Here is a 509,875-nt window from a genome sequence, read left to right as displayed (position 1 = left end):
ATGAGGGATTGTCAATCCAAGAGAAGTGACAGGCCTTTAGGAGTCATAACTCAGGTATTTCCCAGCAAGGATGGAAGAGTCCGTAAGGTTGAGGTGAAGACCAACAGAGGTGATGGAACAAAGCTGTTACTCAGGCCTGTGGCTGAAGTGGTCCTGCTGCTCTCCCTTGAGGACTAGGAATGAGGGAGTTCCTCATTTAGAGGTGAACTGTAAAAGTGTTAAATTGTGGTATCTATGGATACCAAGCAGGGAGTGTGCTGCCTTAAGTCGGTTATTTTATTTGTCATTTTGCAACCTTTGCTGGTAGTTTCATATAGCAGTCATTTAGGTCATGTGATCTTTGTCTCTAGTTGATGACATCATCAGTAGGCATCTTACTAGCCCACCCTTCTACTTCCTCATCTAGGTCATTTATAAAAATGACAAAGAGGAGGGATCCCAGAACAGATCCCTGTGGAACACCACTGGTCACTGACCTCCATGCAGAATACAAACCACCTACAACCACCCTTTGCCTTCTGTGGGCAAGCCAATTCTGGATCCACAAAGCAAGGTCTCCTTGGATCCCATGCCTCAATACTTTCTAAAGGAGCCTTGCATGAGCCTTATCAACTGCCTTACTGAAATCCATATACATTACATCCTCTACTCTACTTACATCAATGTGTTTTGTTACCTCCTCAAAAAATTCATTTAGGCTCATAAAACACGGGCTGCCCTTGATAAAGCCATGCTAACTATCCCCAATCAGATTATGTCTCTCCAAATGCTCATAAATCCTGCCTCTCAGGATCTTCTGCAACAATTTGCCCACCACTGAAGTAAGACTCTCTGGTCTATAATTTCCTGGGTTATCTCTACTCCCTTTCTTGAAGAAGGGAACAACACTTGCAATCTTCCAGTCCTCTGGTACCCCTCCTATCCCTATTGATGATGTAAAGATCATCACCAAAGGCTCAGTAATCTCCTCCATCGCATCCTACAGTAGCCTGGGGTATCCCTCGTCCGGTCCTGGTGTGTTATATAACTTAATACCTTTCAACAACTCCAGCACATCCTCTTTCTATACACTCAAGTGTTTCTGCCCGTTGTAAGTCATCTCCACAATTGGCAAGGTCCTTTTCACTGGTGAATACTGAAGCAAAGTATTCATTAAGTACCTCTGCTACTTCCTCTGGCTCCATGCACATACTTCCACTATTGCACTTGATTGATTCTATTCTCACATGGCTAAACCTCTTGCTCCTCACATACTTGTAGAATACATTGGGGATTTCCCTTAATCCTTAATTTTGCTCGCAAAGGCCTTCTCATGGCCCCTTCTAGCTCTCCTAATTTCATTCTCGAGCTCCTTCCTGGCACTCCTGTAATTTTCTAGAGCTCTAACAGTACCTAGTTTCTTGAACCTTTTCTAAGCTTTACTTTTCTTCTTAACTAGATTTTCTATGTCCTTTGTACACCATGGTTCCTACCCCTACCATCCTTTCCCTGCCTCAATAGAACATACTTATGCAGAATGTCGTGCAAATGTTCCCTGAACATTTGCCACATTTCTGTTGTGCATTTCCCTGAAAACATCTGATCCCAATTTACGTTCCCAAGTTTCTACCTAATAGCATCACATTTCCCCCTACCCCAATTAAAATGTTTCCCAATTTGTCAGCTCCTATCCCTCTCCAGCGCTATGGTAAAAGAGATAGAGTTGTGATTGCTACCTCCAAAATGCTCTCCCACCAAGAGCATCTTGCAACCCAGCTGTTTTATGTTTAATTAATAAGCAAGTTGGGGCAGTATGATATGGAGTGCAAATTGTTGCCCTTGCAGCAGGCACCCCCCTCCATGCAACTGGTGAAATCAAAGGAACTGCAGAGTCCGATGCAGTTTGGCACCAGTCGCATTACAGGAGTTGCTAGTCAGCATTGAACTCAACGTAGGACTGACTTAGGGACTCCAACTCTGGATTTCTCCTTGGGGTTTACTCCCGAAGCCGCCTTCGTGAACGGTTATGGCTGCAAGGCAGCGGAGGTTTGAGATTAGAGCTTCCCTTCTCCTAGATGAGCTGCTACAGCTGATGAGCCTCATCTACATGGGAGCACAGGTACATTGAAAAATACATAATGAGATAGAGCAGGAATGTGTTGTACCAAAAGAATTAAGAAGAATACATTCTGATAAAATGAGTTGGAACAAGTAAAAAAAAACAAGAAAAAGATAATCAAAGGTAACGGAAATTTTATATTCTCAGTCAATAAGTTAACCAGATGAAATACAAGAACAATAAGAAATAAGGTAAATAAAAGAAAACAAAAGAAGGTTATAAAATTATAGTGCCCGTGATGGAGCTGACTGTTCTGCTTTTTCCAGCGTATTTTGATCCTGTGCAGTAGCACCCCGATACCAGATGGTAATACAGCCAGTTAGAAGGCTCTCCACAGTACGTCTGTAGAAATTTACAAGTTTCTTTGGTGACATACTAAATCTCCTCAAACTCCTAATGAAATATAGCCTTGGTCGTACTTTCCTTGTAGCTGTATCGATACGTTGGGCCAAGGATAGATCCTCAGAGATGTTTACAGCCAGGAAGTTGAAATTGCTCGCCCTGTACCAAAAAACTTACTTGCAGCTGCTTCACATGTACATAAATACAGACAACATGCAATCCGTAAATTATACAAGACAGTGAAGAGAGAGAGAAAAAAAGACTGTGAAAAAACAAAGCCACAATCAGAGACAATTCAATAGTAGCCCAGGAGGTGGTTCATAGTGTTCTATTGCTGCTGTGATAAGATTAGGGCTGTGCAGGTTGCTCCAATTGTATCAGAGATGCAGCTTTGTATGAGCAACAAATGTAAAGGACAGAAATAGCAAATAGACAATAAAAACAGGGATATTACTGAAAAGTGAATTAGGGATCCCAGCCCACAAAGTTACTGCAGGTAACATTCCCGGGCCACAGAGTTACTGCAGATAATGTTCCTGGGCCACAAAGTTACTGCAAGTAATTTTCACGGGCCACAAAGTTACAGAAGGTAACACTCCCGGGCCACGAAGTTACTGTAGATAATGTTACCAAAGTGCTAAATTTAAATTAAGAGGAAAGTAGATGTGATAAGGAGGTGAGTTAAGCATCATGACCCATGTAACCCTTCCCTTTGCTCCATTTTGTGGCCAAAGGTTGGCACAGAAAGAGTCAGTAGATTGAATGGAGCTTATATATGAAAGGCTGGTGAGTTCACTGAGATCTTCAACCTTTCGCTTGTGTGGTACCCACCTGCTTCAAGCAGACTTCAGTTAATCCATTGCCCAAGAAGAGTATGGTAACCTACCACAATGACTATCACCCAGTTGCACTTACATCTACAGTAATGAAGTGTTTTGCGAGATTGCTGATGAAACATATCAGTTCCCACCTGAGAGGCGACCTACAAACAGATTCGCTCCAGTTTACCTACTGAATCAACAGATACACAGCAGATACCATCCCATTGGCTCCTCAATCAACCCTGTAACATCAGAACAGCAATGATGCATAAATCAGCACGCTCGTTATCAACTACAACTCAATATTCAATGCCATCGTCCCCTCAAAATTAATCAATAAGCTCCAAGACTTTGGCCTCAATACCTCCTTATGCAATTGGATCCTGGATTTTCTCACTTGTAGAAACCAGTCAGTTCAGATTGGTAACATCATCTTCTCCATGATCTTCACCAGCAAAGGTGCACCATAGGGCTGTGTACCCCCTGTTCTACTCACTTTACACCTAAGCCTGTGTGGCTAAGTATAGCTCCAAAACCATACTCAAGTTTGCTAATGACACCACTGTTGTGGGCTGAATCAAAGGTGGTGATGAATCAGCATACAGGAGGGAGAATGAGAATTTGGTTGAGTGGCATCATAACAACAACCTCTCACTCAATATCAGCAAGACCAAGGAACTGATTATAGACCAGGAGAGGGAAACCAGAGGTTCATGAGCCAGTCCTCTTCAGAGGATCAGAGATGGAGAGGGTTAGCAACTTCAAATTCCTGGGTGTTACTATTTCAGAAGATTCAGCCCAGTACATCAGGGTAAAGCTCCCAACCATTGAGTACATCTACATGAAACGCTGTTGAAGGAAAATAACATCTATCAGCAAAGATCCCCACCACCCAGGTCATGCTCTCTTCTCACTGCTTCCACCAGATAGAAGGTACAAAAGGTTTAGGACTTGCACCACCAGGTTCAAGAACAGTTACTACCCCTCAACCATTGGGCTCTTGAATAAAGGGGATAACTTGCCCCATCGTAGAAATGTTCCCACAACCAATGATCTCACTTTAAGGACTCTGTATCTCACATTCCCATTATTTATTGCTGTTTATTTACTTTTGCATTTGCACAATTTGTTGTCTTCTGCTACGACTACTACTACTACTACGTTGACTCAGGCCTAGGGGGCCTGCGTCGGGCATGATGACAGACTCTCCACTTCTCCCTCTCCCTCATCAGTGTGTTCAGTTCATCTACATTAGTTGCGCCGCTGTCTTCTAGGAGCGTGTTGACCATAGTCTTGGGAGGGCGCCCAAGGTTCATCCTCCCATGCTTGGGCTCCCATATGATGACTAGGCTGGCAGGTAGCTCGGGTGGCGTAGACAGTGCCTTGCTAGTTGCATTCTTCTTGCCTCGATTTTAGTGGTAAGCATCGGTAGGTCGTTATAGAGCTCGACGTTCATCATGTGCTGTTGCCAACTCACGTCAAGAGTCATCCGGAGCATTTGTGTACAGCAACCATCTAGAGACTTTTGCATAGTCTTGGTGAGTGTCCACGTCTCGCATCCGTACGTGAGAATGGACTCTATGACAGCTATGATGATCCTCTTTTTAAGCCCTCTGATCAGGCTCGACTTCCAGATTTCCTTCATGTCGTTCATTGCCCTCCACGCCAGTGCCTTCCGAACTCATCATTCTTGACCAGAGGTACTTACAGTCGAAGACTTTCTACATGCTAGTTGATCTTTCATTGATCCTGTTATATATTCTGCAAATTTGCTGAGTATGCCCACAAGAAAATGAATCTCAGGACTGTATATGGTGACATATGTGTACTTTGATAATAAAATTTACATTGATCTTTGTAAGGGAAAATCCTCTATATTTGTAATTTCATAAAACCACACTTTTGGACAAGTTTTAACTTCTTCCAAACTTTACACAATTGATGAAGTTAAATGTAATAAATTCATTAACATTGAACACAGAATTTACTTGAGTGACTTAAGGTGTACATATACATTGCAGTTGTTGTACGTGCCTATATTATTTCAATAATTTCTTCATTATTCCTGTTCGAACTTTCAAAGTTAATGTCTGTAGAATATTTGACAATGGTGCCATCACAGGAAAATAAATGACAAACAGAAAATGCTGAAACTACTCTGCAGATAAATACTATTTGTGAAGGGAGAGAAAATGATCTGTGACCTTTCATCAGAACCCAAGCATTCAGTTTAACCATGCCACAAATTTTTCAAAGGTAATATCTGTGCTGTGGGTGAATTAGAAAGAAAAATTGTTAATATATAATTTATGTTTTAATCACTTGTTTGTTTCTGTAGGAATGCAAATTAATAAAATCTGCTTCATATATAATAATATGGAAATTGTATAAATGAAGTTTTGAATATATTATGCTGAAGCTTATGTTTATTTAGACTGCAAACACCAACAAATGTTAATAATCCACTGATGAATGAACATCTACTCACATATTCATATCAAATATTGTAAGTCCATTTTGTAAAGTTGCACATTCCTATCCCATAATTTAATCATTCATTTTATAAACAAGAAAAAAACCTTACATTCTGTAAAATTTAGTGATAATCACATTACACTCCATTATCTTAAGATTCCTTCAAACCTTACTGAACACAATGATTTGACTTAAAATCCCACTCATCTTCGCTCCACCACTTCCAAGCCCTATGATCTCCAGATGTCAAGATCCCTGCCATTTTCCACAACCCCCTTGACTGTATTTCTAGTGCTCCTTAATCCCAGAACTACCCAAATGTTCCAGGCTTCAAAATCGCTAATTTACACAATATCTCTCTGGTTGATTTTAGTATCGTGAGCTCCATTCCAGCATGCTTGGAATTCATTCTTCTCGTTCACTCTCAGAGATCATTAGATCCCGAATCTCATAATTTGGTCCCAAATTGGGTTCTCTTCCCAGTGCTCCTATGTGGCAGAGTCATCCCTGCTGCGACTTTTGATAATACAAACTAGTATTTTCCCCTTTCTAAATAAAAAAAGGTAAGCAATATTAGTAATTAATGCCATTGAAATTCATTCAGAGTCCCCTACCAAAATGTAAACTTTATGTATTAAGGTGTTATTATTCAATCAGAAAATAAGCAGATTTTAGTTGTGTAAAATTAATGCAGGGAGAAATTGCTAGCAATAATTTTTTCGGAAAATGTATTTCACCTTATTGTTCTCAGTAAATTGGTGAGGAAAAGTATTCAATTTCTCTACCCCTTCAGTATCATTACCTATGGGTTTCACTTGTGCAACCTTTAGTGGACCTATACCCATACATCTTTTGTTAAGTTCGTGGCCTAAGGTAAAAGGAGATGAGTTATTAACTTCAAACTTTCTGCATTTTCACTCAAAGAGTTGAACTGCATGTGCATGTAACGAGAGCTGTATCCCTCATTTCTGTTTACCTTAGGCCACCAACTTATCAATCATCGCTGCTGTGGACCACTTCTGTTTTGGGACCTCCACTTCTCGTGATTTTTATTAATGACCTGGATGTGCGGGTAGAAGGGTGGGTTGGCAAGTTTGCAGATGACACAAAGGTTGATGGTGTTGTAGATAGTGTAGAGGTTTATCAAAGATTGCAGAGAGACATTGATAGGATGCAGAAGTGGGCTGAGAAGTGGCAGATGGAGTTCAACCTGAAGAAGTGTGAGGTGGTACACTTTGGAAGGACAAACTCCAAGGCAGAGTACAAAGTAAATGGCAGGATACTTGGTAGTGTGGAGGAGCAGAGGGATCTGGGGGTACATGTCCACAGATCCCTGAAAGTTGCCTCACAGGTGGATAGGGTAGTTAAGAAAGCTTATGGGGTGTTAGCTTTCATAAGTCACGGGACAGAGTTTAAGAATCACGATGTAATGATGCAGCTCTATAAAACTCTGGTTAGGCCACACTTGGAGTACTGTGTCCATTTCTGGTCGCCTCACTATAGGAAGGATGTGGAAGCAGTGGAAAGGGTACAGAGGAGATTTACCAGGATGCTGCCTGGTTTAGAGAGTATGCATTATGATCAGAGATTAAGGGAGCTAGGGCTTTATTCTTTGGAGAGAAAGAGGATGAGAGGAGACATGATAGAGGTATACAAGATATTAAGAGAACTAGAGAGAGGATAGCCAGCGCCTCTTCCCCAGGGCACCACGGTTCAATACAAGAGGACATGGCTTTAAGGTAAGGGGTGGGAAGTTCAAGGCGGATATTAGAGGAAGGTTTTTTACTCAGAGAGTGGTTGGTGCGTGGAATGCACTGCCTGAGTCAGTGGTGGAGGCAGATACACTAGTGAAGTTTGAGAGACTACTAGACAGGTATATGGAGGAATTTAAGGTGGGGGCTTATATGGGAGGCAGTGTTTGAGGGTTGGCACAACATTGTGGGCCGAAGGGCCTGTACTGTGCTGTACTATTTGTATGTTCTAAAGAAGTGATCTGTATGCTCCACAACCACTGGACTAAGTGTGTACATGTTTGAGGGAACTATGTTAAAAAATAAATGTGCTAGGTTTTCTAAAGCAACACACACAAAATGCTGGTGGAACACAGCAGGCCAGGCAGCATCTATAGGAAGAAGTATAGTCAACGTTTCGGGCCGAGACCCTTCGTCAGGATTCTTCCTATAGATGCTGCCTGGCCTGCTGCGTTCCACTTGCATTTTGTGTGTGTTGCTTGAATTTCCAGCTTCTGCAGACTTCCTCGTGTTTAGGTTTTCTAAATTGACTCCTTCCACCTTAGGCCAGGAACTTATTAACCACCCCTCGTAATCCACTGAAGAGAACTTCCTCCTCTCTAAATTGCCACTCCACTTTTACGGACCATTTATTCAAACAAAAAGTTTTTCATAGTTTGCAAATACGTCGTTGAAAGTATCAGAGGTGTTTTCAATCACACAAATCAAATGAACAGCGGCATAAGTTAAAATCCATCTGGTGCTATGTGCATACTTGAAACTGGACGGGAGTAATCAGCGAACGTACGACCATTTCGGAGATAAAGCTGAAAGTACGGTTTTCGAAACGACTCCCCCTCACCATCTGCAGGATCATCGTGGATTTGCAGGCCGGACAACACAAGCTGCAGTTCCATCGCAACTCGAAAGGCAGCGCTGCTTCCGCCCCGCAGCTCGAAAGGCAGCACTGCTTCCGCCCCATAGCTTCCGGTTTCTGTTCCCCGGCGGAAAATGGCGGCGCTATTGAAGGCGGTTCGAGGGTTTTGTTCAGGTCTGTGACACCGGGGTCCAGCGGGTGGCGGCCTCTGGGTGCAGGCCGGAATTAACTGGACCGGTACCAAATATTGGAGGGAAATTAGGAATTGTAAGCTCGGCCCCCGTTCTTCGCCTGCCCGGCACCAGGGCACTGGCTAGTGCTAAACCCTGTAATGCTCTCTGCCTACCTGGCATCAGTGGACTGCCTGGTATCACTATTAGCGGCAATGAAGTGCCAGTATCCTCTCTGGTATCACCACAGTGCTCTTACCCTACCCAACATCCCCACAGCTTGTACCATTCATAAGCAAGAGAAAATCTGCAGATGCTGGAAATCCAAAGCAACACACAGAACGCTGGACGAACTCAGCAGGCCTGGCAAAATCGATGGAAAAGAGCAAACAGTTGACGCCTCCGGCCGAAACCCCTAATCAGGACAGCTCTTTTCCATGGATGCTGCCTGGCCTCCTTAGTTCCTCCAGCGTTTTGTGAGTGTAGCTTATACCATTACCCTACCCAATGTCACTATAACGCTACACTATCTAGTACATCAGTGTCAATTTTCACTTCGTACTGCATTCACCATTGCTACTCTACTGCGTTCTCTATTGCTACAGTGCTATCATTACTGATCACAAACACTAACCCTAATATGTTAAATGTACAAGGTCTGTGTACCTTTTACTGCCAGTATGTGGATCATCTCCAGTAAAAACTAATATAGTGATTGTCAATTGCCATATATCAATAGAAAATTGATCTTTATATCTTTAGAAGGTATACTTTTGACCTTGTGTCCTTTCCATGTGCTGTACAAGCTTATTTGTGCAATTGTCTTCATTTAAGTTCCAATTAAATGCCAAATTGTTCCTGTGCTACCTAACAGACTAAACCATTTAATTTATAGCAGTGTGGCTAAACTGAGCAATTCAATGTGCTTCAGAGCAATTCAATGATATTCAGAAGTTTGAGAGCTGCAAGGTATGCATTTTTACTGCAGACACTCCCAACTTCTAGAAAGTTGTTAAGCATAATCTTCCTCTATCCTAACTATTTACGGTGGAATTGGAGGCTTTGTGATTCTCCAATATGGTTGTGTTTGGGAACGTTCTTAGCAAGTTCTCAAATGATCTAGGGTTTCTCAGCCAAATGTTAAGGAAATACTAATTTGATGAATTTCATCAAAGATACTGTGATTCAAAACAATATGCTGTTAATTAAAATGAGTCATATGATGCTATTCTTGTAATGAGGATACTGGTCCTGGTAATTGCTTCCAGAATTCATTTGTAGACTCTTAACATGCAGATCATGTTCAGAGCTTGCACTTCTTGGAGTTCTGGTAATTCTATCTATACAGTGAATCTTTCCATAATCATCTTTTTGAAAATAAGACTCCTTCACTCCTTCATCAATCATAATCAACGTAGGAGAAGCAGAGTCTGAAGTTCAGCAAATCTTCAGATCTGGCCTGAAAGTCATCAAACAGTTCTAGCAATTTACCTTTGTATTTGTTACTTTTGCAATCTTTTACCTGGATTTCTGGTGGCATGTTTACTCTAGTTTGAATTGCAGAAGTGTCAAGTGATTACGTCTCTGCACAAACTTTAACTGTTATAGAAGTTGATAACTATGAGTGGGGACAGAATACAACCTTATTCTTGCCTTGGACAGCTAAACGGAGAGCTTAGTATCAGTAAGGAGTACCAGCTCCTAGTCCATTACTCATCTTCAAGTTGCAGATAGGATTTCCTGTTTTCTTTAGGGAAAGCATTGATAGGCTCCAAAATTTCCACAAAGCTATTCAAGTTAAATTTGATAACTTTATGGGTATATTTAGTAGTCATAGTCATACTTTATTGATCCCGGGGGAAATTGGTTTTCGTTACAGTTGCACCATAAGTAATTAAATAGTAATAAAACCATAAATAGTTAAATAGTAATATGTAAATTATGCCAGGAAATAAGTTCAGGACCAGCCTATTGGCTCAGGGTGTCTGACCCTCTAAGGGAGGAGTTGTAAAGTTAGAAGGCCACAGGCAGGAATAACCTCCTATGACGCTCTGTGTTGCATCTCGGTGGAATGAGTCTCTGGCTGAATGTACTCCTGTGCCCAACCAGTACATTATGTAGTGGATGGGAGACATTGTCCAAGATGGCATGCAACCACCGTCAGAGAGTCCAGTTCCATCCCCATTTTGTGTTGGAATTCATATTGCAATTGCCTGCTTTTGGAGATTGTGATAGTTGATGCAATGAACAGAAGAAATCCTGGATGTTTGGGATGGATGTCAAGAGTTTGGTAAAATCTACATACAGTGTAACAGAGATATTAATGTAGGCACTTGGTACTTTCTAATAATTTGTCAGCTACAATCAGAATCAGGCGTAATATCACCGGAAACACAAGGAAATCTGCAGATGTTGGAATTTCAAGCAACACACATAAAAATTGCTGGTGAACGCAGCAGGCCAGGCAGCATCTATAGGAAGAGGTACAGTGGACATTTCAGTTGACGTTTTTTATGTGTGTTGCTTAATATCACCGGCACTTGTCGTGAAATTTGTTGACTTTGCAGCAGCAGTACAATGCAATTCATGATAAATTAAGATAAGTAGTACAAAAAACAGAATTTTTTAAAAGAATTTGTGAGGTAGTATTCATTGATTGGATGGGAGAGGGGATGAAGCTGTCCTGAATCACTGAGTGTGTACATTCAGGTTTCTGTACCTCCTTCCTGATGGTAACAATGAGAAGAGAGCATGTCCTTGGTGGTGGGGGACCTTGATAAAGCTACTTCTCTGAGGCTCCTTGAAGATACCTTGGATACCTAGTACCCATGATGGAGCTGACTAATTTTATAGCTCTCTACAGCTTACTATGATCCTGTGCAGTAGCACCTCCCCCCAAAACCAGACAGTGATTCAGCCAGTGAGAATGCTCTCCATGTTACATTTGTAGAAGTTTTTGAATGTTTTAGGTGACAAACCAAATCTCCTCAACTCCTGATGAAAATATAGCCACTTATAGTCTTTACATAAGCACCATGATTGTTTATTTTACCACCACTATATCCAACATTTTTCTTTTATCCAGAAATAATGAAAAATATTTTTGTGATTTGTTTTCTTTGTGGCTTCATTGAGCAAGGCTGATTACTTCAAATTGCCTTGTATTCAGTTCTCAACATTAGCACCAACCTAGGAGATCAAGAATACTGTTTCTCTGTAATGAGGCACAAAATTGATATTTAATTTATTACTTATAGAAATTTTGTGTTATCTTCATCTAAAGTATGGGGTATGATTTAAAAATTAACCAATTTCCCCTGGGATCAATAAAGTATGACTATGTAATCACCTTATATTCATACAAGGTAACCATAGATGACAACTTGTGATTGGTTTTAAAGTGACAAATGAAGTTGCTCAGTTTGTACTGACTGAGTAATGCTTTGCAGATAATTCACATTTAATCAGTACTAGTTTAAAACTTCTGGCTGTTTCTTCATAACTTGGTTTCATATAAGATGATTTATTTATTATCTGCAGTTAATATGTGTTTTGAAAGCCACATATGGTATTTTTAAAGAAAAATGAGTGAAAATAATGGCTCATTACACTGCTGTAGGTGTCAAATATGAAGGAAGCTGCCACTTGCATGTAAGACCATGCCGTACTGTGTCCTACCACTGAATTCCACATGGAATCGGAGAATAAGTTTAGGATTCCTCTGCATCATCCAACCTACTGTAGGATGGAAATCCTCATTTGTCATTTTAAATACTAATGAATGTTTATTAGTGCATTTGAATATTTATTCATGCTATAATGTTTTAATAACTTGAATACTTTTATAGAAAAACAAATAATGTATTTATTGTTTCTTAATTAAAATAGTTTATTCGTTTCACTTGTGTCTGACTAGCAGAGCTATGTAAGCATTCACAGAACCCCTCAGACTGGCAAGGGAACATTGCTCTGTCAAAGGCTGCCAGAATATTCAGAAAACAAGCATCTGTGATAGGTTGTGTGGGATGTAATTGTGCCCTGTCACCTGACTCTGAGATTGAAAGCCCTAAGACAGTATGAACTGGCATCCACAAAAACTTAAACGTAGGGGTGGGGACTGAGTCAGAGCAGTGGGCCGAATCATTTGCAGTTCAGCCAAGAAAATCTGCCTGGTTGATAATTATTGCAAGCAAGGATGTTTATGGCTGAGATAAAAATTCAAAAATAGTTTGACCCTTTTTTCAGCTTTCTCAGTTAAAACAGAAAAAGTCAAGTCCAACATAAGCTCCTGCATTTAATAAGACACTTAGTTCCACTTCTTATGCAGTCTCTTATCTTCTGAGATTTAGTATTTTGTGAACTTGCTGAACGTTTTCTATTTTGTGTATTCATGGTGTGCTGGTCCACTTCTATTTGGATTCTCTCCTCTTTCATTACTCTTCCTCAAACAGGCTATTCTACTCAACACACACAAAGTGCTGGAGGAACTCAGCAGGTCAGGCAGCATCTATGGAAATGAAGAAACAGTCAATGTTTCAGTCTAATCCCCTTCTTCAGGACTGAGAAGGAAGGGGGAAGATGCCAGAATAAAAGGTGGAAAGAGGGGAAGGATAGCTGAAAGGTGATAGGTGAAGCCAGGTGGGTAGGAAAAGTTGAGAGCTGGAGAAGAAAGAATCAGATAGGAGAGAAGAGTGGACTATAGGAGGAGGCGACCCAGGGGGATGTAATAGGTAAGGGAGAAGAAAATAAAAGGGCCAGAGTGGAGAATAGAGGGGTGGGGGGGATTTTATTTACTGTATTAATTGTCCCCTACATTATTACATTCTAGGTTCTTCCCTCATTTATTTTCATATTTGTCATCAGGAGCTATTATTTATTTCATAACTGAATACAATTCTCTGGCCCAATGTCAAGATTTATTTTCAGCTTTTATTTAGAAGCTGTTGTTGGAGTTGCTACGGGAATGAAATAGCATCAGAAGTTTGTATGTCCTTCCCCTGAGTGCATGGGTTTCCTCTTGGTGCTCTGGTTTCTTCCCACATTGCAAAGACGTTGCAGTTAATAGCTTAATTGGTCATTGTAAATTGTCCTGTGATTAGCTTCGGGTTAAATGAGGTGGGTTGTGGGGAAGGGCCTATTGCATGCTGTATCTCTAAATTTAAAAAAAAGAATAGAAGTTAAGTAGTTCCAAGGCAAATTGCTGGAGTCAACATGGCTTTGTGAAAAAGAAGTGGGGCTTGGTTGATTTATTATAGCTCTGTGACATTAGAACTATCAGGACAGAGAAAGGTGAATGAGGATCTGGATTTTCAAGGGTTCTTTGGTGAGGCAGCACAAGAAGGTAAGAGCTCATTGCTCTGGGGACAGTAGAACAGATAGAAGATTAGACAACCATTCACACTTAGATGAGCCATGGTTAGTGAAATCTCAATTTACACCTGTCACAATGATATTTGGGAAAGCAAGTTGTAGGAAAATGATGCAACATGTCTGCAAAGGGATATAGATAGATTAATGGAGTGATCAAAACAATGGCTGATGGGGTATAATGTGATGTTAGTCATTTTCAAAGCTAAAATGGAGAAGTAAAATACTGTTTAAATGGGGGGACTACTGAATGCTGCTGCATAGAGAGATCTGTGTATCATGAAACACTTTCCAAGATGACGGCGTGTTCAGACGCAGCGACCACATCATCTCTGGACATAACAGCTCGTCCATGTCCGGTATGTCTTTGTCATGATCGGAAAATGCAACCAGCTATGAAATATACTGTACACTGCAATTCTACCTCATTATGAACTGTTGAACTGCAGAGGAGCTCGGCAGTCTGGGCTTATTGTGCACACCATTGCCTGCTACAGACCTCCGTGAGTGATACCATAGGAAGAGGAGCACAAAGAAACGAAAAGGGGGGAAACACGTTGGAATTCAGGAACAACTTAGGTTGAAGCCCTTCAGGTCAGCTCTCCCCTCATTCTTACTGGCAAACGTCCGCTCACTTGAAAATAAACTGGACTACCTGTGCCTGAGACTGAACCAGTGAGGGAGAAACTTCTGTGCACACATTCTCATGGAATCAAGACTTCATGAATCCATCCCAGACACAGTCATCCAGCTGGAGGGTTTCAGTGCGTTTCAGGTTGACAGGAACCCAGCGATCTCAGACAAGGCATGCGGTGGTGATATCTATATTTACATAAATAATAACTGGTGTACAGACGCTTTAACAGTGGTGCCCCATTGTTCACCGATGATTGAGTTCACTTTTGTGAAGTGCAAACCATTTTATTTATTGAGGGAGTTCACCACAATTGCATTGGCAGCTGTATATATCACCACACCCTCTCTGCTAATGCCAGCGAGGCACTGCGTTGGTGTACAGCGCTATCAGTATTTTCAAACTAAGCACCCTGAAGGTATTTTCATCATCACAAGCGATTTTAACCATGTGAACCTAAAGACAGTCCTGTCTGAATTCCACCAGCATGTTGATTTTGCTACCAGAGGTGAAAATACACTAGACCTGGTTTACAATAACATACCAAGTGCCTATAAAGCAGTTGCTCAATCCCACCTTGGACTCACAGATCACGTATTTGTCATGTTAATTCCAGCATACAAACCATTGATCAAACGGGTCAAACCAGTTCTAAAGGTGGCAGAAACATAGTCTGACAGTGCAGTCTCTGCACCACAGGACTGCTTTGATAATAGGAACTGGAGAATATTCAGGGAGGCTGCTACCTATGGCAACCATGTTAATATTGAGGAATATGTGGACTCTGCGACCAGCTACATAGAGAAGTGTACTGAGAACGTTACCATCATTCATCCAGGTGCGGGCAAATCAGATGCTATGGCTTACTGCAAAGGTCCATGCCAGGCTGAGGGATCGTGACACACACACACAGAACACTGGAGGAACTCAGCAGGCTGGGCAGCATCTATGGAAAAGAGTATAGTCGACGCTTCGGGCCTTCATCAGGACTCATGATGCTTTACCAGGATGTTTCACTTCCTGAGAGGTTCAATATACTCTATATCCAGTTTGATGTGCAGAACAAAGTGCTGGTGAGGAAGGAACCCCTTCCCCCAGGTGAACAGATACTCTGTATGGCTGAAGCCGAGGTGAGGCAGACCCTGGCCAGAGTCAACCCACGCAAAGTTGCGGGGCCCGATAATATACCAGGTTCGGTTCTGAAAGACTACAGCCCAGCTGACGGATATATTCAACATCTCTCTGGAACAATCCATTGGCCCTTTGGCTTTCAAGGTGGCCGTCATTCCAGTGCCAAAGAAGGAGACAGTAACCTGCCTAAATGACTATTGTTTGGTGGCGTTAACATCAACCATAATGAAATGCTTTGAGCGGCTGGTCCTGGAGCACATTAAAGCCTTTCTCCCGGCTACACTAGATCCTTTCCAGTTCAATTCTCACTCAAGTTGATCCACTGATGATGCAATAGCCTCTGCTCTCCACTCTGTCCTGTCCCGATTGGAAAATGGGGTCTCATATACCAGACTGCTGTTTATATACTTCAGTCTGGTGTTCAACGCCATCATACCCCAGAAACTGGTGGGGAAACTGTCCTCACTGGGTCTCAACACCTCCCTCTGCAATTGGATACTGGACTTCTTAACAGTAAGGCCACAGTCAGACCGTGTGGGCAGCAATGTCTCTAGTCCCATTACGTTGAGCAGTCCGCTACTGGTCACACTGCTGACACATGACAGGATCCAGCTCAAACCGTGTCATTAAGTTTGCAGGTGACGCAACAGTGGTGGGCCTTATCAAGAACGATGACGAACGGAATATAGAGAGGAAGCGGAGCGGCTGGTGTGAGAACCCACCTAAGCCTGAACTTGGAGAAGACAAAGGAAATCATTGTTGAGTTAAGGAAGGTGTAGACGAACCATCCCCCTCTGCGAGTACATGGCTCTATGTAGAGAGAGTTAAGTGCACTAAGTTCCTGAGAGTTCACATCATGGATGACCTCACCCGGTCCCTTAATATTATCTCCCTGAACAAGAAGGCACAGCAGCACCTCCACTTCCTAAGATTGAGGCAGACAAGGCTCCTAGCCCCCATTTTAACTGTGTTTTACAGGAGCACCATTGAGAGCATCCTGACAGGTTGTACCTCCATCTGGTATGGGAGGAGTTGAGTATTGGACCAGAAGTCCCTACAAAGGACTGTGAGCTGTGAGAACAGCTGAGAGGATTGTAGGGGTCTCCCTACCATCTACCGGAGACATTTATCAGGACTGCTGCATATGCAGGGCCCTTACTATTATTAAGGATCCCACCCATCCATCCAGCATCCTCTTTGACTTTCTACCATCATGCAGGAGACTATGATGCATAAAAACAAGAATGGTCAGGATGAGAAACTGTTTCTTCCCCCAGGCCATTAGGTTTCTGCACTCCTGGCCGCATCGTATTCAAAGTGTCACTGGTTAATCTGTTCCGTACCTTCCAATATTTAAAATTAATGCACTTTAGCTTGTGATTTATGTGTGATTCATCTGTAGACTTATACGTACCTTCATAAGTTATCGTGTGTTATGTGTACTACTGTGCTTTACACCCTGGTTCGAAGAAATAGCTTGTTTCTATATAATGTTGTATGGTTCTATACGTTATATACATATATATATTTAAATGATAATAAACTTGACTTCGTAGTTAACATGCAGATGCAGCAAGTTGTAAGGAAAGCAATAAACTATTGCCCTTTATTGAAAGGGAAATAGAGTACATGTGTACAGAGATCTTGCCACAACTGTGCTGGGCTTTGGTGAACACTATATTCACTGTTGGTCTCCATATGTGAGTATACTTAAATATATTGGAGTTAATTTAGAGAAGGTTCAAGAGGTTGATTCCTGGAATAGATTGGGGGGAGAGTTGGATGAGGAAAGGTTGAATCTGTATTCAGCAGAGCTTAGAGACTCAAATGACTTTGAAAACGTTAGATTCTGAGAGGAAGGTAGAATCAGGACAAAGTTTCAGATTAAAGGGAATTTGCTATTTATGAGGAAGATGAAGAAGACTTGAATCTGTGAGTTGACAATATTTGGAATGCTCTACAACAGAGTCTTGGAAATGGAATTACTGAATAGATGGATTTTTAGACAATTGGAGAATTATGCATAAAGGAGAAGGGGCAGGAAGGTGGCATTGAGTGCAAGGTCCTATCATCCATGATCTTATTGATGGGCCGTGTGACCTAGTACTGCTCATGTTCCTTATGTCCTCATGAGATCAATTTAATAAGAAGTGTAAGATTATTACTGTACCACACAACGAAAGAGATATGGCTAGGATTAGATTTTCGCATTCCCTCTCCATATAACAGCTGCAATTTTTTTTTTGTGTTTTAGGACATGCATCACTTAACAGTATTAAGAATTTACAATATAAGCCGGGAAGGATTTTATGCCAGTTACCATTTAGGGCATCAGGTCAGAGGAGATCATTCACAAATAAGAACATGATCGTGGAACTTGACAACAATTCAGGTAAATACAGAATAATCTGCCTCTGTAAACCTTTGCCAATATAATGGGGGGGGGAGGAATATGGGCTCCTTGCAGAAAGGGACAGGAGAATTTACAAACGAAAGTAAGAAAATGACAAAAGAATTAAACAAGTTCCTTAGTGTTCGATTTTCTGCATCTTCCTCTGACAAATTAACTAAAGAGCAGAGGGATAAGTGAGAATGGTAAACTGAAGGATTTGTTAAAAAATGTTACCAGAGAAGATGTTGATCTTGAAAACTTAAAAATCGCCAAATTACTGATCTCCCAGTGAGTTTTGAAGGACCGGCCATAGAGATAGTGAATGGTCTGGATCTTCCATGATTCTATAAAAGGGTAATTAATTACTTACCTTTTACTTACTGAATCTCCCATCAACTGTGGAACTAAAACAAAATTAAACATGAGGTTATTGATGACTGAAATTATATGCTAAAGTTCAGCGGTAGGGATTGAATCATGTATTTCAAAAAGCCAGAGATTTTCAACTGCGCTGTGTATACAACCATTTCAAGACATTGCAGTTATTCCATTGTAGACAGTGAATTCATTGTAGCAGAAATGGAACAGCTATCACTATAACTCTATAAATGTTTTTAATAGATGTGCAAAGCCTCCTTACCCTCTGGTCAAAATCCATATTTTTTTCCTGTTTGCCATCAACTTCTGACTCACTTTTCATTGCATAAAAGGATGACAAAAAAAAAGAATTTAAAACTTATCATTTATTTTCAGGAGTTGCTGTGATTAAAATGAAGAAGCCTCCCGTTAACAGTCTAAACCTGGAATTTCTCACAGAGTTTGCAATTAACCTAGAAAAGCTTGAGATGGACCGAGGATGTCGTGGAGTTATCCTCACTTCTGTATGTATGGTCGATGATCCTGGTTAATTTATTCATGGAATAACATAGCATTTATTCTATCAGGATTATGCAAGCTCTTTGGTAGAATGACTACATTCATTGTGTTCTTTATACAGTTCTTCTGTAGACTTCTTTTGTTCCAAGTGAAACATACAAATAATTATCTTTAAAATGTTCTAATTGAATCTGTTCTCAACACTGTTACATTTTGTAACTTCAAGACATGAAACTAATTACAAGAAAAAATGGGAACCCAGGAGAATGTGTCTAGTTTTGTTTTTACTTTAAGCAAGACACATAGGCATCATGTGGTAGCGTCATGACGAATGCATTTCATGTATTTTTACATATAACCCATAATAAATTATTTAAACAAATAAAGAATGCTTACTTAAATATCACTGAAATATTAAATCCACAACACTCCTCCCTGCTTAACTACAAACTCCAACCAAATACAGAATGTAACTCAACATATATACAATATACTATATGATACAACTATTATATCGAAACATCCACAGCATAGTAAATTTTAAATCTTCCCATGCATGCTTAAAGATTTAATTGCTGTGGAGGTTTTGTTACACTTGTGGGATAATGTCTTTCCTGACAAGGAGAGTGGGTCACTTTGCTTGGCAGGAGGGACTTGTGGTTGTGAAACTATCTCGGATTCTGGGGCCTTCTCCATGGTAGTTGTAGGAGCTGACTCGGACTGCAGGAAGTGGTTCTGACAGCTCTGGATATCTTTCTTCTGGATGTGTTGGCATCCCAAGCAGTGCGTGGCAAGCTTCACTGGACGATGTGAAACATAATGTGTGAGTAAAGTGTGTGACGTCACCATTTCTTTTACCTTTTGGAAAGCCACCTCACACTGCTTTGTCCATTGCCATTTCTTCCCGATCTGTAGTAATGAGTTCAAGGGGTGGAGCACAGAAGCCAGCTCCTCATTGGTTGGTATATCAGGTATATGTTCACACAGTAATGAATCTGTTCCCAAGGAACATAGCTTTTTGAATTAATGGTGTGGCTTGAAGAAACAATATGTACAATAAGGAATTTCACCTTAAAATGAAATCAGTCCAAAGTACAAGATGATCATAATAAGCTTTCTAAGTCTTTGATTTTTTTCTACCTTTCATAAGGATGAAATATAATTATGCTTCAATTTTAGTCTATCCCCAACATCTTTTCTGGTGGCTTGGATATCACTGAGATGTATGGGAAGTCACCGGAGCATACAGGAGAGTTCTGGAGATCTGTTCAGGAAATGTGGTTGAAGTTGTACGGATCTAACTTGGTGACCATTGCTGCAATCAATGTAAGTGATCCAATAGTCATTACAATTTGTAAATTGTTTGTTTGGATTGTTATTTATCCTGACATTGTTCATAAAGAAAACAATTGAAGTGGAACATGAAATCCTACAGAACCAAGTTCATTTAAGAATTTCACATTTGTCATTTACTTAAAAAATCAAATAGATTTTGATCTGTTTGAATGGATAATGTGTATCGATAAAGCAACACCAACTTTGATGGACAGGTTATGTCATCCAAGTGCCAAGCTCATGTTTCCTCCAACAGATCCTTTACTCCCAGTTGAAGGAAGGTTATTGAGCTTCTGGTGGGCAAAGGAAACACTTCAAAGATAACATCAAAAGCAGCCTGAAGAAATCCAACGTTACATCTAAAAACTGGGAAGACATTGGACTCAATAGATACACTTAGAGGAAATCTGATCAAGAGGGAACTGCGTTAAATGAGTGTGACCTCTGCTGTGCAGACAGCAAACCAAAAGACTCAACCACTAACCACAGCCACCTCTTACTTTTGCCCACACTGCACCAGAATATGTGGATCTTGGTTCAGCCTCTACAGCCACCCAAGGACCCACAAATAGACAATCTCTCAATAGAACATCATACTCAACTTGAGTGATCACACTACTATTTTGTCCTGGATATGTGCAAAGGAGAGGTAAAACAAAAACAAAAGAATGTAGTAACTACTCCGCAGGTCGGGCTGCATCTGCAGGAAGAGAAACAGTTACCATCTCTATTTAGAGACTCTTCATCAGAACTGAAAAGGAGACAAAAAAGTTTGTGAAGCTACAGCAAGGGTCAGGGAGTGTGAGGTGACACCAAGCTGATAAGAGGGTGAAACCATAGAGATAAACTGTAAACAAGATTATCTGAGGTAGCACAGAAGTTTGAGGGACTGTTATTCATTTACAAGATAATGGTGGATACCCAAGAAATCAATGTGTTTGCTTTCTTATTCAATCAAGAATGGACTACAAAGATATTTTCATAAAGTAAAATAAAAAGCTGCAGTGCTGTAAATCTCGTAAAAAGACACAAATGCTGGAAATACACAACTGGTCTGGTGGTATCTGAATGGAGAGAAACAGATTTAATATTTCAGAGCAAAGAACACTCATTTTATTTCCACATTCCTTCGTACTAAGGAAGCTGTTTTGTAAGGCATTGCCTATTAAGTTGAGAAACAAATCTTTGGCTGTGTGCCTTTAAACTAGCATCACCTGCCATCAGAATTCTGCATGGGCATTGAACCCATGTAGCCTACCTCACTATTTTTCTTTTTTGCTCTGATGTAATATTTTATTAATTTCTTATTGTAATTTTCTAGTTTTTCTTTTTATTTTCATGTGCTGCAATGTACTGCTGTCACAATGTGACAAATGAAGGGACTGGGAATGTGACTCTCGCTAGACACTGATGAGACCAGCTGGCCTGGGATTAATTGGAGGAAGAGACTGTCAAATTACATGGGCAGGTCAGTGAAGTTTTGCCAGTTAGGACAGAGTATACACTGCAGTCATTATTGGCTTGTGAGAGGTCAATGCACAGTATGTTGTGTACTGAACCCATTATGGTCTCTACTGACTCCCACCTTCACACTTTGCAGTTCTTGCTCAGAAATAAACTGAAGTAGCACCCAAGATATTTGCACACCAGTCTCTAAGTAGAACTTGCATATACCTAGACTTAAAACCAAGATTACTATCAAATGATAATAGGAGGAGGAGAAGATGGCGACGCAACGCAGTGCGCGCAGCCGTTCCGAATGAATATCGATTATGTGTAACTAGGGGGCCGTGCACAATCCGGATTTGATGGAGACAGCCGTGAGAAGCGCAGGGGAACATCTGGAGTAACTTCTGAAATGCCTGCTTCGCTGCTGCTGTGAAGAATCTTCGGAGACAAAGGCCCCAAATCCTCGGCTTTGCCTATTGCCTGTTGCCAGGGCCGGGGTCGAAATGCTCGACAGAGATGGTGCTCGGTGCCCGATGTTGAAGAGGTGGTCGGAGGCTCGGAGTTTACGGATGGACTCTGAGTCGGACTGTGGTTGGATGCTTCTAGGATGCTGCATCGGCAAGTTGGCGGCGCTGGAGGTTTACCGTCTGCGTGAGATGATGGGACTTTCGAGAGACTTTGAGACTTTTACTGTGCCATCGTCTGTTCTTATCAAATTAAGGTATTGCTTTGCACTTTTGTAACTATATGTTATAATTATTTGTATTTTGTTAGTTTTTAAGTCGGTTTGTCATGTGTTTTCGTGATGTCATTCTGGAAAAACATTGTTTCATTTATTAATGCATGCATTACTAAATGATAATAAAAGGGGACTGTGTGTCCTTATAATCATAAATGAGTCATTCTGTCTTTTGCTTTTAACTCTTCATAGCTGTGGTGTATATGGGACTTTTATTCTTAAAAGTAACAATTGGAAACGTATTAAGTAACTCAGCTAATGTAGTAGACAGTGGTGCATGTTTTGAAATCGGCATTTTGATTATTATTCTAGGGAGCCAGTCCTGCTGGAGGATGTCTCATGGCAATGGCTTGTGACTACCGTATTATGGCAGATAATCCAAAGTATGGGATTGGCCTTAATGAGACAAAGCTTGGAATTGTTGCACCTTTCTGGTACGTCATCAAATATTATTCAGCTAAATATATTATTATTATTATTGTGTATTATGCGATTTGTTATGATTCTCAATCTCATAACTTGAGCTATGTATTTCTTTGATTCTTGGAGTTTACTTGTCTCCACTATTTATGTGCATAATTCTGTCATGTCTTTCTAACTCTTCAATCTCCATTTCTACTTAGTTTGATATTTCCTTTGCTATCTTTTTTCATGTTTCAAATTTCCTTTGTATTCTGAGATCTATAACTCTCTTTCTTGTTTTTTTCCTTATGGATCTTGTTTCCTTTTGTTCTGCATTCTTCAGTCTCGGAATCAGACAGATTTACTATAAGACTCTAAGACATAGGAGCAGAATTATGCTGTTTAGCCCATGGAGTCTACTCCGCCATTTCATCATGGTTGATCCATTTCTTTCTCAGCCCCAATCTCCTGTCTTCTCCCTGTAACCCTTCATACCTGACTAATCAAGAACCTATCAACTTCTGCCTTAAATATAGCCAATTACTTGGCCTCCGGAGCCGCCTGTGACATCAAATTCTACAGATTTACCAGATTATTGATGTATAATGTAAAAAGAAGCAGACCAAGCATAGACCCCTGGTGAACACCTCTAGTCATTGGCAGCCAATCAGAAAAGGCTCCCTTTATTCACTCTCTTTGCCTCCTGCCAATCAGCCACTGCTTTATCCATGCTAGTATCTTTCCTATAATACCATGAGCTCTTAACTTGTTAGGCAGCCTCATGTGCAGCACCTTGTCAAAGGCCTTCTGAAAACCCAAGTACACTACATCCACCGATTCTCCTTTGTCTATCCTGGTTGTTATTTCTTCAAAGAATTCCAACAGATGTTGTCAGGCAAGATTTCCCTTGAGGAAACAGTGCTGACTTTGGCCTGTTTTATCATGTGTCTCCAACTACCGTGAAACCACATCCTTAACAATCACATTTAGCAAATTCCCAACCAATGAAGTCAGACTAACTGATTTCCTTTCTTCTGCCTGTCTCCCTTCTTGAAGAGTGGAGTGTCACTTGCATTTTTCCAGTTCTCTGGAACCATCTCGTGAATCTTGAAAGATCATTATTAATGCCTCCACAATCTCGTCAGCCACCTCCTTCAGAACCCTGGGGTGTACACCATCTGGTCCAAGTGATTTATCTACCTTCAGATCTTTCATTTTCCCAAGCACCTTCTCCGTAGTAATGGCAACTTCACTCTCTTCTGCATCCTGACACTCTCGAACTTCTGTCATACTGCTAGAGTCTTCCACAGTGAAGACTGATGCAAAATACTTATTCAGTTCGTCTGCCATTTCCTTGTCCCCTATAACTACCTCTCTAAGTAACACACACAAAATGCTGGAGGAACTCAGCAAGTCAGGCAGCATCTGTGGAAGGTGTCTAGGCGATGGTTCGGGCCGAGACCCTTCATAGGGACCAGAGGGAAAAAAGGATGAGAAGTCAGAGTTAGAAGGTGGGGGGAGGGGACCAAGAAACACAAGGTGATAGGCAAAATTGGAAGGGGGGAGGGGTGAAGTAAAGATCTGAGAAGTTGTTTGGTGAAAGAGGGCTGGAGAAGGGAGAATCTGATAGGAGAGGACAGAAGGCCATGGAAAAAGAAAATGGGGAGGAGCACCAGAGGGAGGTGATAGGCAGGTAAGAAGATAAGGTGAGAGAGGGAAAAGGGGATGGTGAAGGGGGTGGGCATTACTGGAAGTTCGAGAAATCGATGTTTATACATCAGGTTGGAGGATACCCAGATGGAATATCAGGTGTTGCTCTTTCAACCTGAGTGTGGTCTCTTTGCGACAATAGGAGATGCCATTGACAGATATGTTGGAATGGGAATGGAAAGTGAAAGTAAAGTGGGTGGCCATGGGGAGATCCTACTTTTTCTGGCAGATGAAACATAGGTGCTCGGCAAAATGGTCTCCCAATCTGTGTCGGGTCTCACCAATATACAGAAGGCCACACCGGGAGCACCAGATACAGTAGGTGCCCCAACAGACTCACAGGTGAAGTGTTGCCTCACCTGGAAGGACTGCTTGGGGCCCTGAATGGTAGTGAGGGAGGAGGTGTAGGGGCAGGTGTAGCACTTGTTCTGCTTCAGAGTCGGCAACCTTGGAAGAGACTTCGCAGTGTAGCAGTCTCTAGCTCATTTTCCAGCGGACCGATATCTACACTCACCTCCCTTTTACTCTTTGAAAATCTGAAGAAACTTTTGGTATCCTCTTTAATATTATTGCTAGCTTATCTTCATATTCCATCTTTTCCCTCTTTATGACTTTTTAGTTGCCTTCTGTCGATTTTAAAAAGCTTCCCGATCCACTAACTTCTCACTAATTTTTGGTCTATTGTATACTCTCCTTGACTTTTATGTTGGCTTTGACTTCCTTTGTCAGCCACGGCTGCATCATCCTGCTTTTTTCTTGTTCGGGATGTACATATACTGCACCTTCTGAATTGCTCCCAGAATTTCCAGCCATTGCTGCTCTGCTGTCATCCCTGCTGGTGTCCCCTTCCAATCAACTTTGGCCAGCTCCTCTCTCATGTCTCTGTAATTCCCTTTACTCCACTGTAACACTGATACATCTGACTCTAGCTTCTCCCCCTCAATTTGCAGGGTCAATTCTATCATATTATGATCACTGGCCCTTAAGGGTTCCTGTACCTTAAGCTCTCTAATCAATTCCAGTTCATTGCACAGCACCCAATCCAGAATAGCTGATCCCCTAGTGAGCTCAACCACAAGTTGCTCTAAAAAGCCATCTTTAAGGCATTCTACAAATTCCCCCTCTTGGGATCCAGCACCAACCTGATTTTCCCAATGTACCTGCATATTGAAATCCTCCATGACTATCATAAGATTATCCCTTTGACATGCATTTTCTATCTCCTGTTGCAATTTATAGCCTATACCTTTGCTACTATTTGGAGGCCTGTATATAACTCCCATTAGGGCCTTTTTATCCTTGCAGTTTTTTAGCTCTACTCACAACAATTCTACATCTACTGATCCTATGTCACCTCTTTCTGACCATTTGACTTCATTTTTTACCGACAGAGTCACCCCACTCCCTCTGCCTACCAGCCTGTCCTTTTGATACAGTGTATCTTTGGATGTTAAGCTCCAAGCTATAATCTTCTTTCAGCCAACACTCAGTGATGCCCACAATGTCATACCTGCCCATCTCAAAGTGCTGTAAGTCCACCTACCTTATTCCGTATACTGCGTGTATTCAAATATAACACTTTCAGTCCGTATTCATCACCTTTTTCTGATTTTGTCCCCTTTTTACATTGCAACTCATCCTATTGACTGCAATCTTGCCCTATCATCAGCCTGTCTTTGCTAGCAGTCCCTCTACACACTGCGTCTGTTTGTAAACCAACTGCTTCATCCATAGCCCTATCACTCTAGTTCCCATCCCTCTGCCAAATTAGCCTAAACCCTTCTATACTGCTCGAGCAAATCTGCCCGCAAGGATAATTGTCCCCCTTGGGTTCAGGTGTAACCTGTCCCTTTTGTATAGGTCGTATTTTCCCCAGCAGAAGTCCTAATGATCCAGAAATCTGAACCCCTGTAGCCTGCGCTAGTCCTCAGCCACATATTTATATGACAAGTGCTCCGATTCTTACCCTCACTGGCACGTGGCACAGGCAGCAATCCAGAGATTACTACCCTGGCGGTCCTGCTTTTCAGCTTTCTACCTAGCTCCCTAAAGTCGCTCTTCAGGACGTCCTTGCCTTTCCTATCTATGTCATTGGTGCCAATACGTACCAAGACTTCTGCCTGCTCACCCTCCGCTTTAGAATGTTGTGGACCCGATCTGAGACATCCTTGACTCTGGCACCTGGGAGGCAACATACCATTCGGGAGTCTCTATCACATCCACAGAATCTCTTCTCTATACCTCAAACTATGGAATCTCCTATCACTACTGCAGTCCTCTTCACCTCTTTTCTCTTCTGAGCCACAGTGCTGGACAGTGCCGGAGACCCAGTCGCTGCGACTCCCCTCGGTAGGTGGTTCCCCTCAATAGTATTCAAAATGGTATACAGGTCCACAATTCCTTATCCAAAATCCTTGGGGCCAGTTGCATTTCGGAATTCAGAATTTTTCAGATTTCAGATCCGCCCCCCCCATACGAAAAAACACGTATGCTCAAGTCCCTTATTTAACCTGTCCCAGTTCGGTGGACTTTAGGACCTGATGGTGCACCAAACCTACACACATCCTCCCGTATACTTTAAATCATCTCCAGATTACTTATAATATCTAATACAATGTAAATGTTATGTAATTAATTGTTATACTGTATAGTTTAGGGAATAATGACAAGAAGAAATTTTATTTCCAACAAAAATATTCAATAAAACATAAAAATATACAGCTTCAAACGAACCGAATCAAACACATGGTAAGTGACTTATTGGAATAAATGTAGAATGTCACTGTCACTATAAAACTTCAGTAACTTGTCTCTCTGTTTATCTAAATCATATACAGTGGTAGTTCTGACACTATTTTCTTCAGTAAGACGCCGCACAGACACACAACGATCAAGCTTCTGCAATAACTCCACTTTCTGCGTTATTGATAGAGAGGATTCCTTCTCTTTTTCTCATTGTTACCCATAGGGGAATCTGCAGCTCTTTTTGACATTCTCACAGTGAAATTAAACTCAAAGTCAATAGTGAACACAAAATATCAGCAAACAGCAAATGCACGTGTAACCAGTACGAGCGCTGAGCCACAACTGACATCTGGCTAGTGCTGCCACACCACACGCGAGTAACGTCAGCTGTTGGCGGAAAAAACTTCTGTTTTCGGAGCTTTTTGGATTTGAGAATTTCGGATAAAGGAATGTGCACCTGTACTTATTATTGAGGGGAACAACCACTGGGATACCCTGTACTGGTGGCTTATTTCCCTTCCTTCTCCTGACAGTCACCCATTTACCTGCCTCCTGCAACCTAGTGGTGACTGCCTCCCTGTAGCTCCTATCTGTCATTTCCTCAGTCCCCCGTATGAGCTAAATGTCATCGAGCTGCAGCGTGGTGCACCAGAAAAGTCGACTTTCTCTTTGCTTCCCCAGATGCTGCCTGAGTTGCTGAGTTCCTTCAGCAGTTTGTTTTTTCTTGCGCCATTCATTAAATACTGAATGGATTTTAATTTAAAGTGTAGCTTTTTCTCCATGTCACCATCAAAGGTTCGAGGACACCATGAAAAGTACCATTGGAAGGAGAGCTACAGAGCATTCTCTTCAACTTGGCATTTTGTACAGTGCTCCAGAGGCTTTGAAAATTGGACTTGTTGATCGCCTAGTGGCACAAGATAAAATTATGTCTACTGCTTTGAGCACGATGTCTGAATGGTTGACTATTCCAGGTAAAACTTTTCTAAATTTAAAAATGGTAAAATGTAAAATAGTTCTGATGAATCTTTTTGAGGAAGATTTTATTTTATCCTGCAAAAAAAATTAAAGAAAAATGTTTACATTAAAAGGTGCTGAACATGTGCTCAGTTGTAGTTAAAAATTACTTTGGCACTGCATAAATTGGAAAAAAAACAAAACTAATTTTGTAATCTCTGAATCTCGTGTGAATGTTTCACATTGAGAAAGTCTTTGAGATGTGATTCCATTAGAGTGTTAAAATTCAGCCTCTATGTTCTTTATTTGCAAAATATGTTTTTGTTTGCCAAAATCAATAACTCTACTTGGTTATAATAACCTTTGGCCTCATCTGAGGTTCTAACCAGAACACGATGCTTTTATACTAGCTAGGGCCTTGAAAAATTTACACAAATTTGTACACTGTAATCATGTAATCATAGAAAAAGGGAGCCTGCAATACCTGCAAATGTTCTTAAAGCAGTCATCTTTATGTAATTATCCTCTACTTGTACTCGTTGGAATTTAGAAGATTGAGGGGGGATCTGATTGAAACGTATAAGATCCTAAAGGGATTGGACAGGCTAGATGCAGGAAGATTGTTCCCGATGTTGGGGAAGTCCAGAACGAGGGGTCACAGTTTGAGGATAGAGGGGAAGCCTTTTAGGACCGAGATTAGGAAAAACTTCTTCACACAGAGAGTGGTGAATCTGTGGAATTCTCTGCCACAGGAAACAGTTGAGGCCAGTTCATTGGCTATATTTAAGAGGGAGTTAGATATGGCCCTTGTGGCTACGGGGGTTAGGGGGTATGGAGGGAAGGCTGGGGCGGGGTTCTGAGTTGGATGATCAGCCATGATCATAATAAATGGCGGTGCAGCCTCGAAGGGCTGAATGGCCTACTCCTGCACCTATTTTCTATGTTTCTATGAAACATGGGAGGAAACCGCAGCACCCAGAGGAAACCCATGCGATCATGGGGAGAACATACAAACTCGTTAGGGGCAGCGGCAGGAAATGAACCCCAATCTTACAGCTGGTGCTGTAAAGTGTTGTACTCGCAGCGATACTACCATGACATCCCCTAAAGCCATTACTAAACCATCACTAAAGCCCCTTATCTCTGCTAACTTATGGTAAACCTCCCTTGTTTTAAGCCCTTAACTTCTTAATCTACATCTAGTATTGTTCACAGTACTCCAGCTAAAGCCTAAGCAGCAATTTACAAAATTCTAGTCTGACTTTTTAGTTTTCTATTCTGTACATCTATAAACCAAAGTAATTCATCTAGTGCCGACATTAAAATTATTTGTATAGACACCAAGCTTACCTTGCCAGTACTTTTTCAAAATTGTGCCACTTATATTGTGCTGAATTTCCATAGTTGGCCTCCAAGAAGACACACTGTACACTTCTTTGCATCGATAACCATCTTTTATGCCTGTAGTAACAATGTACTACTGTTACAGAAACTAAACTTAAAATGATCTGTTATCTGAGTTCATCTCTACATACTAGTTTTTTTTAGAAGTATTTGATCATCCATTTTTTAAGTAACATTTTAGGTTTACCGTTCATGACCAGAATATAGAAAGTGTATGTGAACATGTGAATTGGGTGCAGAAGTAGGCACTTGGCCTCTCAATCTTGTTGCACCATCCAAAACGAACATTGCTAATTTGAATATAACCTCATCCACTTTACTGGTATTCCAAATATCCTTTTCCTCCTTCACATCTAAGTGCATGCTTAACTACACAGTTCTGGTTAGGTTACATATCTTTCAGTTTTCCATGTCACATGCTTTTTTGCAATTTGCATTCTCTGAACTTAGCATTCTGTGCTAGTCACAGCACTGAGCTAGTTTTCTGCGCAATTCTATTTGTACAAAGGGCCCTCTAACCTCTCCTCAGGACTATTTGTTAAATGTGACTGGGGTCAGGAAATCAGTGGCGTGGCAGATTGAAGTTCTTCTTCATTTAATTTGTGGCATATCCCTGCATTGCTACTAATTAATCATTTCTTGGTGTACTTTCTCAAGCCCTAAAGAGCTATATAACCTGGCTGGTGGCGCAGTGACATCAGCGCCAGACTCCGGAGCAAAGGTTCCCGAGTTCGAATCCAGTCGGGCCGCTCCTGGGCACACTTTCCATCCGTGCTGGGTTGAGTGTCGAGCTTGCAACTCGGTGTCGTAAAAAAAACTGCACTGTGAGAAGGACATGGGGGACTACTCACAGAATCTTTCCTCCAAGACAACCGCTTGAAAAGTGGTTTCCGAGACTCTGGCAGAGTATGGCACACAAAAAAAAAAGAGCTATATGTTATTAACTTACTCCCATGGATCCTTTTGTGATCAGCAGTTTATCAGTTACAGAGTAGTTTTCACCCCTCATGGCTTCAAAATGTGGTAAATTCAGTCAATACACACAGCTTGATTGGCAAGACCTAAGAAATGACATAACTTCAGATAGCTTGAATGTACTTTTTAATTCCCATTTCTTAACGTAGGATTATTTGTAATTAACAAATTGCTTTAGGTAAGGTTTTCTCTTTCATTTCTTTTTTGGATCCCTTACCTTCTTAAACCATTTGTCTTGCAGATCATGCTCGGCAAATAACCAAGACCATGATGCGGAAACCAATACTTGAACGACTTTTGACTCAAAGGGAAGCAGATATACAAAATTTTCTCAATTTTATCAGTAAAGATTCTATTCAAAAGTCTCTTGAGATGTACATGGAGAATCTGAAACAAAGAAAAAGCTGAATAACTGTGTTGTTAAACAGGGTGGCATGACTTAATGGGTAATAATTCTAAAGACTCTGAATATCTAATTGTATTTTTCTGTATTTTGATCATTCCAAATGTTTTTGGAATATTGTTTCTGTAATTTCATCAATGAAAATTTGCATCTTTTCCAAAATGAAAGACAAATGGAATTTTATGTCCAGACCCTTTATATTGTAAAGTGTGAAAGTGCCTAAATCTACTGCTATCAGTCTCTTGATTGTGCAGTTTACTCAAGAAGCTTGTTGAATGCCTGAGTAGCCTAATAGTAATTGAAACAGTAGCTTTCAGTGTAACTTTTACTTATTTGGTTGAATCTTTACAAAACAAGTCTGGGAGTTATGGGAATTCAGAATTTAATTTTTGTGGGAAAGCTGAACTATTTTTTTTCAGAAGAGATTTTTTAAAAGATGTCTACTTCAAATGAAAAAGTAACTCATAGGAAATTGGCGAAGATGTGAAATCAAATCTACGAAATAACTTGCAGTTGGGGATAGAATTAATCTTTATACAAACTGGTTTTGTCAGTGATCTTAACACAGTTTTAGTTAAATAAAAGATAGCCGGTAAACCGGTGATTAAAATCAGCTACTCATTGTGAGGCATCTGGTCTTTCAGAATCAGTATTAGGTTTATTATCATTGCTTATATGATATATGGTTGTTTTGTGGCAGCACAGTGCAAAGACATAAAATACCTATGAATTACAAAATAAATAGTGCAAAAAAAAAAGAATAATGTGGTAGTGGTCATGCTTTCATGCATTGTTCAGAAATCTGATGGCAGATAAGAAGCTGTTCCTGAATCATTGAGTGTAGATCTTCCAGCTCCTCCATAATGGTAGTAATGAGAAATGGACATACCCCATATAGTGAGAATCCTCAGAGATAGATTCCACTTTCTTGAGGCACTACCTCTTGTAGATGTCCTCAACGGTAGGAAGGGTTGTGCCCCCGATGGAGCTGGCTGAGTCTTTGCAGCTTGTTGCAACCCTGTACGTTGGAGGCTCCATATAAGGTGGTGATGCAACCAGTCAGAATGCTCCCCATTGTACATGCATAGAAATTTGCAAGACTAATTTGTGACACACCGAATCTCCTCAAACTATTAATAAAGTAGAGCTGCTTGCATGGCTTCTTCATCATTGCATTGAAGTTTTGGGCCCAGGAAGGATCTTCAGAGATGTTGACATCAAGGAACTCGAAACTGCTCACCTTTTCCACTGACCCCTCAATCAAAGATCAAAGAACATTTATTATCAAGGTATGTATTCAGTATACAACCCTAAGATTTGTCTTCTCCATAGACAGCTACGGAATAAAGAAACTCCATGGAATCTGTTCAAAGAAAACATCAAACTCCCAATGCACAAAAAAATAGAATAAATCGAGCAAATGGCAAAAAATGAGCAAATAACACACAGAATATTAAACATCAAACTGCGCAGTAATTGAAACAGTCTAGGAATGTTCAGTTTAGTTCAGTTCAGTTCAATTTAGCACTGTTGTTTGTTGACTGCAGGCTACAGAGTCAGTCCATCAAAATCGAGCAGAGTAGCAGTAAAAAAGGAGTAACCAGAAACCCATATAACATGAACTGCAGAGCCCTCTAAAAACAAGTCCAATCCACAAACATGCTGATCAAACCTTGCCCAAGACTCCTTCCTCTGACAGCAGTGAGTGAGAGGGAGAGGGAAACAGGTCAAACACAGGCAGACAATGCTGGACACCTGCTCTCCTTCCGCTCTCATCTGATTGATGATTTCAATCTTGCTGGACGTTTTCATTGGCGACTTGGTCAAAAACTGGAGCCAATCGTGGGTTTGCACTTCTCCATTAGGTCTCACACTCCGTTCTCAACCATGCCGAATTCTCTCAGAGATAGCAAAAGCGCTCAGTCGGTCCAAAACCAAATTATCAAGATGTAAATTACAAGCTCCAATTGTACACAGATTGGTAGTAGAAGTATATTTAAAAGAAGGAGAAGAAGTAGTTTCATGAGCAGACGGCATGATATCGGCGTTAATTGTGTTGGTTGCTGGCACCATCTTATTTCAGGGTTAGGGTTGAGTACGGGTGTGTGTTCTCCCAACTTCACCTTCCTGAAATCCACAATCATTCTCTTGGTCTTGCTGATGTTTAGTGCAAGGTTGTTATTGTGACACCATTCAACCAGCTGATCTCTTTCACTCCTGTGCACCTTCTTGTCACCATCTGAGATCTCTTTCGCTGTCCTTGTAGCAAAAGCATTTGTATGGTCAGGTTTTTGGTCTATGGAGAGCTCCAGAAAGATGGAAGTGGGTTATTTGCCAGTGTTAATGCAATTGGATTTCATGGACAGGTGATTCATGTTTGGAAATGACCATTGTCTTCCACCAACAGCATTGTGTTAGTTGTCATATTTCAGTTCCAGCCTGAACAGTGGTCATGTCTTGCTACATAGGGGTGTTGCTTATATCTTCAATACAACTTTTGAAAAATTGTTTCACTTTTTATATAATTTGAGAATCTTCTTCACATTTTAGTTTACAAGTGAAAAGGTTTTCTCCAGTCATACCTGTGATCCATTAACTTTAATAACTTTGAAATACAGTGTATGCATTCCCTTCCCCCTTTCCTCTTCTTCAATTCCCTACCCTGGTCTCTACCTCTTCTCCTTACCTGCCTACCACCTCCCTGTGCCCCTCCTCCTCACCTCTCCCCCATGGTCCATTCTCCTTTCCTATCAGATTCCTTCTTCTTCAGCTCTTTACCTTCTCCACCTATCCCATTACTTCCTCCTCACCCACCCACCTAGTTTTGCCCATCACCACCTCCCTCCCTTCCTCCCACCTCCTTATTCTGGCATCTTCTCCCTTCCTCTCCCGTCCTGACGAAGGGTCTCGGCCCAAAAAGTTGACTGTTTATTCATCTCCATAGATGGTCCCTAACCTCCTGAGTTCCTCTGGCATTTTATACATATTGCATGTATTCAACCTTTTTAACCACAGATGATAGACAATGGCAAGACTGTAAATGGCTGAAGAAAGCTAAATTAAAATGTCATTAAGGTCAGAAGATTTCAAACACAGTTAAGCAGAGGATTTACACTCAGTGGCCACTTTATTAGTTACCTCCTCTCATTAACAGGGTGCTTTTGCCCACAAAACTGCCACTCACTGGATATTTTTTTTTGTATTTTGCACTATTCTCTATAACTTCTAGTGATAGTTATGTGTGACAATCCCAAGAGAGCAGCAGTTTCTGAGATACGCAAACCACCCTGTTTGGCTCCAACAATCATTCCACGGTCAAAGTCACTTCGATCACATTTCTTCCCCATTGTGATGTTTGGTCTGAACAACAACTTCTGGTAAGATGGCAGTGTGCTTGGTTGCAGTGGCCTCTCTATGTCCAAGCAAGGACGTAATTGTTCATCCTTTATGACTTTTTTTTGCAAGCAAAAGACACTGCTGGATATTGAAAACATCAAGTACTAAAGGTCTGCTCCATCAACGAGTTGCTTCTTAGCTAGGCATTTTGTACTGTGTTACAACCTGTTAGTCACCAATGGAGGAAGGTGTCAGAGGTGGTGCACGATCCAATAAATGGTGCAAATCATTGCCTTGGACATTTTCCTTCTGGTCACAAGACCCTGTTGGATTTTGGTAATGTACAATATTGCAAGTTAATTTCACTGGTTTGTTTGCATGACTGACAGCAGGGGAGCTGTGTGGCCTTGGTTGTTGCATGAACCAGGCTCTCATGCCACGGGGTCATCTGCTGCAGTGACCCAGGGGAGGAGACGCTGGAGGCAGTGTCCAGTGGGGGTCCAGGCTGGACCCTCCTGTCAGTGGTTCCCTCCAGTGTTCACTTGGAGTAGGATAAGCTGGATTCCTTTCTTCAGCAGCTGCACTAGTGTGTGAATGTGGCTGCAGGACAAACATCCCATGCCATCAACCTACAGGCCACTACACTCAGGGACTTGGGCTATATTATTATTTTTTGTGACTATGTTTTTCTGCTGCCATAGTTATATTGCTGTGTGTGACTGTTAGTACTGTGCTTTGCACCTTGGCCCTGGAGGCTGTATTCAGGTGTATAGTTGAATGACATTGCTACTCCAGCACCGGGCATTGGAGTTCAGAGCTCAATCACGGCGTCCTCTGTATGTCCTCCCGTGGAATGTCTGGGTTTCCTCTGGGGGTTTTAGACCTCTGTAGTCTTCGACAGATTTAATGTTGGAAACACAGATTTGGATTGAGCACACTGTTAGTAGCATGTGAGATGGAATTAATAAAGTTCAAAGCTTTGAGTAAGTTTATTATCAAAGTGTGTGTACCATGTAGTTCTCCCCATGACTGCATGGGTTTCCTTCGTGTACTCCAGTTTCCTCCCACAGTCCAAAGATATATGGGTTGGTAGGTTAATTGGTCATTGTAAATTGTCCCGTGATTAGGCTCAGATTAAATTGGGGGATTGTTGGGCACAGCAGCTTGAAGGGCCGGAAGGTCTTATCCCACACTCTATCTCAATAAATACAACTGAATTGAATTGACTTTATTTCTTACATTCTTCACATATGTGAGGAGTAAAAATCTTTACATTACATCTCTATCTAAATATTCAATGTGCAAATTATAGTAATTTGTAATAAATAGTATGTACAGTAAAATATACAACAGAACAGTCAATATAGCATTGAAATACAATTGTATCAAACCGTGGTGAACAAGCTCATACTCTTGTCTAAGTACGCCATCATGCAACACAGTGTTAGTCTTCCTAATGAACAGAGCTCAGGTAGTCAGGATGCATATCTGCCCCTCCATCCACATCATCCTCAACACGGGTGCCAGCCAAAAAATCACTTCCGTTGTGTCAACAAGACAAAGGAGATCCAGGAGAACTCACTGCATTCACCCCCCCCCCCCACTTAACATCAGGGCACAGCAGTGGAAACTGGAAACTCAAAGCCGTTTCAAACTCCTGGGCAGTGCCCATCATACACAACCTATCATGGCCCAGAATACATCTTGCACAGTTAAGAAAGGTCACCAAAAGCCTTTACTTTCAGAGGAGGCTGAAGACAGCTGGACTTTGCATATCTACCGCAAGTCATTCTACATATGCAAAGTAGAGAGCATCCTAACAAGCTGCATCACTGCATGGTATGGAAACTTTACTATGGCGGGCAAGAAAGCTCTGGCGTGTGTTGTCAAAACTGCCCAACGCATCACTGGCACCATCTTACCCGGTATTAATGACATTTATACAGAAAGGTGTTGAAAAAGAGCCAGTACCATCATGAAGAATCCCACACACCACACACCCAGCTCATGGACTGTGCTCCACTACCATCAGGGAGGAGGCTACAAAGCAATGACACCAGGATCACCATACTCAAAGTAACAGTCACTTTCCCAAGCAGCAAGGCTGATCAACACATCCACCCACCAACTCAACCTCTACTTTATTATTTTCCATCAGTCACATTTTGTACAACCTAGTGTCACTTTATGGACATACAATCAATTTATGTATTATAAGCCATCTTTTATGTTTATTGTGTTTATTTTATTATTATTGTGGGCTTAATTTTTTGTGTTGCATCGGATATAGACTAACAATTATTTTGTTCTCCTTACACTGAATACAGAAAATTACGTTAAACAATCTTAAATCTTGTATCATTGATTAGCTCCAGCATTTTGTGTTTCCAGGATCTGCAGAATCTCTTGTGTTTAGACGTTTGACATGATTTCCAAACCACCTATTTACAAAATTTTCTATCATTCCACTAACTATTTAATCAACATTTTCACACAGAAACTTTGCCTTTGAGAGCAGTATGACTCGCTCAGCCTGCAAGCATTATATTGGTATAAAGGCATGGTGTATTGGTTCAAAATAAATAACAATATCTGAAAAGAAACCTCAGTAATTTGAACTCAACCTGAGGACATCGTAAAAGTATTAAGTTACAATTGACTAATGTGCAAACAGAAACTTAACATGTAGATAAATATGGTTATATTTGTTTGGGGGTATTAGCAGAAACCAGTTCAATATATGTGCGATTTGAATCCGTGCGGCCACCGTCCGTCCCATCGGCCTCTGCAGCCGTTGTTGGGAGTGAGATGAGATTCCGGTGTTGAGTTCCCAGTGGCTGTCGAGATGTGGGGTTGAGCTACCGGTCTGCCCACTTTCGGGATCTCGTCCTGCGCCATCCGGTCTCCCTCTCACCTGCTCCGGGCCGGCCACAAGCCGTTCAAGGCCGGCATCGGGTGAGTGCTTCTGCTGAGCGGCGGAAGGTTTGGGTCCCCCTCGGACCGGCAGCGGTGGAGCGTGGACTGGGCCTCTGCTAACATTTGGGCTTTGGGGTATGGGGGAAAGACACTAAGAGAGTCAAGGCCTCTATGCTGCGTACTTCGGTTTCACTCCCTTTTCTGAAGAGAAGTTGTTTGCAATGGCGTCACGCTGCACACAGCATGTGCCCACAAACAGAAGGTCGATCGTGACCAAAATGTTTCTGATGTGAAAAGTCGTGGTCTTGACACCTGCGAATAACGCCTCCATCCTTCTTCCTACAACTTTCTGTCCTCGATTTCAAATGACATTGTACTTTTTCCATTTGTTATTAGTCTTGAGCTTATTTTGTTCCAAAGTAGTATTTGAACACAAACATTTCTGCCTTAGAGTGGAGATTATTACCAAGTGAGTCTGCAAACACAAAGGCTTAATATGTTGATTCAAAGCAACTTCTCAACTCCACCAATCATAACTTCTAACTTTATTTTGATGTCCTGGCCTGTGAATGCATAAGCTATTCACAGGCACGGTCAACTTTCCTGTTCTATAAGGCTACTTGTTCAGATCAGTTTTACTATTAAGAGGTATTTTTTCACCTTTTCAAATCTGAAATAAATGCATTCTTAGTTTAAATGGTAGATGTTTAAAATCTGCTGTGGTGTACAGAATATTATTGCAGGATGTGCCCATTGAGATTAGATTAAATAAGGAGAAAATAATTATTACTGACTCAGTTAAGAGACTTCCTTTCAAATGAGCAAGTCGTCACATGCAATTTGAATAGCTTGTCATTAGTCGAGTTATGATTTTGGTATACATCTGGAAGTTTGTGGATCAGCCTGGTAAAGTTACATAGAATCAAATTATTTTTTGTTTATTTAAACACATAGAACAAGATTGTTAATCAGACAAATGCAGTAATTTTAAAAGATAATCTAGAGTATGGTTTCTACAAAATCTCTGTGTCACTGGAATTTGGCTGCTTTCAGAATAGCCTAGGCAAATAACTACAATGCATGTGTGCATGATGGTCTTGTCAGAACAGAACAAATTTGTCAAGGCAACCTGCCTTCTTGCCATAGCTGTTAATCAATGCATTTTGGAACTTGGTTATAATTCCATGAACAATATTTGTCATTAATTTTTCAGCATTCATGGCTTACCTCTATTTGCCCTCAAGTACATGGTAGTGAGCTGCCACCTTCACGCACTGTAGTGCTTTTGGTGAAGGTACTCCCGCAGTACAATTAGAATCATAACCGCAGAGTTACAGAACAGAAGTGGACCTTTAGCCTGCCGCATCTATGCCAACCGTTTTTGGCCATCAATGCTCATCCTAATTGCCTGCTGTACACCTGCATCTTTCTTTGACTTTAAGTGTCTTTCTAATTATCTCCTAGGCAAATGGTTGTATTCAATTCCTCCATCATCTCCTGTAGCAGAGTTCTAAATATCAACCACTATCTGTGATGGCATGAGTATCAATCGTCTCTCCTTCTGGTAAACAATTCACCCCTCCTCTTCCTCTAGTCCCCACTCTGACCTTTTACCTCCTCACCTGTCTATCATTTCCCTCTGGGTCCTCCCTCCTTCCCTTTCCCCTATGATCCACTCGTATCAGATTCCTTCTTCTCCAGCTCTTGACCTCTCCTGCTCACCTGTCTTCACCTACCACCTTCCAGCTAGCCTCCCTCCCCTTCTCCCACCTTTTGACTTTGCTATCTTCCCCTTCCCTTCTCAGTCCTGAAGAAGGGCCATGGCCCGAAACGTCAACTGTATTAATTTCCATAGATGCAGCCTGACCTGCTGAGTTTCTCCATCATTTTGTGTGTGTTGATCTGTGTCAAATAAAACTTTTCCCTCAAGTTCCCTTTAAAACTCTTCTCTCACTTTAAACCCATGTCCACTTGTTTGTGATTATACCCACTATGGGTAAAAGATATTGACTGTTTATAATTTTACATACCACTATCAGGCCACCCCTCCATTTCCACTGCTCTTGGGACATCTCTCCTCCAATCCAGCCAATGTGCTGGTGAATCTTCTCTGTATTCTCTCCAACGCAACCACATCCTTACTATGGTGTGGTAACCAGAAACGCAGAGTACTGCAAGTGCAGTCTCACTGCTGTTATAAAGTGTCCTTTATGTTCTGTGTCCTGATCTATGTCATCTTTGTCACCCAGTGTGACCATTCAGGGAACTATAGAGTTGAATCCCAAGGACTTTCTGTTCATCGACGTTCATTAGAACCTATCATTTGCTGTAAATGACTCGCCCTTCTTTTGAATTCCTAAAATGCATGATCTTCCATTTGTGGTGGTTAAATTCCATCCACCAAAACTCTGCCCAACTTTCTATGTGATCTGCATCCTTAGGCAGTCTTCCTGGCTATCTGTAACATCTCCAACTTCCATGACATACACAAGTAAACTAATTATCCTGAGGCTTGTATTGGGAGTTCTGGAATCTGTGACCAGGCATGATGAGGTAATGCGGTTATATTTGACTTGAATGGGAACATGTGCAGTTGGTGATGTTTTTGGGTGCTTTTTCACTTATTCTGCATTGGTAGATGTATTGGGTTCTGAACATGTTGGAATTTTCCTGGTATGTAATTGTAGTGCATTTTTGTAGATGATGTGTACTTCGGTCATGGTGCTCAGCTGGTGGAGAGACTGAATATTTAGGGTGGTGCTTGGGTTGCAGTAATGCCGCCTACTTTTTTCTTGATGGTGTTGAGCTTTGAAATGTTGTTGGAACTACATTAATTTAAGCATAACTGGTACCTAACTAGTATCTTGTGAGTTGTGTGAAGACTTTAGGATAAGTTGTGCATAGCAGGATACCCAGCCTCTTACTGTGTTCTTGAACCCACAACATTTAATCTGCTGAGCCATTTGAGTTTTCCATCAATTATGTTGATGGGAAGGGGATATAATGATGACATTGCCATTGAATATCTACAGTAGGTGATTATTGTACACTTTCTTGTTGAAAATGGTTATTGTTTGGCACCTTTGTGGGATAAATGTTACTTGTCATTATCAACCGATTCCTGTTACGTTGTTTAGATCTTGCTTCATGTCTGTGTAGACAGCTTCATTTTCTGAGGAGCTGTAATAGCATTATACAGTCACCAATTCTGACCTTGTGATGGGTAGAATGTCACTGAAGATCATTGGGAATAGGACACAGTTTGAAGGTACTCATGCAATTATGAGACATTAATTATTTGACATGGGAGCAGAATTAGGCCATTTAGTCCACTAAATTAAGTCTTTGGGCTTGTCATCAATCTTGTAAAGCTAGAGATGAAATGACATTTAGTACAATAGCTTATCCTATCATTGCTGTTTCTTCTTGGATAGTAAGGTTCCTCCTTAATGCCAGTGCCATCTTCATTTGGCTGATGTTAAATGCAGTTCTCCGAGAGTGATTTAGTTGTTTATTGCTGCTCTGCATTGGATGTAGCTGATACAATCAGAAGTTAGTAGATCAAATTTTCCCCTCGGGCAGTTTTGTAATAGTTATTAATTTTTCTGTTTACAATATCAATACCTTTTTTAAACCAAATCATCATAATTTTGTGAATAATATATTCTATTGTGCCCAAGACAGTTTCTTGTTAAAGATGCCACTAAAGATTTCCATTTGCTGAAGATCACCATCAGCTTAAAAGTTTTAGTAAACAAGCAATAGCCTAGAATATTCAGTGCTAAGAAAAATTCTCAAAATTCACTTTTATACCATACAACTCAAAGCATTTAAGACCATGAGACATGGGAGCAGAATTAGGACAATTATCCCATCGAGTCTGCTCTGCCATTTGATCATGGAAAATTGATTTTCTTTCAAAACCCCATTCCCCTGCATTCTCCGTGTAACCTTTGACAACCCTACTAATCAAGATCTTACCAACTCTGCTTTAAGTTCCCATAGTAGTAATCATGCTGGAATATGGTGGAAGTTCCAGGTGATGGGGGTCTGAAGTATGTGAAGTTACCATAACTAGAGAGAAGGTTCTTGGGGAAACTGAAAGATCTGAAGGTAGGTAAGTCACCTGGATCAGATAGTGTACGCCCCAGAGTTCTAAAAGTGGTGGCTGAAGAGATTGTGGCGGTATTAGTAATGATCTCTCAAGAATCTCGACTGGAAAATTGCAAATGTGACTCTGCTCTTCAAGAAGGGCGAGAGCAGAAGAGAGGAAACTATAGGCCGGTTAGTCTGACTTCTGTGGTTAGGAAGATGTTGGAGTTGATTATTAAGGATGAGGTCTCAGGATACTTGGAGGCATATGATAAAATAAGCTGCAGTTAGTATGGTTCCCTCAAGGGAAAATCTTGCCTGACAAATCTTTTGGAATTCTTTGAAAATAGAACAAGCAGGACAAACAAAGGAGAATCGGTAGATAGCGCGTACTTGGATTTTCTGAAGGCCTTTCACAAGGTGCAGCACATGAAGCTACTTAACAAGCTACAAGCCCATGGTATTACAGGAAAGATTCTAGCATGGATAAAGAATTGGCTGATTGGCTGGAGGCAAGGATTGGGAATAAAGGGAGCCTTTTCTGATTGGCTGCTGGTGTCTGGTGGTGTTCCACAGGGTCTGTGTTAGGTCCGATTCTTTTTATGTTATATGTCAATGATTCAGATGATGAAATTGATGGCTTTGTTGCAAAGTTTGTGGATGATATGAAGATAGGTGGAGGGGCAGGTAGTTTTGGGGAAGTGGAGAGGCTGCGGAAGGACTTTGACAGATTAGGAGAAAGGGCAAAGAAATGGCAGTTGGAATACAGTGTCGGGAAGTGTGTGGTCATGGTCTTATGTAGAAATGAAAGGGTTGACTATTTTCTAAATGGAGAGAAAGTACAAAAAAACTGAGGTGCAAAGGGAATTAGGAGTCCTAGTGCAGGATTACCTAAAGGTTAATTTGCAGGTTGAGTCTGGTGAGGAAGGCAAATGCAATGTCAACATACATTTGCCTAGAATATAAAAGCAAAGATGTAATGTTGAGACTTTATAAAACACTGGTGAAGTCTCACTTGGAGTATTGTGAACAGTTTTGGGCCCCTTAGAAAGGATGTGCTGAAACTGGAGAGGGTTCAAAGGAGGTTCAGTAAACTGATTGCAGGATTGAATGGCTTGTCATGAAGAGTGGCGTTTGATAGCTCTGGGCCTGCTTTCACTAGAATTCAGAAGAATGAGGGGTGACCTCATTGAAACCTGTCAAATGGCAAAAGGCTTTGTTATAGTGAATGTGAAGAGCATGTTCCCTATGGTGGGAGAGCTTAAGACAAGAGGACACAGCCTCAGAATAGAGGGGCATCCTTTTAGGACGGATGAGGAAGAATTTCTTTAGCCAGAGAATTCTTTGCCACAGGCATCTGTGGAGGCCAAGTGTTTATTTATGTATATTTATGGCAGAGGATGATAAATTCTTGATTGTTCAGGGCATGAAGGGATACAGGAAGAAGGCAGGAGATGGGGGCTGAGAGGGAAATTGGATCAGCCATGGTGAAATGGCAGAGCAGACCTGATGGGCCAAATGGCCTAATTCTGCTCCTATATCTTATGGTCTTATGCAAATTGCTGTCTGCTATTCTGCAGGTTGGCTCTGACAATGACTGTAGTTAATATAACTTCATTAATTTGAGGTGAACTTGACTATTTGTGTGCCTTTCTTGTATAAAAACCAATGAAAATGTTGAATAAGGTTAATTTTTAATGTCTTTAATTACTGTAATCAGTCTCTTTACTGCCAAGGAACAAATTTTGTTAACTTGTGTGTCATTCTCTCCATATGCTGACAATAAATTCTATTTATTTTGAAATGTTTGTTATTAACTTAAATACTTCATATTTCAGCTTCTGTCTTAATCCTGATATTAATATATCAAACTTTTCATTTTATTTTTTTGTAATATAATTTAAAATATATATAATTAGTGTTTATTACTTATTTGCTGACAGCAAGAGCTGTGACTGTGGAGCTCAGCCTGTTCCTCGACCTATAGGTTCCCTGTTGATGATTGTGGCGTGAAAATCTCACAAAAATGGAAGAAATTAAAATTGAATTTCAGAAACCATTGGGAGGTGGTGTCCCTTTGTCACTGGCCATAAAATATGGGGCAGTAAATGACAGCTTTAATAATTCATAGTACAAATTTTATAGGTTCCAGTTGGTGACTACTTATAAATTGTACTAAATATTTAAGCAATCTAGGTATATTGTGCTCTTATCTCAAACTTTCAGGAAATTTGGTTATTAGTACTGTAACTGTCAATGTAACAAAAGAGTAAAACAATCAGGCAGAAATACTGAATGTAGGAAAAATATATTTACACCCTTTACATCAGAATATTTTAAAGCACATGATATGATTGTTTAGACAAACAAGAATTACAGTGATAATTTCTGATAATTTAGTATTTTATCTGCTAAATGATTGGACTCTAGAAAAAGATTTGCTGATTTAAAAATGCTTGAACATTATATCTACTTATGGAAAGTCTGACAGGTCACGAGGTGCTAGGTTTCTTGTGAAAATGTGATTAGATTAAATTTGTTAAATGTTAAAATGTGTTTTCCATAAAGTGATAGTGAACATATTTCATGGAAAGGCAGATTTTATATTAAAGTGACCTTGAGGTAAAATAAAGATTACAGAAATGACTTGGAATAAACATATTTAAACTTTTGTAGATCCTAAAGTTAAGTTCTAATTTTACGTATCCTTCTGTAGAATAAGATGCAAACTACTGAAGTAAATAAAATGAAAATATCCTGTATTTATTGCACTGCTAACTTATGTGTGTCTACCGAACAGGATGACTGATATTCGCCATTCCCTTTTGAGGCGAGATGCTTTAAGTGCAGCAAAAGAACTCCTGTATCATTTGGACATTTTCTTCAACAGCCAGCTGCAGAATGTACCTGGTCCACTGGTTGACAAGTCCACCATTGAACTGGTGGAGGAATTTATTTTTCAGCTTCCAAAAGAACGTAACACACAGCCAAAAGTAAGTTAAATAAGTAAACTGTACAAGATAATTTCAGAAGACCCATAATTCAGACTAGCATGACCTATAATTTTAAAAGACCTATAATTCAAACTGGACTAATGTGTCCAGTTTGACTCCTATAACAGAGCCAGCCTTTCTAATCAGTTTTTTGAGCCTGTTGGCATCACTCATGTTGATGCCATTGCCCCAGCACACCACTGCATAGAAGATTGTACTGGTGACAACAGACTGGTAGAACATGTGAAGGAGAGGCCTGCATACTCCAAAAGACCTCAGTCTCCTCAGGAAGTAGAGGCAACTCTGGCCCTTCTTGAATACAGCCTCTGTGTTGATGCTCTAATCAAGTCTGTCATCCAGGTGCACCCCCAGGTACTTGTAGGTCCTCACCATCAGTAATGACTGGAAGCTATGCAGACTTTGTCTTCCTAAAGTCCATCTCTATTTCTTTTGTCTTACTGATGTTGAGCTGCAGTTGATTCAGCTTGCACCATTTGACAAAATCCTTGTGTCCTCCCTTTATGCACCCAGCTATTGCTTAGTTATCAGAGAATTTCTGCAGATGACATGACTCTGTGTTATATCTAAAGTCTGAGCTATACAGGGTAAACAGAAAGGGGGCCAATTCTGCTCTCTGTTGGCCCCCAGTGCTGCTTATAGTCATGACTGACACACAGCTCTGAAGCTGTACAAACCGTGGTCTGCCAGTCAGGTAGTCCGTTATCCAGGACACAATGGAAGTGCCAACCTGCATTGAATGGAGCTTTTCCTTCTGCAATGAGGGCTCTATGGTATATGAAATTTGCAAACTTTGGAACTACAAAAACAAACAAGAAATGCATGGAAAGAATGGAATAGTTAAACGTTTCAGGCAATACCCTTTTTGAGAATAAGGACTAGGCTTAAAGCATTTGTTCTTTTCATGTATGACAGACCTCTAGAATTTATCATGGTGGACAGTAAGTTTGGGACTCTAGTATAAGCATGTAAGAATGAGGAAGTCCCAGATTTCCATATGATGGGAAACGTACCTGTTTGACTTCTTGATTTTAGTGTGGAGAAATGGAATAAACTTTAATTTTATTTTTCTGATAACACTAAATTCCATTTTTAGTGGTTTCTGGTGTTTTAAACATTTAAAAATTACATGAGGAATTCTGCAGATGCTGGAAATTCAAGCAACACACATCAAAGTTGCTGGTGAACGCAGCAGGCCAGGCAGCATCTCTAGGAAGAGGTACTGTCGACGTTTTAGGCCGAGACCCTTCGTCAGGACTAACTGAAGGAACAGTTAGTAAGAGATTATCTCAATCTCTTACTACAATCTCTTCCTTCAATCTTTTACTAACTCTTCCTTCCGTTAGTCCTGACGAAGGGTCTCGGCCTGAAATGTCGACTGTACCTCTTCCTAGAGATGCTGCCTGGCCTGCTGCGTTCACCAGCAACTTTGATGTGTGTTGCTAAAAATTACATTTAGTTTAATTTTCAAATATCTGTAAATATTGGAGAAATTCTCCAATTTTCAAGCTGTTTGACAGTCTGTTTGGGCTTAGGCTGAGATTTGTTGGGCTACCAAAAGCATTTCTATCACCTGTGAAGAAGGATTAGATGGGGGTATCTGCTTAGTAGGGGAAAAAAACTGATCTGGGGGCAGGTGAGTCTGCTATTCTTAGTAAGTTGTAGGCCATTAGTTTTCCAATGATATGTGTCTTTTTAAAATTTATTTTAGTTATGCTTTCTTCTGAGAGGTCATATTTCTACTGTGTACTAATTATATTGTTTTTTATTGTAAGCGGTTAAGTTCATTACAGGAGCTACAATTGCTGGAGATCATGTGTAGTTACTTCCAAGAACAGAGTAAAGATGCAGTTCGACAGATCATCTTCTCTGCACTGTTTGGTCCTCAGGGTAATAAAGCTGATGAAAATAGACTGGCTATGTTGGGAAAACTTGTATCCATGGCAGTAGCAATTTGTCGTGTTCCCATTTTGGAATGTACTGCATTATGGTTGCAGGTATGTTTCACCTAATGAGAAAGTGAATTTTAAAGGATATGGTAAAGTAAATTGCTGTTCTGTAATAATGAATGTATAATTCTAATAATTTGTTGCCATCATTTGTATATGTGGAGTACAAGAGATTGTTAATTTAGGTTGCAAAAGAAAATCCTTATAATTATCAAGTTTATAAAAGTAATGTTTTATATTAGTAATTAAAACTTTTCTGTATTTTACCAGGTTACTTGCATGATTTATTGTATCCATTGCCAGTGTTGTATTATTAATTTTTAAATATGGTTAGATCAATCATTTAATGATACTTAACATTAAAAATGTTTGAAATTAAATTGGTTGGATTTGCAGCGAACGCATGCGGTATTCTGTGTGAAACTTGCAAAGGTACTTGTTGAGGATTACTGCATATTGGTACCAGGATCTGTGCAGACATTAAAGCGAATTGTTCATGCCAGTCCACGATTTTGCTGTCAGCTGATCACTGCTGTCACTGCATTATATGACCTTTCAACAGGTATGCTATTTTACTTAATGAAGTCTCTGACTGTGCTGACATGAATAGTTTAATTTTATACAGTTTTAAAGTATATTTTTCCCATCTGCATATTTTCAGGCTCTACTCTGGTTATGCTGCTGTTCTCAATTAGTTGTTCCACTTGGCAGCATTTCAAGGGAACGTTGAAATTTGGAAAAAAAAATTTTGTTTCTTTTTCTCTCTCTCATTACGATAATTTAGAACATACAAAACCTACAGCAAAATACAAGCCCCTCACCCCCACAAAGCTGTGCCGAACATGTCCCTTACCTTAGAAATTACCTAGGGTTACCCATAACCCTCTATTTTTCTGAGCTCCATGTACTTGTCCAGTAGTCTCTTAAAAGACCCTATCGTATCTGCCTCCACCACCGTCGCCGCAGCCCATTCCACGCACTCACCACTCTCTGTGTAAAAAACTTACCTCTGACATCTCCTCTGTACCTACTTCCAAGCACCTTAAAACTGTGCCTTCTCGTGCTAGCAATTTCAGCACTGGGAAAAAGCTTCTGACTATCCACATGATCAATACCTCTCATCTTATACCCCTCTATCAGGTCACCTCTCATCCTTCATCGCTCCAAGGAGAAAAGGCCAAGTTCACTCAACCTATTCTCATAAGGCATGCTCCCAATCCAAGCAAGATCCTTGTAAATCTCCTCTGAACCCTTTCTATGGTTTCCACATCCTTCCTATAGTTAGGCGACCAGAACTGAGCACAGTACTCCAAGTGGGGTCTGACCAGCGTCCTGTACAGTTGCAACATTACCCCTCAGTTCCTAAACTCAATCCCACGATTGATGAAGGCCAATGCACCATATCCTTTCTTAACCACAGATTTGACCTGTGCAGCAGTTTTAAGTGTCCTATGGACTCGGACCCCAAGATCCCTCTGATCCTCCACACTGCCAAGAGTCTTACTATTAATACTATATTCTGCCATCATATTTGACCTACCAAAATGAACCACCTCACACTTAACTGGGTTGAACTTCATCTGCCACTTCTCAGCCCAGTTATGCATCTTATTAATATCCCATTGTAACCTCTGACAGCCCTCCACACTATCCACAACACACCTAACCTTTGTGTCATCAGCAAATTTACTAACCCATCCCTCCACTTCCTCATTCAGGTCATTTATAAAAGTCACAAGGAATAGGGGTGCCAAAACGGATCCCTGAGGCACACCACTGGCTACTGACCTCCATGCAGAATATGACCCATCTACAACCACTCTTTGCCTTCTGTAGGCAAGCCTGTTCTGGATCCACAAAGCAATGTCCCCTTGGGTCCCATGCCTCCTTACTTTCTCAATAAGCCTTGCATGGGGTACCTTATCAAATACCTTGCCAAAATCCATACACACTACATCTACTGCTCTACCTTCATCAATGTGTTTAGTCGCATCCTCAAAAATTCAACTAGGCTCGTAAGGCACGACCTGCCTTTCACAAAGCCATGCCAACTTTCCTAATCATATTATGCCTCTCCAAATGTTCATAAATCCTGCCTTTCAGGATCTTCTCCATCAACTTACCAACCACTGAAGTAAGACTCACTGATCTATAATTTCCTGGGCTGTCTCTAGAATAAGGGAACAACATCCTCAACTTTCCAATCATCCGGAACCTCTCCCGTCCCCATTGATCATGCAAACATCATCGCCAGAAGCTCAGCAATCTCCTCCCTTGCCTCCCACAGTAGCCTGGGGTATATCTCGTCCGGTCTTGGTGACTTATCCAACTTGATGCTTTCCAAAAGCTCCAGCGCATCCTCTTTCTTAATATCTACATGCTCAAGCTTTTCAGTCCGCTGTAAGTAATCCCTACAATTGCCAAGATCCTTTTCTGTAGTGAATACTGAAGCAAAGTACTCATTAAGTACCTCTGTTGTCTCCTCCGGTTCTATACACATTTTTCCACTGTCACTCTTGATTGGTCCTATTCTCTCATGTCTTATCCTCTTGCTCTTCACTTACTTGTAGAATGTCTTGGGGTTTTCCTTAATCCTGTCCGCTAAGGCCTTCTCATGGCCCCTTCTGGCTCTCCTAATTTCTTTCTTAAGCTTCTTCCTGTTAGCCTTATAATCTTCTAGATCTCTATCATTATCTAGATTTTTGAACCTTTCGTAAGCTCTTCTTTTTGACTAGTTTTACAACACTCTTTGTACACCAGGGTTCCTGTACCCTACCATCCTTTCCCGGTCTCATTGGAACGTACCTATGCAGAACTCCACACAAATATCCCCTGAACATTTGTCAGATTTCTGCCGTACATTTCCCTGAGAACATCTGTTCCCAATTTATGCTTCCAAGTTCCTGCCTGATACCCTCATATTTCCCCTTACTCCAATTAAACGCTTTCCTAATTTGTCTGTTTCTATCCCTTCCAATGCTATGATAAAGGAGATAGAACTATGATCACATCTCCAAAATGCTGCCCCACTGAGAAATCTCAGGTCTATTTCCCGATACCAGATCAAATATAGGTTCTCCTCCTATAAGCTTATCTACATATTGTGTCAAGAAACCTTCTTGAAGACACCTAACAAACTCCATCCCATCTAAACCCCTCGCTGTAGGGACATGCCAATCGATATTTGGGAAATTAAAATCTCCCACCACGAAACCCTGTTATTATTACACCTTTCCAAAATCTGTCTCCCTATCTGCTCCTTGGTGTCCCTGTTACTATTGGGTGATCTATAAAAAAACACCCAGTAGAGTTATTGACCCCTTCCTGTTCCTAACTTCCACCCATAGAGACTCCGTAGACAATCCCTCCATGTCTTCCTCCTTTTCTGCAGCCGTGACACTATCTCTGATCAACAGTGCCACGCCCCCCACCTCTTTTGCCTCCCTCCCTGTACTTGCTGAAACACCTAAAGCCTGGCATCGAAGTAACCATTGAGCCATCCAAGTCTCTGTAATGGCCACAACATCATAGCTCCAAGTGCTGATCCACGCTCTAAGCTCATCCACTTTGTTCTTAATAGAATTACATTAAAATAGACACATCCTAAACCATCAGTCTGAGCGCGTCCCTTCTCTATCACCTGCCTATCCTCTCTCTCACACTGTCTCCAAGCTTTCTCTATTTGTGAGCCAACTGCCTCTTCCTCCGTCTCTTCAGTTCGGTTCCCACCCCCAGCAATCCCAGTTTAAACTCTCCCCAATACCCTTAGCAAACCTCCCTGCCTAGATATTGGTCCCCCGGGATTCAAGTGCAACCCGTCCTTTTTGTAAGGTCACTCTTTCCCCAAAAGAGGTCCCAATGATCCAGAAATCTGAATCCCTGCCCCCTGCTCCAATCCCTCAGCCACTCATTTATCCTCCACCTCACTCTATTCCTATACTGTCACGTGGCACAGGCAGTAATCCGGAGTTGACTACCTTTATGGTCCTGCTTCTCAACTTCCTTCCTTACTCACTGTAGTCTGCTTTCAGGACCACCTCCCTTTTTCTGCCTAAGACGTTGGTACCAATATGTACCACGACTTCTGGCTGTTCTCCTTCCCACTTCAGGATTTCATGGACGCGAACAGAATCATTCCGGACCCTGGCACCTGGGAGGCAAACTACTGTCTGTGCTTCTTTCCTGCGTCCACAGAATCGCCTTCTGACCCCCTAACTATAGAGTCCCCTATCACTGATGCCATCCTCTTCCTTTCCCTACCCTTCTGATCCACAGGGCCAGACTCTGTGCCAGAGGCGTAGCCACTGTTGCTTCCCCCAGGTAGGCCGTCTCCCCCCAACAGTTCTCAAGCAGGAGTACTTATTGTCAAGGGGGACAGCCACAGGGGTACCCTCTAGCCTCTGACTCCTGCACTTCCCTCTCCTGACTGTTACCCACTTATCTGTCTCCCCAGACCCCAGTGTGAATACCTGCCTAGAGCTCCTCTCTATCACCTCCTCACTTTCCCTGACCTGATGAAGGTAATCCAGCTGCATCTCCAGTTCCCTAACAAGGTCCCTAAGGAGCTGCAGCTTGACGCACCTGGCACAGATGTGGGAGGCTGGCAGTCTCCCAGACTTCCCACATCTGACACCAAACACAGAACACTGGCCTCACACACATTTTTCCTGTTTGTATTCTACACAGATAACCTACCTCACCTCGACCCGTTATCTTGTGTAATAATCTATTTCAGTGGACATTATGCTTGCAGTATCCTTAAGAATAAAAATGATCATAGGGTTGTGAAGGAAGTGGGGTGACATATTGTTATGATGTCTTCTCTGAGCACTTACGTGTTGTTCCAGATGATCTGATTCCTCCTCAAGATTTACTGGAGATGGTTGTATCATGGGTATACGAAGATCCACGGTTGACACTTATTACATTTTTGAACAGTGCCGCTAACCTGCCCCGTGGATTTTTGGAACTAACACCACTTCCAGGCCTGATACGATGGTGTGTGCTTGCACCTTTGGCTTACAAAAAGAACTGTAACGCTTCTTCAGCACAATCCTTAGTGAATGGGCATACCAATAAAGTATGCAAGGAGGTTGAAAGTGATGGAAACAAGGACTTCAAAATCCTTTATTCAAAGTTGCATTTAAGTGTTCTTCAAGTTCTTATGATACTTCAAGGTCATTTAACAGAAAAAAACTTGTATGGACGATTAGAACTCATCTTGTTTGATCATGTAGAGCGGCTTGTTGGAGACATTAACAAATTAGTTAAAGAACTTAATCCTTCAAATCCTGTGAAGGAGGTTGAACTCACATTGGATAGATTAGCTCAAGCTCTACAAGTTGGTATTGCATCAGGAGCACTATTATGTGCAAGAGGTAAGAGGTAATTTAATTGCTAACCATCGAAGGGAATCCAAAAAGACTGGAAATGATACTGTAACACTGATTGTAGGCATGACTTTCCAATATGGCAAGTTTCATTTGTTAGATAGGGTAAACCTTTATTGTGGGAATTTTAGTGACCCACTTTGAGTAATTAGCTCAAACATTACTTTAGCAAACACCTGTAGGCATATTGTTGTTGAGTCTTCTAATAAGAGATGTTAGGCAATAACTGAAAAACTGGAAATTTGTCTAAACTTCAGTATTCTTTTGACTATAATTTTCTACTCTTTGTATTACATCTTTTAATGTTTTGTGACTGAATGATTGTAATTAATCCTTTTGTAAAAACTCCCATTCTCGTTTTATTAATTACAATATCAACAATTTATCTTTTATAATTCAAGTTCAGTAGTTCTTGTTGAGTTTGTATATTTACATATACTAATTCAATTATTTTAAATGCTTTGTTAAATATTAGTAAATTGTTAAGTATTGAAAGAACAAGAAATTAAGTAATATAACAGTATTGTTTGCCATTTAAAGTAGTTGATTTCAGTTTTATTTAAAGCCCAATCTTACTCTTGTTCTGAATTTTGAACGGTATAACACTATGAAATACCTACTTCATATGCCTCATAAATTCTGAAGAAGGGAAATACAAAACTCAGCTAAGCGACTTGATTTGTAAACTATGCCAATTCTATATAGAAAAAAATACTGGGCCAAATTGTATGATGTGTACTTTGAAATACAATTGGGGATCTAATCTTCCAAAGATAAAATACAGTCTAGGATGGGCTTTTTCTGATGTAATATTATCAATTCAAATCTCAGAAAATTTAGTTAATTTAATAAAAAAAACTGAAAGTTTTGCCCTTGTAGAGCTTTGTTTTGTTTTAAAATGTAAATTCAGAAAGTATAAAAGAAATTTAAAGTATTAAATATATCAATATTTTGATATTGTCAACTGAATTTTGTTTATTCATATAATTGATTTTCTAGATGACTTGCGATCCATCTGCTCTGCACTTCCACATAACAAGTAAGTATACGTTGTCTATATGACAGTTAATTTTTTTGGAAAAGCATTCATCTAAATTGGTTCGGATTAAAACAAGTTGATGTGAATTTCTTTAAAATGTAAATTGCTCATCTTTTTAAATATTGATTCTCTTAAAATAATCAGAGAATTCATATGAATATATTAGGCAGTGAATAAGCAGTATAGAAACAAAGAAAAAGGAAGTGTTTCCTTTATCTCTAGCATTACAAGTATTTTCATTATCCTGTCATTGGTATTTTTTTCAAGCTGTTATCATGCAGATCTTCTGATGTATCAGTAACTTCCAGTACCTTCATTTCACAAGGGATCAATGAGGTTGCATTATCTTCAGGCAAAATGGGTTCCTCACCATACCACTAGGAGCTTAATTTCTATGTCTAGATGATAGTGGGCAACTTTCCTCTTTAGTAATCAGGTTCTGAAATTTTCAGCTCGTCTAAATTGCTGAGAGGGGAGACCCCTCTGAATGAGATCCAGATGGTAACTGCATCTCAAATTCAGAATGAGGTTCTATATTCTGTCAGGAGAAGAGAGGAAGGCCCTGAGAGTGGGAGTTCTGTCTAAAGAGAGGTCTGGAATTGGTTGGGGAGTGGATTGCGGGTGGGGGGGGAGGAATATAGTGCTGGTCCTTAGTGTCATAGTTAACAGGGTTAAGGATGTTGGGAAGAGTGATTTTTTTAAATGGGTATTTCTAATGTTTTTCAATTAAGTTCCTACTTGGGGTAGTTGAAAGGTATAAGAAATAACTTGGATTAAAAATGTGTCCAAAGGAATCCTATGAATCACGTAGAAGGACCAATCATCATGCATCATTTGCATGTGCAGTGGTTGGTCATGTGGCTTCTCCCATGCATTCATGCTCAAGGGGTATGAGGTTACCAGAGGTTCAACTTGCCAGACTCAATCAGGAGTTTGTCATAGAGCTAAGCTGCAAATTTAGAGTCAGAAGAGGATGTCCATTTTATTATTTTGGTTATATTTGTATGCAAGGATACCAAACAACATTCTTAGGCATGATTTTTACCATTTACTTTGATACATTTTGACTGCAGTGTCACAACTCAAAGCTTTTTCTCTACATTTTTGGTCCAAGATTTTATTACAATTTTAAAAAGAGTGCAAACAAAATTTAAATTTAAGATATATTTGCTTAGTTGTATTTAGTTACATATGACTGTCCATATTAGCTTTACTTTCCCCTCATACTTGTTCTAAGTTTTAGTACACCACGGGTGGGAGAATTTTTTTTAATTGGTTCAGACCAGTCTGAGCATGTGACATTGTCATGAATCCTTGGCAGGTCACTTGTGGTTCAAGAGAAGTTAAAGGAAAGGAAGATTTATTTCCTCATGTTTTATAATGTGAAAACATTGAATGAAGCAGGAGATTGAATTTCAGATTTTTAAAATTTCATTGCAGGGATGAATTTATTTTAAATGCTACAATAATACATTTTTAGTGTGAACGTCTTAAATAAAAAACAATCATGAATAACTAACAACCACAGAAAATTACTTTAAGTTCACATCGTTTCATATTTAAGTGGATCACTATTAAACATGTTTCATCTATCATATTATATTTATCAGAAGAATCCTTTGTGAGATTTTATTTTGATCATATTTATCACACTGTAAGTTTAAAAAATGACTAAAGGAAAGCTCTTAAGTATGATTTTGTTTTTTCCTTAACAGCTTGCTTCAGTTGGTTTTGACTGGACCAGTACAACAGTCTTCACACACTGCATTGCCACCGGGATTCTATCCACATATACATGCATCACCCGCTCGATATCCCATGTACTCAACTCATCCAGTGCAGACATATATGCCGGGTATGGCTTTTTCATATAGACCAATCCGATGAAACATTGACCATTACAAAAATTTGATGGGATACCTCTTGGATATGTATAATTTTGCAGTGAAACTAATTGGGAAGAATAGTTTCAGTACTTTTTTTTTACTGAAAATTTGTACTACCAGTGAAGATAAAATGAATTGGTGGAAGCCTGCTGTGCATTTTATATTTTCGTAATGAAGTTTACCGAACTTTTACATACAGCAGTAACATGGTTAAGATTTTTTCACATCCACAAGACTACCACAGATTTCAAAGCAGAAGATTTTCGTATGAATTGATTGTATTCATTTGTTAATTATCTGTAACTTAATATTGTCTGAGTATGTTGTTAAATTGACTTGTCTACAGAACCTTTTTTATAAAGGGGTGTCTTTTTTAAAAAAAACTTCTGTTACCTCCTCTGGTAGTTATTCTTGGATAAAACTCTGGTTTATTCTGTATATTGTATTATAAAGCCAGCCTCTTTTAAATAATAAGTTTTATTTCAAATTTCCTTCATTTTATGAAGCCTCTGCATTTTAAGAGAATCCTTCATGTAAGAGGTTTCATCAAGATTTGTATTTTTCTTTATTTGGATCAATGTGGAAGAAACTGCATTTAAGAAGCCATCAATATTTTCAAGAGTAAACAAAGGAGCATTGTCACATAAGAATAACAGTTAAACTATATTCAAATATCTGTTGTAAAAGATGGGACCAATGTACAGATTACAAAAATGAAATCATTTTCATCACTCAGGGATTATTACACTTCTCGTTCCAATTCTAAAAATTTTCCATATGACCAGTCAGTTTAGTTGATGTTCATAGTAGAATGGAAAAAAAAAGATTATGTAAGATATGATAATGTATTTCTCTAACTGAAGATCAATTTTGGAGATAAGTTCTGGACAGTCATTGAAACTGCTGGCTGGACTCTGCAACGTTTCATTTGACAGAGGATTTCTGCACTCAAAGCACATCTTTTTCAAGGCCTTGAAGCACCATACTCCCTATCTGTCTTGATTCAAGCAAAATACGTTACTTTTCGCTGATTCTCTGAAGCATCAGGGCCTTACAAAACTGTTCATGTTGGCAATTGGATCTTCCTATTCAAAGGCCCTTATTAATGACTTTATTAAAATTGCACCTAAGTGAATACCAGCTGTGATTTGGAATATTTTGGACATCATTACTGAGGTCTGGACCCTTCATGATTTTAAATACTTCTCTTGCCTGTCAAATGACTCTGTTCCAAGGAGAATAACTCCAGCTTCAGTTTGACCATGTACCTAACAGTCCCATATCTGTTGTGCTATTAAAAAAAAGTCTTCCACATTTTCTCTCAGCCTTTTATGAATTTCCATATATAGGTTCCCAACATGAGTTAATGCTGCAGTTATGGCTAAATCACTGTTTTATGAATGAAAATAAATAAACTGCAGATGCTATGTGTTGAAAGATAGAGGATGTTATAATATTAAAGTTTTATATGTCTTCCTGCTGTTGCACTCCACTCAAACAAGTGAACAGACTTCTATCTCTAGCACACCTCCCCCTCCCCCACCAGTGCCTTGATGTTTGCTGTTCTAGCCATTGTATTATTTCACGATTACATTGTATTTGTGTATATATCAGTCAATTTATGTAATTGCCCCAGCAATAAGGTGAGATGAACTAGCTAAGCTGAAATAGCAGAAACAAATTGGTATTATTTGTCACGTTAGGTCACTTCATTGTAGAAGGAGAAATATCATATAGCTGACCTATTTGAACTAAAGTTAGTAGTTTACTGAAAAACATTGCCCTGCAGATCACCTGTGCTTAGTCTGCAGAGGTGACTCTAGAGTTCCCTGTTGCATGTCATTTAAAATTCTCAATCTCACTCCCATTCCAACTTATTTGGAGCCTCATAGTGAAGCCCAATGTAAACTTGAAGACCAATGCCTTAGCAACCTTTTGAAATAAACATTTAAGATTCTATATTTAGGCAGAAGGCTCTCTCAACGCTGATCCTTACATGTTTGTGCTCTTGTCTCAACCTGTTTCTTTCTCATACTCGTGCTCCCACTCATCTGATTTGTTTTAAGCTATCTTCAAATTTATCTATCTCTTTTGTCTTAAAATTTGTCCCTTCCACTCCATGTCCCAGCTTTGCTTTGCAAACTAAACTCCACACACAGCTGGGGGCAGCATGGAAGCATTGTGGTTAGCACATTGCTTTCCAGTACCAGTGATCCTGGTTCAAGTCCTGCCGCTGCCTGTAAGGAGCTTGTACATCGTCGTCTTCTGTGTGGATTTCCTCCGGGTGCTCCAGTTTCCTCCAGTTGGTAGGGTTAATTGGTAATTGTAAATTGTCCTGTAATTAGGCTAGGATTAAATTGTAGGATTGCTGGGTGGTGCAGCTGGAAGGGCCCACTCCACCTTGTATGTCAATAGTTACACACTGTAGAAGGGTCATTAATCTGAAATGTTAACTGGTTGCTTATTACATGTCAGCTCATCGACTATTTAACGTCCATTTTGCAAACTGATAGGATCCATCTAAAAATTTTTTAAATTCCAGTAATTTCACAGTGTCAGTTTAGTGTGACCTCAAATTATGGTGTAGGAGTTACGACACTACTCTGTACTGAAAATGTGAACTGAGCTAAAATTAGTTAGTTGAGTTATAATAGTTACTTAATATGTATGTTCAAGCATGTTTAGGCAACATAGTGGTACACCTAGTAGAGCTGCTACCTTACCTCAGTTCCAGCACCAAAATTCTGACTCTGGGTGGAATTTGCACGTTTACTTTGTGACTATGGATTTCCTCTTGATGCTTTCCTGCCATAGTCTAAAGATGTGGGTTTGTAGGTTAATTAACCACAGTAAATTTCCCTTGGTGTTGTGTAGGCACTAAGAATTGATGGGAATATGGGGAAAGGAAATACATCGACTTGATAGGTCAAATGCCCTCTTGTGTAGTGAGGAAAAATAGTTGCATTTGCTGACAAAAATCCTGCTAAGAACTGCACAGTGTTCACATTTTTTTTGGTTTCACATTTTTTCACATTTTTTTTGGTTATGTAACCAAAAAGGATTATTTCCTGTATGTAAGCAGTAGTGAAAACAGAAAGTCAGCTAGTCAGTTAATCAGTCAGGCCCACTGAATACTGTACACACATGGCCCATATTGCTTGTTTATAATATTGGAAATTGAAAGTTTCAAACTTTCTTGGCATTCCTCATGCATGTACACCTAATCATTATGTAGAAGTTATTCCAATTTTGATAAGGTGTATGATTCTAATTTAAATGTACAATATAAATGCAATCCAAGTCTAAAAAATAACAACAGTCCAAGCTCCTTTAACCACTGGATAGCAAGCTGTTTTGTTAGCTCCAGTAGGAGTCTCAGGTAAGATCCATTGTTTAAAGTTTTGATAGTTTCTTATCTCAACGTATTTCCCAGCAACACTAAATTCTGTATTAATTTTCGTTTTACTACTCCTATAGAAAGGTCTAACTGACCGCAAAACAAAGACTTTTCACTACCTGACAATATGTGACAATAATAAACCAATATTCAGTGTGTCATTATGAGGATCGTTGCAAGGATGCAAGAAAAAGTGGTGCGAGGCGGCAACTAATGAGAATTAAATGATTAAATTATTTTAATAATGAAGTCTTTTTACATGTTTTATTTCCTTTCGAGGTAATTACGTATATTGCAGGCCTGATTGCGAGTGTTATTTTCTTTGGAAAGTTTTTTAACACATCTTTAATTCGTAACAAAAAATACAAGATAAACCGCTCAATTCCCTTTGGCTGAAAAGTTGGTGTGCGTGCAGCTATTGCACTTCACTTTTCATCGAAAATCAAAACTCTGCAGTAAACCCCCGTACCGGCATCAGACCGAAGTTATCAACGGGATCGCCGGGGAATGATGTCAATGTGTTAGTCCCAATGAAATCTCGCGAGAAATCTACGAGAACGGAAGTTCCATCTCTGGGCCGGGAGTCAGTTGAGTATATTTGTGATCCACTTGTTTACGGTAACGAGAATGACTGTACTTGCTCATTGATCATACCGACTTGTCCTGTAATTATCGTGTCATTTGGCTTTCTTTCCCGCACGTCCGTTGCGGAAGCGAGGTAAGGCCGCCGTAGATGTCGCCAAGAATACCTCGCTGAGCCGGTGTTCGATTAACGCCAGCTTTAGGCTTTGCAGTAAACGACAGCCGGCAGGCCAGTGACGGCATTCATGCGCATGCGGGGAGGCTGGGTAGGCGGGGCGCTGAGCAGAGATTGACGTTCGGAGCACCCAGTGAAAACTGGCGAGTCTCCGGTCTGTTTTATAACTGGGTAATGACTACCAATTGAAACGAGCAGGGCGGGAGACTTGGGCTGACTGAAGTCACAAAAAGTAACAGTTTCTGATTGATGCTCTGTTTTAGGTTGTAGAGTGGGTTTCGTTTGTTTAGATTTTGAGTACTTAAAGCGATTTTGCATTTTTTAAAAATGTAAGACTGGGTCGCTTGGCGTATGAAGCAAGAGATCAGATTTGGAGCAGTATTATTTAATGACATAAACCTATTTAGTTAACTCGATTTGGAAACACCGCGGGTGGGGTGATTATATTATTTGTTAAGTTCGAATGATCCGTACACGTAACTGTCTCTAAATAGTATCAAAATTGATATATCTCAATGGGATACATTATCTCATAATATAAAAATAGTGTTGTTAGGATATTTTCATTGGTTAAGAATGGGACTTTGTTAACTGTTTTGCGCTTGCATGAGTGAAATTGAGATGAAAGTAATACAGACAGGAAACGTATTCTCCAACGTAGTCTGTTTCTGTCCCCAGTTTCAAGAAAAACAGAGTTGTCTTCTTTGAAATTATACAAATTGAGATTTCTGTATCCTCCATCGAGAGTACTGTTGTTGATCAAGTGACGAGTCTATTTCAGTAAAATACCTTCCCATTCACTGACCAACTTCATAGCAATATCTACTTTTTTACTTGTCAAGTGTTGTGGTAGCGCTTTCCTGTCATCAACCAACCGGTAATTTCTTCTGCTGCTTCATTGTGCTGTGACCTCGTTTAATCTGGGGCGGGGGGGGGGCGTCTGCAATAGGAACTTTTTCATGCAGAGTTATCATTGTAGAAGTAGTACAAGTTTAGTGTTGATTGGGCACCAATACAGTATGCCAGAATGAGTGATGGCTGATCCAGTCAAGTAAACAGTGTTTTAGTGTAATGGTTATGAGTATTATTATTTAAAGCACAATTTAACTGAGGCTCTCCGTTGGCCAGTGTTGACCATGGACGATCTGCATGATGGGCAAACCAGGGCAGAGCGATATGGAGTGCAGCTGTTGCCCATGTAGCAGCAACCCCATCCGCCCCCATCTCCACCCAGCTCACGAATCCAAAGGAACGGCAGGGACCGGTTTAACCCTAGCGGCGCCGCAGGGGTTGCTAGTCAGCATTGAACTCGAACGTAGGATTGCCTGCAGCTCCAGATTTTACCTTAGGGTTTACTCATGAAGCATTCCCCTTCAGTGGGAATAGCTGCAAGGCAGCAGAGTTTGAGTTTTCCTTCTCCTGTATGAGCTGCTAAACACAGCTGATGAGCCCCATCTGCCCAAAGCGATTGGTTCTACAGCGGCAGTAACCCGCCTTTTCCCCTTCTGTCGGTAGAAGTGGGTTTTACACATGAAGACCAAGAGCTGGACTTGGTTGTCGGAGTATTTGAGATGCACGCCATTGGGAGCATTTAATAGGTAGTGGGAGGTATCTCCACTGCCATGTCCTGCTGAAACAACCTTAAGGAACCACTCCAGTGTTGATAGTATTGTTCTGCTTGGACCCAAGTTAAGTAGGATACCAGGAGCAGTTCCTAAAGTGCACTGGTGAATTCTAAATGGGGAGAAAATTCAAAAATCCCAGTGAAGATTCCCTAAAAGTTAACTTGCAGGTTGACTCAGTGGCAAGGAAGGGAATGCAATGTTAGCATTCATTTTCAGAGGGCTAGAATATTAGATTATTATGTTAGATTAGATTAGATTATAAAAATAAGGATGTAATTATGAGGCTTTATAAGGCACTGGTGAGGCCTCACTTGGAGAATTATGAACAGTTTGAGCCCCTTATTTAAGAAAGGATGTACTGACATTGGAGAGGATTTAGAGGAGGTTCATGAGAATGATTCCAGGAATTAAAGGCTTATTGTAAGAGGAGCGTTTGGTGGCTCTGGGTTTTTACTCACTGGAGTTTCGAAGAATGAGCAGGGATCTCATTGAAACCTATGGAATGTTGAAAGGCCTAGATAGAGTGGAGTGGAGAGGATATTTCCAATGGTGGGGGGCACAGCCTCAGTTTGGAAGGATGTTGCTTTAGAACACAGATGGGGAGGGATTTCTTTAACCAGAGGGTGGCGAATCTGTGGAATTCATTGCAGAGGCAGCCATTAGGTGTTTTAAGGCGGAGGTTGACAGGTTCTTGATTAGTCAGGACGTGAAAGGTTATGAGGCGAAGGCAGGAGAATGGGGTTGAGAGAGAAATGGATCAGCCATGATGAAATGGTGGAGAAGACTAATGGTCTTATGGTTTTACTGTGGATTGCTGGAAAGTTATTGCAAATATTAATTTATTAGAATATTTAACATGGGTTTTAAATAGAAAACTGCTTTATGCTCCTGGTGTTCTGTGTTAGTTATTTAGTATTTATCTCTTTAACTGCTAAGAAATGTATTTTAATTTTACAATATATTTTAACTTTATAGAGATTGCATTTTTCTGTTCAGCTGTTTCTGTAGTATGATGTGGAGTACATGCAGTGACTTAGAGTACAAATAAAATGATAACAAACCTCGTTGAATTTTGATTTGATGTGATTTGATTGCATTTATTTGATTATGAAGTTTGCTTTTTATTTCAGCTGTGAATGACAGACATCGTGTCCTCCACTGTACTTAGTGAAATACAACTTCGCTTACTCTGTCATGATGACATAGATACAGTGAAGCAACTCTGTGGTGATTGGTTCCCAATAGAGTAAGTACTACAAGTATTTACTTATTTATTTTCCAATTTTTTTTTTCAGAGTGTAGTTTGTGGTCTCTCAGATAATGTTTGGTGGAGTATTATTGTTGTACAGGTGGCCCCCATTTTCCAAACGTTCGCTTTACAACACCTCGCTGTTACGAAAGACCTACATTAGTTACCTGTTTTCGCTAACAGAAGGTGTTTTCACTGTTACAAAAAAAGGCAGCACGTGCCCGAACAGCCAAGCTCCTTCCCCGGAACTGCATTCTAGCCGCCATTGCTTAAACACGTGCTTTATCTCGATTTATTTTGTGCATCCATTAGCAAGATGAGTTCTAAGGTATCGGAAAAGCCTAAAAGAGCTTGTAAGGATGTTACACAGTGTAAAACTAGACATAATTAAGCGTTTTGATTGTGGTGAATGAAGTAAGGACATTGTCCGCACGTTGAACTTGCCTGCATCCACCATTCGCACTATTTATACGCAGAGAGAAAGAATTTTGAAAGCTGCCGATGTTACTGTTGGTTCTGCTCGTAGCAAAGTGGTCCCTCTTAGTCGGCATCCAATAATGGATAAAATGGAAAGTCTGTTGCTTGAGTGGATTGATGGATGTACAAAGCGTGGTGTTCTGTTAAGTTTTCTTATACTTAAGGAGAAATCAGTCGGTCTTTTTAGTAAGCTGAAACAGAAAGCACTGGACGATGGTGATGACAGTGTTGCGAAAGTGGAATTTAAAGGTAGTCATGGGTGGTTTGATCGGTTTCTGAGGTGAGGGCAGCTTCATAGTTTAATGTTTACTGGAGAGAGTGCTTCGGCTGATACTGAAGCTGCTGAAAAGTTCCCAGCAGAACTGAAGAAAATAATTTCAGAAGGTGGTTATTCGTATAAGCAAGTGTTTAACTGTAGCGAAACTGCAATTTATTGGAGTCTTTCTGATTCCGGTAAGTGAAACTACACTGTACATACATTATTTCTACTTTATATAGGCTGTGTATTTTTATGTGTTATTTGGTATGATTTGGCAGCTTCATAGTGTAAAGGTTACTGGAGAGAGTGTTTCTGCCGAGAGCGCTTCCGCTGAGAGTGCTGCCGTGAGATTTTCGCTGCGCTAGACAGTGCTGCAGAAAAGTATCTCTACTTTATATAGGCTGTGTATTTATCATATCATTCCTGCTTTTACTATATGTTACTGTTATTTTAGGTTTTATGTGTTATTTGGCATGATTTTGTAGGTTATTTTTTGGGTCTGGGAACGCTCAAAAATTTTTCCCATATAAATAAATGGTAATTGCTTCTTTGCTTTACGACATTCCGGCTTACGAACCGTTTCATAGGAACACCCTACCTTTGGATGGCGGGGGAAACCTGTATTTACAGATATCTTATGCCCTGGTGATCCAATCAGAAGTACTGGTCTTTGCTGATTGCCATCTAACAAAAAATATTTGGCAAATAAACACTTCTTGGGCTTCCAACCGGGTAAAGGTATTGATTTTAACCATTGATTTTATGTTAAAATTGATACCTGTACCCGGCTGGAAGCCCGCAAAGAGTTTATTTGTCATATATGCCAGGAAACTTCCACGGGAAGGAAGTTCACCACAATATTCATTGCTTTGAATCATTGTGTGAAGAGAAGGCGACACTTCTTTGTTCTTTAGCCTTCCTTCTGAGATGCCAGGACAAGGACATTATCCCTAAGTTCATGAGGTTGAGTTCCACAGTGGTTTCTCCTGCGGCTAAACAGGTTAAAATTGATACTTGCACCCGACTGGAAGCCGGAGAAAAGTTTATTCGTCATATATGCTGAGAAAGTATGAGATCCTTTTTCAGCGTTTTAAGCCTTTGCTTCAGAATAAGTTCTTTTTATAAAACCTTTATTACATTGGGTTGAATATAATAATCATGAATAATTTATGAAACTTCACAAAAGATATTTAACCCTGCCTTTCTCTGTTAACATAGAACTCGTAGAAAGGAGATTGATCTTTTCTTCTCCTTTTACAGGTATCCAGATTCATGGTACCGGGACATCACGTCCAACAAGAAATTTTTTTCCCTAGCAGCCACATACAAAGGTGGCATTGTGGGAATGATTGTGGCTGAAATAAAAAATAGAACAAAGGTGCACAAAGAGGTATGTCTTTGCCATGCATCCTATAGGTTGCTGTGCCGCATTCCACTTCAAATGATGGATGTCTCAAGAAATCTCATCATTAAAATTAACTGAAAAATGCAAATCAGCAAGTATTTATGACAAGAATGTTTTGCTGTAAATACTGTAATACATATACTAGACTCATTTGTTAGAAATCCTTGCTAAAATGTTTTTCTCCTATTAGTTCATGTTTGCCTATTGTAACTATATTTATAAATATAAGAAATTTATAAATTATAAATATAAGATCATGTTGTTTAAATGGCAAATAAAGAACAAAGGCACTTCGATCCAGTAAAAATTGAAGACAGCATCAGGCAGATTTAAGCAGTTATACACAGCTTAATATTCTTAATATAGGTTGAAATTAGAAATGTCCACAGTGATGCAAGTTGCAGAGTGTTATTTTACGATAATTTGTTCACTTTTCTGTGCTTTCCTTGTTGCCACCAAATTGCAATTTACAAAGATTACTGAAAATTCCTAGAGTATTCCAACCATTAAATGAATTTGAACTATGTGGAGTGGACCATTCCAGGTTTAGCCAGCTAATTTCCATGGGAGATGGTTCAGTGAGAAGCAGCTTTCTAACTCATAACATCTGTTGGAATTCCACATACATTATTTGATAAAAGCAGGACTGGTTCAACTGCTGTGGCAAAAGGGCATGTTGATACTTTTTGTCCAGATCACAAAATAAGGAACAATTATTTAGTCAAGGTTTCATAGTTAGTTGCTGGATAAGTTTACTGAGACAGCAGAAGAGAAAGATATTAATGCAGGAAAACAGTAATTTTTGCTTGGTCAGCTCTACTTGAACATTTCAAGAATCAATCAGTTGGATTCCAGTTAATTGGGGCACATCGGGACCAGTACATTTTGGCGACTACCCCAATTAGCTGAAGTTTCATGAAAATAGTAAAAGCGATATATAAAAGAAGACAAAGTACTATTTAGCGAGTAACAAATTATGTATTTAAATTAAATACTGAACAAATGAAAACACTATGAATACTACTACAGTACTATAAAACTCTGTTTTAGTTTCTATAATTAACAATGGAGAAATTCATCCAATGTATGTTACCATGTTCTTTTGATTGACGGTTAATGAATAAAATCAGTGCAGTCTCCTAGTGCAGTTAATGGACTGCCTTCTTTGCCTTGCTGCATGAAGTCGTGTCACAATCCAACAATAAATAATTGGTGTGAGACGGATGGGTTGTAATTTGGTCCTGTAGGGTAATTTTTTTTCAGCTAGTGTCAAATCTTTTCATGGCATCTTGGCAAGGATCTGAAATATTTTAAAGTCAAAATAAAAAATAAAATATTCAAAAATCATTCGTTTTTGAATTGGCGGCTTTCGGCCCAAATGGATAACATAACACAAACACACGCGACAGATGCTATTTAAAAAAAAATGTTCGCTCTAAACATAGTGTAGTGTCTTAATGGCTACACGAGTGCATGCAACTGAAGCTAGTCAGAAACTGTTCAGCAACAGTCTCCTGCAGCTTCCCTGATTAACCGATGGCCTAATTAACTGGAATCCACAGTATTCCAAAATAGTAAACTAATTAAAAATTCTCTCCTATAATCAAAACTGGGTCTATTTCTTGGTTTTTAAAATATCTGGAATATTTCAGATATTTAAAAAACACACATTTCTGAAAAATATGTGGAGTGTTCTATGTATTTCCAACTTTTTCTGCTTGGTTGCTGAGGAAAACACTCTTATTAAAGATATCGAGTAAGATATCTGATGAACAAAATCTTCCTATTATTGCACTCAGGATGGAGATATTCTGGCCTCTGGTTTTCCTGTAGAGACACAAGTTGCTTACATTTTAAGTCTAGGAGTTGTAAAGGAATTCCGAAAACATGGAATAGGTAAGTGTATTCACTGGTTGTCATTTTATTTCTGGTGTAAGATTTTGCCGAAGATAAGGTATCTGAAAGCCACTATTTTTATGTTGGGTTTTAAGTATCTTCAGGGTCGTTATCTGATTGTTATCAAGATCTATGTAGGTTAAAAATGGCATCAGTTTTGAAAAATTGAATTATTTTTAATTTTGGTTCAATCTAACCTGTTTACAAAAATAATAGCTGACATAATATTCCCTTCACTGGAATTTTACTTAGTTTTTAAGTAAGATTCTACCAAGAACTCAATTTCATTCTAGATTGATTTATGGAATTGAAGTAAGTGAAAATATGATGAGAGTTACGCAACCAGCATTCCTTATTTTGTTACACTATATTTTCATGTACCCAGATTGCAGTAGAACACTCTGGCAGAGATAAGGGAGCTGAATTGTAAGTATGCTATCTTCCCTTTGGATTTTCTGTGAGTTCCTCCAGAGCTTCATTGTGACCTGTTCTCATATCCTCTGGAGTTCTCTCAGGAAGTCTGAGGGTTTCATTTTAACCAAAATAATACCTGCTGGCTACATACTTTACAGAAGCAACCTAAATGGTTAAATAAGCAGGAACAGTACTGATCGGCCATTTACTGTGAATGATCACTTTCATTACGAAGATTGGTCATAGAGGGGTGGAAAAGGATAAAACAAAGTGGCTTTGCAATTTGGTACTATTGCCAGACATCACCTGATTCCTTGCAAGTAACTTTCTAATCATAATCATTTGTTGGCAGTCATTTAAGACCATTGATCGGGTATCTACTTGTCCTTCAGTCAGAGGAATAAAAGGAAAACAATTTAACTTTAGTGAGTTACTTAGATTTTTTTCTCCTAACAAACAGCCACGAAACAAAGAAACCCAAAAACAAACCCCGTATATATGAGAAAAGACTGTCTTAACATCTAATGTGCAGAAAATAAAAAAACACATCATGTCCATAAGAAAATAAAAGAGTAAAATAACCTATAAAAAACCATCAAACACCCAATATGCAATGAAAAATACATCATGCAAACGGTAACCAGAAGCAAATAGTGTTTCTGAACTGAAGTCTGCAAAGAGACTTCGAGACCCATAGTTCAGCGCAGAGCCAAGAAACCGTTGTGGAGCAGCGACCTTAATTGGTCTGTCCCTCACCTTGGGCCCCGACACCTTGACCTTTTCAATCTCGCCCAACCTTAACTGTCCATCCGAACATTGGGTTCTGCCGCTTCGAGCAGCAATCTGAACCGTCTCGCTCCTCACCACCTGATCTTTTCAGTCTTTTTAAATCTCTGGTTAGGCCACATCTGAATTATTGTATACAGTTCTGGTCGCCCCACTATAGGAAGTATGTTGAGAGGGTGCAGAAGAGGTCTACCAGGATGGTGCCTGTTTTAGAGGGCATGTGCTATCACGAGAGGCTGGATAAACTGGGTTGTTTTCTCTGAAGCGTTGAAGGCTGAGGGGAGATCTGACAGAGGTTTACAAGATCTTGAATGGCATAGATAGAGTGGACAGAGAGTATCTGTATCCTAGTGTTGAAATATCCAATACCAGAGGGCATGCATTGAAGGTGAGAGGGGTTAGGTTCCGGGGGTGAGGGGTGTTTTTTTCACTCAGAGAGTTGTGGATGTCTGGAATGCGCTGTCCGGTATGGTGGTTGAGGCAAATACATTAGAGGCTTTTACGAGACGTTTGGATAGGTACATGGATGTAAGGAAGATGGAGGGATATGGATATGGCATAGGTAGAGGGATTAGTGTTTGGGTGTTTTTGATTTGACATAACATTGTGGGCTGATTGGCCTGTTCCTGTGCTGTACTCTTTCTTCTATGTTCTATATTGCTGCTTGATCTTCTTTGCTCTGAAGTTTAACAAAGAAACATGATGGCATTGAAATGTATAGTCATTGGTGTATCCAGTTTGAATGACAAATTGTAAAATCACCATTGACCTTGAGTAAAGCTAATGAAAATTGCTTAACAAGACATTCAAAATTCAACTCAAGTTTTTTTCCTGAAGTGCCTGAATAGTATCAACCACATTGGTCAGTGACATAAGTTTCAGTTGATTAACTGTGACCACCAGTGAAATACCTCAGAGTGGCTGAATAATGCTGGTCAAGAATAGTGTCCTTAAATTTTGTGATATAACTGAAATTGCAGAAATGCCACAATATTAGGTTTTTGCTGCAATGGCTGGACTGCCTGACCACATGTTTCAAAAGAACATCAATACTCCCTGTCCTAGGCCCCAGGCATCTTGCACTTGAACCACTTCCAGAGTCTCTTGCTTTCTTTACTGACTTTTTTTAAGTCAGCCAGTAATACAGGTTGGATATCAGTCATGATATTTAGATTTAGTTTTATAAGAGTATTATAAGTTGTGTGCATCAGCGAACACAATAAACTGCGTTTTTTTGAAAAAAGATGTATATTTCAGGGGTTTACTTGGAAGTATGTTTTAATATTCAATACCAAAATACTAAAACAGCAAATAAGATTATCTAATGCATTTTATTTAAAGTTTTGAATAATTTTGGGTAATCCACAGTCTATAGCAATAGTTGACAATTAAACCACGCATATTTAAGTAGTTCTGTGTCCAAAGAAGTGACATAGACAAGATTACAACTGGTACAGGTTGAATACCCCTTACCCAAAGTTCCAAAATCTGAAAACCTCTGAAATCCAAAATTTTTTTGAGCGCTGGCATGACGTCACCAATGGAAAATCCCACAAGGCACTGGGAAGAATCCCAGGTGATTAGCAGGTCTCTGTGCTTCACAAACAGTTCAGAGAAGTAACTTCACGTATGTAATGAACAGAAGTTAATGAAAAATAGAAAAAGACTGCTTAAAGCAAAAACTGAAGATCTTATATGTGTATTGAAAGAATGGATTCGTCACCGTCGGAGTGAACATATGCTGCTTCACGTTATGCTGATTATGAAGCAAGCAAAGATCTATCATAACAAACTGAAAATTGAAGGTAATCTTGAATATTCAGCAAGCTGGTCGCAGAAATTTAAGAAAAGGCATGACATTAAATTTTTAAAGATTTAATAAAAATTATAGATAAAGCTCTGTTGATCATGGAGCAGCAGAGAAATTAATTGATACGTTTGCAAAGATCATCGTTGATGAAAATCAGCAGAACAAGTGTACAAAGCAGATTTTTTTATACTGTAACATAAACTTAAAAAAGTAAAATATAAATATGTAGTATTAGAACTTTTTAATCAATAAATAACATTGTAGGTGGTGACTGAAAGCCTGCTGTTGTTTACTATTCAACAGCTGATTCAAGTATTCTTCCGATGCCACCGTGGGCTTCTTGTGTTACCCTGCACACATTATATTAATGGTATGTAATAATTTTCACTGTGTGATGAACAAGTGTAAGACAAAGACTGCTTACTTGTAGCACGTACAGTGCCTATAAAATGTATTCACCCCACCCCCTGGGAAGTTTTTATGTTTTATTGTTTTACAACATTGAATCACAGTGGATTTAATTTGGCTTTTTTGGCACTGATCAACAGAAAAAGTGAAAACTGCTCTCTACAATGTGATCTAAATTAATTACAAATATAAAATACAAAATAATTGAGTACATAAGTATTCATCCCCTTCAATATGACCCACCAAATCTTTACTGGTGCAGCCAGATGGTTTTAGAAGTCACATAATTAGTTAAATGGAGATCAGAGTGTGCAGTCAAGGTGTTTCAATTGATTATAGTAAAAATACACCTGTATCTGGAAGGTCCAACCGCTGGTCAGTCATTATCCTGGCAAAAGCTATACCACGAAGACAAAAGGACACTCCGAGCAACTCCGCAAAAAAGTTATTGGAAAGCATAAGTCAGGAGATGGATTCCAGAAAATTTCTAGGTCAATCAGTATTCTTTGGAGTACAGTTAAATTAATTATCAAGAAATAGAAAGAATATGGCACAGCTGTAACTCTGCCTGGAGCAGGCATCCTCAAAAACTGAGTGACTGCAAGAAGGGGACTAGTTAGGGAGGCCACCGAAAGACCAATAACAACTCTGGAGGAGTTACAAGCTTCAGAGGCTGAGATGGGAGAGGTTGCGCATACAATAACTTCCCCGGGTGCTTCACCAATCGCAACTTCAAGGGAGAGTGGAAAAGAGAAAGCCACTGTTAGGGAAAAATAAAACTCGCGTGATATCTCAGCTAGAGTTTGCCAGAAGGCATGAAGGGAGACTCTGAAGTCAGCTGGAAGAAGGTTCTACGGCCTGATAAAACCAAAATTGAGCTTCTTGGCCATCAGACTAAATGCTATGTTTGGCGTAAGCCTAACACTGCAGATCATCAAAAACACACCATCCCTATTGTGAAAGATGGTGGTAGATGCATCCTGCAGCAGACCGAGGGAGGCTTGTGAAGGTAGAAGGTAAACTGAATGCAGCAAAATACAGGGAAATGCTGGGCATAGATATTCTTTTTGAACTGTTTAATTGCATATATGAGTCTGGTGTATTGCCTGATGATCTCCTGAAATCAGTATTTATAACTCTGCCAAAAATTCCTGGAACTATTGACTGCGAAAATTATAGAACAATCAGTCTTATGAGTCACATAATAAAGATTTTGTTGAAAATTGTTCCGAGTCGAATTAAAAACGAGTTAAGGCCAGGAACTTCTAAACTGCAATATGGGTTTATTGGGGATAGAGGAACTAGGAGCACAATTTCCATACTACAAATGCTTTCAGAAAATGCAATTGAATATCAAAATTATGTCTTTTTATGTTTTATTGATTTCACTAAAGCATTTGACAAAGTGCAACACGAAAAATTATTTCAAATTCTTGCTAAACTAAACATTGATGGAAGGGACCAACAACTGCTTCAAAATTTATATTGGAACCAAATGGCGATGGTAAATATTGATGATAATATAAGTAGTTGGACTAAAATTCAAAGAGGAGTTAGACAGGGATGTGTTGCTTCACCGGAATCATTTAATACAGTATCTATAGTGAAATTATTCTCAGAGAAATAGAAGACCTAGATGGGATAAAAATTGGAGGTGTTAACATCAACAATATAAGATATGCAGACGATACCACCCTAATAGCAAGTGCTGCAGAAGACATACAGATCCTCCTAGACAAAGTAGTACAAACAAGTGCAGGTTTTGGTCTAACCATCAGCTGTAAAAAAACCAAATGTATGGTAATATCAAAACAGCAGGATACTCCCAACTGCCAATTGTACATCGGTAACCAAGAGATTGATCAAAAGACCAGCTATAATTACCTTGGTAGCTTTATATCACAAGATGCTAGAAGTAAGGTAGAAATAAAAAGAAGAATTGCCATTGCCAAAACCAACTTCCAAAAAATGAAACCCATTTTTACCAACAGACACATTTCTGTGACAACAAGGCCTAGGCTACTAAAATGTTACATCAGGTCAATCTTGCTATATGCTTCTGCAACATGGACTATAACACCAGAACTCCAAAGAAACTTAGAAGCAACAGAAATATCATTTCTTAGAAGAATGCTGAAAATATCATATAAAGATAGGGTAACTAATGAGACAGTACTCCAATGTGCCCATACAAAAAGATCTTTAGTGAAAACGCTGAATGAGAGGAAACTTAAATACCTGGGCCATGTCATCAGAAAGGGAGAAATAGCATACCTAACATTACAAGGCTGTATGTCTGTGAAACACGGAAGAAGAAGGCAAAAAAGAAAATGTATGGACACTGTGAAAGAACTAACAGATCTTAATGTGCAAGATATCATTGACGCTGCGTAGGATCGTTCGATGTGGAAAGCCATGATCGCCCAAACATGTAACGCGCAAGGCACATAAGAGAGAGAGAGCGGGAGGAAAACCTGATGCACTCTGCAAGAGAACTGCGACTTCAGAGAAGATTTGTTTTCCAGTAAGACAATGGCCCCAAGCATTAAACCAAAGCAACAAAGTTAATGTCCTGGAGTGGCCAAGTCAAAGTCCAGACAGCAATTCAATTGAGAATTTGTGGCTGGACTTCCAAAGGGCTGTTCTCTTATGATCCCCATGCCGTCTGACAACTTGAGCAGTTTTGTAAAGAAGAATGGGGAAGAATAGCAGTGCCCAGATGCGCAAAGCTGATAAAGAACTACCAACATAGATTCAAGGCTGTAATTGCTGCCAAAGGTGCATCTACTAAATACTGACTTGAAGGGAGTGAATACTAATGCAATCAACTAGTTTGTGTTTTATATTTGTAACTAATTTAGATCACCTTGTAGAGAGCAGTTTTCACTTTGACACGAAAGTATTTTTCTGTTTATGTGTCAAAAAAAGCCAAATTAAATCTACTGTGATTCAATGTTGTAAAACAATAAAACATGAAAACCTTTAACAGGGTGATTTTATAGGCACTGTAAATTCAGAGTCAGAAATGATGGCAATCTTAAGCTATCTCATTATATATTCCAAAATTCTAAACACTTCCAGCCTCAAGCATTTCAGAAAAGGGGTATTCAACCTGTGTACTTTTTACAAATGAGACAAAGGGGTAAATTAACATAGTGTGGACCTTTTTTTTCTTGATATCTGTGGCTTTTCTCTTAGTTAAGGTAGACAAATTCACTTCTGCAGTGCTATCTATAATGTATTTTCATGACCAGAGAGAGGCATCAAAGGTAATTTTGGTTTGTAATAGAGAACTCAGAAAAGTGTTTTGATCAGTGGAAATTGTTCACATTATTTATTGAAGATGCCTTAAAGGAAGGGCATAATTGGTATGGGCAATCCAATGAGAATGTATTTGGGCAATCTAATGAGAATGTATTTTGAGAGAAAGCAAGTGTCAATTGAATTCAATAATTTTCTATTTACGTAGTTGTCACTTTATGGTTAACAGTGCTTACAGTAGTGCAGTATATTTAAGTACTGTCTGGGCTTTCAAAAGTAATTTAGTGAAGGATATTTTGAAAATTAATTTAGCTGCAAGTCAAAATCCCTAGTGACAGAGAAGTCTGACAACATTGGATTTTCCTTATTTTGTATTTCCTTTTGTGGTTGGGGAGAGGAAATCATATATATTGCCTGTGTTGACAGACTATTTCTATATTCCTGTGGGGTATCAAATGTGTTTTATTGTGCTCCACTTTTATACCTGTTGAGATTTGAGCAACTGAAAATGCCAAATTGCATTCCAGTATTTTACAGATGAGCAAGAAAAATAAAGTGGACTAGGATTTAAAATGCCTATCTTGAAATCAGAGGAAATTATTATTATTGAGTCAGTTTACCAGGAAGAAATACTTGGCAGTACCTGGGTGCAGTGGTTGTGGCTTGACAAAACAATTGTTGACTGGTATGTGGTACCTCAAACAGGAATAAGAAAAACCAGAAGAAACAGCCAGTGGATTTCAAAGAGCATGTAGTTTAGTTTCACTAGTTAAAATGCAGAGTTAGTTATATGCTATTCTTTTTTCATAATTGTAGCAATACATCTTAGTATGGTGATATTATAAGATTTTAGCACCATCACTTGGTAAAAGTTTATCTGGATACTATATATCAATCTGATGTGTGTTTATTTTTAGGTCTGAGAATTATTTTATGACACTCCTTTATATTCTTTTACAGTTTTAGTTTGAGAAGGTCAATTCCCATGAAAATGCACAATTTTCTCATCTGAATATATTCTGCATGTTTGCATTTGCAGCTGTTTAACATGATCCAGTTTTGCATAGCATGCCTATATTTGGTATGTTATTCTAATCTTTCCAATAGTAACTCAATACTTCCACTGGATTTGGCTAGTAATAAATAATATGAGCTTGTAAAACAATTTGTCCATTGTCACACATACAGCCTACTACATAGCTGCTATCATCAGATCAATTTGATGCGCTTTGGGAAAGGAAATGTAAGAGTTGGGGTATCTGACTTTTTGTTTTGTCTTTATCTGTTTGAGGATATTTTTGCTAGTGTAAGAATTCTCCCTAGATTTTCATTCCTTTAGGTAGGCTTTTAATTTATAAATGTTAAAGGTAATGAAATGTTTTAATATCTTCTGTACTTTTTTATTTTAAAGGTTCATTATTACTTGAAAGTCTGAAGGATCACATATCAACCACTGCTCAAGATCATTGCAAAGCAATCTATTTGCATGTCCTTACTACTAATAGTACTGCCATCCACTTCTATGAAAATAGGGACTTTAAGCAACATCATTATCTGCCCTATTACTACTCTATACGTGGTGTTTTAAAGGATGGGTTCACTTATGTTCTTTATATCAACGGGGGACATCCTCCTTGGACAATCTTATATCCTTTTTTTAAAAAATTATGCTGCTTAACTCCCTTTACTTTCCAAAAGTATGTAATTTTGTATTTAATTAAGAATGTTTTTATTGAAATTGTTTGATAATTTATATATCAAATTTTTGAATACTAAAATTCCACAGAAAATCAACACTTTTGAAATTGAGATTAATTTTTTTGTATTTTCAGTTAAAAAATTAATGCTATTATAATAATTACTAATTATAATTATTATAATAATTACTATAATAACCCATCTAAAATCTGACATTTTTTTGTTTGAAAACTTCCCACATATACAGTTGGATTTATCTCCATTGTTAATTTAGAATTTTTTAAGGCTCCTGAGTGATTCTTGCAGGCTTAGTTGTCTAATAATGAATCCTGTTAATTATTTTTTTGTTGCCTACCAACAATTGTGCAGTTCTTTTTCTGGATTACCAGGTTCTGAATTGAAGAAATTGGAATTATTGATTCTGTAATGATGTTGGAGAACATCCTTTTGGGTAGTGAGCACTATAATGGTAAGTATTATTCTTCAGCTTGGGCTCACTATTTGTCCAGGTTTCTACAGGTATGCATTAGTGTTGGCATAGTAAAGTAGTCTTATCAATTACATAATTTAATATTTAGGTCAGGAATAAGATTAAGAATACACAGGAATAATGTAAAACTCTGAATTAGCTTCCAGGATACCGGGGCGGGGGGGGGGGAGGGGGAAGATAAAAAAAATACCTGGAAACATATATGTGGATAACAAAGTAGCCTTTCTGTACAGATGTTCGCCAGTACATTGTATCTTCGAATCATCTCATTAAGTGACCTTTAACTTGGATGGGGATGAGTGTTGTTAGAAATTATTCATTATTAATCATTTAGATTTCAAAGTTTTTCCTTTGAAATGAAAAAAACACCCTTATCGGTCTTCATCATGAAAAATAGCCATATGTTTCAAAATTGTTTATTTGATAAATATAATATAGGCTCTATGTGTCCACACTATAGATCAGTGTTGATTAAAATAACTGATTCGGAAGACATTTATGGGGGGAAGAATAGTTGTTTTTTAGGACAGTTCTAATTACTTTGCTGAAAAATGCATTTGAGAATAACTGATCATCTGAACCCAAAACAAATGCTAGTGAATATCATCAAGATATCGGCATTCATCGATTTCTTGACCAATAACAAGCAAATCAAAGGCAGGTGCAAGTGTATTAACAAGTAGCAATCTTTTCTTGTATTGTTAGATATTCTTTGAAGGCTGAGAGGAATAATTTGGAATTTACCTTTCAAGAATTTGGTTAGACACCTGTGAATCTGCCAAGGTCCATTCTGAATTTGGAAAGCAGAAAAAAAATCAGACAGAAAGGACCTGAGCTTTACTATTTGTAACATTTTGGAAGAAGCTATTAGAGCTGTTTTATTTATATTTAATTTAGTGGGATATAGATGCTGTTGGCATTTAATGACTGTTCCTTTTACCTTTGAGGATGAAGTGGTGAATCATCACCTTGGTATGCGACTTAAGCTATCTGGACATTGTTGTTACATAGATTCCTGTGGGATTTTGATTCCATTGATACTGAAGGATGATTATATTTCTAACTAAGTGACTTGTACAGCTTGCAAGTAGTGATATCCTGATCCCTGCTTTCCATGTCCTTCCGGTAGGTACAGACTGAAGGCTTGGGAGTTCTTATGGATTGTTGTAGTGTACCATGTAGACCAAACAGCTTCTATGCTAATGCTGGAGAGAATGATTGCTTGCAGTGTTGAATGCTAAACAGGCAACTGTTTTTTCTTGAATGGTGTTAAGATTCCTGATGGTTGATGGGACTGTACTTTTACATTAAGTTAAGTGTATTCCATCAGATTCTTGTTTTGCATCTTCCTGATGGTGGAAAGGCTTTGAAGGCTAGGGAGGTGAGTTACTTACTGCAGGATATCCGAGCTCTGATCAGGTCTTATAGTAGCCTCAAGCAGAGCTGGGAAATTTTTGTTGTCCATTAATGTTTTCTGAAGATAGCATGGACATTTAAAATGGGAACTTCTATTCAAATTCTGCTGAATTTTCACCCCTCCTTTAGTTTGGAAACTATATCAAAATGTTGGAATGGTGAAAGTTTCGTTCTAGGTGACACTGGAGTTCAGCTTTGTATGTATGTATGAAAAAAGGGGGAGTCCAGTTTTTTCCAGGAGCTGCAAATATTTCTTATTAGATGAGGAGTTCTAAAAGAAAGAAGGCAGATATCTTAAATCTAAATTATGACCATCGATACAAGAAAATATGGCATTGTTGTATGCTTTGTTTTATTCAAAAACATAAGTTGTATTGGATGAACCATGAAGTAACTGATTTTTACTTGTTCCACGTATTTACCAGCTGTGAATTAAGGAGTTCATTTTAACTAGTTCTTTAGCTTTACTTGTCAATGGAGAGATTGGAGAAGGAGGCATAGTAAATATAAAAATAACAATTTTCGGCAGAAGTATGCATCCTTAATTTTTTCGAACTCTATCATTTCATAAGTAGAAGTCAATTTGCATTTAAGAGAAATTTGGACCAAGTTATGGAACACAGAAAATTTTGGTTTTACAAGAAAATTAAGGTTTCTGAATTATGAGGGTTGATTGATAAGTTCATGGCGTAAGGTAGAAGGAGTCAATTTTAGAAAACCTAGCACATTTATTTTTCAACATAGTCCCCTCCTACATTTACACACTTAGTCCAGCGGTCGTAGAGCATGCGGATCTTGGACCTCCAGCAAGTGTCCACAGCACGGGTGATTGATAAGTTTGTGGCCTAAGGTAGAAGGAGATGAGTTATACAGCTCTTGTTACATGCACATGCGGTTCAACGCTTTGAGTGATTATGCAGAAAGTTTGAAGTTAATAACTCATCTCCTTCTACCTTAGGTCACAAACTTATCAATCACCCCTGCTGTGGACACTTTCTGGAAGTCCAAGATCCGTATGCTCTACGACCGCTGGACTAAGTGTGTAAATGTAGGAGGGGACTATATAAATGTGCTAGGTTTTCTAAAATTGACACCTTCTACCTTAGGCCACGAACCTATCAATCACCCCTCGTAGTACTGTCTGAGTTACGAGTAAAATTATTGATGCTGTTATCGTCAAGGTGATGGTACTAGCAAGCAAAGAAGAATAGAATTAGCAGCTGTTAAGATTGTACCAAGTCTTTTTAGATATGCCTCATCTATTTAGGCAGAAAAGTATGACTTAGTTTGGCGTATAGTAATGCTTCTTTTATGTAAGGAACTTCTTTGCAGCTGACATATCCTTGAGAATCCTCTGCTTAATGTCCTTAGGGTGGCACTAGATACAGAAAGGATCATTACAAAATTACCCTTTGTTGGCAGTAAGACTATGTGGGGGGGGGGAAGAAAAGTACTGGTACAAACAAAAAAAAATAGAGAAAATGACCTTTTAACCCTTAGAACAAAATTTCAGCAGGAGAATTAATTAGGTATCTGGCAAAGAAGGCATGAACTTCCAATAACAGAGTGCTGTTGATTCTCCACCCTCTAGTGCAGGAATTTCCAACCTTTTTAATGCCTTGGACTCCTACCATTAACCAAGGGGTCCGTAGACCCCAGGTTGGGAACCCCTGCTCTAGGTTATTGATTATGATAGACCCTTTGGGAATAGAATATCTGCATACCTTTTATCATGATGTAATTGTAGTGCTAATTTTTGCTTTATCATAACATCATTCCCTGGGGAATGAAGGAATACATATTCTTAAACATTCATCCTTTTGTCCCAAATGCTTTTATTCTTATGTTTGTAGATTTCATTGCAGTTCCATGGAGGGATGCTGATCAAATTGCCCTGTCAGTTTCAAAGCTACTTGTATAATTTTGCATTATTGTGTTTAGCCTAATTATGCAAACATTATTATTGTTATAGTCCTTGACATCATCCTCTCACTGACTATATTCATCATATTGGTTCATCTCTGGTGAATCTGAGGCCTTGCTCCATTCCTCAGCGGATATACCGTCAAGCGCAGAACATTATTCGCAGTTTTTTACCCTGGCCTGGTATCTCAGCAAAAAGTGGTATTGAATATAGCAGAGCAATGTGATCATTTTTTTTTTGAAGAAAAATTCTGAAAAGGTGAGCAATTTAAAAACTTCTCTACAAGTTTGTAATTTAACCCTATTGAGTGTCTTTGTTAAGATTGAAAGCTAAAGTAATATATTTAGAGCAGTGTCTTTTAAATATGAAGTTTTTAAATATTAGTATTATTTCTCAGGGTCTTTGTGCTCATTTTGCTCCTGAAAAAGGGTAACATTGCACATTGTAGCTTTATGCCACTTCCCATTTTTCCCAACTAATTTATCTTGCTTAGATTAATATTTCATTTTCTTTGTTTTACTTGAGCTCATATCTTTTGCTGTTCTTGGCCTTTGTATTAGTTACAGATGTGACACCCATTGTGGTCTTCTGCTGCTGTAGCTGATCCACTTCAAGGTTCAATGTGTTGTCTGTTCAGAGATGTTCTTCTGCACACTGCTGTTGTGACACATGGTTATTTGAGTTACTGTCACTTTCCTATCAACTTGAAACATTCAGCTCTGGCCTCTCTCATTAACAAGGAATTTTCACGAACAGAACTTCCCCTCACTGTATGTTTTTTTTGTGTGTTTTGCACCATTCTCAATAAACTCTAGAGACAGTTGTGCATCCAAGTCCCAGGAGATCAGCAGTTTTTGAGATACTCATATCACCTTGACTGGTGCCAACAATCTTCCATGTTCACATTTCTTCCCCATTCTGATGTTTGATCTGAACAACAACTAAATCTCTCGATCATGTACATGCTTTTATGCATTGAATTGCTGCCACATGATTGGCTGATTAGATATTTACATTAATGAGCAGGTGTACCTCATAAAGTGGCTATGGTGTGTGTTTGTACTGTAAAAAAGCATATTGCTATGACTTGTCAGTAGAGAGATCCAAGTTTGATTCTTAATATTTTCTGGGTTAATTCAATCTATCAGATTTGCAGAACTTGACCAAATGATATAAGGAAGAGAGAGCGAGGGAAAAATTAATTAATCCTATCCATCAAACATGTCCCCCAGTGGTTTTTGAGTTTGGGTATAATTGTTTATTTTACTGTCAATTCTTTACCTTTGTGAGATGAGCCAAAGTGGCAGAGCAGGCTTTAGTAGCCAAATGGCCTAATCCTACTCCTAATTTCTCTGTGTTTAGAATTTTTTAAAAAATTTATTGTTAAGTTTCTTACACCTTGCTGTTATTGAAAACATCGTAATACATTTGTAATTTTGTCAAAACCTTCAGCACAATTTTGTATGAAATGAGACTGTGATAAAAGGATGACTTTCCTTCATAGAATTGAAAATAGATTGTTAGATACATAATGGTAACAACTTGGAAGTATCTGTAATTCCTTGCAATTATACAAATTTAAAGTTTTATAGTTGTATCACAGCTTAAGCGGAGTTTTTGTGATGTCTGGCTACCAAGAAGAATTTTGCAAAATTATTGAAGGAAGGGGAAATATTGGACATTGTAGTTTAGCAGATGTGTTCCCTTTTAAAGGAGTTTAACATCAATGGTTTATTGATAAAACTAAGATCTAGTATTTTAAGATGGTTATGATTTAGCTAATCATATCTACAAAGATTTATTAGTTTTTAATTGTATGTGCATACAAATATTTGGCACATTTATTCTGATTAAATCCATTGCACAATTGTAAAACAAAAAAACTTCTTTTTCTAAACTAATTTTGTCCCCTCTGTTTTACATGACTCATATAATTGCTTCTTGTCTAATAATTCAGGACAATAGCACTTTAGATTATTTGATACTAATGAGCAAAGTGGCCAAGGAAGACTCTTTCCATAACTGATGTCTGCAGCAAGCTTTCTAGTCAGCACTGTTGAAGTGCAGTCCAGAGAAGAAATCCAAAGCATCATTATAGTTCTGTTGCCCAACTTGTAAATCTAAATATAATGTCTAAAAAAATTATTTCAAAGTTTAGCATTCATATTCTTAAGTATTATTTTTAATATTGTTGAAATATATACTCTTCAGCCTCAAAACAGACCACGTGCACTGAATATATTTGTATTTCTTCCGGACATCCATATGCCAAGCAGGGAGGATGGGATGCCATATTTCAAGATACTCAGAGACACTCCATCATTGTTGCAATTCTAATTCTACATAGAATGTATTATATTACAGTGTTACTCATCTATTAGATATAGAGCAAGGGCAGTGCACCAAGATTTATTTGTTCCATTCATGCCTTTTGATCACTTTTTACATATTGTAATTTGCTGCTATGTAGAAAACCACTTCATCTTTGTATTTATGTATGAATTCTAAATGTAGGTGCATTTTTTTGCTTGAGTATTTCAGTTTTATTGTGACGGAGATTCTTTATTTTGATTTTATCACATTTAGGTTTTAAAGTTGCTGAACTAGTTTATGTGTTCTCATCCTTTTACAGCCGTTATCTGCAATTCATTGTTGGGCTTGTAACAGTGAGAAGCAAAATCTAGTTTTTTTTGATTGATGGACATTTTGGCTATCAAAGTGCCTACCTTTAGTTGCAATATAAAGGAGTCTTTGTATATCTCTGTCCTTTACTGAACTGCATTGAATGTACTCGGTTTACTTTATGTATTTGAATTGGGAAAGGGGAGGGTGGGGAGGAAGGGTGGAAACATGCAGACACGTCAGCCGTTTTTATCAATCATTTGAATGACCACTTAATGGAATAAAGGTTATCATTAATTCAAGAAAGTGGTGGAAAAGCCCAATATAAGCAATCACTGTTTTGAACAGCTATTTATGCTGCTATTCACCACTTTCTTACGCCATTCTATATCTTGTTTTCTTGATTTTCATATTTGGGAAATTACACTTTTTGGCAGTTGAGAGCATCTTCTATATAAATTTGTTTTGAACTGCTCCAAATAAACACAACATTAAGTGTAGTTTCCCTTCCTAAAAGCAAAAATTCATTTTCCTTTCTCTCGCTTTTGCAGTGCATGAATTACTTAATCAATGTGTGGCTCTGTCCATATGTCAGACCGTAATCAAATGTGTAAATAATTGCAAGGTTTTTCATCAATTTTTTGGTATATGCCTGTTAATTATTGTAATGGTGTAATGTATGTGTCACAGATGGGAATACAGATCATTATGAACTGCTAGAACTGTGAAAAGTGTTCCTATGTAATGTGTCAATCTACATGAATTTCAACATTTTTTTAGCAGTGATCTAGCTGTTTAAAATTTTAAAATTCATTCCGTGATTCTATTTCACTATTTCAAAAAAGTAAAAAATGCCTACACTGTTTCACAGAATTTTAAAATTTTGGCACCAATGACAATCAGTGTATGACTTTTAAACAGTAATTGCACTTTAGATGTATAGTAAATGTTAATATATTTATGTAGTGACACCCCTGGTATCTGGGCAGAATTTGTTTCAATACACAGACTTCTGATCTATTAATGAAAACCAGTATTCATTGTTCATGGAACACCACGCTCTATGGAAGAATAGAACCATAGTATGAAATAAAGATCAAATATTCAGAATTTCAATTGACTACGATAGTAGTTAAATATACAAACAGAATAATAAAGATTCCACTCTAATATAGTATCTTGCTTTGTTGTTTTTTTTATGTGGGCATTGAAGTTAACGATTTTTCTTATTTTTGAACTAATTGATTTATGGACTGCTGCATTAATTTGAGAAATGTATTTGCCTGTTTATTGCATAAATGTTTTTAAATAGAATGACATTTTGTTTCTTGTTTTACAAAACTTACAGATTCTTGTGCAGAATTATTTTTTAAAACAATTAGATCACAAATTTACTGGTCACAGCACTGAAAGAAACGTTGCTCAAACAATTAAAAAAATGTCAAAATCCTTCTTTCTTTCTTGTGTTTTGATTAGGTGGTAATGGCTTTGATGTTGTTTACAGTGAGCTATTACTGGAACTTGCATAGCCTGTATCATGCCACAAACATGCTTAGCTTAATGTACTTTGGTAAGCACAAACCGTGTAAGCTTTCACAAGATTTGTACTGTTTCCACTTGAATATGATTTGGTTATTTTGATTCTGTGACAATATACCAGGGAACATGATACAGCATTTAGGGGTTAAATGGCTGTAGACAAAGGGCAAGTGTTGCTATGCCAGTAGTGAGAGAAATTAAAATAGATTTTGGAGTATAATATGTTGTTCAAAAGACATTAAAGTTAATAGTAAATAACAGCATGATGGAACAGAAAGATTTAACTGCAAGTCAGAACAATAGGAACTGTGCTCTTCACAAACCAGCACAGAGTCACAGAAAACAACAGCACAGAAGCAGGCCCTTTGGCCCATTGGGGCCATGCGGAACCGCTTAAACTGCCTACTCAGCTGGTCCTGATCCTGCTACAAGGCTTGATTGTCTTTCTCACTGTCCACTACATCCCCAAACTTGTCATCCACAAATTTGCTGATCCAGTTAACCACATCATCATCCAGATAGTTGATATAGATGACAAACAACAATGGGCCCAGCACTGATCCCTGTGGTATTCCACTATTCACAGGCCTCCAGTCAGAGCGGCAACCATCCACTACCACTCTCTGGCTTCTCCTGCAAAGCCCATGTCTAATCCAATTTACTACCTCATCTTGAATATCAGGCAGCTGAACCTTCTTGACCAACCTCCCATGCAGGACCTTGTCAAATGCTCTTCCTGAAGTTCATGTAGACAACATACACTGCCTTGTCTTCATCAACTTTCCTGGTAACTTCCTCAAAAAAACTCAAGATTGGTTAGATACAACCACGCACAAAGCCATGCTGACTATCCCTAATCAGTCCCTGTCTATAGAAATACTCATCTATCTAATCCCTTAGAAAACCTTCCAATAACTTTCCCCCTACTAATGTCAGGCTCACTGGCCTTTAATTTTCTGGCTTATTCTTGGATCCTTTCTTAAGCAGTGGACCAACATTAACTATCCTCCAATCCTTTGGTACCTCACCTGTCATCTGCTAGAGCTCCTGAAATTTTGCAACTTGTTTCACTCTCCACAGGGTCTGAGGGAACACATTGTCAGGCCCTGGGGATTTATCCACCCTAATTTGCTTCAGGACCTCAAACACCTCCTCCTCTAATCTAGCTAGGGTGCATAACCCTATAGACTGTGTCTGTCTCCCAAGTAAATACAGATGCAAGAAAATCTAAGGTCTCCCCTAGCTCTTTTGGCTCCACACGTTGATCACCATTCTGATCTTCCAGAGGACCAATTTTGTCCCTTGCAATCCTTTTGCTCTTAACGTATCTGTAGAAGCCCTCAGGATTTTCCTTCACCTTATCTGCAAGGGCAACCTCCTGCCTTCTTTTACCCCACCTGATTTCTTTCTAAGGTGTTCTTTTGCATTTCCTATTCTCAAGTACCTCATTTGATCCTATCTGTGATACATTTCCTTTTATTTTCTTAATCAGGGTCTCAATATCTCGAAAACCGAGATTCCAAAAACCTATTATCCTTGCCTTTTATTCTGACAGGTACATGCAGGCTTTGTACTCTCAAAATTTTCACTTTTGAGGTCTTCCCACTTACCAATTACACCTCTGCCAGAAAACAGCCTGTCCCAATCCACATTGTGAGGTACTTTTTAATACAGTACCATCAAAATTGTCCTTTCAATTTAAAATCTCAACCTGTGGACCAGACCTATCCTTTTCCATAATTACCTTGAAACTAATGGCACTACAATCACTAGATGCTGTGATCGCTACACAAAATTCTGCCACGTGCCCTGTCCGAATCCCTAGTAGGAGATCAAATGTTGCACACTTTCTCACTGGGGCTTCTATGTACTGATTAAGGGAACTTTCCTAAACATATTTGATAAAACTATCCTGTCCAGTCCTTTTACAGTATGGGAGTCCTAGTCAGTATGTGGGAATTCAAAACCAGCTACTATCACAACTTTACGTTTCTTGCAACAGTCTGTGATCTCTCTCTCTCTCTAAATCCTGCAGACTGCTGGGTGGTCTATAATATAGCCCCATTAATGTGGTCATACCTTTCTTATTCCTCATTTCCACCCACAAAGCCTCACTAGGTGAGTTTTCCAGTCCGCCCTCACTGATCACTGCAATGACATTTTCCCTGACTAGTAATGACATCCCTCCCACTCTTTCACATATAAAACAATGGAACGCCACAATATTGGGCTGCCAGTCCTGCCCCTCCTGCAACCAAGTCTCACTAATGACCACAATATCATATTTCAATGTGTTGATCCATGTCCTGAGCTCATCTGCCTTTCCCACAATACTTACTGCATTGAAATATATGCAACTCTAGAACATTAGTCGCACCATGCTCAACCTTTTGATTCCTGAATTTGTCTGAGGTCTTAACGACATCTGTTCCCACAACCACTCCATTGTTTGTTCTGGCACTCTGGTTCCCACCCCCTTGCAACTCTAGTTTAAAGGCGTACTCTAGTTTAACCCCTCCATTCCCCCCACATGTAATACTAGCAAACCTTCCAGCTTTCCTACTAGGATATTAGCCCCCTCCAGTTTAGGTGCAAACCAAACCTTCTGTAAGGCCCCACCTTCCCTGAAAGAGACCCAATGATTAAAAAAAAATCGAAAGGTCTCCCTCCTACCCGAAATCCTTAACCATGTCTTAAACTGCATGATATTTCTGTATGATCAACCAATTGCAGTGATTTGGCCACATTATCTGTATGCCTGACTCTCGGCTCCCTAAACAATTCCTGTTCGACCAACTCAAGGATGTAAAGTGCACTCCTGGAGGGCAGAAAAAAGCAGTTTAAGGACAATATCAAGACCCACCTGAGGAAAGGCCACATCAACCTGAATGGATGGGAGAAATTAGCCAGGATAGAGAAAGCTGGAGAAGGACTGTCTATGGGGGACTGCACAGCTCGAAGAATACCTCCACAGTGTCGCTGAGACAAAGCAACTTCAACATAAGGAAAGAATGGGAAAGGCCCAACCAGCAACATCCACCACCACTTCAATGACATACACCTGCCAACACTGCAATAGGACTTGCGGATCACAGATGGGCCTCTTCAGTCCTCTCATGACCAGATCAACCACTAGGAGAAGAATCATACTCAATTATGAGTAATTGCTGATGATGATGGTGGTGGATTGTCCTTTTCTTGGCCTCACTAGCATGTGGCATATGTGGCAATCCTGAGATCACAACCCTGGAGGTCCTGTCCTTTAACTTTAACATGCAACTCCCTGAATTCACTTTGTAGAATCTCATCACTCTTCCTGCCTATATCATTGGTACCCACATTGACCACAACCTCTGCTCACCCTCCCACTTAAGAATGCTGAGAACTCGAGCGGAGATACTCACCTCCTTACTGTTCCCGTAACTATTGAATCCCCCATCACTATGGCTTACCTCTTCTCTGCCCTTCCCTTCTGAGCCACAGAGCCAAACTCAGTGGCACACACACCTGCCTGCTGTAACTTTCCTCTGCTAGATCATCCCCCCACTACCCCCCAACAGTATCCAAAGTGGTACATCTGTTGTTTGGGGGGGGGGGGTGAGTTGGCCACAGGGAAACTCTACACTGGCCGTTATCCTCCCGACTGTCACCTATTTTCCTGTGTGCTATACCTTGGGTGTAACTACCTTTCTATATGTCCTATCAAGCACCCCTTCAGCCTCCCAAATGATCTGGAGATCATCCAGTTCCAGATCCAGCTGCTTAATGTGGAATGTCAGAAGCTGCAGGTGGATGCACCTCTTGCAGCTGAATTCGTCGGGGACACTGGAGATCTCCCTGCCTTCAAACATCTCGCAAGAGGAGATTCAACTATCCTGCCTGGCATCCCTACTGCTTTAACTGTGCAATTACAGTATAAAGAAGGAAACAATAAACTGAAAAAAATCAACCTACAGCTTTTTGCCTTCTCTCACTCAAGCCCCTTCTCACTGAAGCCTTGAAGAGCTAAACTCTCAAATCCCCAGTCTAACACTGTCCACTCCACTCTGCTTGCCCCGCCTTAATTTTATTTGCCCTTGCTAATGAATCCTGATCTCTGATTGGCTGCTGCTCAAATGCTGAGCCACATTTACAGAATTTGCAAAAATGCAGACAGAGTAGTGGGTCCCCAACATAACAGATTGGCGATTTGATTTCTGAGTTGAAAATTTGCTCATCTGATGTTATCAACTTAGCAATGAGCCATTGAAAACAGTGCCTTTATATGTTATTAACGTTATTACACTCAGTCACAGAAACAACACTTAAATTTATTTAGGAGTGTCATTTCTAAACCATTAAGGAAAGAAAACTAAATAGTTGCATGAAAGGAGATTAAAGATCCACAGTTTCATCTTTGGAGTTTAGTTTGAAGTCAAATGTGTGTGATTCTTTTCAAGCTTTAAGAATCCTAAACAAATCTGATTTCCACATAAAACATAACACAAAGTAGATTATGTTGGGTTAATTTGCAGGAAGTGGGCATTCCTAGCAGCAATAATTCATGGGACCAGGCTCAATGAGCCAAATAACCTAATCTGCTCCTATGTTTAATGGTCTCAATCCCCACTCCTAATTCTCTTTGAACTGAGAGGTCAGTCCTCTTCAGAGGACAATTAAGAGTCAGACATGTCGGCTCTATAAGGATTGTGGATTTTCTTTAAGGAACATTAATGAAATCAATTAACACACAAAGAAGTTAAGGGAAGTCAGTATGGCAGGGAGCATCTATGGATGGAAATGGACAGTTGATGTTTTGGGTCAGGACGCTTCATGAGGACTGGAAGGAAAAAGGCGAAAAAAATTAGAGAAATGGGTGAAGCAAGAGCTGGCGAGCAATAGGTGGATCTAGATGGGTGGTGGTGGGGGGGTGGGTGATAGGGAGGTGAGGAGGAGGTAGTGAGAAGCTAAGAGGTGATAAGCGGAAGTAACAAAGGGCTGAAGAAGATGAAATCTGATAGGAGAGGACAATGGAATAAAGACAAGGAGATGAAGAGGGGAATCAGGAATTTGTAGGTGATATGTAAATCAAGAGTTTGGGTACAGTATGATGATGGGGTTCAGTTGGTGGGGGAATGAAAGGGGGACAATGGAGAGTGGTCACTGTGGAGGTTAGATAAGGTATTGTCTGAATTAATGAATCAATTGTGTGTTTACTGTACTCTGCAGTTTAATGTCACCATTATTTCTTCAGGCTTTTAAATTCCAAAATTAGTTATCTGATTATCTAAAACTCCATCAGTTATAGTAGACTGTGTTCTGATCATTAGTCTGGGTATCTTGACCAATAGCACAATTACAGCCAATAAGCTGCTCTAACCCTATATTGTAACAGGTTTGGTAAGCTCATCTGTAGCTCTAGGGTAAGCTGGGATGTGATTTAAAGGGTTGAATAAAACCAATACTCTGTATGCATTAAAAATGACAACAACTGAGAGAAAAAGGTTTTACACTTTCGAAAAAAATCCTTGAACATCATCACTAGGGGACAGTGTCAGACAATTCTTCTATCTGCACTTGTTACTTCCAGGAAACCTTTATTGTAATTGAAGTGTAAACAAGGAGTTGCATTGTAAATATAATAACATTAGCATGCAATCGTAGGGTTTGCATCAGAGCATTGACACTTGCACATATGTTGACTATTTTTGAAGCTGCATTGATAGTTGTGATGAATAAGTGAACTTGAAGTGCCTATAATTTCAAACACTGAAGATTAGACCTTCCAAAGTTTAAGAATGATTCTTAATATATTCTTCTTACTGTGGTCTGCATTGTATTAATATATTTTGAAATGTTGTTTCATGTCAGAATAATTGTGATCATTAGGGGCCTGAGGGCCTGTTCCTGATCTACAGTATATGCTAATCTAAAAACTTCCACAATTGATTTTATCAAGTGTGTTCTGATTAAATATTTTATAAAATTACTAAAATGAAGAGACTCTTGAAGGTGGTGGTGCACGCAACGTTCTTCTTGTTTAATGCCAGTTTTTGTATGAGGAGACTAAACTGGCAATGGCGTAGGATTAGCGTAAATGGGTGCTTTGTGGTCAGAGTGAATTGGCAAGCTATATAGCTATAATTCTTTGAGAAACTCACACAGATATTGTGGAGGTTGGATTGAAAAGCTTGATTTTATCTTAAATGACATAACCAGGACAGACATAATGTAGTGCTTTTTAAAATACTTAAAAAATAAATGTTTCAAGGTAACTTACTGAGAGTGGCAACAGACTTTCTCTCAGTTTCTAAGAATTCAATTTGATAAATTTTATTCATAATGGACATTTACTTATTTTCAGTGAACCATGATTCATCTCCAACCCATTGCGGGCCTCCATATTTGATTCTCTTGTCAGGGCCTATAAATCTTGGCATTTACGAGGCCCCTCCAGTACATTAATTGCCTGTCCTAAATGGCTGGATTGGGGGCAAATTTTATTAGGTTATAAATCCAGCAATTTTGCATTTCACTTTAACTGCAATTAGAAACTTCATGGTGTAAAAGAGCTTTATTCAGTGAAACATTAATAATTGCCCAACAATTTGTGGAGATTTGGAATTGACTCATATATCTTTTATCGTACAAATGATAGGAATTTACATATCAATAAATGTTATTAATCATATTTTTAATTATGTCTGGACAAACAGGACCCATCTCACTTAAGGACCAGGTCCATAACAGAAGCATTGAACTCTTCCTTGGAGTTTATCTGTTTACCTGATTCCCATGGACTTTAGCAGAGAAAACTTCCAAAATAAAATTACCCCAAGCCCAGCGAAAACTGAATGTGATTTATTCACCAATTTGAGTGAGAGGATGATCATGGGGGAGAAACCTGGTTATAGATTGGATAGATAGACCAGAATTGCCAAGAAATTTTGTAAGCCAGCCTGCCCTCCTTGCACTGCTCCTTCCAGATCTTGTCAGGCCCATTCTCAAGTTCTACTTTGTATGAATCTCTGGCTTTGGCAAAAAAATTACATCTTCTGCAGCTGAAAGGATGGCACTGACAAAAGTAAGGACTGATTCATTATTAGGAATCTAGGAGAGCCAAGAGAAGCATATATCTTCTTGATACAGTATTAAAAACTCCAAGCTGGAGCTTGCTATTTAGCTACAGAGAGTACCTTACAAAGGTATTAATAATAACATAAAATAAAGCAGGCTGTTATCAGAATATCTACCAAAGGGTGCTTGTTTCGTCTTGTGATAGATCACTTAAGGTGAAAAGAATTAGCAGGGGAAAGATTTTGAAAGAACTTTGGTTGCTAAAGATCTTTCCCACCTGAATTTTTCCTCATACAATTGGTCACCATCAAGAACTCCATTACATCTGTATTAGGTAATTACGCAATGGTTGAAGATAAGCCAGTTATCCTTCATTATATGTCACCATCTATTCAGTTTTTTCCCCACTGAAAGTACAGCATGTGCTTATGGGCTTCGTGCTTCACTGTTCCTGGTCATGACAACCCCTCTATACTAGTCAAATTTTATTTGATTATGATTCTGTGAAACATTTTGGGATGTTTTGTGACAGTAAGGATGTAGTCCTTGATATTATGCATGGATGAAAAAGGCTTGTATATTTCATACACCCACCTGGTACGCACTTCTCAATTTCTAACAAAATAAAATGGTAATTCCTGAATGTAATTGGATCACAATATCTTTGACTCTGACTTGTTTATTTTAAATATAAACTATCCTTTCCCTCACATCGCTTTGTTTTCTCTCCACCCTTCCATTTATTGCCTCTATCTTCTCCTACTTTCTTCACTGACATTTGATCTGCGCTTTCTTTTCATTCCCTTTAAGTACTGTCTCAAATGCTACACCATTGGCATTACTGCCTCATTTTTCATTCTGATGTTGATAAAGAGCTTAAAAGCCCAATTAATATCATTTTTCAAATACAACCAAGCAGTAATTTCTAGCTCTTTATATAATCTTATTGGAGAAAATAATCAAAGTCCACTTCCATCACTGTGCAGCACAGCATAAGAAGAAATAAATTAAATATTTCACCATTTCATGTCACCAATTAATCTTGGACGAAACTTACCATTCAATATTTATTTGTTTAGAGATACAGCATGGCAACAGGCCCTTCTGGCCCCATGAGCCCAGGCTGCCCAGTTACTCCCATGTGACCAATTAACCTAGTAACCCATATGTCCTTGGGAATGTGGATGGAAACTGAGCCACCCAGAGGAACCCACCTGATCACAGGAAGAATGAACAAATTCCTTACAGACAGGGGGAGGAGGGGGACTGAACCTGGGTCACTGGCATTGTAACATTGATTTTCGTACCTAATCAATACATTATGTTTTATTTTACATAAATTCCTCCAGGACTACTTTTAGTAAAGTAACTCATTACGCTATGCACTGCACTTGAGTTATTTATCTTTCTTAACACATTTTATTTTCAGAGAACTGTTAAATGTAAATAGTGTTCATTATCATTAACATAACAGTCTTCCTCAGGAACAAACCGCTGGATGGATTCTGTTGGACTGGCAAGACGTCTGAAAATGTTATTTTATTCCTAGGAATACAAACAACACGGAATGGCAAATCAAATGCAGGCTCTTTATAAAATAAAAATGTGATTAGGAAGTCAGTATATCTTTCCCGACAATTTGAACAGCAGTCTATATCAATATAGCTTACCCATTTCAACAACATATATAAAAACTATTTCCCAGGCTCAGTGTTTCTGATTTATAACATGGACTGTTATAATTATTTTCTACACACATTCCCAGCTACACATCCTCAGGCCTCTTGGCTGAAAAGCCATAAAGAAAATTGAAAAGATTACACCAAATACTTTGAAAGGCTGCACCTCTCTGAAGGTTTTCACAATGCTATTAGACAGCAATCTTGTGCCGACGATTTTAAATTGACATTCAAGTACCCTCTTGAATCAAAGTCTTTACCAGCTCACTTTCTTTGTTGAATTACTTTCATGTCGCAGGAATACTCTTAGTACGGTAATCCTGCTCCACTACCAATAAAGGAGCCATTTAAGATATTGAAATGGATTGTGCCTCTTCTTCAAAATCCAGTGAGTTAATACCTAAACATGTAACTTCAGTTTCTGATTTCCTTTTGTGTCCTTAAGGAGATGCCTCCTTAAATTAAGATACTTAGAATTTAAAAATGTCTAATTCAGCAACATGGAATTACAGGTGAAGTCTTCAGTATTATTAATCAGATGTAAGAGTAGTTAAAATAAGTTATCTGCAAAACAATTTTCTTTTCTTTTCTTAAAATGAAGGTGCAGATTCAACTTCTTGATTGGACGTCCAGACTCAATCAAGTTTCATGTACACTTAAAGGTAATTTGCCAATGAAAATGAAATTACTCATGCACTTCAACTGAGGTAAAAGACTTCAATTTGATTAGATTAGCTTTGACTACATTAGATTAGATTACTTTGAAATATATAATTAAATGTGCAACTTGCATCAGCGACCAACACAGTCACATTGTGCTGGGGGCAGTGAGTAAGTGTCGCCATGTTTAAGAATGCTCACAATTTACTAACTCTAACCCATATGTTTTTAGAATGTGGGAGGAACTCAAAGTCCCCAGAGAAAACAATGCTGCCAAAGGGACAAACTCCTCACGGACAATGGCGGGAATTGAATGCCTATCGCTGATCACCGGCACTGTAATAACATTATGCAAACCACTTTGCTACTATGCCACCCCCATGGTGAACAAGTTCATTGTTACCTAGCCAAGAACATAATTAATTAAATGTTGAATTGCCCTTTTCTCCTGAGACAGCAATGCAAATTATAAACTAAGGTCTGAAAAGAATACCCAAACGGAGTGACTTGCAGTTACAACTCCTAGCAAATAAATCAAGTCTCCACAAATTGTGCATGAGCAGCAAGCACTTTCCAATGGGTGAGTAGCTAACAACTCACCTGTTAATGAGTGAGTACATACAAATCATTGAACAGTTAAAAAAAACAAAAGAATGCATAAAGATGTCCTTTCTCACAAGAGGGTTTAAATACAAAGAGGAGGAAGTTACATTTCAGTTGTACAGAGCCTTGTTCAGACTCATTTGGCATACTGCATTCCAATTTATTTGCTGCATTTCAAGAAGGATGTATTAGTTTTGGCAAGGCAGCAAAGGGAACTCAACTATTATATATTCAGGTTATATAAACTTGGCTTGTGTTTCAACAAAGTAAAGGACTAAGGTTTTTTATGAGATATAATATATATATATATATATATATAGATAGAGAGAGAGAGAGAGAGAGATTATTATAATTAGAACAACCAGAATAATGAGGCCAAAATTCAGCATTAATTTGTGTGCACTTAATGAACAATTCCAATACTTCCAATGCAAGTGTGATGGAAGGGGCATAAATAATACAATGAGTGGAACTGCCTAAACTTTTATTGTCTGTTTTTGAGAGTTAAATCCAAAATAATGGTAAAAAAAAAATGAACTTAAGCAGTTGGGACGATGGACATTTTGTACCTGAATTCCTTGGTGGGATTAACCAAACTACAGAAAATGAACCTACTTGATGGTCTGGCCTACAGTCTAATTCTGGACACTGCTGCATCACGCTTTAGAAAGTTGGCTGATGTTCCTTTTTGTGGTGGTGTTAAAGGATGGGCAGTGGTTTGGCATGGCATTCCTAGTCCCTGGCTGAAATACTTGGATTTCCAGGTACTAGAAAAGGAGGAGCCATGGTGTGTTCATTTGCTTTCTTTTCAAAGGTTAAAAACTCTCTTGTACCTGGAAGTTGTGGTCACAGCTGCAGATTATCGATGGGCATATGCTGTAGATAGTCATGTGCACTTGCAGCCCATTGAGATTAAATTCGTATTCTACTTCATAATGATCAGAAATGAGCTGGTGTAAAGTATGTGGCTGAGGACAAGACCTACATTGCCAGGGAATAACATTCATTCAAATCTGAGGTATTTTTGCTTTGACTCAAACTCATGAGTTTGTTTTGGTGTTTTGTATTGCATTCTTTATGCTTTGTGTGTTCTTTTATGCTGCAGCATATCTGGAGTAGCAATCATTTTGTTCTCCTTTACACTTGTGTGCTGAAGAGTGACGATAAACAATCTTGAATATTGCTTCATTCCATCTTCCATCTTCTGTTGGAACCTTCAGGCTCAGGACAAACTGTTTCTACGGGGTCAACAGCCTTTCTTTTTGGATTCACATTTAAGTTGTGGTTTTTCAGCTCATGCTCTGCTTGTGTTTGAAGTACTTCGCACCAGAATAATGTTGATTGAGTTTGCAACAGAATTTCATAATCTTGCATTGAACTACTTATGTTCTAGCTGTTTTCATGGTGATGGCATAATCCAACTGTTGTGTAAATCATACACCAATTGCATATGTACTTATGAACTTGTTTGGATCCAGTTTGTTTGCAATGATTTCTAGTTCAACCATATTGCAGTTTTGTACATAAACCAATCATTTTGATGCTGATTCAAAGTCCAATTATATTTGCATTATCATGATAAAATTAATATGCATGCATCTTTTTCTGAAGGTCATACAGCATTAAACTGGCCACTGAAGGAGACAGTTCAGAATAATTATTGTGATGACTCTCCCAGTGCCACTAAGGATATTCTCAAAATCTTGAAAAAAAAATGGCAGCTCCAATTTGAAGGAATCTGTAGGCCGGTGACCATTGAAAATGGAAGAACATTTAAAGAACCCTGATGAACCTTTAGTCCCAGGGGTTCCCAACCCTTTTTATGCCATGAACCCTTACCGCTAACTTGGACCCCATGTCCTGCTCTAGACTTTATGTCAAGAGTATGCTGAGACCAAGAAAAGCAACGCTAAACAATGTACACATTCAATCACCAACTATTTCACTTGCAGCTGAATTTGCCCATCCCACAAAGCCACCAAAGAACCCAAAGAAATTGAGTGGAACCAAGTTACCTGGTGGGTCCAAGGTCATTAAATTGTGTTATTTCATCTACTGACTGATTGGTACATTGGAGTTTCTCTCAGAAACGTACATCGTGGTCCTTAGTGAAATTTTCATTCATGTGGCCAATCATTAATCGTATTCATGATCCATCCACACTCACTTTTCTCTGCATCCTCCCACTGTGATCCTGATCCACCTCATCCCAGTTGATCATTGGGATGCAGGCTCAACCTTCAGGGGCTCAATCCTTCCATGAGTGAAGCTTTAACCATCTCTTCACCACCCTAAGCGAATACCCTGTAACTGCCCAAGTTCCACTACAATGCTTAAGGATATGGAATCAAAGCTTTTATGCATACAAAGCAGATTCTGTTATATATGATGCTTTAGACATTAATAGACTTTGCAGCAGGACTCATGTTTTAAACATAAACTGGCCTGTTGCACACCCCTAATTTCACATGTCTTTAAAGGCCTGAAACAATTTCTAGGCCACTGGAATCATTTTGCATTCAATAATACTATCAGACCATAAGACACAGGAGCAGACTTGGGCCATTCGGCTCATCGAGTGTGGTCTGCCCTTCAGTCAAGTCAGAATGAAGGGTCTGGTCCGAAATGTAGACTGTTCACTCTTTTTTCATAGATGGTGCCTGGCCTATTGAGTTCCTCCAGCATTTTATTATGCTCTGCTCCGCTTTAAATAAATCCAATGACTTGGCCTCCAAAGCCATACCAGGAGGTCACAGATTCCCAAAGTCTTATTTCCCCAGAAAACTCCCTTATCTTCTCAATGTGTAATTTCAATCCCCTCTTGTTCCGGATGCTTTTAAAAGGCCCTAAATAAAACAGGAAATGCTGGAAACACTCAGCAGGGCAGGAGACAACACTGTCGAGGGAAACATGGGCAGTGCTTCTCTAGCCAAGCACTTCCAGCAATTAAGCTGTTTCCGACATTGGAGTATTTCGTTTCTACCCTTTTCCAACTTCCTTCTGAGCCAAGAAGCCACACCGCTGTTTACAGGAAACGTATTTACTCAGTGCTGAAATCGTGCGACTGAGGTGTAAGAAGCGTTCTCCTTTCGGTGCCAGTGGCAGAAAACTCTCGGAAAGATGGTCTAGTTGCATTAGACGTGAGGTCATCAGCGGTTCCGTGTGCCTGCGCGACGTGCTCTCTCTCTCCCACTCGCCGAGCGCTGGCAGCACCGCAGACGACAGCTGAAGCGGCGCCTGATTCTCTCCACTCATCCACCGTACAGGTAGGAACCGGACCCCCCCCCCAAGAAAAAAACACGAGTTCCCACTTGGCATAGACGCACACAAAGTTATACTTCTGTGCATTCATTTCGTAGCTCGCAATTTTGCCTCATTTTTATTTGTTGACATGAAACTTCCGACCTTCTGTCGGATTATTTTCTACGGGGTGACTCTTCGCTGAATGAAGCCGCGTCTAGTCGAGATGGAGTTTATTTTTTTTATTTTGCGTGCCGAAGTTACAATTTAAAACCGAGGTTGACGAGTAGCAAACTCCCTTCCCCCATTCATGACCTGTTGCTCATACTCAAAATTTCCCAGAAATTGTTTTCGCGCCAAATAGCAACCCTCTGAGCGTCTGCCAAATTTATACATAAGTTTAATTTTCACTCACTCAATCGCGCTCAATTTTGTGGAAATCTGGGATTCGAACCATAATTCCAGTGATTGTGACCTGCCACCTTTTACTCCCAGCAGTGAATAAACAGGCTGGTTACGGTAAAATGGATTTCACCCTCATCAAATAAATTCCCCGGCAGAGAGCGAGAGCGAAAATGTATTGTGGATCTGGGAAGGGTATTCAGCACGCAACATGAGATCTCGCTTTTTGCCGAGGTTTCTTTATCCCGGAACTCTGTACTAATGAAACACCTCGCCTTGTAAAACTCTGTCTTTGAGCTGACTTCGGGTGTAAATTAACGCCCATCAGTAAAAATGTCTGCTCTCCAATTAAACGAAGCACATCGCCTGTGTCCGCTGGGCATTTCTCTCTTTGTTTGACATTCTTAGTGTTAGAAGCTAAATAATCCTCTGGTGGAAACAAACCAAAAGCCTTGGATGAATGATAGCCTGAGCGCTAGTCGAGTGTGAAATTGAAGCGGATACCTAAACGGAACATAATTATCTACAGATCTTGCTATAGAAAGAAACCATTATATAAGTGCCCAGTTCCTCAAAGAGTTACTCAGTATTGCTTTCTGTGCCGGTCTGATAACAATTTCAGTTCACGAAGACCCTCCCCCCTACCTCGAGAGTGTTTTCGGAATTTTCTTCCATTGCTTGGACGCGGTAGCACTGTCCTGGTTAGACTTCACCCAGGATATAAAACTACACAGAGTTATGGCAGACTCGCCAGTTTTCTGTGGGTGTTAATTGTGGAGTGTAGGAGGATGGCAGGAGCAGCAGCGGGCATGTCTGGGAATTGAGGTGCCAACGTCTTTAAACTATAATATGGGACTATACTTGTGCTAAACAATAGAAGAAGCAGGAGAAAACAGAATTTAGTAATTCCACAGAAAAAGAAAAGGTAATCCTGCAACTAATAGTTGATAATTAACTAAGGTAAGGTTCCATAAATGCCAGCTTATCACTTTTGGAATCTAGCACTGGTGCAAATGTTTCTGGTATCTAACTTCACTAACGTGAAGTGCACATTTATCAGTCTCCTAATATTTATATAGCAGCTCCACCCCCACCATTAGCAATACTGGTTTTCAGACTGCTTGCTGTTGTCCATTGGAGAACTTGGAGCTCTTCTGTGAATGAACACAATTACGTTGGGGATCCTGACTATGGTACTGAAGAATTGTATTGGATCTGCAGCACAAATCTATGACAAATGCGTAAAATTGCACAAACTTTTTGTGTACACTTGCAACCAATCGATTGGTAGCCCCCTTCTAATTAAAGATAAAATGAAGATCTCTTGAGAATGATAGTTAACTAATTATTTGCACAACAAAACCTTGAGTTTTGCCAACAACTGGTTTCCTTAAGAGTCTTTGAAATATAACTGAGAAATTTTTAGAAGTTAGTGACTGCTGTTGATGTCACGACCATGTTTATCAAGTGCAGTTGAAGTTGATGGAATTTTGGAGGGAGAGTTGCTGCTCATTTAAAATCTCCCCACCGTTTAAAACCACTCATTAAATAGATGGTTGCCCCCCACCAATCACAACATGAGAATTTGAGGCTAATCATAAAGTCATTCCTTTGTTCATAAAGTGACGTGTGGTATGACATAGGCGATTGTGGTCTTCTCATGACCATGATCGTTTGTGGCAAATTTTCCTACAGAAGTGTTTTACCATTGTCACCTTCTGGTCAGTGTTTTTACAAAATAGGTGACCTAAGCCATTATCAATACTCTTCAGACATTGCTTGCCTGGTTTCAGTGGTTGTATAACCAGGACGTGATATGTACCAGCTGCTCATATGATCATCCACCACCTGATCCTGTGGCTTCATGTGACCCGATCGGGGAGTGGGGAGGAGTTGCTAAGCAGCTGCTCCACCTTACCTAAGGTGACCTGCAGGCTAGTAGAAGGAAGGAGCGTCATACACCTCCTTTGGTAGAGACATATCTCCACGCCACCAGCCAACATAAGAGTCATACAGCATGGAAACATGCTAATCGACCCACGATGTCCACTCTTTCTCAGAGGAAACTCTGAAAAAGTTTGCAGATCATGGGATTTGGGTGTTTCTTGTCTAGCCTGAACATTTATTGTATAGTCTTAATTTTGGTGATTTGTTAAATGACTTCAGAAAACATATGAGTCAACTGCATTAGTGTAGGTCTGGTTATTATAAAGACCAAAGGGGTAATGATAGTAGATTTCCTTCTCTGAAGGTTATCATTGGACCAGATGGATTTTTACAATTCATTAGTTCCACTGCAGCTAACTTCTTCCAGATTTATTTCATTAGTTGAATTAAATTCTCCAGCTGTTGTACAGTGACAATAATGTCTCCAGATTTGTAGTCTGACCCTCTGGATTCTTTTCAATAATTTGATCATCATGTCTTTCAAAGGTTCCCAAAGTGCTTTGACCTCTGGTTATAAATAATCTCAAACTCTGTCTAATTAGAAGTTCAAAAGCCAATTTATAGCAATTGATCTCTTTCAGTCTTGACTATTCTGTATTCTTTCCTTTGCTAACTTTATGAAGTTTGGCATTGGTGGTTGGGAAGCTGTTGGAGTCGATTGTCAAGGATGAGGTTACAGAGTACCTGGAGGCATATGACAAGATGGGCAGAACTCAGCATGGATTCCTTAAAGGAAAGTCCTGCCTGACAAACCTATTACAATTTTTTGAGGAAATTATCAGTAGGTTAGACAAGGGAGATGCAGTGGATGTTGTATATTTAGATTTTCAGAAGTCCTTTGACAAGGTGCCACACATGAGGCTACTTAACAAGATAAGAGCCCATGGAATTACAGGAAAGTTACATATGTGGATAGAGCATTGGCTGATTGGCAGGAAGCAGAGAGTGGGAATAAAGGAATCCTATTCTGGTTGGCTGCCGGTTAACAGTGGTGTTCCACAGGGGTTGGCGTTGGGGCCGCTTCTTTTTACATTGTACATCAACGATTTGAATTATGGAATAGATGGGTTTGTGGCTAAGTTTGCTGACAATATGAAGATAGGTGGAGGGGCCGGTAGGGCTGAGGAAATGAAGAGTCTGCAGAGAGACTTGGATAGATTGGAAGAATGGGCAGAGAAGTGGCAAATGAAGTACAATGTTGGAAAGTGTATGGTTATGCATTTTGGCAGAAAAAATAAACGGGCAGATTGTTATTTAAATGGGGAAAGAATTCAAAGTTTGGAGATGCAACGGGACTTCGGAGTCCTCGTACAGGATACCCTTAAAGTTAACCTCCAGGTTGAGTCAGTAATGAAGAAGGTGAATGCAATGTTGGCATTCATTTCTAGAGGAATAGAGTATAGGAGCAGGGATGTGATGTTGAGGTTCTATAAGGTGCTGGTGAGACCTCACTTGGAGTACTGTGGGCAGTTTTGGTCTCCTTATTTAAGAAAGGATGTGCTGACGTTGGAGAGGGTACAGAGAAGATTCACTAGAATGATTCCAGGAATGAGAGGGTTAACATATGAGGAACGTTTGTCCGCTCTTGGACTGTATTCCTTGGAGTTTAGAAGAATGAGGGGAGACCTCATAGAAACATTTCGAATGTTGAAAGGCGTGGACAGAGTGGATGTGGCAAAGTTGTTTCCCATGATGGGGGAGTCTAGTACGAGAGGGCATGACTTAAGGATTGAAGGGCGCCCATTCAGAACAGAAATGCGAAGAAATTTTTTTAGTCAGAGGGTGGTGAATCTATGGAATTTGTTGCCACTGGCAGCAGTGGAGGCCAAGTCATTGGGTGTATTTAAGGCAGAGATTGATAGGTATCTGAGTAGCCAGGGCATCAAAGGTTATGGTGAGAAGGCGGGGCAGCGGGACTAAATGGGAGAATGGATCAGCTCATGATAAAATGGGCGGAGCAGACTCGATGGGCCGAATGGCCGACTTCTGCTCCATTGTCTTATGGTCTTATGAAGTCTTTCATTCTCTAAGATGTTTAAACTTTTGTTTTTATACTTTCAGATCTCAGAGTTGACTAGTTTTGCTAATCTTGCTACAAGGTTAAATAATTTCAACCTTTGAATTGGCAGTAGACCATGAAGTAGTCTGCCAAATTGGAAAGGAAGTCTTGCTACATTTTTCAAGATGATTTTACCAAATTTTCTTGAAAACTTACAGTGTGCTGTGGCATCTGGACCAGCTAGAAAAATGGGCTGAAATGACAGATAGAATTTAATGCAGACACGTGTGAAGTGTTGCACTTTGGGAGGACAAACCAGGGTAAGACTTAAACACACAAAATGCTGGAGGAACTTAGCAGTCCGGACAGCAGCTATGGAAAAGAGTATTGTGGACATTTTGGGCCGAGACCCTTCATAAGAAAGTGGGGAGAGGGGAGGAAGAACCACAAGGATATAGGTGAAACTGGGAGGAGTGAAGTAATAAGCTAGGAAGTTAATTGGTGAAAGAGATACAGAGCTGGAGAAGGGGGAATCTGATGGGAGAGGACAGAAGACCACGTAAGGAAGAAGAGGGAGGAGCGCCAGAGGGAGATGATGGGCAGGTGAGGGGATAAGGTGAGAGAGGGAAATGGGTATGGGGAATAGTGAAGGGGGGCATTACCAGAAGTTCGAGAAATCGATGTTCATGCCATCAGGTTAGAGGCTACCCAGACAGAATATGAGGGTTGCTCCTCCAACATGAGAGTGGCTTCATCGTGATAGTAGAGGAGGTCATGGACTGACATGTTGGAATGGGAATAGGAAGTGGAATTAAAATGGGTGGCCACTAGGAGATCCTGCTTTTTATGGCGGACAGAGCATAGTTGCTTGGCAAAGCGGTGTCCCAATCTTTTAGCTCTCAATGATGTATAGGAGGCCACATCGGGAGCCCCAAATACAGGAGGTGACCCCAACAGACTCACAGGTGAAGTGTCGCCTCAGCTGGAAGGACTGTTTGGGGCCCCGAATGGTAATGAGGGAGGAGGTGTAGGGGCAGGTGTAGCTGTTGTTCCGTTTACACAGTAAGAAGCAGGGCAATGAGAGTTGTGATAGAACAGAGGGATCAGGGAATACAGATCCATAATTCATTGAAGGTGGCTTCACAGGTAGATAAAGTCGTAAAGAAAGCTTTTGGCACATTGACCTTTCTAAATTGAAGTATTAAGAACAGGAGTTGGAATGTTATATTGAAGTTGCATAAGACAATTTGGAGAATTGTGTGCAGCTTTGGTCATCTACCTACAGGAAAGATGTCATATTTTGAACGAGTGCTGAAAAGATTTACCAGGATGTTGCTGGGGCTTGAACTGAGGTAGAGGGAAAGATTGAATAGGTTAGGAGTTTATTCTCTAGAGCATAAAAGAATGAGGGGAGATTTGATCGAGGTATACAAGATTGAATGGTATAGATAGGGTAAATGCAAATGGGCTTTTTCCACTGGGGTTCGCTGAGACTAGAAGTAGAGGTCATGGGTTAAGGGGGAAAGGTGAAATGTTTAAGGGGAACATGGGAGGGGGGGAGAATTTCTTCTTTCAGAGTGGTGAGAGTGGAATGAGCTGCCAGTGGAAGTGGGAGATGATTGATTTCAACATTAAGAGACATTAGGATAGGTATATGGATGGTCTGGGTGTGGAGGGCTATGGTCTGCATGTGGGTTAATGAGACTGGGCAGGTTAATGGGTTGGTATGGACTAGATGGGCTGACGAGCCTGTTTCTGTGCTGTAGCACTCTCTGACTCTATGCACCAGTTCTGGCAAGAGAGGAACGTGCCACTGTAACAGGCAGACCAGATGTATGGATTGATGCTTAATTAGTCATCCACCATAAAGCCTCGAGCAGAGTGGGTTAAACCATGCAACCAGGTAGGATGAGAGAAGGTAGTGATTACGTTGATCAAGGAAAGACATCAATGGAATCAATATGTGATGACCAGATTACTTACTACCTGTGGGAGTATTTTAATTACACCCTTTACTTTCTGAGGCAGAAAGTAAAGATCTTCAAAATCAAGCAAGTTTGTTAAATTTAATAAATGTGAGCTTTAACCAATCTCAGAATCACGTTTATTGTTGTGAAATTTGTTGCTCTGCAACAGCAGTACAGTGTATTACATAAAAAATAACTAAGTTACAATAAGAAATATTAAAAAATAGGTAGTGTTCATGGGTTAAATCTGATGGAAAGCTACTCCGCTCAACACTTGCTGCTGCTGTGTATGTTTAAATGATATTCTAATGGCAAAGTATTTTAGAGCATAAGAGCATACCCCAGCTAGCTTGTGTGGTATGTAGAAATTTTATCAAATTATCCTGTATTTAAGAGCCTGAAATAATTTTACGAAGTAGAGTGGCACCTTGATGAAAATGAAGTTGGGATTTACTTTGAGTATTTATTTAAAAAAAAGTGAAGGATTAGAAACCACTTCAGTGTTGCTTCCTTTTCTCAGTCTAGTGAGGGGGGCATACTTCCTCTTTTACCAGCAGTGCAGTATTTTGTACCTGTTGTCAAATGGCAGTTCCAATACAGACACTGCTACCCAATTGTCCAGGAAATCCTTTTCTATGTTCAAATACTGTACAACTGAGTAATAATAGGGAACACCATAAATGACCAGTGCAATTTTTGTTACTCCCTATTTGACATTCCTCTCATTGCAGAAATACTTGGAATGTCCAGACACAAAAGATAAGAATAGTGTGGAAGTTACTTTTCATACCAGTGCCTTCACTAGAAAGAGTTTCTGTTTATACAAAACCAATTTAGGCAGGTTAGTTTTCTCAGGAAAGCAGAAAAACTGGAAATGCCAGATTCTGGATAATTTGTGCACAAGCTCAAACATGATTTTAGAACTAATTGAAAAACAAAATATTTTGATGCATATTTTCAATTAGTGTAAAGATGATGTCGCCTTTACCTGCAGATCTCTACAATTTGACTCTCCAACTTGAATTAAATGTTTAAAGCTTTTTTTAGGAGCATGCATTTTTTTTTTACAAAATTATTAAAGTGGTAATGTTTTCTCATTTGTTTGAACTAAGCTTAAATTTGTTAACATAACTTGTCTGATCACCTTTCTGTTTCTATGGTGATTTCCTCAATTAATTCTCTCACAGTTTCCCATTCTTCTCAATGCAGGAATACTTGATACTTAAATTGCTGCTTCAATACAAATAGTTTTACTGTATTTGATATAGTACCAATATCAGAAAGAAATAATTTGAAAATAACAAAACAGAGTGAAGCATATTGATGGGCTGAAAATCCACAGGGCTTTTAGTGCTTCACCCGCTTCAGACCCTACCCTTACCAATACGTGGAAGCAAGGATCTTGGATTATTATCCAATAATTTTGCAGCAGTGGTTTGCACTCTCTGTTTTATCTTTTCGTTTTCAAGCATCTTGTTAAAATTGTTGTATTAAAGTTTTTACTCTATGACAACTGCAGTTTTCCTTATTTGATTAGTGTTTTCATTTGTGGGCCTGTCCTGGTGTTGCTGATGCTCATTCACAGAGTATTTGCCCTCGCAGTTTTATTATCTTCAGTCTGCTATCCCGATCCTTGGTTTGAAGTGAGAGGCCAACATCTAATCAAGCCATATTCTCGCGTAGACTTGGGGTTTAGTGTTTCAATTGAATTAAAGAACTTTGTAAATGAAAATCAATAAACAGTAGATGCTTTGAATCTGAAATAAAAACACAAATTTTTGGAAACACTCAGTAAGTCAGGCAGGATTTCCGGAAAGAGCAACATAGTTGATGTTTTGTTGTAACTAGGGAAGAGAGTAAACATGTTACTTCACTTGCGAAGAGGATCCAGGAGTGATGATTAAAATATAAGGCTAGGATTACCATAGTGATAAACTGTAGAAGTCATTTCCCTGATAAATTAATAAGAGGAGTTAGTGAGAGGACAGAGCTGTATACAATGTCCAGGAATCAGATAGTGTTATTGTAAAGAAAAACTGTGTTAATGTGTTTGAAGAATCCATAGCTGGAGTGATACAGTGAAAGTAAAAACGCTACACTGGAATGATACATTGCGGCCTTAATGTCATACTGAACAATATTGGGGAATACCTGATTTGCATTGTCTATCTATGATGTTACTTGAGAAATAATTCAAGCTGTGAAAACTTTGCTTTAAGAAGGATTTTGGCAAGTTTTCTTCATTCCATTTTGCTCTCTAAACGTATATTTCGTCATGAATATTTCCGCTGTTAGTACTAAGTATCATTAATGTGTCCAACTGGAATGTGATGTAGAATTTGTTTTCTCCATACAAGTTAAAAGTTTGGAATGTCTATGTTTTGCTTAGATGGTTCCTCGTTAGCACATTTGTTGTAACTTGTCTCACCTGGATGGCCGAAGACCTATTCTCTGAGTTGTAATGCAGGTTTTGTCCACTGCAAGTAAAGTGAAGGATGCAGTTTCAACTACTGTTTTTTTTACCTGTGAGTGTTTTAGTGGTGCATCCTTTTCCTCAGAAGTTTGTCTCCGTTCTACAGCTCTTATATGAACATATCCAAGAAATGGTTCAGACCAGTGGATCAACAGCAGATGCAGCCTCTGTCATAGAACTGCAGTTTGTGTGTAGTGAGGCCAATCTCCTTACCACCTTTCACTTGTCTGTTGAAGTGTATGGGGAACTGGTCCTGCATTAAACATTTATAAAATAAGATACTCCGTACAGATAACAGTAAAAGTCCGTGAGGTTGCTCTAGAAACTGTGCATCATGGTACAAAGATGTTTTCAAAGCCTCCTTGAAGAAAGCGTAACATTCTCATCAGTTCATGGGAATTCCTGACCTACAGGCATTCGAAATGAAAAAAAATCCCAAGGGACAATGAGAAACATGAATTTGTAAGGGAGGAGAGATGACAAAAGGGTGACAACATTTCCCAAACTACCTCACCACCCATCTGTCCCATCAAACTCACTGAAGCCCATTTAGAGCAGCGTATGTGCAGATCACATAGAGGCGTTAGTAATCACCTTGACCCCCAAGGAAGTGATGAGGAAGGAGAGTACAAAAAGATGAGGCTGTGTAGGTGAGGTAAGTTTCCTTCACTAAAGGACACAAAGCAGATATAATAGTAAGTGTTAATGGGCAGTTTTATTCTGGTGCTAACTGTATGAGTTCATTTTGACAGTTCACTGGATGTTGACCTTAGTTATCTAATGTTAATTGTCTGGTATTTTAACCAGCATGTAACTCATAAATAGAAGCACTGCGGAGAGTGGTAATGCTGCTAGGATACAAAATAAAGTAAATTGCCTGGTGGCATTAACAGTTTTTCAGTGGTGTTGAAGGTACCTACTTGTAATATCTGCGCATAAATGTTTTGCAATGTTTAAATAAAAGGTGTCGAAAGAATTTGATATACTGATGATTTCTTCCAATGTTGGAATCACATACTTCATTATTTCATTATCACTTGTAATTTTTAAGAGAAGCATATAAATAGCTTGGTGTCATTGCCATGTCTACTTCAGCCTCAGTGAGGTACAGTTTTTAAAATAAAAATTCAAGGGTTGTATAATAAATTATTTGACATGAAATATAAGTATTTTATTTGCTAGCCTAAATAGAACAGTACTTGCATATTATTTCTGAAAATGCATTGTTGAAGGCGGCATAATGGTATAATAATTAGCATTGTTGGGGTGTAGCTCTGTTGGCCTGCGTCAGTCCTGACTTCCAGTGCTGTCTGTGTGGTATTTTCACATTCTCTTGATGGAGCACCATGGGGGTCAGTTTCCCCCCATATCCCAAAGACAAAGTCACAACAGTTAATTGGCTATGGTAATAAGTTGTAGATAGGTGGTCGGAGAACCTGGGTGAAGTTGATGGGCATGTACGAGAGGATGGGTTCAGCGAAACGTGGGGGGTGGGAATGCTCGGAGAGCCTATGCATTATGCTAATCTCATTTCATTCTCCCTATGTCTCCCTCAACTTCAACCAGATTCTGCCATTCACCTACACACCATGGTCTATTTACATTGACCCACTAGCCTGTGCATGTATGGATTGTATGGAGCACCCACAGCAAACCCATAGGGTCTTGGGGAGAATGTTTCAGCTCTACAAGGACAGCACCTGGGAGGCTGGAAATATGAAGCAGCAGCTTTGTCAGTTGTTGGACTGTGCCAGTATGGTGGTTTGGAGTTTCTGCATAGTGTTGGCGGGTTAAAGATGGTATTGGGATTGATTTGATTGATTGGATCTCCATAAAACGCTGGAGCAGAATTAGCTCATATGGCCCATGAGCCGAATTCACCATTTTCCCTTTCAACCCCATTCTCCTGACCTTCTCCCTATAATATTTGATGCCCAATAATTAAGAACCTATCAGCCTCCACTTTAAGTATACCCAATGATAGCCTCTAGCCATCTGTGGCTATGAATTCCACAGATTTACTGTCCTCTGGCTAAAGAAGTTCTTCATCTCTGTTCTTAAGGGACATCCTTCTATTCTGAGGCTGTACCTTCTGGTCCTAGACTCTCTCACTGTAAGAAACATCCTCTCCATATCGATTCCATCTTGTTGTGATTTGTCACCGATTGTAGTGTAGTATGAGTCATTTAGTCTGACATTCGCCCTGACCATGCTGAAGCACCTCCTAGACTCATGACCATTAAAGGCCACAAGGACAAATGGTAGCAAATTCTTATGCCACTGCAACAGGTTCCTTTCCAAACTGCACGGTACCTTGAGGTGGAAATATGTTGAAGCTCCTTTATGATTTACCTTTAACCCATGACCTCTAATTCTACTCTCTCCCAATCTTGGTGGAAAATGCTGCTTACGTTTACCTTGTCAATAGCTCTCATAATTTTGTATACCTCTACCAAATCTTCCTTCATTTTCCTAACATTTCTTTCCCTATAAACTCAGATCCTCAAGTCCTAATATCATCCTTGTAAATTTTCTCTCTGCTTTCAACCTAGCTTCCTGAGAAAGCCAAAGAAACTTGGCTTGTCCCCTAAATCCCTCACTAATTTTTATAGATGCACCGTAGAAAGCATTCTTCTGGGGTGCATCACAACCTGGTATGGAAGTTGTCCTGTCCAAGATTGGAAGAAGCTGCAGAAGATCGTGAACACAGCTCAGCACATCACACAAACCAATCTTCTGTCCTTGGACTCACTTTACACCGCACACTGTCAGAGCAGTGCTGCTGGGATAATCAAGGACACGACCCATCCAGCCAACACAATTTTTGTCCCTCTTCCCTCTGGGAGAAGGCTTGAAGACTTGTATGGCCAGATTTGGGAACAGCTTCTTTCCAACTGTGATAAGATTGCTGAACGGATCCTGACCCGGATCTGGGCCGTACGCCCCAAATATCCAGACCTGCCTCTCGGTTTTTTTGCACTACCTTACTTTTCATTTTCTATTTATGGTTTATAATTAAAATTTTATTATATTTACTATCGATTTGTACTCCAGGGAGCACAAAGCGCAGAATCAAATATTGCTGTGATGATTGTATGCTCTAGTATCAATTGTTTGGCGACAATAAAGTAATAAAGTAAAGTAATGATATTTTTCCTATATGTAGGTGACCAGAACTGCATATAACACTCCAAAATTGGTTTTATCAACATCTTATACAAATTCAACATAACATCCCATCTCTTGTACTCAGTACTTTGATTTATGAAGGCCAATGCACCAAATGCTCTATTTGTAACCTTATCTATCTAATACACCTTATGCACTCAAGTTTTATTTGGCCCACAATTGGCAGCTCTTTCTTTCGCCTGACCTTTTTCAGAAAGAGAGTTGTATAATTATATAATATAAAATAAAAATATATCCTGGAACTCTCCCTTCACCAGAGGGATGGCAGGAATTCATGATGGTTCTCACCTTGTGCTTCCAGAATGTAGTTGGAGATTGGCAATAAACCCAGCGAACCCACAACCATTTGTGTATTTGGTGATGTTTGATTAGAACGTAGAATTGTTATTTTTCTTACAGTTTAACTTTACTATGCTTATACACCCTATTCTCGTTATATGCGTCTTCAGACTATACGGATTCACAGTTATGCGAGGAACCTATTTCTACCAACGTCTCGTTATATGCGTACAAAATTCAGTGCGAGGAGCACTGCCTTTCCCGCCAATACAAGTCAGGTGTGCGCGCCTCACAATCTCACTCCCTTTGCTCTCGCATTGGTTTTGGCAAGGTGTGGATGCGTGATCTTAAACTTCTGTTGGTTTTACCTATGGTGCAGTGATTTTGCGCTTGAAATATTTAACTATGCCTCCTAAGCGTCCGATGTCATGTCCTGGGCCATCAGCCGAGCGGCAGAGAACCGCTTTAACACTTGAAAAATAGTTGGAAATTGTAAACAGCGCGGCATCAGCAGAAGGTAACACAGCTGTGGGACGCTATTGCCGGGAACAGAATCTTGCCTTTAAAGTTCTTTTGTTGCTTGACAATGTGCCAGCCCGTCCTAACCATTTGGACAGCATTCATCCTAACATAACAGTGCATTTCCTGCCCCCTAACACAACATCACTGATTCAACCACTTGACCAAGGTGTAATCCACATTCAAGGCGTATGTATTTTTTTACCGCAAATTATCTCTCAGATGCTGCAAGCAACAGAAGATTTTGAAAATCCTGGGAGTTTACCAACGGTGAGGGAATGGTGGAAGTGAGAACACTTGGCACAAATGGTGATGGACATGGACCCAAGTTTAGAACGGAGTCAGCATTTCAGTCATTCCCTGCCGTCAACCCTTCTTCCCTACAAGCAAATTTATGCTGAAAAACAAAATGCTGCCAAACAAACAACTCTCACCACTTCATGCAAATCGCTGTAATCTGCTGCTGCCGGCAGCTCTAAGAGTTCTGTGAGTCTTCCTTCACCCCTTTCTGTGCTTGATATTATCCTGATGACCACAACATCCACCTTATCTATGTAAAGCTGCCCGACACCACAACAGCCACTCATCTCCTGGAGCAAACACACCTGCCACTGTTGGTGAGTACTGTACACCAGAGGATGTTGACTTTCTGTGATTTATTACATTGAATATTACCTTAAATTGATTAAATATAATATAAATGTTGTCTTGTAGTACTGCTTTTGTGTTGTATTGGTATAAAAATGTGAATAAGTTACAGATAAAGCATATTTAGGAAGCCCTCTGGAACGCATCCCTATTCTCTCCATTTAAATAATTATTCACATTATCCGATTTCCCGTTATGCGTCAACTTCGAGGAACGTACCCCCCACATGTAACGAGAATAGGGTGTAATTGTAACACCCTGGAAAAGGCTTCACTGCTAATGTGATGATCCTTCTGTAGAAGCAGTGTTTGGGTTATGGTTAGATATAATGGGTGCTTTGGACTGTGTGCCAGCCAATGACGGGAGGGTGTTCTCGTGCCTTGTGCCGGACACCAGGGTGATCTGAGTCTGTTGTTTGGCGGGAGATGAGGAGAGAAGATGCTGGAGCGGAGCTGTGATCTGAAGAAGGCTGGGGAGATCGTAGGAGGATCAGTGAAGGGGAAACCGTGAGCTCCAACTTGTGCACATCAGACTGCTTCATTAAAATGGGCCCTTTTCTGACCCTATAGTCAAATTAAGAATTATAAACCTAAATCGTTTACAGTAATTGTATGCGGTGTACTGTGTGTTATTTCATGGCACTAATTTGTAACAGGGTAACAAATCACACAGCATCCACACAAACGGGGGGTTTCGGAGTGGACTTGTATCTCAATCTCGCTCGTTTGGCAGGGCCAGAGATTGTCTTCCCTAGACTTGTGCAATGGAGCACAACCTGAGGGTTACATAATCTTTATATAATTATCCGAATGTGTGTAATTGGTGAATTTTCAGTAATTGTAGTATAATTGATTCTGTATTTTTCTAGAAGTTTCTCTGCAGCCTGTGTCATGCCACTGAAGCTGATTAATTCAAAGGCTTTTCATTATCACCGGAATATCTTTATTTCTCTATTGAGCTAGTTTTTTCGTATAAAATTACCTGTTTCTTTTACTTTCATTGTTTGTTCTTGTAACACCTAATAAACAGCTGTAACCAAGTTTTATGCCAGAATTCACGACTTCTGGAGGATCTCTGGATCACAATATCACCCAAATACAACAGTGGGAAATGCAGGCTTTTGCAGTGATGCAGGGGTGGACTCGACATCTGCTAGCTTTCTAACACTTATTATGCGGAGATCCACTTTGACAGCTCTGTTACTGTTGAGGTTTGGGTAGTTGCCTATTCTCCATGGCGGTAGTGAAATCCTCACAGTTGCAATTAGATTGTGCTTGTATTGAGGGTCAGAGAACTGGCTTGTTAGCCTCGGTTTTCTGTGCTTAGATTAAAAAATAATTTAGAGATGCAACCTGGTATCAGGCCCTTCTGGTCCAATGAGTCCACACTGCTTAATTACTCCCATGTGCCCAATTAACCTATTCACCCATACCTGTTTGGAATGTTTGAGGAAGCACACGGGAAACATTTGAACTCCTTACAGAGCAGAATTGAACCTGGGTCTCTGGCACTGTAATAATGTTCCCTAACTACTACAATCTCTAGAAATGGAGCCCAAATCTTTGGGATAGATGTTTCTGTCCTGCAAAACAAATGCCAGTAAGTGCTGTTTGCTATTTGAAGATTTGCATGCAGACCACATTTCATTCCATATATTTAGTGGTGGTAAAGGATCAATTCTTTAAGCAGTTGTTTTATATCCACCCGTATCCTGCTGGGTAAAAATCCATTAGCTCATTGTCCTAAGCCACATCTAACCCTTTTATTGAGTAAAAAGCAAAAGAGAATGAGCCAAGTTTATGGAGGAAATGAATGATTTTAAATGCTGCTCTTGTGTACTATTATTGCAAAATAATTTAATAAACCAGTACATTGCAGAAATGACCTGCAAGTATAGATAATGTTGCAAGGAGCTGGGTAGATGATTCCAATTGGTAATGCTATACAAATTGAAATGTAAATAAATCATCCTTAGTGGAAACAAATTCAGCTCCGTTTAAAAACAAACTAGGGGGAAACAGGGAGATGCCAGGATGACCAAATCAGGAATATCCCAATCTGGAGGCAAAAGCATTTGGTTTATTCAAAATGAGATTATGAATTTGTAACAAACACAAAACAAAGTGATCTTGAACTAACCAAATAGTCTCTCCGCAATGGATCCTCCTCCAGTCCCCACATCTTTGGCCTTCCCCTCCCACTCCTATACACCTAATTCATCCACAGGCTTTCCCCCACCAATCTGCTTCTGGTTCGATCTGCCATTCACCTCTCCCCTAATGGTTCCAATATCGTGTTCATACTTAGCAGATTCCAGCAATGTGTGTTCCTGCTTATCTCCACCCAGCAGCCGTGTCCCACCTTCATACAACCCTCCCCCGTACCTTGCTCCATTTGTCTTTGTTCTGTTTCCATCCGTCTTCTACTGTCTCCCCATTCCACCTCTCCCCTTCCCTACTTGATGTGCCCCTGCTCAATCCACCAGTCATCTCTGCTTCCCGTTTCACCACTCCCACTTGCTACCTTATACTGGTTCACTCTGAAATGTTGACAGTTCCATTCTCCTCATGGATGCTGCTTGACACACTGAGTTCCTTCAGCTGACTTTTTTTTGTTTCAGATTCCAGTGCCTGTGGCCTCCCGTGTAACCAAATAATCTTTTATGCTTTCCTTTCATTTTTCTTAATCAGCTTATGATGCTTTGCTAATTAAGAAAGTTGTTTGTTCATTAACTTATATAAATCAATGAAAATTATTGTAGACATCACAAATAAAATGTTTGAAGTAAGTAAGTTGCAATTAAGTATATTTCCTCATTCCTGGTACTGGAAATACCTTTTAAGCCATTCCAGCCATTGAGAACATCTACATGAAACACAGTATCCATTATCAGAGATCTTCACCACCCAGGACATGCCCTTTTCTCACTGCTGCCATCAGGTAGAAGGTACAAGTGCCTCAGGACTCGCACCACCAGGTTCAAAAAGCAGTTATTACCCCTCAACCATTAGGCTCTTCAACAAAAGAGAATAACTGCACTCATTTATTGTGATGTTCCTGCAACAAATAATCTCACTTTAAGCATTCTTAATCTTGTTATTGCATGCTCTCAGTATTTATTGCTATTTGTTTATATTTGCATTTGCACAGCTAATTGTATTCTATGCTCTACTTGATCTTTCATTGATCCTGTTTACAGTTACTATTCTATAGTTTTGCTGAGTCTGATCAGGAAAAAGAATCTCAGGGTGGTATGTGGTAACATATATGTAATTTGATAATAAAATTTACTTTGAACTCAATTCAACAAAAAAAAAGTAAAATTTGATATAAGACTAACAAAAACAAGTCTGGTAGTTTGTTGGGATAGTTTGCTGGGTTATGGTAATGTATCAGGGATGAAAGAAAGCCACTGTTTGATGCGATTTTCATTGTTGACAAATGTGAGAGATTGTGATGTTTCAGTATTTATTAATAGAACATCCTGTATCATTACCAAAGTTTTTTAAAAACTTGAATGTTTGAATGGTATCACATGGAATGTGGAGTATGTTAATTACTACATATGTATTTTTGTCTGTTTTAAAATAATTATTGTATTTAATTGGAATAAAAATGAACAAAAGTGATCTAATTTTACTAAGTAACTTTTGAACATAACTGATGTGTCTAGTCTGTTGTATGTTTATGGAACAAATGTTGCAGTACATCAGATAGTATGAACTTGGTTTATCTTTAGGAGCACACATTCAGGAAGGAGATCTCACCTGTATCATAAGGGAACCTCATTATTCTTTGCAGCACTAATCAGCATGGGAGAATGGAGATAATTGAATTTGTTCAGTCACAAGAAAATTTGCAGGTGCTGGAAATCCAAAGCAACACATGCAAAATATTGGAGGTACTCAGCAGGCCAGGCAGCATCTCTGGAAAAGAGTAAGTAGTTGACATTTCAGGCTGACCCCCTCCTTCAGGTAGTTCAGACAGTGCTTGATAGTAACACACATCAAAGTTGCTGGTGAACGCAGCAGGCCAGGCAGCATCTGTAGTAGGAGGTGCAGTCGACGTTTCAGGCCGAGACCCTTCGTCAGGACTAACTGGAGGAAGAGTGAGTAAGGGATTTGAAAGTTGGAGGGGGAGGGGGAGATCCAAAATGATAGGAGAAGACAGGAGGGGGAGGGATGGAGCCAAGAGCTGGACAGGTGATTGGCAAAAGGGGATATGAGAGGATCATGGGACAGGAGGTCCGGGAAGAAAGATGGGGGGGGGACCCAGAGGATGGGCAAGAGATATATTCAGAGGGACAGAGGGAGAAAAAGGAGAGTGAGAGAAAGAATGTGTGCATAAAAATAAGTAACAGATGGGGTACGAGGGGGAGGTGGGGCCTAGCGGAAGTTAGAGAAGTCGATGTTCATGCCATCAGGTTGGAGGCTACCCAGACGGAATATAAGGTGTTGTTCCTCCAACCTGAGTGTGGCTTCACTTTACAGTAGAGGAGGCCGTGGATAGACATGTCAGAATGGGAATGGGATGTGGAATTAAAATGTGTGGCCACTGGGAGATCCTGCTTTCTCTGGCGGACAGAGCGTAGATGTTCAGCAAAGCGGTCTCCCAGTCTGCGTCGGGTCTCGCCAATATATAAAAGGCCACATCGGGAGCACCGGACGCAGTATATCACCCCAGTCGACTCACAGGTGAAGTGTTGCCTCACCTGGAAGGACTGTTTGGGGCCCTGAATGGTGGTAAGGGAGGAAGTGCTTGATAGTGTTCAATTCATTTAGCAAGACAGGAATTTGTTACTAATGCTTTGGCAAACTTCTGGTGTGGTGATCGATACAAATATTTTAAAGAAACTTTTAATATTATCTATTAATGGTTAGTTATGGTGCAGCTACTGCAAATCAAAGACTTATAATTTGCCCCTGGTATTTTGAAGGGCTTATTATTATTACCTGCAGTGTATTTGATTATTGTACCAAGGCAACACTGTCCAATTAGCGTCAAATTTAGAGATACTTTTACACTGCTGTCAGTAAAACGGATTGCGATTGACATCTCTTAAGAACCCATTTACTAGCAGCTGCAGTGACATGCCTCCTCTGAGCTGGATTTGAAGCTTAACCTGGAAGGGCAAAGAAGTTAACTTGCAGTGCGGTCTGAAAATAATAATTTCAAACTATGACACTTGATATTTTTTGGGGAAATTAATTTATTTTTGTCTGTTTTTGCCCTAGACTGGTTTAAAAAAAAATACTCACAAGTGTGCACCCCCCCCCCCCCCAGTAAAGTGGCCACTGAATGTGTGCTTGCGTTTGTGTATATATTATTTTTCATTGAAAATCCACAGATGTTTAAGCATTTTCTCTTTGGGTCATGTTGTATTTGATCTCTGCTTGTACTGTTCTGCTGTTATTACTATTAATTGAATACGTATTAATATCAGTTTAATAACCACAGCTGCAGTTTTGAGTACAGTGAATTCCGGTTAATTGGGCCAAGTCGGGGCGGCCACTTATTTGGGACAAATCTTGAAAGAAAAAACGAATAGAGAAAATAGCTGGGATTCACTTCATTTATTTGGGCACTATGGCACCTAAATGGGACAGGAGACTGTTGCTGAGTGGTTTTTAAGTAGCATCAGTCACGTGGCCATCAGACGTACACCATTACTCACTACACCGTGCTTGGAGCGAACAGTTTTAAAATAGCATCAGTTGTGTGTGTTTGTGTTCAAAAACAGTGATTTTTGTCACTGTTAGTTGGTGAGAAATAAACAGTAAGGCATTCAGATGTGTTCTGCACTTACTGCAGTTTCAAGCATTCAGGTTTGGGGATGCCAGAAATGGCCAGGAGTAAAAATGAAATGGTTTCACCTTTTCAACAAGTTAGGAATCACGAAGAATTTGAAGGTATCAATAGTCATCTTGAATGTTACAAGAAAATTGAGGCTTTGTAAGACACAGGAGCAGAATTAGACCATTTGGCCCATCGAGTCTGCTCTGCCATTTCATCATGGCTGATCCTTTTTCACTCTCAACCCCATTTTCCTGCCTTCTCCTCATAATCTTTCAAATCCTGACAAATCAAGAACCTATTGACATCTGCCTTAAATGCACCTAATGATCTGGCCTCTACAGCCGCATGTGACAACAAATTGCACGCATTTATTGCCCTCTGGCTACAGAAATTCCTCTTCATCTCCGTTCTATATGTATGTTGCTCTGTTCCAGGATTCCCAACCTGGGGTCCATGGACCCCTTGGTTAATGGTAGGGGTCCATGGCATAACAGAGGTTTGGAATCCCTGCTGTATTCTGAGATTGTGCCCCCTGGCTCTAGACTACTCCACTGTAGGAAACATCCACGTTATCAGAGCCTTTCAACATTCAATAGATTTTAATGAGACACCCCCACCCATTCTTCTAAATTTCAGCAAGTACAGGCCCAGATCCATCAAATGCTCCTCATATGGTAAGCCTTGCATTCCTGGAATCATCCTCCTTTGAACCCTTCCCAATGTCAGCATCCTTCCCAATGTCAGCACATCCTTTCTTAAATAAAGGGCCAACCCTGCTCTCAGTGGTAGAAGTGAGTCCTCAACAGCACCTTATAATGCCTCAACATTATATCCTTTATATTCTAGTCCTCTCAAAATGAATGCTAACAGTGCATTTGCCTTCCTCACGTCTGACTCAACCTGCAAGTTAGCCTTTTGGGAATCCTGTGTGAGGATTCCCAAGTTCCTTTGCATGTTAGAGTTTAGAATTCTCTCCCCATTTAGAAAAACAGTTTATGATTTTATTCCTTATACCAAAATCCATGACCACACACTCCCTGAGGCTGTATTTTATCTGACACCTCTTTGCCCATTCTCCTAAGTCCTTCTGCAGCCTCCCTGCTCCCTCAACACTTAATCTTACTCAATCAACATGCAATGATGTAGTTGTCCAAAGCATTGTTTGAAGGCAGACCATTATCTGCACTAGGTGCCTGTGCTGATTTTGTTCAGGTGCAGTCAATCAAAAGACCATGGTAGATAGCACTGGATGAATTTCTCCATCAATAACTATTGGGAACTAATACAGCTTTATACTAGTACTGTTATCATAAGCATGAGAAAGTCTACTGATGCTGGAAATCCAAAGCAACACACACAAAATGCTGGAGGAACTCAGCAGCCATGGATATGAATAAACAGTTGATGTTTTGGGCCAAGATCTCGGTCCAACATGTCGACTATTCGTCATAAATGCTGCCTGGGCTACTAAGTTCCTCCAGCATTTTGTGTGGGTTGCTTAGAGTACCTTAGTAGTATTGATAATGTTCTAGTTTGATGTGTATTTCATTTAAATACATAATTTCTTACTCAGTTAATTGGCAGTTTTCTTTGTACGTTTTTAAATATTTCTAAGAAACTTTGGCTAATTGTGTTAGAGGCTTAATTGGGCCAAAATGTACTAGTCCCAATTAACTGGAATCCACTATATTAGTTACTTTAATTGATACTTCTGCACCTCACTGGAAAGAAACTACAGTTGCAGTAGATCCTCAACTGACCCATATAATTGGAATTAAATTGTAAATATATTTTACAAATTGAGTGCAGTGATGCAGATAGATTTATCTGAATTAGGCCCTCTGCAAGGTTATGCTGAGTATGCTTATCTAACCTTGAGTATTTTAGCTTTCAGTATTTTTGTTTTGTTGTATTATTTTTGTTCCTCTTCAGTAGATTTCAAAAATAATTTTTATTAAGCACTTCAGTGGTTTATTTCTCTATTGGAACAAGAGGTTGTGGATTTAGTGTCACTGTGTACAGAGTGTGATATTGTTGTGTCTTTAGTCAAGGGGTGAAAGAAATAAATCTCATGGCGTTTGTGATAAGTAATAATATTGATCATTGTTCTGAGCAATTATTTTGGAACACTTTCTGACATCTTAATTAAGCGAAAGTCATTGCACATTTTTTCCTATCTTTTCTACATAGTACTATCACTGCAGCCTCTTATTTCAAAGCACAGTACTTACTGAGGTCTGAACAGTTGATTTTATAGAAAACACAACTTGCCCAATGGAAGATGGTAAGAATATTTATGATAAATTTAATCAACATGAACCAATGAACACAATATAAATAAATTAAATAGATTAATGGAATCGGTAAAAGATATGCAAAATGTCAGTCTCTAGCACTTAATCTATATGACCATCAGCATTGATCACAGTCTTTCTCATCATGCATGGGAGTAGGGTTGTTGCTATATGCAGCTAGTTTAAGCAACCTATTTCTCAGTAGGTCATTTGCTGTGCATTTTTCAAAATAAACTGCTTGACTAATTGAACTTAATGCTTGAAAGATGTAGTTCTTAATGAGCAAAATACATATATGGACTTTTATTTCTTGCTTTTATATTTTCCCGCACTAAACAATTGTCTTTATTAAAATAATTACCATTTCAATATGGTTAATGGGAACTATACATAACAGAACATACATAACAAAGGTTCATTTTGTTATCAAAGTATGTACGCAGAATACAACTCTGAGATTTGTCTTTTCCAGATTGCCGTAAAATAAAGAAAAACCATGAAATCATTGATAATTGTCACAGTGGCAGTTGTTTGATGTTAAGACAGCAATGTCAAGGCAGTTGCACAGTCTCATCCTATCATTTTTTTTTATTGAAACAAGACAATGAAAACAGAATGAAATCTAGTTGCTCACTTTAGTCTCTATCAACTTGCTAAGTTGGCATCCATTTATAGAGACCCTCCACTATCAATAGCACTTATCTTAGAAATCTTTGAATCTGTATTTGGTTTTGCGTAAGAACTGTACTTCTTAGTGTAGTGATAGCAAGGAAATGTCTGAATGCAGCACTAAAGTAGGTCAGGCTTGGGTTATCATTCCAGACTGCAAGAACTTATTTCACTTTCTCAGAAACAGACTGTTTCTGTTTTTACATCTGTCAGTACTCCCATCATTTTAATGATTGGCTGTTCGTTGAATCTTCAAGTGCATGACTTCTAGCAATTGTCTTTTCATGGTGTACTTGACAATTTTGGTTTTGCTATAGTGGTTTTGTCATTAAATGTTTTCCACAGTAGCTTTAAAAACATATTCTTTTTGGAATTTTGATGCCTCCCTTTTTTTCCTTCTTCCCAGGAGGGACAGATGAAAAATGTTATTTTCTGTTGCTTCCTCAGTTGTGAAGACCTGTAGGAGATTCATAAAACACGCAGAGTTTCTTTCTTAATTCTGTTTATAAATTATGATTAGTTAGTAGAATTTGGCCATTAATAAATACTTTCTTGAATGTGCAGTCTCTCAGGTAATGTAGAATATTTGTAGTTATTTGCATCCCTTTTGAGCCATCTGGTGCACACTCATTCTAGTTGGTTGGCAGTGAAAGCTAAAATTTCAAAAGATTGATGTACAAAGTACTCCGGTGCCCTGCAATATATTCCATTCCAACACGCACAAAATGTTGGAGGAACTCAGCAGGTCTATGGAGAAGAATAAACAGTCAACTTTTTGGGCTCAGATCCAAGCAACACACATAAAATGCTGGAGAAACTCAGCAGGCCAGGCAGCATCTGTGTAAAAGACATTTCGGGCCGAAACCCTTCAGCAGGACTGGAAAAAAAAGCTGAGGAGTAGATTCGAAAGGTAGGGGGAGGGGAGAGGAAAAACGCCAGGCGATAGGTGAAACTTGGAGGGGGAGGGATGAAGCAAAGTGTCAACCATTCATTCTTCTCCATAGATGTTCCCTGACCTGCTGAGTTTCTCCAGCATATTTGTGTGTGTGTTGCTCTGGATTTCCAGCATCTGCAGAATCCCTTGTCTATTGGAATACTGATGTATCTTCTCACCTCCCTTCACTGCCATAAATTCCAGATTGTAACATTGAACTATTTCCATAAATTCTCATCAGTTTAAGTTGCCTGAACTTTGCACTATATTAAGTAGTGCTTAGAATGAAATCTGGCCTCCCAACATAATTGCTTTTCTTTATTTAAAGAAAAGAAAGTAGGTAGAATAACTTAAGAGAGCTTGGACCTGTGAAATACTCCTCCTGCACAATGTGCGAAATTATGAACACTTCCAGTGTCCATACTGACCACCTATGCAGAAAACATTCTCAGCAGCAGGTACCAGGTGAGGGCCTTTTGGAGATGGATGTGCAGATGACTCATTACAGAAAACCCATAAGGTTGAGATATTGGCATATTTCATGAGGTGGTCACACCACAGGGATGGTAGAAGATGGCAGGTTTTTGCAGGAATTCTCAATGGCCACACTCTCCATATGAGCCCCTGGCTTGGATATTTTTGGAGGTGCTATTAAGACACTATTAAGTATCAGGTTTATGTCATGTAATGACTGCTGCCCAGGAGTCAAAAATGGTAGCAGAGCTATTACAATTGAGGGTCCTGTTTTTAACAGGTGCCTTTGCAACTGCAGTTGTGAGTTGCACCCTGATGTGAGGATTAAAGATCTCTTTGAAAAGCCGCAGAGCATCTTGAAAAGGGAAGGTAATTAGATGGTGGCCATGGTACATATCGTTAACAACAATATGGGGATAAACCACTGCAAGGTGAATTCCTCACAAAACACTCCACAAAATCTTAAAGCATATAACCAAATTTGATGAGATTTCTTTAAAGTGGAGCTAACTTTTGTAAGTAGCTTAATTGAAAAAAATAATATTACATATGAAGTGCACTGTCCTTTAATTAAGGAGAAGGATATTCCATTGCTTGGGCACAAAACACTGTAAAGGTTAAGTTTCAATTAAGCTGATAACAATGCAAGTAATTTTTGACTGTTGCACAAACAACCATGTAATCTAATTAGTTAGTCATTTCAGAGAAAACCGTCAATTGCCAAAAGATTGCAGAGTTCTCGAAAGGGATTATATTCTCTCTTCCAGATTCCATACTTTCCTATTTAAAGTTAAAGTCCACAACTGGAATGCTTCAGTTCTTGCACTCCAAACTAAAAATTTATATGTATTTATTTAGTTGAGGAAGCTGCAGTTAAAGCCAAGAATGGAAATTGATAACCTTTCTCAAGCTTATTTTAAAAACAACTTTACTCTCTAGGGACCTGGATATTCTATTTCTTTGTAATAATGATGCATTCAAAATAATGAGTGGGAGGCCCCAAGGATGAGAATTTTACTGTTTCACCATGGTTATAAATGACATGGCTGAAGGAGTAGAGGTTCATCTGTTTATTTTTCTGTCCACTCCAAGTTTAATGGCAGAGCAAGTAGAGCAAAATACAGCAAAGTAATATTAAGGAAGTAAGGTAAACACTTGAAGTATGAAGTCACCTTTTCATTTTTGTAACTAAAGAAAGATGAATCAGAGTATTTCCTAACTGACAGACATAGAGCATGGGAGATTCAAATGCAGAAATCTCTGGAAACCATCAAGTAGGAACAAAACATGATTATAAAGGTCTTTAGGTTATTAATACTTAACACCAGGTTGGAATATAAATGGGTGCAAATTAAGTTATAACTGGACAGATCATTGATTGGATCCCCACCAGAATACTAAGGTCATTTCTAAATCTTAGGGTAAGTCCATTAATTTTGGGGCCGCAGAGCAGATGATGTTAAATTGCATACACCAGATTTCAAAATAGAAGATTAAAAATAAATCTAATTTAGATAAGATGATTAAAGAGTTTGATTGAATAAATTAACATGAAGTAATATTTTAATTGTAAAGCCTGAAAAATGTAATGGGTGGGAAAAGGCAGCTGGGGTAGCTTCAGTTTATTTCTAAGTGACTTATATGATGCTTAATGTTGTTCCCGTTCAGTAAATCTGTGTAAATGATTGTAAATCATTGTTAGAAAAGTAGGAGCCTTTCAAAGAATTGAATAAATGACCAACTTTGTTTTTAAAAATGATTAGAGTGGAGCAATGGCTTAGTGTAGTCTATTCCATTCCTTTCCACTTGTTGAGTGTCCTTGGTATTCTGGGAGGGTTTCATAATTTTCACCCCTTTTGGTTTCCACCTGCACCATTATTAGAAATATTATTAATGTTTCTTTATGCATGCTCAGACTAGGATATGGTGGTATTTGTTTCCCAGTTGGATCGTGGCAAAAATGTGTCCAATTAAAACTCCGTAATTACTTCGATCGATGGACGTGGGTACTATAAGGAGTGTTAGCAAAGGTAGCTGAAAACAGCTGCTTGCAAGTAAGCCGTGGTTAGAAAAATTGGAGTCTTTCAAACAAGTAAATAAATTAACATTTTTTGTTTTTAGAAATTATTAAGAGTGATGTAATGGTTATGTGTATGGAAATAATTTCTTAAATCTAGAAGCCATAGGTTGTTGAGGGCAAACAAAATAAGAGAGGACTGGGGAAGGGCAGGTGTGCAACAGGTGAGGTGTCCAAGGAGGAGCTCAATACTGTAGAATCTTAAAGTAGCAAAGGTGTGGAGGTAAACTTAGAATTTAATAATACAGAGTAGTGCACAGAAGAAGCATTGGCAGGTGAGATTGAGGAATGCCATGATGTTTATAAAAATGTGAAAGGGAGAATTGTAAAGGTCTAATTGGAGATGAAAAAGTTCAGTGTGAAGGTAGCAGACAAGTGTATGTTCAAAATGAAAAGAACCAAGATTTTTTAAAAACAGGATAGATTGCCAGGTTCAGACAAAATGAAATTTTGGCAATAAATTTCTTTGCTGCAGGAGAAAAGCAGTGGACGGCAGAGGTGAGCAGAGTGGTGGCCAATGGACTTAGAGCTGGAAAAATGGGATATTGTGTTTGATGAAGGTAAATATGGTAAGAAAGGACAAAGATGGATACCAAATAGGATTTTAGAAATCATGTTCACAGTTGCATGAAGATAGCAGGACAAGGAGACAATATCATTGTCGAACAAGGTGAAAATTTGACATTCTTTGCAAGCCATAGTGTACAAGAATCAGAGATCTTGCCAGAATTGTGCAAACCATTGGTTAGCGAACAGCTGGATCACTGCTACTATTTTTGTTACATCACCATATGAAGGATGTGCTAACAACCTCCCAGGGACTGACAAGAATCTATTGAGGCTGGAGAACTATAATGATTTGGAGGAGTTATTTACTTTATACTTTATTGCCGCCAAACAATTGATACTAGAACGTACAATCATCACAGCGATATTTGATTCTGCACTTCCCGCTCCCTGGATTACAAATCGATAGTAAATATTAAAAATTCAAATTATAAATCATAAATAGAAAATAGAAAAATAGAAAGTAAGGTAGTGCAAAAAAAAACCGAGAGGAAGGTCCGGATATTTGGAGGGTATGGCCCAGGTCCGGGTCAGGATCCGTTCAGCAGTCTTGTCACAGTTGGAGAGAAGCTGTTCCCAAATTATTAGTTTATGGATGTTGGTAAATATTGGTAGCTAAGCAGCCTGAGATAACCTTTAATTGTAGGTGTGTAAAATTATGAGTGGCTTTTCAGGCCAAGTGGTAAGGAATCATCTACAAAGAGAGATCAGTAAGTAGGGGAATTAGAATTAAGCTAATTTCTAGATGAGGGGTCTCAACCTGAAACGTTGACTATTTATTCATTTTCATAGATGCTGCCTGGCCTGCTGAGTTCCTCCAGCATTTTGTGTGTGTTACTTTGGATTTCCAGCATCTGCAGGATCTAAAAACGCAAACACGAGGAATTCTGCAGATGCTGGAAATTCAAGCAACACACATCAAGGTTGCTGGTGAACACAGCAGGCCGGGCAGCACCTCTAGGAAGAGGTACAGTCGACGTTTCAGGCCGAGACCCTTCATCAGGACCGTCGAAGGGTCTCGGCCTGAAACGTCGACTGTACCTCTTCCTAGAGATGCTGCCCGGCCTGCTGTGTTCACCAGCAACTTTGATCTGCAGGATCTCGTGTGTTTCCAATTTCTAGATGGTTTGGAAAGTAGAGAGATTTTAATTCATCCTAATGCTGGAAAAGTGTTGGCGGCAACATTGCCATTACAGTTAACAAATACTGGATGACAGGTCACAGGATTTCAAAAGTGGAGTCTATGGATTGTAGTTAGAATGCAGGAATACCCAAATGCCTTGTTCTTTGCCTGGTACAGGCACAACTGGCTGTCCTCTATATATGCAATGCATTTTTCTGTCTTTAGTGGTGGATGTTCAAATGATGCTGGCACACAATAATTGGAATCTCACATAGATTAGTTGGAAAAAGTGTAGGTGAACCATAAAGTAAGTCTTCATTCTGAAATAGTCAGGAAGAACAAAAACTATTCTGCAAAGTCATTGAATGTCAAGGGTTTCTTAGAGTGGTGGCAGAAAATAAATTCTCGTATTTGGAGCTTTAAGGTCAAAGTTTATTGAATCTATAGCTAATGAATAAATTGATTAGACGTAAAAATGTATCTGTTTCCTGAAATACAGAGACCCTTGTAATTTTATTGTATCATTCACTGTCTTTGAATGCCCCAAAGCATTTTGTAGCTCATGAAGAATTTTGTATTCACTGTTATATGTAAATCTATTTGTATACGGTGAACTCCCAAACAGGAAGAAAATCATTCTTGGTCATTTCATAATGAATAAAAATGTGTACAAAATTATTCTGTTTATCTAATCTTAATCATAAATCAAAAATCTGCCGATCTGGAGATCATGAAATTAAAACAGGAAAACGCTGGAACATTTAGCAGGTTGGGCAGTGGCTGTGGAAAGAGAACATTTGAGGTCAAGGAAAGGATGAAGGTTTTGTTTTCTCCTTCAATCTAGCCAGTCAAATCCTGAACTTTTGTTGCGTGCAACACATTTTATATAAAGTTGGATTTGAATTTGATGATCTGAGCACCAGCATATTTCAGAATAATGTGAGTGAATTAAAAAAAACTGATATTAAACATTAAGAATTGCTTTTTTCCCCTCTTTTTTCACTACCCACCAAATTCTGTGCTTATGGATCAATTGGTGAGATACCTATTGCTGCTAATGACATTCCTGTTTAAGAAATCACTAAGCATGATCTGCCCACTTTTTTCACTTCAGCGCTATACTACTCATACCTGGCTACATGATAAAGTTGAAAAATTGCTTATGCATTCAAAATAGAGAGATAAGTTGAGGCTTATCTAAGAATTGATGGTCCATTCTAATTTTGTTATAGACATTTTCTAATGTTCTACCAAAGCAACACCAGACCTGGTAATTAATAAAATACAGTGAAAATTTTCTTTAATAACTCATACCTATCATGGTTAATGACTGGTTCCTTCTAGATGGATAGATTGTACCTGGCCTTGGAAAATATTTTCTAGCAGCATTCAGTGATTACTCACCATGACAGTGATTTACTGTTTTAATAATGCTTATCTTTTTATGCAATCCTTGTCACATTGAAATATTGCCTTTTGAAACAGTCACTATTGTTAAGATAACACAAAGCTCTTTTTGTCTACTGTGATTGAAGGGCAAAGAGTATAAAGGAAAATTCTAGAATTAGGATGTGAATGGATATAATGTGTTGAAATGTGGCATGATCAGTTTTAGTCATGATGCTGAGAATGATTGAAATGTTGGAAGGTCAGCAGTGATGAATAATCTACTTTGATTTGAATGGAGTTGTGTGTACAGTTTTCTTATATGAATTATTAAGAGCTGAACACCCCCCAATGCAATTTAAGTAGCTAATTAATTCTATTTTTTGTGTATGGTGTGCACACACTGCATTTGCAATTAAGTCTAAAGGTTCTGTATTAATACTCTCTGCCCTGTTGTCCATGTCTATTTTCTCTGCTTTTCATTATGCTAATTAAGAAGTCAAGATACTGAATGGATTAATTGTTTTCCCCCATTTCCTCCTTTGTTTACCCCACTATAGACTCTTGTGAGCACTGAGTATTTTCTAGCTTCTCTACATAGTTTACTTGCCTAGAAAATGCCAGCATAGGTTTGTTAAAGGCAGAACATGTCTTACGCACTTTTTAATAATGTAATAGAGGTTTTTGAGGGAGATCCTGTAGAAGTAGTCTGTAGTTTTTCTAAAAGTCATCAGGAACAAAGGCCGTGAAATAAAAGGGACTGCAGCAACAAAGGAAGAGAATTATCTAGGTTACAGAAAACAGCATAGTGAGATGTTTTTCAGATGGGAAGGAAGTGTACGGTAGAGTTCTCCAGGGATAAATACTGCTTTTCCTTATATACAAGCAAACTCTAGGCTGCTGAAGATCTGACTTGAGGAGGTACATTTTCTGTAAGTTCTCCCATGTCAAAAATAAATTTAGCTGCTGTTCATCCTTTTGGGGAATATATACTACAACATATAAAGGGTGTTAAACTTTTTTCTCTCAAACCAGAAATCAAGTGACTTCTTCCTTTCTCAATGACCCACTAGAATGCAAATAACAGAGTAATTGCGTGTGGAAATTTGAGACCATAAGACATTGGAGCAGAAATAGGCTATCTGGTCTATCGAGTCTCCTTCACCATTCAATCCTGGCCAATTTTTATTTTTAACCCCATTGACCCACCTTCACCCTGTAACCTTTAACTCCTTTACCAAACCAATAACCTATCAATTTCTGCCTTAAATCATCCAATGACTTGGCCTGAGGATGCTCTTATTCCATATCTTTATTACTCCACATAGATAAGAGAACTGGAAATAGCATCACATCATAAGGAAATAATTTAATATTTCTACCCCAGATAAAACAATCAAAAACATCTTCTATATAGTTTCTTAATTCAAACATTCAACTGGAGTCAGACTTGGTCAATAGGCTAAATTCACCAATACAGTTAAGGAGGATATTTTTAAATGGGCATTCAATTAAAGAATTTATAATCATTATTTTCAATTATATTTCGAATGAAATTTGTTGCTAAAGTATTTTTGTCTTCCTGTCCAGATATCAGAATGCAATATCTTGGTTTTCAGACATATTGTTTTTGACTTGTGAACAATTCTCATGAAAAGAGTCTTTGCATAACTGGGGACTGTCTGTGTGTTAATGTTTTAAACTTAAGTGTAAAGAACATGAAATAATGCAAATTGGCAGGTGGAGTAAACTGTCAGCAGCTCAGGCTGGTAGAATAGGCAGCTTATTGGCAAATGAAATTTATTATTGGAAAGGTTACATTTTGGTAGAAAGATAAGCAATATAAACGAGAGGACACATTTCCAAAAAGGGCATAAGAAAGGTCAAAGGAGATATCTGTGCATTGGAAGTTGAAATACAAGTCAGATGGAAGCATGCATGAGCTAGCATGCTGTGACCATCTTATATGGCAGAATTGCAAAAGGAAACATGGTCTACAGCTGCCATTTCTTGTGCTTTTCAAACCTCTTTGTTTTGCAATATACTGTACTGCTGACGTAACATCAACTCTTGAGTGCCACACTAAAGTCTTCCTGTGGTTTGTTGGTGCTCCTATGTGAGATGTCTGGAAACAAATGCCGTCGACTGGTACCTCAAGTCCGGGAGTACCTGCTCAGACACACACTGTCTCAAAGCCCTGTGTGAAAGGCACAGTGTATGGTCCTCCCACCACAAGTACTGAGGAATTGGTTTGTAGGACTTCACAATCCCATTGCTGACAGTGTTTGGAATTGAAAAACTGCTACCATGGATGTATTGCAAGCAAATATAATATATTTGATACAGTTAATGCAGATAATGCAACGTCTATCATAGAACTATTTAATTTATGAGTAATACTTTGTTGTAGTTTGATCTACCAACTAATCATTGTCATCTGTGAGCTTATAGTGCAATCTCTAACATTCAGTTGGATTCCTTACTCTTTATTTTCAATACAGTGGACTTGGGACATAACAGGACCAGCACATTTGGCCTAATTAAGCTGCTGCTCCAATTAGCCAAAGTTTCATGGAAGTAGTTAAAAAGGTATTCTAAAAAAAAAAGACAAACTAACATTTAACCAAATAACAACTTGTACATTTAAATATAATGCATTATCAATAATACTACAGTACTATAAAACTATTAGTTCCTTATAGTTATCGATAGAAGAATTCATTCAGTGTACTTTTGATTGACTGTATATGAACAAAATTAGCTCAGACACATAATGTAGATAATGAACTACCTTCATACAATCCTTTTGACAATTGCATCCTCCAATTGCTCACTTTCATTGTCACATTCAAGATTGTCAGAACCTCATATTCCCTATAGTTTCTAATCTGTTGAAGCAATGAAATCATTTCATTTTCACTCCCAACCATTTCTTGCATTGCAAACCTGGATGCTTGAAAACTCAGTGAGCAAAACAGTTCTGAGTTGTCTTACTGCATTTCCTGTCAGCTATCAGTGACAAAAGTCACTGGTTTTTGAAAACAAACACACACAACTGAAGCCATTTAAAAACTGTTCATTCCAAGCACTGTAAAGTATCTAATGACCACACAGTGCACATGACTGACGCTTGTTAGAAACTGTTTAGCAACAGGCTCGTGCCACAAGTGGTATAGTATCCCAAATAAGCGAAGGGAGTTCCAGCTATTTTCTCAATGTAGTTTTTTTCTTTTAAGAGTTGGCCCAAATAAGTGGCTGCCCCGATTAACAAATGGCCCATTTAACTGGAATCCGCTGTACTTTGAATTTGGGCGCACAGACATTCCCTCAATTTTCTGTTACTATTTTTCTTTTACTGCTAATCATAGCTTCCATTATTTTTGGTCAGTATTTATTTTAATGATTGTCTGTTTCCATTAATTTTAAATGTAAACATTAAACACATATGGTATGTGGTTTATATTTACTCTTGGTAATGATTCCAGATAATGATTCCAACTTTTTTCCACTATGTCATATCTCATAAGCAAAGTCATCTGCAAGTCAAAACCTGCACTGTAAGGCTGGAAAGCTTGTATGGATTAGCATGTAATTATAGATGATTGTATGTTAACTCAAGATCAAGGAGGATTGATATAATATTATACTATCTTTCCTGAATGATAGTTTGTCTGTGGCAGAGCAGGTCTGCCACAAGTACTTTCTTTCTCTTCTGCACCCCCCCCCACCCCAGTAATTCTCATTATCCCTGCTTGGCAATGTTGATGTTATGCTTATTGGGTGCATATGCTAGGCTAAAGCGCAGCATGGACACTTTCCTTTGTATTTGCATGCTCCATGACAGTGGCTTTCTCTGACGAGTCCTGTTTGTAGTTTGAAGAGATTTGGCATGCCAACAAATACACTCAAAAGCTTCTATAGTTGTACCGTAGAGAACATTCTGACTGGCTGCATCACTGTCTGGTATGGAGGGGCTACTGCACAGGACCAAAAGAAGCTGCAGAAGTTTGTAAATCTAGTCAGCTCCATCTTGGTACCGGCCTACTAAGTACCCAGGACATCTTCAGGGAGTGATGTCTCAGAAAGGCAGCATCCATTACTGTATTAAGGACCTCCAGCACTCAGAGCATGCCCTTTTCTTACTGTTACCATCACTTAGGAGGTACAGAAGCCTGAAGGCATACACTCAGTGATTCAGGAACTGCTTCTTCCCCTCTGCCATCCGATTCCTAAATGGACATTGAATCTTTGGACACTATCTCACTTTTTAAAAAAAAATATACAGTATTTCTGTTTTTACACATTTTAAAAAATCTATTCAATATACGTAATTGATTTACTTGTCTATTATTATTATTTTATTTATTTATTTTTCTCTCTGCTAGATTATGTATTGCATTGAACTGCTGCTGCTAAGTAATAAATTTCACGTCACATGCCGGTGATAATAAATCTGATTCTGATTCTGTTGTTGTTTCCAGTTTCAGGGAGGGGACCTGACTGATGGGTGGGGTGACTTCAAAAAGGTGCCTGTTTGTGGTGGCACGTGCTCTGTGCTGACTCAGAGGAAAAGTTCATTTTGGGAGATGGGGAGCATGCTGGCTCCTGGAAAATGGTTTGTTATTGATCTTGGTTGTGCAATGACATAGTGTTCTTATTGTGATGAATTTATTTGTGGACATCTGTTATTGTGAAGAAGGATGTGACCTCCTGTGTTTTTGTTCAGGCTCAGACTGAGAACTCCCCTGCATTCCAAAGAATGGACTTTCCTTTTTCTCCTTGAGTAAGGAGATCCTTACTTGAAGGTCCATTTTGATGTAAGTGAAGAGGGAGAGAATGAGTGGTAAGGTGAGATGTATTACATCAGACTGATGTTTTGGAGCTATAGTCCTAAAGGTCAGATGGTGTATATTCTCTTTTGTCATTTTTGTTAGTTTGCCATTTTTTTGAATGTTCTTTAAATAAACGATCATTTTCTTTTACTTGAAAGCTCTTCAGGGTGAGGTACTGAATGTGAGCTTTCAATTAAAATTCAGTTATCCATAAACTTCAATATACACTCAAAGTAGTGATTTATATCAGCCAAACATACATAGTTACTGCATAGAAAGAGCTTGATTTCTTTCTTAAAATTAATACAAAAAAAAATCTCAAATACCTTCCCTGACAAATCTGATCATTTGTTACCCGCTGATTTTATTTTACTTTGGCAACAATTAACGTCAACTCCAGGGAGGGTTCTTGATTCCTTCAGAATGCTGTACACGACTGTCAGAATACTTGTGGAGTAATGTCCAATCCCTTTTTGTCTGAGGGATGTTGATCATCTGAAATCAGAATTGCTTTGCTGTTGTTGTTATTAAAATTTAAAACATTTTTTTCTCCGCTCAAGCAGGTAGGCATAGCCAAGCATGCTCATTTGTCAATTGCTAGGGACTTCAGACTATTTTAGTGGTGTTTGGTATTGTGACTTTTTGAAGATTTACGAAGCTATTGCTGTGTAGCCCTTATGTTGTTATTTCTATTATTATCATCACATGTACTGAGGTAAAGTTAAAAGCTTGTCTTACATATTGTTCATACAGATTAATTACAGAGCAAGGCAGAACAAGGTAAGACAATAGCAGGATGCAGAATGAAGTGTAACAGCTACAGAGAGTAGAGAATAACATCATAACATGGTATATTGTGAGGTACCTTGTTATTCCCCTAGTAGGTTCCACCACAAGCTGCCTTAACAAGCCATCTCATACGTATTCAAGATCCCTGTGCTGGGATCCAGCACCAACATGATTTTCCAATCCACCTGCATATTAAAGTCCCCTGTGATTATCATAATGTGTTTTTTAATATGGCTATTTCTATTTCCCTTTGTAATTTATATCCCACATCCTGGCTACTGTTCAGAGCTTGTATATAACTCCTTTCAGGGTCTTTTTATCCTTGCAGTTTCTTAACTCTACCCACAAGGCTTCCACATCTTCAGATCCTATGTCACCTCTTTCGAAGGATTTTGATCTCATTTTTTTTTACCAACAGGGTCACCCCAATCCCTCTGCCTACCTACCTCTCCTTTTGATAAAATATGTATTCTTTGGCAATTTGCCTCTACTGTTTTGGCTTCATCACATGTCACCCCTTGAGCATTTCTTTAGTCCTTCCACCCCTCGATGCCCACTCTTCTGATGTGCCTACAGGCCCAAACAACCCCAATCTTCCTCCTCTGGCTGTCGTTATCTGAGCAGCTCTATTAGCAGCTATGTAGTGTGCTTTCTGCTCCATGTCACGAGTAGTGTGGGCATCTACATTGTAGACAGTGAACTGCTGCCATTGCGTGTCATCCCATACATTTTCCCAACAGGATTGCACCCAAAGGTGCTGTCCATGTATCCCCCAATTTTGCCCATGCCAGTGGGATATCTATACAACCGTCCCTTTCGCCACGGCCCAGAGGTCGGTGTATATTGGAGCCCGGTCGCCTCGGGACAGGATTACGGCCAGAGTTCTGCCAGCTGACTGGATCTTCCCTCCCCCTCTGCTGTTACCACTTCTCCCCGTTGCAAGGTGGAGGGCAGTAGCCCCCCACCACTGTTTTCCACTCTGCCACCGGTGAACCACTCATGCTGTTCCTCCTCCAGGGGTTAGGTCATATCCTTCGTCCCATTGTACAGGTTAGGAGTTGAGGTCTGCAACCTCATGAGAGGTGCTGTGGTCATCGACGGGTAGGACCATAACTTGCTCGTGGGGGTGGCTCACCTCATTGGGGCCTTTCTTTGCCCAATTTGCTATATACCATTTCCATTTGACTACAGAAGAGCGCTGAGCTCAGCCTTCTTTGTGAGTCACATTTTCGACAATTTCAAAGGTAGCTTGCTGGTCGGTACCCCATTGGAAAGGGGTCTATTTCGAAGATACCTGATATAGTAGTCTCAGTATCATTGTTAGGCGGGGACTATGTTATCACTAATATTCAAGTGTTCCCACAAAATGCTGGATCTTCTCTGCCTGAGAAACTGCCCAGTGTTGCTGTTTTACTCTTACTCCTACTTCTAAACACTTTTGCAGACATTCTGCTTTCTATTGCACCTGCCATAACCTTTAGCAAGCTTACCAAAATGTTTTGTTAAAACAGTAGCTACTTGGATCTGACTCGATGAGGCAGAAAGACGCACACTCCAATTACCTATTAAGAAATACAAAACTGCATTTATTAGGACAGAACAGAGCAAGCATGAAAATACTTATCTAGTCGTGCATGGGCCCCTCTCACTGCAGCACACCTCCCTCTCGAGCTGCAGCGCTGTTCACGACGAGCCCGTCGGTGAGGCCTTAAATAACTACTCCACAGTCCTCTAACCGCTCTACATTTATACCCTCTCCACTGGTATGAAATGCTGCAGTAAGTAGGCCAATACATTAGCACCATCTCAAACCACTGAATCAGAGCCAATCATCACTTGTCAGCACTCCTCATGAGTCCCAACTATGTGTTCACCTGACTTTCCTGTTCGCATGGCTGTTCCCACAGCACTGCATTCTCGTGCTGCATTCCCATAGCTCCTGCAGCCAGTTGTGTTACATTCAAGTCCAGTGACGGTGAGCCGTTGCAATTTGCCTATCGCCACAATAGGTCAACAGCAGACACAATCTCAATGGCTCTCCACATGGCTTTAGACCACCTAGACAACACAAACACCTATGTCAGGATGCTGTTCATTGACTATAGCTCAGCATTTAATACCATCATTCCTGATTGAGAAGTTGCAGAACCTGGGCCTCTGTACCTCCCTCTGCAATTGGATCCTTGACTTCCTAACCGCAAGATCACAGTCTGTACGGATTGGTGATAACATATCCTCCTTGCTGACGATCAACACTGGTGCACCTCAGGGGTGTGTGCCTAGCCCACTGCTCTACTCTCTATATACACATGACTGTGTGGCTAGGCATAGCTCAACTACCATGTACAAATTTGCTGACGATACAACCATTGTTGGTAGAATCTCAGGTGGTGATGAGAGGGCATATAGGAGTGAGATATGCCAACTAGTGGAATGGTGCCATAGCAACAACCTGGTACTCAATGTCAGTAAGATGAAAGAGCTGATTGCGGACTTCAGGAAGGGTAAGATGAAGGGACACGTACCAATCATTGAGGGATCAGAAGTGGAGGGAGTGAGCAGCTTCAAGTTCCTGGGTATCAAGGTCTCTGAGGATCTAACCTGGTCCCAACATATTGACGTAGTCATAAAGAAGGCAAGACAGCGGCTATACTTTATTAGGAGTTTGAAGAGATTCGGAGCAAGAAGGCTGTGAGTGGAACGGCTGAGGATTTCCGCAGTGAAGGCATTTTACTACTCGGAGTAAAAGAGAGGCAAAACTGCGCAGGCACATGATGTCAGCCAGTAGAGTGGGAAAAATTTAAAAAGGCAAGGAATCTTCAGCGGTTTTAGATTTGGAGCAAGAAGGCTGCGAGTGGAATGGCTAGGGATTTCCGGAGCGAAAGCATTTTACTACTCAGACTAAAAGAGAGGCAAGACTGCGTAGGCGCATGATGTCAGCCAGCAGAGCGGGAAAACTTTAAAAAGAAGACCATTATATCCAGCGGGCAGCAGAGTGAGAGGTAGCAGAGTGATAGGGCTTTGGCTTAACGGGCTTAGGTGGTAACAAGGTGAGGTAGGTTTACCTGTGTTAATTGCGGAAATAAAGTATGTGTGTGAGACTCGTTTTCTGTGCTCGGTGTCGGATGTGGGAGGTCCTGGAGTCTCCCAGCCTCCCATACGGCTATATCTGCACCCGGTGTGTGGAGCTGCAGCTCCTAAGGGACCGAGTTAGGGAACTGGAGATGCAGCTCGATGACCTTCGTCTGGTTAGGGAGAGTGACGAGGTGATAGAAAGGAGTTACAGGCAGGTGGTCACACCGGGGCCATGGGAGACAGACAAGTGGGTAACAGTCAGGAGAGGGAAGGGATAGAGTCAGGTACTAGAGAGTACACCTGTGGCAGGCCCCCTGGACAATAAGTATTCCTGTTTGAGTACTGATGGGGTGGGGGGAGACAGCCTACCTGGGGGAAGCAATAGTGGCTGTGACTCTGGCACAGAGTTCGGCCCTGTGGCTCAGAAGGGTAGGGAAAGGAAGAGAAAGGCAGTAGTGATAGGGGACTCTATAGTTAGGGGGTCAGACAGGCGATTCTGTGGACGCAGGAAAGAAACTCAGATAGTAGTTTGCCTCCCAGGTGCCAGGGTCTGGGATGTTTCAGATCACGTCCAAGATATCCTGCAGTGGGAGGGAGAACAGCCAGAGGTCGTGGTACATACTGGTACCAATGACATAGGTAGGAAAAGGGAAGAGGTCCTGAAAACGGACTACAGGGAGTTAGGAAGGAAATTAAGAAGCAGGACTCCAAAGGTAGTAATCTCGGGATTATTGCCTGTGCCACGCGACAGTGAGTATAGGAATAGAATGAGATGGAGGATAAATGCGTGGCTCAGGGATTGGAGTGGGGGCAGGGATTCAGATTTCTGGATCATTGGGACCACTTTTGGGGCAGGTGTGGCCTGTACAAAAAGGACTGGTTGCACTTGAATCCCATGGGGACCAACATCCTGGTGGGGAGGTTTGCTAAGTCTACTGGGGTGAGTTTAAATTAGAATTGTTGGAGGGTGGGAACTGAACTGAAGAGACTGGGGAAGAAGCGGTTGGCTCACAAATAGAGAAAGCTTGGAGACTGTGTGTGTGTGAGGGAGGATAGGCAGGTGATAGAGATGGGACGCACTCAGACCAACGGTTTGAGATGTGTCTATTTTAACGGAAGAAGTATTGTGAACAAAGCGGCTGAGCTTAGAGCGTGGATCAGTACATGAAGCTATGATGTAGTGGCCATTACAGAGATTTGGATGGCTCAGGGACAGGAATGGTTACTTCAAGTGCTGGGTTTTAGATATTTCAGAAAGGACAGGGAGGGGGGCAAAAGAGGTGGGGGCGTTGCACTGTTGATCAGAGATAGTGTCACGGCTGCAGGAAAGGTAAACATCATGGAGGGATTGTCTATGGAGTCTAAATGGGTGGAAGTTAGGAACAGGAAGGGGTCAATAACTCTACTTGGTGTTATTTTATATACCACCCAATAGTAATAGGGATATCGAGGAGCAGATAGGGAAACAGATCCTGGAAAGGTGTAATACTAATAGAGTTGTCGTGATGGGAGATTTTAATTTCCCAAATGTCGACTGGCATCTGTCTAGAGCAAGGGGTTTAGATAGGGTGGAGTTTGTTAGGTGTGTTCAGGAGGTTTCTTGACACAATAAGTAGATAAGCCTACAAGAGGAGACGCTGTACTTGATCTTGTATTGGGAAATGAACCTGGTCAGGTGTCAGATCTCTCAGTGGGAGAGCATTTTGGAGATAGTGATCATAATACTGTCTCCTTTACAATAGCATTGGAGAGAGATAGGAACGGACAAGTTAGAAAAGCGTTTACTGGAGTAAGGGAATTATGAGGAAATCAGGCAGGAAATTGGAAGCTTAAATTGGGAACAGATGTTCTCAGGGAAAAGTATGGAAGAAATGTAGCAAATATTCAGGGGATATTTGTGTGGAGTTAGGTACATTCCAATGTACGTAGGTACATTCCAGTGAGACAGGGAAGTTATGGTAGGGTACAGGAACCGTGGTGTACAAAAGCTGTTAAGAAATCTAGTCAAGAAGAAAACAGACAGCCAGACAGACAGACATACTTTATTGATCCCGAGGGAAATTGGGTTTCGTTACAGCTGCACCAACCAAAAATAGAGCATAAATATAGCAATACAAAAACCACAAACAATCAAACAACAATATGCAAACTATGAAAACTATAAAAGCAAAGCTTACAAAAGGTTCAGAGAGCTAGGTAATGTTAGAGACCTAGAAGATTTTAAGGCTAACAGGAAGGAGCTTAAGGAAATTAGGAGAGCCAGAAGGAGCCATGAGAAGGCCCGAGTGGGCAGGAATAAGGAAAACCCCAAGGCATTCTATAAGTATGTGAAGAGCAAGACGATAAGACGTGAAAGAATAGGCTCTATCAGTTGTGACGGTGGGGAAGTGTGTATGGATCTGGAGAAAATAGCAGAGCCACTTAATGAATACTTTACTTCAGTATTCACTAAGGAAAAGAATCTTGGTGATTGTAGTGATGACTTGCAGCAGACTGAAAAGCTTGAGCATGTAGATATTAAGAAAGAGGATGTGCTGGAGCTTTTGGAAAGCATCCAAGTTGGATAAGTAGCCAGGACCGGATGAGATGTACCCCAGGGTAATGTGGCAGGTGAGGGAGGAGATTGCTGAGCCTCTGGTGATGATCTTTGCATCATCAATGGGGACAGGAGAGGTTCCGGAGGATTGGAGGGTTGCGGATGTCATTCCTTTATTCAAGAAAGGGAGTAGAGATAGCCCATGAAATTATAGACCAGTGAGTCTTACTTCAGTGGTTGGTAAATTGATGGAGAAGATCCTGAGAGGCAAGATTTATGAACATTTGGAGAGGTATAGTATGATTAGGAATAGTCAGCATGGCTTTGTCAAGGGCAGGTTGTACTTTATGAGCCTGATTGAATTTTTTGAGGATGTGACTAAACATATTGATGAAGGAAGAGCAGTAGATGTATATGGATTTCAGCAAAGCATTTGATAAGGTACCCCATGCAAGGCTTATTGAGAAAGGAAGGAGGCATGGGGTCCAAGGGGACATTGCTTTGTGGATCCAGAACTGGCTTGCCCACAGAAGGCAAGGAGCGGTTGCTGACGGGTTATATTCTGCATAGAGGTCGGTGACCAGTGGTGTGCCTCAGGGATCTGTTCTGGGACCCTTACTCTTCGTGATTTTTATAAATGACCTGGATGAGGAAGTGGAGGGATGGGTTAGTAAGTTTACTGATGTCACAAAGGTTGGAGGTGTTGTGGATAGTGTGGAGGGCTGTCAGAGGTTACAACGGGACATTGATAGGATGCAAAACTGGGCTGAGAAGTGTCAGATGGAGTTCAACCCAGTTAAGTGTGAAGTGGTTGACATTGGTAGGTCAAATATGATGGCAGAATATAGTATTAATGGTAAGACTCTTGGCAGTGTGGAGGATCAGGGGGATCTTGGGCTCCAGGACCATAGGACGCTCAATGCAGCTGTGCAGGTTGACTCTGTGGTTAAGAAGACATACGGTGTATTGGCATTCATCAGTTGTGGAATTGAATTTAGGAGCCGAGAGGTAATGTTGAAGCTATATAGGACCCTGGTCAGACCCCACTTGGAGTACTGTGCTCAGTTCTGGTCGCCTCACTACAGGAAGGATGTGGAAACCATAGAAAGGGTGCAGAGGAGATTTACAAGGATGTTGCCTGGATTGGGGAGCATGCCTTATGAGAATAGCTTGAGTGAACTTGGCCTTTTCTCCTTGGAGCAACGAAGGATGAGAGGTGACCTGATAAAGGTGTATAAGATGATGAGAGGCATTGATTGTGTGGATAGTCAGAGGCTTTTTCCCAGGGCTGAAATGGTTACCACAAGAGGACACAGGTTTAAGGTGCTGGGGAGCAGGCACAGAGGAGATGTGTGGGGTAAGTTTTTTACGCAGAGAGTGGTGAGTGCGTGGAATGGGCTGCTGGCAATGGTGGTGGAGGTGGATACGATAGGGTCTTTTAAGAGACTTTTGGGTAGGTACATGAAGCTTAGAAAAATAGAGGGCTATGGTAAGCCTAGTAATTTCTAAGGTAGGGACGTATTCAGCACAACTTTGTGGGCCGAAGGGCCTGTATTGTGCTGTAGATTTTCTATGTTTCTTTTTAGCATGTCAACAAAGACACTCAAGGACTTTTGTAATTTACCCTGGAGAGCATTCTGACAGGCTGCATCACTGTGGGATGGAAGGGCTACTGCACAGGACCGAAAAAAGCTGCAGAAGGTTGTAAATCTAGTCAGCTCCATCTTGGGCACTCATCTACAAAGTACCCAGAACATCTTCACAGGGCGGTTTCTCAGAAAGGCAGCATCCATTATTAAGGACCTCCAGCACCCAGGGCATGCCCTTTTCTCACTGTTAGCATCCAGTAGGAAGTACAGAAGCCTGAAGGCACACACTCAGCGATTCAGGAACAGCTTCTTCCCCTCTGCCAGCCTATTCCTAATTGGACATTGAAGCTTTGGACACTACCTCACTTTTTTTAATATGCAGTATTTCTGTTTTTGTACATTTTTACAAAATCTATTCAATATACGTAATTGATTTACTTGTTTATTTTTTAGGTTTTATTTTATTTATCATTTGTTTTCTCTCCCTGTTAGATTATGTATTGCATTAAACTGCTGCTGCTAAGTTAACAAATTTCATGTCACATGCCGGTGATAATAAACCTGATTCTGATTCTGACATTTGACAAGCATAAAGATTAACCCTTTACAACACACAGGGATATGCCAGTTTCCATTAGGCTGTTGAAGAAGTAGAGGCATAGGTGCGTGAGAGGAGTGAAAGTGCAAGCAATAACGAGGTGTTAAATAAAATGTGCTTGTAGTTATGTGAATGCAAACTCTAACCTTGCCCAAGAAATAATCGAGAGAGCCTCGTCCGGATTCTGCATACTCCAGAGTTATCATTTCTGTGACCATTCCCAAAAATACCTGTTGGATTTCACTGCACCCATGCAGAATAACCAATGAAATAAGAATCCTGTTTCCACACCTGGAGCAGTACAGGTGTCAAAACTGTAGCTGCAACTAAAATTAAAAAAAAAAACATGAAGGAGCAGAGGATGTCATCCATAAATTTGTTTGGCTGGTACAATTAGTTATCATGTTGAATCTAGTGGATGGTTCATTTGTTGAATTATTTCATAGTTAAACCTATGCCACACTAGCTTTATAAGAAAAGCATTTGCCTGGAGCAGATGCTTTCACACATTTTTGCAAGGAATCCAATTTGATGAAATAGTTCAGCCACGTGATCCAGTAATACATTCTCCTGTTTGTAGGCTGGTGTTTATTTAAAGGGTCAGAGTTTCTTGTTACCAACCTGCAAGCTACTTAAGGGTCATGCACCCCTGTGAAAATCAGTGGTCTGGAAACTGAGTTGTCAAACTACAAAGTGGGCAAGTAACTAAATAATCAGGAGTATGGATGAGCGCATGGTGATTGAGCTGTAAATGAGCTGATTGCGCTCTGTATCAAAGTTTTATAATGGAAGGGATGTTGTAATCACATGGCAATTGTGCAGTTATGCAGCCTTTTCTCTTGTAGCATTGCTTCTAAATGTTTCTCTTGTTATCTTTCAAAAAATAAAAGTTGACATGTCTTGACTTCCATTCTTAAGAACTGAAGGTAATGATTCTTGTCAACCTTGCCCATTCCTAATTGTGAGAATGCAGTGATTAAATGCTCATCTTTAGGTGAAGGTGCACCCATGAGGGAAGACCTGTATATATTTCCAAGTCGATATGTTGGGTGACTCAGAGGAATGGTGATCCCTGGACCAGCATCTCTTGTCCTGCTCGGTGGTAGAGGTCACAATAGACAATAGGTGCAGGAGTAGGGCCATTCAGCCCTTTGAGCCAGCACCACCATTCAGTGTGATCATGGCTGATCATCCACAATCAGTACCCTTTTCCTGCCTCCTCCCCATATCCCTTGACTCCGCTATCTTTAAGAGCTCTATCTAACTCTTCCTTGAAAGAATCCAGAGAATTGGCCTCCACTGCCTTCTGAGGCAGAGCATTCCACAGAACCACAACCCTCTGTGTGAAAAAGTTTTTCCTCAACTCCGTTCTAAATGGTCTACTCATTATTCTTAAACTGTGTCTTCTGGTTCTGGACTCCCCCAACATCGGGAACACGTTTCCTGCCTCTAGCATGTCCAATTCCTGTCACGTTTGGTAGGTGCTGTTTTAGATTTTTACAGGAACTTCAAGACATGAGGAAATGTAATGGTTCTGAAGCAAAATCTTCCTTGAAACAACTGACAGTAAATTTGAGCTACCCATCTGCTGCATTTATTATCAGTGACATTTTGTCAGAAAAGTGTTTGAAGCATAAAAATAGTATGGCAAATGCTCAGTCATTTTTTTTACCCCTAATGGTTATGACTACCTGATTTAATGAGGGTGGGTGTTTTTTAAGTTCTTTTTTTCGTCTCAAACACAGTTGGAAGTTTGATGGCAAGGAGCAGGGCATCAGGTGTGGGAGTAGAGAGCAGGAAGGGTGTCAAGTTGTTAGTCTAAGGTACATGCTCTATCAGCTAGGCATTCTTTCTTTAGCCTGCCCTTGTAAGCATTACTTCAAGCAGTAACAATTTGAATATGAATGGAAAAATCAATTTATGCATTTTTCTCCTGGAATCAGACTTGAATCAACTGAAGATCTCAGAGAATCTCATGGAAACTGCATGATTCTTATTTGCACTAGTTTTGAGTGGTTTCTGTGAAGATACTTAAAGTGTGGCAAATCTGGGAATCACCTAGGAAACAGCCTTATTTTATCAAGTAGAATATGACAGCAGTGGTCACATTCAATTTTAATGGTCCTGTATCTGCACGGTTAACAGACGTAATACTTTTTGAAGACTGCTGGAATCTGGTGCAAACACAAGATGCTGGAAGGGTTCAGTGAGCCAGGCAGCATCTGTGGAGGGAGGAGAACAGTTGACATTTTGAGTCCAGACAGGAACATCAACTGTCTGTTTCACTCAATTGCTGCCTGACCTGCTGATTTTCCGCAGCATTTCCTCTGTTGCTTTTTCGTGTGACCTGTCTGTAAATCTGCAAATTGATAGAATTAGTTAAACTGTGTATAGGTAGAGTTGGCTTTTAGCACAATGGCAAAACAAAGTTCAAAGTAAATTTGTCATCAAAGTAAATATATGTCACTGTACACTACCTTGAGATTCTTTTTCCTGCAGGCATTCACAGTAGAACAGCGAAATACAATAGAATCAGTGGAAAAACTACACACAAAGGCTGATGAGCAACTAATGTGGAAAATGTGTTGTTATGTGTGTACATAATAAAGAACTTCAGTTCCCAGTGTGCAGTGCAGGTGGTTCACCCAGAACTGGAAGTGATATTGTTGAATGCACTTGATGGGTTAGAGTGTCCAGAGTAAAATGTGGTCAAGCTGAAGCCATTTTGCAAATCTGTAAATAAAATATTTGTAGTGCTTTTACCCATGCAAGTTTTTCTTCAAAGGTTAAAAGATCCAATTTAATGTTGGAGAAATGTATACAATATACATTCTGAATTGCGTTTTCTTCGCAAACATCCATGAAAACAGAGAAATGCCCCAAAGAATGAACGACAGTTAAATGTAAGAAACCCAAAGTACCCCCCCAGCTCCCCTCCCTTCTGCACGTAAGCAGCAGCGAGCAACAATCTCCCTTCCCCCCCACCCCCACTGGCAAAAAGAAGCAAGCATTGGTACCGCTACCGAGCACTCAAGCGTGAGCAAAGCAATAGCAAAGACACAGACTTGCATTTACCCCAGAGACCTCACGTTTCACCCAGCATCCGGCATACCACAGGTTCTTTCTCTCCCTAATAAGGGAGAAGGAGGTGTCTCCATTTTCTCAGTGAGCGGGGAGACAAAACAAACAACTCGCTGGTTTATGATGTTAAAAGTCCGTTATGTTGCTTTTTCCGAGCTCTGTTCCCAAAGATTGCAAAGATCCCGGGTCTTTGGGCACACAGCAGTAGATTTTCTGACTCCCCAACGACGCATGGGTCTCCTGCTGTGACACTGACCCTCAATCCACCCGTCTCCAGAGCCCCAAGATCTTAGGCTTCCAAATCCAAGCCGGACTCTCAGGCCAAACTCTTGGCGTGCCGAACAACGGCCAGTATGGAAGAATGGAAGTCAGCATGTTACTCCAGGTCAGGTTCTGCAAAAGTATCCTGAAAGGGAAAAATAAAGATATTAAAGATGGAAATAGAGCTGTTTCCAAAGATGCAAGCTTAACACCATCTTAACTTTGCTGTGCCTGCAGAACAAACATAGCATGGTGTCAGAAGTCGGCATAAAGTCTAAATATGAAGTGTAACTGAAGACCGTGAGCATCTAAGAAAGAGGCACTTGGTTCTGACGGAGAGAAGCTGCCAGCAAGAGAGCACACTGTCTCGAAGTTCACCAAGAAATTGAAGTGAGAGCCTAAAAATCCCCTCAATGGATAACCCAAGTCCTCCCACAACTATGCAGTTTACCAGCAATCTAGCTGATCATTGGAAATGCTTCAAACAATGATTCAATAAAAAAAATTAGCAGCGAGTAGAGGCAGAGGCACGGAAGAAAAAAAGAAAGCATCCATCTTTCTACATGTGATTGGTAAAGATGCTTCGGAATCTACAACAACTTTCAAATTGATAAGACAGCCTTGACATTGGAAACTGATGACAAAATTTGGGGAGTATTTTGTCCCAAGTAAAAACGTCATGTTTGAGAGATACAAGTTCTTCTGTGAACAAAAACAAGGTGTCAGTTTTGGCCAATACTTAGCTGAACTTCACATACTGAGTAAGTCCTTTGAATTCAGAGATTTGAGAGACCCACTCATCAGAGACAAAATAGTTTGTGGAATCTTGGATAATGAGCTTAGAAAACGCCTACTCCGTGAAAAAGATTTGCACTGGGAAAGGCTGTGGATTTGTGTAGAGCAGTGGAGACCACACGAGCACAAGCTAAAGAGTTGCACAGGGCAGAAACAAGGTATTTCCTAAAGCAGCTGCCTAGCAAAGAGGTAGGCTCATACAGTAAAAGGAGCAAATGTGGAGCTAGGCACATCCCAGAGAAGTGTCCTGCTTGTGGAAAGTCCTGTAATAATTGTGGGAAGAAAAATCATTTTGTAAGGTGCTGCAAAGCTGGGGCTACCAAGAGAGAGGTGCACATGGTTGCTGAGGAAATGGAGGAAGCATTTGTAGATTTTCTGCAGATTGCTGGTGCTGGTAAGATAGAATGGATTGTTCCAGTGAATGAATGAGACAGTAATTCCATTCAAAACTTGACAATGGAGCCTAGTTGAATCTGTTATCCATCGATGATTATAAGACTCTCAAAGTAAAGATTAAGATTTACCCAGTGAAGTTAAGGGAACATCCAGTATAGGGAACATTCCATGATAAGGAGGCTGTATAGTGACCTTCAAGCACAAGGGACAGCACCTAAAAACACAGCTACTGATTGTTGAAAAGTGCATACAGCCAAAATTAGGTCTGACTGCATGTGAAAGGCTCAACCTGGGTGGAAAGTGTTTTCGTAGTGGCTTCACAGACCAAAGGTGACCAGGCAACACTCAATAAAGAGTACCCAGATGTCTTTGAGGGGCTCAGATGCTTACCTGATGTAACTTGAGAAACTCATAACAGCATGCATGAGAAATTCAGAGAGGTTATGCAAGAGAAGCACAAGAGCTCCACCTTTCACAGACATATGTACCAGCTACACCAGCATGATAGTCAGGATGCCTGTGCGGAACAGAGTAATCATGATGAAGAAATCATCAGGCCTGCTGCCACATCATGCAGTTTTGGCTCAAAATCTGTCTCTCATTGACTTCCAGTTAAAGACTGGAAATCAAAACTATCTCAGTGATTCTCTCTGATGTTGAAGAGGAAAAATAAAGGGAAGATGGGGAGACCACGCAAGACCCAAGGTTAGAACAACAGAAACAATTCAACTCAAACCAACAGGAGGAATTGAATTGAATTGACTTTATTCCTTATATCCTTCAGAGACATGAGGAGTAAAAATCTTTACGTTACATCTCCATCTAAATGTGCAATGTGCAATTTCATAGTAGTTTATAATAAATAGTATGTACAACAGGATAGTCAATATAACAGAAATGCAGTTGTGTCAGCATAAGTAGTCTGATGGCCTGGTGGAAGAAGCTGTCCCGGAGTCTATTGATCCTGGCTTTTATGCTGTGGTACCGCTTCCCAGATGATAGCAGCTGGAACAGTTTGTGGTTAAGGTGACTGGGTCCTCAGTGATCCTTTTTACACACCTGTCTTTGTAAATGTCCTGAATAGTGGGAAGTTCACATCTGCAGATGCGCTGGGCTGTCTGCAGAATCCTGCGATTGAGGGAAATACAGGTCCCATACCAGGCAGTGATGCAACCAGTCAGGATGCTCCCAATTGTGCCCCTGTAGAAATAGTTGCTATCTCTGAATCACAGCTAACAGAAGGATCTCTGTGAATTGTGACAATCAATTGGAAAGTTGTGGAAAGACTTGCTGATCCCATGGATGTAGTTCAGGGCTCCATTATGAGGCATATGGAGTGAATTATGGTCATACAGCAAGAACAAGAACAGAGGTGAACACATAGGATCTTTTTTAAAAAGACACTGGTATTTACGCAGTAAGTGAAAGCAAGACATATGTGGAAACATGTAGCAGTCCAAAAGGGACCAGTAAGCCACCTCAGAGATGGACTGAGAGTGGATGTGTGTATAAAGGACTGTATTTGCTTATTACATTTGAAGTTAATGTAAATATGTTTGATGGAAATCATTGTGTCTTGCAGTTTTATGTGGACATGCTATGGTGTTTGTTGTCTTTAAAGAGGATGATGTGTTATTATGTGTATACTTCAGATCCCAGCAGGCAGTTCACCCAGAACTGGAAGTGACATTGTTGAATGGGTCACACATGCTCTTGGCAGGCTAGAGTGCTCCGAGTAAGATGTTGTCAAACTGAAGCCATTCTGTAAATCTGTAAATGAAATAGTTCTAGTGCTTTTACCCACGCAAGTTTGTCTTTCTTAAACAAAACATAACAGAAGAGAACAAGATATGTGCAAATAAAATAAATAAATAAATTACACTGTGCACGAGTTATAGAGTCCTTGAAAGTGAGTCTATAGGTTATGGGATCAGTCCAGTGTTGAGGTGAATGAAGTTATCCACGCTGATTGATAGATAATAACTGTTCCTGAACCTGGCAACATGGGACTTAAGGCTCCTGTACCACCAGCAGCAAGAAGAGAATGTGGCCTAGATGGAGGGATGATGAACGCTGCTTTCTTGTGGCAGAGCTCCTAGTAGCTGTGCTCAATGATGGGGAGGGCCTTTCCTGTGATGGATTGATCTGTCTCCACTGCATTTTGTAGGCTTTTCTGTTCAAAGGTCTTGGTGTTTCCATACTAGGTCATGATGCAACTAATGAGTATGCTCTCCACTATGCATGTATAAAAATTTGCCATAGTTTTAGATGACATACCAAACATCCAAGACAGTAGAGGTGTTGTCGTGCTTTCTTTGTGTTGGCACTTGTGTTGGTCCTAGGACGGATCCTCTAATGATAGCACCAAAGAATTTTAAGTCATTGACTACCTGTACCTGGGATCTTGACTTCTGCCACTTGGCTAATGCTGTTTGCAGTGCAGGGCCTAACTCCATGTAGGCCGTCTGCTGCTGCCGCTGTCAGTGAAGCCCACTCCTACACCTGTCAAGTCTGTCAGTGTTATCAGACCTATTTTATCTTGGCAAGTGTCTTGAGATTCCCAAGCATTCAGAAATCAATTTTAATGATTAAACAATTTTTCTTTTTTTAAGAAAAACACTTAAAGCGCAGTAATTAATTGCAGGTAAAACGTGACCTATTTACTTCTCTCCTGGGTATCCTATCTCTAAAGCAGGATAAATGTATTACAGGTTTTCCCCGCCACACGAAGGTAGAGCGTTCCTATGAAATGGTTCGTAAGCCGAAATGTCGTAAAGCGAAGAAGCAATTACCATTTATTTATATGGGAAAATTTTGTGAGCGTTCGCAGACCCAAAAATAACCTGCCAAATCATGCCAAATTACACATAAAACCTAAAATAACAGTAACATATAGTAAAAGCAGGAATGATATGATAAATACACAGCCTATATAAAGTAGAAATACTTCTCTACAACGATGGCCTGCACAGATCTCCGTAGCGAAAATCTCACGCAAGCGCTCTCGGCGGAAAATCTCACGCAAGCGCTGTTGGCATAAACGCGCTCTCCAGTAACCTTTAAACTATAAAGCTGCCAAATCTACCAAATAACACGTAAAAATACACAGCCTATATAAAGTAGAAATAATGTACGTACAGTGTAGTATCACTTACCAGAATTGGGAAAACAGCGCCGAGCACACTTATGATGGTGTGTTAGACTGAGTCGTCGCAGGCTGGGTGGTGCAGAGGCTTCCTGAGTTGTGGTAAGAACTACTGTCAAAGGTATTGAGACTGTATTTTTAAAATGTGCGACATAATGGAGCCCTGTTGCTGGTAGTGAGGATCAAGCTGAAATTTCTTCATGGAATGAAGTTTTGTATCAGCCACAAACGAAAATGGTTGAGGATTTTGAAGGCTATAATGCTGTCGCCCCTAGGCTTCAGGAATTAGTGGGATGTTTTGGGCTCAACCATTTTAAGTATTAATTACCTAATCACGAGCTCAGAAGTGGAGGTGTTTGGTGTTGTATCCAAATGCATGGAGTCATCATTTATGTTGATGTGGTTGGCAAGTGGTAATTCACATCTGAATCACCCAAGTGTCAGAAAGGGCTCAGTCAGGATTAAAATGGAATCTGAAATAAAAACAGAAAATGCTGGAAATGTTCAGTAGGCTGGGCAGCATCAGTGAAAAGAAAAACACACTTGGCATGTAATTGAATCCCTTGCACTCAAATGGATGACAACAGTTTCCAACAGTTCTTAAGCTCTGGACACTTAAGAATAAAACACCTTTCTTAATTAGTATCATTTTAAACATTCATTGCCAGCACCATGGGGTATTGCGATTGTAACATGATCTTTAGTTGTATACTAGCAACTTATCATAGTGTCTTTAAAGAATCTCTCTGATCAATTGTCTTCCGTTGTGTAAAAGCAAACATTTGGGAATAGAAATGTTTTCTGTCCATGTAATCACCAGCCTAATGTAATATGGGAATATCCCTGTTCTTTCAATGTTATAAGATCAAAATCTAAGCTCCCTTGCACCTGCTGTTCTTTTGGTCCTTAAGAGTAGTGATTTGAAAAGAGAACTTGCTACTTGAGGTCCATTTGAGGTTAGCAGTTGCTATGAAAGAATTTTTTAAAACTATAATGCCAATTGCATCTAAGCTGTTGTATGTGATTGCAAATATATTGGACACAAGAAAGACTGCAGGTGTGGGAATCTGGAATGAAATGTGAGTCCTGAAGAAAGTTCTTGACCAAAACTGTCAACTGTTCATTTCCCTCCAGAGATGCTGCCTGACCAGGTGAGTTCCTCCAGCATTTTGTGCGTTGCTCATAAATATATTAGAAACTTCCATTAGGTCAGGTGATCTTTCCTGTGGAGAGAAATGGTGTTAACATTTTAGAATGCTGGAGATTCTGCAGATGCTGGAAATCTAGGGCAGCACCAACCAAATACTGGAGGAGCTAAGCTGGCAAGGCAGCATCGATGGAAATGAATAAACAGTTGATGCTTCAGGATGAGGTCCTGCCTAACATTTCAGATTATACATTAGATTCAACATTTACCAGATTATAGTTTCTCGAATTCCCTTCCTGAAACCACCTTGCTTTTCTTACCTTCTAATTAAATCTAATTTTTGGACCACATTTTTAGTGAGCTCTCCTATTCTCCTTTATTGGTTAATGCTTCTATGAAGCAGTTTGTGAATATTTTTTAGTCCTCATGGTACTATGTAATTGCAAGATATCATTGATGAAATTATATCCAATATGCTCTTACATTTCCTGTGTGCTGTTTTTGTAAAAAGAGTAATTTATCGTAATTGCAATTAATGCCAGAGTTTATTTCTCTTTATAATTGTCATAGGAAAAATGAAAAGCATCAAACAAGTGACCTTTTGTCAGCACGCTAGGATGGACTGGGTGAATCATGTGGTGAAACTGCTTCCACAGTGTTGTTAGTCAGCAAGCTTCTGGCTTTTGATTCTGTGATTACTGAGAAGCTGTGAATACATGTTGATGATCAGACAGTGACTTCAAAATGGCGATAGCATTTTTAGTTGAACATGGTCAATTGTTTGGGAAATGCTATCAAAATAATCTTAGTTCCAGCAGGACTCTGCAGATAGCACACAATCTAACCATGCAAATCTAGAGGAAGGTTAGTGAAATAGAGGGCAATGGAAGAAGCAAAGGATACTTTTAAGTGTGATCATTTGCTAAAGAAATTTGTGTTTAAAGCACTGGCATAATGAGGTCTTGTAGCTATAAGGACTGTGATAACTAGACTTCAAAGAACTATATCCATTTCCTTTGGTGATAACTGTTTACAAGGTAGAAGGCAGTTTGTTTTATCAGTTCTCATTAGTGTCACATTAGGTACAATATTTCCTCCATGTTGAGGGCAGGCATTCATTTTATAAGTAGAGCTTTTTAATTTTTCATTTGACCAATGCTGTAATGAGTTCTATACCTAAGTGGTTAATGGAATCCGAAGTAAGTATTAGAGCTTTTCTAGAAGCAAAAATATGCAGATCTGCCTGTAATTAGCTATGTGCTGGACTTGAGGACTAAGGTAGTTTTACACTCTGGGCAATGCCATATGGTGGCTACAGTATTTGAAGCTGCTCGAAGAATCACTTTATCTGGGGGCACTGGTTTTCAGCTCTTGCTTTAACCTTTAGTTGCGTCTATTATACTTGCATGGTATGAAGTGAAACTGGGCTTTTAAGTTTCAGTTTGAAAGTAAATTTTTATTAAAGTTAACGTGGTTTTGCTGCAAAGAGTGTTACCTGTTACAATTCATTGCTTTCTATCTAGTTTAATTCCTTGATGATTTTCTCACTGCATGGACTGAAAGATTTGCCAGCGAAGTATTAGCTGACACAGTTTGTTAGTGATGATTTGAGGGAGGTGCCACTTTTCAAAAAAGATGCCAACCAAATCTCTCTGATCAGAAACTCAAACATAAAACTTGCTGGAAATCTGAAATAATAACAAATTACGCTGCACAATAACTCAGGGTGATCTGCATTTGTGGAGGAGCAAACTGAGTGAACCCCTCAGGGTGATGGCTTTTCATCAGAACTAGAACATTTCTTTTCTTTCTACCTCTTGCCGTTCTCTTTGATTTAAAACATGCTTGATCTCTAACTTTTTGCTGTCAACCGGAATTCTTAGTTTTTCTTTTGTCTGTAAATGTTAACCTAGCCGTAGGGGCTCTCCAGCAATCGCTGTTTGTACTTCTGTGTACATGTGCAGAGTCAAATGCCACAACTTGGTGCTAATTCTGGTGCTCTTAGCGAGGTCTGTCATTCAACTGGAGCGGTGAAAGTGGATAAACTGGTTATTTTGCTTATTTCTTTGTGTATCTGAATTATTTATAAAATTATTTAGGATGGCCTGGATGTGTCAAGAATGCATTGTAATTAAAGAATTGTTCTTTGTGGATTTGCATGGTAAATTTATTTGTTTAGAGATACAGCATGGTAACAGGCCCTTCTGGCCCAGTGAGCCCAGGCTGCCCGGTTACTCCCATGTGACCAATTGACCTAGTAACCTGTACATCTTTGGAATATGGAAACAAACTGGAGGAAACCTGAACAGTCATGGGGAGAATGTACAAACTCCTTACAGGCACAGGAATTGAACCTGGTTTGCTGGTGCAGTAAATTGTTACGCAATCTGCTACACTGCCATGTTGCTCTAAACCTACACTGTCCAACTGCATTCTAAGTAGTATTTTCGTATTAATGTTAGTCTTCTACTTTTGCTTCTAAGCATTAAAAATACTTACTGCATTTAAATTAAACTGATTTTTGCTTAAAATTTTTAGGCAAGCATCTTCAGACATTGGGGATTCAGCAATTTATTAAATTTCTGCTCATAAATTCATTTTCTATTGCGTTAATATGTGTGAATTGAAATAGATAGATAGATAAATATACTTTATTGATCCCGAGGGATATTGGGTTTCGTTAAAGCCACACCAACCAAGAATAGAGCATAAATATAGCAGTACAGAAACCACAAACAATCAAACAACAAAATGCAAACTATGCCAGATGGAAAAAAGTCCAGGACCAGTCTATTGGCTCAGGGTGTCTGACCCTCCACGGGAGGAGCTGCAAGTTCGATGGCCACAGGCAGGAATGGCCTCCCTTGCTGCCCAGTGTTGTATCTTGGTGGAATATGGCCAAAGTCCAACAGTAAAAAGTTCAATATCCGGTCTACAAACACGTTCCTCAATCGTAATATTGCACCATCTGTTAACCAGAACAGTAAGCATCCAACTCCTTTACGCTTACCACTCTCAGTGCACTTCCGGTCAGCCTGAACTGTCTGGAAGCCGTCCGTGGAAAAGTTTTGATCGGGTATGTCCTCGTGCAGCCCCGTTCCAGTGAAACACATAACACTGCACTCCCGAAATGTTCTCTGATGCTTGGCTAGCGTTGTGAATTTGTCCATTTTATTACCCACCGAACTCCTCTTCCCCATAAGTCTCTGTTGTCTCGACCCAGTCCTCTTTCCTCGACTTTGTGATCCCCCTCTGCATCCTCTGTGTATTTTCCTCCAGATTTCAGCAGGGGTGTTCGCCGCTCCGCTCGCTAAACCAGCTGGCATAAGTGCAAGCAGCTGGTCCCTGGAATAAACAATGCGACCATGCTTCTGTTCCGCTAATGAGACGTATCGGAATGTAACTATTTCCAGCGCTAAAAACCCAAATAAAACTCTCTCTACCAGCATGTTAGAGAGGGTGCAGCTTCGACGTGTTACCATGGGAAAAAAATGCAAAAAATAACGTAAGTTAAAAAGTAAGAAGAGAAAGTAAGAATACTGATCGGAACGGCTGTAACAGGCTGCATGCACGACCGGTGCATGCACACGAAATAAATACAATTCCAGTTAAATTGGGACCGGAACATTTTGGCTCAATTAAGCAGCTGTCCCAGTTAGTCGAAGTTTTATGGAAATAGGTATAAAAGAGACAAGCTGAGTAACCAATTATATATTTAAATGAAATACAGAACAATACCAATACTACTGCAGTACTATACAAATGTGTTAGTTCCTAATAGTTATCGATGGAGGAATTCATCCAGTGTACACTACTGTGCGTAGTTTTGATTAACTGTAAATTAACAGATTCAGCTCAGACACCTAATGTAAATAATGGACTGCCTTCATACAATGCTTTTAACTATTGCATCTTCCAAATCTTCATTTTTCACGTTAAGATTCAAGATGATGTCGATACCTTCACATTCTTTGTAGTTTCTAACTTGTTGAAGTAGTAAAATTGTTTCACTTTCACTCCCAGCTGTTTCTGGCATTTCCTGAATGCTTGAAACTGCAGTGAGCAAAACGGTTCTGAATTGTCTTACTGTTTATTTCTTGTCAATTATGAGTGACAAAAATCACTGCTTTTGAACACAAACAAATGCAACTTACACAATTTAATAGCTACTAACTCTCAACATGGCGTTATGTCTTATGGCCCCATAAGTACACAGGACTGATGCTAGTTGGAAACTGTTCAGCAACCGTCTCATATCCCAATTAAGAGGCATGATGTCCTAAATAAACAAAGGGAACACAGCTATTTTCTCGATTCGTTTCTGTTTTTTGAGAATTGTCCCAAATAAATGGCTGCCAATGGCCCAATTAACTAGACTGCACTGTATTTGTTGACTTAATATGCAATTTGTTTGCAACTGACAGCACTTTTAAGGGAAAGTTTGAAATTGAATTGTTCATTTATTTAATGGAAAGAAGAGCTCCACCTGTATAATATGCCAGTGTATATTTTGTATGTGTAATAATTTTTTTAATGGATACTTCATTGCATTTCCTTCTGTTGACTTTTCTCAGCTTAACTTCTTGTAAGTGTTCGTTTTTTGTTTGGAAATGGCTTCTCAATCAACGTCATCAGAGTCTCCTGCATCTGCGCAGTCTGTATCAGTATCATTGTCATCAGAAGAACTTCACTTTCCCGACTGTAATAAGACAAGGGAGCGTTCTCCTTCACCGATGAGGGGTTTCCTCATTCCCAGCCCTTTACCAACAAGGAGGACTAGAACTACATCTGCGTGAGTACAGAGTTTATCACTGTGAGATGAAATGTCTAATGGCTACGCTGAGTCTGCTGTTGCGATTTCCCATGGGCAGTACGTTCCATTTCACTCTAACCAAACTGAGCTGGGCTGTTGTTGTATAAAACTGAAAACCCTATTCCCAATTATACAGGCAACAGGTATAGCTGCGTTCCCTTTAAAGGATCTGGAATATAAACTTCCATACACTATTTGGATTTATTTTTGTATTGATGGGCCTTCTATATAATGAAAATCTGTATATATAAAAGAAATCCCGTCAATTTAAGCCTTTTGGGAATATTTTATTTTGATTGTTTTGGAACCTAAAACAGAAAGATTTGGAGACTTGCAGGAGGCGCAGAAGGAAATGGGGAATGAGTAATGTGATGTTATAAAGAAGCAACTTTAACCCTATGCCTAAGTAGTATTTTGATTTTTAAAAATTTAATATATAAAAGCTTCTATCTTGCATGTTTTGGTCCATCTTGAAACTTCCTGCACACTTGTCTAAAGTCTGTATTTGAGAATGGTTTTGTAGTTAAATGTGAGCAAAGTGCAGTGATCCCTCTGCTGATTGTAGGTAAATGATAAAATGTGAATTTTCAGAGTAAGGTGTAATTGAACTGAAAAAAGCAACTGACGCAATTTCTCCTCTTACAAATGTGATTTTATCTTGTATTATGTAAAACTGATAAAGAACTAACTTGTTCCAAATATTCTATTGCAGAACCGTTCGGGCATCTGAAGGACCAGTTTTCAAAGGAACCTGTAAGTGCTTTTCCCGTTCAAAAGGTCATGGATTCATTGTCCCAGCAGATGGAGGGCCTGAGATCTTTGTTCACATCTCTGAGTAAGTTGGTAGGGTTACAAGCATGTTTATATGGGGTGATAAGACAAGGGCAATGTAAACAAATGCTATCAGAAATTTGCAAAAGCTGCATTCTTGCAAAATGTTCATGCATTGCTTTTCAATTACTGTTACCTAAACCTCTGTTAAACACTTAAATTGCTAAGCAGTATGTAAAGTGGGGCTAGTAAAAAATATGGATAACTTGGGGACAGGTTTCTGCTGTCTTAATCTTTTTTCCAAGATGGTCATGTGGATGGTTAAAGACTTTTAGTGAATGAAAAGTTCTTTACCAAGCATTGTTTGGCAGTGAGGCCACTTTATCTTTGTCAAATGTGGTTACTAAGTACAGAATCACTTAATCCACAAATGCCATTGCTTTTATTTATAACCTTGGTTACCCTGCAGTGACCAGCACACACTAATGCAGGGGCAAAAGGGAAGCAAGATTTAAAAAGTTAGTGAACCAGATTTAACGCTCGTACCATTGTAAACCATAACTGGATTTGCCTTTCTCCTTCCTTTTGGCTTCTTTTCAGCTTCTTTTGCACCCAAATTTGCTTGAAGTTACTCTTTGAGATAGTTCACTGGCCAATTCGTAGCACAACTAAGAGTCAGCCATAATAGTGAATGTGTTATAACAGAGAGAATAGGAATGGCAAATATACTTTCCTGCTTATTTTGTTGTTGTTGTTATTTGTGATACTAGCCTTATAAATTAAAATTAATTGATTTAAATTATTTACTGGAGTTTTAAATCTGCTAGCCACCATAACTGCATTTTGAATAGATTTCTCTAGATAAATGGTCTAAATCATAAAAATTGTCCAGCGTTGGTTCCTATTCCTTCTCATCCCATGAAAAACCCTCTATCACAGAACACTCATTCATCCACATGTTGGCTTGTCTGATCAGTTTAATTCACTGCCAGTTTACACATGGTTTGGATAGTAATTCAGAAGGCCTCATACATAAAAGTTGCTGGTGAACGCAGCAGGTCAGGCAGCATCTCTAGGAAGAGGTACAGTCGACGTTTCAGGCCAAGACCCTTCGTCAGGACTAACTGAAGGAAGAGCTAGTAAGAGATTTGAAAGAGGGAGGGGAGGGGGAGATCCAAAATGATAGGAGAAGACAGGAGTGGGGGGGATGGAGCCAAGAGCTGGACAGTTGATTGGCAACTATATATCAGATGGGGAACGAGGGGGAGGTGCGGAAGTTAGAGAAGTCAATGTTCATGCCATTAGGTTGGAGGCTACTCAGACGGAATATAAAGTGTTGTTCCTCCAACCTGAGTGTGGCTTCATCTTTACAGTAGAGGAGGTTGTGCATAGACATATCAGAATGGGAATGGGATGTGGAATTAAAATGTGTGGCCACTGGGAGATCCTGCTTTCTCTGGCGGACTGAGCATAGGTGTTCAGCGAAACAGTCTCCCAGTCTGCGTCGGGTCTTGCCAATATATAGAAGGCCACATCGGGAGCACCGGACGCAGTATATCACCCCATCCGACTCACAGGTGAAGTGTCGCCTCACCCAGGTGACATATACATATACATATACATACATACACACACACACATATATACACACACATACACACACATACACACACACACACACACACACACACACACACACACACACACACACACTGTTACGTACCCCGTAACTGGGTTGCCAAACCAGCAGAAATGGACCACTTAGTTGGAATCTGGATTACTGGAACTAAGAAAGTTTTATTAAAGAAATAAGTAACACAGTACTCTAATAGTAAGGATATAAATGCAACAGGTTAGCAATGAATAAACACACATGTACACAGAACTAGGATAATAGGATCAATCAAGCTCTATCGCAGTCTAGGGGTAAAATGATCAGTCTCAAGTGACACAGAGTTCAGTTCAGTTTCAGTTCGCAGTAATCGCCATCGTGCCATTGGGGAGAGAGAGAGAGAGCGAATGCTGATATTCAAATCGGATTCAACAGACCTTTGATATTCCTCGCAGTTAGCTTTCGGTGCGAGTCCTTTTTAATGTCTTCTGAGGTCACCGACTGTGACCCCTCCGTTCCGGATACGATTGTTCTTCCGCGGTGAACCTGGCACCCAGGGAAGGGTGGACACACACACAAGTTTCCCGCCGATCGTACCGTCTCACCCTGTGCGTCTATGGTTGGTCCCGCGATCAGCCCTCCAAAACTCCCACCAACTTGTGGGGGCACACCGCACTTCCAGGGTCTCGTGGTGTCGTGGTGTGTCCCTTGCCTTAGCGAACCTGTTCCTTTTATCCCCCTGCTGGGATATCGCCTGTCCATCAAACTTCAAACAGTTCAGGTTCAAAGCAACCAGTCTGACAATACTCGGAACTGTGTCTCCTTTTCGTTAATCCCTCTTGTCTCTCTCTTATTAGCATTTTGAATGTTTCCCCCATTTGTCTTTCGCTTATCTCTCTTATCGGCATCTTCTGATAACTTGGTCACAACACACACACACACACACACGTATGTGTGTGTGTATGTGTGTGTGTGTATATATATATATATATATATGCGCGTGTGTGTGTGTGTGTGTGTGTGTGTATGTGTGTATGTATGTGTATATATATATGTATGTATATATATATATATATATATATATATATATATATATATATAAATGTGTGTGTATTCTTTTTCGCTCTCTCCTTTTTCTCCCTCTGTCCCTCTCACTATATTCCTTGCCCATCCTCTGGGCTTCCCCCTCCCCCTTTCTTTCTGTGCGTTGCTTGAATTCCAGCATCTGCAGATTTCCTCGTGTTTGCGTTTTTAAATTCAGAAGGCCTACCTGCCTTAAGTTTATTTTCCATATTCTGGCAATTGCTCAGTTATGGGCACGGATCATTCTGTGGGCCTCTTGCATTTCCATCACTCTTGAGCTGTATCTTGTAGCTCCATATCAGCATCACGTTGATTCTCTTTGCTCTATGTATAATCCTGAGCACCAGTAGCATGGTTTGAGTTGTGCTTGCAAAATATTTTGCTCTTTGCCCTAAAGAAGCCAAGCAACTGTACCTCATAATAAATTTAAGTTTGTTGGCAAAACTCCTGACTTCCTTGATGATTGCTCCCTTCTTCCTGGACCTGACCAATGGCACTGCCCTTAGTAATGGATGTCAAACTGCGAAACTGCAAATCTCTGCCTCTCTTTCTGGAAGGAATTGACTGTGCCTGGATGAAAGCTCTCGCCCTGCACTAAAGTGGCTGATGTTGACCTTATTCACTATATTCCTGCTCTTATTCCATGAGGATTGGTTAAAAATATGCCCTTCTCTGAGAGAAACTGATTTGTGCAGAAGCCTTGAAAATAAAGTGCCCTAAAATTACTGCAACACCACTTTACTAACTCCTGCAACTGAAAGAACTATAGTAATCCCTAAATATAGAGACTTGAAATATCATGCATCTCCAAGTAGTTTTCTTTGTATAATATTTAGGTTTCCAAGCAGCATTCATACTAGCCAAAATAGTTGCAGTCTACTTTTTTGCATCCGTTGGTGGTAATTTGTTTAAATGTTGGTTTTGATGCAGTCCACTGTGGCTTAAATTGTTAAAAGTTAAGAAAGCATAGCAATAAAGGGAGGCTTGAGTAGCATACAGTCTCCATGTTTTAAAGTGGGCAGTTTTGTGGGGAATTGTATTTTGAGGAAAGATCTGGAGGCTTTGCAGAGGGTGCAGAAGAATGCTGCCTGGATGAGAGGGCATTGGCTATAAAGGGAGGTTGGATATACTTGGATTGTTTTCTCTGCAGCATTGGCAGCTGAGGGAAGTTTATAAAATTGAGGGCACGTTTCGGATAGATGGTCAGTTTTCCCAGGGTAGAAATTCCAAATATTAGACGATGTAGCATTAAGGAAAGTTTAAAGGAGATGTACAGGGGCAAGTTACTTTCCACAGAGGCTGGTAAGTGCCTGAAAGGGTTGTGATATATGCAGGTGGAGTTTTGATGGTAATGTTTGAGGAGCTTTTAGATGCATCCATGAATATGCAAATAATAAAGGATATGGACAATATGCATGCAGAAGGGCACAGACATTGTAGATCAAAGGGCCTATTCCTTTATTTTACTCTTCTAAGATGTTATTCATTGTTGTCGAAAATGAATTTATTCATTAAACTACTATAAAATCAATAAAATAGTAATTCCTGCATTTGCTTGAGATTGCAGTACATTCTTTATTCTGCTATGTCCATTTCCATCATTCAGCTTGGCATTAAAACATTGATCTTGTGTCTTTTACTCAGCTTGATTTGGGAAAGTAAATTTGGATTACTGTAGCCAATTCTTTGTTTTCTTAAACTTGATTTTTTTTTTGTGTAAACCATTTGCTGGGTATACATCTGAGAACCAGGCTACCTTGTTTTGTGGAGCTCATTTGTAAGATGACCTGAAAATAATGTTTAAAAGTTGAATCATATTTTATGATTTATTTCTAAACTACTGTGGGGAATACTACTTGGGTGAAAGTCATTGTCCTAATTACAGTTAATTCTCCAAGGTTGTGTACTTGTTCAAACTGATTGTATTGTGAACCAGTGTTCCTTTTTGTTCTCATTGGAAAAGTGCCTTTCATTTAATAATATCATGCAAACTGTCAAAATATTTATCTTCAAATAATTAGCTGCCATGTTGTATTTAAAACTGATGAACATTTTTAATTAATAGATTTAAACAATATTTTATTTGGTTTTCTCACTTGAGGTGGATAAATAGTTAGTGATTTTAATGACAACTGTTTGATAAAAATCTTGACCTTAAATGGTTCTGAAACTCTCCCAACTCAGACAGTTTAAAGAGTTTTCTTTTTAGCTTTCTGTCCTTGTGAACTGTAATTTTTTTTCGATGCCATGAATCTGATTTCAATCTAATCTTGCTATGGCTTTCAGGACCCATTTTGATGACTAATATAGTTACCATGGTTCCAGATATTTGGCAAGCTGCAATATAATTATCCCCTTATCTGACAGCTGATATTCTAGTATGTTGTCTATGGGAAATGAGTCTGACAAGTTACAGGTGGATTTTCTACAGAGTGCAGCATCTTGTTGAAATTGGTGAAGAGATTAAATTCAGGGATTGTATTTTCTTTTGATTGTAAAACTGAATAAATAGGCATGGCTGAACTCTCAGGCTTTAAAACAGCAATCAGTAATTAATAATGAGCACTTTCATTTCACTGTGAATGAGTTGTACTCTGGTTTTGATATTGATGAAAACATGTCAAATCTGTCTATTACAATGACTGTTCAAACTTGTTTTTGGAAAAAAAACACAACAGGTTGTGAGGCCTTTCCCAGAATGAATGGCAATGAAAATAGTTCAAAATTTTAGAGATCTATGAATTACTCAAGGGATACATTTCACAGTTAGTAGCAAAATTCCATTTTTTTTTGTTTTATTTATTGCTGGTGAATTTTGCCTTTCTATATATCCCTGGCTGTGGTGTTGGTGATCATAATTAAGCCAGGAATGCCCTGCCCGTTTTATGTTTTGTAACTTCAGAACATTAAATTAATACAAAGAGACTCACAGCAGTCTCAAAATACGGGCGTAGTTCAAGTTTACTTTAAGTGAGGTGCGCACGTATGCCCGGGTAGTGTGAAGACATATGCAATTAATGTATTTTTACATATAACCTGTAATCAATTACTTAAAAGCTTAATCAACAAGTATATATAGAAGATTGCTCAAATATTACTGAAAGATTAAATACAAACACTCCTTCCTGCTTCGCTATAACTCCAAATCTATAGAGAATGCATCTCAACTATACACATAGTATATTATATAATACAACTATTATATACAGACATCCACAATGACCATTTAACCTTCTAACGGTACTAACGGAGCTTCTAGAGGAAACCCACACCGTCATGGGGAGAATGTACAAACTCCTTACTGACAGTGGTGGGAATTGAACCCAGGTCGCCTGTACTGTAAAATGTCGTGTTTACCACTATGCTAAAGTGCCACCCCATGCAGGAAGTGGTTCTGAGAGCTCTGAACACCTTTCTTCTTTTTTCTCTCTGGATTTACTTCAATCCCTTTTTCTGTCTCATATTCCTTTTCTCTATCTCTTCTACTCTGATCTTGTATATCTTAATCTTGGGAAGGGGAATTTAGTTCACTGGAGTATTCTCTTATTAATCCTTCTATTGTTCCCTTTACAATTTGCTCTCTCATTTTGGTTTCTTCATCCACAGCATCATCTGACAAATCCTCTAATTTCTTTTTGGTTTTCCATTCATCCAGCTGGGCTTTGGTCTTTGCATCTACTTTTACAAGCAGCCTTTTGACTCCTACTTGAAATACGTTTAATGCACACTGTGTAGATTCTGGTTCTTTATACTCACAAAAGCCAAATGCTTGCAACTTTCATGAAAACCAAGCCACATTTTGCAAGTAACAGCCTGATTATGAGGCTTCTGATCTCCTGGATATGTTGGCTGCAACTATTTCTTAGATTTGTTGGCTGCAACTCCTTTTTGTAGGGCTGGTTGTTGCCCCAGAGTCATAAATGACTTGATAATCTCATTACTGCAAATGCTTTTTCTCTGAGGGAGCTTCTTCAAGAATAGTTGGCTAGACCACTCAGGAAACATTTCAAACATTTCAGACATTTCAAACTATGTTTCCAGTCAGTGAAGTAGCATACCTGCATGTTTTCAGTCAATGATGCAGATAACTGATTTAATTCTTTTGGATACTTTGGGAACTGCGGAAGTAGTGATGATACAGAATAGGCCCTTTCCTTTGTTTAATTTATCAAATTGAGTGTCCACATAAATAAGGTTGATATCTGGATTTGGTTTCATTAACTTTTACAAAGTAAGTGCAATGAACCAGGGATAGAGGAACGAATTTCCTTTTTTTATGTTTATGTGTAAACAAAACAACTGTGTGTAATATGCTGTCCACCTGTAACTCCAGCTTGAAGTATTTTTAAATCTTGTGATGCTGAAAGAAATCGATGAATTTAAAGAAGAGCATTTATTTAGCATCTGCAGAACATTGCTACGGGCGGACGTTCCCACTTGCTTCAAAAAATGCAGCAATTATACCAGTGCCTAAGAAGGATAATGTGGGCTGCCTTAATGACTATCACCCGGTAGCACTCACATCGACAGTGATGAAATGTTTTGAGAGCTTAGTCTTGACTAAACTGAACTCCTGCCTCAACAAGGACCTGGACCCATTGCGATTTGCCTATCGCCACAATAGGCCAATGGCAGATGCAATCTCAGTGGCTCTCCACATGGCTTTAGACCACCTGAACAACACAAACAGCCGTGTCAGGCTGCTGTTCATCAACTATAGCTCAGCATTCGATACCATCACTCCCACAATCCTGATTGAGAAATTGCAGAACCTGGGCTTCTGTATCTCTCTCTGCAATTGGATCCTCAACTTCCTAACAGGAAGACCACTATCTGTGCGGATATCCTCCTTGCTGACCATCAACACTGGTGCACCTCAGGGGTGTGTGCTTAGCCCACTGCTCTACTCTCTATATACACATGACTGTGTTGCTAGGCATAACTCAAATACCATCTATAAATTTGCTGACGATACAACCATTGTTGGTAGAATCTCAGGTGGTGGTGAGAGGGCGTACAGGAGTGAGATATGCCAACTAGTGGAGTGGTGCCGCAGCAACAACCTGGCATTCAACATCAGTAAGATGAAAGACCTGATTGTGGACTTCAGGAAGGGTAAGACGAAGGAACACATACCAATCCTTATAGAGGGATCAGAAGTGGAGAGAGTGAGCAGCTTCAAGTTCCTGGGTGTCAAGATCTCTGAGGATCTACCCTGGTCTCAACATATTGATGTAGTTAAAAAGAAAGCAAGGCAGTGGCTGTACTTTATTAGGAGTTTGAAGAGATTTGGCATGTCAGCAAATACACTCAAAAACTTCTATAGTTATACAGTGGAAAGCATTCTGACAGGCTGCATCACTGTCTGGTATGGGGGGGTGGGGGGCTACTGCACAGGACCAAAAGAAGCTGCAGAGGGTTGTAAATCTAGTCAGCTCCATCTTGGGTATTAGCCTACAAAGTACCCAGGACATCTTCAGGGAGCAATGTCTCAGAAAGGCAGCGTCCATTATTAAGGGCCCCCAGCACCCAGATCATGCCCTTTTCTCACTTCTACCATCAGGAAAGAGGTAGAGAAGCCTGAGGGCACAAACTCAGTGAATCAGGAACAGCTTCTTCTCCTTTGCCATCCGATTCCTAAATGGACATTGAATCTTTGGACACCACCTCACTTATTTTTAATATACAGTGTTTCTGTTTTTGCATGTTTTTTAGTCTATTCAATATATGTTATTGATTTACTTATTATTATTTTTATTTTATTTATCATTATTTTTCTCTCTCTGCTAGGTTATTCATTGCATTGAACTGCTGCTGCTACGTTAACAAATTTCACGGCACATGCTGTTGATAATAAACCGGATTCTGATATTATGATTTTATTTTCTCCTGCAGTAGTTCAGTTACAAAAGCAGCCACTAAGATCCTGTGGAAAAGCTACTTGTTGTTTTATGCACTTGCAGTGGCATGCAAAAGTTTGGGCACCCCTGGTCAAAATAGCTAAGCGAGTAGAAGATGACCTGATTTCCAAAAGGCATAAAGTTAAAGATGATACATTTCTTTAATATTTTAAGCAAGAAAACTTTTTTATTTCCATCTTTTACAGTTTCAAAATAACAGAAAAGGAAAAGGGCCTGAAGCAAAAGTTTGGGCACCCTGCATGGTCAGTATTTAGTAACACCCCCCTTGGCAAGTATCACAGCTTGTAACTCTTTCTGTAGCCAGCTAAGAGTCTTTCAATTCTTGTTTGGGGGGTTCTTGCCCATTCTTCCTTGCAAAAGGCTTCTAGTTCTGTGAGATTCTTGGGCCGTCTTGCATGCACTGCTCTTTTGAGGTCTATCCATAGGTTTCTGATAATATTTAAGTTGGGGGACTGTGAGGGCCATGGCAAAACCTTCAGCTTGCACCTCTTGGGGTAGTCCATTGTGGATTTTGAGGTGTGTTTAGGATCATTATCCTGTTGAAGAAGCCATCTTCTTTTCATCTTAAGCTTTTTTACAGACGGTGTGATGTTTGCTTCCAAAATTTGCTGGTATTTAATTGAATTCATTCTTCCCTTTACCAGTGAAATGTTTCCTGTGCCACGGGCTGCAACACAAGCCCAAAGCATGATCGATCCACCCCCATGCATAACAGTTGGAGAGGTGTTCTTTTCATGAAATTCTGCACCCTTTTTTCTCCAAACATACCTTTGCTCATTGCGGCCAAAAAGTTCTATTTTAACTTCATCAGTCCACAGGACTTGTTTCCAAAATGCATCAGGCTTGTTTAGATGTTCCTTTGCAAACTTCTGATGCTGAATTTTGTGGTGAGGACGCAGGAAAAGTTTTCTTCTGATGACTCTTCCATGAAGGTCATATTTGTGCAGGTGTCGCTGCACAGTAGAACAGTGCACCACCACTCCAGAGTCTGCTAAATCTTCCTGAAGGGCTTTTGAAGTCAAACGGGGGTTTTGTTTGCCTTTCTAGCAATCCTACGAGCAGTTCTCTCGGGAAGTTTTCTTGGTCTTCCAGACCTCAACTTGACCTCCACCATTCATATTAACTGCCATTTCTTAATTACATTATGACCAGGGGAGACGGCTACCTGAAAACACTTTGCTATCTTCTTATAGCCTTCTCCTGCTTTGTGGGCATCATTTATTTTAATTTTCAGAGTGCTAGGCAGAAGCTTAGAGGATCCCATGGCTGCTGATTGTTGGGACAAGGTTTGAGGAGTCAGGGTATTTATAAAGCTTTGAAATTTGTATCACCTGGCCTTTCCTAACGATGACTGTGAACAAGCCATAGCCCTAACAAGCTAATTAAGGTCTGAGACCTTGGTAAAAGTTATCTGAGAGCTCAAATCCCTTGGAGTGCCCAAACTTTTCATGGTGCCCCTTTCCTTTTTTTCGCACTAAAATTGTACAAAGCAAAAGTAATACACTAATCTTGCTTAAAATGTTGAAAAGAATGTTTCATCTTTAACTTTATGACTTTCGGAGATCAGTTCATCTTCTACTCACTTAACTATTCACAGTAACAGAAATTTTGACCAGGAGTGCCCAAACATTTGCATGCCCCTGTAAGTCTATTTGAAAACTATTAGATTTGCTCAAATGGAGTAATTGTAAGGACTGTTTAAAAACATTTTATGTACCAGCTATGAAGATGTGTTGTCATTTTAGTTTGTATTGCAGAATGGGCTTTTCAATGTGGGGTTGGTCGGAGGTAGACCATATGTAGTTAGAACTTGTAAATGTCTCACTTCAATGGAGGCAAAATGTACAGATTTTGTATTAATGCAGCAGAGCTACAATTGGGTTGACATTCATATTTAGTTTTGGAAATGAGGATCTGTATGTACCACAAGGAGAGGTTTGGTGTGATGAGAGTAATCCTTATTTCAACAAGTTTTTCAAGTGATTAATGTAAACGCCATAAGTCCAACACTGATGAAAAACTACTCTACATTGATAACACTCACATAGCAGCACCAGGGGTAGTCCACACGTATGCACTATGTTCAAAGTAAATGGATTTCTTTGGGACCATTTTCTTTCCTATTGATTGAAGACATTTAAACTAATTTGTAACAGAAGCTGTCAGTAAAGGCCTCCTGGTATCCTTTTACAGATCTTCATGAGAGCCTGTATTGGCATCAGAATGTTTGAGGAACATGCCCAGTGGTTGCATTTCAGAGCCATAACACAACATGGATTGAAAATCAAATAGAGTAGATGCTATAAATCTGAAATAAATACAGATCAAGCAGCCTCTAAGTCAAATTTTTGACTGAATCTGCTGAGTGTTTCCAGGCCCAAAGATCCCTACCACTCCCACTCCCCCCAACCTGATTCCAGCTTTTTGCTGTTTCCTTGACTGCCTCCAGCCATCACCCACCTGTCTGAGACTCCTAAATTCCTTTCCCACCTCCGTCGCTGCCCACCCAGACCAACCCCGCTCCTTCATGCCTTCTCAGTCCACTGATCACTTACTGGCCCGGCTCACTCCTCCCCTACCCTCTCTGCGTTATGCCGCCTATCTTCCCTCTCCATTTTCAGTGGAGAGGAAGCAGAGTCTTGACCCAGAATATCATCAATTCCTCCACTTTCCTGCATGCTGCTGGAAATGCTGAGTTCATCCAGCCGTTATCTTTTTTTAGCTGCAGACTCCAGCATCTGTAGCCTCTTGTGTCTACAATGTAGAGTCACCTTGATAGAGTCCAAGGAAGTAAATGAATTGCTTAGATTGATTTTTTTAAAAAAATAGGTAAACACAATTTAAATTGTAATTTTTTCCTCAATAAAGCAAGATTGAAAGAATACCATTTAAGTGAGATGGTCAAATCTTATTTAAAGTTATAAAATCTGCTGCTTCCTTAAAATAATTTTATATAAATGAGTAAACATGGAAATTTCCTTATTTATAAATAAGATGACAGTAGAGGGAACTTGGTCCAGAAACCCTCCTCTATGGTAAACTTGTTAATATTCTCAGAATGAATCAAAGCTTATATGAAGCCTGATTTCTCATTCTTATGCATGAAATGAAAAACCATTTACTTTTCAATGTACTAGATTTTGTTTGCTTACAAGTTTCCTTCAGTTTTATTAATTCATCTTTGGTGATGGTTACCTGACTTTCAGAAATGGAAGTTGTTGCGGAAAAGCTGTACCATTTCCCTGCGGCACGCTGCATTGTCAACAGCTATTGTTGGTGATAAAACCCTTAGGATGGTGACTTTAATTGTAACCTGTTTAGAATGTAGGGGGAAAAAAGGCTGTTTCTTTGCTATTACTCAAGGGGGATTCTGAAACAACAGACCAATAAGTGTATCAGGGAAACTTTTGGGTGGAGAGTAAACTTGTTCCAAATAACCCTGAAGTTCTTGCCCAAATCCTGGGGTCAGGTACCTTTGTATGTTACAGGTGGAAGCATTCAGATGTTAGCACATCACAGCTGAGTAACAGTGGGTGGATGACAGAACAAACTGCTACTGTGGATGAGGGGGAGGACATGCGTGATAGAGTGGTAATTTGTTGGGCAAGATGCAGCCTATGCGTATCATAGTTGGACATCCTTTCACCTTGTCAGGTAGGTGCCAGAGTCTTGGCTGATAGGAAACAAATTTGTATAGGGGATGTGAAGCAGATAGCCTGGTGTACAGATATTCAGCATTCCTAGCAGAGTAATAGTAGGGTTCATAGCCTTCATCCTGTGACATGAATCAGATTGAATTATCCAGCAGGTTTGTCAGAAACACAGTTGTAGTGAATTAAACCTCAGCTCCTGAACTTCACTAGACCTGCCACCATTAGAAGAGTTCTGAAACAGAACTCAGCCTTGTTTTCCTTTTGTTCAAGTCTGACCCAGTGATTCATCCTCTCTCTCCTCTTGGTTGCCTAATTCTCAGTTGATGTGGTGTTATTTAGTTTGATCTCGAGCATGGTACACTGTTTTTCACTAACCAGTCTTTTGCAAGTCATTACTTCAAACATTTCAACCAACATGCTGTACACCCACTCCACCATCACATCCTTCAAAAGTGTTAATGTTTGTTCAAACATCGGAATCAGAATCGGGTTTATTATCACTGACATATGTCATGAAATTTGTTTGCGGCAGCAGCACAGTGCAAGACATAAAAGCTACTGTAAGTTACAAAATAAATAATGGAAAAGACGAATAATGAAGTGTTCACAGGTTTATAGGTCTATTCAGAAATTTGATGGCGGAGAGGAAGATGCTGTTCTTAATTTGCTGATTATGTATCTTCCGGCTCCTGTACCTCCTCCCTGAAGGTAGTAACTTGAAGAGGGCATGTCCTGGATGCTCCCTGAGGGTCTTAAATAATGCCCTGAGGCACTGCATCTTTAAGGGGTCCTCAGTGGTGGGGAGGGTTGTGTTAGTGGTGGGACAGGCTGAGTCTATAATCCTCTGTAGTCTTTTGTGATCCTGTTCACTGGAGACTCTGTGTAACACTGTGATGCAACCAACCAGAACACTCTCCACCTTGCATCTGTAGAAATTTGCAAGGGTTGCCTTTAACAAATTCCTGCTGGCTGATCTTGATGACTACATAATCACTAATTTTACCTTCTGGTATAAGTTCCTGCAGTTGTTAGAAAAAATTCCATAACTACAGACCATTCATTTATTATTCTATCATTTGCAAAGGGAAACCTAGCAACATTTAATTTTCTTCCAGCTTACTAGCTATTCATCATGTATTCATTTTCACCAACTACTTGATAACATCCTGCTTGTTTTAGAATTTTATCTTCCACTATCAGGAAGTTTTGGGAAATGGTTAAGTGTTGTTAGAATGTTTGCAAGAACAATGCTTGTCCTTGGGGATGCATGTGCCCAGTCCTAGTGTATGCTATTTTATATCAGTATATGCTTTGTGAACTTTAACAAAGATTGCAGTGTGCTCATAATTTCTAACATAAAATTTTGTTTAATTATTGAAATGTGGGTGTACAGCATAAGAAATGATCCTTGGTAACATGTATAATTATTTGATCCTGATTTATGTATAGCTGCAGCACAACACTCCCATTTCCTGAGCTAGTTTTAGAAGTTGTATGGGAATAACAATTTAAGTTGCTTAATTGCTTTCCAGAAAGTGAGCATAATAAAACCACCCACAAATTCCTTGTAACGAATCAGCTAAGCAGTTGGTCAAGTATATATCCACTGCCTATTGGCTTTTAGCACCTTGGTTATTAATATCTGCAATCTGCAACATGTAATTTCCTTTTAAGCAATGTTCTTTTAAATTGACTTAATGGACTACAGTTTTCAATCTTCTGAAAGACTTGGTGGACCTAACTCCTTAGCAAGCAGGAACGGCAACCTTAAGCGGACGAAGGTTCATCGGTATGGCTGGAAGTGGGTGGGAGGCAGGAGGGGGGGAAATTCCAAACTCGGGTGAAACACAGAGGAATGAGACCCCCTCTATCTGGCATCTTGCTAGCAAATATGCAGTTGCTTGAGAACAAAATTGAGGACCTGAGGGCAAGATTGCCGTATAGAACTGAAATGAAGGACTGTTGTGTTCTATGTTTAACTGAGACATGGCTTACTTCCAGGATGCCAGATATGGCAGTCAGACTCAAAGGTTTCTCGATTCACAGGATGGACTGAACTGCTGATTGGGAAAAGGCAAAAGGTGGAGGTGTGTGTTTGATGATAAACTCTTGATGATGCTTCGATGTGGTGGTTTTGTTGAAATCGTGTTCCCCTGATCTTGAACACCAATAATCAAATGCCATCTGTTCTACTTACCTAGGGAGTTCACAACTATGATTCTCACTGGAGTTTGCATACTAGGCCAAGTATAATCAAATGCTGAGATACTGCATGATGCAGTCTTCAAACAAGAAGCAGTCTACCCTGTTGCATTTCAAATCATAGTTGGGCACTTCAACCAGGCTTGTTTGAAAAGATCCCTGAACAATTACCATCAGTATATAACCTGCAACACCAAAGGTCACTTGGACCACTGCCAAGGAGTGCCTACTGTTCTATGCTCAGACTGTATTTCAGTCTATCTGATCACTTGGCTGTGTTCAAGGATTCATCAGTGGATCTGAATGAATACACCATGGTTGCCATGGACTTCATAAAAGTAGTTGTAGATGAGTGTCCTCACAAAATCATTCAGAGTCTTCCCCAACCAGAAGCCCTGAATGAATCGTGAGATCTGCAATCTGCTGAGGGTCGGATCATTCAAGTCTGGTGGCTAAGAAATGTACGATTTTCAGAAAGCTAACTAATGTACTCCAGGGAGCGCAAAGCGCAGAATCAAATATCACTGTGATTATTGTACACTCTAGTATCAATTGTTTGGCGACAATAAAGTAAAGTAATGGTTGGTGGCAATCCCAGACTAAACGAATCAACAAAGGATGCTTAATAGATGTGGTAGGGCTTGAATGCTATAATCTCTTCTAAAGTAAAATCAAATGACATGGACAACAACAGGCCTTTGCTTCCAGATGAGCTCAATGCCTTCTATGCTCACTTTGACCTTCAAAAACATTGAGGAACCATCATGAACTTCCATAGCCCCCAGTGATCCTGTGATTTCAGACTCCTGAGGCTGATTTGTGACCAACCTTCAGGAGGGTGAACCCACGAAAAGCATCTGACCCAGATGGGGTCCCAGGCTAAGTACTAAAGACCTGTGCTAATCAACTGACTGAAGTGTTCACTGAGATCTTTAATCTCTCGCTTCGGCAGTCTGAGGTACTCACCTGCTTCAAGCAGGCTTCAGTTATACCGGTGCCCAAGATGAACATGATAACTTGCTCCTATGACTATCGTGCAGTAGCACATGTAGCCATATTGATTCGGTGCTTTGAGAGGTTGGTGATGAAACGTATTAACTCCTGCCTGAGAAGTGACTTGGATCCACTCCAATATGCCTACCGACGCAACAGGTCCATAGCAGATGCCATCTCATAGGCTCTTCACTTAACCCTGGAACATCTGGACAGTAAAGATGCATACATCAGGATGCTGTTTATCAACTACAGCTCGGCATTTAATAACATGATCCCCTCAAACTAGTCAATAAGATTCAAGATCTCTGCTTCAGTACCTCATTGTGCAATTAGATCTTTGAATTTCTCACTTGCAGACTCCAGTCAGCACTGACAAATCAGCATCTAGGAGGGAGATTGGACATCTGGCTGAGTGGTGCCACAACAAAAACTTCTTACTCAGTGTCAGCAAGACTAAGGAGATGATTATTGACTTCAGGAGGAGGAAACTGGAGATCCATGAGCCAGTCCTCATCAGAGGATCAGAGTTGGATGAGTTCAGCAACTTTAACTTCCTTAGTATTATCATTTTGGAGGACTAGTCCTGGGCCCAGCAAGTAAATATGATTACAAAGCAAGGACGGCAGTGCCTCTACTGCCCTAGGAGTTTGCAAAGATTCAACATGACATTCAAAATGTTGACAAACTTCTATAGAACTGTGGTGGAGAGTATATTGACTGTCTGCATCACAGCCTAGTATGGAAACACCAATCGTCTAGAATGGAAAATCTTACAAAAAATGGTGGATACAGCCCAGTCCATCACAGCTAAAGCCCTCTCCACCATTGAGCATATCTACACAGAGCGTTCTTGCAGGAAAGCAGCATCTAAAATCAGGGACCCACACCACCCAGGTCATGCTCTTTTCTCACTGCTGCCATCAGAAAGAAGATACAGGAGTCTCAGGACTACCACCACCTGGTTCACCCACCAGAGGGGATACCTTCACTTGCCCATCACTGAGATGTTCCCACAACCTATGGACCCACTCTTCATCTCACATTCTTGATATTTATTGCTAATTTATTCATTATTATTATTTTTTTCTTTTTGTGTTGCACAGTTTGTTGCCTTTTGCTGTTTGGTTGGATGTCCCAATCGGTGCAGTCTTTCATTTATTCTGTTCTGGATTTATTGAGTCTGCCTACAAGAAAATGAATCTCAGGGTTGTATATGAAAACATACACTGTATGTACTTTGATTAAAAAAATAGTTTGAACTTTGAGAATAATAAACTGAAATGATTGATGAGACTGTCTGAATAATATGCTTTATATGGACTCAAATAAGATCTTTGATAAGGACTTCATCCAGGAATTTGTCGATCATCACATTTGTACTCAACACTTCTTTCAAATCACTTTTATTGTATGTACACTATTATAATACATTTTCCAGTGTTCCTTGGGACAGCAGGAAATTGCAAACTTGACAGTTTAAACAGTGTGGGAAACAGGCACCCAGCAGATTGAATGAGAGTTTAGTAACTAGGGCCTTGGTGATGAGATGGGAATACAGGATCTGGGTCCTTGACCTTTCAGAAGGGAGCGTGGGAATCGGGACTGCGGGGCATGGGGGAGAAAGGACTCCAGTGGATCAGGAGGAGCGAGTGAGTCAGGGTCCTGGATAGTTGGAGGGAATCTGGGAACCACGGCACTGGCAAACGGAAGGGACTGTGGGAACAGGAGCAGTGGTGCATCCAGAGCATATCAAACATCTGGTGAGCCAGATACTGAACCATTGATACTTCCACATGAGAATAAGGTGGATTATTCCAGTTTTGCTATAATGTACATTAGTTATTACCCTATCCTCCACTTTTGTAACTTTGATAAGATCAGTTTCCTTGGGCATCCTTTCCGTCTGATTAGTTGAAAATGTTCCACTTTTGGTTATTCTATTGTTTCTAGTAATTGCTTGCTGGCAGATGCTGGAAAAACTGCTGTATAATTTCATGGTTTCTCCACCCTCATATCTGTGGTAGATTCTTCTCCATTCCCTTTTGCCTCTTTGGTTTTTACGTGCTACTGCACCCAGGTTTCTGTTGTTCCATGCATCTTTGGTACTTTAGGTGGGCACAGTGAGCCTTTCCCACTTCTGGTACTTCAAATGATAAAATGTAATGGCTTGCATAGGTGTACTGAGAGCATTGGCTTTCTGCATCAACAGATTGTTGTACTGTCATGTTGTCAGTATTTATATAATGACTAACAAAATGGAATCTTCAGAAGAAAATAATTTCATAAGTAGAAACATAGAATTGATTTTCATTGTAACCTGATTTCTCTGACTTTTAGTAATTTTTCTCCTTCCCCCTTCTCTCTTTTTCCATTCCCCTCTCTGGATTCCTTCTTGCCCTCTTCTCTTCAGCTGCTTATTACTTCCCTTTGGTGCTCCATATCCTTCACTTTCTCTGATGTCCACTCTCCTCTCCTATCAAATTCCTTCTCTTTCAGCCCTTTTCCACCTATCACTTCCCAGCTTCTTACTTCATCCCCTCCCACCTGCCTTCCCCCAACCTTCTTTCACCCATCACCTGCCAACTTGTACTCCTTCCCCTCTTCCGCCCCACCACCTCAGTTTTATCCAGGCTACTTCCCCTTTTCTTTCCAGTCCTGATGAAGGGTCTCAGGCCAAAACGTTGACTGTTTATTCCTCTCCCTAGATACCGCCAGACCTGCTGAGTTCCTCCAGCATTTTGCATGTGTTACTCTTGATTTCCATCACCTACAGAATCTCTTGTGTTTATGATTTAATAAAAGTAGTATGTACTGTAAAACTGTTATCGACGGAAAAGGATTGTAAAGATAAAAATTATTACATTGATTATCTACTAATGTCATAAATTAATATGCAATTTTGAATTATATAATGTATGAGTAAATGGATGCACAAGTATTATAGATTTATTTTCATGCAGAATATGCTGTCTGACTATATAATTTCTTTCCCCGTCAGTATTGAAGGAGAATATGTTCCAGTGGAAGGTGATGAGGTCTCGTACAAAGTCTGTCTAATTCCTCCCAAAAACGAGAAGAAGCAGGCTGTTGAGGTGGTTATCACCCATCTAGCACCAGGAACGAAGCATGAAACGTGGTCAGGACAAGTTATCAGCTCATAAAAATGGCCAGCAATTAAATCCTGCCTTCTAACAAGAGGAATAAGTGTGAGCAGATCTCTTGAGTGAAGTGTCTGGGCAATGTCTAGTCCAACCAACTGCTTGCAGGATTAAAGATATTTTAGCAAATGTGTTGTACTTTAAATGCTTAAAAACAGTAAAACAGTTGGTTAATGGTTTGAATTTCACTCATACTGTGCATGTTTCTATTAAGGTGTCTGAGCTGGTGAATGTACATGTAGAGTTTTAAAAACATACATCAAAAGTGCAGTCCTCCTCCAAAAAAAAGTTCCATTACTCTAACAATTATATTAAAATCCACACTTTCTTACTAAAGCAGGAATGCAATGCAAATTCACTTTAAACTGCACTGCCCTTGCAAGTTGTAGATTCATTAAATATCTTACATAGAGTATCTTGTTTTTAAATTATGGGCTTTATCATGTTGAGGAATAGTCATCATACAATATTTACTGCTTCTCTAATGCATCTCCATGACACATTCCTCAAGATAAGCAGGTAAATAGGCCTCCGCCCAGTTCTCTGCAAACTAATTGCCAGGAGGTTAAGAACACTACACAACTCCACTCTCCTTAATGCACAATATATGTGAAGTTAGTGGAGATGATTATCAAATGTACGTTGATTATTTTAGTTAGCAACCTGCAGAGCTGCTGTGTAAATCTCTGGTTTCACCCTTTTGAAAAAATGCAGTGCCTTAAGATTATACCAACATTGATTTGGCACTGCTAATTTCTGTCAGGGTTCTGACCATCCAGCAGAGAAATGATTGATCAGTCCGGCTGGATGTCTGAAATCTTGTTTATCGGTTTTCAAGTGGATTTATATGCATTTTGGGCTTTCAGACTATAGATTTTGATTTGAATCTTCTATTTTCTTATAAACATGCTGTGTATCAGCTGATGGGAAGCATATTTGATTGGCTATTCTTTGTCATATCTCGGCAATTGTTTCCAATGGTACCCGAAGTTAATATGAATATCCAGGTAAAAGGGCATTCTGCTTTAAAGTACTTAGCCCTTGGCCCTAAATTTCTGACAAGTGCATGATAAACTTTTATACCAATAACTCCTCGGATTTGTAGGATCGAATAATTCTGTCAGTGTAAAAGGGGAATATCAATTTGTAGGATTATAGAGAACATAATTCTGGCTGTTTTAAGACATAGTTAATTGCTGATGCACAGCATGTGAATTGTGGGTGTTGAAAATGCCCTGCATTTACTGACAAGGATCTATCAAGGTAAGGGGTAGTCTGCACTTGTGTTTCAATATAAGAGCTTAAAATATTGTCATATCTTTGTTTTCTTGACTTGTGAAGAATATTTTTATTCTTCAGTGCCTTAGTTTCAATCTCTTCAAACTCAGTTTGGTTTCCCCATGACACATTAAGTGGTCTATACTTACCAAGATGAATATTGTATTTTAGTATAATCTGTTAAGTTCAACTATTGGAATTTGAGACACTTTGACAGTTAATGTATCATGTTGTGCCTTTTGGCATTGATATTATCTGTATTTCTGATTAGAGGACAAATAAAATTTGGTGTTTAAATGAATGGATTGTTTTTGATGTAAGTACATTACCAACCTAGTAAATCGCAAGATGACATTAACATTCAAAATGAAAATCTTCCTGTAAGAATTTTGGACTGCTAGCACATTTTTTTCCAATTGTGTTTTAGGAGGAGAAAAATCAATTAAAAACCAGGTGACAGAGGGGATGAAAAAGGCCTATTCATGATTACAAGTAGCCAGAAATAATTACTTGAACCTGATTGTAAATCTGGTGATTCTATTGAAGGGGAAATCATAGACAAAAAAACCTAGCCATTTTATTATTTATCAGGAGATGATCGATATTACACATTTACTGTGCAGATAGAGATGAAAATTAGAACTGAATATGCTAATTTTATGTCAAAAATGAAACATGAATTGCAATATTTATTGTTATTTATTATTATATAAAATTCTTCCACTCCAATAATGGTATTCACTCAGAAAAGTAGTTTAGTTCTGTAGGTTATTTCATTTTTTTTTTAAAACACATATAGGGTAAAATTAGCCAAATGTGACAATTGAATTATTTTTTTTCTCCAAAGGGTGTTTAAATACTATTTAATGCTTTCAGCTCCCTGCTTTAATGTTTGAGATTTCTTCCAATTTTGAGTTGCCAATTATCCTGCTACTTGCTAATGGAAGCCACTGAGTTCCCCACTGAGCCTGTGCCAACTATCATGTCTATTTATATAGTTTCACTCGGCTTTATTCAAACAACTACCAAGATGCCTTGAATGTTATTGTTTCTTTCTCTACTACCCCCTCTGACAGTTCATTCTAAGTACCAACTCTTTGTGTGAAAAATATATCCTCAGATCTCTCCCCTCTCACTTTATACCCGTGCCTTCTCATTTTACACACTCCTACCAAAGGGGAAAGAGTGGATATCTACCCAAACTAATCCTCACTGTGTGTTTGTGTGTGTGTGTGTGTGTAATAGCCTGTTTAGTACAACATTTCAAGTGTGGCCGAATATTTTTTTTAACGTATTTAAAGTCACATAAGAATACTGAAGCTGGAGATTTGTGGACAGTTTTTCCAAGCTCAGTGATGGGTTGTAAATCTTGATGGAAAAACCTAAATCATTGACATCTAAATGATGGACAATTTTAGAACAGGTGCTGCATTGTAGAGGGTTTGTTATATGTTAGTGGGGAGAGATGTACAGTGACAAGGCAAGAAAAGCGGGACAGAAGATTAACCACCTTGAGGGAATATGCATTCTCTTCAGTTGTTTATCTTAATTGTAATTGGTCTTGTCATCACGAGGACTTTCTCTCGAAGGAAAAATTCAAGTGCAAATTTTATGTGCAACTAATGAATACAAATATTGTTGATGTGAATGATATCACATTTCAGAATTTTCTGAAGTTGAAGGATAATGCTTGAAATGAGAATTGAATCCTTGTTTCAAAATGTTTCACTATTTAATACAGAAACTGAATTGAACTTTTGATACAAAATCAATATTTTCCTTATGGCTGGTTGCAAATTTCAGGTCTGCTCACTTTTCCAGATACTTCAAATTCCTCCATGCTACTGGTAAGAGAGGTAAGACATTCTTCCAGCTGTATCTTATTAAAACAAAGGACAGAATAAGATGTTGGGCAGATAAGCTATGCTATTTTGGTTACTACTTATTTTCAGATTGTACATGCAAAACAGATAATTCAAGCAGCTGGCATAAACCTCAGAAAAAAGTAAATGATGGTTGTTGGAGATCAAACATTTCAGCTGAAGAACATATCTTCAGAGATTGAAAGAGTGCAGAGAAAACTTAAGGATGTTGTTGGAACTTGAGCTATAGGGAAAGATTGAATAGTTAGGACTTTATTTCCTGGATCACAGGAGAGTGAAAGGAGGTTTGTTCAAGTTTATGAGGGGTATAGATAGGCTAAATGCAAGTGGCTTTTATCACTGAGGTCAGGTCAGACTAGAACTAGATGTCATAGTTAAGGGTGAAAGGTGAAATATTTTAAGAGGAACTTCTTCACTCAGAGGGTGTTGAGAGTGTGGCACAAGCTGCCAGAAGTGGTGGATGCAGGTTCAATTGTAACACTTAAGAGAAGTTAGGATAGGTATGTGGCTGAGAGGGGTATATGGAGGTCTATGGTCGAGGTGCAGATCAGTGGGATTTAGGCAGATTAATAGTTTGGCATGGACTATATGGGCCAAAGGGCCTGTTTCTCTGCTGTGGCTCGATGATTCTAACACTGAATTCCCAACACAGTCTAGGGCAATCTAACCTACTCACTGGCAATCTACTCCCCAGCCTGAATGATCACTCCATTATCTAGTGGCTCAGTGGAGCTGCCAAAATGCACCATGTTTACTGGCCAAGTTCACAACTTCAAAAAATCAAATGCACTTGTAAAAAAGAGTGAGGTGAAGCCATGGCATTGAATGGGAGCTTTATTACATGTAAATATCTGTTTTCATTGTAAATGAAAAGAACTGCAATCCATAGTGCAGCAGATTAAAGGTTTATAAAGAAAGGACATTATTTCATGTATACATTTTGGTTATGGTTTTCTCCTTGAGCAACTTTTCTAAACTACATGACTACAGTCAATTTTTCTTGGAATATAAGCTACATGATATTTTAAATTTTTTTTTGGTAATTAAAGCCTTGAAGTGCACAGAATTAAATGTCATAGTTTACAGAATCAAACTTGCAAACTAATTAAATCTATTATAGATCTTTCTCATTTCAGTCATGACATAAACCAGTGTCACATGACACAACGTCATATGTTGAATTTATAACTAGCTGTTTCCATTAAAATTTATATAGTGATGAAGATATTGTTTTTACATCGTATGGAATGAAAAAGGTTGGTTGCAACAGGCAGTTAAAATTGCTTTCCCTCACTGGGATACAGTTTTTATTAAATTAGTCTATTTCACATGCACGTCTGGAGGTAGAACAGTTGTAAATTGACAGCCATTCTTACAGCTAAAAACCAATGTAAGATTCAGCCTGAAAGAAGATTTTAACCAGTAACTGTGGTCCCAAATATTTAATTATGAAACAATAGAACAGTCAACATCAGTTTAAAAAATCATGATAAATGACCACTGCATAACAATGATTTGTATGATTGTTATTAAAGTCTATCAACCAATGGGCATGATCAAAACTACTACAGTAGAATTTCTTGCAACATACACCATCCTTCCCTGTGACCAGCACACACATGCTAAGCAAATCTAAAAACTAAATTCTATGTTGAGATACAAGTAACAGTGTTTGTTATTCTTGTTGACAACTTTGGTCCTGATTTGTAATTTAGCTGTTTTTTTCCCCCCTGTAAAAAGGAAATGTCATTTTGGAAAGGGTGACATAATTCATTCATTACATTACTTCCCTGCCTATGTTATAAAGTAAATAGTTTCTAATTGCTTTTAGTCAGTCAATCTAAGTTTAATATCTATGCAAGATTCTACTTTAAAGGTCCATTGAAAGAATCTTCTATTAACAGTCAGATCTTGTTCCATCAAAATGTAGTGATTTTTTGTTGTGCAGGATTACTGTACAAATAGTTACAAGTGCTAGACATTGTAGATATAATTCAAGTATTTACTTCACATTGGAAAATGAGTCGTCTTTGGCATTTCCAACATCCACAACTTTATGATTGAGTACTGGCACTTGAGTTGAAAAACAGTTCATCACAAATCCTCCTAGTGTCTCCTGGGCACGTCACAGAATGACCAATAGTCCTTGCATCAATGTAGATTTCATAATCGTTCCCTCCCTGCAAATGAAAGGTAACTTGTGATTAGAGAAGAACTGTAATGGATTGTTTTCTAAACAATTCATATCATAGTTAATCTGAGGAGTTTTTACATTAGGATATTAGACAGATTGATGGTAGCTCAATGGAAGGCAAAAAACAATGTAGATTACAAATATAAAGATCATTTAAAATATTCTGAATCCTTTAATGTTGAATAGGACTTATGCAGGAATTCAGACTGAAGTGGTGCTTTAGTCAAATTATGCATAGAACTCCGATTAGAAATTGCAGGAAACAGTTCTTCACCCGAAATGTGAACCCTTTCTCTTTATTACTTTACCTGTGGAATGATCCAGTATTCCCTATTTTGGGGAGGATTGGCAGTATTCCCTATTTTGGGGAGGCATTGCGGTAGTAATGCACCACATGAAGATAACTTTCCTGACATTGGTACTGAACTTATCAATAATTTAATGAGGTAAAGTTTTAGCTGTAAGCTGAGAAATATGTTGGTCCTGACCTTCCTTTATTCTCTATGGTACAAGTAAAGTTTCTATGCACACTCTGGATATTGGTAAATGCCTTAATAACGTAGGCTTCAAAGGCAGCTTGAACCCACAACGTCTGCACTGGGAGTTTTAAAGGTGGAGGAAGGAACCAGCTGTATTCAGGTAAACCAGATTAACCAACAGTGTCTTAAAGGAGGCCAGGCAGCAACTTTTATGTGTGTTGCTTGAAATTCCAGCATCTGCAGATTTCCTCGTGTTAGTGTCTTAAATACACATTTTTAAAAAGTGCAGCTTGTGGTTTTGAAATGCTGTGATAAGCTATGGTATCCTGCCTCCATGAATCAACCAGTCATGCTCTGGTCATCTTCCTCTGCCACAGTGGTGACCTGAGTTCTAAAGGGATAAGCCTTTCAACAGCCAGGATTTATGGATGTCCTCACATCTGGGAATCTGGCACATGACTATGCAAAATGGAGAAAAAGCATTGAAGGTGGTATTAAAAACTTTAAATTTATGCAGCAGGTGCACAGAAATACCCTGTAAAAGTGACAAATGGAGCATACCATCTCACAAACTACCCAAACATGAGGAATTCTGCAGATGCTGCAAATTCAAGCAACACACATCAAAGTTGCTGGTGAACGCAGCAGGTCAGGCAGCATCTCTAGGAAGGGGTACAGTCGACGTTTCAGGCTGGGACCCTTCGTCAGGACGTTTTTGATGTGTGTCACAAACTACCCAGTAGTTTTCCTTGTCCCTACCTCCTGGCCCATCAGTGGGACAGTCAATGGTTTGCATATTACAACGAATACCCCATGGCTATTAAAAACAGTGGAAGCAAGTTATCCTCTATTGAGAGATTGCTTTAGTAGAAAAGAATTTTGGCCGACATTGGCAGCTTGCTGGTATGCTGGGCCTGAGGGCATCTAGCTGATTTGTTCCAGTACAGAGCTTAATCTCTTTGTTCAGTTTGTGCTAGGAAGTTAATAGAATGACCCTGGCTTTCAGCTAGGTGTTAATATTTACTCTCAATGGTTGCTTTTTGACAAAAAGAGCCCATTTTTACAAAAATGATTTGTAAAAGCTCTCCACTGAATCAATAAAATCAGGCATGAGCTAAAGCAACAAGCACGTCTCAAAATTAGACAGCAGAGCTTTTTTGGTGCAGTGGAACATCAGTGTCAAGTAAATGCTCCTATTGTCACAAAATTAATCTGTAACAGGTGCATGTCACAGGTTGCATATCTGAACACTTTGGTGTAGATTCTGACTGCACCAGATTAAACTTAGTTCCACTTTAATCACATACTCCTTAGCAATCAAGGAAACCTCCAAGATCCTGTTTCAGCTTGTATTTTTGGTGAAAACTTCCAATAAGTGTTAAAATGCACTTTTAGAAACAAATGTTTTTATTATAATCATATTTGCTGTTGGTACAAAATGTAATACACCAACAGGAGTTCAATCCAATTTCCCATGTAAAACCTGATGAAGGAATTTTGCTTGTCAGCCAAAGTTCTACACTGTCATTAAAGCTCTATAGGCAGAAGGTGGAATGGTGTTAAACAGGAGTGAGAATCCTCTAACTGATACTGCATTAACTACTGCCTCACTGAATGATTATTTGTTAAGGAGTTCATGGTTCTCCAATCTGAGCATTCACAATTACATAAAACCCAGAGCTTCAAAAGAAACGTGCACTGGTGCAAAGCCCTACCCTTCCTGATACTGCAGATTGCTGCCTCAGGAAGGACCACAAAAACTGTTCTATGAATTTATGGTGTAACCTGTTTTCTCTATTAACTCCCTACCTTCCCATAGATAATCTGAGGTATGACAAAAAAAAAAAGAAAAAGGCATTCATTATTCTTGTGAGACCATGGATTTGCGCCTTGGAAGGTTTCCAGAGCGCAGGTCTGGGCAAGGTTGTATGGAAGACTGGCAGTTGCCCATGCTGCAAGTCTCCCCTCTCCATGCCGCCGTTGTCCAAGGGAAGGGCACTAGGGCTGATACAGCTTGGCACCAGTGTTGTCACAGAGCAATGTGTGGTTAAGTGCCTTGCTCAAGGACACAACACGCTGCCTCAGCTAAGGCTCAAACTAGCGACCTTCAGATCATTAGACCGATGTCTTAACCACCAACTAGAAACAGAATCAGCTATTTAAGAAATACTGAAAATGGAAGAAAAGCTAAGCACAATCAATCCACAAACAAGGGAAAATCTGCAGATGCTGGAAATCCAAGCAACATGCACACACAAAATGCTGGAGGAACTCAGCAGGCCAGGCAGCAACTATGGAGAACAGCAGAGTCAACATTTTGGGCCAAAACCCTCCAGGACTGTTCCGAAGGGTTTCAGCCCGAAACGCCGACCTTACTTTTTTCCATAGGTGCTGCCTGGCCCACTGAGGTCCTCCAGCATTTTGTGTTTGTAAGCAAATTAATCTTCAAAACGTTTGAAAACTCATGCAGTTGATTTAGTATTCCCAAGTGACTTTATTGTAACAAGTTAAACTTGGGACTGAACAATTGGGAGAATGGTGATGGGAGATGGGAAGTGAGGTATGGGACTAAAAGGAGGGATGGGAGGCTTAGGAGAAGGGATACTTTGGGGTGGGGGGCAGAGTAATGAGAAGGGAGCTAAGGTAAGTATAAACAGGCATTGGTCTTGGTGTGGTAACAGAATGGAAGTTCTACATCGTGTTATATTGCACTGGGCTTCCCACTCTAAATGAAGTGATTCCAGTCCGGTTCCATAAGGTCACTTGAAATTTTAATACATTAATTTTTGCAGTATTAAAACACTCTTAACTCACTGGTGAAGTTTTATCCCCAAAAAAGTGGATGGTCTTTAAGTTATCTTTCTCGAGGATTCCCAGACAGTATCGCTTATCCCACCCATCCGGAAACACGTCAAAGCTGATCTGCCCACCTAGAGAATTGGAAAAAGTAAAACAGGTTTGACATGACGCTGCACTTTCAAATGCTGAAACCTCTTGTGCTAATAACTATAAATAACACATGAAATGTTTACTATTATTATTGTAATCAAGATTTAGCACACATCCTTCAAGAATCTCCTTGGTAGTTATACAATCAACCAACAAAATATTTGGTTTGATGCTTAAAACAGGCAAGTGTGGGTCTTGAAACTGGGCAGCTGCTGGACTTGTCTTGAGAAGCCATACTTACCCATGGTGAAAATTTTGGAGATCATTCCAACAGTAGTGAGGAACAAAATCAGCTAGATCAAATCAGTCTGCAAGTCCAAACATGAACTCCCTGTACTTCATGGTTTGACTAATCATGGTCTTCAGTTCTGGTCTCAAAGTCAAAATGAATTTGATTTCTAATAAACTGCATAAGACATTATGCATTCCATATGAAATTACATAAAAATATAGTTTACTTAATTACTGGTCTCTTTATTTGTGTGAGGTGGATTAACAGGATACAAGCTGCTTGAGAATCAGTGGGATAATATTCTGTAGAAGCCGGCGGCGCGACGCAGCTCGCAGCAGTCACTCCGGTGGTGATGTCTGTTATTTGTCAAGTAGGGGGCCGTGCACAATCCTGATTTGATGGAGACTGACGTGAGAGCACAGAAGAACATCTGGTGAAACTTCTGAAATGCCTGCTTCGCTGCTGCTGCTACTGTGCGGTCCCGAATCTCCGGAGGAGAAGGCCCTGAGCCCTCAGCTTTGCTTGTTGCTTGGCGGCTGGGGTGGGGTTGAAGCACTTGGCAGAGGATGGTGCTCAGAGAGGCTGTGTCGGAGAGGCTCGAAGTTTTCGGACGGACTCAAGAGTCCGCTGCGGTCGGGTGCTTCCAATGGTGCTGCATCGGCGAGTTGGCGGCGCTTGGAGGTTCATGGCGGGGAGAGTTCCTCCCTTCTGCCGCCTGCGTAGGATGATGAGTCTCTCCGGACTTTAAGACTTTTTTTTGACTGTGCCCATGGTCTGCTCTTTATCAAATTATGGTATTGTTTTGCACCGTCGTAACTATATGTTATAATTATGTGGTTTTGTCAGTTTTAGTCTTGGTTTGGCCTGTGTTTTTCTTGTGATATCATTCTGGAGGAACGTTGTATCATTTTTTAATGCATGCATTTCTAAATGACAATAAACGAGGACTGAGTGTCCTCATAATCTATAATATTAATATAGGAAATATGGATGCTAAGAACCAGGCTTCAAACCCATATTTCTATATTGTTTTGCAGAAGCACTCTTCTAATGATTCATATTGAAATCACATAGTAAACAATCTGCTCTCTGTTACAAAAGCAGCTGCCAGAGGTTGATGCTGAGGGTACCCACTTGACACAAATAGTCCTATAAACTAACTATAGTATTTATACAGACATTGACTGGCTCCTTAACACATGCATAGGAGATGTATACACATGTATACTGTATACTGTATCGAGATATGACCATGAGACCAAATATGGAGGGAATATAATGGGCCATATCAAGGTAGATGAAACTGTGCCATGGGAACATGTATCCAATCACACAAGGTCCATAAAACCTCCATGGCATGAAACACTTGAGATCAGGACCACGGAAATAAAAATGTAAATAAGTGTGAATTGTACTAGATGGTTGAGAACAAAATCTGAATAGACCGGACACTGGAGCTACTATAGTATTAAGGCATAAGCATCATTGAAAAACAATTACCTAGCGGGGACATGCATCTCAAACATATGTAGAAACTTAAGAGTTCTTAAGATTGCTTCTACCTTAGATAGTCTGAATCTCGTCCATCATCATCATTATCAGTTAGTAAAAGATATAAAATTCTGTTTGATTCTCAGACATTCTACTTGATTTCTCCTGAACATATTTGTTCTTGATTGTTTAAATAAAGGCTCATTAAAATTACAGCTTTGGGCTGTCATAAACTTACCCTTATTTGACTGCATACCTGTCCTCAATGCAATGATTATCTCAGTAAAGCAAAGCAAAAGTAAATTGAAAAATATAGAACAGCTTTATACAATGTATTATTTTATTAAATTACATGATTTTTTTTCTGACAAGGTGTTGCAGAACAATGAAGGATTACTAGTTTCTGTTTTTAATCATACATTTGCCGTAACTATTTCAAACTCGTTTTTTCCCCATTTTCCTACATAGTAAAGAGAATTATAATTACCTATAGAAAAGGTGAGCCCTTTCCCTGCAAATTCTCTTTGTAAATCAGCCACAAATCTTTCTCTGATTTTTTCTTTCTGTTATGAAACAAAGCAAATTTTAGATGCCAAGATGTATCAGTAAGAAATATACAGCTGAACAAAAATAATCTCTGTATACCTTCTACATGTAAATCAGTTACCAAGTTGAGTTTAGGAGTTGGTTTTCATTACTACAAATTTCCTCAACACAATAAAAGCAATGGAAAGTTAAATTATACATTCAAACTGCTAATGTGCAGTTCTTTCAATACAAATTATTCAATTTCCAAGTTATCGGTTTACAAAAGGGCTAAATTAATATTTCACCTTAATGAAAATTCTATTATTTCATCAGATCAGAACAAGTAGAAAATACATGCAAAATCATTAACAATATTCAATGATTTGTGCAGCCGATCACTTGGGTTTTTTGTGACAAGATGTCATCTGTGAATTAGACAGCGATTGGTAAATGTTTTTTCAAGAAAGTAATAACCCCACAGTACTGTCCTATCACTGACAGTATCTCATCGGTTGCACAAGGAAGAATGTTAGTGAGTGAAATGTCCTCATCTGAAAAATCACTCAACAACGCAAAATACTGACTTGCACATTGCGTCTGTTTCTAATCCCCTTGCAAATAACACCTCTTGAACCATGCATTCAACTTTTATGAAGCAAACATAACAAAATAGCAGATTTGTTGATTGGCAAAGTTGACTCATCTAAATGCAGAGCAAATTCTGTGATCCCAAGTATGTTGCACAAAGTGTCTTCCATATTCTCAGCAATTTCATCTATTTGTCTTTGTGATCAGAGTTGTCACTGAGCAGAATCACTTTAAATATTTGGTCTCATGACTTAGGCAAAACCATACTCAGAACCTCGCTTTCTGCTGCAGAATCAGTTCTTCTCAAATTGTATGGAGCTGTCCAGATTTAGCAATGAGCAATGAAATGTTGTATGTTTTGTTGAGAAGTGCTGGCAAACATATTTTGGAATGTTTTCCATTTCTGAAAGTTTTCACAAAGTGACTGAAAATAAGCCAAGTTCTTGTTTGCTTTATCAGAGTGTATTCTCTTTAAAGGTCAATCAGCCTGGGCAGTTTCATTCCCTCATTTAAAAAAGCTTTTTCACACACAAGACAACATTGGCTGCTTGGTGCTGGTATAAATCCATATTTCAGATACCACACACTATACTGTCTGCACCTCTTTTTCATTTGGTCTGATTCTGCCATTTTCATTATGGATCAATGGCCATGGTCAAATGCCTATTGTTTCAAGTCCAACCTCACGTGTTGAGATCAATAAAGGGGAAAGTTTAGGACATCATCATAGCTCAGGCAAAACCCGACTCTCGGCCTAAAGGTACATAAAGTGGGGCAGCAATGTCTCAGTTAGGCTGTGGGCTAGAGGAATGCGGTCAAGGCCATTCAGAAGGGGAGATTCTGAACTTCCCGCCTTTGAACGCTGTACCCGAACTCACAGAAAATTAGTCACTGTGTGAGTAGAGTTTGAAAACTGTACTACAGTAATGAACGGTAATAATGTGCAAGCTGGGCTTGTAAATAACACAATCTCTTCAGTCCAGATTTCCCACAATAAGCCAAATACAGAAGCGTCACATTGCTTTATTGCTTTTCAACAACTATAATGCGCTTCAAGCAAAGTCTAAGAGAACAGTGGGTTAGCAAGAGATGAGGTGATTACGTGATCATTGCCATCAACTATGAAGCATTGAGAATCAAATATTTATAAGTAATACATTTCTTAAATTAAGCTCGTAATCCCTCAGCTGTCCCCCCTGCCCCCTTTATTTTTATCAACCTCTTTGAAAGCCTACCATCCCCAGAGGGGTGATTTCACCCACTTTGGAAACCACTGAGCAAGATAAAAACCAAGAAACGTTGACGACAATAAAAAATAGGCAATGGTCTGGATTGACATTAAAAGCACAGGCTGCTTCACAGACTAAGAGATTGCATATGCAAGAATCAATGTTAAGACAATGGGAGTTGTATTAATTAGCTTTCATGAAACCAGGCAACAGGCCAAGTTATTTGCACCATTGTGACTTGGCAGACCAGCCGGATGCTGTCACTTAGCATCTCAAACATGGTGTGTGTGTACTTGATTAGAGAAACTGTACAGTAGCATACTTGTTTTTGAGCTTGTTCGTGTGTTTCAAGAATAAGTTTGAAACTTTGACGTCAACAGATTGTTATATGGAAAGGAATAAAACAGGTATTGAGTTCAGCAGCATGTAAGTGGAAGATTGCAGAGTGCATAATCTGTGGTTTTAAGTGTGTACTGTTTAACTTTTATCCTTCCTTCATACTTTGCTTAGTATGGGAATTAGTGTGGAGATATTTGAGGGAAAAGTTATAACCTAGAAGATCTGTTGGGGTGATACCTATTGAGGTCAGACATCAGGTTGAGAACCTTGATGATACAAGACAGGCCTTGACCCTGGTAACTACCCCTCAACCTGGGGAGAAGCCGAGCATTCTGGCACAAACTCGGAGGAAATGATTTTGCTGGTGACACCAGTGTTGTGGAATGTATCAAAAGGGTTGAATCAGCAAACAGGAGGGAGATTGAAAACATGGCAAGAGTGGTGTAATAACAACAACCTCTCACTCAATAAGACCAAGGAACTGATTGTAGACTTCAAGAGAGGGAAACCAGGCATCCATGAGTCAGTAATCATCAGGGGATCAAAAGTGGACAGGGTCAGTAACGTTAAATTCCTGTGTGTCACTAAATCAGAGGACCTGTCCTGGAACCAACTTATAAATTATTATCGCAAAGAAAGCACGGCAGTGCCTCTACTTTTTCAGAAGTCTGCAGAGATTCAGCATGCCATTGAAAACCTCGGCAACTTCTATAGATCTGTGGTGGAAAGGGTACTGTCTGGTTGCAGTAAGGCCTTTTATAGAAATACCAATGCCTTTAACCGAAAATCCTACAAGAGATAGTGAATTCAGCCCCATACATCACGGGTAAAGCCCTCCCAACCACTGAGCACATCTACATGAAAGTTGCCATAGAAAAGCAGCATCCATCATCAAAGGTCCTCACCACCCAAGTCATGTTCTTTTCTTGCTGCTGCCATCAGGTAGAAGGTACAAGTGCCACAGGACTCACACTACCAGGTTCAAGAATGGTTACTACCTCTCAACCATGAGGCTATTGAACAACAACATACAGCTACACTTATTTAAGGACTCTGTTATATTGTTATTTCATGCTCATTATCTATTGCTATTTATTTATATCTGCATTTGCACAGTTTGTTTACATTTATAGTTCCTGATGTTTACAGGTTACAGTAACTGTTATATAGATATGCCTGCAGAAAAAGAGCCTCAGGGTTGCATGTAGTGACACGTATATGCTCTGATGATGAACTTTACTTGGAACTTAATCGTCGAAATTCACCAGATGCACCTAAAAGATATACTCGTATTGGTAAAAGCAAAATGTCTGAGGAATATCTGGGATGTTTTGGCCCAAGTTGTGCAGAATGATACATAGGCAACTACTGGAATGCCAATAATAAAGAAAAATGAGCCTACCACTGATTATGCAGAGCGTAATTATCAAGGATATGAGGAGAATTTATGGTTGAATGATCCAGGGAGAGATGTTTCATTTTTCCTGAAAATAATGAAGGCAGGCCTGAGCTCAGCCCTCCAGGAAGTTTTAGATTTGGGAAGAGCGGTGGGATCAACTTACTCTGCGATAGTGTCATGGGCTGGGGAGACAGACCAGAGGGAGAGAAGTTGTCGTAAAGTGGCTGTACTGTAGCTGCTGCGATGTCACAGAGAACTTGCTTTGTGTGCCAGCAACCAATAAATGCAGAAGGGCAAAGGAGATGATTTGTTTCAGCTGTGGCTTCTCAGGCCATGGTTGGAGGCAGTGTCCTAATAAGGGAAGAAGGTGTGAGAGTCGCTCACCAAAATGGGCAGAAGCCGCACCAATGCCCTCTGTCTCAGCTGATTGCCGACCAGATCATAGAGCTGGTGAGGACAACATCCAGGTCAGACAAATGGCTGGCAATAGCCTCCACTGCAAGTACTGGCCATGGACGTACACAAAGGGTTTATCAGGATACAGGGTCATCAGTGTTGATAACTGATCTACCCTTGCCCATGATTGGAGAGGTGATCTACAGTACCAGTGCAGGAGGTGAAACAACTACTGGCAGGATAAGAGAGCCTCAGGTGTTTGAGATTGAGGGAGTGCAGCTTTCTGCGGACTTTTTTGGGTGTGCCCAAACAATGAGGGTCCTGTCCAGGGGATAGGTATACTGAGTAAGGCAGGTGCGATTATAGATTTGGAAAAGGGAGAAATAACAGACAAGACAGGGAGAGCAAACATATTGCAAAAAGAACAACAGCAACAAACAATCGCTGATCAGAGAGGGCAAAGATAGTCCTCCCAAGGGTGAGCAAGTCATGGAAGGGAAGCAGCTTGAAAAGACAGGTTTCCTCCCAGGTGGATAGGACCGCAGGTTGTGCTCGGAACAGATGACATCTGTGTTTGTGTACAGACCCAATGAGGCAGCCAGCGGAAAAACTGGACTCAGGTTAAACAGAACAACTCTCCTCGTCACCCTCACAGACAGAACAAGGAATCAATTCCACCCACTAACAACGTCATTACACAGAATCTAAGTGAACACCAGCTCCATACCACATCTGACCACAACCGATGGAAGTAGACCCACAGATGAAAAAGAATGGAAATGCAAATGGAGAGAGCTTGTCAGTGAACTTAGAAATATAATGGCAACTATACTTTGTAATGAAGGCTGGTTCTTGGTGACAGATAATTAGTTGTACAGATCAGAATAGAAAGATATTGGGGAAAATAGATAGGAAAGGATCCGAGTTAAGCTTGAGACATCAAGTTTCACAACATCAATAGCAAGGCACACCAAGAGAGAAGAAATCATAGACAGGGTTGGATGGCAGCCACCCCAGCTGAATGGGCAGTGAACAGATATGCAGGGCCCTTTCAATGGCTGGGCCAGTGATCAAAAGGACAGTCCAGGAGGGGGTGCCACTGGGGCGAAGTCCTTGCAACTATTCGACTAGAGGTCACAAACCCTCCTGTATATTGATCCAAAAGACCGGTTGCCAAGATCATTCAGAAGGTCAAAGGGAATGGTGAAGACATGGCAAGGATTGGAGCTAGGATCAGAGTGGCGAAAAGAGTTGGCGGTGCCAGAGGAGAGAGGAGGGTTGGAGTGTTCAGGGAAGCTGGGGTGGGAAGAAGATGGAGGCTCCAAGAACCCAAGAGGTGACAGTGGAGCTAGAGAGACATGGGGTTGGGAAGTGGTGGTGGGGTAAGGGTTGTATTCATTGGATTGCTTCAAACCACGCAACATGGCTACGTTATTTGCACCATTGTGACTTGACTGGAAGCTGGCAGACCAGATGGATGTTGTCACTGCACATCAAACACAATCACAAATAAAGGCAGTCAAGAGTTTTTGTGTACTTACCATATTTGTGTACTCGGAGACAGCCCTGACAACATTAATTTTAGGTATTTGGCTCTATCGTCAAAAGGTTTTGGAATATTTGTGCTAATTAGTTTCTCCCAAAGGTGTTTGGACCCTCATTGGTGTCTTATCTGTTACAGTATGCTTCCAATATGTATCTCAAAGGAACTATCTGGCAACCCAAAGTACTGAAGTAAACAATGTGATTGTAACTATTGAAATTATATTGAATCATCTACTGTTAACGTTTGATGTTAAAGATATAAAAATGTGATGCATCTTTGGGTTTGTGAGCCTCTACTGAACGTGCCTCCACAATGATGCCTGTTTGTTGGGTTGAACAAACATCTCTACCATCACCAGCTTTAGCGTCACTCCGGTGAATTCGTTCAGTCACAACGGGTCCTCTTATGCAAACTATTAACCATTTTTTCTGAATAATTAGCACCGTAGCACTGATCCCCAAGTAGCCCCATAAGGTACAATCTCCCAACCAAAAAGAAACAACACTTACTGCTACAAAGTCTCAACAAATCACTTGCTGCTGAAAAATGTTTGGAAACAAAATCACAGACTTACTTTATTACACAGTTACTTACCACATTTCCACAATACTCCTTTTTTGGCTGAAATTGCATTCTATAAACTTTCAGTGTAAATGTTTAATTTAATTTGCTTTAACTTGTATTATCTGAAGTCTGTAATATTGACACATTGGGAGAATGTGCTGTTTGCCACACATGGCATAGTTAGAAGTTGAAGGGTCATTTGCACAATATGACCAAACCTATTGTAAAGCAAACACGAGGAAATCTGCAGATGCTGAAAATTCAAGCAACACACATGAAAAATGCTGGTGAACGCAGCAGGCCAGGCAGCATCTATAGGAAGAGGTACAGTCGACGTTTCGGGCCGAGACCCTTCGTCAGGACTAACTAAAAGAAGAGATAGTAAGAGATTTGAAAGTGGAAGGGGGAGGGGGAGGAATGGAGTTAAGAGCTGGAAACTTGATTGGCAAAAGGGATACGAGGCTGGAGAAGGGAGAAGATCATGGGATGTGAAGCCTAGGGAGAAAGAAATGGGGAGGGGAGCCCAAAGAATGGGCAAGGAGTTATAGTAAGAGGGACAGAGGGAGAAAAAAAGAGAGAAAAAAATACTAATAAATAAATAAATAAGGGATGGGATACAAGGGGGAGGTGGGGCATTAACGGAAGTTAGAGAAGTCAATGTTCATGGCATCAGGTTGGAGGCTACCCAGACGGAATATAAGGTGTTGTTCCTCCAACCTGAGTGTGGCTTCATCTTTACAGTAGAGGAGGCCGTGGATAGACATATCAAAATGGGAATGGGACGTGGAATTAAAATGTGTGGCCACTGGGAGATCCTGCTTTCTCTGGCAGACAGAGCGCAGGTGTTCAGCGAAACGGTCTCCCAGCCTGCGTCGGGTCTCGCCAATATATAGAAGGCCGCATCAGGAGCACCAGGCGCAGTATATCACCCCAGCTGACTCACAGGTGAAGTGTCACCTCACCTGGAAGGACTGTCTGGGGCCCTGAATGGTAGTGAGGGAGGAAGTATAAGGGCATGTGTAGCACTTGTTCCGCTTACAAGGATAAGTGCTGGGAGGGAGATCGGTGGGAAGGGATGGGGCGGGGAAACGAATGGACAAGGGAGTCACGGAGGGAGCGATCCCTGTGGAAAGCAGAAGGGTGGGGGGAGGGAAAGATGTGTTTCGTGGTGGGATCCCGTTGGAGGTGGCGGAAGTTACGGAGAATTGTATGTTGGACCCCAAGGCTGGTAGGATGGTAGGTGAGGACAAGGGGAACCCTACTCCTAGTGGGGTGGCGGGAGGACTGGGTGAGAGCAGATATGTGTGAAATGGGAGAGATGCGTTTGAGAGCAGAGTTGATCGTGGAGGAATGGAAGCCCCTTTCTTTAAAAAAAGGACATCTCCTTCGTCCTGGAATGAAAAGCCTCATCCTGAGAGCAGATGCGTTGGAGACAGAGGAATTGCGATAAGGGGATGGCATTTTTGCAAGAGACAAGGTGGGAAGAGGAATAGTCCAGGTAGCTGTGAGAATCCATAGGCTTATAGTAGACATCAGTAGATAAGCTGTCTCCAGTGATAGAGACAGAAAGATCAAGAAAGGGGAGGGAGGTGTTGGAAATGGACCAGGTAAACTTGAGGGCAGGGTGAAAATTGGAGGCAAAGTTAATGAAGTCAACGAGCTCAGCATATGTGCAGGAAGCAGCACCAATGCAGTCGTCGACGTAGCGAAGGAAAAGTGGGGGACAGATACCAGTATAGGCTTGGAACATGGATTGTTCCATAAAGCCAACAAAGAGGCAGGCATAGCTGGGACCCATACAGGTGCCCATAGCTACAACTTCAGTTTGGAGGAAGTGGGAGGAGCCAAAGGAGAAATTATTAAGAGTAAGGACTAATTCCGCTAGACGGAGGAGAGTGGTTGTAGAGGGGAACTGGTTAGGTCTGGAATCCAAAAAGAAGCGGAGAGCTTTGAGACCTTCCTGGTGGGGGATGGAGGTATATAGGGACTGGACATCCATGGTGAAAATAAAGCGGTGGGGGCCAGGGAACTTAAAATAATTGAAGAAATTCAGAGCGTGAGAAGTGTCACCTATTGTAATTGTGGTTTAATAATAAACTCATCTAGATTTGATTAAGAAAATATACCAGTTTGTTTTTATGGTGTTATAGAAGGACAAGGAAAAAAGGCCATTGCATTGTTAGCTATGTTTTCTAGCAATGTGCAAGTGGTACATAAATACAACAAAATCCTTGCCAGACATCTAGAGAATACAGATAATCAGTTCCAGTGCTGCCTGAAAGACAGTGACCTTACAAAGCACACAAAGTAATTCGATTGCAATACCAGGTCTTAAATTATGAGTTCATATCCTCTTAATTTCTAAAGTTGAAGGGTGATATAAGGTACTGGATTCAATACTGGAAGTCTCTAAAGGAAAACTGCAGAGTAAAACATACATTTGGAGCCATTTAACGATGAAACACAGGCATGCATCTCTGAACTCAAAAACATTATGTATGCTGGTTGTTAGAAATTTCAGTATGAATGATAATGATTTCTGGTATGTGAGGTATTAGGTTTAGCTCTGTTCCTATGTAATTCAAGTTTCTGATTACTGTAAACTAATGTAGTTGCTAACACAGCAAGTCTTTCAGGAATAATTACACCAATAGAAGTTTTCAGATCATAAGGCTCAATTTCATGAACGGCTTCAAAACAACCAGGAGAAACACTTCTTGCAAAAAACACTAAAAAAAAAATCAAAACTTTTGTTGACTTGAGACTCAACAATTCTACTTTTTGGAAAGACAATCCTTTGAACCCAACTGACCAACAGCCAGTTACCTATTTACAATGATAGCTTTTAGATTCTATCACACATAACTGTAGTTAGTGGTGTACCCCAGTGATCACTTCTTGACCTTCAGTTATTTACTATTTATATTACTGGCATAGAGGAGGAAGCAGAATGCAAGATATTTAAATTTGCCAACAACACAAAGAAGTAGGTGAAAGGGCAACTCGTGATGAGAACATTGTGACCTCAATGAGTAGAGGGTTGGAGAGAGTGGATGAAAATTTGGCAAATGGAATTTCTTGTGAGACTCAGTAAGTGGGGAAAAAGGAGAGAAACTGCAAAAGAGTGAGCTTTTATTTCTATGATGAACCAGCACACCAATTGTGAGATGGAGAGCTATGAGAGAGGAGGTGGCGCACAGGTCTGGAAGCGAAGTTTAAAAGGGGAAAGCTTTGCGGGAACTCAGCTATAACTGGTGTCCCAATCATGTGCTGGAGAACAGAGAAGGTTCAGGCGTAAAAGGAAGACACTGCCTAGCAGAGTGGTCTGAGTCAGAGTGGTAGGGCTTTGGCTCATTCGGGCTTCGGCGAGGTAAGTGGGTAAGTGGACTTGGCTTTTTCCTTGCATTTTTTGAGGAATAGAGAGCATATCTGTAGGGTTAGTGCTTTGCTCTGGGTGTCAGATGTGGGAATCCTAGGAATCTTCCAGTCTCACAGATGGCCACACCTGTGCCAGGCGCACCGAGATGCAGCTCCTGAGAAAACGCGTTAGGGATCTGGAGCTGTGGTTTGATGACCTACAGCTTATGAGGGAAAGTGAGCAGTAGATAGGTAGGAGCTACAGGGAGTTAGTCACCCCGAGGCTGCAGGAGTTAGATAAGTGGGTGACTGTCAGGGAAGGGATGGAAAGAGCTCAAATTGTAGAGAGCACCCCTGTGGCCATCCCCCTCAGTAATCGTTATCTCGTTTTGGATGCTGTTGAGGGGAGTGACCTGACAGAGGACCGCCACGGCAATCGGGTCTCTGGCACTGAGCCTGGTTCCGTGGTGCAGAAGGAAGAGATGATGCTGAGCAATGTGGTAATCATAGGGGATTCCATAGTGATGGGGAACAGACAGGAAGTTCTGTCAGCCTGATAGAGATACCCGCATGTTGTGTTGCCTCCCAGGTGCCAAGGTACGGGATGCCTCGGATCGGGTGCAGAGTATTCTGAAGGGAGAGGGTAAACAGCCAGAAGTCTTGGTACATGTTGGTACCAATGACATTGGTAGAAAAAGGGAGGAGATCCTGAAGAGTGAATTCAGGGAGTTGGGTAGGAAGCTGAAAAGCAGGACCTCCAGGGTAGTAATCTCAGGATTGCTGCCTGTGCCACGTGCTAATGAGTGCAAGAGTAGCACAATCAGGCATATTAATGCGTGGCTGAGAGACTAGTGTAGAGGGCAGGACTTTGGGTTCCTGGATCATCGGGGCCTCTTCTGGGGGAGGTACGACCCTCACAAAGAGGACAGGTTACACCTGAACCCAAAGGGGTCCAATATCCTAGCTGGCAGGTTTAATAGAGCTATTAGGGAGGGTTTAAACTAATTTGGCAGGGAGATAGGAATTAGAGTGATAGAGCTGAGGAAGGGGGAAACAAATAAATCAAAGATAGTGTGCAACAGAGATGATAGAAAGAACAGGCAGGAGATGAGGCATAATCACAGCCAGTGGGATGATCTACAAAGCAATAGCGGTGTGGTGCAGTTAAAACAGAAAGCAACAAATACTGGACTGAAAGTGTTATATTTGAATGCATGCAGAATAAGAAATAAAATGGGCAATCTTGAAATTCAGCTACAGGTTGGCAAGTATGACGTTGTGGCTATCTCTGAAACTTGGCTAAAGGATGGTTGCCACTGGGAGCTGAACGTCCAAGGATAAATGATGTATTAGAAAGATAGGTTAGCAGGCAGAGGGGCTGGTGTGGCCCTGTGTATAAGAAATAATATTAAATCATTAGAAAGGGATGACATAGAATCACAAGGTGTCGAGTCTCTATGGGTTGAGTTAAGAAATGGCAAGGGTAAAAGGACCCTAATGGCAGTTGTATACAGGCCTCCAAACAGCAGCTGGGATGTGGATTACAAATTACAGCAGGAGATGGAAAAGGCATGTCAGTAGTGCAATGTCCATAATTGGGGATTTTAACATGAAAGTGGATTGGGAAAACCAGGCCAGTACTGGATCTCAAGAGGGAGAATTTGTAGAATGACTAAGGGATGGCTCTTTAGAACAGCTTGTTGTTGAGCCCACTAGGGGATCAGCTGTGCTGGATTGGGTGTTGTACAATGATCCGGAGGAGGTAAGAGAGCTTAAGGTTAAGGAATCCTTAGGGAACAGTGATCACAATATGATTGAGTTCATTTTGAAATTTGAGAAGAAGAAAGTAAATTCCAATGTGTCCGTGTCTCAGTTGAATAAAGGAAATTACAATGGCATGAGAAGGGGAACTGGCCAAAGTTGACTGGAAAGGGACACTAGCAGGAAGGACAGAACAGCAATGGCTGCAATATCTGCGAAAAATCAGGGAAGTGCAAGACAGATATATTCCAAATAAGAAGAAATTTTTGAATGGAAGGATACCACTGTGGCTGACGAGTGAAGTAAGAGAAAATAAAAGCAAAAGAGAGGGCATACAAGGAAACCAAAGCCAGTGGGAAGATAGAGGATTGGGAAGCTTTTAAAAACTTGCAGAAGAAAACTAAGAAGGTCATTAGGAAAGAAAAGATGAATTATGAAAGGAAACTGGCGACTAATATCAAAGAAGATACTAAAAGCCTTAAGTATATAAAGAGCAAAAGAGAGTTGAGGGTAGATATAGAACCAATAGAAAATGATGCTGGAGATATTGTAATGAGAGATGCAGAGATGGCAGAGGAACTGCATGCATATTTTGCATCAGTCTTCACAGTGGAAGACATCTGCAGTATACCAGACTTTCAAGAGTGTCAGGGAAGTGAAGTATGTGCAGTGAAAATTACAACTGAGGAGGGGCTCAGGAAGCTTATGGTCTGAGGGCGGATAAATCTCCTGGATCTGATGGAATGCACCCTCGGGTTCTGAAGGAAGTAGTTGGAGAGATTGTGGAGGCATTAACAATGATCTTTCAAGAATTGATAGATTCTGGCATTGTACCGGATGACTGGAAAATTGCAAATGTTACTCCACTACTTAAGAAAGGTGGGAGGCAGCAGAAGGAACTATAGACCTGTTAGCCTGACATCAGTGGTTGGGAAGTTGTTGGAATAGATTGTTAGGAATGAGATTATAGAGTACCTGGAGGCACATGACAAGAGAGACCAAAGCCAGCACGGTTTCCAAAAACGAAAATCCTGCCTGACTAACCTACTGCAATTTTTTGAGGAAATTACAAGCAGGGTAGACAAAGGAGATGCAGTAGATGTGAACGTACTTGGATTTTCAGAAGGCCTTTGACAAGGTGCTGCACAGAAGGCTGCTTAGCAAGGTAAGATCCCATGGAACTACAGGGGAATTACTAGCATGGGTAGAGCATTGGCGGATCGGCAGAAAACAAAAGAGAGAGGGAATAAAGGGATCCTATTCTGGCTTGGTTGCCAGTTACCAGTGGAGTTCCACAGGGGTCGGTGTTGGGACTACTGCTTTTTACGATGTATGTCAATGATTCGGACTACGGGATTAAAGGATTTGTGGATAAATTTGCCGATGATACAAAGATAGGTGGAGGAGTGGGTAGTGTTGAGCCTGCAGAGACTTAGGTAATTTAGGAGAATGGGCAAAGAAGTGGCAAGTGAAATACAATGTTGGAAAGTCTATGGTCATGCACTTTGGTGGAAGAAATAAATGGGCAGACTAGTACTTAGATGGGGAGAGAATTCAAAATGCAGAGAAGCAAAGGGACTTGGAAGTCCTTGTGCAGGATACCCAAAAGGTAAACCTCCAGGTTGAGTCAGCAGTGAAGAAGGCAAATGCAATGTTGGCATTCATTTCTAGAGGTATAGAATATAAGAGCAGGGATGTGATGAAGTGAGACCACACTTGGAGTAATGTGTGCAGTTTTGGGCTCCTTATTTTTGAAAGGATATACTGACATTGGAGAGGGTTCAGAGAAGATTCAGGAGAATAATTTCAGGAATGAGAGGGTTACTGTAAGCGGAATGCCTGGCAGCTCTTGGGTACCCTGGAGTTCAGGAGAATGGGGGGGCGGGGTGGGGGAGAGCTCATTGAAACATTCCAAATGTTAAAAGGCCTGAACAGATTAGATACGGCAAAGTTATTTCCCATGGTAGGGGAGTCTAAGACAACAGAGTACCACTTCAGGATTGAAGGATGTCAATTTAGAACAGAGATGCGGAGAAATTACTTTAATCAGAGGGTGGTAAATCTGTGGAATTTGTTGCCACGAGCGGCTGTGGAGGTCAAGTCTTTGGGTGGATTTAAGGCAGAGATAGATAGGTTCTTGATTAGCCAGGGCATCAAAAGGTATGGGGAGAAGGTAGGGGAGTGGAGATGACTGGAAGAATTAGAACAGCCCATGACTGAATGGCGGAGCAGACTCAATGGGCCGAATGGCCTACTTCTGCTCCTGTATCTTATGTGGTCTTATGAAGTTGGAAATAAAAAGTTTTGTAGTTTGTAACGCAACATTTTGAATATTGTGCAGCTTTGGTTCCCTAACACATGGAAGGTTATAACAACATTGGATGCAATCAAGAGAGCTGTCCAGGCTAATTCCTGGGATGAGAGCATTGTCCTATCAAGAGAAGCTAAACAAGCGAGGTCTGTTTTTGGAGTTTAGTAGACTAATGGGTGATCCTACTGAAGTCCTCAGACTTGACAGAGTAGATATCAAAGGATTTTCACTCATGGAAGTGTCTTGAACAAGGGGACTTTGTCTCTTTATTTTTAAATTGTCATTTAAAATAGTTTACAGAAATTTCTTCCCGCAGAAGATGTCGAAACTCTGGAATAATGAGCTCTGGAAGCCAGCTCATTAGAAGTAATTTAGGAGGAGGAAGATAAATATTTGAAAGATTGGGAATTGAGGGGCTGTGGAGATCAGACACAGATCTGAGACCTGGGGTAGATTAGTTGTCATCATTTTGAATGGCATGGCAGAATTGAGGGTCTGGGTAGCCTACTACAATTTCCATTTTCATGTGTTTAATGTCAGGTCATGCTGAGGAAATTTAGTTATAGAAAACTTGCAGAACTTTTTTTTATTAAAATCTGCATTAAAAAATGCAAATCACTTATGGTGCTATAGCACCACCATGTGACAAAGTTTAGAGACTTCAATGAAAGTTAGGCTGATTTTATATTAGTCACTGAGGTGAAAAGGAAAGGTACGTTAGACTAAAGACTTCCCCTCTTGTGTCTAGCTATCTATATACTACTAAAACTCTCATGCTCTGTTTGTGACCTCCCATTAGCGCAAACAGTGCATTACAGCGGCACTATTTTTGGCTAAATCGACTTAAAATGTGCTGACTTACAGAATACAGGCAAAGTTCAGGGTTATATATTCGTATAAAATTGCTCACTCGCCAAAATCAACAGCCCCGCTTTCACCCCAGAGCCGATGTCAGCCATGATGGAAACCATGATGCCACACCACGACGCATGCACATGGCCAGCCTCAGAAGCGACTCCTGATGCTCACAGCAGCGACACCAACCGCAGCAAAAGGGCAGGGCAGCTCTATTTCGAGTGGTCACATTCTGCTAATCACCATCAGCACGTGCAGGATTGGGACAGATCAAACTGAGACCCATCAATAAGAGATAATTAAATGTTATTGTAATGACGTACTTCGAGACACTCATCAAAGGACAGCAGTGACTATATCACGTTCATTTAGGAGAGCGCCAACCATATCATCAAGAAATATCAGCATCCTGGAGGCTTTGGTGTTACTGCTTCGTATCTTCTATCCAGCATTAGGGTAAAAAAAAATATGGTCAGCCTAATTATGCCACGTGGAAAGAGAAGGGGGATATTATGGTCAAGGGACGACGCCAAAAATCGTTGGGAAGCGGCAAGGAGAGGGAGAGAACAAGAATCGGATGAGGCCAGGGCCGCACGACTCCAGGATCAAAGAGTCAGGACAAAAAAGATAAGAGAAGAAGAGACAGAGAAGGAGAGGCATGCATGTCTCCAAAAATGACAACAACTGGCATAGAAGGAGAAATGAAGAGACAAAGGAGCTGAGAAATGCACGTCTCCAGGATCAAAGACAAACAACAAACAGCAGAAGAGATGAAGAGACGTGGGATGAAAGGGCTGCATGTCTCTAGAATGATAAAAACAGGCAGAGGAGGAGGAGAGAGGAAGAGACAAAGAAGCAGAGGAATGCACATCTCCAAGATCACAGACAAAGAATAAGCAGAAGAGATGAAGAGACAGTGGATGAAAGGACTGCACATCTCCAGAATGACAACGAAAGGCACAAGGGTGGCAGATCAACCAGAGGTGATGCCATCATAAGTGTCCTTCGTTAAACAAGGAGCTATATTTGCCTTGCTATGTGTTGTTCTTCTTTAATAAACTGAAGTTTTCTTCTTCAATTTCCAAAGCAAAGCAATACCAATAGCATTCAGGAAAATTTAATGTTCATTCTGGTCACATCAAACTGCACTACCCTTCTCTCAAAGGGTGCCCCAACAGGTCACCCCATTGTCTAGTACCAAATAACTTTCCTTAGCTCATCCAACCAGCAAGACTCAATGGATCTTCTTTAACTAATAGTTTTCAACTTAACACTCATCTATTCCCCAACAGCAATAACCCCCACTCCTGACTTAGATCACTTGAGGATATTCACTTTTTTTTTTAAAACACACACAATTTTACATGGTAATTTCTCAAACATTTTGTTTATAGGATGAGAGGTTTTACTAACAGTTCTGAGATAAATCTCCTTTCTTTCCACTCCTCTACAGACAATGAGCAGAACCACACACATCATTTAAGTGTGAGATGATCAATTCAAATATAATTTGGGTAAGCCAATCCTCAGCCTATGGAGCCCATATACCTTTCCCTAACCGAGCTTCATCTACCACCTGCCAGCTCGTACTCCTTTCCCTCCACCCCATCTTCTTTATCCCGGCTTCTTCCCACTTCCTTTCCAGTCATGATGAAGCATCTTGGCCTGAGATGTTGACTGTTTATTTCTGCCTGGCCTGTGGAGTTCCTCTGGCACTGTGAGAGACTCTAGGTTTCCAGCAGTTGTAGAAATCTCTTGTGTCTAGATGTACACTTCACATGCTTTTGTTTGGAGGTTCACTATGACTAGAAAATGAGTGAATTAAAACCCCATGGACAACACTTCACGGGTAATTAGACTTTATTCAAATTCAAATATTCAAATAGAATTTGCTGCTTGAATTCTTATCTTGCCTATTATAATCTCAATGGCCACTATTTTAGGTATACCTGCTTGGTCATGCAAATATCTAATCAGCCAAACATGCGACAACAACTCAATGGTTAAAAGCATGCAGACATGGTCAAGAGGTTCAGTTGATGTTCATACCAAACATCAGAATGAGGAAGAGATGTAATCCAAGTGACTTTGACCATGTAATGATTGTTGATGTCAGACAGGGTGCTTTAAACATCTCAGAAACTACTGGTCCCCTGGGATTTTCATACACAGCAGTCTCTAGAGTTTACAGATAATGGTGCAAAGAACAAACACATCCAACAAGAGGCAGTTCTGAGGGCAAAAATGCCTTGTTAATGAGAGAGGGCAGAGGAGAATGGCCAGACTGGTTCAAGCTGACAGAAAGGCAACAGTAACTCAAATAACAGTTACAACAGTGGTGTGCAGAAGAGCATCTCTGAATGCACAACAAATCTTGAAGTGGTTGGGCTACAGCAGCAGAAGATCAGGAACCTACACTCAGTGGAGGTACCTAATAAAGTGACCACTGAGTATAAATGTGCAGTATATAGTCCTGACGAAGGGTCTCAGCCTGAAACGTCGACTGCACCTCTTCCTACAGATGCTGCCTGGCCTGCTGTGTTCACCAGCAACTTTGATGTGTGTTGCCTGAGTACATAGCACTTATTTGAATTACATTTCTAACCATGTCACTGTCACTACATTGGAAGAAAATGAATCAGAGACTCAGAAATCCAGAGCAAGAGGAGTATAACATCTGGAGGAGTAATATAACACAAAATTAGGCCCTCCGATCCAACTGGTCCATGCTGACCATAGCATCCTCCCTGATGCACCCAGTTGCCTGTGTTCAGCCCATAACTCTCTAAGCCCCTCCCCCTATTTATCTAACCAAATGCCCCTTAAATGTTGCAATTGTACCCACATTGACCACATTCTCTGGCAGCCCATTCAAGGTATTCATTACCTTCTGTGCAAAGTAGTTACCTCTCAGGTCTCTCCTAAATCTCTCCCCTCTTTTCTTGTTGCTCTGCCCTTTAGTTTAGGACTCCCCAGCCGTGGGGAAAAGACGATCATGCACATTATTTATACCCCTTCTGATTCTGTAAATTCTTGTGAGGTCATCCCTCATTATCCTCAACTCAAGGAAATAAAGATCCAGTGTGGCCGAACGCTCCCTACAGCTCAGGCCCTCTAATCCAGGTAGCATCCTCGTAAATCTCTCTTCTGCACTCTCTCCAGCATGACAATGCCTTTCTTATAATATGGTGATCAAAACTATACAGTACTCCAAGTACAGTCTCATAACATCTCACTGAACTGCAATACAATTTTCCTACTCCTGAACTTGGTGCCCTGTCTGAAGGTCAAAATGCTAAGCATCTTCTTTACCACCCAGTCAATTGTGTGGCTACTTTAAGCAAACAGTGCACTTGTACTCTCAGATCCCTGCGTTCCACAACACTCATCAGTGCCTGCCATTCACTGTATAGGTCCCACCCTGGTTTCAGTGTCCAAAATGCAACACCTCACAGTTATCTAAGTTGAAATCCATTTGTCATTCCACAGCCCATCTCGCTAAATGACCAAGACCTCTTTGCAATTCATTGTAGCTTACTTCACTATCAACAAGACCGCCAATTTAGTATCAGCAAACTTGCTAATCATCCCACGTACATTCACATCCAAATCACCAAATAGTGAATACCAGACCCTGGAGCACGCCACTAGTCACAGGCTTCAAGTTGGAGAATTGACCAGCAAACATTATCTTCTGCCTCCCAGCATGGAACCAATTCAGAATTCACTCTGCTAGCTCCCCAGTATCCTAAGCAATCAGATCAGGCTGCCATGCAGGACCTTGTCAAAGGCCTTACTAGTCTACATAGAAAGCATCCACTGCCTTATCCTCACCTATTCTCTTAGTTACTTCTTCAAAAAAAATCCAAAACAGTTCATCAGACATCATTTGCCATGCTCAAAACCATGCTAACTATTCCTGATCAGGCCACAACTATCCAATCAATAGCTGATCTTGTCCCTTAGAATTTCTTCCAGTAACTTTCCTATGATTGAACTCAGGCTCACCAGCTTGTAGTTCCACACCCAGTTCTTGGTACACTTCATGAACAGTGGAACTCTCCAATCTTCTGAAACTTTATACAGGTCGACCATCTTGAATCTGGCAATCAGTAATCCAGTTCCACAGCTGGTTCGTTTTCTACAGCCTAATTTCAAATTTCCTGCATTGCCGCGCCAACACTGATTTGGTGGCACCATTTGCAGTATCAGCTGCTGGCATGGTCTTTAAAAGCAACAAGTGATTCCTGTAATATTCTCCATTTATTTTTATAATCTTTGCTTATCTAGCCCCAGTCATGTCTTCATTGAATAAAGGAAGTATTTCTCATGACATAAAGCATAAACACTACACGTTACCTATAAAAGGTAAGGTGGTATTTCTGAAAAAACTTGTCAGTGGTGCGTCTGAAAAGCATATGCGACTTGTGTAATATTGACTCTTCCACAGTTTATGATATAAAGAAACGAAGAAAATGGTTTCAGTTCTTTACTGACAGCGAATCAGAAAAAAAACTAATGTGTACAACTAGATAACGTTCTCATAAAGTGGTTTAAACTCCGCATCAGTGAAGGTGTAGAACTAACAGGACAGATGGTGAAGGAAAAAGCGAAATTATGAATTAGGACTTGATTATGCGTGCAATTACGGTGAAGGGTGGCTTCAGCACTTCAAGCAGTGACAAGGCATAAAATTTTGTGCAGTGTGTGTTGAAACACAGTCAGCAGACAAGGGAGCAGCAGCAGTTTGTTGATGACTTCGCCAAGTTAGTTTCTGATGAAAATTTAAGTCACGAGCAGGCCAGCAATGTGGAAGAATCGCCTTATATTGGCGTTGTACTCCAAGTCGAACACTAACTAGAGGATGCAGAATCACCAACAGGTTACAAAGCATCAAAAGATTGCGTCACTGTGTTGGGCTTCTCCAACGCTGCAGGAAGCCACAGGTGGAAGTTGTTAGTCACTGGCAAAAGTTTATGTCCCAGAGCTTTGAAAGGTATGAAGCAGTTTCCAGTAATTTACCATGCCAACAAAAAAAGATGGATTATAACTGACACTACATTGGAATTGTATCTGCCATTTCTCTGCCCATTTCTGCAACTGATCTATATCCAGCTATATACTTTGACAATCTTCTACACTATCCACAATGTTACTAATCTTCATATTGTCTGCAAACTTACTCACCCACCCATCCATGTTTTCATCCAATATCATAAACAGCAGAGGTGCCAGTACAAGTCCCTGTGGAACACCAGTACTCATGGACCTTCAGCCAAAGTAAATCCCATTGACCATTGCCCTGTCTTCTACCAGCAAGCCAATTCTGAATCCAAACAGCCATGCATCTCCTTTAGGGAGATCAGAGAATTTCGATTATGAGATATTAAGGGAATTTTGACAGTAAGTGGGATTTATATTTTGCTTTACAAGAAAAATCAACTAAAATACTATAAATTTCTAGTTTTTTTAAAAACTTGTAAATTATTTTAACCATCTCTGTAAAAACACTAGAAATCAGAATAAAGTTTAATATCATTGGCAAATATCACAAAATTTGTTGTTTTGCGGCAACTCTATATTGCAATATACAATAAAAAACTAAGTTAGAATAAGAAATAAGAAAATTATAAATTAGAATATAAAAATAAATTAACTAAGTAGTGCAAAGAAAAAAATGAACAGAACAAACCAGAATGAAGAACAGTGACAGTAAATGTTTTCTTCTACATTAAAAGAGTTCAGGATAAATTCTGTTCCTTGTGTAAAAGGAACAAATTACAAGTTCCTAAGTCACATATTACAAAGACTGAAGAGTTGATCAAAACACATCTTAAATAGAAACATCAATTTAGCCTGAAATTATTCCATAATTCAAAGCCAATGGCAGGGATGTCATCAGTTATATGAAACGCCTGAGGCACAGGAGACTGCAGATGCTAAAATCTGGAGTAAAAAAAACAACCTTCTGGGGGAACCTAAGAAAAGGATAATCAGCATTTCAGATGCTAATTGAGAGTTCATCCAACAGTTCATTTATTGCTACACATAAAATGCACCTGTTAAAAAGATGGATATGCAATTAACACTTCTCATAACAGTAACAAATTATTTGAAAGTGAAATGAAATATATATGTAACATTGTGGTTAAGAACACGTTTTATTGTATTTCTACTGCTATGCTGTGAGGTATTTTATTTTAGCAGTTTTTCTGCAAACGCAGTGTGTTTTGTTAAGCTTCACAGACTAGTGTTTTGGTTTCGGCTGAGATAAGGAGTGTTTGCTTAGCTTAGCCTAGGAATGTTGTATCAGCCATTTGGGCAAACACGAGGAAATCTGCAGATGCTGGAATTTCAAGCAACACACATAAAAGTTGCTGGTGAACGCAGCAGGCCAGGCAGCATCTAATGGAAGAGGTACACTGCAACTTTTATGTGTGTCAGCCAGTTGGGTTTGTCTGGTGCCAGTGGGATGCCATGGAACATTCGAGAGTGCTGGACAGGATTAGATTTTTGAATGACAGTAGTCTGGTTTTGAGTCTTTTGTTGGGAAGTGCTGGAAGGCAAAGATGGTGCAGAGCAAAGCACAAGGGAAGATGCTCGCAGAATGCCACTTGAAGGAAAGACCCCATGTAGGAAGTGCTTTGTGCAGATGAATGGTTCCAAGGAGAAAATGCCAATACTGAGTTAGCCAGTTCATTTGAAATGGTTTTCCAGCAAAGTTTGAATTGTGGCTGGTGCCCCTCACACAGAGGGCGTGAGAGTACTCATGCACTGAGTGATCAAAGTGAAGCACCAACTACTCCAGAAATGAGCTCCAGTGGTTATGTGCACATTTAGACTGGTTTAACTGTAGTGGGCCCTTTCTCCATTGTGTTTGTTAAAGTTGAAATACTGGTAAATATACTCCCATTTTAATTTGATGCTGGTGTAAGACCTGTTATTTCCTAGTGAATGATAACTGCTTGGGGCAGCATTTACACAACAATCACCATAATTTCCATTCCCTCATCAGAACATTCCAACTTTCCTGTTTGGTTGAACTGAATCATACCAATTCTAGACGTGTTCTGCTTATTGAAGGAGGCCTTCTGTTACCCAGGCGATGCTTAGTCTCATTTCTCACTGTCACCCAGGTGATGCTCAGTCTCATTTCTCACTGTTACCCAGGCGATGTTTAGTCTCATGGCCGTTAGCCAGAGTTAGCTAATGAACCTGGTTTATTACGAGCCACTGTGAGGTGGTCACATATACACTTATGAATATGTAATGCTTATATCAACGTCAAACACTTCTCATTCACAGACAAATTTGTATAAAAGTAGTAAATGTTCTGCTTATCACAATTTTAGGCTTTGCCAAGAAAAGGGTAGGGGTTGGTGACGGCATCTTACTTGGGGCCCCCTTGGTCTGAGTGAAGAATGGAAGAGGCCAGTCAGAGCAACATCAAGTGATACGGCATCCTTCCATTCTGGAGATAAAGGGCATAGCTCATTCCTTTGGAACTTGCTGCATCTGAGACCTTAAGTGGTGCAACCTCAGTTCCCAAGGCACCATATGGAGTATTATTGTTGCCAACTAGACGAAGTATAGGGAAAGAATTTATCTTTCCTCAACCTATTTAACCCAAAACGGGCATTTCTTATTAGTGCTGCATACATTTAGCACCATTTTTCATCTTTTGACTAAGGTAACTATAGTAGGGGTTCCCAACCTTGCTTAATGTTACTGGCTCACAACATTAAGAACAAAAGATTGGGAACCCCCTGCTCTATTGTGATCTCAACATTACCTCAGCCTGTAATTGCTTTCATTCAAATTATTTTTACTTGTCAAGATAACCTTCAATGACTATTTCTTACATCAGTTCATCCAAGAGTTGAACAACATTTAGAAATGAACTTACTTTATCAAGTTCAAAGAATTCAATACGTTCTTCTTGGCTGCAGCTTCTACCAATTGGACTGATGTTCAGCATTCCATTACGGAATTCAATAAAGGTGCCTCTGTGAAAGAAAGGTAGTTTTATATACAGCCGCTAATCTCCATTAATGTTTAGACAGTGGTAAATTTAAGCTGCTTTGAATAGAAAAATAAATGACATTGACTAATATCCTATCGGATTCTTTAGCACTGAGTTTTGAACATGATCTGCTCAGGAAATACATCCTCAAATATAATTTTGCTATCTTTGGGGATGTATTTTAGTTTTAATTGTCTAGAGCTATTCAATCAAATGGCATGAATTCAAAGAAATCAAATTCAGATCAAGTAATTAAAGATACAAACTCATAGTTGTTCAGTCATTTAGTCGAGTCCGACTTTTCGTGACCTTGTGGACCATAGGGTTTTCATGGCAAGATACAGAGGTAGATTGCCAGGCCTTTGTTCTGCGCAGACACTGCTGCTGCCCAGGCTGGGACCCGGCTGGGTGTGAGTTTAAGACCATCTGCCTTGAAGTCCAGTGCCGATGCCACAACACCATCAGCCGGCCCTAATACTCATAAGCAATGTTTAAATTCAGGATATATTTTACAAGAATGTGATTCAGGTTTTGCAAGTAAAGCATCCAAATCTCAAAGGCAGGAATTACAAACAATTACTCCTATCACATGCTATCCAACACAAGAATAGACAAACTTCCAGATAAGTGGATGGTCATTTGAAACTGAGGTATATATGAATTCTCATTTGAAATTCTCTATCCTTGAGGGCTGAGAGGCCAGATCATTGGAGGAAGATATTTTGGAAAGATTGCGAACAGAAAGTTATGTGTAACTGCCACACAAGAGGTGTTGAGGCCTGGGCTAATCTGCCATGATCACTTTGAAAGGCTGGGCAAGCAGCCTTCTCCTGCTAAGTTTCCTTGTGCGCAATATGATGGAGGCGTACAAAGTTCAGATTTTGGAGCAGTGGAGCAGGTGTGACTTGTACTAAAAATGAGTGGTCTAATTGTAAAAATTCTTTCTGTTTTACCTTTTTCTTGGCAACTTAATCTTGGCCATATAATTCAAAGAATAGTTGATTAAGTTCTGAAGTATTTCCTCACCAATATGGTTCTGGATGTTCTTAAACAGAGAGATAAAAGAAATTACCCATTAAAACAATCTGCCTGCAAGTTCGTTTCATATCATGTAGAATAACGATGGCAGTCAGAAGTCTAAAATCCATTATGAACTATGCAAACAGCCATAACAGTCAACTGGAGGTTGCCACATTCATTGGTTTAAAGTTCTCAAAATGCTAACATAATTTAAGCAGGAAGATTGATAATGACTTTAAAAACAAAAGGGAGTTTATCTCTCCCACTAATCGTTCTTGGGCCATCCTTAATGATGACGTGGCCCAGCAAATGAGTGCTTTTGGCAAGGCCTCCTCCCATTAGCTGTTTAACAGTCAGGCACCATTCACGACGGTATTTTGTAGGTCAGCAGAGGTTCAATCTGATCCACTGCTGGTCAGGATATTTCTTTCTGTCTACTGCACGCTATTTAGCAGCTTCATTAGGGTGGTACCTTATTTTTCGGTATGCTGTTGGTCTCAGCATACTCTTCCCCACTCCTCCCCTGAACAGAATAAATCCGCTAACTTGGCAACTGATGAAGTAGGGGTATTTGCTTACAGATTTTGCTGGTGTACCTTTTTTCTTGCAAATTCGTTACACCATATAGATACTAGACTTTATGGTCCAGTCTACTTTGAGCCTATCTGGTTTTGTACAATTGTGTCATACTATACCATGGAGAATGTACTACAGGTTTTATGTGGCAATAATTTTTACCAACCCTGCAAAGGAAAGTTATATTTACCACAGGTTGGTTAATGAAAATGAGGTAAAGTAGGCTTAGCTATCATGTTGGCAGAACCAGTTTACAAGTAAAGTTCTTTAGGATTTGGCCAGCCTAGATTACACACAAACAGGAGGCCTTGCCAAAAGCACTCATTTGCTACAGATTGTCATTCAAGTGCTTGCTTAAACTTTCCAGTTATGTGGTAGCATAACAGGTACATCAAGCTGCTAGCTCATTACTCACTTTAATGGGGCTTGAGTTAGACTAGATTGAGAATACATGCTGCTGATGAGACCAAAATATTTATTTCACCTTTTAACTCATTCAAGTGATGATCACCTTTGGTTAAAAACTTACCTGTACAGCCAGAAGTTTGCCAGCTTTATATGCAACTAACCCATTTTCAGCAAACACGTAATCAGCTTTTGAAAGAACTGGAAGAAAATGGCAGACATTAAAATCCAGAATAATCAGAAGGCTCATGTTCTTTAGGATATACTGCAACTTTTCTTATGTACAGTCCATTAATCTGGTTTACTTATTTATTGCTTCACATCTGACTGACAAATCAAAGCCATTAGATAGTCGATAATACTGCAGTACAACTCCCATAATCTGCTATCTGACCATTGGATAGGGGTGAGGGATTGGTCATGATTCCCAATGTCCAGCTTGCTGTGGTCTAGGTTCTAATAATCACTTGCCTCTCTTCCTGTGCTAATTTTAAAGTTACCCGTTTCTCGGAAGTATAACAAGTATATACAGTATAACAAGTAAAATGTTAATTAAAACGCAATAGGCTGGAGAATTTGCAAACATGCCAGACATCCAGAAATTTAATCTATCTTAAAACAAACATTAAATTGTGTCGGTGCATGAATCATTTTGTTATATATAGAGATATCCTCCAACAAGGCTGACAGGTCTGAACTACACTTGCTCCATTTCACACAATGCAGCCCTCACTCTCCTATCACAAAACAATGCAGAACTCCCCTGTTCTCATCTTCCAACACCTCAGCCTCCACATTTGATATACGTACCATGCATCCTCTCTATTTTCTAGCTTCAATGTGAAACATTTTGCCCTCCTGACCCCTTCTCTGCATTCCTAAGGGACTACAATGCAATGTCCACTCCTCTCCTCCTGGAACTTTCCCAGGCAATTTCAGAAGAAACTTCTTATTCCTCTTCTCTTCCAGGGACCTAAACACTCAATTCCAGCTGAAGCAGTCATTCAGCTGTACCTCTCTAGTTTAGTACACTCTATTCTCCGTTACACTGGAGAAATCAAATGCTAATTCGTGACCGCTTTGCAAAATGAGGGTGTCTATCATTTTAATTATCTATCCCACTCTAACTTCTTCAGTTGTTCCAATGGAGCTTATAGCACGTCAAGAAACAGCATTTTATCTTCTAACTTGGCATATTTCAAAGGGTTTAAACTATTTCAAACAACCAGTCTTTCCAGTTTGTGTCAGAACTAGTTATGATGAAATATCAAACAACAGGAATTCTGCAGATGCTGGAAATTCAAGCAACACACATCAAAGTTGCTGGTGAACGCAGCAGGTCAGGCAGCATCTGCCTGGGTAGCCTCCAACCTGATGGTATGAACATCGACTTCTCTAACTTCCGCTAAGTCCCCACCTCCCCCTCGTACCCCATCTGTTACTTATTTTTATGCACACATTCTTTCTCTCACTCTCCTTTTTCTCCCTCTGTCCCTCTGAATATACCTCTTGCCCATCCTCTGGGTCCACTGCCCCCCCCCCCGTCTTTCTTCCCGGACCTCCTGTTCCATGATCCTCTCGTATCCCCTTTTGCCTATCACCTGTCCAGCTCTTGGCTCTATCCCCCCCCCTCCTGTCTTCTCCTATCATTTTGGATCTCCCCCTCCCCCTCCAACTTTCAAATCCCTTACTCACTCTTCCTTCAGTTAGTCCTGACGAAGGGTCTTGGCCTGAAACGTCGACTGCACCTCTTCCTACAGATGCTGCCTGGCCTGCTGCGTTCACCAGCAACTTTGATGTGTGTTGCTATGATGAAATATCAGCACCTTGAAACTTTAACTCTGATTCTTTCCATGGGTGCTCCCTAATATGCTGGGCAATTTCAGTGTATTTTTTTTTTGATTCAGATTTTCAGGATTTGAAAAGTTTTAGTGTATTTTACAATTCAGGCATTGCTTTAATCCCCCTTCCTTTCAACTCCTGCTCTCACTTTTTGTGTTAACGGTTAGTGCAATGCTATTACATTTCAGGGTGCTCAGAGTTCAGAGTTCAATTCCGGTGCCTTTCTGTAAGGAGTCTCGGTATATCCTCCCCATGGAATGCATGGATTTTCTCCGAGTGCTCTGGTTTCCTCCCACAATCCAAAGATGTACCGGGTAGGTTAATTAGTCATTGTAAATTGTCCGCTGATTACGCAAGGGTTAACTGGAGTTGTGGGTTGCTGAGGCAGCATGGCTCAAAGGACCAGAAGGGCCTACGCAGCACTGTATCGCTATAAACATCTTAGACTGACCATCTGGTTAACAAAACTTCACCGCACTAAGCCCGCACCATCACCAAGAGAGCTAGGGTGCCTAAGACTTTTGCACAGTACTGTATTTGTCAACGTGGAGTGGAGAGCAAGTTTGTAAATTTAGCAGGAGCAGAGGATGTTGGGAATGGTGAGGGTGGAGTGTCGCGGGTGGGGTGTGGGACAGGCGGCAGAGGAGTGCCAGGGGTGGGTGCAAACACACCCAGCCCTGAGACACCAGGCAAGGTTGTTTGATTCCAATCAATTGGGTTATTGATCATTACAGAATATCTTCCCAGTGCTTCCCACTCCCTCCCCTCTCTCTGCCCCCAATCTACTCTGTCCATATTAGAGACCATATCAGAATCAGATTTGTCACTCAAATATGTCATAAAATTTGAATTTTTTTGTGTCAGCAGTACTGTGCAATACATAAAATTACATTACCGTGCAAAAGTCTTTGGCAATATATATACCACATACCCATGAATTTTGCACGGTACTATAACCGTTAGCATTATGACACCAAAAACAAATATGCAAAACCATTAACGATCAAATTTACTGTCAGGTTTAGCATGTTTAACTTTAGATTACAATAGTGACACATCAATGACAATAAATTTATTCTGTTATTAATGAGAAAGAGTTGAAAAGATAAAGCAACAAAGGCAAGACATTGAAGAACTGTTAATATATTGACCCTTATTAGTATTGGAGGGAATTGATAGGAACGTGGGGAGAATAATTTGGGATTAGTGTAGGATTAGTATATTAAGAAGTATTTGATAAATTCCACAAAGACACAGCTTTCAAACAAGCCCTTTGGCCCACAGAGTCCATGCTGACCAAACACCCAATTTGCACTAATTCCATTTTATTCTCCTGAAATTCGCATTCAACCGTCCCCAATCCTACCACTCACCTGAGATAACGGGAGCAATTTACAATGGCCAATTAACAAACAGCATGTTTGTGGGAAGGAACAAGGGCACACCTGGAGGAAATCCACATAGACATGCAAACCCTAAACAGGCAGCACCCCAAGGTTAGCATTAAATCCAGGTCTCTGGAATTGTGAGGCAACAGCTCGACAAACTGCACCACTCTGATCGGCACATCAGACCACATTACTCACTTACGTAATACAAGGCCTCTGTGGAAGGTGTACCGTTTCACTTTAGGCATTAAGGTCGTCTTTTAGGGCTACCTAAAGACAATCTAAATTTGTAAATGCACATTTGTTTATGCAAGTGTTCATTAAAAATGTTTACATTTTCACTACTAGCTGATCTGGTAAAACAGGTAACTGAATATGACAACAGTAGTATAAGCAGGAGGTCACAAAATCAGAAGTACAGCACAGAAACAGGCTTTTCGGCCCATCTAGTCCATTCTGAAACCATTTAAACTGCCTCCTCCCATCGACTTGTGCAGGTACCATAGCCCTCTGTACCTCTACCATCTATGTACCTGTCCAAACATCTCTTAAACATTGAAATTGAGCGCACATGCACCACTTGTGCTGGCAGCTTGTTCCACACTCGCATGACGCTCTGAGTGAAGAAGTTTCCCCCTCGTGTTCCCTTTTCACCTTTCAACCTTAACCCATGACCTCTGGTTGTAGTTCCACACAACCTCAGTGGAAAAAGCCTGATCGTATTTACCTTATCTATATCCCTTACAATTTTGTATACTGCCATCAAATCCCCTCTCAATCTTCTACATTTTAAGGAATACAGTTATAACCTATTCAATCTTTCCTTGGGTCCTCCAGACCCGGCAACATCCTTGTGAAATTTTCTCTGTACTTAAACGGGGCTGCTCGATTAAAAGGCAAACTACTGAATAAATAGATATGACTGAAGTTTTGATGATGGGTTGTCTCCTCGTATTACTCGTTAGCTGCATGATCTCTAATGCAAGGCTATGTGGGAAGGAAGGGTTAGACTGATTTTGGAACATGTTGAATATCGGCACTGCAACGTGGGCAGAAGGGCCAGTACTGTGCCTCACTGTTCTATCCTCTACTATGATGTGGGAGATGCCACGTCCTTACTACTTGATTGGTTTCCCTCTCCGCGTATAATATACGTTGGTTCAAACATCCCTGAGCTGCGAAATCTCTTTTAAGTCAAATTCTGGACACGTTTCACGTACTTATAACTTGCTATTGTTCAGCAAATGTCTTTATTCTACGAAGCAACTCGAACAAACTAGAGTCAGGCGACAATGTCCAAAACTCGGCTGCCAGGATATGTTATAGGTCGCAGTCAACTGTGTAAAGTGAATGACTCACCCTCCTCTCCGAGTTGCTCTTTAATCTTTTCGACATCAGAACCGCTCACAACTCCAACTTTCACTTTTTTTCTTAAACGCTGCATAAATTCATCCATTGGCTGACTGATTTTCTAGGGGGAAATATATGAATGAAATCGGTGGATGATGCACGTTGATATACCCTTTTTTTTTAAAAGAGCTGAATCGTCAGGCGGGTAATCAAAACCAAAGTTTCCGATAAATAGACATATTTATCCAAGTTACTTTTAAAAGGCAGGCACTTTAGACCCGGAGGCACCTGCTCCGCTCCCTTGTTACAATGAACCGAGCCTCCGCCACCAACCATCCGGTCCCTGACGCTAAAAGCTGCGCTCTCTCTGTCGCGCCGACCCCTACCTGCCGGGCTTCGGTGAGAGTTCCGTCCACATCAAACAGGCACAGAATATCTCCAGTCTGCCCGCTCCCCGATTCTGCCATGTTGACCCACCTTCACTATCTGCGAATCCGTACCGCGTCCGCTTTGGCGTCGCAGCGCGCAGGCGCATTTGGCTTCGGACGCGCTGTATCCTGGGAGAAAGGCGCGTTGGGTCGGACTGTCCTCAAGCTGAGATGCAGGTTCGTCCGCCATTAGACTACAATTCCCAGAATCCAGGGCGCTGAGATGACAACAGAGAGTTCGCGAATCAAAGTTCTGGATTCTAGTACGCAGACGCACGATCTGACTGCCGGGAGATGTCATTGAACCGTAGGGTGGTCGGCGTGAGGCGATGTTACTTTAGCGGCGGCGGCGGGCTGCTGAGGGGTGGCAGGGGGTCAGCATTATAAAGGAACTCCCTTTAAGTAATGGTAATCATTACATTGCATCCATTTGTGTGATTTGCAATCAGCACAACTGCTCATAAGGTATCGGTGGCAGATGGCTGTTGGAGGCGCGGTGACCCGGTTGCCCCTGGGCGGCATTTACAGAATTCTTTTCCCGAGCAGGGTGAGTGTTCGCCTATTGGCATCCCACCATAGTTCTTGGTGTACGTGATCTGGGGCTGAGTTGTTTCATTCAGACTAAGCGACAGCCCGGATCTTGGAGCTCTGTTACTTACCTTATGCGGATATTATCAATTACCAAGGTATTATCAGTAGGTCAAAGGTATAATTTCCAGCATCTGCAGAATTCCTGTTGTTTAAGTTGGGTAAAGCATCGTTTTCATTTATAGAACATAGAATAGTACAGCACATTACAGGCCCTTCGGCCCACAATGTTGTGCCGACCCTTAAACCCTGCCTCCCATATAACCCCCCACCTTAAATTCCTCCATATACCTGTCTAGTAGTCTCTTAAACTTCACTAGTGTATCTGCCTCCACCACTGACTCAGGCAGTGCATTCCACGCACCAACCACTCATTGAGTAAAAAATCTTTCTCTAATATCCCCCTTGAACTTCCCACCCCTTACCTTAAAGCCATGTCCTCTTGTATTGAGCAGTGGTGCCCTGGGGAAGAGGCACTGGCTGTCCACTCTATCTATTCCTCTTATTATCTCGTACACCTCTATCATGTCTCCTCTCATCCTCCTTCTCTCCAAAGAGTAAAGCCCTCGCTCCCTTAATCTCTGATCATAATCCATACTCTCTAAACCAGGCAGCATCCTGGTAAATCTCCTCTGTACCCTTTCCAATGCTTCCACATCCTTCCTATAGTGAGGCAACCAGAACTGGACACAGTACTCCAAGTGTGGTCTAACCAGAGTTTTATAGAGCTGCATCATTACATCGCGACTCTGAAACTCTATGCCCCGACTTATGAAAGCTAACACCCCATAAGCTTTCTTAACTACCCTATCTACCTGTGAGGCAACTTTCAGGGATCTGTGGACATGTACCCCCAGATCCCTCTGTTCCTCCACACTACCAAGTACAGATTTCCCCCGCCTCCGAAGGTAGAGTGTTCCTATGAAACGGTTCGTAAGCTGAAATGTCGTAAGGCGAAGAAGCAATTACTATTTATCTATATGGGAAAATTTTGTGAGCGTTCACAGACCCAAAAATAACCTACCAAATCATGCCAAATAACACATAAAACCTAAAATAACAGTAACATACAGTAAAAGCAGGAATGATATGATAAATACACAGCCTATATAAAGTAGAAATACTTCTCTACAAGGATTGCCTGCACAGATCTCCGTAGCGAAAATCTCACGCAAGTGCTCTCGGCAGAAAATCTCACGCAAGCGCTGTTGGCATAAACGCGCTCTCCAGTAACCTTTAAACTATAAAGCTGCCAAATCTACCCAAATAACACATAAAAATACACAGCCTATATAAGGTAGAAATAATGTATGTACAGTGTAGTGTCACTTACCGGAATTGGGAAAACAGCACCGAGCACACTGATGATGGTGTGTTGGACTGAGTCGTCGCAGGCTGGGTGGTGCAGTGGCTCCCACTCTCCGGGCCACCAACCCGATACATTGCCGTGAAGAATGCAGCAGTAGCTGGGAGGCACGCAGCACATCGTTAAGAAAAAAAGCTGAAATAAACATGCTAATTAATTAGGTGCCGCCGACACGTAACTGTTGCCCAGATCAGAGGCGATGCAATCGGAAATCGGCATTGATCTGGGCGGACAGTTACGTGTCGGCAGCACCTAATTAATTAGCATGTTTATTTTGGCTTTTTTCTTAAAGATGTGCTGTATGCCTTCTGGCTACCGCTGAGTTCGCGAATCGGTACAGTATCTGTCCGGGGCCGGGTGGTGGGACATGGGGGTGTCATCTCATCGCCGATCAGGGCAGGCAGCCCATCTTCTCCTATGACTGCCTGCCTCGATGTCGAAGGCCGAGGTTCGTCGTCTGCTGTGGCTGATGTGGAAGGCTTGCTTGACTGCTGAGCCTCGCGCATTTTTCTATCATACAATTGTTTGTAAGCACTCAAACCATCCTGCAAATATCCCGTAAACCTACGTACCCTTTCAAGATTAAAGTCGTACTTTATCATTGCCGCTAAAATCTCACGCAGTTGCTTCACATTCATTTTGCTACTGCATTCGGTTTCGATTGTTATCCTTTTCTCTTCCAATTGCATCAGCTCTTCATCTATCAGTTCTTGGTCATGGGATGCCAAAACCTCTTCAACATCATCTTCGTCAACTTCCACAAGCCAAACTCACTTTGTCCTTGCTTCGTTCACCACGATCGAAATGCTTAATTATGTCTAGTTTTATGCTAAGTGTAACACCCTTACTCTTTCAGGCTTTTCCGACATCTTAGAACTCATCTTGCTAACGGCTGCTCAATGCAACATGTTTCAGCAATGCCGTTCCGAATCCGGGGCAGAGCGGCTGCTTGGGGCGCGCACTGATTTTCTTCGTAACAGTGAAAACACCCTCTGAAAGCGAAAACAGGGTACTAATGTAGGTCTTTCGTAACAGTGAGGTTTCGTAAAGCGAACGTTTGAAAAGCGGGGGACACCTGTATCCTGCCATTTGCTTTGTACTCTGCCTTGGAGTTTGTCCTTCCAAAGTGTACCACCTCACACTTCTCTGGGTTGAACTCCATCTGCCACTTCTCAGCCCACTTCTGCATCCTACCAATGTCTCTGCAATCTTCGACAATCGTCTACACTATCTACACCACCACCAACCTTTGTGTCGTCTGCAAACTTGCCAACCCACCCTTCTACCCCCACATCCAGGTCGTTAATAAAAATCACGAAAAGTAGAGGACCCAGAACAGATTCTTGTGGGACACCACTAGTCACAATCCTCCAATCTGAATGTACTCCCTCCACCACGACCCTCTGCCTTCTGCAGGCAAGCCAATCCTGAATCCACCTGGCCAAACTTCCCTGGATCCCATGCCTTCTGACTTTCTGAATAAGCCTACCGTGTGGAACCTTGTCAAATGCCTTACTAAAATCCATATAGATCACATCCACTGCACTACCCTCATCTATATGCCTGGTCACCTCCTCAAAGAACTCTATCAGACTTGCTAGACACGATCTGCCCTTCACAAAGCCATGCTGACTGTCCCCGATCAGACCATGATTCTCTGAATGCCCATAGATCCTATCTCTAAGAATCTTTCCCAACAGCTTTCCCACCACAGACGTAAGGCTCACTGGTCTATAATTACCCGGACTATCCCTACTACCTTTTTTGAACAAGGGGGCAACATTCGCCTCCTTCCAGTCCTCCAGTACCATTCCCGTGGACAACGAGGACATAAAGATCCTAGCCAGAGGCTCAGCAATCTCTTACCTCGCCTCATGGAGCAGCCTGGGGAATATTCTGTCAGGCCCCGGGGACTTATCCATCCTAATGTATTTTAACAACTCCAACACCTCCTCTCCCTTAATACCAACATGCTCTAGAACATCAACCTCACTCATATTGTCCTCACCATCATCAAGTTCCCCCTCATTGGTGAATACCAAAGAGAAGTATTCATTGAGGACCTCGCTCACTTCCACAGCCTCCAGGCACATCTTCCCACCTTTGTCTCTAATCGGTCCTACCTTCACTCCTGTCATCCTTTTTTTCTTCACATAATTGAAGAATGCCTTGGGGTTTTCCTTTACCCTACTCGCCAAGGCCTTCTCATGCCCCCTTCTTGCTCTTCTCAGCCCCTTCTTAAGCTCCTTTATTGCTTCCCTATATTCCTCAATAGACCCATCTGATCCTTGCTTCCTAAACCTCACGTATGCTGCCTTCTTCCACCTGACTAGATTTTCCACCTCACTTGTCACCCATGGTTCCTTCACCCTACCATTCTTTATCTTCCTCACCGGGACAAATTTATCCCTTACATCCTGCAAGAGATCTCTAAACATCGACCACATGTCCATAGTACATTTCCCTGCAAAAACAGCATCCCAATTCACACCCGCAAGTTCTAGCCTTATAGCCTCATAATTTGCCTTTCCCCAATTAAAAATTTTCCTGTCCTCTCTGATTCTATCCTTTTCCATGATAATGCTAAATTTGAAAGGAAGAAATGCATTATAATGCTACCTACTTTGAATGTCCGATGAGAAAAGATGGTTCATGTAATTCAGCACAAAAAAGATGTAAATAATCAGTACATCCAGAGGAAGAGAAGTTCCGAAACCCAATTCTTTCATGTATTCTGAAATATGAAATGGTGATAATTTTATTAGCAAGCCATTGAGAATAACTGATTAAATGAGGCATAATTCAATGCAATAATGGAGGGTTGGTTGTCAATTATGATTTGGAATGAAAGATTGTAAAACAGAACTATCTAGCATAGAGCAGTCTTTGAATAGGAAATGGTTCTGTTATGTTTTAGGTGTGTTTTAATAAGGGGGAAAATAAGTTTTTTTTGGGGGAAGAAAGCTGGAATTCCCTGGATGATGAAAAACATTGAGAGAAAAATGAATTATGAAGGTAAGGATGACAGATGTCAATTTGATGCCAGGTGACAATTAGACTAAGTGGAGAAGGTAAGAGAGTAAGAGTGGTACAAAATGGATAAGGGGATTAAGGACAGGGAAAATCATACAGAAAAGTAAAGGGCAAAATGGCAATACAAATATATCTTTGCACTTATCTACACCAAAGACGAACAGGAGGAGGTGTTTGAGTTGATGGAGTAGCTCAAAATTGGTATGGTATGATCAAAATCCTGGTGTGTGTGTGTGTGTGTATACAAAAATCAAGATAGGTGGATTGATGCTGAAAGTGATTAAAATGCTTATGCACTTTGCAGATAAGAGATGCAGTGTATGAAGGTAAAGAAGTTTTTTTAAGTCACTTTATAAAACTGCTTTATTTAAATCCAGTTCCTGTGACGGTAGTATCGGAAGGATGTGAAGATGACACCGAGCATGCAGGAAAGCCTTGTAGAATAGTCCCGGGGATGAGGGACTTAAGTTATACTAATAAACTGAAGAATCTGGGATTTACTTTCCTTGGGAGAAGATGGGTAGTGATTTTCTATACATGTTCAATATTGTTAAGGGTCCGGATAACATGGGTATTGAGAAACTATTTTGATTAGCAGAACAGCGAGGTATAGGATTAAAATGATCGGCATGGTTGACATGAAGAAAAGCATTATTTTTGGCAAGTAATCTTAATTTCTATTCTATTCCTTGAAAAAGCATCAGAAGCAGTTTCAACCATGACTTCTAAAATAAAATTGGAGGGATTCTTGAGGATGCATAAATTGCAGTTGTAAAGTGAAAAAGAAGTCTAAGGATCAACAAGGTGGCTCTTGCTGACACCTCAATGGGCTAAACAGCATCCTACTGTGCGATAACAGTTTTATTATTTTTGGTTTAAAGTTCGCTTAATTATATAAAATGTTTTATTAGGTTTATATCTAGATACAATTTATTGAAACTACAATTCTTTGATATTGCTCAAATAGCAGTTTACAAATTATTTTTATTTTGTTTAGGTGACAGTTTTTAAGAACATGTCCAACTTTTATCAAAGAATGCATCAATCAAGAGCTTTGTTGGCTGTGTGTGCTTCAGGTCCCCCAAAATATGCAGTTGTTTTCAATCATTTCAAGCTTTGTGTCACAATACATCGTCAACAGCTGGCAAAGTTGAACTTTGGTTCAAGCAAAGGGCAGAATACTGCAGGAGGACTGATTCAGTGTCGGGCTCTGTCTGTCGGTGGCCTAGAGTACCGGACTCAACCAAAGAATACAATTTCAGATAATGAACATTTCACAGTGGTATACAAGTTTCAAGGAATACGATTCTTGAGAACTATTTCTAGGTTAAAAATACTTCAGACTGGCATAACTATGGCTCTTCTACCTACAGTTTATTACTTTTACACCCTGGATCTGGTTCAGTATTCTCTGGTTAGTTATATCACTGTGTTATCGGGTTTAGCCTTAGTTATGCTTTATTCTATGAGTTACTATCTTAGACGTTTCATAGGGATGTTGTATTTGAATGATTCAGGAACCACACTGATGGTTTCACATCTGACTTTTTGGGGAAGAAGGAATAATTTTTATGTCCCAGTTGAAGATGTCATGCCTCTTGCAGATACAGGCGATTCAACAAATGAAACTATTCTGCAGTTTAGAAGGTACAATAGCACTGAAGTTTTGTACCTCACAATTAGATTTGGTCAGGTAGCTGATAAACAAAAATTCTTGCACGTATTTGGTGGGGTTAACTGAATAAAGAAAATTCTAGACGTGAGATTCTGCAGATGCTAGAAATCCAGAGCAACACGCAACGCACAACACACACGGAACTCAGTAGGCCAGGCAGTTTCTGTGGAGAGGAAGAAAGACTCACCATTTCGGGTTGAGGGTCTCGGCCTGAAACATCGACTCTTTATTCCTCTCTATAGATGCTGCCTGGCCTGCTGATAGAGAATTCTAGGTTTGCTCCCTATGTAATGATTTGTATATTTGATACATTTCGATGCTTTAGTAAAGTCAACTGTGGAGACATGGTCTTATGTTTTACTTTTGACTTGCAATCACAAAATTCTTGGTGTTTTAAAGAAAAGATTGAACACAGATTCAAAGAAATACTTCACTGTTTACACAACTAGGGGGGTCAGGCATGAGAAGATAACAACCTCTTGGAACTACACTGGCAATCAACATATGGGTGATAACTCCAATCTTTCTTGATCTATATTCCTTAATTCCACTCAAATCCAAAAGACTATATGTAATTTCAATAATATAGTTATTGAAAAATATTAGCATCAGAACAAGAAAGTACTGTTTTGGATGATTTGCTGAATTAGGAAGCAGAGGTACTTAAAAATTCTACTGTTACTATTTCTTGCGAAGTGAACATATGCTATTTTGGCATAATGTAAGCTAAGTTGTATTTTATCTGACTGTGATTTGAGCTTACCTGTGTTCATGGGAGCAACTTAGTTTTCTAAACTATCGACCTTCCAAGCCACTTCATCGCATGATCAACAAAACTTGGTATCAAACAATGTTGGGTGATAATAAATTGGATTTCCTTAAACTTGGTCAGTAGTATAGGTATTAAAGACCACTATAAATTAGGAGAGAGAAGAGGGAAGGAGATCTGGCAAAATAATTCTATATTTCAGTGTGGAGACATTGAGTGATAATGATGTAGGGATTATAATGAGGGAAATGCAAGAGGCGGAAAGGGAGGAACACTGAGATCTTCAAAGATTATAGAGGCGGAGAAAGGCATGGGCATGGACAAATTTCAAGTCTGGTAAGAATATTAAGTTCAACATGTCAGACTGGGAGTCACTGTGATTCAACATCTGCGTGTGTAATGAACAAATGTCTGTGGGTACAAGTTAGAATATTTGCAGGAGAGTTTGGATTAGCTCACATTTACAGAACATGGAAGATGGGAGACTAGGCAGGTAAATATTGGAATCATGAAAGCTAGAGTCAACAAAGCCATTTGAGATGGCTTCTACAGCGGGTCACTCAGATAGAATTGATACCTGCAGTATTGGTGTTAGAAGCTCATAGAAAGGCTAATTGTAGATCATAGTTGTGAAGGATGTAGTTTAGGGTCATATGTTGGCAGATGGGAGAAATGGAGTTGGTGGCTTTGGAATGGTTTTCAAATACCACTGCTGCATAGCCATTCTTACTGTCTAGGAATGATTACAGAAACAATGGAAGTATAGGTTTCGATCTTGTATAATCTTAGATTCTGGAATGGTCCCAGAGATTGGAAAATAGCAACACAATCCCTGCTGTTTAGGAAAAGAGGGGAGGGGCATGATAATAGTAGTCTTGATATCAGAGGTAAATGGTATTTGGAAAACGCGAGTAGGCAATATCTCTGTTGTACGAGAATTAGTGGATCTGTAAAACACAGATTGAGTTTATTTGAGATGTAAGGTGTAATCAATATAAGGATTTTTGCCTGGCCCTTGATTATTTAGATAAAGGAATTGTTGCAAATCTCAAAAAGCTGATGATACAAAGTTATGTGGAAAATTAAGGTATTTTGGCTATGCAAAAGGACAGGAAGGGTACACATTCTGCATTTGGGAAAGGATGACAGCAGATGAAGTATTGTGTTTGTAGGAAGAGTGGAGTAGAATATTTATTTTTTAATAAGGTGGGTGTTTAATAAATATTAGTATTCAGAAATATTTGCATGTTTGCAAATGAATCACAAAGTTAACATGGAGAAAGTGCATGTTGAAAATTAACAATGCTAAAATTATACCTTATTAAAACTAGGTATTGACTGGAATGTGTCAGTGAAAAATGGCAACATGGAGACAAATCAGCACTGTCATGATGGCAGGAATTAACCACACATACACACAAATCACTTTTACAGGCAAGTATCCTGTGGCTGCTTGTTGACGTTGGGCACTCAGTATGTAGACACGTGGACTCTTACCCCAAATGGTTTTGATAACGTGTGTTTTCTTTCTTGACTAATTTGCACAATAAATTCAGCTAACATCTGAATAGGCTAACATCTAGAGTTGTTAAATCAGACTGAGGGTTTGTGAACAAACTGAAGCATTTCTGATACTTATTGAATCCTTCCTGGTCCTATCATCTTGAACAGACACTTTTGTAGATGAATCAAAATCTGCTAATTTTAGCTGCAGAGTCCTAAATCTATAATGAGAAGCCTTGAGTGCCTTTCTGAATTTGCACAGAAACAACTAATAGCAGTATTCAACAATCTTCATGTCCCACCTTTGGTGGACTCGTGACCCATAAAAACTGTATTACCCAACGATTAATACTCAACCGTCAGACTATCAAAGTACTTATTCAATGCAACTTATAGTTTATCATGATGTGACCTTAAAAGTGTAACTATCATTTCTAAACAAAAGTTGCACCTAATACACATTGTGAATACACTGTTGGTTGACACAAGAAACTCATTCTATTTTTCACCACCCTTACTTTAATGAACCTCTGCATGAAGATACACAGCAGCAATAAATGTACTCTATTAATTTAATTAAAACAAGTACAATCATAGATTGTCTTTTTCAATAATATATAACATTTGAAGAATTTTAAGTTTTATTTGAAGATATAAATGCAATGATGAATAAATCTGTATCACAAATTCCACATGTGGTTAACTGACTAGGATTAAGACATATCTCACTCAAGCAACTAGGCTTTAAGGTTTTTCGACAGCAAGTACATGGAATTTGCAGTTAAATAGAAATTATTTTTACATAATCCACCATAAATTCACAAGTTAGCATGTGTTACATTTTAGAACATATCACAATTACTTATGGTTCATTATGAATACTATTGACATCTTTGATGTGATACAAAATATCAATAAAAATTACAAAAACATTAATGGGCTTAAGTATGAAACTGATGTTACATTGATGATTTACTGTTCAATTCACGCAATTACAACCAAGACATCTGATAATGGAGAATCAACACTTTGAAACATTAGCTGCATTTTCACGCAAATGGAAGAGAATGGTAAATGTTACACAAATTACACTTATTCAGAGGTCAAACTATTAATTGTTAAAGATTTTTAAAACACTGGTGGAAATGGTAGACAGAAATGCTGAATAAGTAGTAATATAATTTGTAAGAATGCTCATTAGCAATCCACTGAATTGTGGGTTAAAGACCCTTCTGTGCAGTCTGTTGCTTCACTTATGAGCACCCAGAACATCACTGAAAACATTAAGGAAGAGATGGACGTGATGTGGCCTGAACACTAAAGCAGGGCGGAAACGAATAGACTTTTCTCCACAGCCACCGAGTACAATACCTAATGGAAGAAGAATCAATGGTTAAGTATATAGAATAACAATTATTTATCAAGTGTTTATTTGTTTAGAATTGCCTATTTACATAAGCAAAGTGCCATTTTGTGGTATTTTTGTTTTTCTGTTCTGATCTACTGAGGGTGCTAATACTCACTAGGCACCCAGCGTTGGTGGTTATACTGTTTTCACCGATCCTGGCTGTGCATTCTATATCAGAGTTACAATGTGGCTGATCCAGCTTGGAGCTGGAAAGATTGCTTTACATTTTCAGTTTACATTAGGACAACTTTACATATTATCATCTACCCTGAGACTTTATTTATATTGAGGTACTTTTACAGTTTTAATATGATTATATTTTTGTCTCATTTGCATAGAACAGCACTGAACAGACCCTTCAGGCCATAATGTTGAGCTAAACTTGCAACCTACTCCATGACCAATCTAACACTTCCCTCCCATGTAGCCCTCATTTTTCTTTCATCCATGTGCCTATCTTAAGAGTTTCTTAAATGTCTCTTATGTATCTGCCTCTACCTCCACTCCTGCCTGTGCATTCCACACACCCACCACTCTCTCTGTGTAAAAAAAACTACCACGAACATTCCCCCCCCCCCCATACTTTCCTCCAATTACTTTAAAATTATGTGCATTAGCTACTTCCACCCTGGCAAAAAGGCACTGGCTGTCCAATCTCAACTTATACACCTCATGATCTTTTACACCTTTTTCAGGTCACCTCTCATCTTCCTTTGTTCCAAAGAGAAAAACCCCAGCTCAGCTCACTCAAACCTTCCTTATAAGAAATGCTCTTTAATCCAGGCAGCATGCTGGTAAATCTCCTCTGTACCATCTCTAAAACTTCCACATCCTTCCTACAATGAGCTGACTGGAACTGAATACATGCTGTAATATCTTTAGGGCATGTGTACATTAACTGGAAGTAGAAGACAAAACAAAATGCCTAAGATTTTGAAGGACTGGCATTTATGTAGTATATTTAACAGTCATAGAATGTGATGGGAAGTGTGCTTTGGACAATTAAAACATTTTATAGCCAACACAATTAATTAAAAGTACATTCACTGCTGTAACAAGAACTTGTAGGAACATCCCAGAGCAACGCTTCATAAATGGCAAAGGCCTATTATTGACCAGGGCATTGGAAATATCTGTATTGTTCTTTGAAGGAACAGTTTAATATCTCATTCAGAAGTGCCTTAGTTTAATGTTGCATTTAAACACCTCAGTGCAGCATCAAAATCAAATGAGAATTTTGTGCTCAAGGTCTTGCAACAATACAGCTCAGCACTTCCCAATGATATGCTCTAAAGTCCTTCACATCTTTTACCTCTTCTGCTTCAGAAAAAAAATTCTAATAAAAGACTTTTACTTGTATATGATTCTACTGTCTAACTGTGGATTCATTTACAACTTCAAACTACATAATTATTCTGTTGCAATTTGTGAAACCCAGTTTCAGTTTCAATCTCAGGGCAAAACTGATGGATTATAATACTAAAACATGAGCATTTGAATAAATCAAATTTGTTTTGGTATCTATACCCCTTACCTTTATTTCTCATTTTCAAAACAAGTTGATTCCGTATTGTTTCATTGGGTGCATCAATGGAGCAGAATGTCCCTTTGCCCCTGGCTTTACTCAGGATGTGTGGATAGAGAACCTGAGCACAAACACAGTATTGAAATCTACTGCCAATATGTTCAAGTGAATTCAAAAGGTAACTAGAGATTATAAATAATAGGAATAATAATACATCTAACAAATGCAAAAACAATCATTAAAATGTTTCTCGTATTTACAAAAAGGAAAGATTTCAATTTATTTAACACCCCTTTTAGCATGTTATACTAGTAGGGAACGGAATGCCAATGCTCCTGTCCTAATCAACAATGATGTGATAATGATTGGATGACTAAAACCGGATGTCTTGGATTTAGGATAAGGGATATAATTCTTTGAGAGAATCTAAGGAATAATTTTTTTCATGCTCAACCGATTGGACTCTGAAAGGATTGGTGGCTACAAGTAATCACAACCAATTAAGAGCTGCAAATAAGCACTTGATTTGCCAAGGCGTGGTAAAATATGAACTGACTGTTGGTAAATGGGATTAGTATAGCTGAGTCATGATTGCCACCATGGACAATTTTTGTGCCACAAGTCCTTACAACTCTAATCCACTTTTGCATGCTTATTTTTCAGGACACCAGAGATATTATTCCCGCTATTATATAGTGCCCATGAATGGGAGTTGTAAATTAATCAACTTTACAGTTAACACTATATCTTAAAAAAAGATGCTTGAATTGACCATTAAATATGCCCACGAGTTATTTACTGCAAATAATTTCTTTTAAATTTAAAGTTCATTTTCTCCTAGGATTCACAGTTTTCTGTTTTTCATCTCCACCTGTCATGATGTGAGGAAGTTATATTTCTATTCTGTCATTCACTAACTTGGACCATTCATTCTACAGTATGACAATGAAGTACTCTGAAATATTGGAACATTGATACTATTACAATTTTAGGAATGAAGCAAGTCTTAAGAATTGTAATATGTTGAATGATACAATTGTCCCACATTTATCTCATGACCAATATCTGGAAAATAGATTACCTGATCATTTTCACAACACCGTGGAACTTGGTAAGATTAGTTACTGCATTTCTTACATTAAGATAGTGACTACTTCATTCAAAGTACTTAATTCGCTGGAAAGTGACTTGGCACACTTTTGGGTGTTAAATGAAAATCTTTATTTTATTAATACTGACTGAACGGATAAATATTGTTCAGGAAACAAACACTCTTTTTCTGAATAATTTATTTAATTGGGCAAAAGGAATTTTAGTTTTGTCTCATCAGACAAGCAGGCCTCCAACAGTGAGTCATCCCAAATAAATGGCTGCTTCGATTAACTAATGGCCCAATTGACAAGAATCCACTATAGTAAAATATTAATACAGGCCTTCATAACAATTGGTCTTAATGTGTCCCAGGGATTTTACATTTTTATTGTAACTGGCTTCAGTAGCCCAGTAAACACAGCAATAGTTCTGTGAATATAAAATGGCTATAGTTCATCAGTCCTGATATCTCACACAACTCTGAGGCACATTACATTAGTGTTCCCATGAATCACTTCACCTCATTTCTAGCAATTACATTTTTAATTGATGTAATAGAACCTAATTTAACAAGTTCCCTAAAAAGACCAAGTGAATAATATACTGTAAATGCACCAAAACATGATACAAAACGGTGCAAATAGAATGAAGAGGACAAGCAAACAATTATTTTACACTTCTTTACTCTAGGTTGAAATAGACTACAGTTACTACCTGTAAGTCCTTAAGACCCTTTAATAGGATCTTGCCACTTTCATTCACGTTGTCCAAGAGCTTTTCTGTCCGAATGACATTAAGTACTTCAGCAAACATAAGATTTTTTGAAGGGTCTCCTAGCCATGTATTGAAAATCCTGTAGGGCTGTAACAAGACACAGTGCATCCAATTAGAGTAATTACATTTCTTACTTTAAATCCAGAAATACTGATGCAACATATGTATTTTGAATTTAAACAGAAAAAAAGAATGAACTTCATTAAAAAGTAATAGAATAAAAGTAATATTTTAAAATAAAAAGACAGAGAATTAGATCATTTTCATTATAGATGATTATTTTGCAATTCTTGGTGCAAAATGCCACAATCTTTCCAACAGCTCATTCCATGTGAACATTGCTAGTATTATATGGAGTGTGACACAGGACCTCACTCCACTCTAATTTTTATAAGAAAGAAACCGGTCTTTGAATCTGAATTCTTACACTGTTTTTCCAACTGTGGCAGTAAGTTGAGTGGTACCATTTTTAGGGAGTAATAACTTGAAATAGCAGTTGAATCTCTATGGACTTTTAGGTAACTGAAGAAATGAAGAGTATTATTGCTTATTGTAGTGTGAATCTAACTTTCATCACCACGGGACATCTTGCAGTGATTTTAGAACTTTAGATAAATAAAGCAGTAAAAAGCTTTTCTAACACTGTTACAAGTTCCTGGGTGTCAACATCTCTGAAGATCTGTCCTGGGCAAAATATAGAGATGTAATTGCAAAGAAAGCACAACAGCAGCATTATTTTATTCTGAGTTTGAGGACACTTGGTATGTTATCAAAGACTCTTGCAAATTTCTATAGATGTACTGTGCAGAGCATTCTAACTGGTTGAATCATCATTTAGTATGGAGGGGTATCTCCACAGGATTGTAAAAAGCTGCAGAAAGTCTTAAACTCAGCAAGTTCCCCAGCAACCAGGACACCTTTAAAGGCGATGCCTCAAAAAAGTGGCGTCTATCATTAAAGACACCCCATCATTCAGGACATGCCCTCTTCTCATTGCTACCATCAAGGAGGAGGTTTAGGAGCCTGAAAACACATGCATAATGTTTCAGGGATAGCTTTTTCCCCCTCTGCCTTCAAATTTCTGAATGGACAATGAACCCATGAGCACAAACTCATTTTTTTTGCTCTACTTATTTAATGTATGTATGCATTCATTTATTAATTGTGATTTAAAGATTTAAAAAAATATTATGTATTGCAAAGCAACAAATTTCAGGACATATGCCAGTGATATTAAACTTGATTCTGATTCTACTGTGCAAACACAATTTTTTCAAATAAAATACTTTGCAATTATTGTTGAGGTATTGAGAGGATATGGTACAGTACTCTTAACATTTTCACCAATCTAATGTATGATTATAAAACTTATACTTTAGCACAAACACTCACCATATCAGGCCTTAGTTCATCCTTGTAGAAGTAGCCTCCAGACAACAATTTCTTACTGAAGGTGACGATGTCCGCTGGATCATCCAGGCCCCAGTGCTCGTGGGCCCAAAACTTGCCGGTGGCACCTCCCCCTGTCTGTACTTCGTCACACAAGAATGCACACCCATGCTGAGTTCACAATTTCATATGGACAGGCAATTGTAGAACAGGGACAAAAAGTGAGAATTTCATACATTTGAAGCAATGATAAACACAATGTGAGAAAGGGTGAATTTAAGCTGATCTACACATTGCAGGGATTAAGCAACAGGAACACAAAATGGGAGATTGGAGGGTGAAATAAATTGATCATCAGTATAAGTAACAATTCCTATCATCTAACCATTACAGGTAAAGGGGGAAGGGAACAAACCCTTGTGCATGCAAACAGGATTTCATATTTTCCATTTTTTCTGGTGCACTGAAAATATCAAAAATAGACAACTGTAACTTCTGTTATTTTTTTTTAAAAGTTCCTCTTTCCTTAAGAGTAAGTTCCTTGTTTCCCAAGGAAACAACCAGATACTTGAATGAGAACTAAGCAAGTTGACTTTCTATGTGTGATTTATAGTTCTGCAATAAGCAACTAAAAACCGTAATTTATGTCATCCAGGTTTTAGTATATTTATCTCTTGAAATATTAACATCCACTAACAGTATAGGCAATAAACCAAAGCCCTGGTGGAAATACTTTGGTATTTGTGGGCCCCATATTTTCAAAATAACACAGACATCACAATAAAATAGCTACTACACTAACAACTGGCATAAAGCATAAACTGTCCAATATTTCAGATTTACTTTGAGTGATTGTTGTATTTTATTCAGTTTGTATATTTATTTAGAGAACAACATGGTAATAGGCCCTTCAGGCCTAAGCGCCCACGTCGCGCAATTACGTTCATGTGACCAATTAACCTACTAACCCATACATCTATTGCGGTCATGGGGAGAAGATATGAACTCCTGACAGGCAGTGGCGGGAATTGATCCAGCGGTGCTGGCATCGTAAAGCGCAACACTAACCCGCAATGCTACCATCAGGCCAGGCAGCATCTATGGAAAAAAGCACAGTTGACATTTCAGGCTGAAACCCTTTGGCAGGACTGGAGGAAAAAAGCTGAGGAGTAGATCTGAAAGGTAGGGGGAAGGAGAGAGAAACACCAGTTGACGGGTGAAACTTGGAGGGGGAGGGATGAAGTAAAGAGCTGGGCAGTTGATTGGTGAAAGAGACAGAAGAGACGTCATCTTCTTGCCTGCTCATCACCGCTTCCCCCCCCGCCACACTTTTTCTTTCTTCCATGGCCTTCTGTCTCTTTCACCAGTCAACTTCCTAGCTCTTTGCTTCATCCCCCACCCCCCCAAGTTTCACCTATCGCCTGGTGTTTCTCTCTGCTCTCCACTCACTTTTCAAATCTACTCCTTAGCTTTTTTTCCTCCAGTCCTGCCAAAGGATTTCGGCCCGAAATGTCAACTGTGCTTTTTTCCGTAAATGCTGCCTGGCCTGCTGAGTTCCTACAGCATGTTGTGTGTGTCGCTCGGATTTCCAGCATCTGCAGATTTTCTCTTGTTCACTACACTACAATGCTGCCCCAAAGTTCAGTCTGAATTTTTGTTGATTTACAGAGAGGAGATGTAAATTAATTATTTTAGGTATTGTTAAACACAATTGAATTCACACACAGCTACAGCTCCCCCTGCAAACAGTGAAAGTATGTTTATGTGTTAATAGCCTCTTGCCCTTACTTGCCCTTGCACAACAATGACCAATGTTTTGTTTTGTCTGTGATGGCTAAATAAAACTGCCTTGCCTGGTGTGATGGGGTAAAAGGGGTACACACGCCCAATTATTTTATATTTTCACTATGCATCCTGTAACATAACATGCTAATTTGCATTAACCCTCATTTCACAACTTCTTAGTCTGCCTGCAAAAATATTCAAGAAAAACATGATGATAATGTTTAATATTCATTAGTGGTTAAATTTTCCCATCATGAGACTACAGAGGAAGTATAACGTTGTTCTTCAGTTCTAATAGACTTCAGCATAATATTATGAAACATATCATGTAACTATCAGGCAAGATCATTTCTCCTGCTTCTGTTCTTGTCAAAGCCCATGACATCCAGTTTAAGTTACAAAGTTGTCACATCATTATATTAATGTTAACAGATATTGGATTGTACAAGCTCATGCTTAAATATTAGGAAGGGAAAGGTCTTGCAATTCTACCGTGGTTTTCACAATAATGGCAGAATCTTCACTGAATGAGATAGAGCTTTTCTCTTTAGAGCAAAGGCGCTTGATAGGTGACTTGAGATGTACAAGAGCCGTTGACAGAGTGGACAGCTAGTGCCATTTTCCAAGGCAGCAATGGCTAATGCCAAAGGACATCTTTTAAGGTGAGTGGAGGAAAGTTTACAGAAGATTTCAGAGATAGGCTTTTTATGATCAGAGATTAAGGGAGCTAGGGCTTTACTCTTTGGAGAGAAGGAGGATGAGAGGAGACATGATAGAGGTGTACAAGATAATAAAAGGAATAGATAGAGTGGATAGCCAGCACCTCTTCCCCAGGGCACCACTGCTCAATACAAGAGGACATGGCTTTAAGGTAAGGGGTGGGAAGTTCAAGGGGGATATTAGAGGAAGGTTTTTTACTCAGAGAGTGGTTGGTGCGTGGAATGCACTGCCTGAGTCAGTGGTGGAGGCAGATACACTCCTGAAGTTTAAGAGACTACTAGACAGGTATATGGAGGAATTTAAGGTGGGGACTTATATGGGAGGCAGGGTTTGAGGGTCGGCACAACATTGTGGGCTGAAGGGCCTGTACTGTGCTGTACTATTCTATGTTCTATGTACACAGAGAGTGCTACGTGCCTGGAGCACACTGCCGGAGTTGGTGGCCGAAGCTAATACATTAGAGACATTTATGAGGCTCTTAGATAGGCATATGGATGAAAGAGAAATGAAGGGTTATGGGCTGTGTAGGAGGGAAGGGTTAGATTGATTGAGCAGTAGGTTAAAAGGACGGGTAATGAATACGGGTTTGAAGGTGTTATATTTGAATGCACGCAGTGTACAGAATAAGGTGGATGAACATGAAGCACGGTTAGAGGTTGGTGGGTATGACATTGTGTGCATCAGTGAGTAATGGATGGAAGAAAATTATAGCTGGGAGTTTAACATCCAAGGATAACTATTGTATCGAAAGGATAGACAAGTAGGCAGAAGGAATGGATGGCTCTGTTAGTAAAAAATGAAATTAAATCCTTAGAAGGAGGTGACATAGTCATGGAGGATTTCAATATGCAGGGAGCTTGGGAAAATCAGGTTGGTGCTGGATCCCAAGAGGGGGAATTTGTAGAATGCCTATAATTTTTTTTTAAGAGCAGCTTAAGGTTGAACCAACTAAGGGATCAGCTATTCTGGATTGGGTGTAGTGCACTGAACTGGAATTGATTAGAGAGCTTAAGTAAAGGAACCCTCAGGAGGGAATCACTGATCATAATATGATAGAATTCACCATGCAATTTGAGAGGGAGAAGCTTATGTCAGACATAGCAGTATTACAGTGGAGGAAATTACAGAGGCATGAGAGAGGAGCTGGCCAAAGTTGATTGGAAGGGGACACTAGCAGGGATGATAGCACAGCAGCATTGGCTGGAACTCCTGGGAGGAATTCAGAAGGTGCAGGATAGACATAACCCAAAGAAGAAGTAGTTTTCTAAAGGCAGGATGACACAATTGTGGCTGACAAGAGAAATCAAAGCCAACAGAAAAGCCACAGAGAGGGCATATGATAGAGCAAAAATTAGTGGGAAGTTAGAAGATTTGGAAGCTTTTAAAAACCAAGGCAACTAAACAAGTCATAAAGATGGAGAAGATGGAATACAATGGTAAGCAAGCCAAAAATATCAAAGAGGATACCAAAGGTTCTATCAGGTATAGAAAGAGTAAAAGTAGGCAGGAGGAGAAGAGAAGCAGCGCGCCGCTTGTGCGCAGCCCTCCGATGAAAAATGATATTGTATCCGTTAAATAGGGGCCGTGGACAATTCTGATTTGATGAAGATGGACGTGAAAACACAGAGGAACATCTGGAAAAATTTCTGAAATGCTGCTGTCGTTACTGTGCGGTTGGGAATCTTTCGGAGGGTAGGCCTCAAAATTCCCGGCTTTGCCTGCTGTTGGCGACCGAGAAGGAGGTCGAATCATTCGGATAGAGATAGTGCTCAGTACTCGGTGTCAGAGAACTGATCAGAGCTCGAAGTTTTCGGATGACTTGGAGTCGGACTGTGGTCGGGTATGGCAGGGAGAGTTTTTCTTCCTTCTCTCCGTCCGCGTGAGATGTCAACATTTGAGAGACTTTGAACTTTTACTGTGCTCATGGACTTCTTCATCAAGTTATGGTATTGTTGCACTGTTGTAAATGTATGTTATAATTACGTGGTTTTGTTAGTTTTTTTTCAGTCTTGGTCTGTCCTGTGTTTTGTGATATCACACCGGAGGAAATATTGTATCATTTCCTAATGCATGCATTACTAAATGACAATAAAAGAGGACAGCGTGTCTTCATAATCTAATCTAAAAGAGAGGTGAGAGTAGATATCCGACTGCTGGAAAATGATGCTGAAGAGGTAGCAATTGGGGACAAGGAAATGGCCGACAAACTGAATAAGTATTTTGCTTCAGTCTTCACTGTGGTAAGCACTAGCAGTAGGCCAGAAGTGTCCGGGGGCAGAAGTGAGTGAAGTTGCCATTACTAGGGAGAAGGTGCTTGGGAAATTGAAAGGTCTGATGAAGGTAAGTCACTTAGACTGAACGGTATGTACCCCAAGGTTCTGGAAGAGGTGGCAGAAGAGACTGTGGAGGCATCAGTAATGAACTTTCAAGAATCAATTGATTCAGGCATGGTTCTGGAGGACTGGAAAATTGCACATGTCACTCCACTCCTCAAGAAGGGAGAGAGGCAGAAGAAAGGGCATTGTAGACCAGTTCACACTAAACTACACAAGAGCCCATGTTACTATCACCTCTGCCAGATTCTACCACACATGAGACAATTTACAGTCGCCAATTAACATATGGTCTTTCGAATGTGGGAACAAACCAGATTACCCAGAAGAAACCCATGTAGTCACAGAGAGAAATGTGCAAACTCCACACCCAAAGCACCTGAGGTCAGGGTTGAACCAGAACTTTGGAGGTGTGAGGTTCTGTATCACTGGGTGAAGCTACATATAGCTATGCTTTTATACCACCCAAGGTAATGTCTGTAAACAGTGAGATCTATCTTAGACTAATCCATGGAGCAATGAGGTATTGATCATGAACAGTTCAATCTTTTTGGGTATAAAGGATAATATTCTCCCCTATATACTTCTAGCTGGAGTTCAGTTTTTCCATGCCCATACTCTCAAATAGACTCTGTTTCTATTTTACTAACAAATAGTTCATTAAAGGTAATTACCTTCTTAGAAATGTTACGCAGTTTCCGGAAGAAGTCATCTGATGCATGGTTGTCTCCTCCTTCAGACTGGATTGGCTCAATAACAACTGCAGCCACATTCCTTCCCTTCTTTCTGAATTTTACAATCAAGTCTTCTACCTGAGTAGGTAAGAGGACAAGGAAAACAATTATATATACAGATATATTTTGATCTGGGAATAAAATACAAGTTTAGTGACCTGGTCAACAGTATGATTTTCAATTCAAGAAATTCCATGCAATGTAGTTAATATCAGTATTGTAGAAGTCCATTGTGGCCATTCATGCTACTGTGATTACTATTACATTATTTAAGGCAGATCCTAAAGATTCAAACTGTAACTTGAAGCCATAGTTCATATCAGCCTTGTTATTTACTTATGAACACTGTCCCCTCTATGCTGTGCAGGTGCGCAGCCTCACAGTAACTGAAATGCTCTTGTGCACATAGCCTTAGTTGCCACATAGCTGGAATTTTCTTTTATATAATGTTAATCTAATTTAGAAATTATACTGTTACAATTTTGAAACCTATGTTAATATAATTGTGAAAAACCCTCTAATTAATATGTTAATGTATAGAATCCATACATTTTCCAAATAATAAACATATCACAACCTTCACTTTGAAACATTTTAGACCTTCAATGTACTTACATTGTCAGTGTTTCAAGTTACAACACTGTTACAAATTGTAACACTAAAACCAGAATGGAAGTTGGTAGTTCATTGTTAATAAACCGCCAGCCCGCTGAGCGCTGACACGATCTGGTCAAAACATTTTACTTTTGCCATTGTGCCTGTCAGTTTTTGACTGTCTGACATCATTTACTTGAATTGTCTGTTGTATTTTGTGTTTATTTGAAGCAAAAAATTCAATATTCTGACTTCTTGACATCGTTGGAACATATCAAATTTCTAGTGCTGACTGGGAACATGGATTTAGCCTTAATGAATTCAATTAAATGTAAATTCAGAAGCAGACTAGAAGTGGAGTATTTGGATGATCTAATGAGGATTGGGAAACAACTTTCATCCAGATGTGAAACTAATCTGGACAGTGTTTATAGACAATGGACTTGTAATAAAGACAGACAAGAAAAAGTTTATGAAACGTAAAAGATTTTCTTTTTTGTATTGTATTTCATTATAGTCTTCAAACAATAAATAAAATCAAAACTATGTGATTTTTCAATTTTCATTCTAAATATCCATAATATGCATATTACAAAAAATACATTTAAAGTACCGCGCTGTTTTTAGGCTGTGTAAAAATTTCCTGCTCCGAACAATGGTTGGTTCACACAGCTGTTAAAAAAATTTAGAGGGAGCATTGCTTATGAACCAATACTTTAATCAGGAGAAAGCAAGAATACAAATGAAAGCAAAAGGTATCTGAGTAGATCAGTGTGTAGTAAAATGCTATGTATTTATGAAGAATTTTCTCCAACCACTTTTGAAGGTAGATTGTCCAACGAGTCTGAAGTTTAATAAATGTCACGATAAAACTCCCTGCCCCCATTCTAACAACTTTCTATAGGAGCACCACGGAGCGTCCTGTCTGGCTGCATTGTTGTGTGGTACGAAAGCTGAAAGGCATCACAACACAAGACCCTGAAGAGGAGAGTAAAAGCAATCGAGAGGATCACCAGGATCTCCCTCTCCCTTATTTGTGACATTTATCTTCAGTGTTGTATACAAAGGGTCCCAAGCATTGTTGAGGATCCCTACCACCCATCCCACAATATCTTTGACCCTCGACCATCAGGAAGGAGGTACAGGAGCATCATGACTTGGACTGCCAGACTGGGTAACAGCTTCTTCCTTCAGGCTGTGAGGCTAATAAATACCCTGCTACCACTGAGTTCTCATCACTAGGACAGTGAGCTGTTTACTGTTTACCTGTGCTGAACACTGGAGACATTTTGAAATATAATTTATTAACTTATATTTGGTAATATTTGATTCATGTACTGCGTATGCGATATGTTTTGTGGTTGCACTATGGTCTAGAGCATGGGTGGTCAACCTTTTACATTCCATGTGTCAATTTTTTCACGCACAAGTTTAGATGCGATTTTTTCATGCACGAGTTCTACAAACCCATTTCCAGAAAAGTTGGGATGTTTTCCAAAATGCAATAAAAACAAAAGTCTGTGATATGTTAATTCACGTGAACCTTTATTTAACTGACAAAAGTACAAAGAAAAGATTTTCAATAGTTTTACTGACCAACTTAATTGTATTTTGTAAATATACAGAAATTTAGGATTCGATGGCTGCAACACACTCAACAAAAGTTGGGACAGAGTTAAAATAAGATTGAAAAGTGCACAGAATATTCAAGTAACACCGGTTTGGAAGACTCCACGTTAAGCAGGCTAATTGGTAGCAGGTGAGGTATCATGACTGGGTATAAAAGTAGCGTCCATCAAAGGCTCAGTCTTTGCAAGCAAGGATGGGTCGTGGCTCACCCCTTTGTGCCAAAATTTGTGAGAGAATTGTTAGTCAGTTCAAAAGGAACATTTCTCAAGGCAAGATTGCAGAGAATTTAGGTCTTTCAACATCTACAGTACATAATATTGTGAAAAGATTCAGAGAATTCAGAGACATCTCAGTGCGTAAGGGGCAAGGTTGGAAACCCCTGTTGAATATGCGTGATCTTTGAGCCCTCAGGCGGCACTGCCTAAGAAACCGTCATGCTACTGTGACAATTATAGCCACCTGGGCTTGGGAGTACTTCGGAAAACCATTGTCACTCAACACAGTCCGTCGCTGCATCCAGAAATGCAACTTGAAACTGTATTACGCAAGGAGGAAGCCATACATCAACTCTATGCAGAAGCGCCGGCGAGTTCTCTGGGCCCGAGCTCATCTCAGATGGAGCAATAGACTGTGGAACCGTGTGCTGTGGTCAGATGAGTCCACATCTCAGCTAGTTTCGGAAAAAAACAGGCATCGAGTTCTCCGTGCCAAAGATGAAAACGACCATCCTGATTGTTATCAGCGAAAGGTGCAAAAGCCAGCATCTGTGATGGTATGGGGGTGCATCTGTGCCCACGGAATGGGTGAGTTGCATGTATGTGAAGGTACCGTTGACTCTGAGGCGTATATTAGGATTTTAGAGAGACATATGTTGCCATCAAGGTGACATCTCTTCCCGGGACGTACATGCTTATTTCAGCAGAACAATGCCAGACCACATTCTGCATGGGCTACAACAGCGTGGCTTTGTAGACACAGAGTGCATGTGCTTGACTGGCCTGCTGCCAGTCCAGATCTATCTCCTATTGAAAATGTACGGCGCATCATGAAGAGGAGAATCAGACAACGGAGACCACGGACTGTTGAGCAGCTGAAGTCTTATATCAAGCAAGAATGGACAAAATTTCCAATTGCAAATCTACTACAATTAGTATCCTCAGTTCCAAGACGATTAAAAAGTGTTTTTAAAAGGAAAGGTGATGTAACACAATGGTAAACATGCCTCTGTCCCAATTTTTGTTGAGTGTGTTGCAGCCATCAAATTCTAAATTTGTGTATGTTTACAAAATACAATTAAGTTGGTCAGTAAAACTATTGAAAATCTTTTCTTTGTACTTTTGTCAGTTAAATAAAGGTTCACGTGAATTAACATATCACAGATTTTTCTTCTTATTGCATTTTGGAAAATATCCCAACTTTTCTGGAAATGGGGTTTGTATATTAACTTATTTTTACAAGAATTGAATGGGGGTACAAGAGTTGTATGGCACATCTGAACTCGTGAGTGAAAAAACTGACGCATGCTATGTAAAAGGTTGGCCATCCCCAGTCTAGAGGAACACTGTTTCATTTGGTTGTATACAGTACATGTATAGTCAGATGACAATACATGAACTTCAACTTGAACTTGCAGGTTGAAATAGTATTAACATTTTAACATTTCTACTGATATTCTAAATAGATAAGGAGATAATACAGTAATTACCTCCTCCAAGCATCTTGCTTCTTCTTCTGAATTCTCTTTCACAAACTCTTCCAAGGGATACTTCAGTTTTGGAAATGGAGCTACGGGCCAATTAAAGGCTGGAATATCTAATTTGTGGACAGCCTTAGAATGGGTCGCTGCCAAGCAACCTAAAGATATATGAAAGGCAAAGCATATCAATATTTTATTTGCACATTTGAAGTAATTCTATGAAAATGTAACATCAGAATTAAGTGGTATAGCACTTAAGTATTGCACAAATATTGCAAACTGATAAGATATGATTATAATCACTGGATTGGTGGAAGAATGCATAAAATTACAACATTCTCAAACATTGTTTGCAGCAATTTGTTGTGCACCAGTCATAAATGTTTATTTATCTTTAAGCTACAAGCTACAAAAACATATTTGACCTGGATTTTGATTGCTGGTCTTGTGATTCACAAGCCCTATCCTCTGATTCCATGCATTAGTCCCTTTTGCAGCTAGTCCTGACCCCAACCCCATAATACTCCCCTTGATAGTATTTTCCAAGTTTATTTTTCCTCTTTCTGTCAATGCAAAACAGTATTCCAGTCCCCAATTCAACTCTAGATTCTTCTACCCTCACACATTACATTGGTTTTTATTTTCTATCTTCCTATTTTTTTCCAAATCTCTCTACACATCACACCTTTCCTCCCTCAACAATGCATGAAGGTATTTGTATGACCATAATAACATTGTGCCAATAATAGAGTAGTTGCAATGTCCCATTGAGAGGGAATGTTATCAGGACCATGGGAAACAGCTAATATACAGTTTATTTGTTGCCTACGGTGATATGGCTGCAAGATAAATTTAAACCAACATTTGAAAGAAATACATATCTTTTCAGAAACAGTAAAACTACCTTGTTTAAGAAGTAGCATTACCAACAGACACAGAAAGTTATAAAAACCTTGTAAGAAGCTATCCCAGAATAATTAATTAACTTTGCATGGAAAGGAAATGGCAATTTCTTCAAAAGCCGCATTATAATCCCATGTGAGTTTGATCCAAAAGAGAACAAATAATTAACCAGAGGTTCAAATTTCTTTAACACCTTTGCTAAGATGGTTGATCACTTTACTATTAGCTCTTGATTATCTTTCAAATAATTTCCTGATAATTTTGTTTACTCCTTCTCACATTTATTGGGCATCCAGTTTTACATTATGGCTCTCTAAGTTGTTTTGTGGCCAACATTAACACAAAAATAATATATTTTTAAAAATCAGAAAATTTATTCCTTACCAAATGTTCTTCCATGAAATCCACCCATGAAGGACAGGATGGTTATGTCAGGACTGCCTGGAGCCTGAAGAAAGAAACAGCAGTGAGATGCCACCAGGTGGCACTGTTTCATATGAAATCTACAGAGTCTGTTTCTTACGCATCTTTATCCATTATAAAACCTGCACCATGAGAATCCACCAGTTTATCAATTTTGACTTTTGGAGAGTTGCAAAGCAGGAGAAGGGAAAACTCAACTTCCTTATGTCATTCATATTTTGATTTTTACATTGACACAACATTGATCGGCCTTATTTCTAGCGGTGACAAGAGAGCCTACAGAGGAGAGCTTAACACCCTGACAGTGTGGTGCCAAGATGACAACCTTTCCCTCTATGTCCAAAAAAACAAAGGAGCCGATCATGGGTTACAGGAGGAATGGAGACAGGCTCACCCTGATCAACATTAATGGGTCTGCAGGAGAGGGTGAGTAGTTTCAAGTTCTTTGGTATACACATCACCGAAGATCTCACCTGGACTGTACACACCGGCTGTGCTGCAAAAAAACCACAACAGCACCTCTTCCACCTCAGGCAACTGAAAAAGCTCGGCTTAAGCCCCTAAGTCCTCAAGGCCTTCTATGGGGCACTACTGAGAGCATCTTGACTGGCTGTATCCAGGCCTGGTGCGGGAACTGCACCAACTTTGATTGCTGGGCACTGCAGAGAGTGGTACAGACAAGCCCAGCGCATCAGTGGATGTGAACTTCCCTCTATTGAGGATATTTACAGCAGCAGGTGCATAAAGATCTAGAAGATCATCAGGGACGTCAGTCACCTCAACCATAAACTGTTTCAGCTGCTTCCGTCTGGCAAATGGTACCGCAGCATTAAAGCCAGGACCAACAGGCTACAGGGCAGCTTCTTTTGACAAGCCATTAGACTTTTAAATTCATATGTCTGTCCATTGTGACAGAGTCATAACACAAAGAGCTTTACTTCTTCATGTTGTGGGGATGGATATAAGATTTAAACACATTCAAATTTTCAGGTACTACACGTTAACACTACCTATGCAACACACATTAGTTCAGTTTGCAAAGTACTTTACCTAAATTTCATTTGGTCCCTTAAATCTCAGCAGCATTTTCAGTTCACAAGGGAGATTTTTTCTGAAATAGGATCTGTTCACATGTTACTCTGATAAAGGGAAGGTGACACTGAAATCTCTCTGAATAATAGATCTTTTTGTTAGAGAGATGTTAACACAGAGGTACACCTGCATGGTACGAAACCAACCGTGCCTCTCAGTGTAAATCTCCGTCGATATGGAGTGAGCATTCTGAGCAACACTGCACTTGGGGATACATTTCACCATTGCAGAAAATGGTTTTATTTTGCCCTGATGAATATTGAAGTATACTCGATTCTTAAATGTCAAAATTGTAATCTGACCAGACACCACAACTGGCTGATGCAAAAAAAGTTATTTCAGCCGAAGATGTCATTATAGTGAGAGATTCGGAAAGATAATGTCATAAAATAAAACAAAATGATTGCAACATGACTGATTATCCATCCTTTATCCAAATAATGGGAACAGTGGAGTTAAGGAACTTTAGTTTGTTAACATTCTGACATTCAATTCAACTAGGCTTCTTAAAAATTAAAAATACCCATATTATACTTGGTTTCTCTTGGGGCACGTGGCCAAGTGGTTAAGGCATTGGATTAGCGACCTGTAGGTCATGAGTTTGAGCCCCAGCCGAGGGAACGTATGGTGTCCTTGAGCAAGGCACTTAATCACACATTGCTCTGCGACGACACTGGTGCCAAGCTGTATGGGTCCTAATGCCCTTCCCTTGGACAACATTAGTGTCGTGGAGAGGAGAGACTTGCAGCATGGGCAACTGCTGGTCTTCCATACAACCTTGTGAAGACTTTCCAGGTGCAGATCTACGGTCTCGCAAGACTAACGGATGCCTCTATTTTATTTAATTCATAAAGTCCCACCCACTAGATTTAGAGCAAAAGTTAACTGATGGAAAGAGTCACAGATATGGTGATGTTTCTAGAGAAGGTTACAGATATAGGTTTTTAAGTATGAACAATTCAGGAAACAGGAGTTAACACTGGCCAGGATTCATACAGGATTATAGTAAATGTGTCTTGTGGAGTAAGGTGACTTTACAGAGAAGCAAACAGAATATTGACAGCCAAAAGACAAAAAACTACTTCAGAATAACAGTTTGAAGCATTAGAACATTAATTTATATTAAAAGAAAATTCCTAGATATTCATCAGTGAGACAACATAAAGTAGGTGCAACCTATGTGTATGCAATTTATCTTGATAACTCGTTTTAATTTAAAAAGGCAGAATAGAAGTACAAGGTCCTATCAGGATAAGCAACATGGTTGCCGGCTGAGCTGAGACAGTTGTACAGATGGGACAAATTAATTGTTCACTTAAATTTGTAACTGATAGGGTGTAATAAAAATAAGATTGAAACAAATTTGTACAGGTGTTATTTATAATTTTTGTAAGAGCAGCAAATTCAAGCATTCTTCAGGACTTAGAAACTTACTTGGTTGATCATACAAGATTCCAGTTCTTCCTTTGTGTGGATAGTTTCTCCTCTTTCTTTGTTCTATTCAAAAAGAAAATGTTCACAGCTCATTTAAAAAAATGTTACCTGAAGTGAAAGATCTGCCAACAATAAGTGCAGTTTCCTAAGTTAAACACTTCCAGTGAAGTGTTCGCCTCATCATGCAGTTGAATGCTGCCACCTAGAGGAGTGTCAAAGAGTCCTCTAAGGGAGGGGATTTCCCCAGCACCACACACAAAATGCTGGAGAAGCACAGTGGGTCAGACAGTATATCTGGGGGAAATTATTTTTTTTTCAGCTTTCAAGATCCACTTTAGTTCCAAGGAGTCTTCCTACACCCAATTAAAATTTCAGAACAGAACTCAGACCATCACTGGATAATCAACAGGTTTTGTTTTTACAAATATTCTGAAATCAGTTTTGTCCATACCTCAGAAAATGCAAAATATTACTCAATATTGTAACATTCCTCAACAGCACTATAAGTGGCATCAAAACACAGAAGACTGATAAGAAAGAATAATTATTAACAGTGAAGAGAAAGAGGAAGCTACTTCTGCCATTCATAGGAACAAGCATTTATATGTACATTGTACCATTGAATTTAATAATACCATAGGAGCTCATTTGTATGTGTAATTCTTCATAAGTCAGGTGCTTATAACCTTGGGACAGTCTGTATTTATCATGTAGATACTTCTGAAATTTGCAATGAAAGTTGACGGTAAAATACAGGATTATTATTTCTTCTATTAATTTCTTCAATTCTTTCTGGATTGTTTTTTTAATATAATTTTTATTGAATTTTCAAAATGAATACATGAAAAGATAGTGTCTACCCTCCCCCCTCCCCTTAACCCTCCCCCCCCATATATAGTCCTACCTAAAAAAGAAGAAGAAAAAAAAGAAGAAAGAAGAACCGCCTGGGTGTTGGAAGGTTTCCACATGCTCCAATGGAGTTCAAAATAAATTTGGTATACTTATTCGTTACTTTCCCCAAGGGACCAAGATCTTTATCGGAGCACTTAAATATGCCATCCTATCTTTTGTAAATAAGGGCGCCAAATATTCAGAAATGTTACATATTTATCTCTTACATTATAAGTAATTTTTTCGAGTGGAACAGAACTAGCTATTTCATTATTCCAATGATTCATACTTAAACACGAATCAGATTTCCAAGTAACTGCTATAGTCTTCTTAGCTACTGTCAATGCAATTTTCATAAATTCTTTCTGATATTTATTCAATTTAAGTTTCGGCTTTATCCCTTCAATATCACCTAATATAAATAATACAAGGTTATGTGGAGGTTGAGTTCCAGTAATTTGTTCCAATAAGACTCTTAAATTTATCCAAAAGGGTTGAATTTTAAAACAAGACCAAGTGGAATGTAAAAAAAGTACCAATTTCTTGATTACACCGAAAGCATTTATCGGATAGATTTGAATTTAATCTATTTATTTTTTGTGGTGTAATATATAATTGGTGTAAAAAATTATATTGTACTAATCTAAGTCGAACATTTATTGTATTTGTCATACTGTCAAGACAGAGTCTTGACCAATTCGTTTCATCAATATTAATATTCAGATCTGTTTCCCATTTTTGTTTTGACTTATGGATTCCTTGTTTAATTGTCTGTTCTTGAATCAAATTATACATACAAGAAATAAATTTTTTAATTTTCCCTTTTTGAATTAAAGTTTCAATTTCATTAGATTTTGGCAAAACATTGTTTGACCCAGCTTACCTTTTAAGTAAGCCCTTAATTGAAGGTAACAAAAGAAAGTATTATTTGATATTTTATATTTATCCTTTAATTGTTCAAATGACATCAATATTCCTCGTTCATAACAATCTCCTATAAATTTAATCCCTTTTTGGTACCAATTATATAAAAGTTGATTGTCCATTGTAAAAGGAATAAGTCTGTTTTGAAACAAAGGTCTCCTTGCTAATAAAGATTTTTGTATTTCATTATCAACATTTATCTTATTCCATAGATTAATCAAATGTATTAATATAGGAGATTCTTTCTTTTCCCGTATCCATTTAGATTCCCATTTATATATAAAATCTTCAGGTCTATTTTCTCCTATCTTGTCTAATTCTATTTTAATCCATGCTGGTTTTCGATCATCGAAAAAAGATGCAATAAATCTAAGTTGATTTGCTTTATAATAATTCTTAAAGTTTGGAAGTTGTAACCCTCCTAACCTCAAATTTACATATCAATTTTTCCAATGATATTCTTGACATTTTACCTTTCCAAAGAAATTTTCTCACACATTTATTTAACTCTTGACAAAATTTCTGTGGCAATTGTATTGGTAATATTTGAATCAAATACTGTAATCTAGGAAATATGTTCATTTTTACAACATTGACTCTACCTACTAATGTTATTGGTAGTATCATCCATTTGTCAAGATCTTCTTGAATTTTTTTCAATAGTGGTAAATAATTAAATTTATATAAATTCTTTACATCATTATCAAGTCTTATACCTAAATACTTTATACCATTTACCGGCCATCTAAATTGGGTTGCTAACCAACATTGACTATAGTCTCCTTTAGTAAGAGGTAAAATTTCACTTTTATCCCAATTTATTTTATAACCTGATACCTTCCCATATTCATCCAATCTAGAAGATAATTTATGTAACGAATGTTGTGGGTTTGTTAAATAAATCAAAACATCATCGGCAAAAAGATTAATTTTATATTCCTCCTGATTGACTCTAAAACCCGTAATATCTGGATCAATTCTGATTAATTCTGCTAATGGCTCTATCGCCAGTACAAATAAAGCAGGTGATAATGGACAACCTTGTCTAGTTGACCTTTTTAACTGGAATGGTGAACTTTAACTGGTGTTGAAATTTGAGAGTTTGTCACTACTTTAGCCTTAGGGTTAGAATTTAAAATTTTAATCCAATTTATAAAAGATGTTCCTAACCCATATTTTTCTAATACTTTAAATAAAAAATCCCATTCTAATCTATCAAATGCTTTTTCTGCATCCAAGGCTACTACTATACTCACCTCCTCCTTTTTTTGTGCCAAATGAATTATACTGAGTAGTCGAGTTACATTATCTGCCAGTTGTATATTTTTAATAAATCCTGTTTGATCCATATGTATTAATTTTGGTAAATATTTAGATAATCTTTTCGATTAAAATTTTTGCTATCATTTTATAATCCGTGTTCAACAAAGAAATAGGCCTATATGATGCTGGTTTTAAAGGATCTCTATCTTTTTTTGGCAATACTATTACAACCGCTGTTGAGAAAGATGCTGGGAGTTTGTGTTTTTTTCCGCTTGACGTATTCACTCCATAAAAAGAGGAAATAATAAATCTTTAAACTTTTTATAAAATTCAGATGGCAAACCATCTTCTCCTGGAGATTTATTACTTTGAAGTGATCCTAAAGCTTCTTCAACTTCTTTTAATGTAAAAGGCATATCTAATCCCTTCTGTTCTTCCGAATTCAATTTTGGAAGAGTTACTTGTGATAAAAACCTTTCTATCTCATTAACATCATTTTGTGATTCTGATTGATATAACTCAGAATAAAAACTTTTAAAGGTTTCATTTATTTCATGAGGTTTATAAGATATTTTATCTGCGCTTGTTCTAATTGCATTTATTGTTTTGGAAGCTTGTTCTGTTTTCAACTGCCAGGCAAGAATTTTATGTGCTCTCTCACCTAACTCATAATACCTTTGCTTAGTTCTTATAATTGCTTTTTCCATTCTATATGTCTGAAGTGTATTATATTGTAACTTCTTATTGACAGGTTGCCTTCGTTTTTCTTCCGACATATAACTTTGAGATTCTTTTTCTAATTTTGTAATCTCTTTTTCCAATTGATCTAATTCTGCCATATATTCTTTCTTAATTTTAGACGTATAACTTATTATCTGGCCCCTCAAATATGCTTTCATCGCATCCATGTTCATGTTCCCCAGTGGCAGCACAAATGTTTTTCTCTGGTAACACAATGTCACGTTGAGCTCTCAATAAGCTTAAAAGCTCAGCATAAACCAGTGGTATAATTTTTATTGCTCCTTCCATGAACCTTTCTACATTCTTAGAAGAAGATCCATCAAACAGCAGATAAAATTGTGTATAATTTATATTCTGTTTGTTGTCTGTATCGATGTGCATGTGTTGCTACTACAAGCAAGATTTTCACTGTACTTGTACACATTACAATGAGTTTGACTTGGATTATCATTTTCAAATAGCTGGAGGTGTGTAAAAGAAAGAAAGTACCTATTTAATTCGTTTGATGTTTGTTTTTGTCTTTCCTAACTTAAATGGATGGAATATAAAGTAATTAATGCATTTAAGGTTAGAACAGAACAAAGAATACAGCACAAAAACAGATCATTCAGCCTATAATGTTGTGCCAAACTAATCAAACTAATGGACACTTAACCCCTTCTACCTGCACATGGTCTAGTTCTCCATTCTCTGCATATTCATGAGTCTAATGAAGAGCTTTTGGCCAGAAAGAATTAAAAACTGCACATCTAACTGGAATGTGCCAAGGACAGTGGAAGCAAACACACCGAATGCCTTTGTTCTTGCCAAGTGGTTATAGGATTGGAGGCTGCCATTTTGACAGGGCTCTTGGAGACACCATTTTGTGAATTGGCTCTTGCTGGGGATGGCTTAATCACAGCAATTGAAAGTGGGTACAATGAGGTTCCTGCTGAAATCATTTCCAAATAATTTTTTGGTTAGGTAGAAAAGGCAGACTTGTGAAAAGACAGCTTCTGACCTGAAGTAGCCTGAGCCCAGTTAGCTGACCTGACTGGTTTGAACTAGTCTAAAAGAACAGAGAAAATTACCTGACTCTTAAATCTGGGGAAAGACCAATAAAGTAAATATTGCTTGTAGCCTTTGGCCAGGTCTAATGAGAATCTGACTTGGTTGACCAGTTCAATATGATTAGATAGAGTGAGCTCCTATTTCCAAGTATTAACCTTGACTGTTCAGAGAGAGCCAGATAAACACAGTGAGTGTGGGCACAGACATTTAGTTTTGTGTGACTTGCACACTTGTTCTTAATTGAGCCAATAAAGCTAATGATCAGTTAATAAAGATTATCTTTGTCACTAATCAATTATTGTTGTTGAAGGTGAATACCTACAACAAAACCTCCCAAACCTCTTCATAAAATCTGCCTTCACCATCACTCCCGCCAGCACATTCCAGGCACCTATCATTCTCTGTGTGGAGAAAACTTGCTCTTCACATCTCCTTTGAACTTTTCCCCCTCACCTTAAATGCAGGCCCATTGGAACTGGGTATGATGACCTTGGGAAATTATGCCTCTCCGAATGTTATAAACTTCTACCAGGTCTTGCCTCAGCCACCACTGTTCCAGAGAAGTTTGTCCAACCTCTTTTTTATGTTCAAAGAAAGGAATGCTTTCTTTCCTTGTTTCCAAATCTGAAGATTATTAATTGAATCAATGTTTCTGTCATTAATCAGAGAAATTTAACCTTTTACAATGTGTTAGAAAGTAACTGAGATTTTTTTGATGAATTTTTTTAAATTAATGAAAAAGATGAGGAAGCGCAGACCTCACTACACTTTGGAGAGGGTCACCATCAACTACTTTTAGGACAGGTAAAGCATGACTGGGGACAGAATAAAGCCACCGGTTTAAAAAAAAAGGTGTTTGTCTAGAAATCCTTCAGAGCCTGGGAAAGGGCACATTACATTGGTTTTGGATGGTGAGCCAGTGCTTTCTATGAAACTGTGCAGGTGCAAAAGGTCTATACTGCATGAAGCTGCAATGTGACTTGTGCTGCAGAGAAAGTTTGGACAATTAAAGCAGTTGTTTCTTCATGTGCTCATAAAGACATGCAGCATGGAAACAAGCCCCCCAGTTCAACAAATCTACACTGACTATCACACGCTACATTTAGACTAATCCCATTTTATTTTCCTTTCATTCCCACTAGCTGCCCTTGTTTCTACAACTATTCTCCAAGGTAGAGGGTATTTACAGTAGCCAATTAGCTACTAACCCCACATCCTTGAGATGTGGGAGAAAATCTAACATTTCCCTCCCAACATAGACCTCCATTTTCTTTTCATCCCATCGAAGAAACTTTTAAAAGTCCCTAATGCTTCTGCCTCTACCATCACCTCTGGCAACGTGTTCCACGCACCCACCACTCTCTATACAAAAATAAAAAAACATTTCTGACATCCCCAATACTTTCCCCTCTGCACTTTAAAGTTGTAAAAGGCAGCGGCTATCCATTCAATCTACGGCTCTGATGATCTGCTACATCTCTATAAAGTCTCCTCTTGTCCTTCTTCTTTCCAAAGGGAAAACCCTAGCTCACTCAACCTATCCTCACAAAACATGCTCTCCAATCCAGGCTGTGTCTGGGTAAATCTTCTCTGCACTCTCTCTGAAGCTTCCTCATCCTTCCTAGAATGATGCAACCAGAAATGAATACAATAGCCTGAGTGTGGTTTAACCAGAGTTTTATAGAGCTGCAACATTGCGTCTTGGCTCTTGAACTCAGTACCCTTGACTAATGAAGGCCATCACACCATTAACCTTCTTAATCACCTGGTCAACTTGCATTGCAACTTCGAGGGATCTATGGATGTAAACCCCAAGATTGATCTGCTTTGCACACTGTTAAGAATTCTGCCATTAAGCCTGCATTCTACCTTCAAGTTCGACATTCCAAAGTGAGTTGTTTCACACTTTTCTGCATTAAGCTCAAGCTGCCATTTCTCAGCCCATCTCTGCATCCTCGCAATGCCGCATTATAACCTATGACAACCTTCAACACTATCCACAACACCACCGACTTTTGTGTCACCTGCAAACTTTCTAACCCTCCCTTCCACTTTCTTATCCAAGTCATTTATAAGAATCACATAGAGAAGGGGTCCCAGATCAGATCCCTGCAGAATACCTCTAGTCACCGACCTCCAGGCAGAATACACATTTACTACCACCCTCTGCCTTCTGTGGGCAAGCCAATTTTGAATCCATGCAGCTAAGTTTCCCCAGATCCAATGCCTCCTGACTTTCTAAATGAGCCTACCATGAGGAACCTTGTCAAATGCCTCACTAAAATCCATATACACCACCTACACTGCTCTGTCTTCATTGATATGTTTGTCACTTCTGCAAAGAATTCAGTCAGGCTCACGAGGCACGATCTTCCCCTCACAAAGCCATGTTGACTATCTCCAGTCAGACCATGCTTTTCCTACAGTGTTTCCTACAATCCTCTCCAACAGCTTACCCACCAATGACGTAAGACCCACTGCTCTATATTTCCCCAGGATTATATCGATTACCTTTATTGAACAAAAGAATAATATTTGCCACCCTCCAATCCTCAGGCATCACTCCTACGGCCAGTAAGGACACAAAGATCATCACCAAAGGTGCAGCAGTCTCTTCCCTCACTTCCCTTAGTAACCTGGGGTATAACTCACCCAGCCCCAGGAACTTACCTACCCTAATTCTGGTCACCTACCTACAGGAAAATTATCATTCTTCCTGAAAGAGTGGAGAGAAAATTTACAAGGATATTGTTGGAACTTGAGAAGCTGAGTTATAGCGAAAGGTTGAATAGGTTAGTTTTTTTTATTCCCTGCAGCATAGGAGAATGAAGGGAAATTTGAATAGAAGTGTACAAAATCATGAGAGGCATGGGTAGGGTGAATGCAAGCAGGCTTGTTTCACTGAGGTTGATTGAGACTACAACTTAGAAGTCATGAGTTAAAGGTGAAAGTTGAAATGTTTAGGGAACTTCTTCACCTAGAGGGTGGGAGAGTGTGGAACGAGCTGCCAGCAGAAGTGGTAGATGTGGGTTTGAGTACATCATTGGATAAGTATATGGCTGGAGGGTGTGTGGAAGGCTATGCAGGTCAATGGGTTGGTGGAATAATAGTTTAGCATGGACTAGATGGGCCAAAGGGCCCGTTTCTGCTTGTAGTGTTCTACAAACCTTAACACATTAATATGTTTCCAGCCTTGAGGGTGCTGGGAAGTCTGGCTTTGCCTACTTCAAAGGTTTCCTCAGTAGTATATGGACAGGGCATATATGACCAATAGATTTCCAATCTCTGCATGTAAAGCCTAGGCTTGTGCAGGAGCCGTGTCATTCAGGTTCGGGATACCCTCAGTAGCGGACCTTTGGCTTTACTGACATACAGTATGTGACAGACATCCATCATTCAACAAATTCCTGGCCTTAGCTCTCAGATTTGGTGTAAAGGTTCCTTCTAATTTCACTGTATTGCCCAAACACTAATGCATTTACAAAGTGTACTTAGATAGAACGCTTCCCATCGTGGAGGAGTTCCCACAACCTATGGACTCACTTTCAGGGACTCTTGATCTCATGATCTCAATATTTATTGCTTATTTATTTCTATTATTATTTCTATCTTTTTGTATTTTGTTTGTTGTCTTCTGCACACTTGATGAATGCCCAAAATAGTGTGGTCTTTCATTGATTCTTACACTTATTATTCTAATATGGATCTGTTGAGTATGCCTGCAAGAAAATGAATCCCAGTGTTGTACATGGTGACATATAAGTAATTTGATAAAAAAAATTTACATTGAAGTTTGAAGTTGAAAGATAGTGGGAATTTTTCACTTACCCTGTACCAGATGCAAGCTGCTTTGAAGGCATTCTCATTGGAACAGGAGCCACACGACATAGTTTGCACTTGCTTCAAGCCTTTTGGGGCTACCTATAAGGAAGAAAGTCCAGATCGTAATGATGCTGATATCATCATAGAATCTACTGATAATTATAGAAGTCTTTATCTGGACCCACTTCGAGATAAGAGCCTTATTCAAGGATTCCCGTTGTGTCACACTGACCTCTGAGAGCTTTGCTTGAGTTTGTCAGATATTTGTGTCTTTCCATTCATTAAAGTTGGCATGTGAATTTTAAAAACGATACATCTCTAGCCTAAGTATCCTGCAAGAGGACCACGACCTTGCTGTAGTTGGAGGCTCGCATGCCTCAATGACCTGGAGTGCTAAACTGGCTGGAGTTAGGGCTTTATGGACTGAATGGTCCCCTCTGTGTTGTTATGACTACATGGCATGACTGTATCAATAGCATTCCAAGATCCTGAACAAGAACTAACAAACTATAGGTATGTTTTGCCCTTTCTAACTATGACTATGCATTTACAAAGGGATATTGAACAGAAGCTCTAAGCCATAAAATGTTCTCGGATCCCCTGAAATGCCGTGTGCCCCTGCAACCACCAGTCCAGGCCTTCAGACCCGATACTGCACAGTTGTACTCACTGAAAGCAGCATCTCAGATAGTTTTTGGACGTAATTCTCAGGAGGCAAACAGCCCAAGGCAGGTCTGTTTATGAAGGTACTCTGTGAAAGAGAACAACATGAAGGAGTCATTATCTCCTTTCAGAAGCAACACAGTTTAAACAAATGTGCACATTGATAAAGGCATGGGTAATCTTTTGTAGAGGAGAAAATGTGGAAAACGAGTAAAAACTAAAGGACTAGCACCTTTACAGACTTAGGATACACCAAAATATAATCAATGAATTACTTGTGCAATAGCTGTTTTAGTCTAGGAAATGCAATGGTCAATTGGCATACAAGAAGCTCCCACAAGAGCAATGCAATCATCACTAGTCAATCAGCTTATGTGACTGTGATAGAGCAATAAAAATTGGTCAGGATACCCATGATAACTCCACGTACTCTTCTTCACAATGCTGCAGTGAAAACTTTTGCATCTGCCTCAGAGGAAGGGTGAGGTCTGATGTCTCACCCAAAAGGCATCATCTGTAAAACTGTACTATTTCTTCAGTTCAGCCTAGATTTATGTAATAGACAGTATATTTTTAAAAGAGGTCAGGGAAGAGGTGAGTGGTGGGTATAATAGGGTCATATATATAAATCTTCATAGTTGGCAAGATGTTGATGAAGCTGTTAAAAAACACACAGAAACACTGTGTGGAAATTACACTGAACTCTTATACCTCACTGATCAAGCCTCAATGGAATAATGTCTCCAATTCTGAACAGTGTCTCCAATTCTGAACAATATACTGTACTTAGGAAAGATATCAAATTCTTAAGAGCAGGTACAGTTGAAATTTATGAGAACGCTACCAGGCATTGGTTATCTGGAGACCTGAGAACTTGGGAATTTTCGCCCTGAAGTAAAAACTCCAGAGAACCGATAGATATGTCCAAAATTACAATACGTTTTGAAGAGCAACCAGGGCCTGTTTCCACTTGAGCCTTTTAAGAGTGAATGTGAGTTTCCCCTGGGTGCTCCATTTTCCTCCCACATTCCAAAGACATACGGGTTAGTAGGTTAATTTGTCACATGGTGTAATTGGGTAGCGAGGGCTCGTTGGGCCAGAAGGGGATTGGGCTATGTATCAGAATACTATTCAGGGCAAAAGGGATTATAAATCGGGGCTGTCAGTATGGAGGAGTTGTTGATCAGGGACAAAGTGAGTTGCAGTTCTGAATGGTTGGTAGATTGGTGGCAGCATGTTGCTAAGGTTGTTATGAAATATTAAACCATAATAAAGAGGACCCACTTTAGACAGGATCCAAACACTGGTCAGGCTATTAGTCTGAGGTAGTAGCACTACTAATATCTGGATTCGTTGAGAATGCCCAGGAACAGAAGCTCTCAAAACCACTTGAATTAATTTTGCCAGACTACACAGGAAGTGGCATCACAGACAAGAGAGAATCTGCAGATGCTGGAAATCCAAGCAACACACACAAAATGCTGGAGGAACTCAGCAGGCCAGGTAACATCTATGGAAAAGAGTACAGTCGACATTTTAGCTGGGACCCTTCGGCTGAGTTCCGCCAGCATTTTGTGTGTCTTGCCAGGAAGCGACATCACTTGCTACACATTAGACATGAAAAACGAATCACTGATGCAAGCGCAACTTGACAGTGGAAGTGGCCAGTCGAATTTCTGCAATGGCCACATTTAATTTATTCATTATTTCAAGATCAGAGTCTTTCTGTCGAGACCAGCATTTATTGTCCACCTCTAATCACAATGAAGAAACAGTAATATATTTCCAAGTTAGGATGGTCTGCAACTTGGAGGGGAATCTGCTCCTAATGGCCTGGAGCCCTTCTTGGTAGTAGATGTTGTGGGTTTGGGAGATGCTACTGGGATCGGAGAGTGACCACAGTGCAGTTAGTAGATGGCAGATGCAGTGTACTTGTGAGGGAGTGTGGGTGGGAGTATTTGCTCACAGGGTGCGTGTGAAGCGTCTAGTGCAGTAGTGTAGTATTGCTTGTAGTTAGTGCATGCTGCATGCTGTATGCCACATGGTGCTCTCTGCTTACAGTTATTGCCGCTAGCCTTCTTAATAGAGGATGAAAAGAGGAGCTCAGTGTGTAAGCCTCCTCCTGCCAGTACAGAACCTCTCCACAACCAAGACCTCTGCAGTACCTCCTCGGGGCCACACACGGAAACTGGGTATCTTACGGTCACAGGCTAAACTACAGGGGATCTCGGAGCAGCAGTGGGCCGCAAGGACGTGGCATGCAGCCCACCACTGTGTGTCCGACAACCACTGTCCCAGGTATGGGCAAATAGCCCCACTGCCTTGTTGGTAAGTCTGTTGAGACAAGGCTAAGGGAGCACACCCTGACAGAAAAGCAATGCGCTGGTGGCGCGCAATAGGCGGGTCTTAACAGACCAAGGACTTGGCAGCCTCCTGCAGCCAAGATGTGGGATCGGTTGTCCTGGGATCACCCTTGCCACCGGGATTTACCTCATCATGGTGAAGATAATGCTACTGGGGATGGCGCACCCCCTGTGGCACTTTAAAATCTTCCTTGCGCAGGTCTCCACCTCTGACCACGGTGAACACCACCAGGACCTTACATATGGTTGAAGTCTGACAGTGATGGGGTGTCTGGCAACAGGAGCAGGTACGAATGGACTGGGAGCTCCTAGTCAGAACCCTGCATAGCAGCGGCACAGGGTATTTTGTTGCTAGCAGCTGGGACTGAGTGGCAGCTGTTTTTGGCAGACCCCTGTGTGACTGAGCAGGCCTACTTAGGGACCACACTGCTCATCCCAATTGGAGAAGGGTCTAGAAAAGGTGGCCTAAAAATTGCCCATTCAATCACTCACCTGGATAGGTTACTGCGCCTATCGGGTTATTGAACTACTGCGGTCCAAATAAGAAACAATACAACCTAAAACTGGCAACATGGAATGTAAGGACTCTCCTGGACTCATATAGCATCTCTGACAGACCTTGCTGGAAAACAGTCTTGATCGCGTCTGAGCTGAGGCGCTACAACATCGACATTGCTGCCCTGAGTGAGACCAGGCTCCTGGATAAAGGCTCTTTAACAGAGGAAGAGATGGGTTACACCTTCTTCTGGAAAGGTTTCCCCCCAGGTGGACAACATCTCCACGGAGTAGGCTTGGCCATCAAGAACACCTTTCTACCAAGTCTCACAGAAACACCTGTTGGCATTAGTGAAAGACTAATGACCCTCCGTATCCCCTGGCAAAGAAACATTATGCCACGCTTCTCAGTGCCTCACTCTGTCATCTGAGAATGAGGCCAAGGAATGCTTTTATCAGCCACTGGACGAAGTTCTTTGCCGGATCACTAAAAATGACAAAATCCTTTTGCTTGGGGACTTCAGTGCTAGGGTGGGACAGAACAACAGGATAAGGAGTGGAGTGCTAGATAGGCGTGGTATTGGCAAGGTGAATGCAAATGGCATGAGGCTACTTACTCCTTGCTGTGAGCATAACCTTACCATAACCAACACCATCTTCCAGCAGAAGGCAAAATATAAGACCTCATGGATGCACCTTCGCTCTAAACATTGGCATATGATCGACTTCATCATTGTGAGACGTAGTGACATCAACGATGTTCTCATCACCTGTGCCATGAGAGGTGCAGAGTGCTGGACTGACCACCGTTTGATTGTGGCCAAGCTCCATATGAAAGCGCGTCCCCCCTTGCGGCTACAAAAACACAATACAAAGCCGCTAAATTGCAACTGCCTGAGAAATACAGAAGCAAGAAGTGAGTTTCGACGCATCCTAGCTGAGAAACTAAGGGAGCTGGAACCTTGTCTGAGCTCAGAAAATATCATGGAACAACAATGGACCTAGATCGCCTCTGCGTTCTATGAGGCAGCAGCCGAATCCATCGGCCATAAGAGCAGGAACCACCAAGACTGGTTTGATGATAACTCCGACACCATCCACAACTTGCTTAAGGACATGCACAAAGCATACTGGTCAACTTTAGACAACCCGTCATCCACCAGCCTCAGGCAGCTCGGAGGAAAGTTGCAAAAGGCAATAGGGGCCATACAAGATGAGTGGTGGACTGAAAAGGCACATGAAATCCAGTCCTTTGCCGATAATAATGATATGCGTAATTTTTACAATGCTGTCAAAACCATCTACGGCCCCATAAGTCGATGCGTTCCTCCTCTGAAAACAGCAGATGGTCTAACACTTCTGAAGAATCAGAATACCATTCTGCTGAGGTGGGCTGTGCATTTTAACACCCTGCTTAATCAGGACTCTGACGCAGACCCAACCATCCTGGATGAACTGCCTGAACTTCCTCCTATCCACGACCTCAGTCTACCACCAACCTTCCAGGAGGTTCTATCAGCTGTCTATTCCCTTAAGAACAACAAGTCCCCTGGCACTGACAATATCCCTGCTGAGTTACTGAAGAACAGAGGGTACATGTGTATGCGCACCCTCTACCAGTATATCACCAAGGCTTAGACTGATGAGAACATCCCACTGCAAAGGAGAAATGGAAACATCATTGTCATTTTTAAGAACAAGGGTGACAAAGCCATCTGCAGCAATATTAGGGGCATATCACTCCTTTCTGTTGCTGGAAAAGTCCTGGCTAAGGTGATGCTTCAGAGACTCATCAGCAACATCACCGAGTCAATGCTGCCTGAATCGCAGTGTGGATTTAGGAAGAACAGGAGCACGATTGACATGATCTTTACAGCCTGGCAGTTTCAGGAAAAGTGCCGGGAGCAACATCAGGACCTGTTTATGGCCTTTGTCGACCTCTCCAAGGCATTCGACACTGTGCAAAGAGAGCTCTTATGGGATGTCTTCCTTAGGTTTGGCTGTCCCAATAAATTTGTTAACATCCTCCGCCAGTTCCATGATGCTTGGGTGACCATAGGAAGACAAGAGTCTGACCCCTTCCTGGTACACACAGGGGTGAGGCAGGAGTGTGTGCTAGCACCAGTGCTCTTTAACATCTTCCTCGTGTGTTACCAAGCTTCTCCACAACGAGATTGAAGACAGCAGCGGCGTAGCAGTGAATGTCAGATTAGATGGCAACCTCTTTGACATCAGGGGGCTCCACGCAACCACCAAACTCTGTACAGAGCGGGTCCTGGAGCTGCAGTATGCAGACGACTGTGCTCTTGTGGTCCACACTCCGGAGGATCTTCAGACTGTCCTTGCTGTGACGGTGAGAGCGTACAGCAGGATGGGGCTGACTGTCAATACCACCAAGATAGAAGTGGTTTGCCAATGGAGTATCAGTGTCCCACCCACTCTACCTGCCTTCACTGCTGGTGATGAAAAGCTGTCAGTAGTGCCATCTTTATACTTTACTTTATACTTCATACTTTATTGTCGCCAAACAATTGATACTAGAGCGTACAATCATCACAGCGATATTTGATTCTGCTCTTCGTGCTCCCTAGAGTACAAATCAATAGTAAATATTAAAAATTTAAATTATAAATCATAAATAGAAAATAGCAAAGGGAAATACATCTTTCAAATATCTGGGGAGCATTCTCTCTGAGGATAGTGGCATTGACAACGACATCCAGAGCCGCATTAAACAGGCATCAGCTGCCTTTGGGAGACTTCGGCATAGAGTCTTTCCGAACAGGAGCTTTCGTCCCTCCACAAAGGTCACGGTATACCAAGTGGTCTGTGTCACCACCCTCCTTTATAGCTGTGAGGCTTGGGTAACCTACAGCCGTCACATCAAGTCCTTGGGGTGCTTCCACATAAGCTGTCTCCAGCGCATCCTGGGAATTACCTGGCGTGAGCGGATGCCTCACACTGAAATACTTGTAAAGACCAACTGCAGGAGTATTGAGGCCACGATCACCCAGCGTCAGCTGCAGTGCTGGGGCACGTGATAAGGATGCCCCCATGTCGGCTACCCCGCAGAGTGTTATACGGCTAGCTACATCATGGTCCATGCTCAGCTGGAGGGTTGAAGAAGCGCTATAAGGATCAGATGAAGAATGCTTTAAGGAAGTACAAGATCAGACCCAAGGACCTGGAGGAGGTTGCTGCTGACCGTACCACTTGGCGACAGCTGTGTAGGGACGGGGTTCGTATTCTGGAGATGGAAAGAAGAACCAGAAGACAGCAGAAGAGAGCCAGGAGAAATGCAGCCATGGTTGCCACCACTACCACATATACATGTCCCACCTACAACAGAGCTTGTGGGTCCACGATAGGATTCACTGGAGCTTCTGCTCAGTGGTGATTCCTCGGCAGTTTATGGTTTGGGAACTGTGCTGTGGGAATACCAATGAATATTAGTCTGATACTGCCTGGTTGGAAATGGTGATTGTCTTGCTTGTCTGTGGCACCAGTGTTACCTGTCACTGATCAGCCAATGCTAAATGTTCTCCAGCTGTTGCTGCATACAGGTCTGGATTGCTTTATTGTTGAGGAATGGCAAATAGAACTGGGTATTGTGCAACTATCAGATCCTGTGATGAAATGGAGTTCACTGATAAAGAAGTTGAAGATAGAAAGGTCTAGGACATTACCCTGAGAGACTCCTGCTGTTGGTATGACTGAATGCCAATAACAGCAATGACCTCCCTTCTGAGACTCCAGTCACTGGAGTGTTTGTCTCTCTTGATGCACGTTGAACTGTTGTACAGGGGCATCTTGATACCATACTCAGTGAGATGTTGCCTTGATATCCAGGGCAGTTATCTCTCACCTCTCCACTTGAATTCTGCTCTTGGTCCAAGTTTAAACCATTGAGGTGTGGAGCCAAGCTGTCCTGATGTAACCCAAACTGGCCATCAGTAAGCAGATTATTGCTGGGACAGTGTTGCTTGATTGTACTTTTCTACACACTCAACTGCGGACTGGAAGTAGACACATTGGTTGGCAATTAACCAGATTAGATTGTCTCAATTTTAATGAACAGGATATAACTGGGCATTTTTCTACTTTCTCAGGTAGGATCCATCCTCAGACTCACTTATCTCTCATCCACATCATTTCCCTTGCAAATGCTATAACCAATAGGCCAATTTACTCCCAACTCAAGTTTCGTTTTCCCTTGCACTCAGAATGTTTGATCCAGTCTAGAACTGACCAAAGTTCCTTTCAGCTAAAGAATGAGAAAATAGTGAATGGGGGGAGATCACCATTCATCGCCCTGACACATGCCCAGACTCCTTTTGTGAATTTTTCAGCAGAAAGATTGAGCATCAGCATTCTGACACTGTGTGGTACAAACAAGAAGGATCCAAAACATAAAAAACAATATTTAAAATATCTCCAATAGCATTTAAAATTTGAAGGAATTAAATTCTGTACTAAGTAAAATAAATTATCAATGCAATTGAGTTATTTGTACTAAGATAAATCATGGCATTAAAGTATGCAGTTACATTTAAACACACACACCCTGACCTTTCTGGTGTGCCTTGTGAACCTTTAATAGGTACCTGTATTTTTAAAATTTATTTTTGGGATATCACATCACAGTTAAGGCTAATATTTATCCATTCTAATCATTGAGGCAATCAACCTTTTTGAATACCTGAAACACTGTTTTGAGGGAGTTCTATGTTTTTGTTCCAATGATAAAAAAGAACAGTGATTAATTCCCAGGTCAGAAAGGTCTCCAGCTGTTGAATACTCTTTACTGCTTAGCAGGAGAGTCTAGGAGGACCTTGGCAAGTTTCTGCAGTGCAGCTTGCACATATCACCTGTAGTATCCACTGTCCAATGGAAGTGGAAGGAACAAATACTTATAGTCTTCCACTTTCTTCTGGATAGTGCTGAATTTCTTGAGGATGCTGGAACTACACTCATCTAGACAAGTGGTGAGTATTACATAGAAAATAGGTGCAGGAGTAGGCCATTCGGCCCTTCGAGCCTGCACCGCCATTTATAATGATCACGGCTGATCATCCAACTCAGAACCCCACCCCAGCCTTCCCTGCATACCCCCTGACCCCCGTAGCCACAAGGGCCATATCTAACTCCCTCTTAAATATAGCCAATGAACTGGCCTCAACTGTTTCCTGTGGCAGAGAATTCCACAGATTCACCACTCTCTGTGTGAAGAAGTTTTTCCTAATCTCGGTCCTAAAAGGCTTCCCCTCTATCCTCAAACTGTGGCCCCTCGTTCTGGACTTCCCCAACATTGGGAACAATCTTCCTGCATCTAGCCTGTCCAATCCCTTTAGGATCTTATACGTTTCAATCAGATCCCCCCTCAATCTTCTAAATTCCAGTGAGTACAAGCCCAGTTCATCAAGTCTTTCTTCATATGAAAGTCCTGCCATCCCAGGAATCAATCTGGTGAACCTCCTTTGTACTCCCTCTATGGCAAGGATGTCTTTCCTCAGATTAGGGGTCCAAAACTGCACACAATACTCCAGGTGTGGTCTCACCAAGGCCTTGTACAACTGCAGTAGTACCTCCCTGCTCCTGTACTCAAATCCTCTCGCTATAAATGCCAGCATACCATTCGCCTTTTTCACCACCTGCTGTACTTGCATGCCCACTTTCAATGACTGGTGTATAATGACACCCAGGTCTTGTTGCACCTCCCCTTTTCCTAATCGGCCACCATTCAGATAATAATCTGTTTTCCCATTTTTGCCACCAAAGTGGACAACTTCACATTTATCCACATTAAATTGCATCTGCCATGAATTTGCCCACTCACCCAACCTATCCAAGTCACCCTGCATCCTCTTAGCATCCTCCTCACAGCTAACACTGCCACCCAGCTTCGTGTCATCCGCAAACTTGGAGATGCTGCATTTAATTCCCTCATCCAAGTCATTAATATATATTGTAAACAACTGGGGTCCCAGCACTGAGCCTTGCGGTACCCCACTAGTCACCGCCTGCCATTCTGAAAAGGTCCCGTTTATTCCCACTCTTTGCTTCCTGTCTGCTAACCAATTCTCCACCCACACCAATACCTTACCCCCAATACCGTGTGCTTTAAGTTTGCACACTAATCTCCTGTGTGGGACCTTGTCAAAAGCCTTTTGAAAATCCAAATATACCACATCCACTGGTTCTCCCCTATCCACTCTACTAGTTACATCCTCAAAAACTTCTATGAGATTCGTCAGACATGATTTTCCTTTCACAAATCCATGCTGACTTTGTCCGATGATTTCACCGCTTTCCAAATGTGCTGTTATCACATCCTTGATAACTGACTCCAGCAGTTTCCCCACCACCGACGTTAGGCTAACCGGTCTATAATTCCCCGGTTTCTCTCTCCCTCCTTTTTTAAAAAGTGGAGTTATATTAGCCACCCTCCAATCCTCAGGAACTAGTCCAGAATCTAACGAGTTTTGAAAAATTATCACTAATGCATCCACTATTTCTTGGGCTACTTCCCTAAGCACTCTAGGATGCAGACCATCTGGCCCTAGGGATTTATATGCCTTCAATCCCTTCAATTTACCTAACACCACTTCCCTACTAACATGTATTTCGCTCAGTTCCTCCATCTCACTGGACCCTCTGGTGTCCCCTACTATTTCTGGAAGATTATTTATGTCCTCCTTAGTGAAGACAGAACCAAAGTAATTATTCAATTGGTCTGCCATGTCCTTGCTCCCCATAATCAATTCACCTGTTTCTGTCTGCAGGGGACCTACATTTGTCTTTACCAGTCTTTTCCTTTTTACATATCTATAAAAGCTTTTACAGTCCGTTTTTATGTTCCCTGCCAGTTTTCTCTCATAATCTTTTTTCCCCTTCCTAATTAAGCCCTTTGTCCTCCTCTGCTGAACTCTGAATTTCTCCCAGTCCTCAGGTGAGCCACTTTCTCTGGCTAATTTGTATGCTTCTTCTTTGGAATTGATGCTATCCCTAATTTCTCTTGTCAGCCACGGGTGCACTACCTTCCTTGGTTTATTCTTTTGCCAAACTGGGATGAACAATTGTTGTAGTTCATCCATGCAACCTTTAAATGCTTGCCATTGCATATCCACCGTCAATCCTTTAAGTGTCATTTGCCAGTCTATCTTAGCTAATTCACGTCTCATACCTTCAAAGTTACCCCTCTTTAAGTTCAGAACCTTTGTTTCTGAATTAACTATGTCACTCTCCATCTTAATGAAGAATTCCACCATATTATGGTCACTCTTACCCAAGGGGCCTCTCATGACAAGATTGCTAATTAACCCTTCCTCATTGCTCAAAACCCAATCCAGAATAGCCTGCTCTCTAGTTGGTTCCTCGACAGGTTGGTTCAAAAAACCATCCCGCATACATTCCAAGAAATCCTCTTCCTCAGCACCTTTACCAATTTGGTTCACCCAATCTACATGTAGATTGAAGTCACCCATTATAACTGCTGTTCCTTTATTGCACACATTTCTAATTTCCTGTTTAATACCATCTCCGACCTCACTACTACTGTTAGGTGGCCTGTACACAACTCCCACCAGCGTCTTCTGCCCCTTAGTGTTACGCAGCTCTACCCATATCAATTCCACATCTTCCCGGCTTATGTCCTTCCTTTCTATTGCGTTAATCTCTTCTTTAACCAGCAACGCCACCCCACCTCCCCTTCCTTCATGTCTATCCCTCCTGCATATTGAATATCCCTGAACGTTGAGCTCCCATCCCTGGTCACCCTGGAGCCATGTCTCTGTGATCCCAACTATATCATAATCATTAATAACAATCTGCACTTTCAATTCATCCACCTTATTACGAATGCTCCTTGCATTGACACACAAAGCCTTCAGGCGCTCTTTTACAACTCTCTTAGCCCTTATACAATTATGCTGAAAAGTGGCCCTTTTTAATGCTTGCCCTGGATTTGTCGGCCTGCCACTTTTACTTTTCTCCTTAGTACTTTTTGCTTCTACCCTCACTTTACACCCCTCTGTCTCTCTGCACTGGTTCCCATCCCCCTGTTGTGAACTAACCTCCTCACGCCTAGCCTCTTTAATTTGATTCCCAGCCCCCAACCATTCTAGTTTAAAGTCACCTCAGTAGCCCCCGCTAATCTCCCTGCCAGGATATTGGTCCCCCTAGGATTCAAGTGTAACCCGTCCTTTTTGTACAGGTCACGCCTGCGCCAAAAGAGGTCCCAATGATCCAAAAACTTGAATCCCTGCCCCCGATCCAATCCCTCAGCCACGCATTTATCCTCCACCTCATCGCATTCCTACTCTCACTGTCGCGTGGCACAGGCAGTAATCCCGAGATTACTACCTTTGCGGTCCTTTTTCTCAACTCCCTTCCTAGCTCCCTATATTCTCCTTTCAGGACCTCATCCCTTTTCCTACCTATGTCATTGGTACCTATATGTACCACAACCTCTGGCTCCTCACCCTCCCACTTCAGGATATCTTGGACACGATCAGAAATATCCCGGACCTTGGCACCAGGGAGGCAAACTACCATCCGGGTCTCTGGACTGCGTCCACAGAATCGCCTATCTGACCCCCTTACTATCGAGTCCCCTATCACAACTGCCCTCCTCTTCCTTGCCCTACCCTTCTGAGCTACAGGGCCGGACTCTGTGCTGGAGGCACGGCCACTGTCGCTTCCCCCGGGTAAGCTGTCCCCCCCCCCCAGCAGTACTCAAACAGGAGCACCTGTTGTTAAGGGGCACAGCCACCGGGGTACTCCCTATTACCTGACTTTTCCCCTTCCCCCTCCTAACCGTGACCCACTTGTCTGCCTCCCGTGGCCCCGGCGTGACCACCTGCCTGCAACTCCTCTCTATCACCTCCTCACTCTCCCTGACCAGACGAAGGTCATCGAGCTGCAGCTCCAGTTCCATAACGCGGTCCCTTAGGAGCTGCATCTTGATGCACTTGGCGCAGATGTAGACGTCCGGGAGGCTTGGAGACTCCAGGGCCTCCCACATCCGACACCGAGAACAGCAAACTGCCCTCACACTCATACTGCCCCTCTCCTCAAATAACAACAGAAAATGAATGCCAAACCTTCCTCGCCTGTTTCCGCCTAAGCCCATTGAGCCGAAGCCCTTAAGTCTTCACTCTGCTCCCGGCTCACTCCGCAGCCCGCAAACTACGCTGCCCGCTCTATGAGGCTCTGTTCCTTTTAAATCTGCCGCGCTGCACTGCCCGACGTCACACGCCTGCGCAGTCCCGCCTCTCAGAACGCCGCTGGAGAAAAAAAATAACGAAAATTTCAAAAATGTCTTTCTCGGCACTCCCACTCAGACTCTCAGACTCCTTCTTCGAATCATCTATGTTCTGATGTGACTTATAGGTAGTCGAAGTCTCAGGAGGCAAGTACTCACTCAAAAGTACCCACTGGTTCGATTGTGTTTTTGAACAATGATATGGATGGCGTGGGATCTGGTGACAGTAATACAGTCCAGCATCAATATGGGGTATAGTCCGCGAGCCAGGACCCCAAATTTGGGCCACCGGTACCATCTGGGGAGAATCATTCTTATAGTGATTTTTGGCAAGTATACACTCCTAGTGCTAGAAAATATGTGATAGCATTGCAGTGGTGCTAGCTTTCTGTGATCCCATGGTGCTTTGCCTGTGATAAGATGAATTATGCCAGGTACCTGTCCCCTAACTTTGCTCAGATGATGAACCTCCCAGAGAAGAATCCTTCTGTGTGTGAGGTCTTCAAGACAGGCCAATTCTCAGTGCAGTTGTCAAGTAACAACCCCTTTGGGCAGATCCCTGTGGACCAGGCTATTGAAGCCACAGTGAACAAAGACACACAAACTCCTGGAGGCACATCACGGTTCAGCCTGAATGCTGGAGCTATCAAGCGTTACTACATAACAGCTGAGCACCACAGTGCATTCCTGGGACAGTTCAGGGAGATGGTGCAAGGCAACAAATCAGAGCTTTGTCATGTGGAGCTACAGCGGCCACGAATCCAGAAAGGCGAGGAAGCAGTTTCAGCAGTGGTTAGCCTCATACATGAATGGGTCAACCCATTTGCAGAGGAGCGAGACCTCATTAGCATCTCTACGGCAAAGGCAGCCCCCAAGGACATTGCCTTCGACCTGATGAAGGCATATGAGATTGGTGAGCAATGCTATGCAACCTTCAAGGATGAGAGACTAGAGGAAGACCAACCAGCAAAGAAATTCCATGACCCAATGAAAACCAACAAGCTGAATACATTCAGTGATATGTGTAAGAACAGAGAAGTGAAATCATATGGGAGGGCGATCATCTTGAAAGCAGACAGGTCTTTGTTTGGACGCATCATAATGATGGCACAAGGGTGCAGTCTACGTATGGAGGATATCCTTTCTCATCCCATTGGACCAGTGCCCTGGGACCTATCCACACCAGAAGGATTGCTGAGAAAGACAAATAAAGCTACTTTAGCCTCCACCTTGCAGAAAAATGTAGCAGTAGAAGAGCAACTCCCAGGAAACTCTGCTACAGTGGTTGATGGAATGAACTTGGTCCAAAGAGTGAAAGTTGATCAAGTTACTTTCAGAGATGTTGCCACAACAATTCTGGGTATGGCTCTGAGGGAAGCCAGTCAGAGTAGCAGAATGGATGTTGTGTTCGACACATACAAGGAGAACTCTATCAAGAATAGTGAAAGTTCTCTACGGGGTGAAGAGACTGGTCATGAATTACAAGGTATCACAGGCACACAGATGGTGAGGCAGTGGAGGAGCTTCCTGACCAAAGTCAGTGACAAAAATAGTCTCATTGGCTTCATCGTCCATGAATGGAGGAAGGCAAAGTACAGAGCAAAGCTACAGGAGAAGATTCTGTATGCAACTGTGAATGACAAATGTTACAGAATCACATCTCAAGACAGTGAGGTGTCAGCTCTTCAGTGTCAACAAGAAGAAGCAGATGCCCACCTACTTCTCCATGCTGCCCATGCCACAAGAGTGGGATACCAATCTGTAGTGATCTGCTCAGAAGACACAGATGTCTTTATCATGTCTTTAGCATTTTGTGACAAGATTGAGGCCCCATTGTCCCAGAGGTGTGGCACTAGAACCCGTACAAGGCTTGTAGACATCAGGAAGGTTGCTGCCACTGTTGGTATACAGGTTTGTAGGGCTCTCATTGGGTTGCACGCATATACAGGATGTGACGCTGTAAGTGCTTTTGCAGGCAAAGGGAAGACAAGTGCACTAAAACTACTGACCAGCAACAGGGAAACACAGGACATATTCTTAGAGTTGGGTCAGGAATGGGACCTCTCCCCAGAACTGATGCAACAAACTGGAGGCATTTACATGTCTCCTGTATGCCCCAAAAGCATCGACCACCAAGGTCAATGAGATCAGGTATCACCTTTTCTGTGCCAAAAAAGGTGAAATCGAAAGTCATCAACTCCCACCATGCAAGGACTGCTTAACAAAACACGCACAGCGAGCCAACTACCAGGATGGTATATGGAGAAGATGTTTGGAGAAGGACCCACAAGTGCCAAGCCTTGTTGGCAAAGGATGGAAGATGGAGAGAGAAGAGGAAGCTGAACAGTTGGTGGTGCACTGGACGGAAGGCCAGCCAGCACCCGATGCCGTCCTGGATCTACTGGCCTGTAACTGTCCAAAAAAATGTTCACTCCCAAGATGTATGTGTGTTGCAAATGGCATGTATAGACTGGCAGACACATAAAGCTACCACTGGTGCAATGCTATCACATATTTTCTAAGTCTAGAGATGTATACCTTGCCAAATATCACTATGAGCATTATTCCCCTCAGATGGTACCGACCAACCCTACTGGCTCACGGACTAGTAGTTAGATTCTTACTTAGTGTAGAAGATCACAGACTAATGCTTGTCACTTGCCACATATCAAACGAAGCCTGACTATTATCTTAGTGTCACTGCATTTTGCAAGTCCTTCTATATAATCTGATGACTTTCAAAATGGAGTGAGACCAAGACAATACTCCATCTCCAATGAACATATTCATTTCTGAATTACATTCAGCCTGCTGAAGCTAGGCTGAGGATTTTGCCTGACGAATAATTGTCCTAGGATTGATAGACTGGTCTCCAACAACCACAACCACTTTCTTTTCTTTCAAACCTGCCAGTGTAGAATTTGCCAACTAATTTTTCATGAATTTGACTGCTGTATTTCTTGGTGAAACATTGGCACATGAAGCTTTATAAGCAGCAGGATGACTTAGACAATAACTCCTGATTTAGGCACTTCACTCTGTTTTTGAATACACACGTTGTGATGTTCAACTTACTCCATTATGGTGAAGGCTGATAATTTTTTTCCTGTTATTTTCACCTTAAAATCCTAGCTAACCTTTTTCAAAATGTTACTACAAACTCAATTTTACTCATTATTCTTCTTTAATCCAGCACTGATCTTTAGCCACACATTCTTGTAAATAGGGTAGAGATACATCTCTACCAAAGGAGGTACAAGGTGCTCTTTCCCTCCGCTAGCCTGCAGGTCACCTTGAGCAAGATGTAGCAGCCACTTAGCCCCTTCCCTGATCAGGGTCTCGTAAAGCCATGGGAGCAGGTGGTGGATGGTCGTATGAGCAGCTGGTTCATTTCATGACCACTAATGCCAGGTAGATAATCTCTGAAGAGTATTGATAATAGCTGGGGTCACCCATCTTGTAAAGACACTGCCCAGAAGAAAGCAATGGCAAGCCACTTCTGAAGAAAAACTTTCCAAGAACAATCATGGTCATAGGACCATGATCGCCTATGTCATAAGACATGGCACAAAATGAATGAATGAATGACTTCTTGTAAATACATTGAAAAAATGTTCTTAGTTAAATGCTGATGTAGAATTATATGTTATTGTTGCAGTCAAATGAGTACCTGAAGAATTTATATAAATTTCTGGAATATACATTGGAAAATGTACATATGTCAGAAATAACAGTTTCCTCCCACACCTCAAAGTCTGTTGGTTGGCAGGTGAATTGGCTGCTGTATTACCTCTGGAGCAGATGAATGGGACAAAAACAGAAGAGTTATTGGGAACATGAGAGTGAATAATTCAATTGGAAGTGGCAGAATGTGATTGCTTTGCGAGATGGCATAGAATCAATGGGCCAAAAGGTCTCTTTCTATATTGTAAGGAAATATGTAAAATATGAACATATAGAGAAATTGCAAAGCACATAGTCAGATGTTATTCAACCAATAAATGGTAAGTGAAAATGCCATTAAAGGCAAAAATTGCAACTGCAAAAATTTATTAATCAATTGCATGAAACAAGCAGTTACGTTGGATGCCCAATAATAGGATACTTCCTAAATGGATTCATTGGGTTCACCCCATGACGTGATTGACACAAATGTGATGCCAATTCCATCCTGTTATTGTCAGTTGAACCACGTAAAATCAAACCCATGCAAGTCACTAACATAGTATGTCCAGTTACTTGCCAAGCTCCCTGTAACTCTAATTCAGTCTAATTCTAAATTATGTCGTGTTTGCAGAATTAAAAAATAACAATATATGATAACATAATAATTTATTTTTTCATAGACAATTCTAACAATTTATTTTTCTTGTGGATAACTCTTCCATGCTGAGTTTTAATTTGGATGCAACAAAGCTTCATTTGTTGCAGAGATACCGAGTCACAAAGATGCTCATAACAGAACACAGCCAAGATCCAGAAGGCAAAGGTTTTGTATTTTTGTGCTGCATCATGGAAAACTTGCACACTTGTTATAAGGTTATCCTTAGTCAGTATTGGTCTGTGCCAACCAGATAGAACCTGGGGCAAAAGAACCATTGTTGAAAGATGCACTATGTACCACTGTTCATCACATTGGTGATGGATACTTATCTGTTTCCTTAGACCATTTCAAAATATCCATGACAGTGTACAGTCAATGATGAGACAATGTTACATGGCATTTTGCATTTTGGTGGGGTGCCATTTGCAGAGTAGGAAGCCTCTCTAGTTAACCTGTTCACTGTGCTAGTGAGAAACCAGCAACCCTCCTTCTTGTTGCTTCAGAATGATGCTATTACAACTCCCTTCTGTCCTCTGAAGGTCAGTCTGCAGAGGCTGTGGAGCTGCATTGGGCTGGAGGAGAGTTGTGGGTCCCTCTGTAGCTGGTGATTCCATAAAACTAGAAACTGACTCTACGGAGGATTCTTCAAGCCATGGTCACCCCAAAGCTGTACCTTCATATATCTGTAAACAGAAAAAAATGTATATGGTTTTAATATTAAATATTCAAGTATTTCCCTCTTTAATCAAAATTGATTTACTTTAAAATAATAAGCAGGAGAGTAAGCATTTCTGAGATAAAAGGTATTTCTATATACAATAACTTATAATTTTAACTTCATGAAAGATTGTTATTTACCTGTGGTATTTTACAACGGCATGTGAGTAAAATAGTTTCTCGTTAATCATTTTTGTCCAGTGTTGCTTTTTCTTGTCCACGATTGTTCTCCATTCCCATTGCATAACCAGATTTGAAACCAGTGGCATGGTTTCTTTCTCATTCTCCTTGGTGCCATTCTTAGTTGCTGCAATTGTCTACAACATTTTATCTCCGTGTTCTGTCATTTGTAATTGGTTTATTTCTAAGGAGTTTCTTAGAGTGCCTTTCAGAGTTTGCTATCCAATAAGTGATTTCTCTTTTCCATTTAATCACCAACTTCTCTCATCGTTACGACAATTTATGCTTCTTTTAATCAAGATTATAGTGGTCACTTTCAAAATTCTTCTCAAGGTTCCCCCCTTGGTTCCAAAATGTCACCCTCCCTGCTTTTACTTATTGCAGCATCTTCAGTACATTGTAATCCCAGAACTGTGCAGCTCTCTCAAACATCTGAGTCTTTCAAAAGAGAAATTCCTTGATGTAAAATACTTCTTCTCCTGTATGATACTTAATTTCTACCAAGTTCTGGCCAACAGGCTTTGAACCATACATAGTTTTTCCAATGAATCAGAAAATTATGTTTTTTCTTTCACTCAATTGATACACTATACTATTTTCTTCACAATCTCACTATATGGCAAGGTTTGTTTTTAACAGTCTACTGAATGAGAAAGTGGAGTTCTGCAACAATGCAGGAAGTCATTGCTCCAGCTTACTAGTATTAGATCTCTGAATGAGCTTTCCAACAGTGATAATTCAGATTCAATACCATTAACAATAAAAATAGACTAAGAGTAAAAGTTCTCAATTGGGTTCTGATTAAATTTTCTGGGTTGAAATAGAGTTATAAAACACTGCAGCACAGAAGCAGACCTTTCAGCCCATCTACTCCATGCTGAACTATTAATTTGCCTAGTCACATTGACCTGCACCCAGACCATAGCCCTCCATACTCCTCCCATTCATATTCTTATCCAAATTTCTTTGAAATGTTGAAATCAAACCCTCATCCACCACTTCTGGTGGCAGCCCATTCCATACTCTCCCACCTTCTGAGTAAAAAAACTCAATAGTAAGGGGTACAGATAGGCATTCCTGTAGCCACATTTGCAACTCCAGGATGATATGTTGCCTCACAGGTGCCAAGGTAAATGATGTCTCAGAGTGGATACAGAACAGGGGAGAGGGGGCAAGGTGAGTAGCCCGAGTTATGGTCCATATAGGCACCAGTGACATACTGTAGGCAGGAGCAGGAACGAGGTCCTGCAGAGGGATTTTAAGGAGCCAGTTAAATTCAAAGAGCAGGACCTCCAGGATCATATTATTGTCCCATGTGCTAGTGAAGTGAGAAATAGATACATAGTGCAGTTCTATACATGGCTAATGAGCTGGTACAGGAGAGAAGGTTTCAGATTTAAGGATCATTGGGCTCTCTTACAGGGCAGGTGGGACATGTAAACAATATGGTTTGCATTTGAACTGAGAAGAACCAATATCCTCAGTGGGAGTTTTGCTAGTGCTACTCAAGAGAGGTAGGGGGATAGGAACCATTCTAGCAGGTCAACAGATGATAGGGTTGTGGCCAAGAAAGATGGTATGACAAGGAACACTGACAGGAAGGAGAGCAAGGGGAAGATTAACAACCATGGTGGGATTGATGGGCTGAAATGTGTTTACTTCATTGCTGAGTATTATGGGTAATGAGGTTGAACTTAGTACATTCCATGGACTAGTACATTCTATTACAATGTTGTTGCCTTTCCAGAGACTTAGTTGTGCAAGGGAGCTTAATGTTCCTAGGTTTCACTGTTTTAGATGTGATACCAAGGAGAGTAGAAGAGGTGGAGGGGCTGCACGACTGATAAGGAACAACGTTACCATAGTACTTGAAAGGGCACATTGCAGAGCTCATTCACAGAGGCAATTTGGGTGGAGCACCAAAATAAGAAAGCTGTAATTACAGTGGGTGGGATTATACTACAATCTCTCCAATAGCCATAAAGAGGAACAGATATGTCGACAGATTATGAAGAGGGGAAGAAACAACATGGTCATCATATGGGGGAATTTAATTTCCCCAGTATTGAATGGAACTTCCTTAATACAAGAAGCTTAGATGGGATATGATTTCTTCAGTGTATACAAGAAGGATTGAAACAGAATGTGGGAGTTCAGCTAGCTGAAAAAAAGTACTGGACCTGGTTTTTGGAAATGAGCCAGACCAAGTGACACATCTGATAGTGGGTGAACATTTTGGGAATATATTTTAAGGCAGTTGTAAGGATAAAAACAGATCTCACATTAAAGTATTAAACTGGGGATGGCAAATTACAACAGGATAAGTCGGGAGCAAAGGGGTGTTGATTGGAAGCAGCTGCTGTTTTATAAATTCATATCTGACATGTGGGAGCTTTTTAAAGACCAATTGATCAGTGTTCCGGATTAGCATAATCCAGTAAAGAGTATGAACAACGTTGGTAAAGTAAGGGAATCTTGGATGACCCATGAAGTTCTTAATTTAGTCAGGAATTAATTGCTGATAGAGAGCAGAAATGATCATCATATTTTGGTAAGTCCCTGGATGAACACTTAATGTGATAAAGCCTACGTGGCCTTAGACCAAGGACTGTGATTTGGAAGTAGAATAAATAGCTCTTTATCAATCCACATGAACACAACAAGGTGGTCTCAGGACCCACAGCACCAAGTTCAGAAACAGTTATTACCCCTCAACCATCAGGTTCTTAAACCAGAAAGGATAACTTCACCCATCTTCACTTGCCCCATCACTGAACTGTTCCCAGAACCTGAGGACTCACTTTCAAGGACTCCTCATCTCCTGTTCTTGATATTTATTGCTAATTTATTTACTGTTTTATTTCTTTATTTTGTTTTCTTTTTGTATTTGCACAGCTTGTTGTTATGTTTTGCACAGTAGTTGCTGTCCGTCCTGTTGGGTACAGTCTTTCATCAATCCTATTGTGGTTCTTGTATTTACTGTGTATGCCCACAAGAAAATGAATCACTGTGTTGTACATGGTGACATACATGTACCTTGATAATAAATTTACTTTGAAATTTAAAGACAAAGATGAACTTTGCTCTCACCACTGCTTCTGATGTGACTATTGTGTAAGAAAAAAAAACACCTTTCTCCCTTCAAACTTCCGCTAATGCCCCACCTCCCCCTCGTACCCCATCCTTATTTATTCATATACACACATTCTTTTTCTCTCTCCTTTTTCTCCCTCTGTCCTTCTCACTATACCCCTTGCCCATCCTCCGGGTTCCCCCCCCCCTTTTCTTTCTCCCTGGGCCTCCTGTCCCATGATCCTCTCATATCCCTTTTGCCAATCACCTGTCCAGCTCTTGGCTCCATCCTTCCCCTTCCTGTCTTCTCCTATCATTTTGGATCTCTTTCTCCCCCTCCCACTTTCAAATCCCTTACTAGCACTTCTTCCAGTTAGTCCTGACGAAGGGTCTCAGCCCAAAACGTCAACTGTGCCTCTTCCTATAGATGCTGCCTTGCCTGCTGCATTCACCAGCAACTTTGATGTGTGTTGTTTGAATTTCCAGCATCTGCAGAATTCCTCGTGTTTGGACTTTTCTCCCTCTATTTTTCTCATTATATCAGTTACTTCTTGTTGATCTTCCACCATTCTCCATCCTTAAAAGTGAGCTTAATCAAAATTCTGCTGGCTTTATTCTAACTTAATAACAGTTATGTTCTACCATCACAACAAGTCAACAGCAGATGCCATTTCATTGCCACTTCACTCAATCCTGGAACATTGGACAGTGAAGACACATACATCAGGATGCTCTTCATTGACTACAGCTCAGTATTCAATTCTATCATCCCCTCAAAATTAATCAATAAGCTTCAAATCCTAGGCCTCAAAACTTCCTTGTGCAACTAAATCCTCAATTCCCTCACTTCTAGACCGGACTCAGTTTAGATCGGCAACATCTCCTTCACAATCTTCCTCAGCGCATTTGCTCCACAAGGCTGTGTGCTTAGTCTCCTCTGCTCGCTTTATACTTATGACATTGAGGCTAAGCCATAGTCTAATGCCATACTTAAGTTTGCTAAATTCCATTGTCGTTTGCCAAATCAAGGGTGGTGACGAATTACCATATAAGAGTGAGATTGAAAATCTGGCTGAGTGGTGCCACAACAACAACCTCACAGTTAATGTCAGCACGACCAAGGAGATGATTATTAACTGCAGGAGGAGGAAATTGCTGATCCATGGGCTAGTCCTCATCGGGGGAATTGCAGGTGAGGAGGGTCAGCAACTTTAAATTCCTCGGTGTTATCATTTCCGCGGATCTATTCTGGGTCCAGCATGAAAGTACTATTATGAAGAAAGTATGGCAGTGCCTCTACTTTCTTAGAAGTTACTGTGATTGGAAGTGTACTGTGATTGCCCACAAAAAAAAAATGAATGTCAGGGTTGTATATGGTGTCGTAGATGTACTTTGATAAATAAATTTACTTTGAACTTTGATCTTAAACCAAGTCCTATTCATTCATTACACTGGTCTCCCATTTTACAAAATCATATATACCCAAACAATATCTCACTTACTACTTAGTCCTGTAAACCTCTTCTCTCCAACACTCATATTCAACAGACTTTCGCCATGGGACATCCCCAATTGTAATCACTCCCTCACTGGTGACCATGCCTTCAGCTATTTCTCTCTCAAGGTCTGCAATCATTTACCTAAACTTCTCTCTGCTCTTAAACATGGTTCTTTAAACCTTTCACTCTTCACGCTTTTTGCCATAACTCCTAATGTGATTCTCTGCCTAATTTTGGATGATGACTCCAGCACAGCTTATTAAAAACGTAACAATTTTAAAAGAACTAAACAAATATATTCAGTTACTAACTAACCAGTGGAAGTAGCTTTTGTCCCAGTTACTTTACAAAGTTCCTTATAAATATGAACGTCTCCCTCCTAAATAATCCATATAATTTCACAGAATTTACAGCAATTTATACTCTACACAAGTGTCTTTTAATCTATCATATCTTAAACTATTAGTTCTTTCTTCCACATCTTTAACTTGTTTTCCCTTAACTGCATCTGTACTTTTCCACTACTAAGTGGAAGGAAGGTGCACAGCATTATCTATGCAAGAACATTTCTCTTGTATTCCTTATTGGATTAACAAAAACCTCTCTTGCATTACCTTCTTGTTTAGCTTTACAACAGCTCTATAGTTTTAAGGAACTTTAAGAGATTACCAATCAACTTTCATATTCACAGATAAATGAGACCCCATTTGTTCAGTCTTTACTGATAAGAATACCCTCTTAGTTGTGAAGTCATTCCCATCAATCTGTTTGCAGGTTCTGCAGAATCTTTTAATTACTTGGGGAACATAAATCCATGGAGTATTTATGGATTCTGCAGCTTGTTTTGATACAAGTTTAAGATCACCTCTGTATTAAAATTCATTTGCTAAATAGTGCTACTCCTCAAATTTATTAATTTCCATTTATAAATATTGTCATCATGTACTTTGTAATACAATAGATTTTAAAAAGATAAAGATCATCTTTATTTGTCATGTGTACATCGCAACATCAAAACATACAATGAAATGCGTTGGGGATGTGTTGGCCCGCAAGTATCACCACACTTCCAGCACCAACATAGCACGCCCACAATTTACTAATCTTAACCTGTATTTCTTTGCAATGTGGGAGTAAGCCACCATATTCGGAGTAAACCCACGTAGTCACGGGGAGAACATACAAACTCCTTACAATCTTATAGCAGGCACACTGTAAAACGTCGCACTAATCGCTTTGTTGCTCATAATGAGCAGCAGCAAAGTTGTACAAAAATAATTTGTACCACTACATTCTGCATTATTGAGGCACTCTCCGTCATTGTACATGGGAGATAATTTTTACAGATGCACCATAGAAAGCATTCTATCTGAATGCATCACAGCTTGGTTTGGCAACAAAAAAACTTCAGAATTGTGAAAGCATATCAGTACATCATGAAAACCAGCCTCCCCTCCTTGGATTCTATCTACATTTCTCACTGCATCAGATAGCCAGCATAAATGTCATCTACTTTGTTATGGCCTTGCACTTCCTCTGAAATTATAACTCCTTATTCTGCATTCTGTTTTTGCTGTTCCCTTGTACTACCTCAAAGTACTAACATGAAGAAATTATCTCCATGATGGCATGCAAAACAAATCTTTTCCACTGTACCTCAATACATGAGACAATAATAAATCAATTTAAAGTTAAAAGTGACACAACATGCATAAAAACCATATCCAAGACGCTGTATCAATTGCCTTTTAGCACTGGTGACATTAAGGTTGAAATATTGTTACATGGAGCATAGCATATATAGTCTAAAAGTTGGACAATTCAGTGATACTCTGGTGACAATAATTTCATGCTCCATTTAAAGAATGAGAAATCACCCAAGGCAAAAGTTCTTTTTATTACTGGATCAAGTTAAGAGTTTGAATACTATCCTTTGTTGTCTTATAATGATGAGATAACTTCATGTGCTGTGGTCATGGTAGCAATTATTTTATAACAGAATGGTTTGCAATGCCATTTCAGAGGTGAGCCCAATTTTTATACAAAACAGGTGTTGAGGAATATTATAGACCCATTTTAACTTCTGCCATTTACCAAAAAATGTCAGACCACACAGTGCTGGGGGAGTCTCTACTTCTAGGATTGTTCTATGGCGTTTCATTCTTGGAAAAAGGATAAAAAAATCTGAGAGGAGTTCTATGCTTTCCTTATAAGCACATAGTTGGGTCACTACTGACTCCCCCACCTTCCTTGTTCCTTGCCCTTTGTAACTGTGGCAACAAATTAAGTTTTTGTATTTAAAAAATTAATGAAAAGGTTTTTTTTTCACTCCTTGCCAAGCATAAAAGGGTAACATTTTCTGTTGGGTAAGCAACCTATGTGATTTCACGTTCAACTTAGAGTTAAAACCATCCCTTAATATGGATTAATACTATTGTTTGGACTAGAGCTCCATGTAGGTCACAATCACAATGATCTGGTCATATCTCATTCGAGGGACAATAGTGAGCCAATTGGCCACTGTAATAACAGGATGGAATCTCTCATCTTTTTGTTGCTAACCCTGACTTCCTCAGTTCAATTTCATAAAGGGGGAAAAAAACAAAGCGGCAGATGCTGGAATCAGAACCAGAAAGAACTCAGCTAGACAAGCAGCATCTTCAGAGTGGTTGCTGACTTAACATTAACTAGTTTGTCCTTCTACTGCTTGACTGACTGATTTCTTCCAACATTTTCATTTCCGTTTCACAACTTGGCTTACTGGAAACTGAATGCATAATTTTTGGGTTACAAGTCCAATACAATCACCTTCACATGTGTGCGCATAATTTAAGCATCATTTCATACCCAGAATAGAACCTATCGTTTGGTAAAAGGGAATAATTCTGACATTTTTAAAAATATCTGAATAATTTTGAACTGTATTTTCACAAATGTACTCAGAACACTTTATGTCCTTACTCCAAATACACAAAGAAAAATACTTATTACTCTTTCAAACTGATAAAAGTAAAAAATATTAATTTTTGGAAAATTAAAATAATTGGTCAATACTGGAAAATGAATTACTACACCATTGAGGGATGATAGTTCTCTTAATGCATTTTAATTCCAAAGTGTTTTCAAATCTCTCATGTGCACTCATGAGAAGCATTAAGGAAAAGCCAACCAAACATATCTGAGAAAATTTACCTGTGAATATTCTAAACATGGTATTTATTAGTTATTGGCTGTACTAACAGAGACACTGGCTGCCCAGTCTCTCAGTTGGAGTTGATACAGTACATCCTCAAGGGGGCAATAGTGTAAATGGGGCAGTGAAAGAAACAAGTACATACCACATTATCAGGATTCTGTAGCACTTTGATTAGTGCAGGATGGTTGTAACCTAAAACATTAAAAATGAACACATTACCAACATATCTTGAATCTTTGGTTTTTAGTTTATTTCAGTCAACATTTTGAATTCAGAAGTTGCAGCTTACACATTAAAATCAAATCCATTTTCATTTACATGATAAAAAGTAAACTATTTAAACAGTAAGAATGAACAGTGGCAAATTTGTAAATTTGTGTAATTGTTGATAGATCCTAATCGGAACTCAGATTAAAATAAATTCAAATTCAGGATATTTTCATTTAAGGAACAATTCATGTATAGATCTGTAAGTAACCACTGCCTAAGTTGATCCCGTAATGTGTTTGCAATCGTCAACGTTTTAAGGTCTTAAACACATTTTATCAGAGAAGTTGCAACAAGACAGCAACCAAATGGGTAACAAAAGGGTAGTAACTGGTTTCCATTCCAAATTCTGTTTGCACTGGGAATACCAGCTCTAAATCATCAAAGTTCAAGGTTTATTATTTATTATCAAAGTTTTTTTTTAACGTCATCATATACTATCGACATTCATTTTCTTGTAGGGTAAATCTTCATATCAAAGACGACTAATATACTGCCTATCTCATTTATCCATCCAATCCTTGGTCACTTTGAGTCCCCACTATTCCAATATTTTCCTGGTGGTCTACAGTCTTCTACCATTCATCTTATGCTCATTCAAAAGTATGCTACATCAGTTGTATCTTCAAGGAGGCAACATCTATCAGCAAATCTCCCCTCAATCCGGATCACGCCATCTTCTCACAGCTACCATCAGGCAGAAAGTACAGAAGCCTGACGTCGCACACTACCAGATTCAAGAATAACTATTCCCCCTCAGTCATACAGTTCTTGAACCAACCTGCACAACCCTAATCATGACCTCAGGAAAGCAACACCATGACCACCTTGTAATACTATGGCCTTTAATGTTTTTGTTCTAATTGTATTCCTTCTTACACAGTTTTGTATAATTGATGTATAATTTATGTTTTTTCTTGTGAATGTTGTGTATCTAACGCTGTGTGGCTGTGATGCAGCTTTTCATTGCACCTGTGCCTACATGTAGTAGGGCTTACGACAATCAACTCAGCTTTGATTTTGAATTCCAGGAAGTAGGCGGCACTTGAAAATTATGATCCTTTTCACCTTGGACTGTTCTTCAGGCCGTGTACTTTCTGGATGTTGATTCCTACATCCCTGTGGCCAGTATTTAGCATTTGATAGACATAAGTATCTGAAGTGCATTTAGCACAGCTGACTGGGAATAAATTTCTGGCTGATTTTATAGATATGCTGACAACTCTTTTTTTTATATAAGTTTTCAGAAATGGTCAATCAATTTTCAAATAAAGCCAGCATATGTAAGTAGAGTAACTTTTTTAAAACTGAGTTGCTTCAGATTAAACATTTATGAAAAGCTATCAGCATACCGAGATGCAGTACAGTTTGCTATCAGTAAAAACATTCATGCAGTGATCATACGCTTTTACTAAATCCCTTGGATTAGTTTCTAAAAGTGTCACTGGAAATCCTGAGGAATATACTGTATTTACCGTTACTTTTGTAAGGATAAAACACATTTTTTCGCTAATACCGTCTGCCAAGATATCTTATAAGACTTTTAGCGGAAGGAACAAATCCATTCAACTAATTCCTGTCAATCACCAGCAGCTGAATTGGTAGATTTCAGCAACCTGCTGTTTACTGTTAATACACTTCCTTACTATTTTGGCAGGAGGCCTTCAGCTAATGACACAACAAATAAAGATGCAAGATTTTCTTCACAGTTTCTTCCCTCCCACATGCTTAATGATTCCATAAAGCATTGAAGACATGGACTCAGAACTCAAACTTATCATTTACTAGCTAATTTACATCCAACATTACTAATTTACATTGAAAATTACACCCAGAACTTTTTTTAAAAAACAAATTACTTGCAGCTCTTTTCTGAAAGGTCAAGCTGGAAGACGAGTTCAGCTGTGGCATCTTGAGCATGACTGTGCTTGTGCAAATGTGTACATAAAAGACATTGATTACTGTATTTGTTCTCGTGAAGACAATCATTTTGAAAATTCAGAGAGAAAAAATTGTAACTGATGCTATTGGTAAACTTAAGCTGCAAAATTGGTTTTGTCATTAGTAGATGTTTGGGCACAATCAGTACTGTTTGGCATTCAATTCATGCAAATGCACATAACGGCCTCAAATCATTTCATATTAAAGATACAGTTCATGCCAAATGGAGGCATGCAGAGTAGCAGATTATAATGTCAAAGAGTAACAGATCTTCATTGCTGCCTACTCTATCCACCCTTTGAGCATTAAGTCAGTCTCTTGGCCCATGACGTTAGATTTTCCCTAATTTTTACCTCTTTCTCCAAAAATCTTGGAGCATCTTCTCTGCCATGTTCAGGCTGTCTTCAGATTTCATGCTTTAGAATCATTTCCTGTACAACTTCTATTCCAATTATAATAAGCCCCGTCATTATGAAATAAATGTACCATCAAATGAAGTTTTCAAGTTATGATACTGAACCCTTTACAGATTCATGCAGCCTGGAACTATTATTATTTATACTGATAACTCATAGAAATCATTACTCAGAACAGGCAAGACAAAGTTGGTGTACCATTTGCAGACTAATCATGCATTTAACTACCGCAAAAGGCTATCCAAGTGCTCATTTTTTTCTATTCTATGCCCTTATATCTTTTTATATCCAACCAAAATAGGCATCTGAGGATGAAAGGAAACCATTTTTGATCATCTGAAGTGCCCATCGGTATCAGTGGATAGAATAGAGAACAATGATCAGTTTACTACAGGTGAAAACTATGAATAAAGATACAAAGTATTTTCCACAAACTGAAAAAAATAAGTATAAGTTATCCATAGCTTGTGGCAGAGATCCATTACTGTGAACTACTTGCAACACAAACTGTTTGCAAGTTGGATATGTCTCCATGAACTGCGATTCCACAAGACAGAAGCTGCCTGCAGCCCCACAGCAGCCAATAAATCCATATCGCTGGTCATTTAAACACTTGTTTGGATATAGGGGCCGTACATAATTTCAGATATTCATATGTTGGGGAAGACTATGTTATCTATTCCTCTTTGAAACATCTAGCAGATGCACAACTAAATTTGCTGATACAGAGGTAAAAGAGATAACATTTTATTTTGTTGCAGTGATATATACTGCAATTCAGGAACAATCTACAAACATTATTAATAGACCCATGTAGTGTGGCACTACTATTCCATTTATGACTCCCTTAAAATTGTTTTCTTTATAGTGTGATGGATATTCGTTGTCCTGGGTGGGAGATCTCATGTTTGCAATGCTTGCTTTCTTAACACAAGCAGCTGCCACTTGTAATATCAAAAATAGATACAAGTAAATCTCCAACTAACAGCTTCTTTAACTTCTGGTTGTAAATGAATTATACTTCAGTTCTTAAAATGTAAATTGAAAACAGTAATCAGCTTGAAGTTGAAAGAAATATTATCTATGGAATAGCTTTGCAAACAAGCTCTGTATTCTGCAGATGCTCTGTCTGTGAAACGTAGATGCTAGCTTACTATACCTGGTTTAGTACTGTTCAAGAGGTCAGTGTAAGACAATGGGTTGTTTAATTTGGGTTGTTTCAAATAGGCAAGCTGACTCTTAGGTCACTTAGTTCAAGGAAATATGCAGAACAGAGGGATAATATCACTTAGCATATCAGTTACTGATGTGTTTAAAATTAAAAGGTTTATGTATTCAAGGAAGCATTTACAGCATTAACTGTGAACATTAGGCTGAGGTCTCTGTCTCTAAAGAGGCTTTTAGACCATTTGTGTTAAAAAGATATGTGAGGAAGTATCATTTGTGTGTGGACATCCAAGTGGGAGAAAAAGGGTATAAATATAGAGAATATTTTAGGCTTATTAGGAATGGTGAAAGGAACATCAGGAAGAAACATGAAAGAAACACAAGCTGAACTAGAATCCATTCCCCTAGCTTCAGTTTTTGTGATAGACAACTTGTTTGTCTGCATTGTGGTATGTCTTTTTAATTTATAGGAATTGTACCTGTGTTTTGGAAATCCTTTGTTCTTGCATCTTAGAAATGCTTTGTGCTTTATGTTTAGGAAATGGTTTGTGTTTTAGAACTAGTTTGTGATTCGGAAATGCTTAAGACAGAAATCCTCTGTGAGTTTTTAATGTGCTTTAAGAGTGATGGTTGGATTTAAACGTGTATTGCTGAAAATAAATGAATTGTGTTTTTAACTACTTAGCTAGCTGAAAAGAACTGTGTTTTTAACTACTTTCCTTGGTACGAAGAGGGGGACCCACCACTTAAATAGTGGGTATTGGCAACTAAACTTACCATGGAGAATAAACTGGGAAGTAAACTAGTCTTTGAAGATTGGGTGGTTACTGTATGATCTCCCTTTAGTGAGCGTACTTGTGGTTATTTATATCTGCAAGGGCTTAAGGTCTTTGTTTGAATTTAGAACTTTGTGGTCAACAAACCCAATACCATCATAATAGCATGTACTAAGTTTCTGTTTTTTCTCTTCATCCATCAGGTGTCAGCCTCTCCTCTGCATCACTGGTGAATGAGACTGAACTATCTCCACTCCACTCTCCAGAACCCAATTTCACTCTGCTAGCTTTTAAAGTATCCCAAAGAGAACTCCTCTAAGGAGATTTTCATATTTTATATTCCATTGGAGCCTCTTTTCCCTTCCCACTAAAGCACATTGGGATATTTGTTAAACCTAGCATCAGCTTTGAGTTAGATACCTATCTAAATCAAATCAAATGCAGCCAGACAGGCACTCAGTCACACTATTCTGAGGCATCCACATCAAGAAAATGAATAAGATTTGAATAAGGTTTTGACAGGTTATCAACTAATTATCAAAGCACAGGGTCAAGATAAGCTGCAGAAGGTTGTGAACTCAACCAGCCCCTTCGTGGGCACTATCCTCCCCACCATCAAGGACATGGTCAAAACATGGTGCCTCAGGGAGGTGACACCCATCATTAAACACCCTCACTATCTTCACATTACTACTACCAGCGAGAAAGTGCAGGAACCTGAATGCATGCACTCAACATTTTAGAAACATCTTCTTCTTCTCTGCCATCAGACTTCATGAACCCATAAACACTACCCTGCTCCTTTGCTCTCTTTCTGCACCATCAATTTATTGATTTAATTATAAACATCCAGTAATTCTTTTCATGGTACATGATAGTTTGACAGTTTTTAATAAACGTGGCACAGGACTAAATAGAAAAGGCTTCAACTCATGTTAGTAAAATGGAAGCTTCTGCGGGGAACAATTCTGCACAAGTAGAGAATGATTAGAAATAAAAGCTCAAGTACTGTGTAAAAGACTTAGGCACATGTATATAGCTAGGGCGCCTAATACTTTTGCACAGTACTGTAGTAATTTTATGTGTAAAATTGGAGCGAAGTAGTGGGGTAGAGTTTATGGGTTCATGAAATCTGATGGTTAAGAGTAGTGTAGTAATTTTATGTGTAAAGCAGTGTCTGACTGGCAGGAGGCAAAGCGTAGGAATAAAGGGAGCCTTTTCCGGCTGGCTGCTGGTAACTGGTGGTGTTCCACAGGGATCTGTGTTGGGACCTTTTCTTTTTACTTTATAGGTCAACTATTTGGATGATAGAACTGATGGCTTTGTTGCAAAGTTTGCGGATGCTATGAAGTCTGGTGGAGTGGCAGGTAATTTTGAGGAAGTAGAGGAAGTAGTACTGTAGGACTTAGACAGATTGGGAGAATGGGCAAAGAAATGGCAGATGGAATACAGTGTTGGGAAGTGTATGGTCATGCACTTTGGTAGAAGGAATGAAAGGGTTGACTATTTTCTAACTGGAGATAAGATACAAAAAAACTGATGTGCAAAGGGAGTCTTTGTGCAGAGTGGTAGACCTGAGGAGAGCTAAGGTACCGGTGATCCCTGTTTCCATCCAGGGGGCCAGTGTGGACATGATGGAGGATTACAACTACCTGGGGATACGAATTGGCAATAAACTGGACTGGTCAAATAACACTGAGTCTGTCTACAAGAAGGGTCAGAGCCGTCTCTATTTCCAGAGGAGACTGAGGTCCTTTAACATCTGTTGGACGATGCTGAGGATGTTCTACGAGTCTGTGGTGGCCAGTGCGATCATGTTTGCTGTTGTGTGCTGGGACAGCAGGCTGAGGGTAGCAGACACCAACCGAATCAACAAACCCATTTGTAAGGCCAGTGATGTTGTGGGGATGGAACTGGACTCTCTGATGGTGGTGTCTGAAAAGAGGATGCTGTCCAGGTTGCATGCCATCTTGGACAATGTCTCCCATCCACTACATAATGTACTGGTTGGGCACAGGAGTATATTCAGCCAGAGACTCATTCCACCGAGATGCAATACAGAGTGTCATAGGAAGTCATTCCTGCCTGTGGCCATCAAACTTTACAATTCCTCCCTTGGAGGGTCAGACACCCTGAGCTAATAGGCTGGTCCTGGACTTATTTCCTGGCATAATTTATATATTACTATTTAACTATTTATGGTTTTCTTACTTTACATTATTTATGGTGCAACTGTAAAGAAAACCAATTTCCCTTGGGATCAATAAAGTATGACTATGACTAAAGGTTAATTTGCAGGTTAAGTCTGTGGTGAGGAAGGCAAATGCAATGTCAGCATTCATTTCAAGAGGACTAGAATATAAAAGCAAGGATGTAATGTTGAGATGTTATAAAGTACTGCTGAAGCCTCACTTGGAGTATTATGAGCAGTTTTAGGCCCCTTACCTTGGAAAGGATGTACTGAAATTGAAGAGGTTTCAAAGGAGGTTCACGAAAATGATGCCAGGATTGAATGGCTTGTCATATGAAAAGTGTTTGATGGCTCTGAGGCTGTATTTGCTGGAATCAGAAGAATGAAGGGTGACCATATTGAAACCCATCAAATAGTGAAAGGCCTTGATAGTGTGGATGTGGAGAGGATGATTCCTATGGTGGCAGAGTCTAAGAGCAGACAGTACAGTCTCAGAACAGAGGGGCGTCCTTTTAGAATGGTGGTGAGGAGTTATTTCTTTACCCAGAGAGTGGTGAATCTGTAGAATTCTTTGCCACAGGCAGCTGTGGAGACCAAGTCATTATGTATATTTAAGGGACAAGTTGATAGATCTTTGATTTGTCAGAGTATGAAGGGATAAAGGGAGAAGGCAGGATTTTGGGGCTGAGAGGAAAATTGGATCAGCCATGATGAAATGGCAGAGCAGACTCGATGGGCCAAATGGCCTAATTCTGCTCCTATATCTTATAGGAGATAAGATATACTGCTTTTTTTGTACTGCCGTCACACAAAAAAAACAAAATGAATTTCTTGACATATGTGAGTGATGACACGTCTGATTCTGTTATGGGTCTCTATTCTGGACTGAGAGTGGGAAGGGAGGAATCCTGGTTGGTAAAAGGGGAAGATGGTGGGGTGGGAGTGAGAAGCACCAGTGAGACATTCTGTAATAATCAATAAACCAATGATTCGGAATCACACGACCTTGCCTGGTGCCTCAAGGCTTGTTGTGTCTGCACCCACGCCACTACCTACCCTTGGCACTCCTTCTCTGCCTCCTGTCCCACATCTCTTCACAGTGCTCCAGCCTTGCCACTCCTGACATCCTTTGCTCCCGCCATATTTACAAACTCACTCTCCGCTCCACGTTGACGAATACAGCAAAAGTCTTTGGCACCCTGGCTATATATACAGGTATATAATGAAGATTTTGCACAGTACTGTGGGAGGAAAGGTGAAAATGAAAGGGAATTCCAGACAGGAGGATGTAGACAATGAAAGCTCTGCTTTCACAAGTTTCAAGAATGGGGTTTAGTGGAGAGAAATAGTGGGGAAGTTGATGATAGTGAGAACGTGTGCAAGGATTGAGAGTAAGAGGGAGAATGAATGGGGGTTATTGTAGGAATGGAAAAGGTTGCAATGACTTTTATAATGCTTTGTACAATACTGAGACAGGCAATACTGGAGAAGCATAAATATGCAATCTTAGTGAAAGAGAGTATTTAAAGTCTGAAAGACTCATGGAAAACTCACGGTTGAACAAGCTCTTAAGGTTGCAAGCAGTACCTAACAGCCGCCGGCAGTGACACGATGAGGAACAGAATCAACTGGAAGAGCCAAAAACATTGGCTTTAATCTTTCCCCTAAATGCCATAAAACATTTGAACTGAACAGATTTATGGTGGTAGATAATGAACAAATAAACTCTGGTCAAGCAGTATCATAATTAAGAGGCATAAATCTGAAGACTACTGGAATTTCAGGAGGATTTATCATGTATATTTTGCAAAAATTTATTTTTACCATGCTTCCGTAAACAAAAACACAGAGACAATATTTCTCTGATATCACTTATCAAAGCAATATGATCCTCTATTTCAATTTTATATCTAGCAAAATGTCAAGTAAAATCAGGTAATTATTGGTTAATAACTACTGTTACCTTAAAACTCTAAAAGTATTACTTTATTAACCTTTAGCTGTCTTAAGGCTTTCCCTGTGCATAATTAACAAATTGGCTTTCAGTTGCTTAACTATTATTACCAGTTGTGCCCCTTTGTGCTCGGGTATGGTTTCAGCGATATTGACTATCCTCCTGTCCATTTTCCAAGTCAGTATTCTTCTTGGAAAAGGTAGTCTACTGATTCTTTTCTTCGGCCGCTGTTTAATACTGGAACGGCCAACTATTTTCAACTTGGTACAGACTGAGCAAAAAATATGCTTAAATGCATATGTTTAAATGCTCTGGGTGATGGGGAACAAAATTCATTTGTGATGGGACAGGATATGTACGTATATTAAATATTTAGTAAATAATTTTCTCAAAATTAGTGTGCTAGTTAATGGCAGTGTAACAGTGTTAATAACGTAGTTATTATATCCAAAATTTTCTGATATTTTACAATTCTTAAAATGCAGAAAATAAATCAAATAAACATCACTGGCTGCCCTTAAGCAGAATCACATGGACTATTTAATATTCTTTTGATATTGATCCTTTCATTCCTCACCAGGTTACTTGAATTCTAGCTGCTATTGCACTGCACAGACCTCCATTAGTTTCCTGTCACCATTGATAAATATCTCAAGAATACAAATGAACCCAGCAGTGAAACTGTATGGCAGATCCAGTCCTCATGATAAACTCCAGTTTAATCAATGGACCAGAACTCTCTGAACTACAGAGATACCAACAGAGATTAGCCACCTGAGCATTTAATTATGTAATACGTTAGCAGCCCACACGGCTGAAAATATGTTGGCTTGTGGGAATGCTTACAAATGCTCTGGCAATTTGAACAACCAGATTTCTTTCACACTTGGCGGAAGAAATACAAGTGTCTAAGTCAGATGCTATTTTACCACATGATATTTCAAAAAATCATTGAAAATTTATGATACAGGAAGCCAATCAGCCTATTGTTTCTGTGGTGCTGAAAAAAGAGTTGCCAATCTAATCCTATCTTTCAGCACCACATCCTTAGTTCTGCAGATCACTGCTCTTCAAGGAAACATCTAAGTACTGTATTATTATAATGAATGTTTCTGTCTCTAGCATCCTACCTGGCAGTGAACTTCAAACCTCAATCACCCTCCTGGTGAAAACATTTTCCTCAACTTCTCTCTAATCCTTCTATTATCTTAAATCTATGTCCACTGATTATTGACTCCTCTGCCTAAGAAAATTAGTCTAGGCCCCTCAGAGTTTATATTTTGTAATTAAGCCTCTTCTAGGTTACTGGTAAGATGGCGGAGTGCTCGGATTCAGCAGCCACTCCGGATCCAATCAAAGATGCCTTTGTTCATCTTGTATGTCCTTTTTATGATGGTAAGCCACGGCTGGATACTAAGATGATCAAGTACTGAAGGACTATTCCATCACTGAGTTGCTTGAAAGCGATGGAGCTGGTCTTACTGTGTACTGTTGTTGTGTCGTCACCTGGGCTTGTTCTGTACCATTGTGCTGAGAAGGTGCATGGTGCAAGTGATTGTCTTGAACAATTTTATTCTGATCGTAAGACTCTGCTGGATATTGGTAAAATAGAATACTGAAAGTCCTGTTACAGTATTCAGTCCTGTTGCAGTATATAGTCATTTGTTGAAATACAGTACAATTTATACAAACGATTAATTCTAATCATCTACATAACTTAAGACACTGAGGCAGTGCTCCCCTTTGGTGTTCACTCGGAGCTGCCCTCTGGTGTTCGCTTGGTGGAAGAACAAACTGGACCAATCTATGCTACTCAGAGACTTAGGTATATATATTCCACAGCGAATATCCCCTGATATCCGATGCCTTCTCATTGTTCTTTATCTTATCTTCACTTTATCCATTTTTACCCCGTAGCTACAATTTTCCAGTCCTGATGACATTTTTACAACCCTCCTCTTCACACATTCCAGTGCAGTTGCAAGCTTCTGAATTCAATTTCACTTCTTTTATTTTATATCTGTACTAGGGCGCTTAGTGCGGCTGGAAGAGCACAGTGATATAATAGAAAAATACTGTTACATCAGCAATCAGTATGTTGCAATGCATTAAGAAAAGATTGAAAACAGAACCATTTTGCCTCCTCCAGTAAAAGGAATATAAATGGAAATCAAAATCTTGGCAATTTTTCCCTCCATTTCCAGACTACCTTATGCTTAAGTGTTTTCTGGCATTGCATGATTCTGGATGTCTGCCTTGGCATAACATTTTAGGCTCTCTACATTGCTGAGAGGATTGTAGTAAACTGTTACTAACACAGTATTGTGCAAGTATTTCAGCTGATGCTACATTAGAAATCAACAAAGCAAAATGAAAAGGCCGTGGCTGGATGGATTTTGGGCAGCTCCCCATTCTATTACAGTAGAAAGGCAGAGGGAGGCACTACTGGACAATCTACTCCAAATGTAGTTGGGAGAAAGGTTCAATTAAATTTTTTGTGCTGCTAAAATACAAAATGTTCTTTTTATTCAATCATAAATACTACAAGAGAAATTCAAGTGAATATTTTTTGACCTTCAATGTTAACTTTGTTAATGTTAACTTTCCATGGTATCAAATATTTGGCAGCAATGTAATGAGCCGAAGGTTCATAAATTTGGAGCACAAGGAAGAGGAAAAAGCCATTCAGAAATGCATTTCACTGCATCTCATAATGTGACAATTAATAATAAACAAATCCACAACGTAGACATGTTGCTGTTATGCATCTCAGTTTCATTCACTTTATAATTCTTGATATTCTTACTGTTTTAGTCTTGAAACCTTTAAATATCCTAACATCATTGGCCTTTTGTGGCTGAATCTCATATCTTCATCTGATGATTTCCCCCAGCAGAAAAAAATTCTCTAAGACGATCCTACCACGTCTACCACTATATTTTAGGTTACCAATCTTCTATATGCAGTTATGTAGATGATTAGAATTAATTGTTTGTATAAATTGTACTGTATTTCAACAATTGACTGTATATACCTTTAATTTTACCCTACAAGTCCTACCAATAAAGGAACAGAAAAAAAAGGGCAATGGACCACATCATAGTTCAACATCTTGAATTATCTCCCACTTCAGTCAACTCTTGTGTGATCTCCATAACCCTTAATTCTTTTTCTCTCCAAAGATCGAACAGTTTATCATATGCTCATCTACTGAGCATTAACAGCTCTTTGGGGTATTAAGTTCCAAAGATTTGCAACCACTTGAGTGAAGAGATCTGTTATGTCAATTTGTATGGTGAACCTTGTCCTAAGATTAAGATCCCTAATTTTAATCCCACCAGGTATGTGAAATATCTTTTGGATCCAAAGTGTATGACCCCTCATTTCTCCACATAGAATTCAATTTGTCATAATTTTGCCTATTCATTTGTACTCTGCTAGTACTTCCAACTTCTTGTTATCAGCTGACTTTGCTAATTTGGGGCAAATTAATATTGGTTGGTTGGAAATTGGGAAGAAACTTCCTGTTCAGATTGATTTTACCTGCAGCTGGTAGTTCTGTGTATGGTCTGCATGTTGCGGAGCTTGCCTCAGACTTCCATGAACTGGAGGTCACATGCCAGCACATTTGACTTGCTGATTCACTGCTGGACTCTGACCCAGTGGATGAGCACTAACATGCTGTAGAGTAAAGCAACATACACTTTTCAACCAGCCCCTCCATTTTCCACCAGAGGTGATTTGCACTAAGAACCATAACTCTACCTGTTTCAATGCTTTCATTGACCCCTTGAGAAAGAGTTTACATATTTCTCAATTATTTTACTTTTTAATTAAATATTTAAAAAACAATATATATATTTAATTATTTGAGTTTATTTTGAACAATTTTAAAATGTCTTGGATAATCAGAAATTTATGACACAAATGGGCTTTCAAAGACATTGAAGATTTTGCTGGTGGCAGGCCATTACATATAATGCCTAAGAGTAGTTCAAGGCCTGCCTGATAAGGAGCATTGGTTCAATCAGCCCCCTTCATTCATAATAAGTTAATGCAGTTATCTGGACACCCATGGGCAGCACTTTTCAGGAGGCAGACTAAATCCGGGGCAATCGAGCTCATTTTAGTGAAAGAAATTATTAGTCAATTAGCCATCTCCTATAGTTACTATGGTATTCACAATCTGAATTTCAGTTTAGCCTAGATAACATCCTCACTTCTGGGTTCATCGCCTTCGAGGGGACACTTATCAGTTTGATAGTGGAATCAAATCACCCTTCTGGGATAGAAGGATGAAGAATCAAGCTCCATTTTAATGCCCAGAACACAAAGTATAGCTTTTTTTAATGCAAACAATCGGTTAGAAATTTCTGAATTTTCCCTAAATCCTTGTTTGGGAAAAAAGACTCTTGACATCCTCTTGCAGTTTTCCGACTTGAATACTGTGGCAACACAACTGATGTTTCTCGGTTTTCACTGTCAGTGCGACTCGTTCTTTACTTGTTCCCTCCTTTTACACGGAAACCCCACTTTCAATCAAAGGAATAGGAAGACACAACATATTAACTGTGAAGAAAACTGATAGAATAAAGCTTTGTAATCTGAGGTCCACTGTCACTTTTTCTATTTCCAGGGAAGGCATTAACATTACAAATGCCTCAATTCCAAGGTTTGATTAAGAAATGAAAGTTAAACCTCAGTTGTGACAAAACAAACTGAGACTCTCAAATGCAGACCTACTGGTGAGGTAACAAGTCTATTGAGCCATTGAAATAAAATGGCATCAAATTATAACGTGTCTCTTGCAGGAAAATAAATTCCCTTTCTACAGATATACATGAATGATACTTTCATTCCTTATCTGTGAAAGGATGTCAGAATTTTATTAATTCCAGTCGGACTCAATTTATTTTACAGAATATTATCATTTCCAGAATCTCTGGCAGCCTTTGATAAACTATGTGGGAGGGTTATTGTATTCGAGATATATTCTTGTGTTCACTCGAAATTCGGTGATCAGTGAAATTACTGTGAACTACATAGATTGAAAAACAGATATTCTGGCACTGATTCACCTTCGGACTATATTGTTCCAAGTACCTACTGGAAGATATCCAAGGTCTCAGCTTACAAATGATGTGCCACACTGGTGAAGGTAGGGTCCAGTATCAAGAAAGATGAAAGGAGATGTGACAAAGTCAGTTAATTGATGGTGCAGGCAGCATACATTTCCATAATAGCTGCAGGATAAGGTGGGAACAAGGCCAGACCATTCACGCTGACTACACCAGTTTAGACCTGGCTTCAGCAGAATGAGCAGCTGAGGTTCAGATTTTTCCAGTTGTCAAAAGGAATGCTGAACTTCTTGAAAACATGCACAACCCTGTTATTGCCACAGAGCTTCAGTCTTCAATCAAGATCGATTCTTGAACTGTTCATACAGTACAGAATGGACAATCTTGAGGCATCCACTCTATTTGTCCCAGTCAGCAAAGTCCATGAGCATTAGAGTAGTCTATATAGACTCTTTGTTGTTAATCTCTGAGTCCCAAACAACTCAGTATTTTTTTTTCCAGAAACAGCGAAGTGGAAGCTATTCATTCTCTGCTTCAGTCAGAGTTCAAGGCCTAGCTTTCACAGCCTTCAAAGAGGGTACACAGTTTGGTAAACAGATTAAGTTGCAAAATGATTTACATTCTACTCACATGACATCCTACAGAGCCCAAGTTCAAATATACCAACTCCTAAATAGCCACTCCAAATGTAAATGATCCTTTAAATCTTTACTTGTCAAGTATTTCTAGATTTTAACGGCACAGAAATACAGCATTGCTATGATACAGTTAGAGTTCGGATACATCTAGTCCATACCAGATCCTGGAAAAGCAAATCCATTAGTCTCACTGCCCCCTATTTCCCCAGAGCTCTGTTGTTGCTAATCAACTGGATACTGACAACTCACACTCGTTCCTCAATCACACTTGATATACTTGTGCACAAGAAGAACAGAACCACACCTGTCACCAAACTGGTCTAAAGTTTGAACAAAGAAATGCAATTTTTATGCAGAACTTGACTGGTTGGTTACAGATATTGACCAATTGGTAATCTGTGCATGTTCAAATTCCTTTTTAACATAATCAATCACCAGTCATGCTACAATAATACAGGAATTAATAACCAATAAATGTACATGATAAAGAACAGTAATAATTCAGAATTTATTATTATAAATGACTAATAGTGAGTGTCACCCGAGAATGCCTCCTATCTTGTTTTGGTATATCAAATGGCTCTGGGCACATGCGATGCAGAGGGGAGCTATGCCTTCAAGGGCCTTTCTCCTCTTAGTTTACTGCTAAGACTGTAAACAATCCTTGCCTGCACATTATCTTAACCCTTGCCTTGTCACAGTCCTATAACTGATTTTCTTTCATTTCTAGCCAAAATATTTTGAAGACAGAGATTGATTCTGCTCCCAACATTCTCACAGGGAGTAAACTTCAGCCCTTATCTATTTTCTCCCCCTCATATCCACTTTGTATATTTTCCTTCAAAATGTTAAACCTGTGCCTTGGTCTCTGAACCATTGATTTATGGAAATAATTTGCCTCTACTTCCTTGATCTAATTCCATCATGATCTTGTCTACATCCTCTCAAATTTCTTGTTCCAGATGAACAACCCCAGTTTCTCCAATCTAATCTTCGAGCAGATATTCCTTCTGCCAGTACCTTGTCTAATAGGTCTTCCCTGCATCCTCTGAGGCCTTTACATACTTCCAAAAGTGAACCAACTGCACTTTATGCAACATTCCAGCTCGGCCCAACCTGTGCTTTGTACAGGTGAAAATAAATGACCTGGTCTTTAACGCTGTGACAATTGTCTAACATGCTCCCAAAGCAAGCCAAAGGTCTAAAGAATCAAAAAAATTCTGACTTAGATTTCATTTTAGTTAACCAGTATTATAGTGTTACACCTGCCCCTGCACCTCCTCCCTCATTATCATTTAGGGCCCCAAAAGTCCTTCCTGGTGAGGTGACACTTCACCTGTGAGTCTGTTGAGGTCATCTACTGTATCTGGTGCTCCCAGTGTGGCCTCCTGTATACCGTTGAGATCTGATGTGGATTGGGAGACCACTTCATCAAGCACCTATGGGCCAGAAAAAGCAGAATCTCCTGGAGGCCACCCATTTCAATTCTACTTCCCATTCTGACATGTCAATCCATGGCCTCCTCTACTGCTGTGACAAGGCCATACTCAGGTTGGAGGAGTGACACTTTATATTCTGCCTGGGCAGCCTCCAACCTGATGGCATGAACATCGCTTTCTCGAACTTATGATAATTGCCCCACCCCCTCACCATTCCCCATTCCTGTTTCCCCTCTCTCACCTTATCTCCTTACCTTCCCATCACCCCCCTCTGGTGCTCCTCCTTCTTCCCTTTCCTCCATGGTCTTCTGTCCTCTCCAATCAGATTCCCCCTTCTCTAGCCCTTTATCTCTTTCACCAATCAACTTCCCAGCTCTTTACTTCACCCCTCCCCCTCTCCTGGTTTCACCTATCACCTACCACCTTGCATTTTTTCCTCCAATCCCCCCACCTTCTTACCCTGGCCTCTTTCTTTCCAATCCTGCTGAAAGGTCTTGGTCCGAAACGTCAACTGTTTACTTTTTTCCCCATACATGCTGCCTGGCCTGCTGAGTTCCTCAAGCATTTTGTGTGTGTTGCTTTGGATTTCCAACATCTCTAAATTTTCTAATGTTTGCAGTATTACAGCATAGCAGGTGGGACTAATAAAGATAATCAAGATTGGTTCAAAGCAAGCAAGCAATAAGTAAGTTACAGAACTCAGATTAATAAACTAATATTGGTCGTGAAACAGGCAAACACCATTTTAGATGCCACAAAGTGGTTCTGAAGGACAATCTTAAAGTTGAGGTGGAAAGGGTGACTCAGCCAGTGAAAACAGCACAGTGGACACACCTAATCCCTTGGTATTCAACTCCACCCACTTTATGTTAAGAGTCAGGAATCTGAAGCTTTGAAACTTGAGCTCTGAAGTGGTAAGAAGATGACAGATGATACTTTATCATTTCAAAGTAGAGTGGAAAATACAGTAAACTGTATTTAAAATATAACATGCCCAGCTTGATTAGAAGAATTCAGATTTAATTGAGATTTCAAGCCCACACACATCGTGACAATGGGTCTTGCCCAGAAACACTGACTGTTTATTCATCTTCATGATGCTGCCTGACCTGGTGCATTCCTCCATCATTTTGGGTGTGTCACACTTGTTCTCCAGCAGCTGCAGAATCTCTTGTGGTTATTCATGTTTAACCTGTTTTAACACACCAGTTGGTAGATAGGATTGGAAAGAGTTCTGTTTGTGATAAACCCAGAGCCAAAGGAACTTCAGCAAAGACTGAATACTAGTATAAGTAGAAGACCATAAAGATAAGCTTTATTTGCCACATGTACATTGAAACATCCTGTACAGTGAAATGTGTCATCTGCATCAAATCATATCAGTGAGGATTGTGCTGGGCACTAGCGAATATGCCCACACCTCACTAACTCTGACTGTAAGTCTTTGGAACATAGAAGGAAACTGGAGCACTCCACATGGTCATGGGGAGAATACACAAACCTCTTACAGACAGTAGCGGGAATCGAACCCCAACTGGTGGTCGCTGGTGCTGTAAGGTGATGTGCTAACCACTATGCTTCATGCTGTCCCTATAGCAGATGACCTATTGGCTTGAAGAAAGCTGAACAGAGAAGAAACGGAATAAGACAATGACTGAAATCTGAGAATCCTGGTGAGCAGACACAGAAAAGCACTGAATCTAATTTGAAATTCAAACTGAAGGAAATCTTCACTTAATCAGCACGGATGGTAGGCTAACTAACCACTGTGAGATCCCCCTGGTGCATAAGTGAGTAGTAGACTTGGGGAAAGGAGAATAAAAGGAATTAGTGCAGGACCAGTGTAGATGGGTGCTTGGAGATTGGTATGGATTCAGTGGATTGAGAAGCTGTTTCCATGCTGTATGGTTCTATGAGCTGAGACCCAGTCATGCTCTTGGCAGTAATGCAGATGACAAGTCTGAAGAATGTTGTAGTAGTACACCCTCTGGTATTTATCAATCATTAGAGCAGAAACTGCCTCATTCGGACAGTTGATTAAGAAAGATGCGGCATAGTACTGGTTGGTCACTCATGGGCAAGCTTTAAGCAGATCAAGGAGATAGTCACAGTAGAGTATCTGTAATGATACCTTGTCAATACGAAGGTACTAACATTACAGGCAGTGTCTCAGAAGTAAATGGGTTTTGAGCACTTAAATTGCTAGGATGTTAACTGAAAGGAAGTAGAACTCTTCTTGAATAGACTATGACCTTTAGACTAGGGATGTTTCACCAGTACACAAGAAAGAAAGGTAGAGAGAGAGGCAGCGAGCCAAAGGGAAGGAGAGAGAGAGGGGGGAGGGGAGGGAGAGGGGAGAGAGGGGGAGAGAGAGGGGGAGAGAGAGGGGGGGAGAGAGGGGGGGAGAGAGGGGGGGAGAGAGGGGGGGAGAGAGGGGGGGAGAGAGGGGGGGAGAGAGGGGGGGAGAGAGGGGAGAGAGAGGGGAGAGAGAGGGGAGAGAGAGAGGGGGGAGAGAGAGGGGGAGAGGGAGAGAGGGGGAGTGGGAGAGAGGGGGAGGGAGAAAGGGGGAGTGAGAGTGGGAGAGAGAGTGGGAGAGAGAGAGAGAGAGAGAGAGAGAGAGAGAGAGAGAGAGAGAGAGAGAGAGAGAGAGAGAGAGAGAGAGAGAGAGAGAGAGAGAGAGAGAGAGAGAGATAGATATTAACTATTAAAGGTCCTGCAATGCTACTTCATTTTAGAATTTAATACACACCATTTCATATCCTTCCACTGGTCTATCAATTGCACATCAATGCTATTTTCATTTCTGCAGCTCAGCATCATGATCGTCACCGATATTTTCTGATTTTCAGTGATGCAGTGTAGTGTGTGATGTCTCATTGAGTCATCATGCTGCAGTGATCTTATTTTCATTAATGTTGCCCATTCTTTCATTGTTGAGATTTTCTGTCTAATGCTCTATCAAAAAGGATCCATTATCTAATACTGAAATTATACCCTGATGATTGCAATTACAATACAAAGAGGAAGTGGCAATGAAAAGATTCAGGTGACCTACATTTGAAAAGGAACATTGTATGCTCCTAGTAACATCCTGTTAGTTACAGTTGTTATTTTTAACCAAAGGAATGCTTAAGTTGAGAACCATGTCCATGAAATACTTTGATGTGATAAGATGCATGCTGAAGCACACAGGTCACTGACAGACGGCTAGAGCAGTTTGAGGTCTGCTTTGCCATTATTCAGCATGGCGCTGAGAACCCCAGTTCAGCTATGTGATTTTCCGATTTGGCTCTTCTTCAGGCATACACATCTACTTGATGCAACCTGGTAGCTACAGTATGTTTCCCCAGTTGTCCCACACCTCCCCCAAAGCCCTTATCCGATCTCCTTCACTGTTCTACTGACCTCAATCCCACCACCTATATATCTACTGAAAATACACCCAAATTACCTGCACCTCTGTTTCAAATTTTTTCATATTTTCTTATAACATAAGAGGTAACTTAGCTCATCTGGTCTATGCCAATGCTCAACGAAATTCCATCAATCTCGTTACTTGACTTATTCTCCCTTTCTCACATTCTCATAATTTTCCATTCATTGACACTTGGGCTAATTTACTGTAGACAATTATATCTTTTAATCAGCACATCTTTAGGCTACTTGAGGAAAATAGCACCTGAGGGAAACCCATGTGTTCACAAAGAGAACACGTGATTTCACAATGGTAGCATGTGGTCAAGGTTGAATCTGGATGCTGGAAATGGATAGTGCTAAGTGGCTGGGATACAGAACTAGCAATGCAGAAATTGTAATTCCATTGGCAACTATGGAATTTAATTTCAATTAATAACCTGTAATTTAGAATGAAAACAGCACCAATGTCATTGTAATGGCGACCACAAACATCACTTGGTTGAACCCACCTGGTTCACAATTGCCTTTTGGGGAGGAAATCTGCCATGCATACTGGGTGTGATTCGTCTGTGTCTCCAGACCCACCCATTCACATGCAAGTTACTTTTAAATGGCTTCTGAAATTATTTAGCAATCTATTTAGTTTGGACTGCAATGGTTCTGGTAAGTTCAAAAGCAATTACTGATAGGCAATAAAAACTGGCCTTAACAATGATGCATAAATTCTGAAAAACGAATAATAAAAACAAAGTTAAATCATACTACGATTCCTTTGATTTATATATCTTTGTGTGTAGGACGAATATGGAGAATTGATCAGAAATTACAAGCGTTTGTAAATTCCTTTCTCTAAGGATGGACATATTTGTAAAGGAAGAAAATCTCCCTGTTCATTTTGATTTGCAATTGTTTGAATTTCTAAATAACGTTTATTGCCTCTAAGAAATTGAAAGAATGTCCCTTTTGATATTTCATACATTTAAATGTAGTTTGGTAGCTCTGTAGTGTTGTAGTTAGTGCAATGCTATTACAGATCCATGGAGCTGGGTTCAATTCCATCACTGTCTATAAGGAGTTTGTATGCTTTCCATATAGCCATGTGGGTTTCCTCTGAGAGCACCAGTTTCTGTTTTATTTTGTAACTCCAAATACTACATGGCAGGCAGGCAGGCAGGCTGACAGGCAGGAGGCAGCAAGTGGGAATAAAAGGGGCCTCTTCTGGCTGGCTGCCAGTGATCAGTGGTGTTCCTCAGGGGTCAGTATTGGGACTGCTACTTTTCACATTGTTTGTCAGTTATTTAGATAATGGAATTGGTGGTTTTGTGGCAAAGCTTGCGAATGGCACGAAGATAGGTGGAGGGGCAGGTAGTGCTGAGGAAGCCACGTGATTGTAGCAGGACTTGGACAAATTGGAAGAATGGGCTCTGAGCCCATTATCTTCTATTTTTTTTTAACACTGTCATGAAATTTTGGAGACGCTCCTTATCATCCTTACTGGTAATAATGATGCCATCCAGGTAACCCGGTCCGTAGCTTTCTGCCAGAGAGCAGCTGCAGATGCTACTTCAAAGATAAGCCTATTATAGTGATAAAGCCCTTTGTGAGTGTTTATGGTGAGAAACACTTTGGACTCTTCTTCAATCTCCACCTGTAAGTAGGTCTCAGCTAAGTCTACTTTGTTGAAGTGTTTTCCTCCAGAATGATTGGGAAAGATATCATATATCCTGGGCAGACAATATTGATCAACTTTCAGTACTGGGTTGATTGTGACATTGAAACTACCACAGATCCTGACAAACTCATCCTTCATGGTTATTGGACTACAGGTGTCCCCCGCTTTTCGAACGTTCGCTTTACGAAACCTCACTGTTACGAAAGACCTACATTAGTTCCCTGTTTTTGCGAACAGAATGTGTTTTCACTGCTACGAAGAAAAGCAGTGTGTGGAAAAATCAGCGCGCAATAACAGGCAGCGTGCGATAAAAGGCAGCGCGTGCCCCGAGCAGCTGCTCTCCCCCAGATTTGGAACGGCATTCTAGCTGGCATTGCTTAAACACATCCCTGTGAGCATCTGTTAGCAAGGTGAGTTCTAAGGTATCGGAAAAGCCTAAAAGAACTCGTATGGGTGTTACACTTAGCGTAAAACTAACATAATTAAGCGTTTTGATCGTGGTGAACGAAGTAAGGACAAAGTGAGTTTGGCTTGTGGAAGCTGACGAAGATGATGTTGAAGAGGTTTTGGCATCCCATGACCAAGAATTGATAGATGAAGAACTGATGCAATTGGAAGAGGAAAGGATAACAATCGAAACTGAATTCAGTAGCGAAAGTGAAGTTGCCCAGGAACTGAACGTGAAGCAACTACGTGAGATTTTCGCTGCAATGATAAAGTACGACTTTAATTTTAAAATGGTACTTGGGTTTAGGGCATATTTGCAAGATGATTTGAGTGCTTACAAAGAATTGTATGATAGAAAAATGCGCGAGGCTCAGCAGTCAAATAAGCCTTCCACATCAGCCACAGCAGACAACGAACCTCGACCTTCGACGTCGAGGCAGGCAGTCATAGGAGAAGATGACCTGCCTGCCCTGATGGAAACAGACAACCCCCAGGCCGCGGATAGACACCGATTCACGGAGAATGCAGCGGTAGCTTGGAGGCACACAGCACATTTTTAAGCAAAAAGCCGAAATAAACATGCTAATTAACTAGGTGCCGTCTGGCACGTAAATGTCGGCCTAGATCAGAGGCGATTGCCGATTGCGTCGCCTCTCCTGGGCCGACAATTACGTGCCGGGCGTCACCTAATTAATTAGCTTGTTTATTTTGACTTTTTCTTAAAGATGTGCTGTGTGCCTCCTGGCTACCGCTGTACCCCTGCATGCTTCGCGGATCGGTATCGGTTCGCTGCCTGGAGCGTGGGGGCCACTGCAACACCCAAACTCCGAAGACTCAGTCTAACACACCATTATCGGTGTGCTCGGCAAGCTGTCTTCCCGATTCCCATAAGTGATACTACACTGTAGATACATTATTTCTACTTTATATAGGCTAGGTATTTTTATGTGTTATTTGGTATGATTTGGCAGCTTCATAGCTTACTGGAGAGAGTGTATTTGCTGAGAGTGCTTGAGTGAGATCTTCTGCCGAGAGCGCTTGCGTGAGATTTTCTGCTGAGAGTGCTTGAGTGAGATTTTCGCTACGGAGAACAGTGCCGGCAATGATTGTGGAAAAGTATTTCTACTTTATATAGGTTGTGTATTTATCGTATCATTCCTGCTTTTACTATATGTTACTGTTATTTTAGGTTTTATGTGTGATTTGGCATGATTTGGTAGTTTTTTTTGGGTCTGTGAATGCTCACAAAATTTTCCCATATAAATAAATGGTAATTGCTTCTTCGCTTTATTTCATAGGAACGCTCTACCTTCGGATGGCGGGGGAAACCTGTACTGATGTTGCCCATGGCTTCCAATCAACTTTGGAAAGAACTCCTTCAGCGTCCGTGTGACCTAGCTTACTGGCTACTTTATCACGGATAGTATAGGAACCAGATGGGCTTTGTAGAACTTGGGTACAGCATTTTTATTTAACATTAATCTACCCTTGATGTGTTCGAGTTTCCCAATGCCAACCTTGAACACTGCTGTGACATCATCCAGCACTTTTCTTAATTCATTTTCAGTTGAACCTATTGCAGAAGATGTGGCATGCAAATGGTGGATGGACCTTCAATCAACTTTAGTTGTCTCCACCACTCACATTCCCACAATGCTGGCCAACCTGTTTTTACCACATACAAGCCCAATATTGCTTGTTGGTTGTTGAATTTCATTGCTACAAATGTCATTCCCACAGGAGTCATCTTTTTTCCAGTACAGGTTCTCAGTTGGACATCCGCAGGCTTCAGTTCAATACTGTACCTTTGAAATATTGTTCAAACTCATTTTGTGTATTGACTGAAGCAGCCAAGCCAGTGTTCAATTCCATTTTAATTAATTTGCCATACACTTCTGCTGTAAGCCATATTGCTTGTTCCTTGTCATTTTCACATTGTAAATCTCAAGGCTACTCAGTCTTGTGTCACTCTCAGAACTGACACAGATTTTTCATCAACAACGTGCAACTTAATGTTATTTTTGAAATGGTGACTTGACTTTTTAATCTTTTTTTCTTCACTGTGCAGTACATTTATTTTTGTTTGCCCGACATGCTCTTTTGACCTTTAAATCTGCATTGGTCTGGGATGTGTGTGCCCCTGTGTCTGTAGACATTGCAATTTTGCTCAAGCTCACTTTCATTCCAGATTGCAACTCAGTTGAGTCTCTGTCTGCGGTTTCCATTGGTACGGTGATTTTAACTGCTCTTTTAAATGTGAGTTCACTGTGATTCAATAGGTAGGTAGTTGTCTTGGATTCACTTAAAACTTCCTCATTGTCATTGTTATGTTTTGTAACTCCTGAACATAAAACTAATTGAAAGAAAATGCAGAGCTGGGAGAGGCACATCTACTTTGTGCCTGCTTTTAGAGAGGTGCACAAATATGTGGTGACGTGATGATGTGACGACGTAGGCCTTTCATGTACTTTTACATATAATGCGAAAGGCATTGTGTAAACAAGGAATGCTTAATGAAACAATATATTTACAACATTACTGAAATATTAAATACACAACTTCCTCCCACATTTAGGGTTGCCAACTGTTCCGTATTAGCCGGGACATCCTGTATATTGGGCTAAATTGGTTTGTCCCATACGGGACCGCCCTTGTCCTGTATTTCCCCCGCTAAGGAAAAGTGCTCCTATGAAACCTTTTGTGCCGAAATGGCGTAAAGCGAAGAAGCAATTACCATTAATTTATATGGGGAAAAATTTTTGAGCATTCCCAGACCCAAAAAAAACCTACCAAATCATACTAAATAACACATAAAAGCTAAAATAACACTAACATACAGTAAAAGCAGGAATGATATGATAAATACACAGCCTATATAAAGTAGAAATAATGTATGTACAGTGTAGTTTCACTGAACAGAATTGCCAAAACCGATTTGTAGAAAAAAAATCGGCACGTACACACATGCGCATACAGGTGCCCACGCAAGGCTTCATGGTCATGGTAGTCTTTCTCGGGGTAAACACAAGTGTCCCGTATTTGACTGCTACTTTTGTCCCTTATTTGGGAGTGAGAAAGTTGGCAACCCTACCCACATTCCAAATTTGTACTGGTTGGTAGACTAGTATGTCACATGGGTACACGGCATAATTGTGTGGCAGGAGTTCGTTGTGCCAGAAAGGCCTGTTACCATATAGTTCTGAAGAAGGAAACTTTCAACAGCTGCAGTAGGCTTGCAAGAAGATGACAAATGGTCCAGAGTCGTGATGCAGGCTCTAGCTCGATATATTTAGGAGGATGCATCACTTGACTTTCTGCAACTGGTCATTAGTCATTAACCAATACATGACTGTTCAGAGCTCATTAGCAAAAGGAGTCAACTGATTATTCAATTTTCTTTTAAACTTCTTTCCTGCATTAATTTCCATCCACAGGCAAAGCTTTTAAGTATACATATTGATCAATTTTGAAAAGAAGTGTGCTACGCACTGACAAACAGTCGCTCCTGCTGATGGGAACATTCAATGACATCGTGAGTATGTGCCATTCCAGTTTCTAGTCTAGGTCTGCCGACAGCAGAGTCTCAGAGCAGGAATGAGAGAATGGGGGAAGATCTCACTGAAACCTATCAAATGTAGAAAGGCCTAGATACAGTGACTGTGAAGAGAATGTTTCCGATAGTGGCGACTCTAGGATCAGAGGGCAGAGCCTCTGAATACAACAGAGATAAGAAGGCATTTCTTTAGCCAGAGGGTGGTGAATGCATTGCACAGACAGATGTGGAGTCATTGGGTATATTTAAAGCAGAGGTTAATAGGTTCTTGATTAGTATGAGTGTCAAAGGTTCCATGGAGAAAGCAGGAGAGTGGGATTGTTAGGTATGATGAATTAGCCACAATGGAATGGTGCAGCAGACTTGATGGGCTGAATGGCTTAATTCTACTCCTATGTTTTATGTTCTTACGTAATGGCAGAATGAACTCTTTGCCTTTAAACCCTCCTCATTCAGCAAAAGTTGCCTAAAAATTGGGGTTCACTGATGTTCAGTGTGCTGAGCCATCACCGTGCATTGTCTCATACCCCCCTTGTAAAGACAAACAAAAAAAAGCCCAGAAAGAGGTCTGAAACAGCATTAGGGCGATTTACCTCTGAAAAATACACTAAAACAGGACTGACTTCTTCAGTGAGGAAGTGCATAGATTCACCCCATTGCCGGCCCTTTGTCAATCAATGTACAGGGAAAGTGTCAGATGTTACACGGCCCACTCTCCTAGCGAGTTGCATAAAAGGTTCCAGTGGGAATCTGGAAAACGCCAGGGACAAGGCTATCATCAATGTGTGTGGAATTCTCCACATAATCCACTGCTTTGAGGGGAGTTACTCACAACACTGGCTTCATGTCTGAATGAGATGCAGAGCCAGTACAATGATCATACAATGAGACTTGATCCACTGATTTGCATATAAGTAAAATGTACCAAAAAATGAGATGTGCTTTTGACTTTTCAACCAAGGTCATAGCTTGCAATTTTGAGCTCCAATTTATGCTGATAAGGATGGAAATGGGAAATGCAGTGACATTATTAGATGCACTTGTAACACTCAGAAAATATCAGTTCTGCTAATGTGAATTACAAATTCAAGTGCCTGTTCCAACTTCCCGATTGGCTGTTTTCATCCAGCTTGCCAGCATGATCCAACTCAGGTTATAACATGTGATTTGTGGTTAAATAAACTGGCATGAATTGATCAAAATTCTAGGTCTATGTTTCATGCAGGGTCAGGTGGGAACACTTACCCACAAACTGCTGGAAAGAGTGCAAATTAATGTGTGTATACGTAAATAAGGAACTTGATGGGCCAACAAGAATAACTACCACCGAGTGTGGAAAGAAAGGAAATTAAAATGAAAAACTCCTCAGACTGGATAGGTCCACTTTCTGAATAGAGATTACTCCTGAATTTTAATTAATACCTCCAAGCATTAGGCAACAGAATTTCAGAAAAACTCCTACAGTAGCTAAAGCCATGAATGAGATATTTACCTTCAATTTTTGAAGACTCCAGGACAATCCTGAAGAACCGTTAATGCTAAACTAGAGTGACTCCATAAGATGATAGGAGGCAGACATAATATTCCATTATTGGAGGAGTTGATGCATGAAGTCACTGGTGTAAAGATCCTGCTCGAAATAATTTAGATAATCAACTTTGAAACATTATGATGTTTATGAAAAAGAGATGTTTACAGTGAAAGGTACTGTCTGAAGAAACATTCTGCTGGATAAAAGCTATGTTGTAGGATCTCTCTCCTGGTCTGTGTAGCTCCTAATATAACACATAGTAAAAGATATAGCCCTTACCAATAGGGATGGAAGAGATCTGGGTGTAAAGATCCAACATCCTGTTGCCATCAACATCCACCAAGTAGTTACCCTTACTCTCTTCATAGTCACAAAAGAAATTAACTGCATCCACATTCTGAGAGAGAGAGAAAAAGAAGAAAACTTAACATTAACGTTGGTAGAGGGTAAAACACTTTCAAACATGCTCACAGTCCAATTCAATAGCTGCAGTTAATTGCAGGAAACACAACATCAAAGCCACAATACTTGGAAATTAAGATGCTTCTGGTATGAATTATTCATTCCATACAAGCAGCAATCATGTTATAATTTCAATTTACTTATTCATCTATGCTTCCCCAAGAAATGAGTTTAGGGAGAATTTTGATCACCTGTAGAAAATACAATAAAGATGTTATGAATCTAGCCAGAACTTTGTTATTCAGAAATGATTAAGTTGTGCAGAACACTTTGTCATACAGAAATTCACATGTTGAGCTGCTCATCTTTACTCACACAAAAATCTGAATAAGTATTAACTTTTCCAAATAGAAATTTCGATTATGTGTTCTGCAGGAATCATAATAATGCAGGATTTCATGATGCCAAAGGAATCAGACAAGCCAGATTTGGTTCCAATTTTACGTCTTTATTTAAATCATTGCACTAAATGTTACATTATATTTACATTATGGTTCTTGGCAATGAAAGGCAACATGTTAATATTATTTAAAGATTCTGAATACTTGTGCAAGGGTTTCTTCTTTTATGTCACTGCTAGGGCTAATAACATGGCTTCTTTGTTATGTTATAATAAAATGGCTTCTCTGTAATGTTAACTGCTGAGTTAACGGTAGCAGCTTGGATGGGTTATAATTACTGATAATGAGAATTGTATTCATTTGCTAACCAATTGGGATATTAATTATTCTTTCTTGTGTGTTTGTAAGCTATTGTTTTTGCGGGCTTTGGGCAGAAGGCGTGATGGGGACAGAGAGAGGAGACGTGATGAGAGAGATGCTGTAAGCTGGGCGAGGATCGGACCCAAGAGGGAGTCCGAGGCCCAGGGCTTTTCGGGAGGAGAGCCGAAGAGGAAGGACGTGCTGGACGCACTCTTGTCGACCACCGCTGTTGGTCCCAGGCGGCGGATCGAGGAGGTTGGAAGAGATTGAATGGTGGAAAGAAAATCCTGGTAATTGAGCTCCAACGGTTGTGCATGAAGTGGTTGAACTTTGATATGTTTGGTGCCTTTTACTTTCCTTTTATATTGTATCTCTATTAAATACATAATTCCAGTAAGATCTATAAAGTGTAATCTGTAAATCGTACATTGTGTGCTGTCTGTTAACTGGCGGTGTGGGGTACATCACACGTCAACCACACAAACTGGATTACCCAGTTTGGCGGGGTCGAAGGCTGCTCCCCCTCGACGAAAGCGAGCTGAGCGAGCCTGAGGCTTGCCAGGAGGCTACATTGTGGGGGCCATCGTCCGGGTTTGGGTTCCGTTCGATGCTGTGTGATTGCTCTGTTTAAATTATGCATGCTGCGGGGCGCGGAAAGCTGGTGTACCTCTGTGGGATTGCTGGTTATTACTGCACGCGGGTGGGGTGGCTGTTGGTACCCCAGAGGTCTTTGTTCGATATCAGACTAGCGCTGACAAGATGGTGGTGGGACTGTCAGTGTCTATTGGTGCCCCAGGTGAGGTGGGGCCATGCGCTGTCCATAATGTTAGGAGAGAGAGGAAAGAGTGGTCTGATTCGGAGGTAGTGTCTGCGAATAAATGTTCCAGCTATGGCAGGCTCCGCCTGGTTTCTGGGATATTGTCCACCCCTAAAGGGACAGAGGCGTACGAGACGTGGGCGGAGTGGATCTCTCTCGGTTGTTAGATGAGCGGCAGTGTTCAGCTGAGGGAAAGCAACAGGGATTGGTTGGAAGTTTGGATAGGCGGGCTGTTGACGTTGTCAGAACTGTCAGGTTCAATTACCCCGTAGTGACAGCTGCCAGTTATTTGAAAGTGGAGGAAAATGTGTTTAGTTTGACTGGAAGTAAAATGCAGCACCTGGGGGGCTTTCCATACCTGTGTCAGGAGATTGGTGGAAAGTTTTCAGGGTATCTTCTCTGGCTAGGGGGGCAGATAAATTGCTTGCGGTGCCAGGGCGGTCAGTTAAGGGGATCAGCCCTTCCCTCAGTTGTTCAGCTGATCAGAGAGGCGTCGGGAAACTTAAGGCTGATTTATACTTGTGCGTCAAATATATGCTGTCAGTACCGCGTACCCTATGCAATAGGGTGATGTGCACCTCCCCAAAAATGTAACTCACGCGTCGCGGCAACGCAGACCGTGACAACTGTGATTGGTCCGCTTGGTAGCATCGCATTTCCTCTTACGCATTTCTGGTTGCTTTTCTCTGCCATGTCTGTACACTGATGCGAAATAAATGGTTGGAGACCATAAACCAAATCATCAAATCTACCTGCCGACATCCGAAAATATTTAAAATGCATTTCCTCGTCCATGTCTCTCATGAAGAAACTCAACACAGTGGCATAGAAACCCCACCGCCAACTAGCATTTTGGCGGTGAATTGCAGAGCGATGCAGACACAACTACGCATGCTCGCTACGGCGTAGGGCTACGCAAAAGTATATTCAGGCCTACGGCATAGCCCGTACGCACAAGTATAAATCAGCCTTTAGTGGAGGCCCAGTGGGGGAATGGCTTGGGGTCTCTGGGGAAGCACATTCCCAGCAATGTACCAAGGAACTCCCGAAGGGAAAAGACCCTATTCCTGAAGGCTTAGAGGGACCATGCTCTCGGGTGTCGTTACGGATGGAGGGAAGCTATGCTAAAGCCATCCTCGACACTGGGGCGCAGGTCAAGTTGTTGTACAGTTCGTTTTACAACCGGTTTCTGAGACATTTACCCTTGACAACATTAAGGGCACTGCAGATTTGGGGTACCAGTGCTGGTGATTACCCAGACGACGGTCATTGGTCAGTGAAACTGGAGTTCTTGGAGGCCAATGTGTGGGTGTCAGAGGGTCGTGAATCGTTAATGCTGATGTGTCCGGACCCTGGTGCGACGGGCAGTGTTTTGATTCTGGAAGGGACCAACATCCCGCTGGTGAGGAGGAACATGGGGGCCTGCCAGGAGGAGGTGGGTGAGAGCTGTTTGGGGGCATTGTCTGTGCACCCAGTGTTTTGAGCAGCCTGTGAGGACGTGTGTAGCAGCCTTGGGCTGGTACCGAATTTAAATGAGAGCCAATTGTGGTACGGCCTGGAGGAAGTATCTGAGGGTGAGACCCTCTTAGTGGATGCTCCGAAATACCACGAGGGAGGGGAGTTGACCGCTGAAAACAACTCAGTGAGAGAGAGGTCGCAGCGTCTGGCCCCTGCAGTCATGGAAGACGTAGGCAGCGTGTGTGTGAATTATGGGACTTTGAACAGGCGCACTGTCATTGACCAGAATACGGTCCTGAGGGCCAAAGACGCGATGGTCTGTCTGAGTGGTGCGACATGGTTTAATGTGCTGGATCTGAGGAGTGGACATTGCCAGATCCTGATGAGTGAGGCCGACAAGGAGAAGACAGCCGTTATAGGTCCACTAGGATTCTTCTGGTCTGAAAAGATGCCACAGGGCATATCCGGAGCCCTTGCAACCTTCCCGCGGGGAAGACCATGCGGGATGTGGAGGTGTTTGGAGTTTTGGCGTATGTGGATGATTGCCTAGGGTTTGGATTCGCCTTGGGGGACTATGATGCGAGGCGAGTGCCGGAGCCCGGGCGACAAAGAGTTAAAGAATTAAAACTTTCTTTGGACGAGTGCCAGGTCTGGAGAAGGATGCGGTTTGTGCATGCTCTGTGTTCAGCTGTGGAATTCTATGGTAACTCTTGGAGATTTGCCAGGGACTATGGCAAAGTCAGGCACCCCTTGAATCTGCTGCTGTGTGGCTACCCTCCCTTGCAGAAGAAAGGGAGGGGGGAACAGCTACAGAGGCACAGTGTAAAATGTGGTGTAGTTTTTGGCCGTCGGAGTTTGGTGCAATCTGAGAGAAATGACCCGACATACCAGTTGAAGTTCCTGGTGTTGGAACAGACAGTGGTGGACCCGGGGCTGGAAACCCAGGTCGTCAGTCGGAATGAGACACTGGGGAGAGAGGGGATTTGCACCGCTGAACTGAGTGCTCAGAAATGTAGGCTGGAGACTGAGTGCCACACTTTTCGGACAAGCCTTGAAGACTTAGAGTCCACGCTTGTCAACGTGGAAATGGAGAACCAGAATTTCGAGCAGAAACTGCGGCCACTTAGTGATGAATTAATCCAGAGAGATGAAACAATAACCAACTTTCGAAAGGATCAGCAGAAACTGGAGAAATTGATCCAGAAAAGATTGGAAGACTTGCACGCTGGGGAAGACCAAGGAAGCTGTCTGATGAAGGCCAACAGAAAACTGAGAGCCTAGAGAGGGGAGTTTGACTACACTTCTGAGGAGGTGAAGCAATTGCAAACAGATCTCGGAAGAGGGAAGCGGAAGTTTGAAGGGAACCTGAAGATAACCATCGACAGTTTAAATGAGTGGAAAAATTTTTTCAGGTCAGGGTGGAAGAAACTGGTGGTGTAATTCCGTCCCAGATTGAGATGGCCAAGAAGCGGGAGTCAGAACTGCTGAGACTGTGGCGAGAGTTGGAGGAGTCCAAGAAGAAGCTGTTGTCTCGATTACAGGAGGCTGAAGAGGCTGCAGAAGCAGTCCAGGCCAGGTACTCCAGCATGGAGAGAACCAACCAGCAGCTACAAATCGACGAAATGGGGAAGAGTACAGATTCGAAGGATGATGTGCTGGGTGTGTGGTATATGCTGCCTTTCGCTAACTTCCCCTTGATTGTGGAAGAGACTTTTGGCCCTTCTCCCACTGAGTCAGGGGTAGTGAGGAGGGCTATCTGTGGGCAGCCTGGGTTACAGCAAGACCCTGAAGGAAAAGAAGCGGAGCCTTGGACACAGGACAGGGGGCTCTGAGTTGCAGTGGGGGCATGAGTGAGAGATTGAGAGAGGATTTGGCAAGTAGACCCGAGGTATCCCCAGTAGTATTCGAGCCTGAAGGGTTTAGGCGAGGGAGTATGGAGGTCTCGGAGGATTAGGAAACAGCCAGATAGGTTGGCCTATGTAGCGCCTGAGGAACAGGGCGTAAGGTCCACTGTTTGGGGAGCAATGTCACTGTTTGTACCTAGATTGGGTTTTTGTGTTTGCAGGAAGGGTCCGCGAGTTATTTAGAAGTCATGAGGACATGACTAAATTTGGTGGGGGGAGAGGGTAAGGGTTTCTTCTTTTATGTTAGTGCTAAGGCTAATAAAATGGCTTCTTTGTTGTGTTATAATAAAATGGCTTCTCTGTAATGTTAACTGCTGAGTTAACGGTAGCAGCTTGTTTGGGTTATAATTACTGATAACGGGAATTGTATTCATTTGCTAACCAATTGGGATAGATGTTATTCTTTTTTGTGTGTCGGTAAGCTATTGTTTTCGCGGGCTTTGGGGCAGAAGGTGTGATGGGGACAGAGAGAGGAGACGTGATGTTGTAAGCTGGGCGACAGAACGGACCCCGAGCAGGAGTCCGAGGCCCAGGGCTTTTCGGGAGGAGAACCGAAGAGGAAGAAAGTGCTGGACATGTTTTGTCGACCACCGTGGTTGGTCCCAGGTGGCAGGTCGAGGAGGTTAGAGGAGATCGAATGGTGGAAAGAAGACCCCATTAATTGAGCTCCAATGGTTGTGCATAAAGTGGTTGAACTTTGATAAGTTTGGTGCCTTTTACTTTCCTTTTATATTGTATCTCTATTAATTACATAGTTCCAGTAAGATCTATAAAGTGTAATCTGTAAATCGTACATTGTGTGCTGTCTGTTAATTGGTGTGGGGTACATCACACGGCACTCACACAAACTTGATTACCCAGTTTGGCGGGGCCGAAGGCTGCTCCCCCTAGACGAAAGCGAGCTGAGCGAACCTGAGGCTTGCCAGGAGGCTAAACTTCTGACATTAGTTAAAATCATGGGAGAACATGAATACGTTCTTGATTACAAAGGGCATCAATGGCTACGGGGAGAAGGTAGAAGTTTGGGGTTGAGAGGGGATAATAAATCAACCGTGATGAAATGGCGGAGCAGACTCAATGGGCTGAATGGCCTAATTCTGCTTCTATTTCTCATGGTCTATTCCATAGCACACTATCTGGGTGAGCCTCATGACCCCTGATCAACATGAACTCAAAGCCTACATTGGACAACTTGTGCACATCGTAGAAAGGTGCACTAACTAGATTTACACAATAAACGAGGCACATTAGTGACAGAAGAATGGTTTGGTATTTTGATCACATTATTAAACCATGAAAGAACGTTGATGCAAAGAGCAGCACTCACTCACTCTTCCTCTAAACCATTTAAGCAAGAGAAATTCAAGGCCTCAAAATATATATCTGCTAGAACATGTGTACTAATGCTTACCAAAAGACACATCAAGAACTTAGATACTTTATCTTACAATATTTTACTATATTTAGAACAGCAGGGTGACCTAAATTTGAAAAGTTGTGTTGTTTAATTCTGATGTATTGCCAGTTTTGCTGAACAAAGGCATCTTTGTACTGTGTAAGTATGGCTTTATAAGTCTTTTTAATAAAGAGAACTGAGATTTAACCAGGAGTGAACTTTGATTTTTTTACATAACAAGTAACTAATTGAATCACAAGGCACATTTTCACTCAACTGCCTGTGAAAATCCCACTCTGAAGCTGCAGAATTTCAACACCTCAGTGCTTCTGCAAATTGCGTTTATCTCAAAACACTGCTACCATCTGTTAAGTTATATTGCTCACTTTTTACAACTGCCTTTGCTGCAATTCAACAGGCTGACATGAAACATACCAGTGCTGTTTTATTGCGAGGTAAAAAAGGACAAGAATATTTCAAATCCAAAACTAAAACAGAAATTGTAAGATTAATATTTTGGATGGAACTGACATATTTCAATTAAATCTGTAAATCAAATTTTTTTTTGCTTCCTAGAAATCAGAATTATTGGTGTTATTATATCTGAGGATCTGTCCTGGGGCCAGCATGCAAGTGCCATTACAAAGAAGACACAACTGTGTCTATATTTGGCACGCCATCTAAACTTTGATGAACCTCTCTGGATATACAGTGGAGTGTATCCTGTTTGCTTGCATTCTAGTTTAGAGCTGAAGTTCCCCAACCATATCGCAGCCACCACCCTGCGACCAGACATTGTCCTAGTGTCTGAGTCTACTAAGCAAGTGGTGCTGCTGGAGCTGACTGTCCCATGGGAAGATCGGTTGGAGGAGGCCTTTGAAAGGAAGCTCTCCAAGTACGCAGGACTAGTCAGCAACTGTCAGCAGGCTGGATGGAGAGCGAGGTGTCTCCCAGTGGAGGTTAGTTGTAGGGGATTCGTAGCCCGTTCTTTAGTTAAAGCCTTCAGCATTTTGGGCATCGAGGGAGAGAGGAAGAGGAGAGCCATCCACAGTACCACCGATGCGGCAGAAAGGGCCTCAAGATGGTTGTGGCTCAAAAGAGGGGAGCCATGGAGTCATAAGTAGCTAGCCATCTGGACACAAGCTGGGGTCTGATCAGCCCCGGCTGGTCACCTGGAGGAGGTTGTATGATGTTGAAAGACCCAAAACACCCGATGATTCCAGGAACATCACTGAAGATGTGTCCAGAAGCATCAATAGATGTATGTACACACCTTACAGCCTGAGTTAATCAGTGACAACCAGGAAAGACCGAGTGACAACCGCGAAAAGAGTGGTGATGACTGGAGAGTCAATGACAGCCCGGAGAGAGGGCAACCGGGGCAGAACGGGCTGGCAACCCAATCTGCGTCCTCTGAGAGGAGAACCCCCACAAAAGCTACAAAGAATCTAAGGAAAAGATACCCCCAGGGGTGCCCGAGGGGGGGGGGGGGGAGGATGAGCACCCCAGTCGGATGGACACAACGACATCAGACCCAGGCAATGAACAAACGACGATGAGGAAGCAGTGTGCATGTGGCAAAATCTGCAAGAATGATCGCAGCTTGAAGATCTACCAAGCAAGGTTGAAGTGTTTGGTGGGAGCAGGAGCAGCACAACGTGCAGGTGTCCAACCTGGTGAGACGAAGGAGGGGCCAGGCGCGGAGTCACCCCATAGTGCCCGGAACCTCCAAGTGTTGCAAACTAATCCCTCGAACATGAAGTCTAAGAGGAGAAACACCATTGCCCAAGAATGGAAAAGCTTACAAATAGTGGCTGATACAGCCCAGTCCATCACAGTCCCTCTCTAGCACTGAGCACATCTGCAAGGAGTGCTGCCACAAGAACGCAATATCCATCATCAAACCATCCAGGCCATGCTCTTTTCTTGCTACTGCCAATGGAAAGAAGGTAGAAGAGCCTTAGGTCCCACACCATCGGGTTCAGCAAGTTAATTATCCTTCAAACTTCAGGCTCCTGAACCAGCGTAGATAACCTCAGCTCTGACCTGATTCCACAACCTATGAACTCACTTTCAGGCATTTCACAACTCACGTTCTCAGTATTATTTATTTATCTATATATATATTTATGTATTTGCACAATTTGTCTTCTTTTGCATATTTGTTGTTTGTCAGTCTTTGTGTGTAAATTTTCACTGATTATATTGTGTTTTTTTGTTATACTGTGAATGCCTGCAAAAATGAATCTCAGGTAGTATATGCTGACCTTGATAATAAATGCTCTAACCATCGGCATACCATGCTTTGAACTCTTACATCGGTTTCTCTATCATTGCAATCGATTCAAAAACTGGTGGTTAGCAAGTTCCTAAACTAGGTGTACAACTGGAGGTGGATCAGGTGCTGACAATCTCTTAACTTTTCAGGCACATCAGGAACTTAAACATGAGAGAATCTGCAGATGCTGGAAATTCAAGCAACACACACAAAATGCTGGTGGAACGCAGCAGGCCAGGCAGCATCTATAGGAAGAAGTACAGTCGACATTTCGGGCCGAGACCCTTCATGAGTCCTGACGAAGGGTCTCAGCCTGAAACGTCGACTGTACACCTTCCTATAGATGCTGCCTGGCCTGCTGCGTTCATCAGCATTTTGTGTGTGTTGCTTGAATTTCCAGCATCTGCAGATTTCCTCATATCAACATTTTAGGAATAGCTTCTTCCCGTCTGCCATCAGATTTCTGAAAGCGCAATGAACCAACCCATGATGGTTACCTCACTACTTTTGTTCTCTTTTTGCACCAACTTATTTAATTTAATTTTTTATATACGCACATAGCGGCCACTTTATTAGGTACACCTGTAAATCTGCTTGTTAATGCAAATATCTAATCAGCTAATCATGTGGCAGCAACTAATTGCATAAAAGCATGCAGATATGCTCACAAGGTTCAGTTGTTGTTCAGACCAAACATCAGAATGGTGAAGAAATGTGATCTAAGTGACTTTGACCGTGGAATGATATCTGCTGACAGATGGGATGTTTTCAGTACCTCAGAAACTGCTGATCTCCTTGGATTTTCACACTCAGCAGTCTCTGGGGTTTATAGAGAACAGTGCAAAAAACAAAAAACATAGTGATTGGCAGTTCTGTGGGTGAAAATGCCTCGTTAATGACAGAGATCAGAGGAGAATGGCCAGATTGGTTCAAGCTGACAGGAAAGTGACAGTAACTCAAGTAACCACACATTACAACAACGGCGTGCAGAAGAGGACCTCTGAATGTACAACACGCTGAATCTTGAAGTGGATGGGCTACAACAGCAGAAGACCATGACCATACACTCAATGGCTACTTCATTAGATACAGGAGGTAAAGTGGCCACTGGGTTTAATTCTTGTAGTAATTTATAATATTTATGATGTATTGTACTGTACTGCTGCCACAAAACAAACATCACAACATACAGTATGCCAGAGATATTAAACATGACTCTGTTTGTGAAAGGTTATTCAGAACCAAGTTTAATATCACTGGCATATGTTGTGAAATTTGTTGTTTTGTGCCAGCTGTACATTGGAATACTTAATATAATACTATATATTATTTTTAAACTATGTATAAAAAAATTAAATTAAGTAAGTAAGTAGTGCAAAAAGAGAGGGAAAAACTGAAGGAGTGTTCATGGATTTACTATCCATTCAAAAACTGATGGTGGAGAGTAGAAGCTATTGTTGAAATGTTGAGTGTGTGCTTTTGGGCTCCTGTACCTCCTCCTTGATGGCAGCAAAGAGAGGCGGGCATCTCCTGGGTGACAGGGTCCTTAATGATGGACGTCGCCCGTTTTGAGGCTTTGCCTTTTGAGGGTTTCCTGGGAGGCTAGTGCCTACAGAGCTCTATTTGCTGGATGTAGATGCTCATAGGGTGGTAGGTAAATTTAAACACAGCAGATTTAAATTCTTGGTTGTTAACATATCAGATTACCTGTCCACCATATAGATGCAATCACAAGGAAGATGCGTTAGCATCTTTACTTTCTTAGGAGGTTAAGGAAGTTTGGTTTGTCACTGAACACTAATAAACTTCCAGAGATTACTATTGAAAGTATCCTGACTGCTTGCATCACGGGCTGATGGCAATTCGAATGCACAGGAATACAAGAAGCTGCAGAAAGTAGTGAACTCAACCCAATACATCACAGGCACATTCCTCTTCAACATTAACAATAGCTACAGCAGGTGCTGCCTCAAGAAGGCAACGTCTACCATCAAAAATCCCCACAGTCTGGGCCACGCAGCTACCATTGGAAAGAAAGTACAAAAAACTGAAGTTCTATACCACTATGTTCATGAACAGCTACTTCCCTTCAAACATTGCTTTCTTGAACCAACTGGGACAACCTAATCACTACTGCTCAGCAAACAGTCTGAGCACTTTCATCACTTTGCATTTAAATGGATTTTGTTCTAATTATGCTCTATCTTGTAAAACTTGTATACAACTTGTTTTTCTTGTGAATGCTGCTTCCAATAATCAGCCTAAGGGATGCTGCTTTAAGTTTTTCTTCACACTTAGTGCATACATGTACCTGTGCATAAGACAATAAACTTGACTTTGAGGCTCTTGGAGAATAGAGCTGGAAATATGCGGACTCGGTTTCTGTTAGGAAGACAGAAATAAGGCTTAAACTGCAAAACCCAAGTTAGATTTGCACCCTGTCTAGTCATATTTCAGGGCATCTTTTACAACATAGAACATAAAGGGAAAGAAGGGAGAGTGTGATTACAACGATCTGCAATCATCAATAATGCTATTGTCGGGGAAGAAATCCTTACTTTTGCTGAGAACTGAAAACTAAAAATATTTGGGTCACATCCAATGTCATGAGAATATAATTCATTTAGGTCTGTTCATTACTCAACATGAACACTGACTACCAGAAAAGACTAGAGAATGTTGCCAGCACTTAAGGGGCAGAGTTATAGAAAGAAGTTGAACAGACCAGCTCTTTATTATTTTGAGCGTAAATACTGAGTGGCGACTTTACAGAGGTATAAAATCATGAGAGGCATGGATAGAATGAATGCACACGGCCTTTTCCCCAGGGAATAGGTTTAAGGTGAGAGGGGAAGATTGCACCCGGTCAGGTACATGGATTGGAAAGGGTTAGGAGGACATGGGCCAAACATGGATAAATAGGACTAGCTTAGATGGACATCTTTCTCAGCATGGACAAGTTGGTCTGACGGATCTGTTTCCATGCTGTATTACTTTATGGTTCTGTGACCTGGTACTATTCTGGGCCATAGAGTCATTGAAGAGGTAACTCGAAGTGCACCTAAGAAACAGCATGCTGGATAGATCAAATGTTTCTAGGAACATGAAACTAGCATTATAATACCCAGGGCCGGACTTTAGGCAGGGCTAGGCTGGGTTGCAGCCCAGGGGCCAGAGCCGCAGAGGGGCCCAAAATAGGTAGCTATCATCATGGCGGACAAAAAAAAAAATATGAGAGTGGAGCACAGAAAAGAAAAAAAACAAGAAAAAGACCATGAGAAAGAAGCATTAAAAAAGACATTGAAATTGACAGAATTGTTTAAACCTGTTCTCGATGATGCAGCAGTACCATCGCACTTGTCATAGTCTGAGACCAGTGGACAAATGGATACTTTAGCACAGGACCACCGTCCTTGCCACAGTCAGCAGCTAATGTTGAAGAGGCAGACAGCATGACTTTGGGATTCCCGACCACAGAGGCCTCCGAACAACCAAGTCGGATCTCCATTAACGTTACCGCTACTGAGGATCCTTACAGCACTGATCCTGCTCGCTGGGGAAAGGAAACATTAGATGATTCAGTCCGAGCATACTGGGCTAAGAAAGGGCCAGAGTCCTGCCAGGATAAGGATGTGGTTATCAAAGCTTCGGAACGAGTATACAAACAGCAGAGACGTTTTTTCTCCAAATTTCACTTCAAACGCAAGTTCGTAAATGGTGAGTACATATCAAGGCAATGACTCTTATATTCCCCTTCCACTGGCTGTGTGTTTTGTTTCTTGGAACAGTGGGTTCCATGTGCAGCACACACATTGAATCTCGTTGGAATCAACAGTGTCAACTTTTGTGTTGAAACAGCTGAGTTTTTCAGCTTTGTGCAGAATGTGTTCAACTTCTGCTCCAAGTCAACTTCTAGGTGGAAAGTGGTGACGCAGGACTTCAGCCTAATGCGAGCAAGTGCATTGAAACTCTGAAGTCTCTCTCTCATATTAAATGGGCTGCACGTGCAGAAGCCACACAGGCATTGTGTGGAAATTATGCCAATATTGAAGATTTGTTAAAGAGCATTGCAGATGACATTAATCAGAATGTAGCAACTAGAAATGAAGCAAGGTCACTATACAAAAAAAATGGACAAGCTTGAGATAGCTTTCCTGAGCAAATTGTGGCATTGCATTCTTCAGTGCTTTGAAAGTGCAAGTGTTGCATTGCAAGCTGTAAATCTAGACCTGTGTAATGCTGTGGATTTGGTGAGATCACTATGGGTATACACAGCAAGCCTGCATGATCAATTTGATACTTTTGAGATCCAAGCTAAAACTATGTCTCCAACAGTCTCAAAAGTGTACAAGGAAGAAACCCAACGTCAAAGAAAACGTAAAGCCTTTCTGGGAGAATCCACAACACCTGATGTTGGCTTGTCAGTCAGAGAAAAATTCTCAGCTACTGTTTTTTTGGTCATGATGGATAGATTACTTGCAGAAATTGATTGCAGATTTGCATCATATAATGACCTTAACAACACATTTGGCATCCTACTTAAACAATATCCCTTCTCTCTCTGTACGAGATCTGCGCAGGAGAGCATCTGATCTTCAAAGCAGATATTCAGCTGACCTGGAGTTAGACTTTGTGGAGGAGATTGTCCATTTCAGGGAATTTGTAAGTGGCAAAGATATTTCATCTGCAACAGAGCTTTTATGCTTCCTCAGAGGAAAAAAAGACTTGCAGGTCATCTTCCCAAACGTAAGCATTGCTTTGAGGCTTTACCTGACTCTCCCTGTCACAAACGCAAGTGGTGAACGATCTTTCTCCAAGCTCAAGCTAGTGAAGAATAAGCTCAGATCCACAATGGGACAGGACAGGATGAATCATTTTACTCTGATGTCACTTGAAAGTGATCTTGTTCAGAAACTGCATTTTAGTGATCTGATCAAGGACTTTGCTGCGAAGAAATCCAGAAGAACTAGGTTTTAATTTTGAAAAACAAGCATCTGACTTTGTAACTATCTAGGCTTGTGTGTCAGTGCTGTTCCTGTTTTTGTGGCAATAGGCTAATAGTTGACTGTTTACAAACCTAGTAAGTAATAAGTGATCTTTACTTTGCAAGCCACACAGCACAGCAATAGGTTAGTATGCACTAGATCTCATTTTTCAAAAAGATCGTTGGAGTATTGTGAAGTTTCGTAGTTTGCCATAGTGCCATCTCTCTTGGCCTTTTTGTCTCTTATTTCCAACTTACTTTCTCAGAACACATGGTTGAGGAAAACACCTAGATAAAAATGCTTTGACATTGTTTGAGAAATAAGGCCTATGGTACGTGTAGCAATAGCTAAATAAAGATTTAAGATTAGGTACATCATACTTCGTCTCCTTCATAACTTGACTAAGCCTAGGTCAATTTTTGAGTGTTTTAGATGCTGTCCTTCAAACTAAGAATCTGCATTACTTTCTGACCTCCCCCTTAAGGCCTGTCAGTTTATAGCCTACGTATTGTACTAAACCAATGCATGTCTTGGTCCACAGCTTTGATATGTAGACCAGTACGACCTTTGCTCTTGATCTTGCCTTTTTTTGCTTGGTACAGCAGCATTTTATGGTGTCAGCAGGGGCCCATCAGGGCCTCCAGCCCAGGGGCCCTGTCCCCACTAAATCCGGTCCTGATAATACCCAATCTGGTGACACTTTACAAAGATCCTGATGGCTAACAGGAAAGCAATCTGCTTAATTCCTACCTGTGGTTCGTTATAGCTACTCACTGCAACCCTTTCTCAGGGCTAATTTTAATTAGGACCTGAGGTTTCAACGTCATCCCAGCCCACACTGGCAGATTATTTTTCAGATGTCCTAGTCAGTCTTTCAAAAAGGTCCTCAATCTCCTTCTACATTAGGGTCCTAATGGCCATTTTTAGGATCATGAGAAAGGTTTACAGTTGGATTTTGCTGTCCTAATTCTAAAGCAACAATATTGACATCTACCGATTGTTTTAAAGATGTAATAAAAATGTCTTCAGGATTATACTTCCTTTGGGGAATGTAAAAGACTGAAGCTAAGCGTTAACAACTATGTGTTCAAATACAAAAGGATACTTTTTTCAAGCCAGCATATAGAATTAAGATTTTTCCAAATTTTATGAAGTTCTTGAAAACAAACTCCAAGTTTTGGTAGATAGAAAAAAGAATTTAAATAAAACCTAGACAATGCATTAGGAAATTTGCTGTGGCTTAAGGCTTCTGTTCATCAAAGGATATATCATGCAGGGGCGGAGCGAAGTGATGATGGCGCTAAACGGCAACTCCTTTGCTTGCATCTTCAGAAACAGCTCTATTTCTATCTTTGATATCTCTTTTGAAGACCCTGACCTGGAGTTACACTCTGACTTCGGTTCTTTGCGGGCATGGAACCTGTTCTCAGGGCCTCATAACCGGCCGCTTTTTGATACGCCAAGAATGTGGCCTGGAAGACTAGCATGCCCTCAGGGTGCCAGATTATCGTAGCTCTGGAGATGGGCTGATTTAAGGCCGGTGCCCCTGACTGAGGCATCGCAGGAGAATACGGAACATCGGAAGCAGCGGGTTAGCTGCTGTGGGCCATAAGTCCAGAGACCTGAGCTCTGGGGCCGCCTCTCTGGGCACAGAGCTCGGAAAAAGTGATGCAACAGACTTTTAACATCACAAATCAGCGAGTTGTTTATGCCTTCCCTCTTGCTGTGAAACAGGGACACCTCTTTTTCCCTAGTTAGGGAGAGAGAAAGAGCCTGTGGTATGTCGAATTACCAGGTGAACGAGTAGTCTTTGGGGTACTGCAAGTCTGTGTCTTTATTGATACTTTGCTGCACGTTTGAGTGCTCAGTGGAGGGCATCGATGCTTTTTTGGGGGGGGTCGTAGCCTTGCTGCTGCTTGTGAGTGGGAGGGGGGAGCTGGGGGGGCTTTGGGGTTCTAACATTTAATGGTTATTCATTCTTGGCGGCACTCCTCTGTTTTCGTGGATGTTTGTGAAGAAAAAGAATTTCAGGATGTACATTGTATACGTCTCTCTGACATTAAATCTACCTATTGAAACCTACTGCATTGTAGACATTCTATTGATGTCCAGCTAGGATTTTGTCAGGATAACTAACCTCCAGGACACAATGTAGCCTTGGTTCCACCATGGACTAAAGAGAGGAATTCCAGATTTGAGGTGAAAATTGTTACCCTTTACATCAAGGTAGCACTTGACCAAGTGTGGCATCAGGGAGTCCTGGTATACTGAACATATGGACATCACTGAAAACTAGTCTAATAGCTGGCATCATATTTTGCACAAAGGAAGAAGGCTGTTGTTGTTTAAGATCAATTAACCCATTCCAATGATGTTGCTTCTGAAGTGTCTCACGGTAGCTTATCAGACCCAACCATCCTTACTTGGTTCATCAAGGAACTAGAAGTGGGTAAAGTGTCACAAGGCTGGAAAGTGGCAAATATCTTGCTTGTGTTCAAGAAAGGTTATCAAGTTATTCCTAGTAATAATTAGCCAGTAAGTTTAATATCAGTAAGTGGTAAGTGTATAGAAGCATTAATCAGGGGAAAATTAATAGCCACCTGGAGAGGTTGGGTTAATTAAGGAGAGTCATGGTTTATTTGTTAAAGGCAGATTGTGTTTATTTTTTCTATTGACAGCGATGGTCACAATCCAAAAAGGGAGTAACAAAAATATATCATATAACTTGAAATGTATTCTTCAGCCATCTGTGGGGAGCTCTCTATTATCTTGTCTGATTTTAGTAAGTTATAAATTGGCACAGATGCTCACTGCCCAAGGACAATTTAAAAGGTCAATGTTTCTGCAAAATTCACTAATTCTTGTTTATCAGCTCTGCCTCAAGGTCAGAAGAAATCAGTAGAGATGGCTATATTTTTGTTTATGGCACTATTTTTCTTTTAACTCTAAGACACAGAAGTCTGCCAGAGAGATAAACGTAACCAAAACGTGCAGAAACAAAAGCAACCAAAATGAACCCCTGACAGATCTGCATGCCTTTTTTCCCAGTCCATCCAGGTGCTTTCAATGCTAAACCTATCCGAGTAAACCTGTCAAAAACCTTTTGGGTTTCTACCAGAGAAAGCAGACAGGATGCTAGATCCCAGGGTCTCAAGTTAAGTACAGGCTGCTTGATCCAAGGGCCACAAATTGACCATATCAATATGCTTGGTGACTCCAGTTTATAAGGGAGAAAGAGAAACAAAAAGAAATTGGTCATTTAAGAAAATACATTACAGGTGTCCCCCGCTTTTTGAACATTCGCTTTACGAAACCTCACTGTTACGAAAGACCTACATTAGTACCCTGTTTTTGCTTTCAGAAGGTGTTTTCACTGTTACGAAAAAAAAGCAGCACGTGATAAAAAATTCAGCGCGCGCCCCGAGCAGCCGTTTGCAAGATGAGTTCTATGGTGTCAGAAAAGCCTAAAAGAGCTTGTAAGGGTGTTACACTTAGCGTAAAACTAGACATAATTAAGCGTTTCAATCGTGGTGAACGAAGTAAGGACAAAGTGAGTTTAGCTTGTGGAAGCTGACGAAGATGATGTTGAAGAGGTTTTGGCATCCCATGACCAAGAACTGATGGATGAAGAGCTGATGCAATTGGAAGAGGAAAGGATAACAATCGAAACCGAATGCAGTAACGAAATGAACATGAAGCAACTGCGTGAGATTTTCGCTACAATGATAAGTATGACTTTAATTTTGAAAGGGTACGTAGGTTTAGGAGATATTTGCAGCATGGTTTGAGTGCTTACAAAGAACTGTGTGATAGAAAAATGTGCGAGGCTCAGCAGTCAAGCAAGCCTTCCACATCAGCCACAGCAGACGATGAACCTCGAACTTCGACATCGAGGCAGGCAGTCATAGGAGAAGATGAGCTGCCTGTTCTAATGGAAATAGACGACGAGATGACACCCCAGTGTCCCACCAGCCCAACACCCAGGCTGCGGACAGATACTGTACCGATTCACGGAGAATGCAGCAGTAGCCGGGAGGCACACAGCACATCTTTTAGAAAAAGCTGAAATAAACATGCTAATTAATTAGGTGCCACCCCACACTTAACTGTCGGCCCAGATCAAAGGCAATGCAATCGGCACTGATATGGGCCAACAATTACGTGCTAGGCGGCACCTAATTAATTAGCATGTTTATTTCCGCTTTTTTCTTAATGATGTGCTGGATGCCTCCTGGCTACCGCTGGACCCTTGCATGCTTTGCGGTTTGGTATCTGTTGGCGGCCTGGAGGGTGGGGGCCACTGAAGCACCCAATCTGCGACGACTCAGTCTAACACACCATCATCAGTGTGCTCTGCGCTGTCTTCCCATTTCCAGTAAGTGATACTACACTGTATATACATTATTTCTACTTTATATCGGCTGTGTACTTTTACGTGTTGTTCGGTATGATTTGGCAGCTTCATAGCTTAAAGGTTACTAGACAGCGCTTGTGCCGGGTTTTTGCCAACAGTGCTTGCGTGAGATTTTCTGCCGACGGTGCTTGCGTGAGATTTTCGCTACGGAGAACAGTTCAGTAATGATTGTGGAAAAGTATTTCTACTTTATATAGGCTGTGTATTTATCATATCATTCCTGCTTTTACTATGTGTTACAGTTATTTGGTCATACTTTATAGATCCCAGGGGAAATTGGTTTTCGTTACAGTTGCACCATAAATAATAAATAGTAATAGAAATAGTAATAGTAATACTACTATTAGTAAATAGTAATAGTCATGGAAGTAATAAATAGTAATAGAATAGTAATAGAAAAATAGTAATAAATTGTTAAATAGTAATATGTAAATTATGCCAGTAAATTATGAAATAAGTCCAGGACCAGCCTATTGGCTCAGGGTGTCTGACCCTCCAAGGGAGGAGTTGTAAAGTTTGATGGCCACAGGCAGGAATGACTTCCTATGATGCTCTGCAGTGCATCTCGGTGGAATGAGTCTCTGGCTGAATGTACTCCTGTGCCCATCCAGTACATTATGTGGTGGATGGGAGACAGTGACCAAGATGGCATGCAACTTAGACAGCATCCTCTTTTCAGACACCACTGTGAAACCTGTGAAACGTTTTAGGTTTTATGCGTTATTTGGCATGATTTGGTAGGTTATTTTTGGGTCTGCAAACACTCACAAAATTTTCCCATATAAATAAATGGTAATTGCTTCTTCGCTTTACGACATTTCGGCTTATGAACCGTTTCATAGGAACGCTCTACCTTCGGATGGCGGGGAAAACCTTTATTTCACAATTCAAGGCAAGAAGCAAGCCTGAATTCTATCAGGTGGTGGGTAAATTTGAAAATTACTGGGAAAACTAGGCTCCAGAGTCAATGGTCATCTGTCAACGATAGCCCCCTTTCCCTCTAAATCGGGGAATATTGGTTGGTATGGATGGAGGCCATACCCTGAACAAGGGTTCAAGGAAACCTGTGAAACAATGGAGACTGGTACATCCAGCATTGGCCTAATTTTCGGTTTTTCCTGCTAGATATATTTTGAAAAAGTGCCAGAAGTATCTCAGATGTTTTCACATCCACTCGTTAGGCCTCTGTGTTCACTATAAGTAGCACAATGGATTCAGCTGAAGAAAAATTACCCTGGCTTTGTCTCAGCTTTATAACTATAACTATCTCGGCACTCATTTCACGTAACAGTAATGGTTGTACAACAACAATTGACAAGTCACAATGATGCTTTGAAACTATTCATTTTACATTGGGTCTTCTTCAAATGGCTAGCTGCCAGTTCTTTTGCAGTCTAGAAATCATTTACCTACTTAAGCTTTGATAAAACACCAGGAGCAAAAAAAGGTTGCAGCCTACAGAAAACATACTAGAAAGCTTTCATTTATCAAATATTTTCTACTTTTTTGTAATGTTCCAGCAGTTCCAGGAAAGTGATAAAAGATTGTTTGCAGTTGTAAAGCAACACAGAATCAGTGTTATACAGCACAAAAACAGGTCCTATGGACCTCCAAATTTGTGCTGCCCGTTAACCATCTATGTGCAATAATCCTACATTTAATGTCCCCACTTTTCTACCAACTCACCAATGTTCTACCCCTCATCTGTACACTAGAGACTTACTACAGAAGTTAATTAACCCACCAAAGTCCTTCACATTTATAGATACTGAGGGGGAAAACAGCTTGCAAAGCCAGTTTTAAACAATGAAGTTTTAATGATAATTCTAGTTCAAAAAAGGCATGGCTCATAAAATCATTGGAATTAAACTAAATTAAAATTAGATTCAGTAGAAGCTCAGGAAGTTTTCAAACAAGCAAAATACGGAGAAATGATCTTTGAATCATTAATTTTCAAATTTTGAGATGCGTAGCTACAGTATATGAAGCTATCCCCTGAAATTTTAACTTCCAAAGTCTGGTAACATAATCATACTGCAAATTGTAATTAAATGTTTAATTATCAATAGAACAGGGAGCAAATTCAAAAATCGGTAGTGTAAAGGGACTTGCAAGACCTGGTGCAGGATTCCCTAAAGGTTAACTTGCAGGTCAAGTCAGTAATAAGGAAGGGAAATGCAACTTTAGCATTCATTCAATAGAACTAGAATATAAAAGCAAGGACATAATGTTGAAGCTTTATAAGACCACATTTGGAGTATTCTGACCAGTTTTGGGCCCCACCATGCTATAAGGTCATGGCTGATCTAATCTTGGCCTTAACATCACGATTCTGCTCTCTCCTTATACCTTCTGCCTTCCTTGTAATTAAAACTGTTTATTGCCTCTGGGTTCCTAAGGTTGTCAAGCCAAGGAGTGGTAGTGGGGACAAGCTCCCACACCTAAAAGTGCTCCTCATGGCACGCGACTCAAATAGCCTCTGACCACCAAGTCCAATTCCTGGCCTTCTCATGTGGCTTAGCCTCTAAGCCCAGTGGAACTGTTTCTACTGACAGGAGAAGGGGCGAAGGCAGGTCCTGGCACCTTAAAACCAGTGCTTCGGGTAGATGGAGCTCATCAGCCTGGGAAGCAGTCCATCTAAGAGAGGGAAAACTGATTTCAAACCTCTGCTGCTTTGTGGCCATACCCACTCATGGGAAAGGCTTCAGGAGTAAACCCCGAGGACAAATCCGGAGCTGGAGTCCCTAAGGCAGTTCGATGTTGCCTTCAACCTCATTCTGGCAACTCCTGCGATGACATCGGTGCCAAGTTACATTGGCCCTTGCCCTTCCCTTGGACAACATCGGTGGTGTGGAGAGGGGAGACTTGCTGCATGGGCAACTGCCGGTCTTCCATACAACCTTGCCCAGGCCTGCGCCCTGGAAACCTTCCAGGCACAGATCCATGGTCTCGCGAAACTAACGGATGCCACCATTGCCTCTACAGTCCTTGGAGCTAAGAACATTCTCAAAAGATTTACAACCAATGAAATTCCTACCATTATAATTGCCTTCATCTAAATTATGATACCAGTTCCAGAATAATATTTCTCACCCTCAAATTCCATCATGCTATGATCACAATTACTTTTGGATCCCTTGAAGGTAAGTAGCAAGGTCAAGTCTCCAACCTGATAGCATGAAAATTGATTTCTCTTTCTGATAAAAAAAAACATTTTTTCTTCCCCCTCCTCTTCTTCTATTTCCTACTCTGACTGCTCATCCCTTTTTACCTGCCTATCGCCTCCCCCTGCGTCCCTTCCTCCTTCCATTTCTCCTATGGTCTACTCTCCAGTCCTATCAGATTCCTTCTTCTCTAGTCCTTCACCTAGCACCTTCTAGCTATCCTCCTTCCCCTTCGCCCACCTTTTTATTGTGTCATCCACCTCCGTCCTTTCCAGTCCCAAGGGAAACCTCTGGCCCGAAAAGTCGACTGTTTATTCACTTCCATAGATGCTGCCTGACCTCCTGAGTTCCCCCAGCATTTTTGTGTGTGATGCTTTGGATTTCCAGCATCACAGAATTTCTCGTGTTTATAAATGAGGACAAGCAGCTCGCTTAATTGGAATGACATGCAAAACTTTCATCAGCACTACATCGAAGCTGCAGTACATACCATCTAAAGGATGCACTGTTGGTACTTGATTACACAGCATGACTCAAATGTACAACCCCTCTACGGAGAAAAGCATAAGGTGCAGACTTTCAGGTTGCATACTATCTTGGCTTTGAAATCCTTCATCATGCTTCATCTTTAGGTTCAGTAAATCCTGGAGAGTCACACTCAAACCTGCATTCTAAGCACTGATAAAAGGAAGGTTATAAAGGCTTAAGATTAAAAGGCCCATGATAAGGTCACAGAGAGAATATGATGATTGCACAATACGTTTGCATTTCATAAGACAGAAGCAGAATGAGGCCATTTGAGCCATCTGTGCTGCTGTTCTGTTACGGCTGATTTATTTTCCCTCTCAACCCTATTCTTCTGTCTTCTCCCCGGAACCTTTGATGCTCTTACTAATCGAGAACCTAACAATCTCCACTTTAATTATACCCAATGACTTGGCCTCGACAGCCATCTGTGGCAATGAATTTCACAGATTCACAAACCTCTGGCTAAAGAAATTCCTCCTCATCTTCCAATATCCAGGCAGTCTTTCTTTCTTTCTTTTTTTTCCCTTTTCTTTTCTTTCTTTTAGGTAAGGGTATATATCGGGGGAAGGGTTGGGGGGGAGGGTAGATATTAGTATTTCATGTAATCAAGTTTGAAAACTCAATAAAAATTATATTAAAAAAAACTAAATACAACTGGAAGGGAAGTTCCAACCTTGTGGCTTCAAATAAAACTGTAGTTATTTTCTTATTGCAATGTTTGTTTTATTTTATTTCCTCTAGTAAATGTGATAGATATTCCACCCATATAAAATTGGTCCAAAATTATCAATAAACTTTTCACTAATACAGTAAGTCACGTAACACCAAGCAAGAACACTTAAAATGCACTCCCAGCTGAACTAAATTTGAACTCTTCAACTAATTTGAAGCTCATAGCAGTGAGCAACATTTAAGTACCAAGGAAATATATGAGAACAAATAAATTAACTGTGTGTGGATTTAGAAATCACAACCATATGATACTTACACGCATTGCAGTGCATGATCTTTTGTTCCTATCAAGTGCTAAATAGTTGAGCATTACAGGAAAGTGCCACATGGGCAAAGTCCTCCCAAATAAACAGATTATAGTTAATGATACAGATAATGTTGCAACTTACCTGAAACTCATTCAGCTTCTTCATTAACTCCTGTAAATAATCAGATACATAAAAATAAGGATTGAGATAAAAACTCAATAAAAGTCTTGAAAACAGTGCCTTGCCCTTTGCTAGTGAACGCACAGGTACTTGGAACAAGAACAGTACAGCAAAGCAAAGCAAAGTAAAAGCCCTTCTGCCCACAACGCTGTCCTGGCCTTTTAACCTACTCCAAGTTTAATCCATAGCCCTCCGTTTTTCTTTCAACCATAAACCTATCTAAGAGTCCCTTAAATGTCCCTAATATATCTGCTTCTACCACCACCCTGAGAGTGTGCTTCATGCACTTACTGTACCACTCTCTGTGTAATAAACCTACCTTGGACATCCCTCCTTCTTAAAATAATGTCCTCTTGTATTAGCCATTACAACCCTGGGAAGAAAAAGCACTGACTGTCCACTTTATCTTATACACCTCTATCAAGTTTTCTTTAATTTTTCTTTGCACTAAAGAGAAATATGCCCTAGCTCACTCAACTTTTCCTCATAAGGCAACTTCTCTTATTTGAGCAGCATCCTGTTTAATCTTTTCTGCACTCTCTCTAAAGCTTCCACATCCTTGCTATAATGATATGACCAGAACTGAACACAGACAGAACTTCCTCAAGTCATGAAAGAACTCCAATTACACCAAGTGATCATTTTTTCTGCAGGATAGTGAATGCTTACGTATTGTGAATGTACAGAATTCCAGAGTGAAGTTCTCTTCACTCAAAGCATGGCAAAGCTGACTGAATATCACTGTAGAGCTGAAACGTATTTTATGCTCTCCCAAATTTGTTACACATTATCTTAAATGTTTGTCATGAGTATGGTCACAAAGCGACTTGCGGGATCTGATCAGGGCAAAGCAGGTAACTTCAGTTGTTTTTAATGGCTGAAGTCCAACTTGTTAACATCCTGATTCATTCTCCTAGAAACCAGGTAGGGTGTTGCAGTCACCCACCAAAACCAGAGGGAAAGATACCTGGCTCCAGGGAAGTCGATGGGCAGATGCTGATGGGGAATGAGGAAGCTGGGCAGAAGGAGAAGTGGGGTGGGGGGAGGGGGGAGGGGGGGAGATCAGATTGAAGAAAACGTATCTTGGAAAAAAAAGAGGAAGCTTTCCTTGTTTTGGTCAGATAGGCACTTGGTTCACCCTGGTCCATAAAACAAATGCTAAAACAAAATTAGTTTGTTTTTTTCAGTACACCTTCTGCCAGCAAGTCTGAATGTGCAGACGCATCAAACTATTGTTCCATTGCTGTAGCATCAGGTTAGAATTACACAATGAACTCAGATTATTTCATCAGAGACTGCTCTGCATCTTTAAAGGGCATCTCATTGGACTGGGGCAAGCGTTCTTTCCATCTTTTAAGTTAAAACTGCTGCTAGACTGGGCCTGAAAACTCCATATATCTATTTTTACTGCACCCTACACTTAATTGCCAATCTGAACTTGCCAGGTGTAAAACTTAATACAAACTGCTGACATTAGCCAGCAGAAATAGGCAAGAATTAAGCAGAGATTACTTTGCTTACGACTGCTCAAGGCCATGCTCTCAGCAACTGGATCTTCCAAATCTCTCTGCAGCAGTTTATAGTCTGAAAATGCGCACGCCAGACCACAGCTGATGCTTCAGAATCAAAAGAACCTACACATCAGATCACTTATTAACTGATGGGACAATCAAAAGGCCTATCTGGTTTCTGCATCTCCTGAGGTGCATTTTATGACACGTGCACATAACGAGAGAAGGGCAGTACTATTTTAAGATTGAACAAAAGAAGCATTTAACAATCAGTATATAGACTAAGTTTTCCTTAAACAACAACTTTTGACAATGGAATGTCTCCTTTTAATATGACTATTGGCAAGTCATGCATAAATTCAGGTAAAATTGATAAAAGCATTTTCCTGAAAATAAGAAGATATAAATAACAATGATACCCAATCTAAATTACTTTTAAAACTGGCCTTCTGTTAACAACCTGATAGGTATTATTTTGCACGATAGCTTGAATTGCCAATCCTGCAAATCTCTGGTTAGAACCACAAGACTCAAAGGAAAATCAGTGCACAGAATGGCACAGATTACTTTGCAGATTAAATCACATTTTTAAAAAGAAACTAGAGTTGTACTGTGGAGGAAAAATGAATTGAGTTTGAGGAAAGGGTGAAAGATGGGTCCAATTGCAGTACTCTTGCAGAGTGCTTGTACAAATATAAAAGAATTACTTATGTCTCTCAGCAATGTTACTATTCTATGGTTTTATTATCCATGTAGCTAGGGGCTCTCATTCTTACAACCCAGAGTCATATCATTGCTTAACAACTTTCACGACATAATCCAGTGATATTAAACCTGATTCTGATGCTGACTATCAAGATGCTGATAAGTACAATGTTCCTGGCTATTGGTGATGGGGACCTTACTTCAGGAAGAGTTCAGTGACGGTGCGAGGCAACGTCTTGAGCATATCAAAAATTTGTTACAACTTTAACGTAAGTTTAGTGTTAATTTGAATAGTGCATTAGGTGGAAATTTGTCATGCAAGTCATCTTTTTCCTTACCATCAGAGGCAATAGTGTTCTCACTGAATAGGGTTCCATTTTCTACCTCGAACTGAGAGAGCTGCTGGTAGCAGAGCTATTAACAAATAATGTCCACAGCATTTCAAATCAGCTCTGTCACATTGAGTCTGGTCAGATGGGCTTTTAATAATGCTGACACTTCAGCTGGGTTCAGTTCATTTTGCTGCCTCTTCTGGGTCAGGTGTTTGATCTGAGGCCTACACAAAGTCTTTATTTCACAATCTGGTCCATGATATCTGCCAAATAAGGGGATTTTAATGGATTGATTGGCACAATATAGATAGGAAAGGTTTAGAGCAGGGTGTTCCAACCTTTTTTTTTATGCCATAGATCCCTACCATTAACTGAGGGGTCCGTGGAGCCCAGATTGGCATCCCCTAGTTTAGAGGGATAGGGGCCAAATGTGGGCAAATGGGATTAACTTAGATGGGAAATTTGGACCAACTGGTTGGGGGAGGGGGGAGGTGGGGAGGGGAGAGGGGAAACTAAAGGACCCAATTCTGTGCTGAATGATTCTGTCACTCTGACTATCGAAAAAAATCAGGACGTTCTTCCAAAAACTAAGAAGTGCTGATTGTATCTACTTTGGAGACACTCCTGTCTCTCCTGTTACAAACCATCAAGTTGAATACTTTTTCATGTTTCAACAAGATTAAAAGTTGCTTTATAAATATAACCACCTCTTCATGGGAGAAGATTCCCAGTATCTCCACAAAGTGTGCCCTAAAATCTGCATATGAATGTTAGTTATGATAACAGAATGAAGTTCATTCTGTCAACAGGCAATTTAACAGCTCTTCCTGTAGTCCAAGTAATTATTCTGGTGAATTACTGGACTAAACAAAAATGCACGGTCAGTCATAACTTTTGTTATGTTAGTTGACAAGTGTTTGGGGTGGTAGAAACATAGAAAATAGGTGCAGGAGTAGGCCATTCAGCCCTTCGAGCCTGCACCACCATTCATTATGATCATGGCTGATCATCCAACTCAGAACCCTGTACCAGCCTTCCCTCCATACCCCCTGATCCCTTTAGCCACAAGGGCCATGTCTAACTTCCTCTTAAATATAGCCAATGAACTGGCCTCAACTGTTTCCTGTGGCAGAGAATTCCACAGATTCACCACTCTCTGTGTGAAGAAGTTTTTCCTAATCTCGGTCCTAAAAGGCTTCCCCTTTATCCTCAAACTGTGACTCCTCGTTCTGGACTTCCCCAACATCGGGAACAATCTTCCTGCATCTAGCCTGTCCAATCCCTTTAGGATTTTATATGTTTCAATCAGATCCCTCCTCAATCTTCTAAATTCCAACGAGTATAAGCCTAGTTCATCCAGTCTTTCATCATATGAAAGTCCTGCCATCCCAGGAATCAATCTGGTGAACCTTCTTTGTATTCCCTCTATGGCAAGGATGTCTTTCCTCAGATTAGGGGACCAAAACTGCACACAATACTCCAGATGTGGTCTCACCAAGGCCTTGTACAACTGTAGTATTACCTCCCTGCTCCTGTACTCGAATCCTCTTGCTATAAATGCCAGCATACCATTCGCCTTTTTCACCGCCTGCTGTACCTGCATGGCCATTTTCAATGACTGGTGTATAATGACACCCAGGTCTCGTTGCACCTCCCCTTTTCCTAATCAGCCACCATTGAGATAATAATCTGTTTTCCTGTTTTTGCCACCAAAGTGGATAACTTCACATTTATCCACATTAAATTGCATCTGCCATGAATTTGCCCACTCACCTAACCTATCCAAGTCACCCTGCATCCTCTTAGCATCCTCCTCACAGCTAACACTGCCGCCCAGCTTTGTGTCATCCGCAAACTTGGAGATGCTGCATTTAATTCCCTCATCCAAGTCATTAATGTATGTTGTAAACAACTGGGGTCCCAGCACTGAGCCCAGTGCCCACTGAAACAACAACAGTTACAGCAAAAATTAACTGGCACCATATAGAGTTGTCAGATAAAGAAGGGATCAAATCTGCCTGTATTAGCCTTATGGTGGGTTTTCTAAGATTGTGTATTAGTTATGATTATGGACATTGTCAACATCTCTCAACACTGATTCATCAGTACACACCGCTGATTTCAGGGACCCAGCCTACAGTCCCACAGTCCCACCACAACAGACTGGGAGGAAAGAAAATAAGCCAAGAATGTCAAAGGGAACTGGTAAAAGTTATGTAATAGAAGCATCAAATCAACAAGCTCTCATCACTCTGTACCAATAGGAAATGCATTCAACTTTAAAACAACAGCCAGAGTTTCATATTTGACGGACTAATAAATCTGAAATACTGAGTCAGCAGATTTATTTTTAGTGGGTTTAAAAATCAATCAGATATGGAAAGTAAGATTCCTTTATACCTGATGGGAAATAGGAAATTGGGTATTATTATCAATTCCCCAAAAAGTAAATTTGTTTCAGAACATTGTAGAATTGACATACCCGAGATCTTGGACCTGGCACTTCCGTTTTCATTAATGGCCGATCAAACTCGACATCCACATCTCCTTTGTTAGCAGGCTGGCTAACGTATCGACATCCTTCACAAAATTAAACAAGACAATGATCACTTAATTTTTTTTACTGTAAAGTTGATCAAAGGACCTGCATTGAGGTTTAAAAAGTGCTACCAAATGGTTACAAAATAAATGATTAATGTCATACAATGCTCCTCATTTCAGCACACGCAATTTACTGTTCTGAACCACCAGCTAAATTGTATATAGTATTTTTTTTTCCAAAGAAGTTGTTATAGAGGAGAGGTTACCTTATTTTTGTGAAAAACGCTGATATTAGTATTGGAAAGAGAAGGTCATTCTGCTTTGGGAGGCTGAAGAAAATTTGACTAAATTGTATTGACACTGATGCCAGCAGCTTAATACCCTGGAGATGAATCAACCTCCAGCGATCCAGTCAGAGAAGACTGCTTCCCCCTAAGGATCTTACAGTCAGAGGCACAGACAACTATCGGTGACATTGAGATTAAGGTATGAACAATGTTCCCTCTAATTTGTAATGGCCAGTGTGCAGAAAAATCTTGTGCTGTGCAATTTTTTGCCCAGTGACAACAACATGTGAGCATTGAATTTTTAAGAGGAAGTAAATCTGAAGCTATTCTAAGGATAATAAACTACCAAATCCAGTTGTTCAATGTTTAAAAGAAAAAAATACACATCAATGTGTCTTATTTCTCATATATTATACAACAGTATGTAATAATATCATTCTTTTCACTTTATTAAAGTCGTTTGAAATGGTCATTAAGGCATTCTGCTTTAAATGAACTGGCAGTTCTTTTCTGCTTCACGCTGTTTGCTTCTTTGGAATTCGACACAGTGAATCAATAACTTCTTCAATAAAACCATATAAATAAGCCAGTTCTAAAATCTGCAGACAATTAATCACCAGCCCCTCATTGTCAACATCGTCCACATCAGAAACCAGAAAAGGAAATGTGATTGTGTAAGATCGTGAAATATACTTAACATGTCGTTGAGGTAGAGGGTGACAACCTTTTGTCTGCAGTTTAAATTCCTTTGTGTGCTAGTAGCAAAAGATGTGTGTGTGCGCACACCTTAGAGGGAACATCGGGCATGAATCACATCCCGCAGGAGCACAAGCTTCCACAGACTCACATTGGGCAGTCTCTCAAAATAACTTTACGTTTGACTATCAATTGCAAGCCACGTTAGCTTTAAATGTTGAATGTATCAAGGTATGCAGATGTTCATGAATGAGCACAAGGGAAAAATCTCATGAAACCATATATCATCTTCATGATATATCTAACAGCATAACTTCAAAACCAATGATACAGGCAAAATGCTCAAATTTCTTATTTTGATTGTTTTGTTCAAAAAAGGTTGTCTTTTATAAATATTTCATTTGTATCATTTCAAATGTATCATTTGATGGGAAAACAATACTTCATATTTTATGCAGTTATTTAATTATTTAGAAATACAGGACTTAACAGGCCCTCTTGGCCCAACAAGCTGCACTGCCCAGCAACCCAACGATTTATCCCTAGCCTAATCGCAGGGCAATTTACAATGACCAATTAACCAACTAACCAGCAGAACACTGGACTGAGGGAGGAAACCAGAGCATCTGGCAGAAACCTACATGGTCACAGGGAGAACATACAAACTTCTCACAGAAGGATTTGAACTCTGAACTCCGATACCCTGAGTTGTAACAGCATCATACTAACCACTATGCTACTGTGGCACTCTAATTAACAATGCTAATTAACCATTTAAGACTGCACTATTCAGTTTGTTAACCACAGAGTTACTTCTCAAATGTATATTTGCAATTCAGAAATAAACTGAGGCAACAGGCACCTGTATCACTGAAGACTATGATGTAACACAGTCAATTTCATGAATGATGAACTCTTTTGAGTTTGCTTTATAATCTTCAGTATAATTCCATGATCTCATTTATAACAACTTAAATACACTGGTTTGCATATCCTTCCAATCAATATGAATGATTTTGCGGAGACAGTATCTGTTATATTCTTTCTGTGTCTTGAGATATCTACAGGAATCCAGATCTCGCGAGTGCACAATGATGCATTTGGGAAGAGCCAATAAGGTTAAGACATACACAATGAATTGAAGGGTCCTAGAAAATACTGAATAACAAGGGACATTGATGTACAAGTCAAAAAATGCGTGAAGGTAGTAGCACAAATAGATAGGCTCAGAAGGCATACAGGATACACTAGCCTTCATTACTTAGGGCACAGAATGTTACATAAGTTACGAAACAGATTTATAAAACATTAGTGAAGCCAAATCAGTCATATTGTATGCAGTTTTGGCCATCTTATTGTACAAGCATTGCTTTGGAAAGAAGATTCACCAGGATGGTGTGTCTCCTTTATGAAGAGAGGCTGGGTTTGCTTTCCTTGGAGCAGAAAAGGGGTAGTGAGGTCTAGCAGAGGTGAACAAAATTATGAGGGGTATAGAAGAAGTTTTAAATGTTTCCCCAAAAGCAGAGCAGTCTATAATCAGATGGCACAGGTTTAAGAGGTTCAGAAGGGACATAAAGGAAGATTTTTTTTTCACCCAGTGGTGGCTGGAGTTTGTAATATGCTGCCTGAGAGGGTGGCAGAAGCAAAGATTCTCACAACAATTAATGATCTAGACAAGCTCTATAATTGCCAAAGCATAGAAAACTACAGATCAACTGCTGATAAATGGCATTAGTAAAGATTAGTACTTTATTGTAGCCATGGAAAGGGTGGGATGAAGGGTCCGTTTCCCTTTCTGTGCCGTACGACTAAAAATAAACAAAGACATGCTATTTGAATGAGGTATGAGAAAGCTGATGGCACGTTTGTACCCCAAGAAATTCTGGGAAAATTGAAAACAAATTTTAATTTACCAGTGTTTAAAAGGCCTGAGTAAGGATATTTATCACTCTGCTACATCAGTTTATTTAGCTGAAAACTATTAATCCATATTGCACTATAATGAACCCAGAATACCCTTTGAGGTCAATGCTATTAAATGTGTAGAACAATAGAATTAATTTCAAAATGAATTGGTGCACTGCTCATTAAAAAAGTGAACATCTTACTTGAACTCCAACTAGCGTGTGCTATTCGGATAGCAAGATAGCAGAATGATAAACTTTCTATTTAAATTATCCTTCCTATTTTATTTTTTCTCTCAGTTTAAGATGAACCATAATTTAGTATCCTCCAAGAGGTCAACAGCCTTGTCATTGGGTTGGGAAGCTTGCACACCTCAATGACCCAGAGAGCTATGTTTGCCGGAGTCAGGGTCTTGTGCTTCGGGTCTTGGTCCATGCCAAACCTGTCAAAGGCAGAGGCTAGGCTAAGAGTGGTCCACCGGTCTTCCAGGTTTGGGGGTTGAGCTCAGAGCCTGACTGGTCAAAAAACAATTGTTACAGAGGCAGCAATGAAGAATCCTTCTATACATTAAGGATGCAGAATTAGGAAGGATAGCAAATACAGTACTCAAGGTGTTGTATCTAAATGCATGTAGTATAAGAAATGAGGTGGATGATCTTGTTGCACTATTACAGATTGCCAGGTATGATGTTGTGGCCGTCACTGAATCATGGCTGAAGGATGGTTGAGCTGAATGTTGAAAGTTACATGTTATATCAGAGGAATACGAAGGTAGGCAGAGGGGGTGGTGTGGCTCTACTGGTAAAGAATGGCATCAAATCAGTAGAAAGATATGATATAGGATCAGAAGATGTTGAATCCTTGCAGATTGAGTTAAGAAACTGCAAGGGTAAAAGGATATTGATGGCAGATATATACAGGTCTTCCAACAGTGGCTGGGAGATGGACCATAGGTTACAACAGGAAATAGAAAAGGCAAGTCAAAAGGGCAACGTTATGGTAGTCACATTGGAGATTTTAACATGCAGGTCGATTGGGAAAATTAGGTTGGTAATGGATCTCAAGAGAGTGAGTTTGTTGAATACCAGAGATAACCTTTTAGAGCAGGTTGTCGTTGAGCCTACTAGGGATCAGCTATACTGGATTGGGTGTTATGCAATGAACCGGAGGTGATTAGGGAACTTAAGGTAAAAGAACCCTTGGGAACAAGTGATCAGAATATGATTGAGTTCAACTTGAAATTTGATAGGGAGAAAGTAACGTCTGATTTAGCAGTATTTCAGTGGAGTAAGGGAAATTACAGTTGGCCAAGGTAAATTGGAAGGAGCTATTTGTAGGAATGTCAGCAGAGCAGCAATGGTATGTGTTTTTGGGAAAAATGAGGAAGGTGCAGGACATATGTATTCCAAAAATGAAGAAATACTCAAATGGTAAAATAGTACAACCATGATTGACAAGGGAAGTCAAAGCTACTGTAAAACCAAAAAAAAGGGCATACAACAAATTATATACAAACAGAGCTTTTTCGGTTCTTTGCGGGAATGGGACCAGCTCTTGGGGTTTCATGACTGGCCGTTATTCGATATGCCAAGGATGCGGCCTAAGAGATAAGCTCACCTTTGGAGTTCCGGGATCACGTGGCTCTAGAGTTGGGTGGACTCAGGGTCAGTGCCACTGTAGGAAATTGGTGTGTTGTGGGAGACGAAAGATCAAAAGCAGTGAGCTGGCTGTTGGCTGTGTGCCCAGAGACCCAAATTCTTTGGGCAAGGAGCTTGGAAAAAGTGACGCAATGGGCTTTTAACATCGTAAATCAGCGAGTTTTTGTTATGTCTCCTCTCTTGCTGTGAAATGGAGACATCTCTTTCTCCCTTATTAGGGAGAGAAAGAGCCTGTGGTATGTCAAATACTGGGTGAATGAGTAGTCTTTCGGGTACCGCAAGTCTGTGTCTTTGCTGATTCTTTGCTGCACACTTGAGTGCTCGGTGGCGGGAGCCGATGCTTTTATTTTGCTGGTGGGGGAGAGGGCATTGTTGCTTTGCTGCTGCTTATGCGTGGGAGGGGGGAGCTGGGGGGGGTTGGTTCTGTGTGGTTCTATCATTTAATTGTCATTCATCCTTTGGGGGCTCTCCTCTGTTTCTGTGGATGGTTGCGAAGAAAAAGAACTTCAGGATGTATATTGTATACATTTCTCTGACATTAAATGTACCTTTGAAACCTTTGGACAAAGTAAAAATTAGTGGGAAGATAGAGGATTGGGAAGTTTTTAAAAACCTACAGAGAGCAACTAAAAAAATCATGAGAAGGGAAAAGATGAAGTATGCAAGCAAGCTAGCAAATAATATCAAAGTGGATAGTAAAAGTTTTTTCATGTATATTAAAAATAAAAGAGAAATGAGAGTGGACATAGGACTGCTAGAAAATGAGGCAGGAGAAATAATAACAGGGGACAAAAAGATGGCTGATGAACTAAATGAGTATTTTGCATCAGTCTTCACTGTAGAACACACTGTGGAAGATGCCTGATGTTATAGTCTGTGAAGGAGGAGAAGTGGGTGCAGGTACTATTACAAGAGAGAGGGTCTCAAAAAGTTAAAAGACCTAAAGGTAGATAAGTCACCCGGACCAGATGAACAACATCCTAGGGTTCTGAAAAATGTAGCATTAGAGATTGTGGTGGCATTAGAAATGATCTTTCAAAAATCATTGGACTATGGTGCCAGAGGACTGGAAAATTGCAAATGTCACTCCACTCTTTAAGAAAGGAGGAAGGCAGCAGAAAGGAAATTATAGACCAGTTAGCCTGACCTCAGTGGTTGGGAAGATGTTAGAGTCAATTGTTAAGGATGAGGTGATGGACTACTTGGTGACACAGGACAAGATAGTACAAAGTCAGCATGGTTTCCCTCAGGGAAAATCCTGCCTGATGAACCTATTGGAATCCTTTGAGGAGATTACAAGTAGGATAGATAAAGGGGATGCAGTGCACTTTCAGAAGGCCTTTGACAAGGTGCCACACATAAGGCTGCTTACAAGTTAGGAGCCCATGGTATCACAAGGAAGTTAATAATATGGCTAAAGCACTGGCTGATTGGTAGGAGGCAGCAAGTGGGAATAAAAGGATCCTTTTTTGGTTGGCTGCCAGTGACTAGTGGTATTCCACAGGGGCAGTGTTGGGACCACTTCTTTTTATGCTGTATATAAATGATTTAGATGATGGAATAGATGGCTTTGTTGCCAAGTTTGCAGATGATATGAAGATTGGTGGAGGGGCAGGTAGGATGCAGAAGGACTTAGACAGATTAGAAAAATGGGCAAGAAAGTGGCAGAAGAAATACAATATTGGAAAATGCATGGTCATGCACTTTGATAATAGAAATAAATGTGTGGACTATTTTCTAAACGGGGAGAAAATCCAGGAATCTGAGATGCAGAGGGACTTGGGAGTCCTTGTGCAGAACACCCTAAAGGTTAACTTGCAGGTCAAGTCAGTGGTGAGGAAGGCAAATGCCATGTTAGCATTCATTTCAAGAAATCTAGAATACAAGAGCAAGGATGTGATGCTGAGGCTTTATAAGGCACTGGTGAGGCCTCACCTTGAGTATTGTGAACAGTTTTGGGTCCCTCATCTTAGAAAAGATTTGCTGGCATTGGATAGGGTCCAGAGGAGGTTCACAAGGAAGATTCCAGGAATGAAAGGGTTAACATACAAGGAACATTTGCTATCTCTGGGTCTGTACTCGCTGGAATTCAGAAGGATGAGGGAGGATCTCATTGAAACCTTTCAAATGTTGAAAGGCCTAGACAGAGTAGATGTGGAAAGGATGTTTCCCATGATGGGAGAGTCTAGGACAAGTGTGCACAGCCTCAGGATATAGGGGCACCCTTTCAAAACAGAGATGCGGATAAATTTCTTTAGCCAAAGGGTGATGAATTTGTGGAATTTGTTGCCACGTGCAGCTGCGGAGGCCAGGTCGTTGGGAGTATTTAAGGCAGAGATTGATTGGTTCTTGATCCGACATGGCATCAAAGGTTACGGGGAGAAGGCCAGAAACTGGGGTTGAGGAGGAGGAAAAAAAGGATCAGCCATGATTGAATGGCGGAGCAGACTCGATGGGCCAGGTGGCCTGATTCTGCTTCTATGTCTTATGTCTATGTCTTATACAGACAGAGACAGAGGACCTTCATTGCTACCTTAAATGCCAGTGGTGTAACAGGCAAGTAATAGCTTAATACACTAAGAAAATTAGGTTTCTTCCAAATGGTTATCAACAGTTTAGAACCATTTCTCAAAGGCATTAATGTTAAAGTACTAAAGAATGAAATGAAACAATGCTTATTTATAGATCATGAATAACAGTACATGCAAGGATTTTTCCTTGCTAAAATTATTAACAGCAATATAATGACTCAGTTATATCATGATGTTATGGGTTTGAAATTTATACCTTTAAGTACTTTGCTGTAGAGAAAATCTGTCAGTAATACAGGGTTCCTCTTGGAATGAACGCCACAGAGTTAATGATAGTATAAACAGAAATCAATCCAAATGGCCTTCTTTTCAAGTTACAGAGACACATATAGCAGATAAAGGGCTCCAACGGAGGCATGGAAAAACAGTTAAATTGCTGTACACAACAGCTTTTTCTGTGAAGTGATACCTGCCATAGCAAATTACATTTCTCAGAGAGCAGTATACCCAAGACATTACTTGGCTGCTGTCCTGGAAAGCCACATCTGCTAAGTATAATGTTTAAATCAAGGAACAAAATCTATAAACCAGCCAACAGTATACAATATAAGTGAATATGCTTAATTAAAATAAAGTAAAATCGATAAAGTCAAGTCCTTTTCCTCTGTTATTTTCTCTTTTTGTGCATTTAGATCTAAATGCATGTAAAATGGAGAATGTTAGTGTGCGATAATACAGGAGGTATTTATAGTAAACAGCAACAGAAATTTGAGGCCAGTTTGTATTTAGGAAATAAGAGGTTATCCCGAGGCCATTCTAGATGTACTTAATTAAAAGAGGTAAAGAAATCTGGAAATGGATGCTTGGATGGCAGGGCTTTAAGACACGATGGCTTCTCTGAGGCCAACCAAAGGTCTTCTTGTCTTTTTTAACCGTTTGTTTTTAATGATTGCAAGATAATGCTGGACATGAAGAACATCAGGTTCTGCAGGTCTAACCCCATCAGCGAGCTGCTCGTTGGCGGAGGAGCTGGACTTGGTATGGACCACGTTACTGCCTGCTATAGGAAGGCATTGGAATTGATGCACAAAGGCAGTGTACAGTCTAACTGCGACTGATTGTCTCGGATGTTTCCTTTGTGATTGTAACACCCTGTTGGACATTGATAATGTAAAATGTTGCACGTCAGTGTCCCTTGTTTATTGGCGTGACTGACCAGTGGAGGAGCTGCATGGACTCTGTGGTAGCGAGGTCTAGGCCTCAAGCCCCAGCCTTGCCTGTTACAGCAGTCCAGGAGAGGAGATGGCAGAGGCGGTGTAGTACCGTGTTCATGCTGGGTTGGGGCTTGGCCCCTCTCATTGATGCTGTCCTCCAAAGTTCGAGCAGTGGAATGACAAATTGGATTGCAGATAACTGAGGACTGCAGATAACTGCTTGTTCTTGCTAATAACATGTTCAATGTTTCGTGCATTCAGAGATTATCTTCTGCACAGCGCTGTTGTAATGCATGGTTATTTGAGTTACTGTCACCCTCCTATCAGCTTGAGCCAGCCTGGCCATTCTCCTCTGATATCTCTCATTAACAGAGCGCTTTGCCCACAGAACTGCCATTCACTGGATTATTTTGTTTTTTGCTCACTCTCTGTAAACTCTAGAGATCGCTGTGTGTGAAAATACTGGAAGATCAACAGTTTCTGAGATACTCAAACTACTCTGTCTGACACTACCAACCATTCCATGGTCAAAATCACTAGGATCATATTTCTTCCCCATTCTGATGTTTGGTCTAAAAACAAGTGAACCTCTTCACCATGTCTGCATGCTTTTATGCATTGAGTTGCTGCCACCATCGGCTGATTAGATATTTGCATTAATGAGCATGTATACAGGTGTACCTAATCAAGTGGCTACTGAATGTATGTAATCTTTGATAGTGGTATCCATATCATGGTTAATTTTTCCTTGAAAACCCATTAACATTAAGAATTAGAACTAAACGTCCATGTATCTATTTAGAAAGCTGGAGCTTAGTATTGTTTAATTGTGTAGATCAATGTGGTCCTAAATAGATAGTTAAGGATGGCCAAAGATGATCTTGGATATATGTTGGTCTACTTCATCGCACCCAGAGCAGAAGCAGGGAAGAAATTAGCTTTGGTGCCCTTGCAATGACGTTGATAAATGATAATTTTAAAGCAGGACTAGACTCTTGACGATTTCCAGGGTTGCTATGGGAATAAGCAGTTGTTGAAGTCATCCAGTTCATCTCCCCTGAAGCAACATGGAAATTTATCAATGCTTCTGCAGTGCTGTACACTACCACATTCTCTTGGACAATCATAATGGATAATAAATGCTGCTTTTGCCAGAGATGGCCTGATTCCACTATGGTTATAGATGAATAAAAAAGGGATCCCATTACATTTATTTTTACAAGCGACTGCAGATGTTGGAATCTGGATCATCAAACAAAATGCTGGAGGAACTTAGCATGTCAGGCAACATCTGTGGAGGGAAATGGAAGGTTAATGTTAGGGTCAAGAAACTTCAGCTGAACCGGTCTGAAGTGGGAATAGGAACCATCAGGGGTTAAGGTAAATGGCAGCTGGACACAAATGCGATCATCAGCTGTAATGAGATCTCTCCACCAGCTCCACCTCCTCCTCCCCACTTTTTTCTGCCTTCCGTAGGGACCAGTCCCTCTATGACTTTCAGGTTCACTCTTCACACCCATCTCTCCCTTACTCCTGGCACTTTCCCTCCTCCCTTACTGCTATTCAGGGAACTAAACAGTCTTTCAAGTGAGGCAAAGGTTCCATATTTCTTCTCCAACCTTGTCTACCGCATTTACTGCTCCTGACTTGACCTCCCCTAAATCAGACTAATGGCAAGCTGGGCCACTGTTTTGCAGAACCCCAATGCTCAGTCCGCAATGGCCAACCAGAAATTCCGACTGCCGTCTATTTCAACTCCTCTTCTCAGTTCCACAGCGACCCATCCATCTCTACTGTCAGGATGAAGCCAAGCACAAACTAGAGGAACAGCAACATATTCCCCTGGGTAGTTTACAACCCAAGAATGAATAATGAGTATTCCAATTTTAGGCATCTCCTTTCCCCCACTTCTCTCCTCCTCCTTTTCTCTCTCTCTCTCTCCCCATCTCTTTCTTCTCCAGTTGGTCCATTTGATATTTTTCTCCATTCCCCCTGTCTGAGTCCAACTATCATTCACCTGCTACAGTCTTCCAACACCACCCCACTCTTCTCTACTATCTGCTACAATTTACTTGTCATTTTAAACCATTCCCCTTCTCCTCTTTATGCTGGGCATCTTGCCTTCCTACTCCCAGTTCAGGTGCTAGGTTTCGACCGAAAACGATCAACAATTCCTCCCCTTCCACAGATGCAGCTTTACCCCATGAGTTCTTCCAGCAGACTGTTGTTCCACATCCCAGCATCTGCAGTCTCTTGTGTTTCCATGTTTTGGTGCCAGTTCCCAGTCCTTCTTTGCCTGTCCTTAGTGTGGCTCCAAGCCAAACAATGGAATCAAGCCCCAATTTTAAGACTATAGTTTCATTATTGAGAGTCAGTGCTGTGAAGAGGGAGTGCTGCACCTCTGGAGAATGGGTATGAGACCAAATTCTTACCTACTCTTACAGACAGATGTAAAGGTAACCATCACATTGATTCAAAACAAAGAACACAGGGTAAATCTCTACCAAAATTACAAATACAGATAATTCAGTCCTTTTTTGTGTTTGCTATACATAAATTCATGACTGTATTTGCTACACTACAAAAGGTTTGTATAAGAAGTTACAGAAATGTGCCCTTATTTTAGTGTTCTCTCTCAAGGTACATTGATACCTGCATCTGGAAGGCTGCTGGGACACATAGATGGCTATTAAGCAGCTCTAGGCCTTGAGTGCAGCATGGTAACACTCAAAGGAATGGTCCAATACACGTTGCTTTAGTACTGGTGGAGGATGTGCCAACATTGCTTTCCCATTGAATCCAAAAGCATTCCCTTGGGACTTCAGATCATCAGTGCCAAGACCAGAGTGAACCTTACACTGAAGGCTGCTGACTGTTTTCAAGTCCAGCTCTGCCCACCACAAAGCTCTAAATGATATGCAGCAACATGAGTGGGTGGCAATGGCTGCAAGCCCACTTCTTACAAGGATGTGGCTTTGCAAATTTCACTTTGTGTTCATGATCAGGGTTGTTCAACTAATGTAGAGACTGATCAACTTACTGGGCCACCTGTCCCATTGTTGATGAAGAATTGGAGAGAGTATGACAAGACCTAAACAGGCTGAGAACCTATCTAGGCAGGGACAGATAATTAGATTTTGTTTACATCTTATCATTTACTTTGCGCCTGACAGTTAAGCCTATGAATGGGCCAGAGGGTCAAAAGGACAAGGAGAGGAAGGCACAGGTTTAGGGATAGGACCACAAGAATTGGAAACTTTTGACATACCCCAAGGTGGACCTTGGGAAGTGTTGGAGCTTTAAGTTCTATTTACAATAACATTTACATGACATAGAATGAACATTCTGAGAGTTTAAGGGAATGAGGGCGACTTTATAGAGACATGCAAGACCCTGAGGTGGTACGATAGGTTATGTATTGGTACATTTTTACTAGTGGGAGAATCTCAGATAACTGGATATTGTTACAAGATAATGGGTAGGTCATTTGAAACTGAGATGTGCAGGAATTTATTGTTGCAGAAGGTGATGAATCTTTGGAATTTTCTGTCCTCTACGCCTGCTCCTATTTTTTTGTGCTCTTGATTGAAGCTTCAAATTTAAATATCAAGAAATTCACTATATGTTGTGTTTACATCATGAATATGATAAAATCATCATGACCTCTGACCACATGATCCTTGCATGCATATATACAAATATGTCACTTAACTGTGCCCTCTTTGAAGAATGTGTGTAAATACTTTTCACGGATGCACAGTTTGATTAAAGATTCACTTTGCTGACTGGCTTGCTTAAGTGTTGTCGTCTACTATATTGATTTGTTTTGACTGTTCCTTGGTACTGAGGAACCTGTAAACTATCTTGACACACCTATCTGTTCACTGATTTTGTATCAACATGAGGAATAGATTCACACATGTCAAACAGCTAGGTCATTGGTATAACTTCAATAGTTTTAGGTTTGTCTCTTGCAATGATCATTTCAAGGAAGGGTATTTTTTGCATTTGGAAGGCTGCATCTAGGGTGATCTCAGTACTCCAATCCTTGCTGTTTGTGGCAGACTTAAAAGAAGTTTGCAAAGGATATTGGCTTTATGGTCAACAATGAGAAAAGCCTTTGACTGCAAAATCTGATTAATTGGGCAGAAAAGTGGCAAGGGAAATTCTATCTGGTAAATGTGTGGTGATGCATGAAGGGACTTGGACCATGGTAGGGGAATGCACAATAAGAGGAACAGATGGGCTTTTCAATGTGTGTTTGCTAATCCTTAAAAGGTGGCAAAAGCAGGCCAACAATGTGGTTAACAAGACATATGGGACGCTGTCCTTTATAAGCCAAAGCAAAGGAAATAAGTGCTTGGAAGTTATGCTAGAATAATAAGACAAGTCAGGAAACAGTGTATCTTAACACGAGGAAATCTGTAGATGCTGGAAATTCAAGCAAAACATACAAAATGCTGGCGGAACGCAGCAGGCCAGGTAGCATCTACAGGAAGAAGTACAGTCGGTGTTTTGGTCCTGATGAAGGGTCTCGGCCTGAAACGTCGACTGTACTTCTGCCTATAGATGCTGCCTGGCCTGCTGCGTTCCACCAGCAAACAGTGTACTTTAATGCTTCTCTAATCAGAATTTGCTTTTTTGTCACTGACATAAGTGGTGAAATGTGTTGTTTTGTGGCAGCAGTACAGTGCAGGTATAACAAATTACTAAATTACAATAATAAAAAAAATTGTGAAAAGAGATTTGAGAATCACATCAAGTTCAGGTCACAACATTAAAGGAGAGATGCAACAGCACAAAAGAGGATGCAGAGGAGATTAAGAAGGATACGGCAAATATATTTTAACCTTGAGAAAAGGCTGTATAGCCTAGGGATTTCTCCTGTGAAACAATGTCCTTGTACCTTTACCTGAAAAACGAGTTCAGAGCTGCAGATCTATTTTAGGAACAAGATTGGAAAAATCTTTATGTACTGTAAATTGAAGACCAAGGGCATATGATGCAAAATCTTTACGAGTTAACTGACAGAAATAATTTTGTCATTTCTAACTGAGAATTTGGACTAATGGTCCATGCACACAGTTGTTGTGTGCATTACAAATTGACATTTGTCTAGTTTAAGACGTACTAGTGAACTTTCAAGCTATTAATGATAATGAAACAATCTTGCTGACATCAAATGATGTTGCAAATCACAAGATCTGAAATCAGAACAAGACAAAAAATATTCAGAAGCAGAGCTATCTTGCAGTTTCACATGGATGACTTTCATTGACCCTTTCACACTTCCACTACAGATAGTCATTAATGCAATAAGAACAACAGATTGCATTATACATCACATTTAATGACACTGAAACATACCAGTTCTGCTATGGAAACAGTTCTTGTAATGGGAATAGTAACTCAGAGGCCACGAGAAATTACTTACATACAGGAATTTAAATGCCACAGCAACATCTAAGGGATTTGAACTTAATTAATTAAATTTAAAAAAGACTTACTATCTTTGAATTTAGTAAAAAAAACAAAACACACACAGCTGAAATAAACCCATGACATACTCCACACTAAAATCTAGAATGTTTGATAAAATAATGGGACGCTGTCTGGGAGGCTCATCAAGAAAAAACCTTGATGATTTTGCTAAACCATAGGACCATACATTTCCTGGGCACATTCTCAGATATGACCTGTCACACTGACAGCACAAACCCAAAAGACTGCCAAAAGTGACAAGAATTGGAAAACATCACAGACATACCACATGATCCAAGGTCATATGGGCAAGGCAACTTACGGATGATGATCTTTTCACATTACTCCATGGAAACCTCATTTAGCACATGACACACAGGCCCTTTGGCCCAATCAGTACATGGTAACCATGGTGCCCAACCAGCTAGTTTCAATTGTTACGTACCCCGTAACTGGGTTGCCAAACCAGCAGAAATGGATCACTCAGTTGGAGTCTGGATTACTAGAACTAAGGAAGTTTTATTAAAGAAACAAGCAACACAGTAATCAAAAGGATAATAAATGCAACAGTTCAGCAATGATAAACACACATGTGCACAGAATTAAGATAACAGCATCAATCAAGCTCTATCGTTGTCCAGGGGTAAATGACCAAATTTCAAAGTGACACAAAAGTTCAGTCCAATTTAGTTCAGTTCGCAGTAATCGTTGCCATGGCGATGGACAACGTGGGGGGGGAGAGGAGAGAGAGGAGGGAGAGGGGGGGAGGGGGGAGGGGGGAGGGGGGAGGGGGGAGGGGGGAGGGGGGAGGGGGGAGGGGGGAGGGGGGAGGGGAGAGGGGAGAGGGGAGAGGGGAGAGGGGAGAGGGGAGAGGGGAGAGGGGAGAGGGGAGGGAGGAGGGAGGAGGGAGGAGGGAGGAGGGAGGAGGGAGGAGGGAGGAGGGAGGAGGGAGGAGGGAGGAGGGAGGAGGGAGGAGAGAGGAGAGAGGAGAGAGGAGAGAGGAGAGAGGAGAGAGGAGAGAGGAGAGAGAGAGAGAGAGAGAACGAACACGAACGAGAACGGGAGCGACTGATCATTCAGACACGGCTTCCACTCACAGACTGGCGATATGGCTCACAAGCAGCTTTTTGGGCAGGTCCTTGGTGATGTCACCTGAGGTCACCGACTGTGACCCCTCCTCCAGATGCGGTCGATCCTCTGCAGTGAACTCGGCACCAAGCAAGGGCGGACACACACCAGGTTCCCGCTGATCGTACCTTTCCACCCTGTGCGTTGTCCGGTACTTCCCACCGACTCGTGAGAGGCGCACTGCTTCCAGGGTCTCGTTACCTCGGGTGTCGTGTGTGTCCTGCCTTAGTGAACCGGTCCCTTTTTATCCCCCTGCTGGGGTATTGCCTGTCCATCACTTCAAACAGTTCAGGGTTCAAAGGGGGAGCCGCTCCAGACAGCTCTCTCTCTCCCGTCCCTTCATTACACATCTCCAGATGCTGTTTCATTGTGTTCCTTATCTCTCTCTTGAAGACAGGTGGCAGACCAACTGCTGATCACACAGGACAGCTAACATCTTATCTATGTGTATGCTCGTCACACTTCCCCCCTTTAAGGATTTTTACCGGGAGGTAAAAATTACAAACATGAGTACATTATTTGATACACGCACAAATATACATCTTTATCAGCCATTTGGCTAACACAGCGAGTTTGAAGTTGTCAGCACCTTGACAGACAGTCATCACATTTTCTGTTCCTTTTACATGTGTTATTAATAATCCCTTAGACCAGGCTCCAACTCAGCAAACTTCATAGTGGCCAAAAACACTGATGAATTTCGATCAATGTAACCTCTCATTTGGTTTTGTCCCGGACCACAATAACAAGGGTCGTCCCATTCCGACTCAGTTTTCTCTCGCAAGGGCTTAGTAGCAGGGGGAGGGGTAGTGACCGCAGAGTTATTGCAAAACTTCCTACAGTACCCCACCATCTCCAAGAGCCTTCTGAGGGCCCTCTTGTCTGTCGGGGTTGGGAGGTCAGCGATAGCCTGCACTGTAGCTTGCATCGCTGCCAGCTGCCCCTGTGTCACCACAATTCCCAGGTAAGTGACCCCCGTGTGGCCGAATTCATTTTTTTCAAGGTTCACTATCAAGCTGGCTTCAGACAGCCGTATTAAATTGCCAATACACACCTCTGTGTTCATCAGCCCTTTAGTCACTGAATTACTCATTATATATGGATGTTGTTTGCTAGGCTGCCCCATTGTAACAGACATCACCCAACGTCCCAGTTCTTTGCATCGCCTCGGGACAATCAAGCACACGGGTGCGAGTCGTTTAATTACTTCTGCTAAAGATTCGCTTTGTTCGGGGATTAAGGGAGAGACCTTATCAGTAGACCTGGCCAAAACAATAGCCTTCTCCCATCTGATCGATCCTTTCAAAATGGTTTTTTCCTCTTATCAGGGGGCCCCTAGCTTCATTGATTTCCACGCTAACACCGACTAAGTTTGTTAGCACATCAAAAGCCTGTGACTGTCTCAGTTCGCGTGGGTCATAATCAATAACATCCTTTCCCCTGGGCAGCCAGTAAACCTCTTTCATGATTCCACCAACTGTTTCCTCCAGCACCGCAAAATGTCCACCGGGGGGGTACGTCGTGGGCCATGTTAAAAACCTCAGCCCCATAACTCTTTTGCACCACCCCCCACTCCTCATCTACGGGTACTGTACTTGATTTCCCTTTTTTTCTCAGCGCTTCGTCCTCCCCACAATAGCCTACTAGTTCCCTTGTTAAAGTCTGTGTCAGGGAGAGCTGTCTCCGCCAAAACCATCAGCCCCTCGTCTCGCTCCTGCGTCGGCACAAATTCTTTCCTGGCTACTGCTACGTCTGTCCCAGCTCCCTCACTGCCTCTTGTCTCACTACACTCTTTCTTTTCATTTTCTACCCCCGTCTCGTACAAGACTGGCAGAAACGTTTCAGCTAAATTTACCACCGCAGCCCCGTGATGAACCTGTGAGTCCGTGGGCGGGGCCTCACTGCTGGCAGGCTGACCTGTCAATCTCACGACTGGGAACACGATTCCCCCGGCGAGGTCATTACCGAGCAAGACTTCCACGCCTTTCATCGGTAATTCGGACCTCACCCTGATCGTGACTAGTCCAGAGACCAGGTTGCTTTGTAAGTGTATCTAGTGCAAAGGGACTGACTCTGTCCCTTCCCCAACACCTTTGATCTCTACCTCCCCAGTCTGGGTCTTTGAGCTAAACTCTAATACACTCTTCAGTATTAGTGACTGACATGCTCCCGTGTCTCTCCAGATCCGCACTGGAACTGGTTTTAACCCCTCCTTAACTGACACCAATCCGGCCGAGATAAACCTCTCGCGCCCTTCCTGAACTTTTTCAGACCTGTCCTTCCCTAGCAGTTCGCTTAACAGCTTGATACAGCCATTCAAAATTGCTGTTTTTCCTTTTCCCGTCTCCTTCTTTGGGGCAAAGCACCTGGACGCAAAGTGTCCGACTTTCCCGCAATTATAACAGACGATCCCAGGAGACTTCCTACCAGACTGCTCCCGGTCTACCTTATCCTTCTCACTAGTCCCCGGCTTACTTTCTGACTTTTCCGGCGGTCTCTCCCCGCCGTCCTGACTACCCTTCTGGTAGCCTTTACTCGGGGCAAACTTCATTTTATGCGTCAACGCATACTCATCTGCTAACTTAGCAGTTGCAGCTAACGTGGCTGCCTCTTTCTCATCGAGGTAGGGTCTCATACCCTCAGGGACACAACCTTTAAACTGCTCAATCAGGATCAGCTGCAGCAGTCTGTCATAATCCCCCTCTACCCCCTTCGAGGCGCACCAACGCTCACAATATGTCTGCATCTCACGGGCAAACTCCAAATACGTGCGGTCCCACTGCTTCCTCGCATTCCGGAACCTCTGCCGGTATGCCTCCAAGACCAACTCATAAATCCTGAGGATGGCCTCTTTCACCACCTCATACCTCTGGGCATCTTCCGTGGACAAAGCGGAGTAAGCTTCTTGGGCTTTCCCTTTCAGTACACTCTGAAGTAAGACAACCCACTTATCCCTCAGCCAGTCCTGACTTATAGCCACTTTTTCGAAGTGGAGAAAGTACCGATCCACGTCGGTATCGTCAAATGGGGGAACCAGCCTAACCTCCTGCGTCGCCCGGAACCCTCCACCTTGGTTCGGCACTAGCCCCTGCTCTTCTCTTAACTTCTCCAATTCGAATTCCCTTTCCCTCTGTTTCTCCTCTCTCTCCAACTGTCTGTCCCTCTCTTTCTCCTCTCTCTCCAACTGTCTGTCCTTCTCTTTCTCTTCTCTCTCCAACTGTCTTTCTCTCTCTCTCTCTCTCCTTCTCTTCTCGCTCCAACTGCCACATCCGGAACTCGTGCTCGAGTCTCAGTTTTTCAAGCTGTACCTGTACCACGTCTCCAGCAGGTTTTTCAATAGACACCACTCCCAGCTCGCCTTGGGGAAACACACCTTTAGATACATAGTGCTCTACAATAGCTCTGTGTATCTCCTCTCTCCTCATTGTCGACTTCACCTTAGCAAGATTCAGCCATTTGGCCACAGCTACCAAATCCGATTTCCTGGCATCCTCTAGTGCCTCCAAGGTCGGCGCCTTTATAAATTCCTTAGCCTCCATTTCTGCTGTTTGTCTTTTCTTTCTTTCGGGAATTTTAACCCAACCAATTTACTCCGTCCCAAATTTAGCGTTCAAAATCGCGGACGAGAACCCCACTTATGTTATGTACCCCGTAACTGGGTTGCCAAACCAGCAGAAATGGATCACTCAGTTGGAGTCTGGATTACTAGAACTAAGAAAGTTTTATTAAAGAAACAAGCAAGACAGTAATCGAAAGGATAATAAATGCAACAGTTCAGCAATGATAACCACACATGTGTGCAGAATTAAGATAACAGCATCAATCAAGCTCTATCGTTGTCTAGGGGTAAATGACCAAATTTCAAAGTGACACAAAAGTTCAGTCCAATTTAGTTCAGTTCGCAGTAATCGTTGCCATGGCGATGGACAACGTGGGGGGGGGAAGAGAGAGAGAGAGAGAGAGAGAGAGAGAGAGCGAGAGCGAGAGCGAGAGAGAGAACGGGAGCGACTGATCATTCAGACACGGCTTCCACTCACAGACTGGCGATATGGCTCACAAGCAGCTTTTTGGGCAGGTCCTTGGTGATGTCACCTGAGGTCACCGACTGTGACCCCTCCTCCAGATGCGGTCGATCCTCTGCAGTGAACTCGGCACCCAAGCAAGGGCGGACACACACCAGGTTCCCGCTGATCGTACCTTTCCACCCTGTGCGTCGTCCGGTACTTCCCACCGACTCGTGAGAGGCGCACCGCTTCCAGGGTCTCGTTACCTCGGGTGTCGTGTGTGTCCTGCCTTAGCGAACCGGTCCCTTTTTATCCCCCTGCTGGGGTATCACTTGTCCATCACTTCAAACAGTTCAGGGTTCAAAGGGGGAGCCGCTCCAGACAGCTTTCTCTCTCCCGTCCCTTCATTACACATCTCCAGATGCTGTTTCATTGTGTTCCTTATCTCTCTCTTGAAGACAGGTGGCAGACCAACTGCTGATCACACAGGACAGCTAACATCTTATCTATGTGTATGCTCGTCACACAATTTCCTGTGTTTGGCCCATATCCCTCTAAGTCCTGCCCCTCCATTGTCCTATCCAAGTGCTTTTTAAACAATACGATTGTACCAGCCTCAACCGCTTCCTCTGGCAGATCATTCCATATACTCACCACCTCTGCATGAAAAGGTTGACCCTCAGGGTCCTTTTAAATCTTTCTCCTCTCACCTTAGATCTATGATCCCTGGTTTAGGAATCCCCTACCCTGGGGGAATGGCTTTTAACATCACTTTATCTATGGCTCTCTTAATTTTCAACATTTCTATAAGGTCACCCTTATCCTCCTACATTTCAAGGAATAAATACCTAGCCTGGCCAATCTCTCCTATAACTTAGGCCCTCTAGAACTGGAAACATTTTTATGAATCTTTTCTGCATTCCTTTCAGTTTAACCACATCTTTCCTATAATACAGTGATCAAAACTGTACATAATTTTCCAAGTGGGGCTTCACCAATAACTTATACAACTACATTATAATATCCCAACTCCTATACTCAATGCCATCCTTGATGACGTCCAGGGCGCTAAATGCCTTTTTCACCACTATGTCTATCTGTGAACCTGCTTTCAATGAACTATGTTCTTGTACTCCAAGGTCCTTCAGTTCATTATTCTGCCGAGTGCCCATTTATAGTACAAGTTTGATGCTGGTTTGGCTTTCTGAAATGCTCTACTTCAAATTTGTTTGCATTGAAATCCATATACTACCCCTTGGCCCACTTTCCAAACTGATCAAGATCCACCACCTGTAATCTACAGTAACCTCGTTCGTGATCAACAACACCTCCACATCTTGCCTCATTGATAAACTTACTAATCATGCCTTGTGCACTGGCATCCATATCACTTACAAAAGCAAACATCAAGGGTCCTAACATCGATCCTTGTAGCACATCACCTGTCACTGGCCTCCATTCCGAGAAACAGCCTTCAACCTCCACACTCTGCTTCCCACTTCTGAGCCAGTTTTGAATCCACTTAACTAATTCTCCCTGGATTTCTTGGGACATAATCTCCCAGATCAGCCTACCATGTGGGACCTTGTCAAAGACCTTGTTAAATTCCAAATAGACAACATCCACATCCCTATAATCACCACCTTTTTGATATCTTTTTCACAAAACTCTAAAAGAATTGTCAAGCACAGCTTCCCACACAGAAAAGTCATGCTGACTCCTCCTCATCAGACTCAGTTTATCCAAGTATTGGTAGATCCTGTGCCTCAGAATTCCCTCCAGTAACTTCCTCACTACTGATGTCCGGTGAACCAGCCTCTAGTTTCCTGGCTTCTACGTGCTGCCCTTTTTAAACAATGGAACAACATTAACCACCCTCCAGTCTTTGGGAACTTTGCAAATGGTTAACTGGCTTCTGCAAGATCCTCTACAATTTTCTCTCCAGCCTTTCACAAAGACCAAAGATGCACTCCTTAATCTATAATAACCTTGTAAGGGGTAAGGCTGCAAACACCTCCTGCTGGCAATATGAATGTCCTACAAAACATCCTTACTTGTTTTCCTTACTTCTCAAGCAACCATGAATTTCTCCTGAGTAATCAGGAGAAACATTCATTAATAATCCCACCCATCTCTTGCGGCTGAAGACATAGGTGGTCCTACTGATCTCCAAGGGTGCCTACTCAATCACCAGCTGCACTTTTACTCTAAATATAGTAAGAGAACCTCTTAGGATTCTCCTTAATCTTCCCTACCCGGTCCATCTCATAATCTCATTTTGCCTCCTTCCCTCTTCAGACTCAGATTGAGATTCATTTATTTATCATGTGTACATCAAAACATACAGTGAAATGTGTTAACAGCCAACACAACCCACTAGGGCAGCCCACGTGTTGCTACAAATTCGGGTGGCAACATAGCATGCCCACTATATTCACAGAACAACACAAGCAGCGGCAACAACAACATCAACAGCAATAAAATAGCAGTCTCCTCGCTCCCACCTAACCACCCATGCATAGAGAGAGACAGTCCTTCAACCCCAAGACAGGCCGTTTCAGGCCTTCAACTTCCAGGACTCACAGACTCACAGTCATTGGGCCTTTGACTTCCCCAGTGGACTTACAGACTCGCAACTTCAGAACACTGGCCACTGAGCCTCGACTTACGCTCAACACCTGGGGCTTTGATCTTCGGTGTCAACTTGTTGATGATGGTGAGTGAGGATCCTGAACTCCAGGCCTTGAAATCAGGACTCTCAGATGACAGAGCCACAGACCCCGGTCTCGCTGACTCACGCACTTCTGTGCTGACTGGCCCTTGTGCCTCCTGCCAGCATGAAGCTCCAATCCTGGAACCCACCATTAACATGTTGATCCGGGCGTCTACACGTTCCACAGCATGGCCTGGGTAGCAGTGTCAGGTAATGGCAGAGGTGGTGACGATTTTATCAGTATTAACCAATCATGATGCAGAGACATGGTGGTTCTGTCTCAGTCCTGCTCCCCTGACCTGGAATATCTGATGGTCAAGTGTCATCCTTTTCTCATTAGTACCATCAGGGAAGAGGCACAGGAGCCTGAAGACCCACACTCAATGTCTTAGGTACAATTTCTTCTCCTCTGCCATTGGATTTATGAACTGTCCATGAACCCAATTTCACTATTTTGCACTCTTACTACACCATTGCTTTTTATTTAACATATTGTAATATAGCAATCTTTACTGTATTGCACTGTACTGCTGCTGCAAAACAATGAATTTCACAATATACATCAGTGATAATAATCCTGATTTTGATTCTGATCCTGTATCCAGGAATACCGAACTGCTAGTCTTGCCCTTCTCTCAGCCATGTTTCTGTTATGGCTATGACATCCCAGTCCTCACAGCCTTACTTGTTAAACCCTGTGTAGCTAAAATGAGTATTTCTTTCCCTCCATTTACTCTGCCGCTGACTACCCTCATTTCTGAACTTGCTCCTGCTGGCCTTATCTCATGACTTGCACCTGTTAAGACTCCCACCCCCTGCTAATCTAGTTTAAATCTTACTCTGTCCAACTAGCGAATTTCTCTGCAAGGCAATTGGTCCAAGTGCAGCCCATTCAGCATAAGCATTAGGAGTAGTAATAACCAAGAATGTATTCTGGGTGGGGCACTTTAACGTCTATCACCAAGAAAGACACCACACAGAGGCTGTTGGAGACGAAGTTCATCTTTCATTGAACACACACTACTTCACTCTGCATTGATCTGGTATGGACTTAAATGAGATAAACAGCTCCAGCAGCCCAAAACAGTGCATCCTTTAAGTGTACCTTTGCCACAAAGCTAAGAGACCCAGAATAACTCACAAAATGTAAATAAACCTGCCAGAACCTGTCAAAAAAGGTGCCAGCCTGGTGAACATCAAAAGCAGGGTTACGTGGAAATGATGTAACAGAAGCCAGCTACTGTACTAGGTTTAGAATCAGAATCCAGTTGATTATCACTGAGATATGTCATGAAATTTGTAGTTTTGGCAGCAGTACAGCTGCAAAGACATAAAAATTGTTGCAACTCACAAAGCAATAAACACATTGATAAACGGCGCAGAACAGTAATAGTGAGGAGGTGTTCATGGGTTGATGGCAGAGGGGGAGAACCTGTTCCTAAAACACTGAGTGTGGGCTTTCAGCCTCCTGGACCTCCATCCTGATGGTAGCGATGAAAAAAGCCAAGTCTCGGATGGTGGCATGAACTAAGCATCCAGTCAACTGATCAGATAAGACTATAACACCATACACAACAGAATTAGGCCATTCACCCTATCGAGTCTTCTCCACCATTCCATCATGGCTGACTTATTATCCCTTTCAACCCCATTCTCCCCGTACCCTTTGACTCCCTTACTAAACAAGAACCCATCAACCTCTGTTTGAGATATACCCAATGACTTGGGCTCCACAGCCGTCTGTGACAATGAATTCCACAGATTCACCACCCTCCAACTAAAGAAATTCCTCCTCATCTCTGTTCTGAAGCGACACCCTTCTATTCTGAGGCTGTGTCCTCTGGTCCTAGACTCTCCCACTACAGGAAACGTCATCTCCACAGGTCCATTCTATTGAGGCCTTTCAACATTGAATAGGTTTCAGTGGGCCCCCCCCCCCATTCTACTAAGCTCCAGTGAATACAGGCCCAGAGCCACCAAATGCTTCTCATAAGTTAACCCTTTAATTCCTGGGATTATTCTTGTAAATCTCCTCTGGACTCTCTCCAACGCCAGCACACCCTTTATTAGATAGGGGGGCCCAATACTTTTCGCAATACTCCAAGCGCAGTCCGACCAAAGCCTTGTAAAGCCTCAGTATTACATTCTTGCTTTTATATTCTCGTCCTCTCAAACTGAATGCTAACATTGCATTTGCTTTCCTTACCACTGACTCAACCTGCACATTAACCTTTAGGGAATCCTGTGCGAGGATTCCAAAGGCCCTTTACACATCTGATTTCTGAATTTTCTCTCCATTTAGAAAAAATTCTACACCTTTATCTCTTCTCCCAAAGTGTATGACCCTACACTTCCCTACTCTGTATTCCATCTGCCATTTCTTTGTTCATTCTCCTAATCTCTCTAAGTTCTTCTTCAGAATCCCTGCTTCCTTAACACAATTCAGAACTCTATAGAGCTTCCATGTCCATGTGAACTGTGATTTACATTAACAGGAGAAGCTAAGGTGGTAGCATTGTGTAACATAGTAGTCAGTGTAATATCTTACAGTGCGCCAGCTGTAATATTGGGGTTCAGTTCCCCGCCTCTGTTGATAAGGAGTTTGCAAGTTCTCTCTGTGACTGTGTGGGTTTTCTCCATGTGCTCTGGTTTCCTTCTACATTTCAAAGGTGTATAGTTCAGGTTAGTGACTTGTTAGCATGCTAAGTTGGCATTAGAAGAGTGATGACACGATCCTTGCTGATTTGATTTTATGCAAAGGACTCATTTCACAGTATCTATCAATGTACATATAACAAATAAAGCTAGCCTTTATAAAAAAAGATTGTATGAGTATCCCCATTCTCAATTATGGGGGAACCTAGCACCCATGTAAAAATCTATTTCTGGCATCATTTGCAATGATCATTAACCTTCTGTATAACACCACAAAAGCCAGCTCTCAGTCAAGTTGATCCCAGAGTTCATTTGTGAAACTCTACCACAAGTAGTAATTGAGGGAAATGGTAAGCATATATTAAAGTACGAGTGAGTAGAGAGTAGAAGGATATAATGACACAAGTTGATAGAAGAGCCCAAAGAGGTAGTTATGGAGAATGATTGCTGGCACATGCCATTTGGGCCAAATAATTTGCTTTTGTGCCAGAAACTCAAAACATCCCAAAATGATTATCCGGAAGACCTTTTTCTCCCCCACAGTGTCCTGGAGATGAACTATTTCCAAGCGTCCATAAATCTGTTTGAAGCACAAGGCTTCCTAGTAAACTCGACGATGGCAACACTTTCCAAGACACTGGAACTAAATTACTAATTAAACAAAAGAACTTACAGAGGTGAGAGGGTCAGACGGCAAAGTGCAAGAGAATATGTTTCTCACTCCCTAAAACAAGAAGGCAGCACCTACATAGAAAAGCTTTCTGAAGACTTCTTTAACAGTCCTGCAATATTTAGTCACATGCTACAACCTTAATGGAGTACACACATCCAATATTAAAAACTAATGAGCCGCATAAGATGCAAACTCAAATTAGAAAAAATATATTTTCCATCTTTCATCATCTGTATTATATTTACAAATTTTTACCAATTCATTTAAGGGGCTCTTCCTCAAAAGAAACTAAGAACTGAATTATTTTGAGTCCTTGTTAAAAAAAGAATTTAATAATACAATATTACGAAGTGCAAAAAGCATGCATATTGATAAAGCACCTTTCATCATCTTGTTGTAGAACACAGAACAAAAAAGGACAGGAACAGGCCTAATGAATCTATTCACTTCGGCCTACATAATGTCCATCTTTGGACTGTGGGAGGAAACCAGAGCACCCAGAGGAAACCCATGTGGTCATGGGGAGAATGTATATACTCCTTACAGAAAGCAGCGGGGAACTTTGTTCCTGTAGTCAGGGAAAACACAACCAAGAAACAGGGGGCTGGCACTATACCTTTCATTTGAAATGATTAGGGCACATGCAGAATCATTTGGATTTCCATGGAGAGCTCTGTAAACTACCAAATATTTTGAATGTTCATAAAGTAGATGAAGTCCCAATCAATCAGGAATTGCATTTGTTAGACCCTACTAAACCAAAGGATCATTGCATACTAAAATAGATGCTTAAAACCAAGCAGAACTCAGTAAAATATGTAAGACTTTCACTGGAATTGCGGAATAGACCCTTCGAGCCATGTAACCCAGCAATCCCCAAATTTAACTCCAGCCTAATCATGGGACAATTTACAATGACCAATTAACCTACTAACCAGTACATCTTTGGACTAAATAGTTAAGTTAAAAATAAACAATCTGTTGGAGGAATCCAGCAGGTTGAGCAGTACACGTGGGAGTGAATGGAATTGTTGAAGGAACAGCAGATCCATGCATTCCTCTTTTCCAACAGATGCTGCTCGATCTGCTCATTCTTCCAACTGACTACTTTTTGATTCAGATTCCAGTACCGTCTCTCACAGTTACAGTAACCGTTATTACCCTTCAACCATCAGGCTCCTGAACCAAAGTGGATAACTTCACTCACCTCACCTCAACTCTGAACTGATTCCACAACCTATGGACTCACTTTCAAAAGCTCCACAACTCATGTTCTCAATATTATTTATTTATTATTTGTTTTTCTTTTTTGTATTTGCACAGATTAATTGGGAAGATAGATCAAAGATTCCCCACTTGAAAAGTTCTGCTCTGAAAGGAGATAAATTGGCAGCAATAGCTTTTAAAAAAAAGAGATCAGGGATTTGGATGTCATTGGTAAGGCTGGCATTTAAGGTCCATGCTTAGCTGTTCATTAAAAAAAAAAGCAACTGCATTGGTCAAATTGTCTAGAAAGTATTTCCTCTGTCCTTCAAAGATATCAGTGAACAAAATGAATTTTACACAAATACGTTTTATGGTTACTGTTACATGCTGTTGTCTTGTAACAAGTTATTCAATTGCTTGGATTTCAATTTCAATTTCTTATCTGCCATAGTGGAATTTAAACTTAGTGTTTTGGTCAATGGTCCTGAACTCCGAATTGTCTACAGAATTGTCTATGCTATGGTAAATGGTACCAAAATCTCAGACTGTAAGTCAATATCAATTTGGCTCTGATTCGTTGAACTGAAGAAAGGCAGCTGCAGTAGAGCAGATTTGAACTGTTAGCCAGAAATAGGTTGGCAGTTGTTAAAATAGGCAAAGTGCTTGCCAAAGTCCCACACTATATTAGTCATTCTGCATTACAAATCAATATTGAAATTACATAATTAAAGGTCTTTCTGAATACAAGCAGATCAGGTTTGAACCAGGTCAGTTTTCCATCATGCCATCAAACCCATATTGCAAAATTCACTAGTACTATTTAGTGAAGAAAGCAAGAAGAGGATCAAAGACCGTTTAAAATAATATTTTACCTTCCTTTGGTGCGCAGAGGAGAAGAAAAGTTTGTTCAGGCCCGAAATATAAAGATTCGGTGCTCTCCACCTCATTTCCACCAAAGTCCTCTCTCTATAAATGGCTTCCATCAACAAGCGTCTGATTCTTGCTGGATTACTGCCGCCTCCCACTCTACTTCAGAAAGGGAACCAAACAGTAGGGTGCAGGCAAGACCCCAGAGTTAAACCTGCTGTTGTCTCACTTTGCCGGTGTTGGACAGACCCGGTGCTTCCCTTCAGGTTTGTTTAAAGAATGCAACAATAAACAGCTTATGCGTCCACTGAGTGCTCATGTCTGCGACATTAAGTGTCATGCAAGTTGGCATGGGCAACGATATGAAATCATTTCTGTAAAACTGTGGGACAGGAAAGATACAAGACAGCAAAGTTTATGGGGAAGAGTAAAGTGGTGAGAGGCTAACCTTAACCAAATTACAGGTGCATAAAAGGTACACAGTTCCACCAGACAGTTCATACAGCTACCCATTTTTCTGGCACGATTTAAATTAATTTCCATTGCATTTGGAGCTCTTTTATTCAGCTATTTATGTAATATTTATGCACATTTTTGGGTTGAAGAATGCTTATTCCAGCATGCATTTAAATAATGTAAAAATTTTGGGAAGCTGTTTAATTTGAAGTTACTCAAAGGTGAGATGTGTGAGGTATCTGCTGTAAGGACATGGATTTCTTTTTCCTTTTAGGGATTTGGCTCAGTGATAACATTTTTATGATAAGTTCTCTGAACATTGTGGGTAAATCATCTGGGAGCTTTGCCGTCACAAACTGGGGACTCTGGTCAGATGTAATAGGATATTTATTCAACCTTACTTTGCTCATGTTAGAATTTCAACAATACCTAATATGACAAAAAATAAATATTTGATTTCGGTATTCAAAAACACCCAATCCAAATGTTGTGAATGAACCAGGTGGTTTGTAGTCTGCTGAGGGCTAGAACCGTGGCGTTCAAGACCAGTGACCAGTCCTCGGCATTGAGGACATCTTCAAAAGGCAATTCCTGAAAAAGGAATTCCATCATGAAGAATCAAAAGGCAATTCCTGAAAAAGGAATTCCATCATGAAGAATCACCCTCCCCCCTTCTGATTGCTACCTTCAAGGAGAAGGTAGAAGAGCCTGGAGACAAATACTCAACATTTCAGGAACAGCTTTTCCCCCTCCAATAGCAGATTTCTGAACGGACAATGAACCCATGAACATTTCCTCAGTATTTTTCCCCTTTTTGCGGTGCTTATTTAATTTAATTTTTTTAATTTATATCCTTATTGTAATTTATAGTTTTTATCATTATGTATAACAATGTACTGCTGCTGCAAACCAATAAATTTCATGACATATGCCCGTGATATCAAACCTTATTCTGATTGCACTGGGGGTTTGGTCGGGGTAAATTGAACCCCTCCAGGAGGAGGTGAAGGTCCAACACTGGATTTAATGATCTGCCTGACAAACTTGCTTTGCCTTTGGAAGCAGGTGGCTGCAACTGGTTGATGTAGCGACACCAGCCGCGTCCATCTACGATGACTTCGTACAGCACTTTCCCCATTCGTTTGGCGATCTGACCTGGTACCCAGGAGTCTTGGCCCTTTGCGATACTGTCTGGCCTGTACTGCAGCTGCAGGCTTGATTGACTTCACCTGTAAACTAAGGTTTATATAGCTGCCTTTGTGCACCTGACCATATACTGACTTGGATATTGGATGCTGTGACAACATTGTACCCAAAAGTGCTTCAGCTGGAGACTTCCTTTGAGGCCAGGAGGCAATGTAATTTCAGCAGAAGTGTGTTGAGATTCTCAGCTAATGCTAATTCTGATTCAGTAAAGATGATTCCAAAGGCTTCCTTCTTGATTTGTCCATAGTTCCTTTCTGCTACGGTCAATAATCTGGCTGCATGCATGACAGCTTTTTCAGAACCATCAGGGAAGATACAGGATATGACAGCTCCCACGCCATAGTTGGACGCATCTGTTGTGATGATGATTCCCAACCCTTGGTTAAAATGCATCAAGAGAAGGTCAGATGATAGCATATTCTTCGCCTGATCAAAAGCTTCTTGGCATTGTTTGGATCATTTCTATGTGCACCCTCGTTAAGCAGGGCATTGAGTGGCCCCCTTTGCCAGTGCATTGTTAAGAGAAATGCTGAATAATGACTGATCATGTTCGGAAATGACTGTAAAGTGCTGATACCTGATGGTGGATGCTCCTTTAAGATTGCAGTGATGCTTTTGGGATCTCAACGATGACCATACTCATCTGTGAATGAAGTCATAATCCAAAGTCTTGTAGTTTGTTCAAAACATTGTCTAGGCATTGGCATACTTCTATCCAATTTGTGCCCATCGTTTATACCATTCTGCATGGGGTCCATAAACTGGTAGAAAATTGAAACAGCCGCCTTTACCCCAAAAGGCAGACATAGGAAGGAAAACAACCTCTTATGTGTTGTCATGGTGAGAAACTCCAATGAATTTTCTGCCACTTCTACCTGGGGATAAGCTGCAGCCAAGTCCAAATTTGCGCAGTAGACACCACCATTCAATTTTGCAAAGAGATCTGCTGCTACTGGTAATGAGTACTGGTATGTCTCCAGAAACATACTAGTTGAACTGAACTGCACTGAACTGCACTGAACATACTGCACTGAAACTAGTTGAGAAGTCTGCACACAACCTCACTGTACTGTTGGCTTTCTTGATAATGAATATTGAAGTTTCCTAATATCAGTAATTGATAGCATTGATCACACCAGCTTGTTGCAGGTGATCTAGTTCTTGCTCCATAATTGGTTAAGCAGTGTATGGTACCGGTCTGTTGGGACAGAAGACTGGCTTTGCCTCTGGATGGAGATCACAATGATAATCTCCATTGCAGTTTTGTGCACCAACCAAAGCCTTCTTGAAACACTTCTCCACAGCACTGTTGCAGTTCTTGTTGTATGGTGGTATGATGGTGCTATGGCATTGACTAACATGATTTGAATGGCCAACGTCTTCTTACAGACCTCGTCCAGAGGGATCTTCCAATGATCAAGTTTGTCCATTTAGTCAATGCTAAAGACATTCAGATGTGGCTGGTCTGTTAGGTAACACACACCATTGACTCGGTTACCATTCAGCCTAACCATGCGGTGCAGTTCACCAACCAGCAGGAAGGTTCCACCAGTTGCAATGCGGGCAGAGTGATGAGTTAATTTGACTGGTGGGGGCCCAAGTGTTCGCTACGTGCACGTGGAGATAATGGTCATGTGTGATACCATATCGTGTTATAGCTTGACCAATTGATTGTTGATAAATACGTTGACGTACCGTATCCTGGGGGCAAAGTCAACTTTCAACATGAGCATTAAACTCCTTGTAGATTTAGATGGATTTTGAAACTTTTTGTCCTTGTGTTTCACTAGCCTAGACGATATTGAAGGACAGCAAAAATCTTTCCTTTGGCATTAGCATCTACTGCAAATGTGTTTCTTGTATTGGCAGTTTCTTGCATAGTGCCTCGCATCACAGTTCCAACAAGCCGTGTTTGGCCACTTGGGGACCTGCTGAGAGATGATGTCTGGGCTATTGGAAACTGCAATGACATGGTTTTGTTCAACCACAGTGGAATCATGCTTCCAGGTGATCAAACACTGACATTTTTGAGTGACAGTTTTGTAGAATTATATCAGGGTCTTGTTCCTGTTAGGCCAGGAGCTATTTGCAATGTCTGCAGCGTCAGGGCCTGAAGTCCACAAGTGAGCAAGTCTCCAGATGGCTATGGATCAAGAGGTGTGACCCGTGGACCAATGCTGCTGAGACAAAAGCCAGGGCCTGATCAACCCTGGCTGGGTCACCTGGGTGAAGGTATCTGATGTTGAAGAACCTGAAACACCTGATGACCCCGGGTTACAGCACTGATGGTGTGTCCCAGCACATTCCAGGATGCATCTCTGCATCAGCACCTCATCGCCAATTTGTTCTGTTCACTTGTCTATAATGACTGATAAGAGCAAGAGCCAGGAATCAGAATAAAACGGGAATATGAAATAAACCCTTATTCAGTAAAACACATAACTACAAAAATCTCAAAACTCAACAGTACATTCCAAAGCACAACTATTGAAATGGCCAATCAATGTAAGTCAGCCTGGGATAGGTTGTCAGTTGACCAATAGGTGTTAGTTGTTTCAGCTTGCCCTAAGGAGGAAGAGCTTCATCCTGTCCATCATCTGATTTCTGAATGGCCCATGAACCAATAATGATTACCTTGTTAATCCCTTTCTTGCACTAGTTATTTTGTTACTTAAAGTAATTTTATGTCTTTGCACTGTACTGCTGCCAACAAAACCACAAATTTCATGTATTTCAAGTTATTCTAATGTGCCAAAGGCCTATATGAGAAGGACAAGAAAATGGGCTATGATTTATTATCTCCTGCAGGATAGCACAACAATTGGTAAATGGAGGAAATGTATAACTTAAACCACCAGAAGTGTAACAATACTTAATTTAATACTAAATAGTCCATTTATCTGAACTTGCACTTCATACAGATTATCAATGTTTTAAAACTCCACTAGCCCATTTTTTTTGGGAATTCCTCAAAATTCCTTCAACTTACTCCTTCACTTTAAGTCTGTCTTCTGCCATTAACTTTATTTGCTTATTCAAACCTCTCTCTTGGCTCAGTGTCTGCTTTGAACAGGCACTCTGGCAAGTGAGTCACCTCATGAAGGTGCTACACAATTAAAGTAATTCTTTATTAACTAAAGACTTCAGAACTAATAACTGGGTCTGTGAAGCATCTACTCAAGATTTCATTATGTGAAGATTGGGTGCTAATCTGTACTTAGAAATAAACTGCAGATCCACGTATTGGTTACTAGATTCTTTGGCATTTTTAGAAGCTGTATTGTGAATAGAGTAAGGTGACAGAGCTTCTATTTCCTTCTGCTGCTTAGCAACCTACAAAAGGCGAAAGGACCCAACCGCTTACCCTTAAAGAATTGATTTTATGCCCTGATCTTTTTCCGAACGTCTTTCTGTATAGTTTCCCTGCTCTGTCATTCACGACGAAGCATAATGCTCTGGAAGAATGAATGGCTGAGAGAGTTCTCACAGCAATGAGGTAAGCATCTTCATGTAGAGACTAAAAGGATAACATTTTGTACATTCCACATAATTTCTTGGAGAGAATACTCACGGGGCAGAGAAAACTTCAGATTCTGTTGCAATATGCAAGTTATTTGCCGAGAGAGCACAGTGGAAACCATCTTAAGTTTCTGGAGGTTAGACTCTCTGCTGACAGCTCTGCACAGAAGAAAATAAGAATAATTTTAATAGGGAGCCCTTATGTAATCAGGCATTACATGAGTGACGTTTTATGGTCATTGGTAGTAAGGTTATACTGCCATTTTTACCACACAGATTTGCGACCCAAACAAATATGCACGAAGTTACACTGAAAACTTCCCGTGCATATTGATCATACAGCTGAATTCATTACAACAGTACATTGAGGCAGTACAAAGTTCAAAGTATGTATAAATTATACAACCTTGATATTCATCTGAGATTCATCCAGTTTAGAGAATATCCTGCCATGTCATAATGAGGCAGATTGTGATGTCTCATTCCACATTACAAAACAAAACAGATCAATGACATTCAGTGGAAGAGTCGATCAGCCTGCTGCCATGTTTTCTCTTGGACAACAAAATTGGAAGGAGAATCACACAGAAATTTTCACTTCAACAATTTCTCCTTGAAACAATATGGGAAATCATATTGCTTCATCTAATTTATAATTTCAAAAAATTAAATTTTATTTAAAAGGGACTATAAAACAAATACAAACACTTCTCTGAAGAAACAGGAAAACAGAAAACCTTAATCTACAGAGTGAAAAAAAGAGGAAGAATTGTTTAATGGGATCCTACTTCCCACATTCCTTTTAAACTCAGTGCCCTGTTCTTGAATTTCTGTTAAATTCAAGTGGTTCATTTAATTTTTTAAAACTATTGTGTGAAATTTTAAAGAAAGAAATGCATCAGAAGTAGGTTGAGAAATTAATAAAGCCCAATGGCACAGAAAGTCTGCCAGTCGACCACGAAATTCCAAGGGTTCCAGAAAATAGGAATTTTCAGTACGTCTAAATCCCAGGCTTACCACAGATTTGGAGCAATTAAGGAATCCATCACACGAATGCCATTGAACCTGCGAGGTTTCTTTACGTAGCCATTTAACTTACAGACCACAATTTCCAAAAGTATATTGCTCAAACAAATCTGTTAGAGACATTTTTAATCAACCAAGCCAAAACTGAGCGAGAAGTATGAAAGGATTATTGTTAAAGGTGCTGAGAAAAGAGTTGCTTGGCAATGGATACGTCTCTCATGGAATGCAGTTGCTCATAAAAATTCAGGCACAGCCAAAATCACAATTTCTGATCAGAAGTAATTGAACATTATCCACAACATAAAAATCATAGTTACTGTTTGTTTTCTCATTCTTCAATGAGAGTCAACTCATTTAAATGATAGCTACCTTTCTTTATATCCTAATTATCTTTGTTGCTTTCTTTAATGTTATAAAAGTAATATTGTACATGTTATAAAATATACTGTTTCTCTACACTTTAAGAGGTAGAAGAGCCAACAGGAAATAATTTGCATTATTGTTTAGCTGACTTAAATCTGCTCTGATGTCCTAGCTTTCACAAAATTGTCCTATACAGTTATTCAGGATATCCAGGCCATTGTACTGATTTTAAGCAGTAACAGTTCAAGCTTTAACTTAAAACTCTCAACAGTTTGGAAAGGTAAGTGAAGCAACTGTACCAAATTTACATTTTTGATAGATCTCCATTTCAAATTCATGTGACTTTCATTTTAATATTAATTAAATTCCAATTTAATGAATTTAATTTAAGTGTTTACAGTAATTCCTTGACTTGTGCACATTGGGTTATGATTTATGAGCTACGTCTTTGATTTACAGGGCCTTTTAAAAGTACTCACACCCCCTCAACTCCTTGTTCATATAAATGAGTATTATAACCAGGGATTTTGATCAATTTAACTGAGGTTTTATTTGTGAATCATGTGCTCTTTTTTCCCCCACAGTACAGCCCCAAAAATATGAAAAATTGTAAAGCATGGAAAACTAAAAAGTCAAAAATTGAAATGTCAGCAGTTCAAAAGTATTCATCTACCTTTGTAACCATCTATCACAGCTGTTACAGCCATTAGCCTTTTTGGATAAGTCTCTATTAGCTTTGCACAACGTGATGGAGCAAGATTTCCCCATTCCTCTTTGCAAAATTGCTCTAGCTGTGCCAGGTTAGTTGGAGAGCGGCAGAGGACGGCAATCCTGAGGTTTTGCCAGAAATATTCGATCAGGTTAAGGTCAGGCCTCTTGACTGGACATCAATTTTCTTCATTTGGAGCCACTCCATGGTTGCTCAGGCAATGTGCTTTGGGAATGCTGCTGAAAGATGAACTTCCTCCACAGTTTAAGCTTTCTGCTAGATGCTAGCAGGCTTTTATCCAGGATGTCTTTGTACTTAGCAACATTCATTTTGCCATCAATCCTAAACAGATTTTGAGTCCCTGCTGCTGAAAAGCATCCCCATAGCATGATGTTACTTCCACCATACTCTAAAACAGGGAAGTTGTTACCTGGCTAATGCGTAATATTAGACTTACGCCACACGTACCACTTAGTGTTGAGGCCAAGAAATTCCACTTCAGTTTTATCTGACCACAAGACCTTCTTCTACGTCTTTACAGTATCTTCTAAGTGACGCTTTGCAAAGTCTTTACGGGCAAGGATATGCTTTTTTTTTTGCCATGCCTTCTTTCTTGCCACTCTTCCATAAATATACTTCTTATTCAAGACTTCAGTGATTTTGGAGCCATGAACTTCATCTCCAGTTACAGTCATTGACTTCTGCAGCTCACTCAGACAGACTGTTGGTGTCAAGGGAGCCTCACTTTTAAATGCTAATCTTCTCCAGAGACTAAGTTTCAAAGGGTGGCCTGAGCTAGGTAGTGCGGCTGTGATTTCATTTCTTTTAAACTGTTAGACGATGGACTGCACAGAGCATCAAGGGATGTTCAATGTCTTTGAAATGGTTTTGTATCCTTCCCAGATTTCTGCTTCTCTATAATCATTATCCTGACTCGTCTTCAATGATCTTTTGTCATTATTTTGGTTTGGTCTGTAGAAAATTTAACATACTGTTGGACCTTAAAGAGAGAGGGGCTATTTATTCTTATGAATTCATTGAAAACAAGTGATCCCCCAATTTTCCACATCAACGAATTGGGTGAGTTGGTAAGGTAATATACAGTATTTGCACCTGAGGCTGATGCATTCATGATGCTGCTTGCATGGGGGAGAAGGGGTTTTGGGTTCTAATGCTTTTCTGTTGTTCATTCTTTTGGGTTTTTTCTGTTTTTCATGGAGGTCTGCGAAGACAGGCATTTTAGGTTGTAAACTGTATACTTTCTCTGATAACAAACTGAGCTATTCGAATCATTTGAAGGAAATTATCATAGAAATTACAAAGAGGATGAATACTTTTTCAGCCTCACAAGTTTGGTTTTTAATTTTTAGTAAATTATTGACAAGGTTTGGAACTTTTCTTTTGATTTGACATGACGCATAGATATCCTACTTCAATAAATTTAGAAAACTTAACAGTAAATTTAGAGAATGAGACAGTAAAATGTGAATATAGTTGTGGAGGCTGAACGTGTACCAAGAGAGTTCTCCTCTGTGATCCTGACCGCAGTTTACATACCGCCAAAAGCTGACATTAATCAGACATTAAATGCTGCCTTCACCAAACAAGAAACAGCCCACCCCTTTGCATATCAAATCATTGTCAGGGACTTCACTTAGGCTTGGTTGAAGAAATCTCTGCTCAGTTATGATCGGTATATAACCAGCAGCACCAGGGCTCTCAACACACTTGATCACGGCTGTAGTACTATTAGGAACACCATCGTTCCATGCCTAGACCACAGTTTGGGAAATCTGATCACTTGGCTGTCCTCTCCTCCTTGCATACATGCAGAGGCTAAAGACTAAGGCTCCAGAGACAAGTCCAGAAGGCAGAGATGTGGCTATGGGATTGCTTCAAGTTGGTAAACTGAGCTGTGTTCAAGGACTCAAGGGATCTGAATGAACACACCACGGTTGTCAGAGCCTTGATATGAAACAGTTGTAGATGACTGTGTCCCCACAAAATCACTCAGAGTCTTTACCATCCAGAAGCCCTGGATAAGCCATGAAATCCGCAATTTGCTGAGGGCTAGATCAGTGGCATTCAGGCCTGTTGACCAAGTGAGGTACAAGGGGTTCAGGTACGATATCTGGAAAACCATCTCATGTGCAGTTGGCAATTCTGGACCAAGCTTGAATCACTGAAGGATACTCGACATCTGTGGCAGGGTGTGAATGCTATTACAAAGTGAAACCTAGCGACACAGGCAGACTTCAGTTCAGAACGCTATTTGCTTGTGGTTTTTTTTCTCTCTGTACACTGGGTGTTCAACTGTTTTCTTTTTTATGTGGGTTCTTTTATTTTTTGACTTTCTTTTATAGAAACATAGAAAATAGGTGCAGGAGTAGGCCATTCGGCCCTTTGAGCTTGCACCGCCATTCAGAACGATCATGGCTGATCATCCAACTCAGAACCCTATACCTGCCTTCTCTCCATACCCCCTGATCCCTTTAGCCACAAGGGCCTTATCTAACTCGCTCTTAAATATAGCCAATGAACTGGCCTCAACTGTTTCCTGTGGCACAGAATTCCACAGATTCACCACTCTCTGTGTGAAGAAGTTTTTCCTCATCTCGGTCCTAAAAGGCTTCCCCTTTATCCTCAAATTGTGACCCCTCATTCTGGACTTCCCCAACATCAGGAACAATCTTCCTGCACCTAGCCTGTCCAATCCCTTTAGCATTTTATACGTTTCAATCAGATCCCCCCTCAATCTTCTAAATTCCAGAGAGTACAAGCCTAGTCGATCCAGTCTTTCATCATATGAAAGTCCTGCCATTCCAGGAATCAATCTGGTGAACCTTCTTTGTACTCCCTCTATGGCAAGAATGTCTTTCCTCAGATTAGGGGACCAAAACTGCACACAATACTCTAAGTGTGGTCTCACCAAGGCCTTGTACAACTGCAGTAGTACCTCCCTGCTCCTGTACTCGAATCCTCTTGCTATGAATGCCAGCATACCATTCGCCTTTTTCACCGCCTGCTGTACCTGCATGCCCACTTTCAATGACTGGTGTACAATGACACCCAGGTCTCGTTGCACCTCCCCTTTTCCTAATCGGCCACCATTCAGATAATAATCTGTTTTCCTGTTCTTGCCACCAAAGTGGATATCCTCACATTTATCCACATTAAATTGCATCTGCCATGAATTTGCCCACTCACCCAACCTATCCAAGTCACCCTGCATCCTCTTAGCATCCTCCTCACAGCTAACACTGCCGCCCAGCTTCGTGTCATCCGCAAACTTGGAGATGCTGCATTTAATTCCCTCATCCAAGTCATTAATATATATTGTAAACAACTGGGGTCCCAGCACTGAGCCTTGCGGTACCCCACTAGTCACTGCCTGCCATTCTGAAAAGGTCCCGTTTATTCCCACTCTTTGCTTCCTGTCTGCCGACCAATTCTCTATCCACATCAATACCTTACCCCCAATACCGTGTGCTTTAAGTTTGCACACTAATCTCCTGTGTGGGACCATGTCAAAAGCCTTTTGAAAATCCAAATATACCACATCCACAGGTTCTCCCCTATCCACTCTACTAGTTACATCCTCAAAAAATTCTATGAGATTCGTCAGACATGATTTTCCTTTCACAAATCCATGAGCATGATGTGTTTTTTTTCCTCTGCACATTGGGTGACTGATGGTCTTTTTATAATTTTTTTTTTGGGTTTCTTTGTTTTGAGGCTGCTTGATAGGAGGCGAATCTCAAGGTTGTATAAATTGTATGATAAATGTACTTTGAACAAGGCTTTGCTCCCAGATGAGCTCAATGCTTTCCATGTTCACTTTGACTGTCAAAACGTGGAGGAACCTTCTCAAACTCTCATAACCCCTAATGACCCTGTGATTTCAGTCTGTGAAGCCATCATGAGAGCATTCTTCAGGAGGGTGAACCCATAGAAAGCATCTGGCCCATATGGGGTTCCTGGCTGATCAAGTGGCTGGAGAGCTCACTGAGATCTTTAACCTCTCGCTTTGGCAGTCCGAGGCACCCACCTGTTTCAAGCGGGCTTCTATTATACTAGTACCTAAGAAGAACGTGGTAACTTGCCTCATTGAATGCCGTCCAGCAGCACTTACATCCACTGCGATGAAGTACTTTGAGAGGGTGGTGATGAAACATATCAACTCCTGCCTGAGAAGCAACCTGGATCCACTTTAATTAGCTATCCATCACACATGGTCCACAGCAGATGCCATTTCATTGGCTCTTCACTCAACCCTGGAACATCTGGACAGCAAAAATGCATATATCAGGATGCTCTTTATCAACTACAGCTCTGCATTTAGCACTATCATCCCCTCAAATCTAATCAATAAGCTTCAAGACCTTGGGCTCAATATCTCCTTGTCTACTGGATCTGATATTTCCTCACTTACAAACCCCATCAGTCTGCATTAGCAACAAAATCTCTTCCACAATCTCCGTTAGCACAGGTGCACCACAAAGCTGTGTGCTTAGCCTCTTGCTCTACTTGCTTTATACTCATGACTACGAGGCTAAGCACAGCTCCAATGCCATATTTAAATTTGATGACAGCACCACTGTTGCGGGCAGAATCAAAGGTGGTGATGAATCAGCATATAGGAGGGAGACTGGAAATCTGGCTGGTTGGTGCCACAAAGACAACCTCTCACTCAATGTCAGCAAGACCAAGGAGCTGATTGGCTTCAGGAGGAGGAAACCAGAAGTCTATAAGCTAGTCCTCATCGGGGATCAGAGATGGAGAGGGTCAGCAACTTTAAATTCCTTGGTGTTATCATTTCAGAGGGTCTGTGCTGGGTCCAGCATGAAAGTGCAATTATGAAGAAAGTACAGCAGTGCCTCTACTTTCTTAGAATTTGTGAAGATTTGGCATGACATCAAAATCTTTGACAAACTTCTGTAGATGTGTGGGAGAGAGTATATTGACTGGTGCACCACAACCTGATATGGATACACCAATGCCCTTGAACAGAACACTCTACAAAAAGTAGTGGATACTGTTATGGTCCAGTCCGTGAAGTCCGTGCTCTGGCTCACGGTCTGGTCCATGGACTCCGGACTCCAGGTATTCTGGCTGTCCCTTGTTTCAGTTAGGCTTAATCATAGGCACCTGATGCTCGTCTTGAGGCTGGGAATATAAGTGGCCCTAAGAGCGAGTGTGGTTGCTGGTCAGATACAAAAGATTGTCAAGTGGATATAGAAAGACAGAAGTGATCATCAGTCGTTTGAGAATTGGACACACTAATTTTAATTACACATTACACAAAATAGGGAAACATCCAACTGGGTTGTGTGAATACTGTAACCAACCAGAAACAGTTGAACATGTATTGTTAAAATGTAAGAAGTATCAAAAAGAAAGAGTGAAGATGATAGGAGCGCTTAAGATAAACAAAAAAACTGATGTGGGTATAGAAGACATTTTAAGTGGGAATTCAAGAGAAATACAAATCCGTATCATAAGTATCTGAAAGACTCAGGTTTATTATATAGAATATAGGGAATGCAATTCTTTTCCCTTCTCCTGTTTATCCAACAATCCACACTCCAATCTAGCAGGTGATGGTAATGCACCTAAAAGCTGGTTTGCCAACCGCCATAAAACAACACAAGAAGAAGAAGAAGAAGAAGAAGTGTGGTTGCTGGTTTGCCTCATCAGTATCCCGTCCTCGCCTCCATGGGGTAAGTCAGGCCATCTTTGCCATTACCCTGCGGTTGGATCTGTCCCTTCCTGTCCTTGCCTCCGTTGGATAAGCCAGGCTGTCTTTGCCATTACCCTGAGGCTGGACTGTTCCCTTCCCTTCCCCTTCCTTCTGAAGCCTTTGCCTGCAACCTGTGTCTGGAGCCTTGCCTGCACCCTTGTCAAGATCAACCACAGGAGCGAGACTGGAGCCTTGCTGTGTCAAGATAAGGAACTGTCTATCATTGAGTTGGTACTGCCTCTGTGTCCACGCCTTCGTTAGGGAGGTCCGGCTGCTTGCCGCTACCTAGCATTGGGAACTGTCTCGTCATGTTCAGCATTCTGTGTAAAGCCCCGGCTCCAAGTCCTGTTCCCAAGGAGGGGTCCCAGCTCTGTGTTCCATGCCTCTGTGTTCCTGTCTCTCAAGTCCAAAGCTCCATGTTCCCGTGCTCTAGACCTAGGCTCTGTGTTCCTGTCCTCCCCAAGACCAAGGCTCTGTGTTCTGCATTCCTGTTGTCCCAAGTCCAAGGTTCCGAGGTTCCAGTCGTCCCAAGTCCAAGGCTTGGCTATTCCTGAGTACCAAGTCAAGGCTTCGTGTTCTCGTCCTGTCCATGTGCCTCGTCCTGTCCGGGAGTTCCCTCGTCCTGTCCATGTGCCTCGTCCTGTCCGGGAGTTCCCTCGTCCGGTCCAGGAGCTCCGTCGTCCTGTCCATGTGCCTCGTCTTGCCCAGGAGTCTCTCATTCTGTCCTGTAGCCTCACCTAGTCCTGTCTCCCAAGGCCTCGACATGTCCTCGGCTCGGAGTCCGAGCCCAAGCCTCATCATGTCCTCGGCTCAGAGTCCGAGCCCAAGCCTTGTCATGTCCTCGGCTTGGAGTACCCAAGCCATGTGCAGTCCTGTAGCCACGTCATGTCCTCGCCTAGTTCCAGGGTCTGAGTCTGAGTCAAGACCCAGATTCTGGGTCCTTGTCCAGTCTCTGGCTCGGAGTCCAAGCCCAGGCTCCTGTTTCCCAGTTCCTTGTTCTGATCCTGCTTGCCTAGCCAATGTCCTAGTCCAAGTCTGTGTTCTTGTCCTGGCTCTCTAGTCAAATCCTATTCCTAGTACTTCAGTGTCTGTGTCTTGCATTTGGGGCTGCTCCCAGTGCCCCCGCTTATGACAGATACAGCCCAGTCCATCACAGGTTAAGCACTCCCCACCATTGAGCACATCTATACAGAGCTCTGACACAGGAAATCAGCATACATCATCAAGAACCCTTACCATCCAGCCCATGCTCTCTTCTAATTGCTGCCATCAGGAAAAAGGTACAGGAGCCTCAGGACCCACATCATCAGGTTCAGGAACATTTATTATCCCTTAACCATCAGGCTCTTGAATCTGAGGGAATAACTTCATTCGCCCCATCACAGACATCCCACCTCTCCCGGAAGATCCGGGAGTCTCCCGCATATCGATAGTGGCTCCCTGACGCCCAGAAATTATATACAATATCCGGAAATAGATTTTTTTGAGAGGGAGAGGGAGAGTGAGCATCCTGATTGGTCTCTCTTCGTGCTAAGAGTGGTTCCCAACCACCGGGCCGTGAGGAAACACTATGATATGGCGATATGTAACGATATGAGTCATTTGCACCTTTCCTTATTCCCTGTCACCCACTGTTGAACTTGAATGCAAGCGAGGTCATTACGCGTGCGTCATCCATGTCAGCGCGGGAAAAAGATCAACTCCTCGAGCTTGTAAATGACGGCGGGCTGAAAAGTATGTTTGATATAACATCTCTGCTGGCACTCTGGATCAAAGTCAAGGCTAACTATCCTGAGATAGCCACGGAAGCATTAAAAACGTTGCTTCCATTTCCAACATCATATCGCTGCGAAGCGGAGTTTTCTGCAATGAATGCAATGAAAACTAAATTGCGGAATAGACTGGACATAAGGATCCCCCTTCGAGTATGGCTGTCTCCCATCACCCCTCAATGGGACCGTCTTGTTGCAGGAAAACAAGTCCAGGGCTCGCACTGATTCAGCGATATTGGTGTGTTGCAATGATTTTATATGTTCATACGGGGAAAATATGCGCTGTGTGTTTAATATCCAAATGTTACTTAAAACGTTATGATGCTATTGACTTATCACCTATATTCCGGTCGTGATTAACACCGCCCCACCACCCCCCGCCCCCCCGCCCCGGTTGGCCGGTCCGCAAGAGTATTGTCAATAGTAAACCGGTCTGCAGTGCAAAAAATGTTGGGGACCCCTGCTAAGTAGACCTATCAGTTTTCTCTGTGAGCGGGCTTTACACTCGACCTCAAAAATAATGACAGTGTTGCTCGCTGCACTGTTTGCAACAGTGACTTTTCTATTGCCCATGGTGGGTTAAAATGTAAAAGACATGTTGAGGTGAGTTTAACAGGTGTCATTACAGCATAGCTAACGTTATTTAAACTAGCTGGCTGGCTGCTAAGGAGCTACGCTATTGATGTCCTACGTGATGAGGCCAAACTCCCTGTAGACTTGCTTAACATTGTAATAGAATAAACATGATAATATAATACAAGTACATATTTTAATGTCACATTTGCTGCATATACCCAACTTGGTTTACAGATTAGACAAAATCATTAAACAAAGTATTACATACACCCTTGGAGGTCCACGGGTAGGGGGGGTGGTGGTGGGGGTGCTACCTCCCTGAAATGGTGGTGGTACCTCCCTGAAATGAGTTTTTGCAGGGTGGGATGTCTGCCATCACTGAACTATTCCCGCAACCTATAAACTCACTTTGAAGGATTCTTCATCTCATGTTCTCAATATTTATTGCTTATTTATTGAAGTTCATTGTCTTTTGGATATTGCTGTTTGCCCATCCTATTGATTGTGGTCTTTCACTGATTCTTTTGTGTTACTTGGACTTACAGCGTATACCCAAAAGAAAATGAATTTTTGGGTTGTTTATGGTGACTTTCAGAGGATCTAGCCTGGGTCCTGCACAAGTGCCCTTTATTTCACTTGCATTGGCCTGGCAAACAATAGATATTGCCAAATATTATTTTCTTATCTTTTGAATTTCTGCTCTAGTTTTCCCTTCCAGTTCTACCCTCAATGTTTATATCAACCTCATCATTAGCAGTTTTAACAACCCTTGCTGTAAAACATGCTATCTTCATATCTGTCAACCTGTTAGCTCTACCTCCAATATTTCTTTTTTTTGTCAAATTATAGCAATGAATTTCAAACATACCAATGAATACCAATGCTCTGGAGGAGGAACAAGTGGCTGAGGAACTGGTGTAGGGGGCAGGGTTTCAGATTTCAGGATCATTGGGACCTCTTCTGGGGCAGGTGGGACCTGTACAAGAGAGACGGGTTACACTTGAACCACAGGGGGACCAATATCCTTTCAGGGAGGTTTGTTAGTGCTGTTGGGGAGGCTTTAAACTAGATTTGCAGGGGGATGGGAACCAGAGTGCCAGAGCTGACAGTGTGGCTGGGGTAAAAATAAATGTTGAAAGTTTAAGCAAATCCGCTGATAGAAAGGTTGTGAGTGGTGGTAAAAATCTTCTGTGGTGTATATATTTCAATGCTAGGAGTATTGCGGGGAAGGCGGATGAGTTGAGGGAGTGGATTGACACGTGGAATTATGACGTTGTAGCAATTAGTGAAACTTGGCTACAGGAGGGGCAGGACTGGCAGCTTAATATTCCAGGGTCCCGATGTTTCAGATGTGGTCGAGGCAGAGGAATGAAAGGTGGGGGCGTAGCATTGCTTGTTAGGGAAAATATTACAGCAGTGCTCAGGCAGGACAGATTAGAGGGCTTGTCTACTGAGTCCTTATGGGTGGAGCTGAGAAACAGGAAAGGTATGGCCACATTAGTGAGATTGTATTACAGACCACCCAGTAGTCAATGAGACTTGGAAGAGCAAATCTGCAGAGAGATAGCAGGCAACTGCAGGAAACATAAAGTTGTGGTGGTAGGGGATTTTAATTTTCCATACATTGATTGGGACTCCCATACTGTTAGGGATCTAGATGGTTTAGAGTTTGTAAAATGTGTTCAGGAAAGTTTTCTAAATCAATATATAGAGGGACCAACTAGAGGAGATACAATATTGGATCTCCTGTTAGGAAACGAATTAGGGCAAGTGACAGAAGTCTGTGTAGGGGAGCACTTTGGTTCCAGTGATCATAACACCATTAGTTTCAATTTGATCATGGACAAGGATAAATCTGGTCCTAGGGTTGAGGTTCTGAACTGGAAGAAGGCCAAATTTGAAGAAATGAGAAAGGATCTAAAAAGCGTGGATTGGGACAGGTTGTTCTCTGGCAAAGATGTGATTGGTAGGTGGGAAGCCTTCAAAGGGGAAACTTTGAGAGTGCAGAGTTTGTATGTTCCTGTCAGGATTAAAGGCAAATTGAATAGGAATAAGGAACCTTGGTTCTCAAGGGATATTGCAACTCTGATAAAGAAGAAGAGGGAGTTGTATGAAATGTATAGGAAACAGGGGGTAAATCAGGTGCTTGAGGAGTATAAGAAGTGCAAGAAAATACTTAAGAAAGAAATCAGAAGGGCTAAAAGAAGACATGAGGTTGCCTTGGCAATCAAAGTGAAGGATAATCCAAAGAGCTTTTACAAGTATATTAAGAGCAAAAGGATTGTAAGGGATAAAATTGGTCCTCTTGAAGATCGGAGTGGTCGGCTTTGTGCGGAACCAAAGGAAATGGGGGAGATCTTAAATAGGTTTTTTGCGTCTGTATTTACTAAGGAAGCTGGCATGAAATCTATGGAATTGAGGGAATCAAGTAGTGAGACCATGGACACTGTACAGATTGAAAAGGAGGAGGTGCTTGCTGTCTTGAGGAAAATTAAAGTGGAATAATCCCCGGGACCTGACAGAGTGTTCCCTCGGACCTTGAAGGAGACTAGTGTTGAAATTGCGGGGGCTCTGGCAGAAATATTTAAAATGTCGCTGTCTACAGGTGAAGTGCCGGAGGATTGGAGAGTGGCTAATGTTGTTCCGTAGTTTAAAAAAGGATCGAAAAGTAATCCGGGAAATTATAGGCCGGTGAGTTTAACGTCAGTAGTAGGTAAGTTATTGGAGGGAGTACTAAGAGACAGAATCTACAAGCATATGGATAGACAGGGGCTTATTAGGGAGAGTCAACATGGCTTTGTGCGTGGTAGGTCATGTTTGACCAATCTGTTGGAGTTTTTCAAGGAGGTTACCAGGAAAGTGGATGAAGGGAAGGCAGCGGATATTGTCTACATGGACTTCAGTAAGGCCTTTGACAAGGTCCCGCATGGGAGGTTAGTTAGGAAAATTCAGTTGCTAGGTATACATGGAGAGGTGGTAAATTGGATTAGACATTGGCTCGATGGAAGAAGCCAGAGAGTGGTGATAGAGAATTGCTTCTCTGAGTAGAGGCCTGTGACTAGTGGTGTGCCACAGGGATCAGTGCTGGGTCCATTGTTATTTGTCATCTATATCAATGATCTGGATGATAATGTGGTAAATTGGATCAGCAAGTTTGCTGATGATACAAAGATTGGAGGTGAAGATTGGAGGTGTAGTAGACAGTGAGGAAGGTTTTCAGAGCCTGCAGAGGGACTTGGACCAGCTGGAAAAATGGGCTGAAAAATGGCAGATGGAGTTTAATACTGACAAGTGTGAGGTATTGCACATTGGAAGGACAAACCAACGTAGAACATACAGGGTTAATGGTAAGGCACTGAGGAGTGCAGTGGAACAGAGGGATCTGGGAATACAGATACAAAATTCCCTAAAAGTATCATCACAGGTAGATAGGGTCGTAAAGAGAGCTTTTGGTACATTGGTCTTTATTAATTGAAGTATTGAGTATAAGAGCTGGAATGTTATGATGAGGTTGTATAAGGCATTGGTGAGGCCGAATCTGGAGTATTGTGTTCAGTTTTGGTCACCAAATTACAGGAAGGATATAAATAAGGTTGAAAGAGTGCAGAGAAGGTTTACAAGGATGTTGCCGGGACTTAAGAAACTCAGTTACAGAGAAAGGTTGAATAGGTTAGGACTTTATTCCCTGGAACGTAGAAGAATGAGGGGAGATTTGATAGAGGTATATAAAATTATGATGGGTATAGATAGAGTGAATGCAAGCAGGCTTTTTCCACTGAGGCAAGGGGAGAAAAAAACCAGAGGACATGGGTTAAGGGTGAGGGGGGAAAAGTTTAAAGGGAACATTAGGCGGGGCTTCTTCACACAGAGTGGTGGGAGTATGGAATGAGCTGCCAGTCGAGGTGGTAAATGCGGGTTCTTTTTTAACATTTAAGAATAAATTGGACACAGCCAAGAAGGGCCAAAGGGCCTGTTTCTGTGCTGTAGTTTCTATGGTTCTATGGTATGGTTCTAATTCATGAGCACTTCACCCACCCAATTCTTTCAATGTGTCTTATTTGCTGTGGTACCACATATTTGCATTTATTTACATAGCACATTTAACAATCCCATAATGTCCCAAAGCACTAAGCATCCAATGTAATGCATTTTAAGTCTTGCAATAGGAAACTAAGAGCCAATATTCCCACAGCAACTTCCAACAAATTGTAATGCAATGGTCATACAATCCTTTTTAAAATTTGCTTCAAAGATTTGCTCGATAAACAGGGATAAATGCCCAGTCCTTAATCAAAATACTACTAAGCAATATTTAGCAGCTTCCACCATGTTCACATTTCCTTCAAAAGACTGCATCTTTCTCAGAACTGAACATTTTCTCCTTCACCAGATTTGCACCCTCTTAGTACTGAACAGAACAGCAGCTAAAATTTTTGAGCTCTAGTGTTTGGATTAATACTGGAAACCTGAATTTATGACAGAGGAACAAATGAACCACTGGAAGGGTTATATATTCCACAATTTTATAGTACTGCTACAAACATTTTAAAACATTTCCATTCATCTTAAATCTTTGAAAATCAAACAGGAGACATTGCACTTCATGAGGGAATTAAGATGATATAAAAACAGATCTGAACTAATGCACCTGCATTGTACATGATGAGATGTTGCTGTTCACATGGGTTATTAAAAATTGTCTATTGGTGTAGTTGCATGAGCAGGAATTGAAATTCAGCTGCTGCTGGGGAGCATTAAACACAGTCTGTTTACGAGAGTGTTAATGATTGTTGGGTGGGGGTCTGCTTTCCTGCTGCCTATTTTCCACTTCCTGCCCCAAATGCGCTCACCGTTGATCCACACTTTCTCCACCTTTTCCACACCATCTCACCCTAGCTGCACACACCACTGCCATTGTTTTTTTTTTATGCAGGTATTCGGGAAAGAGGAATAATTCCCAATATAACTGGTCAGAATTTACTTGTCATAATCCCATTAATGTTTATGATGGACATAAACTCGATGGACATAATGTCATATTTTCTACATTACAACAGTGTTGATATTTCTCATTAAAATTAGTTGCCATAGGCTGTGGAACTTCTTGAGACCATGAAAGCTGTAATTAAAAAGTGAAAAGTCTTTCATCTTACATTTAATAGGAATGAATTTTGACCAATGGCCTCATAGGCTGTGAGCAGCTTGTGAGCACAAAGCTGAAGCCAATGTAATGTCAGTGCAATACTAATTGCCAAAGGGAAAGTGAATGAGTTCTAGGGATCTTCATTCACTCCTATCTCATTAGTTCAAATTATGTGAAGCAGCAATAAAACAAAATACATAAGTTGCCAAGTTACAGACAAATCAGAGATCATACTGAAACAGTATGGTGCCCCAGATTAGATTTTATAATCAAGCCTCAAGAGTACAGAGACTGATTCACTGGTGTCAAAAGAGAGTTCAGTATAATTTGATACCTAAAAGGCCCTGAGACTTGAAAAGGTAAGGTACAAAGGGGAACTTATTCAAGTAAATAATCTTTAGTTGCAAAAAGAACCTCAAAGCAATGCTTTTAAGTATGCCATTGCAACATATGACGACAAATTTAGGAACGACATCACAAAGTATTCGCTTATATGGAAGATGAATATGAGGGCCAGGAAAAGAGTTTTTAGACCAGAATATGGGAGTAATTTAAAAACAAAAGCAGGATTTGCCTTTGTATTTAATTTTGTAATATGGTTAACACAAAATAAATCAAAATTATGGTACAGCTACCCAATTAAGTAATTGGAGCAACACACATAAAAGTTGCTGGTGAATGCAGCAGGCCAGGCAGCATCTCTAGGAAGAGGTACAGTTGACATTTCGGGCTGAGACCCTTCGTCCTGACCTGCTTGGCCTGCGTTCACCAGCAACTTTTATGTGTGTTGCTTGAAATTCCAGCATCTGCAGATTTCCTCGTGTTTGGTAATTGGAACCATTTATAAAGTATCAAACAAACAATGTTATCTGAGGATTACATTGTAGATTCAAATGGAACATACAATGACTATAAAAAGTATTTACGCCTCCCCCCGCCCCGAAGGTTTTCATGTTTGATTGTTTTACACCATTGAGTCACAGTGGATACAATTTGGCCTTCTTGACACTGATCAACAGAAAAAGACTTTTCTGTCTAAGTGAAAACAGACCTCTACAAAGTCTTCTAAATTAGTTACAAATATAAAACACAATTAATTGATTGCCTAAGTATACCCCCTCCCGCCTTTAATATGACACAGAACTCATCACTGCTGAAGCCAATCGGTTTTAGAAGTCACAAAATTAGTTATCTCGTGATCTGTTCTTGGAGACCTGTCTGTGGTCAAGGTGCTTCAATTGATTGTCGTAAAAATACGGAGAAGGTCCAACTGCTAGCGAGTCAGTATCCTGGCAAAAGCTACATCACTAAGACAAAAGAACACTCCAAGCAACTCCACGAAAAGGTTATTGAAAAACACAAGTCAGGAGATGGATACACAAAAATTTCCAAGTTACTGAATATCCCTTGGAGTATAGTCAATCATCAAGAAATGTAAAGAATATGGCACAGCAGGTTGTCCTCAAAAACTGAGTGACTGTGTAAGAAGGGGACTGTGTAAGTGAGGGAGGCCACCAAGGGACCTATGATAACTCGGGAAGAGTTACAAGCTTCAGTGGCTGAGATGGGAGAGGCTGCGCGTACAACAACTGTTGCCCGGGTGCTTCACCAGTCACAGCTTTATGGGAGAGTGGGAATGGGAAAGCCACTGGTGAAAAAAACTCACTTGAAATCTCAGCTACAGTTTGCCAGAAGGCATGTGAAAGACTTTGAGTCAGCTGGAAGAAGTTTCTATGGTCTCTTTAAACAAAATTGAGGTTTTTGGCAATCAGACTAAATGCTATGTTGGGCGTAAGCCAAACACCGCACATCATCAAAAACATACCATCCCTACTGTGAAGCATGGTGGTAGCCACATGATGCTGTAGGGATGGTTCACTGCAGCAGGCCCGGGAAGGCTTGTGAAGGTAGAGGGTAGAATAAATGGAACAAAATACAGGGAAATCCTGAGGCAGTCTGCAAGAGAACTGTGACTTGAGAGATTTGTTCTCCAGCAAGACTATGATCGCAAGCATAAAGCCAAAGCTACATAGGAATGGCTTAAAAACAACAAAGTTTAAAAAACAACATCAGTGGTCAAGTCATAGTTCAGATCTCAATCCAATTGAGAATTTGTGGCTGGACTTGCAAAGGGCTCTTCACTCATGATCCCCATGCAATCTGACAGAGCTTGAGCAGTTTTGTAAAGATGAATGGGGAAAAATTGAAGTGTCCAGATATGCAAATAGAGACCTATCCACACAGACTCAAGGCTGAAATTGCTGCCAAAGGTGCATCTCTAAATACTGACTTGAAGGGGGTGAATACTTATATTATCAATAATTTTGTGTTTTATATTTGTAATTAATTTAGATCACTTTGACACAAAAGAGTCTTCTCCTTTTGATCCGTGTCCAAAAAAAGCCAAATTAAATCCAATATGATTCAATGTAAAACAATAAAATATGAAAACTTCCAAATATGAGTGAATACTTTTTATAGACACTGTAAATCCCACCTATGATTATAAAGAGTATTATGCCACTGATAGAGAACATGGTCTACAGCAGGTGCCACCTCATTGGCTGTTCCTCAACCCCGGAACATCTAGGCAGCATAAATGCATACATCAGGGTGCTCTTTATTGACTACAGCTTGGCATTCAGTACTATCATCCCCTCAAAGCTAATCATTAAGCTTCAAGACCTTGGTCTCCATACCCCCTTATGCAATTGGATCCTTGGCTTCGTCACTTGCAGACCCTAGTCAGTTCAGATTGGCAACAACATCTACTCCACAATCTCCATCAGCACTGGTACACCACAAGGCTGTGTGCTTAGCCCTCTGCTCTGCTCATGTTACTCTTATGACTGTGTTGCTAAGCACAGCTCAAATGGCATATTTAAATTTGCTGACGATACCACAATCACTGGCCAAATCAAAGGTGGTAATGAATCAGCATGTAGGAAGAACATTGAAAATCCGGCTGAGTGGAGCCACAGCACCAACCTCTCACTCATTGTCAGCAAGACCAAGGGTGCTGATCATTTACTTTAGAGGAGGAAATCAGAGGACCATGAGGTAGTCCTCATCAGGGGAACAGAGGTGGAGAGGATCCTCAGTATTATAATTTCAGAGAATTTGTCCTCGGCCTATCATGTAAGTGCATTTATGAAGAAAGCACGGCAGTGCCTCCACTTCATTAGAAGTTTGCAATGATCGGCATGACATCTAAAACTTTGACGAACTTCTACAGATATGAGGTGGAGAGTATATTGACTGGTTGCATCGTGGTCCAGTATGGAAACACCATTGCCCTTGAATGGAAAATTCTATAAAAAGCGGTGGATACAGTCTAGTCCATCACAGATAAAAACCTCCTGACCATTGCACATCTACATGAAGAGCTGTCGCAGGAAAGCAGTATTCATCATCAAGGACACCTACCACCCAGGCCAGGCTCTTTTCTCACTGCTGCCATCGGGAAGAAGATTCAGGAGCTTCAGGATCCACACCACCCGGTTCAGAAACAGTTATTACTCCTCAATGATCAGGCTCTTGAACCAGTGGGGATAACTTCATTCCCACCGAACTGGTTCCCACACCCTATGTACTCACCTTCAAGGACTCTTCATGTCATATTCTCAATATTTATTGCTTGTTTATTTATTATTTTTGTTGTATTTGCAGTTTGTTGTCTTTGGCACATTAGTTGTGTATTTTGTTAGGTGTGGTCTTTCACTGATTTTATTATGTTTCTTGGATTTACTGAGTATGTCCTCAAGGAAACAAATCCCATGATTATATATGGTGATGTACATGCACTTTGATAATAAATTTACTTTGAACTTTGAACAAGAAATATTGCATGCTGCATTGAGAAATTAGTTACACTATATTACCATTTAGCTAATTCATTGCCAGGAAAAGCAGAGCAATCCAAAATCCTACAGTTCAGACCTTATTCCTTGCTGCATCAAAGTAATGCCTGAGCTTTAAACAATGCATGTGAATGATTTCTTAGAAAAGGATTGACAAGTTTGTGTTAAATACAGATAAATCAATGACTGATCTTGTATTCTTTTTATTGTTCATTTCTGTTGGTTGTTGTTTTCTGACAAATAAGATACAAGAACAGAATTAGGCCATTTGGCCCAACAAGTCTGTTCCACCATTCCATCATGGCTGAATTATTATCCCTCTCAACTCCATTCCAAAAAGCAAATAAGGCTTTTCTGATACATGTAATTAACCAATCTCAAATCATGAAAGCAAATACATGTGAGCACAAGAATTTTTACCTTCATTGTTTGTTTTGATGATGGCCATTTCTGGATACAATTTGTTAAAGCTAACTAGACAGGAACATTCCATTCTGGATCCAAAAGATACTGCAAGCTGTTTTATATTCAACATGAGTATGCGTTCTCCCTGCTGCTGAAAAGCCATTTAACAGAACACAAAGAAATGATAGAGAAAATTATAGTATAGTTTTGCACACCAAGGTGACTTACGAGGGGTGATTGACAAGTTCGTGGCCTAAGGTAGAAGGAGTCAATTTTAGAAAACCTTGCACATTTATTTTTCAACATAGTCCCCTCCTACATTTACACACTTAGTGCAGTGGTCGTGGAGCATACGGCTCCCTTCTTTGTATAAGTCGACGTCTTGGACCTCCAGAAAATGGTCTACAGCAGGGGTGATTGATAAGTTCGTGGCCCAAGGTAGAAGGAGATATACAGCTCTCGTTACATGCACGTGCAGTTCAACTCTTTGAGTGAAAATGCAGGAAGTTTGAAGTTAATAACTCATCTCCTTCTACCTTTAGGCCACGAACTTATCAACTACCCCTGCTCTAGACCACTTTCTGGAGGTCCAAGACGCTGACTTCTACAAAGAAGTGATCCGTATGCTCCACAACTGCTGGACTAAGTGTGTAAATGTAGGAGGGGACTATATTGAAAAATAAATGTGTTAGGTTTTCTAAAATTGACTCCTTCTACCTTAGGCCACGAACTTATCAATCACCCCTCGTATATCATCTTTATATAAAATCCAAGGAAAGAAAGAAATCAAAAACAACAATATCAGAATATTTCTCCACCAACAGGACTGGGCTTTGTATTTTATATTTTATCATCTCCAATAGCAATAGAGATTAATACATTAATTTCTGCATGATTTATAATTAAGTATAGGTTGTCTAGATGTTAATTAATTTCCGTTCACAACTATCAAGGAAATTAATGGATATTCCCTTACTTTACAAAATGGTACCCACTTAACTCAGTTCCTGCTTCAGCTTTTGAACATTAGTGCCTGACATTATAATTTTCAAATGGAGTAGAAAAAAAACAGCACAAACTCACAGGGACCGGACAGCACCACAGAGAATTAGAGGAGCAACTTTATCTTTTGTTAGGTGTGCTAAACTTGTTCAATACGAGAGATCAGCTCGAATGCAAGATTTAAAAACACACACCAACCAACACTATAAATGATCCACATCTAACCAGAATCCAAGTACTAATATTTTTTGCAGAGTTAACTCAACCTAACCATTACCACATATATAATAACTTTAATCATGCTATTGATATGCTGACCTTTATTATATATTAATCTGCCCAGTAGGGCAGATCCTACTCCCAGCCCCATACGCATCATTTGGTTTCAGATTCTGGTTAGACAGCCTGACAGAAATCCCCTTGCATGGTTAGTTCCATTGAATTCATTGCAATAATAAGAGCAGAACTCAACATAATCAGCAGCAAATACTTGCTCACAGCCTCATTACTAGCAGCTATTCTCCTCAGTCGTCCCCACCAAAGACCCCAAATTCAAAGCATCAGCTCTCTCTAAGTTGCCGAATGAAATATAAATGATTGTCATCTAATTTTGATTACTATGGATATAATGCAGTGATGGAGTCAGAGAATCATACAGGGCTGAAACAGGCTCCTCCGCCCTAATTGCCTATGCCGACCAAGATTCTCATCTATGCTAGTCCCGTTTGCCCACATTTGGCCCATAACCCTCTAAAATTTCCCTATCCATGCACCTCTCCAAGTACTTTTGAAATGCTGTTAATGTACCTGCCTCAACCATTTCTTCAGGCAAGTTATGATGCAAACATGGCTGCAGTGCTAGCTACCGTGACTGTTACTTTTAAGTTTATCGCACTTTCACATTTAAATGTAGGTTCTGCGCTTCTGAGAACTGATTGAATTGTGTTCCCATTTCCTCATTCACAGAAATAGCCAGCAACATGATTTTGTGGGGGGGGGGGGGAGTAGTTGTCCAGACAACCTGGTCAATATTAAATTCATTAATTGATTTCTCCTAACCATGCTGCAATAATGCTAATCAGAGCTCCATTCCCTATTTCAGTCATTTTGATTGAGCAATTGGAATAAAGCTGGAAATCCGTCCAAAGTGGATAAACAGCCTAACAAAATGTACACAGGGAAGTTAAAATAGGGAACCAGTCTGGTATTTACAATCCAATTTCCTGATTGGATTGTAATCTAATTTCCTGATTGAGAGTTTGACTGGCCCGAGGTTAGGTGGCTCCAGTAGGAGAAGGAAGGAGACTTCCAATTTAGTAATCATTGCACATTCAGGAGAGATAGACCATGAAAGGCTTCAATCCATATTTACATCCACCCTGGGTACTGCAAGAACAGAGCATGGTGGGGCTTCTCATGGAAGTGGTGGTTGGGCGTGATCTGAACTGAAATGGGAAGAGGAGGACACCATAAGGATGGAAGAAACTGCAGGTAGGTAGGAAAAGTGGAAATTGACACGAAAATTATAATGATGATAAAGAACAATGATCAAGCAGAAGGAAGGTGATGGGGGAGAAGTTTAAAGTAATGTTTAAGTTTAAACAAGGGAGTGAATTAAATGTATCGAGTCTAATAACACTGACTAACAATCTAAAGAAGGTAACAGGAGATACAAGTATGGCAAATATTCTGTGTGACGGAACACTATTTGTTGTTTGTAAGAATTTGGAGCAGAAGGACAAAGCAATGAAGGTACTAAATATTAGTAAAAAGAAGTTATAGAAAAGAGAGTGTTAAGAGAAAAATGGTGCTAAAGGGATGATAACAGGAATACCAGTCGGAGAAAACTTCTAGGAACTAAAAAAAAGTGTAAAGGGAGGACTGGTCATTGAAACAAGAAGATTGAAATCAGGGAGGAATGGAGAAAAGATTGATAGCACATCTATTATGTTAATATTTCATGGTTCAATCTTACCAGAAAAAGTAATAATTGCATTCACATACTTTTGTGTCAGAGCCTCTGTTCCACCACCACCTTACGTGTTATAAATGTCAGAAATATGGGCATGTAGTGGTGGTGTGTAAAGGAAGGCAATAATATGGTGGTAGATGTTGAGGGGAGCATATATATGAGCAGTACAGACAAGATGAACTAGTGAAATATTGTAATTGTGGCCGGGCCCAATGGGAGGATGTGAAATTAAAAAAAAAAGCAATGGTAGTCCAAAAATTAGAAACACACATCAAAGTTGCTGGAAACCCAGAGGATGGGCAAGGGGTATAGTCAGAGGACTGTACCCTTGCCCATCCTCTGGGTCCCCCCCCCCACTCTTTTCCTTCTCCCTGGGCCTCCTGTCCCATGATCTTCTCGTATCCCCTTTTGCCAATCAACTATCCAGCTCTTGGCTCCATCCCTCCCCCTCCTGTCTTCTCCTATCATTTTGGATCTCCCCCTCCCCCTCCCACTTCCAAATCTCTTACTAGCTCTTCCTTCCGTTAGTCCTGACAAAGGGTCTCGGCCCGAAACGTCGACTGTACCTCTTCCTAGAGATGCTGCCTGGCCTGCTGCGTTCACCAGCAACTTTGATGCGTGTTGCTTGAATTTCCAGCATCTGCAGAATTCCTCGTGTTTGCATCAACAAATAAGAACACAGCATAATGTGTCATATATGGAAGCACTAAGGATCGTAAACAATAAGTTAAAAGAGGAATTGATTCAAATGCAGGGCAAATAATTAAACATTAGTGATTAGTACAGATAAATTTGTTTTATTCATGGAAAATGTTAATAATTGTTCCGAGCAGGCAAAAACTAAAATGGGAAATATAAAAATGATAGTGAAGGCAGCAGTGAGGTTTTTGAATATGAGAGAGCTAGCATGTGAGCAAGTGCAGGCAGAACTGAGTTGGAATGATCCAAGTTTTGAGGTTTGTTTATAAGGTAACTAATACTAATCCTGTTAATTCTTCAGTGGAATGCGATTGGACAGGAATTTAAGAGTGACGTGGGGGATTTTGCTGAGAAACCAGATGTGATGTGTGTGCAGGAAACATAACTTAACCCAACAGTAGATTTTGTAATTATTGGCAATGATAGTGTAGGAAATGGCAGAGTGAATGGAAAAGGGGAGGGGGTGTGCACCTTTTGTTATAAAGAGTTTACAATATAAAGAACTAAAGAGAGCGGAAGAACCAGAGTACATAGTAACCAAAGTATTGTCAAAGGAAGGTACAATTAAGATAATTAATTTCTACTGCTGTTGTTGTTCCTGTTAGCGCCTTGTAGCGCATTGGGTGGCAACTCTGCCGTTCCTTTAGCATTTTGTGTGCTTTTACGAGGCCGAGTTGCTGGCTCGACGCTCAGCCCAGCAAATGGAAAGTGTGCAAGGAGCCGGCCAGATTCAAACCCAGGACTACTCGCTTCAAAGTCTGTAAAATTTAGAAATAGATTTACTGGACCAAATCGGTACACAGGGAAATACAGAATGGTGGAGGGATTTTAATGCACACAGCACATTGTGGGGAGAGCATGATGACATTAATGGAGCAGAGAGAGAAGAACTTATGGAAAAGGAAAATCTGGTTTGTCAGTGGGACAAGAATAAATCTTAATGCAGGTTCTCAATCAGCAATTGATTCAGCAGGGTGCTCAAAGCCTGAGCCCCTCAGCTATGTGGAGTACTTCGCCATGTATTCAACCTGAGCCTGAGGCTCCGGAGGGTTCCTGTACTGTGGAAGACGTCCTGCCTCATCCCTGTGCCGAAGACGCCGCACCCCAGTGGCCTCAATGACTATAGACCAGTGGCATTGACCTCCCACATCATGAAGACCCTGGAGAGACTTGTTCTGGAGCTGCCCCGGCCTATGGTCCAAGTGGTCAGGCCACACTTAGATCCCTTCCAGTTCGCCTACCACCCCCGACTAGGAGTTGAAGATGCCATCATCTACCTGCTGAACTGTGTCTATGCCCACCTGGACAAGCCAGCGAGCACTGTGAGGGTCATGTTTTTTGACTTCTCCAGTGCGTTCAACACCATCCGCCCTGCTCTGCTGGGGGAGAAGCTGACAGCGATGCAGGTGGATGCTTCCCTGGTGTCATGGACTCTTGATTACCTGACTGGCAGATAACAGTACGTGCGCTTGCAACACTGTGTGTCTGACGGAGTGATCAGCAGCACTGGGGCTCCACAGGGGACTGTCTTGTCTCCCTTTCTCTTCACCATTTACACCTCGGACTTCAGCTACTGCACAGAGTCTTGTAATCTTCAGAAGTTTTCGGATGACTCTGCCATAGTTGGATGCATCAGCAAGGGAGATGAGGCTGAGTACAGGGCTATGGTAGGAAACTTTGTCACATGGTGTGAACAGAATTATCTGCAGCTTAATGTGAAAAAGACTAAGGAGCTGGTGGTAGACCTGAGGAGAGCTAAGGTACCGGTCGGTGACCCCTGTTTCCATCCTGGGGGTCAGTGTGGACATGGTGAAGGATTACAAATACCTGGGGATATGAATTGACAATAAACTGGACTGGTGAAAGAACACTGAGGCTGTCTACAAGAAGAGTCAGAGCCGTCTTTATTTCCTGAGGAGACTGAGGTCCTTTAACATCTGCCGGACGATGCTGAGGATGTTCTACGAGTCTGTGGTGGCCAGTGCTATCATGTTTGCTGTTGTGTGCTGGGGCAGCAGGCTGAGGGTAGCAGACACCAACAGAATCAACGAACTCATTCGTAAGGCCAGTGATGTTGTGGGGATGGAACTGGACTCTCTGACGGTGGTGTCTGTAAAGAGGATGCTGTCCAAGTTGCATGCCATCTTGGACAATATCTCCCATCCACTACATAATGTACTGGGTGGGCACAGGAGTACAGTCAGCCAGAGACTCATTCCACCGAGATGCAACACAGAGCATCATAGGAAGTCATTCCTGCCTGTGGCTATCAAACTTTTACAACTCCTCCCTTGGAGGGTCAGACATCCTGAGCCAATAGGCTGCTCCTGGACTTATTTCCTGGCATAATTTACATATTACTATTTAACTATTTATGGTTTTATTACTATTTATTTTTTATGGTGCAACTGTAATGAAAACCATTTTCCCCCGGGATCAATAAAGTATGACTATGGCTATGACTATTTAACATTACTTATGGCACCATTAGCAGGAAAGTGTCCATGGGAGGTTTTGAAAGAACAATAGGCAGTGATCATTACCCTGTGTTACGTAGAATAGGAACAGAAATAGTGATAGATCAGGAAAGTATGCTGGAGTGCTGGCTTCTGGAAATTTAAAGAAATTAGCAATTAGGAATTACAGAATAGTGAAATCAATCAGGTTGTGGATCTTTTATGTAACAAGATTGTAGAAGGGATAGCGACAGCAATAAGACATTGTAATCGAGTACTTTGAATGTTAAAAAGGACACACAACTAATTTTTGAAAATTGATTTTAAAAAGATGCAAGCAATAGTAAGAAAAATAATTTGAAAGGTGAAACAGGAATATTGGAGTAAGTTTTGTAACTCTATAGGAATACAAATACCAATTGAAAGAGTTTGGAAGATGATAAAAAGAATGAATGGCATCACCAGGGAAATTGGATACCCAGTGTTACGTGATGGGGAGGGAGTTGCAGTATCGAACGTAGAGAAAGCAAAACTGCTAGTGCATACTTTTGTTAAAATACACAGTTCTGACAAGAGCAGTAATGAAGAAAAAAGGAGAGAGGAAACATCATTAGAGAACATGGAAGCATTAAGTAAGGAAGCATTAGAGACAGATGAAAATTTTGAGGGTACATTAAATGTGATGTTCACCATGATAGAATTAAATAGTGTTCTTAGAAGGCAAAGCAAACATCCCTTGGCAAGGATCAGTTATGTTACATTATCTAAATTGAGAAAAGAAAGTTACTTAACCATGTGTGGGGGAAAAAGGAAAATTTCCTAAAGCATGGAAAGAAGCAATCATAGTTCCAATATGTAAACCAGGTGGAAGATTGGGCATGAGAATGGGGATTCAGATTTTCGGCAGAGAAATCCAAAATAATGTTTTTTTACTAGGAAGAATATAGAAAAACACTTAAAACTAAAACTTTATCGTTTAGAATTAAGAAGTGTGGATACCTTTAAAACTTACAGGAATTTGGTTTGATAAAAAAAAACTCACATTGTCAACACATTAAAGAAATTGTAACCAAAAGTAGGAATGTGCTAAATATTACAATGTGTGTAATCGGAAAGGAATGGGTAGCTGCTAGAAATCCTTGGAAAAAATATATCCTATCAGAGGTTTAGCATGGATTATTGAAGGAAAAGCAGAATGGACATGTATAAGTAATAAAGATGTGAGTGCTACAGTGCCTTTTCCAGGGCTATGTGAAGCACCAGAGTGGATCTTAAATTATTCAAGAGGAGACAGAAAAATTGATGTGATTTAAAATCAGGTGTTCCTAACCTGGCGACCGCGGACCTCTTGCCTAATGGTATTGGTCCATGGCATAAAAAAGGTTGGGAACCTCTGTTTTAAATAAAGATATAGTTCAATCTTATGTAACATAGAAACATAGAAAACATTCAGAACAATACAGGACCTTCAGTCCACGAAGCTGTGCCAAATGTGTCCCTACCTTAGAACTACCTAGGCTTTACCCATAGCCCTCTATTTTTCTATGCTCCATGTAGCCATCCAGGAGTCTCTTAAAAGACCCTATTGTTTCCGCCTCCACCACCGCCACCAGCAGCCCATTTCATGTACTCAACACTCCCTGCATAAAAAACTTACCTCTGGCATCTCCTCTGTACCTACTTCCAAGCACCTTAAAACTGTGCCCTCTCGTGCTAGCCATTTCAGCCCTGTGGAAAAGCCTCTGACTATCCACATGATCAATACCTCTCATTATCTTCTACATGTCTATCAGGTCACCTCTCATCCTCTGTCGCTCCAAGGAGAAAAGGCCGGGTTCACTCAACCTGTTCTCATAAGACATGCTCCCCAAACCAGGCAACATCCTTGTAAATCTCCTTTGCGCTCCTTCTATGGTTTCCACGTCCTTCCTGTAGTGAGGCAACCAGAATTGAGCACAGTACTCCAAGTGGGGTCTGACCAGGGTCCTATATAGCTGCAACATTACCTCTCAGCTCTTAAACTCAATCCCACAATTGATGAAGGCCAATGCACCGTATGCTTTCTTAATCACAGAGTCAACCTGTGACCTCAAGATCCCTCTGATCCTCCACTCTGCCAAGAGTCTTACCATTAATGCTATATTCTGCCTACCAAAATGAACCACCTCACACTTATATGGGTTGAACTCCATCTGCCACTTCTCAGCCCAGTTTTGCATCCTATCAATGTCCCATTGTAACCTCTGACAGCCCTCCACACTATCCACAACATCCCCAACCTTTGTGTCATCAGCAAATTTACTAACCCATCGCTCCACTTCCTCATCCAGGTCATTTATAAAAATCACACAGAGTAGCGGTCACAGAACGGATCCCTGAGGCACACCACTGGTCACCGGCCTCCATGCAGAATATGGCCTGTCTACAACCACTCTTTGCCTTCTGTGGGCAAGCTAGTTCTGGATCCACAAAGCAATATCCCCTTAGATCCCATGCCTCTTTACTTTCTCAATAAGCCTTGCATGGGGTACCTTATCAAATGCCTTGCTAAAATCCATATACACTACATCTACAGCTCTACCTTCATCAATGTGCTTAGTCACATCCTCAAAAAATTCAATCAGGCTCATCAGGCATGATCTGCCTTTGACAAAGCAATGCTGACTATTCCTAATCATATTATGCCTCTCCAAATGTTCATAAGTCCTGCCTCTCAGGATCTTCTCCATCAACTTAAGAACCACTGAAGTAAGACTCACTGGCCTATAATTTCCTGGGCTATCCCTACTCCCTTTCTTGAATAAGGGAACAACATCTGCAACTCTCCAGTCCTCTGGAACCTCTCCCCTCCTCATTGATGATGGAAATATCATTGCCAGAAGCTCAGCAATCTCCTATCTTGCTTCCCACAGTAGCCTGGGGTACATTCCATCTGGTCCCGGTGACTTATCCAACTTGATGCTTTCCAAAAGCTCCAGCGCATCCTATTTCTTAATATCTACATGCTCAAGCTTTTCAGTCCACTGAAAGTCATCCCTACAATCACCAAGATCTTTTTCCACAGTGAATACTGAAACAAAGTATTCATTAAGTACCTCTGCTATTTCGTCCGTTTCCATACACACTTTTCCATTGTCACACTTGATTGGTCCTATTCTCCCTCGTCTTATTCTCTTGCTCTTCACATACTTGTAGAATGCCTTGGGAATTTCCTTAATCCTGTCCACTAAGGCCTTCTCATGGCCCCTTCTGGCTCTCCTAGTTTCATTCTTAAGCTTCTTCCTGCTAGCCTTATAATCTTCTAGATTCATATCATTACCTAGTATTTTGACTCTTTCGTAAGCTCTTCTTTTCTTCTTGACTAGATTTACAATAGCCTTTGTACACCATGGATCTTGTACCATACCATCCTTTCCATGTCTCACTGGAACGTACCTACTCAGAACCCCACGCAAATATCCCCTATACATTTGCCACATTCCTTCCGTCCGTTTCCCTGAGAACATCTGTTTCCAATTTATGCATCCAAGTTCTTTCCTGATAGCCTCATAGTTCCCCTTACTCCAATTAAACGTTTTCCTAACTTGTCTGTTCCTATCCCTCTCCAATGAAAGGAGATAAAAGGTAAAGGAGATAGAACTGTGATCACTATCTCCAAAATGCTCTCCTTCTGAGAGACCTGACAACTGACCAGGTTCATTTCCCAATACCAGATCAAGTACAGCCTCTCCTCTTGTAGGCTTATCTACATATTGTATCAAGAAACCTTCCTGAACACACCCCTAACAAACTCCACCCCATCAAAACCCCTCACTCTAGGGAGATGCCAATCAATATTTGGGAAAGTAAGATCTCCCACGACAACCCTGTTATTATTACTCCTTTCCAGAATCTGTCTCCCTATCTGCTCCTCGATGTCCTTGTTACTATTGGGTGGTCTATAAAGAACACCCAGTAGAGTTATTGATCCCTTCCTATACCTAACTTCCACCCACAGAGACTCCATAGACAACTCCTCCATGACTTCCTTCTTTTCTGCAGCCGTGACACTATCTCTGATCAACAGTGCCATGCCCCCACCTCTTTTGCCTCCCTCGCTATCCTTTCTGAAACATCTAAAGCCTGGCACTTGAAATAGCCATTCCTGCCCCTGCATCATTCAAGTCTCTGTAATGGCCACAACATTATAGTTCCAAGTGCTGATCCACACTCTTAAGCTCATCCGCTTTATTCATGATACTCTTCACATTAAAATACACACGTCTCAAACCATCGGACTGAGTGCGTCCGTTCCCTATCACCTGCCTATCCTCCCTTTCGCACTGTCTCCAAACTTTCTCTATTTGTGAGCCAACCTTATTTAAATGATAATTATTATGGATATTTACAAATCTGCGCAGATGCTTCAAAAAATGGTAATTGTCAATTAGGGGTCAGATTGGTTGTGCCTGATTTTAATATTAAAAAGCAGGTGAGGTTAAATGATGATTTCTCAGTGGATGACAGCTGAACTATTAACTTTGCAGTGGGTGGAGAAAGTGAGACCAATGAGAGTTGTAATATTGTCTGATTCAAGCACAACAATCGGAAGTCTAAAAGATTTACATTCAAATGCAAGACCAGACATTGTGTGTGAATTTAGAATTAAAATGATGGGATTCTGGATGCATTTTGTCTGGATTCCAGCACAAGCAGATAAATTAGCAAAGGAGGCAGCTAGATGAGCAGAAATGCACATTCAAATAAATTACCATAAAGGAGAAATGAAAAATATTATTAGAAGTGACATTAAAAATGTGGAGAAAACAATAGGATGAAGAGAGAACAGAAAAATATCTTTATAATATCTAGAAAGAAGTGAGATGGTTGAGGAATGCAGGAAAGAGCAGGAGGGTGGAGGTGATAATATTGACATTAAGGTTTGGGCACACCGGGTTAGATGGTACATTGTTTTTAATGAAGAAACACAATAATAGGAGATGTGAGTATTGTAATCAACAACAGCATGTATTGGTGAGGTGTCCAAGATATAATCAAGAGAGAGGATGGTTGATTATAAAGTTCTCAGAATAAAGTACAATTTAACATTAACAATATTTTGCAGAAAGGATCACAGTACTATTGCTTTATATATAGTAGAGTTCCTAAGAATACAGGTCTTTTTTTAATAGAATTTGAAGCAAATATAAATATATAGGATTCAGATATCCTGAACCAGACTCCAGTTCAGATAGTGCTTGTAATTCACCACAAAGCTGTTTGCCAACCACCATAAAACCTCAGAAGAAGTAGATCCAGCCCTCATTATCTATTCATCATGTAAAAAACTTTGTGGATTACCCCACCCATGCCTTCAAAATAAGTAAAATTATGCTATATATCTGGTGCATTGTTGTAAAGCAACATGAATAACCAGTTTTCAGGCTGTGTAAACATTTCTTGCTCAGAGCAAATAGTTAGTCCGCGCAGCTGTAAAAGAATATTAGAGGGAATATTAGACATGAGTATTGATGTGCATAGTCCAGCTGTCTTCAGCCTCCTCAGAAAGTAGAAGCATTGTTGAGCTTTCCTGATTGTGTAGAGTGTGTTCTGGGACAATGAGAGGTTGTGTGAGATGTGCTCTCCCATGAGTTTCCACTGCCGTGGCACTGGTGTAAAGAGGGTGTGAGTGGTGCGAGTTCTCCTGAAGTCCATAATCATCTCTTCTGTCTTGTTGAAATTGAGGAAAAGGTTATTTGCCTGGCACCAGGTGACAAGTTCTTCCACTTCTTCCCTGTAAGCTGTCTCTCCCATCCATGAACATCTCCTCCAACCTATCCAGAATGGACAGACTCAGAGTTTTTCCAAGGATGGAACTGGCTAATACCGGGGGGGGGGGCATAATTTAAGATGATTTTGGAAAGTATAGTGGGGATGTCAGAGGTAAGGATTTTACACAGAGCGTGGTGGGTGCGTGGAATGCCCTGTCACGGGTGCTGGTAGAGGCATATACATTAGTGATATTTAAGAAAATCATAGATGGGCACATGGATGATAGGAAAATGGAGGGTTATGTAGGAGGTAATAAATAAGTTGATCTTAGAGTAGGTTAAAAGGTTGGCACAACATTGTGGGCCGAAGGCCCTGTACTGTGCTGTAATATTCCATGTCTATAAATATGATTTTATAGAAGTCCAGGTGAGAGGTCTCACAGTAATAGGAGAGGTGCGAAACACTTCACAATTTTGAAAACCTTTGCGCAGCAAGCAGCTACTGCTGGCATACAGTGTGAAACTGCGAACACTTGACCGGGCACAAGTCAGCTCTGAGATGACTGAACCTTTTAGAGCATCTGAACCAGGTGCACACAGGAGTATGTCAATACCAACAGCCCCCAGCCCATCACCATTTCAATGCTCTTTATGAAATCGTATAAGAAAATGTAGGCAGGAACAATTTGGCTGTCATATCCAGTGTCAATAGTTTTCTCCTTCACTCCACTGACCACCACATCCTGGCACCCTGCTAATTAACCTCCAATCCGCTGCTCTCTGATCCTGCAATAACAAACATAATGTTCCTTCTCTTTGATCCACAGATCTCCGAGCCTCCGTTCCAAAGCCACCCATCAACCATTACAGTATCACAATTTCTTCACCCACCCAGTAACCCAAAACTGCTGTAACTTCAATCTTCATTACCAACCAGCTATTCAACCAGGACTCTTTTGGCATACCAACTCTAACCCTTCCTAGCCTCCTTCCCCTGTACTTCCTGATCGTGCATCAGTGCAAGGCTCCATTTGGGTCCAATCGACTATCCTCAACTTGACCTCAGAGATAGGTACACTGGATGCTAAATCTTTGCAAACAGCTGAAAATGTCCTTGCAGTTAATCAATCAAAAAGCAAAAAGAGAAATTGTGTATTGTACAGCCGAAATGCTGCAACCAAGGATAATTTGACAGTTCTGCTGATACATCACTACTGTAATGGTGGTATAACTGTACAATAAAGCCAAAACCAAACCAGTTTTCTTTATTTAGCAATACTGCACACAATAGGCCCTTCTGGTCCTTTGAGCCTTGCTGCCCAGAAACCTCCAACAAACTCCAATTAACCCTAACCTAATCATGGGGCAATTTGCAATGTACCTACCTGGTGTATCATTGCACTGTGGGAGAAAACTAGAGGACCCAGAGAAAACCCAAGTATTCCACAGGGACGAATACAGAGACTACTTACAGAACGGTGCCAGAACTGAACTCCAAACTCCAGGATGCCCCGAGCATTGCATTAACTGTTACTCTGCCGTGGAGCCCCACTAAGCCATGGCTTTCCAAATGCTCATTAATCCTATACCTAAGACCATGTATGATGAAAAGTTGTTTCATGTAAAGCAAAAGTTATTCACTATGACCAATTGCAAAGATAAATCCCACTGCATAAATGTATATTTTGAAAACCCAGATGAACTGTGTTCTCTGAACTAGTCAACTTGAAAGGCTCTCACAGCGTCATGCACGTAACACAAGAATCTATCTAACCAATCAGGATAAGCAAAGATGTTTCCGTATTCACCAAATGCATAGAACACGAAATTCTACATAACTGTAGTTGGGAAAACAGAATATGTAAATAATAAATGCTGTATAACAATTACTATAAAAATAAATGGATTTTAATGTCTATTAATTTGACTGTTTCTGCCAAAACACCGAACACTGTTTTATGGGCACAGAAAACAAAATCTGGAAGCACAACTGACAGAATTTCCACAGTACACTGAAACACAATTATTCCTTCACATCATGCACATAGTAGTTTGATTATTAGTGCTCAAATTTGGAAGTTACTTGGTGTAATTTTGGTTCAGACACTCACATTTAAGGGATATGGTAAAGTTGTGGGCATCACAGACTCACGATTTGACTGCCTGACATCCATCCATGCATGTTCAAACTCAAAACAGACTTCGACTTTTCTTCCTTTTTAGCTCAGGAATAATGAAACTATTGTGATGCCTGCACTGAACCTTGGATAAGGAATATTTGAAATTTGAAGGATTTCAAATGAAATGAATATTTAGTTGGACCAGAGCTACTCATATTTACCCTCTGCAATAAGCAAATTGCTGACCCAACATTGAAACTATTGCAAATATTTGGTGATTCTGCAGAAAAAAATGTTCGTGTGCCCTTCAGATCTATGTACACCAAAAGAAAAATCACAGTCCTGATGAAGGGTCTTGGCCCAAAACATCAACTCTTTATTCCTCTCCATAAATGCTGAGTTCCTCCAGTGTTTTGGTGTTTTACTCTGGATTTCCAGGATCTGTAGAATTCTTGTGTTTATGGTAAGATCCTTGTTGGGATTATGGTAGAATTTTGTAGATTGACATTTGAAAGCCTTATGGACACCCAATATTTAGAAATGATCTCGGGCCATAATGCTGAATAACTTGAATACTTGATTTCATTTTTCATGAACTGGCAAGAAATGAAGATTATTTTGGTCATGTAGTATTATAATAATGTTGGTGCTACAAAAATTTTTACTTTTTTGACCAAACCATGTTGTAATTTGTTGATAGTTATCACTATAATTACATTTTAAAAATCCATTCTAATGCCAATGGCATTAAAGCACGCAAATTAAGAAGACCGTTTTATACTGAGACAACTGAACTTCACTAGGATTGCAAGGAGAATACTAAAATTGGTTTAACCTCCCTTGAGCTAGATAAATGCAAATTTTGTTAATATTTTCATATGCATGAACATCAGCTGAGAACCTGGCTCAGAGATTTCTAATGAATTTTACTTGTTTTTCTTTCACAGAATGACTTGTGCAAAGGAAGAAGAGTATTGATATTAAAATTTGCCAATGATTCCAAATTAAGTGAAAAATAACAATGGAGAACACTGAATAATCCAGTTGTTAGAATACTTAGCTCAATATTGAAAAATCCATAATTCTAATTTCAAGATTAAAAATGGAAGAATAATTCATAATGGAAAAGAGAAGGATTAAATTACTGTATATGTGCCACATTTTAGTCTTTATAAGTGGAGATAAAGAGGAAAAAATGAAAAAAAACAACTGCTGGAGGAACTCAGCATGTCAGACAGCATCCATTGAGACAGGGTGTGGGAGGGGGAATGAACAGCTGACATTTTGGGTTGAGATCCAACATCTGGACCTGTCCATACTTCATCCAGCAGTCTGTTTAGTTTCTGTAGATTCTAGATCTGTGGTGTACTTTTGCTCAAACAAAAATAGGGAAATGGATTTTTCACTTACATTTGAAGTCACCAAATGAAGACATCGTATATTTAAGTTAAATTAAATTAAAATAATTAAATGACGAATTTGGATTTCCGGCATCTGCAGACTTTCTCATGTTTACAATTTGCTATTCCACTGCAAAGACTCCTCAAGGGTTACTTACCCTGAAGAACTTTAAATCTTTTCATCAACGGGAGCTTAGTGAGACCCTCTCTCACTGCTCCCTCTCTGTGATCTCTGCTGCCCTCAAACTCTTTGACCATGTACTCAACTAGATCCACTACCAAAGCCATGTCCTATCAGCTTCCTTCATCCCCAGCCCTTTACTTTTCCCACCCACCTGTCTTTACCTAGCTAGCCTGGTTCCCCTCCCTCGACCTTTTTATTCCTCCCCCTTCCTTTTCAGTTCTGAAGAAGGAACTCGGCCTGAAACGTCGACTGCACTTTTTTTCCATTGATGCTGCCTGACCTGCAGAGTTCCAGCGGCATTTTGTATGTGTTACTTTGGAATTCCAGCATCTGCAGACCTTCATGTGTTTATAACATGGAAAATCTGTTCTGATAACAGATCAAATAATTTCTTAGAGTCAGTCCAACCAGTCCATGCTGACTGCAGCTAGCAAAGATTTCCTGCACTTGGCTCAAATACCTCCAAGCTCCACCCCTCCATGTACAGCACCTAGCCAAGTGCTTCTTAAATGATACCATTATACCTGTCTTAACTACTTCCTTTGGCAGCTCATCCAATATACTTATCACCTACTGCGTGAAAAAGTTGACCTTCTAAATATCTCCACTCACACTCTAAAGCTATATCTCCTAATTTTGGATTCCCTTATCCTGGAAAAGACTTATCAACAATCCTATCTGTGCCTCTCATAATTTTAAACACTTCTATAAGGCCGCCCCTTATCTTCTGTGTTCCAGCCTGATCAACTCCTCCCTGTAACTCAAGCCCTCTAGTCTTAGCGGTGTTCTTGCTTCTCGTGCATTGTGTGCCAAGTTTCTCATCAAGGCATGAACATATGAGCGTAACCTTCTTATCAAGGTTTTAACATATTGCTGCTTGTAAAGAAGCAGAGCACAGTAAAACAGTGAGAGCAGAATATGCAGAAGAAATATCTATTGTGAGCACTCTGAGTATAGCAGGACTATGAGCAGATTGAGCAGGTAAAAGGTAAAATTACGTAAGTAATAGCAAAGAGTTACCAAGGTATGGCTGAGAATACAGAACAGGAGAAAAGGCAGTGTGTAAAGCAAGTAAGGATTCTGAAGCCTTATGAGGAAGTGATAAATAATATTATAGATAGGATGGGGAACACATTCTGTGACGAGCGTAAGGAATGTGTGAACATAAGAACCTAAGAAGTAAGAGCAGGAGTAGGTCATCTGGCCCGTCGAGCCTGCTCCGCCATTTAATAAGATCATGGCTGATCTGGCCGTAGACTCATCTCCACCTACCTGCCTTTCCCCCATAACCCTTATTCCCATACTATGCAAAAATCTATCCAACCTTGTCTTACATATATTTACTGAGGTAGCCTCCACTGCTTCATTGGGCAGAGAATTCCACAGATTCACCACTCTCTGGGAAAAGCAGTTCCTCCTCATCTCTGAACTAAATCTACTCCCTCAAATCTTGAGGTTTTATCCCCTAGTTCTAGTCTCTCCCACCAGTGGAAACAACTTTCCTGTCTCTATCTTATCTAACCCCTTCAAAATTTTATATGTTTCTATAAGATCTCCTCTCATTCTTCTGAATTCCAGTGAGTAGTCCCAGGTGACTCAATCTCTCCTCATAGTCTAACATCCTCATCTCTAGAATCAACCTGGTGAACCTGCCCTGCACCACCTCCAAAGCCAGTATATCTTTCCTCAAGTAAGGAGACCAGAACTGCACACAGTACTCCAGGTGCAGCCTCACCAGTACCCTGTACACTTGCAGCGTAACCTCCTTGCTCTTAAAGTCAGTCCCTACAACAATGAATGCTAATATTCCATTTGCCTTCCTGGTAGCCTGCTGCACCTGCAAACTAACCTCCATCTATTCTGCATGGCTACTTTCTCCAGTGCAAAATTGGCTGGGCATTATGTCCTTAACTGGATATTAACCTGACAGCTTAGACAATAGAGTAATAACCCACAAATTGGCTACCACCTTAGAATGAGCCAGGTGGATTAAGTTTGTCAGGGGAAAACATCTTTAGAATAGTATTGCAAATCCCCCACCAGCTGAGAATAAGATCTTTGCCTTGTACCAAGTTTGCAGCATCAGGCAATATAAGCTTGGGGCATGGATTACTGAACTACTCTAAACCACACTACGATAATCGACTAGAAGCCTAGAAGGGTGAGATCTCATTTGTGTACCAACAAGGAAACCACTGAACTTGGTCAGAGGAATTAATTAACATGGTAGAATCCAGATGTGGATTTGCCCATTACAGTGACTGTTGTTTTGCGGGTGCCTCCATACCTTTCTCTGCAAGTGGATCTTTAATTTCCTTATTGGGAGACCACAGTCAGTGCAGATGAGAAATAACATCTCCTCTGCACTAACAAACAACACGGGTGCACCTCAAAGATGCATGCTTAGCCTGCTGCTGTACTCTCTCTACACCCATGACTATGTGGCTTGGCACAATTCAAACGCCATCTGCAAGTTCACTAATGACACAACCGTTGTTTGCAGAATCGCGGATGGTGACAGGGAGGTGTACAAGAGTGAGATAGATAGGCTGGCTGAGTCATGTCACAACGACACCCTTGGGATTGATTGTGTAGTTCATGAAGGGGAAGCTGAGTGAAGACTTAAGCAAATTTCTGCAGTTGGACTGTGGAGAGCATTCTACCTGGCGGCATCGTCACCTAGTGTGGAGGGCCCACTGCACAGGATCGGAAAAAGCTGCTGAGGGTTGCGTGCTTAGCCAGTTCCATCATGGCACCAGCCTCCTCAGCATCGAGGACGTCTTCAAAAGGCAATGGCTCAAAAAGATGGCATCCAGCATTAAGGACCCCAATCGCTCGGGACATGACCAATTTATTACCACTATCACAGAGGAAGCACAGGATCCTAAAGACACACACCCAGCACCCTTCCCCTCTGCCATCAGATTTCTGAATGGACAATGAATTCATGAACCCTACTTCACTATTTTTCCACTTCTTACTTAATTTTTATATATATTTAATACTAATATACTGTATTTTATGTATTACAACTGCCACAAAACAACAAATTTCGTAACATATATCAGTGATAATAAATCTGATTCTGATTGCTGTTAAGATTAATGTTTCTTTTGTCAGCATTACAGCCTCTGGCGGAAGATATTATGTAATGACATTAGCTAGGTGGTACATGGACTTATCATTACCCTACCAAGGTAAACTTTAATTATCCAAAGACCTGCACACTCAGTCTCAATCTGAGAAAGGACATTGACAGTTTAGAGGACAGGAATGTTTGAGATAATTGACTTAGTGATCAGGAGAAGTAACAATGAATGAGATTCTGAGACAGTTTATGGCTACAGAATTACCACTCATTCCATCCCTCCATGCTGAGTGAAAAATGCTAGGTAAATAACCGAGTGGTCAGAAGAGAACAAGAACATATGCAACCATGCAAGGGAAGCACAGGAAGTATTATATAAAAAAAACTCATGCCTGGTTACCAGCCTACAATTCCACCAACTCCATGAAGTAAGCTGGTCATTGCACATATCAGATAGAAGCAGAACTGCCCCCAGCTCACATAGCACATTAGCACTGTAAAAGGCTTACCTCACTATGCATACACAGTACAGGTGGGTAGAGATAGTGTGGGGAAAATTAGATAAGAAGTAGTGCAAGAATAATGGAAAGTTTGGATCGGGAGCAGTTGTTCCAGGATGAGGGACACCTGCAATAAAGGGAAAATTGGTTTCAAAGGTTAACCCCAGACTCTCTGTGAAGTCAAGATTATACCTTATCATAAAAGAGGTCTTTTCAAGAGTCTGATAACAGCGGAGATACAGCATATCATATAAACTCTAGGGATTACTATCCAATTATCTTTGTCATAAAACCATTTTGAGTTATGATAATTTCAGGTTCCTCAAATGATATAGCTCTGGACTCCGTGTGGCTCCTTGAAAGCGAAATTTAAATATTCTGAAATATAAGATCATTAGAACATAAGATACCAGGAGCAGGATTAGGGCATTTGGCTCATCAAGCCAACTCCAACACATAATCATGGCTGATTTTTAAAAAACTGGTTATTAACTACAGAAAAGGGGGTGGTATACATGCTACCGTCTAATCAACATTGTTGAGATTGAGGGAGTTCAGAGCTTTAAGTTCCAGGGAATGAATATCACCCATAGTCTGTCTTTGTCCAACCATATTGTGGGTCACGGACAAGAAACTCACCAACGTCTTTACTTTGTCAGGAGGCTAAACACATTTGTCAACTCTTACCAATTTTTATTGCTGTATCATAAAAAGTATTCTATCTGGATGCATAACAACTTGGTATGCAATTGCTTGGCATGTTACAGCAAAAAACTGCAGAGTTGTGGATACAATTCAGCACATCACGGAAACCATCCTCTGCATTCTTCTTGCTGCCTCAATAAAGCAGCCAAAATAATCAAATACCCAATCCACCCCAGACAATATCTCTTCTCCCCTCTCGCACTGGACAGAAGATACAGAAGCCTGAAAACACATATCACCAGGCTCAAGGATAACTTCCATCCTACTGTTATCGGACTCTTTAAAAGACCTCTTCAATGATAAGACATATTCTTGACCTCACAATCTACCGTTTATGATCTTGCACCTTAATGTCTACCCGCACTAGACTTTTCTCTGGAGTTTTTACACTTAATTTTTTTTGTTTGTTATTATTTTATCTTGTGCTGTCTCAATGCATTATTTAATAATTTGATCTATGTGAACATTACAGAAGACAACCTTTTCACTGTATCTTAGTACATGTGACAATAATAAAGCAGTAACAAATCTCTGACTTAAAAATGCATAATGACCTGGCCTCCATAGCGCTCCTTAGAAACGTTCCTCTGATTCACCACCCTCTGACTGAAGAAATTCATCTCACCTTATGGTTTAAGATGGCGCTACCAAACGCGTGCAACAGGTTACTGATAATTCAAAAGGCAAGAAATTCAACTAAAACATTACTAATAACACCTATACTGAAGTAAATTGTGGTAAATGATCACCGCAAACAATGAAGAAACAAGTAGAGGTGAAGTTGATTTGAAGGATGGGCCATGTGGGTGCTTCACAAAGCTGAGGCCCGACGTGTTCAAGACAAGGTCGCAGACAAAGTTGGCATCACTGTTGGGAGTTGGAGCCAGCGATTTGGAGAGGAGTCGATACAAAAGAGGTCTGATGCCTGTCCCAGGTGTGAGGTTAGATTGCTCCAAACGTCGAGCTGATTTGGTGAAACTGAAAATGGCTTCAGGCTGGCGGTCGAAGCACGTCACTGTGTTAGAATTCAGGTCCTTGGACAATTTATACATCCGTCCAGATAGACTGAAATGCCCAAGTGTCGGGACCAGAGGCAAGGGTCCTGCTTATTTTGCTTGCTCTTATTTTGTCAGCGGTTGTCGTCTCTGTGAGTTTTGCGGCATTTTTGCCCTGCAATATGATGAACTGAGATTGAGGCTTTGGCCTACTCCAGCTGCTCTGTGAAGTGGAACTAAGGGCTCAGTCTGGCTCAGAATGCTATTGTTTGCATCATGTATGTCTAATTTTTTTTCTTCTTTCTCAGCGCAGTGGTTATGGTCTTTCTTTTTTTTAAATTGGGTTCTTCGGATTCCTTGCTTTGCGGCTGCCTGTGAGCAAACGAATCTCAAGAAGACAGTCACACAAAAAAAAGATTCAATGAGATATTTCTTAATCCTCCTGAACTCCATCAAGTACAGGTCCAGAGGCATCAAATGCCCTTTAATAGATGACAGAAACGCAGCACAAATTTGTAAAGGATGAACCATGTCAAATGAACATAGATATATGCGGGAATATATATCAGTGGAGATATATATATTGGCTTAGGAGATTGCTTCTGTGGTGTACTACTCAAATATTCCATGAAACTAATATATTAATTATATTATTTGCAGTGTAGAGTCCCTGACTATAAATGGGAAGATTAATTCAAAATGCCACCATTAGTGTCATGATTTCATTGTTCTTGAAGAAAAGCAACATAAGAATCATAATACAATCTCAAAATATCATCTAGTTTTTCATCATTGAACAGAGATGGCTATGACACATTTTAATAGAGAATTTCAAAACCAAGGAAGCACTTGGTAGAGAAGTCAGTGAAAGAAAAAGACGGGTAAATTGATTACAAGCCTTAGGATCCAGAACCTAAGGGACGTTATTCGTGTTTTTTCAGGTAATTTTTTAAATATAAAGAATATGGTATAGCAGATTCTGAGAAAATACCATTTCAGAGGAATTTGCTATATACATAAACAACTTCCAGTAATGCTGTAATCTTCAGTTCTCTGTGAATGCTTTGAAGATTACAAAGCCCACCAGTTTTGGAAAATTATTGATGCATAGCCATCCACTGAGAAATCTTGAAGTATTCCTCATTAATTTTGTACTAAACCATGAGGTGATGAGGAGAGATGAGGTGATGACATTAGCTTGTACCTCAGTAGGTTAAGTTCCACAAATTGAAGGAAAAGCATTAAAATAAACCACATCATGTTTGTGTTTCACAATCTCAAATTTGCAAGTTCCCCTGGGGAACTTGCTGCTTGAATGATTTGAGTGAGGTTTGCACCTGCTGTGTTAACATATAGAAGAGGAATCTGTCTGCAAAATGTTTGCTATACGCTGATGGATAAATATGTTTTATTGTAGAGAGAAAATATAGAATGTGCAAGCACTTAAATATTAAAAAAAACCTTCTAAGATAATAAGGAATTGTAACTTATCTATCAGCAAACCTAGAAACATTCAGCAAATCGAGCAGCATCTGAAAGAGAAATGTTAATTCTGTTTCTCCTTCTATAGTTGCTGCTTGCTTGAGTATTTCCAGCATTTTCTGTTATGGTTTTCTTTGACTTTTCTTATTAGCAAACAGAATCCTGTTTTTTCCAATCTTGTGAAGCAGACCAACTGATAAAGCTACCTTGAATGCCCTTTCCCTCCACAATAAAACACATTTCTTTACTAACGTCCCATTGAAGGGTCTCCGCCGAAAACGTCGACTATTTATTCATTTCCATAGATGCTGCCTGACCTGCTGAGTTTCTCGAGCACGTTGTATGTGTTACTCTGGATTTCCAGCATTTCTTGACTCATGTTTAACATTTTATTCCTACATTCTTTCCTAAATGGTTAGGTCTATTAGCATTGATTTGAGCCTCCAGCAAAAACAGTTTGTAAAAGAAAGAATTTCATATCACAGCACGGTAGATTGGCTGAAGATGCAAATGAATCAGCGAAATGAATCATTAAAATTCACTGCGTACAAGCTGATCATTTGAAGTGTTGCATCCAGGGCAGCCTGCTATGTTTTGTAACTTCAAAACATTAAATTAATTCAAAGGAGACAAGAGAGTCGGGATTGCAGGGGTAACCGACTTTACTTTAAATGAGGTGCGTACGTACAGTATCACATGGTAGTGTAATGACGGATGTAACTGATGTATTTTTACATATAACCCGTGGTTAATTACTTAAACAAAAAATCTGAGAAGCTGGTCATGGCTAGAATCAACACCTGTCTCAGGAATTTGCTGATGATACAGCCATTGTTGGCAGAATTTCAGATGTTGACAAAAGGGCATACAGGAGCGAGATATACCAGCTAGTTCAGGGGTCCCCAATCACCGGGCTGCGGACCGGTACTGGGCCGCAAAGCATGTGCTACCGGGCCGCGAGGATGATTTGGCGATATGAGTCAGCTGCGCCTTTCCTCGTTCCCTGCCATGCCCACTGTTGAGCTACTACGCATGCAAAGTCATTATCCACGTGTCATCCATGTCAGCGCGGGAAGGAGATCAACTCCTCGAGCTTGCAAATGACGGCGGGCAGAAAAGTATGTTTGACATAACATCTCTGCCCGCATTCTGGATCAAAGTCAAGGCTAAATATCCTGAGATAGCCACGAAAGCACTGAAAACATTGCTTCCATTTCCAACACTTTTCTGCAAAGCGGAGTTTTCTGCAATGAATGCAACGAAAACTAAATTGCAGAATAGACTGGACATAAGGAACCCCCTTCGAATATTGCTGTCTCCCATCACCCCTCAATGGGACCGTCTTGTTGCAGGGAAACAAGCCCAGGGCTCCCACTGATTCAGCGATATTGGTGTGTTGCAATGATTTTATATGTTCATACGGGGAAAATATGTGCTGTGTGTTTAATATCCAAACATTACTTAAAATGTTATGATGCTATTGACTTACTTTTATAACCATATAACAATTACAGCACAGGAACAGGCCATCTTGGCCCTCCTAGTCTGTGCCAAACGCTACTCTCACCTTGTCCCACCCACCTGCACTCAGCCCATAATCCTCCATTCCTTTCCTGTCCATATACCTATCCAATTTTTCTTAAAATGATAATATAGAACCTGCTTCTGCCACTTCTACTGGAAGTTCGTTCAACACTTACTTCAAGCTCCCCTGTCCTCCGCTGATAATTGACTTATCACTATATTCATGCGAGGAAAATATGCGCCGTGTGTTTAATATTAAATTCGTTAGATAAACCCTTTTAGAAGCGAAATTGAGTGTATTCGCCATTTATCATCTATATTCCGGTCGTGATTAACCATCCCCCCCCCACCCCCCGTACAGAATCGTCAAGAATGATTTGTAGAAAAAAATCAGCAGGTACACGCATGCGCACTGGTGCCCACCTAAGGCTTCATGGTCATTGTAGTCTTTCTCTGGGTAAACACAATGTATTTGGCTGCTACTCTTGTCCGTTGGCAACCCTACCCGCGCGCCCCCCCGCCCCGGGTCGGCTGGTCCACAAGAATATTGTCAATATTAAACCGGTCCGCAGTGCGAAAAAGGTTGGGGACCCCTGAGCTAGTAGAGTGGTGTCACAGCAACAACCTTGCACTCAACATCAGCAAGACCAAAGAACTGATTGTGGACTTCAGGAAGGGTAAGACTAGGGAACACAAACCAATCCTCATAGAGGGATCAGACGTAGAGAGAGTGAGCAATTTCAAGTTCCTGAGTGTCAATATCTCTGAAGACCTAACGTGGATGCAATATTTTGATACTGCTATAAAGAAGGTAAGACAATGACTATATTTCATTAGGAGTTTGAGGAGATTCAGTTTGTCAACTAAAACACTTGAAACCTTCTACAAGTGGACCATGGAGAGCATTCTGACTGGCTGCATCATTGTCTGGCATGGAGTGGGGGTAGCTACTGCACTAGATCGAAAATAAATTACAGAAACTTGTAAAATTAGTCAGATCCATCACGAGTACTAGCCTCTGCAGTATCCAAGACACCTTCAAGGAGCTATGCCTGAGAAAGGCGGCGCGCATTATCAAGAATCCTCACCACCCAGGACATGCCCTCTTCACACTGTTACAGTCAGGAAGAAGGCACAGAAGCTTGAAGGTACACACTCTGCGATTCAGGAACAGCTTCTTCTCTTCTGCCATCCGATTTTTAAATGGACAATGAATGCATGAATTTTACCTCACTACTTCTTTTTATTTATTGTTTTTACACTACTTACTTTAACTTAACTATTTAATAGACATATATATACTTAACTCAGTTTTTATATCTATATTTATTTATCAGGTATTTCATTGAACTGCTGCCATAAAGTTAACAAATTTCACAACATATACTGGAGATAATAAATCTGATTCTGATATATAACAGTCCTCCCTGCTTAGCAATAAACTCCAGCTCCAAAGAGAATGCATCACAACTGTTTACACAGTATATTACATTATAGAACTACTATATACAGGCATCCACAGTATGGTAAATATTAACTTGTCCCATTCAGGCCTAAAGATTTAATCACTGTGGAGGATTTTTTGCTCTTGTAGGATAATGCCTTTCCGGTCAAGGGGGGGAATCACTTTGCAAGGCAGGTGAAACTTGAGTTTGTGAAAACAATCTCAGGTACTGGGGCCTCCTCAACGGTGGTTGTAAGAGTTGACTCTGAGACTGCAGGAAGTGGTTCTGTTAGTGATAGCTACCTTTTTTTCCCTATTTCTTCTTCTAGTTTGTGCATCTTGATCATGGGAAGACGCATTTAGTTCACTGGAGCATTCTCTTATTAATCCTTCTATTGCTCCTTTCACAATCTGATCTCTCCTCTTGGTTTCTGTATCCTCAGCATCATCTGACAAATCCTCTGATTTCTACCTCCATTGACTCTTTTCTTTTTGGCTTTCCATTCACCCATCTGGGCTTTGGTCTTTGCATCTACTTTCACAAGCAGCTTTTTGTCTCCCACCTGAAATTCATGGCATAAATTTAATGCATGCAGAGTAGATTCTGGTTCTCTGTACTCACAAAAGCTGAATGCTTCCAACTCTCCCGAAGCTACTTTCACAGCTTAAAACCAAGCCACAATTCGCAAGTAACTGCCTGATTAACATATCAGAAGCTTTCTCAGATACGTTGCCTGCAAATACTGTGTAGTTAGATTACTGATACAGTGGGAAAGTGTAAAAGTGCCTATACAGCGGCATGCAAAAGTTTGGGCGCCCCTAGTCAAAATTCCTGCTACTGTGAATAGCTAAGCGAGTAAAAGATGAACTGATTTCCAAAAGGCATAAAGTTAAAGATGACACATTTCTTTAATATTTTAAGCAAGAAAACTTCTTTATTTCCATCTTTTATGGTTTCAAAATAACAAAAAAGGAAAAGGGCCCAAAGCAAAAGTTTGGGCACCCTGCATGGCAGTACTTAGTAACACCCCCTTTGGCAAGTATCACAGCTAAGGGTCTTTCAATTCTTGTTTGGGGGACTTTCACCTATTCTTCCTTGCAAAGGGCTTCTAGTTCTGTGAGATTCTTGGGCTGTCTTGAATGCACTGCTCTTTTGAGGTCTATTCACAGATTCTCGATGATGTTTAGGTCGGGGGACTGTGAGGGCCATGGCAAAACCTTCAGCTTGCACCTCTTGAGGCAGTCCATTGTTGATTTTGAGGTGTGTTTAGGTTCATTATCCTGTTGTAGAAGCCATCCAATTTTTAACTTTGGCTTTATTGCAGACGGAGTGATGTTTGCTTCCAGAAATGTGTCCTCTTTAACTTTATGCCTTTTGGAAATCAGTTCATCTTTCACTCGCTTTGCTATTCACAGTAACAGAAATTTTGACCAGGGGCGCCCAAACTTTTGCATGCCGCTGTATAGACACTTTCACACTTCCTCTGAGCAGCATAGTCCAATATGCTTTCCAACCAGAGGCACAGAGGTTGGCACCATCACCTGTTTGTCTTCTGTTGGGTAACGGTTCATGGAGTTCGGCATGGAGATAGTTGTGGCAGCATCTAGTCCCTTTCTTAACTTGCTTTTGAAGTATGTATACAGTATAGAACCTTTGAAGGCAGCCACAAAACAAAGAAAACACAATAGAACCAGTTTAAAGAAAGACTTCACAGAACAGGACCATCAAACACCCAGTATGCAGAGAAAAGCACAAATGGTGCAAACAATAAAAAGTAAACAAATAACATTAAACATAACGGCCCTGAAAGTGAGTCCAAAGCCACAGAAATTGTACAGCCTCTGCAACTGGGTCCTCAACTTCCTAAATGGAAGACCACAATCTGTGCAGATTGGTGATAACATATCCTCCTCGCTGACAATCAACACTGGCACACCTCAGGGGTGTGTGCTTAGCCCACTGTTTCTACTCTCTATATACACACGTCTGTGCGGCTCGGCATAGCTCAAATATCATCTACAAATTTGCTGACGATACAACCATTGTTGGTAGAATCTCAGGTGGTGACAAGAAGGTGTATGGGGTGAGATACACCAACTAGTGGAGTGGTGCCGCAGCAACAACCTGGCACTCAACTTCAGTAAGACAAAAGAGCTGATTGTGGACTTCAGGAAGGGTAAGACGAAGGAACACATACCAATCCTCATAAAGGGTTTGAGTAAGTGGAGAGAGTGAACAGTTTCAAGTTCCTGGATGTCAAAATCTCTGAGGATCTAACCTGATCCCAACATATCAATGTAGTTATAAAGAAGGCAAGACAGTGGCTATACTTCATTAGGAGTTAGAAGAGATTTGGCATGTCAACAAATACATTCAAAAACTTCTATAGATGTACTGCAGAGAGCATTTTGACAGACTGCAACACTGTCTGGCATGGGGGTGGGGTGGCTACTGCACAGAACCGAAAGCGCCTGCAGAGGGTTGTAAATCTAGTCAGCTCCGTCTTGGGTACTAGCCTACAATGTACTCAGGACATCTTCAGGGAGCAGTGTCTCAGAAAAGCATCGTCCATTACTAAGGACCTCCAGCATTCAGGGCATACCCTTTCCTCACTGTTACCATCAGGTGGGAGGTACAGAAGCCTGAAGGCACACATTCAGGAACAGCTTTTTCCCCTCTGCCATCTGATTCCTAAATGGACATTGAAACCTTGGACACTACCTCACTTTTAAAAAAATATACAGTATTTCTGTTTTTTGCATTTTTTAAAATCTATTCAATATACGTATACTGTAATTTATTTATTTATTTATTTTAATTTCCTTTTTTTTCTAGATTATGTATTGCATTGAACTGCTGCTGCTAAGTTACCAAATTTCACGTTACATGCCGGTGATAATAAACCTGATTCTGATTCTGAAAACTGCTGAGGCAAGTGAAACCCATCCAGAAGACTGATAGCTGCAGGCCACAGCTGTAGAGTCAGGAAGCACCTTGATCAAATCACGCAACTAGTAAAAAGTAAATAAAAACACAAGGAACGTGAACTGCAGAATCCCCAAAAGTGAGTTTAGAGCTGCGGGGTGCATTCAGCGCTGAGGAAAGTGACACAAATCCAGCCCAATGGCTGCATGGCAACAGCTGCTTCTGAATCCGGCAATGTGGAACCCAAAACTCCTGCACCTTCCGCTCGCTGGCAGCAGTGAGAAGGGACCAGTCAAATTCTGGTAGAGCTATTCGTGTCTGCTCTCATCCTTGACAATTTAAATCTTACTGGATGCTTTAATCAGCATAAAGTAATGGAGCCAACCACAGCTTCATCTTCTGCCAGTAGGAACTGACCCAGTGTATAGCCCCCGTGATGGCCGTAGCTGTATTCTCTGCACTCACCCGTAACAAATCCCCCAGGAGATTGTGGAAGCGCCAGATCATTTAGTCAGCTCAAAAATACATCCTTTCAACAGAAATGATAGGTGGCAATTGATTGTAGTTCAGAAGAAGTATATTTAGAAAAAGAAGAGTATCTAGTAGTTTTGTGAGCTATCTGCAGGATGTTGCAGTTGGTCACTGACACCATCTTGCTGGATGACCATTAGAACAATTTTATAATTAATAAGAAAGAACTAAAAATTGAAGTGATAGAAGTGGCACCAAAGTACTCTACTTTGCTATAGCTTCGCAATCCACTCCACTCACATTCTTCACAAGTAAATTGTATTATATACATTTAAAGCTTCACTCTCTGAAGTAACCCAAACTAATTTTAATCTTTGAAAGGAACCATTGTCAATACTTCTCTGCTAAAGTAGTGACTGTTGCCAACTCAGTTCCTTAGCAAGGTTTTTAACTGGGTGGTTTTCAATATACCATGACAGTGTCTAGGTCTAGGCTTACATTTATCCATACCATCCTGGTACTCCTTACCTAAGAAAAGAGAAACTGCCACAGGACAAATGCAGCATAGATTCACCAGATGACTCTAATTAAATGAGACTCACACGAGTAATATATGATGACGTATATGTATTTTGACACATATCTGACAGAGATCCTGGAGACCTGCAGGTGGGATGTGAGAAGCAGCTTTTCCCCAGAGGGACAACAACTTATCCCATTCGCTAACACTGGTAAGAGCACTGAAAGCATCTGCCCAGGAGCTCCTTCGGGTCTCCTCTCCACGGGCAAGGAGTGGACAATGAGGGCAGATCTCTGCAGACAGATACAGTTCCCAATGGAAATCACCACATCTCTCTGCCCAGACATAGGATTGTGGTCCATGGCCACCAAGACAATCCTCCTCATTGAGTTAACTGTCCCATGGGTGGAAGGAGTGGAGCCTGCCCATGCAAGGAAGAGGCTGAAGTACTCAAACCTGGCAGCTACTGGAGGATCATCACCTACCCTGTCGAGTTAGGATGCTGGGGCTTCATCGCCATATCAATGACAAGGTTACTCTGCGATATGGCAGTGATTGGAGCGAGGCTCAGCAAAGCCACCAGAGAGCAGGCTGAAGAGGCAGAAAAAGCAGCTTTTGGCTGAGGCTGAGGAGGAAGGGCAGAAAATGGGGGACAGACTAACACCACTGTAAGCTGCAGGGGTCAGCAGAGAGACGCCCCTGCCACTGCTCTGCCACCAGGCGGTGCACCAGAATTAAGGAGTGAAACATCAATGAATGTTGATCCCTGGCTGTTGACCCTGTATCTGACCTAAGGTCATTGTTGGAGGTGTGGCAAACAGCAATGCCAAACAAGAAACATTTTCCTATAAATCTCATTGATAATAAATTTACTTTGAACTTGGTTGAACTAAGTAATACATTAACTATTTACAAATTACTGCTGTTACTGCAATTCTACTAGTCTTTGGTTCTACCTGGGACACTTCAAAGGTCTGCAGGAGTGATATGACAAACATTGTAAGACCTTATCTTGAACTAAGACTTCCATAGAAACCAAATGTAAATCAGTTACACCCACAAATATTAACATGGAAATTTCAGAAGTGATGTCCTCCTTGAGCCTTTCAAATATTCCATCCAAAACTGGGGTTACAAAGCAAAATAAAGATTATATTGAATGTCAGGCTGATTGTGTGTCTGAATTTTTAAGCATCAACATCTCAGTTCCAACTGAGAATATCTGGTGGTGCAGAACTTAATACCAGTGGTAAGAGTATGAGCACACACTCTTGGTGTAGTTAGTGCCTAAAGCCATTCCAAACCAAAATAACAAAAGCTCTTGCACAATGTAACATTGTCACATGGGCAGATCAGAACAGAATAGCCTTGCCTACAAAACAACAGACAGTTGAGGATAGCTGACTGTTCATTTGCATGATCAGGATTTATTAAGTAGTTTATTAAATTGGAACTTTGTCAAAAGTCATAAATTTCCAATCCTATTTAAGACTCTCACACTCAGTGGCCACTTTATTAGGCACATCTGCTTGGTCATACAAAAATCAAATCAGCCTATCATGTGGCAGCAAAACAATGCATAAAAGCATGCAGATGTGGTCAAGAGATGCATTTGTTGTTCAGACTAAACATCAGAATGGGGAAGAAATGTGATCTAACTGACTTTGACCTTGCAATGGTCGTTAGCGCCAGATAGGGTGGTTTGAGTATCTCAGAAGCTGCTGATCTCCTGGGATTTTCACACACAGCAGTCTCCAGAGCTTACACAGGACGGTGCGAGAAACCAAAAAGCACCCGATGAGTTGTAGTTCTGAGGGTGAAAATGCCTAGTTAATGAGAGGGGTCGGAGGAGAGTAGTCAGACTGGTTCAAGCTGACAAGAATGCAACAGTAACTCAAATAACCACGCAGAAGAGCATCACTGAACACAACATGTCAAGCCATGAAGTGGATGGGCTAAGCAGCAGAAGACCACAAACATACACTCAGGAGGTACCTAATAAAATGACCACTGAGTGTATACTGAGCAACGCCAGCAGGTTCAGTGCAGAATTGCTGATATTTCCCTGCAAATTCTGACCCAGCATCTCAATTTGCCATCCCTTTTACAACTAAGTAGCTATTAATGCTCTCTCTTCATGTTTTTCCTTAGTGCAGTATGCCACTAATGTGCATTCAACTCTGTAATGTACAAGTGCTGAAAAAGATTTCACTCTATCAATAAACACCCGTCATGTGAAGAATGGCAGGAAGTATCGTAGGTCAATGTGTAGCACCCTGGTTACAGGTAGGCTACCTTCATTCAGTGGAAGCGCAGTTGATATCTGCCCACAAGCCATCAGGGAAAATCAATGGATAGCTGCTGGTTGCTGAGTTTTTCCTAGATGATATGAGAGATAACTTGGGCATCAAAATTCATGGTTAGGATGGTTTACTTTAGACTGTGCAGCCACATGTCATAGAAGGACCTCCTCTTCACCAACAAAATGACAGCAGGCTGCAGAGATAGAGTCTGGAAACCACAGACAGAAGTGGAGGTGGAAGTAGTAGCAACCTAGAGCAGGGGTTCTCAAGCTTTTTTATGCCATGGACCCTGGCCATTAAACGAGGGGTCTGTGGACCCCAGGTTGGGAACTCCTGACCTAGGGAGATCTTCCCGGTGATGCAGTATGATGTAAGAGCAGAAGAATTAAAGGAAACAGGGGTTGGTTTCCCTAGAGGAAAGGAAACCAAGGGCTAACCAGATAGAGGTATATAAAATACTTAGATGCATAAACAGGATAAATTGTCAGAACCATTTTCCCCACGTTAGGGGTATCTGTAGAAACGAAAGGATGAAGGTGAAGTAGGTAGTGAGAAAGAGAAATCTGAGGTTAACATCATGTAGGCTTACTATTAGCTACTGCCTGAGTAGCTGCCTCGTTGGTGGTCAGGAATGCAGGTAAGCTCATGCACGCTTGCCTGTCACATGCCTGTCACATGCCTGCACCCACCCCCTCCATGGCCATGTCTGCTCCTCCAAGAACATGAGAAAAGTACCTGCAAACTAAAGTATTAAAGCTTCTTGTAAAAAATTAAAACTAGCTAGGTTAAATTAAAATATTAACAAATTACAATATTTATAAATATAAAAAATCCGTACTTTTCTTCCCTGCAAGCTTACACACACATTGAAATAAATGATCTAGTGAATCCTTCACTATATGTAACTTCACCCATTTTTTTGTCGGAGATGTTCAGGATTTCTTCGAATATGCAATGACAAGGTCGGAATCGCTGAGGCGACTTGGTGCCGATGATCAGATGATGACGGTTTTAAAGCTACCACCTCGCAAATGCACCAAGCAGCAGGGACACGGCAATGAGGGTTATTAGCGGGTTTGCAGGTTAGTTAAAATCAAATAGTGAATCTGATTGAAAAGGTGAGCTCGAGGAGTGAAGAGGGAGAGATCGGATCTGAACTTTAACAAAAAGATATTGAGCTCAGCTTTAATTGCGTTGACTCATGAAAAGTGAAATTCTTTACTCGCCATAGTGACCCTTGGGGGTCCCAGGTGTTTGTTGAAGAGGGCTAATTCCAAATCATCCTCATGGCACTTCGACCGTCGAATGACGATGTGGGCATCTCGTAAACAACCACAAAAAGACAAGCCACTTTCCACCTACACAAGTGTATCCTCAGCTCTTAGCAAGTCTCCACATGCAGGGAAATACAATATTTACTCCAGCGTTTATGAATCAAAGCAAAACCTTACATCCACCGATGCCTTTCAACAAAAAAATATGTAGCTGCGTGCATTTTTGATAGGATTTGCCATTGTAGACGGGAAACATTAAAAACATATATTTTATTGCGGGTTAGCTTTGCCTTATTGAAGCCGCTGGAACCACCGAGGTGTTAAAACAAAAACAAGTCTGAAATCTTGGGGATTCGGCCGGATCGGGGGCCGGACACTATCCCAGTCACAGTCCGCCCATTTCCGATGCATTGATGCAACACACTCAAGCCACCAGAAACCGGTTCCTGCTTGAAACTGCCGAGCTTCCATACACTGCCAGTGCTCATTCCCCGGTCAGTAAGCACGGGCGCTTTGTACAAAACGATAGAACAAGCAGCGAGAAACATGGATCACTGGTAGCTTCTAAAGCAGGCGGTGCTTACCTTGCGAGGTGCTTCAAACGTGAATCAGCATTCGTTGCTGAGGGAGCTCTGGGGCGAGGTGAGAGACAGCAATTATTGTAAGCAGTCCCTTTTAATAATTAGCTCCCGGTCGCTGCACAAATTCAATCAACTGTCAAACTGTGGTCCGGAGCGAATGAACCAATGACAGCTCAGGCCTGCAGTGACTGACACACAACCCACTGTCACTTTCGTGTTCTTACTGATAACGCTCTGACGCTAGCCCTTGCTCTCTTTCTCCAAGCTGCTCCAAACACCAAATCATCTCGAGCACGTCTTTTTTTTTTTGCTTTACCGTCCTTTCGTAAAGTTCTACGTTGCCGTCAGTTATACACATACATCAATTCGAGAAAGTAACACACGCAAAAATGCTGAAGGAACTCAGTAGGTCAAGCGGCATCTGTGGAGGGGAATAAACAGCTGATGTTTCAGGCCGAGACCCTTCATCAGGACTTCGGGTTTCGGCCCGAAACGCAGACTGCTTATTCCCCTCCGGAGATGCCGTCTGACCTTCTGAGATCCCCCTGCTTTTTGTATGTGCTGCACTGGATTTCCAGCATCTGCAAATTATTTTGTGTTTATAATTCAAGCAAGATGCAGCGTTAAACAACAGAGGAAGACAGAAGGACAGATGGCACAATGACTATAAACGTTAATGTATCAAAGCGTCTCAAATCGGTGAATCCGTTCTGAATATACCAATGTGAGATAAGAACGGGCTACTCGGCCCTTCAAACCCATTCCCACACATTGTAAAATTGTGATTGACCTGAGCTTAATCTCAGCACCCAGTTCTTCCTTATATGCGGTAACCTTTCACCTATTTTTAGCTTAAAAGTTTACAGCCTCCCCTAAAATATATTCAGCGACTCAGGTTTGACTTCCCTTTGCAGAGGAGAAATCCAAAGACCCACAAACATCAGAAGAAAGAAAATCACCTCATCTGTTTTAGGAGGTCTCATATTGCCAAACAGTAGGTCCTTATTCTACCCACTCTATTAAGATCCTTCACGATCTCTGAGGCTTTTAACACCTCTTATTTTGTACAGAGGACCATCATATTCACAGGCTGACAGAGCATTGTCAAGATATGTAGAGAAACAAGTTGTCAGGGTATTGGGTATCTCCATAATGCAACAAACACTGAATTGTCCCATTAACAACACTGAAACCTGTTCATTCAATTGGCAATGTTGTGAGCCAATCATTCTCAGCATGCAGGAATGGTATTAAATAATTTTGTATTGCTGTTAATTTTTTATAAGATAATGTGTAAGAAATTTTGTTATGCAGGTTGGTAAACTGGAGATCACCAAGGTTCAAGGATCTCTGAATTTATCTCATTGGCACATGGTTACTTCCGTAACCTATTTGAAACAAAAGCTGCAGCTTTCCACCATAGATTATACAGTACACAGTGCACATCATTGAATGGCCTTACAGACTTTGCACTGTCCATGGTGTGCAAAGTCAATCATTTGGTAAGAGTGGGGATTTAAAGTAAAGGGGGAAAACAGTTGTAGTTTTGCCTCCCATACTATTAGCTATTCACAGAAACTTGAAGAAGTAGGTATTCAGTGGATATTGGTTAATGTGGACACACCAGGATCAGTACATTTTGGCCCAGTTAAGCAGCTGCTTCAATTAGCTGAAGTTTATAAAGTATAACAAAGACAAACTATTGTTTTAACTGAGTAACAATTTATGTATTTAAATGAAATACAGAACAAATGACAAAAATACCAATACCTCTACAGTACTACAAAATTGTGTATTAATTTCTAATAGTTATCAACAGATCATCTGCTGAGTTTTTTTTAATTGACTGTAAATGAACAAAATCAGTGCAGACACCTAGTGCAGATAATGGACTGGCATCGTACAATGCTTCAGACAATTGCATCCTCCAAATCTTCATTTTCATTGCAAAAAGGAAGATCATTGTTGATATCTTCAATATTCCTAACTTGCTGAAGTAGTGAAATCCTTTCATTTGCACTTCTGGCCATTTCTGTCATCTCCAAGACTGAATGCTTGAGATGGCAGTGAGCAAGATTGCCTTACTGCTTATTTCCTGCCAACTATCAGTAATAAAAATCACTGCTTTTTGAATACAAACGTGCAAATTGACGCCTTTTAAAACTGATTGCTCTAATGTAGTCTCTAATGGCATGACAGACACTAGTTAGAAACTGTTTAGCAACAGTCTCCTGCCCCAATTAAGCAGCATAGTGTACCAAATATACAGCTGCTCTGATTAATTGATGCCCAAATTAGCTGGACCCACTGTATTTTAAAACCACAAGATAATTAATTTAATAAATAACTTAAAAAACAACATATAAAAATAGATAACAAAGGTTGACATACACTCAGTGGCCACTTTATTAGGTATCCTCTGTAGCCTCTAAGAGTATGTTTGCGTCCATCCACTTCAGGGTTCAACACTTGTGTGCTCAGAGATGCTGTTCTGCACACCAGTGTTGTAACACATGGTTATTTGAATTTCTGTCATTTTCCTGAGAGCTTGAACCAGTCTGGCCTTTCTCCTCTGACCCCTCTCATTAACAGGGCATTTTTGCCCAGAGAACTGCCACTCACTGGATGTTTTTTTTTTGTGTTTTTCACATCATTCTATGCAAACTCTAGAGACCACTGTCTGTGAAGATTCCAGGAGATCAGCAATTTCTTAAATACTCAAACCACCCTGTCTGGCACCAACAGTCATTCCACGGTCAAAGTCACTTAGATGACATTTCTTCTGCATTCTGGTGTTTGCTCTGAACAACATCTTAAGCTCTTGGCCATGCCTGCATGTTTTTATGCACTGAGTTGCTGTCACATGATTGACTGATTATATACTTCCATTAATGAGCCGGTGTCCAGGTATACCTAATAAAGTGGCCACTGAATGTATGTAAGAAGAAGTTGTGTCTCTGCACTAAAGTTGCAGGAGGTTCTGCTCAGGGGTCTGATATGATAAAATATATTGTAGGTAGGCATCTGCATCTTACATATTTATAGCTCAGAGTTATTGAACTGGATTGCAAATAGATGGCAGACTGACTCACAAAGAAGAGAAAGGAGGATCTGAACAACTTGGCTCTGATCATACCTCAGAGAAGGTGCAGGATCTGAACAGGTTCACATGTAACTCATTGCAAGAGGGAATAGAGAATTCAGCTGAGATGGACAATGAGGACCCATGACAGAGATCCATATCAACTGATACAATGTACTTGCTTTCTGTGACACTGAGATTAAAAGCTCTGGGGAGAAAAGCAGTGCACTTGTTTTAAAATGGAAAGAAGTTAGAAATCAAACATTTTTAACTTGCAAAGTATGAGGGGGTGTGGAGAAAACAATAAGGAATGTTTATTGCACACTTGGTGGAGACCAAAAAAGACTACTCGGCACACTCTGTCGTGTTGCCAGGTGAGCGGAGGTGTGAATGTTTGTTAAATCACAGGAGGAGGAGATGTAAACGGAAAGAGATTAATTAAAACAGAGAAGTGTAAAGAAAAAGAGGAAAAAATATTAGAACTGTGAAATACCCACTGTAGATTCAAAACATTACAGATGATAGAAACCTCAGCCAGAAGCAGCAAATATCTGAAATACTCAGCAGATCGTACAGCACCCGAGCCACGAGAAACGGAGTTAGTGTTTCTGTCTGATGACCTATCATCAGAACTGGCCCATTCTGCAGCTGAAAAAGCTGGTTACCTCAAATTAACTAACTTAGTCTTAGTCCTGAGGACTGTATAGTGCCAATATGGAAGATGAGATTCTGTTTCTTGATATTAACTTATGATTCATCATAAGTATAGAATTGACTTGCCCATAAAAGGCAGAGGGTGGTAGTAGATGGAGTGTATTCTGTCTGGAGGTCAGTGACCAGTGATGTTCCATGGGGATCTGTTCTGTTAGTGATTTTTATAAATGACTTGGATGAGGAAGTTGGAGGGCAGGTTTGCAGATGACACAAAGGTTGGTGGAGTTGTGGATAGTGTGGAAGATTGTCATAGTTTGTAATGGGACATTGACCGGATGCAGAGCTGGGCTGAGAAGTGGCAGATGGAGTTCAACCTGGAAAAGTGTGAAGGGATTCAATTAGGAAGGTTGAATTTAAAGGCAGAATACAGGGTTAATATCCGGAATTTTGGCAGCGTAGAGGAACAGAGGGATCTTGGGGTTCATGTCCATAGATCTCTCAAAAGTTGCCTCACAAGCTGATAGGGTTGTTCAGAAGGTGTTTGGTGAGTAGGCCTTCATTAGTCAGGTGATTGATTTCAGGAGTGGATGATAATGTTGCAGCTCTATAAAGCCTGGGTTAGACTACACTTGAAGGGTTGTATTCAGTTCTGGTCACCTCATTAGAGGAAGGGTGTGGAAGCATTAGAGAAGGTGGAGTGGAGATTTTCCCGGATGCTGCCTGGACTAGAGAGCATGCCTTATGAGGACAGGTTGAGCGAGCTAGGCCTCTTTGGTGTAAAAGAGGATGAGAAGTGACTTGAAAGAGGTGTACAAGATGATAAGATGCAAATATTGAGTGGATAACAGAGACATTTTCCCAGGGTGGAAATGGCAAATACCAAAAAGACGATCACTAGATGTTAGACTGCACACTGCCTTCGTGCACGGACTCCTCTCTGACGCAGTCAGCAGCACGATCCACACCAAGTCGAACTCTTGCAGTTTCTCCACCAACCAGCAACTTGCTGACGGGGTAGACTTGCAGTACTTTAGGTTCTTAATATCCAGCAGGGTCTTGCGAAACTAAAATCATCATCATCTTTATATGCCATGTTGTATGATGTGGGTGGTCCTTCTGGACAGTGTCTTTACGAGATGACTGTCCCCAGCTATTATCAATACTCTTCTCAGACTGTCTGCCTGGCATCAGAGGTGGCATAACCAGGAATTCTGGTATGCAGATGCTGCTCATACAACCATCCAGCGCTGGCTCCCATGGTTCCATGTGACTTTAATCGCAAGGCTAACTATGTGCTACACCTTGCCCAAGGGTGACCTGCAGGCTAGCGGAGGAAAAGAGCACCTTACATCTCCTTTAGTAGAGATGTATCTCAAGCCCACCATTCAAAATCATAAAAAATAAGATTAACAAGGACAATAATACCTTTGGTTGGCCTCATAGAAGCTGCTGTGATCGAACACGCCACCATCTTACTGGAAAGGCAAGTATTGTATCTACTTATAAGTAACGAGAGAGATTTAGTTACATTTTAACTGTGTGTAAACATTTATCTAGTGGTGATCATAATGCTATCAAATTGCATGCAATGTTTGAAGGGGAAGAATACAAAACAGGTTCAGTTAATGTTGAAAGAAACACTGTCCATAGAAAGCCAAACCAATTCATTCAGCAATCAGTGTAGTATGTTCACAGAGAATTTAAGATGGGCAGAACCAGTTTTTATCTTGAAGAGGCAAAAGCCAAAGATAGCTAAAGAACCAAAAGACTGTCAAATTAGCAGAATTATTGGTGCCAGGCAATAACACTGAGAACAACAGAAGGCAACAAAACAGCCAGCAGGATTTACAGTCCAAAAAAGGAACGTGAAAAGAAAAGTGCAAGTAATATCCACATCAACATCTTTTAAAATAAATAAATTAGGAACAAGAAGGTGACTCAAGCAGGTGGCTATTTGAAAATTGGTAATAATGAACTTGCATATAAAAATAATGAAACAAGCATGTTGAATAATTGCATTGCATCAGTGTTTAGAGTGGTGGAAGAGGATGGTATCTAAAATGCTGAAGACTAAAAATGATTAACTGCAAGAATATACAGGAGAAAATATTGATACCAAAGAATGTGAAATCCCTAAAATTGTTAAAGAAAGCAGATGAGAGCAACATTCAAACTCTCAATATAAGTTTACAAACTTACAAAGTTTCTGTGATTAGGGAACTGATTGGAAAACTATGCACGTCACACTACCTTTCATGAAGAGAAAGAGAAATTAGGGAACTATTGAAAAGAGAACTTATTGACATTACAGGTCTGGGATTCTTTGTCAGAAATAAGCGTCCCAGATGTGAGCAGTTAGATGCAGGTGAGGTTTTCCTTAGAATTATTGTTTGAGAGGAGCTGAGTCAGTTAGGGCAGTGGTACGCTCTTCCTCGAGGATGTGGGTGATCAGGGAGACTGCCAGTGTATCTGATGACTTCTCCTGTAGGAAGTGCACCCAGCTGCAGCTCCTGTCTATAAGGACTGGATGGTGTGTTGCCTCCCAGGTGCCAGGGGCAAGGCTGGTTCAGAGAGGCTGCAGACATTCTTGAGGGGGAGGGTAAGCAAGCAGAGGTTGTGGTGCACATTGGCACTAATTACATAGCTAAAAAGAGGGAAGAGGTCCTGCACAGTGAGCATAGGGAGTTAAGAAAGAGCCTGAAAAGCAGGATCTTGAAACTAGTAACTACTGGACTACTCTTGGTACCATATGCTAACCAGGGCAGGAATAGAAAGATAGAATAGATCAATGCATGGCTGAGGACCTAGTGCAGGGGGCAGGATGTCAGGATCTTCGATCATTAGAGTTCTTTTATGGCAGGGGATACATATACAAGACGGATGGGTTGCACCTGAAGTTTAGGGGAGCAAATATCCTGGCTGGGAGGTTTGCTAATGCCAATCAGGCAGGTTTAAACTAGTTTAGCGGAGGGGAGGATGGGTATCAGAACACTAAGTCAGAAAGTGGAGGGGTTTAGAGGAAGGTAGACATCATGACCAGTAAGAACAGGCAAGAGCAAGGTAATAGGCACAATGAAATGGATGGGTTGACTTGTGTGTATTTTAATGCTAGGAAAGTTTTGGGCAAGGGTGATCAACTTACAGCATGGATCAGAATATGGAATTATGATGTTGTGACTACATTGGAAACTTGGTTCAGAAAGGAACCGGTGTGCATGCTTAATGTTCCAGGTCTTTTAATGATCTAGGAAATATACAGAGGAGATTAAAGGGTGTTTGGAGGAGTCAAGGACAATATCACATCCACACTCAGAGTGGACACGATGGAAGGCTCATCCACTGAGTCTCAATGGGTTGAACTCAAAAATAAGAAATGTATAATCACTCTAAACTACACAACTCCATGCAACCCCTGGGACATTGAGGAACAGATATGCAGACAGATTAGTGAAAGGTGTAAAAACAACATGGTTGTAGTAGTGGGTGACTTTTACTTCCCTAATATAGACTGTGACTCCTAGGTGTAAGGGGTTTAGATGGGGCAGAGTTTGTTTGGTGCATCCATAAGGATTTCTTGAATCAATATTCTAATAAGAGGAGGGGCCATACTGGACCTGGTGTTGAGTAGTGATACCTTTCAGAGGGAGATCAATTAGGGAACGATGATTGGAACTCCTTAAATTTTAAGATAGTTATAGGAAAGTTAAGTTTAGAGCTGGTGGGTGAGTATTAAATTGGAGCAGGGAAAATTGAGAGAGCATTAGGCAAGAGCTAGGGAGAGTTATTGGGAATGGCTATTTTTGGGCAAGTCCACATCTGACATGTGGAGGGTGTTTAAAGACCAACTGCACAGAGGACAAGATCGGTATGTTTCAGTAAGAAGAATGGCAAGCTAAGGGGACCTTGGATGTCGAGAGAAGTGGTGGATTTAGTCCAGAAGGAAAAGGAAGCATATGTAAGCTTTAGGAAGTTAACCTCAAACAGAGCTGTTGAGGGTTACAAAACAGCCAGAAAAGAATTGAAGAAAGGACGAGCCAGAAGCTCCTTGACAAGTAGGATTAAAGAGAATTCTTCCACTCTCCTGCTATCAGGTTCCTTCTTCTCCAGTCCTTTGTCTTTTTCAATGATCATCTCCCAGCTTCTTAATTCATTCTCCTCTCCCCCACCCACCTGGTTTCACCTATCACTTTCTAGCTTATCCTCCTCCCTCTTCCCCCACCATTTTATTCTGGCTTCTTCCCCTTTCCTTTCCTGTCCTGATAAAGGTTCTACGACCAAAAGGTCGACTGGTTATTCATTTCTATAGATGTTGCCTAACCTACTGAGCTCCTCCAGCATTTTGTGCATGTTGCTCTGGATTTCCAACGACAACAGAATCTCTTGTGTTAAAGAGAATTCTAATGCATTCTTTACACACATCAAAAGCAAAAAGATAATTAGGAAGCAAGGAAGACCACTCAAATATAAAGGAGGAAACATGTGCTTGGAGGTGGAAGATGTGGGTGATGACTAATGAGTATTTTACATCCAAGAAGAAGGACATGGAGGACAGGGAGATTAGCATGGAGAGTGCTAATATACTAGATCTTTTTTGAGATTGAGAAAGAGCTGCTGTTAGGTCTCTAAAAGAACATTAAGGTAGTTAAATCTGCAAAGCTTATTGAATGCATCCCAGGTTGTGGAGGGAGACAAGAGATCAGATTCTTGGGTCCGTGATTCAATTTCATTGTGACCTCTTTAGTCACAGGCAAGGTCCCAGAGGACGGGAGACTAGCTCATGTTGTTCCATTATGAACAAAACTGAATAGGGATAATTTGGGAAACTATAGACTGGTGACTCTCATGTTAGTGGTAGTGAAGTTATTAGGGAGGATTCTTAGGGATTGAATTTATGAACATTTGGAAAACCATGTATTAATTAGGGACAATCAGCGTGGCTTTGTGAAGGGAAGTTGGGCTTACTAACTTGATTGAGCTTTTTGAGGAGGTGAAGGTCCTATCACTTACTGTATATCTTTCTCTTGCAGATGACTTCCCAAAGTAAAACACCTTTCATTTGTCCTGATTAAGCTCTACTTCCCATTTCTCCACCCAAATAGCTAACCAAGCTATATCTTACTGTATTCTTTAACAACTATCCAAAACTCAGCCAGTTTTCATATTGCCAATAAAATTACCAATCAGACTGCCTGTATTTTCATCCAGATTATTTCTGTATATCACACACAACAGGAGTTCTGTTACTGATCCCTCTGGAATACCATTGTCACAATAATGCCATTGAAGGATCAGGAAATAGTATTCGGATTACATGATCTGCATGGTTATAATGATATCATAACCAAAGAAAGGCTGTTTAAATTTGTGACTTGAACTATGGCCTGTTCAGGAAACTGATTTTCTATAATGTGAGGTATCTTAAGAATGTAACTATCATATTATAGCAAAACTACCTGTATTAATTTAAGACTCGCGCACTTCCAATGCTTCTGGACATTGATTCTTCCCTTTGACCTATTTTCCTCTAGCTATCCTATTGCTTTTAAGATTCATATAAGATGCCTTGGGATTCTTCTTTGTCCTACTTGCCAACGATATTTCATAGCCCCCTTTAACTCTTCGATTTCCTTGCCGAAGTTCTGCCGAAGTTTCCTTTCTATTCTTCACATGCCTTGCCAGATTTCAGCTTCTTAAACCTTGAATATGTTTCCTTTTCTTTTTTGACTAAATACACAATATCCTTAGTCACCCAATTTACTAACCTTGTCAACCTTGTCTTTCTTTCTACAGGAACATGCTGGTCCTGATCTCTAACCAGATGTCTCCAACATGTCACATGTGAATTTACTCCTAAGCAGCCATTATGCTGACTGTACTTTTTCCATACCTGGCCTGCAGAGTTCCCCCAGCACTTTGTGTGTGTTGCTTGGATTTCCAGCATCTGCACACTTTCTGTTGTTCCGAATGTACTTTTCCCTGTTCCTGCTGAATATGGTTGTAATTAGCCTTCCCGCAAATTTAGCATTTTCACCCAAGAACCTGACTTAACCTTATCCATAACTATCTTAAAGCTTACAAAATTGTGATTACTCTTCTCAAACAGCTCATTAGTAAAACTTCAATCTCCTAGCCAGGATCATTTCCCAGGTCAAGGTCCATGTTAGGTCGTGGATAATGACCAAAGAAAAAGGTGGCTGGAGTCACCTAGCACCATCGCGCAAGGGTGTTTATTAAGTGCATCAAAAATCAAACTTATAAACATTAGTGAAAATAGCAAAAAGGAAATTGCCCATATTTACAAAAAGATATCCACCAGAAAACACAACAAATAGCTCCATACTATTTTGTCCTGAGTGAACTCCTGGCAGCCCTGATCCCTCTCTGCTACTGAGAGTGAATTGCCCCGTTATTTTAGGCATCAGAACATCCCATCTTTAATTATCCACAAACTTAACTTAAGTTGACACATGAATTAGAAAATGATGCACCCCACAATGTAGTTACAATGGTATTACAAAACAAACAATACTTTAAATACAGTACACAGACAACATATATACATTTACATATCCCCAATCACTAAAAAAAATATTCCACCATATATGGTGAGAAAGGCGCCATAAAGCCAACACTTCAGGACCCATTTTTCGAATATACCTGGGGAAGACCTTGAAGTGCGCACAGTCAGCGCAATGACAACAGAAAGACAAAGCAATTTTTTTTTGTGTGTGTAAATGCCTGTGTGTAAGGAGTGTGCTTATCAAGTGTCATCCATCACAGTCCAGTATGACCTCTTCCCTAGCTGAATTACATACATGCTGTATCAAGAAACCCTCCAGATGCACTTAACAAATTCTGCCCCATCCAAGCCTCTGGCACCAAAGGAGTCCCAGTTGATACGGGGGAAGATAAAGCCAATCACAACTACCATATCGTTTTTATATCTTTCCATGATCAGCCTGCATATCTGTTCCTCTAGATCCTGCTAGTTATTGGGAAGCATACATCACAGTGATTGCAACGTTGTGAATTGGTATATAGTCGGGCACTCCTGAGGAACCTAATCAAAATTTAGAAACAATACAAAGAATTGACATCAATGGACCTGGGGTTGAGAGGGTGAACAGCTTTAAGTTCCTCGGCATACACATCACTGAGGATCTCACCTGGTCCGTACATACCAGTTGTGTGGTGAAAAAAGGCACAACAGCACCTCTTTGACCTCAGACAGTTGAAGAAGTTTGGTATGGGCCCCCAAATCCTAAGAACTTTCTATAGGGGCACAATTGAGAGCATCCTGACTGGCTGCATCACTGCCTGGTATGGGAACTGTACTTCCCTCAATTGCAGGACTCTGCAGAGAGTGATGTGGATAGCCCAGCGCACCTGTAGATGTGAACTTCCCACTATTCAAAACATTTACAAAGACAGGTGTGTAAAAAAGGTCCGGAGGATCATTGGGTATCTAAGTCACCCCAACCACAAATTGTTCCAGCTGCTACCTTTCGGGAAACGGTACTGCAGCATAAAAGCCAGGACCAACAGGCTCCGGAACAGCTTCTTCCACCAGGCCATCAGACTGATTAATTCATACTTATACAATTGAATTTCTATATTATATTGACTGTCCTGTTGTACATACTATTTATTATAAATTACTATAAATTGCACATTGCACATTGAGACGGAGGTAAAGATTTTTACTCCTCATGTATATGAAGGGTGTAAGAAATAAAGTCAATTCAATTTAAAGAATATGTAGGATGACTTGTGCAAGTGCAGGGTTCACATGTAGTGTGGAAAACACTCTGACTGCCTGCATCACCGTGAGATATGGAGGCTCCAGTTCACAGGATCAGAAGAGGCTTCAGAGGGTTGTAGACTTAGCCAGGTCCAATATAGGTACAAACCTTCCCTCCATTGAGGATGTCTTCAAAAGGCAGTGCCTCAAGAGGGTGGCATCCATCATTAAAGACATTCATCATCTAGGACATGGCTTCTTCTGATTGCTACTATCAGGGAGGAAGTACAGGAGCCTGAAGACCCACATTCAATATTTCAGGAAAAGCTCCTACCCGTCTGCCATCAGATTTCTACACGTTCAATGAACCCATGAACACAACCTTGCTTTTCCTCATTTGCACTATTTGTTTCTAAATTGTAATTTATAGTAATTTTTTATGTCTTGTACTGCAGTATGGCCTCAAAACAACACATTTCCTGACATATGTCGGTGATAGTAAACACAATTCTCATTCTATTCAGTACATTATGGAATGTGAAAAAAAGAAACAATTACATTGCTGGCTAGGAGTTATCTGGTCTTTGAGAAAGCATTCATTGAAATCCAACACAAAGATAGACGTCATACTGTTGAAAACAAATTACGGAACTGGTTAGGAAACTGGCTGACCAGCAGGACACCCAGTGGTGAGGTGAGCTACCCAAATTAACAGCATGTATTATCCCAAAGAAAGTGTACTGGGGCTTCAGTGATTTATTGCATATGTTAATAATTCAGCTAAGGTATAAAACAACTTCATCCAATGTTGCTCATACACAAAAAATAACTCGTGGCATTCTAAACAGTACAGATAGATGTATAATATTATAAACATATTAAAAACTTGAGTAAGCATAATAAGGAAAATTGTAGCAAATTAAAAACTACAAACAATAAAGACCTAAAGATACTTAAGGGGTTCATCAAATGTCATGGATAGGAAATAGTCAAAATGCCTAACAGAATGTTTGTTTTCTTTCCTCCAAAAAAAAATTTAGAAGTTATGCTGCAGCTTTTTACACCTTGTTGAAAATCAACCATCATTTCTCAACAATGAGAAATCTTTCATGCGACTCCAAATGAGCCCATTACATCAATTGACCATTTCAAAGACCACATAGAACAGAATTTCTGAACTATAAATAAGTAATTGAAGAACAGTGTTTCACTCAGCTTGCAACAATTAGTTCGAATCATCGTATCCCAAGCTCTACATGATTCTGATTCAGGCTCTACATGAGCAATCATTCTTCATGAGCGCTGGCTATTCCTATCACGTCCAATTCCTCGTAGAAAGAGAGTTCCCCTGGAGAAAGGGTAACATAATCACATCTCATAAGCAACCTTGCTCAAAGTTTTAGAGGAATCTTTCCTCCGATCAAGAACAGAAGAGACGAGCAGGCAGGGAATAAAATCCGTAAGAAAGCAATCAGCTCTTTCTTGGCAATCATATATAGTTAACACCCAAATAACAGGGCAGCTAGATATGGATCCAGTTATTTCACAGTCATGTGCCCTCGTGCATTGAAGGTATACTTTAACCAAAATGAATCACATAACCTCAAGGCTTCACTCAAGAGTGTTGACATGACATGAATAACAATGGTCATGCACTTTGGTAGTAGAAATAAATGTGTGGACTATGTTCTAAAGGGGAGAAAGTCCAGGAGTCTGAGATGCGGAGGGACTTGGGAGTCCTTGTGCAGAACACCCTGAAGGTTAGCCTGCAGGTTGAGTCGGTGATGAGAAAGGCAAATGCCATGTTAGCATTCATTTCAAGAAGTCTAGAATACAGGAGAAAGGATGCTGAGGCTTTATAAGGCACTGGTGAGGCTCACCTTGAGTACTGTGAACAGTTTTGGGTCCCTCATCTTAGAAAAGATGTGCTGGCATTGGAGAGGGTCCAGAGGAGGTTCACAAGGATGATTCCAGGAATGAAAAGGTTATCATACAAGTAACATTTGATGGGTCTGGGTCTGTACACGCTGTAATTCAGAAGGATTGGGGGGATGTCATTGAAACCTTTTGAATGTTGAAAGGCCTAGACAGAGTAGATGTGGAAAGGATGATGGTGGGAGAGTCTAGGACAAGAGGATGAAGCCTCAGGATAGAGGGACGCCCTTTCAAAACAGAGATGTGGAGAAATTTCTTTAGTCAAAGGGGGTGAATTTGTGGAATTTGTTGCCACATGCAGCTGTGGAGGCCAGGTCATTGGGTGTATTCAAGCCAGAGATTGATAGGTTCTTGACTGGATATGGCATCAAAGGTTCTGGGGAGAAGGCCAAGAACTGGGGTTGAAGAGGAGATAAAATAAAGGATCAGCCATGATTGAATGGTGGAGCAGACTCGATGGGCCTAATTCTGCTCCTATGTCTTATGGTCTTATGGTCTAATAGCCTACAGTCACAGTCCTGTCTGAACAGCAGATGGCATCCAAGTTTTGCGCATTGTTTTGTGCACTTTATGTAGTCCTGTGCAGGTCTGTAGTCTAGTGCAGTTTTTATGTTGTTTTACGTAGTCTAGTTTAGCCTTGTGCTGTCTCAACATAGTCTAGTGTAGTTTTGTGTTGTTTCATGTAGCACCATGGTCCTGGAGGAACGTTGTTTCGTTTTTACTGTGTTCTGTACCAGCAGTTTATGGTCAAAATGACAATAAACTTGACTTGATCTGCAGACAAACATACATATGCACACATACAATCCGGCTTGTTTTCCACTGAACAAACACTGGAGAACAGAGCTGGCAGGAGAGGGCAGCCTCCAACCCAGCATGGACGCTGTACCACACCACCTCTGGCAGTTCCTCTTCTAGACTGCTTGCAACAGGCAAGCCCGCAGCTCGAGGCCCAGTCCTTGCTATAACCAAAGCCACGCAGCTCCCCTGCCATCTGCCTCACCAATAAGCAAATGGCATTACCAATGTCCAAAAGAGTCTTGTGATCACAAGAGAAATGTGCAAGACAATCACTCATGCTACATTACACACCACCTTCGCGCATTGACGCTGTTGCCTTTCTGCAGCAGGCAGTAACACAGTCTGTACCAAGTCCAGCTCCACTGCCAACAAGCAGCTCACTGTTGTGATAGACCTGTAGTATCTGAAGTTCTGAATGTCCAGCATTGTCTTGGAATCATAAAAAAAGATGTTTAAGGAAGGCAAAAACACCTTTGGTTGGCTCCGGAGAATGTTGCATTTAGATTAGATTAGATTATGAGAACACACAATCCTCGTTTATTGTCATTTAGAAATGCATACATGCATTAAGAAATATACAATGTTCCTCCAGAGTGATATCACAGAAGAACAGGACAAACCAAAGACTAACACTGACAGAACCACATAATTATAACATATACTTACAGCAGTGCAAAGCAATACCATAATTTGATAAAGAACAGACCATGGGCACGGTAGAAAAAAGTCTCAAGTCCAGATCGACTCCCGAGTCCCCAATAGCAGGCAGCAAAAGGGAGAAACTCCCTGCCATAAACCTCCAGGCACCGACAACTGCGGATGCATTGGAAGCAGCCGACCACAGCCGACACTGACTCCATCCATCTGAAAACTTCAAGCCTCTGACCGGTCCCTCTGATACAGCCTCCCAAATGCCATCCTCTGCCGAGCGCCTTCGACCTTGCCCCGGCCGCCGAAACAAGCAAAGCCGAGGATTCGGGGCCTTCAGCTCCGGATATTCCAGTTACCACACAGTAGCAGCGGCAGCGAAGCGGGCATTTCAGAGGTTTCTCCAGATGTTCCTCTGTACTCTCACTTCTGTCTCCATCAAATCAGAATTGTGCACGGTACCCTACTTGACAGATTACAGATATCATTCACTGGAGGGGCCGTGCGTGCTGCGTCGCGCCACCATCTTCTCCTCCTCCTCTTACCGGATGAACACACCACCATCTTACCGGATGAATTTGTTAGCTCACGAGGGATGACATTATTTCGCTGAACCTACACAACAGCTGATTTTTCATATGCAATGATCTGTTGACTCTTGACTGCTCTACAGTTTCAAGATTTAAGATTCCAGTTTATCTGTTATGTGTACATTGAGACATACAGTGAAAGGTGTTGTTTGTATTCACAACCAACATACCTGAGGGTGTGCTGGGGAACCCATGAGTGTTGTCGCATATCTCAGTGCCAACGTAGCATTCCCACAGTGCTCAGCAGAACAACACAGAACACAACAAGCAACAAAACAACAACAGCAAAATACACCCCGCTTCACCCTCTTACCCAAGCACGTACACACATTTAACCCCAGGACAGACATCCAGACTCCAATGGAGTTGGGCCTGCAGACACTGGACCTCAGCCTCCCTGGCAGCTCACAGAGATTCGTAGACTTGGCTCTGGCCAACAGACCTCGACTTCCAAACTTCTGATTTGATCCTTGGGCCTTGTTCCTTGGCATCAATCACCAAACTGTAGGCCTCGAACTCCGATTCAGCAACTCATAAACCAAGTGGGTTATTGGACCTTGCTCTTCCTTCCCACATGGAAATCTGACTCTGGCACCTGCTGACAACTCGACCTGAAAAGGCCCTCGTCCACTCTCTGCTGGTCCGACATCTGATCATTGATATTCTGCGTCCGTGTTGCTAGTCTTTGAATGCAAAGCAGAGACTTAGACTTTGGCCTGACCTCTAATTTGCCCACATCCCTTTCCCTAATCTTCAACCTGACCCCTAAATCCCCTCTCTGTCCCAAAACCATCCTTATAAACCGAAAGAACAATTAAAAAACAACTAAAGCTGACTTGTGACTCGGGGAAGCAGATTCAGTTTCCAGATCCTGAACTGACTTGTCCTACAGACCCCAAATCATAAATACTTGCTTCCTGTTGCTTCAGTGAGTTACTTCCCTGTTCTAGTTCTACTCTCAGTGAACAAGTGTGTAAATTGGGGCAGAGGTCAAGGAACTGCTCATGTAGAGGAGACCCGTAGTCTTGTATGGACACAATCTGTTGGGTGGCAGCTCTCTGCTCAAACAAGGGCGCAAATGGTCCCCTTGCTCATGCGGAATCAAAAGCTACTCAGAATCAGGATCATGTTGATTATCACTGACATACTTTGTGAAATTTGTTGCTTTGTGGCAGCAGTACAGTGAAAGCCATAAAAAACTAATATTAATTTACAAATATAAATGAATAGTGTAAAAGATGAATAACAAGGTAGCGTTCGTGGGTTCATGGACCAATTACAAATCTGATGGCAGAGGGGAAGAAGCTGCTCTTAAAACATTGAGTGCGTGTCTTCAGGCTCCCATAGCTCCTCTCTGATGATAGTACGTGAAGAAGACACATCCTGGGTGGTGAAATCCTTCTGTCTATTGGGAATTACAAGCTACTCACACGTGGTCTCTCACTGCTCAGTGAGAAGAATGACCTGCTCACAAATAACATGTCTCTGCTTAATGAGGACATTGGCACCTCCTTGGTGGTAATTCGGGAATAATTTAGAACTCCAATCTGCTCCCACGTGGCAGAGTCCAAATCACTGCAAGAATTCATTGAAGGAGAATGAGTTCGTGTGGCTGCAGCAAGTGCCTCCACAGCAGCTGTTACCTAAATTAGGGAGATCCTGATGAGTCTTTGGAAATAAGTGCACATGCCTTCCAAAGAGGAGGTCATGGACGCCTTGCTCCGCACAACCTCCTGTAAAAGCAGATTAAATCCTCCATACTTTCTGTCGTCAGCCAGACTACTGCACTCTCAAACTCTCTGTGCATCCACATGAGCCATTGGGTGCGAACTGGGGACTCATAACAGATGAATAAACAACATTCAGGCACAGATGACAGAGCACCACACTAGTACCAAGAAATGACCATCCCAAACAAAAAAAGGATCTACGACCCCCTTTGACATTCTACGGCTTAAGTATTGCAGATTTCCCAACACAAACGTAACTGGAACAGCCACCAGAAAATCTGCAGATGCTGGAAACCCAGTTATAATTGTTCCAGTTAACACACAAAATGCTGGAGGAACTCAGCAGGCCAAGTAACATCTATGGAAAAGAGTAAACAGTTGATGTTTCAGGCTGAGACCCTTCATATGTGACTGTTTACTCTTTTCTATAGGTGCTGTCTGGCCTGCTGAGTTCCACCAGCATTTTGTGTGTTAACTGGAACAATTATAACATGCATTCTACGGTGAGTGACTTTATACTTTATTCTGGTTATGACTTGTCTCATAAACAAACTTTTTCCATCTTCTACAATGTGCAGGTTAGGATTGTGATGGAATACCTTACCTAACTTGTATTAATGCAGATTGAACAGGACCATCCAAGATAAAACAACTGATTACAAGGACATCTTAAATATCCACACCTTTGAATTCGTTGTGGTTGCAGAACATTCTTATCATTGCATTGATTTATTTATAGTCCTGTTGCTCTTGTTGTCACAGTTGTTGGAGTAGTGGAAGTTTAGGCCATAAAGATTTCTCTTGAGATGAAATGGTGTTCTTTTATAATGCCAAAAGCTGTATAATGCTATTAGCTGTAGGCATGAGCCACTCTAAATCTTACTGAGGTTCCACAGAAATTTCATGCAGAAGTTAAAAAGCTGGTGGTTGGCCCAGGGCAAAATAATGGACATGTAAAGAAATCAATTTGCAAACAATTGTTTTCAGTAACAAATTTAATACTAACATGTGGTGAGTAACTTAATTTAATATTGTCAAAATGCTGCAAGTTATTTCTTGGCCTTAGTTCTTCATTGTAGTCAACATGATGAGACAGTGTATGAATTACTTGTGCATGATTCCTAAATAAAGCAATTCTAATGACTAATTAGCTGAATGCTGTGAAGGATTAAACTTTGGCCAAGACACTAGAGGAATTTATCTGGTTTTATCTGAAGAAATCGAGATTAGCTTTCTTACAGACTTAGATTGATGCTTTTCCAGAAAATCATGGCCTGAGATGTAACGATGCCTGAAAGGCTGTTAAATAGCAGGAAGCAAGTGAGTAAACATTCCAGAAATCTCAAAGGAATTTCCTTACAATGCTTCAAAAGAAGCTTGGCATGGGATGGGGAGGGAGAGAGAAAGACAGGAGGAACAGAGACACAGTGTTGAGAATGCTGCGGTAGAGGGCAGAATGGAAGAAGTGAGAGAGGAAAATGAAAAAGGGGTGCAAAGCACCTCAAGTTAGCTGGAAAACTTTCTCTGAAGGGAGAAGCGATGCTATACATTTGAGAAGTTCACAGCTAACCAACCATTCTATGCTAATAAACTCTGGCACTAGAAGAGATGCTATACATTTGAGAAGTTCACAGCTAACCAACCATTCTATGCTAATAAACTCTGGCACTAGACTTTTGAATGGACATTGAACCCATGAACACTACCTCACTACTTTTTTCTCTCTTTTTGCACTGCTTATTTAATTTAATGTTTTTATATATATTCTTCTTACTGTATTTACAATTTTCATTATGTATTGCAATGTACTGCTATTGTATAACCATAAATTTCATGACATATGCCCAGTGATAATAAGCCTGATTCTGATAAATAGTTACAATTTATTAACACAAGAGATTCTGCAGATACTGGAAATCGAGAGTAACAGACATAAAATGCTGGAGGAACTTGGCAGGTCAGGCAGCATCTATGGAAAGGAGTAAACAATTGATGTTTCCGCCTGAGTTCCTTCATCAGGACCAGAAAGGAAGGAGAAAGAGGCCAGAATCACTAAAATTTATTATAGAAGTTATAGCTTATTTTTTGATTTATGCCTCGGCCTATTATGACACCATATATGTGGGGACTATGTTCTATAATCTATCTTCACAAAGGAAATCGGTAATATTTCAGTCCATTTTTCAATAAACGATAGTGAACCTTTCACAAAAAAATTTTATAAGTAATAAATGCACATATTTAATAAATTTCAAATCACTAGAATTCATTTGAGTCAGAATAAGACAGGCCCATGTTATCTCACACTTCTGAGGCCTTTGAATCATTATTACCATGAGTTACTCTGTAGTAGAATGGATGAATTTGTTCAGTTTTCTTTGCTGAACTACTCACCAGGTAAAAACTGCCAGCTATCTTTCAACAACAGTTTAAGGAGAAATTATTTCTTTAGCACTTCCTACCTTCTCTATTTCCTCCAGTCATTCCTCTCCTCCTATCTATTTAGTCTCCTCTTTACTCTTCAGCCTCCTCTTTATTTCCCTGCTTAATTAACCCTTCCTTTTTCTGGCCATTTGATCTATTTCTCCATACCATCTCTTCCACCTGTCTGACCATTCCCTGGCATCACTTTATGAAGACCCCCAGACAACCTCCCTTGCTCTATACCTCTAGAATAAGGTCAGATAAGCAGTTTGTTGTTCACATTGCATCGTAACCTTGGTAAACTTTCATTTGGTCCTTTACCAACTTGGTAACCAATGTACACTTTCATCCCAAGACAAAAACGGTCTATGACAAAACCCTGGAGTACACTACTAACTTGGCATATCTTGGAAGCCAGCATTCTGCAGAGAAGGCAGACATCAATGGTAACATTATTTACAATTGCTTTTAGTGCACTAGCATAGCCTTTGGCCATCTGAGGAAAAGTGTTTGAAGATCTAGTCTTCAAACCCAGAACAAAAGCAGGCAGCAGTGATTCTTCTCATATATGTAATATTTGTGGGACATGGGTTATCTACAGCAGTCATTTTAAAGCATTGGAGAGTGGAGAGTTACCACCGATACCTTCTCTCAAAATCCACCAGCAGGATAAGTGAACCAATACCAGGATTATCAAATGCTGACATCTCTAGTGCAGGCCACAGCCGCCCTCAGCCTGGTTTGAGAGGAAAGTCATGCCATTTGGATGCTGTGTACCACATTGTCTTGAGAAAATATTATTGGTTGGACTGAGATTAGGACTTAGGGACAGGGAATTGGACAAGTTAGAGGTTTGCTCAAGTGCTCTGCATTCGAAGTCCAGAGATGAGAATGGGTGATGAAGGACATCTAAAATCAAGATCTCCACTCCATGCTTGAAAAGCCAGCGATGTGGACATGGGATGAAGGACAACTGGAGTCTATATCTCCACTTCCGGTTCGAAGGCCAGCGATGTGGATATGAGAACAATGGACATCTCTGGTTGTCGGGCTGTGCCAGGTTTGTGCATGTCCATGCAAGCAAGAGGCACGACGAGACACAAGGACTGGTCATTTGCTGTGCTCATACTTTGGGATCCCGTCATCAGTCAGTCCGAGGATCTCTAATTGGGGTTTGATTCCCACCACGGTCTATAAGGAGCTTTTACATTCTCCCTGTGATGGTGGGGTTTTCTTCACGTTAGCCAGTTTCCCCCTACATTCCAAAGACATATAGGTTAGGTTAGTAACCTGTGGTTGTGATATGTGGTTCTGGGAGTGTGGCGACACTTGTGGACTGCCTCCAGCTGATTTGATTTGATCAAATTGACACATTTCACTATATGTACCCTGACACAGTGGTGTCAAGAAAACAACCTCTCCCTCAATGTCGCGAAAACAAAGGAGCTGGTTGTGGACTACAGAAGGAATGGAGACAGGCTAAACCCTATTGACATCAATGGATCTGGGGTTGAGAGGGCGAACAGCTTTAAGTTCATTGGCATAAACATCACCAAGGATCTCACGTGGTCTGTACATACCGGCTGTGTGGTGAAAAGAGCACAACACCGTCTCTTTCACCTCAGACAGTTGAGGAGGTTTGGTATGGGTCCCAAATCCTAAGAACTTTCTACAAGGGCATGATTGAAAGCATCCTAACTGACTGCATCATTACCTGGTATGGAAACTGTACTTCCCTCCATTACATAACTCTACAGAGAGTGGTGTGGACGACCCAATGCATCTGTAGATGTGAACTTCCCACTATTCAGGACATTTACAAAGACAGGTGTGTAAAAAGGGCCCGGAGGATCATTGGGGAACACAGTCACCCCAACCACAAACTTCCAGCTGCTACCATCCGGGAAGTGGTACTACAGCATTAAAGCCAGGACTAACAGGCTCCAGGACAGCTTCTTCCACCAGGTCATCAGACTGACACAACTGTATTTCTATGTTATATTGACAGTCCTGTTCTACATGCTATTTATTATAAATTACTATAAATTGCATATTGCACATTCAGACGGAGACGTAATATAAAGATTTTTACTCCTCATGTATATGAAGGATGTAAGTAATAAATTCAATTCAATTTAACACTGAAGACTGGAGCCCAAAGGTCAATCAGTTGTCCGTGTATCCTAGCCTGATGGTTGAGGCCAGGAGGCCCAGAGACCTGCCCTGGAGTTACATGACTGTTTGTGCATGTAGGAGGGAGGAAGGGGCTTGTTTTGCATTCGCTATTTTGTTGCTTGTTCTGTTCTGTTTTGTCATGTTCTGTGTTGTTTTGCCGAGCATTGTGGGCATGCTATGTTTGCTCTGGAATGTGTGGCAACACTGGCGGGCTTCCCCAGCACATCCTTAGTTGTGTTGGTTGTTAACACAAACGACACATAACAATAGACAATAGACAATGGGTGCAGGAGTAGGCCATTCAGCCCTTCGAGCCAGCACTGCCATTCATTGTGATCATGGCTGATCATCCACAATCAGTACCCTGTTCCTGCCTTCTCCCCATATCCCTTGACTCTGCTATCTTTAAGAGCTTTATCTAACTCTTTCTTGAAAGAGTCCAGAGAATTGGCCTCCACTGCCTTCTGAGGCAGAGCAGTCCACAGATCCACAACCCTCTGTGTGAAAAAGTTTTTCCTCAACTCCGTTCTAAATGGTCTACCCCTTATTCTTAAACTGTGGCCTCTAGTTCTGGACTCCCCACAACGTCAGGAACATGTTTTCTGCCTCTAGCGTGTCCAATCCCTTAATAATCTTATATGTTTCAATCAGATCCCCTCTCATCCTTCTAAATTCCAGTGTATACAATCCCACTCGCTCCAATCTTTCAACATATGACATTCCCGCCATCCCTGGAATTAAACTCGTGAACCTACACTGCACTCCATCAATAACTAGAATGTCCTTCTTCAAATTTGGAGACCAAAACTGTACACAATACTCCAGGTGTGGTCTCACCAGGACCCTGTACAACTGCAGAAGGACCTCGTTGCTCCTATACTCAATTCCCCTTGTTATGAAGGCCAACATGCCATTAGCTTTCTTCACTGCCTGCTGTACCTGTATGCCTACTTTCGGTGACTGATGAACAAGGTCACCAAGATCTCGTTGTACTTCCCCTTTTCCTAACTTGACACCATTCAAATAGTAATCTGCCTTCCTGTTCTTGCCACCAAAGTGGATAACCTCACATTTATCCACATTCAACTGCATCTGCCCACTCACCCAGCCTGTCCAAGTCACCCTGCATTCTCATAACATCCTCCTCACATTTCACACTGCCACCCAGTTTTGTGTCATCTGCAAATTTGCTAATGTTACTTTTAATCCCGTCATCTAAATCAGTAATGTATATTGTAAATAGCTGCGGTCCCAGCACCGAGCCTTGCGGTACCCCACTAGTCACTGCCTGCCATTCTGAAAAGGACCCATTAATCCCTACTCTTTGTTTCCCGCCTGCCAACCAATTTTCTATCCATGTCAGTACCCTACCCCTAATACCATGTGCTCTAATTTTGCCCACTAACCTCCTTTGTGGGACCTTATCAAAGGCTTTCTGAAAGTCCAGGTACACTACATCCACTGGCTTTCCCACGTCCATTTTCATATCACTCTATGTTTCAATGTAAATGTGATAAATAAGTCTGTCAGATCACGAGCCAGATTGGATTTGTCCTGTTTTTGTTGACAGAACAATTTTCACATTGTTACAGAGATGGCAGTATTGTAACTAAATTGACAGTTTGGCTAAAGATGCAGTTGGTTCTGAAGTGCAGATCCCTGGTACTAAAACTGGAATGTCATCTGGACTCACAGTTTTTTTTATTGCAAAAGCAGTGCTCTTAGCTATTCCTTATTACCACAGGGAATGAATTGAATTGGTTTGAGATTGACTTTTCATGAGAAGCTAAGATGGATCACCTGTTCTCCATTTTTGGCTGAAAATGGTTGCAACACAATATGTGGTACTGATTTTGGAGGTGGAAGGAATTTCAAGGAGGAATTGCATTTAAAAATGAGGAAGAGTCATCTATCTGAGTATAGATCAAGTATGAATATGGACGTTGCAGAGGAATGGAACTCGTTGGAATATACTATAAACAAATTTCAAAGTTGTAAGTACATTTATTTCTGGAGAGGGATGGGCTCTGCCAGGTTTCAGATGCCCAAGACACACCATACGATGAGCATACCAAAAACTTGTCATGATGGCGCCCCGATGACTCCACCAGGAGTTAGGGGGTGCACACACACACACACACACACACACACACATTTATTATCAAAGTATGTATACTCTGTACAATCTTCAGATTTGTCTTCTTGCAGGCAGCCACAAAACAAAGAAACACTATAGAACCCATTAAAAAAAAACCCACACAGCAAAGACTGTCAAACACCCAATATTTGGAAAAAAAAGAACAAATTGTGAAAACAATAAAAAAAAAGTAAATAAATAACACACAGATCATGAACTGCAGAGTCCCTGAAAGTGAGTTCACAGCCATGGAGCCAGTCCGATGCAGAGGCAAGTGAAGCCGTCCAGGAGCCTGATGGCTGTAGGCCATAGCCACAGAGCCAGCTGAGCACCGAGGCGAGTGCCGATGGCTGCAGGCCACAGTTGCAGAGTCAGTTAGTTCACTGCTGAAGTGGGTAAATGCCGCAGAGTAGTGAGTTGACCATTGGTCCGTCCCTCACCTTCAGCCTTGATCAAATCGCGCAAATAGTAAAAGAAAAGTAAACAAAGACATATGGAGTACGAACTGTAGAGTCCCTGAAAGTGAGTCCATGGCTGCAGAGCCCATTCAGCACCAAGGTGTCTGAAGGCTATTCAGGAGCTTGGTGGCTGTAGGGCAACAACTGCTCCCAAACCTGGCAACGTGGGACATTGGATTCCTGTACCTCCTGCACAATGGTCATAGTGGGAATAAAGGGAGACTGGTCAAACGCAGGCATACAGTGCTGAATACCTGTTCATTTCCTGCTCTCATCTTTGAAGATTTTAATTTTGCTCACCGCTTTAATCGGTGCAGAGTAATGGAACCGGCCATGGGTTCGTCTTCTGCCGTCAGACCTCAATGCAGAGTTCACCCTCAGCGGCCGTACATGCACTCTCGATAGTCTAGTTTGCTGAATCTTCCAGAAGATTGCAAAAATGCTAGATCATTTAGTCAGCTCAAAAGGGAAATTGCAGGTACAGACTGCAGTGATTGCAATTCAGAAGAAGAAGCGTAACTACCAGAGTTACCAGTAGTTTTGTGAGCGGTCTGCAAAACATAGCTACACACTCAAAATGCTGTGGAGGAACTCAGCAGGCCAGGCAGCATCTATGGAAAAATGCATAGCCAATGTTTCAGGATGAAACCCTTCAGCAGGCCTGGAGAAAAAAAGCTGAGGAGTAGGTTTGAAAGGTGGGGGAGGGGAGAGAGAAACACCAGGCGACAGGTGAAACTTGGGGGGGGCGAGAGAATGAAGCAAAGATCGAGGAAGTTGATTGGTGAAAGAGACAGAAGGCCATGGAAGAAAGAAAAAAGGGGTGGGGGAGGAGCACCAGAGGGACGCAATGGGCGGGCAAGGAGATAACATGAGAGAGGGAAAAGGTGATGGGAAATGGTGAGGGGGGAGGAAAAGCACTACTGGAAGTTTGAGAAGTCGATGTTCATGCCATCAGGTTGGAAGCTACCCATACAGAATATAAAGTGTTGTTCCTCCAACCTAAGTATGGTCTTATCACGACAGTGGAGGAAACCATGGATGGACATATCAGAATGGGAAGTGAAATTAAAATGGGTGGCCACTGGGAGATCCTGCTTGTTCTGGTGGTCGGAGCGTAGATGCTCGGCGAAGCGGTCTCCAAATCTACGTCGTCTCACCAATATACAGGAGGCCACACTGGGAGCATCGAACACAGTATGTGACTCCAGCAGACTCACAGGTAAAGTGTTGCCTCATCTGGAAGGATTGTTTGGGGCCCTGAATAGTACTGAGGGAGGAGGTGTAGGGTTAGGTGTAGCACTTGTTCTGCTTGCAAGGATAAGTGCCAGAAAGGAGATCAAAGAGCTAATTGGTCTCTCTCCATGATGTCACAATTCTTTAGTAGCTGGTGAGGAAGAGATGCGGATCTATGAAACAAATACAAGTTGCTCCAGCTATTCAATGAAGGCAACAATGAAGAACAATTGAGAAAGGACATAACATGAATTGTCCGCTGTTTAAGCGCAAGCTGAATACAGGTAGTACAAATTCATATTGAGTTAGTATAGTGAAACTGTTGTTAAGTTGCTGAGCTCAAATTGATTAATGATTTTTGCTGATCTTTAAATTTGTGCCATTTTAACTACAAAATTTTGTATTGGGACACATCCAAACCAAGGTCATTATTATCTTTGCATTTACTTACCGCCCACTATGGCCGTCTGCAGTTTAAATCCGTTACTTTATAACTTCTTGTGTTCCAAAATAAGTTATCAAATCAAGAAATATTTACGCAGTTTGTAAAAATTGACGAGAAGTTTTCTTTTTGAGTAAATCAGGGCAAAGGTTTGCACTGGGGAAGTCCAAGGACTGGCACAGCTCCTCCATTCCCACTATCCTTTTAAACATAGTATTATGTGATTTTATGCAAGTGCATGGACACAAATGATCCAGAATAGTAAGGGTGTATGCATCTCCAATAACCAGCATATCCAGTATGCATCATTGTGCACATCCTTGCATGAGGAGAATATTCTATAAACTGTTTATACCTACCTAGTTCATTTATTGAATTGCAAGTGGTAAATTAGTAGATAATACAGCCTTCCAATTATTGAATGCAGGTTTTAAATTCACAATATATTGCTTGGGTTCACAGAAGGTTGTGAAAGAGAAACTTGTTGGAGAAGATCAGTCCAAAAAGAGACAAGTCCTTGAGACACATGAATTTGCTTTGTGTTTGGAGGAAGTACGAATGCTTCTCAGTTACTCCATATTAAACACCAGCAGTCTCATTCCTCTTAACCTTTTTTCAGAACCATTAGTGAGCATTAATAGAAGGACTTATTCCAGAGGCAGGTAGATTTAAAGAATGTCATAGGTTGAAATTAAATTGTGGTCACTTTAAATTTTTAGTGTCAAAGTTAAGGCAGTTTTAGCTACAGTTTGATGTTGGGAGAAGAGAGCACAGCTGGTGAATACGAAGTGGAAATGAAGTAGGTAATCCTGTTGAGGAGGATTCATTGTAGCAACACTCCAGAAGCTATTTGTTGCATCAAAGAACAAAGATAATCCAAACCCTGCCATGCTTTTAAAATGGTTCACCAACTTTTGGTACTTGCTCTGATAAGCAACTTTATTTATTAATAATTTGGTATTCCAATGAATACTAACTCTGATTAATTTTTAAAATGTTAGTCGAAGCATTTATGCAATAAACATTCAAAGTTCAAAGATCAAAGTAAATTTTATAATCAAAGTACATACATGTCACCAAATACAACTCTGAGATTCACCTTCTTGCAGACCTACACAGTAAATCCAAGAAACACAATAGAAGCAATGAACCACACATTCGAATTTGGTTCTGGAATGTCGGTCCATGACCTCCTCTTGTGCCACAATGAGACTGAAGAATAGCACCTTACATTCCCCCTGGGTAGCCTCCAACCTGATAGCATGAATATTGATTTCTCCTTCTGGTAAAAAAAATCTTTCCCTACCCCTCCACTCTTCTCTTATTTCCTACTCTACCTGTCACTCTACCTCTTCTCACCTGTCTATCACCTCCCCCTTCCCTTTCTCCTATGGTCCACTCTCCTCTCCTATCAGATTCCTTCCTCTCCATCTCTTTACCTTTTCTACCCACCCGGCTTCACCCATCACCTTCCAGCTATCCCCCTTCCCTTCCTCCCACCTTTTTATCCTGGTGTCTTCTCCCTTCCTTTCCAGTTCGGAAGAAGGTCTTGCCCCGAAACCTCAACTGTTTATTTATTTCCATAGATGCTGCATGACTTGCTGAGTTCCTCAAGCATTTTGTGTGTTTTGCTTTGGATTTCCAGTGTCTGCAGAATTCTTCTTCTTTAGAATCAATGAAAGACAGCATCCAACAGGACAATCTACCAATGTGTAAAAGACAACATGCTTTGCAAATACCAAATTTAAAAATATAATAATAATAATAATAATAATAATAAAAGGCAGTAAAAATCATGATCATGAGATGTAGAGTTCTTTCTTTCTTTTTAAATCTTTTTATTGAATAAGTATACAAAAAGGTAAGCCATATAGGCACTAATACACTGTTAGAATATAATAAAATTACAGGAAATATTAATACAAAAAAATGATACAAACAATGTAATTTAAACATAACGTACCAAGGTAATATAATAGTATACTAATTTTTATATATATATCAATAGAGAAAAGGAAAAAAAAAAACCCCAAAAAAAACCCCACCGTGCAACTACCTAAAAGCAAAGCAAAGCAATGGGCTAACTTGAAACCAAACAGAGTTAAAAAACTTAAAATCACGTCCTCAATCCCGACCTCTATTAAAAACAGTAAAAAAAAACAAGAAGGGTATATATTACATTAAATGAAAATATTGAATAAAGGATCTCCAGGTTTGTTCAAATTTAAATGAGGAGTCATAAAGATTGCTTCTAATTTTCTCCAAATTCAAGCATAATATCGTCTGAGAAAACCAAAAAAAGGTAGTTGGAGCATTAAGCTCTTTCCAATGTTGTAAGATACATCTTTTCACCATTAAAGTAAGAAATGCAATCATTCTACGGGCTGAAGGAGAAAGATTACAGGAAATTTTAGGTAGTCCAAAGATAGCAGTAATAGGGTGAGGAGAGATATCTATATTCAATACCTTGGAGATAATATTAAAAATGTCTCTCCAAAAAGTTTCCAGAGTAGGACAAGACCAAAACATATGAGTTAAAGAGGCTATCTGCCCCGGACATCTATCACAAAAAGGATTAATATGAGAATAAAAGCGAGCTAATTTATCTTTGGACATATGTGCTCTATGAACAACTTTAAATTGAATTAGGGAATGATTAGCACAGATAGAGCAGGTATTGACTAATTATAAAATCTGCCCCCAGTCATCCACGGAAATAATAGAACCCAATTCTTGTTCCCAATCTGACCTAATCTTATCAAATGGAGCTTTCCTAAGTTTCATAATAATATTATAAATAATAGCCGATGCACCTTTCTGCCATGGATTAAGGTTAATTATAGTATCTAAAATGTATGTAGGAGGAAGCATTGGAAAGGAAGAAAGAGATGTAGAGTTCTTGAAAGTGAGTTCATACAGTTGAAGTCAGAAGTTTACATACACCTTAGCCAAATACATTAAAACTCAGTTTTTCACAATTCCTGAAATTTAATCCCAGAAAACATTCCCCGTCTTAGGTCAGTTAGGAACACTACTTCATTTTAAGAATGTGAAATGTCAGAATAATAGAGAGAATGATTTATTTCAGCTTTTATTTCTTTCATCACTTTCCCAGTGGGTCAGAAGTTTACACACACTTAGTTAGTATTTGGTAGCATTGCCTTTAAGTTGTTTAACTTGGGTCAAAACATTTTGGGTAGCCTTCCACAAGCTTCTCACAGTAAGTTGCTGGAATTTTGTTCCATTCCTCCAGATAGAACTGGTGTACCTGAGTCAGGTTTGTAGGCCTCCTTGCTCGCATACGCTTTATCAGCTCTGCCCACAAATTTTCTATCGGATTGAGGTCAGAAAATGATGTCAAGTCTGGTTCATCCTTGGGGGTAATTTGTAAATGCCTGAAGGTACCACGTTCATCCGTAAAAACAACAGTATGCAAGGATAAACACCATGGGACCACGTAGCCGTCATACCGCTCAGGAAGGAGACGCATTCTGTCTCCAAGAGATGAACGTGCTTTGGCATGAAAAGTGCAAATCAATCCCAGAACAACAGCAAAGGACCTTGTGAAGATGCTGGAGGAAACAGGTAGACAAGTATCTATATCCACAGTAAAATGAGTCCTATATCGACATAACCTGAAAGGTTGCTCAGCAAGGAAGAAGCCACTGCTCCAAAAACCATAAAAAAGCCAGACTACAGTTTTCAAGTGCACATGGGGACAAAGATCTTACGTTTTGGAGAAATGTCCTCTGGTCTGAGGAAACAAAAATTGAACTGTTTGGCCATAATGACCATCACTATGTTTGGAGGAAGAAGGGTGAGGCTTGCAAGCCGAAGAACACAGCCCCAACCGTGAAGCATGGGGGTGGCAGCATCATGTTGTGGGAATGCTTTGCTGCAGGAAGGACTGGTGCACTTCACAGAATAGATGGCATCATGAGGAAGGAAAATTATGTGGATATATTGAAGCAAAATCTCAAGACATCAGCCAGAAAGTTAAAGCTCAGTCACAAATGGGTCTTCCAAATGGCCAATGACCCCAAGCATACCTACAAAGCTGTGGCAAAGTTGCTTAAGGACAACAAGGTCAAGATTTTGGAGTGACCATCACAAAGCCCTGACCTCAATCCGATAGAAAACTTATGGGCAGAACTGAAAAAGCATGTGCTAGCAAGGAGGCCTACAAACCTGACTCAGTTACACCAGTTCTGTCTGGAGGAATGGAACAAAATTCCAGCAACTTACTGTGAGAAGCTTGTGGAAGGCTACCCAAAACGTTTGACCCAAGTTAAACAATTTAAAGGCAATACTACAAATACTAACAAAGTGTATGTAACCTTCTGACCCACTGGGAAAGTGATGAAAGAAAGAAAAGCTGAAATAAATCATTCTCTCTACTATTATTCTGACATTTCACATTCTTAAAATAAAGTAGTGATCCTAACTGACCTAAGACAGGCAATATTTTCTAGGATTAAATGTCAGGAGTTGTGAAAAACTGAGTTTAAATGTACTTGGCTAAGGTGTATGTAAACTTCTGACTTCAACTGTAGGTTGTTGGAACAGTTCAGTGATAGGGTAAGTGAAGTTATCTCCACCAATTCAAGAGACTACAGTTGAGGAGTAAAAACTGTTCCTGAACCTGTTGGTGTGGGCCCTGAAGCTCCTGTACCTTCTTCCTGATGGCAGCAGCGAGAAAAGAGCATGGCCTGAATGGTGGGTTTCCTTGACGATGGAAGCTGCCTGCGGCAGCACTCCTTCACCTTGTTACGAGCTTCAACAAACACATGACTTGTAGTTTATTGTGATGATTTGACAAGAAAAAGCTAGTTTCTTCGTTAGCAGCTTCAGGGTCACCAAAACAAGGGGTCAATAAGTTAAATTGAATTTAATCAGTAATGATTAAGTTAAGAAATTTTGGCAGTTTAAGTAAGGCATTTTTCATCATAGATCTATGCTGGGAGATAAAACCTTTGATTCTTTTGAAAATACTTACAAGGTGGACTCTAATTAAAAAGACTTGTCTCAGCATATACTGTATTGCTTCAATGCTGAAATCAAACTTTTTTAGACAGCTAATGCATCCGCTCTCATGCAATCAAAAGATTCACATATATAATGCTTCTTTTAGAATACTTCAGCAGTTGTTTTAAAGCTAAGGTTGTGCTTTTAGTAGTGGAATTATTGACAATGTTGTTAACAACTGTCAATTTGCACACACGGTCCCATTTATAGGGATATGATCATGCCTAGAAAAGCTGTTCTAGAAATGTTGACTGGGGGAGAAGTTTGACAACACATCTGCTCCTCTTCAGAATAGTACCACACGATCTCTTCTATCTACCTCAACAGCGCAGTCAAGCTTGAATGCCCCATCCGAAAAATAACATCTCTGATCGTGCTGTACAGCATTAGCATTGCTGCATCAGCCAATTTCTCTTGTGCACAGATCCGATTAGGGACAAGGATGTGGGGAAATTAGAGGTCAAGCTGGAGTCTGTCTATGCTCTTCATTCAAAGGCTGGCAACACAGATGTGGGGCATTCATGGCTGGTTACAGACTGGCGGGAAGTGCAACAGCTTAGCAGAATTGGTGAGGGATCCATAACTGTGAACCGATGAAGCACAAATCCATGAATCCTCATTTTATTTTTAAGATGACAAGTTCCAAGATTCCTCTGCTTCCAATCTACTAGTGGTCTTTTGCCTCTCAACCAGCTGGTCCAGAATTCGTTTTATTTAGAGATACAGCACAGCAACAAGCTCTTCTAGACCAACAAGCTTGTGCCACCCAATTACACCCATGTGACCAATTAGCCTACTATCCTGCATACTTTGGAAAGTTGGAGGAAACCAGAGCACCTGGAAGAAACCCATGTAGTTGCGGGAGAATGTACAAACTCCTTACAGATAGCAACGGAAATGAACCATGGTCATTAGTGCTCTAATAGCATTACATTAATTGCTACACTAGCATGTAGGCAGCCTCCTTTCAATAGTTAGTGTTAGTGGCATTTCATATCGAACAGTGCATGGAAATGTTGCAGGTATCCCTAGCTCTGGCCTGGTCAGAGTCTGCTACGTAAAAGTTCAAAGTCATGAGACATGGAAAATGGTTTCCATCCTCCTCTGTGGTTAGATTTGTGACTACAGTAAGCCCACATTTCAGTGGGAATACCCTTGTAAAGCGCAAATTTCTCACATACTACTCCTCAGTGAGGTTTGTGTTGTAGAGCTATGCCCTGAACAAACTAGCTGGATATGGCATTGTGTTGAGAATACTTCTCCTTGCACCTGACAATTAACCCAGTACCATGAGCTCTTCTCCTCCCTCTTCTAGCACAATACCCTGACCTACATGTCTTTCGTTTATATCTCAAATTATCCAGAAGTAGCAAGACAATGCGACTAATTAATGTACTCATATTTGTAAGCAGCTGTTTATGCAAAATATTTGAAATCAGGACAAAGTCCTTTAGTACCTACTACGCTTTAAAATAAAACTGTGGACAACTATTATAATCTCTAGAAAGCAACAACCCTTGTACAATCACAATAATGGAAAGTATTGTGTGCAGTTTTGGTCACCAAATTACAGGAAGGATATTAATAAGGTTGAAAGAGTGCAGAGAAAGTTCACAAGGATGTTGCCGGGACTTGAGAAACTGAGTTAAAGAGAAAGGTTGAATAGGTTAGGACTTTATTCCCTGGAGCGTAGAAGAATGAGGGGAAGTTTGATAGAGGTATATAAAATTATGATGGGTATAGATAGAGTAGCTGACTCAGAAACAAAACTTCAAGAACTATTCACTATAGTGGCAGCAGAAAGTAATTGCAGAGGCCTCTCAATCAACACCAAGAAGACAGAAAGCATGGCCACCTCCAGAAAGACAAACATCCCACAATGTGTGATCAAGATCGGAAATACAAACATCAATCAAGTCAACAAATTCAAATATCTTGGCAGCCTAATAACAAGTAATGGCAGATGCGACACAGATATCAAATACAGAATAGCAATGGTGAAAGAAGCTTTCCAAACAATGAAGACCATATTAACAGACAGAAAGATGAGCACGCACACTAAAAACAGAATACTGCAGTGCTATATTTATTCTATCCTGACTTATGGAAGTGAATGCTGGACCATTTCTCCAGCAATGGAAAAGGGACTAGAAGCAGCTGATTTATGGTTCTACAGAAGAATGTTAAAAATATCATGGACCACACACACATCAAATGAAGAAGTTCTCAGAAGAGCCCAAGCAGTTTGATCACTCATACCAACAATAAGAGAAAGACAACTCAGATTCCTAGGACACATCATGCGGAAAGATGAACTAGAAAAACTCATACTCTCTGGAAAAATTGAGGGGAGTAAACCTAGAGGAAGACCTCGGCTTATGTACATCAAAAGCATAGCCAGGTGGCTACACATTGAGGAAATGGAAGTCATCCAAAAAACGAAGGATAGATCCATATGGAAAACCATGGTCACCAAAGTCCGCATTGGATATGGTACCTAGACAGACATAGATAGAGTGAATGCAAGCAGGCTTTTTCAACTGAGGATAGGGGAGAAAAAAAAACAGAGGACATGGGTTAAGGGTGAAGGGGGAAAAGTTTAAAGGGAACATTAGGGGTGGCTTCTTCAGACAGAGTGGTGGGAGTGTGGAATGAGCTGCCAGATGAAGGGGTGAGTGCATGCTCAGTTTTAACATTTAAGAAAAACTTGGACAGGTACATGGATGAGAGATGTATGGAAGGATATGGTCCAGGTGCAGGTCAGTGGGACTAGGAAGAAAAAGGGTTTGGCACAGCCAAGAAGGCCAAAAGGCCTGTTTCTGTGCTGTAATGTTCTATGGTTCTAGGGTGCAAATTAATTTATAATTAACCTTATGATGATTCATTTTTAGCATGCTTAGCTGTGAGCGGTTAAGAATGAGGCTGCTGACTCCAAAGTGGCAGAATTGGCAGTGCTCTGCAAATCAGCGCAGCATTTTACAATGACTGATATCACAATATATTTGCCCTTCACACTTCTAGTGGACTTTAGTCACATAAAGGCTAACACACTCATTGTTATGCTGCTCATGGTTTGTGCCATTATTTGCTTGTGTTATTTTTGAATCAATTTAACAACCAGAGTGTTTAAAATACATAGTATAGTGCCAAGTATTTTGTCCCTGGGTTTTTGATCTTTTAAAAAGTCGTGCATTTTTTAACACCTTGAGAGAATTTTAATACATTTTAAGACTTCGAGACCTAGGTCTCTGTATCTCCTTCCGCAATTGGATCCTCATCTTCCTCATTGGGAGACCACAGTCAGTACGGATTGGTAATAACATCTCCTACTCATTGACAATCAACACGGGGCATACCTGAAAGATGTGTACTTATCCCACTGCTCTGCTTCCTATCAGTGAGGCTAAGCACAACTCAATTGCCATCAACTAATTCATAGATGACACCACGGTGATGCATGCTGTTGAGGGTGTTGTCAGATGGCGATGAGGCATACAGGAGTGAGACAGTTTGGTTGGTTGCGTGTTCTTGCAACAGCAACCTTGCACTATGCTGGCAAAACCAAGGAATTGATTGGGGATTTTAGGAAGGGGATGTCGAGAGGATTTGCACTAGCACTCATTGAGGGGTCAGCGGTGAAAAGGGTAAACAGTTTTAAGTTCCTAGGTGTCTGCATCTTGGAGACTCTGTCCTGAGCCCAGCACACTGAACAATCATGAAGAAGGCATGCTGGCTGCTTGACAGCATTAGCAGTTTGATGAGAATTGGTATGTCACCAAAAAACATTCTGACTGGTTGCATGATTGTCTGGTATGGATGCTCCAATGCACATGAATGAAAGAAAAGAGGCTACAGACAGTTGTAGACTCTGCCTGCTCCATCACAGACACAACCCTCCCCACCATCAAGGACATCATCATAAGGCAGTGCCTCAAGAAGATGGCATTCATCATTAAAGGCCCTCACCATCCAGGACATGCCTTCTCCTTATTACTGTCCTCATGGAGGAGGTACAGGAGACTGAAGACCCCTATTCAACGATCTATGAATAGCTTCCTCCCCTCTGTCATCAGATATGTGAACAGTTCATCACTTTTGCACACAGTGCAGTGTTTGTCAATGCAGAGTTCAGAACGGAGAGCAAGTTGTAAGTTTGGTGGGAGCTAAGGATGTTGGGAATAGTGAGGATGGGGTGCCGAGGTAAGGGTGTGGGACAGGTGGCAGGGAAGCAGTGCCGGGGCAGGGAGGGAGGATGATGCGAGTGCAGACATACCCAAACCTGTGACACCAGGCAAGGTCATTTGATTCCAAACAATTAGTTTATTGATCATTACAGAATGTCTCTCCAGTGCTTCCTGCTCCCTCCCATTTTCTTTCCCCCTTTCCCAACCATGATTCCCTTCTTCCTGCCCCCTTCGCACTCTCAGTCTACAATAGAGACCCCCATCAGAATTAGGTTTATCATCACTTACATATGTATGGCAACAGTACAGTGCAATACAACAGCCTCTTACCTGATGTCAGCAAGACCAGGAAGCTAATTATTTACTCAAGGAGAGGGAAGCCAGAGGTCCATGAGCCAGTCCTCATTGGAGGATCAGAGATGGAGAGGGTCAGCATCTTTAAATTCCTTGGTGTTATTATTTTTAAAGGACCTGTCCTGGGCCCAGCGCGTAGGTGCAAAAACAAAGAAAATACGGAAGCACCTCTACTTCTTTAGGAGTTTGCGAAGATTCAGCATAACATCTAAAACTTTGACAAACTTCTATAGATTTGTAGTGGAAAGAATGTTGACTGGCTGTATAAAAGCCTGGTGTGGAACCACCAATGCCCTTGAATGGAAAATCCTAAAATAAGTAGTGGGTATGGCCCAGTCCATCACGGGTAAAGCCCTCCCCACCATTGAGCATATCCACATGAAATGGTGCTACAGGAAAGCAGCATTCATCATCAGGGACTTCCACGACACAGGACATACTCTTTTTTCACTACTCCTATCAGGGAGAAGGTTCAGGAGCCTCAGGACTCATACCACCAGGTTCAGGAACAGTTATTACCCCTCTATCATCCTCCTCTTGAACCAGGGGATAATGTCTCTCAACTTCACATATCCAGTCATTGAACTCCGCCCATTACTAATGGACTCACTTTCAAGGACTCTTTATAGGCCAGAAGGGGTAGTGACAAGATTTAGAATTGTAGATCAGATATGGAAGAAGACACTGAAAATCAAAGAATAGCTGATGCTGGGAAGTTGAAATGAAAACAAAAAGTCCTTACAATACTCAGTGGGTCAAGCAGCATTTCATGGAAAGAGAAACACAGTTAATGTTTCAGAACAGTGGCCTTTCCAGAACTGGAGGAATGATAAAATAAGAATAATTATTTATTTTTTGGGATGGGGGTGGGTTGAGGGGGCAGTAGAGAATGGTGGTGGGATGGAGAGAGGAAAGGGAATCTCTACGATAGGGTGGAGATCAGCATCATCTGAGTGATACAATTGACATCTAGTTAAAATGTGAATCAGATTGTTCAGACAGAGAATTAAAAAAATGGAAAAACATACTTGAAACATGAGACTCAAAATACAGAATATCTGAAACAAAAGAGGCTTAAGCAGATACCCAGAAAACCAGTCAGCATCTATGGAAAGGTGGGTGACCTTACAGCAGTACCAACCTATTCTGATAATGAAATGAAAAGCCGGTTACCTGAAACTGTTGAATTTTAAGGGCGGTCACATGTCTTCATTCCTCAAACTTACAATGGGCTTGGTCCATCATGATAAAAGTCAGAATGGGTGGGATGCAGAATTATGGTGACACAATCCTGGTTGCCCCTCTGACTGTATGACGGTATTATGCACAGTGGTCATCCAATCTGTTTGGTCTCCTTTATTCACAGATCACATCACAAATAGTGAATTGAATACACCAATCTGGAAGAAATGCAAAAAGTAAAATGCTGCTTCAACTGGAAAGATTGTTTGGGTGCTGGGCTAAGAGAAAGGACGGAGGTAAAAGGGTAGGTATTGCATTTCCAGTAATGGCATGGACAAGGGGTGTGGGGAGAGCAATTAAAACAGTTAATCAGGAAATCATGATGGGAAGTAGTCTCATTTGAATACTGAAAGGGGAGAGGAAGTGAAGACATGTCTAGTAGCTGTTTGAAAAAATTGTACATTACATATGGTTAAGAATTGCAGCATATTTATATAATAATTTTAGCCCACAACTGTAAATTATATGGAAACATACAAAAGCTGCACTACATAACATAATCTGGCTTGCAATACATTTGTGTTGTCATTTAAGGGGAGAAGCAACCACAACAATTGATTAACATTGTGTCTGAGATAAACTGCTGTAAAATGGTGGATCTTCTGATTTTGAGCAAGCATTGAAAACATCTATCAGTGAAGGCTGTACGTCAAAACAACTTCACAGGGAAGCCAATTGAACTGCTCAAGATGCTTGAATTAGCAAAAACCTTTTTGTTTTAGAGAATAGTGCAGCTGAGTTTCAAAAACATTTTTCTGAAGGAGTTCAGACCAAAAGATAAATATTTGAGCAGAGAAATAGGGAACAATAGTTTGAATTATGATATAGGCAGAACTCAAAATCATGCTTTTGCTGTGGGGGCAGCTATTTTTACAAAGTAGGGTGCCCTGCCACTTACTGTGGTATAGCTCAAACGTTTCATGGACACTTGTTACACAGTGTCTTAGAACTCATCAGATGACATAGTGAATACTGAAACCAATACAAATATCTGTAACAATTCGAATCATCTTTAGTATAGATTTCTTACTTACTATATTTATCAGGACTCAGCTACAGGAGAAGTAAACATCTGTAAGTCACTGGTTGATAAAGGTACATTTTCTAACCTGATTTGTGATAAAATTTTCAATAAAATTCACTGTTACTTTATAGTGCAAAACTGCCTAGATATTTCCTTACAATGAGGTAAATACAATATCCTAATGGGGATATTTTCATACACTTGATCGTCAGATCCAACAGCGTTAATACAACTGTATAATTGCAAGTGATTATAATATTCTTCTGAGTTTTGATATAGCATCAGCTCTTCATATTACCAACACCCCATATACAATGCCTTCATCATACTAGGTGTGAAGAAAAGAGAGCAAAATGCTATAGCTTGGTTTGCCCAATTCATGCTGCGAGAAATCTCTGCCAACACCAGCAAATATTTCTATGTGGTAGCGTTGCTCAGTAACTCCATGGTTGTGAAAGTGGTGAATCTACTTGAACACCTGCCTGAACACGATAAATACTGATCACTGAAAATTCACCTTTTACAGATGTTTGGACTATCGGAGTCTGAGTGCACCAAACAGTTGGTCTCCTTGCCCGGCCTCAAGCCGTTGGAGTTAATGGATCACATACTGCCTTTCCTGGGAAATCACCATCCCTGTTTTATTGTTAAAGGACTTTTCATGCAGCAAATGCCTGATCAAATTTGCACAGCCCTCGCTAATGCACCTGTGAAGGACTATATGGAGCTTGCTAAAATGGCTGATAGTCTACACTCAGCTAAGCAGCATTGCTTCATTCTTCCTCCTTTCTCTACCTCAATAAGCCTGGTCAGCAAGGCCCCCAACAGAAAGACAGCCACAACTGCGAAACAGGCAATGCCGGATCTGTGTTTTTACCACACCCACTTTGGTACGAATGCTATATGTGCTGACCGCCTTGCAGCTTCGACATCACAGGTCTGTGAACACCGTGGGCTCTAGCTGCCTGGGTCATCTAATGTTCATGACAGACCTTTTTGGGGCAACGCTTTCTGTGACACGTGTGCTTCAGGGTCCTGCCAGAATTGGCTATTGAAAAGAAGGCAAAGAGTGATGAAACCTCACTAGAGGCCACCAATGGCAGCAGGATCAGACTTACAGGACACAACGGGTGATGATCTGCTTCAGTGGGTGATGCTATACATGGGACTTCGTCCTGTCTAGAGTGGCTAGACCTCTGCTCGGTTCAGATTTCCTGTGTGCTCAAGGACCGTTAGTCGATGTTAGGAACTGCCTGCTTTTGGATATCAAGGACTTTGGGTCATTACCCTGCTCCCCCATTAAGCACATGCACCACCGCATGAGAATATACTCAACTGCTGGGCGAATTCCCAGACCTCACCAAGCCCACATTCTCCACAACAGCCACAAAATATGGGGTCAAGCACTACATTCCCACAATTGGCCTGCACGTTCATGCTCACGGGTGTAATCAGGACCCAGACAATCTAGCAATCGCGAAGGCTGAGTCTGCCAACATGTAAAGACTTGGCATTGTACGCCTGTTGAATAACCCCACTTAGCCTCTTTGAGTTTCCGTGCATGGGACTCTTTGAGTTTGGGACTTTCCAATGGTTGATAGATTCTGCATTAAAAGACTTAGATTGTCTATTTTGTTTACCTGGATGACATACTTGTCATCAGTGCATCTAAATCCGAACATGTATCAGAATCTGGTTTATTATCACCAGCATGTGAAGTGAAATTTGTTAGCTCAGCAGCAGCAGTTCAATGCAATACATAATATAGAAGAGAAAAAAAATAAATAAACAAGTAAATCAATTACAGTATACGTATATTGAATAGATTAAAAAAAGATGCAAAAAAACAGAAATACTGTATATTAAAAAAAGCATCTCTGCACACTTTTCAAGTGCTTAAGCCAAGACGGGTTAATTATTAACCCTTCTAAATGTCAGCTTGGGTTGTTAACCATAGACTTTCTATGCCATTGCATCTCTGCAGAAGATACAAAAGCCCTCCCATCAAAAGTAGCCACTATTATGGATTTCTCAACGCCCAGCACGACCAAAAAGCAACAAGAGTTTTTAGGCTTGGTGAATTTCTATCACCACTTCATTCCTGTAAGCTGCTGAACATATGCTTCCCCTGTATAGTCTACTTACAGGCAATACTCCGAATCAAGTTCTTGACTGCTCAATGGACATGGTCTGGGTATTTGACGCTCCTCAATGCACCTATAGCCTTTACTACTGGCACTTCAGACTATGGTGTGGGTGCTGTGCATGAACAGTTGGTTGGAGGCATGTGGTAGACGCTCACCCTCTTTAGCCAGCAGCTCCATCCCCTCCAAAGAACGTACAGCATGCTTGTCCGTGAGCTTCTTGCTCTCTATTTGGCAGTCTGCCATTTTCGTTTTCTTCTTGAGGTTCGCTATTGCACAGTGTTTGTTGACCACAAACCCATCGTGCACACGATAGCCAAAATATCAGACCCTTGGTCTGCATGGCAGCAATGTTAACTGGCCTACATATCAGAATTCACAACTGATAAAACATAACAAGGAAAAAAAATAATGCTATGGCTGATTGCCTCTCACGGCTAGCCATTGAGGCCATACACATAGGGGCTGACTATGCCGGCATGGCAGCTGACCAAACTACTTACCCAGAGGTCCAGACTTACCGAACAGCTGTCACGGGCTTGTGCTGGGCTGACATTAAGTTTGGGGAAGCTGGGGTTTCTCTCCTGTACGATGTCTCAACTGGTACCCCTCGTCCCATGGTACCTGCAAACTGGAAACGGACTGCTTTCGACTCCATAAATGGCTTCATGCATCCGGGCTGGAAGCCCTCACAGAAACTGGTTGCACTAAAGTTTGTGTAGCACGGCCTTAGAAAGGCCAGGTATGATTGGACTGCAACCTTTGTAGAGTGCCAGTGGGCAAAGATGTCCAGGAGCCATTTGCACCTTTTGAGGTCCCTGAGTGTTGGTTTGACCATGTCAATGTGGATGTTGCTGGTCCTCTAACCCCCCCCCCCCCCATGATTTCATGCACTTCCTTACTATGGTGGACCGTACCACCAGGTGGTCAGAGGTTGTCCCTCTAGCATAAACAACGGCCGCAGATGTGGCACAAACTTTTGTCAGCACCTGGGTTGCTCAGTTTGGCACACCATCTGATAGTTCCTCTGACAGTGGTCTCCAATTCATATCAGACCTCTGGGCTGTGATGCCCTTGGAGCAGTCTTTAAGGAGCAGTGAAACTACTAGCATACGCCAATGGACTGTGAGTGACATGCCATGGTGCGATGTAGCCTAACACTAGGAAAGATTTGTGTGAATGTTAAGAAATTCATTCTTAACATTCAAGTAAATCTATATGACTGACAGCCATTTGAACTAACTGCTACAAAAAGGTTCCATGACCATAGTGTTGCATAGTTCTGAAAGCATCATGCATTGCAATCAAATCTGTTGGTCAATCTATAATGAAAACTTTCAATAGTGGAATAAAGACTGAGTAGACTAGAATGATCCTTTAATTAACAAAAGGATCATTCTAGTGGATGTTGGTAGTACAGTTAACTTTACCCTCTTTAAGAAAATGTATAGTTCTGAGCATGCCCAGTATCTTGATATTGTAATTTAAAAAGTAGCCATTGTTCTATTTAGTGCAACTGTGAGTTTGACTAATTAATCACATACATTTCAGACTTACCGGTTGTTGTTTACAATGAGCATTAGTGACTGCATACCATGACTTGAGTTTTGGTGGGATGGTTAGAGGAATCTGACACGTGTGATCCTTGAGAATGAACCTGAAAAGCATTAATTATAAATGTCTAGTGTTGCGGTGTTAAGACTTTGGCCACATGTACTGCCTACTGCTGTGGCCAAAAAGTTCCACTTTAGTTTCATCCAACCACAAGACTTTCCTCCTCATCTTCACAGTATCTTATAAGTGATGCTTTGCAAAATCTTTACAGGCAAGGATATGCTTTTTTTAAAGTGGTATGTGTGACATAAATCTAATACTACACATCAGCCAGGTAACATCATCCCTACCGTAAAGTGCAGTGGAGGTAGCATCATTCCATGGGCATGCTTTTCAGCAGCAGGGACTGAAAATCTGATGAGGCTTGATGGGAAGATGAATATTGATAAATATTGAGAGCCTGGATAAAAAAAAACTTGCTAGCCTCTGTCAGGAAGCTTAAACTGGGAAGGAAGTTCACCTTTCTGTAGGACAACGATCCAACGCACACTGCCAGAGCAACCATAGAGTGGCTTCAAATGAAGAAAATTGATGACCTTGAGTGTCCTGACTTTAACCCGATCAAAGATTTCTGGCAAGACATCAAATTTGGTGTCCACTGCTGCTCCCCTACAAACCTGGCACACCATGAGCAATTTTGCAAGGAGGAATGGGCAAATCTTGCTCTATCATGTTGTGCAAAGCTAATAGAGACTTATCCAAAAAGACTACTGCCTGTAATAGCTGCAAGAATTGGTTCAACCAAGTACTGAGCAAAGGGGGACTAATACTTTTCAACTGTTGACATTTCAGGTTTTGAATTTCTAGTTTTTCATGCTTTACAATTTTCCTTTGTTTACATTAATGAGTATGAAAACCATGGATTTTGATCAATTTACTAAGAATTTTTATTTGTGAATACTATTTCAAGGCACTGTATCATAATCCCTATACCCATTTTTAAAGAGGTAAATTTTTGATGAAATTTAAAGTGCAATTTCGACAGATAACACCAATTCCAACTGTGTAATTGTTCTGACTAAAATGATTTCTGCTCCAGTAATTCAGTGAAATCAAGGAAAAACAACATATTGAATATAGAACAGTACAGCACAGGAACTGGCTTTCTGCCATGATATCTGTGCTAAGCATGATGCCAAGTTAAACTACATATTTCCATCTGCCTGCACATGACCCAGATACCTCCATTCCCAGCATGTTCATGTGTGTGTCTAAATGCTCTTAAATATCACTATTGTATCTACTTCTAGTAGCTCATCCTCAGCCTCCAACACCACTTGCCTCACACATCTTCAAACTTTCCCCTGCTCACCTTAAATCTATGCCCTTTGACATTTTCACTTGGGAAAATGATTCTACCCACACTACATATGCATTCCATAATTCAATAAACTGCTGTCAGATCTCCCCTCAGTTTCCAATGCTTCAGAGAGGAAAATATGACAGAAAACAGACAAATATAACAGAACCAAACCATTGCAATTTAATCCTTTATTACCAAAATAGATTCATAAATATATCTGTATAAAGTACAGACCAGTTTCATGTAAACTCAATCACAATAAATTACACTTAGCTTGCAAACAATAGTAAAATGCTTAAGTGCAACTGAAGTAGTACATTGAGGCTTTGGAGAGGGTGGAAATAAAATTTACTAGAAATATACCAAGGGTGAGAAATGATAGCTATACGAGTTGACTGGAGAAACAAGGGTTATTTTCTTCAGAGCAGAGAAAGGAGTTAAACAAGAATTGCGTATAAACTTGTAACAGCACCATAGGTAAAATTCAGCACTGAAGGAATAAAGAAATAGCTCCTTCAAAGTGATTGGAAAGGCACAATGGGTTTAAAGGCTGCCTTCTATGGAATAAGATTCTAAGATTACTCTGAATCAATATGATAACTTACTAGCAATTGAAATTCATTTTGTCTGAAAAAAACCTTTATTACTTTTTAAGGAACATACTTCTATTTAGATTTGTATATTTTAGGCTGGGAACTGAGGATAAATGAAAGGAGATGCATTTTAGTTGTGAAGAATTTACTACTGAAACTTTATCATAATGTCATTCTTTTGTCAAATTGTCAAATTTTAGAGACAGTATTTATCTTATACTAACAAAATAACTTAAATTTTTAGGGAAAAGTTGTATGCAGTCCTTTGTACTTTTAAATTATAAAGTTCTTCTTACTATTATTTTAATGAGGTATTGACTTATTCATTGCAAAATTCACTGAGTATCAACTCCAAAGAAAATGCAATTCAAACAAAAGCATGATTGTATACGCAAACAACAGGAATTCTGCGGATGCTGGAAATTCAAGCAACACACATCAAAGTTGCTGGTGAACGCAGCAGGCCAGGCAGCATCTGTAGGAAGAGGTGCAGTTGATGTTTCAGGCCGAGACCCTTCGTCAGGACGAAGGGGCTCCGCCTGAAACGTCGACTGCACCTCTTCCTACAGATGCTGCCTGGCCTGCTGCGTTCACCAGCAACTTTGATGTGTGTTACATGATTGTATACGCTATAATTCATATGCTGCAGTTATAAATATAATATTGAATAATATAAACCAGTTACAGTGGCTTACTATTTAAAATTAACTTCATTTCTTTCTCCTGTTAAAGTTCTAACAAAACAGCAATAAGCAGCACTGAACGCAGGCATTTTTAATTAGAATAGCCTCTTCACTGCTGTGTGCTGCTAAGTGGCTCAACAATTATTTTCCACAATTCCTGTAAAAAAAACACAAAAAGTCATTTCTCCATTGTAATGAAAATAAAAATAAAGATTTTAAACTAAACAAGTGAAATAATTAATAGTGTTAAATTTCATTAAGCATAAGCAATTTTATTATTTTCTTGCAAGCAATGAGTAATATAAAAGTACTCTATTTTCTAAATATATATTGAAGCACTGATAATATACTACCACCAGGTGGCAATCATAATTCAGCAAGTAATGATAGTTGTGTTTGTTAAACCTTAATTGTTGAATACAATTTCAAACGTGGCCATTCCTCAGTATACCCATATATTTAGTTGGTTCTTAGACCAGTTATAATCATTCTTACCCCAGTGACAATGCCATGCCATACATTAGATCATTTTTCATTCGTAGAAAATAAAAATTATCTTCCACTCCCTATACATCTTAAATCCCGTTTTATAGAAACACAGTAACTGGGGATAAGCAGGAAATCGGATACTTGCGTGCATTGGACTTTCTGCTTTACCACTGGGTTTACTACCGAGTGCAATGGTGAACACAACATACCGAAGACAGATATTTGCTTGTTTTACATTAATATCTGTAATTAATCTTATTACTTTAAATGTTTTAGCAATTTTAATAAATTTTAAATAAAATTATGCAAATCTATATAAATTATTTTTATATATCTTAATCAGAGATTTTAAAACACTTCAAGGGTTTTTGACAGTAGTGAACTATCAAGGCATTCTAGAGGCAGGGTCTTAGATTAAATCACCAAAAACCCATCATTACATCATTATTTGCTACCTGGTTCACTTCATGAGGCACCTCTCATGTACAAATAAGTGCTCAGGTAGTCCTCCGCAGCTTTCAGTGTTGTTGGGCTGCATTCATAGGAAAATGAGCTCAGTATATCCGACCAAATTTTTGAATATAGACAACTAGATTTATGGATTAATTTTTTAAAAACTTACAAAGAATTTTCTAATATTTAAATTTGTTTCCATTGAACATGCAGATGAGTTCACTAACATTCAGTCCTCTAGTGGATTGATGGTCACATTTCAAATTACAACAAATACAACTAGTTTAAAGTTCAAAACTGTAAATTTATCATCAAGATTATGTATATGTTACCATATACTACCTTGAAATTCATTTTCTTGCAGGCATTGACAAGAAGAAAAGAAATACAACAGAATTTATTAAAAATTATACACAACCAGTTACAATTAAGATACAATTCTCTCAAACCGGACAATGTGACCATACATTCGGACCTACCCACTCCATATGTCATTTAACTTCTCCTTGTTCAATTACTTGTTTATTTATTTTTGAAAATATATTACTTGACTTTCAATATTGGTGTGATATGATATTTCATTCATGAATAACCACTTTGTTGTTGAGATAATTTTAAATTTACAGGTATGTCTTTTAATTATATATTTGTTTAGCTGTAAAAAAACTTTGTTGTATACATATGTCCCAACTAGCAACAATGACTGCACTTAAAACACAATTGATTAAGAAACATTTTGATATAGCTAATATATATAATATCAACACTTATTTTCCCATGTACTAGAAGAGCTCCCATTCCAGATTAACTTTATCAGTAAACTCTTACAAGTTTTAGAATTTTTATTATCTCAGATCTTTCAGTCCACTTTATTTTAGTTAAAAGGGGTTCCAGTTTAGACACAGAGAAACTATATTCTTTGACTGGACTTACAAAGGACGTGGTCTAAATTTAAAGCCAGTCTTTCACGAATTTCATTAGGAAACATTTCTAAATGCAAAGGGTAATGGATAGTTGTAATTATCACAAATGGCACTTAAGGCTCAGACAATTGTTAAACTTAAATTAGAGATCAACAGTTTTTAAGCAAATATAATAAAGGATGAGGGAAAGAGTCCAAGATCAGCTAAGACCTCACATAAATGATGGGATAAGCTAAAAGGACTAATGACCCTCTTTGTGTAACTATGTAGCCTGCATGTGAAGTTCTATGCCATTTATGTACAGTATAAGTGAAGGAACATACCACGAGTACATTCTATTAGTCCATTTTATTTTGACAGATATCTTGACAATAGCTCTATCATTTATTCTTTGCAATTACACACATGATCTTTTGCAGCCCTGTCCCATGAAAAATATTATTAGACCTGCAAAAACATTATTTTTATATTTATTTGCTAACATTCTCACATGTTCACTTTCATTCTTTTAAAACTCTTATTGCTTTCCTGTATCCCTTGCAGTGTTACTAACTTCTTTGTCATCTTTCTTGTAAATTCTAAATTTATCAGTTTTGTTTGGTCTATATCCCAGTTTTCAATATTAGATCCTTTTTTTCCACCCCCAACAAAAGTACAAATTTCAGAAAATAATCGGTATCTGTGGAGGGGAATGATAGTAAACATCTTTAATGAACAGTCAACAGCACAGCACAGGAACACGCTGACCATAATGTCCATCCAAACTAATCTCATCTGCCTGAAAATGGTCCACATCCCTCTACTCTCTGCCTGCTCACATGCTTGTTTAAATGCTTCTTAAAAACATTGCTGTTGCTTCTGTGTCCACTACTTCCCCAGGCAGCATGTTCCAGGTATCTACTGTTCTGTGTAAACATAGAGTCAACGATCTTACATGTTAACACTTTTCCATTGCTGTAGATAATGCCTATATTTTCACATTTTGTTTTTATTTCAGTTTAGGTAACTTGGTGGACACAGAAAAGTTTTGCTGATGGGTCTGTTTCCAACATATGTTGGACTTCGTGTTTAACTTTTTAAAAAAGCATTTCCGGAACTTGTTTGACCTTTTCTTTATTAATATTCATAGCTGTATTATGACACTATGTGTCATATTTTCTTGCCATTTTATCTCTGCAAAATACTTTTTTGTCTCAAATTATTTTTTAAAATTCATCCTTCGGAGTATATTCTGTTTCTAGAGTCTGGTATTCCAAAATGATAGGCTGAAACACGTTTATATTTCTGAATATTCACCAACCACTACGAAGGGTGATTGATAAGTTTGTGGCCTAAGGTAGAAGGAGTCAATTTTAGAAAACCTAGCACATTTATTTTTCAACATAGTCCCCTCCTACATGTACACACTTAGTCCAGTGGTCGTGGAGCATACAGATCCCTTCCTTGTAGAAGTGGTCCACAGCAGGGGTGATTGATAAATTCGTGGCCTAAGGTAGAAAGAGATGAGTTATGAACTTCAAACTTTCTGCATTATCACTCAAAGAGCTGAACTGCACGTGCATGTAATGAGAGCGTCTTGGACCTCCAGGTGGCCTTAGGTAGAAGGAGATGAGTTATACAGCTCTTGTTACATGCACATGCAGTTCAACTCTTTGAGTGAAAATGCAGAAAGTTTGAAGTTAATAACTCATCTTCTTCTACCTTACACCACGAACTTACAAATCACCCCCTACTTTGGACCACTTTCTGGAGGTCCAAGACACCAACTTCTGCAAGGAAGGGATCCGTATGCTCCACGACTGCTGGACTAAGTGTGTAAATGTAGGAAAAATAAATGTGCTAGGCTTTCTAAAATTGACGCCTTCTACCTTAGGCCACGAACTTATCAATCACCCCTCGTAACTCTTTCCCCTAGGTGTGCTCCAAGCTTAAAAGTACTTACCAATTGTTCCACTCGCTCATAAAAAAGAAGTTGTGGAAAAGTTAGCTTGACTGATTCTACAGCAAATTTAGTTTTTCCATCACTCAAGTTCTCCAACTCAGTCAAACAGAATCGGAAATGATCATATGCATCACATGTAACATCCATTTTTCTCAATGTGAAGTTTAGTCTGAAAGAAATTATGATTTTGTTTTAATAAATTCTCACGCTAAGCTACTGTAAATATCTTTTACAGGTGTGTTAAAATAGATTGAAATAGTGAGAAAATATGATGAGAATAATTGGTTAATTTCACTTTAATAAGATATGCATTTGCCTATCCTATAAGGATGTGCTGATTTTAAATCATGTATCTTCACAGAAGAGTGGAATCTCAAATCGTGATGGCAAATTTGGAAAAACAGCTTTATGAACTGGAGGTAATGTTCCGAGTTTAACACAGTGCCTGGGAGCACTTTGCTTGCTGCATTCACTGCTCATCATGTGCCTCCTTCTTTACTGAGGAAATCAATCACAGATTGAGTAAGTGTTTTATAACCCACCTCTGATGAATTTACATATGTGAACTATCATAGGGCCTCTCTATTTCTGGGATCTCCAGCATTTCAGTTATTTGCCATCATATGTTGTTTGTGGACAAGGATTCTATGATGAGCAAATTCAATTGGTCTCTTTCACCATTTCAACTCTTAAAGGAAACGTTCTTTACTTATCTGCAAATTATATTGGGGCTAATTCTAAATACCTCTCAGTTATCTTACAAAAATGTCTATTTAACAGACCAATAAATCTCATCTAGTCAAATTTTTAAACTAACATCTAGTACAGAATCATATACAGTATATGATCAAGTATATGTTAGTGGAACACCACCATTAATTGCATTCCTCTATGAAGACATTTGACAAATATTCTATGACAGTCTATGGCAAATATTCTTTATGGATATCTCAACTCATTGCTCCATGTAAATTTCCACCTTCGTAATATTTAATGAAAGGGCTAACAACTACATTTAAAATTGTTTTACTAATGAATTGACTCATGAAGGAAAGCTACATATTTAACCTGTAATGTCAATCAACCCCTGGTCTGGTATCTTTCACTGTTAGTATAAGCTCTTAAATGGTTGCAGGAATTAATTCAATTGTAACTTGATCATGAAGCTTTTTGTACTGGGAACCTTTCAAAAGAAAATTGAGATTTGCATTCTGTAAAATGTGATATCCTAAAACAATGATTAGTAGTGCAAAACATAAAACTGGAAAACTGAAAGAAATTATCAGAAAATTCTGACAACTCTGGAACAGCACTATGGATGTAGTTATCATGAAGATTAATTTGTCTTTGGTTTGTCATAATCACCGGTCTTCAGAACACCCAGTGCTTTAATAATAGTGGTAAAATCTTTGAAGATTTTCTCTCAGTTCTTGTTAAAATTGTTGCAAGCAATTTGGTATTAGTGCAATGGTATATTGGGAAATTGAAGCTGGTAGTTGTTTTAAAAGCAGTGGATGAAGTCTCATTGCTTCAGCAACTTTGGAACCCCTGAGCATTGAATTGCCTGAGTTTTGGCTGTTATTGATAAGCGGTTGCGTTTGCAAAATAATATTAATGATGTCTTGTTACCCAAGTCTATTTTGATCATTTTTCTTATTTAACTATATTATTTCTTAAATTTACAAAGGCATCAATGAACACCTCACTGATCTGCCACTCTATAGCAGAGTGCAAGGAAACAAATAGCTTGAATTGATAGAAACTAATCTGTAATCCCCTACCAGCTGTGGCTGATTTACAACTTACCCTGGCCAACTTATAAAAACATAAAAATATAAAAACAGAGTGTCAGGTGATATGGGGAGTGAGTATGAAACTGGGCTTAGGTCCAGGATTCGATCAGCCATTGCCTTATTGAATGGCAGGACAAGCCTGAGGGTTGATGGTAGTACTTCTGATATTACTCATGTTCTCATTTTGGAGTTAAGGAAATAAAGTAACATAAGTGGAAAAAGTTCTGGGCACTGAAGAGAGCAAAGAGGCAACATTTTTCTCAATAGTTCATGACATGTGAAGGTTCCGGCAAGGTCATTTGTTACCTATACAGAATTTCCCCTGAACTAAGTGATTCATTAGGTCTTTCTAAGGGCAAATAAGAATAAAGCACATGGCTACTTATGTGCTTATGGCTACTTAAATGACACCACATCCAAGCCCTATAGTAAAGCTGTAAAGAGTTTCACATCCAAGTTATAGCATAGGTTCTCCATCACACTGATGTGGATCACTTAGCGGCAGTTTTATAACAGCCCAGTCAGTTATTTTGAAAGATCATCTTAGTTGTTTATATGGCAGTGTTCACAAATGAATTACCCTCAGCAGGAAACCAGTCCCCACCTTGATGTGATAACTTTTTTATGACTTGCATTAATTAAAAAGTCAACTGCCAATCTAGACTAAACTTTAATGTGCAATAAATAACATTATACATAGATTTCTGGTACACTTCCTCTAAGATGTTCACCCCAAACTGCAAAATGTAGATACTGCAGTACCTGCAAGTTCTGTCTTGTAGATTTCTTTTCTGAACTTACCTTTTCTCTACAGAGAGGTATACTGTGCTTGGATTTCTCAAATTGCTTAAAATTCTGTAGATTGTCTGAAAAAATGCATCTGTCAAATCATCATCATAGAATACTGTAATACAAAGAGGAAAGGAATACAATTACTTAAGTGTACATAGTATTTAATGGGATGCTTTATAAACTAACTTAATATTAAAATAAGCCTTAAATGGTTTGGCTAATTTGGGATAAAGACAACAGGGCAATCTCAAAGAACACTTAAATCCAATGGGAAAAAGCTTCAATTCAACAATAAAGGATAACAGGAAATTGTTGGAAATTATTTGCTTAGTCTCTTCTTTAATTCTGGGATGAACTTGGTTGGGATTATTTATTGGATTTATTGTGATTTATGTTCATGTTCTTAGAGCCGTAGTAGAGTAGTTGTGGTATAGCTCAAGACTGGGGTTAACTCTTTCAGAATAATAGAAACATTTTATGATACAAGCCTTAAAGCATATTACTGTTAAAAAACAAAATTGTATACAATAGACAGTACTAATGTTCTTTCTTTGTTAAGTGACTGCTGGCAATATTCAAATGGTGTTCAGAACTCACAGTCCAAATTTGTGAACAGTTTCTACTGAAAGCCCAAGGACAGTTAAACTTGGAAATCAAGAAGATGTAATGTGAGTTGCCTTGCTCTTCCAGAAGATTTGTAAGAGTATCTTAGTAGGAGATACAAGAAACTGTGCATCTGTGTTGTATTTTCAAGATTTAAGTCCATTAAATAGAGAGAAAAAAACTAGGGCAGGCATGTTTCACTTATTTCTCTTTATTTTATTTTCAGAATATGATTCAGAACCCAATATCTAATCCTCATACAATTTTATGAAAGCAACACTGAAAATTGCAGGATGTTTGCCTTCTTTTGTAGCACTTACTCAAATATTCTGGTTTTTCTCATACATTATTCCTGATCAGTTACTAAAACATGATTCCACTGTGTATAAATTTGCTTTAATAACTCACACTGTGACACAGTAATAAAATACAAGCTATTTTTATTTTCCTTACTGCTACTGCACGTAGCTTCAGATGTCAGTTTGAAGTCTGCAGTGTGTGATCAAGTGACTATGATCCTGATTGTAACGAACAATCTGCTGGAGAAACTCAGCAGGTTAAGCAGGACTGTGGGTAAAGGAAATGTCAACATTTCTTGTGTCTCCAAATGTAAGGCCTAGAAAGGCCCCCTTCCTTCCTTCCTGATGCACAAGTATCTTTAATTGAACTATTCAATATTTTAAATATTTATCATAGTTCCCTTACCAGTGGCAATGAATTTAAAAATTATTCTATTCACATATATAAATGTAAGCTGGTAGCCAATGATATATATAGGCATCCGCTAGTCTCGTGAGATCATGGATTTGCGCCTTGGAAGGTTGCCAGGTCACAGGCCTGGGCAAGGTTGTATGGAAGGTCGGTAGTTGCCCATGCTGGAAGTCTCCCCTCTCCACGCCACTGATGTTGTCCAAGGGAAGGGCACTAGGACACATACGACTTCGCATCGGTGTCGTCACAGAGCAATATGTGGTTAAGTGCCTTGCTCAAGGACACAACACGCTGCCTCAGCTGATGCACGAACTAGCAACCTTCAGATCACTAGACCAATGCCTTAACCACTTGGCCACGCGCCAGCACAGCCAATGATAGTCATGCCATTTATGGCTATATTTCTATGAATATCCGTTTATTCACAAGGGTTACATCGCCAATAATTTTCACGATAATGTTAAAAATACATTGCGCTAAATAATGCAAGGTAAGTAATAAGAAAGACATTTAATTAAATGTAAACTTGGAAAGCAGCTTTATGGGTCAATCATACAAAAGGTCAAATTATATGAAAACTTCCAATACAGTGTAATTAGAGAAAAGCAAGATGATAGCATTTGTTCTGATTCATTTTGCTACAGCCATCAGTAGGCAATACTGCTTTGACAGCAATGCAGCCATTTTTTGGAGTACAGCATTGGAACCCTCGTAATTCCTGGGATGGCGGGACTGTCATATGTCGAAAGATTGGAGCGACTGGGCTTGTATACTCTGGAATTTAGAAGGCTGAAAGGGGATCTCATTGAAACATATAAGATTATTAAGGGATTGGACACGCTGCAGGCAGGAAGCAAGTTCCTGCTGATGGGTGAGTCCAGAACCAGAGGCCACAGTTTAAGAATAAGGGGTAGGCCATTTAGAACAGAGTTGAGGAAAAACTTTTTCACCCAGAGAGTGGTGGATATATGGAATGCTCTGCCCCAGAAGGCTGTGGAAGCCAAGTCTCTGGATGCTTTCAAGAAAGAGATGGATAGAGCTCTTAAAGATAGCAGAATCAAAGTTTATGGGGATAAGGCAGGAAGTGGATACTGATAGTGGATGATCAGCCATGATCACAGTGAATGGCGGTGCTGGCTCAAAGGGCCGAATGGCCTACTCCTGCACCTATTGTCTATTGTCTCTTAAATATGCATCGTGCTGAAAAAAATCATTTCTGCTACCACTTAAAAGGATCAATCATTATTTTAAGTTCAGAGATAGTTGAATTCACTTCCCTGTTTCTAAATCGTACAAGTGTTTTCTGGACTTATAGAGTCATTGAATCATACAGCACAGAAATAGGCTTTTCAGCCCAACTGATTGGTACCACCCAAGATCCCCCATCCAAGCTGGTCCCATTTGCCAACGTTTGGCCTATAACCTTCAAAAATCTTTCCAATCCATGTAGCTGTCCAACTGTCTTTTAGAACAGGGGTCCCCAACCTTTTTTGCACTGCGGACCAGTTTCATATTGACAATATCTTTGCGGACCGGCCGACTGGGGGGGGGGGGGGTGTAGGGTTGCCAACGGACAAGAGTAGCAGTCAAATTCATTCTGTTTACCCCGAATAAGGCTACAATGACCATGAATCCTTGCGCGAGCACCAGTGCACATGCGTCACTTGCGCATATGTGCACGTGCCGATTTTTTTCTACAAATCGTCTTTGGCGACTCTGTTCGGCGGGGCGGGCAAGGTTAATCACAATCAGAATATCGGTGATAAGTGGCTAATACACTCAATTTCGTTTCTAAAAGGGTTTATGTAACGAATTTAATATTAAACACAGCGCTTATTTTTTTCGCATGAATATAGCGATAAGTCAATTATCAGGGGAGGACAGGGGAGCTTGAAGTAAGTATTGAACGAACTTCCAGTAGAAGTGTTACAGGCAGGTTCGATATTATCATTTAAAGAAAAATTGGATAGGTATATGGACAGGAAAGGAATGGAGGGTTATGGGCTGAGTGCAGGTCGGTGGGACTAGGTGAGAGTAGCGTTCAGCACGGACTAGAAGGGCAGAGATGGCCTGTTTCCGTGCTGTAATTGTTATATGGTTATATAAGTAAGTCAATAGCATCATAACATTTTAAGTAACGTTTGGATATTAAACACACCGCGCATATTTTCCCCGTATGAACTAATAAAATCATTGCAACACACCAATATCGCTGAATCAGTGGGAGCCCTGGGCTTGTTTCCCTGCAACAAGACGGTACCATCGAGGGATGATGGGAGACAGCGATACTCAAAGGGGGTTCCTTATGTCCAGTTTATTCCGCAATTTAGTTTTTGTTACATTCATCGCAGAGATATGTTGGAAATGGAAGCAATGTTTTCAGTGCTTCCGTGGCTATCTCAGGATATTTAGCCTTGACTTTGATCCAGAATGCCGGCAGAGATGTTGTGTCAAACATACTTTTCAGCCTGCCGTCATTTGCAAGCTTGAGGAGTTGATTTTCTCCTGCACTGACATGGATGACGCATGCGTAATGACCTCGTGTGCGTTCAAGCTCAACAGTGGGCATGACAGGGAATGAGGAAAGGTGCAGCTGACTCATATCGCCAATCATATTGTTTCCTTGCGTCCCTGTGGTTGGGGACCGCTGTTTTAGAAGATGTTATTTTAACCACTGGATTCCACAGTGATAGCACACTTTGTGTAAAAAAGTTGCACTTCCAGTTCCTCCTAAATCTTTCCCCTCTCACCTTAAACCAGTGCTATTAGTTCTTGCTATTCCAAATGTGGGAAGAAGCCTGTGTGCATTCAATCTATGTCCCTTCTGATTTTACACACCTCTATAAGTTCACCTCTCAGTCTTCTATGCCCTAAGGATTAAAGTCCTAGTCTGTCCAACTTCTCGCTATAACTCAGTCCCTCAAGTCCTGGCAGCATCCTTGTCAATCTTTCTTGCACTCTTTCCAGTTTACTAGCATCTTTCCTATGAGCAACCAAATCTGAACACAGTACTCCAGGTACAGCCTCACCAACGACCTCTGCAACTGCACCATGAGCTCCCAACTTTTATACTCAAATGCCCTGACTTACGAAGCCCAGCATGCCAAAAGCCTTTGATACCAGCCTGCCTACTGTGACTCCACTTACAGTGAACAATGTGCATGCTCTTCTTCTGTTTTACAACATTCCTCAAGGTCCTGCTATTCAGTGTGAAAGACCTACCTGAATTTGACTATCCAAAATGCAACAGCTCACACTTGAATTAAATTTAATTTGCCATTCCTTAGCCCACTTACTCAGCTGATGAAGACCCCCTGTAATTTTTGATAACATTCTTCATTGTCCACTATAGCAATTATTTTAGAGTAATCTGCAAATTTATTAACCATGCCTTGCATATTCTTATTGAAATCACTGATTCAAGCGACAAACAACAATGGGCCCAGCACTGACCCCTGAAGTACACAGGTTGTCAAGAGAGACAACATTCAGCAATTTCTCCGTGTCATCTCTAGCCATGGGCAAGGTCCCAGAGGACCAGTGAGTGACTAATGTTATTTTGATAATATAGAAGGGAAATAAGGATAATCCTGGAAACTATAGACCCGAGTCTCATATCAGTGGCAGGGAAGTTACTGGAGAGGATCCTAAGGATAGGATTTATGAGCAATTGGAAATCCATAGCCTAATTAGGACAGTCACCATGACTTTGTGCAAGGCAAATCATCTGTAATTAACTTTATTGAGTTATCAAAGGTGTTTTTAAAGGTAGAACTGTGGATGCTGTCAACATGGATTTAAGGAAGGAGGGCCTTTAACAAGGCCCTCATGGGAGACTCATCTGAAAGATTAAGATCCATGGTGAACTGGCCATTTGGATTGAGGATTGACTTGCCCACAGAAGACAGCAAGTAGTGGTTGATGGAACTTATTCTGGCTGGAGTTCTATGACTAATTGCATTCCAAAGGGATTGATACTGGAAACTCTGCTATTTGTGACATATATAAATAACCTGAATGAAAACTTAGAGGGGTGTGTTAGTAAATCTTCAGACAATATGATGATTGATGGTGGTGTTGAAAGTGTAGAAGACTAGGAGGGGCTAGATGTTTCTTCTAGCTCAACCCAGGGTCATCTAGAGACCCCAGCCTTGGACTCACACCTTCGGTACCTTTTCTTTTATTATTTGCGTTTCTTGGCTCTTATTTGTTCAGGGAGTTGATCGATTAAGTTATATTCTGCAAATTTCAATGATATACTAACAGATAAATACACATGGCTAAGGACAAAGTAAAATTAATTTTTTTTAATGTCAATGGGCTGTTAAATCCAATCAAACACAGTAAAATTCTATCAAAAATGAAAAAAAGAACAAGCACATGTGGTATATTTACAGGAAACTCACTTAGTGATAATAAGCATGGAAAATTAAAGAGAATGGGCTTTACTAATTTGTTTTTCTCCTCATATAAATCAGGACATAGAAGAGGAGTTGCTATTCTCATCTCAAGCAAGCTAAATTTTGAAAAAGTATTCAAAACGGGAGATAAGGAGGGCAGATATATTCTGGTAAGGGGGAATATAGACGGAAATCCAGTTACTTCATTGAATATATACACACCCCCAGGAAGTGATATTAGTTTCTTCCAGAAAATTACTAATATTATGGTAACGGAAACAGAAGGTCTCTTGATATGTGGGGGAGACTTAAATTTACAATTACAACCAAAGTTAGGCTCTTCCAATAGAAAAACTTATGAAACAAAATCCTTACAGAAGAAAGTTAACACTCTTTTTGAGGATGTTGGTCTAATTGATATATGGAGAGACATTTTCCCCGACAGAAGGGATTATACTCATTATTCTGCCCCCCATTCCGTATATACAAGACTATTTCATAACATTTGGAAAAGGTAAAGACAAAATAATCACCTGCGGAATTGGGATAACAGATGTAAGTGACCATGCACCTATATATTTATCTGTTGATTTTGACCTACAACCAAAGAATACTATTTGGAAACTAAATTCAAGTCTACTCAATGATCCCTATTTTAAGGAACAAATTAAAAAAGAAATTGGTCTTTACTTAGAATTCAGTGATAATGGAAGGGTTTCACCTCCCATTCTATGGGATACTCTGAAAGCTGTCTTAAGAGGGAAAATTATAGCGATATCTTCATATAAAAGAAAGGAATAAAACATCAGCGGATTTACAAAATAAGCTGAAGGAACTAGAAAAAAACACAAATTGAGTTTGGCACAGGATACACTAGAGGAAATTTAAAAAATTAGGAATGAAATTAATAGTTTGGCTACACAAGAAATTAGAAAAACTTTAATCTTTCTGAAACAGAGACACTATGAAAGTGGATCTAAATCTATGAAAATACTAGCGTGGAAACTGATAAAAAAAGATAGCAGAAAATACAATTCATAGAATTAGGGATCCAAGAATAAAAGTGATAAAAAATAAGCTAAGTGAAATTCAAGAAGCTTTCGAAACGTTTTATGAAACTCTATATTCCAAAGTTCCAGAGGGAAGCACAACCCAAACTGACACCTTCCTGAATTCATTAGAGTTACCCACTTTAAGCAAAGAACAAAATAGAACGATGACTGCTGACATAACTGAAGCTGAACTAAAAACTGCAATTAGTAGGCTTAAATTAAGCAAGTCACCAGGATCAGATGGATATATGGCAGAGTGGCATAAAGAACTTAGAAATGAGTTAATTCCTGTTTTACTTCCCACACTGAACTGGGCTCTAAGAAAGGCGCAAATGCCACCCAGCTGGAAGGAGGCGATAATCTCAGCTATACTGAAAGAAGGCAAGGATAAAATGAAATATGGGTCATTTAGACCAATATCTGTTCTTAATGTGGATTATAGAATATTTACCTCCATCATGGCCAAACGATTAGAAGAGTTTCTACCCACACTGATACATAATGATCAGACAGGTTTTACACAACAACGCCAAACACAAGACAATATACGAAGGACACTTCACATTATGGACCATATTAAAAAAAAAATTAAATTGAAGCAATAGTGATAAGTGTGGACGCTGAAAAGGCATTTGATTCGGTTAATAGGAATTTTCTTTACAGAGTTTTACATAGAGTTGGTCTACAAAGACCAAACTATACAGGCACTATATGACAATCCTACTGCTAGGATTAAAATCAATAGATATTTATCTAATAGCTTTATCCTAGAAAGGGGCATGAGACAAGGTTGTGAATGGTCACCGCTACTCTTTGCATTATATCTGGAACCATTAGCTCAATACATCAGACAAAATCAAGATATCAGGGGAATTACTGTTAAAGGGACAGGGCATAAATTGGTCTGTTACGCGGATGACATTTTGATCTATCTAGGGCAACCAACATACTCTTCACCTAAATTGAACAATATCCTTTGAACAATATGGCCAGTTATCAGGATACAAGATCAACATAGATAAATCCCAACTAGTTTGAATAGTTTGAATAGTTTCCAGGTTTCCAGGAGAAATTGAAAGTAGATATCCTTGGGCATGGCAAACAGAGTCTGTCAAATATTTGGGCAACATAATGCCAAAAGATTTGGCAAAATTATCAGAATGCAATTATCAGCCTATATATAAAAAAAATTAAGGAAGATATAACAAGATGGAACCTAATTCCTTTTCTTGGTCTCAGTTCAAAGATTGAATCCATTAAAATTAATATACTGCCCAGACTACTGTATCTCTTTCAGACCCTACCAATAGAGATTAACCAAAATCAATTCAATGAATGGAACAAGATGCTATCAAGATATATATGGCAAAGGGCCTAGGGTTTGTCTCAAAACTTTTCAATTAGCCAAGGAAAAGGGAGGATGGGGCCTACCTTCTCTTAGAGATTATTATTTTGCAGCACAGTTGAGAGTTGTGATATGCTGGTGCAACCCATCATCTGACGCTGAATGGAAAAACATTGAGGAGAGGATACTTTCCAGCCCGTACAGGCAATTTTGGCTGATAACAACCTACAAAGTTACATAAATACTGTTGGTAACCTGTGGGTGAAATGGACTCTTAAAATATGGAAAGCTATTATAAAAGAATATAAACTAGCAAGAGACATTGCAATTCTTAAGTGGTGTGCATATGACTCGGATTTTATGCCGAATAAACTGGATGCTACATTTAAGGACTGGACAGCTAAAGGAATAACAGCTATTTGCGATATAATGAAAGAAGGAACACTGTTCAGATTTGAAATGCCCAAAGAGAAACACTTATTAGAAAAACAAGACTTTTATCGGTATTTACAGATGCGACAGTATGTTAATAGGACGGTTAAAAATGTAACCAAGGCAAGAAGTACATGTCTGATAGAGCTATTTAGAAAAGCATATAATTCAGACAACAGTAGTAGAATCATTTCAAGTGTGTATAAGGGTTTGTCAAATCTTAAAACACGTTTGACTTCATACATTAAAATAAAATGGGAGAAGGAAGGAGGGATAATAATATCTGAGGAAGAATGGACAATAATATGGAGGTATCAATGGAAGTGTACCAGTTCACAGAAATGGAGGGAGTTCGGGTAGAAAAACTTGATATTTTATTACACCCTCTCAGAAATCCTATTACGATAGTAACCTCCCTGTTTGCTGGAGAAATTGTGGAAATCAAAATGCAAACCATTATCATATTTTCTGGGAATGCCCCGTTATCAAAGACTATTGGAGTGGGATACATAATGCCCTACAAGATATCTTTGAATGTGAAATACCCTTAGAGAGTAAGACCATATATTTTGGGTATATACCTCAAGAATGGTTGAAAAAGAGATAAATATTTAATGAATATACAGCTGGTGGCTGGTAAAAGACCCTTACCAGGAAATGGTTATCACAGGAGAGCCCAACTTTAAATGTATGGATGGAAATTACAATGGACATTTGCAAAATGGAGAAGATAACAGCATCTGTTAATCATAAGTTGGAACAATTTGATTCATACTGGGAAAAATGGTTTAACTACATAAGACATCATAGGCCTGATATTATTCTCACAAGTCAATGAATATGTTGTAAAAAAAATCACTCCCTACTTTGTACATATTTTTCTTCTTTCGATTGTTCTTTCTTTTGTCTCCTTTCTATAAGTGTATACTCAGATAAATATTATGTGGAGATTTGTGACAAATATGATTATATGATATATATGTACAGTATCTGAAATACATCTTATGGAAATATTTGTTTGATGATGAACTTCAATAAAAAATAAATTTCAAAAAAAAGGAAGTATAGAGGCTAAGGATATAGTGGGATATAGATTAGTTGCAGTTATGGGCCAAGAAATGGCAGATGGAGCTAAACACAGCCAAATGTGAAGTGTTGCACTTTGGGAGATCAAAGAGCAAAGCCCTTAACATTGTTGATGTATAGAGGGATCATAGCGTCATAGGTCTAAGCCCATAGTTCCCTGAAAGTGGCTACAAATGTTGATAGGGTGGGTGGTAAATAAGGTATAAGGCATGCTTGCTTTTATGAGTTGAGGAATTGAATTCAAGAGTGAGGAAGTTATGTTGCAGCTTTATAAAGCTCTATGCAGGCTGCATTTGGAGTTGTATTTGTTTTTGGTAACCCCATTATAGGAAGGATTTTGTGGCTTTAGAGAGGGTGCAATAGTGGTTTACCAGGATGCTGCCTGTCACGTGATATAAGGAGAGGTTGGAAAAACTTTGGTTGTTTTCTCTGGAATACTGTAATAGAGATTTATAAGATTATGGGAGGGATTGATTATAGGTTTATGGGAGCTAGTACTTTTTTCCCTAGGGTTGCAATGTCTAATACCAGAAGGCATGCATTTAAGGTGAGAGGGGGGAAAGTTCAAAGGAGATGTGAGGGGGAAGTTCTTTATAGATTAATAGTGGTGGGTGCCTGGAATGGTGGTGGAGGCAAATACAAAAGAAGTAACAAAGAGAATCCTAAATAGGCACATGAATATGCAGGAAATGGAAGGATATGGAGGAAGGTTTTAACTTAATTGGACATTTGATCACTACTCTATGCCATGTTCATACCTTTTAAGGTTTTACCTTAAAAAACTTCAGTTTTCCTCTACTGTAAAGTGTACTATCCCCATGACCTCCCCATTTACCTTTCCTAGTTCTGAAGTGTTTCTCCATGGTAAAAGCAGAGAAATATTTATTAGGATCTTACCCATCTCCTGCAGCTTCACATAAAGGACTCTCCTTTGGTCATTATATTATCTTTCTAGTTACTCTTATTTCCTTAATATATTTATAAAATCTCTTTGAATTTTCCTTAAAAGTTTTCTGCCTATATTATCTTGGTTTAATTTGCAGTGATCTATGAGAAGCTTACGAAGAGGAGCTTAATTCATAAAAGAACATGGATTGAGAAGAAGATGGATTATGAGAAGAGAGCAATCTCAGGATTCTCGTGATGGAGTGTACCCATTCCTCCACATGGTTACGAGACATTTTTGCATCTGTCCCTTCTGTATATTTGCTGTCATGTTTGATTGTATTCTTCCTTATCCTGACAAACTAATTCATATCTTTATATCAAATAGACTAGATTACTGCAACACACTTTTTACTGGTCTTCCAAAGCAATCTATTGACAAACTTCAATTCATTCAGAATACTGCCGCTAGACTTTTACCTAAATCCAGGATGAGGGAGCATATCACGCCCATCCTAGCTACTCTGCTTTGGCTTCCTGTATCTTTTAGAATTAATTTTAAAGTTCTCTTACTTGTTTTTAAAGCTCTTAATAGTCTGGGACTGGAGTACATTGCAAAATCACTTTTGTTTAATGATCCTGCTCAAGCTTTCAGGTCTTCTTCTGCTAGTCTCTTAAGTTTAAACAATCTTGCTCAAAGAGAATTGGCAGGTCTGTTTTTTTTAACTACGCTTCTAAACTATGGAATCAACAACTATAAGGGATGCAGTTTCAATTGACACTTTTAAACGCTAGCTCAAAACCTACTTATTTAACTTTGCTTTTAACTGACATCTTTTTTTCTTTCATTTTCACGTTTGCACTTTTTCTTATTGTAAAGCACTTTGAACAACATTGTCTGTATGAAAAATGCTCTGTAAATAAGTTGAAATAAGTTGCTGTTGGTTTCATTATTATTATCCTGCATGGGAGAGGTGTGTGACATTGAGTAATATGGCTATCATGATTGCAGTTGACAAAGTGTTCAAGCTATGATGAGAGTGAGGCTTATATATTGCTAAGTATGCGAATGTGGTGTGGAGCATGCTAATTTTAGGCATGAGTCCTGACTGAAAGTGATCGGTATTGGATGAGTAATGGAATGACCAGAAGTTACTAGTGGATGAGTTTACTCGACTAGTCCCAGGACATTTGAAGCTATTAACAAACCGTGACACTTGCATCAGATCACTGAACATCTTGTGACACTATATTCTATACGATTTCTTGAACCTGCTGTACTGCAAATAATGGACTCGGGGGTCAAAAGGCCAGATCCCATGTTGTTTGATTCTCTGACTCAAGTGTCAGGACAGCATCCCAATCTTTGCTTCTTCATTTAGGCTTTTTATACATCTGAAAATTTCTGAACTTGCTCTCTCTTACATTATGTTATTTCTCATTTTTCTAAGTTAGCCTCAGTTGCAAAATAAGGACGGCCACAATTTGATGTGAAGCTAGCTTCAAGCAGTGATAGCTAACTTCATTTGCTGGATATTGGTCTCCTGCTGAAAAACATAGTCAGTACACAAACAATTACAACTGGATGAATGCTATAATCATTATAATTAGTAAACTGCATTAAATTGGTGTGATGTGTACACTACATGAGCCAGGTAACATGATTATTTTTTGGAAACATTGAAACTTAGCTCCATAAGCTATTAAAAATATACCGAGGGAAAAGTGGTGAAATATGGTCATGAAATTTCAGAATGGAAGGCCTAAATTTATTTAAGTTAATCAGATACATGATAACTGCTGAGATTATACCATTATGTAAGAAGAAGAATATTTCTTCAAGAAAGAATAGTAAGAGCTCTGGATGATGAATGGTCCTTACTTCCTATAGCATTATACTTAGTATACTGACTAACTGCACTCAGAAAGTAGACTGTTTTCTGCATTTTTTAAAGAGAGTGAAACTTTAGGTATACGGATAAGGAAATGATCACAAAATAAACCACCATACTCGAGGTGTATTCCAAGGTTTCCAAGAAAACAATATGTTAAAAGATAAAAACAGTTCTGCAGTATTGATATTTTAATTCAATGCATTGTAAATACAGGACAGGACCCTCTTACCATCAGCAGCAAGAAGCACATCTGTCTGATCATACAATTGAGCTATTTCTTCTTCCGACCAACAGTATGGGCTTTTATCTGCAGTTAAAAGATAATTTAAAGCATAGCACACACAAAATAATCTGCAGGTGCTGGGGTCAAAGCAACACTTACAATACGCTGGAGGAACTCAGCAGGTCGGGCAGCATCCGTGGAAAAAATCGGTTGACATTTCGGGCCGGAACCCTTCGTCAGGACTGTAGAGGGAAGGGGCAGAGGCCCCGTAAAGAAGGTGGGGGGAGGGTGGGAAGGAGAAGGCTGGTAGGCTCCAGGTGAAAAACCAGTAAGTGGAAAGATAAAGGGGTGGGGGAGGGGAGGCAGAGAGGGGATAGGCAGGAGAGGTGAAGAAAGAATAGGGGAAAACACAATGGGTAGTAGAAGGAGGTGATAGGCAGCTGGGGGGGGGGGGCGGAGTGACATAGGGATAGGGGAAGGGAGGGGGAGGGAATTACTGGAAGTTGGAGAATTCTATGTTCATATCAAGGGGCTGGAGACTACCTAGACGGTATATGAGGTGTTGCTCCTCCAACCTGAGCTTAGCCTCATCATGGCAGTAGAGGAGGCCATGTATGGACATATCTGAATGGGAGTGGGAAGCAGAGTAGAAGTGGGTGGCTACTGGGAGATCCCGTCTGTTTTGGCGGATGGAGCGGAGGTACTCGACGAAGCGGTCCCCCAATCTGCGTCAGATTTCACCGATGTAGAGGAGGCCGCACCGGATGCAACAGATGACCCCAACAGACTCATAAGAGAAGTGCCCCATCCCTATGTCACTCTGCCCCCTCCCCCAGCTGCCTATCACCTCCCTCATGGTTCCGCCTCCTTCTACTACCCATTGTGTTTTTCTCTATTCTTTCTTCACCTTTCCTGCCTATCATCTCCCTACCTCCCCTCCCCCACCCCTTTATCTTTCCCCTTACTGGTTTTTCACCTGGAACCTACCAGCCTTCTCCTTCCCACCCTCCCTCCACCTTCTTTATAGAGCCTCTGCCCCTTCCCTCTACAGTCCTGACGAAGGGTACCAGCCCGAAATGTCGACCAATCTTTTCCATGGATGCTGCCCGACCTGCTGAGTTCCTCCAGCGTGTTGTGAGTGTTGCTTAAAGATAGCACATTATTTTAAGAGGTTGCATTTGTAACTCCTATTTTAAAAATAAATGATATTTATGATTCTGAATCCAATTTTGCTTTGGAAACAGAAACCTAAAATTGAAAGGAAGATCAACAAGAGTTTAGCAATTATTATTGGCAACTTTAGTGCATAAATTATTTAACTTTTAATACATAAATTATTTCTAGGATATGTTTAACATAAACGATGGTACTAATTTCATGAACTAGTAACCAAACGAAAAACATAACAAGTCAAATAGATAGTATTGGAAAATGTAAACGCATACATTGTATTTTCTATGTATTACAGTATTTACAGTATTTACTCAACAGTATTTCAGTATTCACTCAAATGCACACATTATATTTTCTATATTTACTACGTAACCACTGCTAGCTGAATAGAGGGTATTCACTATGTAGCCATGACTTTTGACCTAATCACTATTAATTCGTGAAGAGAACTAGAATGAAACCAAATAGGAAGATAACGGTGGCAAGTAAGGTAATGAAATATGTGGCAGTATGTCAAAACAAGACCAATTAAGAAATAACTGTGGTTAGGGATGAGGGGACATCTGGTCTAAAAAGTAGTCTAGGACATAATTAAATTGGGGAGTAAAACAATAGTGGAAGGTCGAGAGTGGATGTATTGATGATATGTGATCACAGGCCGTCTGGATATGATAATGTAGCTAAGATAGGAGACTGCTATAAAGAATGCTGTGTACAAGCCTCGATGGGCAGTCAGCTACTAGCTTTCTGATTGTCTCAGCTTTGACTTGCAAATTAAAGTTTAAAACTTCTTGAAGGATTTTCTGCATCTCCTTGTTGTTTGTAAGAAACGAGAAACCACGACAATAGCAAGACTGAAAGGTTAGCCATGAACTCCAAAAAGTTAAAAGAATAAAATCCAGTGGCACCATGCAAAAAGAGGAAGATACCTTAACAACAACTTGCATTTATCAAATGTTGTCATGGAAAACGATCTCAAGGCACAAGTCAAAATTGGACAAACAGCCAAAGGGAGAATGATCAGGAGGTGTTTGGTCAGTAAGGTTGATTTCATACTATGATGGATCAAAGGAATGTTTAGGAAAGAGCTAGAGTTTTATGGAAGAATTCAGTGAATGCATCACTTCATGGTAAAGGATACAGCTGTGAATAGCTAAGCAATAGTAGAATTAGAACATACGGAATTCTAATCAGAAAAAGAGCTTAGTGAGTGCAGAATTATTGGGCTGAATGTCACCTGGATAAAGAGAAGCACACTCAAGAAAACCTAAGGCGTTGATTAAAAGCTAACATAAGCTGAAGGACTGGATGTGTACACCAGAGATTAGGAATAGTTGAGATGTATGGAGAATAATTGATGGAAATTATGTTGCTTAGAGATGCAAAATATATAAGATTTCAGAAGTAGATGAGCTGAAGTAGCAAAGGAGGCAGTTATATTATAGGGCTGGGGAGAATGGGATCTTTGTGCACTGAAAGAAAAGTTAAAAGGAGAAGATGCTAACTGAGGTATAAATGTAAGAGTACAGAAATGGAGTGAAGCAAGTTGACACCTTGAACTCAAATGACTTGAAGTCAATGAACACTGATGGGTTTCCTAGTCTGCAAGGAAAAGCTCAGAGTACAAATTTTTAATGCAATATAGAGAAATTTTCACTTTGCACAATGATATAAAACTCCAATTAAATAGAATTCTTACCTATGCAAACTTCACTTTTCAGCCAGTCTAGTTCTCTCACTTTTATTTCACTTCCTATTATATAATACACAGTACAAAATATCTCAATTAGGAAGCGTATAAATAATATACATAATATAAATGATGTCAGAGAAGAGCAAGTTTTTATGTGCAACTCCTCAATTCAGGATCAGCTTCTTCCCCTGTCATCTGAACAGTCCATGAACCCATTGGCACTACCTCGTTATTCCTTTACAGCACTATTTTGTAATTTATAGTAATTTTATGGGTTTGCATTGTGCAGCTACTGCCAAAAAATGTGTGTCGTATAGGACAGTGATAATAAAACATGACTCTGATTCTGAATTACACAAGTGCTATTTGGCAAAAAAAGAAATTAAATCCTTAGAAAGAAGTGACAAAGGATCTGATGATGCAGAATGCTTATGGGTAGTTAAGAAACTGAAAGGGTAAAAAACCCTGATGGGAGTTATGTACAGGCCTCCAAACAGTAGTCACGATGTGGGGTACAAATACTACAGAGATAGAAAAGGCATACAATAAGGGAAATGTTATATTGGTCATCCTGGATTTCAAGATGCATGTAGGTTTGGAAAATCTGACTGGTGCTGAATCCCAAGAGAAGGAATTTGACAATGTCTACAAGATGGCTTTTTGGAGCAGCTTATGGTTGAGCCCACTAAGGCAAAGACAATTCTGAATTGGGCGTTGTGCAATGAATAATATTAGGTTAGAGACCTTAAGGTAAAAAAAAACCCTTAGGGGGATGTGATCATAATATGATAGAATTCATCCTGCACTTTCAGAGAGAGCAGTAAAATTTAGATGTTTTAGTATTATAGTTGTGTAAGGGTAACTGCAGAGGCATGAGAGAGAAGCTGGCCAAAGTCGATTGGAATGGGAACGCTATCAGGGATTACAGTAGAGCAGCATTGGCTGGAGTTTCTGGGAGCAATTTGGAAGACACAGGCCATTGACAAGGTGCCACACATAAGCCTGCTAAACAAGATAAGAGTCTATGGTATTACAGGAAAGATATTAGCATGGACAGGAAGATTGGCTGACTGGAAGAAGGCAAAGACTAGGAATAAACGGAGCCTTCTCTGGGTGACTGCTGCTCAGAAGTGGTATTCTACAGGCGTCGGTTGTTAAATCCACTACTGTTCATGTTATATGTAAATGATCTGGACGAAGAATTTGATGGCTTTGTAGCCACATTTACAGATGATACAAAGGTAGTTGGAGGGACAGGTAGTGTTGAGGAATCAGAAAGTCTGCAGACTTGAACAGATTAGCAGAATTGGCAAAGAAGTGGCAGATGGAATAGGGAGTAAGGAAATATATGGTCATGTACTTTGGCAGAAAGAATAAAGGCATAAATAATTTTCTAAAAGGAGAATGGATTCAGAAATCAGTGGCGCAAAGGGACTTGGGAGTCCGAGTACAGGATTTCCTCAAAGTCATCTTGCAAGTTGAGTTGGTAGCAAGGAAGGCATTTGCAATATTGACACTCATTTCAAGAGGACCAGAATATAAAGCAAGGATGTAATGCTGAAGCTTTATAAGACATTGGTCAGACTGCATTTGGAGTAATGTGTGCAGTTTTGGGCCCCGTATGTAAAAAAAGTTGTGCTGCCATTATGAGAATGATCCTGGGAATGAAAGGGTTAATGTATGAGCTGCATTTGTGAGGACTGCTGAGAGAATCATCAGGGTCTCTCTCGCCGACGTCCAGGACATACACCAGAAGTGCTGTGTTTAAGGACCCCTCCCATCGTTTCCAGAATCTCATTGATCTCCTACTGTCACACAGAAGGCTCTGCAGTAGAAGGACAAGGACTGCTAGTCTGGCTAACAGCTTCTTTCCCTCAGGCTGTGAGACTGCTGAATGCCCTGCTATCAGTCAGTACATATTATTTATGACAGTCCAGTAGTAGTAATAGTGTTGTATATTTAACTATATGTCACATAGGTACTTTATGTCAATTCGTGCATCTACAGAATAGCTTTTTATCTGTTAATATAACTGTGTTAATATTATTTTATGTGCTGTATGTGATATACGTACTGTGTTTTGCACCTTGTTTTCCTGGGGTATGTATTTTCATTTAGCTTTACACATAGAACAAAGAACAGAACAGCACAGGATATTATGCTGAACCAATTAAATTAGTAATGAAATGGCTAACTAATCTCATCTGCCTACACAATGTCCACATCCTTCCATTTCCTACACATACATGCACCTATTTAAATGTCTCTTAAAAATCCTTAATGTATCTACCACCAAACCAGGCAGAGCATTTCAGATACCCATCACTCTGTGTAAAAATCGTGCCCCTCACATCTTCTTTCAAATTACCCTCTCACCTTAAATGCATGCCCTCTGGTATTAGACATTTCAACGCTAGAAAAAGATCGATTTATGCCTCTTGTAATCTTATAAATCTCAGTGGGTGCCACAATAGCATAGTGGTTAGCCCTACGCATTGGAGTTCTGATTCAGTTCCGACATCCTCTGGAACAAAGCTTGTACGTTCTTCCCATGTGCACATGGGTTTCTCTGGGTGTTTCAGCTTCCCCCAACAGTCCAAAGACATCCCTGTTAGTAGGTTAATTGGTCATTATAAATTGCCCTGTAATAAGGTAGATTTAAAAAGGTGGGTTGCTGGGTGGCACAACTCAAAAGGCCGGAAGGTCCTGTTTCACACTGTATCTCTCTATATAAAAAAAATCAGATCTCTCCTTAGCCCCTGTTATAGATCTACCTGACTTCCTGTCAGTTCGCCAGCAGACAGTAAGAGTGGGCTCCCTCACCTCTGCCCCTCTAACCCTTAACACAGGTGCCTCTCAAGGCTGTGTCCTAAGTCCCCTCCTTTATTCTCTATATACCCATGACTGTGTCACCAACCATAGCTCCAATTTGCTAATTAAATTCGCTGATGATAGTACATTGATTGACGTAATCTCAAATAATAACGAGGCAGCCTACAGCGAAGAAGTCATTACCCTGACACAGTGGTGTCAAGAAAAAAACCTCTCCCTCAATGTCGCAAGAACAAAGGAGCTGGTTGTGGACTACAGGAGGAACGGAGACAGGCTAACCCCTATTGATATTAATGGATCTGGGGTTGAGAGGGTGAACAACCTTAAGTTCCTGGACATATACATCACCGAGGATCTCAGGTGGTCTGTACACACCATCTATGTGGTGAAAAAAGCCCAACAGCACCTCTTTCACCTCAGGCGGTTGAAGAAAACATAGAAAACACAGAACATAGAAAATAGGTGCAGGAGTAGGCCATTCAGCCCTTCGAGCCTGCACCGCCATTTATTATGATCATGGCTGATCATCCAACTCAGAACCCCGCCCCAGCCTTCCCCCCACACCCCCTGACCCCCGTAGCCACAAGGGCCATATCTAACTCCCTCTTAAATATAGCCAATGAACTGGCCTCAACTGTTTCCTGTGGCAGAGAATTCTACAGATTCACCACTCTCTGTGTGAAGAAGTTTTTCCTAATCTCGGTCCTAAAAGGCTTCCCCTCTATCCTCAAACTGTGGCCCCTTGTTCTGGACTTCCCCAACATCGGGAACAACCTTCCTGCATCTAGCCTGTCCAATCCTTTTAGGATCTTATACGTTTCAATCAGATCCCCCCTCAATCTTCTAAATTCCAACGAATACAAGCCCAGTTCATCCAGTCTTTCTTCATATGAAAGTCCTGCCATCCCAGGAATCAATCTGGTGAACCTTCTTTGTACTCCCTCTATGGCAAGGATGTCTTTCCTCAGATTAGGGGACCAAAACTGCACACAATACTCCAGGTGTGGTCTCACCAAGGCCTTGTACAACTGCAGTAGTACCTCCCTGCTCCTGTACTCGAATCCTCTCGCTATAAATGCCAGCATACCATTTGCCTTTTTCACCGCCTGCTGTACCTGCATGCCCACTTTCAATGACTGGTGTATAATGACACCCAGGTCTCATTGCACCTCTCCTTTTCCTAATCGGCCACCATTCAGATAATAATCTGTTTTCCTATTTTTGCCACCAAAGTGGACAACTTCACATTTATCCACATTAAATTGCATCTGCCATAAATTTGCCCACTCACTCAACCTATCCAAGTCACCCTGCATCCTCTTAGCATCCTCGTCACAGCTAACACTGCCACCCAGCTTCGTGTCATCCGCAAACTTGGAGATGCTGCATTTAATTCCCTCATCCAAGTCATTAATATATATTGTAAACAACTGGGGTCCCAGCACTGAGCCTTGCGGTACCCCACTAGTCACCGCCTAAGAACTTTCTACAGGGGCAAAATTGAGAGCATCCTGACTGGCTCCATCACTGCCTGGTATGGGAACTGTACTTCTCTCAATCGCAGGACACTGCAGAGAGTGGTGCCGACAGCCCCGCGAATCTGTAGATGTGAACTTCCCACTATTCTGGACATTTACAAAGACAGGTGTGTAAAAAGGGCCTGAAGGATCACTGGGCACCCGAGTCACCCCCACCACAAACTGTTCCAGCTGCTACCATCCGGGAAATGATACCAGAGCATAAAAGCCAGGACCAACAGGCTCCAAGACAGCTTCTTCCACTAGGCCATCAGGCTGATTAATTTATGCTGATACAATTGTATTTCTATGTTATATTGACAGTCCTGTTGTGCATACTATTTATTACAAATTACTAATAATTGTGCATTGCACAATTTAGACAGAGAGATAACAAAGGTTTTTACTCCTCATGTATACGAAGGATGTAAGTAATAAAGTCAATTCAATTCAACATGCCCTCTAAAGCCAGCAACGTCCTAGTAAACCTCTTCTGCATCCTCTCCAAAGTCTCAATATCTTTTCTATAACATGGTAAACAGAACTGTATGCAATACTCCAGATGCAGTGTAATTAGAATTTTATAAAGCTGTAACATAACTTTCTGAATTTTGAACTCAGTGCCTTCTTAACTGTCCTATCAATCTGTGTAGCCACTTTTGGGGAAATATGAATTTAGACCCAAAGATCTTTCTGCTCTTTAACACTGTAAAGGATCTCACTTTTAATTGTACCATCTCTCTCTTTGCATTTGACCTACCAAGATGTATACTTCAAGTGTCCAGGTTAAACTCCATCCGCCATTTCTCTGCCCATATCTGCAACTTATCTATATCCTATTCTTTTGCCAGTTTTCTATGCTACCCAGAACACCACCAAGCTTTGTATCATCTGTAAATCTACTAACCCACCCATCCACACTTTCATCCAGGTCATTTATAAACATGACAAACAGCAGAAGTCCTAGTACAGATCCTGCTGAACACCACTAATCACAAACCTCCAGGTAGAATAAGTCCCTTTGATTACTACCTTCTCAAACCAGTTCTTAATCTAAACTGCCAATTCACCACAGATTCCATGTATCTCAATGTGTATGGTTGAATAACAATAACCTTGAACTTGACCTTGAAGATACAAAGTTAAAAACTACAAATGGCTAAACAACAATTGAGAAGCACAGAAATGATTATAGCTCCTTCACTAGTTTAATTATTTTCAGCAGATCTATTATCCCTAAAATTCTTTTTTACATTCTTCTCCAGCAACCATTCTTATAGCATTTTCCACAAAAGCTCTATGTTATGACAAATATTCAAAAACTAGTACTTTATTAGTATTACACAGTACTTGGACACAACTATAGTATTTGTAAAGTTCTAAAAACTCAAACGGACTCATTGGCTCAAATTTTCCTCGCAGCAGCCTGCCATCTTCAGAAACAATATTTCAAATTTTCTGTAGCAAGTGAGTTAACACTCTTAGCTTAATTATTAACCATTTAGAATAAATCATCACAGTAAGATCATGTAAAATACTTGATTATATTTCTTTCAAGGATTTACTAACCTTAACTTACCTGTTGTCCCATAAATATGCTTGTTTGCAATTACATTTCGTTCGCACATATTCAGCAGATCTTCACCAACATCTGGAAATATAAAATGTAAATTTAAGTCCATGTGCTTAAGACCATAAGATATAAGAGCAGAATTAAGCCATTCAGCCCATCAAATCTGCTCCATCATGGCTGATCCTGAATCCCACTCAAGCCATACATCTGCCTTCTCACCATATCCTTTGATGCCTAGACTGATCAGGCAATTATCAACTTCTGCCTTAAATACATGCATGACCTTGGCCTCCACTGCAATCTGTAGCAGAGCATTCCACAGATTTACTACTCTCTAGCTAAAAAAAATTCCTTCTTACCTCTGTTCTAAAAGGTCGTTCCTCAATTTTGAGGCTGTATCCTGTAGTTCTGGATACCCCCACCATAGGAAACATCCTCTCCACATCCACCCTCTCTAGCCCTTTCAACGTTCCATAGGTTTCATGAGATCCCCTGCATTCTTCTAAATTCCAGTGAGTACAGGCCCAAAATTGCCAAATGCTCCTCATATGTTAACCCCTTCATTCCCAGAATAATCCTGGTGAACCTCCTCTGGACTCTCTCCAATGACAACACATCCTTTCTGAGATATGGGGTCCAAAACTGTTGACAATATTCTAAGTACAGCCTGACTAGTTCTTAAAAAGGCTCAGAATTATCTCCTTGCTTTTATATTTTATTCCCCTTGAATAGAGAATATATCTTTAAATGATAATTGTTTAATGCTAAATGAGTCTAATTTAAATAAGCATTTGCCGCTTTATGTAATGTCAACACAGTCATTGAGTCCAAGCTACTGTGAGGCCTGTAGATTAATACTTTGTTTATCTGATGCTGAGAGTGAACTTTTTCTGGGAATTCATCTCACATACCCAAAGGCCAAAATATTCCAAATGATATATATGTGTATATTTAACTGTGCTTCAGCCACTTAAAGCTTAAACATAATAAGAGGGTTAGCCAATAAGAATGTATTTTATAACCCTCGCATGACTCTAATCCTGTGAGTGCAAAAAATAGTTATCAATTGCAGCCAAAGATTTTTATTCTAGAAATCTGAAAAGGGGCTTTAATCATAAGTTTTCATTAGCAATCTTACTATTCAGTTAATAAATGGAAGGCAACTTTTTGGACCCAATTTACATCTATTTGTGCAGGTGAAATCAGCGCTACTTTGTTCTACATGGATTCAATTCTTTCATTATAGACAAATTGAAAGAGGAAAAGAATAGCAGGCATGTTAATGAGGCACACTAGTGGGAGCTCAACCAAACCCACTATTAGCTACACTCCCCCAAGCAGAAAGTGTAGAATAGAAACCTTTTGAAGTATAGACTGGTGAACTATGCATGCACAGATCACACCTCAGTGAGGAAGTAGACATCCCTCAGTTCAAGATTGTTTATTGATGAACTGCAGTTTCAGCGTGTCACCTGCAAAGCCTTTAGAGTGGCTATTAACTAGTCTTCACTTTTTTATTGATATGCCTCCATCCAGCCAGGCATTAGACATAATTAGCAAAGAAGCTATGATTGCTTGAATTGAACAGGACAGGAATGCAAAATTTCAGTTTTCTTCAAATATAATGTCTCCTGCACAACAAACTCTGATTCACGTGTTTGTAGATTTATTGGTTTCTGAAGTGGGTATTTCATAGGTTTATAGGTTTCCTTAGTGGGTATTTTGGAGGAAGCCACAGTTGCACTGTCCAAAGAGTTCAAGAAGTTAAGGATAACAATCGTGCAATTAAAGTTCCATCAACAAGTTAATGTGAGTCAGGAATGGAATCCATCACAAGTTCTCTGTAAATAATCTCCTCAGTGACATAACTGTTTAAAATTAAAACATAAACAATCAAACTTTTATTCAGTGCAACAAAGTAGACAAATAAAATCAGAGTAAAATCCATTGTGAACACAAAACAGCTTGATTCCCATCAAAGAAACAACAAAAACAGTGAATCAGCTGCAGGGTTTTGTTAATCTAGCAAATTCCAGACAATCTTTCTGTACCAAACTCTGTGATCTAAGAACCAATAGAGATTTGATAAAACTGTTTAATGTGTTTAATTGAAACATCATTTTTGAAGTAATACAATAATTTTCCTCTATCATCAATTTAAATATAAAATTTCTCTGAGTATTAAATGTAAAAGCAAATCTTAACCAATTTCTGATAAAGTGATTATTTAAATCGCAGTTATAACTAACAACTAGAACAACAGCACTGACAAAAATCTAAATATAAAAATAAATTTTAATCATGATTCCATCTCTTGGGTTCTTGAGTCCTTAGCAGCAGCTTTCCCTATGGAGAGAAAACAGAAAGTAAATTATTTGGAACCAGAAAACTATTTCACACTATCTGGTTACTGCAAGAAAAATAAAAGGAAAAAAGAAACAACCTCAAAAACTGTATTAAGTATTGAACTGAAGCACAAGAAATGCATACCTTGCCTTCCCTGTCAGGTGTCTGTATTTTTTATTTGTACAGTTCAGCTGTTCTTGAGACAGACTAATGTTGAAGAACTCTATCACCTCACCAAATTAGCAGGAAAATTAGTCATCACAGTTCCTTCAGTTGTTGATCCACATCATCAGGTCCTCATTCACTAATTCTTTTCAGTTCTCTTGGATTTCTCTTGTAGAATTTAGGTAGAAAGACGCAAGGCATTGAATTATTTTTCAACATGTTTTTAACAACATTGTAAAAATTTTATTTCAATGTTATTAATTGAAAGTTGATTTTAGGTAAATTTTAGAAGTTGCTCACCACCTTTCTTCTAGTATATCATATTTATCTGAATTACAGGAGCTGCTTGCAACATTTTATACTTTTGCTGATCCCTGACTCCTGATTTATCAAGTATTTCTCCATAACGTTGATAGATTAATGTTCCACAGTTAATGAACAAAAGTGTAATTTATATTTTATTGTCCAATTTCTGCCACTTTTAAGCACATTTTTTTCCAAGAATGTATAATTCAATTAAATATCGAGTCTTTGTTCTTCAATATAAATATTCAAGGTTATTATGCTCACCAATGATAAATTCAAAGCTACCAATAGCTTTATTTTTTTAATCACAGACATGCTGTGTTCATGGATCCAACATCAATCCAAAAAAATTCTACTTCAGATGAATTATAGCTTATCAATGTTTGCGCTATCACCATCCCCTTTTTACATTTACCTGAAGTGATATACCATTTGTTAGCCAGCTAATTTCTTACTCTGTTCTAAAACAAATTTAAACTCAAACTATTGTTCAATATCAACTTCACCTTTCTATAAGCTTACTGTCACCAAAATAACCTTAAAATACTGTTTCTATTCCTGAATCATTTGTGTTACTTCTAAATTTCAAAATGTGGAAAACAGCCAAACTTTTGGTTAAATCTCTTCATGGAGTCTGAATGACAAAAACACAAAGTATTTAAAAACGCAAACATGAGGAAATCTGCAGATGCTGCAATTTCAAGCAACATACATAAAAGTTGCTGGTGAATGCAGCAGGCCAGGCAGCATCTCTAGAAAGAGGTACAGTCGACATTTCGGGCCGAGACCCTTCATCAGGACTAACTGAAAGAAGAGATAGCAAGAGATTTGAAAGTGGGAGGGGGAGGGGGAGGGGAAGATCCAAAATGATAGGAGAAGACAGAAAGGGGAGGGATGGAGCCAAGAGCTGGACAGTTGATTGGCAAAAGGAATATGAGAGGATCATGGGACAGGAGACCCAGGGAGAAAGAAAAGGGGGAAGGGGAGAAACCCCAGAGGATGGACAAGGGGTATAGTGAGAGGGACAGAGGGAGAAAAAGGAGAGTGAGAGAAAGAATGTGTGTATATAAATAAATAATGGGATGGGGTATGAGGGGGAGGTGGGACATTAGCGGAAGCTTGAGAAGTCAATGTTCATGCCATCAGGTTGGAGGCTACCCAGTCGGAATATAAGGTGTTGTCATTTCGCTGAACACCTACGCTCTGTCTGCCAGAAAAAACAGGATCTCCCAGTGGCCACACATTTTAATTCCACATCCCATTCCCATATGTCTATCCACGGCCTCCTCTATAGTAAAGATGAAGCCACACTCAGGTTGGAGGAACAACATCTTATATTCCGTCTGGGTAGCCTCCAACCTGATGGCATGAACTTTGACTTCTCAAACTTCTGCTAATGCCCCACCTCCCCCTCGTACCCCATCCGTTATTTATATACACACATTCTTTTTCTCTCTCTCCTTTTTCTCCCTCTGACTATACCCCTTGCCCATCCTCTGGGGTTTTTCCCCCTCCCCCTTTTCTTTCTCCCTGGGTCTCCTGTCCCATGATCCTCTCATATCCCTTTTGTCAATCAACTGTCCAACTCTTGGCTCCATCCCTCCCCCTCCTGTCTTCTCCTATCATTTCAGATCTCCCCCTCCCCTTCCCACTTTCAGATCTCTTACTAGCTCTTCTTTCAGTTAGTCCTGACGAAGGGTCTCAGCCCGAAACGTCAACCGTACCTCTTCCTAGAGATGCTGCCTGGCCTGCTGCGTTCACCAGCAACATTTATGTGTGTTACACAAAATATTTGTTTGACTTAATTTAGCCAATTTCCAACTCATTTTAACAATATTCTACTTCTTTTGTGTACTTGAACATTCTTGGTTAATCTGCAGTCCCATTGTAAATTCTGGGAGCTTATAGGTATGCAATCTGTCCACCATGGGTCTTGGCCAGTATTAACATCCTTTGCATGCTGATCAAAGTAGTTCTCAGCTCAAAGAAGCAGATAACAGAGTGAGCCATTCATCTTATTGTCCATGTGTGACCCTTTCCAAGAAAATAATCAAATTAATGCTGGTCATGTCTTAGGAAAGTTGTCCTTTTTAACTGTGCAGATGCACATTCCTTTATCTGAAATTCTGAAATCCAAAAAGCTCCGAAAACCGAAGTTTTTTTCGCCAATAGCTGACGTCACTTAGGTGTGACGTGGTAGCACTAGCAGAGGCTGCCAGGCATCAATTGTGGCTCAGCGCTTGTACTGGTTACACGTGCATTTGCTGTTCGCTGATATTTAGTGTTCACTGTTGACTTTGTGTTTAATTTCACTGTGAAAATGTCAAAAACAGCTGCAGATACCCCTATGGGTAACAATGAGAAAAAGAGAAGGAATCTTCTCTATTAATAACGCAGAAAGTGGAGTTATTGCAGAAGCTTGATCGTGGAGTGTCTGTGCGGCGTCTTACTGAAGAAAATAGTGTTGGAACTACCACAGTATATGATTTAAATAAACAGAAAGACAAGTTACTGAAGTTTTATAGTGACAGTGACAGTGACGTTCTACATTTATTCCAATAAGTCATTTACCACGTGTTTGATTCGGTTCGTTTGAAGCTGTATATTTTTATGTTATATTGAATGTTTTTGTTGGAAATAAAATTTCTTCTTGTCATTATTCCCTAAACAATACAGTATAACAATTACTTACATAGCATTTACATTGTATTAGGTATTATAAGTAATCTAGAGATGATTTAAAGTATACCGGAGGACGTGTGTAGGTTTGGTGCGCCACTGGGTCTTAAAGTCCACTGCACTGAGACAGGTTAAATAAGGGACTTGAGCATACGTTTTTTTCCGGGGGGGGGGGGTCTGAAATCCCAAAAATTCTGAATTCCAAAATGCAACTGGCACCAAGGATATCAGATAAGGGATTGTGGATTTGTATTTGTCTCAGATAGTGGCCTAAGTCAAATGAGAACTTGCAAACAATATTTCAGTCCTATTTGGAACAGAATGCAGCTCTGGCAGTACCTCCAGATGAACTGGACAGATTAGTAAAAAGGTTAAGCAAAGAATGAGAGAAAAAATGAAACCATATGGGCTTCGCGCATCTTATTGGCCATACAAATCTATAATGTTGATATCAGTCTTAGAAACACAGGTTCCCTTATGCCCTGTGGCATCATTTAACATGATTATAGCTGATCCTTACTACTTCATCCATATGTCTTAGTTCTACCATCTTTAAGTACCCTGTTTGAACTGAGAAGAATAGTATTGATTTTCTCACCTTGCATAGAGAAATGATTCCTGACATTAGCCTTGGATAATTTAGCTTTAATTTAAAGTTATGTCTCTCTTCTACATTGATAGAGGAAATAGTTTACTTGTATGGACACCTTTAATCTTTTAACCATATTAAAGTATTTGAACTTTATTACCTACCAATCTATTGTACTTGAAGAAATACAATAGCAAAACAACCAGGCAGAAGAGATTAGTTTAGTTGGTCGTTTGATTACTAATTAGTTAATCACAACATTGTGTGCCAAAGAGCCTGTTCCTGTGCTTTACCTTTCGATGCTCTAACCACTTCCCCTCTCCCAGCTATTTATTCTTGAAATTAAATGAAAGATTATGCAATGGAGACTATTTTCTTAAATCCTCTTACCTCAACACAAATTATCATCACACTGCTGATTTGTGTCATGTGGATGATGGAGAGGCCTTGGTCAGAAAATATGTCTTCCACTGTGGGAAACCTAGTCTCTAAGTCACTGTCCTTCATTTGTGGCCACGGAATTTAGATTTCTGGTGCAGCTGAGTTTCAGTGATGATTCCCCAAGATGTTGGGGGGTGGGGGTGCATGGTGGTTATTGATGATTGTATAATATCATATAATGTCAAGTATAGGTAGCTAATTTTTCCCTTTGGAGATGCTAATTGCCTGGCACTTGTGTGGCGCTGACTTACTTAGCCACTTTACCAGTCCATGCCTCAATGTTGTGCAAATCTTGAGTACATGTCCATTTCATTTGCTGAGAATGAAAGCGAAATTTGTGCAATCATCAGCGAATCACCCTACTTCAGACTTTATGATGGAAGCATGGTCATTGATGAAGCAATTGAGATGGTTTGGCTAGGATTGTGCCCGGAGGATTTTTTTTGTATGTACACTCAGTGATCATTTTATTGGGTACACCCGTACACCCGCTTGCTAATGCAGATATCTAATTAGCCAAACATGCAGCAGCAACTCAATGCATAAAAGCATACATACATTGTCAAAAGGTTCTGTTAATGTTCAGACCAAACATCAGAATGGGGAAGAAATGTGATCCAAGTGACTTTGACCATGGAATGACTGTTGGTGCTGGACAGGGTAGTTTGAATATCTCAGAAACTGCTGATCTCCTAGGAATTTTACATACAACAGTCTCTAGAGTTTACAGAGAATGATGTGAAAAATAAAAAAAAACATCAATTGAGTGGCTCTTCTGTGGGCAAAAATGCCTTATTAATAAGAGCAGTCAGAGAGAATGGTCAGACTGGTTCAAGCTGACAGGAAGGCAACAGTAACTCTATTAACCATAGGTTACAATAGTGGTGTGTAGATGAGTATCTCTGAACGCACATGTCAAACCTTGCAGTGGATGGACTACAGCAGCAGGTATTACGATTTCGTAACATACCAGCAGCAAGAGATGACAAACTGAGTCGGGTTTAAATATTAAAACCACTATATTTATTTACATCTACTCAAAAATATAGAAAATTAAATAAACTACTTTCTTAAACAGAAGTTAACAGTGTTATGCGTCTACAGCTCCCTTTCAGTCACTTAGAACCTGTTCTTAACAAATCTTACTCAAGCATAGTCTTAAAGTGGCAGTTCAGAGAGTCCCAGTAATTCACAAAATAGGTGAGAGGAGAGACTTGTGGATTCACAGTGCAGCGACGAGGCGATCATGACGAATTCCAAAGATTCCATGGCTAGCGAACAAAGAAACGTTTACCGAAGATCCCAGCCGAGGAATACTGTTCCGAAGTTCACGAAGAGCGATTTCACAAAGTGACTGTCACAAAATCCACACCCATGGATCATATAAAGGACAGACACGTCTCCACAATGCACAGTGTGCTGCTGATTAACCTAATCCTTTGGGTATGGGTAAGCGTTAGACTTTACCCTTCTCGATCGTGAGCTGTTCCCAGATAGCTCGAAGTCTGCAATCTTCACTCTCTCTCTCTTTCCTTCGACTCCTTCTCAGCACTATGACCACATTTCTTTTATACCGCCGGCATACGTCATAAGCTAACGCTCACAGAAATGAAACTATGGACTCCCAGGAAAACGAAACTGTGGACATGTAACACAGGAAAACCAAGAACATGCACTAAGTGACCACTTTATTAAGTACAGGAGATACCTCCTGTTATTTTCTCCATGAGGATGTCACCTAATTATGAAAAGCTATAGTGCCTGGTATTTTCACTATTCTACTAAGCCCTCCCAATCCTCTCAAGGTCCACCATTGTTGTCAACTATCTTTTCTAGACATCCAGGCAGCGATTTCATTAATTGCTTCCCATGCAACTCTATGAAACAGTGCTGAGTACACCCTTCCAGCCCTTTGAGCCACGCCGCCCAGCAATTCACGACAAACCTGAATAAGCTTAACATAATCACAGGACAATTTACAATAACCAGTCAATCTACCCAGTACATCTTTGGACTGTGAGAGGAAACTGGACCACCTGGAGGAAACACACGCACACATAGGAAGAATGTACAAGCTTTCCTACAGAGGACACTGGAATTAAACTCAGAACTCCAAAGCCCTGAGCTTTAATAAGTGTCATCCTAGCCATTACGCTACTGTGGTGTCCATGCCCCATACTAATGTCATTATTAGATTTTATATACATAAAAACATCACAACACAATTAAAAATAAATTGCAATGTGGAACAAATTAGAAAACATTTGTCCTCAAACCACTCAACTCACCCCCCATGATTTGACTATTTTAGGAACAGTAAGTCCTTATGCAGCTATTGTTGGTACAATTTCAAAACTTTCATTAATCATGGGTAACCAATACCAAACAAAAATCAATGTCAATTAACTATCCAAGCATGCTTTTTGTCTTACCTGTGCAATAAATGGTCTTTGCAACAGTTGCCATGACAATGCTGGTCATGCCTGTGCCTGCTCCTAACTCTAGAACCGTGTGGTTTTTGAATAGGTAGGGATTGTTTAAAATGTGATCAGCTAGAAGGAAAGCACCACGCCACACCTGCAGTTGATAAGATTGCAATCAAAAAACATTTTTTAAAATACATATTTTATTTACATTTTGTAAGATATATCTACAATACCTGCTTTCCAACATCCTCCAGTGCAGTACCCATTGTGTGTTCTGTAAAAAGGAAGAAGTAAAACAGGTTGTATTTGATAAGACAAATCTTATGTACTATTCAAGATAAGCAAAACAACTTCCATTTACACTGCTCCTTTTAAAGTAAACGTTAATCTATAACTAACCTCACGTCACATATGGAGATGTTGCAACTGACTAAAAACTTGGTCTAAGAAGTCACTTTAAGGAGTGTTTTAAAGAGAGGCAGAAAGGTTTTGAGGCAATTCCAGAGAGCTTTTGCAAGTGAAAGCATGAAAGTAGAATAATTCTGGAGTTCTCAATTATAGGGAATAGTATCTCAGGTTGGCTGGCGGGGTGAAGATACAGCTCTACCAAAGGAGGTGTAAGGCGCTTCTTTCCTCTGCTAGCCTGCAGCACCTGCCTAGCCTCCCCACCCCGGTCAGGGTCATGCAAAGCTATGGGAGCAGGTGGTAGATGGTCATATAAGCAGTTGGTACATATCACAAGTCATGAATTATATGACCATTGATGCCAGGCAATCTCTGAAGAGTCAGGCAATCCCAGAAGAAGGCAACGGCAAACCACTTCTGAGGAAAAATTTGCCGAGAACAATCATGGTCATGGTTAGAAAAGGAAGACCATGATTGCCTACGTCATATGACACAGCACATAATGATGATGATGATATCTCCGATTGAAGGAGATCATGGACATAAGAAAGGACAAGATGATGGAGAAATGAGAAAATAGTTAAGAAATTTTAAACCAAGATCTTTCTTGATATGACTAACTCTAGAGGTGATGAGGGACTGGGACTGGGTGCAGGCTAATAACATGGCAGCAGAACTTTGGGATGCTTGATATTTAAGAATAGTAAAATAAAAAAAAACACCAGGTAGGAGTCTGAAGGTAGTAACATATAAATGAGGGCTTCAGAAATAGGTGCACTCATTCAATAGTGGGCTCAGACAAAACAATGAATATCAAACTAATCACTATCCATGATATGGATAAATGGTCTGAAGCTGCCTCAGGATCAATTATGATACCAAGGTTATGAACTGGTACAGAATCAAACAGTGTACAGTGAGTGATGGAGACGATGGTGAAAGATTGGAGCCCATATTGTCTGCAGGTTTATTATTCTAACAATAATCAAAGTATCAATCTTCAGTATGGAAAAAAATGAAAGCAGTTTTACAAATAAACTATACAAGTGTTTTGCAGTCTTTGTTTCAAACATTTATTAATCAATGCAACTAAATCTACTAGACTCTTAAATACTTATCAAAAGAATGCTCACAGGTCTGTAGTTTATAGAAACAACTATTATAATATATACTTGTTTTTAAAGTAAAGGTAAATAAACACTATAATCCAAGCTGACTGCGTTTGTAACCAGAACAGTGCTTTCACACCTCTTGGAGCACACCGAGATAATCAGTACACTGGGCCCTTTCTTTGGTCTCAACCCATCCCCAAAGCCATGAATATCTGGGATTTACCCAGTTTCTTCCCACTCTCTCTGGGCAGAAGATACATACTATCAGGCTCTAGGACAGCTTTTACCCACTGTAGTACGATTCCTGAATGGTTCCCTAGTTCATTAAGTTAGACTCTTGGCCTCGCAATCTGCGTCATTATGATTTTTCACCATTTTCCTATCTGTACTGCACTTTCTTTGTAGATGCTGCACTTTATTTTGCATTTTATTACTGTTCTACATTGCACTACCTCAAAGCACTTTGTAATCATTTCATTTATATGAACAGTATGCATGACAGGTATATACACTGTACATGTTACAATAATAAAAACATTTCAAATCATCCTTAGCAACATGACACCATTTAGTCCTTTGTCTTCCATCCTCAGCTAATTTGTCAATTAGCATTTGTGTCCTTTCAAGAGATTTTAGCACCTCCCAAACACAACACATCACCTCTATTTCTAAAAAATATATTTCCTACTATTAATCTCATCCACAAAGTGTTTCTGTAGTCATTTTTGTGTCTACCACACCTTAAAAAATCGCCATAAATCTCTGATGTGAATCACCGTATTCTACTTGAAATGACAATAAATAAAGTCTCCAAGTACACAAAATAACAGCTACTTTAATGACCTTCATAAAGTTAGTGTTCTGACCTTCATATTGTACAATTAAGTTGTTGGTTGATTATACTGACTTCATTCTGAAACCTTAGTAAGAATTTTTTAAAATCTGCTTATCGGGCTCTTGTTCATCTCTGCCAGAACTAATGAGGACCACGTAAAGCAAGGAATAACAAGGGTAGGCTTACCGTACTTTACATTAGTATCAGATACATATCCAATGGATGCATTTTTCATCAATCGAGCAATTTTGCTCAAAAGGGATATGCATCACAGAACAGTTAAAGGGGAAATACCTGCAGATGGATTTATTAATATGACAATTTTTACAAATCTTTTGTTTCAATTCATCCCTCTGCTCAAAGGTTAACAAATAAATTATGTTGCATTTGGCCTCCAGTCATTATCTCTTCCTGTGCTGGGCGATCATCTTTCATCGGCACTGTAAACAGTACAATCATGAAGACGGCACACCAACAGCTCTACTTTGTTAGGAATCTGAGGAGATATGTTAAGTCACCAAAGACACTTGCAAATTTCTATAGATGTACAGTGGAGAGCATTCTGACTGGTTGCATCACAGCCTCGTATGGAGAGTCCAAGAGGCTGCAGAGGGTTGTATACTCAACAAAATCCATCATGGCACAATTCTTTTCATCATCAGACATCCTCAAGAATTCCACTTTATTATTTTTTTTTGCACTATTTTAAAATTTTGTAATTTAGAGTAAATTTATGTCTTTACACTGAACTGCTGGCACAAAACAACAAGTTTCACATCATGTAAGAATGATGACAAACCTGATTCTGGTTCCATTTAGTTAGTCAAAATTCATATGCAATCCTTTAAATTGGATCAGTCTGAATTGAAATTCCACCAATAAGTTACACTGCATACTTTGATAAGAACTTCTCAATATCCTAAAGAATCATCTCTGATTTAACTCAGCCCTTTTAATTAACCTTAGCAGGTCCCCTGTGACAGGCACACAGCTAGCCAGACAATATACAACTGGCAATAAATAACTGGACCATATATTCAGATGTACTTCAGTCTACACTTTAATTTTTAAACATCCATTAAAAATGTTTGTTCCTTTATTTGACCTACCTATATAAATGCCACATTTCAGACTTCCTCTCACCTCAACATGCCTACACTAGAAGGATATAATTAATTTTTATGCTTACACTCGTAATTCTCAGCATTAACCGGATATAAAAAATTACAATAGAAAGTGATGACAGTAAGTCCACATGCATTCAAGTAGAGTCAAATACTGTATATATTTACATCTTGCATTAAACAATTGATAAAGAAAAATAAGTCTGACCTGAATATCCATTCCAAAATAATAACATTACACATTCAGACCAACCTAAAGGTAATGAATATTCATTGCAAAATAAGTGTTTGACAAAATACAAGAACACAAGAAAATAAAAACAGGTGTACATTACTAGACCCTTCAAGCCTGTCCCACTATTCAATATGAACATGCCTGATCTATTGTTGATTTCACATTTTCTTCTGTGCCATTTCTCTTAAATCCTCATTATTCTCATACACACTTCATATTCCTCCTGAGTATTCTCCAAGCCAACAGCATGAAAACATTGAATTTTCCAATTTCAGGTAAACTACTCCCCTCTGTCTCTAGTCTCTCTCCTGCTGATCGACCTCGTTCCTCCTACATTCACCCAAGCTCCGCATTACCCTGCTTCTTCCACTGGTTTCTCCTTTACCCAATGTTCATTCTACCTCTGCAAGCCCATTATTTGATACCATGTGCAATCTTCCTCTCTTATCAGATTCTATCATCTGCAGTCTTTTGCTGCCTCCACCTTGTCACCTCCCTCATGATTTCCACTCTCCCTTCCTTGACCTGTTACCCCTCTTCACCTGGATTCATCTAGCACTTTCTCTACCCCTTTACTTCACCTTTTTATACTGGCTAACTCCTCTCTATTCTTCAGTACTGATGAAGGGGCACAATTCAAGACAAACTGTCCATTTCTCTCCATGGTGCTGCTTGACCCACTCAGCTCCTCCAACATCATTTTTCTAAAACTCCTTATTTTTAAATTTCAACCTCTTTGCAATGAAGGCCAAAATACACCATTTGCCTTCCAAACAACTTGTATCCATCTCCTGTCTTTTTGTAACTGATGCAGCAGAACACCTTGACCTCTATACTTCACTCTTGCAGACTCTTTCCATTTAATAATTTGATCTATTTTACTTGAGAGCCTGGCTTCATACTTTTCAATGTCAAATTCCATTTGCACTGTATGAAGTGATGTTTTCTTCATTAATGATTATTTTAATCATTATACATTATTTTTATTATTTTGTACATAATTTCCAATGTTTTTACTGCTCCCTTTCATATCATTACATGGTGTTATATGGTGTCATTATGAAGGGTTTTGTCTTTTTAATACTTTTTAATTGAAGAAATTGAGATCTCTAGCTTCTAAAATAGGGTTTTAACACTATTTCAAAATATTTTTAAATGTGGTTAATTTTATCATGTGTGTTTATAAAGAAAATTCATGTTCTAGGTTCCTCATTTATTGTGATTTCAAGCAGAATACAGTGGTTTACATTAGATAATTATAGTAGCTATCTAAAGTATGCTAGATAATTTGCCAACGTTAATGTCATTGCCCCAGAAGGGCTGCAGATTTCTCGTTCAAATAATGTAACATAATTGTACAATTATAAAAGCAATTCTGCAACCTAGTTTAAATAACAAAGCCAAAGGGCAAAGGAACCAGCAAACAGTCTTTTCTGCTACAAATATTAATAAGGCGAGCTATACTACAATAAATACTTTACTCCTGCACTTACATAAAATATATTTTAGCTAGCTTCACAGAAAATACATGGTCCTCCTGTATTCAAATATAATACAACTAAAAATTCAAATACATTATTTATCCCATCACGTAATATCCTCATATCATGCAAAATACCATTTATATTGACTTACCTATTCTGATCTCATTGCAAACAGAGCAATCTTCCTCATACTCCTCACTGAAAATTTCTTCCCCTTTACTTATTATTGTGGGATATACTATCTCTCGCCACTGATCATCTTCATCAGAATGAAGAAGACCATCAGATCTTCTAATTACATCCAGATCTCCATCATCATCGAGCAGAATGTTCGTGTGTGTTTCCTCCACTCTCGTGTCAACTTTCTTTTCACTAACATCAACATCACCTCTGGTTTCTTCATTGCTCAGGTGCTCCAAATCACCTTTGCTGTAGGCATTAACATTATGTAGGATTTTGAACTTTGACACAAAAACTGCAGATTTTATAAAAGGAAATTAGAGTACTTTTAGTAATGTTAACAAGCAACATTTTACCATTTTAAAAGCAGTAAAGTACAAGCTTTCAATATCATTATTTTATTTGCATTGCTCATGAATTGCAAACATTTAAAATGACTTACATCTTTTTAGATTTAGAAAATATTTCAATATCATTATATGAGATTGTAACAGAAATTGAGCACAGTGAATTAGACATACTGCTGTAATATTCAAAGGGCTTCCTATAAATTATAAACATTTTTCTTACTAATCTAGAATTGAAAGTAACATCAGTACAATGTATAATCTCAAACATTAATCCATTTTGATACGTCCTTTTCAGAAGAGAAAAATGCATTTCTGTAACTTGCAGAAACAGTTTAGGTCCTGAATTTTCAAAGCAACAGACATAAAATATTCAATTTTTGTTACAATCACATCACTTGAAAACTTGAAATGCTGACTGTTAATTCCCCTCCACAGATGTTGCCTGACTTGCTGAGTTCCTCCAGCATTTTGTATGTTTTGCACTTGAAAACCTTAGTCAAACAGACAGACTGAAAGGTGGCACTACATCAAATGGGCATCATACATTGGAAAAGTTTAGCTTAAAGTTTAGCATCTAATTAGTCCCACACTTTTGCTAGTTTTCCATTACACTTAAAATACTTCCTTTCTATATATAACTAACCTTTTATAAATAAATATTGAATTTGCCTCCATGACTCACAGCTTTCCAAATCATGATAATCAATCAGGATGATAATGTAGTAAACAGGATTAGCAAATTTATGTATGACACCAAGATTGCCGGTGTAGTAGACAGCAAGGAAGTCTATCAAAGCTTGAAGTGGGATCTGGAAAAAGAGGCTGCAAAATGGCAGATGGGATTTAATGTACACAAGTGTGAGACGTTGCACATTGGAAGGACAAACCTGGGTAGGATTTACACAGTGAACAGTAGAGCAGCGAGAAGTGCAGAAGAATCGAGGGATTAGGGAATACAGATCTATAATTCCTTGGAGTCACAGGCAGATAGTGTCATAAAGAAAGCTTCTGGCATATTGGACTTCATAAATCTAACTATTGAGTACAGGAGTTGGTATGTTATGTTGAAGCTGTACAAGACATCGGTGAAGCCAAATATGGAATATTGTATGCAGTTCTAGTCACCTACTAAAGGAAAAATATCAATAAGATTGAAAGAGTACAGAGAAAATTTACAAGGATAGTGCTGGGACTTGAAGACCTGAGTTATAGGGTAAGGTTGAATTAGTTAGGATTTTATTCTGTGCAGCATAGGAGAATGAGGGGAGATTTGATAGAGGTATACAAACTTATGAGGGGTATAGATATGGTTAATGCATACAGACTTTTTCCACTGAGGTTGGGTGAGACTAGAATTAGAGGTTAAGCATGAAATATAAAATATTTAAGGGGAACATGAAGGAGAATTTCTTAACTCAGAGGGTGGTGCAAGCGTGGAACAAGTTGGCTGTGGAAGTGGTAGATGCAGGTTCGACTGCAACATTTAAGAGAATTTTGGATAAGCACATTGGATGGAAGGGATATGGAGAGCTATGGACCAGGTGCAGGTTGATGGGACTATGCAGAATAGTTCAGCAAAGACTAGATGGGCCAAAGGGCCTGTTTCTGTGCTATAATGTTCTAGGACTTTTTGAGAGAGATTTAGTAGGAATATGAGGGGAAATGTTTTACCCCATAAGGTGGCAGTATATGAAATGGACTGCAGAAGCAGTAGTCGCAAACAGCAGTTGGGCCAAGGGGCCTGTTTCTGTGCTGTGTGCCTCTACTTCCACTACTGTAACATCAGTTAGCTATATAAAAACACAAGAAAATAGGAGCAGAATTAGGCCACTTCATCCCTCAAGCTTATCCTGCCAGTTAATAGAACCATGGCTGATCTGCTCCAGGCCTCAACTCCATTTTGATTCCAGTTCGACATAATCTGCAATTCCCTAACCTTTCAAATACTTATCTACCTACTCTTTAAACATGTCCAATGACTTACCCTTCACAACCCTTAGATATTTCTGCCCTCTGTGAGGAGAAATTCCTATGTATCTCAGCCTTAAAATGACCATTCCTTTACCTTGTAATAACACCCCTTCATTTGTGGCTCTACCACTTGTGAGAATATTCAATATCTACTCAATCATGACCCTTAGATTCTTGTATGATTAAATATGATCATTTCACACCCTTCTAAACTCATCTTGAATGCTTTTTGCATGGACTAAGGGTCACAGTCACTCCTTAAATTCCAAGCCTTGGGTCTATTCCAGGCTACAGATCTCTGTAATATATAAATAGTCTGAATGCTTGCTGCTGCATTAAGATTACCGAAACCCACACTCAAGTAGTCGATATCTACCTTTCTTTCAGCTCAGTGGGCAGATAGATAGTTGGCACAGGCATAGACTGAACTGCAGGCTTCCCGAAAGTATAAGTATTACAGATTATATTCATGTTTTTCACGCACTATCCTGCTAAAAGCACCTGGACAAGAACATGCATCATGTGGGCATTATTCTTCACTATCCTATCTTTTTCTGACTCATGCCCAATTCTCATATTTTAGTTTGATGATACTGCTTGAGACTCGTTGATGAGGTTCCTCAAGACACTAGAGAAACAATATACATATGTTGTTTTGATGTTTCATCTGCCACAGTAAAATCCCACAACTGTGAGTGTAATGAAAAATAAGATGTAACACTACTCTCAGACAGTACCTGGTTGTCCATCTCCATTTAGTCTTACCATCAAGTGACTAGAGTTTGGGGTGTATATATGGACATCGGAAAGCACTATGTCACTCCTGAATGTAATTGAATCCATGCATTCCTTGTGTCTGATCCAGCATTACAGGATGTCAAATCACTATAAACACAGAAACATTATAGCAAACTGGTATCTGTCAGGATGACAAAACAGAACTGAACAAAAACATCCATTCTATATTAAAGGATTTAATTTTTCCAAGATTAAACTATAGTTGCATTTTAATTTTCAAGCCAATAAGCTATTTAAATAGATTCAGAAGTTATGCTTAAATGTGCGATAAATGTCAGATCAATTCTTAATTATTTGGCACACTAATCAAACAGTCGACTTTGTCATAACTTGTATTTGTGATAAATAAAGCTTTAATAATGAAGTCAAGTACTACAAAGCTGAATTGGTAAGTTATTTGTAAAACAAATTAAATACAACTTTACTGTTTTGTATTTTATATCTTGCACTTAAAAAGCAAACGTGATTTCATTATTGAAGAAACAAAAGAAGACGGGGAACTATCAGCCTCTAGTCTAACATTAGTAGTGGGGAAAATTCTGGAATCTACTATGAAGAATAACAGAGCATCTTGGAAAAAAAATGGGAGGACTAAGCTGAGACAGCATAGATTAATGAAAAGAAACACACTTTAAAATTTTCTACAGTAGTTTGTTGAGAATGATTAATAGATTAAATATGGTGGAACTAATTGTGTACTTGAATTTTCAGATTTTAGGTTCCATACAGGAGGTTGGTCAATCAAGTTAAAATGCTGATCAAATTAAAGGACAGAAAGCAAACAGTGAGGATTAACAAGCAACACACATAAAAGTTACTGGTGAACGCAGCAGGCCAGGCAGCATCTATTGGAAGAGGTACAGTTGACGTTTTGGGCCGACACCCTTTGTCAGGACTGACGAAGGGTCTTGGCCCGAAACGTTGACTGTACCTCTTCCAATAGGTGCTGCCTGGCCTGCTGCGTTCACCAGCAACTTTTATGTGTATTGCTTGAAATTCTAGCATCTGCAGATTTCCTCGTGTTTGTAGTGAGGATGAATGGATCTTTTGCAGCGTGCAAGACTGTGACTAATGGGATACAGAACTTCATCTCCAGCTGCAGTGCCTTGAAAAGGTATTCAGCCCCCAACCCCTTTGTTCACTTAAATGAGTATTATAACTAGGGATTTTGATCAATTTAACTCAGAATTTTAATTTGTTAATCACATTCTCCTTTTTTTCACAGTCGGGACCCAAAACAGGGAAAATAGTAAAGCAAGAAAAACTAATAATTCAAAAACTGAAATGTCAGCAGTTTATTCATCCCCATGCACCCCTCCCCTCCCCCCCACTCAATACTTAGTTGAACCATGCCTCGTAGTTATTACAGTCAGTAGTCTTTCTGGATATGTCACTATTAGCTTGCACAACGGGATGGAGCATGATTTGTCCATTCTCCGTGCAAAATTGCTCAAGCTGTGCCAGGTTAGTTAGAGCGGCAGTGGATAACAATCTTGAGGTCTTGCCAGGGAAGTTTGATTGGGTTAAGATCAGGACTCTGACTGGGCCACTCAAGGACATCAATTTTCTGAATTCCTCTCTGTCTTTAGCAGCATTCATCTCTCTTGAATCCTGACCAGATTTCTAGCCATTGCTGCTGAAAAGCATCCCCATAGCATGATGCTACCTCCAACATACTTTACAGTAGGGATGGCGTACCTGGCTGGCATTCAGATCTACGCCAAAAATTCCACTAAAAAAGCATATCCTTGATCGTAAAGACTTTGCAAAGGTACTGTATAGATGTGGAAGAAGATCTTGTGGTTGGATGAGACTAAAGTAGAACTTTCTGGTCTCAACACTAGGCGATACATGTGGTGTAAATCTAATAATGCGCATCTGCCAGATAACACCAACCCTCCTGTAAAGCATGGTGGAGGTAGCACCATGCAAAGGGGATGCTTTTCAACAGCAGGGACTGGAAATCTGATCAGGATTGACGGGAAGATATGAATGCTGCTAAATACAGAGCGATCCTGGGTAAAAACTTGCTATCCTCCGCCAGAAAATTTAAACTAGGGAGGGAGTTCGTCTCTCAGCAGGACAATGATCCAAAGCATTGTGCCAGAGCAACCAATGTGTGGCTTCAAATGAAGAAAATTGATGTCCTTGAGTGGCGCAGTCAGAGTCCTGACCTTAATCCCATCAAACATCCCTGGCAAGACGTCAAGATTGCTGTCCACTGCTACGCCCCAACTAATCTGGCACAGCTTGAGCAATTTTACAAGGAGGATTAGGCAAATCTTACTCCATCACATTGCGTAAAGCTAAGAGATTTATCCAAAAAGACTACTGGCTGTAATAGCTGCCAGAGGTGGTTCAACTAAGTATTGAGTGGGGTTGAATACTTTAAACTGCTGACATTTCAGCTTCTGAATTTTTAGTTTTTCATACTGTACAATTTTCTGTTTTTTGGGGCTCCACTGTGGAAAAAAAAGCATGTGATTCACAAATAAAAATTCTCAGTTAAATTGATCAAACCTGGTTCTAATACTCATTTATACGAAAAAAGGGTTGGGGCTGAATACTTTTTCCAAGGCACTGTATTTATTAACTACATCAATGTGGCTCTGAGGGGATGAGGGGACCAAATATTATATTTCTAAGTTTGCTAATGACACAAAATTACATGGGATTGTGAGGACAAAATAAATAGGCTTCAATGGGATATAGATACACTGAGGGAGTGGACAAGAACAGATGTAAAGGTACCCACTTTGTACAAAATAACTGATAAGGAGGGTACTTTTAAAAAAGTGATAAATTTGAATAATACTAATTGTCCAAAAGCTCATTTTTGTACAATAAGTCATTGAAAGCTGGCAAAAAAAAAAGAAGCATGTTGGGTTTTTTTTTAGCAAGAGGATGTAATCATAGAAGTAAAGATATACTGCAATTATCATAGGGGACCCTTGTAAGATTATTTGAATATTGAGTTGTGTTCTGTTCTTTTGGTAATTTCTAGCCTTCTTAATTGATTCAGGTTTCCACTATTGCTGTGTTCTCCCTCTTAGTTCCATCATACTGTATTCTTTTTTTTCTTAATTCTGTGTCTGATGCGGACTTCAAATGTACTAAAAAGATGGCACCAAAAGCCTTAAAACACACCATTGGACTCCATCCTCATACAGAAACTGTTCTCTTTACAAGTTAAAACACCTCCTTTTCAATTCCCCACTTCTGATAAAGCGTTATTAACTTTAAACTTTTGTGTCTCTCCCCCATGTATTGCTAGCTGACCTATTGAACATTCCCAGGACTTTCTTTTTTCAATTTCAAACCATTCATTCAAGTTCCAGATTTAAGTCCGGTTTGGGACGACACGCTGCGAGCCAGCCAGCTCCTTGGATTTCCAGTCCTATCGGTACGGTATATTGAGTCGTATCTGGGACATAAATCTGTAGTCCATCCCGATCCCCTCTGGACTCCACGATTTCAGTCCATCTGAAAGCAACCCCGGTCCGGTCCTCCCCACAAGTCCAATTCGGTCTGACCTTCTGGAACACCTGTTCTGTCCCGTCCGGGCCCGGGGATCTCTTGTCCAGTATAGTTCGAAGGTTCCAGATCATGTCACCCCGTCACCATAAGGCCGAAACCCGTTCCTCCCTTGTGACTGTCGATGTTAGGTCAGAATCTAAGCCGTCAGATTGTCAGGAAATGAATTTGTGTGTGTTTAACCGGGGAGTCTTATCAACCCACTGCCAAATCCTGCTCTTCCCACGACCACCGGGTGTTGTCGCCGAGACGCCGCCAAGGCGCCTGGTGATCCCCGGTCAGCTCCCCCACCCCGTGGAAGGCACTGCAATGAATTCGACAGAGCTACAACCCGACACCTCGCAAGTGCCATGTCTGTGCCGTCAGAGCTGTCGCCTCACCGCTCCTCACGGATGCCAAGACCAAAGGTCCCACTCCTCTGTCTGCTCTGTCCCGTCTGTTTGCTGCTTCCTCCCTGCAACCGGCACCGCGCACTCGAGTTCCGAGTCACCGCACAACCACACTGAAACAGAGGTGTAGATTACTATTCCGGTTCAGGTATCAGAGTCGAGGATGACCATTTCTAGTAGTTTTAAACGTGCCAGTCAGTGCCCATGTAAGACTCGTAGACTAGTATAGGTGGGGCAGGAGGGACTTGACGGACCAGCTGAGCTCCCACAGAAGAAGTTCGAGGTTCTCAATGTCACTCCTAATGATATTTTATCTTGCTGAAGATTGTGATTCAGGCACTCCCACAGGTCAGTGGAGATGTTAAACACGAGAGACTCAGCAGGTGCTGGAGATCCAGAGCAACACACACACAAAATGCTGGAGGAATTCAGCAGATAAGGCATCATGTGTGAAAATGAATAAACAGTCGTCATTTAGGGCCGAAATCCTTCATCAGGAATCACTGGAGATGTTGCTAGTTTCCTGGTGGCCTAAAGAAATCCTTGAACTGCTTCATTTGTCCAAGGGTTGTAACCTCTTACTGTGATGGAGTTGAGAACAGAGAGAATGTTTCCAGAATCTGGTGTCTGACATGCAGTAGAACCCATTGAATGTAAGTAGGGCCTTTAGTACCGGGGTTATTGGTGGAGCTGAGGGCACTGACATTGGTTTGTTTATCATGCCTGAAGAAATTGTAGAGACACAGGTGCATCTCCTAGGTGCTTTGAGACGGTTAGCCATGATTCAGCAATATAGAGGAAAGCAGTGGTCAGTAGTTGCCTGGTAGAGTATGAGCTTGTTTTGTATGAGGTATTGCTTGTAAATATTCTTTGCCTCAGAAATTTAAAGGTTATGCTTACGCACTGAAAGCAATGACAAATTTCATTTTTATTGTTTGGCCTCGCTGAGAGGTGGTTCTTCAGTATGATGGTACTGCTGTGCTTTACACCAGTCTGTGCTGTTTACCTCATGTATCTGACCAAATTTTGTGCACCCATTTAAATATCCTCTTAAACTTTGTTTTGTGTAGATCCCTTACTCTATATATGCACCTGAATTTCCCTTTCTCTGAAACCTGAAACCATTCATTTCTTTTATCAACCAAGATCTAGGAGATAAGTAGAGGTAGAATTGTATGAATGATTAATTGGGCTACAGATAGAATATTATGTACAGCTCTGTAGCCTCTTTTGTGGGTAGAGTATATTAGTTTGTTTTCTTTGGGGAAAGTTGAACCAAGTTTTAATTGAGCTGCATAAAACTTGGATGGAATGGATAGGAAAGACCAACTTTCCTTGGCAGTGAGACCAAAAATCAATATACATAAAGTTAGAGCAACTATGAGAAGAGAGATCTGTGAGTGATGAGGGCCAAGAATTCACAATCTGACAAACCCACCTTGTATATCAAAGAATTATTACATTACAATAAAAGGTTTGTGGATTCAGCTTGGATAGACAGAGTCTATTCCTCTTCTCACCCTGTCTCTTGCAAAAATGCCATCCCCTTCTCGCAATTCCTCTGTCTCCGCTGCATCTGCTCTCAGGATGAAGCTTTTCATTCCAGGACGAGGGAGATGTCCTTTTTTAAAGAAAGGGGCTTCCCTTCCTCCACCGTCAACTCTACTCTCAAATGCATCTCCCCAACTTCACACACATCTGCTCTCACTCCATCCTCCCGTCACCCCACTAGGAATAGGGTTCCCCTGGTCCTCACCTACCACCCCACCAGCCTCCGGGTCCGTAACTTCCGCCACCTCCAACGGGATCCCACCACTAAGAACATCTTTCCCTCCCCCACCTCTGCTTTCCGCAGGGATCGCTCCCTACGTGAATCCCTTGTCCATTCGTCCCCCCCATCCCTCCCCACTGATCTTCCTCCTGGCACTTATCCTTGTAAGCGGAACAAGTGCTACACATGCCCTTACACTTCCTCCCTTACCACCATTCAGGGCCCCAGACAGACCTTCCAGGTGAGGCGACACTTCACCTGTGAGTCGGCTGGGGTGATATACTGCGTCCAGTGCTCCCAATGCGGCCTTCTATATATTGGCGAGACCCGACGCGGACTGGGAGATCGTTTTGCTGAACACCTACGCTCTGTCTGCCAGAGAAAGCAGGATCTCCCAGTGGCCACACGTTTTAATTCCACATCCCATTACCATTCTGATATGTCTATCCATGGCCTCCTCTACTGCAAAGATGAAGCCACACTCAGGTTGGAGGAACAACACCTTATATTCCGTCTGGGTAGCCTCCAACCTGATGGTATGAACACTGACCTCTCAAACTTCTGCTAATGCCCCACCTCCCCCTCGTACCCCATCCGTTATTTGTTTATATACACACATTCTTTCTCTCTCTCTCCTTTTTCTCCCTCTGTCCCTCTGACTATACCCCTTGCCCATCCCCTGGGTTTTTTCCTCCCCTCCCCCTTTTCCTTCTCCCTGGGCCTCCTGTCCCATGATCCTCTCATATCCCTTTTGTCAATCAAATGTCCAGCTCTTGGCTCCATCCCTCCCCCTCCTGTCTTCTTCTATCATTTTGGATC

General features: G+C 40.5%; 8 protein-coding genes across 16 annotated transcripts; 5 read left to right on the top strand and 3 right to left on the bottom strand.

Annotated features, from left to right (window-relative positions):
• The first annotated feature begins 8,430 nt into the window (after positions 1 to 8,430).
• Positions 8,431 to 31,776, top strand: eci1 (enoyl-CoA delta isomerase 1). The gene is made up of 7 exons (XM_072268757.1): positions 8,431 to 8,517; positions 17,900 to 18,037; positions 18,791 to 18,918; positions 20,093 to 20,239; positions 22,749 to 22,870; positions 28,089 to 28,267; positions 30,871 to 31,776. The coding sequence occupies exons 1-7, from the start codon at positions 8,478 to 8,480 to the stop codon at positions 31,035 to 31,037; spliced, it is 921 nt and encodes a 306-aa protein (XP_072124858.1). The 5' UTR covers positions 8,431 to 8,477; the 3' UTR covers positions 31,038 to 31,776.
• A 5,367-nt stretch (positions 31,777 to 37,143) lies between these two features.
• On the top strand, positions 37,144 to 56,068 carry ints15 (integrator complex subunit 15). Of its 2 annotated transcripts, none has more exons than XM_072268756.1 (7): positions 37,144 to 37,323; positions 44,177 to 44,369; positions 46,277 to 46,384; positions 46,733 to 46,898; positions 51,184 to 51,714; positions 52,726 to 52,765; positions 54,481 to 56,068. In XM_072268756.1, exons 2-7 carry the CDS (start codon positions 44,178 to 44,180, stop codon positions 54,650 to 54,652), a joined length of 1,209 nt encoding a protein of 402 aa, XP_072124857.1. In that variant the 5' UTR covers positions 37,144 to 37,323; position 44,177; the 3' UTR covers positions 54,653 to 56,068. The 2 variants fall into 2 exon arrangements, with proteins under 2 accessions (XP_072124857.1, XP_072124855.1); XM_072268754.1 differs by having other exon boundaries at positions 46,163 to 46,384.
• A 2,545-nt stretch (positions 56,069 to 58,613) lies between these two features.
• Positions 58,614 to 81,960, top strand: naa60 (N-alpha-acetyltransferase 60, NatF catalytic subunit). 3 transcript variants are annotated; one of them, XM_072268753.1, is made up of 7 exons: positions 58,614 to 58,666; positions 61,561 to 61,676; positions 63,676 to 63,805; positions 65,620 to 65,716; positions 73,807 to 74,041; positions 77,993 to 78,181; positions 80,135 to 81,960. In XM_072268753.1, the coding sequence occupies exons 2-6, from the start codon at positions 61,567 to 61,569 to the stop codon at positions 78,147 to 78,149; spliced, it is 729 nt and encodes a 242-aa protein (XP_072124854.1). In that variant the 5' UTR covers positions 58,614 to 58,666; positions 61,561 to 61,566; the 3' UTR covers positions 78,150 to 78,181; positions 80,135 to 81,960. The 3 variants fall into 3 exon arrangements, with proteins under 3 accessions (XP_072124854.1, XP_072124852.1, XP_072124853.1); XM_072268751.1 differs by having other exon boundaries at positions 58,614 to 58,766; positions 80,135 to 81,959; XM_072268752.1 differs by lacking the exon at positions 58,614 to 58,666 and adding an exon at positions 59,458 to 59,682.
• Positions 81,961 to 95,111: 13,151 nt separating this feature from the next.
• On the top strand, positions 95,112 to 172,097 carry carhsp1 (calcium regulated heat stable protein 1). 2 transcript variants are annotated; one of them, XM_072269517.1, is made up of 5 exons: positions 95,112 to 95,348; positions 121,465 to 121,549; positions 150,884 to 151,101; positions 151,835 to 151,957; positions 170,359 to 172,097. In XM_072269517.1, exons 3-5 carry the CDS (start codon positions 150,920 to 150,922, stop codon positions 170,519 to 170,521), a joined length of 468 nt encoding a protein of 155 aa, XP_072125618.1. In that variant the 5' UTR covers positions 95,112 to 95,348; positions 121,465 to 121,549; positions 150,884 to 150,919; the 3' UTR covers positions 170,522 to 172,097. The 2 variants fall into 2 exon arrangements, with proteins under 2 accessions (XP_072125618.1, XP_072125617.1); XM_072269516.1 differs by lacking the exon at positions 121,465 to 121,549 and having other exon boundaries at positions 95,114 to 95,348.
• Positions 172,098 to 173,578: 1,481 nt separating this feature from the next.
• Positions 173,579 to 211,040, bottom strand: pmm2 (phosphomannomutase 2). Of its 2 annotated transcripts, XM_072268750.1 has the most exons (9): positions 210,888 to 211,040; positions 210,511 to 210,622; positions 206,046 to 206,122; positions 204,874 to 204,965; positions 203,804 to 203,903; positions 181,512 to 181,587; positions 179,167 to 179,282; positions 175,686 to 175,859; positions 173,579 to 173,675 (listed from the first exon to the last, which is right to left on the bottom strand). In XM_072268750.1, exons 1-8 carry the CDS (start codon positions 210,966 to 210,968, stop codon positions 175,734 to 175,736), a joined length of 780 nt encoding a protein of 259 aa, XP_072124851.1. In that variant the 5' UTR covers positions 210,969 to 211,040; the 3' UTR covers positions 173,579 to 173,675; positions 175,686 to 175,733. The 2 variants fall into 2 exon arrangements, with proteins under 2 accessions (XP_072124851.1, XP_072124850.1); XM_072268749.1 differs by lacking the exon at positions 173,579 to 173,675 and having other exon boundaries at positions 173,695 to 175,859.
• Positions 211,041 to 211,231: 191 nt separating this feature from the next.
• On the top strand, positions 211,232 to 220,747 carry tmem186 (transmembrane protein 186). Of its 2 annotated transcripts, XM_072268748.1 has the most exons (3): positions 211,403 to 211,476; positions 213,740 to 213,900; positions 216,914 to 220,747. In XM_072268748.1, exon 3 carries the CDS (start codon positions 216,932 to 216,934, stop codon positions 217,655 to 217,657), a length of 726 nt encoding a protein of 241 aa, XP_072124849.1. In that variant the 5' UTR covers positions 211,403 to 211,476; positions 213,740 to 213,900; positions 216,914 to 216,931; the 3' UTR covers positions 217,658 to 220,747. The 2 variants fall into 2 exon arrangements, with proteins under 2 accessions (XP_072124848.1, XP_072124849.1); XM_072268747.1 differs by lacking the exon at positions 213,740 to 213,900 and having other exon boundaries at positions 211,232 to 211,476.
• Positions 220,360 to 414,022, bottom strand: abat (4-aminobutyrate aminotransferase). Its single transcript, XM_072268745.1, has 16 exons — positions 413,892 to 414,022; positions 360,951 to 361,057; positions 328,641 to 328,738; positions 323,572 to 323,601; positions 300,623 to 300,740; positions 273,999 to 274,048; positions 248,756 to 248,836; positions 248,092 to 248,184; positions 239,395 to 239,457; positions 236,830 to 236,893; positions 235,552 to 235,700; positions 231,564 to 231,701; positions 226,055 to 226,222; positions 224,603 to 224,749; positions 222,806 to 222,917; positions 220,360 to 221,234 (listed from the first exon to the last, which is right to left on the bottom strand). The coding sequence occupies exons 2-16, from the start codon at positions 361,018 to 361,020 to the stop codon at positions 221,113 to 221,115; spliced, it is 1,503 nt and encodes a 500-aa protein (XP_072124846.1). The 5' UTR covers positions 361,021 to 361,057; positions 413,892 to 414,022; the 3' UTR covers positions 220,360 to 221,112.
• Positions 414,023 to 458,024: 44,002 nt separating this feature from the next.
• Positions 458,025 to 507,381, bottom strand: mettl22 (methyltransferase 22, Kin17 lysine). Of its 3 annotated transcripts, none has more exons than XM_072268742.1 (11): positions 507,277 to 507,381; positions 503,302 to 503,449; positions 500,215 to 500,538; positions 495,102 to 495,142; positions 494,875 to 495,019; positions 485,923 to 485,994; positions 480,001 to 480,054; positions 477,135 to 477,212; positions 464,506 to 464,608; positions 461,912 to 462,080; positions 458,025 to 458,261 (listed from the first exon to the last, which is right to left on the bottom strand). In XM_072268742.1, the coding sequence occupies exons 2-11, from the start codon at positions 503,405 to 503,407 to the stop codon at positions 458,214 to 458,216; spliced, it is 1,140 nt and encodes a 379-aa protein (XP_072124843.1). In that variant the 5' UTR covers positions 503,408 to 503,449; positions 507,277 to 507,381; the 3' UTR covers positions 458,025 to 458,213. The 3 variants fall into 3 exon arrangements, with proteins under 3 accessions (XP_072124843.1, XP_072124844.1, XP_072124845.1); XM_072268743.1 differs by lacking the exon at positions 507,277 to 507,381 and adding an exon at positions 507,101 to 507,251; XM_072268744.1 differs by lacking the exon at positions 480,001 to 480,054.
• Between the last annotated feature and the right edge of the window lie 2,494 nt (positions 507,382 to 509,875).

This window comes from Mobula birostris, chromosome 9 (assembly GCF_030028105.1).
Source record: "Mobula birostris isolate sMobBir1 chromosome 9, sMobBir1.hap1, whole genome shotgun sequence".
Lineage (NCBI taxonomy): Eukaryota > Metazoa > Chordata > Chondrichthyes > Myliobatiformes > Myliobatidae > Mobula > Mobula birostris.
Note: the sequence above shows the minus strand (reverse complement) of the source record. Positions and strands in the feature narration are given on the sequence as shown.

Coding starts and splice junctions, on each gene's coding strand:
- pmm2 (XM_072268750.1), bottom strand. CDS start 210,968: ATGGCAGAATCGGGGAGCGGGCAGACTGGAGATATTCTGTGCCTGTTT. Junction 203,904..204,873: donor ATTAAGTTGCCAAGAAAAAG/GTAAAACAGAAA, acceptor TTTCTTTCACAG/AGGCACCTTTATTGAATTCC. Junction 181,588..203,803: donor AATTCTTTGAACTTGATAAA/GTAAGTTCATTT, acceptor GTTTCATAACAG/AAAGAAAAAATCAGAGAAAG.
- tmem186 (XM_072268747.1), top strand. CDS start 211,408: ATGGCTGTTGGAGGCGCGGTGACCCGGTTGCCCCTGGGCGGCATTTAC. Junction 211,477..216,913: donor GAATTCTTTTCCCGAGCAGG/GTGAGTGTTCGC, acceptor TATTTTGTTTAG/GTGACAGTTTTTAAGAACAT.
- ints15 (XM_072268754.1), top strand. CDS start 44,178: ATGACTGATATTCGCCATTCCCTTTTGAGGCGAGATGCTTTAAGTGCA. Junction 46,385..46,732: donor GTACTGCATTATGGTTGCAG/GTATGTTTCACC, acceptor TTGGATTTGCAG/CGAACGCATGCGGTATTCTG. Junction 52,766..54,480: donor TCTGCACTTCCACATAACAA/GTAAGTATACGT, acceptor TTTCCTTAACAG/CTTGCTTCAGTTGGTTTTGA.
- naa60 (XM_072268753.1), top strand. CDS start 61,567: ATGACAGACATCGTGTCCTCCACTGTACTTAGTGAAATACAACTTCGC. Junction 63,806..65,619: donor GAACAAAGGTGCACAAAGAG/GTATGTCTTTGC, acceptor TATTGCACTCAG/GATGGAGATATTCTGGCCTC. Junction 65,717..73,806: donor ATTCCGAAAACATGGAATAG/GTAAGTGTATTC, acceptor TTTATTTTAAAG/GTTCATTATTACTTGAAAGT.
- eci1 (XM_072268757.1), top strand. CDS start 8,478: ATGGCGGCGCTATTGAAGGCGGTTCGAGGGTTTTGTTCAG. Junction 22,871..28,088: donor GGAATTGTTGCACCTTTCTG/GTACGTCATCAA, acceptor TCACCATCAAAG/GTTCGAGGACACCATGAAAA. Junction 28,268..30,870: donor TGAATGGTTGACTATTCCAG/GTAAAACTTTTC, acceptor TTTGTCTTGCAG/ATCATGCTCGGCAAATAACC.
- abat (XM_072268745.1), bottom strand. CDS start 361,020: ATGGTTTCCACTGTGCTCTCTCGGCAAATAACTTGCATATTGCAACAG. Junction 222,918..224,602: donor AGGGTCTTAAGGACTTACAG/GTAGTAACTGTA, acceptor GTTTGTGCTCAG/GTTCTCTATCCACACATCCT. Junction 221,235..222,805: donor TTTGAAAATGAGAAATAAAG/GTAAGGGGTATA, acceptor TTCTTCCATTAG/GTATTGTACTCGGTGGCTGT.
- mettl22 (XM_072268742.1), bottom strand. CDS start 503,407: ATGGATTCAATTACATTCAGGAGTGACATAGTGCTTTCCGATGTCCAT. Junction 485,995..494,874: donor AAAGACCATTTATTGCACAG/GTAAGACAAAAA, acceptor TTATATTTCCAG/ATGTTGGTGAAGATCTGCTG. Junction 477,213..480,000: donor GAAAAGTGAAGTTTGCATAG/GTAAGAATTCTA, acceptor TTTTAACTGCAG/ATAAAAGCCCATACTGTTGG.
- carhsp1 (XM_072269517.1), top strand. CDS start 150,920: ATGGCTTCTCAATCAACGTCATCAGAGTCTCCTGCATCTGCGCAGTCT. Junction 151,102..151,834: donor AGGACTAGAACTACATCTGC/GTGAGTACAGAG, acceptor ATTCTATTGCAG/AACCGTTCGGGCATCTGAAG. Junction 151,958..170,358: donor ATCTTTGTTCACATCTCTGA/GTAAGTTGGTAG, acceptor TTTCCCCGTCAG/TATTGAAGGAGAATATGTTC.